This window comes from Cryptomeria japonica, chromosome 10, assembly GCF_030272615.1.
Source record: "Cryptomeria japonica chromosome 10, Sugi_1.0, whole genome shotgun sequence".
Taxonomy (NCBI): domain Eukaryota; kingdom Viridiplantae; phylum Streptophyta; class Pinopsida; order Cupressales; family Cupressaceae; genus Cryptomeria; species Cryptomeria japonica.
The window spans coordinates 150619738-151196453 of NC_081414.1; positions in this window are offsets into that span (position 1 = coordinate 150619738).

Sequence of the window (576716 nt, forward strand, 5' to 3'; positions counted from 1 at the left end):
CAGAATCATTCTATCAAATCAAGAAATATCTAATGAGCCCACCAGTTCTAGTACCACCAATAGTAGGGAAGCCACTCATTCTCTACATTTCAATAATAGATATATCACTGGGAGCATTATTAGCACAAGAAGATCAACAAGGCAAGGAATGAGCTATCTATTACATCAGTAGGACATTAAATGGATATGAACTCAACTATACATTCATTGAGAAGGCTTGTCTAATAGTGGTATTTGCCTCCTAAAAGTTCCAGCATTACATGCTAGCCCACATAATTAAGCTAGTCACAAAAATTGATCCTCTCAAATATTTGCTTAGCAAAGCAGCTCTTATAGGTAGATTGGCTAAATGGGTCATGATTCTCAGTGAATTTGATATCCACTACAAATAGCAACGAGCTATCAATGGACAAGCAATTGCAGATCAACTGGCTGAAGCACTGCTACCGAGAAAACAACCAATGGAGATTGAATTTCTGGATGAGGATGTTCTTGCTATTTCCACCAAACAATGGACCCTATACTTTGATGGATCCTATACTCAACATGGCTCAGGTGCTGGCATTTTGTTCATAACTCCTGATGGGCACACCATACCAAGATCTTATAGGCTCATGTTTCCATGTACAAATAAGATTACTGAATATGAGGCACTGGTTATAGGCATCAAAATGGTTGTAGAATGGAGAATCACATAATTAAAAGTCTACGAAGATTCACATCTAGTCATCAATCAAATCAACAATGACTATCAGATGAAGGACGACAAGCTACTACCATACAAATGAATGGTGGATGATTTCAAAAAATATTTTGTACACATCACCTTCGAGCAAATATGAAGGTTGGACAATAGAGTAGTCGATGCAATGGCTACTATCGATTTACTACTACAAATTCTAGAGCAACAGAGTCATTATGAGTTTTTGGTAGAGCAATTGTTCTCCCCAACCTATGACCATTCCGATTCCCATGTTATCTATGCCTTGACTGGTTTTGACTCTCTGTTATATGGACCGATATACGACCCGATATACGACTATCTTAAAATCAATATCCTGCCCATTGACCTATCCCGAAACAAAAAATGCAACTTTATTTGACAAGCTGCCTGTTACAATCTCACTGTTGATACTTTGTACTATCGAGGTTTAGATGGTACTCTTCTTCGTTGCCTTGATCATAATGAATCTAAATCTTCTTTACAAGAGCTTCACAAAGGTATCTGTGGCACACATTCAAGTGGTCCTACTCTTACTAAAAAACTTCTGATAATGGGATATTATTGGCCAATGATGGAAAAAGACTCTTATCATTTTGCAAAGAAGTGTCCTAAATGCCAAATCCATGGCAATCTTATACATGCACCAACACAGGAACTACAACCATTCACAACATCCTGGCCCTTTTGCCAGTGGGGACTGGACTTAGTCGGAAAAATACATCCTTCATCTTCAAATGGACACAAGTTCATTATCACTACAATAGAATATTTTACCAAATGGATTGAAGCAGTCCCCATGACCACAGTAACTAGGAAACAAATCGCCTCTTTTATCCTTAATTATCTAGTCTATAGATATGGCATCCCAAGTTCCATCATCACAGATAATGGATGACCTTTCAAAAACCAAGATGTGTGAGAAATATGTGATAGATTCAAGATCCAACATCATTTCTCTACGCCTTACTACCCACAGGGGAATGGTCAGGCAGAAGCATCCAACAAAACAATATTGAAAATCCTAAAGAAAATAGTAAATGATGCAAGCAAAGATTGGCATGTACAGCTCAATTCAGCACTTTGGGTATATAGAACTAGCATCTGCACACCTACATGAGCTACACCATATTCATTGGTATATGGATCAAAAGCAATTTTACCCCTGGAGGTAGAAATTCCATCTCTCAGAGTCTCTTTGAAAGGCCTAATTCCAGATGAAGAGTATCGGGTCAACCGACTACAAAAGATAGAACTTCTAGATGAAAGATGCCAACATGCCTACACTCACCTCAAAGCATATCAGCAATGCATGTGCAGAAGCTACAACCACAAGTTCATTCCCAGAATTTTAAAAATTGGTGATCTAGTACTCAAGAAAAATCCTAGAAATCAGCAAGATCGGGAAAAGAAAGGGAAATTTGAACTTGACTGGTTAGGTCCCTATTTCATCATATCAACCTATGGATCAGGAGCTTATTAGTTAACAACTCCAAAAGGAGATGTGCTCGACGAACCAACTAACAACATCCATCTAAAGAAATTATACACTTGAGCAGTCTAATGCACGGAAAAGTCAAAAATATCAAAATATCAAAAAATTAAAAAATATCAAAAATCAAGAAAAAGCAAATAAAAGGTACAATAAAAGAAACTGGTGAAAACCTGGAAATAGGCGCTACTGTGAAGGGATAGCTCCCCTATCTATCTTTACTAACAAGCTGATATATCCATAGTCTAGCACTATCAGTCATTGCCTGACATTTTATCACATTATCCAGGACATACTTAGCGTAGTCACTATCCTGGTTTATCCACATATCCTTTCATCGTATCCTACCATGGCTTGGTAATCACTATACATATCCACATTAAGAGGAAAACTCAGCTAGGGGAGCCTTGATCAAAACTTGAAGCAAACTCAGAACATCATATCCAACAAACAAATCAACAAATCATAAAAATAAACATTAATCACTTAAAAAGATTCACAATGCATGATGGATGATTTTCTGAAGTATCAAATGTTTGCATCCTACATGAAATTTTGCCTATTTTTGTACTTGAACTTTTTGAACTATTGGATCCTCTAAATTTTCTCAATGATGCATCAAGCTAGAGAAAGTCATGGGGACTTCAGTATTTTTTTAGTTTTCTATCTATGAGATGATCACTTGTACTATGCAAATGCTTGTCTTGAGATGTGATTCAAAGCATATCACTAAAGACATGATTCCACTTTGCGCATACAAATGGTTTAATCTTGTCTATTTATACGCACCCTGCACTCAGGTCATCCTGGTTCTATTATACCTTGACGCTTGTGCTATCTTGCAAAATTAAAAATCATGTAAATTTTTCTCAGGTCATTATGGTTCAATTATACCATTATGCTTGTATAAATTTTCAACATATCCCAAAAAATCAATGCTCAATGATGATACCTAAAAAGAAAGCAAAAACATATGACTATACAGAGATGACAAAACAAAAGAATGAGGATGCTCAGATTAGTTGCATATCATTTTAAAACTAGTTGCATATCATTTACAATAAGTTACACCTCATTTTTAATCTTGTATTTAGTTGCACATCATATCATATCATACATCTCATTTTCAAAATATATCTCACAACATATCATATCATACATCTCATTTTCAAGATACATCTCATTTCCAAGATACGTCTCATAGCATATCATATCATACATCTCATTTTCAAGATACATCTCACAACATATCATATCATACATCTCATTTTCAAGATACATCTCACAACATATCATTATCATACATCTCATTTCCAAGATACATCTCATTTTCAAGATACATCTCATAACATCATGAATTACCACATCATATTCATCACATATCGAATTACATACATCTAAGCATTGCATCATCATCATAGAAACATCAAAATCATATAGAAAGCATCATCCATAACACATCACATGAGGATCAAGGAAAATGGTGTCATATATATATATATATATCAAAAGTGATCAATGTACAAAATATGTCATGTCTACACCAATACAACAAAATGATCAAAATACAATAGAGACAATGTCTCTTAGGTATGACTATCTCCTGAGGGTGATGGTCTTGCAGCACATGTCCCAGCACCTGGATCTCCAAGTGGATCTTGTCTAGTAGGCCCTATCACACCTCTACTCTCTGTCCTTGACCCAGTCTCTCTGGATTGACTGGATCTCGAAGCTATAAAACTCAGAACTTGGAGCTCCCTGGGCACCACATCCTCATAATCCTTTGGTAGTACTCTGCCTCCTTGGATCTCAAAGCCACCTCTCTCAGGGTATCTCTCATTGAGCCACCCACTGCTGCTCTCTCCAAAGCCTCTACTCGAGCCTCAGCTCAACCCAACCACTCCAAAACTATATCCCACTCAGTGGTTAGCTATGTAATCTGTTGCCGATGCGCTAGTAGCTGTGTATGCAGGTGTTGCACTAATAACTATAGCGACCTAATCTACATGTCCCCCTGGTGTGTTGGAATCTGCATCTAGATGGGTACCTGTGAAGTGGTACCCCCTATCCCTCCCCTTGTCCTTGGTACTAGTGGGGGTAACACATCAGACCTCCTCCTCTAAGCTGGTCATCTAAACTTGTAAGTCCCTCCCACCACTGCTATCACCTCTCCCACCCACTCCTCACCCCCGACTCCAAGAGCTAAACCTCCCCTCCCTCTATCCACCACAACTCACCGCACTGCTCTCTCCACCTGAATCCCTCTATCACCCCCACCATCACTACCCCTCTCTCCTCTCCTCCCCCGATCTCCACCCCTATCTCCTCTCCTCCCCCAATCTCCTCTCCCTCTATCCCCTCACCGACCTCGGCCACCTCCTCTACCATCTCCACCATCATCACCTCCACCATCCCCTCCTCCCTCATCTAGCTCGTCTCCATCCTCTCCCTGTCTCCTTAGCCTCTTGAGCTGCTCATCCTCATCATCATCAAAAGAGAGAATCATCTTCATTGGATCTGATATCCTAGCAACTACATGTGCTGCCAATAGTATGGTGAATTCCTCTATCATCCCTGCATCCACTACCCCATAGGTGTAGTCCTATATCTAGCCAGCTAAGTAAAGTAACTCCTCAACTGCCACCGCATTATCAATAGTGGGTCCCCACTTTGGTATATCCTGTCTCCATCAAGCATACAAGCATGCTCCCTATGGAACCCCTTGTTGTCATCCATACTACTGCAACACTCGGTTGTGCAGGAATCTCTCAATCACAAAGGGTATCCACCCTATCAAAAATTGGGACTTGTAGACATAGGGCATCTCCATCCCATCCTCTACCTATACCTCACACTCCATGTATGGTCTCCAAATGACCGTATCAATATCATCTAGCACTTGCCTCCAATGCTCTAGTTTACTCAGCTTACGTTGGACAAATATCCCTTGATATCCGTATGCATAAGCACACCCAGTAGTTCTATCTCCTATGCTCCACTTGAACTCTTTTCTATCCCCTCTCATTGTTTCAGTTAGAGGTGCACAGAAGATTCTAATGAACTTTCTATAAAATCTAGCCAAACCATGGAAAGACCTCAACTCAGTAGCAGCCCTTGGGGTAGGCCATTCCAAACTAGCCTTCACCTTCTCCGAGTCCATTTTAAGACCTTCTGTTGAGACAACAAACCATAAGTACAATAATTTCTTCTTTACAAAACTACACTTCTTCAAATTAATCAACAATTTCTCCTCTTAGCTTCTCAAAGACTCTAAGAATATGCATTAAATGTTCATCCATTGTCTTACTAAAAATTAAAATATCATCTAGATACATAATAACAAACTTGCCCAAAAATTATTTCACGAACCGCATGAATGTTCCCAGTTCATTAGTTAGCCCAAAAGGCATGACTAACCATTTGTATAAGCCTTCTTTGGTGTTGAATGTGGTCTTCCACTCATCTCCTTCCCTAATCTGGATTTGGTGATATCCACTCTTCATATTGATCTCAGTGAAGTACTAAGTTCCACTCAAATAGTCCATAAGGTCAACCATCCTTGGCAAGGGAAATTTGTACTTGATTGTTATCTTGTTTATGGCCCTAGATTCCATACACATCCTCCACTCCCCATCCTTGTTTAATTATAATACTGTAGGTACTGCACATGGACTTAGGCTCTCTTGGATCAATCCTTTCCTCAATAATTCTTGAACTTGTCTATTTAACTCTTCATTTTCTGTTGGAGTCATTCTATAAGATGCCTTATGTGGCAAACTAGCTCCAGGGATCAAGTCAATTTGATTACTAATCTTTCTAACTGGTGGTAAACCCTCAAGTACATTATTAGACACAATGTCCTGAAACTCATTCAACAAACCTGGAATATCTATATGCACTTGTTTACTATCTTCTCTATCTACTCTAGGAATTAAATCATAACACATAGGTTAGTGTTTCATGCCTTCCAAAAAATTTATTGCATCAACAAAACATATTCTATCACTACTACATACATTTTCTTCCACCTCCTTCGAGGGCTTCAGCTTATGGAAAACTCCATCCTTTGTTAGGGTATCTAGGTGTTAGCATGACCATCATGTACAACATGCCTATCAAACTATCATGGACTCCCTTATAGAATAAGACATGTATCCATGGGTATGATATCACATATTACCTCATCATGGTAGCTACCAATCTTGAATTTTATCAGACATTTCTTATTGACCAAAACTTTGTGGTCCTTCTGCAACTAGGCTATCTGATATGGATGTGGATGTCTTTCCCTCTTCAACTTAAAATTTGTGACCATCTCTTCAGATACCAGATTATCAGTGCTTCCACTATCAACAATCACATCACAACACTTATCCTCACATTTACATTTAGTGAGAAATAGACTCTTCCTCTATTCTAATTCTTTCTACTCATTTAATAAGGTTTTCCTAACAATTAGGACATCTCCCCTTTAAACATCATCAAAGTACTCAAATTGAGCTTCTTCATCTGCATGTGCAACTCATTCATTGTCTTCATTCCTTCTTTATATCCTCCCTTGGTGTTGTGGACATTCGTAGGCTCAATGTCCTTCTTCACCATATTGGAAGCAAGTTCCTCTTAAACCACCTCTCCCAGATCCTTTTCTAGGTCTTCATCTTCCTCTTCCTCTCTATTCACCATTTTTTTGATAACAGGGGTGATAGGAATTATCACTCTTCTGATTTTGACCAGTGCCCACATCTTCATTTTTCTTCAGATCCTCATTTTGATTCCCAAAGGATCTTCCACCACCCCTTCCACCTTGACCTTTCCCTCTTTTCTTTCCTTCAAATCTCTTATTCAACTTCTCTTCCACCTTCAAAGCAAATTGGTCTGCATCTTCAATATTGGTCATTATGATCAAGCTTGACTCCTCTTGAATACTTGGCCTTAACCCATTAAGGTAACATGCAACTTCCTCCTTGTTGGCCTCTACATGGCCTGTTCTGATTATTATTTTGTAAAATTACTCTATGTACTCCTTAACAGACTTTCTACCTTGTTTTAATGCTTGCAATTTCTTCAACAGATCCAACTCATAGTCCATTGGAATGAATTGTTCCTTCAACTTCTCAACTGGTCGATCCCATCTAGTGATCTTTCCCTTTCCTCTCTAATTTCTTTCTAGCTAGACCTCATTCCACCAAATATTGGCATGACACTTCAAATTTGTTTTTGTAAACTTGATTTGGTATGGCTCCTCTATGTCCTCATACTTAAAATATTCCTCCATTTCATTAATCCAATCAATCATCTCTTTCGAGTTCAAATTTTTGAAATAATTAGAAACTTCAATTTTGGGTCTATTCCTGATCTGGGAAATGGCCTTAATAGTCAAACTTAATTTTGATGTACTTCTTCTTATACTTCCTCCTTAGATGTATCTTTAATCTCTTATTCACCTTTACTTTCTCCTCTTCTCAAATTAAATCCTCTTCTCAGCTCCGCTTACAATGCATCGATTTGTCTCTAGAGGGCCCTAAAACCCTCATCTACTAAAGCATTTCCTCCACCAATATTTTTGCCATGAGCATTTATACCACCATGCATCACTCATTGGAGGCATCTTGAACTTGAGCCCACAACCACAAGTCCTAGTGTGAAGTGCCTCATGATCGATGACCTATCCACATACTCAAGAACAACCTACTATAATAACACTTGATGAGAGAAGAACCTAAGACTTAGAAAAACAAAACAAATGATTCCAAAAAAGGTCATTTATTATTTGTTGGTTTTTATCTTCAATACATGTAAATATAATGAAGAGGCATAAATCCTCACAGGTTGCAACACTTTACAACTTACACAATTTTTTTGGAAAATATCCTTTCCCACAATCCAACTTTTCAAACCCTAAAAACTATTACAAGTTTCTCCAAAATGGGTCCGAAGGAGCCTCCCCACAATTTGGAGCCAAAATTACAATTTGAAATTTGAAATTTGGCAGTTTGGTGCCAAAGCTTGAAATTGGAAATTTTGAATTTGAGCCAAATTCAAAGATTGGGAATTTTCTAAAAATTTGTCCAACTTTCGTCAACCATAACTTTTGAGTGGTCAAATTAACACGTTGTTTGAACCGTTGGAAAGCTCTCAGAGTAAAGAATATGCTAAGAATTGTTTTTATTGATTCTTGCCATTTTTGGGGGCCCTCAAATCTAACTCAAAAGAATTTTCAAGCAAATTTTTAGGAAATTGAAACTTGAATAACTTTCAAACTGTAAATGATTTTGACCTAATTCTTTTACCAAAGTGCTTATTTTTCTATCTTGAATTTTCCCACAAATTTGTAACTCCATCCACCTTCAAATTGAAACTTTCTAGAAATAGTAGGTTGGCTAGAAAAGGTAGCAAAACAATTCTAAAAGTTGGAATCTCTTATTCACTCAAGTGAGTATTGAAAAATGAAAAAAAATTAAAAGAAAACTAACAAAAAAAGGAATTTATTTTTTGTGTGATGTAGGATTGCCCTCACGCCATCGGATGCTCCTGCATTAGACACCCAAGGTATTTTCAGAAGTGACCCCATCACATCTCAACTGGTCGAGGAAAACCCAAATGGTCAACCTATGCCTTGAACAACCATGATGAATCTTAAATATTTATTCCCTTCCATTTCACCATATATTCCTTGTACTGCCTATTTCTAGTACTCCTTCCCACATAGCTATCTAGGATTTCTTTGATCTCCTCCTTCTCTGAAGTAGGTGCAAGGATTTTATACTATTCTATTTTTTTCCCCTCCTTTGTGTCACCTTCATGATATTCTATTAAATCTATAATGTTGAACACAAGGGAAATATTGATTCTATCTAGCAGCTCTACCTCATATGTGTTTCCTGAATCACACTTCTTCAAAATCTTATAGGGACTGTACTTCTTCATCTTCAACTTATTGTAGGTTCACACTAGAAACCTTTCTTTCCTCAAGTGGACCATCACCTCATCACCAATCTAGAACTTCTTATAGTTCCCATTAATTGTAACTCACAAGGCCTTTAATGGGAAAAGGAGACCAAAAGGTAGGATGAGATACATGAAAAATAACTTGAATAAAAAATGAAATCAACAATAATCTTGCATATTTTGAGGAATAAATATATTTATGATAAATAAGCATATGATAAGATTATAATGATCACTGGTGTTAGTATGAAGATGATTAACAATTGGATGAAACAACATAAGAAGTATCATAACAAGCTTGTTAGAGAGCTCAATGTGTTAGACAGTTCAAATAATCAGAAGACAATTGTGAGGGGCGGGGGGTGAATCAATTGTCATAGATTACTAGAACCATTAGAAATTTAAACTTTAATACCGGAACCCAAAACATTAATATTGGAATAGAAGTTAAACCAATTAAGCATAAACAATAATCACAAAATAAAATCCATACACATAACACCAAGATTTGTACGTGGAAAACCTGATAAAGGGAAAAAACATGGTGGGAAGCCTACCCATAGTCGGATAATACTTTTGCAGTAAGTATGTGAATTACAATTGAGGGGCCTACACTTGCAGGAAGTCCAACAACCTAGAGCACACTACTCATCACAAAAGGAGCCTCACTAACTACATATAAATCCAAACTATAATCTAGTGAAGTGTTTAATTGCAAAAGATAGTATCTCCTATGCTTGAGTATAGTTTCAGTTAAGCTCAATACTAGAGGACTAAATCCTCTTACATAAACCCAATTCGATCTCCAATGATTGACCAACTCCTCTTCCTGAATGATATTACATTATTTGCATGTTACATTCCTTTGTTGGCATTATGTGAACCAGTATGAGGATATGAAGAGAGAACCGACATATGTGAGAACTAGTATGTATGCCAAAGTAAAGTGGTATATTTGTTCAAGGTGAACCAGCATGTCAAGGTGAACCGACATGTAGTCATGGGAACTGACACATGGAAGTATTGTATGACTACCGATTGGTAGGTAGTTTCCACTTCAAGATTTTCGATTGGAGTATCTTAAGCCTATGTGACTCAATTGGTGATCTTTATGTGAGGAAGTTAGCATGATAACGAAGAACAGATAGTGTTGCCATGTAAGCCTTGTGTGCATGAAGGATCTTGCATAAAGAAGAGTGTTCCTATCTACCTCGGGAATGTGCGAAGTCTGTAAATAGTGATAACGTGTGATGGGTTATCAGCTGCCATGAAATCAGTGGAAAATGAATGATGGAGAATGTGTTCAGATTGGATCAAGACTATTGCATTCAATACAGTATGATCAACGGTTAGGATTGAACCATTTGAATTCCTTAACCTAATAGGTCTAGGGTTTAGGGTTTATGCTACCGACCTGTCTATTGTCCTATAAGGTCGATGTTGTGATTCTTTCAGAGTTTGTTGGCAAATGTTGTGTGTGTGTATCTAAGAGAAGAGATACATGATTCTTGCTAGACCAAAGGAGAGAAATCATATCTGTAGACTGTAAGTGCAAAAGGTGAAGAGGAGCTTAAGCAGTTCTGCATTGGCATTGAGTGCTATTATCAGGTCATTGATATACCTGTTGATCTTTAACTACTTCAACAATTGTGAAATCCCCTAACAGGGTAGCCTTAACCGGCTTGTTGAAAATCCTTGGGTAACTCGAAGCTATTGAGTCATTGATATCCTTTAGCTATTGAGTTCTTGAAATCCTCTAACAAGGTACCCTTAACAGGGTTTAACCCTTAACCGGGTATTATAGCCATCTCTTAACCGGGTGATCCCTAACAAGATCGGTTCCTAACAGAACCTATTGTATCTATCTTTAACCAGACAAGGCTCCTGACAGAGTAGACTTCCAAAGAGTTCAAAAACAAGCTTGTGGGTATTCATCCCGACTGTGGTTTTTCCCAATTAGGTTTCCATGTGAAAAATATGTGTGTCATGTGTGATGCTATGATTGTTTTCTGATTAAGTGGTGATGCATGTTGATTTTACTATAATATGTACATCTTTGATGGTAGATTTCTTGTTCATGCATTAGAGTGAAATGGGAATGAAGAGTTAGATTATATGAGAAGATAAGTGTCAACCGATCTTTGCTTGTCTTAGTTACACTAGGTTTTGTCGGTTGAACTCTGTTGAAGGACCGGTGCTACTGTTTGTCTGTCAGTGTATAAGTGTTAGTTGACAAACCGGTTTAAGGTTGAGTTTTTGCCTATACTGATTCACCCCCCATCTCAGTACCGGTTTGGTACTATTCATTCATCATTAAGTTATCATCCTTGACCATGACCTCTAACGATAACCATGATGATCTACAATGAGATCTTACATCTATATATACAAACCCTCGACCATAAACAATTATGTTGGCCACCAAATAATAAACTAATTACATAATTACAAACCATGTCAGCCTTAGACCAAACAAATAATATTCAACACATAAGATATCTAAGAAATACATCAATAGGTCCAATCCACATGTTATATTAAAGTCGGTCCATAACCTAGATCAACAGGGACCCAATATAGGTCCACAGGCTACAACAATTATCTCCAGTCACCAAGTCTCAAACATGATTACCAACAACATCCTAGAACTCCACCAACAACGACACCAACACCACTTATGTAATTCATCAAAGATCTTCATCAAAATCTCTACCGGTGAAACCCTCACTAAAACTAGAAACTAAGATTTTAAGAAAACATAATAGCATCCGATCACCAGACCAAAACCAACTAACTGTAATGCCTCGCCAGGAAACCCCTAAGGGTTTAAGTTAAAAACACTCAAATAGAGTGTAAATTTTTTTTTTTTATTAATAATTAAGAGCATTAATGAAAAGTTACAACATTAAGATAGTTTGAATTTAACTCAGTTCCAAAATTAGACACAACATTAAAATACATTGGAGTTATCTGACAACTTAGATATCACAGCGGAAGGCTAAATGATCCTAAGAGGTTTCCCAACGCGATTACATAACCTTACACCTAACTCAACTTGCATCATTAGATCCATTAAACTGAATATCTTAATTACGAGATAATGCATAGATCTTGATTGTATATGTGTTCAATGGTTTGACATCTTATAACTTTAGGAAGCATTCAATTACTTGGGTGGTTAGGAGGCCATCAAGAGGTTATTTATTCATTGCACTTTAATTCATAATTACATTAAGAGGCCTCCAAAAGGTTCATGCGTTTTAAATATAACAAAGTTCATTCATTAGGGTTTTAAGATAACCATCCACAATTGACATCATCCTTTAATGCTATAAATATGCTTAACGAGATTCATTCATTTAGGGTTAAACTACGATTAGTAAAACGAGGATTCCGTCATTTGATCTTTAAGGTATTCACCCACATTTGATATATATATATTTTTTAAATATTAAAAGGTATGGTTAATAGGAAGAATTCGTTCCTTAAGGATTAACTTCAATTAATAGAGTGAGGTCCCTTTATTTGATTTCATGCATAGCCAACTGATGAGTTGAAGTTCTTTTATGAAAGGTATAATGTGAGTAGCCATAGAATTCATTTGAAGTTTTAATAATACGAATAAATGGACTAACTTCATTAAGATGGATATGCATTAGGACAAACGAGAGCATCCTTTAAATTAAAGTATCGTTAACTAGATGACATTCATCATTTCAAGATTAGAGTGATAAGATCAAAATTACGTTCTTCTATTAGGATTAAAATACAATTATCTTATTGCATATTAACCTTTTTGGTTATATGAAGTTAATATGAGAGAGTTACCTTTACTAAGATTTAATGTATAATCAACGAATCAATTATTTTTCCATTTTAGTTCAATTTTAACAATCATAAGGGATTCTTTTTATAAGGATTAAAATATGGATATCTAATTGAGTCCACCCAATTATAAAACAAATCTGGTGAGGATCATCAATTATAATTACAACATAATTTACTAAGTATATTCATCCAATATACAACATGAATACCTAGTTGAGTCCACACGATTATCAAATTACTCTGGTGAGGATTATTGGTTATGATTTAAGCATGAATTAACTTAACAAATTCGTCCAATGTAATGAAACATAATTAACATGGCGTGATTCATTTGCTAAGGTAAAAAGTAGATATTTATATGATGTGCATCCTTTAGATTTCAATCTAGGAATTGTGACATAAATTTTAACTTTGTTTCCCTCTTACGTTCATTCCATTAACATGCTTATTAACAAATTAATTCATTGATGTAACCTAGCAAGATTCTTTCCACTATTACTACGTTTTAATTAACCTTATCAAAATACTTCTTTCCGCAACTTTAATTACATTATTTTAAATACTTTACCATAATCATAATTCACAATGGTTTATGAACTTAAATGACTACATTTGTCCAGATGAATAATGTTATGCACTCAAATTTGAATTCATTAAATTTCCACCATACGCTTATGCAAGAATACAACCATTCATGATAATTTAAAACATAAAACAAAGTATGCTATAAACATCGCATAACACAGATATGATCTCGGAGTTCACCCCTAATGGGCTACATCTCTGGGTCTGCTCAACTGCAAGACCCCTTTGGTATTATATCGTTAGGAATACATGATTTATAAGTCTTTTACATCTTGCCACTTAGGCGAATATAATCAATATACAAAAGACACTTCGATCGGGATATACATAATTGGTCCCTTCTAAAGCGGATCCAACTGACAATTCAAAGCAAGTACAGGTTCTAATGACTGACGATACTTGACTAGGGGCGAAATCGGTTATGACCAACACAATTAACCCAATGACCGGGTTCAAAACAAACCTAGCAAGACGTGCTACTATAACAGATGCATTGATTACTAAAATAATAATGGGTCGTCCTCTAGCGTTAACAGGTAATTACAACATCTTCCCAAGTTGTCTTAAGCATCTAGACAAACAATTTATACCTTAGATAAACGCTAATGACATGCTAGTTTTACAACAATAATCTAACCCGTGTTTAATGATACAAAAACAACCCCCTTCTACAAGAGCAAAATATATTAAGAGTGAATAGAGAAACATAAAAAAAATCCTTTTCCGAGCTAAATAAAGCCTCTATTGCATACATTTAAAAATTAAAGACCATTACCTCCAATCCATTTACTCATTATCATATAACCAAATATTTTTCGATTTAAAAATCACAGTGAAGGTCATTGCTATATTAATGCCCAAAATACATATATGTAATTAATGGTATTGGTTAAATAGATGCTATGTATTTTGGCGTGTACTATATTATGAGCATTCATTCCCTGTTTTTTTTGTTTTTTAAAAAAGAACATTATATTTCTAAACAAAATCTCAACTCCCCTTTTTTTTATAACACAAATATTACTAAGCATATTTCTTTGCATTTTATTATTTTTTTAAATACTAAAACAATTTTAAAAAACTAACATAAAATAATACATAAAAAAAAAACTTAAAATGTCAAATAAGAAAAAGGGGCGCTACCTACGGTAGGCGCAGGGTTTCCCTGCGAGCCACCGTGGATGCAGGGTATTCCCTGTGGACACCGTGGTCGCAGGTTTTACCCTGCGGCCCACGGTGGACGCAGGGAATTCCCTGCGGCCCACTGTGGTCATAGGGAACTCCTGCGAGGCCACGCGGCACGGGTTAAGAGAAGGTAATGGGGAAGGGGGCGGCGGCGGCGGCGGGAGCCGAGCTTCAGCTCCTCCGCCCGCCAAACCCTAGCCCGAAAATGAACAGCTCTCTCTCCTTTTTTTTTTTGTGTTCTCCTCTTTTTTAATATTCTTTTTTTTTTTTATTGTGTTTCCTTTTTAATAGATTTTTTGAAATCACAGTTGAAACTAAAACGTTTTTTTTTGAATGAATACTGAAGAAAATACACACACAGTCACAGCCATTTCTTGTTTTTCTATTTTTTTTTATATATTTCCAGAATGTATAAGCAAAGATTGGGGAAGATTTTCTCCCTTCTAAATGTCCAAGTAGCCATGTCAAAACTTGAATCCAAGAACAACAAGCTTCCAAAACTGAATCTGAAACTAAATGACATTCGTGGACATGACCATTTCTTTTGGTTTCAAATGAAATAATAGGTAACAAGAGTCCTACCTCCATTAGCATTCCTGGCATGAATTTGGAGGAGAGCTCCACCTGCAACTCCTAGCAAGAGATCTCCATTCTTTTTTTCCCAAAAACCATGTTTTTCCCAAAAACAAATGACCAAAAAGCCAAGAACCCCCAAAATGTTTTCAAAACTAGGTTAAAAAGTGAAACCCTAATTTTACCCTAATTTTAAATTTTGAAATTAGGCATTTATTTTTAAAATAAAATGGATGAAAAATGGAAACCTCTTATTCAATCCCTCTTATTCATTTTTCCTTTAAAATTAAAAAGCTTCCATTTCTTACTGCGGTTTTTTTTTTTTTTTAATTTTAATTTCTCACTACAAATTTTAGGCCTACTTCTTATTTCGAAACTATTGACCGGGTAAGGCATTTGATTAATTTAATCTTCTAAAAATCAAACTTTTATACTATATCGACTTTACAAGTAAAAAGGAAATAGTTTCGTTTAAAAATAATAATTTACCCCTTTTTCTTCCAAAATGCGGAAATGAGTAATTTATTTCTATCTCCCAAATGACTTTAAAATTTTTCCTTTCTAAAACGCATAACTCAATAAATTCGTTATTTTAAAATTAGCTATTAACTTAACTCGCTATAACATAATAAAGCGACATTTTTAAATAAATGACTAATCTAATGCAAGAGTCTTATTTATTCTAATTTCTCAACTACAAATGCGTAAATGTTGCAAATGTGTAAATGAGCACACTAACCCTAGTTAAATACCTTAAGCTTGCTACAATAATAATTTAAAGCAAATCTCTTAAATTAATGATTAATCATATAAAAGAAACTACCTATTTAAATTTCTATATCTCAAATGTGTACGTTTAATCATAATTTTGAATTTAATACTTAGAACAACAAACTCCACTTACCTCGTGCAAGGCATGCAAATCGAGGAAGTTCTCCAAATCTCTCGACATGCATCCCAATGAAAAGCAAGCCCCACGAATCCACACACGATGCTCACCTAACCATGGCTAAGGCAAGACGAGAGTTATATGACCACTAAATCCGAATTCTAAAGATGAAGGAGCATACTCAACCTTGCAAATCCAAAGGAGATGAACCTTGCCCTAAGCGGTGTTGTACCTGCAATCTCCTGCACTCATGAATTCATACAAGCATGCATATACAAATACATATTCAATGAAGGCGTTAGCTCAAGATTTATCACAAGGGTTAGGAACAATTACATTTACACGAGAATCGATGCAAAAGCACAATAATAAGTATGCACAGTTATTTATATTATCTAAACTACACATTTCACCATGGTTAACCTACCATTCAAGAATGCCACATAGGAAGTCAATCATGGTCAAACGGGTTTTACAAGTCTAACTAGGGTATGGGCATTACATTCTCCCCCCTAGGCTCCGACTTACTCCTGGAAGTCGCAAAGCTAAACGGAAGTCCTGCAACACTTATTAGTCCTTAAACTCAATTAACAATTATCAATTTGCACAAACAACTATTTTGTCAACAATTTAAAACATTATTCACCAATAAAAATGCATCTAACACCATTCACACCTTCAAACATTCTATAATTTACACTCAATCATAGCAAGGATACGAGACTTTTCCCTTTTTATTTCACCAAATTTAAAGCAATTAAAATATATAAGCACAGTTATCATACTCATTTATCAACATGACAAGAAAATATGCTCTCAAGGTCAATTTCTCTCACCAATTCATCTCTTTCACAAAACTTTATCGCATAGAACTAGCTTCACATATCAATTTTTTTACAACCAAGTTAACTTTCGTCAAATAAGAGCAATGTAAGAACTCAATTGTTTACACTTTTTAGACATATAAGAACCTTTCCAATGACTATGCCCCATAACATAGTGACAAGTTAATACCATTTAATCCATGATTACACATAATATCCATCCACAAGACTGGTTTGCACAACACAATAGGCCACATGTGAGCATGTCTAATGCTCGATCAAAGGTAACATATATGATCCACATCTCTATGCCTGCTCTCAGAATAAATACATGATCAACAATTATCCCACATCTCACTCAAGGGATTGATGGTGCTAGGGTACACCATAGCGGTGCTACCTTCCATACAAGTCCCTCGTGAATATCCCTTGTTGTGTAAGGTGTTTAGCCTCCAAGAGATAGTCACCACTCATAGGTAGGTAGTGGATCCTAGCTGTTTTCACAGCCTCACATACCTCCATCCTCAAGGTTCCCTGCGTCTAGTTCCTCGTATACACTCATCCAAGCCCATCTCCTACGTTCTTGGAGAGGAATTCACATTGTAACACAAGACCAGCATATGAAAACAACAAGGATAAACCGGTTTAGCCACCAAAGTACCAAAGATTAAGGATAATAATTGTCAATTTCAACAATAAAACAAGAAAATAATTTCCGGATTTGCAACATCAAATCAAGTAAGATCAAGATTGCAAGATCGTGGCTAAACTGTCAAGGTCAAAGTAAAATAAATTGCTGGCCCACAAAGAAATAAATAAATAATTAAAAGAAAATCATAATTGCACATTACATCACTACGTGACTAGTAGCTAGCCACCAACGAGGAAGGAAGGAACAATCGTCTAGCTATCCTAGTAGCTCATCATGTGGTGTGGCCAAGTCACACACCCGCATGGCATGGCAGTGTGCACCTCGACATCACCCCGCATCACGTCGTCACGTGGCATGGCTCTACCCTATACCTATTGGTAGGCTGCATGGGAATGTCTACTACATCCCGCATCGTGTCTTAGCACGGCATGGCAATACTCTAAGCGGACAAAGCACGCAATGGACGTATCCCGCATGGCAGTGTACCCCGCGGATAAGGCACGCGCCGGTCACACTCCGCATAGCGATGTTCCTCTCAGGATACTCGCCGTAAGCCAGAGGTATACATGGCTAAGGTCTACCCACAAGTCTACCAACACTAATCAGTTGGCAACTTATGCAAGAAAATAACACGCCTCTCATGAAGACAAGGCAACAGATGCTCCAATAGAATCCAACAATATGCTCAAAAACTATCATCTATATGCTCAAAATAAAGGATAGGAATAAGGCTGGCACACATGAACCTCATAAATCGGTTCATCACAAGGGGAAGTATTGAGTACACCTATGTTATAGCTTCATTACAAAACTATATTTTTCCTCAAAATAGGGAAGCTAAAGTCGCTTCGCGTCGACATTACTCTTACGCTATTCATACTATTCAAGGAATGGTGACTTCTACTACTACCCCTTCACATACTGACTTATCAACAACCCATGGGTTGGCACTCAGTAAGGAAACAAATAAGCAACATCACATAGATAGGTATGGTTTCCCATACTCATAAGCAAACATATTCCCCATGGTTGATTACTTCACCACCCCATGGGCACACAAAACAAGTACGGGTTTTCTCACAACACACACAAAATAGCACCATTACTAGTTTAGTCACATTTACGGGGAGTACTTTACATTATGCTAACATATACTTAAGGGAAGTTTTAATTATGCTTTACACATGAATCACCAAACAAAGTTTACTCTAGATCCACGTACTGAAATTTTCAACAATTCAAATTTACACAAAGAAATAACATCATTCTGATATCTTTCTCAATCTTCCCTAAGCATTTTCATTCACATTACTAACTATGCAATTTCCCTTTTCAAGATGAAAAAATTTCCTCTTTCAATTAGAAGCCAAGGCTAACATACAATTTCATATGCATTGTAACAAAATTTCCTTCAAATCACTGCATTCTAAATGGTTTTTCAAAAACAACAATTCCTATATTTTAAACAAGAGGAGGACGAGAGTTGGAAAATCAACTATTTCCTACGAATACACAAGAATTTTCAAGATCACACCATATGCTCGGACATAAGTTTATCATTTGAGTTGCACGGTTTTCATTTTGCTATCTTTTAGGAAGGTGCCAAAACATCCTAACATGACATTTCTAATCATTATTGTTGTACTATACTGTTCTAGTTTTCCGATCAAGAATTCAAAACAATCAAATTTTCTTTTGTAATACAAGCCTTCATGAGAACAATCACCATTCGTGATACGATACAATACAATAATACATCAAATCTAACATTGAAACTTCATAATATGATAAGGAGGTAAATGAAGAGCTATCTACTAGACATTACACATTTAATGCATACAAATTCAACAAGTCTTTCATTTACTCTTTCTTAAACACAATAAGGCAATTATCTAAATCCAAAGCAAGTTAAATGGCGTGTCACTTAATAGGTCCTAAATCACACTAGTTTAATTAAACACATAAAACCATCTTTCGAGGAGCACATTAATACGCCCTGAAGCTACTACAACATGTCCTCTTTAGGTATTCCTTTCACATTAAGTAATTTTCACAAAATCACTATGCGCATATTAATGCACCTTATTTAAAATGGAATTTAATTATACTACTCCTACCAAACACATGGAGAACCCTTTAATGCAAACATACCATTTTCTATCATTAACCAAAAATTTAACTCCCAAGTCATTCCCTTACACAATCTAAAGCGCAAAAATGTTATGAGGCTCACACAAGGGCTCAAGAAATATCATCCTTTTTCTTGCAATAAGAAAACTTAAATAAGAGATAATTACCCATATCAAATCCTTTTTATTTACTAGAGAGAGAAGAGGAAGAGTCATAATCTCTAAATTTCTACATAATAAGCATTAATATTTGCCATACTAGTTTTTAAAGTGGACAATCATTAAGATAGATCAAAACCATAAACAAGCACATTTCATACCTTTGGATCCCAGACATTAACAACCAACCCAGATGGATTAGTCAAAAGAGTAAAACAAAGCAAGAATGAAGGTACATACGAATCCTTTTCAAAGTAAGAGAAGTCATAGATCAAGACCTCAATAAGGAGACAAAACACCTATAATCATTCACAAAACACCCACATCAAGAAGGTGAAGCAAGGTGTGAACACACACACGTTACACACAAGTAGGGTTTGTTAAATCACACCCTCACATCAAGGTGGACAAGCATAAAACATAAAGTAGACCCAAACACACCAACTAAGAGCACAAGTGAAACCAGAGATCCCAGTGTTGCAACATGGGCTCTAATACCAAGTGCAATGCCCCGCCAGGAAACCCCTAAGGGTTTAAGTTAAAAACACTCAAATAGAGTGTAAAATTATTATTTTCATTAATAATTAAGAGCGTTAATGAAAAGTTACAACATTAAGATAGTTTGAAGTTAACTCAGTTCCAAAATTAGACACAACATTAAAATACATTGGATTTATCTGACAACTTAGATATCACAACGGAAGGCTAAATGATCCTAAGAGGTTTCCCAACGCGATTACATAACCTTACACCTAACTCAACTTGCGTCATTAGATCCATTAAACTGAATATCTTAATTACGAGATAATGCATAGATCTTGATTGTATATGTGTTCAATGGTTTGACATCTTATAACTTTAGGAAGCGTTCAATTACTTGGGTGGTTAGGAGGCCATCAAGAGGTTATTTATTCATTGCACTTTAATTCATAATTACATTAAGAGGCCTCCAAAAGGTTCATGCGTTTTAAATATAACAAAGTTCATTCATTAGGGTTTTAAGATAACCATCCACACTTGACATCATCCTTTAATGCTATAAATATGCTTAACGAGATTCATTCGTTTAGGGTTAAACTACGATTAGTAAAACGAGGATTCCGTCATTTGATCTTTAAGGTATTCACCCACATTTGATATATATATTTTTTTAAAATATTAAAAGGTATGGTTAATAGGAAGAATTCGTTCCTTAAGGATTAACTTCAATTAATAGAGTGAGGTCCCTTTATTTGATTTCATGCATAGCCAACTGATGAGTTGAAGTTCTTTTATGAAAGGTATAATGTGAGTAGCCATAGAATTCATTTGAAGTTTTAATAATACGAATAAATGGACTAACTTCATTAAGATGGATATGCATTAGGACAAACGAGAGCATCCTTTAAATTAAAGTATCGTTAACTAGATGACATTCATCATTTCAAGATTAGAGTGATAAGATCAAAATGACGTTCTTCTATTAGGATTAAAATACAATTATCTTATTGCATATTAACCTTTTTGGTTATATGAAGTTAATATGAGAGAGTTACCTTTACTAAGATTTAATGTATAATCAACGAATCAATTATTTTTCCATTTTAGTTCAATTTTAACAATCATAAGGGATTCTTTTTATAAGGATTAAAATATGGATATCTAATTGAGTCCACCCAATTATAAAAGAAATCTGGTGAGGATCATCGATTATAATTACAACATAATTTACTAAGTATATTCATCCAATATACAACATGAATACCTAGTTGAGTCCACACGATTATCAAATTACTCTGGTGAGGATTATTGGTTATGATTTAAGCATGAATTAACTTAACAAATTCATCCAATGTAATGAAACATAATTAACATGGCGTGATTCATTTGCTAAGGTAAAAAGTAGATATTTATATGATGTGCATCCTTTAGATTTCAATCTAGGAATTGTGACATAAATTTTAACTTTGTTTCCCTCTTACGTTCATTCCATTAACATGCTTATTAACAAATTAATTCATTGATGTAACCTAGCAAGATTCTTTCCACTATTACTACGTTTTAATTAACCTTATCAAAATACCTCTTTCCGCAACTTTAATTACATTATTTTAAATACTTTACCATAATCATAATTCACAATGGTTTATGAACTTAAATGACTACATTTGTCCAGATGAATAATGTTATGCACTCAAATTTGAATTCATTAAATTTCCACCATACGCTTATGCAAGAATACAACCATTCATGATAATTTAAAACATAAAACAAAGTATGCTATAAACATCGCATAACACAGATATGATCTCGGAGTTCACCCCTAATGGGCTACATCTCCGGGTCTGCTCAACTGCAAGACCCCTTTGGTATTATATCGTTAGGAATACATGATTTATAAGTCTTTTACATCTTGCCACTTAGGCGAATATAATCAATATACAACAGACACTTCGATCGGGATATACATAATTGGTCCCTTCTAAAGCGGATCCAACTGACAATTCAAAGCAAGTACAGGTTCTAATGACTGACGATACTTGACTAGGGGCGAAATCGGTTATGACCAACACAATTAACCCAATGACCGGGTTCAAAACAAACCTAGCAAGACGTGCTACTATAACAGATGCATTGATTACTAAAATAATAATGGGTCATCCTCTAGCGTTAACAGGTAATTACAACATCTTCCCAAGTTGTCTTAAGCATCTAGACAAACAATTTATACCTTAGATAAATGCTAATGACATGCTAGTTTTACAACAATAATCTAACCCGTGTTTAATGATATAAAAACAACCCCCTTCTACAAGAGCAAAATATATTAAGAGTGAATAGAGAAACATAAAAAAAATCCTTTTCCGAGCTAAATAAAGCCTCTATTGCATACATTTAAAAATTAAAGACCATTACCTCCAATCCATTTACTCATTATCATATAACCAAATATTTTTCGATTTAAAAATCACAGTGAAGGTCATTGCTATATTAATGCCCAAAATACATATATGTAATTAATGGTATTGGTTAAATAGATGCTATGTATTTTGGCGTGTACTATATTATGAGCATTCATTCCCTGTTTTTTTTGTTTTTTAAAAAAGAACATTATATTTCTAAACAAAATCTCAACTCCCCTTTTTTTTATAACACAAATATTACTAAGCATATTTCTTTGCATTTTATTATTTTTTTAAATACTAAAACAATTTTAAAAAACTAACATAAAATAATACATAAAAAAAAAACTTAAAATGTCAAATAAGAAAAAGGGGCGCTACCTACGGTAGGCGCAGGGTTTCCCTGCGAGCCACCATGGATGCAGGGTATTCCCTGTGGACACCGTGGTCGCAGGTTTTACCCTGCGGCCCACGGTGGACGCAGGGAATTCCCTGCGGCCCACTGTGGTCATAGGGAACTCCTGCGAGGCCACGCGGCATAGGTTAAGAGAAGGTAATGGGGAAGGGGGCGGCGGCGGCGGCGGGAGCCGAGCTTCAGCTCCTCCGCCTGCCAAACCCTAGCCCGAAAATGAACAGCTCTCTCTCCTTTTTTTTTTTGTGTTCTCCCCTTTTTTAATATTCTTTTTTTTTTTTATTGTGTTTCCTTTTTAATAGATTTTTTGAAATCACAGTTGAAACTAAAACGTTTTTTTTTGAATGAATACTGAAGAAAATACACACATAGTCACAGCCATTTCTTGTTTTTCTATTTTTTTTTATATATTTCCAGAATGTATAAGCAAAGATTGGGGAAGATTTTCTCCCTTCTAAATGTCCAAGTAGCCATGTCAAAACTTGAATCCAAGAACAACAAGCTTCCAAAACTGAATCTGAAACTAAATGACATTCGTGGACATGACCATTTCTTTTGGTTTCAAATGAAATAATAGGTAACAAGAGTCCTACCTCCATTAGCATTCCTAGCATGAATTTGGAGGAGAGCTCCACCTGCAACTCCCAGCAAGAGATCTCCATTCTTTTTTTCCCAAAAACCATGTTTTTCCCAAAAAAAAATGACCAAAAAGCCAAGAACCCCCAAAATGTTTTCAAAACTAGGTTAAAAAGTGAAACCCTAATTTTACCCTAATTTTAAATTTTGAAATTAGGCATTTATTTTTAAAATAAAATGGATGAAAAATGGAAACCTCTTATTCAATCCCTCTTATTCATTTTTCCTTTAAAATTAAAAAGCTTCCATTTCTTATTGCGGTTTTTTTTTTTTTTAATTTTAATTTCTCACTACAAATTTTAGGCCTACTTCTTATTTCGAAACTATTGACCGGGTAAGGCATTTGATTAATTTAATCTTCTAAAAATCAAACTTTTATACTATATCGACTTTACAAGTAAAAAGGAAATAGTTTCGTTTAAAAATAATAATTTACCCCTTTTTCTTCCAAAATGCGGAAATGAGTAATTTATTTCTATCTCCCAAATGACTTTAAAATTTTTCCTTTCTAAAACGCATTACTCAATAAATTCGTTATTTTAAAATTAGCTATTAACTCACTATAACATAATAAAGCGACATTTTTAAATAAATGACTAATCTAATGCAAGAGTCTTATTTATTCTAATTTCTCAACTACAAATGCGTAAATGTTGCAAATGTGTAAATGAGCACACTAACCCCAGTTAAATACCTTAAGCTTGCTACAATAATAATTTAAAGCAAATCTCTTAAATTAATGATTAATCATATAAAAGAAACTACCTATTTAAATTTATATATCTCAAATGTGTACGTTTAATCATAATTTTGAATTTAATACTTAGAACAACAAACTCCACTTACCTCGTGTAAGGCATGCAAATCGAGGAAGTCCTCCAAATCTCTCGACATGCATCCCAATGAAAAGCAAGCCCCACGAATCCACACATGATGCTCACCTAACCATGACTAAGGCAAGACGAGAGTTATATGACCACTAAATCCGAATTCTAAAGATGAAGGAGCATACTCAACCTTGCAAATCCAAAGGAGATGAACCTTGCCCTAAGTGGTGTTGTACTTGCAATCTCCTGCACTCATGAATTCATACAAGCATGCATATACAAATACATATTCAATGAAGGCGTTAGCTCAAGATTTATCACAAGGGTTAGGAACAATTACATTTACACGAGAATCGATGCAAAAGCACAATAATAAGTATGCACAGTTATTTATATTATCTAAACTACACATTTCACCATTGTTAACCTACCATTCAAGAATGCCACATAGGAAGTCAATCATGGTCAAACAGGTTTTACAAGTCTAACTAGGGTATGGGCATTACACTAACCAAATATGAGCATGAGTATCATGAACAAGACAATTCTATCACCAAACTATACCAGAGCCTACCAGATCATGTCGGATCCTGATCAACCAGAAACCACTTAGCCTATCAGGACCATAAGGGTGTTGGTAAAGCATCCAAACAACTAGTGTTGGCATCAATGACAAGACATCAATGCAGCACATAATCAATTCTAACAAATGGCGAACACAATGTTGGACATAATGGATCATTGAGAGGGGGGTGAATCAGTGATTTAAACAATTTTCACTTAATCAGAGCTATACCGATTCAATATGAAACATACAAGATGCAGACTGGTTACCAAAGAAATGCAAGCAATATGTGTAGGAGAAATAACTAAAGGACTAATACATCACACACGTGAAGATGCAACACATAAAACCATATATATGTGGAAAAACCAATGTGGGAAAAAGCTCAGTGAGGATAGCTGCTAGAGATCTTCTACTCCAATCCAGCTTCACAATGAAAAGATTTGATTACAAATTTTAAGGCACCAACCCCTACACAATTTATAGGCTACAACCTAAAGGAGCTACAACCCCTACACTAAGCACCTACTCAGTGAAAATAATATTAAAACTCAGATATACAAATGAGATCCTTGCTAGAAATGAAGTTCTGCACCCCTTCAAAGCTCTGCACTATCGGTTTCTATCTTACCCGTTTGTATTAGCTCATCACACACTACACCTTAGCCTTTCCACTGGTTCTAACTCTTCTTAATCTTCTCTCCTTCTGTTCTGCTAAATTCAAATCACACTTGGTCACTCTCTATTAGGTACTATTTCTTTTAGTTTGTCACCTCTGCATTTTGTGCTCACTCTTCCAATTTGTTCCTTACATCGGTTTACCCCACTTCTCCTTACTGGTACAATATTCACTCTCAAACACTTCAAGTGTTTTTCTCTTTGGCTCTCAAACAACAATTTCACACTCTCCTTCACCCTTCAGCAACACTTTCATCTCTCTTAGGTCGCCATATTTTAAACTGAAGCTTTCCTACCAAAAACCATTTCAAATAGAGGGTGAATAGGGTTTCCTTCTACCGACCAAATCTACATCCAATCTAATCCAATCCACCTTGGATCGCACACCTTCATTGGAGGAATAAGTCATCACGCATTTTCCATCTGACCAAAGTATGTTTGCAAAAAATAGAAAACCTGACCATGATTTTCGACCTTGAAATCTGTTGGCTCATTTATGACCTAGCTATTTCCTTCTCGAGGTCCTCTTGCAATCCAATTTCCTTGCTTCAATCTAGGTGCCAACAACTCCCCAATCTTTCTCTGCCGTTCATTTTTCCTTGAGCCACATCAATCTGTTATCGACCTGTGATTTGTGGCTATTTCATTTTGTTAGGATAATTGGTGAACAACTAAGAGGGGAGGGTGAATTAGTTAACAGATTACAACTTTAAATCCACAATACAACCTTAAAACAAATCAACTACAGGTAAAGCACATACAAATGCTGGTAGAAATAGATACCAATAAACAATGTAACTCAATAATTAGACAGATAATCAATGCAAAGAAACCATACCACATAACTATTGGCATATGTGCAAAGTATGATGACATGATGATATTGTATGTTGTCGTTGATGTCAATAAACTGGAGAGTGAACTGGTATATTGAAGTAAGAAACTTGCAAGAGAACCAATATGATGTTGTGAACTGGTATATGTGAAATAGTGAACCGGTATGTTGGAATGTGAACCGGTATATGGAATGTTTTGTATCAAGGTTTCATATGGTATGACTACTAGTTGGTAGTCTCAGCTTCAAGGTTTCCGGCTGAAGTATTCCAAGCTTGTGTGATTCAACCGATGACATCGTGTTATGAGTTAGCATTGTAATGAAGAACAAATTGTGTTGCCACGTCAGCCTTGTGCGCGTGAAGGATCTTGCATGAAGGAGATTGATCCTATCTAGTCTATAAATGGTGGAGAACGTGTGATGGGTTATCAGCCTCCAAGAAGTGGTGAAGAATGAACATTGGAGAATGTCTTGAGATCTGTTCAAGACTGTTGTAATCAATGCAATATATTCAATGGTTAAGATTGAACCGACTGAATTGCTTAACCTATATGTTTAGGTTTTAGGGTTTATGATATCAACCTATCTGTTTCCTAGAAGATCGATGATGTTCTTCATGTTGAGGTTGCTGGCAAATGTTGTGTGTGTATCTAAGTGTAGAGATACATAATTCTTGCCAAACCAGATAAGAGAATAGATACCTGTAGAGTGTGATTGTAGAAGGAAGGAACTAAAGAAGATCTACATTGGCATTGAAGTGTTGTTACTAGATCATTGTAAAACCTATTGACCTCTAACCACTTCAATAGGTGGAAAATCCCTTAACAGGGTAGCTTTAACCATCTTGCTATAAATCCTTTAACAGGGTGACTCAAAATCATTGAGTTCTTAAAATCCTCTAACAAGGTAACCTTTAACAAGGTTTAACCCTTAACGGGGTATTTTAGCCATCCCTTAACTGAGTGATCCCTAGAAGGATTGGTTCCTAACAAAACCTATTGTAACAGTCTTTAACCAAACTAGGCTCCTAACAGAGCGGACTTCAAAAGGGTTCAAAGAACAACTTGTGGGTATTCATCCCTACCGTGGTTTTTCCTAGTTGGGTTTCCACGTGAAAAATATGTGTGTTATGTGTGATGTTTTTCATGTGATGCTTTGTTATTTTCTATCAAGCGGTAAAGCATGTTGAGCCAGTAAGTCTTTACATTTCTATTGATGTATTACTAGTGTATGCATATGGGTGAAGTGGAAATAAGATGTTAGATTGTGTGGAAAGCTAAGAGTTACCAGTTTATGTCTTTCACATTCATACTATGTTTAACCGGTAGTAATCTGGTTTAAACTGATGTTATTGCTTGTCAGTCAAGTGCAATGCTTTGAATCAAACCGGTTCAAGGAAAAGTGTTTTTTCCTGTATTGATTCACCCCTCCTCTCGGTACCGGTTTGGTACTAAGTGTTCATCATTTATTCATCAATAACACCATAATTTGTATGTAGAAAATCTAGAAAGGGAAAAACCACGGTGGGAAGCCTACCCACAATCAGATGATACTTCTGCAGAAAGTATTTGTTATAATGAGGGGCCTACACTTGCAGAAAGGCACACTGCCTAGAGCGTACTACTCATTACAAGGGATTCTCGCTAACTACAAAGAGGCTACAACCATCTCAAGATAAATGGATAACAATCCAATAGAGTGAACTGCTAGAAATAGCATCTACCATGCCTAATTATAGTCCCGGTTAAGCTCAATACTGGAGGACTAAATCCTCTTTTGAATCCAATTCGATCACCAATGATTGACCAACTTGTCTTCTTGAATGATATTACAATATTCGCACATTACATTCCTTGACAATGACCTTTTCAATAACCATGATACACTACAAAGAGTCTCTACCTCTTATTTATACAAACCCTAAGGCCTAAACCAATTAGGTCGGCCACCTAAAATATATTACAATAAGATCATTACATAATTCCTTGATACAATGATATGCCATGTTGGCTTAAGACCAAAACAACAACAACAAAAAATCCATAAATCCTCCTAAAACATCTCAGTAATGTGTAGAGTACACGTTAGCATGATACCAATGCATAACCTAGATAGGCACCGGACCTATTCTAGGTTCACCATGCCAAAGCAATGTCTTCAAGTAGTTGAAGCGCAATCAAAGAACATCTTTAGCATCCTGAAATCCATGAAGAAGTTGCACCAACACCAATTGTGCATCCTATCACGATTCTTCAATGAAAGCTCTACTAGTAAAGCCTTGATAGCATCCGATTACTAAGCCAATACCAATTGACCATAACATTCTCATGAAGCATCTGATTCTCATGTTGGTAAGGGTTTACCAGAGTGTATGATAGCATCCAATTACTAAGCCAATACCAATTGACCATAACATTCTCATGAAGCATATAATACATCAAATAAAACATACTTCATTGATCCAAACATGTTGGAAGTGACCAACAAATAGTCTCTTATGTCGGTAACACTAGATCTTCTACCGGTAACCAAAACCTATTTGGTGCTAACCAATCATAACAGCTAGTGTTGACATCAATAAAAAAATATCAATGAAACACATAATCAATTCATCCATAATGCCAACACATTTAATATCGACTAACTGCTCCAACAACCATGTCAATGGAACTTCACCGACCTCTGCATGCTCACCACCTCAGCTCCATGTAGCATCACATCGATATACACTCATCTCACCAACACAAGGTCGGTTTAAATTTGAACATTCAACAAACTCATATCGGCACAAGCCCTTACTGATGAGAGCTTCTCCTACTAGTAACCGATAATATACACTACATCAGTAGCACAACTTCACCTCTGGTGGTTTGTGATCTCTTTGTCACTATGCCTCTTTGTCAGAAACATTATCACAAACAAACAACCAGACTTTATACCAGTTGCAGCTTGTTATGACAACACACAACTTCATATCACCTCTTACCAGTGATGTTACTAATAGTCTCAATTCCTTCTTGTCTTCCATGCCTTTATACCAGTTTTGTCTTCCACCATACCAGTTGACAAGCCTTCATGTTAATCTTCCTTATGTCGGTTCAATCTTCTTCAATATTGACACACCCTACTGATAGCCTGCAATATCAGTTGACATCAATGACAACTCAATGGCAACAATCTCCCCCTTTTGCATTGATATTAACATTATTTGTTCTAGTTTCTCTCCCCCTTTGACAACAATGGCAAAGGGAACCTTACTCTGACACCAATAATCTCTCCCTTGTCTACATCCAATTAGGACACATTCTCCCCCTATGTCTATGCTTCATGATTCAAGAGTCATAAGATAATAATAGTTGTTGACTCCCCCTGAACCATACATCCTTCTACACATTTAAGTGTTGTCGGGTGGTGGGACTGCACCCATCTTTTGACTTAGTTACTCAAATGGGCCCAAAGGAAGTGGCTTGGTAAATATGTCAACATTCTGCTCGCTAATGGGAACATATTCAACAATGACCTCCATGTCTGCTACTTTCTTCCTCAACAAGTGATACTTGATTGCAATGTGTTTTGTTCTTGAGTGCATTACTAGATTCTTAGAGACGTTGATTGCACTTGAGTTATCACACCAGATTGGAATAGGATCTGGTATCTCCACATGTATGTCTTGTAGTGGATAATGACACTAAGTCTTGTTTCTTGTTGTACCTTGATACTAATCAGTATCCTAAGTAGAAAGCACCTCCACTTGTTCTTTTCTGATCATCAATGCTTCCTGCCCAATCTACATCAATATAAACCTACAAAGAGAAGTCTCCTTTCTTTGGATACCACAAGCCATAACTAATAGTTCCTTGCAGATACTTGAAGATTTTCTTGATTGCATTTAAGTGAGACTACTTAGGAGCAACTTTAAATCTTGCTACCATGCAAACAACTTGTATAATATCTAGTCTAGATGTTGCTAGATATAACATACTACAAATCATAGACCTACACAATGTTTTCTCAACTTTTGCTGACTCGTCTAGTTTGCTCAACTTGCAATCGGTAATCATAGGAGTACTTACTGGTTTGTTGTCCTCCATTTGAAACTTCCTCAACATATATTTAGCATACTTGGTTTGAGAGATGAAAATTTCTTTCTCCTGCTGTGAGATTTGCAAACCAAGAAAATAGAACAACTCGCCTAGAATGGACATCTCAAATTCTGTCTTCATCTGATCTACAAATTATTTGCACATGATGTCCTTGTCTCCACCAAAGATAATATCATCAACATAAAACCACTATAATCATGTGATCTCTATTTACCTTGACATACAAGTTATTGTCTACATTCCCTTTGTGGAATCCTTCCTCCTTCAAGTATTTATCCAACTAAGAATACCATGTTCTGGGAGCCCACTTCAAGCCATACAAGGCTTTCTTCAACCGGCATACAAAACTCTCATCATCATATAAAAGATAACCCTCTGGTTGTTCCATATACACCTCTTCTTCAAGGTTACCATTCAAAAAAGAAGATTTGCCTTCCATTTGGTAGACCTTGTAACAACCTTTATAGGAAGAGAAAGCTAAAAGAATTCTTATTGCGTCTAACCTAGCAACCGGTGCAAAGGTTTCTTCAAAGTCAATACCTTCCACTTGAGCATAGCCTTTTCAAACTAACCTTGCTTTATGCCGGATTATCTTGCCTTCTTCATTCATCTTATTCTGGTAGACCCACTTGGTACCCATGACATTCTTGTCTATCGGTCTAGGAACATGTCATGCCCAAAATTTAGGGCAAGAACGGGAAATTTTTTTTTAAAAACATAACTGATAAGAGCATTGCATTGACAAATATAAAATGCTACAACATGTTTTGTCTTAACTATGTTTGGATTAGCTTTATTTAGTAGCTCAAATATAAGATTAAATGTGAAATTCCAATTGAATGGTTTTATTGTCTACTTGAATTTAGTAAGTCAATTAAATTAGATAATTAATTGGCACGGGCAAAATTAATCACAGATAGCTACTAATTGATTTTTTTTTGAAAGCTAATTAAAATTATTCTTCTAGCATCCATTTAGTCCATAATTAAAATATACTTCAATTAATCCAATTTAATCCATACTTAAGATGTGCTCAAATTAATTTAACTAAGATATAATTAAGCCCATGACGAAAAACATCCCATAGGTTTTAAATTTTCAAACCTATATCCACGTAAGACAATTAAATTACTATTTATTGAAATACCCTTAGGTTGATTAAATAAATAATGTTTGCCCACTTGATTTTATTTATTCTAAAAAAAACTACACTAAATAAATATTTAATCCTATAGACATGCTTTATTCTTTAGCTACAACTTTCTAATCTTATTTACATATATGTGTATATAAATAATTATAATTATATATAAAACCACATATATTGAAATATAAATATTTAATCAATATAATGTTTTCTTTCCAAATTTATTAAGACCAAACCATGCAAACCCTAGTTAGGGATTTTGCATTATAAAATCTTCCTAAAATTATAATTTTTTTATTAATTCTAATATCATTAGCCTAGCCCTACCCGGGCTAGGGTTTTACACTTATATATATTTTTTTGATTAACCATTTCTTTTTTAATAGGGCCGAATTGAAATCCCCCGGGCGATAGCCATGGTGAAGGAGGGACGCAGTTTGAAGGGGGGGGGGGGGGCGGCGTGGCCGACGCCTCCCACTGTGCAATACACAGTGGGCTCGGCCCCGCTGACCACTGTGCATTGCACAGTGGGAGGCGTCGTCGACCACTGTGCAATGCACAGTGGGGAGGCGCTACCATCCACTGTGTTTTGCACAGTGGGAGGCACCGCTTACCACTGTGCAATGCACAGTGGGGAGGCATTGCCGACCCCTGTGCAAAGCACAATGGGTTTGGCTGAGGCATAAACCCTGTTTGTTTTATTTTCCTTTTGTAGTTTTTTTTTTTTAAATTTATATATATATAATATATATATTATATATATATGTATATTTATATATATAAATATATGTATATATATTTTTATATATAAAATGCATAATGTTTAGGCCAAATCTACTTTGCGAATATATATTATAGTTATAAATATTTTTTTTTGAAAACCTTAGACAGATTAATTAAATATTCAGATTTTGATCAATGTTTATTATTTTGGGTTTGATTACGAGTTTGCTAAATTCTAAGATAAGATATATAGCCATGGGTTTATTCCTTGCAATAAATAATGGCAGATTTAAATAAATTTATACATCATACTATTTAAATATTGTTTTATTTAAAGTAGATAGCCTATTTAACTCTAGATCTACTTTCTGCAACAAAAGTAATTAACATCATTTATTAAACATAAAACAACAACTATAGCACTATGAATTAATTTAAATCGGATAACTATTTACTCTAGATTTCTATTGCTATAACTAAGTAAATTCCAGAAATCGATAAATTTAACAGCAACTTAATAAATCCAAAATTTATTAAATTAAAACCATAGAAATAATTATAACTATTTTAGGCTTTATTTCTGCAATTATATATGTGATTTTATTTTCTGCAACTATAATTATCTAGAATCCTTAAACTTAAATCATGAAATTAGGAAATTAAACTGCAATATTTTTATTCAAAACAACATGCATACAACCATTAATTCCTTTCTTTATTTCCTAGATTTATTTCACATGCATAAAAGGGGTAAAATAAATTTTGTTGCTTCCCACATTATTTACATACTCAACAATAATTAAATTTAGAAAACAAAACTTTAGAAAACTATTCCAGAATTATTCATTTCAGCTTTTGCAATATAACAAATAACTATTACATTTCTAGGAATTACTTTAAAAGACACTATAGTCATTTTATAAATAGGTCATTCAACTTTTAAAATGAGGACATTTTAAAATAGAATAGTAACATAATTGCCAAATGGATTCTGCAACAATTAACTCCATTGAATTTTTCCACCTGTCCTAATCCCTTTCTTTCAACAACCTGCAAATAAGATCAAGGATATGACCATGGAGTGCTCACCTCCCAGCCTAGGCTAACTGGTAGCCACCCCCGAGCTCGAAGAACCAAGCCCTAGACGGGTGACAAACATGCAAACACAAAAGACAGAATACACACAAAATCAAACACACTCCCAACCCGGCTACACTGCACCACACCTTGGTGATGACCTTTTTAAGGGTGGTAGTGGACCAAGTACCCTAAGGAGAACTGCAAATATGGAAAAAACATGTAGCCACCTCATGGCAAACCTAATACATCAAGTACAACAACCTCTTATTCCTTATGCCCCCCAAGGCATTCATGCCTTATTTCCCTCCTTATGACCCCCAATGCATAAACAAGCCATGCAGAAAGGGTCACACAAAATCCCTTGTGATCACTCTCATAATGAGAGTGAGAGTCTCTCACTCGAGGGCTATCAGTTCTACCACCCACAAGATCCTCCTCTCTCCCAAGAGTAGGAGTTCTTGATTACTCCCTAACACACATACAATGTATAAAAACAAAATACCAAATAAATTTCCAGGAGAACATGCAGGGAAACAATCTTTTACACCAACATTACTTTCAAACACATGCAATAAGAAAACCATTATAAGAAGAATACAACCAACCTTAATCTGCCCAAAAGTAGGTTAGTTTTGTTGAGGATGAGCAGCCCAATTCCACGGTTCTTCTCTTTCTACCCTTTGCAAAATTCTCTATTCAACAATCTAGCTTATTCTTTTCAAAATTCTTTTGTCTCAAAAAATGGAGAGTGGGTGATTACCCACAAATTTTCTAATTCTTTCTTAAGAAGCCCATTGTGAGAGTTCTCAGAAGTTTCTAAAAAACTAAAAAGGAAGGTTTACAACTAGGTTCAAGTCTTCTAATTTCAATTTTCGCACAACTTAGAAAAGTCAATTTTTAGGGTGTCTAAAAGGTCACATGGGAGTAGAAACTTGCCTTAAATTACCCCTAACCCTTAGGTATACCTTATGGGCTTTAGGAAACCCTATTAAACTACCTCTAGGTGTCCATTTAACCCCTTTTTAACCCCTCTGAAGTTTATTTTCGGGTCAAACCTATGTTGACCATCCCAAAGATTCTTTACCCAAGGCATTTATGACATCACGTTGCATTAATTGAAAAAATCTATAGTTACACCATTCCCACCAAGAGACAAATTTAAAAATTTAACATAAATCCACACATGTGTCAAGTGACACAAAGAAAATACTTTTACAAATTTATACATGAAATCGTGTCTCTTGTGGATTTTACATAAATCAGTTAAATAACACTTAACACACATGCATCATTTATTGTTACGAATAAAATACAACACAAATGGGGTGTTGTTTCTCCAAATAGACAAACCCTGGCTTTACGAACATACATAGGTCTAGGTTTGGTTCTCCATAATATTTCCATGGTCACATGGATAACTTCCTACGCATCTCAATTTACACATTAGTAACTTTCAAATAACCACATATAATATAAATCACAAGAATAATAATACACATCATCACTTGCATACAATTTACATCTGAACAATTTAATACATCTTATATCCAAGCAATTTCACATAAGCAATTCATCCTAATTCTCATAATTTTGATCCACACTTATAACATACATCATATTTCTTTTATCATAGTAAAGTCCTGCAAATTCAATAATGACATTTATCACTACAAATTCATCCTATTCAAAAATCATGTAGTGTTCTATATCATAAAGCATATAAAAAAAAACATCAACATATAGCAATGTTATCCAAATCATGAAATCATATAAGTTCTAAATCCATAATGCATAAAAATAAAGCATCCATAATAGTCTCATCATAAAAACCACTGAAATGTTAGACTGAGTCAAGATGGGACCTCACACCCTCCCCCTCTAGGCATGAACTTCCTCCTGGAGTTCATCAAAGAGGTGGGGGTACTCTGATCTCATACGTCCTGCATCCTCCCATGAAGTCGTAACCTCATCATAACAATTCCACTGGACCCTAACCTGGTCTAGCCCTCGACCTCAAAGGGCCAGCATCTGACATGCCAAAATGTGAATGGGCTCCAAAGCTAGCTTCCCATCCGACTCCACCTACAAGGCATCCCAATCTAAAATATGAGACTCATCATAGATATATTTTCTTAAAACTGATACATGAAACACATCATGGATGTGTGACAGGCTAGGTGGCAATGCTAAACGATAGGCAACTGGGCCTATCCTCTTAAGGATCTCAAAAGGTCCTACAAAGAGAGGTGTGAGCTTAGAACCCTTTCCATAATGGATTGGACTCTTATGCGGCCGCACTCTCAAGAAGACTCTATCTCCAACCAAGTAGCTACGATATATCCTCTTTGCATCAACATATTTCTTCTGTCTATCTTGAGCCTCTCTAAGATGCTGCCTAATCAAATCCACCTGCTATTCCATATCTTGAACTATCTCAGGACCAATAGCAACTCTATCCTCTATGCGATCCAAATTCAACGGTGTCCTGCAAGGTCTGTCGTATAATGCCTGATAGGGTGGCATCCCCAAAGAAGTGTGATGCCCATTGTTATAGGCAAACTCCACTAAGGGAAGGTACTCTTCCCACATGGTTTGATGATCCATGACATACATGTGAAGCATATCCTCTAACACCTGATTAACCCTCTCTGTCTAACCATCCATTTCCGAGTGATAGGCTGTACTGAAATTGAGCTTAGTGCCCATAGCTTCCTGTAATGCCTTCTAAAAGGAAGAAGTGAAAAGGGAGTCCCTGTCAGAAATAATCTTGCATGGGATGCCATGAAGTCTAACAATGTCTCACAAGAACACCTATGCTACCGCTGGTGCTATGAAGGTAGTCCTAACTGGTGAAAAGTGGGCCACTTTGGTCAACTTGTCAACTATCACCAAGATAGCATCATGGCGACAAGAAGACATAGGAAGACCAATGATGAAATCCATGGATATAGTATCCCACTTCCACTTTAGTATAGCATGAGACTGGAGAAACCCCCCTAGATGACAGTGCTCCGCCTTTACTCTCTGACATTGAGGCATCGAGCTACTATTTCAGCAATGAGCTGCCACATTCCTGGCCAATGATATAACTGCCTCAAGTCAGCATGCAACTTTTTAACTCTGTGATGTGTTGCATAAGGATCTCTATGAGCCTCTGTGACAATGAACTCTTGCAATCCCCCGGAGGAAGGTACATAAATGCACCCTCTATGGCATAATAGTCCATCAGACTCCAAAGAATAATCCACATATTTCCCCTCTAGAATAACCTAAGATCATATTACCTGACCAACCTCTGCATACCATCCATCCTCTGGCAAGTGCTGTACTATACGGTCTCTCAAATCCATGCCCATAGATATGGTGTATACCTCATGATGTCTCCTACTCAAAGCATCTGCAACTACATTCTCCTTTCCTTTGATGTAGTGAACGTCAAAATCATATTCGCACAAGAACTCCATCCATCTCCTCTGACGTGCATTAAGGTTCGGCTGAGTGAAAATGTACTGAAGACTCTGATGATCTGAATGCAGCTCGAAGTGATGACTTAAAAGGAAGTGTCTCCACCTCACAAGTGTGTGCACTACTACTGCGAGCTCAAGGTCATGAGTAGGATAATTAAGTTTATGAGTCTTATGTTTCCTAGACTCGAAAGCTATAGCGCTACCATCCTGCATAAGAACTGCTCCTAAACCCTCTAGTGAAGCATCTGTACAAACCATGAAGTCTACTGAGGGATCTAGTACAACAAGGATAGGAGTGCTAGTAAGTGCCTTCTTGAGTTCTTGAAAGGCCTTCTTGCACTTCTCTATCCTCTCAAATTTCTTCCCTTTACACTAAAGAGAAGTAATAGGATGTGTGACTCTGGAGAATCCCTCAACAAAACATCAGTAATAACCTACTAAGCCCATGAAGCTCCTGACCTCTGTCACATTGGTTGGCGTTGGCCAATCCATAATAGCCCTGATCTTCGATGGGTCAACTGAGATCCCATCACTGGAAATAACGTGCCCAAGGTACTTGACCTCTGATCGAAAGAAAGCACACTTTGACAAACTGCCAAACAACTGGTTATCCCGCAAACACTGCAATACCTGTTTCAGGTGCTCCTCATGCTCCTTCTCATTCTGACAATATATCAGTATATCATCGAGGAACACAATTACAAAATGGTCTAGAAATGTACGAAATACCCCATTCATGAGACTCATAAAAATAGCTGGGGCATTCGTAAGACCGAATGGAACCATGGTGAACTCATAGTGACCATATCTAGTGCGAAATGCGGTCTTGTGAATATCACTTTCCACTATTCTCAACTGATGGTATCTTGACTTCAGATCAATTTTGGAAAAGACTTTGGCACCCTAAAGTTGATCGAATAAATCATCAATTCTGGGCAAAGGATGTCGGTTCTTGATGGTTACTTTATTTAACTATCGATAATCCATACACAATCAGAGAGATCCGTCCTTCTTCTTAACGAAAATGACTGGTGCACCCAAAGGGGACATGCTAGGACAAATATGACCCTTCTCAAGGAGTTCCTCAAGCTATATTTTGAGCTCATTAATCTCATTTGTGGTCATCCTATAAGGTGCTCTGGAAACTGGCACGGCTCTTGGTACAAGGTCTATATGAAAGTCGATCTCTCTACGGGGTGGCATTCTAGGTAGCTCTGAAGGGAACACATCTGAATATCCTTTAAGGATAGGATGGTCATCAAGCGATGTTTCTTTTTCTTCCTCTTCTCCTCTGTCACTGATAGTGATAGCAAAAAGTTGACATCCCTTTCACATGCTCCTCTTAAGCTACATTGCGGAGATCATATGAAGAGACACCAGTCTCTGAATCCCTGTGATAACTATAAGCGAACCATGATCATCCTCACACTCGATCTTTTTCAGGCGGCAATTCATCTTGGCTCTGTGGGCATAAAGCCAATCCATTCCAAGTACGATACCATAAGATCCAAGTGGTGTCACTCTAAGGTCTACTAAAGTGGTGGTCTTGCCAATTTGCAGCTGACATGCCCTAACCTCTGATTCCACTGACACTCTAGCCCCTGAAGCTAATTCCACTTCCCAACTTACACCTTGTCTAGTTGCCACTAGCTCACAACGCTCCACAACCAATGGAGATATAAAGGAGTCAGTAGCTCCTGAATCAAACAAAATAGATACATTGTTACCTTTGATCATACCTACAGACTTGATGACCGTGGCCTGATGCTCAGCCTGGCAGTTGTCAACCGCTGTGAATACTCTATGTGACCTACCCATATCACCAACTGTCAGCTCTGAAGTGGCCATCCACTGATTCCCTACCATTTTACCCTGAGGGCAATCCCTTGCCATATGACCCATGGCTCCACATGTAAAGCAAGCACCCCATGCCTGAAACTAGGTTCCTTGAAAGTCTGTCCTCCTGCCCTACTCGATCCATTGTACCCACCCCTAGAGGACTGTTGAGTCCTCGCCGAAGGTGTGTAAGGTACCTGCGCTCTCTGATCTTGTCTCTATCCCTGAGACTGCCACTGCTTGGGCTTGGTGCCCTAATGATACTGTGGAGGCTTCTACCTCTAGTTTTGTGGTGTCTATTGTGGAGGAGGGGGTTTGGAGAACCCTTGTGAGTTTCGGTTATTTCCCTTCCAATGTGGTTTCTAGAATACATAGGTCTGGGGTGTGGGGTTTCGGTTCTAAAACTGATCCCTAGTGTCCTGTGGTCGGACCTGAATTTCCTCGACTATCAGTTCCTTCTCCACGGCAACCCAAAGGCTCTCTGGAGTAGACATCCACACTGGCCTAGCTATACCGGCATTTAACCCTCTGATGAAGCGGTTTACGAGAAGTTTCTCATCCTTTAGATAATCTACATAAGGCAAGAGCTCAAAGAATTTGCTCTCATATTGGGTTACTGATAAGCCCTTTTGTTGGAGGTCATGAAACTCATCTATCCGACACTGTCTAAAATGTTCTGATAGGTACCTCTCCTGGAACCTCTCTGTGAATATCTCCCAAGTGAGAGTATCAGGAACTAATCCGCATTTGTACTCCTCCTGTCTCCACCAAGTGGAGGTCGTTCCTCTTAGCAGATGGACTGTGACACGTGCTTTTAGGTTGCTCTTGTAAGAGTGTAATGCAAAGCACCTCTCAAGTCTCAAAAGCCACGCCTTAGCCTCTACCCCATTGGTAGAGTCCCCAAAAGACGGTGGCTGGAGACGCATGACCTCCCTAATAAGATCCCCTGGATCTTGATGAGCTCTCTCAAAATAAACTGGTTCCACCACTAGAGGTGGTCCTGGTATGTGCACAGACTCTGGCTCATTTCCACCTTGACTCTCTCCAGGAATAGGAGTTAGGCTCCTGCTTCATTCCCTCTCAGCTGATCTATGAATTCCAGAGTCCTGATTTCTAACCTAAGGGTTCTCTACTGGAATCCTTTCTTGAACTATGCCAATTAGGTTCTGGATTGCTTCTAAGAGGTTTCGGTTAGGATCATTTGGTTGTTTAGGAGGTGCTTTTGGGTTCTCTTCTGGAACCGATTCCTCCCTAGCTATCTCTTCGCGTGCTATGCGCACACGCCTAGGACCCCTTCAGTGCTTGTGAGATTGTCGCGTCGTCGGAGGCATCCTAAGAGGAAAATTAAAAAATAAATTAAATACTAATGCCTTTTAGAAAAATATTTAATTAATTAAATTTAAATATCCTATAAAGTCAATAAAATAAATTAAATTATCTAAAGCGAGACGTAAGTGGAGTAAGGTTCCTAGTGTTGACACCTTGCTCTGATACCAAAATGTCATGCCCAAAATTTAGGGCAAGAAGAGGAAATTTTATTTTTTTAAAACATAACTAATAAGAGCATTGCATTGACAAATATAAAATGCTACAACATGTTTTGTCTTTACTATGTTTGGATTAGCTTTATTTACTAGCTCAAATATAAGATTAAATGCAAAATTCCAATTGAATGGTTTTATTGTCTACTCGAATTTAGTAAGTCAATTAAATTAGATAATTAATTGGCGTGGGCAAAATTAATCACGGATAGCTATTAATTAATTTTTTTTTTAGAGCTAATTAAAATTATTCTTCTAGCATCCATTTAGTCCTGTAGACACCTAAAAATGGTCAACGCTTGCGGAATCATACTTTAATATTTGTGCATTGCCTCATTTTAGGTTTTTGCGTCGCATTAACATTTCTTCCATGTTACGCACTTGGTCTTTATCATTTGCGAACATCGAGTCATTCTTCTACATTCTTCATTTGTCTCGCTTTCGAATTTGGTCTTGTCGACAACAATCTTCAGTCATGATTTTGGTCGATCTTTGTCCTTGTCAATCTTGTCATATTGCGATCGATTCGTCATCAATCCTTGTCCTTTTCAAATATGTCAATTTGGATCAATTTGTCATTGTTCCTCGTCAATTGGCGCATTTTCTCAATCAAATCATTTATCACATTGGTCATTTATCAATCCAAAATCAAATCGAATCGAGTCAATTATCTTTCATCAAGACCTACTTCATCTTCTAGGGTTTCGTGATTTAATCATTTAACCTTGTGTGTGTCATTTCTTCCTTTAGGACTAATAAATTGTTTATTTATCCTAAGTCTTCTCATTGCAATTAAATGTTCATTTAATTGGCTAATTATTCCTCTTTGTGAATTAATTAATAAATGACAAATTATTAATTAATTTACCTAATTTCTAATTTCCATCAATTTCCTAATTTCTTAATTTTCTAATTCCTAATTTCAATTTCCTCCTATTTCTCTCCTAAATTCATGGAAATGACATAGAAATTTGTCATAAATTGTCATAAATCTTTGCATAGAAATTTGTCATAAACTGTCATAAATCCTTGCATAGCAATTTGTCATAGACATGTCATAATTTTGCTATTCTTGATTTGAATTTCCATTCGAATCACTATCATGCTAATCTTGTCATCTCTCCAATTCTTCTATAAATTGGTGAGAATAATCCTTAATCAGACTATCGAATTTACGCTTCTAGTACTCTTGATCAAAAATCCCGTCTACTTGCTTTCAATTGTGTGTGCACTTGTAGGTGAGATCCACAACAAAGCTATTTGGAGAGGAAAGAAGAACAATGGAGCCGCATGAAGGAGCATTCAAATCTGCTATTGGTTTGCATATGTCTTTGCTTTTGAATGTTTTTATTTCATGTCTCTATTGAATGTGTCTTAGGATAGATTCATTGCAATGAATGCATTTGTGATTGAGCTATTATGTTTATCTTGTTTTGTGATGATTTCCTATTTCCTATGCTACAAGTCCATAATTAAAATATACTTAAATTAATCCAATTTAATCCATACTTAAGAAGTGCTCAAATTAATTTAACTAAGATATAATTAATCCCATGACGAAAAATGTCCCATAGGTTTTAAATTTTCAAACCTCTATCCACGTAAGACAATTAAATTACTATTTATTGAAATACCCTTAGGTTGATTAAATAAATAATGTTTGCCCACTTGATTTTATTTATTCTAAAAAAAACTACACTAAATAAATATTTAATCCTATAGACATGCTTTATTCTTTAACTAAAACTTTCTAATCTTATTTACATATATGTGTATATAAATAATTATAATTATATATATAACCACATATATTGAAATAAAAATATTTAATCAATATAATGTTTTCTTTCCAAATTTATTAAGACCAAACCATGCAAACCCTAGTTAGGGATTTTGCATTATAAAATCTTCCTAAAATTATAAATTTTTTATTAATTCTAATATCATTACCCTAGCCCTACCCGGGCTAGGGTTTTACACTTATATTTTTTTTTGATTAACCATTTCTTTTTTAATAGGGCCGAATTGAAAACCCCCAGGCGGCGGCCATGGCGAAGGAGGGATGTAGTTTGAAGGGGGGGGGGGATGGCATGGCCGACGCCTCTCACTGTGCAATACATAGTGGGCTCGGCCCCGTCGACCACTGTGCATTGCATAGTGGGAGGTGTCGCCGTCCACTATGCAATGCACAGTGGGGAGGCGTTGCCATCCACTGTGTTTTGCACAGTGGGGAGGCACCGCCGACCCCTATGCAAAGAACAATGGGTTCGGCCGAGGCATAAACCCTCTTTGTTTTTTGTTTTTTTTGTAGTTTATTTTTTATTTTATTTATATATTTATAATATATTAATTATATATATAAATATATATTTATATATATATTTATATATATATATAAATATATTTATATCTATATATATATATATTTTTATGTATATTTATATATATAAATATATGTATATATATTTTTATATATAAAATGCATAATGTTTAGGCCAAATCTACTTTGCGAATATATATTATAGTTATAAATTTTTTTTTGAAAACCTTAGATAGATTAATTAAATATTCAGATTTTGATCAATGTTTATTATTTTGGGTTTGATTACGGGTTTGCTAAAATCTGAGATAAGATATCTAGCCATGGGTTTATTCCCTGCAATAAATAATGGCAGATTTAAATAAATTTATATAGCATACTATTTAAATATTGTTTTATTTAAAGTAGATAGCCTATTTAACTCTAGATCTACTTTCTGCAACAAAAGTAATTAACATCATTTATTAAACTAAAACAACAACTATAGCACTATGAATTAGTTTAAATTGGATAACTATTTACTCTAGATTTCTATTGCTGTAACTAAGTAAATTCCAGAAATCGATAAATTTAACAGCAACTTAATAAATCCAGAATTTATTAAATTAAAACCATAGAAATAATTATAACTACTTTAGGTTTTATTTCTGCAATTATATATGTGATTTTATTTTCTGCAACTATAATTATCTAGAATCCTTAAACTTAAATCATGAAATTAGGAAATTAAACTACAATATTTTTATTCAAAACATGTATACAACCATTAATTCCTTTCTTTATTTCCTGGATTTATTTCACATGCATAAAAGGGGTAAAATAAATTTTGTTGCTTCCCACATTATTTACATACTCAACAATAATTAAATTCAGAAAACAAAACTTTAGATAACTGTTCCAGAGTTATTCATTTCATCTTTTGCAATATAACAAATAACTATTACATTTCTAGGAATTACTTTAAAAGACACTATAGTCATTTTACAAATACGTCACTCAACTTTTAAAATGAGGACATTTTAAAATAGAATAGTAACATATTTTCCAAATGGATTCTGCAACAATTAACTCCATCGAATTTTTCCACCTGTCCTAATCCCTTTCTTTCAACAACCTGCATATAAGATCAAGGATATGACCATGGAGTGCTCACCTCCCAGCCTAGGCTAACTGGTAGCCACCCCCGAGCTCAGAGAACCAAGCCCTAGATGGGTAACAAACATGCAAACACAAAAGATAGAATACACACAAAATCAAACACACTCCCAACCCGGCTACACTGCACTACACCTTGGTGATGACCTTTTTAAGGGTGGTAGTGGACCAAGTACCCTGAAGAGAGCTGCAAATATGGAAAAAACATGTAGCCACCTCATGGCAAACCAAATACATCAAGTACAACAACCCCTTATTCCTTATGCCCCCCAAGGCATTCATGCCTTATTTCCAAGTCCCATGTTTGATTTTTCTCAATTTGTTTCAACTCTTCATCCATGGCATCTACCCATTTCTCACTTTTGCTAGCTTCATCAAAAGTTTTGGGTTCTAATTCTATCACGAGACAGAAATTTACCTGGTCATCATCTCGAGCTACTCTTCTTCTGGTCTGCACACCTTCATTTTTATCTCCTATGATCTATTCTTTCAGATGGTTCTTCTTCACATACCAGTTGGAGTTCTTGCTTGGTGCTTCCTCTACTGGTCCATTGTCAGATTGATCTTCATTCTCATCATCTGAAACATCAATATAGGGTGTCAGTACAGATTCTTTCTTATGTAGGTCTTCATCTATTCTCACATTTATACTATCAACCATTTTTCTCAAATTCTTGTTGTAGAATTTGTAGGCTTTGCTCTTGGTTGAGTAACCCAAGAAGATTCCTTCATCACTTCTCGAATCAAAACTTTCTAATCCATCAGCATCTCTCTTGATGAAGCACTTACTTCCAAACACTCTAAAATGCTTGAGTGATGGTTTCTGGTTGTACCATAACTCATAGGGAGTCATTCTACTATTCACCCTTAGCTGTACCCAGTTTAATGTTTAGACAACACTATGAGTTGCTTCCTTCCAGTATGTATCCTGTATGCTAGCCTCATTCAACATTGTTCTAGCCATTTCCTTTACCATCCTATTCTTCCTTTCTTCCACACCATTCTTCTCTGGTGTTATTTTTGTTGTATACTGTCTCTGGATTCTATGTTTCTCACAGTAGTCAATAAACTTAGTTGAAGAATATTATGCACTCTGGTTTGATCTTAAACACTTCAACTTGTGTCCATTGTCAATTTCAACCATCCTTCTAAAAATATTTAATCTTTCAAATGTCTATGATTTTTCATGCAAAAATGTCACCCAAGTCATTCTTGAGTAGTCATTAATGAACAACATGAAGTATCTCTCATCGGTCAGACCACTTGTCCTTGATGGCCCACACAAATCTATATGCACTAATTCTAGAGGTCTTGAGGTATTATACTCTTTTGTTTTGCAGCTTACTTTTATTTGCATGCCTCTGATACGTTCTGATGCACGCTAAAAAGGACACAAGAAACATAACACAAGTCATTAGTGTTGTTAGTGGCAATAAAAAATGAATGAAAAATGAAACTATAATCCTAAACATGCATACCAAGAGAGATATAAAACAGATAACAAAAAACATACAAAAACGAAGGAATGAGATAAAACCCTCCCAGATGCTCTCCAACATGCTCATAGTTGCTCCTCCCTTGTTCCTCTCCTCTCCAATTTCCACATGAGTGTAGCCCTCATGTTTTTGCACTACTATGGATGTCTTATGGAGATTCAAAATTATGAAAAAATGAAGATAACTAATTATGCAAATGTAAACAAGCTAATATGAGAAAGTATCTTAATTATTCTATGTTAATTTTAGCCAAAATAACAAAGAAAAATGCTTCTAAATTCTCTCTCAAAATTACTATAAGTTTGATGCATACAAGATTCCTAGATCCTTTTCAAGAAAGAATGAGATCTATTTATAGGAAAAATGGAGAAATGGATGGTTGAGATTGAGTAATCTCAACAACGATCAGGATTGATGGGTTTATGATCCATGTGAGGGCTTTCAACCCAATCTCACAATGAAAAATGTCAACATGAGATGGCTTGAGAGGAGAGGGAAGATGCATTAAATGCTTGAAATGACTTGAAGGTTACCTTAGGAGGTAAGGTTAGTGTTGAGTTAAATGAATAAAACTTTTATCTAATGAATAATGCCTTTATCCAATGGATAAACTCTTGTGCAAGAGTTAGTGGGGATAACCATGGTCAAAGCAATAAATGCTTGAAGTGATCCATGAGTTAAATGCAGGTTGAGTTAGAGAGAAAGTTTGTAACCATGTGGGTGAGTTGAGTTTAACATAAGGCCTTTAATGCTTTTCAAAGACTTTGAGGCTTTGAGAAGTGACTTCAAGTTGCTTAGGAATGTGACAATAATTAGGGAGGGTGATTAAGCTAATTTAGAATGGATTAGAAGAATCTAGAATGGGTTAGAAGAGTCTAGAATGGGTTAGAAGAGCAAGTGGGTTTGGTGGGTGAGAGAGAATATGATTTTAATTAAAATAAAATTCATTTATTTCAACTAAATAGGTGCAACTTGCATTTGTAGGAGAATGCAAGTGGGGGTAGTTTAGGGATTTAGATAAATGTTTATTTATTTATTTAAAGGAGGAAAAAGGTTAAATTAAATAAATATGTTTTATTCATTTAATTGATTTAGAGTGTGGCTTAATGAATTAATTTAAATAAATTGAATAATTTATTTAATTAAATAGGAGAAGAGGTTGAGGATGAAATTAATTAAATATTAATTTAATTAACTGATTATTGATGGTTAAATAATCAAATAAATAGTACATATTCATTTAATTAAGTGGACAGATTTATGTGACTACATTTGTCCCTATTTGAGATGGTGCGGTTTATCGCGTCTTTTCAAAGAAAGAAACATAGGTATGATAAATATGCCCCATAAATGTTAATTTAGTGGGTGGTATACCCCCTCAAAAGATGGGCCAAATTTTTTTATAAAAATTGAGCGATCTCTCAAAAAAGAGAAAGAAGTTGAGGAGAGCTAGAATAGAAGACTTTTAGAAATAATGGTGAAAGAATGGGAGAAAACGAGGTGAATACAGAGAAAGGGGAAGCTAGTGAGTACTCTTAGGTTATGCAAGAGATATAGTACAAGTGTAGTGTGTGCTTTTGATTGATGCGATACAATTGATCAAAATTGGTTGGACAATCTAGTGCAATTGGTTGAATTGCCCTGTTTGAGTCAAAGCATGACATTTGATGTCAGTTGTTGACTTGGACATGATAAAGTCTGAGTAAGTGAATCAAAGTGACCTATTGTGACTTGGACAATTGATGTAATTGTCTGTGTTGATTGTGTTTGATTGGTTGATCAATTGATAGTGTTTGCATTGTAGGTTGTTGGTGGTGAACCATAACAGACCTATTGAGACTAGGTCATTGTGATAAATGTCTGTTGGAGTCTAGGATTGCCATAATCGAATACCTATTGAGACCTGAAGATACTTGATCAAAAAGTATCTGTTGATAGTCTAGGTGTGTGTGAGTCGATGTACTTTTGTAGACAAAATAACTTGCTTTGCTTATAGGATGACTTTGGATAGGAAGTGCAACCCCTCCTGTTAGACATGGATGGTGATGAACATTTCTTGATTGGTTTGATAGGACATAATGTAGGGTATGTGATGTTGATGATCGAGATGGGGGAGGGTGACGGAGGGGATGCAATGTTAGATATAAGGTATGGAGGGCCTAGGACCCATTCCTGTGGAAGAGGATAAAAAAAAGAGTATCCTTGTCATGACTATATATGAATGATATGCAAATATATGGATTTATAGATGGATGGAATAAAACAAAATGCAATATATATAGATGATATGAGATGGTGATCCACAGGTTGTTTACAGTGCTTAATTTTCATCATCAAGCATGGTAGTATCATTCTTGGACGAGGTAGCAGGAACCAAGTTTGAGTACTTCACCTATAAGCAAGCATCGCAAACAAGGAAAAAGTTACCCTCCATTCTGGTTCATGTGCAAATGGTCAAGGTATATGCTATAGTCAGTAAGCCACAGTGATCTATGATTATATTTTGCATAGGATCATGAAGCTTAGTGAGCTTCCCACGTAGACACCATTAGTACATTCCCCAGAACTTCATTGGAACTATCCATAGATAGCAAACAAAGAAAAAGATATCAGGAGCCATCCCAACTACTCTAATCACTTGTGGATATCCTGGAGTAGCATAGGAACCTAATATGAATAAATAAATAACAAACCAACCAATTGCTTATCAGCTTAAACAAAATTTTCTTGTCAAAGAAAATGTTACCATGTCTTGCCTATGAGGAAGGATGCATCCTTGTGAAGACAATTATGTGTAGATGTTTTGATGGGTTGATTGATTTGATAAGTGATCATTATTTGACTAGCTCAAAAATGGTTGTTTGGTGTCATTTTTGTGATGGGTATGTACAAGGCATAATATGCTTCGCAATGTTTTTGATTGATTGTAATGTTTTTGACATGTTTTTGAATGTTTTAGGTATTTTCAGAGTTTTATGAATGTTTTTGGTATATTTCCAGCCAATTTTGAATAAGCAGCTCAATGAATCACAAGTAATGTAGAATCCACTTCCATTAGTAGGTTAAGAGCATTGCCCCTAGTTTAGATGTCGCTATGAAAGAGGGATGCAGGACACATGAAGTACTAACCCTGATTGCAGATCAACAACAAGCCATGGTTTGAATGATAGATGAATGGATGCAATGGATGTGATCATAATGAGTCTGAAAGATATTGGAGCCATAGCCTTTATGAATGGCACCTGTTTACCAGGTTTTCACCATCGTACTTACCCAAGGTGCTAATGAAGTGGTTTTCACCATTTGGATGCATGATTTTTCTTTACTATTTTCTTGATTTTTTTGTACTTTTTGGTTTTTGTTCAAGACTATTTTCTGAATGTTTTTGGTATTTTCTGATATATTGAAGGAGCCTGATGCTCTGCATAGCTTATTTATGAAACCATTTGAGGTGCATGTTTTTGATTGGATCTGATAGTTGTTCTCCTTCTGAAGTTGCCAACTGATATGCCCCAGACCTGAATACAGTAGTGATAACATATGGACCCAGCCAATTGGATTCAAACTTTCCCTCGTGTTGTCTGTTTGGTTGGTTACGAGGATTCTCCCTGAGAACAAGATTTCGTACCTCAAATGTGCAAGGTTTTACCCAATGATTGTAGCTTCTGCTCATGCGTTGTTGATAGGCTTTTAGGTGGTTGCATACAGCTTGTCTCTTTTCATCAAGCAATTCCAAGTCCTAAACATGGGAGACTTGGTATGCTTCATCATCTATCAGATTGTGCAAAGAGACCCGTTCTCCTAAAAAATGAGCAAACCAAATTCACCTACAATCTATCTATGAAATAGATAACTTCATACAGTGAAGAAATTCAGGACTTGGACAACATAACAAGGATTTGAATCCTTCTACTCTTCAGGCTTTGCAAAACCTAGGTGGGTGTACCTTTGATGTATTGACTTAGACCCATTACACACATATGATAGCATCAATAAAAGAAGACAAATCTCATAAGGCTTAAGCAACTAGGAGGTTGCTGCAGATGGGCTAGATCTACATTGACATCTCAACTAAGTTGAAGCATGAGATAGGTGGAACAAACTAAAACTACAAACATAAAAGTAAATGGATATTTGATTTTAAAAATCTCTGAGAATCCCCAGAATCTGCAAGACCAGTGCCTTATCCAAGGGCATAGAGTCATAGATCCAACAAAAAACAAAAAACCTCTACTACAAATCCATCTTCATCATTAAATATTCCTGCATGAATGCATTACTAAGCTCATTCACGAAATCATCAGATCTTGAAAATATATTCCATTATTTATGATTGATTACATAATTTAAATTCTTCCTTGAAGAATACCCACACATAATCACAACAATCTCCTTGAGATGACAAATTCCAGCCTCCTTGAGGATTTAATTTGTAACAAAGAAATATATATCTGGAGACAATTTTGTGTGAATTTATGCATGCCTTACATACATAAGAACCTGCAACAAAAAAACCTATAGCAAGAAGATATACTCCATTACTTGAAAAAAGACATTATATTACAAACTTGGAAAAACTCAGAATTGGAAACCAAGATTAAGGATCCTTGCTCACAAAAATATGGAACCCCTACAAAATGAGAAGACCTCTGAATAAGAAGGAAGAGACCGAGAGTAGGTTTCATCAAACAAGGACAAATGTCCTAAATTTTTGCATTAATGGCCCACACACTTGGCCTGCTCAAAATATTCTCTTTCTGATTGAAAAATATATTCTGAGATCCCAAGGTAACTTCCCCAAAAATATTTGTCGTGGGTTACACTTGATTGCAGAAATGTATTCCTCATTTTTAGAGCTTTCCAATGATATATAATACTTACATATTCGAGCAAAAAATAATCGCTCGACCATCAATCTCTTGGATGAGCTCAGTCATTTAAATTTTTGCCTTTTCACTATAGTCTGAAACTATATTTTAAACTTTGAATTGCCCGTGCAGATCTCTACCACATGTCACCTTTGGATTGGCTCGTGAGTCCCTATTGACTCCACCTGTCCTACCACCTGAGTACTGCTAGACCCACCACTTGGTCGCCAAGTCACGATGGATATTCATCAAGCCATTTCCCATCGCAGTCTAGCAATAGTCGTTGATCTTCCTCGGATCATCACCTGATCACCTCCAACCTGCTTGTCCTCTACCTCTTCATCCATCCGTGCCACTTGCCAGCTTACGGCCCACTCACGGATCCACCTGTCTTGCCACTGGACCTGTCACCTTGTCATTCACTATGTCACGGGGGATAACTAGTGAGCATCTTCATCTTGTGGTATAGCGATGACCATTGATCTTCATCAAACTTGCTCACTCGTTATCTCACTTGGGCCGCTCACCCCTTTTCTTCATGGGCCCACCACATGTCAACCTTTGGTTCGCCTTTCGATCCATTTGGGTGCCACCCTCTAACCGCCACGTGTTTTTGGTTCTATTGGTTTGTTCGATATTATTCTTTTGGCCAAACTTCCTCCCTCAGTGAGTTGTTCACATGTCTCATTGAAACTGTAGTTTCATTGATACTTTTATTTTATCGGTGGGACCAAAACTGATTTCTTCGATGTACTTTATGTTGATGGAACTGATGCTTTTAGTGAATCCTTTTAAACATCCATTGAGGCCAAAGTCTATTCGATAAGTCACTCTTTGGTTTGTCTGTGCATCTAGCTGGCCACCATCTGTGCACCACTTGTCTGCCACCTTGCTAGTTGCTATGTCGTGAGTGTATTCATTCTGGGAACTTCACAACCGTGCTACAACAATAGTCATGGATAGCCCTAGAATTTTACTCCAGCTTTGATCTTCCTCGGATCTGTCGTTGGATCCACCTACTTGCCACTTGGACCTACCACTAGACTTGGGCCCGCCTTGGTTCTTCTTCTACACTCTACCATGTGGAACATCCTGATTCATTCTGAGCCTACTTGGACAAGCACCTCAACTTCCACCTCGCTAGTAGCTATGTCATGGGGGATAACTGGTGAGTTTCTTTCTATCGTGGTATAGTGACCACCGTTGGATCATCTGGGACCTGCATGCCCTTTAACCACCCCTTTTCAACAAGTGCTTTGTTGCAAAGTCAGGGTGAGTATTCAAGGGGCATCTTTCTATCATGGTATAGTGACCAATGTTAGATCATCTGTGATCATCGAAGATCTACCTAACTTGCTCACTGGTTAATTTGTCCTTCTATAAAATTTGGGCACTTTGAGATGTGCGCACACGCGGGGGCCGACCAATGCTGAGCTAGCCTTGTCAAAAGCCTTTAAGCTTTGACACTTAATATGTGTGGGGCTTTGTATTTAAATATTAAAACTCTCCTCCCCACCACCAATGTGGGATAAATGGTTCTTCATGCCTGGCGACTAAAACTGCTTAGAAGTTTCAAAACCCTTACTCTGTCTGCAACCACATGACCCCATCTAACTCACGATAGTGAATATTTTTGGTGATACACTTGCCAAATTAATTTGCCTAAAGGTTTTAATAGCCACACCTTACCACGGGCAAGGAGAATGTAGATGTCTTGTTTGAAATGGGCCTCTCAAATCGTCAAAATTTTACAGGTCCCAATAGTGGCTCTCACTGGAGATGGTTGATTGCAAGATCAACACAAGAATTCAAAATCTTTGGTAGAGCAGACCACCCAAAAATAGATCACTTCTCTTCTCAAAAAATAGGGGTTCCTTATTGAAAACCACACAACTGTACAATAGAAATTATTTACAAAATGGCCCCAGGCCATCAAAGCTGAAATCAATGCTTGCCTCTATCAAACACATGATTTTCATTTCCATGAATCAAGGGTAAACTGGACTTTTCACTATCATCTGCCTGATCACAAAAGCTGCAACTTCTCATCAGCTTATCACATAACAAATAATCAGCATGTTCATGATCATTCAATCTTTGAACAAAAACCACCTCTGAATGTGTTGGCGGTACATATAAATTTTCATTTTTATATCGCCTTATTGAGTCATGTCCCTAATTGGTCCTTTGGTCAGGTTGTGTTTCTTGAATTTTCTATGCAATTCAGTCTTCGCAGTCTTCTTTATTTAAGTTTCATTGTGCTGAACTTGAACCTTGAATTTGAACCTTTTTGGGTTCAAGGTTCAAAGTTCAAAGGGCATTGTGTAAAAGTTTATTTCCCTGTACGACTTTATAAGTCTTTTTGAGTGTTCGTCAATGTTTAGCATTGGTTGAACCGTGAACTTGAACCTTTTGGGTTCAAGGTTCAAAATTCAATAGTTGTCATGTATATGTTTTTGCGTTGTTGTTGTTTTTCAAGGTTCAAAGTTTAATGTTTGATTTCTTGGAAACCATGACTTTTCATAAGATGACAGCATGGATTTTTAGGAATGGCTTATGGTGGTAGGAAAAGGGAATATTCTTTCTTAATGATTTAAAAGTTGTCATTTATAGCAAGTATGGCATGGGAATCCATGTTTTTAGATATGAAGTGACTTGTTATTAAATGCATGATCATTTGCGATCATTTCAGAGTAATGTCTCATGAGTGAAGAGTAATGATGATAACTTATGGAAATCATGAGTAAGATTTTCTTGGTTGTTTTAAATTGAGCAGTTGTCTTGTCAAGATTGTCATTTGTGAAACATATGTTTTAAGGATTTTTTTTGGAGCAAAAGAAAAATAGACTACGACGGGGGTTTTGTAGATGACAGAGGAAGGAAAGAAGCAAGCTAAGATTAGAGAGGAAAAACTTGACTTTGAAGCTGCACATTCCATTGGTGGCCAAGTTACTAGATCAAGACACACGAACAATTTTCAGCCACATATCGCTCATCTCATTCTTGATTTGGATGTTGAGGAAGTACAAGGAAATATGAGAACCCCTGTTTTTGATGCTAATGTCCAGGATTCATAGGTGCTTGATGTTCTATTTAATATAGATAATGATATATTGCTGACTTTAGGAGGGCCTCCACCCATGCAAACTAAAGATCTAACTGTGGCTCCTAAATGGTTGAGTGATTCAATTACCAAGAAGAGGAATGTTGTGCCTATTTTTGTGTCAATGGAAGATGTCGTGAGTAAATGTCTAGGAAGAGCCATGAAGCCTAAGCAGCTAAAAGTGGAAACCATGATTGGTTTTGATGAGGGCACAAAACATTGGACTGTAGATATTGCTAGGCCTACATCTGATAAGGATGCTACTACTACCTCAGAGGACAATTATGCTGTTGAGCGAGTTGATCTAGGGGTAAGAACTAGAGTGGTTGATGTGAAACATTTAGAAACTTCAACCAAAAGGATTATCTCCCGCAGTTGGAAAGATGAAAAGGATAAAGAAGAGTTGAAACAGAGTTTAAAATGTCTCAATACATCCATGCTTTGCATAATAGTCCACTGCCATTGTCCCAAATCTTTGTTCCCTTTAATCTAAAATCCCCTAATAATCAAAAGTTCTTGGATGAAGTTCAAAGGAACAAGATGATCGCCAAGATTTTCTCTGAGTGGCTTACATTGATTGTGCATCAAGGAACTAATTATATATCAGATTTAGTTCAAATTTTCAAAGATGCCAATGATGTTACCAAGGAAATGGACGCTAACTTAATTGCATGGTAGAATGAAAAGACTAAATGAGTGGTGATTTCAAGGCAAATGCGCAATATTCATTGCTATGGCTTGATGAATTTTCTTGTTGAAAGACAAGTGCCAGGATTAGATGAAGATATAATGTTCATATGCAAAGAAAGTATAGAGTGGCATAACCAAATCATTGAGAAAGGTCATAGTGAGTCTATCAGTCTATGAGGTGAACTAACAACCCTGAGAACAACCATGCAAAAGGATCTGTGTTGTGTAGATGTTCAGTTGCTTAAAGAGGATGGCTAGACTCTAGAAGATACAACATAAATGGTCAATCTATTCAGTAGTCGCATTAAATAGATTAAGGTGGAAAATTCCTTAGCTATGGAAGATTTTACGAAGATTGCTAAAGTGGAGTCGATGCTTATAGTATGTCTAGATCACTTGGACTCTGATAGAGATAAAGTGCAGCTGGTGAAAAGAAAGAAGGAACTCTAGAAACAAAGAGTAATTCATATTAGCCTGCCACATGTAGTGGTAATCCAGGAATTCTTGAGGGATCATCAAGAGTGGAGTGCAGCGAAAGTGGTTATGGTGTCCACCCAGAATAGCAACCCAGGCAATCCAACTGAAACAGAATCGACCACATGACTAGCACTGCTAGCAGTTGTATGCCAGCGTGTCTAGCTTTCTTTTTATTTTCAATTATGCAGTTAGGACAGTTTCTCATTAACTCATTTCGAGTTAATTTTACCTTTTGTTGAACTATTGGTCTGAGGGCCTATTTATAAGCTTTGTAATGACTTTATGTGGGTCCGCTAAGTTTTTGAAAAACTATCTCTTTAATTTTGGTTGAACTCTTTATGTATGTGTTGGAAGTTGATGATCATTTATGAATGAAAATCAAATGACAGTTTATCTTTGGCTTCAAATCTATGTGTTTGGTGTTTGAAATTTGATTTTTGTGAGAATCTATTTCAAGAAAAGAATTTGTCACAGCTCTCTATATGTGCAGAAAATATCAATGAGATTCATCTCTTAAGGTTTTCATTTTGTTTAGTGTACATGTGAAGTCTGTCGGCTTTACACAAAGAATTATATATGAATCAATGCTTGTGTTCATTTGGTATTGACTGGTGAATACAATTACCTTTTTTGTACTTTCTGGTGAAAAGTATAATATTGGTTGTATGTAATTTGGAGCTGATTGAATATCTATTAAAGGGAGCTGTACCCTAATCTAGAGGTTAATCAACACGATGATTTTCCAACTATATGGTGAAATTTGTCTTTCATTTCTTGGGCTAAAGAGTATAAAAGTTACATAAATTGTGAGAGATAAATCTGTTTACCAACAGAATGTTGATCATCAAATGACACATAATTGTCATATTGCTTACAATTATTTCCCAATTGAAAAGAAAATTAATCCAACTTACTCTAAAAGCTGGGAACATCAGGCACATGCTGACCACTAGTTTGCACCAAAGGAAAAAACTCATCCTTAATATTATCTTGCAAACTAGAGAGGAATATTTCCTCATAAAATGACTACATTTGATCTTGCTGATCATAAATTCTATCAACACTTTGCACACATGGAAATACATAATCAAGTAATGGTTCATTAACCACTTGCAAATCTGGGAAAACAACTTCAGATTTGTCTTTCTCTTTAACACCAAGATCAACATAAGATTTAAATTCTGAATTCATATCAGCATATGAATCCACATCATTACATCTATCAATCTTATATGCATTTTCACCTTGTCTACTATTCAAATCAACTATAGGGAAAGAATCAATATCATATGTATCATACCTCACACACTCAAAATATCATCAGTATGAAAACATATACTTGTTGGGTATGAGAGATTGGGGACACTTCTGGATGCATACCTCTTAAGATCAGCAGCTGAGAGTTCTGAGATTATTTCAATACTTAGTGAACCTTCTCCTTCATTTTCATTTTCCTTGGCTTTACCTTTTATGCTATAAACATTGTCCCAATCTGATGCAGGCATTAAATCTTTTATGCTCATGTCTTTGTGCACATTTATTTTGTCATTACAACAACTTACATCTGCATCATTACCTTTATCATGTTGATCATAAAGTGCTGGTATATGTTGGAACATGGTTTCATAACCCTTGTTGCAAACACTTTGTGGATTGAACTTAGCAACAAGATGATCTACAAAATTCAAATCTGAAACCTCAGCAGGCTCACGATTATTTGAACAATAACTTATGTTCTCACAATTTTCTTCTTACTGTGAATACACATCTGCACTATCATGCTGAGAACAAGAGTCATCTTCAACATCATATGGGACATCTCCAATCATGGATTCATCTCCATCACTGTATCAAATATTATGTGCATTTTCAGATTTATTCATTTCAATCTCATCTATCCACTCTTTAATGTGTGCAACACTTTCTTCCCTCAAGGTTGAAGACCAATTGACTGAGTCAGGCTCATCAAGCTCTAAGAATAATTGAATCCAAACAAACTCATGGGGTCTAACATCAACTGGGAGCTTATTTAATGCAACAATAAATCTTTCATAAAAAACATATGATGATTCTTCCATTCTCTTCCCTACTTTCCTTCTTAAAAACAAGATGAACTTATCTTGGATTTTTTGTAGATATATTTCAATCTCCCTATCAATTTCTTTTAGATTTGACAAAGGGTTTTCAGATATAGGAACCACATCTAGATCAATCAAATTTGAGAAATCTACTGAGCCATTACTTGAAAAATGCATCTTACTGTTTTATAAACACTTTGCAAAACACATGCAGTCATCAACTTCAAAACCTGACATACTTCTCACAATATTTCTGAGTGAAACTTTTCAAAACATGAAGTATGTGAAGTGCATATTTATTTTCCTTTCTATGGTGACTATTTCACCTTATAAGGAGCAAATAATTATTTTATGAATACTTTGAGGAATACCTGGAGTAAAATTGTTGTTGGTGTTCACTTCACTTCTGACTAAAAATTTGAGGAACTCCTCCAAATCTCAGGTTCGTTCTTACAGAGTCACCACCTCCTTGAAGAGGAATAAAATTTAACCACTGATCTTCACTCTAAAACACTTTTTGATTTCTGGGTCTCACACAACAGAGTCACATAATATTTTTTTTTTTATTTCTCAGCAACAAAACCTTCCAGGGTATACACTTTCAAATCTGAAAATAACTTTCAGATTTGTAAATTTCTAAGACTCTTCCCCAAATGAATTTTGGCTAGACTCATGGGTTCCCCAACAGAGTTGCCATTTTTGTTGTTCTCAAAACTGAGCAAACCAAGTTCACCTACAATCTATTTATGAAATAGCCAACTTCATACAATGAAGAACTTCAGGACTTCAGAAACATAACAAGGATTTGAATCCTTCTACTCTTCAGGCTTTGCAGAACCTAGGTGGGTGTACATTTGATTCATTGACTCAAACCCATTACACACACATGATAGCATCAATAAAAGCAGATAGATATCATAAGGCTTAAACAACTAGGATGTTAATGCAAATGGGCTAGATCTACATTGACATCTCAACTAAATTGAAGAATGAGATAGGTGGAACAAACTAAAACTACAAACATAAAAGTAAATGGATATTTGATTTTTAAAATCTCTGAGAATCCCCAAAATCTGCAAGACCAGTGCCTTATCCAAGGGCATAGAGTCATACATCAAACTACAAACAAAAAACCTCTACTGCAAATCCATCTTCATCATTAAATATTCCTGCATTAATGCCTTGCATAAATGCATTACTCAACTCATTCACAAAATCATCAGATCTTGAAAATATATTCCATTATTTATGATTGATTACAAAATTTGTATTCTTCCTTGAAGAATACCCACAAACAATCACAACAATCTCCTTGAGATGACAAAATTCCAACCTCCTTGAGGATTTAATTTGTAACAAAGAAATATATATCTAGACACAATTATGTGTGAATTTATGCATGTCTTACATAAATAAGAACCTACAATAAAAACACCTACATCAAGAAGATATACTCCTTTACTTGAAAAAAGACATTATATTACAAACTTGGAAAAAATCAGAATTGGAAACCAAGATTAAGGAGCTTTGCTCACAAAAATATGGAACTCCTACAAAATGAGAAGACCTCAGAATAAGAAGGAAGAGACTGAGATTAGGTTTCATCAGACAAGGACAAATGTCCTAAATTTTTGCATTAATAGCCCACACACATTGCCTGCTCAAAATCTTCACTTTCTGACTGAAAAATATAGTATGAGATCCTGAGGTAACTTCCCCAAAAATATTTTTCATGGGTTACACTTGATTGCAGAAATGAATTCCTCATTTTTAGAGCTTTCCAACGATATATAATACTTATATATTCAGGCAAAAAATAATCCCTCAGTCGTCAATCTCTCAGATGAGCTTAGTCATTTAAATTTCTGCCTTTTCACTATAGTCTAAAACTATATTTTAAACTTTGAATTTCCTGCGCAGATCTCTACCACATATCACCTCTGGATTGTCTCATGAGTCCCTCTAGACTCCACCTGTCCTACCACCTGAGTATTTCCAAACCCACCACTTGGTCATCAAGTCGCGATGGATATTCATCGAGCCATTTCCCATCACGGTCTAGCGACAACCATTGATCTTCCTTGGATCACCGCTCAATCACCTCCAACCTACTCGGCCTTTACCTCTTCATCCATCCATGCCACATGCCAGCTTACGGTCCACTCACAGATCCACCTATCTTGCCACTGAACCTGCCACCTCGCCAGTTGCTATGTCGCGGGGGGATAACTAGCGAGTGTCTTCATCTTGCAGTATATTGATGACCATTGATGTTCATCAAACTTGCTCGCCCATTATCTCACTTAGGCCACTCACCCCTTTTCTGCATGGGACCACCATGTGTCAGCCTCTAGTTCTCCTTTGGATCCATCTAGGTGCCACCCTCTAACCACCATGTGTCTTTGGTTCTATTGGTTTGTTCGATATTATTCTTTTGGCCAAACTTCCTCCCTCAACGAATTGTTCACATGTCTCATCAAAACTATAGTCTCATCGATACTTTTTATTTTATCGGCAAGACCAGTTTTGATTTCTTCGATGTAGTTTATGTCAATGGAACTGATGCTTTCAGTAAATCCTCTTAGAGATCCATCGCAGCCAAGGTCTATTCGATAAGTCACTCTTTGGTTTGTTTGTGCATCCATCTGGCCACCATCTAGGCACCACCTATCTGCCACCTATCTGGCATCTTGTGAGTTGCTATGTCATGAGGGTATTCATTCCGGGCACTTTACAACCACGGTATAGTGACAGTCATGGATAGCCCCAAAATTTCACTCTATCATTGATCTTCCTCGGATCTGCCATTGGATCCACCTACTCACCACCTGGACCTGCCACTGGACTTGGGCTCGCCTTGGTTCTTCTTCTATGCTCTGCCATGTGGCACATCCTGATTCATTCTGAGCCCACCTAGATGACCACCTCAACTACCACCTTACCAGTCACTATGTCACGGGGGATAACTAGCGAGCTTCTTTCTATCATGGTATAGCAACCACCGTTGGATCATCTAGGACTTGCATGCCCTTTAACCACCCATTTTTGGCACGTTCTTTATCGCCAAGTCACGGTGAGTATTTGATAGGCATCTTTTTATGTGGTATAGAAACTAGCGTCGGATCATTTGGGATCACCATTGATCTGCCCGACTTGCTCCCTAGTTAATTTGTCCTTCTGCTGCAAACTTTGGGTGCTTTGAGATGCGCACACATGCGGGGGCCCACTAATGCTAAGATAGCCAAGTCAAAAGCCTTTAAGATTTGACACTTAATTTGTGTGGGGCTTTGTATTTAAATATTAAAACTCTCCTCCCCACCACCAATGTGGGATAAATGGTTCTTCATGCCTGGCGACTGAATCTGATTGGAAGTTTCAAAACCCTTACTCTGTCTGCAACCACGCGACCCCTTCTAGCTCATGATAGGGAAGATTTTGGTGATACACTTGCCAAATGAATTTGTCTAAAGGTTTTAATAGCCATGCCATACCACGGGCAAGGAGAATGTAGATGTTTTGTTTGAAATGGGCCTCTTAAATCATCAAAATTTTATAGGTCCCAACAAGACCCATAGATATGGTATTTCAACCTCAATAGGAAAGATGGCTTCTGCTCCATAAAACAGTGAGTAGGGAGTTGTGCCTATAGGGGTTTGAATTCTAGTTCAATATGCCCATAGTGCTGAATTTAAGCAAATGTGCCAATCATGACCAACATCATTGACTATCTTTTTAAGGATCCTCAATATGTTCTTGTTTGATGCTTCGGCTTGACCATTGCCTTGTGGCTAATATGGATTGGAAAAACAGTGTTGGATGTGAAGCTTCTCACAAAGTTCATGGACATCCTAATTTTAAAAGGAAGGTCATTATCTGTGATGATGGACATGGGTACACCATACCAGCAGATGATGTAATTAAGGATGAATGAGGCGATTTGCTTATCAGTGACTTGGGTAAGTGGAACGACTTTGATCCACTTTGTGAATTATTTGGTGGCGGTAATGATAAACTTATGGTTATTGGATGAAGATGGATGGATTTTGCCCACAAGGTCAAATCCCCATTGACAAAAGGGCCATGGTGTTGTGATTGGTTGTAATTCCTGTGCTGGTGCATGTATCAGATCTCCATGAACTTGGCACTTCTTGCACTTTCTGACAAAATAGTACGAGTCTTTTTCCATGGAGGGCCAATAGTATCCAACGTGCATGATTTTATTTGCTAGCGAAGGACCACTTGAGTGAGCCCCACAAATTCCTTCATGTACCTCTTTGATGGCTTTTGTTATTTTATCTTGTTCCAAACATTGAAGGAGAGTACCATTAAGAATTCGTCTGTATAGGGTATCAGAAATGATGGTATATCGAGTAGTTTAGCAGATGAAGGTTTTTTGTTGGTTGTTTGATTGGTTAGGGGAAAGTGTGTGGTCACGTAGGTAAGTGAATAACTCACTGTACCATGGGGATTCAGAACCGACAAGGCAACATATCATTTCAGTTTCAAGGATATCATATGCAGGGATCCAAAGCTATTCTACCAAAAACTCATAGCGTGTCGAATTTTTTGGAAGATCCAGGAGAGAGGCAATTGTAGCCATTGCATTGGCAGCTCAATTATGATCTCTGGTTACTTTCTCAAATGTGATAGTTGTAAATGATTCTTTGTAACTATCTACCATCCTTTTATATGGCATGAGCTTATCATCCTTAGTGTGGTATTCATCGGTGACTTGTCAGATGACTAGCTAGGAATCTCCATATACCTGTAGCTCTTTTAGATGCCATTCTATAGCCAATATGAGTCCTATGATCAAGCCCTCATATTCTGCTATATTATTGGTGCATGGGAAAGTGAGCCTGTATGACTTTGGGATGTTGTCACCTTGAGGTGTGATAAAAAGAACACCTTCCCATGAGCCATGTCTAGTGTATGAGACATCAAAATATAGCTTCCAAGGTTGTGTAGTTGTGATCGTGAAGATCTCTTCATCTGGAAAATTGGAAACAAGAGGATGGTCACCTGTGAGGGGTGCATTAGCCAGCTAATCTACAATAACCTACCCCTTGATAAACTTGTGTTCCACATACTCTATATCAAATTCACTCAAGATCATAACCCATTTGGCCAAGTAGCCTATCAATGCTACCTTGCTGAGTAGGTACTTGAGTGGATCTATTTTTGCAATGAGCTGTACGTTGTGCGTTAACATGTAGTACCTCAATTTGGTGGTTGCTAAGATAATTGTTAGGCAAGCTCGCTCAATAGGTGTGTAATTGAGTTCATACCCTACCAATGTGCGAGAGATATAGTAAGCATTACATTCTTTTCCTTCTACATTGTGTTGTGCTAACAGTATTCCTAATGTTGTATTTGTAGCTTAAATATATAGCAATAGAGGTCTACTTGGATCTGGTGGGATCAACAATGGTGTATGCATTAGGTAGTCTTTAAGCATTTGGAATTCTTGTTGGTACTTTGTATCCCATTGAAAGCAGATATTCTTATGTAACGGATGCGTGAAGGGATGACACTTATCAGCCAATTGTGCAATGAATCTCTTAATTGATTGTAATCGCCCTTGTAGTGTCCTTAACTAATTGATGTTCTTTGGAGGTGGCATGTCCATGATTTCTTTGACTTTCACCAGATCTAATTCAATGCCTTTTCTTGAGACAATGTATCCTAAGAGCTTCCCAGAGGTTACTCCAAAGACACATTTCTTTGGATTGAGACAGACATGATATTTCTCTAATCTATCGAAGAATTTACTTAGTATTGCCAGATGACCCTCTCTTGTTAATGATTTAGCTAGTAAATCATCGATATAATCTTCTATTATGATGTGCATCATATTGTGGAAGATGGTAGTCATGGCTCATTGATAGGTTGCCCCTACATTCTTCAAACCAAATGGCATCACATTCCAAGAGTAATTTCCCCATGGACATGTGAAAACATTTTTGTTTTGATCCTCTGGCAATATTAATCTAGTTGTACCCTAAAAATCCATCCATAAGAGAAAGAATTGCATGACCTGTTGTTAAATCAATAATCATGTCGATGTTTGGTAAGGGGAAATCCTCTTTAGGGAATGCCTTCTTTAAATCTCTGAAGTCTGTATAGATACAAATACCCCCATTAGGTTTGCCAACATATATAATATTGGAGATCCACTTTGCATAATCAATTGGTTTGATGAAACCAACATCCAAGAGCTTTTTGAGTTCAGCTTTGACAAGAACGACAATCTGTGGGTGCATCTTTCTGAGCTTTTGTTTGATAGGTTTAGCTCCTTCTGCTACAGTTAGGTGATGCATGACCAAATCTAGATCTAATCCAAGCATGTTTGCATAAGACCATGCGAAGTTGATTTGACACTTCTAGAAGAATTCCACAAATTCTGGTTCTTCCTTTGGAGTTAATAGAGATGCCAAATGTATTTGGTGAGGAGTCTCATGGGTCCCCACATTGAATTATTTTGTTTCCTCTATTAGGATGGTCGTTCTCTCCAGATTCATACTAGAGGGGAGGATGTCAAACCTTTCATCCTCAGGTGCCTCAGAGAGGTTTTCACCTTTGGATATGCTCTTTGTTTTTACATTTTTTGGGATCAAACATTGCCACAGTGTGGTTTTCACTAGAAGATCCATGTTTTATTGTAATATTTTTGCGGCTGAAAGGTTTGGCATCTGCCCTAAAGTATGTTGCATTTTTAAGTTCAATGGAAACCTTGACTTTATGATCCCTGCTTGGTATGTTATCCCATAATTCTAAAAAGTCTATGAGTGCCTCATCATTTTGGAAATGGTCAAGGCATGGGGGATTTGGATGGTTCCATTCAATGAGTTCAGGATGAATGATTGGCATGACTTCATCGATTAGGTTGAGTTTGTGGAAGGAGTCAATGAGGGTTAATATAGAGGAGTGAAATTCATCGATGGTACTCTCCTTGTCAGATTCTGGTGTAGGATTTGACATAGGGCCTATAGAAGTTGCTTCTTTCTTAGGAACCCAAAAAGTTTTAATCCATGCCTCTCCATAAACTAAGATATCTTTATGAGGTGGTGGAGGTGATGTGTCTTCCTTGTCTGAAGTATTTAGATTTACTGAATTCCATTCCCACTCATGCAATTTTGTCTCTGAATCACTGTCTAACATCTGATTACTGTACCAGGTTGGGATAACTTTTTAATTGAATAACACGTTAGTTATTGGCTTATGCACTTTTGGAGGTGGGATTGTTGGTTCTACTGATGGGGTTATTGGTCTCATTGATGTTGCTGGTGGAGTTATTGGTGTTGTTGATGTTGTTGGTGCTACTGATGCTACTGATGGGATTATCGGTGTTGTTGGTGTAGTTGGTGCTACTGATGCTACTAATGGGATTATAAGTTTCATTGGTGCAGTTGGTGTTTTTGGTGCCATAGATATAATCAAGGATGGTCTCCTTAGAGTAATTGGTTGATATAGAGTTTTTTTGGGCTTCCCTTTGAATCGAAGCTTAGGAAGAGATTTTCTTTTGAAAACCTACTCCAGTTTTATCTTTGGGTTTCAACTCAACTTGTAAGGGCTCGTGTCGTCTTTGTTTGCAATGTCCCAAAGCACTACGGCCATCATAGCCCATTTTTTTCATGATGGTGAGTCCTTTGCCATATTTGTCAGTGGGGAGCTTATACTTTGGGCCTTCTATGTTGATAGGGTCCGTGTAGATCCATTATGCCAAGTCCTCATCCATGGTTTCCTCTTCTTGGCTTCTACCAAGGGTGAATTGTGCAAAGTGCATGTTTTCTTGGCCAATAGTGTTTGAAGTAAACCTTGGGGTTTTCCATAAGTTATAGGGGATGTGAGTAATTTCCCAACACAAAAGAGTTGGCTAAGATTATATTCCCTAGGACCTTCCTTAGCCATTTTCATTTTCAAATTCTCCTACTTTGGTATAGGAGTTGTTGAGCTAGAAAGAGAGGCTGGATTAACATATGATCTGGAAGGGATAGCTTCTCCATTGTTAGGTATGGTGATCTCTGGCTGATGGTTAATATTATTACAATAGGAAAATGGATTTGCATCACCAGGGATTGTAATTTCTACACTGTTATGTGGAAACTTGATACATTGGTGATAGGTAGATGGGACTGCTTGCATGGCATGTATCCAAGGCCTTCCTAACAAGAGATTGTATGAAAAAGAAAGGTCTAAAACTTGACAAACTATATGTTTCACCATTGGCCCCACTCTGATAGGTAATACAATAGCTCCTTTGGATGAATGCTCTGCATCATCATAGGCTTTAATGGTTATCTTTTTGTTGGCATCCACTGATTCTATAACATAGCCTAGTGTTGTGACCAACTGCAAGGTGCATATGTTCAAGCCAGCTCCATTGTCAATCAAGACTTGCTTGATTCTATGTTGGTTTACAAATCCTTAAATATGGAGGGAGGCATTATGTGGTTGTTGGAAGGAAGCGTTGTCACTTTTAGAAAAAGTGAGACATGGTGATGACTTTAGATTACCAGCCATGGCTTGAAGTTGATTTATTTTGAGGTTGGCGGGGACTGATGCTTCTTAAAGAGCTTGATCCAAGATTGTTTTATGTGAGGGGGATAAGCACAAATTCTCTAATATGGATATGAGGGCAGGTGTTTTATACAATTGCTCCACAATATTATATTGCTTGGTGAGGGGTGTCGTTCCTTGTGGTGTTGCTCGAATGGTAATCTTGCTACAATGTGCAACAATGTTGCAAGAAGGATTTGGATCTTTAATGATAAGAATTGTAACTTGTTCATCAGCGTCATAAAGGTTATTCACAGTATAACTATATGCGGCTTGTGTATAATTAGTTCTAGTATCTTTGTTTTGCCGTGAGGTGGAAGGACCCCTTTGATCATTTGATGGAAGTGGATTCTTGAACATTAAATGATCATTATTGGATGTTTTAGGGTCATTTCCTTCTATTTCAATTTCTCCTCTATCAATAAGATCTTGAACAAGATCTTTCAGCCGATGGCAATTGCTTATTTTATGCCCTCTTCCTTGGGGAAATTCACAATGTTCATGATCTCTCCACCATGGAGGTTTGATCTGAGGCTCATAATTAGATGTTTTTGGTAAGGTCACAAGATTGGAGGATACTAATTGACAAAAAATTGTCTCGATAGGTTACCCTAAGGGTGTGTATGTGTGTTTTGGCTTGTATTTTTGTTTCTTTTTTTCGTTCCTCTTGTTGTGCATTGCGACCTTGATTTTGTGAATTAGTGATGGTGTTGTTTTTAGGAGGGGAATTTTGTCCTGCAAACCTGACCATAGGTTGTGCAATTTTTACTGTTCGTGCATTCACTATCCTATCATTGACAATGTTCTTGTTCTAATTCCAAAAATTTGGTTTATCACTATTATAACATGGACGAGGACCATCTTTGGGTTCATTGTAGATTTTGATAAGTCCCTTTTTTATGAGGGCTCTTTCACATTTTAGTCCTTGAGTCATCATCTCTTCAAAGGATTTTGTACCCTTCATGTCTAAATGGAATTCCATCTCATCACTCAAGTTGGAAATGAATATTTCCACTAGTTCTTACTCAAGTAAATGAAGAGAACATCTGCTAGAGAGTTGCCTCCATCATTGCAGGAAAGTTGAGAATAAATCCCCTGGCTTTTGTTTGGTGTTGTACAAATCTGCCATGGTGACATCTTGTTCTATGTTGTGTGCATAATGAGCGATGAATTTTTGGACTAGATCCTCAAATGTTCTAATGCCACCTAGTAATTGTGAAAACAATTGTGTGGTTGTGCCTCCCAAACTTTGAGGAAAGAGGCACATTAGATATGTGTCCTCATAGGCCACATCTAAACAAGCTGAGTGAAATTCTCATACATGATCCCTAGGATCTCCTTTGCCCCTATACTTTTCAAATTTGGTTGTTTCAAACCATCATGAAAAAGGTGGCATAAGCATGTTCCTATCAAAAGGATAGGGATAAATAACATGAAGTTAAAACCGAGTAGTCTTCACACCACTCTTCAGTTATTGAGCGAGATTTTCTACTTGTTGCCTTAACATGTCTATTTCTAAAGGAGGGGGAGGTGGAGGATTCCCTTGATGATTAAGGTCATAGAGAAAGTAATCTCAACCTCTTCCACCATTGTGATGGCTATGTTGCTTAGAAGTTTTCCATATCTGTGTGGTATCAAAGTTGGAGGGTAGTTTGGCACCCTCTTGAGCAAGTCTTAAGAAATGAGCATCTGCATTGTTTCTAAGGATTTCATCAAAGAGTCGGTTGAATTTGGGATTATGTTGAGCTCTTTCTATATCTTTTGGAGTTGGAGTTTTGGGTTCTTCATCATTTGTGCCTCCTCCTATGGCCTCATGAAAATCATTGAGGTTTTCTTCCTCTTCTTCAATCTCTGGTTGTTGGTTTCTCATTGATCTTGTGTGAGCCATATTTTTGAAAGTTCGATGTTTTGTGAAAGTGATTATGCGGTGCTGATGAAATTTTTGATGGAAGATAAGTTTTTGTGAAATGTTTGTTGGAAAATGGATCTCTAACACTGAAGGTTGGATGTCAACAGAGTTCTTTGCGAATTGCTCTTTGTGTTTTTCAACAATTTTGATGTGATAAGGTATAGCAAGGTTTAAGGTATGTTACAAACCAAGATACCTAGTAATGAGAGGATGCACTCATAAACTAGCTTTAACCTGTATAGAAATGCCTCTTAGGATGATTGATCCTAGATGTAGAGACACTCTAAAAGTGATTTGTTGGTTTGATTTAAGCAATATCTAAAAGTACTAAGGACAATACCTCTTTGTGTTTTGAGATTTGAATGGATTTATGATGTATGAAGATGAAAGTGGATAGAATATGTACCTCAATAAGAACTTTCTATTACAAAGGGGCTTTCTACTTCTTCCTCTCTCTCAGGGGTCGGTGATTCCCCTCAAGTTTTGTTGTATGTGATATATATTTTAGGAAAGAAAGTAGGATTGATCTTGCCTCCTTTGTTTTTGTGATAATCAAAATCTCTATACTGAGTAAAATCTCTATTTCTCAAAGGTTCTTTGTCAAATTCATTGGATTTGCCTTGTAGGTACAAGTGCATATGACGTAAGAATACCCTATGTGAGAGAAATAGTTTTCTATTGATATGGAAAAACTTCCTTCTTTTGATAAGAGCTTTTGAACCAAGTTGTCTCTTTTGTAATTTGATCTTTTGATGAAGACTCCTTTTTCTCAAGATACATGAGTCATGGTCATACAAACTGATACTTTTTTCACTTGTTGATGTTGTTTTGTTTGTCGATATTTGAGGTGGATTTGTTGGATGAATACTTGGTTTAAAATTGTTTTGAATTTGTTTGACAAGAAAACACAGCAAGAACACAAGCACAATAACCTTGCCCCTTTTCAACAAAAGGCAAAAATAGGTATGGGTCTAAATCAACCCAATCATGAACTTTTTGACCCTTTCTACAAAATGTATTTTATGTTCCCAAAGCCTAAAGTTGGCCCAAACTATTACTAGTCTGAAACAAGACAAAGACAACTCAAACACTTTTTATCCCTAAGGTCATGGCCAGTTGCAATATTTTCAGCCCACATCTTGATATTTCTTTGACTTTGGTATGACATACCTTATGAATCCTGTCATGGCAGGTAAGGATGTGATATACTAAATCTTGTGCGAGCATAACAAATAGATGATCCCTATAATGAGGGAGTCACCACTTTCATCAAACTATAAGTAGCCTTTCAAAAAGCCCTATTTCTACTCAAGGAAATATGTATGGTGAGTATCTTCGGAGCAAAACCATCTATGCTCTTGCACTGAACTTTTCACAAATATACTCAATCAATAGAACATGTGGTTTTCTAGAATAAAAGGTGTCTAGTAATGTTTGATGTTTTTGGATGTAAGTTCATTGTGCAGTGACTCACTTAAGAGCCTTGTAACTTGTGGTAGGGCCCATATGTCCTTTCAAAAAGTTACACTGTAGGAGCAACTACACGCAAGGCTACAACATTCGCTCTCACTTGATTTCTATAGCAGCTCGAAGGATTTACCGTGCAAGGTCGTTCCCAAGAGTGATGTGTCTCTTGGCAAACGTCTCTTAAAATAGAAAATTTCGAGCGTTACTAGGACCATGAGAGCCAAGGGAGAGGATAGTGTGTGTTAGAAATGGGACCACTCTACAAATTTTGCACAAGTGTGTCAAACATGGAAAACACTTGTTCTTTTCAACTGTTTTATCGCAATGTGATCTATTTGCTATTTGGAGATGTTTCTCCAACAACAATGGTGTTCTTTTTAATCCTACAAAGAAATTTGTTTTCTAACTAGGAAAGTAAAAAATCATGGTCAACCAAATTGAAAGCACGTTTGCTCAAAGTAAAATCGCTTTGTAAACACAAATGGACAAGTTGTTTGTTCTTTTTAACTTGCAAATAAAAGGTTGATTGTCAATTTTATCCTTGCAAGAAATGAAAGTTGTCTGGTTTGTTTTAAGCCCAAAATGAAAAGTTTGTCCCTAACTTGCAAGAAAGCAAAGTTTGTTTGTTAGAGTTTGTGGTTCTTTTTAGCTTGCAAATGGAATTTTTTTTAAGCCCAAATTGAAAATTTTGTTGATTTTTAACAAAAAATGAAAGATGAGATTATTTTTAAAACAAAGGAAAGTGAATTCTTTTTAGCCTAACTTTAAACAAAGCTAGAAAGAAAAGAAATAAATTCCTAATTCTAACTCCTCAAATCCTGCAAACAAAATGTTAGTAACCTGCACAAAAAAGAGAAAAAATAGTGAAAGGAAGATTTTTGGTGGGCTTCTACAAGCCTAAATTTTTAATTTTTCGGTTACACAAATTTTTTTTTTGAACTCTCTGTTACAAAAGTGCTACTCTATGTAAACACAAAAGCACTACTTTGAACAAAAGCGCCAAAGTATTAGCAAAAACGCTAAATGAATATCAACAACTCTAAAAGATGGACATACACGCTAATTTAAATTGTTTGACATAATGAAAATACTAATAGACAGAGAGTGCAAAGGTGCTAAAATATTACAATAACACTATTTAACAAACAATAGTGTTGTAACTACAACAAAAGCGCTAAATATTTGCTGGCATTATGTGAACCAGCATGAGCCTTATGTGAATTGGCATGAAGACATAATGATATTGTATGTTGTCATTGATGTCAATATGGGACATAGTGTGAACCGGCACATGTGATAAGTGAAGAGAGAGGAACCGGCATATGTGAACCGGCATGAGCCTTATGTGAATTGACATGAAGACATAATGATATTGTATGTTGTCATTGATGTCAATATGGGACATAGTGTGAACCAGCACATGTGATAAGTGAAGAGAGAGGAACTGGCATATGTGTGAACCAGTTTATATGCCAAAGTGAAGCAGCAAATTTGTTCAAGGTGAACCAGCATGTAGTTATGGGAACCGGCATGAAATTATGGGAACCGGCACATGGAAGCACTGTATGACTACCGGTTGGTAGGTAGCTTCCACTTCGGGGTTTCTGGTTGGAGTACCTCAAGTCTGTGTGACTCAATCGGTGATCTTTGTGTGATGAGTTAGCAGTCTAATGAAGGACAGATCGTGTTGCCATGTAAGCTCTGTGTGCATGAAGGATCTTGCATGAAGATGACTATTCCTATCTACCTGGAGAATGTGTGAAGTCTGTCAAATGGTGATAACACATGACGGGTTATCGACCGCCATGAAAATGGTGGATAATGGATGATGGAGAATATCTTGAAATCGATTCAAGATTGTTGCATTTAATGCAGCATGATTCAATGGTCAGGATCGAACCGTTTGAATTGCTTAACCTAACATGTTTAGGGTTTAGGGTTTTTGCTACCAACCTATATGTCTCCTATAAGGTCGATGTTGGGTTTCTTTTTGAGGTTGTTGGAAAAAGTTGTGAGTGTGTATCCAAGGAAAGTGATATGCGATTCTTGCTAGACCAAATGAGAGAAGAGATACCTACAAAGTGAATGTGCAGAAGGAAAAGAGGAGCCTAAATGGATCTGCATTAGCATTAAGTGTTGTTAACAGATCATTGTAATACCTGTTGATCTCTAACCACTTCAACAGTTGTAAAATCCCCTAATAGGGTAGCCTTAACTGGCTTGATTCAAAATCCCTTAAATCGGGTGGTCTTAACTGGCTTGTTTCAAATCCCTTAACCGGGTAACTCAAGGCTAATGAGTTCTGAGAAGCTAGAGAAGCTTAGGAGATCCTTTCAGCTATTGAGTTCTTGAAATCCTCTAACAAGGTGACCCTACCGGGTTTAACCCTTAATCCGGTATCCCTTAACAGGGTGATCCTTAACAGGATTGGTTCTTACCAGAACCTATTGTAATGTCCTTAACCAGACAAGGCTCCTAACATAGCAGACTTCTAAAGAGTTCAAAAAGTAGCTTGTGGGTATTCATCCCCACCGTGGTTTTTCCCAATTGGGTTTCCACATGAAAATTATGTGTGTCATGTGAAATGCTTCTGTCTTGTGATGCTTTGTTTTATCTGTTCAGCACATGAAGGTTCTATGTTTTATGCCTATTTATAAAACATAGTGAACTCATTGTTGTGAAGATCTGATGGTAAAGTTTACTGGTTTATGCATGAGAATATAATGATACTATAGTATTGAGTTAAGAGGAAAACTTATTGAGTGACCGATTCATGACTAATTGAGCCATATTGGATGTTATCGGTTGCACTTTGTTTTATCGATATTCCTGTTTATCAGTCATTTGGGGTATTTGCTGTCAAACTGGTTTTTGACTGTATTTGTGTTTGTACTGATTCACCCCTCCTCTCAATACCGGTTTGGTACTAGTGGTTCATCATTGAGTTATCAATATTGTGTCAAAAGCACCAGAACTCAAACAAAGGCACTAAACCTTCTGCTGTCAATGGTGCTAAAATGCGTGTCAATAGCACTAAAGCACAACCTGTGTGGAAATTTATGAAAAATACCAAAAAAGAAGAAGTTAGTTTTGGATCAGAAGGTTGCGTGTTTGATTCTCGTCAGGCTCACTAAATGATGCATGCTAAAAAGGAAACAAGAAACATGAGACAAGTCATTAGTGTTGTTAGTAGAAATAAAAAATGAATGACAAATGAAACTATAATCCTAAACATGCATACCAAGAGAGGTATAAAACAAATAATGAAAAGCATACAAAAATGAAGGAATGAGATAAAACCCTCCCAGATGCTCTCTAACATGCTCATAGTTGCTCCTCCCTTGTTCCTCTCCTCTCCAAATTCCACATGAGTGTAGTCCTCATCTTTTTGCACTACTCTGGATGTCTTATGGAGATTAAAGATTATGAAAAATGAAGTGTAGTCCTCATCTATGTTAATTTTAGCCAAAATAACAAATAAAAATGCTTCTAAATCCTCTCTCAAAATTACTATAAGTTAGATGCATACAAGATTTCTAGATCCTTTTGAAGAAGGGATGAGATCTATTTATAGGAAAAAAGGAGAAATGGATGGTTGAGATTGAGTAATCTCAACAAGGTTCAACATTGATGGATTTATGATCCATGTGAGGGCTTTCAACCCAATCCCAGGATGACAAATGTCAACATGAGATGGCTTGAGAGGAGAGGGAAGAAGTATTAAATGCTTGAAATGACTTGAAGGTTACCTTAGGAAGTAAGGTTAGTGTTGAGTTAAATGAATAAAGCTTTTGTCCAATGAATAATGCCTTTATCCAATGGATAAACTCTTGTGCAAGAGTTAGTGAGGATAAACATGGTCAAAGCAATAAATGCTTGAAGAGACCCATGAACTAAATGAGGGTTGAGTTAGAGAGAGAGTCTATAACCATGTGGGCGAGTTGAGTTTAACCATTAATGGTTATGTAATAGCCATTAATGGTTTGGAAGACTTTAGGGGTTAACTTGTTGAATACATAAAACCTAATGCTTTTCAAAGACTTTGAGGCTTTCAGAAGTGACTTCAAGTTGCTTAGGAATGTGACAATAATTAGGGAGGGTGATTAGGCTAATTAAGAATGGATTAGAAGAATCTAGAATGGGTTAGAAGAGTCTAGAATGGGTTATAAGAGCAAGTGGGTTTGGTGGGTGAGAGAGAATAGGATTTTAATTAAAATAAATTTCATTTATTTCAACTAAATAGGTGCAACTTGCATTTGTAGGAGAATGCAAGTGGGGGTAGTTTAGGGATTTAAATAAATTTTTATTTATTTATTTAAAGGAGGAAAAGGGTTAAATTAAATAAATATGTTTTATTCATTTAATTGATTTAGAGTGTGGCTTAATGAATTAATTTAAATAAATTGAATAATTTATTTAATTAAATAGGAGAAGAGGTTGAGGATGAAATTAATTAAATAGTACATATTCATTTAATTATTGAATGGTTAAATAATTAAATAAATAGTACATATTCATTTAATTAAGTGGACATATTTATGTGACTACACATTCATCACAAAAAGTACTTGTTGGTTTTGTTATTTGTGGAATGTTTCTTACGTACCAGTTCTTGCTTATCTTCACCATATTGTCAAACATTACATGGCCTAATCTCTTGTGCCACAACCAAATTTCATCAACATGTCCCATAATGCATTGGAACTCATAGCATTCCTTCAGATTATAGATATTACCATCTGTTCTCTTTCCTTCTGCCATAACCTAACTGGTACTTTGCTTTTTTATTTGAGAATTGGTAGAGTCAAATGTGAACTTGTACCCTTTTTCACACATCTGACTTACACTCAGTAGATTATTCTTTAGTCCTTCCAGATAGTACACATCATGAGCCTTAAGCTTGCCATCAAAATTCAATGTACCACGACCTTTAATCTTGATGGAGGAGTTGTCACCAAAATGGACAAAACCACCATTCCAATCATCAAGCTTGATAAACTTTTTCTTGTCTCCGGTCATGTGATTTGAGTAGCCACTATCAACTACCCATAAATTCTTCCTTTCAACATCCAGATTATTTTGCACAATCAATCTTGACTTTGTCTTGTTCTTCTTCTTCTCTATCCAAACCTGTTTCTCTTCTTTCTTCTGCTCTTTTGTCATCTTGTGTTCTAATTTAGTCTCTATCTTCTGATCTGGCACTATTCTCTTTTTCTTGCCAGTTCTCAGCTTACAATTCCTTGCTATGTGGCCAAAATTTTGATGTAACATTTTACATTAGCATTGAAAGATGTGTCAAAAGCATTCTTGTAGGACATCTTCACATTTCTCCTACACTCATAACTCTTATAACCAAACTCATTTCAATTATAACAAGTGAAATTTGTACCTTCTAATGCAGCAAATGAGTTTCTACTCTCAAAACTAGGGTTTACATTCATTTTCCTATAGTTTGCCATTCTATGACCGAACTTATTACACCGGTGACAATAACCATGAAAGTTTGGAACATATCGATTAGATTGTCTTGGTCCTACAAATGATTGCCCCACCGGGGGTCTTCCTTTCATGCTGCTAACTCTGGCGAATCCTTCATGATCAACTCTTGCAATTGTCCTTGGATATGCATGTCAGTGCATTGGGTATGGTCTCTGGTTCATTGATTGTGTATACCGATTCCTGCGATGATTCTTAATAGTATCTGCATATGTCATCATACCAGTATCTTTTCTTACTATGAATGTCTTATTCTCTTCACTTTCATTTGAAGAAGTAAATAGTATCTCCTTACTAGATGTGTCTTTACTATTTGAACTTTGTCCCTCTTCAAATCTTAAGCCACCAGTATCCTTAGATTGCTTATGTTTTCTCAACATCTTGTCTAAAGCTTTGGTATTGCCTTCATATTTGCTTCTCACTTTAATTTCTTCCTTTCTTTTCTCTAATTCCTTCTGGAGCCTAACAATTTCTTCTTCTAGGTTCTGATGCTTCTTGTCCTTTTTACTCAAACCAGTGCTGGTAACTTCACAAATCCTCTTGGCTTCTTCCAATTGAAGTTTTAGATCTATATTTGTTTTCTTAGACTCTTCAAGAGATTTCTCCAACATCTCTTGTTCTTCAGCTGCAACCTTTTTCACCTTCTTTAGATCTCTTCTTGTTTTCTTTAGCTCTTCCAAGGCATTGATGAGCTCTGCTTCAAGATCTACTTCTCCTTCTTTCTCTTCCTCTTCTCCTTCTTCAGGTATCAAAACCTCTTGGGCCATGAAAAGGGTTGCACTGATATCATCTTCACTACAACAATCATCTGAGACACTCTCCTCATCTGTGGTATCATTTTCATGTGTGTAAAGATTGTTCTACTTCCAGTTTCCTCTTCTACCATAATAGTAGACATTCTTCTTCCTGTCCTTACCATATGATCTGCTATCGCTTGATTGATCATCTTCATTCTTACCAACATAGGGACATTTGACAACAAAATGTCCAATCTTTCCACAATTGAAATATTTCAGGGCCAGTTTGCCTTTGTATTTGCCTGAACCCGTCTTGAGTCTTTTGACAAAGTTTTTCATGATATCATCAAAGTCTTCACCAGTTCCATCATAAGAAGACTCTTTTACTTTTCTTGATGTTTTGAAAGCAACTTCTTTCTTCACAGGCTTAGTACGAGTAGTCCTCATTTCATAAGCAGTTAGGGAACCATACAACTCATCCATTGTAAAGACTTTGTGATCTTTTTCTTCTTCTTTTGCTGAAACCTTTGTATCATACTTAGGTGTGAGGGATCTGAGTGCTTTCTTTACTACCACATTTAGCATCACCTTCAAATATTTTTTGCAACTTATCCCAAGTTGCTTTGGCAGATGAGTAGTGCATGACCTTAACAAACTCATTATCAGATAACCCACTAAGAATAGCATTTTTTGCTTTAGCATTATTCTCATATTCCTTCTTAGCATCTGGATCAGTAGGAGGACTATTAGGGACTATATACCCATTCACAACTGACATCCATACATCACAACCTAGAGAGGACAAATAGGTTTCCATTCTTCTACTCCATAAGGCATAGTTGACATCATCAAACATAGCAGATTTTGAGGAGACTGATTCATTTCTTGCCATTGTGAACACTTAAGAGGATCTACGCAAGCTAAAGATCACTTTGACAAAATAGGGTACCTAGGCTCTGATACCAATTGTTGGAAATAATGGATCACTGATAGGGGGTGAATCAATGATTTAAATAATTTTTACTTAATCAGAGCTATACGGGTTGAATGTGAAACACACAAGATGTAGACTGGTTACCAAAGAAATGCAAACAATATGTGTAGGATAAATAACTAAAGGATTAATACATCACACACATGAATATGAAACACATAACACCAAATGTACGAGGAAAACCCAATGTGGGAGAAACCCTGGTGAGAATAGCTGTTGGAGATCTTCTGGTCCAATCTAGCCACACAATGATAAGATCTGATTACAAATTTTAGGGCACCAACCCAAGGAGCACCAACTCAAAGGAACACCAACCCCTACATAATTTATAGGCTACAACCTAAAGGAGGTACAACCCCTATACTAAGGACCTTCTTAGTGAAAATAGTAATAAAACTTAGATATACAAATGAAATCCTTGCTACAAATGAAGTTTTGCAACCCTTCAAAGCTCTGCACTATCGATTTCTATCTTACCAATTTGTATTAGCTCAACACACACTGCAACTTATCCTTTCAGCTAGTTCTAACTCTTCTTAATCTTCTCTCCTTCTATTCTACTAAATTCAAATCACATTTGGTCACTCTCTATCAGCTACTGCTTCTTTCAGTTTGTCACCTCCGCATTTTGTGCTCACTCTTCCAGTTTGTTCCTTACACCAATTTACCCTACTTCTCCTTACTAGTACAATCTTCACTCTCAAACACTTCAAGTGTTTTTCTCTTCGGCTCTCAGACAAAACTTTCATGCTCTCCTTCACCCTTCAGTGATACTTTCATCTGTCTTAGGTCACCATATTTTAAACTAAAGCTTTCCCGCCAAAAACCAATTCAAACAGAGGGTGCCTAGGGTTTCCTTCTACCGACCAAATCTACATCCAATCTGATCCGATCTATCTTGGATCACACAACTACATTGGAGGTATAAATCATCACGCATTTTCTATCTAACCAAAGTATGTTTGCCAAAAATACCAAACCCGACCATGATTTTCGGCCTTGAAATCTGTCAACTCATTTATGACCCAGCTGTTTCTTTCTTGACATCCCCTTGCAATCCAATTTCCTTGCTTTGATCCAGGTGCCAACATCTCCCTGATCTTTCTTTGTCGTTCATTCTTCCTCAAGCCACAACAATTTTTTATTGACCTGTGATTTGTGGTTGTTTCATTTAATGTCGACTAACTATTCCAGCAACAATGTCGATGGAAACTTTATCGACCCCTGCATGCTTGCCACCTCAGCTCCATGTGGCATCACATTGGCATACAATCAACTCAGTGATAGAGGGTCGGTTTAAACTTGAACATTCAATAAACTCATATCGACACAAACCCTTACTAGTGAGACCTTCTCCTACTGCTAACTGATAGCATACACTACACCGGTAGCACAACTTCACCTCTGGTGGTTTGTGATCTCTTTTTCACTCTACCTCTTTATCACAAACATTATCACAAACAAACAACGAGATGTCATAATGGTTACAACTTTTTATGCCAACACACAACTTCATATCACCTCTTACCGGTGATGTCACTGATGGTCTCAATACCTGCTTGTCTTCCACCATACCAGTTGACAAGCCTTCATGTTAATCTTCCTTATGTCGGTTCAATCTTCTTCAATTTTGGCATACCCTACCGGTAGCCTGCAATACCAATTGACATCAATGACAACTCAATGCCAACACTCAAAAGGTATGACCAAATGAGAGATACTCCTCTTTCTTCATTCCTTAGAGATGATGATGGAAAATTAAGGGATCAAGAGGAATAGAAAAGAGAAATCATATAGATGCTACCATGAGCTAAAATTATTGTTAACAGTGATGAATAAAAGGTTTTAGATAACATGAGTTCTTAGATGGATAGAATATTTTCACTAGAATATGAAATGAAACACATTAATACTGAATATTACCCATGCTAGCGAGGAGTACATTGAATATTTGTCTTAGCTAAATTTGTTTACCATTTGTTACATGTGATGAGAAGGAAGGAAGAATGACATTTGATTTATACTCAACAAAATATAAAACCTTGACAAACCCAGAGGTCGTGGGTGTCTATGGAGCTTCAAAGAAACAAGACTATTTTCAATTGGGAATTCTTCTTAATTTTCCCAATTCTCATTCTTAATCTCTTTATTCTCTTTTCATGTTATTGATTATTGTCAAAAGTCACTTTATATTCAATTGAGGAAAGATTAAAAATAGATGCAAAATTATGTTACATCTCAACCAATCAAGGATGAGACCTTACCAGATCAGTCAAATCATGTGTTCTCAATATTTATTAAAATCAATTAAGTGTGTAAAACTTTCACATTGATGAGTTATCATCAGATTTTAGTGCCTTGATCTCCAATTCTGAATTGCCACCTATCAAATTTCCACTTTGTTTCTTCTCCTATCAAATTCTGTTTGAATATTTTCTATGTCAACTATACAGTTAGAAAGAGTTGAATCGACATCAATAATTTAAACATATTTTCAATATTTCTCTCTTACAACATGTAAATGGTTTTCTTGTATGCAATGTAAATATCCTAGGGTATATTACACAATTTTTAAAATTAACAAATAAAAATATGACAACTACACATAGTATGAAGCTTGTTTCTTTCCTTCTTTTTTAAAATGGAAACCAAGACCATTAAGAAGGATCCTAAAAAATTGATTTAGTTAGGTAGAATAGACAATAGTGTCTATCTTAGAATGTTGAAGTCATTTTGTTGATGATGTAATGTTCTAATAATAGTTTCAACCATATATGAACAAGTAATGAAAACATTTGCAGAGTTCTTTCATATTGTACTTCAAATTTCATATGAGTTAATAATATCAATGATATTATAATTTTTCATAGCCATTTACTTGTGGTTATGTGATTTGTGTGCACATGTCTTTCAAGTAAATAATTAAATTCTTCATAAATTGTTGTGAATTTGAAGGAAAGTGTAGATCTATGAGGAATATTTTGTAATTACATAAGAGGATTCAATTATTTAATGCATAATTGCAAGTTATTCGCTGATTAGAATTAACTTTGCTAGTTGATGGGGTTTACCTAGCCTACTCAACACTCCACCTAGCTAGTGTTGCTCAACTCCACCAACTCACCAAGCCTAGTTGCAGTCTAGAACTCCAAGTCCTTATCAATCTCTTCTAGTGCTTGATACTTGATCTTACTAAGGTGTTTTCTTTAGGTGTTTTGGTTAGGAACCCTATCAATTCACCATGCTTCTCAGGTGCTCAATTCTGGCCTCTTGGCTTCAACTTGTCAAAATGACCTCCAAATGTTGTGAGATGATGTAGAGGTGTAGAGAGGTCTTCTCACATGTTCTTAGTGCATTTGGGGTCCATTAGTGGTTTTCAACCTTGGGGTTTCTTACCAATTTCAAAATCTTGCCTATAAAAGGGCTACAAGGAATTAGGCCTAATTAGGCCTCCAAAACCGGTTTTCTAGGGCTTGAGGGAAAATGATTCAAAGGAGCCCCCAAAAAGTTTGGTTTTTATTCAATAATTAACCCATCCCTAAATGATTTTTGTGTTTTTAGGCTCTGGTCTAACCGTACGATGTGTGAACCCCAAAATGAGGGTTTTGAGGGTTTATAAGGCCTTTAACCGACAATGAATGGGCAAATTGGGGATTTGGTATTAAATGGATTTTTCAAAGCTTCTCCCTACATAGAAAATTCTGACCCAACCCCATGAACCCCTCCAAGCTCTGAAATAGTCATCTTGCACTCACCCCTGCACTTTACACCACCTTTTCACCTTATTTTCTCTAGCCAGGTTCCTCCTGGACTCGCCTAGAATAAGGGGGCAGTCATGTTTAACCACTTATACAGCACTTGAACCTGAATATGTATACTATATAGAGGTTTTACCATCATGTTCCAACAAGCCATGATGGCAGCAAATGTGGAACTCATGGGGCAACCATATTTACAAGAAAATTGCTATTTACAAGCCAAAACTGTCTGTTTACAAACTTGAACAAGAAAACACCTATATATAGTAATTAAAAAGCTCTACAATGGGCCAATAGTACAAAAACACACAAGATCAACTCAATCCATTTCTGTATTAATTGATTCAATCCATATTCTATTGCAAAATTGAGTAAAACAAGCCAAAATGTTGTCAACAAAACTAAAAATGAGTAGTTTCAGTTGTCAGACTTACAAAACACACTTCACCAACCTTGCTAAACATGAAAGAGAGGGTATATATAGTTTTACCATGTTTGGAGTCCTCCTAGGTTGTTAAACAATACCTAACTCCAATGCTAACCAATTCAGGACAAAAGTTGTCATGACAACTTTTTACAACTTTGCAACTTTTGCACTTTTGGTCTCTCCAACTTATAAGACCTATTCCAAATAATCATAAATGAATTTTCAAAAATTTCTAAGACCTATTTAACCCTCTCTAATTCTTTTACCAACTTTTGACACTTTTGACCAACAAAAAGGCCAAATACCTACTCAAACTCACTATTTACATAAAAATGCAAACCTAAGCAAAATGAACTCAACCTAGGCCTACATTGAAACAAAACAATCACTCTTGGACCCTCCTAGAGTCCTTAATCACCACTGACTTGGCTAGGGTTAGTACAAGCCAAAATTGTGAAATTTAAATTTCCTAAGTCTTAGGTGCTCCTACACCATTCTCCCAAACAAAAGAAGATTATGTCACCTCTTTGGGAATCAGATTCTGATCAATTCCAAACTTTTGAAACTCTTTCTCCATCACCCATGTAGCTTCAGCATCATCTATACCCTTCCATTTGATTAGGTGCTCCCAATAGATTTGATGCCTTGTCTTCTTGGCAATCCTTGAACTCAACACCTTCTCGGCCTTTGGATTTGGTTTGGCTGGTAACTAAAGGTTGTTTACATCAACTAAAACCTTTGATTGACTATAATGTAAACCTTGAAGTGGTCCCTTGTATTCAACTAAGTCTTCTATATTGAAAACTGGTGACAAGCCTATGTCACTAGGTAGATCTACCTTGTAGGCATTTTCTCCATACTTGGCTAGAATAGCACATGGACCTATCCTCCTCATTTGTAACTTGTTTGGAACTCCTTGTTGTAGTCTTGATTTGTTCAAGTGTACCATGACAAGATCTCCTACTTGAAATTGGAGGTTCTTCCTCTTTTCATCAACTTTTTGCTTGAGCTTACTTGTGTTCTCCATCAATGCTTGTCTAACTGAATCATGGACTTCCTTCATTGATTGAGAAAAGTCCTCTGCATATCCACTTTTTTCTGCTGTACTTCCTAAGTCCCTCAGCCCCAAAATGCCTCTTGGGTGCACACCATAGACTAGTTCAAAAGAGCTCTTCCTGGTAGTCCTATTTATGGTGTCAGTGTATGCATATTCACCTTATGAGAGTACTCTATCCCATGTTTGACCATATTCCTTAGTAAGGCACCTTAACAAGTTTCCCAAGCTCCTATTCACCACTTTGGTCTACCCATCTATTTGAGGATGGTTGTCTGATCCAAAAGAGAGGTTGGTGCCAAGATTTTGCCATAATGTCCTCCAAAAATGACTCATAAACTTTGAGTCCCTGTCTGAAACAATGCTCATGGGTAAACCATGTATCCTCACTACCTCTTTGAAGAAAAATTGAGCAATTTGGCATGCATCATGAGTAGTCTTGCAAGGGACAAAGTGAGCCATTTTGCTAAACCTGTCCACAATGATATCAATGTTGTCATATCCCTGGTTTTTCCTTGATAAACCTACTACAAAGTCAATGCTAATGCATTCCCAAGGCCTATTTGGTATGGAAGGAGGTTGGTATAAACTGACATTTATTGAAGTACCCTTGGCCTTTTGGCAAACTATGCAAGTCTCCACATATTTATTCACATCTTGATTCATCCTTGGCTAATAGTAGTACCTCTGAACCAACTCTTGAGTCTTATTGACTCCAAAATGTCCACTAAGGCTTCCATTATGCTTCTCTTGAATAAGGTTTTCTCTCATTGACCCTCTAGGCACACAAAGCTGCCCACCCTTGAACAATAGTTCATTTTGCAAGGTAAAATCAGAATACTCACTATGGAAGTGATTTTAGTACTCCTTATACACCTTGTAAGCACTCAAGAAGTCTTCATCCTCTGGGTACAAGTCTCTAAAAAAGTCCACACCTATGCATCTCAATTGGATTTCTTGGACTATCAAAAGTCTTCCACTTAATGCATCAGCTACCTGGTTTAACTGCCCTTTCTTGTGCTTAGTGGTGAATGTAAAGGCCTGCATATACTCCACCCATTTCATGTGTTTATGATAGATTTTATCTTGTGAGTTTAGGAAACTCAAGGCTTGGTTGTCTATGTAGACCACAAATTCTTTAGGGAGGAGATAGTGTCTCCATTTCCTCGATGCCTACACTAAAGCATACAAGTCAAGATCATATGAAGAGTATTTCTTCTTAGCATCACTTAGCTTCTCACTATGGAAAGCTACTGGTCTTTCTTCTTGGCTTAGGACAACACCTACTACAACATTGCTTGCATCACATTCTACAATGAAAAGTTTCTCAAAACTAGGCAACACTAGTACCAGTTGGGTAGATATCTTCTCCTTCAAGGTTTCAAAACCTTTGTTTGCTGCTTCACCCCACTAAAACTTTTCCTTTACTCCACCTCTAATGGTGTCTAACATGGGTGTACATATAGCACTGAACTGGCTAATGAACTTCCTGTAGTACTGAGCTAGTCCATGGAAGCTTCTCACCTTTGTTGATGTCTTAGGAGTAGGCCAATTCACAATGGCTTCAACCCTGCTTGGATCCATCTTGAGGTTTCCTTGAGACAACACAAACCCAAGGTAAACCAACTCCTACTTGACAAATGCACACTTATCCAAATTCATGGTTATCTTTTAATCACACAATCTTTGTAATACATCTTGCAAATGATTAATGTGTTCTACCCTATCTTTACTAAAAATAAGAATATCATCATGATATACTACCACAAATTTACCTATGAAGTCCTTCATCACCTCATTCATGAGTCTCATGAAGGTGCTTGGAGCATTGGATAAGCCAAATGGCATTACAAGCCACTCATAAAGACCCTTAGTAGTCTTGAATGCAGTTTTCTATTCATCACCCTCCTTAATCCTAATTTGATGATAGCCACTCTTAAGGTCAATCTTGGTAAAGTAATTGGATTCCCCTAAACAATCCATTAGGTCTTCTATTCTAAGAATAGGGAACCTATATCTAATTGTGATCCTATTTATGGCTCTAGAATCAGTACACAATCTCCAAGTACCATCTTTTTTTGGTGCCAACATGGTAGGGATAGCACAAGGGCTAATACTCTTCCTAATTAGGCCTTGGTCTAAGAGCTCTTGGATTTGCTTGGCAATTTCAACATTTTTTTGAGGAGTCATTTTGTAGGCTGCCTTATTAGGAAAGGATGTTCCAGTAATGAAGTCTATTTGATGGCTTATAGTTATTTTAGGAGGTAAGGTGGCTGGTTGTCCTTCACTTACTATGCCTTTGAATTTCTTCAACAAATCTTGCACCTCTAATGGCAAATCTTGCTGTTATTTCTTGTCTTCTTCTTTGGGCTTCATCACAAGTGCAAACCCTATACCTTCACCTTCCTCAAGTGTCTTTAAGAACTATTTTTCACTCATCAAAAGAACATTAGGACCTGCTAGCCTTTTCTCACCTTCTTCAAGGATGGACTGAATCTTGAATGTGACTCCATCTTTCTTGAATGAGTATGCATTCTTGGCTCCAGCATGGATAGCTTGTCTATTAAATTTCCATGGTCTTCCTAAAAGAAGATGGCATGCATCCATGGGTAAGACATCACATAACACCTTGTCCTTATACCTTCCAATGGTAAAATCCACCCATGCTTGCTCATTAACAAGAACATGTTGACCTTTGTTCAACCAAGTGACTCTATAAGGATTGTTGTGGGGTATCCTTTGCAATTTGAGTTTGCTCACTACCTCTTCTAACACAATGTTGTCTATAGACCTTTAATCAATGATTACTTTGCACACTTTGGCCATAATCTTGCATTTGATCCTAAATAAGGACCTTCTTTGGCTTGGCTCTTCTCTGACCAGTTCTTTGATCAAAGTTCTCTTTATCATCAAGTTCTCACCTACTTCTAACTCTAAGGAAACCTCTGAAGTCTTTCTTCTTGAAGACTCTTCTTGAAGATAACTCACTCTTCTCTCACCACCATGTGATGATGATCCCTTCTCTAGACACCTATATGCTGGATGACCAAGTTGGTCACAATGGTAACACTGCATTGTTGCAAAGTATGAGGAACCTCTTCCTTGTCCACTAGATCTTCCTTTGCAACCACTATTTGATCCCCTTCCTCTATTGAATCCTCCTCTACTATTGCCACTCTCTTGCTACTCAGTGAGTTTAGACTCTCCTTGTGTTCTTTGTTCATAACTTCTTCCACCAAAGCCTCCTCTATGGTCTCTATTGTTTTTTCCTCTACCTCTTCCCCTATTGTTGTTTGAGTCATGTCTTATTTTCAATTTTTCCTCCACCTTAAGGGCAAGTTGAAAGGTTTGATGGACTATTTTTTGGCTCATTAGACTAATTTCTTCTTGGATGTTCCACCGTAGACCATTTAGGTATCTAGCTACCTTGAGACTCTCTTCTTCCATCACATGAGATCTAAGGATAATTTTTTGAAACTCCTCCGTATAGATACTGACATCAAGGTCTTTTTGTCTTAGGTTTTGTCTCTTCCTATGAATTTGCACTTGATAGTCATCAAGGAGATAGACTTCTTTGATTTTAACTAAGATCCCTTTCCAAGAAGAGATGGGTGCTTTTCGCATTTTCTTCCTCTCATCTTGTACAAATTGCCACCATGTGATGGAAGCTCCTCTCACTCTGGACTTGGTTACCTTGACTCTCTAGGCTTTAGTTATGCCTTCACATTCAAAGTGGTTCTCCATACCTTCTATCCATTCTAGGACCACTTTTGCCTCCATTTTGCTAGTGAACAATGGCAACCCTTCTAGTGATTTGCCACTCAAGGTCTTCAATGCCTTCAAGAAAGGTTCTTGCTCTAGGATGGGATCAAGTTCAGGTATCTTGTCTATCTCTAACACTTCTTTACCCTTCCCTTCTTCTCCTTCCACCTTTACCAACACTTCATTAGCCTTGCTTTCAATTGCACCAAGCTTACTCTCCAACTCAATCAATTTCTCTTTCAGGAGTCTATTCTCCTCCTCCTGATCATCCACTTTCCTGGCCAACTCTGCATTGGTCACCATGTTGTTGTCTCCTATAGATTCCATTGAGGACATCAAATATTCTATCCCAAATCTTAGAGGCTCTGATACCAATTTGATGGGGTTTACCTAGGCTGCTCAACACTCCACCCAGCTGGTGTCACTCAACTCCACCAACTCACTAGGCCTAGTTGCACTCTATACCTCCAAGTCCTTCTCAATCTCTTATAGGGATTGATACTTCACCTTACTAGGGTGTTTGCTTCAAGTGTTTTGGTTAGGAACCCTATCAATTCATTGTGCTTCTCTGGTGCTCAATTTTGGCCTCTTGGCTTCAACTTGTCAAAATGACCTCTAACTATTATGAGATGATGCAGAGGTGTAGAGAGGTCTTCTAACATGTTCTTAGTGCATTTGGGGTCCATTAGTGGTTTTCAACCTTGGGTTTTCTTAACGATTTAAAAAACTTGCCTAGAAAAGGGCTACAAGGAATTAGGCCTAATTAGGCCTCCAAAACTAGTTTTCTAGGGCTTGAGGGAAAATGATCAAAGGACTCCCCAACAAGTTTAGTTTTTCTTCAATAATTCACCCATCCCTAAAGTATTTTTGTGGTTTAGGCTCTGGTGTGACCATACAATGTGTGAACCCAAAAATGAGGGTTTATAAGGCCTTTAACTGACAGTGAATGGACAAATTGGGGTTTTGGTATTAAATGGCTTTGTCAAAGCTTCTCCCTACATATACAAGTTTTCCCCAACCCCATGAACCCCTCCAAACTCTGAAATAGTGATCTTGCACTCACCCCTACAATTTACACTACCTTTTCACCTTATTTTCTCTAGCTGGGTTGCTCCTGGACTCGCCTAGAATAAGGGGGCAGTCATGTTTAAACACTTCTCTAGAACTTGAACCTGCATATGTACACTATAGAGAGGGTTTCCCATCATGTTCCAATAATTCATGATGGCAACATGTGTGGAACTCATGGGGCAACCATATTTACAAGAAAATTGCTATTTACAAGCCAAAACTGGATGTTTACAAACTTGAACAAGAAAAAACTATATACAGTAATTACAAATCTCTAAAATGAGCCAACAATACAAAACACACAAGAGTAACTCAATCCATATTCTATTGCAAAATTGAGTAAAACAAGCCAAAATATTGTCAACAAGACTAAAAATGAGTAGTTTCAGTTGTCAGACTTACAAAAAACATTTCACCAACCTTGGTAAATGTGAAAGAGAGGGTATATATATGTTTCCCATGTGTGGAGTCCTCCTAGGGCATTAAACAATCCATAACTCCAATGCTAACCAATTCAGGACAAAAGTTGTCATGACAACTTTTTACAACTTTGCAACTTTTGCACCTTTGGTCTCTCCAACTTATAAGACCTATTCCAATTCATCATAAATGACTTTTCAAACATTTCTAAGACCTATTTAACCCTCTCTAATTCTTTTACCAGCTTTTGACACTTTTGACCAACAAAAAGGCCAAATACCTACTCAAACTCACTATTTACATAAAAATGCAAACCTAAGTAAAATGAACTCAACCTAGGCCTACATTGACACAAAATACTCACTCTTGGACCCTCCTAGAGTCCTTATTCACCACTAACTTGGATAGGGTTAGTACAAGCCAAAATTATGAAAGTTAAATTGCCTATGTCCTAGGTGCTCCTACACCACTAGCCGAACATGTTTGTAGTTTGCATTTTGACTCCATCTCCCTAATATTTAGGCACCGGTCTGTTTGAGAAGTCCATGTTATTTTTAGTATTAAATTCAAATGGATAAATCATTTTTATATTTATTTTATAGGAGTAGGATAGATTTATAATTATGTTCTAAATTGTGCAAATTAGATAGATAACCATGAATAGAGCTACTTCAGGGTTAAATATTTCTACTATGGTTAAATTTCATTGAACACTATCTGCTAAATGTGCAATATTTGCAATAACTTGTACCATAACTTTCAATATTGAAAGGTACACCTACCTAGGTCTAGAAAATCCTTGTATTTGATTTAATCATATTCATTGACCACTAACCCAAGAATCTATTGATATAAATTGGATAATTCTTGGGCAATCAACTAGAGTAACCAACTGTATGAATGGTGTTGGCATTACAATAGAAAGGAGATGGTTGGCATTTCAATAAGGATATTGAGAAGGTTGTTAGAGATTATTGATATAATTGAAGAAGGATGATAACTATCTTAATAATATTATTTTGTCATTGATGTCAAGAAATTGACTCTCTGATTCAGTATGAAGTTGCCATATCTTGAGAAGTATGTTTTGATGAGTATTAAGAGGTCGGTAAGTGACATAGAAAGAATGTGATAATGAAGGGGAATAATAAGTTATTCAATGGGCAACTATTACTGAGTTAGACAATGATGAGATCATGTTGTTTTGATTGTTTTGATATCCTACATATGTTGTTGATTATAAGTTTAATATTGTACTATGTCACTGAGCAAAGAACCTAGTCGATAAACCCTAAGGTACCTTGTCGGTAAACCCTAAGGTACCTAGTCAGTAAACCCTACGGTTATCGATATTGGTTAAAGAAGGCAGAATGTCCACTGAGTGAATTTTAGTATTTACCAAGTAACAACCGAGTTATAATAGATCACATTTAATGAGTAAAAGAATTATTTAATGAAGGATGCTGATGAGCTGGAGATGAATATATGATTGGTATGTTGCGCAAGAAGTTTGTTGAGGAATGATGACATGGAAAATCAAGAGGAAGATCTATAGCACAAATTGAACTGCAATAACCTAGCACAAGTTCCATTGCGAGGTAAAACACTTTTCAGATCAAATGATACATTGAACCTAGTCAAATTTGAAGATCTGATGGCTAAGGTTGATCATGGGAAATGTGATCAAGGAGATTAAGCAGTTAGAAATTGTTTATAAATAAGGAATTGTTGATGAACAATGTATGCAGGCAAATGTATGCACAATGATGCTACAATAATGTTTACTGAGCACAGAAGCTTGAAGATCTAATTGAAGACCAAATTGAGAAGCCCAGCAAGCCCAACAAGGGACAAGATAAGTCTTATGACAAGATTATTCTGAGCAAATAGAATTTGCTTTAGCATTTCAGATGTGAAGTTGCAGATATATTTTGTTACTGTTATTTATTTTGTAAGTGACAAGAAATTTTTTAACCGAGTGGACTTAACAGTCTTATTTGTAAACCCTCTAGCAAGGTAACATTCTAAATGAGGATTTGAAATCCTTTGACAAGGTCACTTCTAACAAAGTGCAAGACTAACAAGTCTAAGGGAAATCCCTTAACCGAGTCACATCTAGCAATGTGTTTGTAATCTTTAACAGGATTAGCTTTTAACCGAGCATACTCTAGAAGGGTATATTTCTTAATGGGTCCAAAATCCCACAATGGTTTTTCCCTATTTGGGTTCCCACGTTAAATCTGGTGTTAAATGTGTTATGATGTTTTAAGTGTATCTGTTTATGAGTATTGAATGATTTACAGTCATAGTTGCATATCAGTAAAGGCTACCGAGGTTGAATATATTGAAGATTAAGTTTTTATGATTCCCCCCCACCCTCTCATCTTAACTAACAATTGGTAACAAAGCTTTGGACTCCGGAAGAAAAGTTTAAAGGTACTTGAGGCAAGATCCGAAGATGTATAAAAGGGATGCACCAAAGCTGAACAAGTCAAGTTTCTCCACATGGTAGAAAAGGATGAAGCTGCATTTATCAGGAACTGGAGAATATGCAACATATTATCTAGAGAATGATTACATAGCACCCAACACCAACCCGATGACAATGGAAGAGATAAAGGAAAAACAAGAACATATTCAAGCTATGATTGAAATAACATCTGCATTAACCAACTTAGAGTTTAATGACCTAGAAGGCTACAATGATGCCAAAGCGATGTGGACCAAGCTTATATCTGTGTATGGTGGTGATGGACATGTTCAAAGAGAAAACATAGATAGTCTAAGAGGTCAAACTGAATCCATGAGAATGAATGAAGGTGAGAACATAACCCAATACAGTACAAGGTTAAAGGAAACTGTCAATAAAATCAAAGGAGCAGGAGGAAGTATTGAAGAAAAGGATGTAACAAGTAAGTTGCTTAGAACACTTCTACCTGCTTATGCCATTTGAGTATCTGCAATCAATGAATTAAGGTCTGTGCCAAACATGCCAGTCACTTTGGATGCTACTATTGGTAAGCTACATGCATTTGAGTTAAGTAATTTTGATAATAGTGGGTCCTCGGTAAATAAAGTTGAATCTGCATTCAGTTCTTTTCATATTGGTGTATCTAATGATTACAATGATAGAATGTATAAGTATACTAAAGGAAATCACAGTGGAGCAAGTGAAAGATTTCACAAAAACATGGAAGAGGTACATAAACTATATGAAGAAATCAAAAAGCAAGAAGAGTTTGAAGCATTATTAGCCAGAAGGTTACCAAGAGGCAAAGGTAAGTATAAAGGAAAGTTACCTTTAAAATGTTTTAACTGTGATAGAATAGGACATATGGCTTCTAACTATCTTGACAAAGAATCTAGTGAAAATAAAGAATATTGAGATGACAGACAGAAAGACAACCAATACAGAGGACACCGAGACTTCAGAAGGAAAGATAGAAAGACATGCCTAGCAGCTGATGAGGAATACAATGATGATAAATCTGATGGGACTGATATAGAGGATGTTGTTTATGTGGCTATCAAAGATGGATCAGATGAAGAAAGGTATGAAGAAAAAGCCCTAATATCTCACATAAATAAAAATGATTCTTGGATCATAGATAGTGGATGCTCACATCACATGACAGGTGATAAACACAAGTTTGTTAAATTAGAAGACTATGATGGAGGATATTTAAGATTTGGTAATGATGCACCATGTCCGCTAAAAGGTAAAGGATCTATAACACTTCTTGACAATGCTAAATGTGATGATGTATAATGGGTTGAAGGTTTGAAATACAATTTGTTGAGTGTAGCACAGCTAAACAATACAGGATACCGAATAGAATTTCAGAAGGGATGTGTCAAAGTTCATGACAAACATAGAAAACTAGCTGCTACCGGGACACAAACAAAAGGTAATACATTTCATCTTGACTCAACTTGGAACAATTGTCTATATGCTAAAATAGAAGATACCTGGTTATGGCATAAAAGGTTTTGTCATGTAAATTTTGATAACTTGATCAAAATAAGTAAGAAGCACCGAGTAAGAGGTCTACCGAGCCTAGAAAAACTAGAGAATGCAATATGTCGAGGATGCCAGATGGGTAAAATGACAAGGTCAAGCTTTACAAGTAAGTCCTACGCTTCTAAAGGAATTTTAGATCTTGTACACACTGATCTTTGTGGTCCTATGAGAGTTCAAAGTTATTATGGAGATAGATGCTTCATATTATTTGTGGATGATTACTCAAGAATGATGTCAGATATGTTTTTAAAAGAAAAATTAGAAGCCTTTCAAATGTTCAAATGGTATAAGGCTAGAGTTGAAAAAGAAACAGGAAGACAGTTGAAATGTCTAAGATCTGATAGAGGAGGAGAATTCATTTCTGATGAATTTAACCTATTTTGCAATGATCATGGTATAAAGAGACAAGTGTCTGCATCAAGAACACCTCAACAAAATGTGATAGCTGAAAGAAGAAACAGATCAATTGTAGATTGTGTCAGAACCCTGATGATAGAAAAGAGGGTACCTCAAACATTTTGGAGAGAAGCAATCAGCATTGCAGTTTACACCCTGAACCAAGTACAACTGAAGAAAGGAACTTTGAAGACACCATATGAAATATGGTATGATAAGAAACCCAATGTAAGTTATTTTAAAATATTTGGAAGTAGATGTTATGTTCACAAAGATGACAGAAATGGAAAGTTTGATCAAAAAAGAAAGGAAGGAACATTTCTTGGCTATTCTTCTAGAATTAAAGCATTTAAATGTCTGATCAAATGATCTAACAAAATAGTAGAAAGTGCAAATGTGAAAATTGATGAATTTGTAGAAAGAAATGATGAAGGAAATTCCAAAGAACCAGAAAATTATGAAGAATTTGTTTATGTTCAACTAAGAAATCCTACTGAGAAAGTTGATGAAGAAAATACTCAGTTACCGAGTGATGAATAATATCAAATAGAGCATACTGAGCCCATATTAGCCAAGTATGTCAAAAGAAATCATGCCCAAGTCAGATTATAGGAGATAAGGATGATCCAGTGATGACAAGGAACAAATTGAGACAAAACACATTTCTGATATCTGAATTTGAACTAAGGATAGTAAAAGAGACATTTAGTAATGAAGATTGGATAAATGCTATGACAGAAGAGATTGATCAAATCAAGAAGAATGAAACATGGACACTGGTCCCAAGACCGAAAGAGAAAAATGTAATCGGTACAAAGTGGATTTTCAGAAACAAGCTAAATGAAAAAGGAGAGGTCATTTGGAATAAAGCAAGACTAGTTTGTAAAAGTTATGCTCAAGAAGAAGGAATTGATTATGTTGAGAATTTTGCACCTGTGGCAAGACTTGACGGAGTGAGAATATTGTTGGCATATGCTACTTACAAAAATTTCAAGGTATATCAAATGGATGTTAAATCTGCATTTTTGAATGGTATACTAGAAGAAGAAGTTTACATTGAACAACCTAAAGGATTTATTGAAGACAAGAATAAAGATCAGGTATGTAAGCTGAACAAAGCATTATATGGTTTAAAGCAAACACCTAGAGCATGGTATGAAGGACTATACTCTTATTTGATCAAGATTAGATTTATAAGGACAAGTGAAAACAACATGTATATGAAATGATGAAAACAATGGTATACTACTTTCAGCCATATTTGTTGATGATATTATTTTTTGTGGAAATGACTCCCTATGCAAGAACTTTGGAAATGAAATGTGTAAAGAATTTGAGATGTCATTAATCAGTGAAATAAATTATTTTATAGGTTTACATATACTACAAATGAAAAATGAGATTTTCATTACTCAATCCAAGTATATAAAGGAAATCTTGAAGAAATTTGGAATGGAGGATTCTAAACCTGTAAGTACTCCTATGACTACCAATTGTAAACTATCAAAGAGTGATGAATCTGCATCTGTTGATGAGACACTTTACCAATCTATGATTGGAAAGCTGCAATATGTGGTTCATAGCAGGCCGGATATAGCACATGCAGTAGGTATAGTTGCAAGATTTTCTACAGATCCCAAAGAAACTCATTTGACAACAATCAAGAGAATTTTTTAGATATTTGAGAGGCACTAAAGATTATGGCTTAGTGTATCAAAAGAGAAATGTTTTTGACTTAAAAGTCTATACTGATGCTGATTGGGTAGGAAACATTGATGATAGGAAAAGCACAAGCAATGGAGCTTTATTTTTGGGAGATAGACTAGTAAGTTGGCTTAGCAAGAAACAAGGATGCATTTCACAGTCAACAGCTGAAGTTGAATATGTTGTTGTAGCATTGAATTGTACCAATATAGCATGGATCAAACAACTATTGGAAGGTATGAATGAGAAAGTTACCGAGCCAGTAACTATATTTTGTGATAATACTATTGCCATTAACATTTCAAAGAATCCAGTAATGCACTCTAAGACAAAGCATATCTTTATAAAGTATCATTATCTCAGAGAGAAGTTCAAGAGAATAAAGTTGTGCTGGAATATATCAGTTCAAATGAACAAATAGCAGATATTTTCACAAAGCCATTGCCAAGGGACACTTTTGAGTATCTCAGAAGTCAGTTAGGGGTCCTACCCCTATCTAGTACTCACTGATAGAGTTCGGTGAGAGCATCAATTCTATGAATCTAAAGGATAACTATTTATGAGTTGATGCTACTTTACACTTTAGGAGGTCGCCTAAAGTTGTACAAGACAAAGTGATTGAAGACAAATATGCTCTAGCCATGAATGAGACTGCACGGAAATTACTTCACAAAGGAAGAAATCATGAATTAGATTTTTTTCTTTTTGGCATTGTTGTCATAGGGGGAGAAGACTAAATGGAGAAGACTAATGACAGGGGGAGAAGACTTCAGTAGAAGGTTTAAATAGCTCAAGGATAATAGAAGAAGTCTACACAACAATCTTAATCCGAATCAGTTAGTATTGCCATTTAAAGTTGGTATTGCCATCAATGCAAAAGGGGGAGATTGTTGGCATTTCAATAAGGATATTGAGAAGGTTGTTGGAGATTATTGATATAACTGAAGAAGGATGATTACTGTCTTAATAATATTATTTTGTCATTGATGTCAAGAAATTGATTCTCTGATTTAGTATGATGTTGCCATATCTTGAGAAGTATGTTTTGATGAGTATTAAGAGGTCGGCAAGTGACATAGAAAGAATGTGATAATGAAGGGGAATAATAAGTTATTCAATGGGAAACTATTACTGAGTTAGACAATGATGAGATCATGTTGTTTTGATTGTTTTGATATCCTGCATATGTGGTTGATTATAAGTTTAATACTATACTATGTCATCGAGCAAAGAACCTAGTCAGTAAACCCTAAGGTACCTAGTCGGTAAACCCTAAGGTTATCGATATCAGTTAAAGAAGGCAGAATGTCCACGAAGTGAAGTTTAGTATTTATCGAGTAACAACCGAGTTATAATAGATCACATTGGATGAATAAAAGCATTATTTAATGAAGGATGTTGATGAGCTGGAGATGAATATATGATTGGTATGTTGTGCAAGAAGTTTGTTGAGGATTGACAACATGGAAAATCAAGAGGAAGATCTACAACATAGATTGAACCACAATAACCTAGCACAAGTTCCAAGGAAGGAATGCAAGTTCCAAGGCAAGGTAAAACATTATTTAGATCAAAGGATACATTGAACCTAGTCACGTTTGAAGATCTGATGGCTAAGATTGATCATGGGTAATGTGATCAAGGAGATTAAGCGGTTAGAAATTGTTTATAAATAAGGGATTGTTGATGAATAATGTATGCAAGAAAATGTATGTACAATGATGCTATAGTAATGTTTACCGAGCATAGAATCTTGAGGATCTAATTGAAGAACAGATTGAGAGGCCCAACAAGCCCAACAAGGGACAAGATAAGTCTTATGACAAGATTGTTTTGCAAATAGAATCTGCTTTAGCATTTCAGATGTGAAGTTGCATATATATTTTATTACTATTATTTATTTTGTAAGTGATAGGAAATCTCTTAACCGAGTGGACTTAACAGTCTTATTTGTAAACCCTCTAGCAAAGTAACATTCTAAATGAGTGTTTGAAATCCTTTAAAAAGGTCACTTCTAACAAAGTGCAAGACTCTAACAAGTCTGAGGGAAATCCCTTAACCGGGTCACATCTAGCAATGTGTTTGTAATCTTTAACAGGATTAGCTTTTAACCAAGCATACTCTAGAAGGGTATATTTCTTAGTGGGTCTGAAATCCCACAGTGGTTTTTCCCCATTTGGGTTTCCACGTTAAATCTGGTGTTAAATGTGTTATGATGTTTTAAGTGTATCTGTTTATGAGTATTGAATAATTATAGTCATAGTTGCATATCAATAAAGGCTACCAAGGTTGAATATATTGAAGATTAAGTTTTCATGATTCCCCCCCCTCTCATCTTATGGAAGGTAATTTCCAATAGCTCAAAATGTCAAAAAAGTCAACACTTACAAAAATATGATCTTTCAAATTTGTGGATCAAGGATGATTAAAAGAGGTATGAACTATTGGCCATTTGGTGGCATTGATTATGTGTTACATTGATGTTTTGTCATTGATGCCAACACTAGTTGTTTGGATTCTTTATGGCACCCTTTTGGTCTCGATAGGTTGAGTGGTTTCTAGTTGGTTTAGATCCGACATGATCCAATAGGCTCTGATATGATTTGGTTATGGAATTGGCTTATTCACAATACTCATGTTCATATTCAATCAATTGGTTTTGGTCTAGTGATCGAATACTATCTTGTTTGCTTAGAATCTTTGCTTCTAGTTCTGGTGAGGGTTTCACCAGCAAAGCTTTTTATGAAGATCTTTGATGATATGCATAAGTGGTGCTGGTGCATCTTCTAGTAGAGTTCGAGGATATTATTGGTGATCATGTTCAAGACTTGGCAGAAGGAGATCATTGATGCAATGTATGGACCTATATTGGGTCCTAGATGGTGTAGGTTATGGACCAGTTTAATGAAGCGTGTGGATTGGACCTCTCGATGTGTTTCCAAGATGCCTTATGTGTTGGATATTATTTGTTTGGTCTAAGGCCGACATGTTTTTTAATTATGTATTTGGTTTATTATCTGGTGGTTGGCTTGATTGTTTATGGTCGAGGGTTTGTATATGTAATGTAAGATCTCATTATAGATCATATGGTAGAAATCAATGGTATGGGAAATGGATATGTAATGTGTGAGTAATGTAATATCATTCAGGTAGAGGATTTGGTCAATCATTGGAGATTGAATTGGGTTTATCTAAGAGAATTTAGTCATCTGATATTGAGATTAACTGGAACTATACTCAGGCATAGGAGATTCTATCATTATAGTTCAAACACTTCTCTAGATTGTAGTCTAGATTTGTATGTAGTTAGTTAGACTCCTTTTGTGATGAGAAGTGTGCTCTAGGCTGTTAGCCTTCCTGCAAGTGTAAGCCCCTCAATTGTAATTCACATACTTATTGTAGAAGTAGTATTATCTGACTGTGGGTAGGCTTCCCACTGTGGTTTTTCCCTTTACCGGGTTTTCCACGTATAAATATTTGTGTCATGTGGATGGTATTTATTCTCTGATTATTGTTTATGCTTAATTGGTTTAACAGCTATTCTGGTATTTGGTTTATGCATTCTGGTATTAATGTTTTGGGTTCTGGTATTAAAGTTTTAATTGCTAATGGTTCCGGTAATCTGTGAAAATTGATTCATCCCCCCTCCCCCCTTTCAGTTGTCTTTTGGTTATTTGAACTGTCTAACATGAATGCCCCTTAAATTTAAAAAGATAATAAGTTGGACACTTAAGAAAAATTACAAGGCACCTAGGTGAGGTTTTAGGCATGATAAGAAAGGCATGCAAGGATGGATACCTCAAAAATTTGACACTATAAAAAACACAATACTTAGCCAAATTAAAAATGAAAAGTATGCTAGTATCAACAACATCTAAAGTGAAATGAAATCCTTGCTTAATCTGGACCAGAGCTAGACTAGGCAATGTGGTACTTTTAATCATTATTTCTAATGCCTCTTCCGCTTTTTTTGATGTAGGGTTATTTTGAAGATAATGAGCATTTATATAGGTGTCTTATCATAATTATCTGGCATAGATTCTGGGTGTTCTTATAGGGCATCCACAAAAACCAGAGGAGAGATTATCAAGATGAGAGAAAGAGTTTCAAGGAAAGTGCTGAAAAAATGAGAGGTAATAAGAAAAGACTCAAACCCACCTCTTGCTCTGACTAGAGAAAGAAAAATGAAGTCTGGGATATCCTTCAGTAGGGGGATTCAAATGTTTTCATGGAGCACCTAAATGGGAAAGATCCCACTATTACCAGCTATTTCATCAAGAACTAGAAAAATGACAAAATCTTGGTTGGGTCCCAGATGATGAATGTTGATGAGGAGGTCATTGCTAAGGCCACGGGGATGATTATTGAGGGAATGAAATTTTATAGGGATCGCAACATATCAGTGAAAGTAGTGGATAAGTTTCTAGTCACAAACGAAGAGAGGAGAAAGATGATTAAAATCGACAACTCCTACCATGCTCCAAAGAGGATTTGCAGGCCATGGAGGTTTGTTTTATTTTCTTCTATAACCTACATTACTTTGGATGGTAGGTTTACAAGAGCCTACAATCATCACTTTGTTTTGCTCAACCATTTCCGCCATGGGGAAAAGGTGAGATTGCCTTATTACCTTGCATGCTCTATGGACCACACTATCAAGGAGGTTTAGAAGGATCCTAAAGGCGACCATGCCCTCCACCAAGGGCTTATGGTCCTGGTTTATAAAATGCTTAAGGGGAAGTGCATTGAAAAGCCTATTAAGGGAAAAAATGCAAGAGATGAGACTACGAAGAGTGAATCTAGTGGATTCAACTTTGAATCAGAGACTAAGGGAGAATCGAAAGAGACTAGCAACAAAGGGAGGAATAAGGCTAAGAGGAAAAGGATTGTAGTGGATTCAGACATGTCGAAGTCTAAAATTGAATCCTTTGAGAAAACAATTGTTAAAAAAAAGAAAGGGAAAGCAACTAGAAAGCAAACTCAGAAGAAGAACACTAAAAAGGGTAACAACAAAGACATCAGCCATATTTTGGTTGATTCTAAGGAGGATGCTGAAGAGAACAAGAAGGATGAAAGTCAAGATAAAGAAGGGGAGGTTAACCTAATGATGGACAACATTAAGGCTTTGAATACCACAAGTCTATAGAAGGAGGATAAAGGGGATAAAAGTGGTAATGGTAATAATAATACTATAAAAGCTTTATGTGAGACCATCACTACCATGGTGAAGGATATCAATAGTTTGAAGATAGATACAAAGGTTATCACAAGAGTTATAGTTGGTGATAAGCCCCTGGTGGAACATGTTAAAGAACTGGTTGTTGTTCTGCATAATGCAGAAGCTATTGAATGTATGGTGGGTAAAATCATAGCAACAAAAAAAAAGGTCAATGAGATGGAAGATAGAAAGGAAATGGAAAATAAAATGAACAACTTGGGCAGCAGAATCAACAAGCTGGAACTCAATGTTAAGAAGATTGCAAACCAAAATTTTCAGATCCGCAAAGCTTTAGTGGATAACATGAACATCCTAATCAATAGGTTTGAGAACAATGCTGAGAAGGATGGTGATAAAGAGCAGCCGAACAAGAAGGGTCATGAAAAGAGGACCATAGCTAACACAAAGATCAAGGGCGACATTAAAAATCGTGAGCGGGAGGAATTAAAGACCTTGATGAACAACATGAAACAACTAGTTGTTCATGCTGAGGAAATCATGAAAAGTATTGAGGTCTTTGTCTCTACTTCTGCAAGGGTCCTTGGTTTTGTCTTTTTGTTGTTGCTGTGCTTTCCTTTCGCTATCTATTTCTATTTTTTTATGATATGTTATGTAATTTGATCCCTTTTAGTGGGATCTTTTTATCTTTTTGAAGTGATTAGGTTCTTTTCTCTCTCGTAGTTCTGTTCTCCTAGCTTGTACAAGGTTCGAGTACCTTTCAAATACCTACTTTTACTTAATCAAAACAACATCTAAACTTTAACACTTTCACAACTTTCAAACATAGCCAATTTTAGGTTTTACAACTTGGGCACCTAATTCAAAAATGAAAGTGAGAAATTTATGCAATGACTACAAACACATATTCATGCAAAAAGTAACATTGAATATATCTCATATTAGTTATCATCAATGGGCAATGAAGAGGGGTATGAAATGACAATGATAAATTTGGTTCATTTAATGGGAAGATGGACAATTTTGTTAACAACATATTATGTGGTTCTCTAAAATTAAAGAAAAGCATTTATATTGATCTAATAAAATATATTCGAGTTATAATTCCTAATTTAAATTTTCCAAACATCAAGTAGAGTTTTATCATTCATCAAAATGAATGTACCAATTATTCATATAAGTGTAGGTGTAAGATTCACCCCTCTAGATAATTTGGGATGAACCTAAAACATGAATTATTATCAATTTAGGCACATTAGAAAATAGGGTGAGTAATAAAATTGGTAGACTAGAGTGCATACTTTATATCCTTAGTTTGAAATGAATCTACATATAAAATTAATAGTTATTTAAGCTAGTTTAAGTAATGGGGTGAATTAGAGATGAATCTTCCTTTCACATGTTCATATTATAACGAATCATATTAATAAATGTGTGCAACATTTAATTAGTACATATTAGATGTAAAAATGATGATCACAGAGTATGGAGAAAATAATGAAATATTGTTTCTTGAAACAGATCTAGGGTCCTATACACCTAGGCTAAACAAAGTTTTGACACTACAAGCCTCCTCTATAGGAGAAGCAATTGAAAATGGATCCGACCTCACATTTCTTGATGATCCAGAGAAAGAAAATAAATTATTCAAATTTTTTCAAGGAATTCATCTGGACAAATGTATGCCAAAGGACAAAAATGAGGAACAAGATTCATGAGCTACTACTGACCAATTGGTGTCAAGTTCATGACACATCTCATTTAGAATTCACTTGTAAAGAATGCCACAAAGAAATCATGGAGGTTCGTTAGATACTCCATTAGTTTGTAGACCCTGGAAGCGATACCGAGAGTAGACAAGTCCATCAAAGGCATGAACCTCAACAAAATATAGAGGTAAATATGAAAGAGGATCAACTGATAGACCACTGTAGGTGAGCCATTGAAATAAAAGATTCATCATCCTACCGTACAATCAAGCAAGAGGTTGAAGGTGAGAATAGCCAAATATTAGAAGAGTTTAACAAAAATATTATGGAAATTCAAACTCTACCATCTCCACAGGAGGAGAGGGAAGAACAGGTTTTGGTATGGTCTCAACACAAGGAACAGACATGGATTCTAAGATTTGACAGATCTTATTCCAAGAAAGGGGAAAGAACTGGGTTCAAGTTAACTAGTCCCGATGGGAGGTGTTTCTCATAGCTCGTCAACTCTAGTTTCTATGTACAATGTAGCTGAGTACGAGTCGCTAGTTCAAGGATTATTGTTCGTCATAAGTAAGGGGGCTAAAATTGTACAAGCCTTCGGTGATTCAAAGATAGTAGTCAAGCAAGTGAGAAAGCAATACGTTTTCCATGATAAGAGACTATCCCATTACCGTAACAGGGTCTAGGATCTCCTTGAGAGCTTTGATGCCTTCAACATCCAGTCAATAGGGCGAGCAGATAACTAGATTGCGAACACGTTAGCTCAAGCAGCCAGTTCACTAGAGCCCCTTTCTATAGAAAACATGAATCATCTGTCCATAGAGTTGTCGCTAAATCCCTCAATCTTGGACAACATCACAAATTTTCAGGTGTATGAAGACGATGGTCAAATCCAAGAATTTCTAACAAAATCAGACATATTTACAGCTCAGATGATTGATGATGAGGAAACAAAAGGAGAAGTAGAAATAGATGATGATGAGATCTTAACCTTGAAAACAAATTTCATCCCTAAAGAGATGATACAACTACAAAGAATGTATGATCAAGACCAAATCAATAAAATGAAAGGTCAAAAGGCTGATGGTGGCCAATTCGAGAAAGTGAATATGGGGACTAAAGATAATGTCAAAAGTGTGTACATAGGTAGAACTTGTACACCAGAAGAAAGGGTTGGGATAATTCAATATTTAGAAGAATATTCTGATGTCATAGCCTAGAGCTACGAAGACCTGAGAACCTATGACACTTATATCATTACCCACACAATCACTCTCAAAGAGAACAGTCGACCTTTCCAGCAATGCCAGAGGCCAGTTAACCCATTACTGGAACCCCTCATACACCAAGAAGTTAAAAAATTGTTAACATCTAGAATCATATTCCCAATACGCCATTCAACGTGGGTCGACAACTTGGTCCCAGTCGGGAAGAAGAGCAGGGAAATTAGATAGTGTGTTGATTTCTGGAATTTGAACAAAGCCTTTGAAAAGGACAATTACCCCCTGCCATCCCTTGATGAAGTTTTATAAATTGTGAATAGTTCACATATGATGTCCTTTTTCGATGGGTACTCAGGTTACAATCAAGTACTTGTGGAGTATGAAGACAGATTGAAAACTGCATTCACCACAAAATGGGAAACATTTTCCTACAAAAGGATGCCTTTTGGGTTGATCAACACTGGAGCCACATTCCAGAGAGCCATGGATATCGCCTTCAGAGAACTGATTGGGAGGAGTATAATCATCTACATGGATGATCTTATGATATTCTCAAAAGAAAGAGGGAGCCACGTTAAAGACCTAAGGAAGATATTTCAGATATGCCGAAGGTATGGGATTTCCTTAAATCCTAAGAAGTGCATATTTGGGGTCACTGAAGGCAAGTTGTTGGGACACCTGATTATAGAAAAGGTTATATTAATTGATCCTGAATGTGTTGATGCTATTTCAAGGATCAATATGCCATCTAGTCAAAAGGAGCTAAAGTCTTTCTTTGGAAAGATTAATTTTGTTAGAAAATTTATCACCAGTTTTGCCGAGATAGTAAAGCCTTTAAATGAGATGTTGAAAAAGGGTGCAAAGGTGGAATGGACACCATCATCAAAGAGAGAATTTAAACAAATCAAACTGGCTATAGCTGATGCTCCGGTTTTGGTCAGTCTAGACTACACTAAGCCATTCTACCTGTATTCCTTTCTATCTGAACATTTGTGTGCCACAATACTCACGCAGCAGGCAGAAGAAAAGGAAGAACATCCTATAGCTTTTATGAGCTCACCCCTCAAAGATGTAGAGTGGAGATATCTAAGTGTTGAAAAGAAGGCTTATGCCTTGGTGAAAGCTATTAAGAAGTTTAGGCACTATATTTTAAAAAGTAAGATTTTTGCCATTATTCCTGATGTTGCGGTTAAGACACTCTTGATGCAGAATGAGCTAGGGGAAAGGTGAGAAAAGTGGGTTGCCACCACCCAAGAGTATGATGTGGAATTACAACCAATGAAATTAGTCTGAGGGCGAGCCCTAACACAAAATATGGTAGTTGAAGGACCTAGGCTAATACAAAAAACATATGTCTTGACGGATGTTTCTCAGAAGGAATGGTACTATGATATCATGTTGTATCTAACAGATCACAGATACCCCACTTCCATGAATTCAGTATAGAAACATGCCTTTAGACTCAAGTGCCAGCACTATATGCTCCAAGGATGAGTACACTACCAAAAGAATCATGAAGGTATATACCTTCGATGTGTTGGATATGATGAAGCCAAGAGAATAATAGAAAATTTCCACTCTAAGTTTGGAATAGGCCATGGAGGGAGTCAAGCAACTGCTTTCTAGATCCTTAGAGTAGGATATTATTGGCCTACTATTTTTAAGGATGCCTATGAACATGTAAAGTCATGCCACATTTGTCAGGTTGCCGCCATTAGAGAGAAGAACCATGCAATGCCATTGCAACCAATCACAGAAGTAAAACCATTTTCCATATGGGGACTAGATTTTATTGGAGCAATAAACCCACTATCATTAGCACAACACAAATACATTCTGACAGCAACCAATTATTGCACCCGATAGTCTAAAGCCCACCCACTATCATTAAAGAACTGTACAATAGATACGGTAATCAAGTTCCTTGAAGAGAACATTATCACCAGATTTGGATGCCCCCACACTCTAGTGTGCGACAATGGCTCCGCCTTAACTTCTCTAAAGTTTTCTAACTGGTCATTTGATTATGGCATCACTTTTAAATTCTCTTCAAACTATTACCCCAAGGGAAATGGACTAGCATAATCAATCAATAAAAATTTGCTTAATGTGATCAAGAAGCTGCTTGATAAGAACCCGAAAGATTGGCATACACAATTGAGGTTTTCTCTGTGGGCAGATAGAACAAGAGCTAAGAAGTATTTGGGCACTTCCCCATACCATCTGGTCTACGGACAAGACCTAGTTTTCCCTATCCAACTGAGAATCCCAACTCTGAAATTCATGCAAGAATTTATGGATCCAAAAGAGAGAGTCCAAATCTGCCTCTCCCAACTACTTTTTCTAGAAGAACAAAGAGATCAAGCCCTAGAAAAGTTTGCCAAATACCAAGGGACAATCAAGAGATGGTTTGATAGATGAGCCATCACAAAAACCTTCAGAATCTCAGATTTGGTCCTGTATTGGGATAAACCCCATGAACAAAAAGGAGATCATGACAAGTTTGATTGCTTATGGAAAGGACCATACCAAATTTCCAAGATACTAGGAGAAAACACTTTCAAGTTGAAGACCTTGACAGGTGACGACATTCCTTTGCCAATTAACGGGCAATTTCTAAAACATTACTTCATGTCTGAGTTCCATGGTGGAACTCATTTGTATATAGTTGGGGTAGTTTTTCTTTGGTTGTGTGTTTAGTTTAGTTGTCCTTGTTTCCTTGGTTTAGTTTTCTTTTGTTAGCTTAGTTGTTTTTCTTTCGCTTGCTTTCGTGTGTTTTACTTTAGTAATAAAATAGGATTCCCATTGACAAGAAGGTGATGTTGCTTAACACACACACACTGGTTTGATCCCACTAAGCTATGTTTGGGATATTCCTTTGATGAATATTTGTGAAGAGATTTTGAATTTTAGATTAATTGTTTCTAAAGTATCTCAAAGTTAGGATGAACATTTGACTAGAGAGGGAATCATCAATTGTATCTCAACACTGAGTCTTTTAGTCATTATATCTTATACACTTAAAGAATCCTCTGAGTCATTTTTGGTCTCCCGTAATGAAGTCATGGCAAGAAAACATAAGGAAATTTGTCAAAAGTCTTACTTCAGTGCCACTATAATGCTCAAGCCCATGGTAAGCTTCATTACTTGCAAGCCAAAGTGTGGAAATATGTGAAAAGAAAAAGAATATCAAGAAAGAATAAAAGAAAGAAAAGAAAGAAAATCAAAATACTTGGCTTTTGGGTGTGCGGAAATCTCTATAGGTGTATCCCTCAAATCAAAGTGTAAATCACCAGAAGTGGAGCAATATCCATGAGATTATAGAGATAACATTGTCGGGCTATGGACGCTCACTGACAGCGAGGCTCTATCAAAGAATGCTTTTGGAGTTAAGACAAAGCACTTAAAATTATTCAACTTGCCATGATGGAACCAAAGAGTCATAGTGATCTTAAGAGATGGGAACGAATGAATTTTTGCACACACTTATAATTGAAGGATGAAAGATCTTGATACAATTTAGGATTCCTCTTTCCTTTTGAATGCCCTTCTAAGCTGGTGGGTAAGTTAGTTGTGATTAATTTTTTGATTCTAAGTTCAGAATGGGTTTTATCCTAGGAATATTCACAAACATTCCTCCCGTGGAGTCGCCAGATGTTGTGACCTTTTTCACACATCGTCCCATTGCAAATGGGGACCCTCTCTTTTCTTGCTTTCTAGGGTTTTGTTAGTGTCTTATGGCCTTCTGCATCAGTTTTACCAAGCCTTGCCCAGTTTTGAGCAGTTCAAGTCCTGTTGATTGAAAGTTAGTTTTTGCAAATCATGTGATTCCAGAGTACAAATGCCACTAGGGTGCTTAGAAAGGGCGGAGGATGAAGATTGCAATTGATTTGGATGAATTTGGACAACTTTCTATTTTAAGAAAGTTTGCTTTTTTGCCTTTTCCTATTTTTTAGGAAGTTTCATTTTTGGCATTTTTAGCCCGATCCCCAGTATGGCTATTTTTAGAAAGTTTTCCCTATTTTTTAGGGATGTCTTCCTTTTGCTTTTTCAAGATGGGAATCTAGGGTTTGCACTAGCACCACTGACCATCTTCGACCGAGACCCAAAATCTCCAAGTTTTGACCTAAAAAGCTAATTCCCTACATTTTAGGGGCTGTATCGCTTCAAATGGTTTGCCTGAGTATGGATTTCAAATTTCAAGTCAATCTGGTTAAATTTGGTTAAATTATGAAATTTTGAAATCTTCTAAATTTTTTCTAAGTCTAGCTAATGGAAGGTGTTGAGTGTTATGGCAGGTGTTCATCAAAGTACGCCATGTTGGGGAAGAGGATCAAGGACCGCCATGAAGCTATGCCTAAAAGTCTGCCATGCCATGAAGAAGGAGCATCAAAAGTATGCCATGTCTTGGAGAAGCCATGAAGAGGGGTTCTCAAACTCTGCCATACCTTGGAGAAGCCTTGGGAGTGGTCTTAAAACTCCACCCCATGTTGATGGCCCACACTCAAAAGTCCGCCCTATCCTAGCAAGGTGATGGCGAACTCCAGGAAGTTCACCCATGAAATTGGAGACTCAAAAGTCTACCATGTGGGAGTGCTTCAAAACTCTGCCCTATATAGGAGCCTCCATAGAACTCCGCCCTATGACTTGGGGTCATATCAATAAACTCCTCCCAAGGCCTTCAAATGTTGAAGAGGTGTCAAAAGTCCTCCATATGCCTTAGTTGAAACTTTGCCTTGGTTGAGTCATCACCAAAGTTCGCCCAAAGGAGAGTCTTCTAGAAAGTCTTCCATGAAGAGTTAGAGCCTAAAGTACCGCCATGTAGAGGTTGACCAAAAGTCCACCATAGGTTAAGAAGAATAAGAAGAGGGAGCCCAAAACTCTGCCCTCCTTAGTGCCACCTCCAATGTCCGCCCTAGAAAAGATCTTCAAAACTCCGCTCTAGGCCATGTGAAGGCCTTCTCAAACTCTGCCATGCCTTGGAGAGGTAAGGAAAGTCCACCCAAGTTTGACGAATATGAAGGTGAGTCTTCAAAAGTCCACCTAAACATGAAAGTCAAACAAAATCAATGAAAATGCAAGTGATGTCATGAAAATCCTTCAAGATTTCGAACTTAAATCCAAAATAGAAAGTTTTCAAAATGAGAATATTGGAAGATTGATAAGGATTTCGAACTTAAAACCAAAATGGAATGTTTTTTTAAAGGGAATATTGAGGATTACTAAAGATTTCAAACTAAGTTCTAAATTAGAATCTTTTGAAGACATCCTTTTTACAATCCTAGTTCGAGTTAACCAACTAAAAACAAAATAGAAACTTGCATTATTGAAAGATTTTTGAATTTGGAAACATGACAACACTTTCCTAAAGAATGAAGTTAAAATTGGAAACATGAGTTGGAAGATTTTAAGGGTTTCTAATTGAGGATTTAATTTTATTTACAAATACTTCATTGTAAACTTCATTTCTACACCAAGAAGTTTGAAAATATTAAGGAGAACATAGTAAAATACTTTCAGTTTGGAGTTCATCTGGAGAAAGTTTTGGATATTGCTAGAAGTTGGATAAACTTTTTGACAAAAGTTTGACAGATTTGTGAGTGAAGCCAACAAGTATAAGGGAGAGTTATCTAATCTCTCCTGAATTTTTGAGTATTTTTGACAAATTGCCAGCCTTACTTCCATTTATTCAAAGGTGAAATTAAATTCATGATGCAGATTTATGTATTTTCTGAGTTTTTTCTAGAGTTTGAGAAATGATTTTTAGTGAATTTGTTCGAACTTCTAAGGAAGGAATATCATTTTTTTGGCTAAGTATAAGAAATTTTTGGAGTTATAACACTTGGTGTTGATTTAAGATCACAACCATATTTGAAGATTGAAGGGTTTTAAGATGAAATTTGAGTTTTAATGGCTAAGTATGAGAATAAAGTGAAATTTTCTGAAACTTAGCCATTTCGCAGCCCCATTATTTTCTTCAAGTTGCAAATTAATTTATAACTTAAAGTTTCATTGTTTGCTTGCAGATCCTAGGTAGGATGAAATTTCAAGTGGATAAAGATGCTCCTCTAGAGTCAAGGATGACTTCAAAATGGAAAAATGTTAGTGACACCAACCTTGGACACATCAATCTGAGGGAATTTAAGAAGTGAATGTTTGGTTTGGACAACCTTGTGCCTACCACCATTGTGTGAAAGATGATGAAGAGTGGCATAGTACACATTGTTGGTTTTCTTCCCACCATGCAATGCATCGAGTTAGTGGTTGAATGTGATAAACATTACAACCCCACCAGTAAGGACATTGTGGCACCTGATGGAAGAGTGCTAGTGAACATCAGTGATGAGGCTATCAAAGAGGCCTTTAGGATCCCAGAGTATCACAACATGGTGTATATGATGAAAGATGAAGCTGATGACATGTATCAGGACCACTTGGAGGAGTATGATGCCATAGTCAACCATTCCTGACTGGACAAGCCAGGAAGGGTGCTTGCAAACTTCAAAGGAAGAGCCTGGTGAGGGCGTACTTCAAGGAGGACATTGGGGACATGATCGTTCTACTTAACAAAATAATGGGAAATCCTTAGGGTGCCCCATTTGAACCCTGGATGTATTATTTCATTAATGAAATAATGAATGGAGTAAAAATGATAGACTGGGCCAGGATGATTAGCGACAACCTAGACAACCAGTTGAGGAACCTAGAGGCGAATAGAAATTTCTTCCTGAGTTCTTACCTATTTTATTCCTTGGCCAGGACCTACAGATACAGAGGTCTCACTTGCAGAGGAGAAATAGGGAACAAGGAGAACCAATTTCTAGTGTATGATTGATATCCCCAACTCCACATGGAAGAGAAATTCCATTTCAAAAGAGTGAATGATACCTTCCTCATGCACACCACTCAAACATTGCAAGGTGGACTGCACCAGAGGCTCTCTCAGGAGTCTATGGACTTCATCACTCAATTCAGGTATTGGTATATCCAATATCCAAAGTTTACTTACCTTAGAATTCAAGGATTCTTAGGGCCTCCCTACAAGCTTCCAGCTTACCCTACCAACCAAGTTGTGTTGCTCAAAGTTGTAAGGCAATTTGAAGAGTATATGGTAATTTAGAGGGAAAAACAAAAGAAGGCAGGGACTTCATCTCTTACAATTGGTAATAGTCTAAAAACATGTCCATTGGCACAAGCTATTGTGACAGCTGAGAAGGAGCTAGCCTGGTATCCCTTTTATCAGTACAAGGAAAGAAATAATTTTGATCCGTTAGGATAAAGAAGGTCAAAGGGACAACATATGAACACAGGGCCGATCTAGAAGGTTATTGGGCTAATGCAACCGATAGCTTCAAGATCAAGAAGAGATTCTGGTCGAGAATTCCTTTGAACAAGGTGAGGGCAATAGAGGTATTCAGAGTTACCGATCAAGTAGAGGATAGCCCAGAGCTTCAGCAGCCAGGTTTTGAAAAGATGAAAAATGAACCACTAGTTTTAATAGATTGGACAGAGGGAGAGAAATCAGATTTAGCAGACCTCATGAGGATGGTGGTTGAGTATTCGAGGTGGTGGACATCTAAAAGGAAAAGGCAATTAAAAGCCAAAGGTGTTGCCTTGACCTATGAATTGATGGGAGTAGATGATTCTTCATCCGCCAATCCTTGTATCTCTGTAGGAAATGCCCAGAATCCAAAAAGTGTTGGGTCTCAAAAGAGGAAGGAGTTGGCTGGAAGCTCCGTAAAGCTCACAGGGAAAAGGATTGGAGGTGAAAGAAGGGAGTCTAGAAAAGGCCAGTCCATCTTAAGTGCTACTTCTATTGTGCCCGCTCAGAATGCAGCTAGGGCTGAAGAGATGATTATGTGCATGGTTAATAATGAAGCGATAGTGCCTTCTCCTTCGGTTGAGGAAGTAATGAAGGAAGTTGTCCAAAGTCTAGACAGAGAGAAAATGGAAGTGCTTACAGTCTTCTTGGATGGCATACCTACAAACCTTAGAGGGATAGATGATGGATTTGACCAGAACACCATGGAGCAGTCAACTATCGCAGAATGGCTAAGGGAAAGAATAAAGGCCAAGGTTCCCAAGGAGGCCTGTTCTGAAGGAATTACAATAGAATTTCTAGAGAAGGTAAATGATCTAGTTATAGTTAAACCACCTAAGCCCACCAAAAAGTTTTTGTTAATCCAGAGAGACAATGTAGGATACAGGACAGTCCAGATAGCGGTGCCTAAGGAAGGAAAAACTAGGGACAATGTCATTGCAGATGATTACAAGATCACTGCCATAGAGCTGGGTAAGTCCACCCAAGACCAAGAGGTCTAGTATTTTGATGAATTTTGTAATGCTTTGGATGCAAGTTTAGCTCAAGAGAAAGAGAACACAAAGAAGGTTGAAGAAGAAAACTAGTAATGGAGAAAGTATGTTCTCCATCTCACCAAGCCACTTAACCATTAGATCTCGGTTACCCATCCATAGCCTCTTCAGCAGGAATCAATGAAGGATTATGAGGATATGAAGGGTACTTTCACATAAGCCAAGGAGTGGATTTCAGATGCCTTAGCATGTCTAGATATACTGGTAGAGAATTTAGTGTAAGCACATGAGTTGGCCTCTTCACTTCTCAGTCGTATCCAGGATCTAGCCACCAATTCATGGAGGAAATTCAAGATGAAATACTTCCTCATCTGAAGGTCATCAGAGGCTTGTCAAGAAGAAGCCTAGTGGATGCAGGTATCATACAGGCTGGAGATAGGTACAACTTCAGCAGATGGTATTACACCTTGGTTACCCAGATTGAAGTTTTGAAGAAATCTGAGACCAAGTGCTTTAAGACAGAAGAGAGTGTCAGGGAGATTTTGAGAAAAGTATTTCATGTAGCATTCAAGATTTGGAAGAAAGAGAGTATAAGGGAGAATCATTTGCAGCCAGAGAACCTGAGAGCCAGGATTCAGTCAAGTTTCATCAAGGATTGAGGGATGATTGACAAGGGTGATCTTTCAAAGATTGCAAACTTTCTCTTCGTCAATGAAAACTTTCTTGCCCAGGAAGTTGAATGGGAAGACACCCTCACCACATGTACCGATGATGTGAACATCATCGACTTCTAGATTGGTAGTTTGTTAAGTGTCACCATGGAGGAGGTCAAGCTTATTGTGTCCAGGTACATCAAATCTATGAAGGAGGAAAGTAGGCACTCACCGTAGTGAGATTAGAAGCTTTGCCATGTGTCACTTTCTTATTCACTCAAATTGATGGTGTTTTGGGAAACCCTAATTAGGGTTTGTTGCTTTCACTCTTGGCCCTTGATCACTATTCTATCTCGGCCGTTTGTTTATTTTGAAAAACTATATAAGGCTACCTCCTCTCATTTGGAGAGTGTGATTTTTTTATGTATTGTTCCTTAAGGTCATTTCCAGATAATATATTGCATGTGCACTTACTTTGTAATCTCTATTGTTTGAATGATTTGCATGGTTTCAATTACCTCAACACTTAGTTGAAATTAATCTAGATTTGCTTTCATTGTTGTTAATTTGAATGAAGGATTTGATAAGTGTCAACCAATAGTGTATCTCCACTCATACTTTTGGTGAATGGATGATTTCCATTTCACCATGCAAAGTTAGCCTAAGCTCATCCTCTGTGCACCCCAACATCTTAATCATAAGCACAATCCATTGAAGATTGCACTGACTTTATGTAGTTGTCCCTAGTTTGGCAAAGCAAGGTTTGGTTTCTTGAGAGCACCCAATTGACACCATCTCTAGAGTTCATAGGATTAGATTAGCCTTCTTGAACCCTACCTCTTTTCTCCTTTTTGAAAGTCTAAATTCCTAGAAAATCCAAAAAAAAAGAGCCTAAAATTTCTAAATCCATCTAAGTCCAGCAGTTCAAGATAGTTGTTAAATGTAAGTCCCCCTTGAGATTTTCAGCATACACTACCCAAGAAGCTATTCCACTAAAGTCACTTGTTCACACATATAGACCTTGGAATTAGTAGTGATTTTTCTGGAGAGGATAGAATACCTTTGGGTATCCTATTCTAATGTTTGGTAGATGATAAAACAAACACCAACATAAAATGGTGCTAGAAGGAGGGCTGATGGTGATGAACGCTTGAACAATTGATATCCAAATTCTATCAATTCATGTTTGGGGGAGCAATTTTAAGGGATTTTTAACCCTCCTCCAAAGTGCAATAAAATGGCACTAGAAGGAGGGCTTTTCCAAGATAACAACTTTTAAATAGTCAGACTTGAGATCACACAAGTTCATAGTTCTTCAACCCTCCTCCCACACGCAACATACAAGAGCATTCAGAGGGCTTTATCGCTATCTAGTCTCAAAGTTACCTATTTTGGATAATAGATATGAGGCAGCATGGTATTTCCACATGAATTCCCATTCAACCTGTCCCTTGAATAGTCTAAAAAAGGACTAAATCAATCACATATTGTAGATCAATTACGAGCACTTGCTTGGAAATCAAAGGTAAATTACTCTCAATTCAGACAAGTGAGTCACATTATTACCGAGGAAGAAGAAAAGGGTCAACAAATAGAGACCGTGATCAAGGAAAATCTAGAGAGACAAAGGATTTCTACCCTTCACAAGCAAGTTCTTAAAGAAATTAGACAATTTTCCTTTTGGTCCACTAACATGGTAGGGGATGGGTTTGTCCATCACTCCTCCTGAACCAAGAAGAGACCCCAAACTAGTGATACAACCAGATTTGAGATTCAACGACAAACAAGAGAATATCATCATTGAGTTATATAGCTTGGCCTGGTTTGTGAAAAGAAATTATCCCAATTGGTGTCGAATGTGCTTTATCCTTGAAGAAGAAGAAGAAATTGCTAACTGCATCAACGCACAAAATCGGAGAGAATAGGAGGAAGTTAATCCAGCTCTTGAACCTGCTCCTGCACTACCTCAACAAGAATAGACGCTATGCTAGATCGCATAAGTTCTTTCTCCCTAGATAAATTTCAGAGAATCCTCAAATCAGCACAAAATTCATCAAAGGAATTCATGGAGTTAGAATGACCCACAAGATCTAGACAAAAGAGAGAAATTTCACCAAAGAAAGGAAAAACTCTAGAATTGCAGGAAAAACTCTGAATTTTATTAGTTTGCAGTCACCAAAAACTTTTGTCCTTACACTCTCACCTTGGGAATTGGATCCACAAGGTGTATAAACCACTCCACAACTGCTCTCAATTGAAAAAAAGAGGTTAGAGCCATTGGAGGATTTCAAACAAACAAAAATGCAAAATGTGCATAAAAGTTGCTCATGACAACTTTTGACAGCTTTTGCAAAAGTTGTCAAAATGTCATCTTTTGCCTCCTAGTGCCTTGGGTCAAGTCTAACCCCTCCTAAAACATCCTAGAAGCACTAAAACCACTAGGATAACTATGCCCTACACACATTTGAACCCCTATTGTCCAAAAGTCCTAATTGGCTTATAGAAATGCCAAAATAGGAGTTTGGCTCACAAGATGGGGTTCTTTATTACAAACACACAATGCATGATTGAAACACATACAAAACATCCTAAAGACATGTTTGATGGATTATCCTTCCTCCTCTAAGTCTGACTTATCACCTTGAAGGGGTGGTCCTGCACCAATTCATTTGCATCTTCCTTAGATCAGTTTTGGCGATTTTTTAATGCCCCATGGAAATCAAGAGTTAGAAACTTTTCTAAAATTCTTATATATTTGTCACCACGCAAAACTTTTCATGAAACTAAGAGCTCATGATGGTATGGTGAGGGAGAAAGAAATCCATTTCTTTCTCTTCCCTATAGGATGTCCAAATAGGGGTAGAAGAATTCACAGGGTAGTATGGATGGAGAAAATTTGGTTTCCTCGCCAACCCGTGAGGTGAAGATAGCTAGAGGAAAGGCAACAGAAGATGAGATAAAGATGCAAGAATTAATCTCCTGCCACCTTGCAATGTTGGAAGGGGCTTCCAAAAGGCATTTCCAAGAAACATAAAATGATTACTAGAAGTTACGAAGTTAGGGTTTGAAGTGAGAAGATGTGGGGCCATGATCGTGAGGTGTACTCTAAAGGAAGTCACTGTAATATTGATTTACAACTCTGGAACAAGATTTTGCCAAGATTTCATCAAAAATGAACTATTTGTGCCATGCCTATGAAGTGAAGACCTACAGCTACAACACAAAACACTCAATAGATCATTACAAGCATGGTTAATGAATTTAAAGCAAAGAGAGATAAAACCATACCTAAGCGATCTATCGCCTCCTAGTAAATGCAAGTATGAATTTCGCTCTCAGATTTGGTTAGGTAAATTCTAGTGACTTGACTACACCTAGATGGAGGATTTAAATGATAAATGATGCATTCAAGCTAGAAATGATAATGATTAAGCTACATGATTCCATGATTATGATAGAAAATATACTAAAATGATGTAATTAAGCTATGATAACAATTCTCAAATGATAAACTAAACTTGCATATGCCTATAGTAACAATGCTTGAAATGCAAATGTGATAGGATGATTATTGCTCCAAAATGAGGTCTATTTATAGGATTTCCAAGGCCAGGGGTGAGGTGGCAGGAATCAATGGTCAAGATTAAGTCTGAAGATATCAAGGGTGAGATTGGAGGAGGTTGAAGAAGAGGTTGGATAAAAGGGAACATTTGTCATCTCTATGGTGACAAGTGTCAAGAAGCTTCTAGAAGAGGTTGGATGAAAGGGAACATTTGTCATCTCTAATGTGACAAGTGTCAAGAAGCTTTGTTCATGAGAGAGCAAGGTGTCCAAGGAAAGGGGACATGTTGGTTAGGATGTGCAAGCTAAGATGGGGTTAATTAAACCCAAGGTTAGATGAAATGGGTTAGGTTAGAGGGATGGTTAGGAGAATTTGAATAAAAATTCAAATAATTGGAAAAGGCTAATTAATCTCAACAACTCATTATTGATTTGTTTTAATTAATTAGGAGATTTAGAAGAAATGAATTTGATGGGGGGAATTAATTAATTTGAATTAATTAATCAAAGGTAATTATGAAAATGAACCTATTAAATAAATCCTTAGATTTATTAATATGTAGATGAAAGGGGGAATTTAATCAAATTACTTAGTGAATTCAATTAAATTAGGAAGGGGGATTAATTAAATAATTGCTTATTTAATTAATTATCTTCAGACCATATTTAGGTGTATACATTTTGCCCCTCTTTGAAGCAAGTTGTGATGATGCATTCATTCAAAGAATAATCTCATTTTGATGATGATATTGGTTTGATAGGATGCCCTAGCTCTTGATTGATAGATTGCGATATGATGATGCCCCCTCGAGAGATCAATTGAGATAATTGATCTTTGGAGTTTTTATATTTTTTGTGAAATTGATATCCCGATTAGAAATGATTTGATGTCTTCAACTGTGGTTGATGAAAATGCAAGTTCTACAATCACGGTGATGTGGTTTTTGATGATTGATAAAGCTTGATTGATTAGATTGATAAGATCGAGATTTAGTCTAGTTTTAGGAATGATACCTCTTGTATAAGACAATGATGATCAAGGTGTCTAGTTTCAGGAATGATATATCCTATATAAGACATGAGAGAATCAATTTAGATGTGATTGATTGATAGAATTGATAAGATTGATTGGATAAAGAACTGACAGTTTGTTGATATCATAAGATTTTCGCTGGGTCGACAATACCTGGAGAGATATGAGTCATCAGTCTAGTTGCGTATACACTTGTGATGATACCTTGATGATTCCTACAATAGATTGAACCTTGGATAAAAGGAGCATACGGGATCCCATGCAAGAATGAAATGCATGCTAAATGCAAATGAAATGCAAAGCTACGAGTAGAGCAGTCACTGGATTATTGCATTTTTTCATCATTGAGATTTTTAAAATGTCAGAAGTGAGTGCAAACATTGATGGTATAATTAGCCATGATGAACTGAGCACTGCTTTCCTGGATTTTGATATGGAAAGTTAGCACAAGCATCGAGGTATAATTGAACCAAGATGACCTGAGTGTTGCTTGTGTAAAATAGGTAGTATTAACCATTTTAATATGCAAATCAAAAATGTCTTCGATGATACTCTGATGATCATGCCCTAAGACAAATTTGCACATATTAATGATTAATTTTCAGACAACAGGCAAGAAAAATATCATTTTTCTTCCTTGTTCCTCTAGTCAAAGACATCCTGGAGTCACTCAGAAATCATGATAGCGAAAATCAATTATAGAAAAGTTGAAAAACTATGTTAAAATCATTATTCAAAAGATATCATCCATGCATTTAGACTGACTTTGTGATAGTTTGATGGTTGATAATTTGATCTCGTGTTCGATGTTGGATATGTCACAGTTTTTTCTTGATAAGAGTTGTCTAACCATTTATTCTACCTGTTTGATTAAGCTCAAAATTGATCAAAAGTTTTGCCCCAAGCTAAGTGTAGGATTTTTCCCCAAGCCTAGAAACAAATTATTTATGATATACCCAATGATCCAAACCATGGCGAGAAGCCACCTGGGATGCCTGCATATGTACAAAGCTTTATGATGCATATGAATAGCGTTGATGGAAAATGAATGCAAGCAGAAAGATGCATGAACTAATAGATGGAAGAGCTAGCTGACAAATAACGCCTTTTTGCTAGGTTTTCACCATTTGTTTTTATTGCACTTTTTCTCATATTTGATTTTTTGCTTTTTCACTGTTTTTGATTTTTTGCTTTTTCAGACATAAAACTTCTTCAAATGTATGCTATTGATGGGTTCTTCAAGCTTATCTTTGTCTTGTCTTAATAGCTGATATGCTCCTGATCCAAATACTATTGTGATTACAAATGGACCTAACCATTTTGGTTCAAACTTTCCTTTCTTTTCTTAATCTGCCTGGTTGCATGGATTTTCTTTTAGTACTAGTTCCCTACTTGAAAAATTTGTGGTTTGACCCTGTGATTATAACTCCGACACATTCTGTGTTGATATACCTTTAAATGATCAAAGGAATTTTGTCTTCATTTATGTATTAGTTCTAACTCTTGTAATCTAGATACTTGATGTTCTTCATCTGGGATGAGACCTTTTAATGATACTCATAGAGAAGGTATCTCTACTTCTATTGGAAGTATTGCTTCTGATCCATAAACAAGAGAGAAAGGTGTGGCATCTGTTGGTGTGTGGATACTAGTACAGTAGGCCCATAGAGCAGGGTTCAATTGAATATGCCAATCTCTTCCAGCATCCTTCACTATCTTTTTGAGGATTTTCAAAATAGTTTTATTTGATGCTTCTACTTACCCATTCCCTTGCAGATGTTACGATTAATGATAGTCCCAAGGATACTGAGAGGGGGAGGGGTGAATCAGTATCTAACCAGTGAAGAGAATTTTTAACCTTATTAAGTATTTTGCATTCCAAAACAGTGTACCGGTAAACAAGAATTAATGCAGTAAATAGGAACAGTAAAGATAGCATAGAAAACACACCATAACACAAGATTTTTAATGAGGAAACTCGGTGTGGGAAAAACCTTGTTGGGATTTGTGACCCACAATATTCGTTCACTGGCCAATGAATGGATATTACTTACAAGAGGGGCCTACACATGCCGGAAGGCCAACTGCCTAGAGCTCACTGCTCAATTACCAATGGAAGTCTCACTAACTTACAAAATGGATTATGAGAATCCAATTCAATGTACTGCTACAATTCAGCATCTTCTATGCTAGGTTTAGTACCAGTTTAAGCTCATACTATAACCATAAACCTTATACAAAATATGCCTTAATATTCGCTTATGACTTCTACATTATCCATGTGTCCATCCTATGTCAAAATGATTTACAAGATCTCATACATATATGAGTCTTATTACAATATACCATGTTGGATTTACAAAAGATATTTACAATTAAATACAATAAACAAAAGCATGTCAGCTGGGGTGCCGATATACATTGTTGTCGTTGCCGGTGAAGTGCCTATCGGTGCCGGTGCCTGTTGGTGATCTACCAGATGAATGTCAGGTGGCTTCCTATAGGTTTCTGATAGGTTGCCATCAATGAAAACACTATCATTTCTCACTAGAGTGTAGAATGCCAACAATCTCCCCCTTTGGCATTGATGGCAACACTGATGAGAAAAATCCAAAAATCTGTTTCCAAAAATGAAGTCCAAAAAGTTACCAAAAATGTGTGCTCCCCCTAAGTAGATGATCTCCTCTGAATAGCCATTTTTCTCTGTCCACTACTCCCCCTTTGACATCAATGACAAAGGTTGTCAAAAATTGTCAAATGAGTGCAAATTTCAGCTTGAACTTTGTAACCGGTTGGTTACAATCTGGAATATGTCTACTAAAACCAAGTTTAAGCCTTGAATAAACCTATTACTGTCCTTCATAGCTACCTCAGTTCTCTGAATTGTACCGATGAGATGATGCATATGTTCCTCTAGTGTCTTTTGTTCTTGAATTAATGCCTCAGAGATTTCTTTCCTTAGAGAGATAAGGTTATCTAACTTAGGACTGAGTTTGCACTTAATCTCTCTAGCTTTTCCCTTTTCCCTTTATCCTTTCCTTCTCTTTTACCAACTTCTCCAATTTTTCTTCAAATCCAGCAATTTCTTGCTCAATAACTAATATAGGTTCAGATGAACCAATGATATTATTAGCTATATCATTTATCTCCTTTTGAACTTTGCTAATTTCCTTATCAATGTCTACTGTCAATAGATTTGCCTTGAAAGTATCTCTATGGAGTTCCTTATACTCCAAAATTGTTGCATTTAGTGCTGGTAAAAGTGTATTGATGTGTTCCATGCACTTGTTTATTGTTTCCTCAAAGAATTTTTCTTTTTCCTTTTCCATTTTCTCCTTGAATGTTTCCTCATTAATTTGGTCAATTGTCAGTATATTGCCAATAATATATTTAGAAAATGTGTCTAACTGACTTAAAGAATCCTTTACATTATCTACATTGCATTTGGGTGCAATCAACTTAAGAATAGGAATTGTGTCATCAATTACCTTATAGGCCAATGCATTACAATCAGTTATTCTCTTTATTGAATCCAGAAGTACTTCAGTCACATTAGTAGGTCTAAATTTTGTTAGTGAAGTACTAGATGTCTGGCCAACTACCTCTACAAATTATGTGCTTTCGGTGGGAGTAACCAATTTGCTTGAATCGACCTCTAGTGGGTCAGTCTGTGTTTGCATTTCCACTATCAATGGTTTTGGTCTCTCTATGATTGTCAGTTTCACTACCTCAATGTGTACTCGTGACTCTACCGGTTTCTCATTATGTTTTTCTATGTTACCCACTGTCGGTGTCTCAGTTACTGTCTCTACAGGTTTCTTAGTGCTTGAATCAATATTATCAGTAACCATTCCACTGTCCAATGTTTCCACTGAATGCTCAGCTTGCTCTTCTTGTGTCTCAACCCCAATATTATCTGCCTGTGTTCCAACCTCAATATTATCTATCGGTTGCTTAGTAGAAATATCATTTTTCATTTCCTCTGTGTTCTCCTTATCAACTACAATGTTTACTTCCTGAGTGTCAATATTCATAGTGTACAAAATTTCTGACTCAGGGTTGGTATCCTCATGTGGTATATCCACATTCTCAATAGCCGGTATGCTATCAGTCAGTACCGGTGGAGTAACTAAAGGTGGTGGTAGGTTTTCAGTTACCTTAATGTTGGGTAATCCACCTACTTTACCTTCCCCCTTGTTTTTGTCCTTTTGATAAACTTTGAAAGTTTTCTTTGGTTTGTTTAGCTCTTCCTATTTTTCCTTCTCTACAAAGAAGATATCCCACTTGTCTGTTGTTTCTTTTGCAATTTCATTTACCCTTCCAGCCATTAGGCTCACATGTCAGTTTCCACTTGCAAAAAATGATCTATTAGCTTCACTAATTAATTCATCAATTTCTTCTACAGAGTTGACCAGATGCATAGCTAGTAGTTTTTCAATCTTTAGTTTCTTGTCAAGCTCCATGACTGCAGTTCTCTTTGCATCTAACCTCCTGTACAATTCACTTGGCAAATCATCTACAACTTCTATTAATACTTTCTTGTATATATCGAGATGTAGTATTATGCTATTCTCAATACTTTCCTTTTCTTCATTAGTGAATGTATTGTATAGTTTTCTAACATTAGCTAAGTTACCGTCATCAGTTATCTCACTCAATAAGTTGTCCAATGGTGGTATAACCTATTTTTTCTTTTTCTTCTTTGGTGTCAACTTCTTTGTTGGTGGTCTCACTGCCTGTTGCTTCTGCCTTGGTGTGCTTGTTTTCTTGAGAGGAGGAGAGAGTACCGGTGAAGGTTTTCTCTTCCTATCAGCTCTTTTAAACTCAGCAGGTATCTCACTGTCAGATGGTGTACCGACCGGTGAGATGTGAGCCTCTGGTTGTAATCCTTCTAAGTCACTTTCCTTTATTCCAATTATGTTCATGACATTTTCTTTTATTTCCTTAACTTATTTAGATGCACTCCTTATGTACTTTTCTCTTCTCTTTCTCTGTTTCAATGTTTGTACATCACTTTCTATTGTTTGTGCATTTCCAAAAACTTTTTCTTCTGGTTCTCTAGGGGCTTCTAATAGGGCTTTGGCATAAGTTTCAATGATGTTTACATCTGCCTCATGCCCTATTTATGTTACCCATATAGTTTTAGGAAGAATGGCCTCCATCCAAATTTCATCATTTTTTTATTAAAAAGCATATTTCTTTTTCATATTTGTCTACAACACTTTGTGGCAGTCTCTCTCTTTTTTTCATTTTTGCTTTGAAGGTTTTGAAGTACTCTGTTATATTGTTTTCTTTGTTTGTGCCCATACCAGTGAAGATTTCTAGTAGTTGTTTGCCTACCGGTATATCATAACCAAAGTATTTCTTACCAATATTGGGAACCTCTTTTTTGAAGTACAACATGAGACATACAAGAATATTGCCAAAATGAAAAGTACCTTTCTTATCACCTTTGATCTTTTTTTGGTTGTCTATCAACTCATCCTTTAACCACTCACATACATCTATTTTTTCATCATTATTGACCATATCATAAGCACTTTTAATTCAAAGACTGGATACTGAGTTAATTTAGTTTGCATGTGTGGTCTTATAACCTAGGATCATGCTTATAAATCTGACATTCTCATCTTTAACATCATTTGCTCTTAGGGATCTACTATCATAGGTTGCTCTTGTTAATGTCATCACTGTGTTATTGGATACCCTTTTAGTTTTATCTGGCCTACTACCGGTGGAGGATAAACCAGTCACTGCCCTAACTACTTCCTTGGTGATTTTACAAACATAATCTAGCCAAAAGAATTCTCCATGAACTCTACTAAGGACAATCCTTACTACCTCTTTAGGAAAATCAAGGATGTCCAAGATTTCCACAAAACCTAAAGTTTCAATTACCTTGTGTTTAGGTTTTACATTTCTACTTTCATCACAGATAATAGTTGTAAACATTTTCAATATTTCCTCGGAACCTAATTCCTCAATATGGCAATGAATATAGATTCTAGGGTCTTCAGCATAAGCAACACCTTTTGGAATTTTTGAAAAAGCACCTATGGAATCATCTTGTTTCGCTATCTCGGGAATGATTTTTAAAATGGGTCTAGGGTGTTTCACAACTTCTACAACAGTAGGGTTTGCAATAAATTTAGGAGCAGAGGAGGAAGCCACTGATAAATACCTTAAGCTACCTGATAATGGTTTGAGTGCTTGAAAGAGATTTCTTCACTTCTCATCTTGGATGCCTTCACTCGGATTTTTGCACTCTCTGAAAGTTTGTATGCTTGGTGAATTGAAAAAGAGGGAAAATCAAAGATTTATAATGTCTTTTTCTCCAACAATTGTAATAAATGTTTTCCGGTTAAGTGAAACTTAACACATATGCTGGTAGAGAAGAAGTTCATCTTGTCGCCATCAACCGAGGGTAAACTTGCATGATTTTCAACTTGTTGCAATACCCCCAAGGGTTACTTTTTTAGTTGGATGAAGAGTCTCCTGCTGATGGAGTAATACTTTGTTCTACCGATGAAGAAATAGTCTCATCAACATTTTGATTTGTCTTTCTAATCCATTGTCTTGAAAATTCTTTCTTTACCTCATCAACATTCTCTTTGCCTTTCAAACTGGGTTCTTTATTGTTTGTCGGTGAAGTCTTGCTTCTACAAAATTTTGCAATATGTCCAATCTTGTTACAAGCATAACAAGTCACATTATTCTTCTGAATAGCCTTTCCATATCCTATGTTGATTTGTGTTCTGCATTAGCTAGATAAGTGCCCAAATCTTCCATAAACATAAAATCTTACATTCATTCTGCAATTTTCTGAATTGTGACCAATTTTGTTGCATTTGGAACATTGACCGATGGGTGCATTAATGTTCAGATTGTTTCTAGATCTACACTGATTTTCTCTATGACCATACTTGTTACAGTTAAAGCATTTCCCATTAAATTTGTAAGCATTAGGTTGTCTTACCGGTTTACTATGATCATGATTGTTTGCAGTACTGAAACTTTCACCAACTTCAAATCCAAGTCCATTAGGGTCTTCATTAGGTTTCTAACTTTTCAACATACCATCAAGTTCTTCTAAACTTTTCTTGAATTTATCTTTATGTTGATTTGTAGTAGCCAACTCATTTTCTAGAATTCCCTTTTGTCTCATTAGTTCAATTTTATCATGTTCCATGTGAATCAAATTTGTCTTCAACATATCATTTTCATGGATGAGTCTTAGATTTTCATTTCCAACATCATTGAGTCTTCTAGTCAAGTCATCTTCATTCTTCTTTCTATCTTCAATGTCTTTACAAAATCTCATAGTCATATCTTGCATTTCACTCCTCAAAGTCATTTTTTCTTGCCTCATCTTGTTTACAAGCTCATTAACAGTTTCCTTTTCATCATCATCACTCTGCATATTCTCATGAAGTTCTTTTCTCTTATTTCTAATAATAGTGAGATTCTCCTATAGTCCTTGAATAAATTCTTGTGCAGTCCTTAGATCATCTTCAAGTTTGATATTCTTCAACTTCTCTGCATCATAGTCCATAAGAGCTTCTTCTAATTGCTTTCTTAAGTTCTCCATCTGTACCGGTGTCAGAATCTTTCTCAAGTTGTTAGACTTTGGAAAATAGAGGATCAAGCTCTGATACCAATTGTTAGGATTAATGATAGTCCCAAAGATACTGAGAGGGGGAGTGAATCAATATCTAGCTGGTGAAGAGAATCTTTAACCTTATTAAGTATTTTGCATAACAAAATAGTGTACTGGTAAACAAGAATTAATGATGTCATGCTCTATGAAGTGTACCTATACCTGCAAACACAATGCAATCAATAAATAATTACAAGCAATGGTTAGTTAATTGAAACAATGAAATGTAAAACCATAGCTAATTGACTTATTGCCTCCTAGTAAATGTGAGTATGAAAATGCTCTCAGATCTAATTATGCAAATTCCAGTGACTTGACTACACTTAGATGGAGGATTTCAATAATTAAAATGCATGATCTAGTAAGAATAGCATGATTAAGCTATATGAGTTCATGATTGATCTAGAAAATAAACTAAGATTAAGATGCAATTAAGCTAAAATTGAGCATGATAACATTGCTAAAGAATGATAAGCCACAAACTAGATACCTATAGTAACAATGCATAAGATGAAAATGAGATGGGATAGATATTGCTCAAAATGAGGTCTATTTATAGGATTTCCAAGGCTAGGGGTGAGGTGGCAAGAATCAACGATCACAATTGATTTGAAGATATCAATGGTTAAATTGGAGGAGGTTGGTAAAGGGGTTGGTTTAAAGGGAACATCTATCATCTCTATGGTGACAAGTGTCAAGAGGCTTCTAGAAGAGATTAGATGAAAGGGAACACTTAGTGACAAGTGTCACAATGTTCTAGAAGATGTTGGATGAAAGGGGACATGTGGGTAGGTAGAATGGGTTAGGTTTAGGAATGGTTAGGTTTAGGAGTGGTAGAAGTCAGGAGAATTTGAATTTAGAAATTCAAATAATATGAAAAGGCTAATTAATCTCAACAACTCATGAATTTGATTAGTTTTAATTAATTAAAGGATTAGAAGAAATGAATTTGGTGGGGGGAATTAATTAATTTGAATTAATTAATTAAAGGGGATGAAATGAACCTATTAAATAAATCCTTAGATTTATTAATAAGTAGATGAAATGGGAAATTTAGTCAAATTGCTTAGTGAATTTAATTAAATTGGGGAGGGAGATTAATTAAATAATTTCTTATTCAATTAATTATCTTTAGACCATTTTTAGGTGTATACATTTTGCCCCTCTTTGAAGTGAGGTGTGATGATGCATTGATTCAAAGAATAATCTCATTTGGATGCTGATATTGATTTGATAGGATGCCCCAGCTCTTGATTGCTAAATTCTGGTATGATGATGCCCCCTCGGGAGATCAATTGAGATAATTGATCTATGGAGTTTTGCGAGATTGATATCCCGATAGATTTGATTTGATTTCTGCAACTATGTTTGATGAAAATGCGAGTTCTTCGATTAGCTTGATTGCTTAGATTGGTAAGATTAAAAAATATTGATTGATTAGATTCAGTCTAGTTTCAGGAAGGATCCATCCTGTATAAGACAAAAATGATCAAAGTGTTTGGTTTCAGAAAGGATTCATCCTGTATAAGACATGAATCAAAATTAGAATGTCTAGTTTTAGGAAGGATACATCTTGTATAAGACATGAATCAGAACCAGATCATCAGGTTTCAGGAAGGATACATCCTATATAAGACATGATAGAATCGATTAGGTTTGATTGATTGATTTGATTTGATAAGGTTGATTAGATAAAGAACTGACAGTTTGTTGATATTAAGTTGCATAAATATTTGGATATGCCAATTGTTGATTCTGTTGAGAGAGATAGCATAAGATTTTCGTTGGGTTGATAATATCATGAGAGAGATGAGTCATTAGTTTGATTGTGTATACACTTGTGATGATACTTTGATGATTTCTGTGATAGATTTAACCTTGGAAAAAAGGAGCGTGCAAGATCCTATGCAAGAATGAAATGCAAGCTATAATGCAAATGAAAATGCAATGGAATGCAAACTACGACTGGACTAGTCACTGGATTATTTTGCATTTTTGTCATCATTGAGCTTTTGAAATGTGGGAAGTGAGTGCAAACATCGGTGGTATAATTAAACCATGATGACCTGAGCACTTCTTTCTTGGATTTTTATATAGCAAGTTAACACAAGCATCGAGGTATAATTGAACCGAGATGACCTGAGTGTTGCTTGCGTAAAACAGGCAGTATTAATCATTTCAATATGCAAATTGGAAATGTCTTCAATGATATTCTGATAATCATGTCCCGAGACAAATTTGCACATATTAACGATTAATTTTCAGACAACAGACTAGAAAAATATCATGTTTCTTCCTTCTTCCTCTAGTCAATGACATCCTGGAGTCACTCAGAAATCATGATAGAGAAAAGAAATTATAGAAAAGTTGAACAATCACATTAAAATCATTATCCAAAAATATATTATCCACTGAAAAGTGTGTGATGTGTTTAGATTGATTTTGTGATAGCTTGATAGTTGATAGTTTGATCTTGTGTTCAATGTTGGATGTGTCTTAGTTTTTTCTTGATAAGAGTTGTCTAACTATTTATTCTACCTGTTTGGTTAAGCTCAAAATGATGCAAAGTTTTGCCCCCAGCTAAGTGTAGGATTTTGCCCCAAGCCTAGAAATAAAGTTGTTATGATATATCCAATGATCCAAACCATGGCAAGAAGCCACCTAAGATGTTTGCATATATAGAAAGACTTAGCATTGATGGAAAAATGAATGCAAGCAAAAAAATACATGAACTAATAGATGGAAGAGCTAGTTGACAGATAGCGCCTGTTTTTTATTTTTTTTATTTTTCAAACATAGAATTTCTTTAGGTGAATGCTATTGATAGGTTCCTCAAGCTAATATTCATCTTGTGTTGATAGATGATATGCTCCTAACCCAAATACTATTGTGACCACAAATGGACCTAACTAGTTTGTTTCAAATTTTCCTTTCTTTTCTCGATCTGCCTGGTTACATGGATTTTCTTTTAGCACTAGTTCTCCCACTTAAAAGATTCATGGTTTAACCTTGTGATTATAGCTCCAACACATTCTTTGCTGATATACCTTTAGATGATCAAAGGTATTTTGTCTTCATTCATGAATTAGTTCTAACTCTTGTAGTCTAGATACTCGTTGTTCTTCATCTGGGATAAAACCTTTCAATGATACACGTAGAGAGGGTATCTCTACTTTGATTGGCAATATAGCTTTTCATCCATATACAAGAGAAAAAGGTGTGGCACCTATCGGTGTGCGGATACTGGTGCGATAGGCATAGAGAGAAGGGTTTAGTTGAATATGGCAATCTTTTCTAGCATCATTCACTATCTTTTTAAGGATTTTCAGAATAGTTTTGTTAGATGCTTCTACCTGCCCATTTCCCTGTGGATAATATGGTGTGGAGAATCTGTGCTGAATTTTGAACTTCTCACATAGCTCTTGTACATCTTGATTCTTGAATGGTCACCCATTATCAGTGATAATTGTCATTGGTATTCCATAGCGACAGATGATATAGTTCCAGATAAATGCAGCAATTTGTTTTCCTATGATGTTGATGAGCGGTACCACCTCAATCCATTTTGTAAAATATTCAGTAGCTACCAGGATGAATTTGTGTCCATTAGATGAAGAAGGATTTATATTTCCTACCAGATCAAGTCCCCATTGACAAAAAGGCCAAGATGTTGCTAAAGCATGAAGTTCTTGTGCTGATGCATGAATCAAATTCCCATGGATCTGACATTATTTGCATGTTCTAGCTATTTTAAAAGAATCTCGTTCCATAGTAGGCCAATAATAGCCCAAGCATATGAGTTTTTTTGAATGGGTAAGACCACTTGAATGAGTGCCACAAATGCCATTATGGACTTCATGTAAGGCCTTCTCAGATTCTTCTTGTTTGAGACATCTTAAGAGAGTACCATCTAGACCTTGTTTAAACAGGGTATCTGTGATGAGAGTAAAATGGGAGGATTGGCGAATAAGGTTTCTCTTTTGGTTCTTTGATAAATCTAGAGGAAGGATATTGTCTTTCAGGTATGTGTAAGTTTGGCCATAGCGGGAGGAATCATGTCCAATAAGTTGACAGATGGTTCGGGAATCAGGACAATTATAAGCAGGATGAAAGAACTCTTCAACCAGGAATTCATAATGTTGTTGATTTTCCCATGTCTGCAATAGAGAAGCAAGTGTAGCCATTGTGTCTGCTACTTTGTTGTCATTTCTTGGAATCTGTTCAAATGTTATTTCTACAAAGTATTTCTTAAAATCATCAACCATCTTTTTGTAAGGCATGAGTTTGTCATCTTTCATTTGATAGTCATCAATGATTTGATTAATGACAATCTGAGAGTCTCCAAAGACTTGAAGTTGTTTTATATTCCATTATATAGCCATTTTGATACCTATTACCAATGCTTCATACTCTACTATATTGTTTGTGCACGAAAAGTTTAATTTGTATGCTTTCGGGATTGTATGCCCTTGTGGTGTGATGAATAGAATTCCTGCTCCTGAACCATGTTGTGTATATGAACCATCAAAGTATAGTTGCCTTGCTTTTGTTGTAACTATTAAGATATCAGCATCAGGAAACTCAATCTGTAGAGCATGGTCATCTTGAAGTGGTGTTTTCGCTAGTTGATCTGCGATGACTTGTCCCTTGATAGCTTTTCTGTCAACATATTTGATATCAAACTCGCTTAGAATCATGATCCATTTTGCTAATCGTCTTGTCAATGTGGCTTTCCTAAGTAAATACTTTAGAGGATTGATTTTAGCTATCAATTTGATGGAGTAAGATAGTAGATAGTGTTAGGTCTCAGAGATAACTGAGAAAGGGGGTGAATCAGTTGTCTAATAAATTGAAACCAAAAATAACTTAACCAACCTTAATGTTTAATATCGATAAACCATACTTTATGCCGGTATATAGTTTTATTAGTTAATTTTAGTACCGGTAAATATGAATGCATGAAATAGAAAGACAATAACATCCACAACACATAACACCAATATTTGTATGTGGAAACCCTGTAAGGGGAAAACCACGGTGGGAAACATTACCCACAATCAGATGATACTACTGCAGATAGTATGTGTATACAAATGGGGTCTGCACTTGTAGAAAGGCCAAGTGCCTAGAGCTCACTACTCAAACACAAATAGGAGTCACACTGACTACAATTGGATGGTTAAATCCAATAAGGATGTACTGCTCAAAATAGCATCTTTCTCTGCTGCATTCAGTACCGGTGTAGTTCTGATTGTCTTCACAAAAACCTTGCTTCACCTTCAAATGATGTTTGCGTGTATAGATCTGCTTATTCTCACATATACCTTCTTACAATTCCTTATCCCTATCGCATATTGATCTTACAAATAAGGTCTTACATATATACCATAACCTAAGACCAATTTTAGTAGGTCGGCTCTAAAAGATATTACAATAAAATTATTTTACAAATAAAAGAATAACCGATGCAATTCATCATGTCGACTTAATGCATTTACAATAATAATAAATCATTCCCAAGTCGTGTCATGCTGATCTAGAATAGATAAGCCTACCAGTGCTTATCTTGGACCTATTTGTCGCTAACAGCAAATATGCAATCACGAATGTAACAATGAACAAATCTCCAAGATAAAGTGTCCAATTGATGTCTTTGACATAACCAGGTGTTTTCCATATCATTCCAAGTGTCGGTGATCATTATATCCTACCAATGTACCAGATATCGGTGACTGTGCATAAGTCACTTGCTTGCCGGTGAACATTGCCGATTCTTCAAAGTGCAAGAGTCGATTCTTCAAAGTACAAGAGTTGATAAGTGATAGTAGGTGTTGACATCAATGACAAAACCATACCAAAATACCAACAATCTCCCCCTTTGGCATTGATGGCAACACAAGATGGAAAAACTATCAATGTGCCAAAACAGAAATGCCAAATACCAAAAACCAATAATCTCTTAGAATCAAAATTTAGATACAGAGAGTAGTCAATCATCTCAAAGTATCAATCTCTCCCTTAATGAATAATCTCTCCCCAAAAGATAATGTGTTTTTCCATAGATATCTCTCCCCCTTTGACATCAAATGCCAAACCTAATACAAAATCCAGGTTCAAATACAAAATACCAACCAATTTAGTATGCCAACTACTCCCCCTAAGAAGTAGCTCTCCTCATCAAAGTCGGAGTAAAAGATTTCTCTATTAATTCTATCGGTTGATTATAAACATCAACTGTCTAAGTCTCTACCAGTGGGGGTATGACCCCAAGCTGATCTCTAAGATATTGAAAGGTCTCCTTAGGTAGAGGTTTAGTGAAAATATCTACAATCTATTCTTTAGTATTCACATAAACTAGTTTTACTTCTTTTGCTTCAACATTCTCTTTCAAAAAATTCAGTTTGATAGAAACATGTTTGGTTTTAGAATGTAATACCAGATTCTTAGATATATCAATTGATGTAGTGTTATCACAATAGATAGTTATAGGTTCCTTTTATTTTACCTTTATGTCCTTCAACATATTCTTAAGCCATAATACCTATGTATAGTTAGTTGTTGCTACAACATATTCTGATTCTGTTGTTGATAAAGATGTACAACTGTGTTTCTTACTCAACCAAGAAATTAATCTGCTTCTAAGCAAAAATGCTCCATCGGTGGTGCTTTTTCTGTCATCCACATCTCTGCCCAATTTGCATCTATGTATGCACATAATTCAAAGTTTTCATCTCTAGGATACCATAAACCAAGATTTGTAGTGCCTTGTAAGTATCGAAAAATCCTTTTTACTGCTGATTCATGATTTTCTCTAGGATTACTCTGAAATCTTGAAACAATACATACTGCATTCATAATATCAGGTCTTGTTTATGTCAAATATAGTAGGCCTCCTATCATAGACTTGTACCTAGTCAGATTAACAGGTGTAGATTCATCCCTTAGTGGTAATTTGTCATTTGTAGTCATAGGTGTGCTTACTGGTTTAGAGTTTTCCATCCCAAATTTCCTTAGTAACTCCTTCAAGTACTTGGATTGACTCAAGAATATACCTTTATTAGTCTGTGAAATCTGCAATCCTAAAAAGAATTGTATTTCTCCAATTATAGACATTTCAAATTCTTGTTGCATTTCAATAGAAAAGTCTTTACATAATCCATCTTCTCCTCCAAAGATTATATCATCAACAAAAACTTCTATAACCAAAATGTCATCATTAGTCACTTTGTAGTATAAGTTGCTATCAGCATTACCTTTAGAAAATCCAGTCTTCAAAAGATACTTATCCAATCTTGCATACCAAGCTCTTGGAGCTTGCTTCAACCCATACAAAGCTTTTCTTAACTTGCAAACCATATCTTTGTTATCTGTCAAAGAAAATCCATTAGGTTCCTCAATGTAAACTTCTTCTTCAAGATCTCCATTTAGAAATGCACATTTAATATCCATTTGATATACTTTGTAGTTCTTGTGTGCTGCAAAAGCCAAGAATAATCTAACTGCCTCAATTCTAGCTATCAGTGCAAAGGTTTCATTATAATCAATTCCTTCTTTTTGAGAATATCCCTTACACACTAGTCTTGCTTTATTTCTGATTACCTTACCATCTTCATTAATTTTTTTTCTGAATACCCATTTTGTTCCAATCACATTTTTGTCTTTAGGCCGGGGAACTAATGTCCATGTTTTATTTTTCTCAATTTGTTCTAGTTCCTCTTCCATAGCTTTAATCCAGTGTTTATCTTCACATGCCTCATTAATTTATGATGGTTTAATTTGAGAAATAAGACATACCTCTTCATTTGCCAGTCTTCCTCTTGTCATGACTCCTTGATACTTGTTCCCAATTATCTGATTTTCAGAGTGATTCAGTCTTACATACCGGGTTGTCTTTGTTTGCTGTTGTTCCTCAGTTACAGTGGAGTTTTCAGATGATACCATTGTAACTAGATATTCATTCTGTACCAGTGGATTCAACGTAGGTTTAGAGTCTATATACCTTGAAGTTCCTCTAAACTGTTCATCAATCTTCACATTTGTACTCTCAACAATTTTGTGCAATCTCTTGTTAAAACATCTATATGCCTTTCTCTTAGATGAATAACCAAGAAATATTCCTTCATCACTTCTAGGATCAAATTTGCCAATATACTCATCTCTTCTAATATAGCATTTACTTCCAAATATTCTGAAATATTTAAGAGTAGGAGTACAGATAACATACTTTTGGCTGCATCCAAGATAGTTTTGTTTTTCCTTTCTACAACTCCATTCTATTGTGGTGTTTGGGGTGTTGATAATTGTCTTCTGATTCCATTCACTTCACAGAATGTATTAAATTTCTTAGATGTGAATTCTCCTCCTTGATATGATCTCAGATATTTTATTTTCTTACCGGTTTCATTCTCTACCATTGCTTTGAATAGGTTGAACTTTCCAAGTGCTTCTGATTTTTCTCTAAGAAAAGTAACCCAACACATTCTAGAATAGTCATTAATAATTAGCATGAAATATCTATCACCTTGTAAACTTTTAGTTCTAGCTGGACCACATAAATTAGTATGAATTAAGTCAAGAGCATTATTTGATTTTTCTGGAATACTTTTAAAAGATGCTCTAACTTGTTTTCCAAATTGACATTCCTTACATACCGGATTGTGAGGCTTGACAATCTTAGGTAAATCTCTAGCTTCCTTAGTAGTACTGATTTTTACCATGCAATCAAAATTTACTTGATAGAGTCTCTTATGCCATAGCCAAATTTCATCAATATGTGTAATCAAGCATGTCTTTTCACTATTATTCAAATGAAAGATATTACCTCTAGTTTGATTACTAGTTGCAATTTCCAAACTAGTTATGTTCATAATTTTGCATTTACCATTCTTGAATTGTAACTAAAATCCTTTTTCAACTAATTGACCAACACTCAAATTATTATGCTTTAAACCTTATACATAGTAAACATTGTTAGTATTATGCTTGCCATCAAGAGATATAGTACCTTTTCCTTTGATCAGACAAGCTTTATCATCTCCAAACCTTACCAGACCTCCATTATATTCTTGAAAGTTCAAGAATTTACCTTTATCACCAGTCATGTGATGTGAACATCCTGAATCAATGATCCATTCATCTTTAACTTCAACTTTAGCTGCCCGGGCCAGGGCCTGGTCTATCGGTTGAACAATAGGTGTCGATTGATCTTTTGTTATAGCAACAAAAAACCATCCATTGTCTGCCAGATCCTCATCAGAATCATCAGTGACTCCTTCATCAGCAAGATAACAAGATTTATCTTTATTCTTCTTAAATCTGTATCTCTCATATTCAGGGTTCTTCTAGCTTCTTCTCTTAGTCTAGCATGTCTATCAGGGCATCTAGAAGCCATATGATCAATCTTATTATAGTTAAAACATTTAAAGGGTGCTTTACCTTCATACTTACTTCCAACTGGACCTTTAGGCATTTTCCTTGCAAATAGTGCTTCAAGTTCTTCATTTTCTCTCCTACTTTCCTCAAGTTCTCTTGCATAAAAGGCTTTCCAATCAGACTTGTCAAATGATGGTGCAGATGATGTTGATTCTTTAAAAGCTAAATCTATCTTTATAGTAGCAACAAGACCAAATTCCTCAATTTCAAAAGCTAAAAGTTTTCCAATCAATGTATCCCTAGTTACTGATGTATTAGGCTTTGTTCTCAACTCATTTATAAAAGTAACTTTCATTTTATATGTCAGTGGCCATCCTCTTTAAACTTTTGAAAAAAAATCATCTTCACTTAAGGTTCCTCCACAACATTTAACACCCAAGACAATTTCATTTACTCTTTCCATAAAAGCAGAAATCCTTTCATCTTCTTCCATTTTCAGATTTTCATGCCTGACCCAGAAGCTTTCAAGTTTTGCAATTTTAACTGTGGATTCTCCTTCATTCAATGTTTCTAAATGATCCCAAATAACTTTAGTAGTAGACTTATTTGATAATCTCATGATTTGTTGATCTGTTAATATGCTCAAAAGTACTTCTCTTGCTTTGCAATCATTTTCCTCATCTTTTCCCAAGGTAGGTTGATTAGGCTGACTTTGAGTAGGTGCAATATAGCCATTCTTTGTAATATCCCATATGTCCTTTCCAATGCAATTTAGATGTGTCTCCATTCTGATCTTTCATATGCCATAGTTGGTTCCATCAAGTTTAGGGTTGTCTTTCTTGAAATAGTTAGTAGACATTAGATCTCCTCAAGTTATTAAACTTCTGCAAAAAGAGGACTAAGCTCTGATACCAATTTTTAGGTCCCAGAGACAACTGAGAGGGGGGGGTGAATCAGTTGTCTAATAAATTAAAAACAAAAATAACTTAACCAACCTTAATGCTTAATACCAGTAAACCAGACTTTATATCAGTAGACAATTTTATCAGTTAATTGCAATATCAATAAAGATTAATGCATGAAATAGAAAGACAATAACATGCACAACACATAACACCAATATTTGTACGTGGAAACCCTATAAGGGGAAAAACCACGGTGGGAAACCTTACCCACAATTAGATGATACTACTGAAGATAGTATGTGTACACAAATGGGTTCTACACATACAGAAAGGCCAAGCACCCAGAGCTCACTTCTCAAACACAAATAGGAGTCACATCGACTACAATTGGATGGCTAAATCCAATAAGGATGTACTGCTCAAAATAGCATCTTTCTATGTTGGATTCAGTACCGGTGTAGTTCTGATTGTCTTCACAAAAACCTTGCTTCACCTTCAAATGATGTATGTGTGTATAGCTCTTCTTATTCTCGCATATACCTTCTTACAATTCCTTACCCATATCGCATATTGATCTTACAAATAAGATCTTACATATATACCATAACCTACGACCAATTTTAGTAAGTTGGGTCTAAAAGATATTACATTAAAATCATTTTACAAATAAAACAAAACCGATGCAATAATTGATTTATCATATCAACCTAATGCATTTACAACAATAATAAATCATTTCCAAGTCATGTCGTGCTGATCTAGAATATATAAGCCCGTCGGTGCTTATCCTAGACCTATTTGCTGATAATAGCAAATATGCAATCATGAATATACCAATGAACAAATCTCCAAGACAAAGTGTCCAAATGATGTCTTTGACATAACCAGGTGTTTTCCATATCATTCCAAGTGTTGGTGATCATTATACCTGCTGGTTTACCAGATATCGATGACTATGCATAAGTCACTTTCTCGCCGGTGAACATTGCTGATTCTTCAAAGTGCTAGAGTTGATAAGTGATAGTAGGTGTTGACATCAATGACAAAACCATACCAAAATACCAACAGATAGTGTCATAGTTTTTGAGAGGCAAAAACTACTACCAAGCTCATGCTTTTTCTATTGATGAGTAGTTGACCTCATATCCCACGAGTGTTCTATTGATGTAGTAGATGGCTCGTTCTTTTCCTTCCTTATCCTATTATGTGAGAAAAACTCCCAATGATGCTTTGGTAGTTGATACATAGAGTAATAATGGCTTTCCTATAATTGGTGACATTAGAACAGGTGGTTACATGAGATATGCCTTGATCCTGTTGAATGCTTCTTCACATTGATGGTCCCATTTGAATTAACATGTTTGTGCAATAGGTGAGTAAATGGTTGACATTTATCTGCTAATTGAGCCACAAATCTCCTGATGGACTAGAATCTTCCTTGTAGTGATCTTAGTTGACTAATATTCTTGGGAGATGCCATTTCCATGATTGCTTTAACCTTAGCTAGATCTACTTCGATTCCTCTTGCTGAAACAATGTATCCCAGTAGCTTTCTTGAAGTAACACCAAAGGCACATTTCTTAGGGTTTAGCCTTAGCTTGTATTATTCTAACCTGTCAAAGATCTTTTCCAGTGTCTCTATATGTTCTTCTTTGTTGTATGATTTAGCTAATATGTCATCCACATAGTCTTCCATGAATGTATGCATCATGTCATGAAATATAGTTTCCATAGCTCTTTGATATGTAGCACCTGCGTTATTTAATCCAAAAGGCATAACGTTCCAACAGAAACTACCCCATGAGCATGTGAAAGCTGTCTTTTCTTGATCTTTGAGTGCTATTTTGATCTGATTGTATCTAGAGAAACCATCCATTAGAGAAAACATGGAGTCTCCAACAGTTAAATCTAGAATGATGTCGATGTTAGGCAACGGATAGTCATCATTTGGACATGTGTTATTAAGATCTCCAAAGTCTGTGCATATTCTGATGCTTTTATCTGGTTTTGAAATAGGAACAATGTTGGATACCCATTGAGGATATGCTATAGGTTTGATGAATCTGACATCTAGTAATTTCTTTAATTCTGCCTTGACTAAAAGAACAATATGAGGATGCATTTTCCTTAACTTTTGTTTGACTGGTTTGGCTCCTAGGCTAACATTCAAGTGATGCATAATAAGTTCTAGATCTAACCTTGCCATGTCTGCATAGGACCAGGCAAAATTGATTTGTCATCGTTTGAAGAATTCCACATATTGTTGCATTTATACCTCTAATAAAGATGTTGCTGGATGAAGAATCTTTGGTTTCTCTGTAGTGCCAATGTTAACTGCCTTTGTTGGTTCAATCAAAATGGATGACCTTTCTTGATAGTGTTCAAGTAAAGTGTAAAATCTCCCATCTTCCAGTGCCTCAAGGAGGTTTTCACCATTAGATGTGTCCTTTCTTTTTACTTTTTCCTGGTCTAATGTTGCCAACAAATGGTTTTCAACATTAGACCTGATATTGTTTTCTTTATTTTCACTTTTGCGACTAGGAGATTTGGCACCCACTTGACTAGAAGATGCATTGCTGAAATTTCTTGTGAGAGTTGTTATGGGTTCAATTGTGTTAAGATATATAGATATGGCATGGTCATTTGGAAAGGTATCAATAGCAGTATGTCCTTCATATTCCCAATCAATAAGCTCGGGGTGGATTAGAGGTAAGAGATCTTCAGGTTGGGATGTTTCAAGGGTTTCAAGGGTCATGATGGATGTATCAAAGTTTTCAATATGTGTGTTGATGTCTAGAATGGTACTCTCATTAGAATGATCTCGTGTAAGAAGTTCTTGATCATCCTCGATTAAGTCCAAGTTAGTCGAATGTGATTCTAATTCAAGTGAACTAGTTCCTGATGTTTGCCTGCATACATGTGAACTATATTGACTTCTACATCTCCTTCAAATCATTTTTCTTCAGCTGATTCTTTAGAGTGATAGGAATCCCATTCCCATTCATTAGAATCTATATCACTTGCATCTTTTAGTCTATAGATTTGGTCATATAACATTTCTTCTTCTTTTCTTGCTATACGTTTTCTTCTTTCATATTCAACCTCTTTAGGACTGAGATTGATTTTTGTCAGCTTTTCTATGATTTCTCTTGAACTTATATTAGATTCTTTCTTGTTTTGATTGAGATTTAATGTTGTTGGAGAGATTTTTTTAGTTTGTTTCTCTTGTTGATTTGAAGCTTGCTTCTTTTGCCATTTTGTGTTTGTTTGTGCTTGTTGCTTAGCTAATTTTTCTTCCTTTTCAATTGCCAGTTGTTCATGTCTATTTTCATATTCCTCTTATTGTTGACTAAAATATGTGTCTTCCGGGAGAGTGACTTTTCCATAGCCCAAACCTATTTTGTATGTAGTCTATTGAGTATGAGGCTGAATAGGTTCTGAGATACCTTCTTTTCTTTTTCCTATAGGTCCTGTTCCAGTGTATCCAATCCTTCGAAGAATGTTGAATCCTTTTCCATATTTTTCTATAGGTATTCTGACATTGTTGACCTTTTGTTAAACTTCTTCATCTTTGTATAGCCATTGTAATACATCTTTGTCTTTTGTTTCATCTTATAAGGTTCCAACACTAATAAATGCTCCATCAAATATAAGAAGATGTTTCACAGTTGGTTGTTGTTTAGAGCTTGATGGTTTTCCCAAAGATTTAGGAGAAAGTGGTAATTGTGATATTGAATATTCTTTGTTCCCTAGATCTCTTAGCTGCATTTTTTTTTCCATACTTGATGGAATAGAGACGAATGTTTTTTCCTTGGATTGTGTGTTCAAAGATGTTGCTTCCCTGTTATGAGGAACAATTACTTCCTGAGCCATTTTTAGATTGCTACAATATTGGAACAGATTTGCATCTGTAGATATTGTGATTTCTTGTCCTTCATAGGGAAATTTGACACATTGATGATAGGTTGATGGGACAGCTTGCAAGTCATGTATCCATGGTCTCCCTAGGAGTACATTATATGATAAGTCCAACTCTGTAACTTGGCATGCTATGTCTTTTTGTAGAGGTCCCACTCTGATTGGTAGTATCACAATTCCCTTGGAGGAACATTCTTCTTCATCATAGGCTTTTATAGTGATCCTTTTCTGGACATCAGCTGCATCTTCTGAATACCCTAAGGTATGAACAAGACTCAATGAACAAATATTTAGGCCAGCTCCATCGTCTATTAGAACATTTTTTACTCGAGTTTTATGGATAAGGACTTCAATATGCAAAGGAGCATTATGAGGATGTTGCAAGGACATGTCATCTTCGTCAGTGAATAATAAGCAATGAGGGGTTGTGAGGTGTCCCACCATGGTTTGGAATTGATCAATATCAAGATCTTTGGATATTGTGGTATCTACTAATGCTCGTTCAAGAATTTCCTTGTGTGCAGGTGAAAGTTATAAAAGCTCCAAGATGGATATTTGTGCAGTCTGCAATTGCTCCACTAGATTGTATTGTTTTGTTGTAGTGGATGATGTGTTTGTTATAGGACCCGGTAAAACAACTTTAGATTTGCTTCTTGTGATAGCCTAAGCATGTTCTTGATTTTGTTTTTCTTTAACTACAATCACATTCACCACATTGTCATATGTATGAGCATAGTTTACCTTTGCTTTACCCTTACCATTATTTGTTGTTGATGATTCACCTTTCTCATAGTTTGGAAGTGGAGTTTTAAAGGCGGTATGAGATTCACTTGTTGTATGTCCATCCATAGTTATTATGCCATTATCAATTAAGTCTTGTATGACATGTTTCAACTTTTGACAATTATCTGTGAGATGTTCCTTTATTCGATGGAAATCGCAATACTGATTATCGTTCCATCAATGAGGTTTGATTTGAGGTTCATAGTTCCTTTCTTCTCTCAAAGTGATCAATTTGTTTGCAAGATGTCTTTAGTGCTAATCCAAGGGGTTCACCAATGTTTGTGAATTGTCTTCGAAAGAAAGTTTTTATAGTTGCTCTTTGGTGATTGTTGTTTTGGTGTGCTGTTGTTGAGTGAGTATATAAATTGAAAACTGGTTGTTTTGGTTTCACATTGTTTTTATCTACTATTCCATCGTTGACGACATTTCGATTTCTATTCCAGAACTTTGGCTTATCATTGTGATTGTTGTTGTTAGGAGGATGGACTCCTTCTTTGTATATTTTCAACTCACCTTTCTTTATCATGGCTTCTTCCATTCTGATTCCATTATCAACCATTTTTCCAAAGTTTTGATTTCCTTGCATTTTTAAGTAATAACTCATTTGATCATTTAAGTTGTCAATGAATATGTCCATTTTTTCATACTCTGACACTGTACAAGGATACCGTGATGCTAGGCATCTCCATCGTTGTAAGCATGTCATGAAGGGTTCTCCACTTTTTTGTTTAGTGTTACATATATCTAGCATTGTTACTTCATGTTGTATGTTATAGGAGTTGTGAAACACTCTTATCCACCAACTCTGAAAATGATTTGATTCCCGGTGTAAGCTTGGAGAACCATTCCATAGCTAGTCCAGTTAAGCTTTTCGGAAATAGTCTCATTAAGTAGGTATCTTCGTGTACAAAATCCATACTCATTGTGCAAAATTCTTGTATATAATCTTGAGGGTCAGTGCTTCCATCATATTTTTCATATCTTAGAGTTTCAAAACCTATATTAAATGGTATCATGTTTTGATTTCTGTAAAAAAGATAATGACAAATTTCTTGAAGTGAGTATCTTCTAACATTTCCTCTTTGCATCTCTTGGATTTGTGTTTGCATTGCTTGTAGTTGTTATGTGAGAGTCATGATAGGATTATCAACATGATTTGTTCTTGCATGACCATGATTTTGCATTCTAGGAGGATTGGGATCTCTTCTTGTATCCTCATTGAATTGAATATTATTCAAGATTTCTACTTCATCTCTTCTAGGTAAGTTGGTTTCTTCATTGGTCCTGGTGGTATTGGGAATTGATTTGTCATTCATGCAGAGACCAAAGATGTCCTCATATTGTTTGTTATTAGGGGGAGGGTCACTTTTCTTTTGTGTCAATTTATTCACATTAAAATCTTGGGGAAGTGTAGCACTAGATTTGGCTAGCATTAGAAAGTATTTTTCTTTTTCTTCCTCCAACAATCTCTGCATAAATTTGCTGAATTGGGGATCTTTCTTAATGTCTCTAATGTTTTGTTCTGTTATTTCTCCTTCAGCTTGTATTTCATCTTCATGTTCCATGGTTATATGTTCTTTGATTGTTTCCAATGTTTCAATTTCAGTCTCTATGATCCTTCATTTCTGAGCTCTAGTTAGAACGGGCATACACATGTGTTATTTTACTTAGGATTCGATTGTCCAAAAGGTTGTTTTGGGTAAGTGATCAATAGTAAATTTCAAGGCAATAGAGTGATATGACACTAAAAGAGAATTCAAGTTTTTTGATCTTTGATTTAGGAGTGCAATGGTGATGATTTGATAAGAACCAAGTCTAGTAGGAACGATATATCCTACGATGTGGGACAAGGTTATCCTTACCAAACATTTCAGTTTTGTGATAAAGGATGATTGATCTTGATGAAAAACTATGTTTGAATGATCAATTTACCAAAGAGGGTGATAATGCACTTTGATCTATTTAGATTTTGAACTTGTTGGGGGTGAGCACTTGAAAATATTGAGGTGTATATTTTCTAAAGTTTGATTTTGATGTATGATACTTGACCAAGTGAACCAAGAAAAAAATCTAAGCATGGATTGATAGATAATAGGTGTTTATGCTTACGGAAAATTGATCAGGCAAAAATGATGAATCTAAAACAGGCATGTAGGACATAGCTCTAGATTGACAGATGCAGAGTTTCGTAGGACAAGATATGCAGCTTAGAACAACACAAGATATGAGTCTATACGACAAAAAAGAAGTTTTCATATAAAAGAAGAGGCTCATACGACACACTTTTATGAACCATATGACAAAAAAACTGACTTATACGACATAGGATAGCAGATAGTGCGACACAAGATTTTATGCAAACAGGTTCATATGACAGAGATCCTAACTCGTACGACAGATAACCAGACAGGGATAAAAAAAATATTTGTTTGGTGGAATTTTTTTTTTATAATTGAAGTTTAATGTTTTGCTTATGTCTTCTAGTTTTCAATGTCTGATTTGTCGATTTAGGGATGAATACATAGCAAACACATGATGTGATAAATGACTCCAATCAAGCTAAACCCTAAGGAAGTTGGTTGAGAATGAAAACCTTTGCTTGCTGACTTAGGTACACACCCAATAGGTAATCAGAATATGGTTGTTGAGTTTCATGCAAAGGATTCTCAATGTTGTATTATCCAACTCCAAACACTAATGGGGGCATGATATGGCAAGTGTCTTGGGAGAGTTACTATCTCTCTTGCACAAAGATTATCACCCTTTTGGAGGTGAATCAGGTAGCTTCTATTTTAACTGGCACTAGTAAGGGATCCGTTGGGTGCATCGGGGTATAAACTCAATTAAGAGGTCTCTCAGCCTTGAAAACCAAGGTTTGTTATACCCAAAGGTACGGAGGAGAGCTATTCCTGAGCACTACTATTGCTTTGATTTTCATCAAAAACACATTTATTTTATAGTGGGTTGGATTACTTGGCATTAGTCATTCCCACTTAGGTCGTTCCCCTCTCACCGGCCTTAAGGGCTTAGAGTTAATAACTCCTTGGGAGGGCAGGCCTACTAAAGAGATGCACTAATGAAAGCAAAAGATGAGTCTAGCTTTCTGATCACCTAAGAAAGGTGAGAGCATACTCGCCTATCATCAAAGATACATAAGACATGATAGTTCATTTCTTTCAGCCCAAATTGAAGTGTGCCTAAAAATCTTTAAAAATACACAAAGTTTTTGTTGAATCCTAAGGCAATCTGCAAAATAGATCCATTAGTAGTCATGATTGTGTTTTGAATTTGTCTTTGACAAGCGTATCTTTGATACGCATCCTACAGAAAAGAGTTAGGTTGCAAAAATCTCATAAATAGAATAGGGTTAACATTAGTAAATCTCAGATTTAAAATCAAAAAAACCCTAAAATACAGTCTGTTAAAAATCACATAGCCAAAGACTTGTATGACACACATTTCCAGTTAGTATGACATAACTTTAGATTTTGTACAGTACAACATAGGATCACCCTAGTACGAATAAAGAATTTGCAAGAAATAGACTCGTACGCCACAACTTTAGACCAAGTACGAATTAAGAATTTGCAACATAAAAGCTCGTATGACACATAATTATACCTAATACAAGTTAGGATGAGGTGTCATCCTAGACTGAAAGGAAGTTCATACGATCTGAAAAGGCAACTCGTACTAATATCTAAACCAGAGGCGGACAAAGATGAAGTTTGCTGAAGATTAAGAGGCCAAAAGTGATGATTTTGGCCCCACGATGGGTGCCAAAATCTCGTGCTCTGTGAAGTCTACCTGTACCTACAAACACAATGCACTCAATAAATCATTACAAGCAATGGTTAGTAAATTGAAACAATGAAATGTAAAACCATAGCTAATCGACTTATTGCCTCCTAGTAAATGCGAGTATGAAAATGCTCTCAGATCTGATTATGCAAATTCTAGTGACTTGACTACACTTATATGGGGGATTTCAATGATGAAAATACATGATCTAGCAAGAATAGCATGATTAAGCTATATGAGCTCATGATTGCTCTAGAAAATAAACTAAGATTAAGATGCAATTAAGCTAAAATTGAGCATGATAACATTGCTAAAGAATGATAAGCTACAAACTAGATGCCTATAGTAACAATGCATAAGATGAAAATGAGATGGGATCCATATTGCTCAAAATAAGGTCTATTTATAGGATTTCCAAGGCTAGGGGTGAGGTGGCAAGAATCAACAGTCAAGATTGATTTGAAGATATCAATGGTTAAATTGGAGGAGGTTGGCAAAAGGGTTGGTTTAAAGGGAACATTTGTCATCTCTATGGTGACAAGTGTCAAGAGGCTTCTAGATGAGATTAGATGAAAGGGAACACTTAGTGACAAGTGTCACAATATTCTAGAAGATGTTGGATGAAAGGGGACATGTGGGTAGATAGAATGGGTTAGGTTTAGGAATGGTTAGGTTTAGGAGTGGTAGAAGTTAGGAGAATTTGAATTTAGAAATTTAAATAATATTAAAAGGCTAATTAATCTCAACAACTCATGAATTTGATTTGTTTTAATTAATTAAAGGATTAGAAGAAATGAATTTGGTGGGGGGAATTAATTAATTAAAGGGGATGAAATGAACATATTAAATAAATCCTTAGATTTATTAATAAGTAGATGAAATGGGAAATTTAATCAAATTGCTTAGTGAATTTAATTAAATTGGGGAGGGAGATTAATTAAATAATTGCTTATTCAATTAATTATCTTGAGACCATTTTTAGGTGTATACAAATGCAGTAAATAGGAACAGTAAAGATAGCATAGAAAACACACCATAACACAAGATGTTTAACGAGGAAACCCGGTGTGGGAAAAACCTCAGTGGGATTTGTGATCCAAAATATTCACTCACTGGCCAATGAATGGATATTACTTACAAGAGGGGCCTGCACATGTAGGAAGGCAAACTACCTAGAGCTCATTGCTCAATTATAAATGGAAGTCTCACTGACTTACAAAATGGATTATGAGAATCTAATTCAATATACTGCTACAATTTAGCATCTGCTATGCCAGGTTCAGTACTGGTTTAAGCTCATACTATAACCATAAACCTTATACAAAATATGCCTTAATATTCGCTCATTACTTCTACATTATCCATGTGTCCATCCTATGTCAAAATGATTTACAAGATCTCATACATATATGAGTCTTATTACAATATGCCATGTCGGCTTTACAAAAGATATTTACAATTAAATACAATAAACAAAATCAAGTCAGTTGGGGTGCCGGTATACATTGTTCTTGTTGCCAGTGAAGTGTCTATCAGTGGTGGTGCCTGCCAGTGATTTACCAGATGAATGTCGGGTGGCTGCCTATAGGTTGCCGAAAGGTTGCCATCAATGACAACACCATCATTTCTCACTAGAGTGTAGAATGCCAATAGCGGATAATAGGGTGTGGAGAATCTGTGTTGGATCTTGAATTTCTCACATAGCTCTTGTACATCTTGATTCTTGAATGGTCGCCCATTATCAGTGATAATGGTCATTGGTATTCCATAGCGACAGATGATATAATTCAAGATAAATGCAGCAATTTGTTTTCTTGTGATATTTGTGAGAGGTACTGCCTCAATCCATTTTGTGAAATATTCTGTATCTACAAGGATGAATTTGTGATGATTAGATGAAGAAGGATTTATCTTTACTACGAGATCAAGACTGTTGGTATTTTGGTATGGTTTTGTCATTGATGTCAACACCTACTGAAAACAAGCACTTTAGAGATCTAGCAACATTCACCGGCAAGCAATTAACTATTGCACAATTACTGGTATATGGTTCACCGATAGGATATAATGTTCACCGGTATTTGGAATAATATGGAAGACACTTGGTAATGTCGAAAACATCATGTGGACACTTTGTTTTGAAGAATTAATCATTGGTATATTCATATTTGCATATTTGCTTTTACCAACAAATAGGTCCAGGTTATCTAGGGTTACACCAGCAGGTTTATCTTTTCCAGATCAGCATGACACACTATGGAGATGATTTATTATTGATGTAAATGCATTAAGCTGACATGTTTAATCGGTTATTGGATCGGATATTATATTGTTTGAAAAATGATTTTATTGTAATATCTTGTAGAGCCGACCTACTAAAATTGGTCTTAGGGTATGGTATAAATGTAACATCTTATTTGTAAGATCAAGTGTGGAATGCAAAAAAGAATTGAGTGAAGGAATATGCGAGATTAAGCAAAGGTATACACGAAGACATCATTTGAAGGTGAAGCTAGGTTTTTGTATAGGCATATCAGCATTACACCAGTACTGAATCCAGCATATGAAGATGCTATTTTGTGCAGTACATTCTTATTGGATTTAACCATCCAACTGTAGTCAGTGTGACTCCCATTTTGTGTTTGCGCAGTGAGCTCTAGGCTGTTGGCCTTTTTGCATATGCAGACCCCATTTATGTACACTTACTATCTGTAGTAGTATCATCTGATTATGGGTAAGGTTTCCCACCATGTTTTTTCCCCTTATAGGGTTTCCACGTATAAATATTGGTGTTATGTGTTGTGGATGACTTTATGTTTGTGTTTCATGCATTAATCTTTACTGGTATAGCAATTTACTATTAACACTGTCTACCGAGATACTTAACTGGTTTATCGGTATTAAGCATTAAGTTGGTTAATTGGCTTTTGGTTTGAATTTATTAGACAACTGATTCATCCCCCCCCCTCTCAGTTATCTCCAGGACCTAACAATTGGTATCAGAGCCTAGTCCTCTTTTGCAGAAGTTTAACAACTTGAGGAGATCCAATGTCTACAAATTACTTCATGAAGGACAGTCCTAAACTTGATGGAAATAACTATGGGATATGGAAGATCAGAATGGAGACACATCTGAATTGCATTGGTAAAGACATCTAGGAAGTTACAAAGAATGGTTATACTACTGCTATAGCTGGTCAGACTGCTCCAACTACCTTAGCTAAAGATGAAGAAAATGATTGCAAAGCAAGAGAAGCACTTTTGAGTGCATTATCAGATCAACAAATCATGGGATTATCAAATAGGTCTACTGCTAAAGCTATTTGGGATCATTTGGAAACATTGAATGAAGGAGATTCCATAGTCAAGATTGCAAAACTTGAAATCTTTCGAGTCAAGTATGAACATCTGAAAATGGAAGAAGATGAAAGGATTTCTGCTTTTATCGAAAGAGTAAATGAAATTGTTTTGGGTATTAAATGTTGTGGAGGAACTCTGAGTGAGGATGAAATTGTTTCAAAAATCTTAAGAGGTTTTCCACTGGCATATAAAATGAAGGTTACTGCTATAAATGAGTTGAGAACAAAGCCTAATACATCAATAACTAGGGATACATTGATTGGAAAACTTTCAGCCTTTGAAATTGAGGAATTTGGTCTTGTTGCTACTATAAAAACTGATTTAGCCTTTAAAGCATCAACATCATCTACTCCATAATTTGACAAATTAGACTAGAGAGCCTTTTATGCAAGAGAACTTGAAGAATCCAGAAAGGAGAATGAAGAGCTTGAAGAACTTGAAGCACTATTTGCAAGGAAAATGCCAAAAGGTCCAATTAGAAGTAAGTATGAAGGTAAAGCACCCTTTAAATGTTTTAACTGCAATAAGATTGGTCATATGGCTTCAAGATGCCCTGATAGGCATGCTAGACTAAGAGAAGAAGCTAGAAGAATATACAAGCCTTATCCTGAATATCAGAGATATAGATTTAAGAAGAACAAAGACAAATCTTGTTACATTGTTGATGAAGGTGTGACTGATGATTCTGATGAGGATCCAACAGATAATGGATGGGTTTTTGTTGCTATAACAGAAGATCAACCGACACCTATTGCTCAACTGATAGAACAAGCCCTAGCAGCTAAAGTTGAAGCAAAGGATGAATGGATCATTGATTTAGGATGCTCACATCATATGACTAGAGACAAAGGTAAATTCTTAAACTTTCAAGAATACAATGGACGTTTAGTAAGATTTGGAGATGACAAATCCTATTCAATCAAAGGTAAGGGTTCAATATCTCTTGATGGTAAGCATAACACTAACAATGTCTACTATGTTGAAGGATTAAAGCATAATCTTTTAAGTGTTGGTCAATTAGTTGAGAAGGGATTTCAGTTACAATTTAAAAATGGAAAATGCAAAATCATGAATAGAACTGGTTTGGAAATTGCAGCTGGTAATCAGACTAGAGGCAATAACTTTGATTTGAATAACAGTGAAAAGGCATGCTTGATTGCACATATAGATGAAAGTTGGTTATGGAATAAGAGACTATGTCATGTAAACTTTGATTGCATGGTAAAAATCAGTACTTCTAAGGAAGTTAGAGATCTACCTTAAATTGTGAAACCTCAGAATACAATTTGTAAAGAATGTCAATTTGGAAAACAAGTTAGAGCTAGTTTCAAAAGTATTCCAGAAAAATCCAATAATGCTCTTGATTTAATTCACACTGATTTATGTGGTCCAGCTAGAACTAGAAGCCTACAAGGTGATAGATATTTCATGCTAATTATTGATGATTATTCTAGAATGTGTTGGGTTACTTTTCTCAGAGAAAAATCAGAAGAACTTGGAAAGTTCAAACTATTCAAAGAAATGGTTGATAATGAAACCAATAAGAAAATCAAATTTTTAAGATCAGATCAAGGAGGAGAATTGTGAAGTGAAAGGAATCAGAAGACAGTTATCAGCACCGTGAACACCATAGCAGAATGGAGTTGTTGAAAGGAAAAATAGAACTATACTGGATGCAGCAAGAAGTATGTTATCAGAAGAAAATCTAACCACATGTGTATTGGAGAGAGGTAGTTAGCACTATTGTCTATACATTCAACAAAGTTCACATCAAAGGTGAAACTGGTAAGACCCCTCATGAACTATGGTTTGGTAATACTCCTACTCTTAAGTATTTTAGAATTTTTGGAAGTAAATGTTATATTAGAAGAGATGATTATATTGGCAAATTTGATCCTAGAAGTGATGAAGGAATATTTCTTGGTTATTCATCTAAGAGCAAGGCATATAGATGTTTTAATAAGAGATTGCAGAAAATTGTTGAGAGTACAAATGTAAAGATTGATGAACAATTTAGAGGAACTTCAAGGTATATAGACTCTGAACCAGCAATAGAAATTGTGGCAAATGAACCTAACTGAATCCACCGGTATAGAATGAAGATCCAGTTACTCCGGTATCATCAGAGGATTCCACAGTAATTGAAGAACAACAACAAACTAAGACACCCCAGTACGTAAGATTGAATCATTCTGAAGATCAGATAATTGGAAACAAATTTAAAGGAGTTATGACAAGAGGAAGATTGGCAAATGAAGAGGTATGTCTTATTTCTCAAATTGAACCATCATCTATCAATGAGGCATGTGAAGATAAATTTTGGATTAAAGCTATGGAAGATGAATTAGGACAAATTGAGAAAAATAATACTTGGACATTAGTTCCCCGGCCTAAAGATAAAAATGTAATTGGAACCAAATGGGTATTTAGAAACAAACTTAATAGAGATGGTAAGGTTGTCAGAAATAAAACAAGATTAGTGTGTAAGGGATATTCTCAGAAAGGAGGAGTTGATTACAATGAAACCTTTGCACCAGTAGCCAGAATTGAGGTAGTCAGATTATTCTTGGCTTTTACAGCTCAAAAGGACTACAAAGTTTATCAAATGGATATTAAATCTGCATTTTTGAATGGAGATCTTGAAGAAGAAGTATATATTGAACAACTTGATGGATTTTCTTTAATAGATGACAATGATATGGTTTGCAGGTTAAGAAAAGCTCTGTATGGATTGAAACAAGCCCCAAGAGCTTGGTATGCAAGGTTGGATAAGTATCTTTTAAAGATTGGTTTTACTAAAGGAAATACAGATAGCAATTTATATTACAAAATAAGTAATGATGACATCTTGATTATTGAAGTATTTGTTGATGATATAATCTTTGGAGGAGAAGATGGATTATGTAAGGAATTTTCTATTAAAATACAGCAAGAATTTGAAATGTCTATGATTGGAGAAATAAAATGCTTTTTAGGATTGCAGATTTCACAGACTGATAAAGGTATATTTTTGAGTCAATCCAAGTACTTGAGAGAATTGCTAAAGAAATTTGGGATGGAGAACTCTAAACCGCTAAGCACACCTATGACTACAAATGACAAATTATCTCAAAGGGATGAATCTACACCTGTTAATCCAACTAAATACAAATCTATGATAGGAGGTTTACTGTATTTGACACAAACCAGGCCTAATATTATGAATGCAGTATGTATTGTTTCTAGATTTCCGAGTAATCCTAGGGAAAATCATGAATTAGTAGTGAAAAGGATTTTCCAATACTTACAAGGCACAACAAATCTTGGATTATGGTATCCTAGAGATGAAAATTTTGACCTATGTGCATACACATATGCAAATTGGGCAGGAGATGAGGATGATAGAAAGAGCACCACTAGAGGAGCATTATTTCTTGGAAAGAGATTAGTTTCTTGGTTGAGTAAGAAATAGAGTTGTACATCTTTATCAATAGTAGAGTCAGAATATGTTGCTACAGCAACTCATTGTACACAGGTATTATGGCTTAAGCAAATGTTGAAAAACATAAAGGTAAAATGCAAGGAACCCATTACTATATATTGTGATAACACTGCAGTAATTGATATATCTAAGAATCCGGTATTACATTCTAAAACTAAACATGTTTCTATCAAATTGAATTTTCTAAGGGAAAAAGTTGAAGAAAAGGAGATAAAACTGGTTTATGTGAATACTAAAGAACAACTTGCAGATATTTTCACAAAACCTTTGCCTAAGGAAAGTTTTGAATATCTCAGAGATCAGCTTGGAGTCATACCACCACTGGTAGAGACTTAGATAGTTGATGATTGTCATCAACTTACAGAATTAGAAAAGACAAATCTTTATTCTAGTATTTGATGAGGAAGCTACTTCTCAGGGGGAGTAGTTGGTATTTTGTATGGACTTGAATTTTGTAGCTTTGGCATTTGATGTCAAAGGGTGAGAGATATCTATGGAAAAACACATTATCTTTTAAGGATATCTGGTATTGAAAATAAATCTTTGGATAAACACATGTTTCTCCCAGGAGGAGAAATGGAGATTGTTGGTTTTTGGTATTTGGCATTTCTATTTTGGCACTTTGATGGTTTTTCCATCTTGTGTTGCCATCAATGCCAAAGGGGGAGATTGTTGGTATTTTGGTATGGTTTTGTCATTGATGTCAACACCTACTAAAAACAAGCACTTTGGAGATCCAACAACTTTCACCGGCAAGCAAGTAACTATTGCACAGTTATTGGTATATGGTTCACCGACAGGATATAATGTTCACCGGTATTTGGAATAATATGGAAGACACTTGGTTTGAAGAATTAATCATTGGTATATTCATATTTGCATATTTACTTTTACCGGGAAATAGGTTCAGGTTATCTTGGGTTACACCGACAGGTTTATCTTTTCCAGATCAGCATGGCATGCTATGGAGATGATTTATTATTGATGTAAATGCATTAAGCTAACATGTTTAATTGGTTATTGCATCGGATATTATATTGTTTGAAAAATGATTTTATTGTAATATCTTGTAGAGCCAACCTACTAAAATTAGTCTTAGGGTATGGTATAAATGTAAGATCTTATTTGTAAGATCAAGTGTGGAATGCGAAAAATAATTGAGTGAAGGAATATGTGAGATTAAGCAGAGGTATACACAAAGACATCATTTGAAGGTGAAGCTAGGATTTTTTATAAGCATATCAGCATTACACCAGTACTGAATCCAGCATATGAAGATGTTATTTTGTGCAGTACATTCTTATTGGATTTAACCATCCAACTATAGTCAGTGTGACTCCCATTTTGTGTTTGAGAAGTGAGCTCTAGGCTATTGGCCTTTCTACATGTGCAGACCCCATTTATGTACACTTACTATCTGCAGTAGTATCATCTGATTGTGGGTGAGGTTTCTCAATGTGGTTTTTCCCCTTACAGGGTTTCCACGTACAAATATTGGTGTTATGTGTTCTGGATGACTTTATGTTTGTGTTTCATGCATTAATCTTTACCGGTATAACAATTTACTATTAACACTATCTACCAGCATACCTAATTGGTTTACCAATATTAAGCATTAAGTTGATTAATTGGTTTTTGGTTTGAATTTATTAGACAACTGATTCACCCCCCCCTCTCAGTTGTCTCCAGGACCTAACAAAGACCCCATTGATAAAAAGGCTAAGATGTTGCCAAAGCATGAAGTTCTTGTGCCAGTGCATGAATCAAATTCCCATGGATCTGACATTGTTTGCATGTTCTAGCTATCTGAAAAGAATCGCGTTCCATGGTCGGCCAATAATAGCCCAAGCGTATGAGTATTTTTGAAAGGGTAAGACCACTTGAATGAGTGCCACAAATTTCATTATGGACTTCATGTAAGGCCTTCTTAGATTCTTCTTGTTCGAGACATCTTAATAGAGTATCGTCTAGACCTCATTTAAACAAGGTATCTGCGACAAGAGTAAAATGTGAGGATTGGCGAATAAAGTTTCTCTTTTGGTTCTTTGATAAATTGGGAGGTAAGGTGTTATCTTTTAGGTATGTGTAAGTTTGGCCATAGTGTGAGGAATCATGCCCCACAAGGTGATAGATAGTTTGGGAATTAGGACAATTATGAGCGGGGTAAAACAGCTCTTCCACCAGGAATTCATAATGTTGTTGATTTTCCTGTGTTTGAAGTAGAGAAGAAAGTGTAGCCATGGCATTTTCTTCTTTGTTGTCATTCCTTGGAATCTGCTGAAAGGTTATTTCCATAAAGTATTTCTTGATATCATCAACCATCTTTTTATAGGGCATTAACTTTTTGTCCTTTTTCTGATAGTCATCATTAATTTGATTGATGATGATTTGAGAGTCTCCAAAGACTTGAAGTTGTGTAATATTTCATTCTATAGTCATTTTGATACCTGAAACCAAAGATTCATACTCTGTTGTGTTGTTGGTGCATGGAAAACTAAATTTGTATGCTTTTGGGATTGTATGACCTTTTGGTGTGATAAATAGAATACCTGCTCTTGATCCATGTTGTGTATATGAACCATCAAAGTATAGTTGCCATGTTTTTGTTTCGACTGTTAGGATATCAGCATCGGGAAACTCAATTTGTAAAGGATGATCATCTTGAAGTGGTGCCTCAGCTAGTTGATCTTCAATGACTTGTCCTTTAATATCTTTTCTGTCAGCATACTCAATATCAAAATCACTCAGGATCATGATCCATTTTGCTAGTCGTCCAGTTAATGTTACTTTGCTAAGTAAATATTTTAGAGGATCAATTTTAGCTATTTACTTGATGGAGTGAGATAGTAAATAGTGTCATAATTTTTGAGAAGCAAAAATAACTGCCAAGCATGCTTTTTCTATTGGTGAATAGTTGATCTTGTATCCTACTAGTTTTCTGTTGATGTAGTATATGGATCATTCTTTTCCTTCATTATCTTGTTGTGCAAGAAAAACTCCTAATGATGTTTCGATGGTTGATACATAAAGTAACAACGATTTTCCTAGAATTGGTGACATTAGTATAGGTGGTTGTGCAATAGATGAGTAAATGGTTGACATTTATCTATTAGTTGAGCAACAAATCTTTTGATTGACTGGCGTCTTCCTTGGAGTGATCTGAGTTGACTTATATTCTTGGGAGATGCCATTTCCATGATTGCTTTAACCTTAGCTGGATCCACTTTGATACCTTTAGTTGAAACAATGTATCCCAATAGCTTGTCTGAAGTAACACCAAAGGCACATTTCTTAGGGTTTAGCCTTAGCTTGTATTGTTCTAACATGTCAAATATCTTTTCCAGTATCTCTATATGTTCTTCTCTATTGTATTTTTTAGCCAAGATGTCATCCATGTAGTCTTCCATGAATGTATGAATCATATCATGAAATATAGTTGTCATAGCTCTTTGATATGTAGCACCTATGTTCTTTAATCCAAAAGGCATGACGTTCCAGCAGAAATTACCCCGTGGACATGTGAAAGCTATCTTTTCTTGATCTTTGGGTGCTATTTTGATCTAATTGTATTCAGAGAAACCATCCATTAAAGAAAACATGGAGTGTCCAACAGTTAAATCTATAATGATGTCGATGTTAGGAAAAGGAAAATCATCCCTTAGACATGCGTTATTAAGATCTCTGAAGTTTGTGCATATTCTGATACTTTTATCTAGTTTTGAAACAGGAACGATGTTGGATACCCATTGAGGATATGCTATAGGTCTAATGAATCCTACATCCAGTAATTTCTTTAGTTCTTCTTTGACCAGAAGAGAAATATGAGGATGCATCTTTCTTAATATTTCTTTACTGTTCCTATTTACATGTATGCATATGACCAGGCACAATTGATTTGTCATCATTTGAAGAAATCTATATATTGTTGCATTTCTTCTTCTGATAGAGAATTCGCTGGATGAAGAATCTTTGGTTGCTCTGTTGTGCCAATGTTAACTGCCTCTATTGGTTCGATCATAATGGATGACCTTTCTTGATAGTTCTTAGGTAAAGTGCCAAATCTCCCATCTCTCGGTGCCTCAAGGAGGTTTTCATCGTTAGATGCATCCTTTCTTTTTACTTTTTCCTGATCTAATGTTGCCAATAAATAGTTTTTAGCATTAGACTTGATATTCTTTTCATTATTTCACTTTTGTGACTAGGAGATTTCACACCCACTTGACTGGAGGATGCATTGCTGAAATTCCTGGTGAGAGTTATTACGGGTTCAATTGCATTAAGATATAAAGATATGGCATGGTCATTTGGAAAGGTATCAATGGCAATATGTCCTTCATTTTCCCAATTAATAAGCTCGGGCTGGATTAGAGGTAGGGATTCTTCAGGTTGGGATGTTTCAAGGGTTTCAAGGGTCATGATGGATTTATCAAAGTTTTTAATATGTATGTCAATGTCTAGAATGGTACTCTCATCAGAATGACCTCATATAAGTAGTTCCTAATCATCCTTGCATAAGTCCAAGTCAGCCGAATGTGATTCTAATTCAAGTGAACTATTTTCTGATGTTTTTCTTGCATACGTGTGAACTACATCAACTCCTACATCTCCTTCAAAGCAATTTTCTTTAGCTGATTCTTCAGAGTGATAAGAATCCCATTCCCATTCATTAGAATCTGTATCACTTGTAGCTTACAATCTACAGATTTGATCATTTAGCATTTCTTCTTCTTTTCTTGTTATATCTTTTCTTCTTTCATATTCAACTTCTTCAATACTGAGATTGAGTTCTTTCAACTTTGCTATGAGTTGTCCTTGACTTATATTAGCTTCTTTCTTGTTTTGATTGAGATTTAATGCTACTTGAGAGTTGCTTTTAGTTTATTTCTCTTGTTGATTTAAATCTTGCTTCTTTTCCCATTTCATGTTTGCTTGTGTTTGTTGCTTAGCTGATGTTTCTTCTCTTTCAATTGCCAATTGTTCTTGTCTATTTTCATATTCCTCTTGTTGTTGACTAAAAGATGTGTCTTCTGGTAGATTGACTTGTCCATACCCTAAACATATTTTGTCTATAGTCTTTTGAGTGTAAGATTGGATAGGTTCTGAGATACCTTCTTTTCTTTTTCCTATAGGACCCATTCCAATGTATCCCATTCTTCTAAGAATGTTAAATCCTTTTCCATACTTTTCTGTATAGGTATTCTAACATTATTAATATTTTGTTGAAATTCTCTATCCTTTTATAGCCACTATAGCACATCTTTGTCTTCTATTTCCTCTTATAAGGTTCTAGCATTAACAAATTCTCCATCAAATATCTGAAGATGTTTCACAATTGGTTGTTGTTTAGAGTTTGATGGTTTTCCAAAGGATTTAGGAGAAAGTGGTAATTGTGATATTGAATATTCTCTGTTCCCTTGATCTCTTAGCTGCATTTGTTTTTCCATACTTGATAGAATTGAAGCAAATGATTTTTCTTTGGATTGTGTGTTCAAAGATGATGCCTCCCTGTTATGAGGAACAATGACTTCTTGGGCCATTTTTAGATTGTTGTAGTATTGAAATGGATTTGAATCTACAAAGATTGTGATATCCTACCCATTGTAGGAAAATTTTACATAGTGAAGGTATGTTGATGGGATAGCTTGCAAGTCATGTATCTAGGGTCTTCCCAAGGGTATGTTGTATGATAAATCTAAGTCTAGAACTTGGCATGCTATGTCTTTTTGCAAAGATCTCACTCTGATAGGTAACATCACAATTCCCTCAGAGGAACATTCTTCTTCATCAAAGGTTTTAATGGTGATCTTTTTCCGGGGATCAATTCAATCTTCTAAATAACCTAGAGCAAGGACAAGACTCAAAGAGCAGATGTTTAAGTGAGCTCCTCCATCTATTGGGACACGTTTAACTCACATCTTATGAATGATGACTTCAATATGCAAGGGAGCGTTATGGTGATGTTGTAGGGACATGTCGTCTTCTTCAGTGAATGATAAGCAGTGAGGGGTTGTGAGGTGTCCCACCATGGTTTGGAATTAATCAATATCAAGATCTTTGGATACTATTGTATCTACTAATGCTCATTCAAGAATTTCTTTGTGTGTGGGTGAAAGCTTTAACAATTCTAAGATGGATATTTGTGCGGGTGTTTTCTACAATTAATCCACTAGGTTGTATTGTTTTGTAGTGGATGATGTGTTTGTTGTGGGACCCGGCAAAACAACTTTGGTTTTGCTTCTTGTGATAGCATGAGCTTGTTCTTGATTTTGTTTTTCTTTAACTACAATCACATTTACCACATTATCATATGTATGAGAATAGTTTACCTTCGCTTTACCCTTGCCGTTATTTGTTGTTGATGATTCACCTTTCTCATAGTTTGGAAGTGGAGTTTTAAAAATTGTATGGGATTCATTTGTTGTATGTCCACCCACAGTTATTACTCCATTATCAATCAAATCTTGGATGACATGCCTCAACTTCTGACAATTAACTGTGTGATGTCCCTTGTTTCGATGGAAATCACAATAATGGTTATCATTCCACCAAGGTGGTTTTATTTGAGGTTCGTAGTTCCTTTCTTCTGGCAAAGTGATCAATTTTTTCGGGAGAAGTGTCTTTAGTGTTGACCCAAGCGGTTCACCAATGTCTGTAAATTGTCTTTGAAAGAAAGTTTTGATAGTTGCTTTTTGGTGATGGTTGTTTTGTTGAGCCGCTACTGAGTGAGTGGATAGATTAAAAACTGGTTGCTTTGGTTGCACATTGTTGTTATCCACTATTCCATCATTGACAACATTTCAATTTCTATTCCAAAACTTTGGTTTATCATTGTGATTATTGTTATTGGTGTTGTTAGGAGGATGGACTCCGTCTTTGTATATTTTCAACTCACCTTTCTTTATCATAGCTTCCTCCATTCTGATTCTATTATCAATCATTTTTGTGAAACTTTGATTTCCTTGCATTTTTAAGTATTAACTCATTTGATCATTTAAGTTGTCAATGAATATATCCATTTTTTTGTACTCTAGCATTGTACGAGGATACTGTGAAGCTAATTGTCTCCATCATTGTAAAAATGTCATGAAAGGTTCTCCAGCCTTTTGTTTGGCATTACATAGGTCTAGCATTGTTACTTCATGTTGTATGTTGTAAGAGTATTGTCAAACAAAGTTATCCACCAATTCTGAGAATGATATGATTCCAGGTGGAAGTTTGGAGAACCATTCCATAGATAGTCCAGTTAAGCTTTTCAGAAATAATTTCATTAAGTAGGTATCCTCATGTGCAAACTCCATACTCATTGTGCAAAATTATCGTATATGATCTTGAGGGTTAGTGTTTCCATCATATTTTTCGTATCTAGGAGTTTCAAAACCTATAGGAAATGGTATCATGTTTAGGTTTCTATCGAATGGATAAGGACAAATTTCTTGAAGTGAGTATCTTCTAACATTTCCTCTCTGCATATCTTGAATTTGTGTTTGCATTGTTTTTAGTTGTTTTGTGAGAGTTATGATAGGATTATCAACATGATTTGTTCTTGCATGACCATGATTTTGTATTCTAGGAGGATCTGGATCTCTTCTTGTTTCATCTCTAGTCCTTCTTGTATCTTCATTGGATTGAACGTTATTCAGAATTTCCACTTCATCTCTTTTGGGTATGTACGTTTCTTCATTGGTTCTGGTATTATTGGGGATTGATGTGCCATTCATTTTGATACCAAAAATATTCTCATATTGTTTATTATTAGGGGAGGCTCACTTTTATTTTGTGTCAATTTGTTCACATCAAAATCTTGGGGGAGTGTAGCCCTGGATTTTTCTAACATTAGGAAATACTTTTCTTTTTCTCCCTCTAATAATTTTTGCATAAATTTATTGAATTGAGGATCTTTTTTGATGTCTTTGATATTTTGTTCTGTTATTTCTCCTTCAACTTGTATTTCATCTTCATTTTCCATGGTTATATGCTCTTTAGTTGTTTCCAATGTTTCAATTTCTATCTTTGCGATTCTTCATCTCTGAGCTCTAGTTAGAACGGGCATACACGTGTGTTAGATATTGTGCTAAAATTTGATTGTCCAAAAGGTTATTTTGATAAGTGATCAATTGTCAATGTAAATGTGATAGTGCGATATGACACGAAAAGATGATTCAACTGTTTAAAAGTTTGCAAGTTTTTCGATCTTTGGTTTAGGAGTGCAATGATGATGATTTGATAAAAACCAAGTTCAGTAGGAATGATATATCCTATGATGTGGGACAAGATTATCCTAACCAAACATTTTAGTTTCATGATAAAGGATGATAGATCCTAATGAGAAACTATATTTGAGTGATTAGTTTACCAAAGAAGGTGATAATGCACTTTGAGATGTTTAGATCTTGAACTTGTTGAGGGTGAGCACTTGAAAATCTTGAGGTGTTTATGTTCTAAAGTCTGATTTCAATGGATGATGACTTGACCAAGCGAACCAAGAAGACAATCCAAGCACAAAATGACAGAGAATAGATACTTATGACTATCACAAATTGATAAAACAAGAATGACAGATCCAAAAAAGGCATACAAGAAGAGCTCTAGACTGACAAATACAGAGACTTGTATGATAGAATACCCAACCCCAAACGACAAGAGATACTAGAATATACGACAAATCAGAAATTTCATGTAAAAATCTCAGTTTCATATGATATTTCTTTCTAAACAATACAACAAAAGATTACCCTCATACAAAAAATCACCAGACAGTATGACAAAGAACCTAACTCGTACGACAGAGAATAGATCAGAGATAAAAAATGTGTTTGTTTGGTCAAATTTTGATCAATGAAGTCTGATGTTTGCTTATGTTTTCTAGTTTTAGATGTCTGATATTTTAATTTAGGGATGAATACACAACAAACACGTGATATGATAAGTGACCACAATCATGCTAACCCTAAGGAAGTTGGCTAAGGAGAGAAAACCTTTGCTTGCAATCTTAGGTACACACCCAATAGCTAATCAGAATACAGTCACTGAGTCTCACGCAATGGATTCTCAACACTATATTATCCGACTCCAAATGCTAATGGGGGCATGATATGGCAAGTATCTTGGGAGAGTTACTATCTCTCTTGCACAAAGATTATCACCCCTTCAGAGGTGAATCGGGTAGCTTCTAATTTAAATGGCACTAGTAAGGGATCCGTTCGGTGTGTCAGGGTATAATACTCAATTAAGAGGTCTCCCAGCCTTGAAAACCAAGGTTTGCTATACCCGAAGGTATGAAGGAGATCTATTCCCAAACACTACCGTTGACTTGATTTTCATCAAATCACATTTATTTTATAGTGGGTTGGATTACTTGGCATTAGCCATTCCCACTTAGGATGTTCCCCTCTCATGAGCCTTAATGGATAAGAGTTATTAGCTCCTCAGGAGGGTAGGCTTGCTAAAGAAATGCACTAATGAAAGGAAAAGATGAGTTTATCTTTCTAATCACCTAAGAAAGGTGAGAGCATACTTGCCTATCATCAAAGACACAAAATACATGATTTTTCATTCCTTTAGCAAAATACAAGTGTGCCTAGAAAGATTTAAGAAATACACAAAGTTTTGTTGAATTCTTCTTAGGCAACCTACAAAATAGATCCATTAGTAATCATGATGTGTTTGGAATTAAGTCTTTGACAAGCATATATTCGACAATCGTTCTGCAGAAAAGAGTTAGGTTGCCAAAATTCTCACAAACAAATCAGGATTAGCATTAGTAAAGCTCAAATTAAAACTTGAAAACCCTAAAATGCAATCTATTTAAAAAAATCCAAAGGCAGAAACTTGTACGAAATGATTTACCAGCTCATACGACAAAACTTTAGATCTCATGCGAATGAAGAAACAGGCTCATATGACAATTCAGAAGCTCATACAAATCAGGATGGATTGTCATCTTGGATCATAAAGGAGTTCATACGAGGCTAAAAAGGAGCTCGTACGAGCTTCTGATTCTATCCCAAGCAAAGATGAGTGTTGATGAAGCTTGAGAGGCCAAAAATGATGATTCTGGCTCCCATTGTGGTCGCCAAAATATCGTGCTTGTGAAGTGTAGACCTGCAGCTACAACATAAAACACTTAATAGATCATTACAAGCATGGTTAATGAATTTAAAGCAAAGAGAGATAAAACCATAGCTAAGCGATCTATCACCTCCTAGTAAATGCGAGTATGAATTTTGCTCTCAGATCTGGTTAGGCAAATTCTAGTGACTTGACTACACCTAGATGGAGGATTTAAATGATAAATGATGCATTCAAGATAGCAATGATAATGATTAAGCTACATGATTCCATGATTATGCTAGAAAATATACTAAAATGATGTAATTAAGCTATGATAACAATGCTTAAATGATAAACTAAACTTGCATATGCCTATAGTAACAATGTCTGAAATGCAAATGTGATGGGATGATTATTGCTCCAAAATGGGGTCTATTTATAGGATTTCCAAGGCCAGGGGTGAGGTGGCAGGAATCAATGGTCAAGATTAAGTCTAAAGATATCAAGGGTGAGATTGGAGGAGGTTGAAGAAGAGGCTGGATAAAAGAGAACATTAGTCATCTCTATGGTGACAAGTGTCAAGAAGCTTCTAGAAGAGGTTGGATGAAAGGGAACATTTGTCATCTCTATTGTGACAAGTGTCAAGAAGCTTTGCTCATGAGAGAGCAAGGTGTTCAAGGAAAGGGGACATGGTGGTTAGGATATGCAAGCTAAGATGGGGTTAATTAAACCCAAGGTTAGATGGAATGGGTTAGGTTAGAGGGATGGTTAGGAGAATTTGAATAAAAATTCAAATAATAGGAAAATGCTAATTGTAGACATCTAAAAATGGTCAACGCTTGTGGAGTCATACTTTAACATTTGCGCATTGCCTTATTTTAGGGTTCTTGCATCGCATTAACATTTCTTCTATGTTGCACATTTAGTCTTTATCATTTGTGAGCATCGAGTCCTTCTTTTGCATTCCTCATTTTTATCTCTTTCAAATTAGGTCTTGTCGATAGCAATCTTCAGTCATGATTTTGGTTGATCTTATCCTATCGCATCAATGTGCATGCTCATTTATCATCATTTTGGACATCATCAATTCTAATCGATGATAGAATTAGGGTTTTGTCCTCTTGTCAATCTTTCAATAATCTTTAGCTTGTTAGTAATCATTTGCGATTATCAACTTGTCAGTCTCGTCATTTTATGATCGATTCATCATCAATCCTTGTCCTTGTCAATCTCGTCATTTTGCGATCGATCCATCATTGATCCTTATCCTTGTCAATCTTGTCATTTTATGACTGATTCATCATCGATCCTTGTCCTTTTCAATCATGTCAATTTGGATTGATTAGTCATTGTTCCTCGTCAATTGGCGCCTATCAATTTGATCTCCTTGTCAATCATGGTCAATTTGTCATTGATTTTTGTCAACCAATCTCAATCATTTATCAACATTGGTCCTTTGCCAATCAGAATCATGATCGAACCTACATTAATTTCTTGTTGTCTTGACCTAATTCCTTGTCCTCTTATTTCTAGTGTTTTATGATTTGTTCATTTAATCCTTTTCTTCTTCTTTGTGGGTTAAATAAATCTATTTATTTAGTCCTAGGTCTCTTTCATGAATTAATTAATGGATGAAAACCTATTAATTAATTCACCTAATTTCTATTTCATCTTTTTCCTCAATTTTCTAATTTGCTAATTTCTCCTAATTCCTAATTTCTATTTCTCCTATTTTCTTTAATTTTTCTAATATTTCCCCTAATTTCATTCCTTCATTTTCTCCTATGTTTATGCTTCCACTTGCCATAATTTGTCATGCATTTTGCATAGCAACTTGTCATAATTTGTCATACTCCTTGCATAGCAAATTGTCATTTGTCATAATTTTGCCCTTCTTGATTTGAATTTCCTTTCAAATCTCTTCATGCTAATCTTGTCCTCTCTCCAATTTGTCTATAAATTGGATGATTTTCTTCAATAAAAGAAGGAATCAATCACATTTTCAGAATCAATCACATTTTCAATCAATCAACCACACTTCTAGTATCCTTATGCTACAATTTTCATCTTGTCATCTTGCTTGCTTTCATACTTTGCTCTTGCACATCAAATTTGAAGGAGAAAGAAGGACAATGGAGGTCAATTGAAAGAGACATTGGTGATGATTTTTCATTTATTTTGAATGTCTTATTTTCAATTCTTCTATTGATTGTAATAGGATTTTATTTCATTGCAATTTAGCTTTGTGGTTAGCTAATATTTATTGCTTTGATGTTTTTCCATTTTCCTAGTTACACTAATTAATCTCAACAACCCATTATTGATTTGTTTTAATTAATTAGGAGATTTAGAAGAAATGAATTTGATGGGGGGAATTAATTAATTTGAATTAATTAATCAAAGAGAATTATGAAAGTGAACCTATTAAATAAATCCTTGGATTTATTAATAAGTAGATGAAAGGGAGAATTTAATCAAATTATTTAGTGAATTCAATTAAATTAGGAAGGGGGATTAATTAAATAATTTCTTATTTAATTAATTATCTTCAGACCATTTTTAGGTGTATACAGTTTGTATATAGGAAAATCATATCAGCATAGCAATAAAGGACAAGAGGATGGAAATCACGACCTTGTCGAATGCCAAGGTCATGCTAAAAAGGGAGTTATCGAAGTGACACCTCTCATATCTAATTGAAATACAAATATTGATGAGAGACTAAAATTCTACCTTGGCCACATGGAGTCTTGCCAAAGAATGATGCCACACAAAAAGTTTTGAATACTAAACAAAAAAAGAGGGGCCCCACTTGAACAAGTCACCTCCCGGGTGGACCAATGAACAATCACCTAATGGATACCTACAAGAACATGGATGAGGTGGGTCAGGTGCACTTGTCTCATGTATGCAGTATCGTGTGATCACTTAGCATGGGATCAATGGCTTTGATCTTCATGCCACTACTCAATCAAATGAAGGTGCATGACCATGCTAATTATACATTGTCATAGAGTTGATGAGAAACTTCTGAATCTTTCAAATGAGATATTTTCAATATAGCTTCTGGTGGTATTGGTGACAAGCAAGGGAGTTTGATGTAACATCAAAGTTTGACAAGATTATTCTAAGAGAGTGTAGAAGTTCTAGCTCTTGCTAACAAGTCAAGACATGAAGTAGGAACCATGGCTAACCAATGCTGACATGCTAAGTTGAAAGCTAGTGGTTGGTCTCTATTGGAGCTTCCATGGCACATGGGCCCCAGTGTTCAAATGTGAAATACAATGGCTATCTCCCACTACCCTACATGCTCTTTGATGCACACAAGAAATAGTCATGGGGTAAGATAAAACAAAGGGATGTTGGTATTACAAACCACCTCATAGGCCATAAAGAAGCACAAGGAAGACCCACAGGGTAGTAAGAAAAGAGAAGGAACAGGGACCAACCAATTGTAGTGATAGGGTTTTAAAATGTGTAGGGAAATGAAATTCAAAGCATGAAGAAAAGACAAAGTGAATTGTTGCAAACATAAACAGTATGTCAGGATAGAGAAAAATCATATTCTATACACCTAAAAATGGTCTAAAGATAATTAATTAAATAAGCAATTATTTAATTAATCCCCCTCCCTAATTTAATTGAATTCATTATAAATTTGATTAAATTCTCCCTTTCATCTACTTATTAATAAATCTAAGGATTTATTCATTAAGTTCATTCAATGGTCTCCTTTGATTAATTAATTCAAATTAATTAATCCTCCCCCCATTTCAATCAATTCTTCTAATCCTCTAATTAATTAAAATAAATCAATTTATGAGTTGTTGAAAATTAATTAGTCTTTTCCTATCATTTGAATTTTTAAATTCAAATTACCCACATGCCTCCTAACTTCTAACCACCTAACCTAACGATCCCTCTAACCTAACCCATTCCACCTAACCGTGGGTTTGCCTAATCCTATCCTATCTTGCACATTCTAACCTCCTTATCCTAACCTCTTATGGTGTGGATATTCTTCCCTTGAGACACATAACACTTTGGTCACATGTCTCCTCCCTTGGACACTTGCCCTCTCATGAGAAAGGCTTCTTGACACTTGTCACCATAGAGATGATAAGTGTCCCTTCCTCCAACCTCTTCTCCAACCTCCTCCAATTTCACCCTTGATATCTTTAGACTCAATCTTGATCATTGATTCCTACCACCTCATCCTTGGCCTTGGAAGTCCTATAAATATCCACCATTTTGGAGCACAAAGGATCCCATATCATTATCAATTTAGGCATTGTTATTATAGGCATATCATTTGATCATTGTTGTTATGGCCAATTGCATCTTAGATTTAGCTTAATTTGATCATTTTCTAGCATAATTGTTGAATCATGTAGCTTAATCAATCTCTTTTCTAGCTTAATTGCATCATCATCGTAGCTTAATCATGCATATATTTAACTTAATTAGTCTCTTGGATCAATCTATCATAATCAATCTCATATAGTTTGTATATCATTATCATTTCAAATCCTCCATCTAGGTGTAGTCAATTCACTAGGATTGCTTATCTAGATCTGAGAGAAAATCCATACTCACATCTCTTAGGAGGCGATAGGTCACTTTGTTATGGTTCATCTTTCATTTGATTCTTATTTGATAACCATGCTTGTAATGATCTAGTGAGTGTTTGTGTTGCAGCAGCAGGCATCACACTTCATAGGCATGACATTTTGGCGCCCACTATGGGGCCAAAAATGAGATTTTTGGCCTCTTAAAAGATATCAAAATTTCAATCTAGCAGGTTTCTAGCGGGATCTAATTCAAAATTTTGTATGAGTTCCATTTTTATCTCATATGAGCTCCTTTGTGTACTCGTACGAGCAGGTGAGAATTGTCATATGATTAGGTGAGAATTGTCATACAAAATTCTGCTTTTGTTTTTTCAAAATAGATTGCATTTTAGGGTTTTTATGCTTCAATTTGATTATTACTAATGATAACCCTAGTCTGTTTGTGAGTTTTTCAATAGCCTAACTGGTTTTTGCAAGATGATTGTCAAAGATTACGCTTGTCAAAGCTTCGTTTCATCAAAACACATCATGACTACTAACATATCTATTTTGCAGATTGTCTAGGAGGACTCAACCAAACTCTATGTCTTCTTTAAATTTTCTAGGCAAACTTATTTTGGCTAATGGAAATAAACAAACATGTGTTATGTGTTTTGATTATAGGAAAGTATGCTCTCACCTTTCTTAGGTGATAATAAAGCCAGACTCATCTTTTGCTTTCAATAGTGCATATCTTTAGCGGACCTACCCTCTTGAGGAGCCTATAAGGCCAAAGCCATTAAGGTCGGTGAGAGGGGAATGACCCAACTGGGAATGGCTAATGCCAAGTACTCCAACCCACTATAAAATAAATGTGATTTGATGAAAATCAAGTCAACGACAGTGCTCAGGAATATCTCTCCTCCGTACCTTTGGGTATATCAAACCTTGGTTTTCAAGGTTGGGAGACCCCTTAATTGAGTTTATAGCCTAACGCATCAAATGGATCCCTTACTAGTTTTGATTAAAATTAGAAGCTACCTGATTCACCTCCAAAATGGGGATAATCTTTGTGCGAGAGATAGTAACTCTCCCAAGACACTTGCCATATCGTGCCCCAATTAGCGTTTGGAGTCGGATAATACGACGTTGAGAATCCATTGCGTGAGACTTAGCGGTCATATTCTGATTAGCTATTGGGTGTGTACCTAAGTTTGCAAGAAAATGTTTTCTCTCTCAGCCAACTTCCTTAGGGTTTAGCATGTTGTTCTTAAGGTCACTTATCATATGACATTTTTGTTGTGTCTTTGTCCCTAAAATGGAAAATCAGACATCTAAAAAACTGGAAAACAAAAGCAAAACATAAAACTTCATTAATCAAAAATCTATCCAAACAAAGTTTTTGTCTCTGTTCTATCCTTTGTCGTGTGATTTTGTTAGTTTGTCATACGAGGCATCTATTTTATCTTCCAGTCTAGTGAGAATTGTCATGTGAGTCATCTTAGCAGAATTCTTTTTTGTTATCTTTTATTGTTTGGCCTGGTGGGAATTGTCGTACGAGTCATTTTAGTAGAGAATTTTGTGTCATCTTTTGTCATTTGGTTCTATGAGAAAGCTCATATGATTTATGTCTTTTATCGTGCAAAATTTTAGGTTTTTTGTATGAGCCTATCTAAAATATCATTCGGGGTTGTATAAGGTGTCGAACGAATTTATGTCTATGTCTATCCAGAACTGTCTTCTTGCATGTCTTTTTCATATTTGTCATATTTGCTTGGTCAGTTTACATTGAGAATAAACACTTGATATCTATCATTCTGTGCTTAGATTGTCTTCTTGGTTCGCTTGGTCAAGTTATCATCTATCAAATTGGATTCTAGAAATAGATACCTCAATATTTTCAAGTATTCGCCTTCAACAAGTTCTAGATCTAACATCTCAAAGTGCATTATCACCCTCTTTGATAAACTAATAACTCAAAACATAGTTTCTCATCAGGATCTATCATCCTCTATCATGACACTACAACGTTTGGTCAGGATAACCTTGTCCCACATCATAGGATATATCATTCCTATTGGACTTGGTTTTTATCAAAATCATCATCATTGCATTCCAAAATCGAAGATCGAAAAACTTGCAAAATTTTAAACCACTTGAATCATCTTTTTATGTCATATCATTTTATCACATTTACATTGATAGCTAATCACTTACCGAAACAACTTGTGGATAATCAAATCCTAGCACAATATCTAACACACGTGTATGCTCGTTTTAACCAGGGCTCAGAGACAAAAGATTGCAGAAATAGAAATAGAAACATGGAACACAAAGATGAAATACAAGTTGAAGAGGAAATAATAGAACAACATGTCAGAGACATAAAAAAGGATCCCCAATTAGATAAATTTATGGAGAGAATATTGGAGGGAGATAAAGAAATATATTTCCTAATGTTAGCAAAATTTGGTGCTGCACTCCCCCAAGATTTTGATGTAAACAAATTGACACAAAAGAGAAGTGACCCCCCCTTAATAATGAAAAATATGAGGATATTTTGGGTCTAAAAAATAATGACAAGTCAATTCCTAGTAACATCAGAAACAATGAGGAAACTTACATTCCCAAAAGAGATGACGTAGAAATTCTAAATAATGTTCAATCCGATGAGGATACAAGAAGGGGTAGAGATGATACAAGAAGAGATCAAGATCCCCCTAGAATGTAAAATCATGGTTATATAAGAACAAATCACGTTGATAATCCTATCACAACTCTCACACAACAAATACAAACACTGCAAACACAAATTCAAGATATGCAGAGAGGAGATGTTAGAATATACTCACTTCAAGAAATTTGTCCTTATCCATTCAAAAAAAATTTAAGCATGATACCATTTCCTATAGGTTGTGAAACTCCTAGATACAAAAAATATGATGGAAGCACTGACCCCCAAGATCATATACCAGAGTTTTGCACAATGACTATGGAGTTTGCACATGAGGATACCTAATTGATGAGATTATTTCCAAAAAGCTTAACTGGACTAGCAATGGAATGGTTCTCCAAACTGCCACCTGGAATCAAATCATTCTCAAAATTGGTGGATAAGTTTTTTTCACAATACTCTTACAACATACAATAGGAAGTAACAATTCTAGACCTATGTAATGCCAAACAAAAGAGTGGAGAACCTTTCATGACATTTTTACAGATATGGAGATGATTAGCTTCACGACATCCTCATACAGTGCCAGAGTATGAAAATGGACGTATTCATCGACAACCTAAATTATCAAATGAGTTATCATCTAAAAATGCAAGGACATCAAAGTTTTTGAAAGATGATTGATAATGGAATCAGAATGGAGGAAGCCATGATAAAGAAAGGTAAGTCGAAAATATACAAAGAAGGAGTTCACCCTCATAACAACACTATCAACAACAACAATGATAAGCCAAAGTTTTGGAATAGAAATTGTAATATCGTCAATGATGGGATAGTGGATAACAACAATATGAAACCAAAACAACCAGTTTTTAATTTATCCAATCACTCAGCAGTAGCTCAACAAAACAACAATCACCAAAAAGCAACTATCAAAAATTTCTTTCAAAGGGAATTTACAAACATTGGTGAACCTCTTGGGTCAGCACTAAAGACACTTCTCGCAAACAAATGGATTACTTTGATAGAAGGAAGGAACTACAAACCTCAATTAAAACCCCCTTGGTGGAATGATAACTATTAATATGATTTCCATCGAAACAAGGGACATCACATAGATAATTGTCAGCAGTTGAAACATGTCATCCAAGATTTGATTGATAATGGACTAATAACTATGGATGGACATACAACAAACAAATATGATACAACTTTTAAAACTCCACTTCCAAACTATGAGAAGGGTGAATCATCAGCAACAAATAATGGTAAGGGTAAAGAAAAGGTAAACTACGCTCATACATATGATAATGTGGTAAATGTGATTGTAGTTAAAGAAAATAAAACTCAAGAACCTGCTCATGCTATCACAAGAAGCAAATCTAAAGTTGTTGTTAGTAGCCTAAGTGGTAGCATAGGGAACATCAATATACAATGTACAACACCAGAGCATAGTAATTCATTAGCATGGAACCAATAACACACAACATAGTGTACCAAGATAGATTCATGTAACACAGATGTATATCATATTTCTCTCCAATCCCATGTCCAAAATGTGCTACAAGCTTACAATATAAAGAGTTCGCGGTTAGTTAGGCCACCAATCGTCAGGCAACTAACTACCCACGGATATAACTTAATACTATTGTTTTCTCTTAAAGCATTAAAAAGCCTTATTTACTAATTAACTGGCTTACATCATCCCCCCGCAAAACTTGTTCATCTTCCAGACGAACACCATAGCAAAATAACAAGAAATATCTACTTAGAGGGACAAGAGGATGTCCCTGTTCCCATAGTGGTCCATTCTTGGATTATCTTCAAGTCCCTCTCAGTAAGAAGTTGCTTCTCTCGAGTGGCTTTCAGAAGCCTGAGTGCATCCATTCGGTCCTTCTCAGAGGTAGCCAACTTCCATTCTATTTCACGTCGCGTGGTTCTCTCTTGAACCATTTCTTGCTCCATAGCCTGGATCATTTCTTTCAGCTCACTCTCTCACTGTAGGGCTAAGGTATGGACTCCTTCCATTCTGTTCGCTTTCCAGGTCATCGTTTGGAGCTGTAAGAATGTAGTGTGGAAAGTCTGATCTATGGAAGTGAGAGCTCTCATTACTTCCTGATTACCTCCTATATGCCCACTAAGGATCTGTCGTACTCCCCATTCTGCTACTATCTCTGGAGTTTCCATGTCGGGCCAACCTTGGTTCCTAATTTTTTCTGAGAACTCCCTCTCGTAGCCTTCTGTCATAAACGCCAATAGTCCTTTCGTTACTCTTACTATAGCAGGCATATCAGATCCTTGAGAATGGTCTATCATCCTCTCCATGGCTGCCTTCATTACTTCCAACTTAGAAAGAAAATGCTACGCAACCGGTTCCCACTCTTGGATCCCCTATATTGGTGAGGACGTATTGTGCCCTTTCTTGATTTCTTCAATCCTCAGGCTCTCCTCCTTTTGATCAATCCCCAGTGATGGTGAAGGAGGTGGAACCTCTATGTCCATCTGGAATCTCGCTAGCAGGCTGTCTGCTTTTGTCTCCATGTTTGTTTCCTTGGTCCCCTTTTGTTTGTCTCCCTCTGGCTCTTCACAATGTATTCCCCCTTCGGTATTTCCTACCTCCATGGTTGCAAGTGGATCAGTTATTGGTGCTCCTACTAATGCAAAAGCTCTAGCCGCTTCTATGCCCCTGGTTGTGCTTATATGGAGGGTGTGGGCCCCAGTGTGTCCCCTCAAGTCTACTAACTGAGATGGGATCCCTGTGACCCCAGTTACCAATTGTGTCGTGATGGGCATCTGGGCTGGTTCGAAAAGTACCTTTTTCCTTACTCCTCATCCTGGTATGGCTCGTATGCCCCCCATATGGCTTTCTGTCCCTACTTGCCGCAACCCTCCTACGTGTCCTCCTTCCTGTTCCATGCTCATCGGCTCCATCCTGAATTCTCCTTCATATTCTTCTGAAGATGATATGTATGTTTCTTCTTCCCCTGTCCCTACCTCTTCCTTAGTTCTTGCCTTGCTTTTTTCCCTGGTGTTGTCTCTATGGTTACTGTAAAAGTATCCAGGTGTAGCCAATAATGCATGGTTGGCTTGTAGGGCTCCACCTGACTTGAGGCCACAAAACCTCCTCTATTTTCCAATGCCACTTGAGTTCTCAATGCTTCCAAGAAGAGGGCAATGAGGTGATGGGGCATGTATAGGGTCTTGTGTTTGAGGAGCATGGCTTCCTTCACCTGGCTGGAAAGGATGCGGCCCCAGTTATAAATTTTGCCATTACTCAATCTGTGCATGAGGCGTAGCATCCATATTGCAACATCAAATGCTCGGCTTGCTACTGTTAGCTTACTCTTTATGATATCCAAGACACATCTCCATTCTGGTGAGGTGAGATAAGATTTCTTCAGGCCCCTTCTATTGCTATTCTGCCATAAACTGTTCCATTGCTCTTCTATGAGTGCGTCATTGCAGATGTGTTCCAGGAGCCACTTCTTTTCTTCTACAGGCATTCTTGCTGACGGTTTCATAGCTGAATCACCGCTACTAGGAATGCTGAAGACCTTGCTGAATTCTTTGGATGCATAAGAAATGACCACTATTTGTCCCAAATAGTCAATTACTGATCTATGCCTGTCCTGCTCATACCCATGGACCATGGCATGCAATATAGGCTCAAATTATTTTAGGTTGAAGATGGGCATGAAAATGATTTTATCAACTTCTGCTTTCTTCAATGAACTCTTTAGGGGGTGGTCCTCCTCATTGTTTTCCCACCACTTCCTGCACTCGCTTCCAAGCACTCCTTCAATAATGACATTCTCTACATTCACCTGTTTCGATGCCCTCTCTTGGCTTTTCTTGCTAGTTCCTGGCATGGCCATTGCTTGCTTGTTAGAAGTACTAGCTTTGTAATTTATATCATAACTTCCCCTTCTAGGGTTTTCGTGACTCCCTTTCACCATCTTGTGCATGTATGGTGCTGTACTTGAGGGCTGTGGGCCTATACTCTGTGGCAGAGGTTGAGGTTTTGTGTATTTTAGGTGTCGCCTGATCGGTAGCCTATTTCTTGGGGGCTGCATACGTCATAGCCGAATTCTACTACCCCTCCGTCTACTGATTGTGTACGCTGGTGGTTGCGTGCTTTTCTCCCTACATGCCGCCCCCTTTGCGTTGCTGCTCTATGTTGTGTCGTTGGTACTGTGTCCCCATCCCATGCCACAGCTCCCTTCCGCGCTATGTATGCCTTCACACTGCATACACCCTCTTCTAGACTACGTACGCTTGCCTCCCCTCTATGTACGCCCTCCTCCTTGCTGCGTACACTGGCCTCCACTCCGCGTATGCCCACCTCCCCGCTACGTATGCTCTTCCTCCTACTGCGTACGCTCCCCTTCACTCCACTACATTCTCTCTCCTCCCTGTTGCGTACTCTCTCTTCCACCCTGCGTATGCCCACCCCACATACACCCACTGTGCATGCAATGTGTCTCTCGTGTGTGGTCTTTGTTGCTCTACTTCCTGCCCACATCCTTTTCCCCTTCCTTCCCTTGGTTGTGCGTACGGTGGTATGAGTGATGTGCCTTTTCTCCTTGCTTTACTTCTTATGTTTTTCTCTTGCTATCATTTTTAATGTTTTGGTTTTATTTTTTGATATTTTGCCTTGGTCTTTTATTTTTAAATATTTTTGCCTTGCATTTTTTCTTATTCTTTTTCTCTCTCCGTCCTCTTCTCTCTTTATTTTTTCTTTGTTACACTTTATTTCTGTTTGGAAATTAACTATTTTATTTTTTTCAATCACCATCACTTTGTCCTTGTGGCCCCCTATGGGTTCCACCATTTTAATGGCCACCATATTAATGGCTATGGACTCCCTTTCTTTGTAGATTTTTAGTTTTGATCCATTTACTAGATCTTTGATGGGGCTATCATCCAGGTTGGACAATTTAATAGCTCCATTTTTTCCCACCTCCCTTACTTTGTATGGCCCTAGCCATCGAAGTTGAAATTTACCTGGTCGGAGTTCATTCCAGCCATTGTACTTGAGTACCAGCTATTCTGGTGAGAACTTCATCCACCTTAGATGTTTATCATGCCAAGATTTTCTTCTGTTCTGAGCCACTTCTATGGCCCATTGTGCCATTAGGTGGCACTCATCTAATTTTTGCAAGGTCCTTTAGGCTTTCCTCATCCCCCCATCTATTTTGTACTGCTATCCACAAGGTTGGCATAGTGTATTCTACTGGCATCACTACCTCTTGTCCATACATAAGCTGAAAGGGAGTGTGTGTGGTTGTTGCTTTGTACGTTGTCCGGTAGGCCCACAATACTGCTGATAATCACTCTTCCCAATCTCCTTGCTCTACTCCACACGTCTTGTAGAGGATAGATACCAGTACTTTGTTGGTGGACTCCGCTTGGCCATTCGCCCTGGGATAGTATGGACTAGATAATGTGTGGAAAATCTTGAATTTTGTTGTCATATTGCATATCACTTGATTGACAAAGTGTACCCCCTATCACTCATGAGTTGCAAGGGTATCCCGAATCGGGTCACAATGTGTTCATAGAGAAACTTGGCAGTGCTCAAGGCTGTGTTGTTGGGTAAAGCTCTGGCTTCAGCCCACTTAGTGAGGTATTCTGTAGCCACCACAATGTAGTGGCATCTATGCACCTTTCTCATCCTCAGAGGTCCTACAAAATCCAATCCCCATCTTTCGAACAATTCCTGTTGTTGGGATGGGAATAGGGGCATGAAGTCTTGTTTGAGTGGCTTACCTACCCTTTGGCATGTGTCGCAACTGGTCACCCATTCCCTTGCATCTGCATAAAGTGTAGGCCACTAGAGCCCTGCTAGCAAAATTTTTCGTGCCATGGTATCCAGCCCCATATGTCCTCCCGCTAATCCTTTGTGAGATTCTCTTAGGACTCCAGGAATTTCTTCCTCTAGGACACATCTTTGCAGGATACCGTCCGACCCTAGTTTATATAGGAGCCCTTGGATCAATTGAAACGTGGTACTTTTTAGTGTGAGCTTCCTTCTCTCGCTTGGGCTCATGTCGCCTGGAAATGTTGCTGTAGAAAGATACTGCCCGAGTTTCTTGTACTAGGAAGGTAACATGGCTATCTTGAATAAATGGCCATCGGGGAAATCTTCGCTCACTCCTCCTTCCCCTAGCTCCCCGGATTTTACTCTAGACAGGTGATCAGCCATTATGTGACTTTTCCTTGGTCACACCACAACATTGAAAGTGAATTCCTAAAGCAAGATCAACCATCGGCTTACCCATCCTTGAATAACCAGTTTGTTCACCAGGTACATGAGTGCTTGGTGATCCACAAAAAATGTGAATGGTGTGGCTAAAAGATAATGGCAGAACTTTTGTACTACATATACCATTCCCAAGGCTTCCCTTTCCGTGGTGCTATAATTTCTTTCTACCTTTGACAGTAACCTACTAGCAAAATATATTGGGTGGTCTAAGCCTAAGGATCCAAGTTGCGTTAAGATGGCTCCAATTGCAAAGTTAGAAGCGTCCACATGTACATGAAATTTATTCTCCCAATTTGGGTATGCCAAAATAGGTGCACTTACCAATCTGGTTTTGAGTTCTTGGAAGGCTTCGTTCTGCTCCTTGTCCCATACAAATGGTTCCCCTTTCCTTGTTAGGCATTCAAGTGGAAGGGACACTTCTACAAATCCTTTAATGAACTATCAGTAGTACCCAACATGGCCAAGGAAGGATTTTATCCCTGTAACATCTGTTGGGCTATCCATGTCGAGAATAACTCTGATCTTATTTGGGTCTATTTTTAACCCTACCTTACAGACTATGTGGCCGAGTAATCTCCCCTATGGCACTAGGAACCTACATTTCTTGGGATTGAGTGCAAGTCCTTCTCATCGACACCAATCCATGCATTCCCCTAGTATCCTCAAATGGTTTTCCTTATCACTATATACTGACCAATCGTCTAGAAAAACCTTGAAGTTCCTAGTGGCCATTTTGTCAAAGATGTGGAGTATGATCCTCTGGAAAGTGGCTAGGGCGTTGCATAGTCCAAATGGCATATGGTTGTACGCAAAAACTCCATCTTCCACAATAAATGTGGTTTTGAGTTTGTCCTCCTCTGTGGTGCTGATCTGGTTATAGCCGGAAAAGCCATCCATGAAGGAGTAAATCTCATGCCCTGCTACCTCTTCGAGGATACTATGAGTAAACGGTATCGGAAATGGGTCCTTAATGGTTACAACATTTAAGCTTCTGAAGTCCATGCAAATGCGGATCTGGTTTCCTTCCTTTTTAGGGAAATAACAATGGGGCAAACCCATTCACTAGTTTGCACTCGGAAAATGATCCCAGCATCTAGCATTTTTTCTATTTCTTCTTGTACCTTGGCCGCATAGTTCTTATTCATGCGATAGGGGTGTTTCTGCATAGGCCTTGCCCCCTCCATCAAAGGTATTCGATGTATGCATAGTTCAAGGGGTACGCCCTTTAGATGTTTATAAGTCTAGGCGAACACATCTTTATACTCCAAGAATATCTTAAATGCCACTGCCTTTAGTATAGGGTCCCAATCATCTCCAGCCATTATTACTCTTGGGTCCTTTTCATCTCCCAGGTTGGTGCTTTGAACTTTTGGTTCCTCATATTGTACCACTTCTTTCTCAAATTTGTGTGCTGGTGTGCTATCTACTTCTGCCCCTCCTTCCTCATATTCCCCAAATTGTGGTGGGTAGGTGTCATCATTTCCTAACTCGAGGATTTCCAATACATTGCACTCTGGCTAGAAGATCTCATAGTCTTCCATCTGCTAGTGGAATAGTCCACTGAGATAACTCATTTCATCTTCTAAGGAATTACTGAGGTGAAGCACCCCTTCTCCATTTGGCTCTATCTCGCCTTTTTCCCTCACGGTACCCTCCTTTGAATCAGAATTTGAGGCCATTTCTTGACTCACCTGTTGGTTCCACAGGTCAATGACATATTTGTTTCCCTCACTTTCAATGGAAAGGGTATTTTTCTTCCAGTTGTGGTCTGCTTTGGCCAGGACAAGCCATCCTCTTCCGAAAAGTGCATCATATCCCTTCCACTCCAACAATATGACCATGAAATCTAGAAAGAAGTGTTGTGTCCCAATAGTTACCTTTTGGCCTATAAGCGTGCCCAATGGTTTGATGCCATGCTAATTAGCTCCTATGAGGTGGAAGGTAGGCGGCTAGAGTGTCGGCTTCCCCAAGGTTTTCCATGTCTCCTTAGGTAGCACGTTTATAGCAGACCCCCCGTCTACAATGGTGTTAGTAAGCCTGAACCCGAGAATCTCCATTTCTACTATGGCTGGTGTCCTGCCTACCCCTACTATCATCAACATAGGGTCATTAGTCTCCTTTGAGTGGTTCCTTTCTTCCATTTCCTCCTTGTGGTTTGGCATCTTCCCCTCCTTCCTGGTCTCCTCCACTTGGTTTATAGCTATTCGTAGTTGCGGTAGTGTCTACAACAGATCCACTACATGGACTGGCATGGTGGTTTGCAGTAGTTGTTTCATTATTGTTGTTTCAGAGTCAGTTCGTAGGGTGTTGGTGGTTTTGTGGGATGCTGGCTTTCTCCATTCCTCACTCATTTCCCTTTCTACTTTCCTTTGTGCCTCCTTTAGTCTTTCCTTCTCTGTGCCTGGGTCAGGGTATATTAGTTTCCTTGTATGAGATTGGGTAATGGCTAGTACTTCTAGGCACAGTACGTCTGGTTCTAGCCATACTACTTCCAACATGTTCACGCCTTTTTGCCTTGGACATTCCGTATCTTCGTGATTGCCTGACCCACACCATTTGTAGAGTAGCCCTCCTTGCCCAACACCACTCTGGTAGTCATGTGCAAAATGGCCCCATTCATTACATTATCAACATTGTATCATTGGTCTTCCTTTTGATTCATATTGGATGCGACCCTGTGGTGTATTATTATTACTGTTGTTGTTACTCCCCCTCCAGCTGTTCCTATAGCCACCTGGTGACGCATCTAAATTTGTGTTCTTGGTGATTGTAGTGGGTAGTGTTGCCTGTTCTTGAGTATATAGTACCTGGGCACTCCTTGCCTTCAAGTTGTAGGGACATTCCTTAATAGCATGCCCCAACACTTGGCAGATGTCACAAAAAGCTTTCTTTGGACAATTGGTTTTTGTGTGTCCCTCTAGTTTGCACTTTGTGCACCAAAGGTCTCTACCCTCCCTACTTTCTTCCTTTTGCATCCGCATTTCCCGCATCATCCATCTCATATCCTTCTGGAGTGCTTGTATCGTATGTGACTCCTCCTTGCTTTCCTAATCACTACTATCTTCATCGCTTGTGCGCTTCTTACCCTTTGATGTCTTGTTCTCACTTTCAATATCCATGGCTCTATTGTATGCCTCCATGAAAGTAGATGGGGGTACTACCTTCATCTTTTTCCATAGTGATGGTTGTAGACCCTCAATAAACCATCGCTTCTTTAACCCGTTGGCCAGGGTATTATCCATTTTGCCAATTAATTCTTTTAGTTTGCGGTAGTAGGACCGTACCATCTCACTCTTGCCCTGTTTGGTGTTGTATATTTCTGCGACGATCTCATCATCATCCCACAGTAGCCAAAACTCCTCCTCAAATTCCTTAGCAAGTCTTTTCTAGGTATCCTTCGAAGTGGTGGGTAGGTCCATGTACCAGTTAATGGAAATACCACGGAGGGTGGTTGGAAATGCTTTCAGCTAGTTATCCTCACCATCCTCGCCATTGTCCTGCCATATGGTGACACAAGTTTTACAGTGGCAAGCGGGATCCTCTGATCCTAGTCCATTGAATCTGGGGAGTTTCTATTTTTTGAAGTTATGTGCCATCTTCCTCGTACTCCCCGAGTTATCTTCGGAATTGTTGAATTACTCGGTTGGCGCGGTTGTTTGTTCCCAATTCTTACTACTGCCTAGTGCCTCTGGGCTGTTGTGACTCCTATCCCATGCTTGTGTATGTTGTTGAGAACCTTCTGCCAGGCTCCCTCTTTCTTCCACTATCTTGTAGAGTTTTAGGCACCTCTCAAGTTGCTCTTGGATACGCAAGGATCTTCTTACTATGTCTTCTTGGTTCCCTTCTTGTTCCTCCGAGGCTTCTTGGCTTTGATCTTTGTTAAGTGTATTTGGCATTAATTATTGGAATTGCGGCAGTTTCATCATTGTGTGTAGTTCCTCTTCTCTTCTTCCCTTTGATTCCATTCTTGATACTATTGGAGCACTTGCTGCCTACGTTGCTCCCTTCGTGTGTTCTCTCGTTCCTCTTCACGTTCCATGAGTACACGTGCCAACAACCTTGGAAGGCTACCCAGGAGATCATGTATAGCTTGGTTCACATTGAGTTCTACCCATATCGTATCAGTCAAGACAACGTTCAGTTCCGCTTCTTGCTATAGATACTGGTCCACGGAAATGTCCCATGCGTGAATCAGGTCCTGTGTCAACTGATCCTCCCTGGTTACTTCTGTGTTATCTTCTATGTCACTATCTTTCACCAAGATATTTTGGTCGAATGGATGACCCATTATACTTCCATCCCACCAGCTTTCCCTCCTCAGACCTTCAGATTCGATTTAGGCAATGGCACCAAAATGTTAGTAGCCTAAGTGGTTCAGGTGGTAGCATAGGGAACATCAATATACAATGTACAACACCAGAGCATAGTAATTCATTAGCATGGAACCAATAACACACAACACAGTATACCAAGATAGATTCATGTAACACAGATGTATATCATATTTCTCTCCAATCCCATGTCCAAAATATGCTACAAGTTTACAATATAAAGAGTTCACAGTTGGTTAGGCCACCAACCGTCAGGCAACTAACTACCTGCGGATATAACTTAATACTATTGTTTTCTCTTAAAGCATTAAAAAGCCTTATTTACTAATTAACTGGCTTATAGTTGCTTTGCCGGGTCCTACCATGAATATGTCATCCACTACAAAACAATATAATCTAGTGGAGCAATTGCAGAAAATGCCTGTGCAAATATCCATCTTTGAAATTTTAAAGCTTTCACCTGCACACAAAGAAATTCTTGAAAGAGCATTAGTAGATACAATAGTGTCCAAAGATCTTGATATAGATCAATTCCAAACCATGGTGGGACACCTGATAACCTCTCACTACTTATCATTCACCAAAGAAGATGACATGTCCTTGCAACATCCCCATAATGCTCCCTTTCATATCGAAGTCATCATTCCTAAGACACGAGAACGTGTCCTAATAGATGGAGGAACTAGCTTAAACATTTTCTCTTTGAGTCTAGTCCATGCTCTAGGTTATTCAGAAGATACAGTTGATCCCTAGAAAAATATCACCATCAAATCCTATGATGAAGAAGAGTGTTCCTCTAAAGGAATTATGATGTTACCCATTAGAGTGGGACCTTTATAGAAAGATACAACATGCCAAGTTCTAGACTTGGACTTATCATACAACATAATCTTGGGAAGACCCTGAATACATGACATACAAGCTTTTCCATCAACATATCATCAGTGCCTAAAGTTTCCCTACAATGGGCAAGAAATCACGATCTCAGTAGATTCAAATCCATTTCAGTACTATAGTGATCACAAACTAGTTCAAGAGGTCATTGTTCCTCATAATAGGGAGGCATCATCTTCAAACACAAAATCTAAGGAACAATCATTTGCATCAATTTTGTCAAGTATGGAAAAACAAATGTAGCTAAAAGATCAAGGGAATGGAGAATATTCAATATCATAATTACCACTTTCTCCTAAATCCTCTGGAAAACCATCAAACTCTAAACAACAACCAATTGTGAAACATCTTCCGATATTTGATGAAGCATTTGTTAGTGTTGCGACCTTATCATAGGAAATAAAAGATAAAGATGTACTATAGTGGTTATACAAGGATGAAGAATTCCAAAAAAAGATAAAAAATGTTCGCATACCTACTGTAGACACTTAAAAATAATTATTTTTAATTATTTTTAATTCCTCACATAATTAATTAATTAATTATGTTAATTCAAATTCTCCTCAATATTAATTAAATATAATTGATATTGTCACTATAGTATGTGATTGATTTATTTAATAAATCAATCCTTTTCTTTATTCTTCTAAAAGATTGAATCCTCACAAATCTTCCTCTTGGCTAATTAATTTCAATTAATTAGTTAACCCACATGATTTCTACAAACCATCTTCTTAATTCATCATTAACCTAATAAAGTCTTCTAGAAACTTCCTAAACTCACTTAACCTTAATCTTATAATTTTTAATTCCCTTCACTCATTCTCTCTCCTAGTTAAATCCTCCTACCAATCCTAATCCCACCTAACATTTCCTCTAATCCCCCTCCTAATGAGTTGCTAATGGCTAATCATCATGATTAGCCACGAAGTCAACTCCTTGTCCCTTCCATCCAACCACTAGCTTTTAATTCTCTTTTCCTAGGTGAATGTGAGATCTTCAAAATCTCACAATCCTCTAGGCATCTCCTCTCCCAAGGAATTTTTAATTTCTTCTTATTCCTCCAATCCCCATGATTATCCCTTTTTGGAGAATTTTAAATTCCTCCTCCCCATTCTTCAAGGAATGTCACATCCCTTGCTCCTCTCAAGGCAAATTGGAAAGTCTTCCCAATGCACTTTGCTCTTCTCAAGGTACCTTGGGAAGTCTCCCCAATGTACCTTGAGGAGTGTGGAGACAAGAAATGCCTCTAAGGCATATCTCTTGGTCTCCACACCCTCTCTTGGGCCTTGTGTGAGCTCACAAGAAATCCTAGCCCTTCATCTTGAATCCATCCTAGCCATCCCTTCTTCCTCTCCTCTTCCTATAAATTGACGACTCCATCCCTCCATTCTTCATCTCCAAGTTCAGTAATCTTATGCTGCCCTTTTGAGCCTAGGAAAATCATTTTAGCATCCTTATCATGTCAAAATCTACCTACATCCACACTTAATCATCTCATTTCCATCATCCTCCAAGATCCATCTCATTTGTGCACAACATTGGAGAGCCATCCACATCAAGCAAGCAAGAGGAGCACATCAAGTGGAGCATCATCCAACGGCACCTTCACTTCATCAAGTTCCATCAGAAGGAGAAGGTATAAGGTTTGTGAGGTATATGCATTCGAATTCTTGTTTTAAGCATTTCAAATTATGTCTGTCAATTTCGTATGATTATATGTTTGATTTGCATGCTTATTAACTAATCCACCTCATAGGTCTTTTTCCCCTCTTCATTTTGGCATGCCTGGTGGGACCCACATCCCTAAGAACTAATGTTTTTTTAATGAGTTTTTGTGAGTTGTGAGACATGTTCTGGAATAGCACGACTGCAAGAAATAAAAAAATCTTTAGCGACTCTGTATTTCAGGGCGAGCGCTCTGCACATTCTCCCATCTCCTCCTCATTCTTCTTCTTCTATCTTCTATTTCTGTTTAATTTTAATAATTTGTCTGACCGCCGGAATTAATTAAAAATTTTGTTTCTACATGATCCTCATTTCTGTTTCTTTTTTGTTCCTGCGCAATCCTCAATTTTTTTGTAAAAATTCAAATTTGATATCTGCTCTGTTTAATTATAATCTGTTTGACCATAGGAAAGTGTGAAAGTAGGAGAGTATGCTCGTCTATCTAGACAATCAGAAATCTAGACCTAGCACTTTTCTATTATTTTTAGCATGACTTTCTGCTTTATCTTCACTCCATTTCCCTCCAAACTTCACTAGATCCCTTGCATTGCCATTTTGCACATTTCTTTCCTTCGGGGCCTTATCCCAAAATCCACTTTTTGAAGCCCACAATCCCACATTCCTCTATTTTTAGGGTTTTCCATAACTCCTTCCCCTTTTATCCAATCACCTCCAAATTTTCCCATATTGTCCATCTCCAACTTTTGCTTCTTTGTCCCTATTGGACAAATTTTTCCATTCCTTCATTTCTCCTCCAAAATCCCCATTTTTTGCTTGCTTATCCCTTGGAAAGTAGCAAAAACCTAGTCAAACACTATTTACCCATCAAATTTTCCTCCAAATCCACATTTGTCATTAGTAAAAAAGTTTTTATTCATGTTTTTCTACTTATTCCCAAAAAATCAAAAAAATTAATATTTTTGTCATTTTGTTGTCTTTTGCAGGATGCTTGTTGAAGACTCCATTTTTCAAACTACTAATCAAGTTATTTTGCAGGTTGCCTAAGAAATCCGACCAAACATTGTGCATTTATTTAAATTAGGCACCTAGATATTAATTAAAATGGAATGAACCATTGTCTTATGTGTCTTTAAGAGAAGCATAAAGGTAGGAGAGTATGCTCTCGTCTAGCTAGACGATCAAAATTCCAGACCCTCCAACCTTTTCTTGTTTGATTGAATATTTATCTCTAGCGGGCCTACCCTCCCAACTTTCTCTTTGAGAAGGTAAGAGGGGAATGACCCAAGTTAGTACACCCAGACCTAGGGTTCCCAACTCACTATAATAAATAGGCCATTGACTACGAAAGGGTCAATGGTTGGGGCTATATGAGAGTTCACTCTCACATTGAGTGCTTAGTAGGATCCTAGAGATCTCAATCACACTTGTGTGACTACTAAGTTCTTGGTGCTTTGTTGGGCTATAGGCCTCAATTGCACTTGCGCAACTTCAAAGGGTAGCTCTTAACAGGAAGACTTACTAAACACCTTGTTCATAGTGGCCAAAAACCTTCTAGTCATTGGTGCAGGAGGTTGGACCTCCAAAACTACCCATATTTTTACAGCCCTTAGTAGAGACACAAAGTTCTCAATGAGGATTTTTCATGGGAATTGATGCTTGGCTACGCTGAGAAGTGAGTGTCGTGGAGGGGAGCCAATGGGGTCAAGCATCTAAGTGTCTGCTCTGGGTAAGTGTAGTTGGGAAACCGATTGGGATCCAACGACTATTGTCCTTCCCAGCCTTAAGAATGTTGTATATGAGCATGAGTGTCTTTGAGATAATATGCATTTGATCATTGTGTTTTCCTTGTTTGATACATACTTACCAAGAGAAGACTAAAAACATATCACTATCCCCAAACACTTTGCAAAAACACTTGTCAAGACACAAACAATTGTCCAAGTCATTACCAACATAAAGTCCAAAATTGCATCAAAACTCCATCCGTCACATGTTTCATAAGCCCAAGAGAGAAGCTAATAGTCCATCCTCTCCATCAACATTCAAGTTTGTCCTTTGAAACACCTACTATAATCCAAATCAGGGTGGTCGTATCCCTTAATACAACTTGGCATTCAAATCAATCCTCCATTAAGTCATGTACATGCCAAAGACAACCTAGTCATCAAGTTTCTTCTAAACCATCACTACCATACCTCCTCCATCAATCACCCTCAAATTTCCCAAGGACTTAGCACGTCAAATCAATCTCCCTCCACTATCAAATCAATTATCAAAATTTAAATTCAATCATCCTCTAATCCAATTTAACCTTGCGTTAAGGTTACATGCCTTGTGAAATTCCATTTAGACATCATCATTAATCAATTGGCTCTCATGCTTGAAGGGGAATCCTCTCCAAGCACCTTTTGCCTAATCCTTTTGAGTCGATCAAGACTCTTAAATCACGTCTTTACCTTGCTTAGGGTCATTAGCCAACCCTTGGTGTAAGAGAGGTTTTTTAATCATCAATCCAAGGTCTAAATTCTACACAACTTGGCCATCACCTTACTTGTGGTTGCATCGACCACCTAAAATCCCCATCCAAGGAATAAAGTGTCGAATCCTAATCAATTCCAGGCTCTAATCCAAAATCCCTTGTCATAAAAGACAAAATCCAAAATTCCACAAATATCTTGCTAAGTCCTTTCATAAAAAATTTCCCCCTCCAAACTTTTCCAAGGTTATTCGTGTATGGTTACAAATCGATCCCAAAAGAGAAAGATGGCTGAACAACAATATGGCATGCCGGACATTAGTGCCCTATATGAAGATCCCACGCAAGATCCTACACAAAGTGGGCAACCTAGCAATCAAGATCAAAGCCAAAATCCTAGCATGGTTAGCCAAGATGAACTCTCTCCGAAACTGCAAACTTTCCTAGCGGATTCTCATAACCAAGAGATGATGGAAAAGTTTATTCAACACAATCCCACTGCACTTCTAAAAACTCTCCTTGAAAGTGGAGCTCAACTTCCGCCTGAATTTAATAGATCCGCTCTTGCCCAACAACCACAAAGAGACCTCACTCCCACATAAAGTGCTGCACCTATTATTCAAACTCAATCAATCGTAGCCCCATAAATCATCCAAGATCAATCAATGCCACTCGTGACACCTCCCACCATGGTCTCCATCCCATCTTCTTCCTCCTTACCATCTATACCACTATCAAATCCGATCTCATCTATTCTCCAACACACTTCTATACCACCTCCTTCCATTCAACCACTTATTTCTATTCCACAAACTTCCCTTCCTACCAACAATGTCGCAAATTTCATCTGGACTGTACTCAATCCTATCACAACAGTTTCCAGACCGCAACCAACTATCACACAAATCCCTGTGACATCAGTCCTCACATCCCACGTTCCTACCCCCTCATCATATCAATACATTGGTGGTGGTGCACCTTCTTTGGCTCACCCAATTCTTGGGGCAAATACAATTCATCATTATCAAAGTCCACAACAAGACCTCATCAAGGACATGAAACAAAGGACTAATAAAAGGAAAACTTACTAATTCGAAGAGTTTTTCCCTTGTCCTTATGACCCATCTATATCAGTTGCACCCTATCCCTTAGGATTTGAGATCCCCAAATTCACCAAGTATGAAGGCAAAGGAGGCCCCCGCGACCATGTTTGAGAATTCCACATCTTATGCCAAGAAGTCTCCTATAGTGACCTTTATCTTCACAGACTCTTTCCCAAGATTCTCATGGGAGACACCCTGGCATGGTTCTCATCTCTACCACGAGGTTCCATTGTCTCCTTTCCAGACTTGGCAGAACAATTTGTGGCCCACTATGCTTACAACATGGTTAATGATGTTTCTATGATGGACCTATGCAATACAAAACAAAGGCTCAGAGAAACCTTTGCAAATTTCCTACAAAGATGGCAAAATCTTATCAAAAAATTCCAGTGGGACATGCCAGGATAACATCAAATTGAACTATTTCAAAAGAACTTGGTACCTAAACTTTCGAGACCCTTAATATCCCAATGTATAAAATACTTCCAAAAATTGACCGATAAGGGCCTCACCCTCGAACGTGTCTTGATGGAGGAAGGAACCTTGAAACATTACCAGAAGTCGACACAAAGTTCCCCCTCTTATCATAACGACAAGCCAAAATTCTAGTCTAGAAACAAAAACATGGTCAATGATGGTGTAACTGATGCAAAGCAGGTCCAAACTGTGGCCGCTCCCCTAAAATCCACCACCAATAATCATCAATTCAATAATCAAAACAATCAAAATCAATCCCAAAAACCTCACAACAATGTCTCAATCCAGGGACGACCACCCCGATCAAATAACCGAACTCCAAGAGACTTCACTCTTCTGGTTGAGCCTATTGAAATGGTGTTTCAAAAAGTTGTCCAAGCAGGTGTAGTGGTTTTTCCAATCACTCGCCTATTTGACCCCAATCAACCTAAACTAAGATGGTATAATGAAAATGAGTATTGTGAATACCATCATATCAAGGGACATGATACACGAAAGTGTATGAAACTAAAGATCTACATACAAGATCTCATTGATAGAGGTGAGATTGAAGTAGCAAATGCAAAACCTAGTAAAAACAATGACAAACTCAAAATGTACCAGGAACCCTTCCCGAAGCATGATAAAGGAAAAGGCTCATCATCTAACGTAGTGGGTTATGACTATGCTAATCACATAACCGACTTTGATTTTTTAGTAGGTCGCATTGAACCTGCAGACAATCATATCAATGTCATAACCATCCAAGGAGTTAATCCTCCTTCCCAAAGAATACCAAATCCTACTAGGATAGTCATTCAAGGCGCCACGCCTTCCACCTCCCATTTCTAGAATGACTACAATGTAACTACACGTCGAGGTAAAGTCACCATCCAAGGAGTCCCTCCCCCACCAAATCCATCGCCCATGTCTTCCACCCACCGATATGACCTCCTAGACCAACTTGGGAAGACCCTCGCTCAGATCTCCATTTTGGAACTTCTTAAAACTTCCCCGGTCCATAAAGAAATTTTGGAACAAGCCTTTCTCAAATCATGTGTTCCTGATAACATCAATGCCACCCAATTCCAAGCCCTCATTGGAAACCTTGCTGCCCAGCAGCACCTTGTATTTACCTCCAAAGATGCACCCATAGATGAAGACCATAACAAACCTTTGCACATTGAAGCTCTTACCCACAAGCATAAGGTCAAATGTATCCTGATAGATGGTGGATCCAGGCTTAATCTGTGTACATACAAATTAATAAAACAATTGGGACTTTTTGAGGATCTTATAGACACATCAAGAAGGATCACAATAAAGGCATATGATGATGCAGAAAGAGTTTCAAAGGGCATGATCACCTTACCTCTTCAAGTGGGCCCCATTACAATTGAAACCCCTTGCCAAGTACTAGATCTTGATCTCCCCTACAACATTCTCCTCGGGCAGTCATGGATTCATTCCTTGTAGGTCGTACCCTCCACCTATCACCAATGCATCAAATTCCCCTTCAATGGAAGAGAGATAATTATCAAAAGTGATCCACAACCCTTCCAGTATTGCAAACTCCTAGAGGAAAACCATCCATATCATTGCCCATTAAATAGACCCTCACCAACGCCTCCATCTGACACATCAAATGTTGCCTCCACATCATCCCAACTAGATAATTAAATCAAGATCTTGGACAATGGCTGTAAGGAATACAAATTGGAGGACGTCTTATTAATAGGCAACCTCCCTCTCTCTCCTAAGTCATTTGGCAAACCAGAGGAGCTCAAAAAGGACCCAAAACTAGTCATACAATGCCAAAATACCACCTTCCAGCAATGGGGCCCACTTAATGAGGAGAGTTGTGAAGAAGCAGATGTCTCTTCCTGGTTGTATTGGAAAGAGGATGATGAGCCAGCAAAAGCACCCAATAAAATGTACCCAAAAGCATCTGCCATAGTTGTAAAAAGGGATACAAAGGATACGGCCTAGGACCAAAGGAAAAAGGAAGAAAATAACCCATAAATCCTATCTCCTATAGATACAACAGAGGCTTGGGGTACACCCCAGTGCCTAAGATTACTATTGTTGGTGCCCCTTCTAGTCCTTCTTTAGATACCGAAAGCATTGACAAAGAGGAATTCCATGAAATGCCTTTTGAATACGAGAAAGATATCTTCTTTGACACTTACATCAATACTATCACCCCTGTAACCTCTCCTGCTTCACACAAGCTACATCTTGTCCATCCTAAACTCATTGACTGGGGCCAACAAGACAAACCCACTTTAGATATCTGCACCGACGATAATGCTCTCATTGCTCTCCTAACGGTGTGAAACTTGGAAGATTGCAATAGAATTGAGGGTATTCAACTACATGAAAAGGGATACTTTGGTAGTTAGGTCAATGTCCTTAGCCACAAAAAAGATAATAAAAGGAAAAGACATGATTCCCTAGGTGAAAACCTCCCTGAGGCACCTTTGGATGAACAAAAAATAAAAACAAAGGGCATATCTGAAAGTGAAAACTTGGAAAAGGCACTTGACGATGAGGGACTTGACCCCCCTACTATTGGTTACCTTCCATAAGACAAATCAAATTTGCTGATAGGAGAAACAGACAACATCAACATGGGCACTAAAGTCATTCCAAAAAATGTGCTCATTGCCAAATCCCTCACAGAAATAGAGAAACAAGACTTCATCAACTTCCTTACAGAGGTAAAAATCAATTTTGCATGGTCCTATGCCGATATGCCAAGGTTGGATCCTACCTTGGTGGTTCACAATCTTGCTGTCCGCCCAGATGCAAAACCTATAAAACAAAAACTATGCAAAATGCACCTGTATATTTCTCTCTTGGTCTAGGTGGAACTCCAAAAGATGTTAGATGCAGAATTCATCAAACCCATAGACTACGTTGAATGGGTCTCTAACATTGTACCTGTCAGGGGCATCCGCATCTACATAGATTTATGAGATCTAAATAGAGCTTGTCCTAAAGATGATTTCTTGCTCCCCAATATAGACATGATTGTGGACCTTACAATAGGACATGAAATGCTATCACTAATGGATGGGTTTTCCGATACAACCGAATCAGGATAGCAGATGAGGATTAGCATAAAACCACATTCACAACACCATGGGGTACTTTCTATTACCGGGTCATGCCTTTTGGCCTTAAAAATGCTGGAGCTACATATCAACATGCAATGACAACAATTTTTCATGAACTCTTGCACAAAATTATGGAGGACTATGTGGATGATTTGCTAGGAAAATCCAAGACAAGACAAGACAAGAGCACATCCCTATTCTAAAATAGATCTTCGAAATATTGGAAAAATACAAGTTGCACCTAAATCTTAAAAAGCGTGTGTTTGGCGTCACATTGGGAAAACTACTAGGATTCATTGTTTCCTGCAGAAGCATCGAGGTTGATCCCACAAAGGTAAAAGCTATTATGGAAATGCCTCCACCAAGAACTCTCAGACAACTACGCAGTCTGTAGGGAAAACTCCAGTCTGTCAGGCATTTCATTTCATAGCTAGCAGACAAGTGCCATCCATTTGCACACGTGTTGCGTAAAGACACAAAATTCAATGGGATTGCTTATGTCAAAAGGCCTTTGAGAAATTAAAAGAATATCTAGCATCAACTCCAAATTTGATGCCACCTACCCCTGGAAAACCCCTCATTTTGTACATACGTGCTACTACAGTGGCATTGGGGGCATTACTGGCACAAAAAGATGATCAAGGGAAGGAACATGCCATTTACTACATCAGTCAGACATTGGTAGGATATGAACTCAATTATACCCCCATTGAAAGAGCATGTTTGGCATTAGTGTTTAGCACACAAAAACTTCGACACTATATGCTGAACAACAAAACAAAGCTGATTGCTAAAATTGATCCACTTAAATATCTCCTGTCAAAAGCTGCTCTCACTAGTAGAACTGCCAAATGGGTCATGCTCCTAAGTGAGTTTGACATCAAATATGTGGATAGAAAGGCAATCAAGGGACAAGTCATTGTAGATTAGTTGGCTGAAGCTCCACTTCTAGGTGACCATCCTATTCTCATAGAATTACCTAATGAGTTCATTACGACTGTTTCCACATCCTCCACATGGCAACTATACTTTGATGGCTCTTGCACCCAAAATGGATCAGGGACATGAATATTATTTGTCACACCTCAAGGAGATGGCATCCCCAAATCATACAAACTAGCCTTTGCATGTACCAATAACATAGCAGAATACAAGGCACTCATCACGAGTTTGTGTCTGGCTATCCATTGGAAATTAAAGGAGTTACAAGTTTATGGTGATTCTCAGCTTGTTATAAAACAAGTCAATGATGAGTACCAAACAAAAGATGATAAACTCCTTCCTTACCATACCATGGTTGAAGATCTTAAGAAACATTTCACAACAATCACATTTAATCAAATCCCATGAACAAACAACAGGGCTGTAGATGTAATGGCCACCATTGGCTCCCTCCTTCAAATGTCAGCACATGGTCAGAAGTGCGAGTTCTTGGTTGAGCAATTATTTATACCATCATATGACCTACTAGAGTCTGAAATGGTGTGTGTTCTCATTGGTCTCGAGTCCCCTTGGTACCAAGAAACCTTCGCTTTCCTCAAAGACAACACCATTCCCCCACATCTCACAAAAACCCAACAACAAACCTTCATCCATCGATGTGCTCATTACACCATCCTCAGAGACATCCTATTCAAAAGGCATTTCGATGGTTCCCTCCTAAGGTGTTTAGATAAACAAGAAGCAGAATGTACATTACGCAAAGTACACGAGGGCATCTGTGGGGAACACTCAAGTGGGTTCGCATTGGCTAAAAAACTTTTGAGAACAGGATACTATTGGCCTAAAATGGACGAAGATGCATACAACTATGTGAAGAAATGCATGCCTTGCCAGAAACATGGCGACAAGATTCATGCACCATCACAAGAATTGCAGCCATTTATTACAACCTAGCCCTTCTCATAGTGGGGGCTTGATCTCATTGGGAAAATCCACCCTTCATCCTCCAATGGACATAAGTTCATTATAACCGCCACCGAGTATTTCACCAGGTGGGTAGAGGCTATCCCTCTTACTTTTACCATTGGTAAGTAGATATCCAAATTCATCCTGAATTACCTGATATGTCGATATGGCATTCCAAAAGTTATTATCACAGATAATGGCAAACAATTTAAAAACTAGCATGTCAAAGAACTTTGCCAAAAAATAAACATCCAACATAGCTTCTCCACCCCATATTATCCCCAAGGCAATGGCCAAGCTAAGGCTTCTAATAAAACCTTAATCAAAATCCTCAAAAAGACAGTAAATGAAGCTGGCTGCGATTGGCACCTCCAACTCCATCCTTCTTTGTGGGCCTACCGCACCTCCATCTGCACCCCCACAGGCACCACCCCTTATTCCATGGTCTTTGGCTCCGAAGCCATCCTTCCCCTTGAGATCGAGATCCTCTCTCTAAGGGTATCACTGTAAGACATCCTACCAGAGGAAGAATATAGAATTGCCACTTACAAGAGCTAGAATTGTTAGATGAAAGGCACCTCAAGGCCTTGAACCATCTCCAGGTATATCAGAACCGCTTGTGTATGAGTTATCACAAAAAAGTTAGAACCTGGGAATTCCAAGTTGGTGATCTTGTCCTCATAGAGAATCAAAAAAATCTACAAGAAAGAGAAAAGAAAGGCAAGTTCGAGCCTAATTGGCTTGGACCATATGTAATCATAGCAAAATATGGATCAGGAGCTTATCAGTTGGCTACTCCTAAAGGCAATCCTTTGGATGATCCAATGAATATCATGCACCTCAAAAGATTTTATACTTAGTCCTCAAAAAGTCTTAAATTGTCAAAAGAATAAAGAAAAAATAAAAAATAAAAAATCGTCACTTTGGTGAAAATCTGGCAAACAAGCGCCTTATGACACAAAAAAATTTAAAAAATCAAAAAAAGAAAGAAAAACAATTTTTCCACCAGTGAAAACCAATTTGTGGCACTATGGACAAGTACCTTGGTGAAAACCTCCATGCAGGTGCCAAGGTAAATAACCAGATCCACTGTCTATCTGATCGACACCACAAATCATCTACCATCTAGCCCACCCATGTGCAACATTCCTTCTTTTCTGCCTCCCAATAAAACATGCGTATGATGATGAGTCTTCGCCTGAGTCATGAACAAGGAATGTCCCATTAAAATTGATCTTTTATGCCTCTGTGTAAGCTTCAAGAAGTCTTGAAAAACAATCCCAAGTCCATAGGTCACTCTCCAAAACTGTTAAATCGCTTGCCTAATCCAAAAGCCCACTTTGCCCTAGGGATGACTCCTTCCCTCACCTGGCAACCTAATCCTTCACCCTAGTTCTACTCTTGGCAAGAGGTATCATTTGGTCACAAGGAAGTGACTTGTTAGATTTTGTTAGATCTTTTCATATAGACTTGCATCTTTTGCCCTATGGCTGCCACTATTTGCAACTGCCTGGGTTGTTCCATATCTAGGTACGTTATGATAGGTGCATACTGGGGCATATTTCATAGTATGGCATGTTTTGGATCCCTCTTGTATAAACCGATGACCTGGTACTAGTGTTTATCAACACTTACCTTCTCATGTACAAGAGGTATCGGTGTGTTTGAGGGTTTCCTTGCACGAACCCACAACTTTGTATTAGTGTTTCTTAACACTTGCATTGTTGTGTGCAAGAAATTCTCGTTTGTCTATAGAGTCAGTCCACGCCTTGGGTTTCTCATGGCATCTTGATTTCTATAATCAGTGGTGCAAGCCACTCAGGGCAACATCAAACTAGGTTGGCTCTCCACATTTGTTGTGCAAAAAATCCTACCATCATTCCATCAAATCCTAAAAATAATCCCATGGAGTTCTCAATTTCCCCCACTTCCCATCTATTCCATATTCTTCTATCTAAGATCATTATGTTATTATTGGCATATTCCCTCCTTTTATTAATTCATTCAATACATTTACCATATAAGATTGCATCACATAAATAAAAGATACACTCATCCATATAGCATTACATTTAGACTGCATCATAAATCATTCACACATGTGTATTTATACATAAAACATAAAAATCACTCATCTTGCATCCAAAAACTATGTCAGCAACACATCATAAACATACATACATAAGCATTCACTCTACATCACAAAATAGATCAGCATAGCACATCCATGATTGCATCCATATACGACATCATAAGAAAAACAAAAATAATCCATCACAATAAATGCTACACATCATCTGTCACCAATTGAATCATGTATACATATATATAAAGAGGAAAATATGTCCGTCATGATACAATGACCCCTTATTGGGTCCGTTGTGGCGTATGTGGGCACCTGCAGTCTTGCCTCTCCTATTCTTCCTTCCAAATTCTTCGCGACTGCTTCATATTTCTTCCTCATTTATCCCTTCCACCCTGATTCTTCTTCCTCTCTTTTTTTTTCTTTCGAGAATTTTTTGTCCTTTTTTTTTGAAAAAATTCTCAAGGGGGCATACACCTCCCATGCTTTACACTGGGGCATCCTTTTCTTCTTCTATCTTCTACACATCACCAAAATGTAGACACTTAAAAATAATTATCTTAGTTATTTTTAATTCCTCACATAATTAATTCTAATTCTGATCATGTCTTATACAGGATGTATCCTTCCTGAAACTAGACATTGTGATTTGATCATGTCTTATACAGGATGAATCCTTCCTGAAACCAAATGTTGTGATCTGATCATGTCTTATACAGGATGAATCTTTCCTAAAACTAGACGTTGTGATCTGATCATGTCTTATACAGGATGAATCCTTCCTGAAACCAGACATTGTGATCTGATCATGTCTTATACAAGATGAATCCTTCCTGAAACCAGACGTTGTGATCTGATCATGTCTTATAAAGGATGTATCCTTCCTGAAACTAGACATTGTGATCTAATCATGCCTTATATAGGATGAATCCTTCCTGAAACCAGACATTGTGATTTGATCATGTCTTATACAAGATGTATCCTTCCTGAAACCAGACGCTCTAATCATGTCTTATACAGGATGACTCCTTCCTAAAATCAGACTGAATCTAGACCTTATCAATTGAATCAAACAAGATTATTCTTTGAATCAATGCGTCATCACACCTCGCTTCAAAGAGGGGAAAAATGTAGACACTTAAAAATAATATTTTTTAATAATTTTTAATTCCTCACATAATTAATTAATTAATTATGTTTATTCAAATTCTCCTCAATATTAATTAAATATAATTGATATTGTCACTATAGTATGTGAGTGATTTATTTAATAAATCAATCCCTTTCTTTATTCTTCTAAAAGATTAAATCCTCACAAATCTTCCTCTTGGCTAATTAGTTTCAATTAATTAGTTAACCCACATGATTCATATAAACCATCTTCTTAATTCATAATTAACCTAATAAAGTCTTCTATAAACTCCCTAAATTCACTTAACCTTATTCTTCTAATTTTTAATTCCCTCCACTCATTCTCTCTCCTAGTCAAATCCTCCTACCAATCCTAATCCCACCTAACATTTCCTCTAATCCCCCTCCTAATGAGTTGCTAATGGCTAATCATCACTAATACATTTGGACTAGAGTTTCGACTGAGGTTTCTGACGGAGAAGGTATATTATGGCCAAATTTGATTTTTTTGAAAAAATGCTCGCATTCTTCATAATTCCGATGAAAATTTCCCATTTGGTTTCGATGAAGAAGGCATTAGCAATGAGAATTTTCTTTTTTTCAAAAAAGTGCTTGAGTTCATCGTAATTCTGACGACAGTGGCCATTACAAAATAAAAAAAGAAGCGGGGAATTCATTTGTGAATTGTAATCCCGCATAGGCATCCATGGCGAATTCAACCCCCAAGAACATCAAACCCGTGTCGAAGGCAATCCCGCGTAGGAGGTAGATTCAAATTTCCCTAGTTTTTAGTTTCATGTTGCAAAAAATATACATGTGGTGGTTAATTGTCCTAGTTTAATCTTGTAAAACCATAGAACTGTGATTGAGTAGTGAGCGTTCAATTTTGTAGTGGCAATCCCTTCCTCCCATATACGTGCGTGTTGATTGTTCACATGAGATCACATCTCTTTGCAGCATCATATCAAACAATTCACGAGCCTTGTCCATGTTTCCACATTTTGCATTCAGGTCAAGCAAGGCATTTGCAAGTACAACACCTAACAAAATTCCTCTATTCATTATGCTTTGATGGATGTCCATACCCTATTCCAAAGCTCCCATTTTCGCATAGGCAGGGAGGATGCTGGCAAAGGTTGTGGAATTTGGCTTTATGCCTTCCAATTTCATTTGCTTGAAAGTGTCTAAAGCCTTTTCCACAAATCCATTTTGTGCATATCCAGCAATCATTGTAGTCCACAAGACAACATTTCTTTCAGGCATTCTATCAAGCAGTTCACGTGCCTTGTCTATGCTTCCACATTTTGCATACATGTCTACCAAGGCAGTTACAACTACAACATTTGACAAAATTTCTCTATCCTTTATGCTTCGATGAATGTCCATACCCTATTCCAAATCTCCCATTTTGTCACAGGCAGGGAGGATAGTAGCAATGGTCGTGGAATTTGGCTTTACACCTGCCGATTGCATTTGCTTGAAAGTTTCTAAAGCCTTCTCAACAAATCCATTTTGTGTAGTTGCAACTACATCTGACAAAATTCCTCTATCTTTTATGCTTTGATGGATGTCCATACCTTGTTCCAAAGCTCCCATTTTGGCATAGGCTGGGAGTACGCTGGCAAACATAACTAAAGAAATGCAATGATCAGCTCCAAAGACATCAAACCACTACTAACAAAACTGAGAGTCTAAAATATGATAGGGAATAGTGTGAGCTGTCCTAAAATAAAATATTTTATTTTCAATTTCAACTAAAACATAATTACTCAGCCATTTAATGTTATTAATAAGTGTTTAATTTATGAAAGAGATAAATGGTTGGCCACAAGTACATGAGTTAGTAAATGCACACAAATAAGTGAATTTGATATTCAAAACTATCTACAATGAATTCAATTCTTGTCCATTAGTCATTTATGTTTGCAATAAGTATCTTTCTTTGTTTTTCTTAATCTTTATTCATAGTTATGTGCTTATTTCACATTCTATAATTAAGATATCAATTGCTATGGTTGAACACTAGCATGATGTTTGTGTTGTGGTATATATGTGTGGAAACATAATTATTTGTTATATTATAGAGATCATAAATCTAGATATCGCATATTAGTTCTAGCTCTTCTTGGATTGAGTCTAAAGTTGACATACAATCATAAAGCCATTATTAGCAGATCTATCCATTTCTAGTAAAGACAATTGAGAAAGTCATTTATTGAGAGTTTCTTATCTGTTTACCTATTGATCATTATTAAGCCATTATATTTAGGTCTATTTATCTCTCTTGCAAAACCTCTGTAAGTGTCCTAGATTGTCCCTACTACTCACTCTTCAATGAAATAGTGGAGTTCTAAATAATTGTTGCACAAGATGGTGTTGAACGTATCAACAAGGCTAGCATGGAAGGCATGTTCAATCTTCCACTTGTACAACTTACAACAAATGATTTGTTGATAGAAGAAATTCTTGAAATAGGGATACAATCGAAAGACAAGTAAGTACATACAAACCTCCTCAGTTGAAAGTAAAATTTGTGTATAAAAAGAGTACATTGAATACCAATCCATAAACACAATAGAGATACTGATGGAGACTTAATTGGATGTATCATGTCGTACCAAAGTTGTTAGAGTATGCTAAGCTAGTTCATAATGTTTCCTAAAGCCACATTAGTATTTTACCTAGATCATTATCTACCAAAACTAACTATAGTAATCCTTTTGAGGATTCATTTCATGGTGCTAGATCTTCATTTAGTTCCACTTCTTGTTGGAGAAAAGAATAGTTATTTCTTGAAGTAGATGAATATCAAATCAACAAAGGACAAGACCCTTTCTAGAATATAACAAATTCTACTCCAACAAAAGATCATGGGATTTCACTAGAGATATTGAAGAAGAGATAGACTTCTACTGCTGCATTAAAAGCATTGGCATGTTCTTCATTTATTAATGTAAACTCTCTGTGACGCCACCACAACCAACAAAGGTGTAAAAAGTTGTTTGTAATGCATAGATTTTTAGGATTGTCCTTTGAGAAAACAGAATTAAAGTATGGAAGCACGATCTGCCAGCTCTTGAGTGAATCTTGATGAAAAATAACTGTAAAATATTTGGGTGAGCTTATATGCAAAATAAGCAAACTAGAAATCTAAATTCAATAAGAAGCTCTGTTCAATGATGATAATTTCTATTTTCTTGCCAGTGAAGAAAGACCATGTCAGACAATATCAACAAACAACAAAATAAGGAGACAATTTCTAGATTGTGTTCTAACTTGAAAAGAAAAGGTGATGGAAAATGTTATTGTCCATGCAAAATTTGTAAGGGGTTAAAGACTAGAAGACTTCTAATCAAATCATGGCGACAGTTTATATACATAATAAATCACGTGATGATGAGATCATGATCATGGTTTATTTGTTCCTATCAATTTTATATAGGTCGAGCACCCCGGAGCACATGGTATGGATCAACACAACCCTGAGAATATGGTTTTCGAAGTGGATGAACATGGAGGTGTGAATATCGAAGCTGAAGATAATGATCCCATGGAAGATGACGATCATGAGCCAGAAAACACAATTGAAGATGATGGTACAAATACATTGATCCATGACTCATTTAGTACTCACGTAGCTTATCATGATGATGAAGATGACCTTGATGTTGTTCATGATGTCCCTCTACTTGAGAAGGCATCTGAGGCCCTTTACAAAGGCTTGCAGGAAACTCTTCTCTCTGCTATATTGTTGTTGGTGAACTTCAAGGTTATGAATGGTTTATCCAACATAACAATGTCACGTATGTTAAGGTATGTCATATATGTCATAATAAATTGTGAAACATGTTGTACCATTAATATTATTTATTATAAAAAATCATATTTTTTCACTGTAGATTGATAGGTGAGTTTTTGTTACCACCATCAAATATTCTACCTCGCTCATACCGAGAATTATCTGCCGTTATAAAAGATATTGGAATGGAGTATCAAGAAATAGATGCTTGTCCCAATGATCATATTATATATCACAAACAACATGAATTTTGAACTGAATGCCCTGAATGTCATATCAGTAGATATCGAACATATCAAATAACAAAAAGGGTTCCTCGCAAGGTTCTTTGCTATATTCCCATTATTCCATGTATGCAACGATTATTCAAGTGCACTAGCTTGGCACAATTTATGGATTACCATGCACACAATAGAAGTTGAGATGATATTATTCGAATGCCTGTGGATGGTTCAACATTTATGGACATAGAGGAAAAGTGGCCACACTTTAAAGAAGAACCTCGTAATCACAGGATTTCATTGGCAGCAGACGGTGTCAATCGATTTGGAGAGATGAGATCTGTTTACTCAGTGTGGCCTATTTTTGTTATCAACAATAAAATTCGTCCATGGATGTCAATAAAGAGGGAGCACATAATGTTGGCAATGATTGTTCCAGTTATTTTATCATTTAAATATAGTCGTCTAAATTTAATTATAAATATTGCAGTAAAATGGTCATAATAATTATGTAATGTTTTTGTTCATTCGATTAGGTAAGTACCAAGTTAAAGATATGAATGTATATATTGAGCCTCTTATCAATGAGTTACTGGAGTTATGGAATGGTGTCACTATGTATGACATCTCTAGACCAATAGGACAAAGACAATTTCAATTCCATGCGATGCTTCTATGGACAATACACGATACCCCGGGGCTAACACATTTTTGTGGTATGTTATAGTGTTTAACTTGTGCATGAACATTATAATCAAAAAATTATGATATTTAATCCAATTATACATTATCTTGTAGGTCTTCAAACAAATGGAAAATTTGCATGTCCTGTTTGTGGTCCAAAGATGAAATCTCGTCATTCAAAAAGTTTAGGAAAGCAGGTGTTTGATGAGTATAGGCACTTTCTCCACAAAAATCATAAGTATTGAAATACTGAAAAACATCTTTTCAATGGGAAGAAGAGAATACATCAAAGCCATGAAGAATGAAACCTCACCTGTGGAAGTTGGAATATAATATAATTAATCGTCAAGGTAATGCCATTCCATCTATTGGTTTGTCATAAAACATCTTTTCTATTTTGTTTTGTTTATCGATGATGTGATTGATGATCATGAAGGTCATGAAGGCATAAATGACCACCTTCCTAAGGGAATAAAAAGTTATCCCAGATAATTTAGTAGGTTGCCCTACTACTAGCAGTTACAAATTGTTCATTTGTTTGATAGTATGCATATTGGAAAGAATATAACAGAGACAATATGGAAAATATTGGATGGAAGGCGTGACAAAGAAAAAATTGTCAAAATATGTAGTGACATTCAGGATTCCAATCATGCAATGATAAATGTCATTCAATCAAATAGCCATGGAGACCAGATTAACATAAGTGAGCTTCCTTGGTTATTAACGAACCAGAAAAGCAATGCTATAAAAGAAGTCATATGAAAAATTTGATCTCCCACAGGATTTGCTGCGAACATAAACAATCTCATATCAAAGAAAAATGAATTTGGGCCAGGGATAAAAACACATGATTGGCATACATTCATTAAGGTAATTCATGTTCTTGTGTTTTTAGTGTTTATTTAAGTACTACGCGTACGTGTACTTTTCATTATGTTACAAAAATATGAAAAGATAATTTTATAATTATTGCAGTACGTTCTACCTCTATCTCTCCCAGATGACTTCGACAATAATGTCAAGCAAGTCATATATGATCTTGGAAAGTACATGAGGTAAGTAGTGATATTTGTTTAGTTTGTTGTATAGATATTATATTTGTGATTTGTTTTACTTGTTATGTAATATATTTTTTTGCATCTTGAATACCTTGTAGGTGGTTTTCATGTAAAGAAATACATAAAGACGATATAAAATATTGGAAGAGAAAAATTCCTAATTTAATGTGTGAAATGCAAAAGTGTCTACCTCCAGCTTTTTTCAATGCACAAGAACACTACCTCATACACCAAGTTGAGGAGATTGAATTGTGTCGACCTATACACACTAGGTCAATGTGGATGGTTGAGAGGCACTTGAAATTTTTGAAGGCTTTGGTTCAACAAAGAGAACATCCTGAGGGTTCTATGGTGGAGGGATATATGGTATACCAGACTATGGTGTACATTTCTGAATATCTTCCTAAGTTTGCAGCAAAGATCCACGTGGATCACATTTGGGATCCCAACACCATTAACAAATTCAAAGCGGAGTACTTGACGGGGAAAGGTAGATTGAGGAAAGTGAGAGGTAATTATATGATGTTATTGTATTTAATTATTTCTTAATCTTCAAAATAAATCAATTGCAAGACGTCTATTTATTTTTTGTACAGTTGGTCGAGAGTGGGATGCACTACATTTGTATATTGCAAACAATCTTGATTGGATGACAGTATGGATTGAATGTTGTCAGCATTCGGGACACACGTTAGCATGGGAAGGTGTGGCTTCATTGGTTAAAGAAGCACATCGTAATAGAGATTCCAATGTTACGCAAAGGGAAATTGATTTAGCATATGGTTTAAGAGATAAACAGGTACGTATAAATTTATTAATCACCCATATGTTTATCAACTCACAATGCAATAAATCTTACATGTTTGACATATCGCAGGTCAAACACCACAACGCTATGTGCTGCAATGGTCATAAATTTTGCATAAAAAAGTTGGATGACATGAAGAAAACTTGTAATTCTGGCATCACTGCAGTCTTTGAGGTGACAAATATTTCATCGAGAAATGACATTCATCCTCAACATTCTCAAAATCAATACTATGGCATTTTGGATGATATACTTGAGTGTGACTTTAATTCCTTCAAATTAGTTTTGTTCATCGTCAAATGGTACAGGCTATGATTGAATAAAAATGACCCTGATAGAAGTATTATTGAACATGATAATGGTTTTATAATGCTAAATACAAGGTCATTTGAACTAGTTGGGGATGAGCCCTATGTTCTTCCAAGCCAATGTGAGCAAGTATTTTACTCAGAGGTTCCACATAAACTGGGTTGGTCATTTGTTATTAGACATGATCCAAGAGGAAGGTTGATAAAGTATAATGTGATGGAAGAAGAAGATACTAAAGAAGTAGAAGATGAAGTGGATGATGATCACGATCGACAGTTTCTCAATGATGATGAAGAAGAACAAGAAGAAGAAGAAGAAGATGATGATGATGATGATGATGATGATGATGGTGATGGTGATGGTGATGGTGATGGTGATGGTGATGGTGATGGTGATGGTGATGGTGATGGTGATGGTGATGGTGATGGTGATGGTGATGGTGATGGCAAAGACGTTGATGATGATGACGATGACAATGATGATGATGATGATGATGATGATGATGATGATGATGATGATGATGATGATGATGGCGATTGTTTATTACCTATGTGATGGATGGTGATTTATGATACATATGTGATGGATTACACATTTATGATGACACATGATATGTGATGCTAATTGTGATGCTCAATTACATATATGATGACACATCATGTGATGCTTCTGATGCTTATGATACATATGTATTTATTGTTTATCAACTTACAAATGTAGTAATTCTTATGATGCTCAATTGATGGTGTTGATTTCAGGTATAGTCCCTGTGTGATGTTGTCACCCTTAGTGGGAACAGGTCATTGACTACAGACATCGTCAACCATTTAGTTCAGGATCCTGCATAGTCTACATAAAGTAAAGGTAAGGAATTAAAAAATTTACAATGATTTTGATGACAACATATTTTTATTATTTAATACTCTTTTTGTCTACAAAGTTCATGTTGTTCATGTTGTGTACGATGTAATTTTGCTAACGTTTTTTATACTTTTTCTTTGTCACAGGCTAACATGGATCCATCAGATATCATAGACAGAGATGTAGCTTGCGACACTTCTACCAAGCAGGTAAACCTCATTATAACTATACAAATTAGATAGAAGCAAACTGTTACATTATTATGTTCTTTTTTAAAGTGATTTATAGTAATTTTGTAATTGTTAATGATATTCTTGACACAGATGGATGTTTGGGGAAAGGGAAAGGGAGTTGCAGTACCTGAGCACCTTTCTATGGATGTGGAATCATTAGGGTTAAGCAATGATGACCCTGAAGATCCCACAGACCTTGTGAAATTCTTTAAAATGCCTCTTATAAAAAATAGAAAAGAGATTGTTGCTTTGGCAGCCGTCCATCCTACCACTGATGAGATACGACAGAGGGTGGAATTATTGTTTAAGACAATAGAAAACTTGCAAGTAAGACGTAATGAAATCTTTAATTATAACAAAAGTTCAATAATGGTTTATATTTTATTCTCTCTTATGTCATTAACTAAAATATGTACGTATTGTTTTTACAAAAATTTATCCACCCTCATGAAAGTCATTCCCATGATCAGGGTGTTGCAGGATCTTCAGGTGATGGCGATTTTCTTGTATTATCACTTGCTTGGCTTATCACTCTGAGTACCCAAAACACATCATACTTGATACTGTCAATTTTCAAAATAAAGGTTCATCCTTGTTTACAATTCTTGCACTTTTTATATATTTAATTTTTGATATATTTACTGTATTATTCTTTAGGTGTTGTCAATGTTACTATGCAAATGCCACCACCGCCTCATCAGAGGTCACCCTCACCTGTATTGCCGACTGTAATGTCGGCAACACATAGCATGCAAACATCCTCTAGTGCATGTCATATTGGCCCACCCACTGTTGGTAGATCCCTCTTTTGCTCTATCTTCTGTCATGTGTTTATTTTCCTTCAAGCGTTCTTTCTTAAATTCTAATGCTATTTCATAGTGGATTCATTTTTTGCAGGAGGAGATGCACATGAGGATGTGCCAGAGGCAACTACTGTTGATAATATACCATCATTTCCTGGATCTTCTTGTATTGCTAGTATGGGAATGTTGCAGGCCACATTGGTGGTGAGCGATGAAGAAATGATTCCCTTAAAGATATAAAAGGTTCCAGGTACTTTAAAATTATTATTATATATACTCTAACTGTAATTTACTTTATGATCACTCGTTGTGGACTAATGATCCCATGAATTTTTGCAGGCAATGATATTTTCTATAAACATCTTAGTGACATTGCATTGCAGATATTTGGGCCCACCATACGTAAAAGGTGGTACATCATATGTGAACTAACCCTAATCCATTTTTGATTTCATATCATTGCTAGAATAGTTTTCCTTTGATCCATTTCTTGAAGTGTAGTAAATGTAGCTTCAGTTCATTTCTGAATCTAACAGGTTTGTTTTTGCTTTAAAAGGTGGAATGACCAAGAAAAAAGGTTAAAAGATGAATTGACAAACCAAATCGTTGAGTGGTTTGGAAATGACACCTTTGACAAAACCAAGCTCCTTGAAAAAGCTAGCACATATCTAAAGTATGTGAGGCACCAATATAGGACCCATTTGGAGAGGAACCTAAAGTACGAGTGTCCCCCCATGATTCCAGAGAGGGAGTGGAACGACCTGATTTTGGATGCCAAGGAGAAAATTGAAAGGAAAAAAGGAAATATACCACTAGATGCCAGAAGAAGGTATGGGATACTATTAAGAATGTAATTATGTACTAATTAATTACTCTTTATATTTATATAATCTAACATATTTAAAACTTTTTATAGACTGAGTGACACATCAAAACCAAGGCAAGGCAAGAAAAGCACGGGCAACACAAACTCGGCTCTAGTGGTTACATGAAACTTGTTGCATGAATTGTAAGTATCTCATGTAAACGAAATATTGCATCAAAATATTAATAAACTGCAAACATTTTTTTTTATCAAACAATGCAAGCAAAATTCATGGTACCAAGCAAAAATGTAGGAATCTGAATTAAATAGAGTGCCCATAGAAGATGACAAGAGAATTGCCTACCACCAAGGCTATTCAGTTGTGGTTGATCAGCTACAAGAATTGAGTGGGCATACACAACATTCGAGTGCATCCGTCACACAAGTAAATATGGTAAATGGAAGTTGTTTCAAATTGAATACTTTTCCAATAATCTAATTGATATTGAATTCCAACATAAAGTGACTATATTTGTTTTAAATAAGCAAGCAATGATAACAATGTGCATGTCATTGGAATGCAGCCTACTAATTGTGAAACACCACCTACACATGAAGATCCAGATGTGCATTCTAGTAGTGGAGGTATTCATTTTCTATTCAAATTTATTTATTTAGCTATTAATACAAGTATATATATCTTAATTTGTAATTAGAGTAGTAATTAATGTAACCTTTTTTATTAATATTTTAGAGCATGTAGTCAGTGGTGAGCAAGTGGAGCATGATCTAGGTACACAACCTCAAGAACGTGATGTTACCCACTCAGATAAAGAGGACCATTGTTATTGCTTTAAACAAATATAATTGCAATTGGTGTTCAGCATTAATGTAACCTTTAGTATTTCAACTCCAGATGATCTAGAGTGTGTTCAACATGTTGAGGTTGAGGCTACACAAAATGATGTGGCCCCATCAGGTAAAGAGCACAACAATTATGTTCTCTAAATTAATGAAATACTTGTAACAATAATATTTTTTTTTTTGAATTTAACCCATTTCTTTGTTATTGCAGAGGACCCCCCCTCGCTTCAGTGTCCTTGTCCTCAGTATAGGACTAGGCATACATTGAGATCATGAGCAGTTGGTGGAACATCTGCAAAGGGGGTAAATGATGAAGAAACAGATGTTCCACTTAGTCTTTTCATAGCTTCAAAGAAAAAACAAAGAAAGAAATGATTGCAATCTAACTAATTTGATAATGACTGATATTTATGTGTTAGTGAATGTAATTATGTGCTAATTAATGGTTATGGATGATATGTGTTAATTAATATTGATGAATGTTGCGTGTTAATTAATGTTAATCAATGTTATATGTTAATGAAAGTTATGTGATATTAATTAATGAATGCTATATTTTATTAATGGTAGAAAGAATTAATGAATGAATGTTATAAGATGTTAACGGGGAATTTAGAGTGATGTTAAGGGGGGGGGGGGGCGGAGGGGCAAAATGAGCTTCCACCTTCATGTGGTTGGCCTTGTTAAGTAGAGAATATTAAACTATTCTCAAAACCAAGCGAAGCTCAACAAGGTAACACACTTTTCAATATTTCATAATGTTGCACAGTTAATTATTATTGAATAATGTATATTGAATCTTAATTGTAGAGTGCAAGTGGAGCCAACATGAACAACAACACCACAAGCTGCTAGGTATAATGAACTCCCATATTGTCTTATCTGTACACGAACAATATGAGTTGCTTCTAGTATTGATATCCAAGGTAGCACTGCAAAAGTTATGCCTCATCCTTGTAAGTTTTTTTATTACTTGTAAGTCATGAATATTGCTCTTTAGTTGATTAAAATTAAATGAAAATCTTTAATGAATACACACAACTATATACATATGCAGGCGCACCATGGTTGAGATGGTCCAACTCCCTAGTCTCACTCTACGACTAAGCTCATGCCATATCTAAATCAAAGACATCTCAAATACATGGTTGGTGGAAAGCTGCAAAATGCCATTTTCATACATAAGCAAGACATACACAATTGGGAATAATCACCAAGAGAATGGTAAAAAGTGTGTTTGAGATTGTATCATGGATGCAAAAAATATCTTCATTAATCCTTGACTCATGATTGCTATAATACTTCTTTAGACTTCTCATGTCATTTGTTGCACTTCTTCACTATTTTGGATTGAGTTTCAACTATGAATTTGCCTTGACTTATGATTGTACCTAGCTTTGTCCTATCTTTGTAAGCTTCCTCTTTGAATTGTGGTTGTAGCTTTGATAATACCTTTTTAATGTTGCACTATTTGTAAGGAGGACAACTCCTAATACATGTTGCAAATTGTGTTCTAGTGACTGAGACTAACCTAATGCATCTCAGAATGGCATGAATTGCCAAGATGGAGATATAGCAGATGAGTTCAAGATTGTTGTTGTAGAAATTATTCGATTTTTGTGCCTGAAATTTATGTATATACACTATTTATAGTCTACTCTATATTTCCTACTCAGCTACTCCTATTGCTTTAAAATGAAATGTGAACTAATGAATTGTATTCTATAGATGACCAGTGCCTTTCTTCATTGTTCAATTGAAATAACCGTAAATTACCCAAATGAAACCAGTAAAATATTTGAAAGCATACTAGAAGACAACAAAAATTTTAAGGTCAAAGTTAATGGTCTGTATATTTATATTCAATTTGGAAAATCTTACAAAACTTAGATAGTTTTCTATGAAACACTAGAAAAAACGCAGATAAATTTCTGCAGAGTTTCTTTACAAATTCTTGTGATCATTTTTCCTCCATCTTGGTATCCATTTATAACATTATGGATGCATACAAGCTTCGGACATCCCTAAGGAAAATTAGTTACAACCATAGCTTCTTTCAAGAAGCGGTTACAAGTCTTTTTCTGTCTCAACGGCCTTTTCGGTTGGTAACTCTTCTGCAATATCTTCTAACTATCCCGGAGCATCTTCCAACTGTTCTGGAGCATCTTCCTCTTGCACCACATACCTTTTGGTCCACTCTTGGAACATATCATCAGTAGGCCATGAGTAGCCAACAATCTTTTTCTCTAACTTAAGTAACCTTTTCCAATAGTTTCTTATTTTCCTCACCTTTGATTCCAAAAAACCGTAATGTGATTTTATCTTTTCTATCTCCTCAATTGTTTTAACAAACAGAGAGGTGTCATCTTTGTTAACAATTTCATTTACCCTCAAAGAAAAATTAGCTCCCAGCTCATCAAGCCATACCTGTTTGTCTTTCAACTGATTTTGGTTGACGAAACCCCCAGGAAATAATTCAAATTTATGCTCAGTATATTCTTTCCTGTACAAGTTAGCTTTCCTCTCTACTTTGGCTCCTCTTTTTGCTAACTTGGTCAAACCTTTTGTCAACTTACACATGGACTTGATAGTAACATCAAATCTTGCTTCATCATAGGACGCACACATAAGTTCTAAATCCACTTCTCTTGGCATCCACTTATTCAAAATAGGCTCTAAAATAGCCTTGTCCTCATTTAACTCACACGGAGTGTCTAAAATTCTTTTTAGATTAGTGTGCATAGTGGGAGCTTCTATTGTATCAGCAAAACTCAAAATGGTGGCCTTTACCTTCTCTTGATACTTACTTGCAAACAAGGCTTGAGCTTGTTTCATTTCTTCCAACTTATGTTGAAAAGTCTCAATTGGTTGAAAACCAGAAGGCATAGGAGAAGGGGGGAATTATAGAATAGGATTGGTAGGTGGAGGTCTTGTTGGAGAAGAAGAGATTGCTAGGGTAGAGGACTCACCTCCTTGGTGTTGTCCTACCAACTAAATCTAAAGTCTATCAATAATAGTATCCCTATTGGCTACCTCCTTTTTGGCTTCATTATAAGCCTTTAAAATTGTCTCCAACTTGACTTGGAGATCAGCTTTTTCCTTTGCTTCTTTCTCTTCTACTACCACATTAAACTTTGCAATTTCTAAGATTGTACTGGCAGCTTCTACCACCCCTTTATCCTAGACTCTTTGTACTATCATACCTCCTAGCAGATTAGATCCTGAGGTATCTTTCCTTCTTCTACTTTCATCCCTCTTGAGGGACCACATGACCAGAGAAGCATTATCTTTGCTAAATGTCACTCCCTTCATTAGCTTAGTTTCTTTTCTAACTGCTTCAAGAACCAATGCATCTGCTATATCCCATTCAGGGAGGATTAGAACACCAGCCTTTGACACCATCTCTCTTCCAACTTCAGAAGTGATAGCTTTGAATTCAACCATCATTTCTTGTTTAACCTCTTCTTCCACTAAATTTGTATCTTTGTGAGGTTGCTCACTCATTCTCTTTTCACATCTAGCCTTGAATTGTTCAATATTTTGTTTCCATACAAATTGCATGAAAGCCCCTTTTGTGACAAAATTGTTGTCAGTTAGAAACTCTTCACTAGCTTGTTTGACAGTGAGGTCTAATTCCTTTCCCATTAGCTCACCATCAATTATATTCATTTCAGCACTAGGTGGCTCTTCCGGGATTCCCTCTTGGGTCACATCATAGGTGTATGCAATTTCACCGAGACTCCCTAACTGTAGCAATTGTTCGGCCACTACTTGCTCATCTCCTATGTGAATAGGGGATTGAGATGGAGAGTATTGAGGCTCATCAGTTTCAACTTCCTTACCTACTCTTTGCCTTTTAGGGGAATCTTGAATATCAATGACATCTTCAATGGCCCTTTTTCCTCTTGAAGTGGAAGGATCACTTGTCACTAGCATCATCATAGTATATTTAGATTTTTTATGCATCATATAATTACTGGGTGGGATAGCCTTAGCAAAGGCAAGCTTAGCTAAGACCAATTTAGACCTATCAGGATCATTTTGCATTATAGCCTCCCTTTTTTCTTTCAAGGTTTGCATTAGGTCTTCAAAATAAAGAATTAAGAATTTAACCTTCTCTTCAAAAGGGGTAAAACTAGAAAGAGGGTCATAGCTAGAATCAAACTAATGAATAAAATCAAGTCCTCTTTTGTATGCAACCCACTTCTTATTTCTTAATTCCTGCTCATCTAAGCTGAATTCATTTCTAATTAAATCTTCAAGAAATTGAAATTGGTGAGGCCTACTTTTACATACTGCCCTCTTTCTGAACATGCCATTGAAGAAATCCTCAGGTCTACACACCTTGAAACTGTAGTTGACAAAATATATGGCTTAAAGAATTCTTCAAATTATTTCCATCCACCTTTGGTAATTATAAAATGATGGGCCATGGTAATAGTTGGGAAAATGGTCCCTTTACCCCTATTGATCAGCTCGGCCTCTTGTACTCCTCCAATCTGTCTCAACACTTCTGCAATCCCTATCTTTAATGGGACCTGATAGGGAAGTAGATAGGGGGTTCCTCTGTAGCCATATACTCTGAAAATAGTAGAAATAGGGTACAAATACATGTCTCCCCAGTTGTGAACAATCTTGATATCTTCTGCAAACTCTTTAGGCCTAAGGAATTCCAAAAGAGCCTTAGGAATCCTAGGGTTTTTTGCACATAAAAGAACTCTAATCTTAGATGCAAAGCATCTATCAAACTTCATAAAACTAGCATCCTCTCTATCCCAAGATAGAATAGTGCTCCAAAGTTGCACAGGCATCTCCTCTTTATCTTTAACCTTGACCAAATCCATATCTTTTGCAATAATCAATACCTTTGAACAAAAACATGTGCATTAACAGGGAGTACCATCCAAATGGCCTATCAACCTTACCATTTTTAATCCCTACAAGCCCTGAATGAATAGCATCAGTGAGGTATGGGGAAAAATCAAATGTTATTTCCAAGGAAGGGTTTAGAATTTGGGCAATCATTAGCATATAATGTGTTGGCATATGTTTCTCAGCATCTTCTCCAAAGATCTGACACAGTGTCCAATACATACCCTTATGTCTTAAAGTAAACAAATTCAGGGAAAATGGTTCCATTGTACTAGGGCCTACAATGGTTAACCCTCCTATTTTAACAAAGAATTCTCTCAATGGGCCAATCCTAAGATGATCTCTTTGTGCATTGTAGACTTGAGCTAATGCTTCAAAATCAATAGGCTCAAGATAATTTGAAGCTTCACTAAGCTTGAAAACATTTCTAAACTCATCATCTTTGATTTCAACTAGGGCTGATCCCTTTATATTTCTGATACATCTGGTAGTAGGGTCATAATTCTGTGCGATCACGGTCAACAAATCTGCATCCATGAGCACACCAGGGACCACAAGCTTCCCCACATCTAGTTCCCAGATGCTATTCAAAGGGGCGGGGGCATGTCTTTGACCAAAACCAACTTTAAAAAGACTTAGACCTGATATCCTTATTTCGGGGTCCATTAACCAATTTCCTTTGTCATACAGGCCATCCCCAAATTTCAAATGAGGGTTTTTTGGTACTAACTCTTTGGCCCTAGCCCTAACATTAGTTGACATGGTTTACTGCTCTAGAAAGTCATCACAGTTGTTTCTGTCCTGATAGTTCACCTTTCTTGTCAATTCCCGTCTGGGTGCCATTTTGAAAGTATGCAACTATGCCAATTATCAATCAAAGTAATTCTTTAACAGAACAAAACCACAATTCAACAATTTTCAAGCAATGGGTAAGAAAAGAACAAGAACACCTAATTTTGGTTTGAAGAATTCTGCTCTGCACCAACTTTCTCTGCAACAACTTCTTTGAAATGATACCTTCATTCAATTGATGCAAGAGTATATATGTAAATTGGGCTTATTAACTGCGACATTAACACCGCATGCTTCGGCCATCCCTTTAGAATTGAATTCATGAAATAATTCAAAAATTTGGCTCCAATGGGTCAAAACTATCTTGAGTATTTTTTCTTTTCGCTCTTTTGCTATTTTGCAGAGCATAAAACCCTTGTATGTTCATCTAGCGAAGTCACGCCAACCGTCCAATGAGATAGAACTTGCACTGCTTTTACCTTTTGACTTTTCCTCATCTGACAATGGGCTAAAATTCCTTTCGCTATTTTGTGAATGGTAACCATCATGCACTTTAACCCAGTGAAACCACGCTAGCCATCTGATCAGATAGAACTTGATCAGTCTTTATCATGTCCTGACCTGATAGTTGACCTCACTAACCGCGCACAAAGAGGTTAAGGCTAACAGTCTTCGCTATTTTGTGAACAATAACTGTCCTACACCTTCGAGCTATGAAATAGTGTTCACCGTTGAATCCTCCTCGAGATATCCACTCTTTAACAACTTTAATCTGGTAGATGTGGGCCCTCTAATTCAGTGCTATCCACCCTGGCATTCGATCTCCTAAGAAACTGATGTGGCAACTTCTTACTTGCCAAAAAAATTCCATGGGATCCACTTCTAAACTACCACCTATGCCTGATAGGTCACCTCTTCATTGGTGGTATGATTCAATCTGTCTGTTGGGCCCACCACCTGGTCGCCAAGTTTATTCTTTGATTTACCTAACCTCAAGGCCACGTGTGACTTTTTGATTTGCCACCTAAACCACCTGGACCGCTAACTGGACTACCATGTCATTTCGCTACTTCGCGAAGGCTAAATCTCGAGCACCTTTTGGCCAAGAATCAACGCGGGCCGTTGATCATTCTCTGAACCAACCACTCTTTACTCTTTGGAAAACCTACCTACTTTTGGGACCTGCCACTTTTTGTTATTTTGTAGAGGGTAAAACTCGATCATCTTCATCCCACGAAACCATGTGATCCATCCGATCAAAAGAGAAATGATTGGTATTTAACTTTAGCTTTACTACTACGTGGACCCACTTTCCTTTTTGCCATTTCGCGATAGGTAACTCATGATCATCTACATCCCATGAAATAACGTGGGCCATTAGATCTCAGGGACTTGCACTACTTTTATTCCTTCTATTGACCACCTCGCCCGGGCCTACCATCTTTTCACTGCTTCGCAATAGGTAAACCATGAGCATCTCCCAACTATGAATCAACACAGGCCATTGGATCAACAAAGTGTTGCATGACACTTACAGGGCCCGATAAACATTAGAAAAAAGGCAAAGTAATAGGTGTATAAAATTTAAAATATTTAAGGGACCATCTAGGTAAATAACAATGGGGGGACACTTCTCATGACAAACAGACCCATCACTTAAGTGGTAAAAAGTAACGCAGAATTAGAACCAGGCTTTTACTCAGACAGCTTGAAGGTTAAAAACTAAAACCCTTAAACCTTCCCATTGTCTTACAACAAAATAGAGGTAACAAGGCCAATACCAAACTCAAAATTTCAACAAAATTAGCCAATTATGGACCGAGAACATCCATTTTTTAAAATAGTGATAATAGGACCATCTCTTTCAGTGAGTCTTTTTGCACCAATAGTGTTATATCCTCGAAGACCTTTTCTTGTCGATGAGAACCATCTCCACTTTCCTCGAAATCTTTGATCGATGGAATTATTGTCTTCGATGAGTCCTTTCTGAAGTTGATTGGCATTTTCTTTCTTCGATGCCCCTTTTATATCGATGAGACGTCGTTGGGTCTCATCAATACTATTTGAATCTTAGATACTTTGATAGAATGCTTTTACTTGTTTGATAACTTATGGGTTATTACGGTATCAATGAAAATGATGATTTCTTCCAAAGAGATATGGCTTCTATGATTTAATTTCTCAAACAAGATATTTTACTTAATTCAGATTTGATGCTCAACAGAATGACTGCACTATCACCAATCTATCTTGAAGATTTGACTACTCTTTAGATTATGATTATGACTATCATGATATTTCATGAGATTGATGTATCCCCATATGAAACCCTTTGTTCCCACAGATCAATACTTTGAACTTGACTGCAACTTTATAGTGATCACTGTCTTTGTACAATAAGCTTGCTACTTTCTCAACTTTTGATATATTGGAGGCTCCTAGGATGGTTTCTATCTTATAGTCACAATACCTTGCTATAATTTGTAGCTATTGTATGTTTATTTATTTTCTATGTTTATTTGTTTTCCACTCTTAACTCATAGTTAAACTGAATATGGTTCATCTTGGAATCAATGCACATCAGTTATAATCAGATTATAACCAGTATCCATGGTTGCAAGACCTGAAGAAGGATTCTTATCATCAATTAGATGGATACTTTTGGGAATATAGAAAGACAAAAAAATATATTAGAACCGTATTTTTTGTTGAGTCATAATATGATGTGTTAATTTAGCTAAATAAGGGAACCAATGTTGTATTAGGTTTAATTCCATGATGATAGTTGAAGCTTGTTAGAGATAAGGGATTTGTAGTAGTTGGCTTGTTAGGTTATGTCACAATCCTATGATGGTCCTTGTAAACCGTTAATGTCAATAGACATGAGACTGTTATGTAACGAAATGGATCAGATAAACCTAGAAGTTCTATAACCAATGAATCAACTGACTCAAGTGTATGTTAATTATCTTATGATGGTCATTTATGACCATTATTCTTAGTAGACGTTAAGCAGTTTGCTAGATAGTTGGTTATTAAACCAGTGAGTTAGTTGGCTCAAGTGTATGCCAGATGTGGACTATTACATGTGGTAGCAGAGCAACCAAGTTCGACATTGAACCTTAGGCTTTCCACCTATAAACAAAACTATATACATATGCAGGCGCAATATATACAAAACTATATTCGCAAGTAAATCTTTTATTCAAATCCACAATATGAAACACAGAGTTTTACTGGAAGAACACAAGTAACCTTATCTCCTTTAGATAATATCACAAGCAACTGCCTACAAAAAGATGCAGTAATCCACATCATATACACAAAGGAAAGATGACTGATTATATTATGTATGTTCACAAAATGGTACAATAGTAATCCTAAGGCTATATTCTACTTCTTCTCTAATGATCATTATTGTTACAAAAGTTCCCTCATTTATATGAGGGTATACATTGTCACCAAGCATCATGGCTTTTCAGCACATAACTATTAATTAGCACTTTTGTTAACAAACTGGAAGATAAACAAGTTCAACATTCATATGTGTTCAATGTACTTATCATCTTTATATATTAGAACGTCATTGTTTAGTGTCTTCATGTCACTTTCTATCTAGAAATGATTGGATAGAATATGGTTAACATAAACTGACAATTATTTGTCCTGATCCAACTCTACTACTACTCGATTATTCTCATCAATGAACTCTTGTTTCCACTGTTTGAACAATACTAACTCACCATTACTATAAAAAGAGGGCACCCTAGGGGTATTCCCATCGTCCAACCTCTAAAGCTCTTTCCTTAATTGATTTTCCAATTCATCATGGGACTTCAAGTAAGCCTCGGCTTCAATTTTCTCACTTGGATTAATCAGACTATTGTCATTCATCATATCTTCCAATCGAGACTTGAGCCTTTCATTCTCTTTCAAAGCTCTAACTGTTCCAGTATATGTTTTCCAATAGATTTCTGCAACTTGCATCATACTTCTGAACCTATGTTTAATGATCTCCAGAATCAACTTATCCATCTTTTGTTGTACCTTTTCTACTTGTCGAGATGTCTTTTCGGCCATGTTCCTCCAATACATAGCATCTGTCAAGGCATCCATGGCATCTCTATCAACATCGTATGTCATCCCTGTTTGACTAGTACCTATATCAATCCGAAGCAATCTTGCTTGCAGCCTCTATTTTTCTTCATCAGTTTTCTCATATAGGCTTTTGTATGTAGAATTTTCTTGAACCAGAAACTCTATCTGATCTTGGTTCAATTTAGTGACATCCAAATTTAGTTTGGTAGTTGTTCTAGGGTCAGTCTTTCCAACTTGCTACACCATCAAATGTCCAAAAGCTTCTTCTGTATCAACCAATATAGGTCTTTTATCTTTGGGATAGATAGCGCACTATAGAAGAGCCTTTTGATCTGGATCATATCCTGATCCTCTAAAGAGTTTATCAATCTCTTTTGGCATCATTTGCCTACTTGGGTCCTATTTCTTTAGGAATCCATAAAACAACAAGGAAGAGTTCATGTCCCATCTAGAGTATAATAGCACACCAACTTCCTTAAGAAACTATCTTCCCTTCTCAGGTGTCATTTCTCTCATCACAAGATCCATCTCCTCTTGTAACTTTTGAAGCTACTGCTCTTCTTCACTATTTCTCATGTTATTCCTAATTTGAGATCCTTTATGTTGATAGAGGAATGCGGTGAACTCCTTGGAAGCAATCGAGTCACTATCAGCAATGAAATCCTCATGCTCTAGGAATCTGATGTCAGCCACTTCTCGGACATTTAGTTGTCCTATTGCCAAGTCTATTAGTGTATCCTCTTCATAACTAGGGGAGTAATCCTCTTGAGGAGTGAATGGAATGATGCCAGATGTGGAAGTAGGAGACATATGAGCCAAAGGCTCTGTATTCCTAATAGTATCAATGTAATCCCTAAAAACATGAGGCAGGATTCCCACAAGTATTTCCAATTCATGCTCCACAAGTTTATTGGCCAACTCCAAGGGGTCTTCAATCTTTTGTAGCACGTTCTCATCCATTTTCTTTCTAAAAAGCTTCCATTTATAATCCTACATTTCTTTCTCAAACTTTATTCGCTTCACTCTGGCCTCTTCGCTGCCAATGTTCTTAATAAGGTCATCTGGTAGGTAAGATTTATGCTCTCCAGCCTTTAGCTTTTGTGATGACCAGGCTATCCTTATGTATCCTTCAGGATCAAAATTGGGCCTTGGATCCCCCATAGCCATGCCATAATAATCCAATTTTGTCTGTAGCAGGCCATAACTCTTTGAACTTTTCACAATAAAATCTAAAAATACTAACAACCCAGGTATAATTGATTGTTTCCCATGGCTTGTCAGATGTTCTGTACTCACTATTGACAATTGCCTCACAATTTCTAGACAAGCCACTCTGTTAGGGACTATAAGTGGTAGTAAGTATGGTCTCCCTCCAAACCCGTATACCCTGACTTGTGTGCAGTCTAAAAAACAATACCAATCTCCCCAATTGTGTTCAATTGAGGGATCTTCAGTGAAATATTTGGTCTTAGGAATCTTTGAACCTCTGGTGCAAGGGAATGATCGCATGGGAATCCCAATAGTTTATATAATGGCTTGACAAATAACTCCTCAAAATTCCAATATTGATTATTCGCATACCTCTGGTCCCATGAAGAAACCCATAATTGCACTGGTTTTCTCATCCCAGCATTGTCATATATCCTGACACATAACTCTTCTGGCCATAACCCTTCATCTTGGCCCACATACAATAGAATATGCATAAGTAATGAATAATGCTTGAAATGAACATTGATGACATCCCCCTTTAACTTTTCTAACCCATGATTCAAAACCTCAACCAAATAAGCAGAAAAATCAAAGAAGCGGGGGTCCTTAGACTACAAATCAGCACAAATGACCATGGCTGCAACATCCATCAAAGGATGGGCTTTTATCCCTAGAACTTGGGCAACACAATAATAGGTATACTTGAAATATGGATGGAAAGAGTTGACATCATAGGGAGCTTTGTCATCCTAACCTAGTGGCACTAAGGACCCTGCATTCCTAGTTCTATGTATAGGGAGTCTCCACATTTTATAAATGTGCTCTAGGTTAAAATATTCACTTGTTAACTTCTTGAGGTCAATCAATTCTTCAAATCCCCAATCCAACTCGAACACGGTGTCAATAACCTCCTTTCTAAATGCAAGAATTGGCTCACCCATGTAGTTATATATGGTCCTAGTTTTAGGGTCATAATTGTTTGTCAATGCCTTCATGAACTCCACATTCACAAATACATTAGCCATAGCTAACCTTCCTAAGTTAAATCACCATAAATTATTGATAGGTTGAGGGGAAACTCTTTTTTTGTACCCATATATTAATAATTCATACCCTCTCAATTATGTCCATATGTCTCCAAGATCCTCAAACCGGTCCTCCAGGCCTTCCTCATCAGCTCTAATCTTCTTGGACCTCAAACTGGATGATGGCCACTGGTCAATCAGGTCTTGGGCCAAAGAATGCCCTTCCCTTTTCTATGTTTTAGGTTTTTCTTCTACAACGATAGGTTCTTTTCCCTTTCTGGTCTTATTAGTTTTAGATGATGATTCCATTTGAATTTTAAAAAAGAGGTCTGTGTGCAAACAACTTACTTTGAATTACTGAGCTTTAACTATGAATTCACCCAATTCCTGCTTTCAGTTCGTCACCTGTGAATTCCTTAATGTTGTGTCCTTTGATGTTGATCCACTACTTATGGCTTATTTAATCAGTTAGTAATGGTGGTTTGGACAATGGTCACTCAGGCACATGTTTGAATTTAATGGTGATGTGACCTTCTGTGGGATTTGTTTCTCATTTTCATGGCAATCAATAATCATTTCGATGAGGATATGTCTTTCGATTATTTGTTTCTTTAGTCCATCAATCTCTTTGTTTCTATCGATAATACTTTTGTTTCGAATATTACTTCGATCAAGTATTTTTTCCCTTCATCGAAATACTATATTCAGTCGGTATGGCTATCTCCTCATCGAAACATATTTGATATCCATCGGGTCTTATGTCAAAGAAACCTTGGGCTTCAGTGTGCTCCTTTATTTTTCCATTGAAATACTTCTTTCATCGATATCACTATGCCCCATCGATGAATAAGTCTATTATCTCATCGATAAAGTTACATCAGCAAAACCACGCATATCGATAACATGCCTTTTAACCTCCTCGAAACCTATATCCTCATCAATATCTTTTATCGATATAGCTTCCTTTTGTCAGATCGATATTATTCTTTTGATGAAAATGATCCTTTTGGTGGGTCCTTTTTATGTTGTACCGATAGTATTATTTCCTTGAGAACTTTTCCTGTCGATGGAGACCCTCTCTACTTTCTTTGATATCTTTTGTCAATGAAGTTATTATCTTCGGTGAGTCCTTTCTGGAATTCATCGGTGTTTCCTTCCTTCGATGGCTCTTTTATATCGATGAGACATCATTGGGTCTCATCAATCTGAATTCAAAAGGTATCGATGAGACCCAACAATGTCTCATCGATATAAAAGAGCTACCGAAGGAAGGAAACACCGACATCGATAATAAGCATTTTTTTTTGATAAAAATTATCATCGTCGGAATTACGACGACTACCAAGCTTTCGACTGACGATGTAATCGGCAGACATACAATGTCGGTAGAGTCCATTGGATTGTCATATTTCCAATGGGTATGACATTGTCGACCAATCCGACAACGAGTTTTCGACGGTTGATTTTGTCAGCACTTCGATGAAAATTTATCGCAAATCCGATAAACAGCCATCGGAAATCAGCTCTGAATGTACTAGTGCATCATGATTAGCCATGAAGTCATCTCCTTGTCCCTTCCATCCAACCACTAGCTTTTAATTCTCTTTTCCTAAGTGAATGTGAGATCTTCAAAATCTCACAATCCTCTAGGCATCTCCTCTCCCAAGGAATTTTTAATTCCTTCTTATTCCTCCAATCCCCATGATTATCCCTTTTTGGAGAATTTTAAATTCCTCCTCCCCATTCTTCAAGGAATGTCACATCCCTTGCTCTTCTCAAGGCACATTGGGAAGTCTTCCCAATGCACTTTTCTCTTCTCAAGGTACCTTGGGAAGTCTCCCTAATGTACCTTGAGGAGTGTGGAGACAAGAAATGCCTTTAAGGCACATCTCTTGGTCTCCACACCCTCTCTTGGGCCTTGTGTGAGCTCACAAGCAATCCTAGCCCTTCATCTTGAATCCATCCTAGCCATCTATTCTTCCTCTCCTCTTCCTATAAATAGAGGACTCCATCCCTCCATTCTTCATCTCCAAGTTTAGTAATCTTATGCTACCCTTTTGAGCCTAGGAAATTCATTTTAGCATCCTTATCATGTCAAAATCATCCTACATCCACACTTAATCACCTCATTTCCATCATCCTCCAAGATCCATCTCATTTGTGCACAACATTGGAGAGCCATCCACACTAAGCAAGCAAGAGGAGCACATCAAGTGGAGCATCATCCAAGGGTGCCTTCACTTCATCAAGCTCCATCTGAAGGAGAAGGTATAAGGTTTGTAAGGTATATGCATTCTTATTCTTGTTTTAAGCATTTCAAATTATGTCTTTCAATTTTGTATGATTATATGTTTGATTTGCATGCTTATTAGCTAATCCACTCACAGGTCTTTTTCCCCTCTTCACCTACAAAAAAGTATGGAAAAGGATTTAACATTCTTAAAAAAATGAAATACACTAGAGCAGGTCCTATAGGAAAAATAAAAGAAGGTATATCAAAACCTATCCAACCTTACACTCAGCAAGCTACAGACAAAGCAAGCTTAGAGTATGGACAAGTTACTCTACCAGAAGACACATCTTTTAGCCAACAACAAGAGGAATATGAAAATAGACAAGAACAACTAGAAATTGAAAGAGAATAAACATCAACTAAGCATCAAGCACAAGAAAACATGAAATGGTAAAAGAAGCAATCTTCAAATCAACAGGAAAAACAAACTGAAAACACCTCCCAAGTAGCATTAAATCTCAATCAAAACAACCATGAAACTAGTATTACTCATGGAGAACTCATAGCAAGGTTGACAAAACTCAATCTTATTCCAGAAGAAGTTCAATATGAAAGAAGAAAAGATATAGCAAGAAAAGCAGAAGAAACAAATCAAAAGCTATATGAACAAATTTGTAGATTGCAAGCTACAAGTGAGATAGATTCTGATGAATGGGAATGGGATTCCTATCACTCTAAAGAATCAGTTGAAGAAAATTGCTTTGAAGAAGATGTAGGAGTCGATGTAGTTCACATGTATGCAGGGAAAACGTTAGGAACTAGCTCAGTTGAATTAGAATCACATTTGGCTGACTTGGACTTAATTTAGGATGATCAAGAACTCCTTGTGCAAGGTCATTCTGATGAGTTCTAGACATTGACATACATATTGAAAACTTTGACATATCTATCATGACCCTTGATACCCTCGAAGCATCTCAACCTGATGACCCCTTACCTCTAATCCACCCAAAACTTATTGATTGGGAAAATGAAGGAAATACTACCATTGATACCTTTTTGAATGACCATGCCATATCTGTATATCTTAATATAATTGAACCTGCAACAACTTTCACTATGAATTTCAGCAATGCATCTTCCAGTCAAGTGGGTGCCAAATCTCCTAGTTGCAAAAAGAAAAATAAAGAAAACAATATCAGGTCTAATGCTGAAAACCATTTCTTGGCAACATTAGATCAAGAAAAAGTAAAAATAAAGGACACATCTAATGGTGAAAACCTCCTCGAGGCACTAGAAGATGGGAGATTTGACACTTTACCTGAGTACTATCAAGAAAGGTCATCACTTTTGATTGAACCAACAAAGGCAGTTAACATTGGGACAATAGAGAAACCAAAGATCCTACATCCTGCAACTTCTCTGTCAGAAGAAGAAATGCAACAATATATGGAATTCTTCAAATGATGACAAATCAATTTCGTCTGGTCATATGCAAACATGCCAAGATTGGATCTAGAGCTTATTATGCGCCACTTAAATGTCAGTCTAAGAGCCAAACCAATTAACAAAAAATAGGGAAGATGCATCCACATATCGCTCTCCTAGTCAAAGCAGAACTAAAGAAATTAATGGATGTAGGATTCATCAAACCTGTAGAATATCCTCAATGGGTATCAAACATCGTTCCTTTTTCAAAACCAGAAAAAAGTATCAGGTTATGCATAGACTTCAAAGGTCTTAACAATGCATGTCCAAAAGATAACTTTCCTTTGCCTAACATTGACATCATTGTAGATTTAACTATTGGACACTCCATGTTTTCTCTAATGGATGGTTTCTCTGGATAAAATCAGATTAAAATAGCACCTAAAGATCAACAAAAGATAGCTTTCACATGTCCACGGGGTACTTTTTGATGGAACATCATGCCTTTTGGAGTAAAGAACGTAGGTGCTACATATCAGAGAGCTATGACAGTGATATTCCATGACATGATGCATACATTCATGGAAGATTATGTAGATGACATCTTGGCCAAATCATACAACAGAGAAGACCATATAGGAATACTAGAAAAGATCTTTGACAGGTTAGAACAATATAAGCTATGAATAAATCCTAAGAAATGTGCCTTTGGTGTCACTTCAGGCAAGCTATTGGGATACACTGTTTCAACTAGAGGTATCAAAGTAGATCCAGCTAAGGTCAAAGCAATCATGGAAATGGCATCTCCCAAGAATATTAGTCAACTCAGATCACTCCAAGGAAGAATCTAGTCAATCAGAAGATTTGTTGCTCAACTTGCAGATAAATGTCAACCACTTTCTCATCTATTGCACAAAAATGTTCATTTCAAGTGGGACCATCAATGTGAGGACATGTTCAACAATATCAAGGCCTATCTCATGCAACCACCCATCCTAATGTCACCAATTCTAGGAAAGCCATTATTACTCTATGTATCAACCACCAAAGTATCATTAGGAGTTATGCTTGCACAACATGATAATGAAGAAAAATAATGAGCCATCTACTAAATCAGCAAAACATTAGTGGGATATGATATCAACTATTCACCAACAGAAAAAGAATGCTTGGCGGTATTTTTTGCTTCTCAAAAATTAAGACACTATCTACTATCTCACTCCATCAAGTTGATAGCTAAAATCGATCCATTGAAGTATTTGCTCAGCAAGGCAATATTAATAGGAATATTATCAAAATGGATCATGATTCTAAGCAAGTTTGATATTGATTATATAGACAGAAAAGTTATCAAGGGGCAAGTCATTGAAGACCAGCTAGCAAAGGAACCAGTTCAAGATGATCATCCTTTACAGATTGATTTTCTCAATGCTAATATCCTAATAGTCACCACAAAAACATGGCGGTTATACTTTGATGGTTCATATACAAAACATGGATCAGGAGCAGGTATTCTATTCATCACACCACAAGGTCATGCAATTCAAAAAGTATACAAATTAAGCTTTCCATGCACCAACAATACAACAGAATATAAATCTTTGGTTACAGGTATCAAAATGGCTATAGAATGGATCATTACACAACTTCAAGTCTTTGGAGACTCTCAGCTTGTCATCAATAAAATCAATGATGATTATCAAACAAAGGATGAAAAGTTAATTCCTTATAAAAATATGGTTGATGATATCAAGAAATACTTTGTAGAAATAACTTTTCAGGAGATTCCAAGGAATGACAACAATGCAACAGATGTCATGGCAACACCTACTTCTCTCTTTCAAACACAGGAAAATCAACAACGTTATGAATTCTTGGTGGAAGAGTTGTTTTACCCTACTCATAATTGTCCTGATTCTCAAACTATTTGTCACCTTGTTGGGCATGATTCCTCCTGCTATGTCCAAACTTACACATACCTTAAAGATAACACCCTACCTCCCGATTTGTCAAAAAAGAAAAAGAGAAACTTTATTCGCCAATCCTCCCATTATACTCTTGTCGTGGATACCCTATTTAAATTAGGTTTGAACAATACTCTTTTAAGATGTCTTGAACAAGAAGAATTTGAGAAGGCCTTAAGTGAATTCCATAATGACACTTGTGGCACTCATTCAAGTGGTCTTACCCTTTTGAAAAAACTCATATGCTTGGGCTATTATTGGCCAATGATGGAATGTGATTCTTTTCAAATAGCTAAAACATGCAAACAATGTCAGATCCATGGGAATTTGATTCATGCACCAACATAAGAACTTCATGCTTTGGCAACATCTTGGCCTTTCTGCCAATGGGGTCTTGAGCTAGTAGGAAAGATAAATCCTTCTTCATCTAATGCTCACAAATTCATCCTTGTAGCTACAAAATATTTCACAAAATGGATTGAGGCAATACCTCTCATCAATATCATAGGAGAACAAATTATTGCATTTATCTTGAGCTACATCATCTATTGCTATGGAATACCCATGACCATTATCACTGATAATGGGTGACCATTCAAGAATCAGGATGTCCAAGAATTATGTGAGAAATTCAAGATCCAACACAGATTTTCCACACCCTACTATCCACAAGGGAATGGGCAAGCAGAAGCATCAAATAAAACTATTTTAAAAATCCTTAAAGAGATAGTGAATGATGCTGGCAGAGATTGACATATTCAATTGAACCCTTCTCTATGGGCCTACTATACTAGTATCCACACACCAACAAGTGCCACACCTTTCTCTCTTGTCTATGGATCAGAATAAATACTTCCAATAGAAGTAGAGATACCTTCTCTACGAGTATCATTAAAAGGTCTTATCCTAGATGAAGAACAATGAGTATCTAGATTACAAGAGTTAGAATTGATCCATGAAGGAAGAGAAAATGCCTTTGATCATTTAAAGATATATCAACAAAGAATGTGTCATAGTTATAATCTTAAGGTCAAATAGAGAACATTTCAAGTTGGGGAACTAGTACTCAAAGAAAATCCATGAAACCAGTCAGATCGAGAAAAGAAAGGGAAGTTTGAACCAAACTGGTTAGGTCTGTTTGTGGTCACAATAGTATTTGGGTCAGGAGCATATCATCTATCAACACAGGATAGGGATCAGCTTTAGGAACCTATAAATAACATGCATCTGAAGAATTTTTATGTCTAAGAAAGCAGAAAAATTCAAAAACAATGAAAAAGCATAAAAATTCAAAAATAGTGAAAAATAAAAAAAATTCAAAAACGGTGAAAAATAAAAAAAATTCAAAAACAGTGAAAAAGTAGAAAATCCAAAAAAAAAGAATCAAATATGAGAAAAAGTGCAATAAAAACAGATGGTGAAAACCTAGCAAATAGGTGCTATCTATATGCTATCTCTTTCATCTATTGGTTCATGCATCCTTCTGCTTGCATTATTTTCCGTCAGCGTTGTTCATATCCATAATAAAGCCTTAGTACCTACACAGGCATCCTGGGTGGCTTCTTGCCATGGTTTGGATCATTGGGTATATCATAATGATTTGTTTCTAGGCTTGGGGCAAAATCCTACACCTAGCTAGGGGCAAAATTATTGATCATTTTTTAGCTCAATCAAACAGTAAGAACAATAGTCAGGAAACTCTTATCAAGCAAAAACCGAGACACATCCAATGCTGAACATAAGATCAAATTGTCAACCATCAAACTAACATATATTAGTCTAAGCACATTCACACACCTTTCAATAGATGATATCTTTTGGATAATGATTTTAACATGATTGTTCAACTTTTCTATCTTGATTATTGCTATCATGATTTCTGAGTGACTCCAGGATGTCTCTGACTAGAGGAACAAGGAAGGAACATGATATTTTTCTCATCTGTTGTCTATAAATTAATCATTAATATGTGCAAATTTATCTGAGGACATGATCATCAGAATATCATCGAAGACATTTCTAATTTGTGTATAGAAATGGTTAATATTGCCCGTTTTACACAAGAAACACTCGAGTCATCTTGGTTCAATTATACCTCAATGATTGTGCTAACTTGCAATATCGAAATCTAGGAAAGCAGTACTCAGGTCATCAAGGTTTAATTATGTCAGGACCCGGAGGCAACTGAGAGGGGGGGTGAATCAATTATCTATTAATTTCAACCCAAATATAACTTAACCAAAATTAGTGCATGATACCGGTAAACCAAACTTAATGTCGGTAGACAGTTTAATAGTTAATAACAGTACCGGTAAATTTTAATGCATGAAACAAAAGACAAATAACATCCACAACACATAACACATATATTTGTACGTGGAAACCTAGTAAGGGGAAAAACCACAGTGGGAAGCCTTACCCACAATGAGATGATACTACTACAGATAGTACGTGTGTACAAATGGGGTCTGCACATGCAAATAGGCCAACCACCTAGAGCTCACTGCTCAATCACAAAATGGGAGTCACACTGACTACAATTGGATGGTTAAATTCAATGATAATGTACTGTTCAAAATAGCATCTTCATATGCTGGATTTAGTACCAGTTAAGCTCCAATTGTCTTCTTCATACCTTCCTTGAATCTTCAAATGATATCTACGTGTATAGCTTTGCTTATATTCGCATATACCTATTAGAATCCTCTACCACTTTCATAATCTCACAAATGAGATCTTACATATATACCAAAACCTAAGACCAAATGTGTAGGTCGGCTCACTAAGAATATTACAATTAAATCAATTACAAATGAATCAATATGTGATGCACCATGTCGGCTCAATGCATTTACAACAATAACCAATCAATAAAATTTCTCCATAACGTGTTGTGTTGATCTGGAATAGATAACGCCTGCTGGTCCATAACCTAGACCTATTTGTCGATAACATCAAATATGCAAACTCGATTAGACCAATAACCAAATTGCCAAAACCAAGTGTCCAAACAATGTCTTCAACATAACCAAGTAATCTCCAGATGATAACAGATCATCCTCAGTGCCGGTGAACAATATAACCTACCAGTGAATCAGATACCGGTGACTGTGCATAAGTCACTGAACATGCCAGTGAACATAACCAAAGATCTTCAATGCTGATAAGTGTTCACAAGTGTTGACATCAATGACAAAACCAATGCAACACATCCATAATACAAACAAATTATACCATCAATATTTGCTCTCACTTCCCACATTTTAAAAAGTTCAATGATGACAAAATGCAATAACCCAATGACTGGTTTGGTCGTAGCTTTGCATTTAGCTTGCATCTCATTTTTGCATGGAATCCCTGATGCTCATTTTATCCAAGGTTAAATATATCACAGGAATCATCAAGGTATCATCATAAGTGTGTACACAATCAGACTGATGACTCATCTCTATCTCTAGATATTGTCGACCGAGCACAAATTTAATGTTACTCCCTCAACAAAACCAACATCAGCATATCTAAATCTTCCTACAACTTGATATCAATAAATCTGTCAGTTCTTTACTCAATCAACCTTATCAATTCTATCAATCGATCGCATCTAAATCAATTCTATCATGTCTTATACAAGATGTATCTTTCCTAGAACCAAACACTTTGGTCATCTTTGTCTTATAAAGGAGGTGTCATTACTGAAACCATACCGAATCTCGATCTTATCAATCTAATCAATCAATCTTTATCAATAATCAAGAACCACATCACTGTGATCATAGAACTCATATTTTCAGCAACCACCAGTGCAGAAATCAAATCATTTCTAATCGCGATATCACTTTCGCAAAAATTCACACACTCTAAAAATCAATATCTCAATTGATCTCCCGAGGGGCATCATCATACCACAATTTATCAATCAATGTCTGGGGCATCCTATTGAACCAATATCATCATCAAAATGATATTATTCTTTGAATCAATGCATCATCACACCTCACTTCAAAGAGGGGCAAAATGTATACACCTTAAAATTGTTTGAAGATAACTAATTAAATAAGCAATTATTTAATTAATCCCCCTCCCTAATTTAATTGAATTCATTAGCAATTTGATTAAATTCTCCCTTTCATCTACTTATTAATAAATCTAAGGATTTATTCATTAAGTTCATTCCATGGACTCCTTTGATTAATTAATTCAAATTAATTAATCTTCCCCCCATTTCAATCAATTCTTTTAATCGTCTAATTAAATAAAACAAATCAATTTATGAGTTGTTGAAAATTAATGTATTTTCCTATTATTTGAATTTTTAAATTCAAATTACCCAGATGCTTCCTAACGTCTAACCACCTAACCTAACCATCCCTCTAACCTAACCCATTCCACCCAACCTTGGGTTTGCCTTACCCTATCCTATCTTGCACATTCTAACCTCCTTATCCTAACCTCTTATGGTGTGGATATTCTTCACTTGAGACACATGGTACTTTGGCCACATGTCTCCTCTCTTGGACACTTTCCCTCTCATGAGCAAGGCTTCTTGACACTTGTCACCACAGAGATGAGAAGTGTCCCTTCCTCCAACCTCTTCTCCAACCTCCTCCAATTTTACCCTTGATATCTGCAGACTCAATCTTGACTGTTGATTCCTCCCACCTCAACCTTGGCCTTGGAAATCCTATATATATCCCCCATTTTGGAGCACAAAGGATCCCATCTCATTATCAATTTAGGAATTGTTATTATATGCATATCATTTGAGTATTGTTGTTATAGGCAATTGCGTCTTAGATTTAGCTTAATTTGATCATTTTCTAGAATAGTTATTGAATCATGTAGCTTAATCAATCTCTTTTCTAGCTTAATTGCATCATCATCATAGCTTAATCATGCATATCTTTATCTTAATTAGTCTCTTGGATCAATCTAGCATAATCAATCTCATCTTGTTTGCATATCATTGTCATTTCAAATCTTCCATCTAGGTGTAGTCAAGTCACTGAGATTGCTTATCTAGATCTGAGAGAAAATCCATACTCGCATCTCTTAGGAGGTGATAGGTCATTTTTGATGAATACTCAGAGGGGGGGGGTGAATTAGTATGCCAAAAATCTCTACGTTTAAACACTTTGCAAGACTAATAGTAAACCGGTAAAACAGTTTAGCAAACAAATTGGTTAACACACAAGCAAACCAAATAGCTTATAATGCATTCACCCATAGAAGCAAAAACACCATAACACAAGAGATTTTGACGTGGAAACCCAAATGGAACCAGACCGATTAAGGTCAAACCGGTTAAGGTCAGATCGGTTAAGGTCTTACAATATTCTTTACCAGAATAGATCCTGTTAGGGATCTCAATCTCTGTTAGGAGATAAGTCTGACTAAAGACTACCTTGCTAGAGGATTTTAGATCCACATATGTGAACCACCTTGTTAGAGGATTTACAGAAGGCTTTTGGGCCTACTCGGTTAAGGGCTATAGACTTGTCAAAGATGTGAGTGATCAACAAGTGTTTGATCTAGCTAATAGCACAGACTACTCGGTTAGATCCTTGATAGCTCATTCCTAATGCACTCCAGCATTACTTCAATCTTCTACACATTCATATTCTCTCCAACTCCTCAACCACCTTAAACCCTAGCAACAACATAAACTTTTGCTACAACCACATCAACAACCTAAAACCCTAGACATGATGTCCTTATAAAGGAATCTGATTTCATGTCGGTCCAATAGGATTACATAACAATTTCCTAGGTTCAATGAACCTGGACATACTTGGTATCATGACACAAAAAGCACCGTTTAGGTCTTGGCACCGTCAAACAATTGGTGGATGGTAACTCATCATAGAGTATTACCCGTTCATATAAATGCCAGTTGCCAGTTTGACAAAAATGAAGACTGGTAAAAATGTGTTATGTCACTTTAATCCCTCATACCGCTTGGGATCCACAGACCACTTGGGGTCAACATGTCGCTTCAAACTAGGAAACACTTTCTGCAAAACACCAATAGTGTAAAGACTATAATACAACATACTAGTTGGAATAAATATTGGTTGTGCTCTAACTCATACATATAAAGGAGATCTCAATGCAAGTGTGTGTCCATCAATGACAATCACAACATAAACATAAAAAATGCCAACAATCTCCCCCTTTGGAATTGATGGCAACACTTAGGAAAATAAAATTTGGACATCTAAGTGTTTTACAACAAAATCATGCCATTAGCAAAATTGCTCCCCCTAAGCATATACACTATCCCTTTAACAACACAATGTATAAAACTTTTGCATATAGAGCATAAACATTGAGATATTTAGAGCATATATCAAAATTTTGATTACCAGATACTTCTCCCAAATAGAATTCTTCTCCCCCTTTGCCAACAATGACAAAGTACAGCTGGACAACCCTATTTTCATTTGATATTAAAATAATAAAAGTTTATTACAATAAGGAATAATACTTGTCAAAAATAGATTTATAGTCCTGCAAGAATTGTTTCATCGACAAAGACCAGGACTCAAGTAGGGAGGTGGCTACTTCTTTCTCTATCTGCATCTGGGAGACCTATTCTTCCATGGCATCAATTGTGCTCATCTCCTGTGTAACTATTAAGGCATCCTGGTTTAGATAGCACTTCTGAGGAATTTCCAGTCGTGGGAGTAGAACCAGTTGTAGCTTCTACAAATCTCTAGACCAGGTGTTGATCTCTTGCTCCATTTTTGCTAACTGGATGTGAAACTAGTGAACAGTTTGCCCATAAGTTGTAAAGGAATCATAAGGTGGCTTGAATGTGCTCATGTAGGACTACAAGTTTGTTTGAAGCTTTTGCTTCTAAGCTAGCGCATCATCATAGAATAGATTGGGTTAACAGATCTTGCTAAGTAGCAGATTCCCCTCATCCAGAGTGTCCCTTATATCCTTTTGTTCTTTCTTCAATTCAGACTGGAGCTCATTCAACTTCTTCACCAGAGCTATATTAAGAGCTTTTTGATGCTCCTTCTTGACATTTGCATCTGCTGCCTCTTCTAGGCTCTACACCTGATCATCCACTACTGTGCATAGGAGCTTAAGTTTAGCTAGTGATGAATCGGTGTTGGGAAGATTTGTACCAGGTATCAAACCAGTAAGAGTGTCCACAGCCACTTGAATTACATCCTGCTCCTTCTTCCTTCGAATAATTTCAAGGCGCTCTTGAGTAACCTTGATGCTCTACATTAGCTCCATTTCACTTGCAGACTGGAGATTGATAGATCTTGTGAGATTAGCTGGTTTTTCTCAACTCCCGGTTGCCTTCAGACTCTCCATCTGGGTGCTCTTCTCCGCTTCTCCTGCCTTTTCCTCTTCTTCTTTCTTCTTCTCCACTTCTCTCCTCTTCTCTACTTCCTTATCCTCCTCTGCTTTTTTCTTCTCTACTTCTTTCCTTTTGTCCTCTTCTTTGTCCTCCTCTTCCTTCTTCCTTTTCCCTACTTCTCTCCTCTTCTCTTCTTTTTCTTCCTCTTCCTTCTTCTTCCTCTCTGCTTCCTTCCTCTTCTCCTCTTCCTTGTCTTCCTCTTCTTTCTTTTTCTTTTCATCTTCTTGCTTCTTTTTCTCTTCTTCATCCTTCTTCTTCTTCTCCTCTTCATCTTTCTTCTTCTTCTCTTCTTCATCCTTTTTCTTCTTCTCTTCTTCATCATTTTTCCTTTTCTCTTCTTCATCCTTTTTCTTCTTCTCTTCTTCATCATTTTTCCTTTTCTCTTCTTCATCCTTTTTCTTCTTCTCTTCTTCATCCTTTTTCTTCTTCTCCTCTTCATCTTGCTTCTTCTTCTCTTCCTCTTCCTTTTTCTTCTTCTCTTCTTCACCCTTTTTCCTCTACTCGACTTGTTCCTTTGTTGCTTCCTGTCTATCCTTGGCTTGCTTATCAACCTGTTCAGCCTGTTGCTCCTATCCTGTTACCTCAAATTGTGTTTCCTAAGTAACATCTTCTACGTCTAGGGCATCAACATCGATAGTGTCGATCGGTTCATCAACAGGATTTCCTTCATCATCAAGTACTTCATCCAGTTTGGATATAACTAGTTCTTTCTCAGCTTGTCAGTTGGCTTCAGCCACTTGATGCATCTTTAGAGCTTCTAGAGCACGAGTGTGTGTATCCTTGAGCACTTCCTTACCCTTCCCTTCTAGTAACAAGAGTTTTCTTCTTCTCATGAAGAAAAGACCTTTTTATTTGTTCATTACATCAAACAGTTTTGAATTTGATACATCAGGAAAATGTTCAGCAAAAACTTTTTCTCTCATTTCCTGTTCCTACTCTATGGCAATGCGCCATTTATTGTCTAAGGACTTATACAAAGAATCTGGTGTTTCAGATCTAATTTTTGAAGGTGACCGATCATTAACACATAAATACTGAATTATTTCCTTTTCGACCGCTTCCTTTTCATCATTATTAAAGTCATCAAAATACTCAATTAAATCATGTAGAAATTTTCTCCTAATATTATTTGTTGTTCTTTGACAATGCGTCAAAGGATTATAGGAGGAGATATCAATATTTACTGGTGCAAATGATGTCGGTTCATTCTTTGTCTTCTTTCTTGTCTGTCTCACCTTCTTGGGCTGCTCCTTAGACATAGTTTCCTCTGAGTCTGGTGTATTTCTTTTTGTCTTCCTTTTCCTCTCGAAGACTTTAGCTGGTGTTGCTTCCAGTTTCTTCTTGGCTGGTGATCATTTGGTCACTTTTGGACTTGCTGTTGTAACTAGTGTTGATGCTACATGCACTGCCTTTGCCTTCTTCACTGTAGGTTCTTTTCCTTTCTTTGCAGAGGGTTCCTCGACCGGTGTAACCCTTTCCAGATAGGTTCCGGTCCTCTTTGCCTTAGGGTCAAGAGGTGAGGCTATAAGGGTAGAGGCATACCCTTCCAGCATATTGTACATCACCTCATAGCCTATTGGCTCCACTTCTTCCTGTTTGGGCTCAACAACCTCCATTATGCATTTATCCACTTGGATGGTGAAATAGATATCATCTTCATATTTCTTGATGATGTCACCTAATATCCTTATTCTTTGGCTCATTTTCTGTCTGAACTCATCAAAATACTTGTTCAGAACATCAGGGTAACCGGTTCCAATTGCTTGAATGCTTTCCTTGATTTTCTTGGTCACCGATTGGTCAGTAGACCACTGGACATCTCCTACTCCTAGAAAGTAGCCTTGGAAATAGAAGAACAACCCAACTAGTAGTTGTCCAAACTTGAACTTTAGTGCATTATCCTGTTTGATCGACTTCAGATTCAACAGGAGTTGTCTCTGCATACCGGTGCACAGGTCAAATGATGCATCCTCCTTTATCATCCGGTAAGCGGCATTTACCACTACAATAGATACAGAGTTAATTCTACTGGCAAAGAATGTCTGGTAGCCTATCACCATGCAGGCATACTTAAGTAGATCATCCTTGATATAATTGACTGTCATGCCTTGTGAGTCGCTCACCGAACTGGTGAGCTTGGACATTTTAGTTTTTCTTACAATCCTTAGGGCTAGCAATTCCCCTGTGCTGTAGAAACTGGTGACTGCATGAATTTCCTATGGCGTGATATCATGTGTTCTCTCTAGGTACATCTTGTCACCATGGACTCTGCTTAGAATGATCCTTATATGATCCTCTGTGAAATCCTCTAGGAAGTAAATAGCATTGTGGAGCTTCTTCTTCTCCAAAATATTATACTCCGGTTTGATCTTCTTATCCTTTCCACAAAATAAACCTAACTGGGAGTGGATAGCTAGAGACCCTAGGTCTTCAATCTTGCAATCTATGTAGTCAGAAATTCCCTCTTCTACTATCACACCAGCCAGAACTTGTGATAGGGCATTATACTTAGACTTTCATTGAATAAAACTTGTAGACTCGATAGATGCACTATAACTGGTATGAGATGCGGAAGCCATGATAGAAATTTTAAGAACTCGAGAAATACCTTTTGAAACACGTGAATATAGGGCTTGCAGATTCTCCTTCACTTCACACTCCGTCGATTCTTGAATCACCGCTTTGTGTTCTCCACTTGAGTGTTTGCAGTTTGAATTTGAATCTCCTTCGTAGTTTCTCAATTTCTCAAAATCTCAACTCAATTTGCCTTTTCATCGCTTTTCTCTTTGAAAAACTTTTCTTCGCTCAAAAACTAATAGTGAGAAATGATTTGAAAAATGCTTTTAAGCATATTCCTCAACTACTATCATTAATGCTCCCCCATTAGGGCATAAACCCTAATTTGCCTTCTTACCATTTCTGGTCTTCTGCCAAATGATAGGTATCACATACCGGTTAAGGTCTTTTATCGGTGTAAACCGGGGGTTCAAAACATTTCTCCATTTTCTCCCCCTAAGCTTTTCTGAAGCTTAGTTTGTCAGTTCTGTGATTTCCACACTAGGTGCAGAAACTGGTTCCTCTTGTAACACCGCTAGTTTCTTATTCCAGGTTTTGTTCATGTCCACTTGAATAGTGTCAACATCAATGTTTCCTTCTAGAGTGACTGGTATATCATCAGATATGTTCTTTCTTGATCTACAGAATCTGGCAATGTGACCCAATTTATTGTAGTGGTAGCAGACCAATCCAGGTGCTCTCTAAGGTCCACTGTTCATGTTTCCATTCTTCCTTCTGCATGTTGCAACAGTATGACCATGACCATGACAGACCATACAGTTTTCTCTCCATCTAGTTGTCGCTTGATAGCCACCACTTCTTTGCTGATGATTGAAGGCATTAAACCGGTTGTGATTCCAGTTCACAAAAGGTTCAAGACCAGCTCCTTGGGTCCTCTGAGGATATCTATCAATGTTGTTCATAACTGACCTGCATTCAGATTCTCTATGCCCATACTTTTTGCATGCATAATAGTTACCATTGAATCTATAGGATCTAGGCTTATCATTTAGGAAATAAAGAAAATTGTTGTAAGTCTTACTCCTACACACATTTGCAGTATGTCCTTCTTTAAGATAGTTGAAGCAAATAGGTTTGAACTTTTGCTTACCTTTATCCTTCGATGTCGGTTGTTTCTTTGAGGTTCTAGCATTTGTACTAGAGGTCTCACCTTCCTCATGACCAGAATAACCAAGTCCATTGGTATTCTTGACCGATTTAGTAGATTTAAGGTTTTGCTCTAGCTTGACAGTACTCTTGTTGAACTTAGCAAGTATTTCCTTTGACTCGGAGAGTTCTTTGGAAATGGCAGCATTTGTTTCCAACAGGTTTTCATTCTTAGAGATGGCAGTGTTCAGTTCTCCTTGCATGTCTTCCTTTTCCACTTTGCTTGCATGGAGTTGAGTAGTTAGGGCACTAATCTCTTGTTTCAGCTCGGAGATCTCATGATCTCTTTCTTTCACCAGATCTTCAACTTTCCTCCGGTTCTCAAGCTCTTGACACATCCAAATAGCCAGTCCTTCCAACTCCTTTCTCAGGTTGGAGTTTGATTCATTCAACTTATTTACTTCTGTAATTAGGGCTTCCATGTGTACTTCATCTAAAAAACTATTTTTAGATAGCTCCATCAGCATTTCAACATGTTCTCTCCTTTTTGTTTAAGATGCCTTGTATTTGACCATAAGATCATCATAGGCTTGCTCAGACTAAGTGAGCTAATGTGCAAGTTCCCTTATAGAGTATTCCCCCATATCTCTTTCCAAGTGGTTAAACTTATAGAAAGGTAGGCTCTGATACCAATTGATGAATACTAAGAGGGGGGGTGAATTAGTATGCCAAAAATCTCTGCACTTAAACACTTTGCAAGACTAATAGTAAACTAGTAAAATAGTTTAGTAGACAAACCGATTAACACACATGCAAACCAAATAGCTTATAATGCATTCACCCATAGAAGCAAAAATACCATAACACAAGAGATTTTGATGTGGAAACCCAAATCAAAAAAACCACGGTGAGATGGAACTCACAAGTAACTATCTGCAGAATAGGAACCAGACCGGTTAAGGTCAGACCGATTAAGGTCTTACAATGTTCTTTACCAGAACAGATCCTATTAGGGATCTCAATCTCTATTAGGAGATAAGTCTGATTAAAGACTACCTTGCTAGAGGATTTTAGATCCACAGATGTGAACCACCTTGTTAGAGGATTTACAAAAGGCTTTTGGCCCTACCCAGTTAAGGGCTACATACTTGTCAAAGATGTGAGTAATCAACAAGCGTTTGATCTAGCTAATAGCACAAACTGCTCGGTTAGATCCTTGATAGCTCGTTCCTAATGCACTCCAACATTACTTCAGTCTTCTACACATTCATATTCTCTCCAACTCCTCAACCACCTTAAATCCTAGCAACAACATAAACTTTTTCTACAACCACATCAACAACCTAAAACCCTAGACATGATGTCCTTATAAAGGAATCTGATTTCATGTTAGTCCAATAAGATTACATAACAATTTCCTAGGTTCAATGAACCTAGACATACTTGGTATGATGACACAAAAAGAACCGTTTAGGTGTCAGCACCGTCAAACAATCAGTGGATGGTAATTCATCACAAAATGTCGGTTGGTAACTCATCACAGAGTATTACCGGTTCATATAAAATGTCAATTGCTGGTTTGACAAAAATGAAGACTGGTAAAAATGTGTTATGCCGCTTTAATCCCTCATACCACTTGGGATCCATGAACCGCTTGGGGTCAACATGCCACTTCAGATCAGGAAACACATTCTACAAAACACCAATAGTCTAAAGACTATAATACAACATACCAGTTGTGCTCTAACTCATACATATAAAGGAGATCTCAATGCAAGTGTGTGTCCATCAATGACAATCACAACATAAACATAAAAAATGCCAACAGTTTTGTCATGGTTCATCTTTCATTTGCTTCTTATTTGTTAACCATGCTTGTAATGATCTATTGAGTGTTTGTGTTGCAGCTGCAGGTATCACACTTCACAAGAACGACACATATATTCCTCTGTCATAGTCAACAGGGTAATAAAATGTTAAAATCAAATATTTTATAGATAAAATTTTGAGAGGAGACACTTGTCATCTATAGAAGAGATATATTTTGTGTAATGTTTGGAAAATGGTGAATGATAAATCAAGAAGAAAAACTACCCTTTCGGTCAAAGAGAGATGAGAGTTTCGCTATCAATTACCATTCAATCACTTTTCACCATTACATTAGGAAGGGGAAGAATAGAAATCACTAGAGTCAATCTCTCCATGCAAATATAGTAGATTGAATTCTGAATGAATTGGGAATGCTAAGTTGATCCCTCTTCCTTGTTAGATTTAGAAAGGAATTTGATTGAATTATATATTGCAAAAGTGACAAAGAATTGATTAAAACTTGAGATTGGAATATGGGATTAAGCTGTGCACCTGGATCTGGCAATAAAATATCGAGACATAGTCGACCTGCGAATTTGAGGAAAAGTTTCCTGGACCATGGTAGGAATGTACACGGTCCTCCAAAAAATCCACGAAATGCAAAGGGTTTTTTCGTCTCTACAAATGAAGCCCGAATCTAAAAGTATAGTTGTGCACCTACAACCTACACTCATAAAAGAGAAGAAAATGGGTTGGGATTGGGGATTTTCCTTTAGGTCAAACCTGAGTTTTGGAATTAACCAAGTAATGAAAGAAAGTATTTTAAAGTATATGTAAATGAAAGACTGAATTGTAAATCACCTCAAGGGAGGTTGCAGTAACAATGTTGATAGAAGTGTGTTGGTTAATAGATTTGTCCTTCTTAAATACCTTAGAAAAAGGACTCCCAAGTGCCCAAATTGAAAGACAAAAAAGAACCAACAATTGAGTCACTTGCAATGGTGAATGCAAGTGCTCTCTAAATTTTTATATGAAGGTACAACTCCCTTCATTGGATAAAAATGTATATTTTTTGAATATGCTTTTAACCAGAAAGCAATAAAGGCAACTAACATCTACTCATAGCCATGACATAGATGCGAATAGCAGATTTATAATGAAGTGAATGAAGATAAGTAAAACACATTTTAATTAACCACACGCAAGAAAATACCCTTTCCAATAGAATCAAAATGACTTGGACTTTTATCAAATCTCTCTGATGCCTCAAAGGACAAAGGGGATCAGAAAACCCAAGCAAAAAGATAACAACATATTTGTTTCCAACATACAAATTATTTCTGAAATCAAAGTTTCAAAACCAAATGCATATACATAGTTTGATGTATTAGAAAAGGCAACGAAAGGTAATTACAAGAGAAACAAAGCTCATTGTAATCAAAAGAAAATATTGACAAATGATTAGATCAAAAAAATCTTCTTCATTCCATCAATGCCAAAATGTGAGCTCACAGACTCAACACTTTTGAAAAATAAAACTATGCAGTCCAGAAAACAATGTTGCCCCCTCTTTTTTTATAGCAGAAAGATAAAAAAAAAAAAAAGAACTTAGCTCTTTTCTTTCATTACATATATATACCCTCTTATTTTTTTTAAAGAGACTTTCAATTATCAATAATTGATTCTTGAAAAGATTATTAATTAATCTTTTCTTTTATCTTTTATCTTTTATCTTTTATCTTTTATCTTTCTCATGAATACAATTCTCACCTTTAGGGAAATAAAACTCAAATATTTTAATAAATATTTGCCATTTCTAGCCTTGGTGAATAATTTTTCACTTATAGGTGAAAATATTTGCCCACTTTCCTTAGTGTTTGTGTTTATATGAGTAAAAACCCAAATATCTCACAATTAATGTGACTGCCATTGATAGTTTGACAGTGTTGTGCTCTGTTATCCATATCTTATGAACCAGACTTAATTTTGGAAATCTCTCCAAATAGGATTTATAAAACTAGGTTCTCTAAAACATATCCAAAATTCAGTGCAATCCAACAGTTCAATTGATAGTTATTCCTCCCACATAGAGACTAATTTTTCTGTCTCAGAATAAAGACTCAGAAAATTTTTGGTTACGAATTGCATTGAAAAACTATAAACAATATACATGCCAATGTTATTGGATTATTAAACTTGTTGAATTTTGAACCCACACACTCTGAACCTTTATCTATTTAATCTGATGAATCTCTGAACTCTAAATTTGAACCTCTGAAATTGAACCTATGAACCTAAACTGTGAACTTTGAAACTTGAACCTTGAACCTGTGAGGTTCAGTCAGAAGGTTCAAACACACAAATTGTGCCCACAAATTGCATGTTGAACCTATGAACCCTGAACCTTGAACCTATGGGGTTCAATCAAAAGGTTCAAAATTACAGACTTGGTCCACAATATGCTTCATTTATCACTTTTTTCTTCATATTTAGTTGCACATTGAACCTTGAACCAAAGAAGGTTCAAAGTTCAAGTTCAATGACCAAAATAAATACAAAGACCTTACACTCATAAAACTAAAGTTGTTATACAACTCGCTCCAATTGAACTCAAACTTTGAACTTGAACCCGAACTTTAAACTTTTTGAAAAGGTTCAATAGTTCAAGTTCAATGACAATTGTTCCTTTGGGCTGCCATAGAAAAAATTGTATAACTTTTTAGTGAGGGCTTTGTTCCTCATGACATTTTAATTGTAGAATAAATAAGCCAAGTAGAGAACAACCCATAAATCATTTTTTGCATAGGACACATAAGACTTGGGATTTAATTATTTGGGCATATGGGTAACCCAAAAATAAAAGCATTAAAATCTCTCAGCCGACATGGAGCTTGGCCATAAAAACTGGTCATTTTGGAGAAAGGGAGGTTAAAATTATCTCTACAAAATGACTTTTTGTCATCATTCACATAATTTGAAAAATAATGATTTTTTTGTGACTGACAAGTAGGGGATGTCCATGAGGGTCCTTGAAAGTTTGAACAAAGGTGACCTACATTTTCAACATTAGAACATTAGCAATAGCTAGTTTTTAGCTAATTATGAGGCTTTAGGAACAAGCAAAAATATAGGGGTAACAAAGTGCTTGTGTGGAATTGAATGTTGGAATCAATCTCCTCTTCAATGGTTGAATCCTTGACTTGAATGCAACACCTAGACTTGAATGGAGACTTTAGAATGCTCAATGCTGGAAAAGAATGCTTCAATCCCTGAATGCTCTTGAATGCTTGATCACTTTTACACCCTCCAATCTTATCCAACTTCAACTTATTTTCAAATGAGAGGATGATTGCCCCCTTAAATACATGTTTGGTGGATTTGAATTTCATCATGGGGACATCAGGGGAGTTTCCTATTTGAGACACAACCCACAATGCATTCTCTAGGAAGGGTCCTACCCAAAAATAGGGTAGGGATTAGGTGTCATGCCCCTAACCTGGGAGGAAAAGGGTGCCACGCCCCTATCCTACCCCTTTCTCCAGGGAAAAATGCAGTCAGGATGATGCAGAGGCCAAGGAAGAAGATGTTTTTGCAAGCCAAGCACTCTCCAATCTTTGATTAGGCTAGAGGATTCAAGTTTGCATGTGTGAGGACCCTAATGTAGTCAAAAATTTCTAGGGTCTCAATTTTATGACACTCCATTTAGCCCCCACTTTAGTGGGAGTGTAAGCATACGCTAATACTATCAGTAAAGTACAAGAAAACAAGATTGAAACACTTTTACCACATCAAGGAGGCAAGATGCACCAAGCCCCCAGTGGACTTAGGATCTTACGACTTCGATTGACAAAGTAAAAGGGAAGATCGAGAAGGGGAGAACCATGACTGCAAGTAGAAAAGTTCCCTTCACTATGAGTCATGAAAGCAAGGATAAAAAAAAATTACAAAGCAAAATAAAGTTCACTAAGCAATTCTAAGTATCACAAGAAGGAAAGTATGAGTGGAGTGTATGCCCCCATGGTAAAGCGATTGCACGTGCCTTATCGGGGGTGATGGTTTCCAGGTAGGATACACCCAAGTGAGAGAGAAGAGAGGGAGCACATTATCGCATGGATTTAGCCCCCAATCAAGGTAGAAACCCAAGGATAATGAACACAAAACATGAGGTAGTGTCGCTTTCCTCAGGGTCAGTATGTTGTATGATAACTCATGTATATCATGTATGTATATGCATATAATAATATTCATTCCCCAAAGAAGGACACTACATTAGAAGAAAAGGTAAGAGAGGATGTCTTTTGAGTCAACATGAAAGAGACCAAGAAAAGATCTCAATTCTTTGTATCATCCCCAAGTAGACATTAAGGGAACAATAGAAGAACAAAGATACACATAGAAGAATGGTCACAAAAGAGAAAAGAGAGAGAGAGAGAGAGAGAGAGAGAGAGAGAGAGATCTATAATGCTAGTATCACTAATCTAGCATGACATATGCCTCTTGATCTTGCTGATCACTATTTTGGGAAGGCAAGAAACATGCTAGAGGAGCAATATCGAGCACAACAGATGGATCTATCACAAGATCCAAACAAGGACTATGCACATGTTGTAAGTCACTTTGTTCTATTCTAGGAGCTAGGATTAGGGTCTATGAAAACTCATCCGATAAATGTTTTTCCATGTCAACATACTCATACTCACTATCAGAAGCATTAGCAGTCGTATTACCATTATGAATAAAATTTTCACCCAATTCTTCATCAAAGTTTAAAGCAAGAGGAGCAAGAACACAAATAGAAGTAAAACCATCACATGTTTTATGCAACTTATGATTTGGAGATGTTAGTTGAACATCTTTCTTAGGATAAAAGGGAATCATGTCAATTGTCAGAGTCTGAGGAGATTGAGTATTTTGAGGGATAGCTTCATGAGCTCAAACACGATGTCTTCGTCAGTGTTCTCTCGCACAACAATTTCATCGAGTCTTAGTGGAAGGCTGAGAAGAAGGAGGAACATATGAAAAAGTAGGAACATTTCTCTCCTTGACAGTGGAATGTTTAGGTTGAGGTATTTTTGGTTGAACAAGAGGAGAAGTAGGCCTCTTCTCTTGATAAGAGGAAGGAGGTGGAATTTCGCCATAGAAAGGAGAAATATTAGGTGTAGAAAGGAGACCAAGTCCATCATGAGGAGGAGGTATAGGTCTAACCTTAGGATGAATAATGCTATTCTCCTTAAGAGAAGGTAAAGTCACATACATAGGAATAGGTGGACAATATTCCTTAGGAGGGAGATTAGTTCTATCTGAGAGAGGAAGAAGCTCATTTTGAAGAATAATAGGAATGTTTGATAACTCAATGATGAATGAATAGTACCAAACCGGTACTGAGAGGGGGGGGGGGATGAATCAGTATAGACAAAATACAGACCTAAACCGGTTCAGCAACAATCACTCCAAATGACTAGCAAACAGTGACACCAGTTTGAAACAGAGTGCAACCGGTAAAACTCAGAACAACTAAAACAATCATAAACCAGTTACTCACTAAGCTTTCCACTCAACTCAGAACTACACTACCATTTCACCCTTATGTATGAACAGGTAATCTATCATCATATATTCACAATAGCTAGTTCAACATATTTTATTGACAGGCATAAAACACAAAACCGTCATATGATTAATAGGTAATAACAAAGCATCACAAGATAAAAGCATCACACATGACACACATATTTTTCACATGGAAACCCAACTAGGAAAAACCATGGTGGGGATGAATACCCACAAGCTTGTTGTTGAACTCTTTGGAAGTCCACTCTGTTAGAAGCCTTGTCCGGTTAAAGACATTACAAAAGGTTCTGCTAAGAACCGATCCTGTTAGAGATCACTCGGTTAAGGGATGGGTACAATACCCGGTTAAGTGTTAAACCCTATTAAGGGTACCTTGTTAGAGGATTTAAGGAACTCAATAGCTAAAGGATTTCTAGAGCTCTCTAGCTTTCTAGATCTCAATAACTTTGAGTTACCCTATTAAGGGATTTATAGCAAGCCGGTTAAGGCTACACTGTTAGGGGATTTTCCAACTGTTGAGGTGGTTAGAGATCAACAGGTATTACAATGATCTGGTAATAGCACTCAATGCCAATGTAGATCTACTTAAGCTCCTCTTCACCTTCTGCACTTACACTCTATAGGTATCACTTCTCTCCTCTGGTCTAGCAAGGATCTCATATCCCTTCTCTTGGATACTCACACACAGCTTTTGCCAACAACCTCTAAAAGAATCACAACATCGACCTTATAGGACAACAGATAGGTTGGTAGCATAAACCCTAAACCCTAGACCTGTTAGGTTAAGGAATTCAAATAGTTCAATCTTGATCATTGATCATAATATATTAAATGCAACAGATCTTGAATAAATCTCAAGACATTCTCCATCATTCATTATCCACTGATTTCATGGTGCCTGATAATCCATCACGCGTTTTCACCATTTACAAACTTTGCACATTCCCAAGGTAGATAGGGATAGTCTTCTTCATGCAAGATCCTTCACGCGTATAAGGCTAACATGGCAACACGATTTGTTCTTTGATATGCTACTTACTCATCACACAAAGATCATCGATTGAGCCATACAGGCTTGAAGCACTTCAACCAGAAACCTTGAAGTTGAGACTACCAACCGGTAGTCATACAACACTTCCATGTGCCAGTTCCCATAACCATATGCCAGTTCATCTTGAACAAGCACACCACTTCACTTTGGCACAAATGCCAATTCACAATGTTATACCGGTTCTCACATATGCTAGTTCATACCTCTTCAACATATTGACATCGATGATGACATACAATGTCATTATGTCCACATACTGGTTCACATAATGCCAACAATGTCAAGTGTTGGGGATCTATGTTGACTTAAGGATACAATCATCTCGTTCTTCCATTTTTAATAAGATTGAAAAAGAGCATCACTCCTTGATGGAAGAGATAGAAATTGCTTAGGCCAAAAGAGATCAATAGGAACACCGGGGCTTCTTTCAGATGGATGAAATAAGCTATGGTTCACGGTTATGATTTATCCATTGTGAGGAAATTTAAGACACTTGTGGATTGGAGAAGCAATAGCCTTCATGGAAGATAGCCAAGGATAGCCTAACTTCACACGGAATTGCTTAAAAGAAGGTGTGATAACAAAGTCAACATCCATGGATTTAGCATGAACTTCAATAGGAAGGGTGATAGAACCAATGGTAGGAGAAGAGAAGCCATCAAATAACTTCACAACCACATTAGAAGCATCATATATTGGCTTATGTAATCGTAAAGTGAAAAGATACTCTTTGGTTATGATATTAACCATGCAAGAGGGATCAATTAGGGCACCACGGCAAGGGATATCCTTAACCTTCACAACTATGTATAAAGGGCCATCAGGCTCTCTAATGGTCTTGCTAGGGTCAAATGTAATACAAGGATTCTAAAATGCATCTTGTGTTTCTATCATATTAACCTAGTTTGGAGCCATAGATGTGAATTCTTCAGAAGTGAGAGAATTAGGCACAATCTCAATAATGTTAGAGGTATGATATGGCAAGGGATAAGTGAAAATCTTAAGATTTTGATTAGGAGGAGCTACTAATTTATTCCATTTATCATTCACACCTTCCACAGATGTAGTATTATTATTAATCAAGTCTTGAACCTTATTTTTCAATGCAAAACATTTCTCAGTATCATGACTAGGTTGATGATGAAATTGGTAAAAGGAATTGCCATCAAAATAAGGAGATGCAAGTTTGGAAGGATCGATTTATTTTATAGGAGGAAGTTTAATAACATTTATGTGCAACAACTAAGACATAATACTATGTAAAGATTCATTCAAAGGAGTAAATTGTCTTTGTCTTTGGAAAAAAATAGAAATAGAAGGCACACCTCTTGTAGAATTCACATGGTTGTTGTTGATTGTAAGGCCTTATCTCTTAGTTTTCTTGTAAATAATTTTGCAAGCAGTCGTTGATCATAAGAAAAATCAGTATACAAGGTTTGGAAAGTTTTGACATGCGTAAGAGGATCACCTTTTCCATTATAGAGTTCCAATTAAGGGATCTCAACATGTTTAGGTGACATGACTTTAACAATATCAAGAGAAAGTGGGCTCAAAACATCAAAGGTGGGCACACTAAACTTGGATTGACTCATAGAAGCAATTTGTTGTTGTAAGGAAGACACAGTTTGAGCAAGATTATTAATTGTCATTTTGGTAGAAGAATTGATGTTAGACATAGGTGATTGAGAAGGTGGTGTGATGTTGTTGAAAGAAGGCATGGACTGAGAATAATATGGTGGGACATTATGATAAGTAAGCATAGGTGATGATTGGGTAGAAAAAGGGACACTTAAAGGAGAAATAAAGTTGTTGAAGGAATTGTCCCCTTATGCCACACTAATTGGTTGAGGAATAATAGGAACATGCATGGAATTCATAGGTAACGATGGAGGATCAAATGAAGAAGAGGGATTTCTCCCATGACTTATGGTTCTAGGAATGACATTTTGAGTTGAAGTAGCCATGATGTTAGATGTGAAAGTAGGAATACTAGTCATTGGATTAGTCAAAGGAATATAGGAATTGACTTTTGTTGAACGTTGTGAGTAACCTAGGGTTTTGGTACAACCCTTGATAGGAATGACATTAGAATCAACAATATATGCAATGCCACACAATATATCAATTCCATTCTTATCACTTTGAAGCAAGCACTTAAGACCTTCAATTAATGGATGGGAAGAATTAACATGGTCCTATTTAAAGAATTCACCCACATTAGGCTCCATCTCCTTGGTAATTAAACCTTGGGAAGCTTTAATTCTAATTCTTCATCTAACGGTGATAGGATAGGTAGGACTTGTTAGCATTATGGATGAATTGATTATGTATTACATTGATGTTTTGTCATTTATGTCAACACTAGCTATTATGGATGGTTATCGACAGATAGGTTTTGGTTACCGGTAGAAGATCTAGTGTTACCAGCAGAAGAGATTATATGTTGGACATGTTTGGATCTATGGAATGTGATTGATTACATGTGATACGTTCTTCTGGAGCATGTTTTGACCAGTTGGTATTGGCTTGGTATTGGATACTATCATACACTCTTGTAAACCCTTACTGACATTGGTTTAAGGCTTTATCGGTAGAGCTTTCACTGAGGAATCATGATAGGATGCATAAGTGGTGTTGGTGCAGCTTCTAAATGGATTTTAGGATGCTGAAGATGTTCTTTGATCATGCTTCAACTACTTGAAGACATTACTTTGGCATGGTGGACCCAGAATAGGTCTGGTACCTATCTAGGTTATGGACCGGTATCATGCTAATGTGTACTCTACATGTTATTGGGATGTTTCAGGAGGATTTATAGATTTGTTATTGTTGTTTTGGTCTTAAGCCGACATGGCATATCATTGTAATATGAAATTATGTAATGATCTTATTGTAAAATCTTTTAGGTGGCCGACCTAATTGGTTTAGGTCTTAGGGTTGGTATAAATTAATGTAAGGTCTCATTGTAGATCGTGGTGAGGAAATAGAAGGTGTATCATGGTCATGAATTTTAATATCATATGTGAAGGATTAGGTTGATCATAGGTGATCAAATTGGGATTAAGGAAGAGGTCAAAGGTCTCCTACATTGAGCTTAACCAAGACTATAATTAGCCATGGTAGATGCTATCTCTAGAAGTTCACTTTATTGGATTGTTGTCCATTTATCTTGAGGTGGTTTTGACCTCTATAATTAGTGAGACTCTTTTGTAATGAGTAGTACACTCCAGGAAATGTGCCTTCCTGCATGTGTAGGCCCCTCATTCTATCACATACTTTCTACAAAAGTATCATATGACTGTGGGTAGGCTTCCCACCATGGTTTTTCCCATTCCAAGTTTTCCACATACAAAGCATGGTTTTATGTGGTATGGTTACTTTGCATTGATTATTTGTTTAATTGTTGAGTTACATTGTTTACCGGTATCTATGTCTACCGGCATTTGTTTCTTCTTTACCGGCATTTGAATGTTTATGTGCTCTAATTTAAGGTTGTATTATGGATTAAATGTTATAATTGTTAACAACTGATTCACCCCACCCCCCCCTCTTAGTTGTTCACCGGTTATCCTAACAAGACTAATAGTGGTAAAACTCATGCACTAGAGGGAAAATTTGGATTTTGAATTTTGGAACAAAGCTTACAAAATTGAGTAATACAAAATATAATAAAGTAATGATTACACAATTTGAACTTTGTTGGGGGAAGAGGATGACACAATTTCCAAAAAAGAATTGAAATTTCAAAATTAGGGCCAAGGGAATACCACTTAATTTTAAAATCAGGGCAGACTATAATTAACCTCTTAATTTTAAAAAAATTCTTGAAATTTGAAATGTTGAATTTGGGAGGTATTTTCGATTCTAGAGGGATCAAAAATTAATAAAATCAGCCAATCTTCTGGATTTAAGCTAGTAAATAGAGTCATAACAATCTCCTGAAATTTCAGGAAAAAAGTCGAGGACCATGGCGGGAACGTACATAGTCTGATCAACTTTTGTCAAAAATTTTAGGGATGGATATTACGATGATTTTAAAGCTAACCCCAAAAAAAATTGGCAAATTTTACAATCTCTAGATGGGCGAAATGAAGGGGCAAATGTGAAAATAGGACCCTATTAGGGTTTGAAGAAAAAGAGGAATTGAATTGGAATTTTGAAAAGGGTCAAACCTAATGGATAGGGACACCTTGGAAAATGTTTATAAATCTGAATGTAAATGAAATTGATTTGAAATTCACACAAAATCCAATTAATTTTAAAAATTAGGGTTTGATGACCTAACCACTTAATTTTGAATTTTGAATTATGGGAAAAAAGGGGGAAATTGAAAATTTGAATAGTAGTAACGAAGACAAATCTGAGAACAAGCAAAAATATCAAAATTAGATTGAAATCCAAATTTTGCACAAGTTCAAGATGATATTTGAAAATTGGGGTTTTGACAAGTAGCCTCCTAATTTTGTGAATTTTAATTTCGAATTGAACAAGACAATGAGGAAATTGAATTTGACAATCAAAACAATTTTCAGATCTAAGATAACCACAAGCAATTTTTACAAATCACAAGTTCAATTTTAGATTTAAAACCAAGGTTTTGAATAAATTAACCACAAAGTTTGCAAAAATTTGAAACTTGTAAATGAAAAATATGCAATGGTGTTCAAAGGAGAGCATGCTTCATGTCGGGTTTACCAAAATGTAATGCTGGGAAAATGGTGAATGATAAATCAAGAAGGAAAACTACCCTTTCCCTCAAAGAGAGATGAGAGTTTCGCTATCAATTACCATTCAAGCACTTTTCACCATTACATTAGGAAGGGGGAGAGGATAATTCACTAGATTCAATCGCTCCACACAAAGATATTAGATTGAATTCTGAATGAATTGGGAATGCTAAGTTGATCCCCTCTTCCTTGTTTGATTTAGAAAGGAATTTGATTGAATTATATACTACAAAAGTGACAAAGAATTGATAAAAACTTGAGATCGGAATATGGGATGAAGCTGTGCACCTAGATCTGGTAGTAAAATGTTGAGACGCAGTTGCCCTACGAATTTGAGAAAAAGTTGCCCAGATCATGGTGGGAACGTACACGGTCCTCCAAAAGATCTGCAAAACAAAAAAGGTTTTTCCGTCTCTGCAAATGAAGCCTGACCCCGGAAGTACAATTGTGCACCTACAACCTACGCACAGAAAATAGAGGAAAATGGGTTGGGATTGGGGGTTTGCCTTTAGGTCAAACCCCAGTTTTTGAATTAACCAAGTAATGAAAGAAAGTACTTGCAAGTATATGTAAATGAAAGACTGAATTGTAAATCACCTCAAGGGAGGTTGTAGTAGTAATGTTGATAGAAGTGCTTGTGTGGAATCAAATGTTGGAATCAATCTCCTCTTCAATGGTTGAATCCTTGACTTGAATGCAACACCTAGCATTGAATGGATACTTGAGAATGCTTGAAGCCTTGAATGCTCTTGAATGCTTGATTGCTTGTACACCCTCCAATCTTATCCAGCTTCAACTTAGTTGAAAATGAGAGGATGAATGCCCCCTTAAATACATGTATGGTGGATTTGAATTTCGTCACAGGCTGACATCAGGGGAGTTTCTTGCCTAAGGCACAACCCACAATGCATGCTCTAGGAAGGTTCCTTCAACAAATTAGGGTAGGGACAGGGGCACCACACCCCTATCCTAGGAGGACAAGGGTGCCATGCCCCTGTCCAAGGGGGGACAATGGCACCACACCCATGTCCAACCCCTTTCTCTAGGGAAGAATGTAGCCAGGATGATGCATCGGCCAACAAAGAAGTTGTTTTCACAAGCCAAGCACTCTCCAGTCTCCGATCAGGCTAGACTATTTGAGTTTGCATGTGTGAGGACCCTAATGGAGTCAAAAATTGCTAGGTTTGTAATTTTATGACACTACATTTTGTAAATCAGATCTTCAGTAGGCTAAAATATCCAAGTGTCAATAGAGAACCAAATTTAGGGCTTCCTTGTTCTTCTTTCTATTTAAGAGGTCTGCAATATTGTCACACTTCAATCTGAAAAGGGAGGTCAAGCAAACAAAAGGAGGATTCCAAATCATTTCCAATATCTTCTACCTACAAAGAAACAAAGAGGAATGTCTATCTGTGTCAGGAAGCACAAAAAGTTGTTTATCTTTTCCTATCAATTGACTACCTAAATTTCAATGTTGTAAAAGGCATGAAGCTTATTGCATCCTCATTTTGTATAAGAGGTTAATCAAGGCCTTTTTCTAGAGCTTCTTCCTCATCGAGACAAAATTGATAATATATCTAGTTCTCAGAGAATCCTATATGTTTATCTTTCACCAAGGGTGAATAGAATGCAACAATGTTCATAAGTTTTGCCATGCAGTGTTGTGATTCAATTATGTGTCCAACCTGTACTAATTTTTGCAAAGGATAAAGTGCACATATTCTGCAGATATAAAACATCTTGAAATCCAATCCAATGATTTCTAAGTTACTTTTATTTACTTATTTTCCAAAATCTTATATGAATCACTAAAATCAAGGGTTTTTTGGTTCATATGTCTTCACTGTGTTGTTGATTTTTGAATAAATTTCAGCTTCTTATAAATTAGAAGATTAAATCTACTAATCTTTATTCAAAGGGGTTCTGTGTAGAGAGAAAGTACTAAGTGGATCCTGTAGCCACACCTCAAATGAAATTTGTTAGATAACAGGCTTTGCACTTGTACTAACTACATTAACGACAAGGATCTGGAAGCTAAATTTGATACACCTTGATTGGTAGGAAGTGGTTGGGCATTTATATCAGTTCGCCAAAAATACCAACCTGCAAGGGAAAAATAAAAAGGAGGATACCAAAAAGATATAGAATCCTACCTACTCCTCTTCCTCAGGCAAGTCTTCCTATAGGGAGCAATATTTTTTATGTCAGATGTCAACATCTATTGTTGGCCAAGCAAAATATTTTAGGCCATATGGTTTATTCATTACTTCTCTCACCCTCGAAGAGGGCATTGTTGCAGTCTCCAATGAAAATTTATGGTAAAGAGAATCTGCATCAAATTTTTTTGCAATAATCATGTGGTAGACACTCTCTTGGTTTGGCTTGTTGGCTAATGAATCTAGGACCTTATTAACTACAAATGTAAAATCCTCTCTCCATCAGGTGAGATCTTTCATCTGTCCTTCATCTATCAAAATTAGGGGAATGTCGCACTTTTGTAAGCCTCTGAATGATCTGATCTTCTCTTTTAGAGCCTTCTTCTCTTCCTACATAGGAAATAATTCTTTAATCAATAAATTGAAATTCTTCCACATGGTTTCCACAATTTGGGGTTCCTTGGGGTCATTTTTTATTGCTAAAATAATTTATTTTAATTATTGACCCTTAGGAAACCAAACATTTTTGATTGGGTAAAAAAATGAAATAAAATCATCAATCTAGTCACATAATTGTGACACCAAAGAATAAGAGGCATAGACCTCATCCAAATAGCTTAAGACCCTATCTAAAATCTACAATATTATAGATTTCCTTATGTCCAAATATTTTATTTCAACCTCTTCTTTTGTCTTTTGCAATTCTCATTTCATCTTCTCAAGCTCTTCGGGCTTGGGACCCATTGCAATTTTTGAGTCACGTATTGCCAAGTCATTCTTTAATTTTAAATTTTCAATGAAGAGCCTCCCATGATCATCATTTAAAACCACATATAAGGATTTGATCTTTTCATGTTATTTATCCTACTCTTCTACAACCAGTTTGGCAAAATGTGTAACATGTATTGACACAATGGCTGCCTCAGATGTAGTTATATCAGCATGGGTTCTCACCACTACATCACCTATCTTATGATCCATCCCCTAAACTATAGGCTTGTCTATACTAGGAGCCTTAGACCACAGAGAAAAGGTTGTTATACTTGGGTTGACTTCAGACCCATTCTCTCCAAATTCTTCTACATATATGGGGTCCTCCTGCCTTATTACTTGATCAAGAACAAAAATCTTCTCAAGGTTTTATCCTAGTACCAAGAGAATTCCACTCTTCTTAATTAACTCCCTTCCTTCCTCAGGAGTTCACTTGATGCTATTCATGTAAAAAAAAATTAATTTCTTCTTCAGGTAAATCCTTAAGCTTTCCTCTTAACCAAAAAGATTTAAATTCATCAGAATTAACAAAATTGTCACTGGACAGGAAAATTTTAGAGGCAATTACCCTCTCATCAGTGACTTCATCCTCAGGGATAACACTTGGGATGATTTCCCTATCCAAATCAGCTAATACCTCTACAACTTCATCCTCTCTAAAGGCATCATGGGGAGGGGAAAGTGGTGGCACACTAGTACCAATTTATTCTATTGTAATGTCAAAAAAGTCAGAGATCTTTGCTTTCCCCTTTTCCACCTTCCTTATTTCTTTGGGGGCTAGTTACCCTGCTCCTTGAGGTCCTTGTTGTGGTTTACCTTGAGAGGATTCACCTGTGAGAACTGCCTTCCTCTTATAACTTACTAAGGGGTCAAGTGGAAGCCTTTCTTCTTCCACCCTACCAAGTTGTCTGGCCTACCTCCAGGCCAACTCATCTTCAATCAATTTATCAAAACTTCTAACTTTGCAAGACATCCTAGCAAGGTCATTGAGGATGTTAGCACAAAATCCTTAGAATTCAGGGTCTTCTCCTTTCCTCCCCCTTTCTAACTTACTCAAGTAATTCCATTTTCTTCTCCTTTGCAGGGCCTCAGAGGGGTATGAATTCCTAATGAAGTCTTCTCTTTCATCAAAATGATAGGTGAAATGCCTCACCCTCCATTTATTTGTTCTAGCATCATTTATATAACCCTCTGGGTCATAATGCCTAGCTTGGATCACTTTGAGCCTATAGTTATTTACAAGGAAATCTTGTACTTTATCAAGGGTGTCACACCCTATATTGAATTCATTACATTTTATCATCTGGGGAAGATGTTGCCCCTTCTTCTCTATTCTTATTTTTTCCTTCTCTAACTATAGCATCTGCCAAATGAATTCAATGAACTCCAGCCTAGGTGTGACTATAATGGTAAATCTTTGAGGAGTCTGGTTGTATCCATAGACCCTCATTAGTATACAGTTAGAGTAAAAGAAGAAATCCCCAAAATTACAGGTGAAGGCACCCTCAAGATATTCTACATTTTCATCTTTGGCACTTCTCATCTTGAAAAATATGTACTATGTCTTTTGGGAGCTTCATTAATTTAATTCCCATCATCATCAAGATTCTCATGACAAAGAAATCAAATAATGCACAATAATCTAAATATTTTGGTCCCTTGTCCCATGTTTGGGTCCATCTTTGCACTAGCCATCTCTTATGTGTGTTTGTGTCGAAAAGGTTTACTTTCAAGGACTCCTCCCACCCAATCTTATTCTGATAAAGAATTAGGTGGCACAACAATGAATATTGCTTTAATTACAAACCTTCCTTAAGGTTCCTTACATTGATCAAGCCCTCATGTAATTTCTCTTGAATAATATCAGCAAAACCATATAATTCATTTGTGTTTGCATGTTGTATTTTTATTGCCATCATCATAAAACCAACTGGCATCACTGTCAATCGACAATCTTCTCTGAAAATTTGGCAGAGAGCATAGTAATTCTTTGTGAAATAATCTTCAAAAAGAGTTAAATTAAGAGGTTCCATCTCTAAATCCATAAGGTAATATTGGAAGTATTTAAAAATTGGCTTTTTATTGTGCCTTGCATGTTCTCTCTATCCCTAGGGTTTAGGTTTTAAAAGGGTTTTTTCCTTGCTACATTTTTTCTTTGTTCTCCTAGGCTGTGTTATGTTTCGCAACAAAACCTGTGTTTGTCGATGTCCATGTTTTAAGTTGTGATAAAAAAAGGTTCTTTATCATTGGATTTCCGACCCCACATGTTAGAAGGTTATCACTTGCAGAGGTCCTTTTAATTTTTTCATTATGCTCCTAAGTGCTGCAAAATCCCCAAGACAAAAGGTCTTAGAATCCCCTTGAGGAGGCCCCTTCACGTGATCACTTAACCCATGGCTAATTTCCACATGCTCGAAAGATCCACTTAAGTGTCATTGTTGTTTGGGATAAGTACGCCAAAGGAAATATGAGGAAAGATACCCCGTGAGCATTTTAGAAAAGGGTCTTAGCCCCATAGGATGAAGAGTTTAATACAGTCACAAAGGAAGCCTTATACTACAGTCATTTCACAATAGCAAAGGGATCACATGGGGTAAAGAGCATTCACAAAGGTGACAACAGTTTTTAGTATGTGTTTTGACCACATGATATAAGGGAAGACAAGGAGCACAAAAGAAACCTTATCACACGATGTTTTTGAGACACCGAGATGGGCCTGCAAGATAAGAAATCACTCAGAGTTACAAAGTAAATGTTATCCCGCAAGGTCTCCAAGTTGTCAAAGTAGCAGCATGGGACAAGAGATAGTGGAAAAGGTAACAAGGATAAAGGCTTGTCCTATTGTATCCTTCATCTACAAATATTGGCTCCACTGAATAAGGATTATGAAATTATTCTCAAGAATGCTTTGATGAATACTAAGAAGGGGGGCTGAATTAGTATACCAAAAAATACTGTAATCAATCTTTTAAATAATTTAGCAGATAACCAGTGCAACAAATTCACTAATAAACTGATTAAGATAAGTGCAAACCAAATATCAAACAACGCATTCACCCACAAGAGCACAATCACCATAACACAAGATATTTGACGTGGAAACCCAAATGGGAAAAACCAAGGTGAACAGAAACTCACAAGTAACTATCTATAGAATAGCAACCAGACTGGTTAAGGTCAGACCAGTTAAGGTCATACAATGTTCTTCACCAAAACAAATCTTGTTAGGAATCTAGATCTTTGTTAGGAGATAAGTCCTATTAAATACTACCTTGTTAAAGGATTTCAGATCCACAGTTGTGAACCACCTTGTTAGAGGATTTACAAAGGCTTTGTTGGGCCTACCCGGTTAAGGGTTTCAAACTTGTTGAAGATATTAGTAATCAACAAGTAAATGATCTAGATGCTAGCACACTATGGTTAATTAGATCCTTGATAGCTCCTTGTTAATGCATTTTAGCATTACTTTAGTCTTCAATATCTCCACACTCTATCTCTTCACATAGACCTAATCTTCTTTTCAATGATCGCACATAACCTTTTCTATTCTATGTCTCACACATGCAAACCCTAGCCATGATGTCCTTATAAAGGAATCTGATTTCATATCGGTCCAATAGAATTAGACTACAAGTTCCTAGGTATAGTGCATCTAGACACATTTGGTAACACGATACAAACACATAGCCAAAGTGTCAATGGATGCTAACTCATCACACATTATAGTAATATTGGTTGGTAACTCATCACAAATATATGTCGGTTAATACAATATACCGATTACCGGTTGTCAAAAATGAAGACTGGAAGATCGTAGTGTTCTGATCAAAAGTTAACTACCACTTGGGTCCTTCATATCACTTGAGATCCTTGAACTGCTTGGGGTCTTCATACTGCTTGGGATCTTCAGTCAATCTGTGATTGGTAAACCATCTTCTGCAAAATACAGATAGTCTAAAGACTATACATTCAATAATACACAATACTGGCTAGAAAAATTACTGATTGAGCATAACTCATACATCAAGAAAGTGTGTGTCCATCAATGACAATCAAAACATCATCAAAATGCCAACAATCTCCCCCTTTGGCATTGATGGCAACACTTAGGAAAATTTTGACATCTAAGTGTTTTTACAACAATAACACAAAAGATGCTGTAATCAAACTTATTCCCCCTAAGCATACACACTACCCCCTTTGCAAAAATTACAAGTGCATAAACATTCACTAGAATTTTAATGTATGTACACTACTCCCCCTTTTCCAACAATGACAAAGTAATGCAAAATATCCTTTTTATAAAATAACATAAAGTAGATGTTCATGACAATAAGGAATGAAATTTCTCAAAAATAGATGTATAGTTCTGCACAATTCTTCATGTCCAATGTCCATGACTCAAGTAATGAGGTAGCAACCTCACTTTCATTCTTCATCTGGAATGCCATTTCTTCCATTGCATCAATGGTACTCATCTCTTGAGTTACCATGATAGCTTCCAAGTTGAGAAAACATCTTTGAAGAACCTGTAGTTTAGGTAATAGGAGCAGTTGAAGCTCCCACAAATCTTGAGTTTGGTTGCTGATCTCTTAGTCCATCTTGGCAATCTGATGCTAAAAATGATGAATAGTTTGTCCATAGGCAGTGAATAAATCATAGGGCATCTTCAAGTTGTTGATATATTCATGTAACTCCAATTGGAGTTTAGCTTTCAGTTTGAGCACATCTTCACAAAACAGATGGGGCTGGCAGATTTTACTCAAAAGTAATTTACCCTCACCCATAGCAACACTGATATCATTCTACTACTTTAGTAGTTGTGTCCTAAGTTCATTCATTTGCTTGACTAGGGCAATATTGAGTGACTAGGGCAATATTGGGTGCCTTTTCGTGGTTCTTTCTTGCAGTTTCTTAGGCAACATCTTCCAAGCATTATACCTGGTCCTCTACTACGGTACAAAGAAGTTTGATCTTGGATAGAGAGGAGTCGATATTGGGGAGGTTAGTATCGAGAATTAGACTGGTAAGGGTGTCAACTGCAATTTGTATGACATCATGTTCTTTCTTCTTCATCAATTCTTCCAGTCTCTCCTGTGCAAGTTTGATGCCTCAAAGTAGCTTAGACTCATCTATTGATTGAGTCTTTCATGCAAGAGTTAGATCAATAGGACTGGTGGAATCAACCTACTTTGTTTGATCACCGATTTCCTTAGGAGTCTTCCCTCCTTCTTTGGTCTTGATCTCTGCTTGTTTTCTCTTTTCAGCTTCCTTCTCCTCTTCCACTCTTTTCTTTTCTTCTTCTTTCTTCTTCTCTTCTTCTTTTCTCTTATCTTCTTCTCTCTTCTTCTCTTCTTCTTTTCTCTTATCTTCTTCTCTCTTCTTCTCTTCTTCTTCCCTCTTATCTTCTTCTCTCTTCTTCTCTTCTTCTTCTCTCTTAACTTCTTCTTGCTTTTTCTTTTCCTCTTTTCTCTTGTTTTCTTTTTGCCTTGCTTTTTCCTCTTGTTCTTTCTTTTCTTTCTCTTTGTCTTGTTTCTCTTTCTCATCCTTTTCTTTGTCAAGAGTGACATTGTCATTATCTAATGCATCAACATCAATAGGGTCAATTTGTTCTATCACTCTTTCACCTTGATTGTCAAATACCTCATCCGGTTTTCCTGAGGATAGGTTAGGTTCTTGATCAACCTTCCTAGTGGCTTTAGATACTTGGTGTATTTTTATAGCAGCTTTAACATGTATGTGTGTATCCTTTTCTACTTCAGAAGTTTTACCTTCTAGTAACCTGAGTCACCTCCGTCTCATAAAGAAGATGCATTTGTTCTTATCCCTAATTTCAAATAACTCAAAATTTGAAGCATCAGGAAAGTATTGTGCAAAACGTTTCTCCCTGATCTCTTGTTCTCTCTCAATGGCAATGCACCATTTGTTATCCAAAGAGTTATACATAGAATTTGGAGTAATAGATTTAATCTCAAAGGGCAAGCGATCATTAACACATAAATATTTAATGACCTCCTATTCTACCTCCTCTTTCTCACTATCATTAAAGTCATCAAAATGTTCTTTTAAGTCATCAATCAATTTCCTCCTAATATTCTTTATTGTCCTCTAACAATGTGTCATTGGTTTATAAGAATAAATATCTATATTTATCGGTAGACTTTGGATTTTTTCTTGATTGCCTTTACTTGTTTATTTCAACCTTTGATTCAGTGTCCTCTGGCTCTGGCGAGTGATTCCTGGTTTTCTGCTTCCTCTTGAATACTTTTGCCAGAATAATCTCAGGTTTCTTTTTGGCTGGTGACCACTTGGTCACTTTCAAACTGGAAGATGTAACCCATGCAGATACTAATGGCATTGCTTTTCCCTTTTTCTGCTTCGGTTCCTCAATCGGTGTGACCCTCTCCAAGTAGGTACCGGTTCTTTTCCTCTTTACATCTAGTGGTGAGGCAAGTAGGGTAGAGGCATACCCAATAAATAAATCATTCACCACTTCATACCCCATAGGGCCAACTACTTCCTTTCTAGGTTCCATAGCTTCCATTATGCAGTCATCTGTCCTTATTGTGAAGCAGATGTCATCTTCATAGTTCTTCACAATATCACCCAGTATCCTTATTCTCTTGTTGAACTTTTGTTTGAATTCATCAAAATACTTATTTAGAACATCACGATATAAAGTTCCCACTACTTGTAGACTCTCCCTAATCTGTCTGGAAACCAGTAGGTGAGTAAACCATTGAACATCACCTACTCCAGGAAAATAACCTTGAAAATAGAAGAATAGGCTGACTAGAAGTTGGCCAAACTTGAACCTCAGTGATTTATCCTATTTGATGGATTTCTGATTCACCAACAATTGCTTCTGTAAACAGGTACATAGGTCAAATTTAGTATCTTCCTTGATCATCCTGTAAGCAGAATTCACCATAGCAGCAGGGACAAAATTCATTCTGTTGGCATAAAATATCCTGTAACCAGTCACCATGGAAGCATATTTTACTAGATCATGTTTAATGGTGTTGATGGTCATTTCCCGTTGGTCACACATAGAACCAGTGAGCTCTGTCATTTTTGTTTTGGTGACCTTCCATAGAGCTGGTACTTCTCCAACATTGCAAAATCCGATGATAGAATGAACCACTTCCAGTGTGATTTCATGGGTCCGCTCAAGATACATTTTGTCACCATGCACTCTACTGAGTATAATGTGAATATGTTCTTCTATAAATTCTTTCAAAAAGTATACTGCATTGTGTAGATTCATCTTCTTGAGGATGCTATACTCTAGTTTGATCTTCGTGTCATCTCCACAAAACAGACTTAGCTGGGAGTGAATTAATAGGGATCCTAGGTCTTCCAATTTACAGTCTATATACCCTAAAATATTTTCCTTGATAATAACTCTGACAGGAATTTGAGATAGGGCATTGTATCTCATTTTCTTTTGAAGAAACTCAGGTGTATCTTCAGGTGCATTAGAACTGGAATGCGATGTAGAAGCCATAACCAAATAATAAGAAAGAATTTTTGGAAAATACCTTCACAATCTAAAATTTAGGTTTCCAATATCGCACATAGTTGACCACTTCGGTTGCTAGTTCACCGCTTAGTTTTCTTCACTGATTGCTTGAAGATGATTGCAAGATTTCACACACAATTTCTCTAAATGCTAAACAAATTGCTCTGCTTTTTTACTCTTGAAGATTGTTCTTTCATAAACAGATAAGTGAAAATGACAACGAAAACCCTTTTAAAACAAACTCTCACCGACCATAATAAATGCATCACCACTAGGGCACAAACCCTAATTTTGCCTTTTACCACTTCAGACCTTTTGTCGACTAACAAGTAACATATATCGGTAAAGGTCTTTACCAATATAAATCAGGGGTTTGAAATATTTCACCGATATGTTCCCCCTAATCTTTTTTGAAGCTCAGTTTGTTGGTTCAGAGACATCCACACTAGGTGCAGAAGTAGGTTCATCCTGTGACTCTTCTTCTGATTTCTTTTTCCAAGTTTTATTCATTTCCACCTGAATGGTTTCAACATCAATCTTCCCTTTTGGAGTGATCGGTATGTCATCGAATAGGTTCTTTCTCAGTCTGCAAGATCTGGTAGTGTGTCTGAGTTTGTTGCAATGATAGAATACCATTCTAGGTGTTCTCCATGGTCCGTTATTCATTCTTCCTTCTGCATGTTGCAGCAATGTAACCGCTACCATGACTGATCAAACAAGTTTCTCTCCAACTAGTTTCCACTTGATAACCAACTGATCGATGGTCATAGGTATTGTACTGGTTGGGATTCTGGTTCACAGGAAGTTCTGGAATAACTCCTTGAGTCCTTGGAGGACATCTCCTAGTGTTGTGCAAAACTGACCTGCACTCAAATGCTTTATTTCCAAACTTGTTGCATGCATAACAGTTTCCATTGAATCTATTGGATCAAGGCATATTGTTTTGAAAATAAGGAAAATTGTTGTAGGCCTTGCTTCTACACACATTGGTAGTATGTCCTTCTTTGAGACAATTAAAGCAAACAGGTTTAAATTTTGGCTTACCTTTATCCTTGGATGTCGGTTGCTTCTTTGATGCACTAGATTTTGTTCCAAAGGTCTCACCTTCCTCATACCTAGAGAAACCAATTCTAGTGATATTCTTTGCTAGCTTTGTCGATTCCAACTTTTGCTCTAGCTTAGCAGTACTCTGATTGAATTTGGCAAGTATTTCCTTTGACTCAATAAGTTCCTTGGAAATAGTAGCATTGGATTCCATCAAGGTTGCATTCTTAGAAATAGTCATCTTTAGTTCACCTTCCATTTCTTCTTTTTCCACTTTACTCTCCTGGAGATGAGTGGTAAGGGTACTGATTTCTTGCTTCAACTTGGAGATCTCATGATCTTTGTCTTTTACCAGATTTTCAGCTTTCCTTCTATTCTCAAGCTCTTGACACATACTGATAGTCAGTCCTTCCAACTCTCTTCTCAGGTTGGCTTTAGATTCATCCAATTTTTCAACTTCTTCAACTAGGGCATCCATGTCTGCTTCATCAGAAGAGCTATTTTCAGTGAGTTCCATCATTTTCTCAGCATGCTCTCTTCTCTTGGCCAAAGAGGCTTTATACTTGACTTTGAGTTCATCATAGGCTTTCTCAGTCTGAGTGAGATGATGAGTAAGTTCCCTCACACTGTATTCCCCCATATCTCCTTCCAAGTGGTTAGAATTAAAGAAAGGTTGGCTCTGATACCAATTGATTATTACTAAGAGGGGGGTGAAGTAGTATACCAAAAAATACTGTAATCAATCTTTTAAATAGTTTAGTAGATAACCGGTGTAACAAATTCACTAATAAACCGGTTAAGATAAGTGTAAACCAAATAGAAAACAAAGCATTCACCCACAAGAGTGCAATCACCATAACACAAGATATTTGATGTGAAAACCCAAATGGTAAAAACCATGGTGAATAGAATCTCACAAGTAACTATCTACAGAATAGTAACCAGACCGGTTAAGGTCATACAATGTTCTTCACCAGAACAGATCCTATTAGGAATCTAGATCTCTATTAGGAGATACATTGCGTTAAAGACTACCTTGTTAAAGGATTTCAGATCCACAGTTGTGAACCACCTTGTTAGAGGATTTACAAAGGCTTTGTTGGGCCTACCTAGTTAAGGGTTTCAGACTTGTTGAAGATATTAGTAATCAACAAGTGAATGATCTAGATGTTAGCACAGTATACTTAATTAGATCCTTGACAGCTCCTTGTTAATGCATATCAGCATTACTTCAGTCTTCAATATCTCTACACTCTATCTCTTCACACATACCTAATCTTCTCTTTAATGATCACACATAACCTTTTCTATTCTATGTCTCACACATGCAAACCCTATACATGATGTCTTTATAAAGGAATCTGATTTCATGTCGGTCCAATAGAATTAGACTACAAGTTCCTAGGTACAATGCATCTAGAAAAATTTGGTAACATGGCATAAACACTTCACCAAAGTGTCGGTGGATGATAACTCATCACACATTATAGTAATACTAGTTAATACAATATACTGATTACTGGTTGTTAAAATGAAGACTAGAAGATCGAAGTGTTATGATCAAAAGTTAACTACCACTTGGGTCCTCCGTACGACTTGAGATCCTCGAACTGCTTGGGGTCTTCATACCGCTTGGGATCTTCAGTCAATCTGTGACCGATAAACCATCTTCTACAAAATACGTATAGTCTAAAGACTATACATTCAATAATACACAATATCAGTTGGAACAATTACTGGTTGAGCATAACTCATACATCAAGAAAGTGTGTGTCCATCAATGACAATCCAAATATCATCAAAATGCCAACATCCTTATCTCACAAGGACTTTTGCCTATTCAAATGTGGTCACAGGATAAGAATTGCAAGCCAAAGACAAGAGGATCTCTTATCCTATGCATTCCCACAAGGATAAGAGATGGATCATGAGATAAGAGAAAATCCTGCATGAAACAAACACACAAGGAAATGCGCTTTCAAGTAATAGGAAAAATGGGAGCTACGAGCAATGTGGGATAAGGATATTCTTAGAAGACATGCTCATAACCTTATCTCATGAGAAGATACAATGATGAAAAATGTGCTACGAGATAAAAAGGGACAAGTGTTGACAAAGAAAGATAGCAAAGCCTTATCCTACGAGAGTGAAAGAAATGCTCCTAGATGTCACAGGATAAAAAGGGCAAGGTAAATACGTAGAAACCTTATCCCATGGGGATAGTCTGTTGGCATTTTTGATGTTTATGTTGTGATTGTCATTGATGGACACACACTTGTATTGAGATCCCCTTTATATGTATGAGCTCATGCTCAACCGGTATTTGTTCCAACCAGTATGTTGTACTTTGGTCTTTAGACTAGTAATGATTTTGCAGAATGTGTTTTCCCGATCTGAAGCGGCATGTTGACCCCAAGAGGTTCGCAGATCACAAGCGGTACAAGGAAGCAAAGTGGCACAACACATTCTTACCAATCTTCATTTTTGTCAAACCGGCAACCATCATTTTGTGTGAACTAGTAACATTTTGTGATGAGTTACCAATCCACCGATTGTTTGACGATGCCGACACATTGACGGTGATTCTTGTGTCATGTTACTAAGTATGTCTAGATTCACTAAACCTAGGAAATTTTAATGTAATCCTATTAGACCGACATGAAATCAAATTCCTTAAAAAGGACATCATGTCTAGGGTTTTAAAAGTTGTTGAAAGAGCTACGAATAGGGTTTATGTTGAGCTAGGGTTTAAGGTAGAGCGATCTTATGAGAGGAGATTGAGTTGTAACTTAGAGTGAGATAGAGAAGACTGAAGTAATGCTGGAATGCATTAGCTATGAGCATACTGGATCTAACCAAGCAGTTTGTGCTAGTAGATAGATCAAACACTTGTTGATTACTCACATCTTTGACAAGTTTGTAGCCCTTAACCGGGTAGGCCTCAAAGCCTTTGTAAAATCCTCTAACAAGGTGGTTCACACATGTGAATCTAAAATCCTTTAACAAGGTAGTCTTTAATCGGACTTATCTCCTAACAGAGATTGAGATTCTTAACAGGATTTGTTCTGGTGAAGAACATTGTAAGACCTTAACTAGTCTGACCTTAACCGGTTTGGTTTCTATTCTACAGATCATGACTTGTGAGTTCCATCTCACCGTGGTTTTTCCCAGTTGAGTTTCACGTCAAATATCTTGTGTTATGGTTGTATTTATTTATTGGGTGAATGGTTTATTCAAATTTTGGTTTGTATGTGTGATAACCGATTTGATTGTCAGACTACTTTACCGGTTTATCTCTAGACTGTGTAAGTGTTTTAGTGCAAATATTTTTGGCATACTAATTCACCCTCCCCTCTTAGTATTCATCAATTGGTATCAGAGCCAACCTTTCTATAAGTTTAACCACTTGGAAAGAGATATGGGAGAATACACATTGAGGGAACTTACTCAACAGCTTACTAAGTTTGAGCAAGCCTATGATGATCTTATGGTCAAATACAAGGCATCTCAAGCAAAAAGAAAAGAACATGCAAAGAGGCTAATGGAACTATCTGAAAGTAGTTCTGAAGATGAAGCTAACATGGAAGCTATGATTGCTGAAGTAAATAAGCTAAATGATTCAAACTCTAATCTGAGAAAGGAGTTGGAAGGGCTGACTATTCAGTTTCATCAAGAACTTGAGAACCGGAGAAAGGCTAAAGATCTGGTAAAAGACAGAGATCATGAGATCTCCAAGTTGAAACAAGAGATTAGTGCACTAACTGCTCGCTTTCATGAGAGCGGAATGGAGAAAGAAGACATGCAAGGAGAACTGAACATTGCCATCTTAGAAAATGCAGGTCTTATGGAGACAAACACTACTATTTCCAAAGAACTCTTTGAATCAAAGGAAATACTAGCTAAGTTTGGCAAAAGTACAGTCAGGCTAGAGAAAAAGCTTGAACCATCTAGACCGGCAAAGAATACCAATGGTCTTGGTTTCTCTAAACATGAGGAAGGAGAATCCTCAAGGACAAATGTTGAAGCATCAAAGAAGCAACCGACACTCAAAGGAAAAGGTAAGCAAAAATTCAAACCTATTTACTTTAACTGTCTTAAAGAAGGACACACTGCCAATGTGTGTAAGAGCAAAGCCTACAATAATTTTCCTTATTTTATCAACAATATACCTAGATCCAATAAGTTCAATGGTCATTGTTATGCCTGCAACAAGTTTGGGCATAGAGCATTTGAATGCAGGTCTGTAATGGATAACACTGGAAGATATCCTCAGAGGACCAAAGGAACTAGTCCAGAATCTTATATGAACTGGAACCACAACCAGTTTAATGTCCTCAACCATCAGTCAAGAAGCGGTGGTCATCAAGTGGCAACTAGATGGAGAGAAAGTTGTATGATCTGTCATGGTCATGGTCACACTACTACAACATGAAGAAGGAAGAATGGAAACATGTACAATGGACCTTGGAGAACACCTAGACTTGTTTGCTATCACTGCAACAAACTGGGTCACATTGCAAGATTCTGCAAAATCAAAAAAAGTATATCTGATGATATACCAGTCACTTTGGAAGGAGAAATAGATGTTGAAATAGTTCAAGAAGACATGAAGAAAGTATGGAAGAAGAAACTAGTATTATTGGAGGAGGAACCAGTTTCTGCACCCAGTGTGGAAATATCTGAACCAGCAAACTAAGCCTCAAAGGCTTAGGGAGAGAAAACGACAAAATGCTTTTGAACCCCTAGTTAACACCGGTAAAAGACCTTAACCGGTATGTTACACCTGTCGCCTGGCAGAAGACAGGAAACGATGAAAAGGCAAATTAAGGTTTATGCCCTAATATAGGAGCATTAATGATGGTAGGTGAGAGACATGTATAAATGCAATTTTCAAATCATTTCTCACTATCTATTTTTCAAGTGAAGAAAAGTTTTCAAGTGCAGAGCAAAAAGAAGGCGATTTGAGCTTAGATCTCGAGGAATTGGAGAGATTTGAAGGAGATTCAAGTATAGTTTGCAATCGGCAGTGGAGAACTCAAAGCGGTGACTTGGCATCCGATGGAGAGCGAAGCAAAGTAGAATCAGGAAGCCCTAAATTTGCGTTTGAAAGGTATTTTTCGTATTCTTGAAATACTCTTCAATGGCTTCCGCATCTCATACCAATTCAAGCACATCCATTGAGTCAAAAAATTTCATTAAGAGGAAGTCCAAGTATAATGCTTTGTCACAAGTCCCAGCTGGAGTCATAGTCAAAGAAGGAATTTCTGACTATATTGATTGCAAGATAGAAGACATAGGGTCCTTGGCCATTCACACTCAATTAGGTCTATTTTGCGGAAAGGATAAAAGGATCAAACTGGAGTTTAGTATCTTAGAGAAGAAGAAACTCCATAATGTGGTTTATTTTCTGGAAGACTTCACAGAGGATCACATCAAAATCATCCTGAGCAAAGTCCATGGTGACAAGATGTACCTGGAGAGAACACATGATATCACACCTGAGGAAATTCATGCAGTCACTAGTTTCTGCAACACAGGGGAAGTACCAGCCCTAAGAACGGTAAGCAAAATAGAAATGACCAAGCTCACCAGTTTGACAAGTGATTCACAAGGTATGACAGTTAATTCTATCAAGGATGAACTGGTAAAATACGCCTGCATGGTGGTAGGCTACAGGACATTCTCAGCTAGTAGGATTAATTATGTATCTACTGCAGTGGTAAATGCCGCTTTTTGGATGATTATAGAGGATAAATCATTTGACTTATGCACCGGTATGCAAAGGCAACTCCTGTCAAATTTCAAGGCAATCAAAAAGGACAATTCACTGAGATTTAAATTTGGACAACTACTGGTAGGATTGTTTTTCTATTTCCAAGGCTACTTTCCGGGTGTAGGAGATGTCCAGTGGTCCCTTGGCCAACCGGTAACCAAGCAGATAAAGGAAATTGTGCAAGCTATTGGAACCGGCTACCCTGAGATCCTGAACAAATACTATGATGAATTTAGAAGAAAAATGAGTTAGAGGATGCGAATCTCAGGTGACATAGTGAAGAAGTATGAAGACGACATCTATTTCACTATTCAGGTGGACAAATGTCTAATGGAGGCTGTTGAGCCTAGAATGGAGGAAGTGGAGCCTATGGGCTATGAAGTCATGTATGACATGCTAGAAGGGTATGCTTCAACCCTTATTGCCTCACCTCTTGATCCAAAGGCGAAGAAAACCGGAACCTACTTGGAGAGGATCACACTGGTTGAAGAACCATCGGTGAAGAAGGGAAAAGAACCGGTAGCCAAGAAAGCTAAGGCAGTGCCTACGGCATCAGCACCAACTACCACTAAGACTCCAAAAGTGACCAAGTGATCATCAGCAAAGAAGAAATCAAAGGCAACACCGGCAAAAGTCTTCGAAAGAAAGAGGAAGACTAAGGCAAATAAATCAGACTTCGAAGAAACTGAGTCTGATGAACATCCAAAGAAGGCTAGACAGACCAAGAAGGTGAAGAAGAATGAACTGACAACATCTGCACTGGTAAATATAGATATCTTCTCTTACAAACCTTTGAAACATTGTCAAAGAATAGTAAAGAATATTAGGACAAAGTTACTTCATGATTTAATTGATTATTATGATGATTTCAATAGTGAGGAAAAAGATGAAGTACTGCAGGAGATTATTCTTTATTTATGTAGAAATGACCAGTCGCCATCAGAGATTAAGTCTCAGACACCGGATTCATTGTATAAAGCATTGGATAATAGATGGCGCATTGCCATTGAAAAGGAACAAGAGATTAGCGAGAAAGTTTTTGCACATTACTTCCCCGAACTCTCAAACTCAGAATTATTTGATGTATTAGATCAAAATAAAGGTCTCTTCTTCACAAGGAGAAGAAGACTCTAGTTGTTGGAAGGGAGAGTTGATGATGTAGAAAAGGATACACATCAACACATGGCCCATGCTATCAGTTCACACAAAGCTCGAATGGCCAACCTCCAAGCGGAAAAGGAACCGGTTATTTCCAAACTGGATGAAGTTTTTGATGAGGAAGGAAACCTAGTGGAGGAACTAATCAACACCATAGATGTCGATGCCCTGGATACAGAAGATGTCACTTAGGGAACTAAACAAGGGAAGCAGGCCGATTAGGGTGGTGAACAAGCTGTGGACACATAGCAAGCAACAAAAGACAAAGAAGAAGAGAAAAAGAAGAAGGATGAAGATGAGAAATAGAGAAAGGAGGAAGAGAAACAGAAAGAGGAAGAGGAGTAAAGAAAAGATGAAGAGAAAAAGAAGCAAGAAGAAGAAAGGAAAAAGAAAGAAGAAGAGGACAAGGAAGAAAAGAGGAAGAAGGAAGAAGAAGAAAAGAAGAAAGAAGAGGAGAAGAGGAAGAAGGAAGAGGAAGAAAAGAAGAAGGAAGAGGAAGAAAAGAAGAAAAAGGAAGAGGAAGAGAAGAAGAAAAGGGAAGAAGAAGAAAAGGAAGAGTAGAAGAGGAGAGCAGAGGAGAAGAAAAAGGTAGAAGAAGACAAGGAAGAAGAGAAGAGAAGAGAAGCGAAAAAGAAGAAAGTTGAAGAAGCCAAGGAATGTGAAGCGGCAAAAAGCTCTCAGGTGGAGACTCCAAAGGCAACCGGAAGTCAACCCTCACCAGTTGATCTCTCTAGTCCTATCGATCTCCAATCTGCAAGCGAGTCGAAACTTATGCAGAGCATCAAGGTTGCTTAAGAGCACCTCGAGATAATCTGCAAGAAAAAGGAACAAGACATCATTCAGGTAGCTGTAGACACGCTCACCAGTTTAATCCCCGGTACTAATCTCCCTGACACTGATTCATCACTAGCACAACTCAAACTTCTATGTACTGTAGTGGATGATCAAGTGCAGAGCCTAGAAGAAGCAGCCAAGGCCAATGTAAAGAAAGAGCACCAAAAGGCTCTTAATGTTGCTCTGGTGAAGAAATTGAATGAGCTTAGGACTAAACTGTCAAAGTATCAAAAGGACATAAGGAGTGCTTTGGATGAGGGAAACTTGCTACTCAGCAAAATCTATCAACCTCATCTATTTTGTGATGATGTGCTAGCTAAGAAGCAACAACTTCAAATGGACTTACAGTCCTACTTAAGCACATTCAAGACTCCTTACGACTCCTTTGCGGCATATGGGCAAACCATTCACCGGTTCTAGATCCAATCAGCCAAGATAGAGTAAGAGATCAACACAAGATCTAGGAATTTGCAGGAACTTCAACTAGTATTACTTCCACGACTGCAAATTCTTCAGAAATGCTATCTGAACCTGGAAGCACTGACAGTCACCCAAGAACTGAGCACAATAGAGGCCATGGAGGAACAAGTATCACAAATGCAGACAGAGAAGGAAGTGGCGACCTCCCTACTTGAGTCCAAGTCTCTCTCCATGAAACAATTTTTGTAGGACTACAAAGTGGTTTTTGACAAGTATTATTCATTATTGTCATAAACTCTTTTATATATATGGAAATAGGTTTTTGCAATGGTACTTTGTCATTATTGGCAAAGGGGGAGAAGTACATGGTTTTAATTAAAATTTTGATGGTCTTAAATTTTGAAATTTTGGTATATCAGAGGGAGAAGTTTTTTTTGAAATTTTGATATATGCTATGATATATGCTATATGCTCTAATGATTATGCTCTGAATGCAAAATTGCTATACACTCTATTGATTAAGGGATAGTGTATATGCTTTGGGGTGACCAATTTTGTTAGTGGCAAGCTTTTGTTGTAAAACACTTAGATGTCAAAATTTTATTTTCCTAAGTGTTGCCATCAATGCCAAAGGGGGAGATTGTTGGCATTTTTGATGTTTATGTTGTGATTGTCATTGATGGACACACACTTGTATTGAGATCCCCTTTATATGTATGAGCTCATGCTCAACCGGTATTTGTTCTAGCTAGTATGTTGTACTCTAGTCTTTAGACTAGTAGTGATTTTGCAGAATGTGTTTTCCCAGTCTGAAGCGGCATGTTGACCCCAAGCGGTTCACAGATCACAAGCAGTACAAGGAAGCAAAGCGGCACAACACATTCTTACTAATCTTCATTTTTGTCAATTGGCAACCGACATTTTGTATGAACTGGTAACATTTTGTGATGAGTTACCAACTGGCATTTTGTGATGAGTTACCAATCCACCGATTGTTTGATGGTGCCGACACATTGACGGTGATTCTTGTGTTGTGTTACTGAGTATGTCTAGATTCAATGAACCTAGGAAATTGTAATGTAATCCTATTGGACCGACATGAAATCAGATTCCTTTAAAAGGACATCATGTCTAGGGTTTTAAAAGTTGTTGAAAGAGCTACGAATAGGGTTTATGTTGAGCTAGGGTTTAAGGTGAAAGAGTAGAGTGATCTTATGAGAGGACATCGAGTTGTAACTTAGAGTGAGATAGAGAAGACTGAAGTAATGCTGGAATGCATTAGCTGTGAGCATACTGGATCTAACCAAGTAGTTTGTGCTAGTAGATAGATCAAACACTTGTTGATTACTCACATCTTTGACAAGTTTGTAGCCCTTAACTGGGTAGGCCTCAAAGCCTTTGAAAAATCCTCTAACAAGGTGGTTCACACATGTGAATCTAAAATCCTCTAACAAGGTAGTCTTTAATTGAACTTATCTCCTAATAGAGATTGAGATTCTTAATAGGATCTGTTCTAGTGAAGAACATTGTAAGACCTTAACCGGTCTGGTTTCTATTCTACAGATAGTGACTTGTGAGTTCCATCTCACCGTGGTTTTTCCCAGTTGGGTTTCCACATCAAATATCTTGTGTTATGGTTGTATTTCTTTTGTGGGTGAATGGTTTATTCACATTTTGGTTTGTATGTGTGATAACTGGTTTGATTGTCAGACTGCTTTACTGGTTTATCTCTAGACTGTGTAAGTGTTTTAGTGCAAAGATTTTTGGCATACTAATTCACCCCCCCCCTCTTAGTATTCATCATAGTCAAGGTAACCAAATATGGTGTGAGATAAGAAAGCAAGTGGCATCTAAGAAACTCTTATCCTACAGAGATGGTAAAAATCACAAAATGGTAGAAGTAGTTCAAGTGATATAATTTTTGAAAAGTCTATGGTGGCTGAGAAAATCTTATGAATGCCATGTCATCATTCGAGAGTTACCAAAATAGAAATCCTGACCATTTGTCTCCTGATCAATAGATGAAATTTAAATTTGGTACCAATGACTAACTATGTCCAGCACAGATGAATTAATGGTGACACCATAAAAGAGAAATTTATCGGTTTTCTCCCATACCTTGCATTCGAAAGAGAATTCAGAGTGTTTCTAAGTGAGAAGTAGAGCGAGTTTCAACTATTAGGTCCCAAAGACAACTGAGAGGGGGGGGTGAATCAGTTGTCTAATAAATTCAAACCAAAAACTTATTAACCAACTTAATGCTTAATACCAGTAAACTAGTTAAGTATGCCGGTAGATAGTGTTAATAGTAAATTGCCATACCGGTAAGAATTAATGCATGAAACATAAACACAAAGTCATCCACAACACATGACACCAATATTTGTATGTGGAAACCCTGTAAGGGGAAAAACCACGGTGGGAATCCTTACCCACAATCAGATGATACTATTGCAGATAGTAAGTGTACAAAGAGGGGTCTGCACATGCAGAAAGGCCAACAACCTAGAGCTCACTGCTCAATCACAAATGGAAGTCACACTGACTATAGTTGGATGGTTAAATCCAATAAGAATGTATTGTACAAAATCGTATCTTCATATGCTGAATTCAGTACTGGTGTAATGCTGATATGTTTCTACAAAAACCTAACTTCACCTTCAGATCATGTCTTCGTGTATGCCTATGCTTGATCTCGCATATACCTTCACTCAAATCTTTTTCGCATTCCACACTTGATCTTACAAATAAGATCTTACATTTATACCATACCCTAAGACCAATTTTAGTAGGTCGGCTCTACAAGATATTACAATAAAACATTTTACAAATAATATCTGATGCAATAACTGATTAAACATGTCGGCTTAATGCATTTACATCAATAACAAATCATCTTCATAACATGCCATGCTGATCTGGAAAAGATAAACCTGTCGGTGCAACCCTAGATAACCTGGACCTATTTGTCGGTAAAAGCAAATATGCAAATAAGAATATATCAATGATTAGTACTTCAAAATAAAGTGTCCACATGATGGCTTCAACATTACCAAGTGCCTTTCATGTCATTCCAGGTCCTGGTGAACATTATATCCTACCGGTTGATCATATACTAGTAACTGTTGCACAGATTACTACTTGTTGGTGAATGTTGTTGGCTCTCCAAAGTAGGTGTATTTAGTAGGTGTTGACATCAATGACAAAACCATACCAAAATACCAACAATCTCCCCCTTTGGCATTGATGGCAACACAAGATGGAAAAACCATCAAAGTGCCAAAACAGAAATGCCAAATACAAAAACCAACAATCTTCATTTCTCCCCCTGGGAGTAACAATACCAATCTTTCAAAAAAAACTTTCCCTTAAAATCTCTTTTTCTTTCCAAAAGGATAATGTATTTTTCCATAGATATCTCTCCCCCTCTGACATCAAATGCCAAAGTCACAAAAGGTCAAGTTCATACAAAATACCAACCAATTCAATATACCAACAACTCCCCCTGAGAAGTAGCTTCCTCATCAAATACTAGAATAAAAGATTTGTCCATTTAATTTTGTCGATTGATGACAATCATCAACTATCTAAGTCACTACCGGTGGTGGTATGACTCCAAGCTGATCTCTGAGATACTCAAAAGTTTCCTTAGGAAAAGGTTTTGTGAAAATATCTACAAGCTGTTCCTTAGTATTCACATAAACCAATTTTATCTCTTTTTCTTTGACTTTTTCCCTTAGAAAATTCAGTTTGATAGAAACATGTTTTGTTTTAGAATGTAATACCGTATTTTTAGATATATCAATTGCTGCAGTGTTATCACAGTATATAGTAATAGGTTCCTTACATTTTACCTTTATGTCTTTCAACATTTGCTTAAACCAAAGTACCTGTGTATAGTTTGTTGCTGCTACAACATATTCTAATTCTGCTATTGATAAAGATGTACAACTCTGTTTCTTACTCAACCAAGAAACTAATCTTTTTCCAAGAAAGAATGCTCCTCCAGTGGTGCTTTTTCTATCATCCACATCTCCTGCCCAATTTGCATCTGTATATGCACATAGATCAAAATTTTCATCTTTAGGATACCATAATCCAAGATTTGTTGTGCCTTGTAAGTACCAGAAAATCCTTTTCACTATTGATTCATGATTTTCCTTATGATTACTCTGGAATCTAGAAACTATACATACTGCATTCATAATATCAGGTCTAGTTTGTGTCAAATACAGTAAACCTCCTATCATAGATTTGTATCTAGTTGGATTAACAGGTGTAGATTCATCCCTTTGAGAAAATTTGTCATTTGTAGTCATAGGTGTGCTTACCAGTTTAGAGTTCTCCATCCTAAATTTCTTAAGTAGTTCTTTCAAGTACTTAGATTGACTCAAAAATATACCTTTATCAGTCTATAAAATCTGCAATCCTAAAAAGAATTTTATTTCTCCAATCATAGACATTTCAAATTCTTGCTGCATTTCAAGAGAAAATTCTTTGCATAATTCATCTCCTCCTCCAAAGATTATATCATCAACAAATACTTCAATAATCAAGATGTCATCATTAGTTACTTTGTAATATAAATTGCTATCTGCATTTCCTTTAGTAAAACCAATCTTTACAAGATACTTATCCAATCTTGCATACCAAGCTCTTGGGGCTTGTTTTAATCCATACAGAGCTTTTCTTAATCTGCAAACCATATCATTGTCATCTATCAAAGAAAATCCATCAATTTGTTCAATATAGACTTCCTCTTCAAGATCTCCATTCAAAAATGCACATTTAATATCCATTTGATAAACTTTGTAATCCTTGTGAGCTGCAAAGGCCAAGAATAATCTAACTGCCTCAATTCTGACTACCGGTGCAAAGGTTTTATTGTAATCAACTCCTTCTTTTTGAGAATATCCCTTACACACTAGTCTTGCTTTATTTTTGACAACCTTACCATCTTCATTAAGTTTGTTTCTAAATACCCATTTGGTTCCAATTACATTTTTATTTTTAGGCCAAGGAACTAATGTCCAAGTATTATTTTTCTCAATTTGTCCTAATTCTTCTTCCATAGCTTTAATCCAAAATTTATCTTCACATGCCTCATTGATAGTTAATGGTTCAATTTGAGAAATAAGACATACTTTTGCATTTGCCAATCTTCCTCTTCTCATAACTCCTTTAAATTTGCTTCCAATTATCTGATCTTCAGAATGATTCAGTCTTACATACTGGGGTGTCTTAGTCTGTTGTAGTTCTTCAATTACTGTGGAATCCTCTGATGATACTGGAGTAATTGGATCATCATTATGTACCGGTGGATTTATTGTAGGTTCATTTGTCATAATTTTGGTTTCCAGTTCAGAGTCTATATATCTTGAAGTTCCTCTGAATTGTTCATCAATCTTTACATTTGTACTCTCAACAATTTTTTGTAGTCTTTTATTAAAACATCTATATGCCTTGCTCTTAGATGAATAACCAAGAAATATTCCTTCATCACTTCTAGGATAAAGCTTGCTAATATACTCATCTATTCTAATATAACATTTACTTCCAAAAATTCTAAAGTACTTAAGAGTAGGAATATTACCAAACCATAGTTCATGAGGGGTCTTACCGGTTTCACCTTTGATGTGAACTTTGTTGAATGTATAGACAGCAGTGCTGACTGCCTCTATCCAGTACACATGTGTTATATTTTCTTCTGATAACATACTTCTTGCTGCATCCCAGATAGTTTTGTTTTTCCTTTCAACAACTCCATTCTGTTGTGGTGTCCGAGGTGCTGATAACTGTCTTTTGATTCCATTCACTTCACATAATGTATTAAAATATTTAGATGTGAATTCTCCTCCTTGATCTGATCTTAAACATTTGATTTTCTTACCGGTTTCATTTTCAACCATTTCTTTGAATAGTTTGAACTTCCCAAGTTCTTCTAATTTTTCTTTGATAAAAATAACCCAACACATTCTAGAATAATCATGAAATATTAGATTGAAATATCTATCACCTTGTAAACTCTTAGTTCTAGTTGAATCACATAAATTAGTGTGAATTAAATCAAGAGCATTATTGGATTTTTCTGGAATACTTTTGAAACTAGCTCTAACTTGTTTTCCAAATTGACATTCCTTGCAAACTATATTCTGAGGTTTCACAATTTTAGGTAGATCTCTAACTGCTTTAGAAGTATTGATTTTTACCATGCAGTCAAAATTTACATGACATAGTCTTTTATGCCATAACCAACTTTCATCTATATTTGCAATTAAGCATGTCTTTTCACTATTATTCAAATGAAAGATATTACCTCTAGTTTGATTACCGGTTGCAATTTCCAAACTAGTTCTATTCATGACTTTGCATTTTCCATTTTTAAATTGTAATTGAAAACCTTTCTCAACTAACTGACCAGCACTTAAAAGATTATGTTTTAATCCTTCAACATAGTAGACATTGTCGGTGTTATGTGTATCATCAAGAGATATTGAACCCTTACCTTTGATTGAACATGCTTTGTCATCTCCAAATCTTACTAAACCTCCATTGTATTCTTGAAAGTTCAAGAATTTACCTTTGTCTCCAGTCATGTGATGTGAGCATCCTGAGTCAATAATCCATTCATCCTTTGATTCAACTTTAGCTGCTAGGGCTTGTTCTACCAGTTGAGCAATAGGTGTCGGTTGATCTTCTATTATAGCAACAAAGACCCATCCATTGTCTATTGGATCCTCATCAGGATCACTAGTCACACCTTCATCAGCAATGTAATAAGATTTATCTTTGTTTTTCTTAAATTTGTATCTCTGATATTCAGGATTAGGTTTATATGTTCTTCTAGCTTCTTCTCTTAGTCTAGCATGTCTATCAGGGCATCTTGAAGCCATATGACCAATCTTATTGTAGTTAAAACATTTAAAGGGTGCTTTACCTTCATACTTACTTCCAATTGGGCCTTTTGGCATTTTTCTTGCAAATAGTGCTTCAAGTTCTTCAAGCTCTTCATTCTCCTTCCTGGTTTCTTCAAGTTCTCTTGTATAAAAGGCTCTCTAGTCTGATTTGTCAGAAGATGGAGTAGATGATGTTGATGCTTTGAAGGCCAAATCAGTTTTTATAGTAGCAATAGGACCAAATTCCTCAATTTCAAAAGTTGAAAGTTTTCCAATCAATGTATCCCTAGTTACTGATGTATTAGGCATTGTTCTCAACTCATTTATAGCAGTAACCTTCATTTTATATGCTAGTGGCAAACCTCTTAAGATTTTTGAAACAATCTCATCCTCACTCAAGGTTCCTCCACAACATTTGATACCCAAAACAATTTCATTTACTCTTTCCATAAAAGCAAAAATCCTTTCATCTTCTTCCATTTTTAGATGTTCATACGTGACTCAGAAGCTTTCAAGTTTTGCAATTTTGACTGTGGAATCTCCTTCATTCAGTGTTTCCAAATGATCCCAAATAGCTTTAGTAGTAGATCTATCTGATAATCCCATGATTTGTTGATCTGATAATGCGCTTAAGAGTGCTTCTCTTGCTTTGCAATCATTTTCTTCATCTTTAGCTAAAGTAGTTGGAGCAGTCTGACCAGCTACAACAATAGTATAACCATTCTTGGTAACTTCCCAGATGTCTTTACCAATGGAACTCAGATGTGTCTCCATTCTGATCTTCCATATCCCATAGTTGGTTCCATCAAGTTTAGGACTATCATTTCTGAAATAATTAGTAGACTTTGGATCTCCTCAAGTTGTTAAACTTCTGCAAAAAGAGGACTAGGCTCTGATACCAATTGTTAGGTCCCGGAGACAATTGAGAGTGGGGGGTGAATCAGTTGTCTAATAAATTCAAACCAAAAACTTATTAACCAACTTAAAGCTTAATACAGGTAAACTAGTTAAGTATGCTGGTAGACAATGTTAATAGTAAATTGCCATATCAGTAAGAATTAATGAAGGAAACATAAACACAAAGTCATCCACAACACATGACACCAATATTTGTACGTGGAAACCCTGTAAGGGAAAAAACCACGGTGGGAATCCTTACCCACAATCAAATGATACTACTGCAGATAGTAAGTGTACAAAGAGGGGTCTGCACATGCAGAAAGGCCAACAACCTAGAGCTCACTGCTCAATCACAAATGGGAGTCACACTGACTACAGTTGGATGGTTAAGTCCAATAAGAATATACTGTACAAAATTGCATCTTCATATGGTGAATTCAGTACCGGTGTAATGCTGATATGCTTCTACAAAAGTCTAACTTCACCTTCAGATGATGTCTTCGTGTATGTCTTTTCTTGATCTCACATATACCTTCACTCAAATCTTTTTCACATTTCACACTTGATCTTACAAATAAGATCTTACATTTATACCATACCCTAAGACCAATTTTAGTAGGTCGGCTCTACAAGATATTACAATAAAACATTATACAAATAATATTTGATGCAATAACTGATTAAACATGTCAGCTTAATTAATTTACATCAATAACAAATCATCTTCATAGTGTGTCATGCTGATCTAGAAAAGATAAACCTGTTGGTGTAACCCTAGATAACCTGGACCTATTTGCCGGTAAAAGAAAATATGCAAATAAGAATATATCAATGATTAGTACTTCAAAATAAAGTGTCCACATGATGTCTTAGACATTACCAAGTGTCTTTCATTTCATTCCAAGTACCGGTGAACATTATATCCTACCGGTTGATCATATACCAGTAACTATTGCACAAATTACTGCTTGCCGGTGAATGTTGTTGGATCTCCAAAGTAGGTGTATTTAGTAGGTGTTGACATCAATGACAAAACCATACCAAAATACCAACATCAACAAATCAGTGTGCCCTTCAACAAATTCAGCCAAGCAAAAGGGAAACTAATAAGTTGATTATTTCACCATCCTTGTGCTTTTGTCAGGCTGTTATAGTTGTGAATACGCAAAGCTCTGTATGTGATCTAGAAGTTTGTAGGGTTTGTGTCTGCATCTAAATTTACAACCTCTTCTATGCTTTAAGTATTAAAATGGCTTCCCCTGCTAATAATTTTTCTACTCCTACTATTGAGAGTGTCCCTAAAACTGGTGGTAGTTTTGTGATGCCATAAATCACTCATGCTATCCCCCTTGATTTAATTTTGCCCATGCAAATGATTGAAAGTGCTCCTGTCGCTGAACCAAATCCTCAATCTACCCTACAAATGTCTTAGGAAGCCGAAGCAAGCTCCTCTCCGAAGGAAAAGGCCACAAAGCATAAAAGAAAGACAATTTGAAATATTATCACTACTGTCTCTGATAGTGAGTCTTCAGATGAACTTGTCCCCCCTACTAAAGCTAGGAAACCAATGCAGAAGAGGAGAAGATTTGCACAAAGGGCCTCTATTGAGAAACCCACCATTGAAACCCCTCCACTTGTAGAAAATGCCCCTTCTACAGTTAACCCTCCCACTGAGGAAGCCTTAGTTCCTCAAGAGAAAACACCACAGGAAGAAAACCCTCAAGAGAAGACTATTTTGGCATTTGCATGAAGATTGCATTAATGATACGTTATGTTGTCATTGATGTCAATTAAATTGGTATGGTATTTATGATATTGTTGATATTGTTGTTGTTATTGATATTGGCTTATAATCAACAGGAAGAGCTTTGTGGAAGATGTTGTAAATCAGTATGTTAAGTTTGTAAGTGGAACTGGTAAACTGGTGTATAAGGTTAAATTCCTTTTCTATGCAATGTAACTGGTAAACCCTACCAGTTGTTTTTTATTGAACCCTAAGCAATCAAGTTTGTTGGTTTAAGATCTAATGATGAGCAATAACGATGGAGACACATGTGATCATTGAATGAGGATAAGTCCAGATTGTTTTGGCATGTTTGTTGATTGTCTAGGGAATGAGCAAAGTGGATTGCATCTAATACATAGTGTGTGATGAGTTACAAAGTTCGATGAAGCGGTGATCATGGAGTGGTTGGAATTTTCTTGAAGAATGTGAAGAGATTGTTATGATTTCTAATAGTCAAGATTCAACCGACTTGTTTTTAATCTCTATGAGAGAATTAGGTTTTTTGTTGTGTTACCAACCTAATTGATTTGTATTTAAGGTCGATGCAATTGTTTGTAAGAGACTTGGCAAAGTGTTGGTTGAAAACCAGTTGAGTGTGTGGTTTCCTAACTAGAGAATGGATCTGCAGTTTGAGTGAAAGCAGATTGAAGTTTAAAAGGATTTGATCAAGCAAATGTAGTGCTATTCAGATAGATCAATAAAACCTATGATTTTCTAACAATTACAATAGAATTGAAATTCCCTAACCGAGTAAGCTCTAACAAGCTTGGTTACTTATCAAATCCTCTAACAAGGTGGTCCATTAGCTTGGATTCTCAAACCCTCTACCGAGGTTACTCCTAATAGGGTATTTGCTTTTTCATCAAGGTATTTTGTAAATCCCTTAACTGGGTGATTCCTAACAGATTCAGTTCTTAACATGACTTATTGTAAAAGCTTTAATAGGCCTAGCTCCTAATAGGGCAAACTTCAAAAGAGTTTAGATAGCTATCTTTGTGAGTATCATCTCACCATTGTTTTTACCTATTTGGGTTTTCCATGTATAAAAATTTGTGTCAAGTGGGGAATGTTTTTGTGGTTATGATCTTATTTGTTGATTTGATTGACTACTTAACTATTATGATAAGGCATGATAATTGGAAGCATTGAGAGATTGAATATGCTGAGATACAATTAAGCATTTTGATGTTTACAAGATTGAAGTTGTTTACTATTAAGTTTTTATAACAGTTAAGCGGTTGATGTTGAGTATTGATCTTGATAAGTGAAAATTTACTTTGTGAGTTTGATTTTGAGATTGGGAAGTTTGTATAAGTTTTTCAGTGTACTAATTCACCCCACCTCTCAGTATTCTACTGGATACTTATTCTTTCATCATATCATCAATTGGTATCAGAGCGTCTCAGGTCCTCTTTAACCTAAAAGCCTAACAGCTTGAGGAAAAGATCCTATAAATCATGATGAAGAAAGAAGATCTGAAGCTCAACAAAGATAACTATATTATATGGAGTGATAGAATAAATATTTACATTAAGAGTCTTGGTAGTGAGTATTGGGATCATGTAGAAACTAAGTATACTATACCTACTGGAACTCTGACTGATGATTAGAAGAAAGAACAACAAGAAAATCATCAAGCATTGGAGGCTATTATCAGTTCCCTCTCTGATGCTGAATATGTAGATGTTCATGGTCTTGAAACTGCATATAAAGTATGGAAAAAAATTGAAGATATTTATAGCAGTGATGAACATGTTAAGATTTCTGAAGAGGAGAGCCTAAGAGGAAAGTTTGATGACATGAGAATGTTTGAAGGTGAGAACATCCAGCAGTATGGTCAAAGGATAAAAGAGATAGTCGATGAAATAAAGAGTGCAGGAGGGAAAGTAGAAGATGCCACAGTGATTAGTAAGGTACTAAGAACCTTGCTACCGGTCTATGCTATTTGAGTTGCAGCTATTCAAGAGCTGAAATCCATTGACAAAACAAAGGTAACTCTTGACTATATCATTAGCAAACTTCCTGCTTTTGAATTAAATGGCTATGATGGTAGTGTATAGAAATTAGAATGTGCATTCAAAGCTTCCATCTCCAACCCATCTGTGACAAGAAGTAGAGATACTGGCCATAGCTATGAATCCAGATCCAGCAGAGATGTTGATGATGAATATAACTTAGGGAAACTTGAAGCATTATTGGCAAAATGACTGCCTAGAGGCACTCAGAAATGTAGAGGTAAACTACCTTTAAAATGTTTTTGCATGCAACAAGATTGGTCATATAGAAGGTAATTGTCCTAATGGAAAAAATGAATACAAGAGAGACAAATTCAAGAATTATAAGGGCAAATGAAAGAGAGATTGTCTTATAGCTTTTGATAGTGGTATTACTGATGAAGAATCTGATGATGATGCTAGTGAAGATATTGTGTTTGTAGCTATTAAGGAAGAGATATCATATCAGAGGCACTAGTGTCCAGGATCGATAACTCTGATGATTAGATCATTTATAGTGGTTGTTCACATCACATGATCAGTGATCGAAGCAAATTTATTACCTTGAAGGAATTTGATGGTGGTGTTGTCAGATTTGGCAATGAATCACCCTATATGGTTAAAGGTAAGGGAGTTATTTCTCTTAATGGGAAGAGAAGTGTTGATGATGTCTATTAGGTTGAAGGCCTAAAGCACAATCTTGTGAGTGTGGCACAACTTAATGACAAAGGATACCCACTAGAGTTTAGAAATGGTGTGTGCAAAATTTTTGACAACAAAAGTGAATTGATTGCAACCAGGAAACAAACCAGAGGTAATCTATTTCATCTTAATCCTAAAGTTAGCAACTATTTGATTGCAAAGATAGATAATAGTTGGCTTTAGCATAGGATATTTTGTCATATAAAATTTGATAACATTGTTAAAGTGAGAAAGTCTAAGATAGTAAGAGGTCTACCTCAGCTAGACAAACCAGTTAATGCTCTTTGTAAAGAATCTCAGTTAGGAAAGATGACTTCTTCAACTTTCAAGAGCAAGTCCTTCTCAACAGAGTACTTGTTAGATTTGGTTCATACAAATCTATGTGGACCAATAAGAACAAGAAGAATCCAAGGTGATAGATATTTCATGATCTTCATTGATGATTGTTCAAGGATGATGTGGGTCACATTCTTGAAGGATAAGAATGAAGCTTTTGGTAAATTCAAGGCATTCAGGGCCTTAGCTGAGAAAGAGAGTGGCAAAAAGATAAAATTGTTTGAGAACAGATCAAGATGGTGAATTTACTTCTGAGGAATTCACTAAGTACTGTGATGAGAATGGTATCAAGCGGCAACTTTCTACACTAAGGACACCATAGGAGAATGGTATAGCAGAGAGGAATAATCAGTCAGTGGTTGAAGCTGCTAGGGCAATGTTGATACAAGGAAATGTAGCGAAAACATTTTGGAAAGAAGCTTTAAGTACAATTGTCTACACAATGAACCAAGTTCTGATGAAAAGAGGTAAGGACAAGACCCCTTATGAATATTGGTATGGGAGATCACCTGATGTTATTTATTTCAAGATATTTGGTAGCAAATGTTTTATTAAAAGAGGTGATTACATAAGCAAGTTTGAAGCTAAGAGTGATGAAGGCATAGTTCTTGGCTATTCCACCAAGAGTAAGGCCTATAAATGATTCAACAACCGGACATACAGAATCATTGAGAGTGTTGATGTTCGTGTAGATGAACATCATGAAGTCTTAGATGGAGTGAGTTCAGAGAAAAAGGATGAAGATCCTTGCATTTTGCTTTTGGAACCTGAACCTGTTAAATCAGAAACCGATAAAGAAAATCTTGATGTACTTTTTCGACAGGAACAATTAAATTTAGAAGAAGATGATAATGAAGAAGCTGAACCTGATGAGTATGATCATGTTATTCCTAGGTATGTAAGACTAAACCATAATCCTAAGCAGATTATTGGGGATAATGATCCTGGAGTACTAACTAGAAGGAAAATAAGAGATAACTCTTGCATGATCTCCACCATTGAACCTAGAAGTGCTAAGGAGGCATTTGGTGATGATCATTGGGTTAAAGCTATGAAGGAGGAATTGGATCAAATTGAGAAGAACAACACTTGGACCTTGGTACCCCGACCGATAAACAAGAATGTTATAAGTAATAAATGGGTATTTAGAAATAAATTAAATGAAGATGGTATTGTAGTTTGTAACAAGGAAAGGTTAGTTTGCAAGGGTTATGCTCAAGAAGAAGGAGAATATTATGGAAAAAATTTTGCACTAGTAGCAAGACTGGAAGGTGTCAAAACTTTACTTGCATTTGCAGCCCATAAGAAGTTCAAGGTATACCAGATGGATGTTAAGTCTACATTTTTGAATGGGATATTGGAAGAAGAGGTATATATAGAGCAACTCGATGGTTATGCATTGACATATGAGAAAGACATGGTATGCAGATTGCATAAAGCTTTGTATGGATTGAAGCAGGCACCTAGAGCATGGTATGAATGGCTTCATACACATATGATGAAGATAGGCTTTGCAAGAACTAGTGATGATAGTAATATTTATCTCAAGTCAGAAGGAGATGAAATACTGGTCAGTGAAGTATTTGTTGATGATATTATTTTTTGAGGTAATGATGTCATGAGTAACGGTTTTGCAGATGAAATAAAAAATGAATTTGAAATGTCTTTAGTAGGGGAAATAAAAAATTTCATAGGCTTGCAAATAAAACAAATGAAGAATGGTATTTTCATTACTCAATCTATGTGAAAGAGGTTTTGAAGACTTTTGGCATGAGTGACTGTAAACCACTTGGAACACCAACGGTTACATGTTGTAAATTGTCCAAGGAGGATGCATCTAAGTCTATTGATGAAAATGAATACAAGTCAATGATTGGAAAATTACACTATGTTGTTCACAATAGACCGAATATTGCCCATGTGGTTGGTATAGTTGCAAAATTTCAAAAGAATCCAAAGGAAGAACACCTGATAGCAACAAAGAGAATTTTTAGATATCTAAGAGGTACAATTGACTATGGATTATGGTATCCATATAGAGGAAACTTTGATTTGAAGGAATACACTGATGCTGATTGGGCAGGAAATATTGATGACCAGAAAAGTACTACTAGTGGAGAATTCTTTCTAGGAGGAAGGCTAGTTTCATGGAGTAGTAAAAAGCAGAGTTGTACTTCAAAATCTATTGCTAAATCTAAGTATGTTGTAGCTTATATGAATTGCACAAAAGCTATTTGGATGAGGCACATTTTGGAAGGTTTTAAGATGAAGATCACAGAACCTATCAAGATTTTATGTGATAATACAAGCGCCATTAATATTTTTAAGAATCCTATTTTGCATGCTCACACCAAGCACATTGAATTAAAGTATCACTTTTTGAGGGAAAAAGTTCAAAGTAAAGATGTTAGCTTAGAGCATGTTTCTACCTAGGAGAATCTTGCAGATATCTTTACCAAACCTTTGTATAAGACCACTTTTGAGTATCTTAGAAGTCAGTTGGGAGTTGTCCCTCTTCATAAAGTTAGTTGAGCATGATGTTGATTGCATCAGTCCTTGAATTACTTGTAGAATTTACATGGATTGATGAAGAAGTGGATGCATTCCACAGGGGGAGCATCAAGTTGCAATATGTTGTTGCTGCACAGTGAAAATTTGTCATTACATGTTTTACTTTCAATTTAGCATTGATGTCAAAGGGGGAGTAGAATTATGTGATTGAGGTTAAGAATTATGTGACTGGTAAAGGGAAACCAGTGACAGGATATTTTCTTTTTCATCAAGGCATTTTGTAAATCCCTTAACTGGGTGATTCCTAATAGAATAAGTTCTTAACATGACTTATTATAAAAGCTTTAATAGGCTTGGCTCCTAACATGGAAAACTTCAGAAGAATTCAGATAGCTATCCTTGTGAGTCTCATCTTACCATGGATTTTACCTATTTGGGTTTTCCACATATAAACATTTGTGTCAAGTGGTGAAAGTTTTTGTGGTTATGAACTTATTTGTTGATTTGATTGACTACTTAACTATTATGATAAGGCATGATAACTGGAAGCATTGAGAGATTGAATATGTTGAGATATGATTAAGCATTTTGATGATTACAAGATTGAAGTAGTTTAATCTTAAGTTGTTATAACAGTTAACCAGTTGATGTTGAGTATTGATCTTGATAAGTGAAAATTTACTTTGTGAGCTTGATTTTGGGATTGGGAAGTTTGTATCAGTTATTCAGTATATGAATTCACCCCCCCCCCTCTCAGTATTCTACCAAATACTTATTCTTTCATCATACCATCAGACTAAAGAAACTATTCCTACAAAAAAGATAGTTCCCAAAGAAACAAGGTGGCCTAGGAAGACATCTAAAGGAGAATCACCAGCCCAGTGAAAGCAACCAACAATAGTGCCAACCACCCCTCTTGCTCCTACAATTATTGTAGAATAATTGTAGCATGAGATTGAACAAAAAATAGAAGAGGTTGCTCAAAGGCCAACCAGGCAAACAAGAAGCCTTCATCGGGACCTGCTAGAAGTGTTTTAGGGATCCTCCATGTAGGATACTTTCAAAATTGCCTTCACAGACAAAGAGGCAGGGTGCAAAGATGCATTCACAAAAGAAAGGGGTTGGGATATATTTTACTCCTTTCATGGAAACAGAGACGAGCATGTCCCAGTGAAATCCTTGGACACTAAATTTGGGAAAGTTAGTAGTACCAAACATTTTTTGTGGAGACGATGTTTATAAGAGAGCTAGTTAATGCCTATGATTCCCTGAGCTAAACAGTAAGAACTATTAAATTCTATGTCCTATTGGACATCTCACATATGGCCATTATTGAATGTTTTGGCTTGGATGGGTCTACCCTCAAGGAAATCAACAGAAAAAATCTGCAAAGGGATTACCAATATAAGAGGGAGAGGTATAGAAAGGACTTTGTTCTTTATTTCATGAAAAAACTTAATAGAAATTCAGAATTATGTCCTACCATCTAAAAAGGATCCTTTCATATTGGAGTGCTTTCAACCCTATTTTGTTAAGACCTACTATGCATTAGGATAGGTTCTTGGGGTGGATTGCAGGCTTACTCAAATGCCCATAGATTTTATGATGATTTCCATCAATATCCAACACCCCTAAATAAATGAGCTATATGATTTTGCAGCTATTATTCATGATAAGATTCATGATGGGTTAATGGGAGTAAAGAATAAAAAAGGGAAGCTAGAATTCATACATTATTCTTTGTTGTGCCATCTGATTGTGTATCAAAACAAGGCTTACCGGGGTCCATAACTATTGATAATAGCAAATGATCCACACATAGGTCTTCCATGGATAGTACATAGATAGACTCAGGTGTGGGATAAAGGATCTGGGTTTGGCAATTATTATGTTTTCTTTGATCATTTTGTCATGTAGTTTTTGTTAAGGCTCGAAGTTAGGCTACCAAGAATGCCCAAGATAGTCATTAAAATTATGAGGATAAGAAATTGTAGAGATGATGGGATGATATATCTAGAGGAGGCATTGATCCACAATTTTGGGGATTTCTCTTTGTATGGCAACTGCACTATCATCATGGTATATGGGTGTGAGCAAGCACCCCATGTTTTGCCACTTTTTGTCTCTCCTAGGTTAGCATTCCTTGAGTTAATTTGGAAATTGATGTGGATGGAGAGGGAACAAATTAAAATAGATAAGAAAGGGAAGCTCCTCCCTACAATGATCAATTTTGAAGAATTCATTGTAGGATGTGATACCTTGGAGAAAGTGTAGGACTTCTTGGTAAAGAACTATAGATTGAAAGTTGCCCAAGCTAGGCATTTTTACCCTAAGGGATGTATAAATGACCTTACGATACATAAGCTAAAGAAAAGGGTTATTTTCATTCTTTTGATGAAAGAGAGGATCTGATTAGAAATTCTTACCCTACTGAGGTAGATCAAAACAAGAAAAAATGGGATCTCATGAAGAAGCTTGAGAGGGAAAGGAAGTAGGAGGATCCCAATTTTGAAGGTTTCAACAGAGAATTTCAGAATGATTTTGCTAGGATGTCTTTCATGATGAGAAAGGCAAATGATATAATAAAGATAGAAATGGAGAGTAGGGATGCCAAGGATAAAGGAGTTAAATTTGAAGGAAGGCCTATTGACCTTGCCCCTATAGTGTACAAGGTGAAGGGGCATACAGTAATAGTTGAAGAAATGTCTCCTAGCACCTCAAGGCAAGTTGTTGAACAAGTCAAAAAGATTGAAAAGAGAAAGGAAAATATGTATGACTTTGTAGATATCCAAGATGATTTTGATACAAATGTACCACCACCTTCTCCCCCTCAAAAAACATTCCATGAAGATGAGGCTGCTGAAGTCCTAAATGACTTAGACAGAGCCATCATCCCGAGTATAATTCCTATAGAGGAAGTGGATGATGAAAGAATCATTGCTTCAAAGAACTTCATATTAGATGACAATTATATGAACTCTCTCGAGTTCAAATCCTTTTGGTTTAGAGAAAAGTAAAAGGATTTATCTAATGAAGATATTCAAAGGTTTGATGGGAATAGTTTCAAATGCACCCCTGAAGAAGGCAGGGAGATCATTTGAAATAGTGGCATGCTTCTTGTTCTCATCTGGGATTTTGAGAAAATATTTTTGTTAGATCAAACTATGTGGCAAAAGGACCCCAATTCTACAAAAGAGTTCATAGAACATGGGTCATGGGTAAGATTAGGCCTAAAGGATTTTTCTCTATGGTCAAAATCCCCAAGTGTTTATGGTGGACAACAAAAAATAGGGGATGTAGTAGTAAGGACACTTGAAGACACTACTACATCTAAGGCTATAGTAATCATATCTCATGTTGTCTAATTTTATCAACTAGTAATGGAGGACCTTGAGAAAAAGCATGTAGTGATAAAGGACATGCATGTGGCTCTTAATGCAAATTATAACAAGTTATTCATTGAGAATTGTGCATTAAAGGAGAAAATAAAGAAAATGACAACAGACTCTTCAAGAGGAAATAGACATGAAGAGTTAGAAAATATGAATAAAGAATTACAAATACAAGGCCAAAAATAATTATTTTGAAATCAGGAAGGCTTCAATTTTCCAGGTGTCAGGCAAAATTATTGAAAAATTGAGCGAGGTGCACACCTCATATTATCTGACTTCACAACTCCTAAATCAGCTAGATGAAATTATTTCATTTTTTAGCCTATTAGGACCTCTTGGATGCTAAAGGGGCAGGATTTAAAAGAGGTTATGCTGGCAGTAAAAAATGTAGCCTCTCCACCCCAAGTTATAGGGGTGACTTGGAAGAATTACAATTTATTGATTAAATAATTGCCTAACATTAAGGATGAAAAGAAGGTATTGGTTAAAATGATTGATTCTTTTCAAGGATTGAAAATGTGAGATATCCCCATAATTTTGACAGGTGAAGGACAAATCAAAGGCCTAAAGGAGTGGAAGCAGGGCTTCCAAGATGCCATAAATGTAGTTTTGACTTCCTTGGCTACTGATCTAGCCCAAAGTGATTCATATTATAATATCATTGATAAGATCATGGAGGTAGATTTCATATACCATATATTTTCTTTGGAGGCTACAACTTTGCCATCTCGCAAAACAAGGGAAGCAATAAATAAATTGGAGAGTTTGAGGGGTTTCTCTTAGCCATTGGACAAGATAAAAGCTCTGCATATAAAGTACTACTCCTTGGAAGAACAGTAGCTTAAGGGAGAAGACTAGTCTTATTCCTTCCATTTTGTTACTTTTAATCTTGTGTAGGTTGTACTCAATTGCCAAAGACCATTCTCTAGGTTACCTGCTACTAGATGCCAAGGTGTATTTTAGATCCTGACAAGAGCATGTGTTAAAGTACCAGTGAAGGGGTGGTTTTGTAGACCTATGGTATAAAGTTTATAGGATGACACCCTCTTAAATCCTCTACATTTAATGCATCAAAGAAGTGTGCATGCATGATGACAAGGACAAAAGGCCTTAGAGAGAGTTATAGTGCATTGTAATTATGACATGTGTCCTCTTAATTCAAGGCCAAGAAGAAGGATTCAAAATTTTTGAATAGTATGTACTAGGATAGCTTTGGAGCAATATAATGACAGTTAGTCTTTTGCAGTTTTATTGAGCATAGCAATCTATCATGAATGTATCAATTTTATTTTGAAAAATCAATAAAGAAAACATTCATTTTTCTTGTTCATATCTCTTGTATTGTGTTGTATGAGTTGTTATGTTAATGACATGTTCAACTTGTCTTCTCTAATGGAGAATGTGTATGTCTTGATAGGTTTCATTTCCAGTTAAATGAATTAAATTTGTCTTGAATACTACAACATTTATGTGAGAAGTATTGTGAGGAAGTTGTGGATGCATTTCTCAATTTGAGCATTTTAAGCAATTCTTGAATGTTTAGTTTTGGATCTTAATGTTGATACTATGATATTGTTAGACTTTAGGCCTGTTGTTTGACTCTGTATGTCCCTTGGACAGGCACTGGTCATACTTTTCTAAGTTTTAGGATCACTTTCACATTCTTATTTCACCTTTTACATTTCATTTTTCAGTTTTTCTACATCAAGGAAGAATATATTAGAGCCAAATTTCAATTCAAGCAAAGTGATATAAAATAAGGTTCAAGCCAAAATTGTTAGTAAATAATACTTTCCTTGGTATATTTTCATTGAAAGCATCTACTATACAAGGTTTGTTTATATACAATCAAAATGTTGTATAACATTGCTATAGGGATACCCACCTAGGTCTTGCAAAAGCCCGAAGAGAAGAAGATCATAGCCTTAGTGTTGAATCTTGTTTGTTGGCCAAACCCAATCCTAGACCTATTTATTAGTTAGTGGCTATTTTTCTAGGATTTAGGATCTATTTATTTTGGAACCAATAAGTAGCTCTCTCCACCTTTGTACAATCTTTTCAAAAAATGAGGTAGGACCTTATGCCTATAGAAATCCCTCTTGGCATAACATTCCTTCTTTAGCCTTTCCTTGTTTATTCTTTTAAGAGCACTTTTATCTAAATTGAAACACTCCACTATAACATCTTTAGATATGTCAACTAATACATGGTTGTCTTCCCTTTAATTGTCATGCTCTAATGATGATCATTTTTAAGCAATACTTTGATCTGCATTTGCTCCACAAATACATTGGGGACCACCAATTTCCCCAAATTGAGCTTTCATGGTTTGGAAACTAGGATAGGCTTATCATTGTTTCCATAAAAATGATAAAATATATCCCATACCTTGTCATTGGTGTGGGCATATCTACATCTAGATGCATGATCATTAAATGTAGCCTTCTTTCCCTCCTGCATAGTTGAGCCATGAAATAATTCAAGGAGGTATTGGTGGAGACTCCTTCCTTCCCTCTTCTTTCTCTGCTCCATTTCTTCAATTTTCTTCTCCACCTCTTTTGAAATTTCCTTAGAAGTTTAAGATGGAGCCAATGGGACTGAAGCTACTACAGATTGCTTAGATTGAGCTGGAGCTTGCTCCCCATCTATAGGAGTCTACTTTTCTTTCTTAGGAGCCTCGGGTGTGGCTTTCTTTGCAGGGGCTTTCCTCTTTTTAGGCTCTGAGGCCTCTCCATGTGGATTTTGTTCTTTAGTGGGTGGGTCTTTTGTAGATGAAACTTCCATGGATTCCTTTTGGGTAGAGGGATTTGTAACTACTTTCCTCCTCTTCTAAGTAGGCTTCCTGGCTTTTGGAGGAGGGTTAGGGTCATCTGAAAACTCTTCCTTAGTAGAAACCATAATTTTCTTGGTCACCCTCTTTCTTTTGGGTTTGGGAGGGTTCTCCTTGGGCAAAGCACTAGGTTCATCTTTAGAGACTACACTAGCAGTAGCAGGAGGGGTAGGGTTGGTTGCAGGTGCATTTGCAATCTTTAGTAAGGGGTGAACTATGGTGAGTGGGACAACAAGGCTGATTTCAAGGATGGAAGATCTTTTCCCTACAATTTGTTCCTTTGTAGTAGATGAGGTGGGAGTGCTTTCAAAGGAGGATTCCATTTTACTCTTTGAAACAAAGGAAAAAATACACAATTCAAACAGATAGGACCTTCCCACAACTAGGACAATTAACACATTTTTTCTCCAAAAAACCATCCAAATAACAAAACACAACTTAAAAAATGAAAATGTATGGTTTTGTAAGTAAATTACTAGTTTTAGGATGCAATTGGGTCATTCTAGATGCACTAGTTTTCTCTTTGAATCACCTTGGAATCACTATGGTTTCTCTTTTAATATTGTGTTCTTGCAAATGTCTTTAAATTTATCTTTTATGGCGCATACATTTATCACCATTAATTCATACACGCATGGAATTTTGGGTTGGTGGCTCCAAAGTTTAAATTCGATTGTGGATTGCACGGCTAAATAGTTGAGATCACCCCTTAATTGTTCTTTCATTTCTGACATGGTGCATAGTAAATTATCTTTAGCCCCCTTTGAAAATTATTAAATGTCAAAGCTTCAATGTTTCTCAATTTCTTTCATGGGGTAGTAGGGAGAACCACATTTCTTCTTCTTCATTACCCCGCATCACCTTTCTAAATTGGATTGCTCTCCCATGGGGAAAATCCTTCTCATCATCCCCATACATCTTATTGTCTCACACATATCATCTTCTTCCTTAATATAATCCATTTCACTTTTTTCTTCATATCATTCCCTATCACTACAACATAGTGGGGACAACTATCCCCTCTATCCCCCTTGCCCTAGGTCATACTTCTCGGGATTCATTTACCTTTGCGGGGTAGCATTTTTTTACCTTTCTTATGTTCCCAGTAACCCATGAGTTGCCTTGTTCAACTTGATTTACTTCATCTTTCATCTCCTTATTTTCATCATTGTGGGATGGTAGGGAGTACTTAATTCTTTAGTTATACTTCCCCCACATCGTATCCCTTATCCATATTTGGACCCTACGGGATATGGACCTTCTTTGGTTGCCTTTGCTCCTATTGTCCTGTATGGGTATTATTATTTTACTCTCACCTGTGAAGGGACCCCTACTATCAATCTTCCTATCACTAAGGGATAGCAGGGAGAACAAATTAAAACAACACCCTTTTCCCCATGTCACCTCTTTTCCTCATCCTCGATTCTCACGGGGTATGAACTTTCATTGATCACCATTGTTCCCACTAGCTCACATGGGCATCGCACCCCATTGAATATCCTATTGGTATTGGCCCCTACTACTTCCACGAGATAGCAGGGAGAACATACTTAGTTAACATTTCTCCCCCAACATCAGCTTTTGCTAACCCTTTTCAATCGTGCGGGGTAAAAATATCACTATCACCTCACTCTTCCCACTACCACGCATGGGGCTCCTATGTTTTTGATGGTATGATGAAAGAATAAGTATCTGATATATTACTAAGAGGGGGGGGTGAATCAGTAACTAGAAAAAATGATACAAATTCTCTAAACTCAAACTCAAACATGCAAAGTAATCTTATCAATCAAATACCACTGTCAATATCAATACTCACAAGAATACCGATTGACTGTTACAACAACTTAATAATAAACAACATTTAACTTGTTAACATCAAAATGGTTTATCATATGTCAATAATTCACTTCTCAATGCATCTGGTTATCATGCCTTATCATAAATAGTTCATCAAGTCAATCATAAGATCATAACCACAAACAAATTCACCACATGACACAAGTATTTATATGTGGAAATCCCAAATAGGTAAAAACCATGGTGAGATGAGACTCACAAGATAATATCTGAACTCTTCTGAAGTTCGCCCTGTTAGGAGCCAAGCCTATTAAAGCATTTACAAAATTCCTGTTAGGAATCACCTGGTTAAGGGATTGACTACAAATGCCTTGTTAGAAGCAAATACCCTATAAGGAGTAACCTCAGTAGAGCATTTGAAAATCCAATCTAATGGATCACCTTGTTAGAGGATTTAATAAGTAACCAAGCTTGCTAGAGCTTACCCGATTAGGGGATTTCAATTATGCTGTAATTGTTAGAAAACAACAGGAGTTTCTTGATATGTCTGAACAGAATGACATTTTCTTGATCAGATCTAATTAAGCTTCTATCTGCCTTTACTCAAACTGCAGACACATTGTCTGGCTTGGCAATCACACACTCAACTGATATTTGCCAACTCTTTCCAACACTAAATAAAACAACTTCATCAACCTTAAATACAAATCAATTTGGTTGGTAACACAACAAAAATCTAATCCTCTCATCGAGATTACAAACAAGTCGCTACAAGAATGACCATTAGGTTTTAAAGCAATCTCTACACATCAATCAAGAAAACCTCAACCGCTCCTTGATTACCGCTTCATTGAGCTTAGTAACTCATCACACATTTTGAATTAGATGCAATACATTTTGTTTATTCTCTAGACAAACAAACATGCCAAAAAATTTTGAACTTGTCTTCATATAATGACCTTACGTGTCACCATCATTACCACTCAACATCAGATCATAAATCAACATGACTAGTTCAACAACCTTAATCGGTTAAGGTTTAATAAAAACAACTGGTAGGTTTTACTAGTTACATAACATAGAAAGGGTTTAACCTTTTACTCTGATTACCGGTTCAACTCATAAACTTATATACCGATTTACAATAACTTTCACAAAGCTCTTTCTACTGGTTACAAGACAATATCAACAATAACAACCATATCAACAACATCATTAATATCATTACCGGTTCATTTGACGTCAATGACAACATAACATATCATTAATGCAATCTTCATGCAAATGCCAATAGTTTTCTCTCCTCACTCCCAATAGAAATAGTTGATAGTCTCGTGGGATGGTGGGGACCACCCAATCTACTTCAATACTTAGCCCACAACACTTACCCTTTTCTTCTTGAACCCGCGCAGGGTAAGGATGACTTCACATTTTCTTGGAGCCATGCGAGGTAGCAAGGACACTTGTTCCTTGCTTATATTCCTATCTCTCAATGTCAAAAAACACAATCCATGAAATCAATGGGGCAAGGAATTCAACATAAATCCTCAATTCTTGTTGTCCCGTAGGTTGACCTAGTCATCTTTTCAACTGCATTTAAATGACACCATGCACAGTAAGTGTTACCAGTTATGCCAACTAATCTCTTAGCCTGCATGGGTAACTTTTTAAGTATAAAGGTCACGTGGGGGTAGGATATCCATTATTAATAACACTTCCCTCTATCTCATGCGACATGAAATTGTGGCAAGTGTCCAGTGTAGGGTAAGGTTCCTCAACATCCGAACATTGATCCCACTATCCCGCGTGGCCAGAAATATTTGAGCTGACACTTAAGTGAACTTTTTGTGCACATGAAGACTTAAAGAAAGGGTAGAAGGGGTCGTGGCCTAGGGATATACTAGGACATTTTGAACTTTGAGACCTAGGGATCAGGGGAAGAATATGAATCTTAAAGACAGATTTATTGAGATGACTGGCCCAATAAAGAAGCCTAATATGTGGGGCCGGTTATCTTACGATCAAGAACCCTTCAGGTGACAACTTAAAATTTTTGACACCGGCTACTATGAGTCAACTGCAAAATATAACAAAGCCTGAGGAATGCGGAGGTAACATTAGCAAAAAAATTAATACCCTTCAAAATCCCAAAACCCTAGTCATTAGAGCACACACATAGTCTCCCTAAGAGTGAATTTTTTACACCCCTAACACTAACTATGGCAAGGAGAAAATTTTATCAAACATTGGAATAACCATTTTATTTGTTCATTTTCTACTTTCAAGTACATGGGATAGTTAGTTATCATTGTGATCAGAACTGCATAAGGATGAAGGCTACATCCTAGGAGGTTTAAAGTTCATTGAATCACATAATGGTCTGAGAATACATCTATTGTAGCATCACAAAATCCTTTAGGTATCATTAAGACTACTATAACGGATACCCAACTTCATTTAACATAGCCTAAAGTGAAGAGAGTGTGACTAGTTTCTTATCCCTAATCATTACTCTATCATTTGGTCCACTGGTCCAAGGCCTTGAAGATTGAGATTGGCCTCTCATAGAGGGATTTTAGGGTAATTAATTGGAAGCACCCATACTTTCCACAATTTTGCATAACCTCATATTATAGCATTTATAATTCTTACTTCTTAAGCAATATCCAACAAAGTATCCTTCATTGGATCTAGCATCAAATTTTCTAAGATTATCATAATCGTGCTTTATGTAACACTTAATTCCAAACACCCTAAAATGATTAACTAAATTTTTCCTTCCTATTCATAACCCATAAGGAGTTTTGGAGTTATTTGGTCTCAGCTGCACTCTGTCAAGAATGTAAATTGTTGTATGAACAACATCCTTTGAAAATCTATCAGTTAATTTTGACTCATTCAACAGGGTTCTTGCCATTTTTTGCACTATCCTATTTTTCCTTTGAACAACACAAATATTTTGTGGTGTTCTAGCTATAGAAAATTGTCTTTTTATACTATTTTTTCATAGTAATCTTCAAATTCATCTGATGTGAATTCTCCTCCTCTATTAGACCTTAAAACATTTCAATTGTAGGTTCATCTTATTTTCAATCATTGGCCTAAAGGTTCTGAATTTCTCAAATTACTTTGATTTTTCTTTCAAGAAGCACACCCAAGTCATTCTAGTGAAGTTATCTATGAACAACATTAAATATCTTTCACCATTATAGCCTTTTGATCTCATGGGTCCATATAAATCAATATATATCAGCTCAATTGTTCTTGTAGTTGAATGCTCCTTATTCTTGAAGCTCACTTTTGTTTGTTTACCAATTTGACAGTGTTTTCATATTGTGTTTGATGGCTTTGTGATAGTAGGTATACCTCTTATAGCCTTATTTCAACTTATTTTGATAAGACTGTCAAAATTCATATGTCTCAACCTTTTATGCCATAGATAGCTTTCATCCTTTTGACTCATGAGACATTTGGATCCATTCCTTTCCTTGAGCTTTTTAAGTATGTACAAATTTCCATCTATTCTATATGCATCAACAATTACTCTTCCATGTTTCTTTATATCGCATCCTTTCTTGTGGAATACCATATTGTATCCATTATCACACATTTGATTAGCACTTATCAAATTGTGTCTTATCCCTTCAACATAGAAGACATTTTGTGTTGTTGTCCTTCCATTATCAAAATTGATTGAACCTTTTCCAAATATGGTAGCAATGTCATTTGATCCAAATCTTACTTTTCCTTTGAAAGTCTCTTTTAATGAGAGAAATTTACTCTTGTCACCAGTCATATGATTAGAACATCCATTGTCAGGATACCAAGTACCATTCTCATCTTGTGCATGAAACGCTGCCTAGAGAAGAAGAGACTTCTCTACATTTTGCTCTTCCTTCTTCACCTTCCATTCTCTTTTATTTTATTTCTTCTGATCTATTTCAGATTTAGTCTTATTTTCTTCTTGAGTATTCATTTTCTTATCTTGTTTGGAAGGCCTAATACCACTTCTACAAAAAAAAATTATATGACCAACATTGTTACATTTATAACACATTGTACTAAAATCAACAAGAGGTGCAAATGGATTTTGTCTACAATCTACTGCCTTATGACCAAACTTTTATTACAAGAGAAACAATAGCCAGGAAAAGAGTGTTTGAACTTGAATGCTTGTTGTTGCCTAGCAGGAGGTGATCTTGGGGATCTTCTCTTCTTACTAATAATGTTAATGAATCCCTCTATTTCTTTGTTTTCAAATTTCTTATCAGCTATCACATTCTCCTTTTCTACAATTGATTGGGTCTTCTCTTCATCTTTCCTTTTCTCTCTAGACTTTATGAAGACATCACAAATTTTGTCTTTGCATTTCTTCTTATCTATCATAGTGTTGTTAGAACATCATCCCTTCTCATAGCCTTGTCCAGACAAGATATTAGATTTTTTTTGTTTACTCAACACGTTATCAAAGGCTTTAGTGCTTTTATCATACTTCCTTAGACAAACCATCCTAGCCTCAAGAAGCTCACATTCCTTTTCTTTGGCATGCAATTTTTCTGTCAAAGAATCCTCTATCTTCTTCAATCCTTCAATTTTAGTTTTGAGGTTGATGATTAGTGCTTCAAATTCCTTAATCTTCTTTTTGTACTTTTGATCCTTCACTCTTACTTGGTCTAGTCCATTCAAGGCAGAAATTAGCTCTCCTTCCAAGTCGACCTCAACTTCTTCTTCTTCATCAGATCTATTTGATACATTATCATTCTTCTCAACCTCAGTAATTGCCATGAATAAATGTTCCTCATTTATAGGTTAAGTGACAACTTCAACATCACTTTCACCGTATGAGGCACCACTATCATATTTGCGATATAGACTCTTCTAGTTGTTTCCTCTCTTGTTCTTAGGAAATTTTAATTGATTTTCATTTTCTTTTTTTTTCTACATTCAGATGTATAATGTCCTAATTTACCACATTCAAAACATTTGAATGGTAGTTTTCCTTTGTACTTACCTAATCATCTTCTTAATCTCCTTAAAAAGTTGTCCTCTTCATGATCAATTTCAGACTCTTCCACCTCAACAACCTTGAATGAAGACTCTCTCTTTGACGTATCACCTTTTCCTATTCTCATTTTATATGCATAAAGAGATCCAAATAGTTCATCCATAGAAATTTTATATATGCCCTTAGTTTCTTCAATAGCAAATACGATTGATACTTGGAGGGTAGAGATTTTAAGACCCTCTTCATGATCACAACATCCTTAACCTCTTCATCGAGTCCTGTAATAGCATTGACAACTTCATCAACTCTAAGAAAATATTCCAATTTGTTCTTCTTCCTTCATCTTCAATCCCTTAGACTGAGCTCTATAAGTCTGCAACTTTGGTTGCTTAACTGTATCATCACCTTCATAAATACTGTGAAGTTTATCCCAAATCTCCTTTAAAATTTTACAGTGCATTGCCTTGACAAATTCTAAGTTCTATATTCCACACAATATGACATTCATTGCTTTTTAAATTATTTGCATCTTCCTTCCTCTCTTTTGGATTAGATGGAGAATTGGTAGGAGGTGTATACCCAATCACAACTAACTACCAAATATCAAATACAAGAGAAGAAATGTAGGATTTCATTCTGAACTTCTAGAAACCATAGTCTATGATGAATAATGATGAACAATAGATACCCTAACTAGTACTGAGGGGGAGGGGGGGTGAATTAGTACAAACAAAAACTTTCTCGACAATTTATCAAGTTAAAGCAATACCAACCGGTTGTCTTCATTACTGAACTTAACCATAGCAATAACGGTTAAACACAGTAAGACTTCAGACAACATAAACTGATAAGGCTAAACACTTCAAATACATTCAATACTTGATAACAACTTCACCAATAAACATATGCATGTGGTGTAACAATAATACCATAACCTAATAACTTTGCATGCATAATCACTCAAACAAAGAACCCTTAATCATCACATGAAAAATTCACAACACATGACACACATATTTTTCACATGGAAACCCAAATGGGAAAAACCATGGTGGGGATGAATACACACAAGATTTTTTTTGAACTCTTTTGAAGCTCACTCTGTTAGGAGCCTAGTCCAGTTAAAGACTTTACAATAAGGTTCTGCTAGGAACCGATCTTGTTAAAGATCACCTGGTTAAGGGATGGCTATATACCCTATTAAAGGTTGAAACCCTGTTAAAGGTTACCTTGCTAGAAGATTTAAAGAACTCAATAAACTTGAGTCACCTAGTTACAGGATTTACAGTAAGCCTATTAAAGCTACCCGGTAAAGGGATTTTCCAATTGTTGAAATGGTTAGAAGACAATAGGTAAAAACTCTGTTCTAATAACAACACTACATGCCAAGGCAGATCCTTTTTAGTTCCTCTACTTTTGCAATCACACTCTGTAGTTTTCTCTTACTGGTTTGGCAAGTATCTCATCACTCGGATACACACACAACATTTTCCAACAACTTACATAACAAACATCATCGACCTTATAGACAACAATTAGGTCATTTGCATAAACCCTAAACCCTAAGCATCTTAGGTTTGCAATACAGGCGGTCCAATCCTGACCATCGAAACACTTTGCATAGAGCAATACAATCTAAAATAGATCAAAAGACAATTTGCATCATTCATTCTTCACCGCACATGGGAATCAGTAACTCATCACACTTTCTTCTCATACTGCCAAGAATGTTCATTCCTGTGGTACACTTTTAATGCAGTCGATCTTCTCATGCAAGATCCTCAAGGAAATCCTTCACGTGCACAAGGCTGACATGGCACCTCAATCTCATCATAATCTCTTAGGTAACTCATCATAGAATGTCATTAGTTGCATCACACAAGCTGGATTTCCAAACTGGAAACCCTAGAGCTGAGACTACCAACCGGTGGTCACACATAGTGAAACCCCGACATCGGTTCACTACATTTCTTCATACCGGTTCACCAACTTCTTTCAATCTACATATCGGTTTACTTACACTTATTGACATCAATGACAACATACATTATCATTATATCAACATGTCGGTTCATCATATGCCAACAATATTCCCCTTTGGCATTGATGGCAATACTCAGTGTAGCATTGCAACTGTAGACATCATAGACCAATGTATCTGCACTAACAAATATCTTCTCCCCCTTTGATAACAATGCCAAAGTGGAGGCACAAGCTTCCATTCTCTACTATGCTGCTCCCCCTATGGAGTAGCATCCTTCAACACATCAATCCAGAAAGATTTGACACTGTAGTACTTGACTGATGTGGAACACACAACTTTAGTTCACTTCATGAAGGGGCAGAACCCCTAATTCACCTCTCAAATAGGTAATTGTAGTCTTCGATAAGGGCTTAGTGAATATATCTGCTAGTTGCTCCTTACTGAAAACATGTTGTAGTACAACCTCCTTATTCTAAACTTTCTCTCTCAAGAAGTGATACTTAAGCGCAATGTGCTTAGTTCTAGCATGCAATACTAGATTCTTGAAAATATTTATTGCACTTGTGTTGTCACAAAATATATTCACCGGTTCAGATATAGGTACTTTGAAACCTTCCAATACATGTTTCATCCAGATTGCTTGAGTGCAGTTCATAAATGCTGCCACATATTTTGCTTCAGCTATAAACTAAGTACAACTCTGCTTCTTACTTGTCCATGAGACTAGTCTTCCACCAAGAAAGAATGCTCCATCGGTTGTGCTCTTCCAGTCATCCATATTACCTACCCAATTGACATCAATATATACTTTGAGGTTATAGTCACCATTATATGGATACCACAATCCATAGTCAATTGTTCCTTTTAGATATCTAAAAATCCTCTTGATAGCTACCAAGTGGGATTCTCTTGGACTTTTCTAAAAATGAGCTACTATGCCCACTGCATGAGCAATATCCTATCTGTTGTGCACCACATAGTGCAACTTACTAATCATTGACTGGTACTCCTTCTCATTGACCAATGCTGAATCATCTTCCTTAGTCAGTTTACAACCGGTCACCATCGGTGCACCAACCAGTTTGCTCTCCTCCATGCCAAAGATCTTCAATACCTCTTTGACATACTTGGACTTGGTAATAAAGATACCCTCTTTCATTTGTTGAATCTATAAACCAACGAAGAATTTTATCTCTCCAATCAAAGACATCTCAAACTCTTTCTTTATTTCATCTGCAAAAGAATGACTCATTTTATCATCTCACTAGATATTATGTCATCTACAAATACTTCATAGATCAGAATCTGATACCTTCAGATTTTAAGTAGATGTTGCTATCCTCACTTGTTCTCTAAAATCCAATCTTCACAAGATGAGAGTGTAATCTTTCATACCATGCCCTAGGTGCTTGTTTCAATCCATATAGGGCTTTGTGTAATCTACACACTATGCTACTATCTTCTGATAAGGCAAACCCTTCCGGTTGCTCAATATACATTTCCTCTTCTATGATTCCATTCAAAAACGTAGACTTCACATCCATCTAATAAACCTTAAATCCCTTAAATGTTGCAAATGCAAGTAGCATTTATACACCTTCTAGTCTAGCCATAGGAGAAAAGGATTCTCCATAGTCTTCTCCCTCCTCCTGAGCATATCATTTGCATACAAGTCTTGCCTTGTTCCTTACAACTGTGCCTTCTTCATTTAGCTCATTCCTGAAAACCCATTTGGTACCTATGACATTTTTGTGTTCTAGTCTGGATACCAGAGACCATGTTACATTCTTTTCTATCTGGTCTAGCTCCTCTTTCATTGTTTTAATCTAGTCTTCATCTATAAGTTCTTCTCTGGAAGTCTTCGACTCTAATTCAGAAATCATGCAAGAGTTTTCCATCACTTTTCTTCTTGTGAGTATCCCTTCATCTTTATCTCCTATGATTTTCTTCAGGTCATGATATAGTTTCACATACCTAGGAATGACTCTAGCTTGATCTGTTGGCTTTTCTTCTTCTTCTTCACTTACCTCTTCTTCTTCTCTTGCTCCAGCTTCTACCAGTACAGGAACACTGAGATCATTAATTATTTCTTTCTTAATCAGTTCCTAGAAGGCTATTACCAGTTCATCTTCCACTTCTTCTCTATAGGTTTCCTTAGGTTCCTCAGGGGATTCATTAACCCTGACATTGATACTCTCAACAATTTTTTGTGTTTTATTGTTGTAGCACTTGAGAGCTTTTCTCTTAGTGGAATATCCTAGAAATATTCCTTCGTCACTTTTAGCATCAAATTTTCTCAAATGCTCACCTCTCTTGATATAACACTTACTACCAAACACTTTAAAGTAACTCATAGTGGGATTTTTCCTAGTCCAATACTCATAAGGAATTTTAACTCTACCTTTCTTGATGAGTACCCAATTCATAGTACAAACTGCAATGCTCACCTCTTCTCTCAAAAAAGTGTGAGCAACCTTTCCTTGGATCAACATTGTTTTAGCTGCTTCAACTACAGTCCTATTATTCCTTTCTGCTATGCCATTTTGTTGTGGTATCCTTGGGGAAGACAACTACCTCTTGATACCGCTATCTTCACAGTACTTGTTGAATTCATCAGAAGTGAATTCACCTCCTTGATTAGTTCTTAAGCATTTTATCTTTTGACCACTTTCGTTCTCTACTAATTCTCTAAAGGCTTTGAACTTTCCAAATGCCTCATACTTGTCTTTCAAGAATGTGACCCACATCATTCTTGAGTAGTCATCTATAATAATCATGAAATACCTATCTCCCTGAATACTTCTAGTTTTCATAGGACCACACAAATCAGTATGCACAAGGTCAAGTAAGTTTTCTGACCTTTGAAAGTTGAGGAAGACATCTTCCCAAGTTGACATTCTCTACACAAGGAATTCACCGGTTTGTTTAGCAAAGGCAATCCTCTTATTGCCTTGATCTTACTAGCCTTTACAATATTATCAAAGTTCATATGACAAAGTCTCATATGCCATATCCAACTATCATCAAACTTAGCCATTAGACATCGACTTATCTTGGCATTCAACTGAAATAAGTTACCTCTGGTTTTCTTACTGGTGGCAATAAGTTTAGCGCACTTTCCAATTATACTGCAGACTCCACCTTTAAACTCTAGAATGAGTCCTTTATCATTTAGCTGAGCAACACTCAATAGGTTATGTTTAAGACCTTCTACCCAATAGACATCATCTACAGTGCTCTTTCCATTCAGTGAGATGGATCCTTTACCTTTCACCAAACATGGTGCATTGTTGCCAAATATGACAACACCTCCATCATATTCTTCTAGAGACAAAAAATTTATCCTATCACCAGTCATGTGGTGAGAACAACCACTATTAATTATCCACTCATTAGAGTTGTCAATGCGAGAGACAAGTGCTTTCTTGTCAAACACTTCTTCCTTCATAGCTACAAATACTATGTCTTCATTTTCTTCATCTTTAGATTCTTCATCAGTAACACCTTCATCCACTGCAACAAGACACTTTCTTCTATTTCCTCCTTTATACTTTCTAAACCTCTCTGATTTATCCTTATTGTCATTATTAGGATAGTTGACAGCTATATGTCCTATCTTATTGCAGAAAAAATATTTCAAAGGAAGCTTACCTCTGTATTTTCCAGTACCTTTTGGAAGTCTCTTGGCAAGAAGAGCTTCAAACTCCATCAAAATTTCTTCATCATCCATACCTCTACTTTGCATGGATTCATAATTGGTACTTGCTTCTTTTCCTTTTTTGGTTGGTGCTGCAGATGCTCTAAAAGATGACTCAGTCTTCTGAACACTGCCATCATAGCTATTCAACTCATATGCAGTTAACTTCACAATGATAGTGTCTAGGGATACCTTGGTTTTATCAATAGACCTTAGTTCTTGGATAGCAGCAACTCTAATTGCATAGACTAGTAACAATGATCTCAAGAATTTACTAACAACGATGGCATCATCAATCATTCCACCAGTGCTCTTGATATCTCCAACAACAGTCTTGTTTCTTATGTCATATTGTTGAATGGTCTCACCTTCAACCATCCTCATGTCTTCAAATTTTCCTCTAAGTCTCTCTTCCTTAGTTTTCTTTACATGTTCATCACTTCCATAAATAGTTTCTAATGTGTCCCATACATCTTTAGGAGTGTCCTTATCTTGTACATCAATGAAATTGATATCAAACAAATTGCTAATAAGAGCTTCCAAGCTTCCATGACTTGCCCATTTTCTTGAATCTCTCTCTTCTGATCATCGGTCAGAGTGCTAGTGGGAATCACATAAGCATTCTCAACATAGCTCCAATGTTGAGCACCCAAACTCTTGATATAGATCTTCATTCCATCCTTCCATATTTTGAAGTTATCTTTATTGAACTTAGGACCTTCCCTCTTCATCATTAAGGCAGGATCTTTTACCTCAAGCGGTTAAGCTTATATCACCAAGGACCTGGAGGTGCTCTGATACCAATTGATGAATAATGATGAAAAACATATACCCTAACTGATACTAAGAGGGGGGGGTGAATCATTATAGACAAAAACTTTCTCAACATTTTATCAAGTTAAAGCAATACCAACCAGTTGTCTTCATTACTGAACTTAACCATAGCAATACCGGTTAAACACAGTAAGACTTCAGACAACATAAACTAATAAGTCTGAACACTTCAAATACATTCAATACATGATAACAACTTCACCAATAAACATATGCATGTGTTGTAATAGTAATACCATAACTTAATAACTCTACATGCATAATCACTCAAACAAAGAACCCTTAATCATCACATGAAAAATGCACAACACATGACACATAATTTTTTCACATGGAAATTCAAATGGGAAAAACCATGGTGGGTATGAATACCCACAAGCTTGTTTTTGAACTCTTTTGAAGCTCGCTCTATTAGGATCCTAGTTCGATTAAAGACTTTACAATAAGGTTCTGCTAGGAACCGATCCTATTAAAGAACACCCAGTTAAGGGATGGCTATATACCCTGTTGAAGGTTGAAACCCTGTTAAAGGTTACCTTGCTAGAGGATTTAAATAACTCAATAAACTTGAGTCACTTGGTTAAAGCATTTACAGTAATCATTTTAAAGCTACCCAGTAAAGGGATTTTCCAATTGTTGAAATGGTTAGAAGACAACAAGTAAAAACTCTGATATGATAACATCACTACATGCCAAGGCAGATCCTTTTCAGTTCCTCTAATTCTGTAATCACACTCTGTAGTTTTCTCTTACTGGTCTGGCAAGTATCTCATCACTAGGATACACACACAACATTTTCCAACAACTTACAGTAACAAACATCATTTACCTTATAGACAACAATTAGGTCGGTAGCATAAACCCTAAACCTTAAGCATCTTAGGTTTGCAATACAGGCGGTCCAATCCTGACTGTCCAAACACTTTGCATAGAGAAATACAATCTCAAACAGATCACAAGACAATTTGCATCATTCATTTTTCACCACACATGGGAATCAGTAACTCATCACACTTTCTTCTCATATTGCCAAGAACAATGCACATTCCTGAGGTAGACTTTTAATTCAATCGATCTTCTCATGCAAGATCCTCAAGGAAATCCTTCACTTCCACAAGGCTGATGTGGCACCTGTTAGGTGACAACTAAGAGGGCGGGGGGGGTGAATCAGTTGTCTAATACATTCAAATCAAAAACCATTAAACCAATTTAATGCTTAATACCGGTAAACTAGTTAAGTATGCTGGTAGATAGTGTTAATAGTAAATTTTTATATCGGTAAAGATTAATGCATGAAACACAAACATAAAGTCATCCACAACACATAACACCAATATTTGTACATGCAAACCCTGTAAGGGGAAAAACCATGGTGGGAAACCTTACCCATAATTAGATGATACTACTGCAGATAGTAAGTGTACATAAATGGGGTCTGCACATGCAGAAAGGCCAACAGCCTAGAGCTCACTGCTCAATCACACAATGGGAGTCACACTAACTACAGTTGGATGGTTAAATCCAATAAGAATGTACTGCACAAAATAGCATCTTCATATGCTGGATTCAGTACCGATGTAATGCTAATATGCTTCTACAAAAACCTAGCTTCACCTTCAAATGATGTCTTTGTGCATACCTCTGCTTAATCTTGCATATACCTTCTCACAATCCTTTTTCCACATTCGACATTCGATCAGATCTTACATTTATACCATAACCTAAGACCAATTTTAGTAGGTCAACTCTACAAGATATTACAATAAAATAATTTATAAACAATATAATATTTGATGCAATAACCGATTAAACATGTCAGATTAATGCATTTACAACAACAATAAATAATCTCTATAGCATGCCATGCTGATCTGGAAAAGATAAACTGCTGGTGTAACCCTAGGTAACCCTGGACCTATTTGCCGGTAACAACAAATATGTAAATATGGATATACCAATGATTAATTCTTCAAAACAAAGTGTCCACACAATGTCTTCAACATTACCAAGTGTCTTCCATATCATACCAAGTGCCGGTGATCATTATATCCTGCCAGTGAACATTATACCAGTAACTGTGCAATAGTTACTTGCTTGCCTGTGAATGTTGCTGGATCTCCAAAGTGCTAGTGATTTAGTAGGTGTTGACATCAATGGCAAAACCATACCAAAATACCAACAATCTCCCCCTTTGGCATTGATGGCAACACAAGATGGAAAAACCATCAAAGTGCCAAAACAGAAATGCCAAATACCAAAAATCAACAATCCTCCTAAACAACAATTTCTCCCTCTGGGAGCAACATGTGTTTATCCAAGGATAAAAGATAATGTGTTTTTCCATAGATATCTCTCCCCCTTTGACATCAAATGCCAAAGTTACAAAAATCATTACAAAAATCAAGTTCATATACAAAATACCAATCAATTCAATATACCAACTACTCCCCCTGAGAAGTAGCTTCCTCATCAAAGACCAGAGTAGAAGATTTGTCTTTTAATTCTGCTAGTTGATGACAATCATCAACAGTCTAAGTCTCTACCAATGGTGGTATGACTCCAAGATGATCTCTGAGATATTCAAAAGTCTCCTTAAGCAAAGGTTTTGTGAAAATATCTGCAAGTTGTTCTTTAGTATTCACATAAACCAGTTTTATCTCTTTTTCTTCAACTTTTTCCCTTAGAAAATTCAGTTTGATAGAAACATGTTTTGTTTTAGAGTGTAATACCAGATTCTTAGATATATCGATTGCTGCACAATGTTATCACAATATATAGTAATAGGTTCCTTGCATTTTACCTTTGTCTTTCAACATTTTCTTAAGCCATAGTACCTGTGTATAGTTAGTTGCTGCAGCAACATATTCTGATTCTGTTGTTGATACAAATGTACAACTCTGTTTCTTACTCAACCAAGAAACTAATCTCTTTCCAAGAAAGAATGCTCTGTCGGTGGTGCTTTTCCTATCATCCACATCTCCTGCCCAATTTGCATCTGTGTATGCACATAGATCAAAATTTTCATCTCTAGGATACCATAATCCAAGATTTGTAGTGCCTTGTAAGTACCGAAAAATCCTTTTTACTGTTGATTCATGATTTTCATTAGGATTACTTTGAAATATTGAAACAATACATACTACATTCATAATATCAGGCTTGGTTTGTGTCAAATAGAGTAAACCTCCTATCATAGATTTGTATCTAGTTGGATTAACATGTGTAGATTCATCGCTTTGAGATAATTTGTCATTTGTAGTCATAGGTGTGCTTACCGGTTTAGAGTTCTCCATCCCAAATTTATTTAGTAACTCTTTCAGGTACTTGGATTGACTCAAAAATATACCTTTGCCAGTTTGTGAAATCTGCAATCCTAAAAAGAATTTTATTTCTCCAATCATAGACATTTGAAATTCTTGTTGCATTTTAATAGAAAATTCCTTACATAATCAATCTTCTCCTCCAAAGATTATATCATCAATGAATACTTCTATAATCAAGATGTCATCATTAGTTATTTTTTAATATAAATTGTTGTCTACATTTCCTTTAGTAAAACCAATCTTTAAAAGATACTTATCCAACCTTGCATACCAAGCTCTTGGGGCTTGTTTTAATCCATACAGAGCTTTTCTTAATCTGCAAACCATATCATTGTCATCTGTTAAAGAAAATCCATCAGGTTGTTCAATATAGACTTCCTCTTCAATATCTCCATTCAAGAATGCACATTTGATATCCATTTGATAAACTTTGTAGTTCTTGTGAGCTGCAAAGGCCAAGAATAATCTCACTGCCTCAATTCTAGCTACTGGTGCAAAGGTTTCATTGTAATCAACTCCTTCTTTCTGAGAATATCCCTTACACACTAATCTTGCTTATTTCTGACAACCTTACCATCTTCATTAAGTTTGTTTCTAAATACCCATTTGGTTCCAATTACATTTTTATCTTTTGGTCGGGGAACTAATGTCCAACTATTATTTTACTCAATTTGTCCTAATTCTTCTTCCATAGCTTTAATCCAAAATATATCTTCACATGCCTCATTAAAAGATGATGGTTCAATTTGAGAAATAAGACATACCTCTTCATTTGCCAATCTTCGTCTTGTCATAACTCCTTTAAATTTGTTTCCAATTATCTAATCTTTAGAATGATTCAATCTTACATATCGGGGTGTCTTAGTTTGTTGTTGTTCTTCAATTACTATGGAATCCTCTGATGGTACCGAGGTAACTGGATCTTCATTCTGTACTGGTGGATTTAGTGTAGGTTTATTTGTCACAACTTCTGTTGCCGGTTCAAAGTCTATATACCTTGAAGTTCCTCTGAATTGTTCATCAATCTTTACATTTGTACTCTCAACAATTTTCTGCAATCTCTTATTAAAACATCTATATGCCTTGCTGTTAGATGAATAACCAAGAAATATCCCTTCATCACTTCTAGGATCAAATTTGCCAATATACTCATCTCTTCTAATATAACATTTACATCCAAAAATTCTGAAATACTTAAGAGTAGGAGTATTACCAAACCAAAGTTCATGAGGGGTCTTACCGGTTTCACCTTTGATGTGAAATTTGTTGAATGTATAGATGGTTGTGCTGACTACTTCTCTCCAATACACGTGGTAAATTTGCTTCAGATAACATAATTCTTGCTACATCTAAGATATTTATGTTTTTCCTTCCAACAACTTCATTTTGTTGTGGTGTCTGAGGTGCTGATAGCTGTCTTCTGATTCCATTCACTTCATAGGATGTATTAAAGTCCTGAGATGTGAATTCTCCTCCTTGATCTAATCTTAAACATTTGATTTTCTTACTGGTTTCATTTTCAACCATTGCTTTGAACAGTTTGAACTTTCCAAGTGCTTCTGATTTTTCTTTGAGAAAAGTAACCCAACACATTCTAGAATAATCATCAATAATTAGCATGAAATATCTATCACCTTGTAAGCTTTTAGTTCTAGCTGGACCACATAAATTAGTGTGAATCAAATCAAGAGCATTATTGGATTTTTCTGGAATACTTTTGAAACTATCTCTAACTTATTTTCCAAATTGACATTCCTTACATATTGTATTCTGAGGTTTCACAAATTTGGGTAGATCTCTAACTGCCTTAGAAGTACTGATCTTTACCATACAATCAAAGTTTACATGACATAGTCTCTTATATCATAACCAACTTTCATCTATATGTGCAATCAAGCATGCCTTTTCACTGTTATTCAAATGAAAGATATTACCTCTAGTCTAACTACAGGTTGCAATCTCTAAACCAGCTCTATTCATGATTTTGCATTTTCCATTCTTAAATTGTAACAGAAATCCCTTCTCAACCAATTGACCAACACTTAAAAGATTATGCTTTAATCCTTCAACATAGTAGATATTGTTAGTGTTATGCTTACCATCAAGAGATATTATACCCTTACCTTTGATTGAACGGGCTTTGTCATCTCCAAATCTTACTAAACCTCCATTGTATTCTTGAAAGTCCAACAATTTACCTTTGTCTCCTGTCATATGATGTGAGCTTCCTAAGTCAATGATCCATTCATCCTTTACTTCAACTTTAGCTGCTAGGGCTTGTTCTACCGGTTGAGTAGTAGGTACCAGCTGATCTTCTATTATAGAAACAAAAACCCATCCATTGTCTATTGGATCCTCATCAAAATCACCAGTCACACCTTCATCAGCAATGTAACAAGATTTGTCTTTGTTCTTCTTAAATCTGCATCTCTGATATTCAGGATTAGGCTTGTATGTTCTTCTAGCTTCTTCTCTTAGTCTAGCATGTCTATTAGGGTATCTAGAAGCCATATGACCAATCTTATTGCAGTTAAAACATTTAAAGGGTGCTTTACCTTCATACTTGCTTCCAACTGGACCTTTTGGCATTTTCCTTGTAAATAGTGCTTAAAGTTCTTCAAGCTCTTCATTCTCCTTCCTAGTTTCTTCAAGTTCTCTTGCATAAAAGGATTTCTAATCTAATTTGTCAAATGATGGAGTAGATGATGTTGATTCTTTAAAGGCCAAATCTGTCTTTATAGTAGCGATAGGACCAAATTCCTCAATTTCAAAAGTTGAAAGTTTTCCAATCAATGTATCCCTAGTTACTGATGCATTAGGCATTGTTCTCAACTCATTTATAGAAGTAACCTTCATTTTATATGCCGGTGGCAATCCTCTTAAGATTTTTGAAACAATTTCATCCTCACTCAAGGTTCCTCCACAACATTTAATACCCAAAACAATTTCATTTACTCTTTCCATAAAAGTAGAAATCCTTTCATCTTCTTCCATTTTCAGATGTTCATACCTGACTCGGAAGCTTTCAAGTTTTGCAATCTTGACTGTGGAATCTCCTTCATTCAGTGTTTCCAAATGATCCCAAATAGCTTTAGTAGTAGACCTATCTGATAGTCCCATGATTTTTTGATCTGATAAAGTGCTTAAAAGTGCTTCTCTTGCTTTGCAATCATTCTCCTCATCTTTAGCTAAGGTAGTTGGAGCAGTCTGACCAGCTATAGCAGTAGTATAACCATTCTTTGTAACTTCCCAGATGTCCTTAACAATGCAATTCAGATGTGTCTGGTTCCATCAAGTTTAGGACTGTCCTTCCTGAAATAATTAGTAGTCATTGGATCTCCTCAAGTTGTTAAACTTCTGCAAAAAGAGGACTAGGCTCTGATACCAATTGTTAGGTCCCAGAGACAACTGCGAGGGGGGGGATGAATCAGTTGTCTAATAAATTCAAATCAAAATCCATTAAACCAATTTAATGCTTAATATCGATAAAGTAGTTAAGTATGGTGGTAGACAGTGTTAACAGTAAATTGTTATACCGGTAAAGATTAATACATGAAACACAAACATAAAGTCATCCACAACACATAACACCAATATTTGTACGTGGAAACCCTGTAAGGGGAAAAACCATGGTGGGAAACCTTACCCACAATCAGATGATACTACTGCAGATAATAAGTGTACATAAATGGGGTCTGCACATGCAGAAAGGCCAACAACCTAAAGCTCACTGCTCAATCATACAATGGGAGTCACAGTGACTATCGTTGGATGGTTAAATCCAATAAGAATGTACAACATAAAATAACATCTTCATATGCTGGATTCAGTACCAGTATAATGCTGATGTGCTTCTACAAAAACCTAGCTTCACCTTCAAATGATGTCTTCGTGTATACCTCTTCTTAATCTCGCATATACCTTCTCACAATCCTTTTTCTGCATTCCACATTTGATCTTACAAATAAGATCTTACATTTATACCATAACCTAAGACCAATTTTAGTAGGTCGGCTCTACAAGATATTACAATAAAATCATTTGTAAACAATATAATATCTGATGCAATAACCAATTAAACATGACGGCTTAATGCGTTTACAACAATAATAAATCATCTCTATAGCGTGCCATGCTGATCTGGAAAAGATAAACCTACCAGTGTAACCCTAGGTAACCCTGGACCTATTTGTCGGTAACAAAAAATATGTAAATATGAATATACCAATGACTAATTATTCAAAACAAAGTGTCCACACAATGTCTTCGACATTACCAAGTGTCTTCCATATCATTCCAAGTGCCGATGATCATTATATCCTACCGCTGAACATTATACCAGTAACTGTGCAATAGTTACTTGCTTGCCAGTGAATGTTGTTGGATCTCCAAAGTGCTAGTGTTTTAGTAGGTGTTGACATCAATGAAAAAACCATACCAAAATACCAACAACACCTTGATCTCATCCTAATCTCTTAGCTAACTCATCAAAAAATGTCATTGGTTGCATCGCACAAGATGGATTGCCAAACTGGAAACCCTAGAGCTAAGACTACCAACCATTAGTCACACTAGTGAAACCCCAACACCAGTTCACTGCGTTTCTTCATACCGGTTCACCAACTTCTTTCAATCTGCATACTGGTTTAGTTACACTTATTGACATTAATGACAACATACATTATCATCATATCAACATGTCGGTTCACCATATGCCAACATTTTATTCCATTGAATAGTGGTTACTTGTTAGATGAAGTTCCTTCATTACCAATCATGTGGTCAATACCAAGATATACCCTAGGTGGATAAGCCTATACCAAGGAACCTAGCTCTAATACTAATTGTTGAACATACAAATACACTAAGAAGGGGGGGTTAGATTAATGTATACTTTAACACTTTTCAGCACTCACAAGTAGTTAACCATAAAATGTAGAATAATGTGAAGATCAATAATACAACACACAACACCAGGATATATGTGGAAAACCTAAGATGGGAAAAACCATGGTGAGAAAAATACACCTTTGAGCTACTATCCAAATTTGGCCTCACATTTGTATCAAGTGATTATAATTGATTTGAAGGAACTAACCTTTAGGAGACACCAATACCCCATGCTTTATGGACACCAATCTAAAGGAGCACCAACCCCTTACAATAACATACAAGAAAAATAAATCGTACCCTTTCATCTCTACAACTCTCTCTTCTCAATCCAGTATCACCAATCAACTATGTCAATTTACATCCTATTTGTATGCCTAGTATTGACCTCCATCTAGTTGGCACAAGACATAATATCACATATCATGCCAACAACACTCTTCAACATAATCATACAACATGATCTTGTACAATTCTTTATGTTTTATTAGGATTGTTCATTTAGTTGGTTTGAACTCCATTCTTATCATCACAGCATATAGAATCCATCTCGTAATGTAATTGTCCAATTGCATTCTAATTGTGCAAGTTCCCAGAATGCCCAGTTAACGTGCCAAAACAAGTTCCTTTAAATCTGGATCATTGATCATCTTAGTTTGAATAAAAAGGTTGGTTGTTCATACCATAATGGGATTCACACATGACATAACACTTATCTGCTTGTTCAAACTCTTTAGGTCTTCTTTTGTATGTCACATCAGAGTGACTTGAAATTTTCTTGTTGATATGTATTCAACCTTAGTCAATGCTTCAACCTTTGCAGCTAATCAAAGAGACATCGCATTCTCTTTAATGTCTACCTCACGGGTTCCACATAGTTTGTCACATACCATATCAGTGTGGAAACATCATATTGAACAGATGGGTTTACATCTCTCTTCTATCACACATCTCTTGTCAATGATCCTTATTGAAACCATGTGGGGTCCACATATCTCCTGCATGTTCCACTTCTTGAAAGCTCAATGATATTTGGAAGACATCTTACTGATCACTGATGAACCACTTCATCTGCCACATCATCTACCATTTCACCACTTGGAGTCTTGTTGAGATTTGGAAGATGTCTTGTTGATCATCGATGAACCACTTCATCTACCATTTCACTACTCGGAGACTCAAAGATATTTGGAATACATCTCATCGAGTTGATGAGTTCACACTTCCTCAAGGGATTAGTGAGACACAAGATATGTCTTACCATTGACCTTTCCTTTCGTCCAATCAGTGAAACACAGAAGATATCTCACCAACATACCAATGACCTCCTTCCCTTTTTTCTTGATCGATGAGACTTGATCTTTTCGATGGGACTAAGACCAACTCTCTCTGATTTGAGATTGTCTCATCAACAAACTTCATAGAACCTTTCAATCCTTCATTTCAGTTTGACATATTCATGTCAATGAGACAGATATTGTCTCTCAGCAAAATCATTGTGTCTCATCAATACGACTTGCACCTACCATCATCCATGTTGAGTGGTAAAAATATTGTGAGCTAATGCTCACTTACCAACTGAGTGTCAAGCTATATAAATAGTTGATATCCTTACAACACTAGCAATGTGCAATAAATGGTCAAGACCATTACCTCCATAGTATGTTTCCCTTTGCACACAAACTATTTTTTCTACCCAAAGGTGCACATCAACTCTACATCTCAAACATGTATCCTTTTGAAATTAGTGACAAGATTAATAACACCAAGACTATGTAGCTAAATTAAATGAGTTAAGATAAAAACTCAAGAATTGTGGCATTAATAAGGACACACAATATATCTACAATTTATTGGACAAGTTTCCATCAGAGTATGTGACCTTTTTTTTTTGTTTCCAAGCCCATTGATTGATAATTGTTAGTTGATTCACTACACCATCATTTGATACATTCATAGAAACATTGATGCTTGAGCAATCAAAGTTGATAAACATGAGGATTCTCAAGACTTCCAAGACAAAAGCTTTCGTGGAAAATCAAGGAAATCAAAGGAATCAACAAAAAGGAAAGGGCCAAAAGAAATATAAGCCAAAACCACAAAAAGATAGAGTTCAATCATCCTCTCCACAACAATGCAATACTTCATCTTCTTTCAAGAATGGAAATTCAAACAATAAGGAGAATCCAACTTGTTCATATTGCGAGTAACTTGGTCATAATGAACATTGTTGCCACACTAATAAAATTGATGAGTTGACAAACATCATCAATAAGAAAAACATAAATTTTCCATCCACTTACAAGAAGAAGGATTCATCTCCTTCAACTTCCTCATAATTAAAAGGGAAAGGACAAAATCTTTGTGCTACTACAAGTCATGATTCAGGGAAATGGCTTCTAGATTCAGGGAAATGGCTTCTAGATTCAGGAGCTTCTCATCATATGGCATCTTCATAGTCTATGTTCTCTTCATTTGAGCTTTTCAATATGCCACTAATTTCGATGGGTAATCATACATATATGAACATAATTGGAAAGGGATATTGATATTAGGGATGGCACCTTCAATGATGTGTTGTGTTCCCCTCACTTGAAAAACAATCTCCATTCCATCTATCAAATAGCTCATGGTATAGCAAGGAAAACTATGGAGTTCATTCTGTCATGCCCAAACTTTTGGGCACGAATGGGATAATTTTATTTTTTAAATCACAACTTAGTAACATTAAATTTACTAATATGAAATGTACTAGAAAATTTGTCTTAACTATGTGAGAGTTAACTCTATCCACTAACTCGAGTAAGGAAAATAATATTTAAATTAAGTGCGGAATACTAGAATAATTATTTATTACCTCATCAATTTAAATCAATAGATTAAATTAAATCCAAAAATCCCTAATTTTAATTGACAAGGATATTATTAATCTCTAATAACTTTTAATTCCTTAGGAACTACATTAATTAGTCCTAGCACTTAGATTTTTAAAATCCATTAAATATTTAAATGATAATAATAATAAGTCTAAGTTTTGTCTAAAGGGCCGAATAATTCCATAATGAGATTTTCCCTATAAAGTTAAACCTCAATAACCTATTTCTAGGTGGACTAAAATATTCCCCCATAGCCAAAATTAACTTACCAAATTTGTTATAAAATTTTCTAAAGGATTAAACTTCATAAGTATTTTAAATTTAAACATCTTTTTTTTTTGTTTTAAATATACCCATATGTTTATTAATAAACCTATATAAATTATAAACACCTGATAAATATTTAATCTACAATTTTCCCTACTCATACATATTTTTAAACTCTCTATATATATTTATATATATATATATAAATAAATATGTTTTTCACTTTTTATAAATTATCCATGCAAAAACCCTAACTAAATATATATATATATATTATAAAATGCCCTACATTTTATAATCTCTTCTTTCTTTTATACTACCCTAACCTTACTCGAGCTAGGGTTTTATTCCTCTATTTTTGTGCAGGGCGATGGTTCACGCAGGAGGAGCGGTGGCTATGGAGGAGGCGGCGGGTTCTCCCCAACCACCACTGTGTGTACACATAGTGACGGTGGTGCCCACTGTGTGTCCACAGAGTGGCGGGCCACGGGCGCCGCCCACTGTGTGCCCACACAGTGGCAGGCCGCGGGCGGGCCACCCACACAGTGGGTTCGGTCCCCCAGAAACCCAAGGTTTTTTTTTTTTTTTTTTAAATTTAATTTCCCTTTTTTTTTTTAGAGAAAAAAAGATAATCTAATATATATATATGTATGTATTTTAAATATAAATATAAGTCTATATATATATATATATTTATATATTTTTGATGTATAAGAAACTAAAGCTAACTTTACTATGCAGTATATAATATTCCTTTTTTTTTTAACCTTTTGACAGATTAATTAATCTATTTAGATTTAGATCAATGTATATATATTTTTTTTAATAACCTCCCTGCTTAAAACATAGATAGACTAAATAATTTAGATTTATTTTTCTGCTATAAATGATTGACAGAAATCCAATAAAATTAAACAGCAACTATAGAATATGATATTATGATATTATTCAAATTAACTAGACTATTTAACTCTAGATTTTATTTTCTGAATAGCAACTTTATTTATCTTGAATCATTTAAATTTATCCTTAGAGATATGCAAATACGAAATAAACTAACATTTATTTTCAAAGTGACATGCATACAATCATTAAAATTTTAAGAACAATACAAGTGAAAACCCAATAGGATCATTTCATTTATGCAATAATAAAATTAACAGAAATAATGCATTTATTTAAGACATTTTTAGAATACAATATAGACATTATTACAAGAGGGTGAAATACCCAAACTAGTCCCTCATTTCTATTAAATGAGGACTTCAATTAAAATAGATACATTTTCTTTTCAAAGTAATTACAACATATAGTTTCCCTTTCACATTGCTGCACTTTAAAATATAAAATATTCCATTCCCAGATTGTTTCTCTGCAAACAAATAATTTCAGCAACTTCTACTTGTCCTTTACTTTTCTTCCAACAACCTGCAAATAAATCAAAAGGCTATGACCATGGAGTGCTCACCTCCCAGCCTAGGCCTACTAGAAACCACCCCCGAGCTTGGAGAACCAAGCCCTAGATAGGTTACACACATGCAAACACAACACCAAGGGATAACAAACACAACATATTCCCAACCAAGGCTACACTGCACCACAAAATATGATGTCTTTTCAAGGATGGTAGTGGACCAAGTACCCTGAGGAGACTGCAAGACTATAGAAACACAAGCCACCTCATGGCAACCAAAAATATATTATAAGTATAATAACCCCACATCCTTATGCCTCTCCAAGGCATTCCTACCATATTTCCCTCCTTATGACCCCCAAATGCATAAACAGGCCATGCAGCAAGGGTCACATATATATCCCTTGAGATCACTCTCATAACGAGATCCTCTCACTTGAGGGTTGTCAAACTTCTACCACCCACAAGACCATCCTCTCTCCCAAGAGTAGGAGGCCTTGGTTACTCCCAAAGCACAGAAAAAAATGCATACAAGAAGTAAAATATAGACCACAGAATAATTTTCACAAGGGAAAAATACAAGAAACTAGCCTTTTCATACAAGCAAATCTTTTCAACATAACATGCAACATGAAAACAATACAAAAAGAAGTTAATCTAACCTTCAAACTACCCAAAGGTATGCTAAATCTAGTTAAGGATGAGCAGCCCAATTCCACAATCCTTGTTTCTCTACACTTAGCCAAATTCCTATACCAAATTTTTTCCTTTCAAAATTGCATTATCTCCAAAAATGGAGAGTGGGTGATTAACCGCAAAATCTCTCATCCTTGCCTAAGAAGACCTCAGTGAGAGTTCTCATAGGTTTCTAAAATTGAAAAAGGAAAAAGTCCGAAAAAAATCAAAACGGATCTCTCATCAAAAAGGAAAGTTAACTAACCTAGATGATGCCTTCTAAATTCAATTTTCGCTCACCTTAGGAAACCCACTTCTTAGGGTGACTAAACATCCACATGGGAGTTGTCACATGCCTAAAATTGCTCCTAACCCTTAGGTACACCTTATGGGCTTTAGGAAACACCTTTAAACTACCCCTAGGAGTCCATTTGACCCCTTTTAAACCCATCTGAAGTTAACTTTCGGGTCAAACCTAAGTTGACCACCCCAAAGATTCTATACCCAAGGAAAATATAGAACCACATTAAATTATTGGAAAAAGCTATGGTTAAAACAACTCCCTCCAAGAGACAATTCAAAAATCAAGACATAAATCAACACGTGTCAAGTGACACATAAAATACTTTACAACATTACACATGAAATTTTGTCTCTTGTTGGATTTAAACAAATTAATAAATTCAATTTAACACACATGCAAAATTTACTTTCACAAATAAAATACAATACATACAGGGTGTTGTCTCTCCAAATAGACAACCCCTAGCTTTACAAACGTACATAGGTCTAGGTTTGGTTCTCCATAATGTTTCCATGGTCACATGGATAATTTTCCTGTGCATCTCAATTACACATTAGTACTTCCAAATAACCTCATATAACATTTAAACACATGAATAAGAATACACATCAAACACTCTGCATACAATTGATATTAAACAAAAATCAATATGTCTTGTATCAAAATAAATCCACATAAGCAATTATCATTTTCATTATTTTGATCCATACATAAACATGCATCCTATTTATGTCAGCATATCAAAGTCTTGTAATTCCAATAATGACATACATCATCACAAGGTAATCCTCTTCTAGAATCATATAGAGTTGTATGTCTATAATGCATAGAAATGAAGCATCAATATATATCAATGTTATCCAAATCATGAAATCATATAAGTTCCAAATCCATAATGTATAAAAATAAAGCAACCATAATAGTCTCAGCATGAAAAATATTGAAATGCTAGGATGAGTTGGGATAGGGCCTCACACCCTCCCCCTCTAGGCATGAACTTCCTCCTGGAGTTCATCAAAAAGATGAGGGTACTGTGATCTCATACGTGCTGCGTCCTCCCCTAAAGCCGTAACCTCATCATAGCAATCCCACTGGACCCTAACCTGGTCCAGCTCTTGATCTCGAAGGGCTAGTGTCTGACGTGCCAAAATGTGAATGGGCTCCAAAGCTAGTTGTCCATCTGACACCACCTACAAGGCATCCCAATCTAAAATATGAGACTCATCATAGATATACTTCCTCAAAAATGATACATGAAACACATCGTGGATGCGTGATAGGCTAAGTGGCAGTGCTAAATAGTAGGAAACTGGTCCTATCCTCTCAAGGTTCTCAAATGGTCCTACAAAGAGAGGTGCGAGCTTAGAACCCTTTCTGTAATGGATTGGACTCTTATGCGATCGCACTCTCAAGAAGACTCTGTCTCCAACCAAGTAGCTACAATCTATCCTCTTCGCATCTGCATATTTCTTCTGTCTATCCTATGCCTCTCTAAGACGCTTCCTAATCAAATCCACCTACTGTTCCATATCCCAAACTATCTCAGGACCAATAGCAACTCCGTCCACTATGCTGTCCCAACTCAATGGTGTCCTACAAGGCCTGCCGTATAATGCCTGATAGGGTGGCATCCCCAAAGAAGTGTGATGCCCATTGTTATAGGAAAAATCCATAAGGGAAGGTACTCTTCCCATCTGGTTTGATGATCCATGACGTACATGCGAAGCATATCCTCTAACACCTAGTTAACCCTCTCTGACTGACCATCCATTTTTGGATGATAGGCTCTACTGAAGTTGAGCTTAGTGCCCATAGCTTCCTGTAATGCCTTCCAAAAGGAAGAAGTGAAGAGGGAATCCCTGTCAGAGATAATCTTTGTGGAATGCCATGAAGTCTGACAATGTCTCACAAGAAAACTTGTGCTACTACTGGTGTTGTGAAGGTAGTTCGAACTGGTGAAAAGTGGGCCACTTTGGTCAACTTTTCAACTGTCACCAATATGGAATCATGGCGATGAGATGACATAGGAAGACCAATGATGAAATCCATCGATATAGTATCCCACTTCTACTCTATTATAGCATGAGACTGGAGCAACCCACTTGGATGGTGGTGCTCCGCCTTGACTCTCTGACACTCAAGGCACCGAGCTACTAACTCAACAATGAGCTACCACATTCCTAGCCAATGATATAACTGCTCAAGTCAGCATGCATCTTCTTAACTCTGGGATGTGCTGCATAAGGAGCTCTATGAGCCTCCATGACAATGAACTCTTGCAAACCCCTGGAAGAAGGTACATAGATGTTCCCTCTATGGTGTAATAGTCCATCGGACTCCAAGGAATAATCCACATATTTCCCTTCTAGAGTCTCCTGAGATCATATTACCTGACAAACCTCTAAATACCATCCATTCTTTGGCAACTACTGCAATATCCAATCTCTCAAATCCCTGCCCATAGATATGGTGTATATCTCATGACATCTCCTACTCAAGGCATCTGCAACTATGTTTTCTTTCCTTTTGATGTAGTGAACATCAAAATCATACTCGCACAAGAACTCCATCCATCTCCTCTGATGTGCATTAAGGTTCGGCTGAGTGAACATGTACTGAAGACTCTGATGGTCTGAATGAAACTCAAAATGATGACCCAAAAGGAAGTGTCTCCACCTCACAAGTGCATGCATTACTACTGCAAGCTCAAGGTCATGAGTAGGGTAGTTAAGCTCATGAGTCTTAAGTTTCATAGACTCAAAAGCTATAGCCCTACCATCCTGCATAAGGACCACTCCTAAACCTTCTAGGGAAGCATCTGTGCAAACCATGAAGTCAGCTGAGGGATCTGGCACTACAAGGATAGGTGTGCTAGTAAGTGTCTTTTTGAGTTTCTGGAAGGCCCTCTTGCACTTCTCTGTCCACTCAAATTTATTCCCTTTATGTTGAAGAGAAGTAATAGGATGTACGACTCTAGAGAATCCCTCAACAAAGTGTTGGTAATAACCTGCTAAGCCCATGAAGCTCCTGACCTCTGTCACACTGGTTGGTGCTGGCCAATCCATAATAGCTCTGATCTTTGATGGGTCTACTAAGATCCCATCATCAGAAATAACATGCCCAAGGTACTTGACCTCTAAATGAAAGAAATCACACTTTGACAAACTGCCAAACCTGTCTCAAGTGCTCCTCATGCTCCTTCTCATTCTGAGAATATATCAATATATCATCGAGGAACACAATCACAAAATGGTCCAGAAATGTGCGGAATACCCCATTCATGAGGCTCATGAAAACAACTGGAGCATTTGTAAGACTGAATGGAACCACAGTGAACTCATAGTGGCCATACCTAGTGCGAAATGTTGTCTTGTGGATATCACTTTCCACTATTCTCAACTGATGGTAACCTGACTTCAGATCAATTTTGGAAAATACTTTGGCACCCTGGAGTTGGTCGAATAAATCAACGATCCTAGGCAAGGGATATCAACTGTCGATAATCCATGCATAACCGAAGAGATCTGTCCTTCTTCTTTATGAAGATGAATAGTGCACCCCAAGGGGATACGCTAGGATGAATGTGACCCTTCTCTAGGAGTTCCTCAAGCTGCATCTTGAGCTCATTAAGCTCATTCATGGTCATCCTATAAGGTGCTCTTGAAACTAGCTCAACTCCTGGTACAAGGTCTATATGAAAGTCAATCTCTCTACGAGGCGGCATTCCAGGTAGCTCTGAAGGAAACACATCTGAATATCCCTTAAGGATAGGATGGTCATCAATTGATGTTTCCTTTTCATCCTCTTCCCCTTTATCACTAATGGTGATGGCAAATAGCTGACATCCCTTTCGCATGCTCCACTTAAGCTACATTGCAGAAATCATACAAAGAGACACAGGTCTCTGAATCCCAGTGATTACTATGGGTGAACCATTATCATCTTCACACTTGATTTCTTTCAGGTGACAATCCATCTTGGCTCTGTGGGCATAAAGCCAATCCATGCCAAGTATGATACCATATGATCTAAGTGGTGTAACTCTAAGGTCTACTAAGGTGGTGGTATTACCAATCTGAAGCTGACATGCCCTAACCTCTGATTCCACTGACACTCTAGCCCCTGAAGCTAACTCCACTTCCCAACTAACACCTTGTCTAGTTGCCATTAGCCCACAACACTCCACAACCAATGGAGATATAAAGGAGTCAGTATCTCCTGAATCAAATAATATAGATACATTGTTACCTCTAATCGTACCTACAGCCTCAATGACTGTGGCCTGGTGCTCTACCTGGCGGTTGTCAACTGTTGCAAAGACTCTATGGGACCTGCCCATATCTCCAACTGTAGGCTCTAATGCTACCATCCTCTGATTCCTTTCCATCTAACCCTGAGGACACTCTCTCGCCATGTGCCCCATGGCTCCACATGTGAAACAAGCACCATGTGCCTAGAACTGGATGCCCTAAGGCCTAGAGAAAGACTGTCCCCTTGTCCTGCTAGAACCATTGTACCCACCCCTGGAGGACTGTTGAGTCCTCGCCGGAGGTGTGTAAGGAACTTGAGATCATTGATCTCGCCTCTAACCCTAAGACTGCCACTGCCTAGGCTTTGTGCCCTACTAATTCTACAGAGGCCTCTGCCTCTAGTTCTATTGTGTCTATTGCAGAGGAGGGGGTTTGGAGAACCCTTGTGTGTTTCTATTATTTCCCTTCCAATGGGGTTTCTAAAATCTGTATGTCTAGGGTGTAGGGTTTCGGTTCTGGAACCGATCCCTTGTATCTTGTGGCCTGACCTGAATCTTCTCTACTATCAAAGCCTTCTCCATGGCAACCTGAAGGCTCTCTGGAGTGGACATCCTCACTGGTCCTTCTATGTCGGCATTCATCCCTCTGATAAAATGATTGACGAGAAGCTTCTCGTCTTTCAGGTAGTCCACGTATGGCAAGAGCTCAGAGAACTTGCTCTTGTATTGGGTCACTGAGAGACCCTTCTATTGGAGGTCATGGAACTCGTCTATCCTACGTTGTCTGTAATACTCTAACAAGTACCTCTCCCTGAACCTCTCTGTAAAAATCTCCCATGTGAGAGTATTAGCAACTAAACCACACTTGTACTCCTCCTATCTCCACCATGTGGAGGTTGTTTCTCTTAATAGGTGGACTGCTATACATGCCTTTAGATTGCTCTCGTAAGAGCGCAATGAAAAGCACCTATCTAGGCTCAAAAGCCAAGCCTCAGCTTCTACCCTGTCGGTAGATCCCCCAAAAGATGGTGGCTGGAGGCACATAACCTCTTTGATCAGATCCCCTGGATCCCGACGTGATCTCTCATAATACACTGGCTCTACCACTGGAGGTGGTCTTGGTAGATGCATAGACTCAGGCTCATGCCCTGCCTAACTCTCTATGGGATTAGGAGGTGGATTCCTACTTTGTTCCCTATCTGCTGATCTATGGCTCCCTGAGTTCTGGTTTTCAACGTGATGATCCTCTGCTAGAAACCTATCCTAGACTATTCCTATCAGGTTTTGGAGTGCCTCTAAGATACCTCGGTTTGGTTCAACCGGCTATTCGAGAGGAGACTCTAGGTTCACTTCTGGAACCGATTCCTCCCTATCAACCTCTTCGCGTGCTATGCGTACACACCTAGGTCCCCTTCCGCACTTGCGAGCTTGTCACGTAGTCGGAGTCATCCTAATGAGAAAGAATAAAATAAAATGAATTAAATAAATAAATTTTTGGGAGATTATTTAATTAATTAAATTTAAATATCATAGAAAATTAATATAATATAATTAATTAAATAATTAAAGTGAAACGTAATGGAGAAAGACTCCTAGTGTTGGAAACCTTGCTCTGATACCAAAATGTCATGCCCAAACTTTTGGGCACGAACGGGATAATTTTTTTTTTTAAATCACAACTTAGTTACATTAAATCTACTAATATGAAATGTACTAGCAAATTTGTCTTAACTATGTGAGAGTTAACTCTATCCACTAACTTGAGTAAGCAAAATAATATTTAAATTAAGTGTGGAATACTAGAATATTTATTTATTACCTCATCAATTTAAATCAATAGATTAAATTAAATCCAAAAATAACTAATTTTAATTGACAAGGATATTATTAATCTCTAATAACTTTTAATTGCTTAGGAACTACATTAATTAGTCCTAGCACTTAGATTTTTAAAACTGATTAAATATTTAAATGATAATAATAATAAGTCTAAGTTTTGTCTAAAGGGTCGAATAATTCCATAATGAGATTTGCCCTATAAAGTTAAACCTCAATAACCTATTTCTAGGTGGACTAAAATATTTCCCCATAGCCAAAATTAACTTACCAAATTTGTTATAAAATTTTCTAAAGGATTAAACTTCATAAGTATTTTAAATTTAAACATCTTTTTTTTTTGTTTTAAATATACTCATATGTTTATTAATAAACCTATATAAATTATAAACACCTAATAAATATTTAATCTACAATTTTCCCTATTCATACATATTTAAACTCTCTCTATATAATTATATATATATATATATAAATAAATATGTTTTTCGCATTTTATAAATTATCCATGCAAAAACCCTAATTAAATATATATATATATATATATATATATATATATATATATATTATAAAATGCCCTACATTTTACAATCTCTTCTTTCTTTTATAATACCCTAACCCTACCCGGGCTAGGGTTTTATTTCTCTCTTTTTGTGCAGGGTGGTGGTTCATGTAGGAGGAGCAGCGGCTATGCAGGAGGCGGTAGGTTCTCCCCGGCCGCCACTGTGTGTACACACAGTGGCGGCAGTGCCCACAGTGGTGGCGCGGGCACTGCCCACTATGTGTCCACATAGTGGTGGGCCATGGGCTCCGCCCACTGTGTGCCCACACAGTGGCGAGGCACGGGAAGCCCACTGTGTGTCCACACAATGGCAGGCCTTGGCGCCACCCACTGTGTGTCCACATAGTGGGTTCGGCCCCCCCGAAACCCAAGGTTCTTTTTTTTTTAAAATTCAATCTCCTTTTTTTTCTATAGAAAAAAATGTAGGTCCCGAAGACAACTAAGAGGGGGGGGGGTGAATCAGTTGTCTAATAAATTCAAACCAAAAACTTATTAACCAACTTAATGCTTAATACTGGTAAATCAGTTAAGTCTGTCAGTAGACAGTGTTAACAGTAAATTGCTATACCGGTAAGAATTAATGCATGAAACATAAGCACAAAGTCATCCACAACACATGACACCAATATTTGTACGTGGAAACCCTATAAGGGGAAACACCACGGTGGGAAACCTTACCCACAATCAGATGATACTACTGTAGATAGTAAGTGTACAAAAGGGGTCTGCACATGCAGAAAGGCCAACAACCTAGAGCTCACTGCTCAATCACAAATGGGAGTCACACTGACAACAGTTGGATGGCTAAATCCAATAAGAATGTACTACACAAAATAGCATCTTCATATGTTGGATTCAGTATCGGTGTAATGCTGATATGCTTCTACAAAAACCTAACTTCACCTTAAAATGATGTCTTCGTGTATTCCTCTCCTTAATCTTGCATATACCTTCACACAATTCTTTTTCGCATTCCACACTTGTTCTTACAAATAAGATCTTACATTTATACCATACCCTAAGACTAATTTTAGTAGGTTAGCTCTACAAGATATTACAATAATTTTTTTTTTACAAATAATACAGTATTGATGCAATAACCAATTGAACATGTCGGCTTAATGAATTTACAACAATAATAAATCATCTCCATAGCGTGCCATGCTGATCTAGAAAAGATAAACCTACCGGTGTAACCCTAGATAACCTGGACCTATTTGCTGGTAAAAGCAAATATGCAAATAAGAATATACCAATGATTATTACTTCAAAATAAAGTGTCCACATGATGTCTTCGACATTACCAAGTGTCTTCCATGTCATTGCAGGTACCGATGAACATTATATCCTACCGGTTAACCATATACTGATAATTGTTGCACAGTTTACTATTTGCTGGTGAATGTTGCTAGATCTCCAAAGTAGGTGTATTTAGTAGGTGTTGACATCAATGACAAAACTATACCAAAATATGAACAATCTCCCCCTTTGGCATTGATGGCAACACAAGATGGAAAAACCATCAAAGTGCCAAAATAGAAATGCCAAGTGTAAAACCAACAATCTCCATTTCTCCCCCTGGGAGTAACATGTGTTTTTCAATACCAATCTCTCCTTAAATGTGTTTTTCAAAATCTCTCCCCAAAAAGATAATGTGTTTTTCCATAGATTTCTCTCCCCCTTTGACATCAAATGCCAAAGTCACAAAAAGTTCATATAAAATACCAACTACTCCCCCTGAGAAGTAGCTTCCTCATCAAATACTGGAATAAAAGATTTGTCGATTTAATTATGCCGGTTGATAACAATCATCAATTGTCTAAGTCTCTATCGGTGGAGGTATGACTCTGAGCTGATCTCTGAGATACTGAAAAGTTTCCTTAGGCAAAGGTTTTGTGAAAATATCTGCAAGCTATTCTTTAGTATTCACATAAACTAGTTTTATCTCCTTTTCTTCAACTTTTTCCCTTAGAAAATTCAGTTTGATAGAAACATGTTTTGTTTTAGAGTGTAATACTGGATTCTTAGATATATCAATTGCTGCAGTGTTATCACAATATATAGTAATAGGTTCCTCGCATTTTACCTTTATGTCTTTCAACATTTGCTTAAGCCAAAGTACCTGTGTACAGTTTGTTGCTGCTGCAACATATTCTGATTCTGCTATTGATAAAGATGTACAACTCTATTTCTTACTTAACCAAGAAACTAATCTCTTTCCAAGAAAGAATGCTCCTCCAGTGGTGCTTTTTCTATCATCCACATCTCCTGCCCAATTTGCATCTATGTATGCATATAGATCAAAATTTTCATCTTTAGGATACCATAATCCAAGATTTGTTGTACCTTGTAAGTAGCGAAAAATCCTTTTTACTGCTGATTCATGATTTTCCCTAGGATTACTCTGAAATATAGAAACTATACACACTACATTCATAATATCAAGTCTGGTTTGAGTCAAATATAGTAAACCTCCTATCATAGATTTGTATCTAGTTGGATTAACAGGTGTAGATTCATCCCTTTGAGATAATTTGTCATTTGTAGTCATAGGTGTGCTTACCGGTTTAGAGTTCTCCATCCCAAATTTCTTAAGTAGTTCTTTCAAGTACTTAGATTGACTCAAAAATATGCCTTTATCAGTCTGTAAAATCTGCAATCCTAAAAAGAATTTTATTTCTCTGATCATAGACATTTCAAATTCATGTTGCACTTCAAGAGAAAATTCTTTTTATAATTCATCTTCTCCTCCAAAGATTATATCATCAACGAATACTTCAATAATCCTGATGTCATCATTAGTTACTTTGTAATATAAATTGCTATCTGCATTTCCTTTAGTAAAACCAATCTTTAAAAGATACTTATCCAATCTTGCATACCAAGCTCTTGGAGCTTGTTTTAATCCATACAGAGCTTTTCTTAATTTGCAGACCATATCATTGTCATCTGTCAAGGAAAATCCATCAGGTTGTTCAATATAGACTTCCTCTTCAAGATCTCCTTTCAAAAATGCATATTTAATATCCATTTGATAGACTTTGTAATCCTTGTGAGCTGCAAAGGCCAAGAATAATCTAACTGCCTCAATTCTGGCTACCGGTGCAAAGGTTTCATTGTAATCAACTCCTTCTTTCTAAGAATATCCCTTACACACTAGTCTTGCTTTATTTCTGACAACCTTACCATCTTCATTGAGTTTGTTTCTAAATACCCATTTGGTTCCAATTACATTTTTATTTTTAGGCCGGGGAACTAATGACCAAGTATTATTTTTCTCAATTTATCCTAATTCTTCTTCCATAGCTTTAATCCAAAATTTATCTTCACATGCCTCATGTTGTTCTCAAAATCTGATTTCCCTTCAATGCCCTTAAAATAATACAATCTAAAATGAGTGCCGAGGAGACATTAAGGATAAAGGGATTCTAGAGACAACATATGACAAGGTTTGGTTAGACCTTCTACACTTCGGACCTTTCTTTGAGCCCAGGTGGGTATACCTTTTGTGAATTAACTCCACACTCTTAAGCAACAAATCCACAGCAAACTAGTCCAGAAACCAGTGGATTCATTCACCTTGAAAAACAATTGAAAAACAAAGGATGAAACAATACTCAACTTCAACATATTTGATCAACAAAGTATGCAATAAACAGCCTTCGATTAATACCAATGCTTTATCCAAGGCTACAGAGTCACTCAAATTCAAATAAAACTCCTGAAACAAAATATCTCTACACTTCCCGTCAACTTGGTTTCCATTTATCCTTGCAGATGCCTAACATCAACGAGAATTTAATCACTTCAAAATAAACTATGGCCTTCAAAATTCAAAGCTTCTCCTAAAGTATTTACTGGTAGAGTGGTCATGCATGTTTAATTTCCCTCCTAAAGAGAAAAGCTAGAAACACCCATACTGAGATTGCCTTACAATTTCATTCAAACAGAAAAATCCTAGACTATTCTGAATGAAAAAGAGTAAATAAACTCAAGGACAAGATTGAAGACGACACAAAGCTTTCATTCCAAACTGACAGCCTGTATATTGATATTCATTTCAAAAGATCTTACAAAAGTCTGATTCTCCATTAATCTTTGGAAAAGCTCAGATAATATTTCTGCAGCGTTTTCTTACAAAATTTTTGTGATCCCTTTCTCTCTAGTCCTGGTATCCATTTATAACAATATGGATGCACAAAGATTCGGACTTCTCGAGGAAAGTTTGTTACAATTACTTCAAAAATTGAAGAAGTTACAATTTCAGTTATGCGCTCTTTTCAGCTTCTTCAGCAGTCTGTTGCACGGGTTGTTCAGTTGCAACCTCTTCTGGCTCTTCAGGGGCGCTCTCTAACTGCTTCGGATCTCGAGTGGAATATTTAACTCCCCACTCACTATACGTCTCCTCGGTCGGCCATACAAAATTAATCACATCACTTTTAACTTTAGTCAACCCTTTCCAAGAATTCCTCAGTTTGTTGACTTCTGAGTTAAGAAAACTGTAGTGTGATTTAATTCTTTCTATTTCCTGTATGGTTAGAACAAAAAATGAGGTGTCATCGAGATCAATGATTCCTTTGACCCTTGCTGACAACTTGGCATCCATCTCTCTAAGCCATACCTGCTTGTCTTTCAGCTGGTCTGGATTGGCAAAAATTCCTGGAAGCAACTCAAAAACCTGATCAGTGTATTCCTTGTTGCACAAATTGACCTTCCTGTCCATATTGTCTACATCTGTAGCTAACTGCATTAAAACTTTAGCAACATCAGAAGTAGCCTTTATAATAGGATTAGCCCTTGCTTCATCACAGGAAACACACATGAACTCCAAATCCTGCTCCCTAGGCCTCCATCTGTCAAAAATGGGTGTCAAGATGGCCTTATCTCTTCTCAACTCAGTCCATATCTCCATGACTTTTCCTACACTATTGTGAAGGAGTGAAGCATTTATAGTGTCTGCAAAACTGGAGACTGTGGCCTTGATCTTTTCTTCATACTTCCCTGCATAATAGGCCTGAGTTTGCTTAAGACTCTCCAATTCTTGGGGAGTTATCTCTATCATCTGAGAGCTGGAAGGTGCAGGAGATGGTGGGAGCTCAATAATGGGGCTAGTAGGTGGAGGTCTTGCAGGAGAAGAGGTGATCATTAATGTTGAAGACTCACCCTGTTGACGTTGTCCTGCTAATTGGCTCTGCAATTGGCAATAATACTCTCCTTGCCTCTTATTTCCTCCTTGGCACTGTCATAAGCCTTCAAGACTGTTTCCAATTTGAGCTGGAGGGCCTCCTTTTCTTTAGCATCCTTCTCAGCTACTGCAACACTAAATTTGGCAGTCTCCAACACTGTGCTAGCAGCCTCTACTACCCCTATACTCTCTACTCTCTTGACCATTAATCCACCAATGTGACTTGTCCCTGTGGTGTCTTTACCCTTCTTATCCTCATTTCTCTTAAGGGACCACATGACTAGAGCAGCATTGTCTTTACTGAATGTAACCCCTTCCATGGGTTTGGTTGCTTTTCTCACTGCATCCAGCACCAGAGCATCAGCAATATTCCATTCTGGTAGAATGAGCACTCCAGCTTGTGCTACTAAATCTCTTCCCTGTTCAGGAGTGATGGTTTTGAATTCTTCCATCATCTCCTATTTTATTTCTTCCTCCACTGAGGCTGGATCTTTATCAGGTTGTTCTGCCTTTCTTGTTTCACATCTAGCATTATACTTATCTATATGTTGTTTCCAGATAAATTGCACGAATGCTTCAGATGTGACAAAACTATCATCCGCTAGAAAGGCACTAGTGGCCTTCTTTATCTCAGGATCCCACTCCTGGCCTTTGAGTTCAGTTGAAGTGATGTCCATTTGTGCTTCAATGGGCTCTTCTGGCATCCCTTCTTCCACTTCATCATATGTATACGCAATCTCCCCCAAGCTGCCCAACTGAGAGAGGTATTCAGTTGCTGCTTGTTCATCTCCAATGTGGAGAGGGGATTGGGATGGGGAATATAAGGGTGTATCTGATTGCACCTCCTTCCCCACCCTCTGCTTCTTTGGGCTGTCTTGTATGTCAATGACTTCATGTGCTTTCCTCTTCCCTTTGGATGAAGAGGGTTCCCCTCTTGCAGACACCAACACACTGTAACCTGCTTTCTTATGCAGGGTGTAATCACCAAGAGGGATGGCTTTAGTAGGAGCTGATTTCCCCAAAATCATTCTTGCTTTCTCAGGGTTGTTTTTAAGTACAACTTCCTTTTTCTCTTTTATTGTCTGCATCACATCCTCAAAACAAATAATCAAAAATTTTATCTTTTCTTCCAATGGGAAGAAGCTAGACAATGGGTCATAGCTAGCATCAAATTGATGCACAAAATCCAGGGCCTTCCTGTAAGCCACCCATTTTTCCTTCCTCAACTCCTGCTCATCCAAATCAAATTCATTCCTGATGAGGTCTTTAGGAAAGTGGAATTGATGAGGCCTACCTCTGCATGCTACTTTCTTCCGGAATACACCATTGTAGAAGTCTTCCGGATCAGCACATCTAGACACTGCAATGGACAAATGGTAGGGTTTGAGGAAATCCTCAAAACATTTCCAGCCTCCCTTGGTGATTATAAATTGGTGGGTTACTGTAGCTGTAGGGAAAATAGTCCCTTTACCTCTGCCTATTAACTCTGCCTCTTGCAAGTCACCAATTTGTCTGAGAATCTCAGCTATTCCCACTTTGAGGGGGACCTGGTATGGTAACAAAAATGGGGTGCCTCTGAAACCAAAGACTCTAAAAACTGTGGAAACTGGATACAAGTACATATCACCCCAGTTATGAACTATCTTGATATTCTCTGCGAATTCTTTTGGTCTTAAGAATTCCAGAAGAACCTTGGGGACTCTTGGATTGTCAGAGCAAAGGAGAGTCCTTATCTTGGATGCAAAATATTTATCAAACTTTAGAAAACTTGCATCCTCTCTATCCCATGACAATACAGTACTCCATAATTGTACCGGCATCTATTCTCCCTCCTTTTCTTTTACCAGGTCCATTCCACTGGCGAAATAATCTCCACCTTTGAAGAGGAAGAGGTGCATCAATAGTGAATACCACCCAAATGGCCTATCCACCTTTCCATTCTTTATCCCTATCAATCCTCCATGGATAGCATCAGCAATATAGGAAGCATAATCAAATGTAATAGCAAGAGAAGGATTCAGAATTTGAACAATCATTAACAAATAATGATTTGGCATATTAGATTCGGCATCCTCTCCCAGAACTTGGCAAAGTGCCCAATACATCCCTTTTGCCCTCAAGGTAAACATACTTAGTGAAAAAGGCTCTTGTGTATTGGGCCCTACAACTGCTAACCCTCCCACTTTCAGAAAAAGTTCTTTGAGAGGCCCATTCCTGAGATGAGTCCTCTGTGCCCTGTATACCTAAGCTAACTATGTGAAGTTTATAGGTTCCAAGAAATTGGTAAACTCACTAAGCCCAAACGCTTTTCTCAACTCTTCTGCATTAATCTCCACGAGGGTTTTTCCATTTACATCCCGGATACACCTTGTAACTGAATCATAATTCAATGCCATTTGGGTTAACAAATCTGTATCCATGAACACCCCTGGCACCACCAACTTCCCAACATCTAATTCCCAAATACTATTTTGAGGAGCAGGAGAATTCCTCATTCCAAATCCGATTCTAAATAACCCCAACCCAGATAATCCAACCTGTGGGTCTCTTAGCCAATTACCCTTGTCATACAATCCTTCTCCAATCTTCAGACGGGGAGCCTTGGGTACTAACTCCTTGGCCTTAGATGCCTGATTGGTTGATAGCGTTAACTGTTCTAAAAAGTCATCACACACACTTCTTTCTAAATAATCAACTTTACCAGAAAATTCCCTTTTAGGAGCCATTTGAAATACAACCAGAGGAATATCACTTCTTAAAACACTTCTGTTATATGAGAACAATTTCACTTATTACAACACAATAATGGCTGCAAAATAAGAAAGAACCTGATGCTTGCTTGAAGAAATTCACTCTGCAACTGATTCACCTTCTCTGTATTTGCAAAAGATAACTCTGCGTTACTCTTCTGCAAAATCCTTTTAAAAGATCTCTATACTTGGTTGTTAGGAAATCAAATGCTTGTACTTCTGGGCCTTAACTGTAACATTGATTCTGCATGCTTCGGTCATCCCTTCAAAATCGAATTCATACGAGAATTCATATCTTAACTCCAACGGGTCACAGCCTTCCTGCAAGTGTCTCACTGTGAATTGCATTTTGACGGCTTTGTCTTTAGTCTGGGTCCCATCCTTCTATTGGCTACATAATACCACGCGGCATCTGATCATTGGTTTAGAAAATCCCTTTACATTCTGTTTTGATACTGGCCGAATGTATCCCTTTATACTGTGGCGGGCCCATATTTTTCCTTTTTGCCATGTCATCATCGTGACACGTGGACGGCCGATATTCATTCTCGCTATTTTGCATCCTTAAAGGGTGAGCACTTAACCCTCACGAAATAGCGCGGGCCGTTGGATTATCTTTCAAGTTAATCACCTTTTAATCCTTCGAACAGGTCCTCAGGAATGGTGGGCCCGCTGAGTCATCAGTGACATCTGGCATCTAGTCATCCACTGTGCTGATTTGTTGCTCTGCCACTGGCCGGAAGAAGAACCATGGGGGCCCCACTTCAGTCTCGACAGGTCTATCTCAGAAATGGTGGGCCCACGGACACGCCATGGACACCTGGCTCCTCGTTATCTTCGGAGCCGACCTGTCACATTTTCATTTGTCAAGCATACACTATAGGGACCCACAACTTCCTTTTAGACCGCATGTCATCAAGACACGTGGACGGTCCAGGTTAACTTTCGCTATTTCGCAGCCTTAAAAGGTGAGCATCTTACCCTTGCGAAATAGTGCGAGCCGTTAGATCTTATCTCGACTTGCTCGGCATTTAAACCCTGTTAGGAGCTTTCAGAAGAGGTGGGCCCACGGACACGCCATGGACACCTGGTGCCCTGTCATCTTCGAAGCTGACCTGTCAACTTTTCATTCGCTGGAAGGAGCCACGGGGTCTCAACGAATTGTAAGAGCTGTCCCTGCCGGGTCACCTCCACCTGTGAGCTGACTCATCTTTGGGGCCCACTTTTGATCCTTAATCTTAACATGCTGACTGTGGCGACCTGTGCCACGTGCTGCCCTCTAATACGCTAGAGAAGACCACGTAGGGGGGCCCTACCTTCTTTGACGGCCGCAACCTTTACTTTCTCCGCATGACACATGGACGGCTGATATTCGTCCTCGCTATTTCGCGGCCTTAAAAGGCGAGCACCTCACCCTTGCGAGATAGCGCCGACCGTCGGATCTTTCCCCAAGTCGATCGGTGTTTACTGGGCCCGGCACTTTAGAAGGAAATAATAAAAGGCGAAATTTTTTTCAAATAATCATCATGACCGCCTAGGTAAATAGCAAGGGGGGACACTTCTTACGACCCCGCGACCCATGGCTTAAGTGAAATAAAGTAACGACGGAATAGAAACCAGGGGACCTAATACAAAAGATAAAGCCCAAAACTTAGAACAACCTTAAACCCTCTAGGTTTAGAATAAAGCTGAAGCATTTGGGGCCACACCCTACGAATATTTTCAAAGAACCATAGCCAATTATGGGAAAAGAACCCAATTTTAAAAACAGTGATAACACCTCATTGACAGATAATGGTTCAATTTGAGAAATAAGACATACCTCTTCATTTTCCAATCTTCCTCTTGTCATGACTCCTTTAAATTTGCTTCCAATTATCTAATCTTTAGAATGATTCAATCTTACATACCGGGATGTCTTAGTCTGTTGTTGTTCTTCATTTATTGTGGAATCTTTTGATGATACCGGAGTAACTAGATCATCATTTTGTACCGGTGGATTTATTGTAGGTTCATTTGTCATAATTTTTATTCCCGATTCAGAGTCTATATACCTTGAAGTTCCTTTGAATTGTTCATCAATCTTTACATTTGTACTCTCAACAATTTTTTGTAATCTTTTATTAAAACATCTATATGCTTTACTCTTAGATGAATAACCAAGAAATATTCCTTCATCACTTCTAGGATCAAACTTGCCAATATACTCATCTCTTCTAATATAACATTTACTTCCAAAAATTCTAAAATACTTAAGAGTAGGAGTATTACCAAACCATAGTTTATGAGGGGTCTTACTGGTTTCACCTTTGATGTGAACTTTGTTGAATGTGTAGACAGCAGTGCTTACTGCCTCTCTCTAGTACACAAGTGGTAGATTTACTTCTGATAACATACTTCTTGCTGCATCCAAAATAGTTCTATTTTTCCTTTCAACAACTCCATTCTATTGTGGTGTCCAAGGTGCTGATAACCGTCTTTTGATTCCATTTACTTCACATAATGTATTAAAATATTTAGATGTGAATTCTCCTACTTGATCTGATCTTAAACATTTAATTTTCTTTTCGGTTTCATTTTCAACCATTGCTTTGAATAGCTTGAACTTCCCAAGTGCTTCTGATTTTTCTCTGAGAAAAGTAACCCAACACATTCTAAAATAATCATCAATAATTAGCATGAAATATCTATCACCTTGTAAGCTTTTAGTTCTAGCTGGACCACATAAATCAGTGTGAATTAAATCAAGGGCATTATTGGATTTTTCTGGAATACTTTTGAAACTAGCTCTAACTTGTTTTCCAAATTGACATTCCTTGCAAATTGTATTATGAGGTTTCACAATTTTAGGTAGATCTCTAACTGCCTTAGAAGTACTGATTTTTACAATGCAATCAAAATTTACATGACATAGTCTTTTATGCCATAGCCAACTTTCATCTACATGTGCAATTAAGCATGCCTTTTCATTGTTATTCAAATGAAAGATATTACCTCTAGTCTGATTACCGGTTGCAGTTTCCAAACTAGTTCTATTCATGATTTTGCATTTTCCATTTTTAAATTGTAACTGAAAACCTTTCTCAACTAATTGACCAACACTAAAAAGATTATGTTTTAATCCTTCAACATAGTAGAGATTTTCAGTGTTATGTTTACCATCAAGACATATTGAACCTTTACCTTTGATTGAAAAGGCTTTGTCATCTCCGAATCTTACTAAACCTCCATTGTATTCTTGAAAGTTCAAGAAATTACCTTTGTCTCCAGTCATGTGATGTGAGCATCCTGAGTCAATAATCCATTCATCCTTTGATTCAACTTTAGCTGCTAGGGCTTGTTCTACCAATTGAGCAATAGGTACCGGTTGATCTTATATTATAGCAACAAAGACCCATCCATTGTCTACTAGATCCTCATCAGAATCATCAGTCACACCTTCATCAGCAATGTAACAAGATTTATCTTTGTTTTTCTTAAATTTGTATCTCTGATATTCAGGATTAGGTTTATATGTTCTTCCAGCTTCTTCTCTTAGTCTAGCATGTCTATCAGGGCATCTTGAAGCCATATGACCAATCTTATTGTAGTTAAAATATTTAAAGGGTGCTTTACCTTCATACTTACCTCCAATTGGGCCTTTTGGCATTTTTCTTTCAAATAGTGCTTCAAGTTCTTCAAGCTCTTCATTCTCCTTCCTGGTTTCTTCAAGTTCTCTTGCATAAAAGGCTCTCCAATCTGATTTGTCAAAGGATGGAGCAAATGATGTTGATGCTTTGAAAGCCAAATCAGTTTTTATAGTAGTAACAGGACCAAATTCCTCAATTTCAAAAGCTGAAATTTTTCCAATCAATGTATCCCTAGTTACTGATATATTAGGCATTGTTCTCAACTCATTTATAGCCAGTAACCTTCATTTTATATGTCGGTGGCAAACCTCTTAAGATTTTTGAAACAATCTCATCTTCACTCAAGGTTCCTCCACAACATTTGATACCTAAAACAATTTCATTTACTCTTTCCATAAAAGTAGAAATCCTTTCATCTTCTTCCATTTTTAGATGTTCATACCTGACTTGGAAGCTTTCAAGTTTTGCAATTTTGACTATGGAATCCCCTTCATTCAGTGTTTCCAAATGATCCCAAATAGCTTTTGCAGTGGACCTATCTGATAATCCCATGATTTGTTGATCTAATAATGCGCTCAAGAGTGCTTCTCTAGCTTTGCAATCATTTTCTTCATCTTTGGCTAAAGTAGTGGGAGCAGTCTGACTAGCTACAACAGCAGTATAACCATTCTTAGTAACTTCCCAGATGTCTTTACCAATGCAATTCAGATGTGTCTCGATTCTGATTTTCCTTATCCCATAGTTGGTTCCATCAAGTTTAAGACTGTCTTTTCTAAAATAATTACTAGACATTGGATCTCTTCAAGTTTTTAAACTTCTGCAAAAAAAAGAGAACCTGGCTCTGATACCAATTTTAGGTCCCGGAGACAACTGAGAGGGGAGCGGGGGGTGAATCAGTTGTCTAATAAATTCAAACCAAAAACTTATTAACCAACTTAATGCTTAGTACCGGTAAATCAGTTAAGTCTGCCAGTAGACAGTGTTAAAAGTACATTGCTATACCGGTAAGAATTAATGCATGAAACATAAGCACAAAGTCATCCACAACACATGACACCAATATTTGTACATGGAAACCTTGTAAGGGGAAAAACCATGGTGGGAAACCTTACCCACAATCAGATGATACTATTGCAGATAGTAAGTATACAGAAGGGGTCTGCACATGCAAAAAGGCCAACAGCCTAGAGCTCATTGCTCAATCACAAATGGGAGTCACACTGACTACAGTTGGATGGTTAAATCCAATAAGAATGTACTGCACAAAATAGCATCTTCATATGCTGGATTCAGTATCGGTGTAATGTTGATATGCTTCTACAAAAACCTAACTTCACCCTCAAATGATGTCTTTGTGTATTCCTCTACTTAATCTCGCATATACCTTCACACAATTCTTTTTCGCATTCCACACTTGATCTTACAAATAAGATCTTACATTTATACCATACCCTAAGACCAATTTTAGTAGGTTGGCTCTAAAAGATATTACAATAAAAACATTTTACAAATAATACAATATCGATGCAATAACTGATTGAACATGTCGGCTTAATGCATTTACAACAATAATAAATCATCTCCATAGCATGCCATGCTGATCAAGAAAAGATAAACCTGTCGGTGTAACCCTAGATAACCTGGACCTATTTGCCGGTAAAAGCAAATATGCAAATAAGAATATACCAATGATTATTACTTCAAAATAAAGTGTCCACATGATGTCTTCGACATTACCAAGTGTCTTCCATGTCATTGCAGGTACTGGTGAACATTATATCCTATCGGTTAACCATATACCGGTAACTGTTGCACAGTTTACTGTTTGCCGGTGAATGTTGCTGGATCTCCAAAGTAGGTGTATTTAGTAGGTGTTGACATCAATGACAAAACCATACCAAAATACCAACAAAAAAACATAATCTAATATATATATATATATATATAATTTAAATATAAATATAAGTCTATATATATATATATTTATATATTTTTGATGCATAAGAAACTAAAGCTAACTTTACTATGTAGTATATAATATTCTTTTTTTTTTTAACCTTTTGACAGATTAATTAATCTATTCAGATTTAGATCAATGTATATATATATATATTTTTAATAACCTTGTTGCTTAAAACAGAGATAGACTAAATAATTTAGATTTATTTTCTGCTATAAATGATTGACAGAAATCCAATAAAATTAAACAGCAACTATAGAATATGATATTATGATATTATTCAAATTAACTAGACTATTTAACTCTAGATTTTATTTTCTGCAAATAAGTAAATGACAAAATTAAATAAATCTTAATAGCAACTTTATTTATCTTGAATCATTTAAATTTATCCTTAGAGATATGCAAATAGGAAATAAACTGACATTTATTTTCAAAGTGAAATTCATGCAATCATTAAACTTTTAAGAACAATACAAGCTAAAACCCAACAGGATCCTTTCATTTATGCAATAATAAAATTAACAGAAATAATACATTTATTTAAGGCATTTTAATACAATATAGACATTATTACAAGAGGGTGAAATACCCAAACTAGTCCCTCATTTCTATTAAATGAGGACTTCAATTAAAATAGATACATTTTCTTTTCAAAGTAATTACAACATATAGTTTCCCTTTCACATTGCTGCACTTTAAAATATAAAATATTCCATTCCCAAATTGTTTCTCTGCAAACAAATAATTTCAGCAACTTCTACTTGTCCTTTACTTTTCTTCCAACAACCTGCAAATAAATCAAAAGGCTATGACCATGGAGTGCTCACCTCCCAGCCTAGGCTTACTGGAAGCCACCCCCGAGCTTGGAGAACCAAGCCCTAGACAGGTTACACACATGCAAACACAACACCAAGGGATAACAAACACAACAACATATTCCCAACCAAGGCTACACTGCACCACAAAAAATGATGTTTTTTCAAGGGTGGTAGTGGACCAAGTACCCTGAGGAGACTCGAAGACTGTAGAAACACAAGCAACCTCATGGTAACCAAAAATATATCATAAGTATAATAACCCCACATCCTTATGCCTCCCCAAGGCATTCCTGCCATATTTCCCTCCTTATGACCCCCAAATGCATAAACAGGCCATGCAGCAAGGGTCACATATATATCCCTTGTGATCACTCTCATAACAAGAGCCTCTCACTCGAGGGCTATCAAACTTCTACCACCCACAAGACCATCCTCTCTCCCAAGAGTAGGAGGCCTTGGTTACTCCCAAAGCACAGAAAAAAATGCATACAAGAAGTAAAATATAGAACACAAAATAATTTTCACAAGGGGAAAATACAAGAAACTAGCCTTTTCATACAAGCAAATATTTTCAACATAACATGCAACATGAAAATAATACAAAGAGAAGTTAAACCAACCTTCAAACTACCCAAAGGTATGCTAATTCTAGTTGAGGATGAGCAACCCAATTGCACAATCCTTGTTTCTCTACACTTAGCCAAATTCCTATACCAATTCTTTTCCTTTCAAAATTCCATTGTCTCCAAAAATGGAGAGTGGGTGATTACCTGCAAAATCTCTCATTCTTGCCTAAGAAGACCTCAGTGAGAGTTCTCATAGGTTTCTAAAATTGAAAAAGGAAAAAGTCCGAAAAAAATCAAAAGGGATCTCTCATCAAAAAGGAAAGTTAACTAACCTAGATGATGCCTTCTAAATTCAATTTTCGCTCACCTTAGGAAATGCACTTTTTAGGGTGACTAAACAGCCACATGGGAGTTGTCACATGCCTAAAATTACTCCTAACCCTTAGGTACACCTTATGGGCTTTAGGAAACACCTTGAAAGTACCTCTAAGAGTCCATTTGACCCCTTTTAAACCCATCTGAAGTTAACTTTCGGGTCAAACCTAAGTTGACCACCCCAAAGATTCTCTACCCAAGGAAAATATAGAACCACATTAAATTATTTGAAAAAGATATGGTTAAAACAACTCCCTCCAAGAGACAATTCAAAAATCAAGACATAAATCAACACGTGTCAAGTGACACAATAAAATACTTTACAACATTACACATGAAATTTTGTCTCTTGTTGGATTTACACAAATTAATAAATGCAATTTAGCACACATGCAACATTTACTTTCACAAATAAAATACGATACATACGTATTGTTGTCTCTCCAAATAGACAACCCCTGGCTTTACGAACTTACATAGGTCTAGGTTTGGTTCTCCATAATGTTTCAATGGTCACATAGATAATTTTCCTATGCATCTCAATTACACATTAGTTCTTCCAAATAACCTTATATAACATTTAAACACAAGAATAAGAATACACGTCAAACACTCTGCATACAATTGATATTAAACAAAAATCAATATGTCTTGTATCAAAATAAATCCACATAAGCAATTATCATAATCCTCATAATTTTGATCCATACATAAACATGCATCCTATTTCTATCATCATAGTAAATTCTTGCAATTCCAATAATGATATACATCATCACAAGGTAATCCTATTCTAGAATCATATAGAGTTGTATGTCTATAATGCATAGAAATGAAGCATCAATATATATCAATGTTATCCAAATCATGAAATCATATAAGTTCCAAATCCATAATGTATAAAAATAAAGCAACCATAATAGTCTCAACATGAAAAATACTGAAATGCTAGGATGAGTCGGGGTAGGGCCTGACACATTCCTAATTCAGTTATCATTAGAGACTTGGATACTAGAGCTATAATTTCTATTGGGGTGGTGTATCATGCATATCAATTGTAATCCTTTTCAAACTTTGTTCCTATTGATGGCTTTGATTCTTCCGATGACGATCACACTTCTAGTGTGGATTTTGATATTGAGGAGAACTTTGATTACTTGAAAATAGGTGTTATCACATATGACCCAATTCTTGAGCCTTTTATTTCAGCTCCTCCTATTGATATCACATCTACTATTTCTTGTGATGATGCTTGTGTTGCTACAATTTTTTCTTTTTATGATTCAGAAGCAGTAGGATATACATTATCTTCTAGATATAATTCCTTGGAATGATTACTTGATAGATGATGCAAGTTTGTTTGTGGAGTCCTAAATTGCATATTTTGGAGACATAATTTATGACATACATCTTCTCTTTGATGGAGATTATCTTTCTTCAATTGTTGTGATGGAGCACTTTGACCCTTTTGTCCATTCTCTGCATAATTATTCTTACGATTTTGACATAATTGTGGATAGTTATGTACAATATTTGGAGGATGTCTATTTTTCTTTAGAGGAAACACTTGAGTCTTTGGATCATATTCTACATTCATCATCATGAGATCTTGGATTGTATTTTTCAGTTGTATTGCCTAGTATACCTAATTTTGAAGGGGAAAATTTCAACATCGACATGGCAACACTTGAGCAGCTTTCAGAGACTCCTTACATCTTGATTTTTCTTCTTGCATCTTCCTTTTAGGATTGGGGAGACTTCATACATACACCTTTGGTATTTTTTTATTCCTAAGGGGAGGAATATTGTTTGATACTCATTGAGCATATTCTCCAATCAGTTTAGAGAATCTACCATTAATGCACATTCTACATTGAGGTTGGGATACTTGGTCTCTTTTCTTCACTCTTATGGGGGGACTTTTTCCTCACATGGATTTTTGTCCTTCTCATTTTTCTTTTAGTTCTTTTTTATTTTTCTCTCTCCATTGTTTGATACTCATGGATCATATTCTCCAATCAGTTTAGAGAATCTACCATTAATGCACATTCTACATTGAGGTTGGGATACTTGGTCTCTCTTCTTCACTCTTATGGGGGGACTTTTTCCTCACATGGATTTTTGTCCTTCTCATTTTTCTTTGAGTTCTTTTTTATTTTTCTCTCTCCATTGTTTGATACTCATGGATCATATTCTCCAATCAGTTTAGAGAATCTACCATTAATGCACAATCTACATTGAGGTTGGGATACTTGGTTTCTCTTCTTCACTCTTATGGGGGGACTTTTTCCTCACATGGATTTTTGTCCTTCTCATTTTTCTTTGAGTTCTTTTTTATTTTTCTCTCTTTTGGAGAGAAGTTTTTTCCTGCTAATTTTTCCCCCTTCCTCCATTTGTGAGATATTGAATTTCATTTTTACATGGGTACCTAATATGGCCTAATATTTTGGACCCATCTTGCATTGTTCTCTTTTGTGCACATCTCCATAAGTTGAACTTAAGGCAGGGTTGTTGGAATCCAAGAACACTGAGAGGGGGGCTGAATCAGTGTTCTACTGGTAAAGTTAGTTTTGAACTTATTCCTTATTAACCAGTTAATAGTAAATAAAATTAGAATGCATACACAAAATAACACAATGAAAAGCAACAACATAACACCAAGATTTATACATGGAAAACCCTACAAAGAGAAAAACCATGATGGGGATGATACCCACAATATCTATATACTTCATTAAGGTATACAAATATTACATAAGAGGGTCTGCAAATGTAGAAAGGCCAACCACCTAGAGCTCACCTCGCAAAGACAAAATATAGGAAGTCTCACTGACTTATAGAATATTACAAAGTGTTTATAACTGAAAATGAACTTATAAATTACATCTGACCATGTTGGATAAGTTCCAGTGAATGCTCTAATATCCTCCTCTATATATAGGTTCTCTAATACTCTATTCTGCTACTGGTTAAACTATGCACGTGAAACTGCACATAGTCGCTTCCAATCGTATACCAAAATGTATACCAAAACTCACTGAAATATTCGCAACCAAAAGTTCGTATCACATCACACATATTTGATCTATCACTAAAGTGATCTTCTTAAATATCCTTCTAACTTAACCATGTCAGCTTCAACAAGTAATATAAACAAGTCGACTATCAAAAAATAATGATAATCAAACATAAATCCAATGACCATGTCGGCCATCACACGTTACCGCCAAAATCTATGAAGACATAATCGAGACCAAAATATTTCCTTAGTCAGGTCCTAACCATTACCGGGTTCCATATACACGGTACTGGGATCTGTACAAGTTATTGAGATTAGGACTTGTGAGTGTCAGTGCCGGTGTTGGTGCAGGTGTCGGTGCCGGTGTAAAGCAATATGAATACCAATACTGGTTAGGTGCAATGAATGTTAGTTAACCAAACAATGAAACCATTTACCCTGAGATGATGAGTTGCCATCAATGAAAACCCATAATGCCATTAACCTTACTGGATGAGTGTCAATTGCTAACAGAGGTGTCACTATAATTAAGGTATTTTACCTTGGTTGTTTCTCACCTAGGTCCTAATTACATGTCACTTAAGCTTACTTAGGGAACCATATAGGAGTTATTTGAGCATCTCCACTTTATATAAACTTATCATGTTATTATTTTCACCTTATGTGGTGTCTCCACCTTTAGTACCTTTTGTAGCGTCCTAAAATTGTGACACTTGCAATTTCGACTGCATTTGGGTCTTCACGATGGCGATGCAACATGGAACCTGAATGGAGACCCCAAAACTTGTTCATGACATCAAAAACTGCATTTTTCTGCACCCTGGCCTGATCCTCCTTGCACCCTGCTGTCCCGGGAGGTGGGACCATGGCGCCCAGCGCCTTGGTCCTTGGCCCTATTTTGGGCCCGGTCTCTTTTGGGGCTTCGGGTCTTTAAGTTTGCAAATTGGAAAATATTATTTCCTGGTCAGCCTAAGGTCGGGAAAATCAATCTATCAACCCTAATTGACAAGTATATAAACCACATTTCCTCTCCCATTTGAGGAGGTCGGAAAAAGAAAAACATATACAAGCAAAAAGGCGAAAGCGACATTCAAGCATTCAAGCATTCAATCATTCCTTCAAGAAATTGAGCATTCTAAGTCTCCATTCAAGGCTAAGTGTTGCATTCAAGACAAGGATTCAACCATTGAAGAGGAGATCACATACAACATACAACATACTACATACATTACACCTTCGAATGTAAGAATACAAACATTCTTACAACAAGGTATCAGTACTTGTTTACATTACAAACATTTACATTTACAACATTCTCATTTCTTGGTTAATTCCAAAATCGGGGTTTGACCTAAAGGCAAACCCCTCATCCCTAACCCCCCAATCATCCTCTCTTTTCTATGTGTAGGTTGCAAGTATGCGGTTGTAATTGAAGATCTGGAATCCTTGTGCAGAGACAAACAGATCCCCCTTCGTTTCGCAAATTTTTCGGAGGACCGTGTGCATGCCGGGCGCCATCGTCCCGTCAACTTTCACTCAAATTTGTAGAACAGCACTGTCTCGACATTTTACTGCTAATTCCAGGTCCGCAGCTTCATCCCATATCCCTATCTCTGTTTATAAGCGAATCATTCCTACTTTACATGCATTCCTAGTTCAATCTTTCTATCTACATTCTTTACAAAAGAGGGTATCCTTGATGTCTTAACCCTTGAAACTCATTTAGAATCCAATCTTGCATTGCGTGGGATTGGATCTTGTGGGTTTCAACCCCTCCTTTGAATGTAAAGTTTCCCCTAAGTGAAAACCATCAACCCTAGTGACTCTCCCTTCTCTCTCCTTGGAGTTGGGGAGGGGAGAACAACTAGGGTTCAATTTTTCCGCTTTACATTTTGGTGAACCCGACGTGAACATCCTCATTCTGATTATTCATGGTTAGATCTGAAAATTTTGTTTCCTTAATTATATTTCCATGTTTGATCTTTTGCAAATTTTAGAGGTTGATTGCATAAAAACCCTAAAATTTTCTTTTTAAGTAATTAAACTTGTGAAATGTTTAATTGTTAATGCTTGTTTCAGATCTACCCTTCTATTGCAAATTGTCAATTCATATTTGTGCTTTAATTCTGAAAATTAAGTGGTTAAATGTCAGAACCTAATTTTTAAGACCTTCTTGATTCAACCTTTGACTGATAATTTCACTAATCAAAACACTTCCAAATCAGCTGTAACTTTGGATTCCGCAATAAAATCACAATATCTTTCATCCCTGAAAAATTGGAAAAAAGTTGCGAGGACCGTGTGCACCCCGAGCGCCCTCGTCCCCGACATTTTTTCCGAAATTTCGGGAGCTAGATCTTACTGTATTTTTCTGCTAAAATCCAGAATTTTGGTTGATTTTATCAATTTTAACACTTTCAAAATTAAAGTCAAAGTTGGTCTAGCGATTGCTTGGATTGAGGCTTCTAATCATTCAAAAATTGTTGAAATTAAAATTCATATCAAAATTGTGTTTCTTACAGTCCTAAATCTAAAAAGTGTGTTTGCATTCATTCGAAATTTCAGTGTTTTATTCAAATTTTTAAAATTTGTGACTTTTGAAATTAAGTGTTTAATTGCAACAACCTTGATTTCCACTTTCAAAATCGAATTTTGCATGAAATCGAGTCAACTTTTAAATTTCAAAGCCTGCATTGCTTTTAGTATTCCCTCTAAAATCATAAAATTCAAAATTTCAGTCTCCCCCTCTTTTTCAAAATTCAAATTTTACATTTTTCAACAATCTTGGTAGGGTTCAATTTTGAGATTGCAACTTTAATTTGGCCTATCTACAAATCGTAAAATCACTCAATTTTTTCAGATTAGCTTTAAAATCATCATAACTTTCATTCCTGAAAATTTCGAAAAAAGTTGCGAGGACCGTGTGCACTCCGTTTGCCACGGTCCTGGACATTTTTTTCGAAATTTCGGGAGATTGTCCTGATTGCATTTAACAGCTTAAATCTAGGAGATTGGCTGATTTTATTGAAATTTGCTACCTCTAAAATTCAAAATCTTCTCTCTCTCTCTAGTGCATGAGTTTTACAACAATAAGCCCTACTTACACTATTCTCGTTAGACGAAGCCTTAGAATTAAGTCCTTCCAAGGTTTAATTACTGAGGAGATGGAACCTAATTTGAATGGCCTTTTTAACGAGGACATGGGTAATTCCTCTAATCCTCTTAATGATGAAGAAGCTCTCCATGAGGTTTCTGTAGAACAACTTTCAAAATTGGATAACCAATTTGATGATTTTTGACAATGGATGTCTCAAGAGTACCCCGATAGTGAAGCTCTTTCATTAATTGAGGGTCTAAAACATATGGTTCAAAGTGATAAGAATGGAATTGATATTTTGCATGGTATTGCACACATTGTGGATTTGAATGTGATGCCTATGAAGAGTTGTACCAAAACTTTAGGTTATACACAACCTCCTACTCATGTTAATCATTTTATTCCTTTGACAACTCCTATTGCTAGTATACCTACTTTTACATCAAACATAATGACTACTTCAATACAAGACATTCCTCCTATGATCACTAATCATGGGGGCAATCCTTCTTCTTCAATCAACCCTCTTCCTTCATTCAATCCAACTTCTTCATTCATTCCTTCAATGAGTGTTCCTCTTATATCTCCACAAATAAACATGACACAAGGGGGCAATTCATTTAACCCTTCCATTCCTCCTTGTAGTGTTCCTCCTTTCCAATCATCTCCTATGACTAACTATCATAGTGTCCCACCACCTTACTCTCTACCTTCTTTCAATAACATAACACCTCCATCACAATCTAACACGTCTAATATGAACTCTTCAACTGAAGCAACCATTAACAATCTTGCACAAACTGTCTCATCCTTACAGCAACAAATTGCCTCTATGAATCAATCTAAGTTTAGTGTGCCCACATTTGATGTCGCGAGCCCACTTTCTCTTGACATTGTTCGAGCTATCCCCCCTAAACATGTTGAAATTCCGCATTTGGAGCTTTATAATGGTAAGGGTGATCCTCTAACACATGTTAAGACCTTTCAAACAATATGTACTGATTTTGCTTATGACCAAAGGTTGCTTGCAAAATTGTTTACTAGAACATTAAGAGATAAAGCCCTACAATGGTATTGCTCGTTGCCTTCTTATTCTATTACTTCTTTCGAGCAACTTGCAAATGCTTTCATTCAACAATTTCAAAACAATATAAGTCCTAAAGTTACTTTGATTGATTTAATGCATTGTAAACAAGGTGTTAAAGAAAAAGTGACTGATTTCATTGGTAGATATAAGCATTTGTATGCTCAAATTTCTTTTCCAGTGCCTGACAATGATATCCAAAGAATCTTTATTTCTAATTTACAAAAAGATATTAGAGAAAAACTTCTATTTTCTGAGTTTACTTCTTTCCAACAGTTGTGCGCAACTCTTCACAATTATCAACTGACTGTGAGTCAAATGGAACAAGCAAATCCTATGGCTCCGAGTGATAAGGGTGATAGTAGTCAACAACCATTTGGAAAGTTTAAACCGAATAGAGAGTCCATTAAATTCAATGAAAACATCATCAACAACAATGTGAACGCGGCATCAGGTGTGCCTCCTATTTCTAAGTTTTTCAAGAAAGAAAGAAAGTTTACTCCTTTGAATGAATCATTGCATAGTATTATGTGTAGACACCTAAAAATGGTCAACGCTTGCGGGATCATACTTTAACATTGGCGCATTGCCTCATCTTAGGTTTTTGCATCGCATTAACATTTCTCCTATGTTACGCACTTGGATTTTATCATTTGCGAGCATCGAGTCATTCTTCTACACTCTTCATTTGTCTCGCTTTCGAATTTGGTCTTGTCGACAACAATCTTCAGTCATGATTTTGGTCGATCTTTGTCCTTGTCAATCTTGTCATATTGTGATTGATTCATCATCGATCCTTGTCCTTTTCAATCATGTCAATTTGGTCAATTTGTCATTGATTTTTGTCAACCAATCTCAATCAAATCATTTATCAATCCAAAATCATGATCGAATCGATATCAATTATCCTTTGTCAAGACCTAATTGTCGTCTTTGCATTTCTAATTCATCTTCCAAGGTTTTATGATTTATTCATTTAATCTTGTTTGGCATTTTCCCTCTAGGTTAAATAATTTATTTATTTATCCTAAGTCTTCTTGTCACAATTAAATTATTATTTAATTGGCTAATTAATTCCTCCTATTTTTGTAAATTAATTAATGAATGAGAAATTATTAATTAATTTACCTAATTTGCATCAATTCCTAATTTCCAAGTCATCATTTCTAACCTAATTTTCTAATTTCTCCTAAATTCCTAAATGTCTATTTCTATTTCAAATTCATGTCATAAATCCTTACATAGCAATTTGTCATAGAATTTGTCATAAATTGTCATAAATCTTTGCATAGCAATTTGTCATAGACATGTCATAATTTTTCTATTCTTGATTTGAATTTCCATTCGAATCATTATCATGCTAATCTTGTCATCTCTCCAATTCTTCTATAAATTGGATGATTTTCTTCAATCTTGGCTAATAATGAGAATAATCCTTAATCAGGCTATCGAATTTATGCTTCTAGTACTCTTGATCAATAATCAATGTCAATCTTGCTTTCAATCATGTGTGTGCACTTGTAGGTGAGATCCACAACCATTTGGAGAGGAAAGAAGAACAATGGAGCAGCATGAAGGAACACTCAAATCTTGTCTATGGTTCACATAATTTCTTTAGTTTTGTATGCTTTGTTTTCATGTCTCTATTGAATGTGTCTTAGGATAGATTCATTGCAATGGATGCATTTGTATTTGAGCTATTATGTTTATATTGCTTGTGATGATTTCCTATTTCCTATGCAACATTAATTGGTGAACCCGACGTGAAAAACTAACCTTCTAACCTCATTATGGTGTTTTGAGTGCTCTCAAGTTGATTTGCAGGCCAAAAAACCAAAAAACAGGGTCGTGCAGGGTATTCTGGAGACTCCTGCGCCTGTGTGAAGCAACCTGTGCCTGTGTTGAGCATTCTGCGCTTGTGTAGGTGACATTCTGCACTTGTGTCCTGCATTCTGCACCTGTGTCATGGGTTCTGCGCCTGTGTAAAGTCTAGAACAAAGGTAAAAAAATGCAGTGTTTACTTGAAATTTGTTGTGTTTTTGCATTCTGTTTTCTGTGCTTTAGATTTTGGTACTAATTATCTGTGCAGAATCTTGGCATACGCATGGAAAAGACAATAAATCAAACTACTAACACGCTTTGTGCAGATTCGAAAGTCAAAGAATAAGCGTATCAAACTCCTAACTTGGGTTTTGCAGGTTGCCTTGGAGAAACAATCAAACTTTGTGTTTTCATTTAATTTTTAGGCACTTAGTAATTTCTAAATAGGATGGAATAAATGTATGTTTGCTTTGATTGTTGAGCTTGACATTGGAGTAGGAGAGTATGCTCTCATCCTTCTTAGGGTGATCAGAAATCCAGATCTTCAATACCATGCTCATGTCTTTGATTGTGTGTCTCCTTTAGAGGGCCTGCCTTCCCGACCACTTTGCTTTTGCAAGCAAGTGATAATCATGAGAAGGGGACGACCCAAAGTGAGTATGACTAGAATTCCTTGGCATTCTAACTCACTATAAAAAATACCCGATGAGCGAAAGCTTTGAAGGAAGTGTTATGTGGGAATTGTAGTTACTTGGGAAGTGATGACCCTTGGACTCTTTCTCATATCAACATCTAAGTAGGGCCTCTTGGTCTAAATCGTGCTTGCGCGACTACATTTGTTTGGTATCTTGATGGGCTTAATGTCTCAATCACGCTTGCGTGACATCAAGGAGTAATGCTTAATAGAAATCCTTACTAAACACCTTGTTTTTAGAGACCAAAAACCCTTCTAGTTGCTTGAGAAGGACAAGTTCGGATACTTGGAAGAGATACTAAGTTCGCCATGGGGAGATTTCCATGGGGACTGATGCTTGGCTACCCTGAGAAGTGAGTGCTGTGGAGGGGAGCCCATGGGGTCAAGCATCTATGTATTCTCCTTGAATCTTATAACAAGTCTACCTCTCAAGTACCTAATGTCTTTGCCTACCATAAGAAATGTGGAAATGAGCATGATTGTCTTGAGTCTAAGTTGCAATATCTTGTATTCTTTGCTTGTCAAAAGTTGAATTGCATCCCATTTTAAAGGCAAAACAAATTGATTCAAAACATAAGATTAAACACAAGAGACATTCATCCAACAAAGGTCCAGCAAATCTTCAAAACTCATCTTCAAACATGGTTGTCAAATATTGTTCAAAATCTTGTCTCAACATTCATGTCACTTACATTTAAGTCCATCATAGGTTGCATTTTGCAAAGGTCATTGTCAAGTACCAAGGTTAGGTTTCACCTAAGTCATATTCCTTTGCATATCAATAAGAGTCATCCATTTGCATATGTCCTCTTGCATTAAAGTTATATCATTGTCATACATTGCTTACCCTAGGTCTCTTCATTAAGCTTAGGTCATTATCATATCATATTAAGGTCATTTGCATAGTAATTGTCCCTTAGCATATAGTGTCAAAACTAAGTTTTTTCATACTTGAGTAATCCAAATCTTTGATAAACCCTAAGTCATTGTTAAGAAGTCTAGACCTTATCAAACCTTTTCTTTTTATGTCATTATTGTCATTTGGTCAAACCTAGCTTAGTATCCAAGCATATAGGGGAGACATTGTCATTTTGTCCTATTGTCACTTGGTCCTTTTGTCCTTTTAGGTCTAGACATCATTTCAATTTCCTAAGGGTCTCTTTCTTAGATTTGCATTTCAAAATGTTTGTCAAAATCTTAAAAAACAACCAAAAAACATAGGTTGCATTTTTGCCATAGATTGCATTCTCATTCATTTAGTTCGCATTTAGTTGCATATCATACATTATCCTTGAAAAATTCCAAAAATATTGCATTTGCATAGTGACATGTCTATTGAAACAAGGTTCCAAGCACCAATGATGCAACAAAGTTTGACATATCAACCGACAATGCAATCACAATTCTATCCAACCCAACAACAAAGCAATATTGGTCAAACTTTTCATGATGATGTAAATGTCCAAATACAAAAACTAGAGGAGAAACTAGCTCAAGAAGAAGAGATATTGGAACAAAGAGTGAAAAACATTGAGAAGAATAGATCACAAATGTCCAAAGTGTTTCAAAAAATTCCAGGTCTAAATCCAAAGATTGAGCCAATTGATGTAAGATCTCTTCTTGAACGATCAGACATACCAGCTCTCCTCTCCCAAATAGAGATGATGAAACAATTTCAAGAAAGGAGACAACATCAATTTCAACATTATGTGCCTCCACAACAAGAACAAGAAGGTGTTTACTATCAATCAGATTTTCAACCATCACAACAAATTGTTCAACATATACAACCAATACAACCTATGGTCCAATTTCAACAATATGTCCAACCAACTATACAATGTCAACAAATGGTTCAACCAATGGTGGAATATCAACAAGTTCAATCAACATATCAATGTCAACAATTAGAACCAAACATTCAAAAATAAAGGTTGCAGCACACACCAACCCAAGTTTCAAACATGTCAGAACAATTGAACCAAGTCCAATATCAAAACACGACATCAGACCAGAACCAACTCCTTTCCAAACGAGTTCAAATTCCAGATTCAACTATATCAAAACCTCGAAAGAAAGGTGGCTTTATTGCAATTCTCTTAAGGAAACTACCAAGTGAGTTCTTTGAGGAAGATAAAGATGATACACTTATGTCTAGCAATGTCTCATCCCCTCGCAAACAAATTGACTCTCCAGTGGCATCTATCCCTACACCTCTAGAAGTTTCACAAGAACCTTCCATATTGTCCTCATCAAACAATACACCCAAGGATGAAATTATTCAAGGGCTATCCATAATTGAATGCCAAGATAATCCAATTCATGATGCACATCCTTGTCATGTTTCAGAAATACAAGACCCAATGCCACCATGCACTTTATTGCCATTACCTATTTTAGAGGACCCCATTCGAAGTCCCTCTTCCTCATGTTCAAGCATTGATTCCTTGCTAGAATCCATCACAAATGTTCAAAGTGCATTTCCTTCATGCCAAACCATTGATCCCTTGTCAGAATCCTCCATGCATATCAAAAGTCCAACCTCATGTCAAGAGGATAATTTAGAGCATGAAGAAACGTGTCCTAAAGAAAATCAAGATCAAGATCCCGAAACTTTATCATCCCATCCAATTGTTGACCAAGACCCCATGTTCCCAGACACTCATGATGGTTCCCCTATTCTTATCCATCCTATCAAAAGTCCTATTGACACTCCATTCCCTGAGCAAGATCAAGATATCCTAGTCCATCCAATCCCAAACGATCCCCTTCCATTTCATGAAAAAAATGTCCTTTCAAATCCCATTGACATTCCACTTCCTGAGAAAGATCAAGATATCCTTTCCATCCTTTCCGATGATCCCATTGAAAGTCAAGAGCAAAGCACCTTTAAAGAGGATTCCAATGATCTTCCTCCTTGTCAAGATCAAATTATTCCTTCAGATCCTCCACAAGATTGTCTTGTTCCTTCATCTCCTTGTCCTAATGCTCCATATACACCCCAAGATCGCATTTCTTTTGATGATCCCATTATTCCTCCCATTCCATCTCTTGAAGAGCCTGTCATTGAACCATGTCCACAACACAATCCTAGTCCCCCTCACAATCCTAATCCCACTCATGATCCTAACGTGTTAGTGTGAGATGTTCATGAACCCCTGACATTAACAATGGGTTCTTCCTCTTTGGTCCAATCTGATCCACTTCAAGATCTCATTATTTCTCTCATATCATATCCACCTCATAATGGACTCGTGTCTTCTTCCCAAAGAAAAGAGTATCCTACAAGTCAAGATATTCATAAAGGAAAAGGAGTAGATCTCCATAAGCAAGAATCCCTTCATGTGGAAGAAAATCTTCAAGGTCATGTCTATAGAGCTCACACTCAAGGCACTGGTATCCCTTCAAATTCAAAATCCAAATGTCCACCTTCCCCATCATCGCTTCCATCCATTCTAGGTCCCTATATCCCTCCATCTCCTATGCAACATCAGCAAAGGAACACATCTTGGAGAACCTTCTATCCATCCCACATGCCTCCATATCATTCCCATCCACAGCAACATTCATTCCCTCCTCCAAGCAATTTGGATGCCAAGTATAAAAGTCATAAGTCTAGCAATCCACATGTATTCAAGGATCAACATGTCCAATATAATTGACATGTCAAAACAAAGAATAATATGATCTATAAAGAAAAAGAAATATCCAAAAGGCCACAAAGGCCCACTGAGCAAAATAAAGCAAAGTCAAAATCTATATGGGTTCCTAAATCCCTTATGTAGGCAATGCACTCCAAGGAACCACAAAAGCATGAAAAGTCAAAAACCATGTGGATCCCTAAGCGGCTCCTTGAAGCATAAAAGCCTAAAGAAACAATCAACTTGGCATCTACAATTGCTATTCTTCCATCCAACCCTCTCAAATCTATTCCTCCACCACCTTCTTTATCCATTTTGGGCCCTTATGTCCCAAAAACCCAAGCTATTCCTCCATCCAAATCTCACAATCTGAGATCCATTTTCCCTCCATCAATCCATCACCTCTCAAGGTGTGTGCCAATGTCGATCTTGCCTTCATTTCCATCCATTGAAGCCCAATTCTTCCAATACCCTACCTATTATCCAATTCATATTTTCCATCCTTCGATCCCTTCGGTCCAATCCTTTGCATAAATCCTTGCCTTAGTTTCATCTTATTTTCCATGTCCTTATCCTACCAACATCTTTGAGCATACTTTTAAAGGTCATGGTCCATTTTTTTTCAAGGCTACTATCCAAAAAAAAAAGATGCTTGAGTCCTTCTTCCATCCCCTATCATGTGTCCATCTTCTATTGAAAAAGTCAAAATACAAAAGAAAAAAAAAAAGACAAGAAAAAAAGTAAAGCAAAAAATAATTCATCCACTGGTGAAAACCTGGCAAACAGGCGCCTTGGGCAAGTACCGTGATGAAAACCTAGCAAACAGGCGTCATGCGTAATCCATGAACTTCTTGCATACCACACTTGGGGGCAGGTTTCCTCCTTCATATCCTATTGCCCTTCATTATCCTATCGAACCCCTATTATTACCCTTCATATCCTATTGTCCCTCATGTCCATTTCCCCTTTCCACATTTGATCTTGACAAGGCTGACGATCTTCATGAGCATCACATATATTGTTTGCAGATTTTAGTCTATCATAGATTTTGGTTATTTATCCATTTGCTTATTACAACCTTTCATCCATATTCCCTAGCTTATTGCAACTTTCTACCACTATCCCGTATCCTATCTCGACCTTCAGTCCATGTCCCTTATCCATTCTTGGTCTTGCTTATCCTATCCATATCTTATCACTATCCATACACTCTTTTTCATTCCTTGATCTTGATCTGACATAAGGACGCAAAATTTAAACATGGTTTCAAAAACCTCTTGACATGTCCCTCATGTCACTGCTCTACATTGTCATATCCAGTCTCTTGTCCCATCATGCAATAGCCCTTGGAAATTGCATCTATATTGTCTCCATGATAAAAGGCCTTTGTCTTCCCTCTATCCACCATCATTTCAGCAAGCCTATTTATTCACCTGTCATATTCCTTGCCTTGCTAGACACTGGGGGCAAAATCATAAAAAATTCAAAACGTCCTGAAAAAGATCATACAAGTTGAAAAATGTCCTAAAAAAATCTCTTAAAAATTGAAAAATGTCTTGAAAAAATCAAAAAAATTGAAAAATGTCCTGAAAAAAATCTTCAAAAAAATCGAATAATGTCCTGAAAAAATATCTAAAAACTGAAAAAAAATGAAAATCCCTAAAAAGTCAAATAAAGTCCTGAAAAAATGACCAAAAAATTTTAAAATCCAAAAACAAGCATTTTGCAATAAATCATCCCTTTGTGAATAAGACAAATCCCTGATCATCCATCCAATAACTTGCAATCAACGCTGTGCTTTAACGAAATCATGCTTAAACAGATGAACTTTTCAATCAAACCAGACATTCAAACTGATCACAATTGTCATATCAATGAACCTCAAAATCATTTGTCCTTGTCTCTACTATCATGGGTCTTATACAGGGTGTGGTATACTCGAAACCAAACTGTGTCCTGTCTTAGAAGGGGTACCGCATGTCCTAAAACCAGACAGCATGATCGTCCTATCAGCACTTTCAACTTTTGACAATGAAGATCAAGATGTTTGTTTGATTTGTTGGAATTTGTGCATCTTATCTTTTTATTGATTTATATTTGGCTTCGATCATGTTCCTATGTTGCTTGATGATGTCACTGAGTGATTTAGAGTGACCGGGATGGATCATGGTCCTTTTCTTGATTGTGATTGTTGTTTGTCTATGATGTGTCTGTCTTTTGCAAAAAGGGTTGCATTTCAGCTCTGGCCTTCAATGCCATGATGCTACGCATCCATTTTGCTACATAAAAATAAAGGTTCTCACCTACAAAGTGCATTACTGAAAGCAAGTTTTTTTCATCTTTAACTATCTTCTGTCTCATTTTCTTCTTACTAACATTTCTTCCGTCAGTTCAGATAGTCAGTTCGGTCTAGTGCTCTGATTTCCCCGCACACATATACTACATCCTGCATCCATTTGGTTAGTACATTTGCATTATATCAAGCATCATATCAAGCATTTTATCCATTTCATATTATAAATGCATCAAAAATACATAAATATACATCCATACATGTTCATAAACAAGTACATAAGTCATCCATACATTGCAAAATAACATATGTCATAACATATTGCATCCCATCATATCGATGCATATCATATATCATCATAATATCGGAGTACAAAATTGGACTGTCTGTCCTAAGTATGGCCCGCAGGCCGACTACAAAATGTCAAACTACATAATGTCCACTGTCTGTCATAAGGAGCATGTGCCTCTGTCACTGGGTGCTCCCTCTATCCTCCTCATCCCTGCCATGTCTCAAGGATGATGTCCCTCCTATCCCAAGTCCTGCTATTGTATCTCTGTCCGTGCTTTTGAGTCTATGTCGTAACATGAAGTAGTCAGGTCGGTTCTCCCGTTTGATCAATGGACATTGTCGACTCTGCATCACAATTGGGGCACATTTTGTCAGTTTTAGGGTTTGCTCCTACGGGTTGCATTTCCTCATTTTCATGTCCACCTCAGGGTGTTTTTCATCTATTCTAACCTATCCTACCCTTATCCCCCCTTTTCAGATCATTTGCGTGTTGTTTTGGACCAAAATTGAGTTCCCAATGCACAACTGCGCTTGTGTCAAGGAACTTGTGCTTGTGTCATGTAACCTATGCTTGTGTCATGTAACCTACGCTTATGTACCCTTACACAAGCGCAGAAGACCCTACACAAGCGCAGAAGTCAGTTTCTGTATCCCCTGTGGGCTACGCAATGTCCCGCAAGCAAGTCAAATTCATGAAATTGAAAACATGGGTTTTTGAGATACATATCACTGCTCCCACATCGTCCGGTCGTTTGTACGTGTGTACATGTTCTCCGAGGTGATCTACCATTTGAATGTTCGCCATCTCTCTGCAAGTGTCCTTTTCCAGAGCAACAAATCCTCTTCTTGGGCTAGTGCAAATGAACAATTTTCACTCTCTTGGTCCCATTTATAGATCTATGTCAGTGCATAGATGGATGTGTGTCCTCTCCATCTTATGTTGATCACAGTCTTGTGCACCTTAAATTGCTTGTCCTTCATGTATCCGATCTCCGATTGTCAGTCCGTTCGATCCTATCATTTTTATCGATCAATTGGCCTCTTTTTTGCATGTTTCCGGCCAATTCCTCGAGGAAGCATGCATATGTCATTGTCATTGTCTGGGGCATTTTCATTATTGTTCTTTGAAACAACGCTTAAAATTGCATTGTCTCAAAGAGGGGCAAAATGTAGACACCTAAAAATGGTCAATGCTTGCGGGATCATACTTTAACATTGGCGCATTGCCTCATCTTAGGTTTTTGCGTCGCATTAACATTTCTCCTATGTTACACACTTGGATTTTATCATTTTCGAGTATCGAGTCATTCTTCTACACTCTTCATTTCTCTCACTTTCAAATTTGGTCTTGTCGACAACAATCTTCAGTCATGATTTTGGTCGATCTTTGTCCTTGTCAATCTTGTCATATTGCGATCGATTCGTCATCGATCCTTGTCCTTTTCAATCATGTCAATTTGGTCAATTTGTCATTGATTTTTGTCAACCAATCTCAATCAAATCATTTATCAATCCAAAATCATGATCGAATCGATATCAATTATCCTTTGTCAAGACCTAATTGTCGTCTTTGCATTTCTAATTCATCTTCCAAGGTTTTATGATTTATTCATTTAATCTTGTTTGGCATTTTCCCTCTAGGTTAAATAATTTATTTATTTATCCTAAGTCTTCTTGTCACAATTAAATTATTACTTAATTGGCTAATTAATTCCTCCTATTTTTGTAAATTAATTAATGAATGAGAAATTATTAATTAATTTACCTAATTTGCATCAATTCCTAATTTCCAAGTCATCATTTCTAACCTAATTTTCTAATTTCTCCTAAATTCCTAAATGTCTATTTCTATTTCAAATTCATGTCATAAATCCTTACATAGCAATTTGTCATAGAATTTGTCATAAATTGTCATAAATCTTTGCATAGCAATTTGTCATAGACATGTCATAATTTTGCTATTCTTGATTTGAATTTCCATTCGAATCACTATCATGCTAATCTTGTCATCTCTCCAATTCTTCTATAAATTAGATGATTTTCTTCAATCTTGGCTAATAATGAGAATAATCCTTAATCAGGCTATCAAATTTATGCTTCTAGTACTCTTGATCAATAATCAATGTCAATCTTGCTTTCAATCATGTGTGTGCACTTGTAGGTGAGATCCACAACCATTTGGAGAGGAAAGAAGAACAATGGAGCCGCATGAAGGAGCATTCAAATCGTGTCTATGGTTTGCATAATTTCTTTAGTTTTGTATGCTTTGTTTTCATGTCTCTATTGAATGTGTCTTAGGATAGATTCATTGCAATGGATGCATTTGTATTTGAGCTATTATGTTTATATTGCTTGTGATGATTTCCTATTTCCTATGCTACATTATGAATAAGTTATTGGAACAAAATGTGCTTACTCTTCCTCCTATAAGGCAAATAGATCCTACAAAGATTAATTCACCCTATTTTGATAACAAATCTTTTTGTCAATTTCATCGTCATCCTGGACATGATACTGAAAAATGTTTTGCTTTAAAGGGTAAAATTCAAGATTTGATTGATAATAATACTATTTCTATTTCTGGAGTGAATGATAAAGGCAACACATCTATAGCTCCTCCTAACCAAAATCTTCAGATTTTTACTGATCCATTGCCTTCTCATACCTCTAATGCGATTGATACTACTGATTCCTCTGTCTCACCTGATGATCTTGTGTCCATGACTCCGAATGTGATTAACTTTGTAGAGCAGCAAAAAATCCCTAAAGAACCTTCCATCACATTTGATTCCAGTGAAACTATCAGGGCACCTGATGGTCCTTTATATATAGTTGCAAAAGTCAAGAATACACCTTGTCGTGGAGTGCTTATTGATCCTTCTTGCATGGTTAATGTCATTACTGAAGAATTTCTTTTTACTTTGCAATTGAATCAAGTGATCTATGATGAAACAAATGTGATTGTGAAACTATTTGATGCATTTTCTTCTCCTACAATTGGTTCTATTACATTACCTATTGAGGTCCATAACAAATCCCTTGATGTGGGCTTTGCTATTATTCCGTCATCCGAACAATTTCGTGTGAAGCTAGGCTATCCTTGGCTATCTTCCATGAAAGCTATTGCTTCTCCTATTCACAAGTGTTTGAAATTTCCCCATAATGGTGAAGTTGTTACTATCAATCATAGTCTCTTTAAACTAGCTGAAAGAACTTGTAGTGTTCCTATTGATTATTTTTGGCCTAAACAATTCCAATCTCTTCCTCTGTGGAGTGATCATCTTTTCAAATCTTATCAAAAGTGGAAGAAAGATATGATCCTATCTCTAAGTGAACCTAGAACACCCAAAATTGACATTCCTATCGTTCTTGAGAAGGAAGTTCTTCCCTTGAAAGATAAAACTAATGTCTTTCCTCAAGAAGATTCCCAACCCATCCCTATGAATGTGACTATGCCTATATCTAATAAACTTCCTAAAAGTAGACCTATACCTCCTCGTCATGATGGGCTTGGTCTCCTTCCTAAACTGAATATTCCTCCCTTATATGGAGCAGTTCCTCCTCCTTCCTCTTATGGAGAGAAGAGACCTTCCTCTTCTCCTATTGTTCAACCTAAGAGACCACAACCTAAACACCCAAGTGATAAGGATGAGAACATTCCTCCTTCTCAATCTTCTCAACTTCCTACTAAGACTAGATGAAATCGTTCTGCACGTGAACGCCGACGAAAGCGTCATCTTAGAGCTCAGGTAGCTACTTCTCAAACTTGGCAATCCCCAAAAACACCTTCAACCAATATTATTCCATTTTCTCCTCAGCCGACGATTGAGCCGAAATCTCCTAAACATAAGATGCATGATGGTCTTGATCCTGTGCGAGTTAAAGATCCTATTTTTATAAATCTTGATGATGATATAGATGAAAATATTATTCATGATGAAAATGTTACTCCTGTTCATTCTGATAGTGAATATGAATATGTTGATGTTGATAACCATCTATCTAACGAATTTTCTAAAGCACTTATCCTAGCTCCTAGACAAGAACACCGTGGCTTGGGATATGAACATAGCCCTTGTTTGGATCTTGTGATAGCTCCATCTGCTGTGTTGGATGTTCCTCCTCTAGCGTGTTTCCTACCTTCTCAAAATATTGATCAGCAAGATCGGGGGGTAGACGACGTGCTAGACTAGTTCATTAGCATAGCAGATTCTCTCCTCCTCTCTTTTGTTACTTCTTCTATGTGTTATTCTCATTCTTCTATTTGTTGTCCTTAGTGTTGTCTACTTGAGGATGATGCAAAGCATTGAGATCTCTTTTGGTCTCTCTCATGTTGACTCAAAAGACACATGTGTTCCCTTCTTCTAGGTGACCTTCCTTGATTGGGGAATGAAGAACAATTATGCATACATACATATGATATACATGAATTATCATACAGCATACTGATCCCGAGGAAAGCGAAGTCACCTTGTGCTTTGTGTTTTGTGTCTATTATCCTTGGGCTTATCTCACACTTGGGGGCTAAATCCTTGTGATAACGTGCTCCTTTCTCATTTCTTATATGTATCACTACCTTAAAGCAATCACCCCTGGTGAGGTGTGTGTGATCACTTTAACGTAGGGGGGCATACATCCCGTTCATATATTTTCAAGATACTTGAAAATTTCTTGACAAATTTAGCTTTGCCTTGAAAATTTTTGATATCTTTCTTGCATGACTCATAGTGAGGGAACCTTACTACTGACAGTCATGGTTCTCCCTCGTGATCTTCCCTTTTACTTTGTCAATCGAAGTCGTAGGATCCTTAGTCCACTGGGGGCTTGGTGTATCTTGCCTCCTTGACGTGGTGAAAGTCTTTCAATGTTGTTTCCTTGTACTTTACCGGAAGTATGAGCATACGCTTATACTCCCGCTAAAGTGGCGGCTAAATGTAGTGTCCTAAAATTGTGACACTTGCAATTTTGACTGCATTTGGGTCTTCACGATGGCGATGCAACATGGAACCTGAATGGAGACCCCGAAACTTGTTCATGACATCAAAAACTGCATTTTTCTGCACCCTGGCCTGATCCTCCTTGCACCCTGCTGTCCCGGGAGGTGGGACCATGGCGCCCAGTGCCCTAGTCCTTCAAGACTAGGGCACCCAGTGCCCTAGTCCCCCAGGACCATGGCGCCTAGCGCCCTGGTCCCTAGCCCTATTTTGGGCCCGGTCTCTTTTGGGGCTTCGGGTCTTTAAGTTTGCAAATTGGAAAATATTGTTTCCTAGTCGGCCTAAGGTCGGGAAAATCAGTCTATTAGCCCTAATTGACAAGTATATAAACCACATTTCCTCTCCCATTTGAGGAGGTCAGAAAAAGAAAAACATATACAAGCAAAAAGGCAAAAGCGACATTCAAGCATTCAAGCATTCAAGCATTCCTTCAAGCAATTGAGCATTCTAAGTCTCCATTCAAGGCTAAGTGTTGCATTCAAGACAAGGATTCAACCATTGAAGAGGAGATCACATACAACATACAACATACTACATACATTACACCTTCGCATGTAAGAATACAAACATTCTTACAACAAGGTATCAGTACTTGTTTACATTACAAACATTTACATTTACAGCATTCTCATTTCTTGGTTAATTCCAAAACCGGGGTTTGAACTAAAGGCAAACCCCTCATCCCTAACCCCCCAATCATCCTCTCTTTTCTGTGTGTAGCTTGTAGGTACGCGGCTGTAATTGAAGATCTGGAATCCTTGTGCAGAGACGAACAGATCCCCCTTCGTTTCGCGGATTTTTCGGAGGACCATGTGCACGCCGGGCGCCATCGTCCTGTCAACTTTCACCCAAATTTGCAGAATAGCACCGTCTCGACATTTTACTACTAATTCCAGGTCCGTAGCTTCATTCCATATCCATATCTCTATTTATAAGTGAATCTTTCCAACTTTACATGCATTCCTAGTTCAATCTTTCTATCTACATTCTTTACAAAAGAGGGTATCCTTGATGTCTTAACCCTTGAAACTCATTTAGAATCCAATCTTGCATTGCGTGGGATTGGATCTTGTGGGTTTCAACCCCTCTTTTGAATGTAAAGATTCCCCTAAGTGAAAACCATCAACCCTAGTGACTCTCCCTTCTCTCTCCTTGGAGTTGGGGAGGGGAGAACAACTAGGGTTCAATTTTTCCGCTTTACACCTTTATCACCCTATCATACCCACCTTTCATGGTTACACTTTTCCACTATAGGTGGGATGATAGATTTTCACTTTTTGTCTCATGTCATAAGATTATGACAATTATCATAATGTTATGCACTCCTATGTTCTAACATTGGCTATATAGCCAAGAGATCTCTTATGTAATAGTCAATCCAGATAATCCATTTTATTATTGCACCATTGCTGATAATATAATTTATTCTTGTCATGCTATTCCTCTCTTATTATTGTGATTTCCATTTGGCCTCTAGATCTTGGATGGCAACCTTTATAGCCAATTCTTACAGAAGAAAAGCATTGCATGCAAGAAAATATGCAACTTGAATTTGAAAAGGATAACAAAGAAAATAATCGTATGCAAGGAAATCCACAAGTTGAATTTTTAAAGGATAACCAAGCAAAGAATTGTATGCAAGGAAATTTTCAACTTGAATTAAAAAAGGATAACCAAGAAAAGCAGTGTATGCAAGGAAATATGCAACTTGAATTGAACATAAGCTACAAGGAGGCCATGATATATGCCCCCATTAAGATGTCAACATAGCCCTATGTTGATGTCTTAAGGTAGAAAGAGAGACAAGGATAAACACATTCATAATCAAGGATGTATCATTTAAGAAACAATGTACATGTTTCCAAGTGAAAGAGGCATGACTCTTATGAGCAGGGAGAATATGTTTGTAAAATAAATCTCTTATATCAAATGTAAAGGGATCCTTTTGAGAGATGCACATAGGAATGAATCTTTACCCAAAGATATCTACCTCCAAAATTAGATGATGTCTTTAATAAGGATGACCTCTTTGAAAGGATAAGGAGACCAAGAATGCACACCTTCCCAACAACTAAGAAAAAATTTATTCTTAGTGAAGGATTGCACATGTTCACTAAGAAGATATTATTCATAAAAGGATGTACCACTACCAATAAAGAATAAGTCTGTACCACTCTATGTAAGAAAGGACCTTAAGTTATGAAAGATGCAACTCAACCAAAAAAAAGGAAATATTTAAAAGAGAGAGAGGGAGAGAGAGAGAGAGAGAGAGAGAGAGAGAGAGAGAGAATTAAAATATTATTATTGCCACCCAAGCAAGTATACAAGGTAAGAAATACTATTATACTGCTATCCAAGTATGATTGCACATGAGGTTGTACCATCATGAATGAAAAATATCACCTACTAAGGTAAAATACTAATGTCACATAGTTAGGAGCAACACAATAGAGTGAAGGGAGTGCTAGTGCACTACCTTAAACTTTGGATCAATAAAAAGAATGAGATTTAGTGTGATATGGATATGATCTCTATTTCATAACTCATGTGTGAATTCCTTAAAATATATACAATAACTAAGAGAATGGGAATGAGTGTGATGATAACGACAATATATGTTACTATTGAACCAAGGGAAAAATATTGATGCAAGGTTAGATTGTCAATTCAAATCAAAGCACAAAACATACAAATAAAAGATATAATCAACAATCTATTATACCTTGACAAGAGAGTTCTCTTGTTCCTCCGATTTAGACTCTTGATGAAGCCAAGAATGCGCCACTCCTTAGATTGATTTGATTGGTCCAATGTACACATGTGGTTGGCTCTCTAAAGTGTGAACAAATGAGGATGGAGATGGATAGATGGATGAAAGAGTAGAGTTGTGGATGATGATCAAAATGGCTAAGTATGCAAATGAGGATGATTTGGCTATAAATTGGGTACCTAGATGGATTTCACTTAAGAAAATTAGCAACATGAACATACAAGATTTAGAGATGAGATATAAAGGGATGGAGTCCTCAATTTATAGGAGGGTAGGAGAAGAAATGGAGGGCTAGGATTGACCCAAGATGAAGGGTCAGGATTTCTTGTGAGCCCACACATAGCCCAAGAGGAGGTGACAAGACAAGTGTGGAGACCAAGAGATATGCCTTAAAGGAATTTCTTCTCTCCACAGTCCTCAAGGCTTATTGGGAAGACTTACCAATATGCTTAGGAAAGAGAAAGGAATAAAATGTTCCTTGAGGGATCCAGATGAGGAATTAAAAATTCTTAAAAAAGGATGTGTTGGCAAATGCACCCTCCAATGAGAAATTGTAGGTGGTTGAAGGTTTTGTCATTGATGGAAAACTTTCAATCATATAATATCGGCAAGACAAAGATACCAGCACCAACACTGACAGACTCTACACTGGCATACAGAACACCAACAGTGAAAGGAAGGATACCAGCACCTTGGCCGACTTCAATTTTGGTTATAGTATTTTGTAATAAATTGTAAAATCATTGTACGCCAACATGGCGAGTTGTAATATGACTCATATATGTATGAGATTGTTTTGTAATAGGAAATGTGTGAAATAGGATGTGAAATAAGCAAACCTAATATGTGAAATATTGGTTAAGGGTTTATGTTGTAGTAGATCTTAAACCGGTATTGAATCTAGCATAGCAGATGCTAATCTGAAGTAGTACAAGACATTGGATTAGTATAATCCATTTTTGTAAGTCAGTGTGACTTCTTTTGTAATTGAGTAGTGAGCTCTAGGCACTTGGCCTTCCTGCATGTGCAGGCCCCTATTGTAAAAGTAATATTCCCTTATTGACCAATAAGTGAATATTGTGGGTCACAAATCCCACCAAGGTTTTTCCCACACCGAGTTTCCTCATTAAAATATTGTATTATGGTGTGCTTCTTATGTGGTTGTTATTACTCTTGTTTACTACATTATTTATGGTTTACCAGTACACAATTTTAATATGCTTTTCATTTTTTAAGTCAAGTAAATTTATATACCGGTTAGATACTGATTCACCCCCCCCCCCCTTAGTATCTTTGGGAATCCTAACAATTGGTATCAGAGCTTGGTCCTCTATTTTCAGAAGCCTAACAGCTTGAGGAAGATCTTGTCATCGGTAGAGATGGAAAACTTGAGAAAGCAATTGGAAACAACTCTTATAGACTATGATGTAGAAAAGGTGAAGAATATCAAACTTGAAGATGATCTGAAAGATGCTCAGGATATTATTCAAGCACTTCAAGAAAATTTTACTATTGCAAGAAACAAGAGTAGAGAAATTTGTGAAAAGATGCAAAATGAGGAAAATGAAAAGGAAACTCTTAATGATCTGGTAAGCAAGCTAAGACAAGAAATCACTAACAAAAAATGAGATGCATGACATGACTATGAGATTTTGTAAAGAATTGAAGACAGAAAGAAAATTGAAGAAGACTTGGCTAGAAGACTAAATGATCCTGGAAATGAAAACACAAGACTCAGCCATGAATATGATATGTTGAAGATAGATCTAATGCACACACAAAATGACAAAACTGAACTCATAAGACATAAAGGAATCTTGGAGAATGAACTAACTGCTGCAAATCAACACAAGGAGAAATTCAAGAAAAGTTCAGAAGAACTTGGTGACATGCTAAAGAATCAGAAACCTAATGATGATACAAATGGCCTTGGCTTTGAAACTGGTGAAGGCTCTGGTACTACAAACATACATGATCATAGCAAACCGGTAAGACAACCTACTGCTTACAAATTTAATGGCAAATGCATTAACTGTAACAAGTATGGTCATAGAGAAAATTAGTGTAGATCTATAAATTATTAGAACACTAATACAGCCACCGGTCAATGTTCCAAATGCAACAAAGTTGGTCATAATTCAGAAAACTATAGAATGAATGTAAGATGTTATATTTGTGGAAGATTTGGACACTTATTTAATCAATGTAGAATACATACCGGCATAGGATATGGGAAAGCTACTCAGAAGAACAATGTGACTTGTTATGCCTGTAACAAAATTGGACATATTGCAAAATTTTGTAGAAGGTATCACCGACAAATAACAAAGGTCCTAGTTTGAAAGGTAAAGAAAAGGTTGAAGAGGTAAAGAAAGAATTATCAAAACAATGGATCAGAAAGTCAAATCAGAATATTAATGGGAATACTCCTCCACTGGCAAAACAAAGTAACACTCCACCGGCAGGAGAATCTTCATCTAACTGAAAGCAAATCTTTTGGGGGTTTAGCAACAAAATGAAAAACATGCTATTATTCCCTCGGTTGATGGTAAGAAGTTGAAATTACTTCTATACCGGTAGATGAGTTAAGTTGTGACTTAATTGACGAGCATTAAATGTGGTAGTTGGAGAAAATAACATTATAAAGCAAGTGTTTTGGCTTTCTTTTTCATTCACCAAGCATTCAAATCTTGAAGAGCGCGAAAATTCCCAAGTGAAGGCATTCTAAGTGAAGAAGTGAAGCAATCCATAAAATCATTCATCCTTAAGGAAAATTGAGGTATTTATAGCTATGGCATCTTCACCCACTCCTAAATTTATTGCAAATCCTACTGTTGTTGAGGTTATTAAGTGCCCTAGACCCATATTCCAACTAGTTCTTGAAATTGCAAAGAAAGATGATAGCATAGGTGCATTTTCTCAAATCCCTAAAGGAGTAGTATATGTTGAAGACCCTAGGATGTATATACATTGTCATATTGAGGAATTAAGTGATGATGAGTTTAAGAACATGTTTAAAACCAAGATTTATGATGAATCTAGAAATGTCAAACCTAAACATAAGGTAGTAGAAACCCTAGGTTTCACTGAAATTCTTAGTATCCCAAATTTTCCCAAGGATATCATAAGGATTGTGTTAAGTAGAGTACATGGTGAATTTTTGTGGTTGGACTCAATTCATAAAATCACAAAAGAAGTAGTAAAAGTTGTAACAGGGTTACCCTCCACCAGTAACAGACCGGACAAAACAAAGAAGGTCTCAAATGACACAGTGATAAACCTATATGGTGCAACATTTGATAAGAGATCTTTAAGGGTAAATGATGTGAAGGATATAAATGTCAAATTTATCAGTATGATCTTAGGTTATAAGGCTACATATGCAAATAGGTTAAACTTAGTTTCTAGCCTATGTATCAAAAGTGCCTATGATATGGTCAATGATAATGTAAGGATAGATATATGTGAATGGCTTAAAGATGAGTTGATAGACAATTTGGGTAAGATCAAAAGAGATAAGAAAGGAACATTCAGATTTGGAAATTTACTTGTTTGTTTGATGCTGTACATAACCAAACAAGTACCCGGTATTGGTTGTAGAGATTTTGGTTTTGACATATCGATAGGAAAACAACTATCAGATCTATTGAACAATATGGGAGAGAACCGAGAGAAAAACATAAATGAGTATTTCAAGCATTGAAGGCTCAAATGAATACTAGAGTAAGACTATCACAAGCTATTGTGGATAAGTATCAAAAGGAAATCTATTTTGTGATCAAGAAAGATGAAATTTGGATGGAAGTAGTTGTCCTTAGAATCATTTGGGTAATTGAAATGGGCTATGAAATAGATGACAACATCAAAGAAACATATGCAAAAGTCCTCTTTGAAGCTCCAAAGGAACCAGAAGAGGAAGATTTTGGAAATGCTGAAACAATAGAAAGTACTATTCAATCTAGAAAAAGGGTTAAGAAGGTTGAAGCAACCATAAGGAAAGGAACCCGGTAGGCAAAGGAAATCAAGGAAGATGTTCGGAGAAAAACTGGTATAAGTGAAAGTGAGTTGGAAGCACCTCAACAGGAAACTCATCTTTCACCGGTTGGAACTTCTTCTGAGAGTGATATATCAGCAATATTTTAAAGGGTTGAAATGAAAAGAAAACCCTCACCAGTACCTTCTCCTACACCTAAAAGGACAAGACAAAAATAATAGGCAGTAAGGCCTCCAGTGAAGAAAATGACTCCTAAGAAGAAGAAGGTGAAACAAGATATTGCTCCAATAGACAAACTTCTTAGCGAAATTACAGAGGATGGTAAGCTAAAGAACATAAACAAAGTATACAACACACTATCAGCTGATGACAAGGAAAGCATAGAGAACAATGTAATTCTACACTTAGATATATACAAGAAATTTTTGATACAAATTGTTGATGATGTTAGCTCTGATGCCAATTGTTAATAAGATGAGAGGGGGGGGGTGAATCATACAAACTTAATCTTCAATATATTCAATAGATTCAACCTCGGTAGCTTTAACAGATATATGTAACCAAAACTATAAAACATGCAAACTTAAGAACACATAATCATAGCAACACTCATAACACCAGATTTAACGTGGAAACCCAAATAGGGAAAAACCACTGTGGGATTTTGGACCCACTAAGAAATATACTCTTCTAGAGTATGCTCGGTTAAAAGAAAATCCTGTTAAAGATTACAAACACATTGCTAGATGTGACCCGGTTAAGGGATTTCCCTCAGATTTGTTAGGATCTTCACCTTGTTAGAGGTGACCTTGTTAAAGGGTTTCAAACACTCAATCAAAATGTCACCTTGCTAGAGGATTTACAAATAAGACTGTTAAGTCCACTCGGTTAAGAGATTTTTTGTCACTTACAAATAAATAACAGTAATGAGTATGTCTGCAACTTTGCATCTAAAATGCTAAAGCAGATTCTTATTTGCTTAATACAATCTAGTCATAGGACATATCTTGTCCCTCTGCTGGGCTCCTTACTCTGTTATTCAAATAGGTCTTCAAGCTTTTGTTCTCGGTAATCACTATGTAGCATCCCTGTGCTTACACTTGCCCACATACATTGTTTATCAACAATTCCTTATTTATAAACAATTTGCTAACCACTTAATCTCTTTGATCACATTTCCCATGATCAATAATAGCCATTAGATCTTCAATCTTGACCAGGGTCAATGTATCCTTCGAGCTGAAAATGTTTTACCTCGCCTTGGAACTTGCATACATTTCTTGGAATTTGTGCTAGGGTATTGTGGTTCAATCTAAGCTGTAGATCATCCTGCCGATCTTCCATTGCCATAGATCCTTAACAAACTTCATACACGTTGTATCAATCATTTAATCATAACCATCTCATCAGCTTCCATCATTTAATAACACATGTATTCATCCAATGCATTTTGTTATTAATTGGTTGCAACTCGATAAATACTAAACTTCACTTGGTAGACATTCTGCCTTCATTAACTGATAGCGATAACCTTAGGGTTTACCGACTAGGTTCCTTGCTCGGTAACATAGTATAGTATTAACCTTACAAACAATAGCATATGTAGGATATCAAAACAATCTAAACAACATGATCTCATCATTATCTAACTCAGTAATAGTTTCTCATTGAATAACTTATTCCTCCCCTTATTCATCACATTCTTTTTGTGTCTTTTACAGACATCTTAATTCTCTTCAAAACATACTTCTTAAGATATGGTAACATCATACTAAATTAGAAAATCAATTTCTTGACATTAATGACAAAATAATATTGTGAAGATAGTAAACATCCTTAATCAGTTATATCCATAATTATCAACAACCTTCTCAATATCCTAATTGAAATGCCAACAATCTCTTATTATCTGTTATAATGCCAACAATATCCCCCTTTGGCATTGATGGCAAAACCAATTGATTTGACCTAAAAGATTCAAATTCAGATTGTTGTGATTGTGATTGCTCAGATTGCTGAAATGCTCTCCCCTTGTCATTAGTCTTCTCCCCCATACATTAGTCTTCTCCCCCTTTGACAACAATGCCAAAAGAAAACTAATACATAATTTCTTCCTGTGTGAAGTAATTCCTTTTTTGTTCGGTATCAATTCAGTCTCGGTTAGAGCATTTTGTCTTCAATTCCTATTCCCTATTTTTTTTGTTTCCTACACACCTTTAGATAACATCCTAAAGTGTGTAAATCAGCATCAACTCCTAAAAGGTATTCTTTAGAGTCATCAAATTGATTTTTTCACCGAACTTGATCAGTGAGTAGAAGATAGGGGTAGGACCCCTAACTTACTTCTGAGATACTCAAAAGTGTCCCTTGGCGGTGGCTTGGTGAAAATATCTGCTATTTGTTCCTTTGAGCTAACATACTCCAACAACACTTTCTTCTCTTGAGCTTCTTCTCTAAGATAATGATATTTGATAGAGATGTGCTTTGTCTTAGAGTGCATAACAGGATTCTTTGAAATGTTAATGGCACTAGTATTGTCACAGAATATAGTTACTGGCTTGGTTACTTTCCCATTTATTCCTTCCAATAGTTGTTTGATCCATGCTATATTGGTACAATTCAATGCTGCAGCAACATATTCAGCTTCTATTGTTGACTATGAAATACATCCTTGTTTCTTGCTAAGCCAACTCACTAGTCTTTCTCCTAAAAAGAAAGCTCCACCACTTGTGCTTTTCCTATCATCTATGTTGCCTACCCAATCAGCACCAGTATAAACTTTTAAATCAAACTCATTTCCTTTCTGATATACTAAGCCATATTCCTCAGTGCCTTTCAAGTATCTAAAAATTCTCTTGATTGCTGTCATATGTGTTTCCTTGGGATCTGCAGAAAATCTTGCAACTATACCTACTACATGTGCTATATCTGGCCTGCTGTGAACAACATATTGCAACTTTCCAATCATAGATTGGCAAATTTTCTCATCAATAGATGCATATTCATTATTCTTTGATAGTTTACAGTTGGTAGTCATAGGAGTACTTACTGGTTTTGAATCCTCCATTCCAAATTTCTTCAAGATTTCCTTTATGTACTTGGATTGAGTAATGAAAATCTCATCTTTTATTTGCAATATCTGTAGACCTATAAAATACTTTATCTCACCAATTAATGACATCTCAAATTATTTCCTCATTTCATTTCCAAAGTTCTTGCATAAAGAGTCATTTCCACAAAAGATAATATCATCAACAAATATGGCTGAGATTAGTATTCTATTGTCTTCATCATTCTTCATGTACATATTGTTGTTTTCACTTGTCCTTATAAAACCAATCTTGATTAAATAAGAGTTCAATCTTTCATACCATGCTCTAGGTGCTTGTTTCAGACCATATAAAGCTTTGTTCAGTTTACATACCTGATCTTTATTCTCTCCTTCAACAAATTCTTCAGGTTGTTCAATAAAAACTTCTTCTTCTAATATACCATTCAGAAATGCAGATTTGACATCCATTTGATATACTTTGAAATTCTTGTAAGCAACGTATGCCAACAATGTTCTTACTCCTTCAAGTCTTTCCATAGGTGCAAAAGTCTCACCATAATCAATTCCTTCTTCTTGAACATAACCTTTGCAAACTAGTCTTGCTTTATTTTGAATGACCTCACCTTTTTCATTCAACTTGTTTGTGAAAATCCACTTTGTACTGATTACATTTTTGTCCTTCGGTCTTGGGAGTAGTGTCCATGTGTCATTCTTCTTGATTTGATCAATCTCTTCTGTCATAGCATTTATCCAATCTTCACTATTAAATGCCTCTTTCACTATCCTTGGTTCAAATTCAGATATCAGACATGTTTCTTGTCTTAGTTTATTCCTTGTCATCACTGGATCATTCTTATCTCCTATAATCTGACTTGATGCATGATTCCTTCTAACATACTTGGCTAATATAGGCTCGGTAGATTTTGTATGATCTTCTTCATCACTCAGTAACTGGATATTCTCTTCATTTCCTTCAGTAGTTTTCTCAGTAGGACTTCTCGGTTGAACATATACAAATCCTTTATAATCTTCTGGTTCTTTGGAGTTTCCTTCATCATTTATTTCTACAAATTCATCAATTTTCACATTTTCACTTTGTACTATTTTATTAGATGACTTGATCAGACATTTAAATGCTTTGCTTCTAGAAGAATAACCAAGAAATGTCCCTTCTTCACTTTTCTGATCAAACTTACCATTTCTGTCATCTTTGTGAACATAGCATCTACTTCCAAAGATTTTAAAATAACTTACATTAGGTTTCTTGTCATACTAGATTTCATATGGTGTCTTCAAAGTTCCTTTCTTCAGTTGTACTCGGTTCAGGGTGTAAACTATAGTGCTGATTTCTTCTCTCCAAAATGTTTAAGGTACCTTCTTTTCTATCATCAAGGTTCTTGCACAATCCACAATTGATTTGTTTCTTCTCTCAGCTATCCCATTTTGCTGGGGTGTTCTCGGTGCAGATACTTGCCTCTTTATACCATGATCATTGCAGTATAAGTTAAATTCATCAGAAGTGAACTCTCCTCCTCTATTAGATCTAAGACATTTCATTTGTATTCCTGTTTCATTTTCAACTCTTGCCTTGTACCATTTAAACATTTGAAAATCTTCTGATTTTTCTTTTAAAAACATTATTGACATCATCCTTGAGTAATCATCCACAAATAATATGAAATACTTATCACCATAATAACTCTGAACTTTCATAGGACCACAAAGATTAGTATGCACAAGATCTAAAATTCCCTTAGAAGTGTAGGACTTACTTGTAAAGCTTGATCTTGTCATCTTACCCATCTAGCATCCTTGGCACATAGCATTCTCAGGTTTCTTAAGACTTGGTAGACCTCTTACTCGGTGCTTCTTGCTTATTTTGATCAGATTATCAAAATTTACATGACAAAACCTTTTATGCCATAACCAGGTATCATCTATCTTTGCATATAGACACTTATTCTGAGTTGAGTCAAGGTGAAATGTGTTACCTTTTTTTTGTGTCCCGGTAGCTGCTAACTTTCCATGCTTGTCATGAACTTTGACAATTCCTTTCTGAAACTCTATTCGGTATCCTGTATTGTTTAGCTGTGCTACACTCAACAAATTGTATTTCAAACCTTCAACCCAATAAACATCATTACATTTAGCATTGTCAAGAAGTGTTATAGATCCTTTACCTCTCACTAGACATGGTGCATCATTACCAAATCTTACATAACCTCCATCATAATCTTCTAATATAACAAACTTGTGTTTATCACCTATCATGTGATGTGAGCATCCACTATCTATGATCCAAGAATCATTAGTATTTATGTGAGATATTAAAGCTTTTTCTTCGTACCTTTCTTCATCTGATCCATCTTTGATAGCCACATAAACAACTTCCTCTATATCAGTTTCATATGATTTATCATCATTTGATTCCTCATCGGCTATTAGACATGTCTTTTTATCTCTTCTTCTGAAGTCTCGGTGTCGTCTGTAATGATTATCTTTCTGTCTGTCATCTCGGTAATCTCTCTTTTCACTGGACTCTTTGTCAAGATAATTAGAAGCCATATGTCTTATTCTATCACAGTTAAAACATTTCAAAGGCAACTTTCCTTTGTACTTGCCTTTTCCTCTCGGTAGCCTTCTGGCTTTCTAATTTCTTCATAAAGTTTGTGTACCTCCTCCATGTTTTTGCAAAATCTTTCACTTGCTCCACTGTGATTCCCTTTAGATTACTTATACTTTCTATCATTGTAATCATCAGATTCATCAAGATGAAAAGAACTAAATGCAGAATCAACTTTATTTACCGAAGACCCACTATTATCAAAGTTACTTAGCTCAAATGCATGTAGCTTACCAACAGTAGCATCCAAAGATTCAAGTTACTTAACTCAAATGCATGTACTGGGTTATGTTCTCACCTTCATTCATTCTCATAGATTCAAGTTGTCCTCTTAGACTTTCCACTTTTTCTCTTTGAACATGTTCATCACCACCATACACATATATGAGCTTGTCCCACATTGCGTTGGCATCATTGCAGCCTTCTAGATCATTAAACTCTGAGTCAGTCAATGCAGATTTTATTTCAATCATTGCTTGAATATGTTCTTTCTTTGCCTTTATCTCTTCCATTGTCAATGGATAGGTGCTAGGTGTAATGAAATCATTTCCCAGATAATATACAACATATTCTCCAATTCCTGATAGGTGCAGCTTCATCCTTTTCTGCCATGTAGAGAAACTTGACTTGTTCAACTACGATGCATCCTTCTTATACATCTTTGGATCTTTTCCTCAAGTACCTTTAAACTTTTCTTCCAGAGTCCAAAGCTCTGATACCAATTGTTAGCACTGATGCCAATTGTTCATAAGATTAGAGGGGGGGGGTGAATCATACAAACTTAATCATCAATATATTTAACAGATTCAACCTCGACAGCTTTAACAGATATATGTAACCAAAACTATAAAACATGCAAACTTAAGAACATATAATCATAAAAACACTCATAACACCAGATTTAATGTGGAAACCCAAATAGGGAAAAACCACTGTGAGATTTCGGACCCACTAAGAAATATACTCTTCTAGAGTATGCTCGATTAAAAGAAAATCATGTTAAAGATTACAAACACATTGCTAGATGTGACCCGGTTAAGGGATTTCCCTCAGATCTGTTAGGATCTTCACCTTGTTAGAGATGACCTTGTTAAAGGGTTTCAAACACTCAATCAGAATGTCACCTTGCTAAAGGATTTACAAATAAGCCTATTAAGTCCACTCGGTTAAGAGATTTTCTATCACTTATAAATAAATAACAGTAATGAGTATGTCTACAACTTTTCATCTAAAATGCTAAAGCAGATTCTTATTTGCTCAATACAATCTAGTCATAGGACTTATCTTGTCCCTCTACTAGGCTCCTTACTCTATTATTCAAATAGGTCTTCAAGCTTCTGTGCTCGGTAATCACTATGTAGCATCCCTATGCTTACACTTGCCTGCATACATTGTTTATCAACAGTTCCTTATTTATAAACAATTTGCTAACCGCTTAATCTCTTTGATCACATTTCCCATGATCAATCATAGCCATCAGATCTTCAATCTTGACCAAGTTCAATGTATCCTTCAATCTAAAAATGTCTTGGAACTTGCATACATTTCTTGGAACTTGTGCTTGGGTATTGCGGTTCAATCTGATCTATAGATCATCCTGCCAATCTTCCATTGCCATAGATCCTTAACAAACTTCATACACGTTGTATCAATCATTTAATCATAACCAGCTCATCAGCTTCCATCATTTAATAATGCATGTATTCATCCAATGCATTCTATTATTACTCGGTTGCAACTCGGTAAATACTAAACTTCACTCGGTAGACATTTCACCTTCATTAACCGATAGCGATAACCTTAGGGTTTACCGACTAGGTTCCTTGCTCAGTAACATAGTATAGTATTAAGCTTACAAACAATAGCATATGTAGGATATCAAAACAATCTAAACAACATGATCTCATCATTGTCTAACTTGGTAATAGTTGCCTATTGAATAAATTATTTCATCACATTCTTTCTATGTCTTTTACCAACATCTTAATTCTCTTCAAAACATACTTCTTAAGATATGGCAACATCATACTAAATCAGAAAATCAATTTCTTGACACCAATGACAAAATAAAATTGTGAAGACAGTAAACATCTTTAATTAGTTATATCCATAATTATCAACAACCTTCTCAATATCCTAATTGAAATGCCAGCAATCTCTTATTGTCTATTATAATGCCAACAAATGAAATTCCAAATTACTTGTATAGGAGATTAGAAGCCAGAAGATTAGCTATTGTTGAACTGGACAAAAAGATTAAGATTGAAAAATTACTGGTAGTGCATCCTGGTAACTCACCTGATGAAATAGACAAATTAATCAGTGAGGGTAACCAAAAATTGTTTTCTACTGCTCATCGACATGTAGCATTAATGGCAGGAAGAGTAAATGAAGCATCTGAGGAAACAACAGATGGATGGGATATATTCTTTATGGAAAAAGAAAAAGAGGAAGAATTACTTAGGCCTAAAACTGTCAAAGTATATCAAAAGGACAAAGATAAGGGGAAAGGTAAGGTAGGTGGACCAGCAAGCCTAAAAATAACTGACAATGTGCCTCCACCTCTTTTAGATACTCCACCGGTAGACACTACTGATAGACAACCAGCCACAGAAAGTATGAAGACCCCGGTAGAAGATACAAATCTTGAATCAAAATTTTTGTATATAGTAAATGTAGACACTCAGGAAGTTAATATTTTGGTTGACAGAGAAACCACTGAGGATAAAGTGAAAAATGTGACTACTAAGTCACCAGCTGTAGAGGTTGAGATAAATATAGAAAAACCTTCACAAGCAGAGCAACCGACAAAGGATACCACTAAGGAACCAGTAGATACAATAGATAAACCATCTGAAGAACGGGCAAAATAGAGTTATGAGGTACAAACAGAAATTACATTTGAGAAACTGGCTATTAGAAGCTCAGAGAAACCCTCTGAGACACATATAGAGAAACTAAAACTGGTATAGGTTGAAGCACAGGTTCAGATAGAGACAGTACGACTGGCCCAGACTGAAAAGCATAAACCTTTGTTTGTAGAAATGAAAACGTAGATAGACCTACCAGAGTTTGAATCAAGCAAGGTGATTACCACAACCGGTACCATGGCTATTGTAAAGATTGTTGGACAAACATATGGTATAGCTATGGCAGAATTCAGACCTACAAGTGTAACAGAGGTCCCGTTAGATTCAATAAAGAAGATCACATAATGCAATGCACAAGCCTTTAAGGCTATTGATGAGACAATACCAATTCTTAAATTGATTGCACCAAAGTGCACAATTGATAATAAAGATTCTTTAGGTCAACTAGACACATAGTCTAAGTTCATCACCGATAACCTATTGACTATTGATCAAATAAATAAGGATACATTTAAGGAAAGAATGATAAAAGAGAAACATAAATTCTTTGAGGATATTGTGAAGAAGAACAAGGAAGAAATGGATACCCTTTTACCGAAACTTGGAGAAATAATTTATGACTTCAAGAAACTATATAGGGACACTTGCAAAATGAATGTATTAATAGAGGATCTTGACAAGGAGATCAACAAAGCACAAGAGAAGATAAACAATATTGCTGACAATCTGATAGGAGCATCAGATTCATTTTTGGAGTTAGAGAAGAAAATTACAAATCAAGAAACTAGAGAATGACAAACAGGGAATAAAGGTTAAAGCAAAGGACTTGAAATGCAAACTTAGTCCAAGACTAGAATACCTTACTTCCTTGAGAAAAGAAATATCTAAGGCTCTGGTTCCTGGACTGAAGACACCGGAAGAGAAACTGCACATACTCATTGGTATAGTACACAGAACACAAGAGGCAATAAAAGATAGCAAATTATTCATTAATGGTATAAATTTGATCTTAATAGATATATTTGAGATTGTAATCCACTAGTTACAAGAATCTAGGTAGGACTCCACTAACACTGAATGACAACCTTTGTCATTGATGTCAAAGGGGGAGTAGTGGGATGAGAAATATGGTTAGAAGAAAGGACATCATCTGCTCAGGGGGAGCATACATTTTTTTTGGCACATAGTTTTGGTAAGACAATTTTGGCAGACAATTTTTGGATACTATTTTTTGGACACTTTTGATTTTTCTCATGAGTGTTGCCATCAATGCCAAAGGGGGAGATTGTTGGCAAATGCACACTCCAATGAGAAATTGTAGGTGGTTGAAGGTTTTGTCATTGATGGCAACCTTGCAATCATATGATACCAACAAAGACAATGATACCGACACCGACACCGATTGACTCTACAACAACACACAGAACACTGGCAGTGAAAGGAAGGAAACCAACACCTTGGCCGACTTCAATTTTCTTTATAATGTATTTTGTAATAAATTGTAAAATCATTGTAAGCCAACATGGTGAGTTGTAATATGACTCATATATGTATGAGATCATTTTGTAATAGGAAATGTGTGAAATAGGATGTGAAATAAGAAGAACTAATATGCAAAATATTGGTTAAAGGTTTATGTTGTAGCAGAGCTTAAACCGGTATTGAATCTGGTATAGCAGATGCTGATTTGAAGCAGTACAAGACATTGGATTAGTATAATCCATTTTTGTAAGTCAGTGTGACTTCTTTTGTAATTGAGCAGTGAGCTCTAGGCACTTGGCCTTCTTGCATGTGCAGGCCCCTATTGTAAAAGTAATAATCCCTTATTGGCCAGTAGGCAAATATTATGGGTCACAAATCCCACTGAGGTTTTTCCCACACCGGGTTTCCTTGTTAAAATACTATGTTATGGTGTGCTTCTTATGTGGTTGTTATTACTCTTGTTTACTGCATTATTTATGGTTTACCGGTACACAATTTTAATATGCTTTTCATGTTTTAAGTCAAGTAAATTTATATATTGGTTAGATACTGATTCACCCCCACCCCCTCTCAGTATCTTTGGGAATCCTAACAGGATGATTATAGGGATTGGAGGAATAAGGGGAAATTAAAAATTCCTTGGAGGATGGGATGTCTTGAGGAATGTGAGATTTTGAAAATCTCACATTCACCTAGGAAGAGGGAATTTGAGGAAGGTGGTTGGATGGAAGGGACAAGGAGTTGACTTTGTGGTTAATCATGAAGCTTAGCCACTAGAAACTCATTAGGAGATGGATAAGAAGAATGATTAGGTGGGATTAGGGTAGATGGGATTTGTAGGAGGATTTGAATAGGAGAGAGAATGAGTGGAGGGAATTAAAAATAAGAAGAATAATGATAAGTGAGATTAGGGGGCTTCTAGAAGAATTCATTAGGTTAATGATGGATTAGGAAAAAGGTGATTTGTATGAATCACCTAGATTAATTAATTAAAATGAGAAATTTGGAGAGAATTAATATTAGGGATTTTAGAAGAATAAAGGTAGATTTATTTATTAAATAAATCAATCAACAAACTATAGTGACAACATTAATTATATTTAATTAATATTGAGAAGGAATAGGAATTGGCACAATTAATAAATTGATTGTGCGAGGAACTTAAATAAATTAAAATAATTAATTTAAGTGTCTACAACTATTACCTTGTTTAAAACTATGTTTAAAGTTTATGTAAGGAAATTTAATGTTTTTATCACACTTAAGTCTCTAAAAGATTGTTGTGGCTATTTTTTCTTGATTGTCAACAAGGATAGGTCTTGTCCTTTGAGGTATAGGGAAAGTTAAATAAAGGAAATTATTTTCTTCTTGTGGTACAAGGATTGATAAGGAAAAAGGAGGAAATCCTACACCTTCTTTAGCACATTATGATGGAGGATCTATACGAACCTTAATTCCTCATTCTATTTTTCCAACTCCTTGTCCACTATAGCCTTATTTTGGAATAATATCATAGAAAACCTCATAAGATATTTTCAATTATGAAGGAGAAGGACTTTCATTTTAGACATATCAATTTTTTCATATAAGGACATGATGAAGGTCCAAATAGATGAATAGATGAGGAAGGAATATCCTTTAGATCACCACTATTCATGTCCAGTTTGTTAGAAATAGAATCCTTATCATCTAAGACTTCATCTTTTCTCAATGTTATATTACGAGAAAGTTCATAATTAAAATTCATAACATCGTCTTTCCTAAAAATGTGTTGATGATTAAGATAAGGTCTAGGAGAATGAGGAGCTAGAGTGATTAATGCACCAACATGTTTAACTTCCCCCTTGCTCTAAAGTATCTTTATGAGAAGAGGATGGTTGAATGTTACTCTTCAATGTTGTCTCCCCTTTGGAGAGATCATTGATAGGAGTATTGATTCTTTCCTTATTATTAGAAGATACCCTAGGAGAGGTACAAGTGATATTCATTTCAATATCATCTCTAGGACTATCAATTATATTATCCACCAAGGCTTTTATGAGATCTACATATTCCATTAATTTTCTTTAAAATGTCATCATATAACAACATGAAATTGTTGGCATTTTGGCACTAAGTTGTCATTGATGTCAACTGGTGGAGATTGAACATGGAGGATGGTTTCTTGGTTAATGATAAAGAGGTAGAATGTTAAGATGTGCAACCGGTACAAGATGCTACACTGTTCAACGGGAGAAGAACACTCTACTGGCAAAGGGTTTTACTAGTATGTGTTTGCCAGACCGACTGCGTATTGGGAGGTTGTGTCTTGATTGGTGTGATGTTGTGTGAGGCTAAGGTGGAAAGTAGGGTGTGGTTGGTACAGATTCATCCATAGAGTTGATAAAACAAATATTCACCATTAATGAAGGAACCACAAATCAAGGTATTGCATCAGACTGAATGTGGCTCAAGGAAGAAGGAGTGACAGAGGAAGATTAGGGGAGTATTTGGCACCTGGATCGAAACAAGAAGATCAGATTGAAAGAATACCTCAAGAAGGAAACATCAGAGGCATTAATATCAGTTTGATAGATGTAGATCTATATAATGGATCATGTTTCCCTTGTTTTAAAAATGTGTATTAAAAGGTGCGGAAATGACGAAGATGAACAGATGGACATCAAGGTGATCAGATCTTGCAGGATCTGATTGGATTTGGTTTGCCTCGTAGATGGTGAGGAAACCCTAACCATCAAAACTTTGAATTAATTCTTGGTGGGAAATCATCTGAGAAGAGTGGGGAACTATGGATAGAAGAAGATGATGCTATTGTGAAGAATGTGCAGAGGAAAGAAGTTAGTGTAAGAAAGGAGAAAACTTGAGAAGGAGTTCTGATCAAGTTACAGTGTGTGTAAGAAGGCAAACTGATGAGAGGATTCTACTGGTAGTTTCATAGTCAGGCAATTGAGCCTAACTGGTAAGGTGTGGTAGAGAAGGAAGCATCCTAGTGTGACACGGTGCATTGAGAGACTGTGTGTAAAAGGGAGAGAAAGATAACAAGAGTAAATTGATTCAAGAGTTGTAGAATTCATTTGCAACAAGAAGCCTTAATTGCATTCAAATAGTATTTCAATATACATTTCCAAGTTGAAGCTTGGTATAGGGGTTGGTGCTCCTTGGGTTGGTACCCTAAAAGTGCAGGGGTTAGTGCTCCTTGGGCTAGTGCCCAAAATATTTGTAATTCAGTGTTTTACCTGTGAGGCCGGGTTGAAGCAGTAGCCTTCAGCAACTTTTCTCACTGAGGTTTTTCCCATATTGGGTTTTCCTCATAAATCTAGTGTTGTGAATTATTTGTGTGTGTATGGTCACTTTGGCTTTCTTTCTTGTATTACTGGTTTGACTGTTTAAGTGATTAAGCGCATAATTGATATTCTCAAGCTAGATCAGAAAAGGAAAAACTTAGGGACCAATGATTCACCCTCCTCTTAGTGGTACTCTGTGTTCAATAGAAACATGGATAAAAGACTTGAAAAATGATTTATAAGTATGAAGTATTTTTGAAACCCTTATTATACAATATGTGAAAGTAATATATGCAAGCAATATGAAGTAAAAGAGTCTTTTATCCAACACATGATTTTGGTAAATATAACTAATAAGTATTGTCATCACATGTGAAATAGAAAACCAATCAGATTTTGTAAATTCTATTATGAAAAATTAGATCTAAAAATTAAAAGGATAATACATGCCAGGTTAAACAAAATGTTTACTGGTGAAATAGAGATCCACAATATTAGATATAAATGCACCTATTTTCAAAAGAGGCGCCAAACATGAAAGATGGATTAATATCAATAAATTCAACCCAAATGGAATGGAATGCTAATTAGACTTAACTCTCTCTTTTTTTGAGTTGGAGGTTCTTAAGGGAATTGAAATGAATGATAAATATAGGATAAATGATGCAAAATAGATGTAAAAAAACATAGACAATGAACTACAAATGTAATGTGAAAACATGGAGCTAAATTTGAGATAAGGGCATAGAGAGGAAATTGTGTTTTAAAATATAGCCCAAAAGTATAGGACAAGGGGACTCTAGGTGACCTTATCCTCCAGTTGTCAAGTGTTGAAAAATAGGAAACTTTCAAAATTAGAATGTCACTCAAAACCTTCTCTTGAAAGTACATCAGACAAGGTGGTTTTGGGTGACCCTATCCTTCGCTTTTCAGTCCTGCAAAAGTCAAATTTGATTGTTGTTGTCTCCTCTATTGAAATTTTCATTTGTAGCTTCTACATTTGTCGCTTGCACATAGAAAGAGGAGAAATAGTCTTGTTGATAAGGTTTGCCTAAGTCAAACCCAGGGTTTGGAATTAAACCTTGAATTGAATTGAAATTGTAAATGGAAATATAAAAGTAAATGTTGACTGATAAACTGTGAGGCCCTACCCCGATCCATCCTATCTCTTCAGCTATTTTTATTTTGGAACTATTTTAGATGCTAGTTTTGACACACTATGGATAGGGAACTTTACATGGTCCCATGATTTTGGTAACATTGATATATATGGATGCTTCATTTCTATGCCTTGTGGATTATAGAATATTATATGATTCTAGATTAGGGTAATATTGTGATGATGCAGGTTATTATCTGAATTTCAGAATTTGTTATAATGTTAGAAAAATGTTTGCATATCTTGTAGATGGATCAAATTTTGAGGATTATAATAAATTGCTTTGATTTGTGATAAATCGTATTTTATAATGACGAGCCTTTGCAGAATGAATGTATTGTATTCTGATTATGTGTTATATATTATATGAGGTTATTTGGGAAGTACTAATGCTTTAATTGAGATGTGCAGGAAATTATCCATGTGACCATGGAAATATTATGGAGAATCAAGCCTAGGCCAATGTGCGTTAGTAAAACCAGGGGTTGTCTATTTGGAGAGACAACACCCCGTATGTACTGTATTTTATTCGTAAATGTAAAATGTTGCATGAGTGTAAATTGTATTTATTGGATTGTTTAATTGTTTAAGGGACAATTGCCATGTGTGTATTGTGATGTGGAATTATTTTGTAGTGTCACTTGACACCTATGTAGTATGTTGTGTTGGCAATTTGTCATGTCACCTTTTTGAGAGTTTTATTTTTTGTTAATTGTTATATCTCCTAATTATCCTTGAAGGAACCAAGAAATCTAGGTTAGAGAGCCACAAGGAAGGTCAACTCAGAGTTGACCCGTAGGTTAACTTCAGGTGGACTTTCTGAAGGTCAAATCAACTCCTAGAGTCAATTTTAGATCTTTTCTATTAGGCCTCATGGGGTACCTATGGGTGAAGGCCAAAATTGGCCATGTGTCTTTCCCTTAGGACTTGTTTAACCACCCAAAAAAGTGGTTTTCCCAAGATGGACGAATTCCATCTATAGGAGTGCCATCCTTGGTAGGATAACCTTCTTGGAGATAGTAATCCCTCTTCCCCATTTCCATTTCCCTTCTCTAGGTACCTAGGTTAGGGAGGATGTAAGACCTAGGGAAGACCAATCCAATGGGGGATCCCTCACTCTATCCAAGAGGTTGGAAGGAGTGAGAGAGGCCTTCTTAGGCTAAGAATGGAAGCTTAGTGAGCTAATCACCCACTCTCCATCCTTGGAGATTTTTGGAAAAACTTTGGAGGAAAAAAAACCAGTTTTAGGAATAGAGGAATCTGGGGGCCAAGGAATTGCAGAAAGTTGTGTGGATTGCGCAGCTCATCTCCAACTAAGTCTAACATACCTATTGGCAGATTAAGGTTGGTTGTATTCTCCTTGTTTATGTTGTTTAAGTTGTTCCTTCTTTTGAAAGAAATGCATGTGAAAAGAGTTGTGTATATGTAGATTGTTGTAGAAAAAAAAAGAGAAATGTAAGTTTCATTTTTATGTTTTCTTTTTTTTGTTTGTTTATGTGTTCTCGCTTTGGGAGTGTCCAAGATCTCCTACTCTTGGGGGAGTAAGATGATCTTGGGGTGGAAGAAGCATGACAGCCTTGGGTGAGAGGCTCTCCTTAAGGAGAGTGACCTCAAGGGTGTCCTTTGTGACCCTTGCTGCATAGCCTTGTGTATGCATTTGGGGGTCATAAGGGGAGAGAATATGGCTTTGAGCCTTTGGGGGGCATAAGGTGTGTGGGATGAATCTGTTGTGTATTTTGTGTTGCCATGAGGTGGCTCGAGTTGTATTTTGGTTGCAGTCTCCCCAATGGTACTTGGTCCACTTCAAACCGTAGATTGATCATCACAAAATGTGGTGAAAGTGTAGCTTGGGATGGGAAGGTGTATGTTTGAGTATTTGCCCTATTGTTGTGTTGTAACCCCGTCTAGGTCTTGATTCTCCTAGCTCGGGGGTGGCTTCTGGTAAGCCTAGGCTGGGAGGTGAGCATCCCATGGTCACAGTCCTAAATCTTACATGCAGGTGGCTTGGGAAAAAGATTAAGAGTTGCAGTTTGTTTGGTTGCAGATGTTTCAGACTCAGATTTTTATTTAAATGCAGAAAAGCAAAGAAAGGAAATGTAACCTTATGATTTGTAGCAAAAAAAAAAAAGAAAATGTATATGTAAATATAGGGCTTAAATTGATTCTTTTTCTATTTAAATAAATGTATTCTTTTATTCACTGTGTAAAGATTAAGAAAGAGAAGACTGTTTAGATTATTCACCCATTTTTATATATGGGCTATTGTAACTTATCATTCTGAAAAACAATATAATTTTTATTTATATTTTGATGTCTATTGTGTTGCTATAGACTACATCTAAATCTGGTCTGTTCACTTGTTTATTTACTGCAATATTAAAGAAAAGAAAAAAAAATGCATTAGGTTTCATTATTTACTTGCATAGTTTAGATTACTGTTATTTTATGACTGTTAAAAAAAAAAAGAGAACCAACATTTTTACATTGCTGTAGAAAGTAGGATGTATGACTGCTAAATAAGAAGATAAATAAGACCTATTCTTAAAGCTGTTAGAAGACTAGAACAAAATTTAAGGGTTAAAATCTCAAACCAATATAAGGGTTTTCAGCCCTATTATTTTAACATTTAAATTATATATATCTATAGGTATATAAGTATATATATTGAAAAATATATACCTATATACTTATAAATATATATATAAATTCCTGGATGTGCATACCCCTGCAACAACAAGAGAAGAGATATATTCTGAACTTGTGTATCCATGTTACAAAATATATAGACGTATTGCATGCTGCTATGTTAAAAAGAATATATTGCAGAATAAACTTCTTAATCCTATATATATATATATATATATATATATATATATTTCTGCATCCGAAAACATACTCTATGGATGCCTGTAGAAAAAAAAACATATAGACATATATGTTATACCTGATCTTAGCAATGTTATATGCATATTTAAATATATATATTCAAATAAATATATATATTACATATTCATATAAGATATTGTGCACCATATATATATATATATATAAATTTATAATTGATATTCAAAAAAAAACATCATATAATATTTTACAACCACGAAATATATTAAAATGTTTTTTTTTTTAAAAAAGAAATGTTGAAAACGCGGGCCACTGTGTGTAACACAGTGGACAGCCACGGCTGAGCCACTGTGCTACACACAGTGGGCGGCGTCGAAGGGCACCGCACTGTGTGTAACATAGTGGAGCGGTCGCGGCGCCTGCCACTTTGCTACGCATAGTGAGCGGCGCCCGCCACTGTGTGTATACACAGTGGGCGGCGGCTATGTCGTCTGCCACTGTGTGTACACACAGTGGGCGGCACTGCCGCCATTGTGCATATGCACAGCGGCACCCGGAAACCCTCCCCACTTCCTCTGCCTCTTCCCACTTTGAAACCCTCTTCGCCGTCCCGCCTCCGTACCTGCAATCACACCACTAAAACAAATAAAAAAAAGGGTATTATAAACCCTAACCCATTTCGGGTTAGGGTATAAAATGATAAAAAAATAAAACAAAGTGTAATATAAAGAAATGCAACCCTAACCCAATTTCGGGTTAGGGTTAGCATTTTAAGAATTTTATATATATATATATATATGGGAGATTTAAATTGGAATTTTAAACTTTGATTTTAAGATATATATATTTGGGGTTATTTTAATAATGGAATTATTATATGTCCATTTATTCTTTAGGGGATTAAAATTTTAATAAAGTAAAATTAAAGGGATTTAAAAATGAAGGGGTTATTATAGTTGGATAAACCATACATTAAATCGATTAATTTATTTAATTAATCAATAGATTTTCCGCAATATATTTGGACGTTAGGAAAATTCTAAAGGAGGAAATTATAAATTTATGAACCTTAAGCCCTTGAGACCGATTTTTTTGGTCGGATCGAAATTAAATTGTCAAATTAAGGGGTTTAGGGAAAATTAGAATTGGCCTTAGCTTATCGTCGGTTTTAGTGGGCAAATGTCATTATAGAAATTCGAACCCTCATCAGTTGGATTTAAATAATAAATTTTGCATATGCATCAATTAATTATTAGCATTATCCTTATATGGATTGGGAATGATTTAATACATTAAGATAACCAATTATCCCTTGATTTAATTAGCGACAACTTGTCTTAGGTAATTGAGCTAGCTAACTAATCCGCGATGCTAATTAATCTCCACCAAGCAAGTCGCTCGCTCGAGTTGGTTAATTTACCCAACCTTAGAAGTAAGTTTATTTACATCCTAGATAAGGCAAAACTTTAATAAAGTTATTATATTATAGAATATGTTGCGAGTTCATGACGTCAAAAAAAAAATTTTGTTGTTCCGTTTTTGTGCCCTAAAGTTTGGGCACGACATTTTGGTATCAGAGCAAGGTTTCTGACACTAGGAACCTTTCTCCATTACATTTTGCTCTAATTATCTAAATTAATCAAATATTTTCTTAAAAAGAAAATAAAAATAAAAATATATGAAAATTAAATTATTTAATTAATTGTTTATTTATTTTATCTTTGTTTCTCATTAGGATGCCTCCGACTATGCGACAAGCTCGCAAGCACGGAAGGGGTCCTAGGCGTACACATATGGCACGTGAGGATGTTGCTAGGGAGGAATCGGTTCCAGAAGGGAACCCGGAAGCACCTCCTGAACCACCGGTTGACCCTAACCAAGACATCTTGCTAGCTCTTCAGAACTTGATTGGGATAGTGCAGGACAGGCTTCCAGCAGTGGACCGTCATGCAGACAATCAAAACTCAGGGAGTCATAGGTCAGTAGAGAGGGAACGGAGTAGGAGTCCACCTCCTAATTCCATAGAGGGCAAGACAGAGCATGAGCCAGAGTCCGTTCACCTGCCCGAACCCCCTCCAGTAGCAGCACCTGTGTACTTTGAGAGAGCACGTCAGGAACCAGGAGACCTGATTAGAGAGGTTTTACGCCTCTAGCCACCATCTTTTGGAGGAACTACTGATGAAGTAGAGGCTGAGGCATGGCTTTTGAGCCTAGATCAGTGCTTTGCATTGTGATCTTATGAAAGCAATCTAAAGGCACGAGTTGCAGTCCACCTTCTGAGATCGACAGCCTCCACATGGTGGAAGCAAGAGGAATTCAAGTTCGGACTCACTGCAGATACCATCACATGGGAAATCTTCACAGAGAGGTTTAGAGAGAGGTACTTGTCAGAGCACTTCAGGCAGCGTAGGATCGATGAGTTCCACGACCTCCAGCAGAAGGGTCTCTCAGTGACCCAGTATGAGAGTAAGTTTATTGAGCTCCTACCTTATGTAGATTACCTGAAGGACGAGAAGCTGCTCGTCAACCAATTTGTTAGGGGACTTAATGCTGGGATAGCAGGACCAGTGAGGATGGCCACTCCAGGGAGCCTTCAAGTTGCCATAGAGAAGGCCCTTATAGCCAAGGAGATTCAGATCAGGCCACAGGACACGAGGGATCGGTTCCAGAACCGAAACCCAGCTCCCCAGCCTTTCGGGTTTCAGAAACCCCATTGGAAGGGCAACCACAGAAATGTTTCGGGGTCCTATAAACCCCCTCCTCCACAGCAGTCATAGCAGAGTAAGAGACAGAGGCCACCTCAGGGACAGCAGGGCTCCAGGCCCAAGTAGTGGCAGTCATAGGGTCCCAGGCGTGACTAGAGAGCACAGGGTACATACACACCCCCGACACGAGCTCAGTAGTCCTCCAGGGGTGGGTACAGTGGTTCTAGCCGGATAGGTGGGCATCCTTTTTATAGGCCTCAGGGCACACAGTTTCAGGCACGCAGAGCTTGCTTCACATGTGGAGCCATGGGGCACATGGCGAGAGAGTGTCCATAGGGACAGATGGCATGGAATTAGAGGATGGCAACATCAGAGCCTACAGTTGGGGACATGGGCAAGTCCCATAGAGTCTTCGCAGCGGTTGACAACTGCCAGGAAGAGCACCAGGCCACAGTCATCGAGGCTATAGGTAAGGTCAGAGGTAGTAGTATTTCCATATTATTTGACTCAGGAGCGATTGACTCCTTTATATCTCCATTGGTTGTGGAGCGTTGCGGGCTAGTGGCAGTAAGGCAAAGTGTTAGCTGGGAAGTGGAGTTAGCTTCAGGGGCTAGAGTGTCAGTGGATTCAGAGGTTAGGGGATGTCCGCTCCAGATTGGTAATACAACCACCTTAGTAGACCTTAGAGTTACGCCACTTGGATCTTATGGCGTCGTACTTGGCATGGATTGGCTTTATGCCCACAGAGCCAAGATGGATTGTCGCTTGAAAAAGGTCGAGTGTGAGGATGATCATGGTGCTCCCATAGTAATCACTGGGATTCAGAGACCCATGTCTCTTCGTATGATATCCGCTATGCAGCTTAAGCAGAGCATGCAGAAGGGATGCCAATTGTTTGTTATCACAATCAGTGACCGAGAGGAAGAAAATGAGAAGGAACCTTCTATAGATGACCATCCCATCCTTGAAGCATTTGCAGATGTGTTTCCTGATGAGCTACCTAGTATGCCGCCCAGCAGGGAGATTGACTTCCATATAGATTTGGTACCAGGAGTCGAGCCGGTTTCAAGAGCACCTTACAGGATGACCACTCATGAGCTTAATGAGCTCAAGATGTAGCTAGAGGAACTCTTAGAGAAGGGTCACATCCGTCCTAGTGTCTCCCCTTGGGGCGCACCAGTCATCTTCGTGAAGAAGAAAGACGGATCCCTTTGGTTGTGCATGGATTACAGGCAACTGAATAAAGTAACCATCAAGAACCGCTATCCCTTGTCGAGGATCGATGACTTGTTTGATTAGCTTCAAGGTGCTAAAGTATTTTCCAAAATAGACCTGAAGTCAGGATATCATCAGTTGAGGATTGTGGAAAGTGATATCCACAAGACGGCGTTTCGCACCAGATATGGCCACTATGAGTTCACTGTGGTCCCATTCGGTCTTACGAATGCTCTAGCTGTATTCATGAGTCTCATGAATGGGGTATTCCGCACCTTCCTTGACCGATTTGTGATAGTGTTCCTCAATGACATATTGATCTATTCCCGAAATGAGCAGGAGCATGAGGAGCATTTGAGACAGGTTTTGCAGTGTTTGAGGGACAACCAGTTGTTCGGCAGTTTGTCGAAGTGTGCTTTCTTTAGATCAGAGGTCAAGTACCTAGGGCATGTTATATCCGGTGATGGGATCTCAGTTGACCCATCAAAGATTAGAGCCATCATGGATTGGCCGGTGCCTACCAATGTGACAGAGGTCAGGAGCTTCATGGGTTTGGCAGGGTACTACAGACGCTTTGTTGAGGGATTTTCCAGAGTTGCACACCCCATCACATCCCTCCAGCGAAAAGGGAAGAAATTCAAGTGGACAGAGAAGTGTGAGAGGGATTTTTAGGATCTAAACAGGGCACTTACTAATGCACCTATTCTTATTGTGCCAAACCCCACGGCCGACTTCATGGTATGCACAGATGCTTCCTTAGATGGATTGGGAGCAGTTCTTATGCAGGAGGGTAGGGTTATAGCATACAAGTCTAGGAAGCTTAAGACTCACGAGCTTAACTACCCTACGCACGACCTAGAGCTTGTAGTAGTTGTACATGCACTTGAGAGGTGGAGACACTTCCTTTTAGGTCATCACTTCGAGCTTCATTCGGACCATCAGAGTTTGCAGTACATCTTCACCCAGCCTAACCTTAATGCACGTCAGAGAAGATGGATGGAGTTCCTTTGTGAGTATGATTTTGATGTTCATTGCATCAAAGGAAAGGAGAATGTGGTCGCAGATGCCCTAAGTAGGAGATGACATGAGGTTTACACCATATCCATGAGCACAGATTTGAGAGACCGTATTTTGCAGCGATTGCCAGAGGATGATTGGTATCTAGAGGTTTGTCAGAGGATCCGAACTTAGGAGGCCCTGGAAGGGAAGTTTGTGGACTACTCTTTGGAGTCCGATGGTTTATTACGCCATAGAGGGCGCATCTATGTACCCTCTCCTGGGGGTTTGCGAGATTTCATTATCATGGAGGCTCATAGAGCTCCTTATGCAGCGCATCCCGGGGTTAAGAAGATGCATGCTGAATTGAGGCAATTATATCATTGGCCAGGAATGCGGCAGCTTATCGCTAAGTTAGTAGCCTGATGCCTTGAGTGTCAGAGAGTCAAGGCAGAGCACCGCCATCCAAGTGGGTTACTCCAGTCCCATGCTATACCAAAGTGGAAGTGGGATACTATATCCATGGACTTCATCATTGGTCTTCCTATGTCATCTCGTCGCCATGATGCTATCTTGGTGACAGTTGACAAATTGACCAAAGTAGCCCACTTCTCACCAGTCCAGACTACCTTCATGGCTCCAGCGGTGGCACAGGTGTTCTTGCGAGACATTGTTAGGCTTCATGGTGTCCCACACAAGATTATTTCTGATAGAGATTCTCTCTTTACTTCTTCCTTTTGGAAGGCATTATAGGCAGCATTGGGCACCAAGCTCAACTTCAACACAACCTATCATCCAGAGATAGATGGACAGACAGAGCGGGTTAACCAGGTGTTAGAGGATATGCTCCGCATGTACGTCATGGATCATAAGACCCGATGGGAGGAGTACCTGCATTTAGTAGAATTTGCCTATAATAATGGGCATCACACTTCTTTGGGGATGCCACCTTTTCAGGCTTTGTATGGTAGACCATGCAGGACACCTTTGAGTTGGGACCGTATTGAGGATAGAGTGGCCATAGGCCCTGAGATGGTCCGTGATATGGAGTAGTAGGTAATCCTGATTAGACAGTGCCTTAGAGAGGCACAAGATAGGCAGAAGAAATATGCAGATGCAAAGAGGATAGATCGGAGTTACATGGTTGGGGACAGAGTTTTCCTGAGAGTGCGACCGCATAAGAGTCCGATCCGCTATGGAAAGGGTTCTAAGATCGCACCTCGCTTTGTTGAACCTTTCGAGATCCTTGAGAGGATAGGACCAGTTGCTTATCGCCTAGCTCTGCCACCTAGCCTGTCATGCATCCACGATGTATTTCATGTGTCAGTTTTGAGAAAATATATCTATGATGAGTCTCATATTTTAGATTGGGATGCCTTGCAGGTGGAGTCGGATGGGCAGCTAGCATTGGAGCCCATTCGCATTTTGGCTCACTGGACGTTGGCCCTTCGAGGTTGAGAGTTGGACCAGGTTAGGGTCCAGTGGGATTGCTATGATGAGGTCACAACTTCATGGGAGGATGTAGCATGTATGAGATCACAGTACCCTCATCTTTTTGATGAACTCCAGGAGGACGTTCATGCCTAGAGGGGGAGGGTGTGAGGCCCTACCCTGATCCATCCTATCTCTTCAGCTATTTTTATTTTGGAACTATTTTAGATGCTAGTTTTGACACACTATGGATAGGGAACTTTACATGGTCCCATGATTTTGGTAACATTGATATATATGGATGCTTCATTTCTATGCCTTGTGGATTATAGAATATTATATGATTCTAGATTAGGGTAATATTGTGATGATGCAGGTTATTATCTGAATTTCAGAATTTGTTATAATGTTAGAAAAATGTTTGCATATCTTGTAGATGGATCAAATTTTGAGGATTATAATAAATTGCTTTGATTTGTGATAAATCGTATTTTATAATGACGAGCCTTTGCAGAATGAATGTATTGTATTCTGATTATGTGTTATATATTATATGAGGTTATTTGGGAAGTACTAATGCTTTAATTGAGATGTGCAGGAAATTATCCATGTGACCATGGAAATATTATGGAGAATCAAGCCTAGGCCAATGTGCGTTAGTAAAACCAGGGGTTGTCTATTTGGAGAGACAACACCCCGTATGTACTGTATTTTATTCGTAAATGTAAAATGTTGCATGAGTGTAAATTGTATTTATTGGATTGTTTAATTGTTTAAGGGACAATTGCCATGTGTGTATTGTGATGTGGAATTATTTTGTAGTGTCACTTGACACCTATGTAGTATGTTGTGTTGGCAATTTGTCATGTCACCTTTTTGAGAGTTTTATTTTTTGTTAATTGTTATATCTCCTAATTATCCTTGAAGGAACCAAGAAATCTAGGTTAGAGAGCCACAAGGAAGGTCAACTCAGAGTTGACCCGTAGGTTAACTTCAGGTGGACTTTCTGAAGGTCAAATCAACTCCTAGAGTCAATTTTAGATCTTTTCTATTAGGCCTCATGGGGTACCTATGGGTGAAGGCCAAAATTGGCCATGTGTCTTTCCCTTAGGACTTGTTTAACCACCCAAAAAAGTGGTTTTCCCAAGATGGACGAATTCCATCTATAGGAGTGCCATCCTTGGTAGGATAACCTTCTTGGAGATAGTAATCCCTCTTCCCCATTTCCATTTCCCTTCTCTAGGTACCTAGGTTAGGGAGGATGTAAGACCTAGGGAAGACCAATCCAATGGGGGATCCCTCACTCTATCCAAGAGGTTGGAAGGAGTGAGAGAGGCCTTCTTAGGCTAAGAATGGAAGCTTAGTGAGCTAATCACCCACTCTCCATCCTTGGAGATTTTTGGAAAAACTTTGGAGGAAAAAAAACCAGTTTTAGGAATAGAGGAATCTGGGGGCCAAGGAATTGCAGAAAGTTGTGTGGATTGCGCAGCTCATCTCCAACTAAGTCTAACATACCTATTGGCAGATTAAGGTTGGTTGTATTCTCCTTGTTTATGTTGTTTAAGTTGTTCCTTCTTTTGAAAGAAATGCATGTGAAAAGAGTTGTGTATATGTAGATTGTTGTAGAAAAAAAAAGAGAAATGTAAGTTTCATTTTTATGTTTTCTTTTTTTTGTTTGTTTATGTGTTCTCGCTTTGGGAGTGTCCAAGATCTCCTACTCTTGGGGGAGTAAGATGATCTTGGGGTGGAAGAAGCATGACAGCCTTGGGTGAGAGGCTCTCCTTAAGGAGAGTGACCTCAAGGGTGTCCTTTGTGACCCTTGCTGCATAGCCTTGTGTATGCATTTGGGGGTCATAAGGGGAGAGAATATGGCTTTGAGCCTTTGGGGGGCATAAGGTGTGTGGGATGAATCTGTTGTGTATTTTGTGTTGCCATGAGGTGGCTTGAGTTGTATTTTGGCTGTAGTCTGCCCAATGGTACTTAGTCCACTTCCACCCGTAGATTGATCATCACAAAATGGGGTGAAAGTGTAGCTTGGGATGGGAAGGTGTATGTTTGAGTATTTGCCCTATTGTTGTGTTGTATTGCTTGGTTGTAACCCCGTCTAGGTCTTGATTCTCCTAGCTCGGGGGTGGCTTCTGGTAAGCCTAGGCTGGGAGGTGAGCATCCCATGGTCACAGTCCTAAATCTTACATGCAGGTGGCTTGGGAAAAAGATTAAGAGTTGCAGTTTGTTTGGTTGCAGATGTTTCAGACTCAGATTTTTATTTAAATGCAGAAAAGCAAAGAAAGGAAATGTAACCTTATGATTTGTAGCAAAAAAAAAAAAAAAAAATGTATATGTAAATATAGGGCTTAAATTGATTCTTTTTCTGTTTAAATAAATGTATTCTTTTATTCACTGTGTAAAGATTAAGAAAGAGAAGACTGTTTAGATTATTCACCCATTTTTATATATGGGCTATTGTAACTTATCATTCTGGAAAACAATGTAATTTTTATTTATATTTTGATGTCTATTGTGTTGCTGTAGACTACATCTAAATCTGGTCTGTTCACTTGTTTATTTACACCAATATTAAAGAAAAGAAAAAAAAATGCATTAGGTTTCATTATTTACTTGCATAGTTTAGATTACTGTTATTTTATGACTGTTAAAAAAAAAAAGAGAACCAGTATTTTTACATTGCTGTAGAAAGTAGGATGTATGACTGCTAAATAAGAAGATTAGTAAGACCTATTCTTAAAGTTGTTAGAAGACTAGAACAAAATGTTTAAGGGTTAAAATCTCAAACCAATATAAGGGTTTTCAGCCCTATTATTTTAAAATTTAAATTATATATATCTATAGGTATATAAGTATATATATTGAAAAATATATACCTATATACTTATAAATATATATATAAATTCCTGGATGTGCATACCCCTGCAACAACAAGAGAAGAGATATATTCTGAACTTGTGTATCCATGTTACAAAATATATAGACGTATTGCATGCTGCTGTGTTAAAAAGAATATATTGCAGAATAAACTTCTTAATCCTATATATATATATATATATATATATATATATATATATATATATATATATATATATATATATATATATATATATATATATATATATATATATATATATATATATTTCTGCAGCCGAAAACATACTCTATGGATGCCTGTAGAAAAAAAAAATATAGACATATATGTTATGCCTGATCTTAGCAATGTTATATGTATATATAAATATATATATTACATATTCATATAAGATATTGTGCACCGTATATATATATATATATATATATATATATATATATAAATTTATAATTGATATTCAAAAAAAAACATCATATAATATTTTACAACCACGAAATATATTAAAATGTTTTTAAAAAAAAAAAAAGAAATGGGGAAAACGCGGGCCACTGCATGTAACACAGTGGACGGCCATGGCCGAGCCACTGTGCTACACACAGTGGGTGGCGCCGAAGGGCACCGCACTGTGTGTAACACAGTGGAACGGTCGCGGCCGCCACTGTGCTATGCACAGTGAGCGGCACCCGCCACTGTGCTACGCATAGTGAGTGGCGCCCGCCACTGTGTGTATACACAGTGGGCGGCGGCTATGTCGTCCGCCACTGTGCATACACACAGTGGGCGGCGCTGCCGCCACTGTGCGTATGCACAGCGGCGCCCGGAAACCCTCCCCACTTCCTCCGCCTCTTCCCACTTTGAAACCCTCTTCGCCGTCCCGCCTCCGTACCTGCAATCACACCACTAAAACAAATAAAAAAAAGGGTATTATAAACCCTAACCCATTTCGGGTTAGGGTATAAAATGATAAAAAAAATAAAACAAAGTGTAATATAAAGAAATGCAACCCTAACCCAATTTCGGGTTAGGGTTAGCATTTTAAGAATTATATATATATATATATATATATGGGAGATTTAAATTGGAATTTTAAACTTTGATTTTAATATATATATTTGGGGTTATTTTAATAATGGAATTATTATATGTCCATTTATTCTTTAGGGGATTAAAATTTTAATAAAGTAAAATTAAAGGGATTTAAAAATGAAGGGGTTATTATAGTTGGATAAACCATACATTAAATCGATTAATTTATTTAATTAATCAATAGATTTTCCCCAATATATTTGGACGTTAGGAAAATTCTAAAGGAGGAAATTGTAAATTTATGAACCTTAAGCCCTTGAGACCGATTTTTTTGGTCGGATCGAAATTAAATTGTCAAATTAAGGGGTTTAGGGAAAATTAGAATTGGCCTTAGCTTATCGTCGGTTTTAGTGGGCAAATGTCATTATAGAAATTCGAACCCTCATCGGTTGGATTTAAATAATAAATTTTGCATATGCATCAATTAATTATTAGCATTATCCTTAGATGGATTGGGAATGATTTAATACATTAAGATAACCAATTATCCCTTGATTTAATTAGTGACAACTTGTCTTAGGTAATTGAGCTAGCTAACTAATCCGCGATGTTAATTAATCTCCACCAAGCAAGTCGCTCGCTCGAGTTGGTTAATTTACCCAACCTTAGAAGTAAGTTTATTTACATCCTAGATAAGGCAAAACTTTAATAAAGTTATTATATTATAGAATATGTTGCGAGTTCATGACGTCAAAAAAAAAATTTTGTTGTTCCGTTTTTGTGCCCTAAAGTTTGGGCATGACATAAACCTCAAATCTACTGCAATTGATAATGGTTGATTATGCAATGCTATTTTAATGTAATCACAAGTGTTGATGCAATAAAATGAAAAAACATAAGAGACTTAATCATAAACACATGCTTGCATAAAGATTGATGTAGTTTTTTAGTTCATGATACTTGAAAATGTTGGAAGGATATGGTGGGATGAAATGCTACCTTGAATTCTTGAAGATGCTTGATTTTTATTATGTATGTATGCTTGTGATGTGGATGGAAAAATGAATTATAAGAATGCTCTTATATAGGGTTCCCGAGGTAATTTACCAATTATGTTGACCTCCAATGGTTAAATTAAGATATCAAGATCTAAAATCACTGGAAAGGGGAAGTGCATCAACACATTTAAAATAGATCATATTTAAGAAGGAAAACGATGTCCTAGGTGCCCCTATCTAGATAAGGGTGTCCCAAGTTAACTTTTCCACCAAAAATAGGGAAAACAAGTGGTAAATGGAGAGAACATAGCCCAATGCTAGGGTTTAGACGATCACGCAGAAAGATGACATCAATTTTGAGGTAAAAAGCCCAAAAATAGACTCGAGTGAGAGCTAAGATGGGACACACTAAATTAAGGGAACAAAAGGTGTTGTAAATTATGTAGAGTTACAAATTATGATGTGACACAAGATATTTCAAGAGAATTAATTTTGCCAAAATTGTGTTAGTATAAATAATTTTTCCTTTGAAATTTCCTTTTTGGTATCAAAATGGCATTTTTACCACTTTGTTTCTTTAATTTGAGGATCCCTAACTTTGGAGAAAAATTTATAAATTATATATTTGGTTAAAGTTGCTTGAGTTAAACCAACTTGAGGGCATATTCTTCAGAAAAAAAAATAGATTGAATCGGGTAGCCCCCTATAAATTAGAATGCACTAGGTAAACTTTTTAGTGTGACCAATGATGTTGTCATGACACATCCTCTAGTACCACGTGGGTTGGAGGGAGATTGGACCTTGTGAGCTCATGTCTACCACAAGAATTTCTTGCTACTCAAGTCAGGCTCCCAACCCACATATTCTCAAAAAAACTACCACAACCTAATCACTTCAATAGTTCACTTGAATCATTAATGTTATGAAGCTGTGATAAGATCAAAATTTTAAAATTATTTATACTCAAACAGAATATCAAATTATGATAAGATTCTAAGTATAATAATATTTATACCCAAACTAGTTCAATCAAACAAGCTTAAGTAGATTATCAAATTGTTAACAATACCAGTGAGTTATAAGAACATAAATTGAGTATCTAAAAGTGTCAAAATATTTTTCCAAGGCCATCTTTTCTAGAAATAGTGTGGGGCATTGATCAAATTATTTTGAATCAAACATGCTTTCATCAAACCACTTAGATTTGTCTTTCTTATTTGGCACCCTTAAGGTGTTATTTACTTATGAGTCTAGTATGTTAGAATATGATTCCAAATTTTTTTGTCACTTTTGGATGACCTTATGGCAAATTATGACAACTCAATTAAATTAAACAAATGAAGTGGTAAATGTTGCACATATGTCTTTTTTGTCATTGATATCAAACTTGTTGGTGGTCCAAATGTTGGTCCGAAAATAATATTATGGATAGTTTGTTGGCTTGATGATGATCTTTGTAATGGATGACTTCATGTGTTGTCATTGATGGCACATGTATACACACATATGATCACATTGTCATAGTCATCTTAGTTAAGACAAAATGGTACTACTCCTAAGCCTTTGTATATTGAAAAACTGGTATTATTTGCATAGAGAAGTCCAATCGGTTTTGAAGGTGTCTAACCAGTATATGAAGGAATGGCATGACACTAGTTTAGAGATACTATGGAGATCAACAAGGAAGCAAATGGAGGACAATCGGTCTATGAGTTGGAAGAGGTTAACTCTTAACCAGTATCGATGTTCCAACCGGTTTCACTGATTGTGTGATGAGTTATCACCAATCATGATTAGTTATCCCTAACCGATAGATTTGGCAGCAATCTATGATGTGTTATGCAATATCATCCATATACATTGCACCTAGGAAATTGTGATGAGGTTCCTAAGCCGACATGAAATCTAATGTCGATATAATGACATTGTGATGAACTATTTTTATGATGTGGGATAGAAGTGTTAAGTTGTTGTGATTTATTGAAGGCGTTGCAGACTATGTCAATGATGTAGTTTTGAGTGAGAAGAAGAGGACATATTCAAGCAAGATGTGCTACTTCTAGATCACACCACCTGTTAGTTTCAAATTTTGATTCCACTTCTATCCTTCCTATAAGGAATAAAATAACTCTGTCTGCATATGAAAATATCAAGGAAATAGAACTCAAGAGTAACATATAACAAGGTCTTGAGACCTTGTACACTTTGAACTTATCCAAAGTTTAGGTGGGTATACCTTCTGTGAATACTTTCACACTTTAAATTTGAGATCCACAATAAATCAGTGCTAAAAACCTGTGGAATTCATCACCTCAATGAAACTGAAACACTAAAAGAAAAACTTGTATTCATTTTTAGTATTGATCTTCAAGAAAAGATAGAAAGAAATCCTACAATTGGATACCAGTGCCTTATCCGGGCCACAGAGTCACCTAAATCAAGCAAGAGTTTTCAAAGCTGAACATTGTTATACATTTCATCACTTCGGCTTTCATGAACCCCATACATGTGTAACATATACATAGGTCCTTTCCCACTTAACTAAAATAGTTCATTAGATTCAAAGAAGCAAATAGTTGATCTAATAATAGAAATATTTCATGCACATTTAAGCCCTCTCCTAAAGAAAAAAAGTCAGAAATATGTCTATAAGATTGCCTTACAATCCATGCTCATTTGAATAACCCTAGATTACTCAAATGAAACCAGCAAATTAACGAATGCACACCAGAAGACAACACAACTTTAGGCCTAATTGATCTATATTTTCATATTCATTTTGAAAATGTTACATAATTCAAAGTAATCTCTGAGAGAACCCAAAAACCTAGATATATTTTGCCAGAGCTTCTTTACAAAATTCTTGTGATCCCATTTTTTTATTAGTCCTGGTATCCATTTATAACATTATGGATGCATACAAGCTTTAGACAAACCTAAGAAAAGTTTTTTACAAATCGCAATGTTCTCCAAGAAATAGTTACAAGTCCTTTTTGGTATCAACGACCTCTTCAACTTGTTGTCCCGCTGCAACATCTTCTAACTATTTGGGAACTTCTTCTTTTTGTCTGGCATATTTATCCTTCCATTCTTGGAACATGTCATCATTCAGCCAAGAAAAGCTAACAATCTTCTTCTTCATTCCTTCCAGCCTTTTCCAAGTGACCCTTAATTGACCAATTTCTGTTTCCATGAAACTATAATGTGATTTCACCTTTTCAATCTCTTCAATTGTCTTGACAAATAAGGATGTGTCATTAGTGTTACTGTTTTCATTAACCCTTTGGGACAATTTGTGATCTAGCTCTTCTAGCCATGCCTTCTCCTCTTTTAACTGAGTAGGACTAGCAAAACCCCCTAGAAACAATTCATACTTTTGATCAGAATATTCTTTTCTATATAGTTGGGCTTTTGTTTCTACACTTTCCCTTTCTTCTGAGAGTATATTCATTTCTTTTATGAATTCACTAGTGGACCAAAGATTGTCATTTGCCTCTGCATCTGCATGGGATGAACACATGAGCTCTAACTCCTTACCTCTAGGCATCCACTTATTAAGAATTGGTTCCAAGGTGGTTTCATCCTCTCTTAATTTGGTCAAAATATTCAGAATCCTTTTCATATAAATGTGAATGACAAAGGGCCTAACTGAATCAACAAACTTCAAAATTGTGGCTTTTAACTTTTCCTCATATTTGCTTGCAAACAGGGCTTGAGCCTGTTTCAACTTTTCCAACTCATGTTGAATAGTTTTAGCTAACTAGAAACCAGAAGGCATAGGAGAAGGGGGATATTCTATGATAGGGCTCATAGGTGGAGGTCTTGCTGGAGAAGAGGCTATCATAAGAGTAGAGGATTCACCTAGATGGTGTTGACCTACCAACTTACCCTGAAGTCTAGAAATAATATTGTCTATGTTGGCTATTCCTTCTTTGGCCTCATTGTAAGCCTTTAAGATTGTTTCCAATTCTAATTGGAGATTAGCCTTTTCTTTTGCCTCTTTTTCTGCCACTGCTACACTGAACTTTGCAGTTTCCAAGACTATTCTTGCCGCTTCCACCACTCCTGTATCTTGGACTCTTTTTACAATCATGCCTCCTAGGAGACTAGAATCTAATACATCTTTCCTTCTTTTATTTCCATCCTTCTTTAGTGACCACATGACTAAAGCAACATTAACTCTTCTGAAGGTCACTCCTTTGATGGGTTTAATTTCCTTCCTGACTGCTTCAAGTACGAGAGCATAAACTATATCCCACTTAGGGAGGATTAAAACACCAATTTTTGATACCATCTCTCTTCCCTTTTCAGGAGTAATGGTCTTAAATTCTTCAATCATCTCTTGTTTCACCTCTTCCTTCACTTGAGTTACATCTTTATGAGGCTGCTCACTCTTCCTTTGCTTACATTTGGCTTTAAATTGTTCCATGTTTTGCTTCCATACAAATTGCATGAAGGCCCATGTTGTAACAAAGTTACTATTGGCCAAGAACTCCTCACTAGCTTGCTTAACAGGAGGGTCTAACTCTTTACCTTTGAGCTCACCATCAGTCAAGTTCATTTTAGAACTAGGTGGTTCTTCTGGCATCCCATCTTGTGTCTCCTCATATGTGAAAGCAATCTCATAGAGAATCCCTAACTATAATAGCTATTCGGCCACCACCTACTCATCTCCTATGTGGATAGGGGACTGAGATGGAGAATACAAAGGCTCATTTGCCTACACTTCCTTCCCCACTCTTTGCCTTTTAGGGGAGTCTTGGATGTCAATCACATCTTCAATTGCTCTTTTCCCTCTTGAAGTGGAAGGCTCGCCTATCATTGGCATCATCACACTGTATTTTTATTTCTTGTGCATTACATAATCACTAGGTGGGATAGCCTTAGGAAAGGCAGGATTAGCTAGAACCAATTTAACCTTGTCAGGATCATTTCTCATTATAGCCTCCCTTTTTTCTTTCAAATTTTGCATGAGGTCTTCAAAATAAAGAATTAAGAATTTTATTTTTTCCTCAAAGGGATTGAAACTAGAGAGAGGGTCATAACTGCTATCAAACTGATGAATGAAGTCAAGAGTCCTTTTATATGCAACCCACTTCTCTTTCCTCAGTTCTTGCTCATCTAAATTGAATTCAATCCTAATTAGATCTTCAAGGAAATGAAATTGGTGAGGCCTACCTTTACAAACTGCTCTCTTCCTAAACATGTCATTGAAAAAGTCTTCAGGGTCTGCAAATCTTGAAACTATAGTTGACAACCTATATGGTTTAAAGAATTCTTCAAAATACTTCCAGCCACCTTTAGTGATCACAAAATGATGTGCCATGGTAATAGTTGGGAAAATGGTCCCTTTACCCCTATTTGTAATCTCTGCCTCTTGTACACCTCCAATTTGCCTTAAGATCTTCAGTGGGACTTGATAAGGCAATAAATATGGAGTGACTTTGAAACCATATACTCTAAAAACTATAGAAATAGGGTACAAATACATATCTCCCTAATTATGAACAATCTTAATACCTTCTACAAACTCCTTGGGCCTAAGGAATTCCAAGAGAGCCTTAGGAATCCTAGGGTTTTCTATGCACAAAAGAATCCTAATCTTAGATGCAAAGCATCTGTCAAACTTTAGATAGCTAGCATCCTCTCTGTCCTAGGATAAAATAGTACTCCAAAGTTGAACATGCATCTCTTCCTTATCTTTCACCTTGACCAAATCTATTTCTTTTGCAAAATAATCAGCACCCTTGAACAAAAACATGTGCATTAGAAGAGAATACCATCCAAACGGTCTATCCACCTTACCATTTTTTATCCCTACCAGCCCCACATGAATTGAATCAGTGAGGTATGGTGCATAATCAAATGTTATTTCCAAAGAGGGGTTTAGAATCTGTGCAATCATCAACATGTAATGGGTTGGCATGTTTTTCTCAGCATCTTCTCCCAAAATCTAACAAAGTGCCCAATACATACCCTTAGCTCTTAGAGTAAACAAATTCAAGGAGAAGGGTTCCATTGTACTGTGGCCTACAACTGTTAACCCTCCTCTTTTAACAAAGAGCTCTTTCAATGGGCCACCCCTAAGGTGATCCCTTTGTCCATTGTAAACCTGGGCCAGTGATTCAAAATCAATAGGTTCTAACAAATTTGAAGCTTCACTAAGCTTAAACACACTTCTAAATTCATCATAATTAATTTCAATAAGGGTTGATCCCTTCACATTTCTAATACATCTAGCCACAGGGTCATAATTTTGTGCAATCAGAGTCAACAAATCTACATCCATCAATACACTAGGGACTATAAGCTTCCCCACATCCAATTCCCATATGGTATTTAAAGGGGCAAGGGAATGTCTCTAACCAAAACCTACTTTGAACAATCCTAAACCTGGCATCCCTATTTGTTGATACCCTAACCAATCAACTTTGTTATATAGGCCATCCTTGATTCTCAAACGAGGGTTCTTTGGTACCAATTCTTTAGCCTTGGCCTCGACATTGGAAGACATAGTTAGCTGTTCCACAAAATCATCACAAATATTCCTATCCTAGTAATTTACTTTTCCTGTTAACTCCCTTCTTGGTGCCATCCCGTTAAATGTAACTATATCAATTGAGATTTTCACAAAACTCTAACGAAACAAATCACACAGCAACACTGATTCTCAGACTTCAACTAGCAAGGAAAACACAGAAAAAACCTGGTTATTCACCTGAAGAAACTCGCTCTGCACAAGCTCCTCTACAAAAAACTTGTCGAAATGGTACCAATATTCAATTGATGCGGACCTTAATACGGCAAGTTGGCATTTAATTGAGAAATTAATCCCGCATTCTTCGACCATCACCTTAGAATTAAATTCGTAAAAATTGAATTCAAAAATAGGCTCCAACGGACCCACAAGTTCTCTGAGTCTTTCTCTATTTTAGTCATTTCACCATTTTGCAGAGTTTAAAACCGTAGCACTTTTCTTTTGCGAAGCAATGACAATCATTGGATCTCGGGAACTTGCACTACTTTTACTCCTTCTGGTCTTTCTATGTTAGTGACGGGTCCTACCTTCTTTTCACCATTTCGCGAACACTAAACCATGTGCACTTTTACCTCATGTAACAACGTCGGCCATAGATCATCATTTAATTGCTCAGTCTTTACTTCCTACAGTGACCGCCAGTCTTCTTAACTAACTACGCTCAACCATGATGACTAATCATTTTCACCATCTTGCAAAGGCTAAGCTACAAGCATCTTCAGGCTGCGAAACAATGACAACCATTAGATCAATCTTGAGATGTACACTATTTAGCATGCTTAGACCTTTGAAAGTGGGCCCTTTAACTCAGAGACCACTTGCTTTATTGCATCACCAGTTAACAAACGCCATGTGGTAGTCGGCTACTTGCTCAGGAAGTTCCATCGAGTTCCATTCTGAAGCTGCCACATGTTTTACTTCACCATTCTCAACATAATTGTTGGTTGAACCAAGGTGGGCCCTCAACTACCCTTCAGAGCCATGTGTATCTGACAAGTCACTAATTCATTCCATGAAACAACCCATCTGTCCTGACACATCAGTCATCATGTGACTGCCACATCATTTCTCTATTTCATGAACATTAATCTCCGCTTGACTTGAGGTTGCGAATCCATGACAACCGTCTGATTAAATTCCACTTAATCGGCCTTTAAAACTTATGACCTGCCTATCCTTTTGGCCCACCGACCCTTTCGCTATTTCACAGAGCTTAAACCTCAAGCCACTTATCTTCACAAAGCAGCGACAACCATAGGATCTCGACAACTTGCTTGTCTGTTACCTTTGCTATGACCACCTCACCTGTGCCCTCCACATTTCGCAACTTACCGAAAGGTAAACAATGGGTATCTTTAGGCCGCAAATCAATGCGAGCCATTGATCTTTTTTGAGTTGATCATCCTTTAACCAAAGGAGCCACTTGCCTCTGGGACCTGCCTAGTCTTTTGCTATTTTGCAGAGGGTAGATCATGTGCATCTTGGGCTAGCGAATCAACGTGAGCCATTAGATTCAATACAAGATGAGGTCCTTTAATTTGATGGTCAATCCTCTGGTTAGGCCCACCTATCCTTTTCACCATTTCATGAGCCTTAAACCTGCTAGCATCTTTGCCTAGCAAAACAATGACAACTGTAGGATTAACAATGACTTGCACAATTATTAAGGAGCCCGACAAAAATTAGAACAAGACATAGGCAAAGGTGTAAATTTTGAAAATATTTGAAAGACCACCTAGGGAAAACCTATGGGGGAATATTTTGAATGATAAACCGACCCTTCTTTAAGTGGCAAAAGTAATGCAAAAATAGAACACAAGGGTTTTTCAAACATAGGAAGGGTTAGAACTCCAAAAAACCTTAAACCCTCATTTGACCCAGGAAACTCAGAGGTAACAAGGCCATGCTAAACACATTTTTGCAGACTTCTAGCCAAATATGGGACAAGAATACCCAATTTTTTAAACAGTGATAACAACGGCTCTGACTTGGGATGGTTGATTGCAAGATCAACACAAGAATTCAAAAACTCCCTGGAGAACAGACCAAACACAAGCCTAAAAAACAACAACAAAAGTAAACCTAAATATGTATAGACTAAGACCTACTGTACATGGACATTAAGAGAAGTAATGTTTCAAGGAATTGTCCATGCACTGAAAATTCTTGTACCTCACCATTCATATTCTGCAAAAAATATGAATCCTTTCCATTAAGATCATAAACCACAGAGGGGCCTATCCATAGTGACTCAAATTTTTTGTGTTTTCCCTTATCTTGTCCTTTTGCATTCCATTGAAGAACCACATCACCAATTTGAAACTTTCTCATCAAGGTTCTTTTGTCAAATAGATATTTGGACTACAATTGGATCTTCAAATTCCTCTTGTGAGCCAAAGTTCTAATTTCTTCTACCTCCACCATCTGAATCATCCAGTCTTCCATAGGTTTAGATAACTCCATGTCTTCAACTTGCAGGAACTTATACAGTGGAAGAAGATTATTGACTGGCACCCTAGATTGTGTGCCATAAACCAATTCAAAAGGTGAAACCCCAATTGCTTTCTTGACAGTAACCCTGTCAGCCCATAGATCTAATTTTGACTTTTGGTCCCAAGACCTTTTATTTTCCTCCTGGATTTTCTTAATAATGTTCAAGAGGCTCTTATTACTTGATTTAGCTTACCCATTACCCTAAGGATGATAGGGCGAAGAGTAGGACATAACTATTCCATGGTTGGTGCAAAATTCAATGAACTCTTCTGACTTGAAACTCATGGCATTATCCATTACTAGTTTTACAGGGACTTTGAATCTGGTTATGACACTATCCATCAGGAAGTCAATAACAACCTTACTTGTAGCTCTCCTAGTGGGTATAGCTTCAATCCACTTGGTAAAATAATCAGTAGCTACTATAATCCACCTATGACTTCTTCCTGATTTCTCAACGATTTCCCCAATAAAATCAATGCCCCATTGGACAAAAGGGGCTTCCACTGTGACTGGGTTGAGGGGTAAAGCTCCCTCATACTTCAATTTTGATGAAAATTTTTGGCATGGGTCACATCTCCAGACATGTTCATGGGCATCTTTAAACAAAGTAGGCCAATAATATCCAACCTGAACTATCTTACCAACAGTTGTCTTGGCAGAGTAGTGACCTCCACACACTCCATCATGCATTTCAGTTTGTTGTCTTCAAAATCTGATTCCCTTTAACATCCTTAAAATAATATGATTAAACTCAGTGCAGAAGAGACATCAAAGATAAGGAAATTCTCAAGACAACATGTGACAAGGTTTGATTGAACCTTCTACACTTCAGACTTACTCAGAGCCCAGGTGGGTATACCTTTGTGAATTGAATTCACACTTTCAAACATAAACCCACAACAAACCAGTCCACAAAACCAGTGGATCTATTCACCTTGAAATCAACTAAAAACAAAGAATGGAAATTATACTTAAATTCAGCATTTCGATCAACAAAACATGCAATAAACAACTTCAATCAATACCAGTGCCTTATCCAAGGTCACAGAGTCATCTAAACTCAGATAATACTCCTCAAACAAAACATCTTTATGTGTCCCATTGGCTTGGTTTCTATTAATCCTTGTACATGCCTAACACCTACAAGAATTTATGCATTCCAAATTAAGCTATGATCATCAAAATTCAAAGTCTCTTCCAAAGAGTTTACTGGTATGAGTGATCCCCGCATCTTTAATTTCCCTCCTAAAGAGAAAAGCTAACGAACACTTCTACTAAAATTGCTTTGCAATTCCATTTAAACAGAACAACCCTGGATTATTCAGAATGAAAACAGTAAACAAATTGTAAACACACTTGAAGACAACACAAAGCTTCACTCAAAACCGATGGTTTGTATATTGATATTAATTTTCAAAAAATATTACAAGAAGTTTTTTGAATATTCTCCATTAGACTTAGAAAAGCTCAGATAAATTTCTGTAGCGTTTTCTTACAATTCTTTTGCAATCCCTTTTCCTCTAGTCCTAGTATCCATTTATAATAACATGGATGCACAAAGCTTCAGACTTTTTGAGGAGAGTTTGTTACAATCATTTCTTTCAAAATAAAGAGGTTACAAGATTTTTGCAAAAATAGTTACAAGCTCTTTTCGGCCTCTGCAGTTTCTTCAACAAGCTGTTCGGTTGCAACCTCTTCTACCTTTTCAGGGGTTCTCTCCAACTATTCCAGATCATGGGTGGCATATTTAGTTGTCCACTCACCGTACACCTCTTCTGTCGGCCATGAGAAGTTAATCACTTTATCCTTGGTCTTAGTCAACCTTTTCCAAGAATTCCTCATTTTATTGACTTCTGAATTGAGAAAGCCATAATGTGACTTAATTTTCTCTATCTCTTGTATTGTCAAAACAAAGAAAGAAGCATCATCTAGATCAATAACTCCTTTAACTCTTGCTGACAATTTAGCTTCTATCTCCTTAAGCCACATTTGTTTTTCCTTTAATTGATCTGGGCTAGCAAAAACTCCTAGGAGCAACTCAAAAACTTGATCAATGTACTCCTTTTTGCACAAATTAACCTTCCTATCAACATTATCCACCTCTGCTGCTAATTGTACTAAGACTTTAGCAACATTAGAAGTGGATTTAATGATGGGATTGGCCCTTACTTCATCGCAGGATACACACATAAACTCTAAATCTTGCTCCCTAGGCCTCCATTTGTCAAAAATAGGTGTCAAAATGGCCTTGCCTCTCCTGAGCTCATTCCATATATCCATAATTTTACCTACATTGTTGTAGAACAATGAGGCATTTATTGTATCTACAAAAATGGAAATTGTAGCCCTTACTCTCTCCTCATACTTCTTTGCATATAAGGTCTGAGCCTGTTTCAAGTTTTCTAATTCTTGAGGAGTAATTTCAACCATTTGAGAGCTGGAGGGTGTTGGAGATGGTGGAAACTCAATGATAGGGCTAGTAGGCGGAGGTCTTGCAGGAGAAGAGGAGATCATCAGTGTTGAAGACTCACCTTGATGGTATTGTCCAGTCAACTGGCTCTACAGCTTGACAATGATGCTATCCTTACCTCTTACCTCCTCCTTGGCATTTTTATAGGCCTTCAAAACTATTTCCAACTTGACTTGGAGGGCCTCTTTCTCTTTGGCTTCCTTCTCTGCTACTGCAACACTAAATTTTGCAGTCTCTAACATAGTGCTAGCAGCTTCCACTACCCCTGTATTCTGCACTCTCTTCACCATCATCCCACCAAGGTAACTTGACCCTAGGGTGTCTTTGCTTTTCTTACTCTCATTTCTCTTGAGAGACCACATGATGAGTGTAGCATTATCCTTATTGAAAGTAATCCCCTCCATGGGTTTAGTCTCTTTTCTCAGTGCATCTAGTACCAGGGCATCTGCTATATCCCATTTGGGTAAAATAAGCACTCCAGCTTGTGCTACCATATCTCTTCCCTACTCAGGGGTGATGATTTTTAATTCTTCCATCATCACTTGCTTTATTTCCTCTTCTAACAGGGCTAGATCTTTATTAGGCTGCTCAGCCTTTCTCTTTTCACATCTAGCATTATATTTATCTATGTTATGTTTCCATATAAACTGCATAAATGCTTCTAATGTGACAAAATTGTTATCAGCTAAGAAGGCATTACTTGCCTGCTTTATCTCAGGATCCCACTCCTGGCCTTTGAGTTCAGTGGTAGTGATATCCATTTTAGCAGCAATGGGTTCTTCTGGCATTCCTTCCTCCACTTCATCATAAGTGTAGGCAATTTCCCCTAAACTACCTAACTGTAGGAGTTGCTCAACTGCTGCTTGCTCATTTCCTATATGGATAGGGGATTGGGATGGGGAATACAAAGGTGTATCTGATTGTACTTCTTTCCCCACCCTTTACTTCTTTGGGCTTTCTTGGATGTCAATGACATCTTGTATCTTCGTCTTTCCTTTAGAGGTAGAGGGCTCCCTTGTCGTAAGCATCAGCACACTATAACTAGATTTCTTATGCAGTGTATAATCACCAGGAGGGATTGCTTTGCTGGAAGCTGACCTACTTAGGATCATTCTTTCCTTCTCAGGGTTGTTTTTTATTACAACTTCCCTCTTCTCCTTCAGGGTCTGCATCACATCTTCAAAGCAAACAATCAAAAACTTTATTTTCTCCTCTAGAGGGAAAAAGCTAGACAATGGATCATAGCTAGCATCAAACTGATGCACAAAATCCAAGGCTTTCTTATAAGCCACCCACTTCTCTTTCCTCAGCTCCTGCTCATCTAGATCAAACTCATTTCTGATGAGGTCTTAAGGAAATTGAAATTGATGAGGCCTACCTCTGCATGCTACCTTCTTTCTAAACATGTTGTTGAAAAAGTCTTCTGGATCAGCACACCTCGACACTACAGTGGACAAATGATAAGGCTTGAGGAAATCCTCAAAGCAATTCTAGCCTCCCTTTGTTATTACAAATTGGTGGGCTATGGTAGCTGTAGGGAAAATAGTCCCTTTACCCCTGCCTGTCAACTCTGCCTCTTGTAAACCACCAATTTGTCTAAGGATCTTTGCAATTCCCACTTTGAGAGGGACCTGGTAAGGTAGCAAAAATGGGGTGCCTCTGAAACCAAACACTCTGAAAACTGTGGAGACTGGATACAAGTAAATGTCACCCCAGTTATGAACAATTTTTATGTTCTCTGTGAATTCTTTTGGTCTTATGAATTCCAGAAGAACTTTGGGGATTCTTGGGTTCTCTGAGTAGAGGAGAGTCCTGATCTTGGATGCAAAGTATTTGTCAAACTTCAAGAAACTGGCATCCTCTCTATCCCATGATAACACAGTACTCAATAATTATACTAGCATTTTTTCTCCTTCTGTCTCCTTAACAAGGTCCAGTCCACTGGCAAAGTAATCACCACCTTTGAAGAGAAAAAGATGCATCAGGAGTGAGTACCATCTGAAAGGCCTATCCACCTTTCCATTCTTGATTCTTGTTAACCCTCCATGAATAGTATCAACAATGAAAGAGGCATAATCAAATGTAATTGCAAGAGAAGGATTCAAAATCTGAGCAATCAATAACAGGTAATGATTTGGCATATTTGCTTCAGCATCTTCTCCCAAAACTTAGCAAAGTGCCCAATGCATTCCTTTAGCTCTCAGGGTGAACATACTTAATGAAAAGGGCTCTTGTGTGTTGGGTCCTACAACTGTTAATCCACCTATCTTCACAAAAAACTCCTTGAGAGGCCCATTCTTGAGATGACTCCTCTGTGCACTGTAAATTTGAGCCAATGATGTGAAATTTATAGGTTCTAGAAAATTGGTAAACTCATTAAGCCCAAAAGCTTTCCTGAATTCTTTAGCATTAATCTCAACAAGGGTTTTCCCATTTATATCCCGAATGCTTCTTGTGACTGGATCATAGTTGAGCGCAATTTGGGTCAGCAAATCTATGTCCATAAATACCCCTGGGACTACCAATTTCCCAACATCTAATTCCCCAATACTGTTTTGCGGGGCCAGAGAATTTCTCATTCCAAATCCAATCTTAAATAACCCCAACCCAGACAATCCAACCTGTGGGTCTCTCAAACAGTTACCGTTGTCATACAGTCCTTCTCCTATCTTTAAACAGGGAGCTCTAGGCACTAATTCTTTTGCCTTTGATGCCTAATTAGTTAACAACATCAACTGTTCTAAAAAATCATCACAGACACTCCTTTCTGAATAATTAACTTTTCTAGAAAATTCTCTTTTAGGAGCCATTTAGAAAACGTAAGAAATGAATACCACTCCTAGACAATTCTGTGATGAATCAATTATCTTATCTAAAACACACCACACAGGAATTGCTACACAAGAATATGAGAAAACCTATTTTTGACTTGAAGGAATTTGCTCTGCAAATGAACTGACTTGCTTTGTACCTGAAGAAAAAAGCTCTACATCTGCTCCTCTACAAAATTCTTTAAAAGATATCTTCACCCAGTCGATAGGAAATCAAATATTGTACTCAGGGCCTTAACTACAACATTGATTCTGCATGCTTCAGTCGTCCCTTGAAAATTGAATTCATATGAGAATTCATATTTTTCGCTCCAATGGGTCACAATGTTCCTGCAAGTGTTTCATTTTACTCTTTTGCAACTTCACGAAGCATAACTATCGGGCAGCTTGGTCCTATGAAATAGCGCCGACCGTCCAATCAAAAGAAACTTGATCGAGCGTTAGATTAACTAACAAATTTGGCTCCACACTGGGTCCCGCTTCTCTACTGGCTACATGATACCACGTGGTACCCAACCATTGGCCTTGAAATTTCCTTCGCATTCAACTTAATACTGGTCGTGTGTCTTTCTTTTGTACTGCCGGTTCCACCTTGGCAGGCCCACAACTTTCTTCTAAGACCATGTGTCGCCAGACACATTGATGGCTCTCATTCACTCTTGCTATTTCGTGGGGTATAAAGAACCAGCATCTTACCCTTGCAAAATAGTGAGGGCCATCAGATCATCTTGTAAGTGATCGACATTTAACCATCTGAAAAGGCTTTCGGGAGGGGTGGGCCCGCTGACTCACTGTGAACACCTGGCGCCCAGTCACCTTCGGAGCTGACTTGTCACTTTTTCATACACCAAGAGAAAGCCACAAGGCCTCAATTTATTCTTGACATCTGTATCTGCCAGTTATCTGTTACGACACATGGATAGCTCTCGTTCACTCTCACTATTTTATGGGGTATAAAGAACGAGCATCTTACCCTTGCGAAATAGCGCGGGCCGTCAGATCATCTTTTAAGTGATCGGCATTTAACCATCTGAAAAGGCTTTCAGGAGGGGTGGGCCCACTAACTCACTATGAACACCTGACGCCCAGTCACCTTCGGAGCTGACTTGTCACTTTTTCATACGCTGAGAGAAAGCCATAGGGCCTCAATTTATTCTTGACATCTATATCTGCTAGGTTATCTGTTACGACACGTGGACGGCTCTTGTTCACTCTCGCTATTTCACGGGGTATAAAGAACGACCATCTTAACCTTGCAAAATAGCATGGACTGTCAGATCATCTTTTGAGTGATCAGCATTTAACCATCTGAAAAGGCTTTTGGGAGGGGTGGGCCCGCTGACTCACTATGAACACCTGGCGCCCAGTCACCTTCGGAGCTGACTTGTCACTTTTTCATACGCCGAGAGAAAGCCACGGGGCCTCAATTTATTCTTGACATCTATATCTGCCAGGTTATCTGTTACAACACATGGACAACTCTCGATCACTCTCGCTATTTCGCGGGGTATAAAGAACGAGCATCTTACCCTTGCGAAATAGCGCAGGCCATCAGATCATCTTTTAAGTGATCGACATTTAACCATCTGAAAAGGCTTTCAGGAGGGGTGGGCCCGCTGACTCACTATGAACACCTAGCGCCCTGTCACCTTCAGAGCTGACTTGTCACTTTTTCATACGTCGAGAGAAAGCCACTGGGCCTCAATTTATTCGTGACAACTGTATCTGCTAGGTCATTTCCTAACTGCGACCTAACTCACCTCTGGGGCCTGCCTTTTAGCCTTTAATCCTGACCCGCTGACTGTTGTGACTTGTGTCGCGTGCTGCCATTTTACTTGCTCTCATCAACCAGCTGGACCGTCTATGTGGCATGCCATGTCATTTTTGCACCTTCGCTAGTTTTAAACTACGCACAACTTCGCCTAGTGAAATAGCGCGAGCCATGGATCCACCTACGAGATGCACACTAGTTACTGGGCCCAACAACTTTAAGAGAAAAACATATAAGGCATAAATTTTTTGATTAATTAACATAACCGCCTAGGCAAACAACAAGGGGGGACACTTCCTATGATCCCATGACCCATTACTTAAGTGAATAAAGTAACGAAAGAATATAAACCAGAGGGTTTTAAACAAACATAAAAGGATCTATAATCAAAAATCCTTAAACCCTTGAGGTCTAGAACAAAGCTGAAGCATTTGAAAATGCACCCTATTCAAAATTTCAACAAACCATAGCCAATCATGGGAAAAGAAAAGCCCATTTTTAATCAGTGATAACACAGTTAACACTCTTTTAGCCTGGGATTTATCCAAACACATCAGCAATGCCCCATCTCTATTTCACCAAAATAGATCACCCTGAATGAGGACATACTTTTGTGACTTCAACTTCAATGTTCTTCTCTGGTTATGGGTCATCCCTTCTGAAAATGTTGCATCCCTTAAAAAATGTACTATCTCTGAGTACCAGGGCTGTGTCTCAATACTAGTGACCAGGATGTTCTGAATTTAAACATTATTCACTTCAACATCAAGAAGGTTTGATTCAACCATCAGCTTAGCAAGGCCTAAACCTCTCACCAATTTAGTGATCTTAATCTCTAAATCAAACTCATGGATTCTGGTTATCCATCTATATCTTTTACCAGTGACCTCAGACTGGGATAGAATATCTTTGATAGCCGCATGTGGGATATAGGCAGTAACTTGTGCATTTACAAGATATAGCCTAAATGCTTTAACAGCCTTGACCAAAGCATATGCTTGCTTCTCCATGATTTCATATTTTAACTCTGCATCCTGTAAAGATTTTCTATAAAAGGCTATGGGATGTTCATATCCTTCATTATTGTTTTGTAAAAGAACTACAGCCATTGTGTGATATGAAGCAAAAGAAAACAGAGAGAAAGACTTACTGTATTCAGGGGACTTCAACACTGGTGCCTCCTGAATAGCCCTTTTGATTTCATCAAAAGCCTTTGAAGCTTCTTCATCCCAGCAGAACTCTATATCCTTCTTAAGCAGTTTAACAATGGGTTTGACTATCTCTGCAAAATTTGCAATAAATCTTCTAACAAAATTTACTTTGCCCAAGAAAGATTGGATACCTTTAACACTCTTTGGCTCAGGTACATTGTTTATAGCTTCAATTCTTTCAAGGTCTATTCTAACTCCTTCTTTGGAGACAATATGCCTGAGCAGCTTCCCTCTAGTGATAGCAAAATGACACTTTTTCAAATTTAAGGATACACCAAATTCCAGGGCTTTATTGAAAACCTGTTCTAAGTGCCCACAGTGGTCATCCGCCTTTTTAGAGAAACATGTCAAATCATCTTGATATACTACCATGATAATATTGATGAATTCCTTGAAAGTTACATCCATTGCCCTCTGAAAAGTAACTCCAACATTTTTCAAACCAAAAGGCATTCTAACATACACGTACATTCCTCAAGGGGTGGTAAAAGTAGTTTTGAATTATTTATATTCTTTTACTAACACCTGGTTATAGCTTGGGAGCCCATCCATCATAGATAATAGGTCACAACCAGTTACTCTCTGCAACATTGCTTCCATATTAGGAGAAGAGTAATTGTCTTTCAAGGAAGCAACATTTAGGTTCCTAAAATCAACACAGAGTCTTATGTCCCCATTCTTCTTTCTAACCGGGACCAAATTTGACACCCATGATGAATGCCTTATAGGCTTAATGATTCCCCCTTCCCTTAACTTGGTTAACTCTTGCTGCATTTTAGATTCCAACAAGGGGTTGATAGGTCTTTGTTTTTGTCTAAAAGGCCTAGCATCTGGAAGCAAAGGGACTTCATGCTGAAATAGATCTTATCTATACGCCTTCAGATCTTTGTAAGACCAAGCAAAAACATGCTTATATTTCTTTAATAAATTAATAAGGTTTACTCTGACATGAGGAGGCAATTTTTTTCCAATATATACCAACTTAGGGGATGATTATGTCCCCAAGTTTACTTCCTCTAGTTCATCTAACTTAGTGGTTGATTGCTGATGCAGATGACTGTCACTGTAACTGAACATACCTTCCAGTTCTACCAACCCTTTAGGTATTTCATTAGTTTCTAACTGAACTAGGTCATTCCCAAACATAGTTTCTCTATTTTCAACCACTTCTACCAAGGCATTGCAATCAATTTTCTATCCATCATAGTCATCAATTCAAGTCATCAATGCATTGTATAAATCTGAGAATATCTTCATCATCAGCAAACACTTGCCAATTATATACATTGTCAGGAATGGCAGGCCTAGCTTTTACCTCAACTGTGGATACACCGGTTAGTGTTACATCATCATTCTTTAATGCAACATTTGCTGAGAAATAAGCCATGATATTCTTTGACCTCTCTATCCAATTTATAGAGAATGCACTAAAATATTAAATCACATCCCATACTGCATGCTTATATCTTTTCAGTCTATCATTCTTAGATGCATACTTAGCTCTAACCTAAGAAACAACCAATTCTGAGTCTCCTAACACTTTTAACAACTGAATCCCATGCCCTTTTGCAACTTCAAGCCCCAATAACAAGGCTTCATATTCATTAGTGTTGTTTGTACACTGAAAGGATAGAAAAAAGGAATATTTGAAGGTTATACCTGATGGGGACACAAAAAGAACTCCTGCTCCAGATCCTTCTTTAGAGAAATCTCCATCAAAATACATGCACCACAAATCACGCTATTGAGATTCCAATTCAATCAAAATAGAGTTAGTATTCTTCAATTGAGGTAAAATTGGATGTATTCTAAAATTGTCAAGATCCACATCAATCATATAGTTGAGCATACTAGGTGTAGACACCCAAAAATGGTCAAAGCTTGCGAGGTCATACTTTAACATTTGCGCATTGCCTCATTTTAGGTTTTTGCATCGCATTAACATTTCTCCTATGTCACGCACTTGGTCTTTATCATTTGCGAACATCGAGTCATTCTTCTACATTATTCAATCATCTCGTCCTCAAATTTGGTCTTCTCGACAACATTATCCAGTCATGATTTTGATCAATTTTATCCTGTCGCATCAATGTGCGTATTCATTTGTCATCATTTTGGACATCGTCAATCCTAATTAGGGTTTTTTCCTCCTATCAATCTTATCAATCTTATCATCAATCTCATCATTTTGGACATCGTCAATCCTAATTAGGGTTTTGTCCTCTTATCGATCCTGTCAATCTTACGATCAATTTGTCATCGATCGTTGTCCTCTTATCAATCTTGTCGATTTATCATCAATCCTTCAATCTTGTCCTTTTACGATCAATTTGTCATTGATCGTGGTCATGTCTAATCTTGTCATCTTGCAATCTATTTTGTCAATTTTGACATTTTGCAATCAATTTTGCTATCGATCATTGTCTGTCTCAATTATGTCAAGTTGGATCAATTTGTCATTGTTCCTTGTCAATTGGCGCATCTATCAATCAAATCATTTTGTCGCATTGGTCCTTTATCAATTCAAAATCATGACATTAATTATCTTCAATCATTGTCATTTTCACATTTCTAATTCGTCTTCTAGGGTTTTATGATTTATTCATTTAACCTAATTTGCCATTTCTTCCTCTAGGATTAAATAATTTACTTATTTATCCTAAGTATTCTCATTACAATTAAATCTTTATTTAATTGGCTAATTATTCTTCTTTGTGAATTGATTAATAAATGAAAAATTATTAATTAATTCACTAATTCTTAAATCCTATTTTTCATCAATTTCTAATTCCAATTTCCTAATTTGTCATCAATTTCAATTTCCTATTTTTCAAATTTCTAATTCCTTTTCCCTCCTAATTCATCTCCTAATTCTATGGGAGTGGCATTTCAATTTGTCATGAAATTGTCATAATTGATTAATCAATCAATTTTGACATGAAATGTGTCATAATCAATCAATCAAATTGTGCATGGAAATGCATAATTTGTCATAATTTGTCATATTGATTTGCAATTTCCATTTGAATTGCATCATGCCAATTTTGTCACTTCTCCAATTTCTCTATAAATTTGATAATTTTTCTTCATAATCTTGACCCCTTCAATTACTTCTTGAAATCCGAATTGCTGTCAAACTATCAAATTTTAGTTCTAGTACTCTTGAGCTTTTTGCTTTCAATTGTGAGAGCACTTGTAGGTGAGATCCACAAAACTATTGAAGAGGAAAGAACAACAATGGAGCCGCATGGAAGGAGTATTCAATCTTGGATCTGGTTTGCTTAATGTTTTCTTTTGAATGCTTCATTTTCATACCTCCATTGAATGTGCTTTGGAATTAGGTTCATTTCATGAGTATTCCTTTGATTATGTTATCATGTTTTGTATTTTGATTGATCTACTTGTTTTGATGAATCCTAATTTCTACGCTACACTAGGATCTACTTTCTCAATTATCCTAGGGGCATGTGGTTCTCTATACATTTTGACTTGGTTTCCATTAATTGGGATAGTGGCATATGATAGATCCAATTGAACATTTCCACCTACTGCTGCAGCCCACTATCTAGATAACAACATGACATAGTGAGGTTTAGTGTCATTTACAATGATATCCATCTTGTATGTTGCTTTAGGGAATGCTACTATTTTTACTTCAACATCTTTCATTGTACCTATCACTAGTACTTCTTTTGTATCCATAGCATAACACTTCCCATACACTGTACTTACTGGCAATCCTAATTCTTTCATGACACCATTAGGCATTACATTTGCAGCTGCACCAGAATCTATCATACAGTTTTTAATTAACTAGTTATTCACTAACAAAGTAACATAAAAAGGATCAACCTGTGAAGGCTCTTGTGTAATAGTTGTTCCAACATATACCTCTGGGGTTTGCATCTCATGATCCTTTTCACCTTCCATTGAACCTGAAGGCAAAGTTGTGCTACTGTCAGATATCTTAGAAAATAAAGATAAAGAAGCTTCTCTATGTTCCTTTATTTTCAATATTTCTATCAATGGGACAATGACCTTCATCTGGCAAGAGCCTGAGTCATATCAAATGTGGAATTATTAATCAACTCAGTATTAGCCTTAACTTTCTCTATCTTAGGCTGACTTGCTTTCTTTATTGCAGCAATTCCTTGTATATCACCAGTAGCATTATTATCCATACCTTTGGCCATATCTTTCAATTGGTCATTCTTTTTTTGACTATCTTGGGGCAAGGTGGCATTACTTGCTGCTTTCTTCTAGGACACTTCTTTTATAAACATTGAACCAAGTTCACCTTGATCCCCATCCTTCTTAGTACTTCTCAAATTATAATTGTGCTTGGCTTTGGCTATGGTAGCCTTAGTGAGATTTCTTACTTCTTCATCACTGGGTCTTCTGAGATGAATTTCTTCATCTTCAATTGTTACTACATTCAAAGTGGGATGCCAATCAAGTGTCAAATGTCCTTGGTAAGACCTTTTACTATTCATCACATCACATTCACTAAGTTCACTTTGTATTGACTCATCATCACTTTCAATAATAGTTTCAAACATATTAATATCAGGCGCAGCCTCTTGTCTCATGGATTCCTCAAGGGCTTGAGCTACAACACATTGATGAGGAGAATGTGGTCCATCACAAGCCATGCACCAAGGAGTATTCTCCATATTATGAACATTTCCTCCTTTTAAGGGATCTGGGGTATCTTGGTTCTGAGTATATTTTGGCTTCTCATTTTGAGGTTTGCCATCCTTCCAAGTAGTGTTGTAAGGCATATCGTGCAACCTAGGAGGCCTACCTTCCCAATTGTAATGAGGCTTATCATTTTTACTCACCTTGGGAGTAAGATCCTTCATGACAGTCACTAATTTCTCTATTTTGTCTTCTTAATTAGCAACTTTATTGGTTTGTTGTTTTGATTCTTGCCACAACCTACCATCAGTTCTCCTCCCTACTTTCCCAGATGTTTTCCTATTACTCTCCACATTGATGGCAATTCTAAATGCATCCCTCAGACTATGTGGATTTTTATCCCTCAGAATATAGGCCATTTTAGAATCAAAGGCATTGTAATAAGTATTCAAACACATATTATCATCCAACCTCATCACTTGATATAGCCTATGCATAGCTTTCTAAAATCTAGCATTGAAGTTTGTGACAAATTCATTATCAAACTTTCTAATATTAATGAACTCATTGACAATAAAGCTCACATTTGTCTTGTCACCATACTATTCTTGAAAGCAGTTTTTAAAGTCTTCCCAAGACCCAATGCTATTCACAGGGAGACCTCTGTACTAGTCCCTTGCATCATCTACTAAGGACTGTACAAACAATTTCATGATGATGTCTTCATCTATTATTTCATAATCATTAATTAAGTCACCAAAATATTTTAAGTTCTCTTCTGCATTGATTGCATTGTTGCCAGCAAATTTGTGGAGTCTATCCCTTAATTTTGTAGGAACATGGTTGGGGTATCTAGGGATTCCATAAAAAAAGAGTTGTCTATATAACTCCAAGTTAATAGGTCTTCTCTGGAATTGATTAGCAGCAAGATTATTTCCCATGTTCATTCTTACATTAGGGCTATGAGTTAGAGGGATCTAGTTACCTTGGTTATTAACAGGGGCTATATTAACTGGGATAGTACTCATAGGCAAGGCTATCTGAATTTTGACTGGAGGGAGTGAAGCTTGCTAAGGAACAGGTTTATTTAGGTCTACTGAGAGAAAACTTATAAGAGGAGCTTTTAGATAATTAATATTTATTTTAACTTCTTGATTGGCTGCTTCTAATTAAGCCTTTTCCAACTCCATTTGCAAATCTTCTTTCTCTTTCCTTATCCTCTCCATCTCTCTTTCATGTGCAGATAGCATGTGAGAGATCTCCGTTGTAGTCTTAGATCCAAACCCATCTTCCATGCACTTCTTCTTCCCCTTATCTACATTATTTTTAATAGGTTGTGGGTCACTAAGGACTTCCCTATTCGATTGCACAACAAATTTGTATGGAGTGTTGGTCTTGGGGACTAGAATTTCTTTGATGACTGGACCTTCATCCTCACTCTTGGTTTTTTCTTGGGTAAATAACTCAAGACCAACAATCTGTCTTAAAAGCCTGTCTCTCTCCATCAATTTTGCTTTTACCTCTCTTTCTTTATCTGCTTCCTTTTGTGTTCTTAAGGAAATTAAATGATGGACTCTTCTATTCAGGACTTCATTTTCTTGGGATACCTTATCTTCATCAGGGAAGATTTCTTCCGAGCCTGGCACATTGACTTGGTCAATATCAATTAAACTGATGTTTCCATCAATTATCCTAGGTACAAAATCTCTCTTAATATTTGAACTATTTCTGTCCTTCCCAAAGAAACTAGAATGGGATATTGCCTGATTTAAAACTTGGACATCTTCAATATTCCCAAACAAACCAGAATGGAAGCCTAAAAGATCATGCTCAGATTTGTGGGAAGAAGAATTTGAATTTGCATAGACGGGTCTCTCAGATGACTTACTCGTATTGATGCTCTTCTGTACCCAAGCCGCATTAGATGGCTCATGTACAACTGATCTTTTCTGGCCTCTTCATTCTTGTTTAGGTAATCCCTCTTGCAACATCTCATGAGGATGATTCCTCATGAAAGACCTGGTGTTACTTCCTCTCTGCATTATTCTTGTTTTCTTAAAAGAGTTACACTTATTTAAAAGGACTGGTTATACTTGTCAGAGTTGCCACCCACAAAGACTGTGGGAAATAAGAAAACAAGCTTAAACAAATTACTTGCCAATATTTAATAAAATCATGAATATTTTCAAAGAGAAAGATAACACAAATGAGAGATCAAGAAATCTTCCACAATACAGATATCTAAACAAACTTCTAAACTAATTCAAGAACCAATCTGTAACATAGATATGCACTATGACTCTCCCCAATAGAGTCGCCACTTTTGTTAGTCTCAAATTTTGATTTCCCTTCTATCCTTCCTGTAAGGAATAAAATAAATTTGTCTGCATATCAAAAGATCAAGGAAATAGAACTCAATAGTAACATATAACAAGGTTTTGAGACCTTCTACACTTTGAACTTATCCAAAGTTCAGGTGGGTATACCTTTTGTGAATACTTTCACACTTTAAAATTGAGATCCATAGTAAACTAGTGCTAAAAACCTATCAACTTCATCACCTCAATGGAATTGAAACACTAAAAGAAAAACTTATATTCATTTTCAGTATTGATCTTCAAGAAAAGATAGAAAGAAATCTTACAATCGGATACCAGTGCCTTATTCGAGCCACGGAGTCACCTAAATCAAGCAAGAGTTTTCAAAATTGAACATTCTTATACATTTCATCACTTCGGCTTTCATGAACCCCATACATGCCTAACATATACATAGGTCCTTTCCCACTTAACTAAAATAGTTCATCAGATTCAAAGCAGCAATCAGTTGATCTACTGATAGAAATATTTCATGCACATTTAATCCCTCTCCTAAAGAGAAAAGCCAGAAATATGTCTATAAGATTGCCTTACAATCCATGCTCATTTGAATAACCCTAGACTACTCAAATGAAACCAGCAAATTAATGAATGCACACCAAAAGACAACAGAAATTTAGGCCTGAAAAGTATTGATCTGTATTTTCATATTCATTTAGAAAATGTTACATAATTCAAAGTAATCTCTGAGAGAACCCAAAAACCTAGATATATTTTGCCAGAGATTCTTTACAAAATTATTGTGATCCCCTTTTTTTATTAGTCCTGGTATCCATTTATAACATTATGGATGCATACAAGATTCGGACAAACCTAAGAAAAGTTTGTTACAAATCGCAATGTTATCCAAGAAAAAGTTACAAGTCCTTTTCGGTATCAACAACCTCTTCAACTTGTTGTCCTACTGCAACATCTTCTAACTATTTGGGAACTTCTTCTTTTTGTCTAGCATATTTATCCTTCCATTCCCAAAACATGTCATCATTCAGCCAAGAAAAGCTAACAATCTTCTTCTTCATTCCTTCCAGCCTTTTCCAAGTGACCCTTAATTACCCAATTTCTATTTCCATGAAACTATAATGTGATTTCACCTTTTCAATCTCTTCAATTGTCTTGACAAATAAGGATGTGTCATGAGTGTTAATGATTTCATTAACTCTTTGGGACAATTTGTGATTGAGCTCTTCTAGTCATGCCTTCTCCTCTTTTAACTGAGTAGGACTAGCAAAACCCCCTGGAAACAATTCATAATTGTGCTCAGAATATTCTTTTCTATATAGTTGGGCTTTTGTTTTTACACCTACCCTTTCTTCTAAGAGTATATTCATTTCTTTTATGAATTCACTAATGGACTTGAGATTGTCATTTGCCTCTACATCTGCATGGGATGAACACATGAGCTCTAACTCCTTACCTCTAGGCATCCACTTATTAAGAATTGGTTCCAAGGTGGTTTCATCCTCTCTTAATTCAGTCAAAATATTCAAAATCCTTTTCATAGAAATGTGAACGACAAAGGGCCTAACTGAATCAGCAAACTTCATAATTGTGGCTTTTACCTTTTCCTCATATTTGCTTGCAAACAAGGCTTGAGCCTGTTTCAACTTTTCCAAATCATGTTGAATAGTTTCAACTGACTAGAAACTAGAAGGCATAGGAGAAGGGGGATATTATATGATAAGGCTCGTAGGTGGAGGTCTTTTTGGAGAAGAGGCTATCATAAGAGTAGAGGATTCACCTGGATGGTGCGGACTTGCCAACTGACCCTGAAGTCTAGCAATAATATTGTCTCTGTTGGCTATTCCTTCTTTGGCCTCATTGTAAGCCTTTAAGATTGTTTCCATTTTTAATTGGAGATTAGCTTTTTCTTTTGCCTCTTTTTTTTCCACTGCTACACTAAACTTTGCAGTTTTCAAGATTGTAATTGCAGCTTCCACCACTCCTATATCTCGAACTCTTTTTAAAATCATGCCTCCTAGGAGACTAGAATCTGCTACATCTTTCCTTCTTTTATTTCCATCCTTCTTTAGTGACCACATGACTAAAGCATCATTATCTCTACTGAAGGTCACTCCTTACATGGGTTTAGTTTCCTTCCTAACTACTTCAAGTACCAGAGCATCAGCTATATCCCACTCAGGGAGGATTAAAACACTAGCTTTTGATACCATCTCTCTTCCCTTTTTAGGAGTAATGGTCTTAAATTCTTCAATCATCTATTGTTTCACCTCTTCCTCCACTTGTGTTACATCACTATGAGGCTACTTACTCTTACTTTGTTTGCATCTGGCTTTAAACTGTTCCATGTTTTTCTTCCATTCAAATTGCATGAAGGCCCCTATTGTAACAAAGTTACTATTAGCCAGGAACTCCTCACTAACTTGCTTGACAGTAGGGTCTAACTCTTTACCTTTGAGCTCACCATTAGTCAAGTTCATTTTAGAACTAGGTGGTTCTTTTGGAATCCCCTCTTGTGTTTCCACATATGTGTAAGCAATCTCCCTGAGACACCCTAACTATAATAGCTGTTCAGCCACCGCCTACTCCTCTCCTCTGTGGATAGGGGAATGAGATGGAGAATGCAGAGGCTCATTTATCTGCACTTCCTTCCCCACTCTTTGCCTTTTAGGGGAGTCTTGGATGTCAATGACATCTTCAATTTCTCTTTTCCCTCTTGAAGTGGAAGGCTCGCCTGTCACTAGCATCATCACACATTATTTTGATTTCTTGTGCATTACATAATCACCGGGTGGGATAGCCTTAGCAAAGGAAGGATTAGCTAGAACCAATTTAACCTTGTCAGGATCATTTCTCATTATAGCCTCCCTTTTTTCTTTCAAAGTTTGCATGAGGTCTTCAAAATAAAGAATTAAGATTTTTTTTTTTTCCTCAAAGGGATTGAAACTAGAGAGAAGGTCATAACTGCTATCAAACCGATGAATGAAGTCAAGAGCCCTTTTATATGCAACCGACTTCTCTTTCCTCAGTTCTTGCTCATCCAAATTGAATTCATTCCTAATTAGATCTTCAGGGAACTGAAATTAGTGAGCCGTACCTTTACAATCTGCTCTCTTCCTAAACATGTCGTTGAAAAGGTCTTCAAGGTCTGCAAATCTTGAAACTGCAGTTCACAACCTATATGGTTTAAAGAATTCTTTAAAATACTTCCAGCAACCTTTAGTGATCACAAAATGATGTTCCATGGTAATAGTTGGGAAAATTGTCCCTTTACCCCTATTTGTAAGCTCTCCCTCTTGTACACCTCCAATTTGCCTTAAGACTTCAACAATTCCTATCTTTAGTGGGACTTGATAAGGCAAAAAATATGGAGTGCCTCTGAAACCATATACTTTGAAAAATGTAGAAACAAGGTACAAATACATATCTCCCCAATTATTAACAATCTTAATACCTTCTACGAACTCCTTGGGCCTGAGGAATTCCAAGAGAGCCTTAGGAATCCTAGGGTTTTCTGTGCACCAAAGAATCCTAATCTTAGATGCAAAGCATCTGTCAAACTTTAAATAGCTAGCATCCTCTCTGTCCTAGGATAAAATAGTACTCCAAAGTTGAATAGGCATCTCTTCCTTATCTTTCACCTTGACCAAATCCATTTCTTTTGCAAAATAATCAGCACCCTTGAACAAAAACATGTGCACTAGAAGAGAATACCATCCAAATGGCCTATCCACCTTGCCATTTTTAATCCCTACCAGCCTCGCATGAATTGCATCAGTGAGGTATGACACATAATCAAATGTTATTTCCAAAGAGGGGTTTAGAATCTTTGCAATCATCAGCATGTAATGGGTTGGCATGTTTTCTCAGCATCTTCTTCAAATATATGACAAAGTTCCCAATACATGCCCTTACCTCTTAGAGTAAACAAATTCAAGGAGAAGGGTTCCATTGTAGTGGGGCCTACGACTGTTAAACCTCTTATTTTAACAAAGAACTCTTTCAATGGGCCACTCCTAAGGTGATCCCTTTGTGCATTGTAAACCTAGGCCAGTGATTCAAAATCAATAGGTTCTAAAAAATTCAAAGCTTCACTGAGCTTAAACACACTTTTGAATTCATCATCATTAATTTCAATAAGGGTTGATCCCTTCACATTTCTAATACATCTAGTCACAGGGTCATAATTTTGTGCAATCAGAGTCAACAAATCTACATCCATGAATACACTAGGGACTATAAGCTTCCCCACATCCAATTCCCATATGCTATTTAAAGTGCCAAGGGAATGTCTCTGACCAAAACCTAGTTTGAATAATCCTAAACCTGACATCCCTATTTGTGGATCCCTTAACCAATTACCTTTGTCATATAGGTCATCCCCGATTCTTAAATGAGGGTTCTTTGGTACCAATTCTTTAGCCTTGGCCCTGACATTGGTAGACATAGTTAGTTGTTCTAGAAAATAATCACAAATATTCCTATCCTGGTAATTTACTTTTCCTGTTAACTCCCTTCTTGGTGCCATCCCATTAAATGCAACTATACCAATTGAGATTTGCACAAAACTCTAATGAAACAAATCACACAACAACACCGATTCTCAGACTACAACTAGCAAGGAAAACATAGAAAAAACCTGGTTATTCGCCTAAAGAAACTCGCTCTGCACAAGCTCCTCTACAACAAACTTGTCGAAATGGTACCAATGTTCAGTTGATGTGGACCTTAATATGGCAAGTTGGCATTGAACTAAGAAATTAATCCCGCATGCTTTGGCCATTACCTCAGAATTCAATTCATAAAAATCGAATTCCAAAATAGGCTCCAACGGACCACAAGTTCTCTGAGTCTTTCTCTGTTTTAGTCATTTTTCCATTTCGCAGAGTTTAAAATCCCCACACTTTTCTTTTGCGAAGCAACGAGGATCATTGGATCTTGGGAACTTGCACTACTTTTACTCCGTCTGGTCTTTCTGTGTTAGTGACGGACCGTACCTTCTTTTCGCCATTTCGTGAACCCTAAACCATGCGCACTTTTACCTCACAAAACAACACCGGCAATTAGATCATCATTTACATACTTGGTCTGTACTTCCTACAGTGACCGCCGGTCCTGTTAACTAACCACGCTCAACCATGAAGGCTAAAGGTTTTCCCCATTTCACAAAGGCTAAGCTGCAAGCATCTTCGGGCCGCAAAACAATGACAACCGTTAGATCAATCTCGAGATGTACACTATTTTAGCATGCTTAGACCTTTTAAAGTGGGCCCTTTAACTCAGGACCACTTGCTTTATTGCATCACCGATTAACAAATGCCATGTGGCAGTCGGCTATTTGCTCAGGAAGTTCCATTGGGTTCCATTCTGAAGCCAGTATGTGTTTTACTTCACCATTCTCAACATAACTACCTGTTGAACCAAGGTGGGCCCTCAACTACCCTTCAGAGCCATGTGTATCTGACAAGTCACTAATTCTTTCCACAAAACAACCCATCTGTCCTGCCACATCAGCCATCGTGTGATTTCCACATCATTTCACTATCTCACGAACATTAATCTCCACTTGACTTGAGGCTGCGAATCCACGATAACTGTCTATTTAAATCCTACTTAATCGGCCTTTAAAACTTACAACCTGCCTGTCCTTTGGGCCTACCAACCCTTTCATTATTTTGTAGAGCTTAAACCTCAGGCCACTTATCTTTGCGAGGGAGTGACAACCATAGGATCTTGACAACTTGCTCATTTGTTAACTTTGCCATGACCACCTCGCCTAGGCCCTCCACCTTTTCGCAACTTCGCGAAAGGTAAACAATGGGTATCTTTAGGCCATGAATCAACATGAGCCGTTGATCTTTTATGAGCTAATCATCCTTTAACCAAAGGAGCCGCTAGCCTCTGGGACCCACCTAGTCTTTCACTATTTCACATAGGGTAGATCACTTTCATCTTGGGCTAGCAAATCAATGCGAGCCGTTAGATTCAATACAAGATGCAGTCCTTTTATCTAACGGTCAATCCTCTGGTTAGGCCCGCCTATCCTTTTCGTCATTTCGTGAGCCTTAAACCTACTAGCATCTTTGCCTAGCAAAACAATGATAACCATAGGATTAACAATGACTTGCACAATTATTAAGGAGTCCAATAAATATTAGAACAAGACATAGGCAAAGGCGTAAATTTTGAATATATTTGAAAGATCACCTAGGGAAAACCTATGGGGGAACACTTTTAACGATAAACTGACCCTTCTTTAAGTGGCAAAAGTAACGTAGAAATAGAACACAAGGGTTTTTCAAACATAGGAAGGGTTAGAACTTCAAAAATCCTTAAACCCTCATTTGACCTAAGAAACTCAGAGGTAACAAGGCCATGCTAAACACATTTTTGCAGACTTCTAGCCAAATATGGGACAAGAATACCCAATTTTTTAAATAGTGATAACACAACCTATTGTTTTCTAATCACTGCAACAGTCAAATCCCCTAACTCGGTAAGCTCTAACAAGATTCATTGTACAAATCCTCTAACCAAGTGATCCATTAGTTTGGGTTTGAAATCCTTTATCGAGGTTACTCCTAATAGGGTAGTACCTTTAACAGGGTATAGCTCCTAACAGAGCTTTGGGATCTTTAACAGGATTCACTCCTAGCAGAACTCTCATGCCCAAACTTTTGGGCACGAACGGAATAATTTTTTTTTTTAAATACGTAACTTAGTACGACTACCTTAATTAAATTAATGCAAACTAGTCTGGTCTTAACTATGTTCCAATTAAATCAAGCAACTAAATTAATGAGGCAATAAATAATCTATGTCATAAGCAAGCTAATATTTCTCCAAATTAGTGATCATTAATCTTCTATTTAAATAATTAAACTCTCTAGCAATTTATCTCAAACTAAATATACAATTTCTAAAATTAATTGATAGAGGAAAATAATGATTCCCTATAGTTCCTTAACTACTTAGGGTCTAAAATTAACTCACCCCAACTCTTGATTAAATAAATCTATTAAATCAATTATTCATTAATTTAAGAAGGGTCCAATAATTTTCAGAATAGAGGGGGGCCAACATGGTCAATTTAATCCCCTAAAGTTTACCCTCCCAAGAATATAAAATCTTTTTTTTTATACTTTATTAAAATGCTTCTACATTTATTAATAATTAAAAAAAAACATTACTTAGTTTTACAAATAACTATTTGATTCCAAATAATTAAAGAAATTAAACCACTTATATATATATATAAAATTACCTATATGCTTATGAATATATTCAAAAGGAAGATGGGGTTTTTTTTTTTTATTATATTTATTTACCCCTTTTTAACCTTCCCTCACACATACCCATTCTAAAACCTAAATGTGTTTGCCCTAACCCGAAAATAGGGTTAGGGCATGTGTGTAAAACAACAACTTTCACACTTTCTTTTATTTTTGTGTGTGTGTGCTGTATGTGTATGCTCCATTTTTTTTTTATGTGTGCAGGGCGGACATGGCGGCGGCCATGGGAGGCGGCGCGCAGGGCCGAACCGGAGGCGGGTTTCATGGCGAAGGGAGGAAGGAAGGCAGAGGAAGGGAGAGAGATGAGCGGCATTTTCCGTAACACGCAGGAGTGGTGGCGGCAGTGGGCGGGGGGTTTTCCCTGGGCGCCACTGTGCTTGCCCACAGTGCGGCCGAGCGCCGTCCACTATGGGTAAACACAGTGGCGGTCGGGCGCCTCCCACGCCACCACTGTGGTTGCTCACAGTGGCGGTTCTCGTGCCGTCCACTGTGGGAAACCACAGTGGCGGCCCGAGCCGCGCCGGCCACTGTGTTTTCACAGTGGCTCGGTTTTTTTTTTTTTCCTTTTTCTTGCGAAGTTTAATATTTTTTTTTTTAAAAAAAGACATACAATCATAAATATATATATATATATATATATATATATATATATATATATATATATATATATATATATATATATATATATATATATATATATATATATATATATATATATATATATATATGTTGTTTAAAGGAGTAGCATGCAATGATTTCTTATAAGGCATGAACAGAATTATATATATATATATATAAATGTAGGTGCAATCAGATTTAGTAAAAATACATAACTGTTTTCCCCTTTTTTTTCAAAATGAACAGATTTTCAAAATAACACTTAAATGCATAAAATGTATATATATATATATATATATATATATATATATATATATATATATATATATATATATATATATATATATATATATATATATATATATATATATTGTTATTTATCGCTCATCTAGGCAGGTGTATGAGGCCTTTACTTTTGTATTTCTTTGGAATGCATATAAAGGATTTCCTAGTATATATCTATTTTTTTTATAACAAAAATACTAAAACTAAATGCTAAATGTTATTTTTTTGAAAAGAAATAGACTACTATAATAGGATTTATTTTTTGCACTAAATGGGTAAAGTAAATGACTGATTTATTTATTTGCAACAACATTAATATAACTAAATGAACATGTAGAAACAGAAATAAATTTTCATTTGCCAAATAAACATAGATGCACAACATCATTTTTTTTGAAGATTTAAATACAAACTAATTCATTTCCTCTTCCTTTTTGCAAAACTAACCAAGTAGGAGATATATTTATTTTTCTTTAGCAAATTTAAATACAAAGTATATGTGAATACAAATGGGTTTGAAAATAAAACAACAATATTTTCCTTTCCATGGTAATAGGAATACATTCCTTTTCTTTTGGAAAATAAATACAACAAACACCCCTTTCTTTTTTTTACAAGCAAATATTGAATACATATTCTTCTTTTCTTGTAAATAAACACAACATAGCTCGCATTTTTCTTTACAAACTTCAATAGTAAATACAATTGTCTTTTAAACTTTTCTGCAACATAAAACAGCAACTAGGCTCTTTATTCTTTCTTTTCCCATCCAAAGCAACCTGCAATAAAAACACAACTTGACCATGGAGAGCTCACCTCCCAGCCTAGGCTTACTAGAAGCCACCCCCGAGCTTGGAGAACAAGCACTAGACGGGTTACAAACAAGAAATCAACCAACAAATAGGGCATACACTTAACATACATCTTCCCATCCCAAGCTACACTTTCACCACACTTTGTGATGTTCGTTCCACGGGTGGAAGTGGACCAAGTACCATTGGGGAGATTGCAAGAAGGGTCACAAAGGACACCCTTGAGATCACTCTCCATAAGGAGAGCCTCTCACCCAAGGTTGTCATACTCCTTCCACCCCAAGACCATCCTACTCCCCCAAGAGTAGGAGGTCTTGGACACTCCCAAAACAAGAAACACATAAACAAAGACATGGAAATGAAAACTTACACTTTTTTTTTCAACAACAATTTACATAAACACAACTCTTTCAACAAGCTTTTCTTTCCTTCAACAAAACAACATAAACAACATAAACAACATAAATAAGAGGAAAATAAAACCAACCTTATTCTGCCAATAGGTATGTTAAATTTAGTTGGGGATGAGCTGCCCAATCCACACAAACTTTTCTCCAATCTTGCCCCAAAAATTCTATCCTACATCTAATTTTCAAAGCAAAAGCATAATCTCCAAAATTGGAGAGTGGGTGATTACTCACTAAGTCTCCAATTCTTGCCTAAGAAGGCCTCTCACACACTCCCCAACCCCTTGGGTGAGGTGAGAGTACCCATTGGTTGCTCTTCCCAAACTCTTACACATTACTAAAACTGGAAAGGGAAAAGGTGAGAGAAGATGGGGAAGAGAGTTTGACATCAAAAGGGAAGGTTGTCTATCCTAGGAGGAACTTTCTAAGTTGAATTTTCGTTCACCTTGGAAACACCACTTTTTGAGGTGACTAAACAGTCACATGGGAGTAGTCACATGTTTCAAAATACCCCTAACCCATAGGTATACCCTTTGGACCTTTGGAAAAGCCCTAAAACTGACCCTAGGAGTCCATTTAACCCCTTAGAAACCCAACTGAAGTTTACCTACGGGTCAAACTTGAGTTGACCACTCCCAAGACTCCCTACCCAAGGCAAATTTGGGACCACACTCATGTTTTTTGAATGGCTTTGGTAGAAACAAAACTCCCTCCAAGAGACAAGTCAAAATCAATGACACTAATCAGCACATGTGTCAAGTGACACAATAAAAATACAATATAAAAATCACACATGGAATTTGTCTCTTGTAGGATTACACATTTACATAAAAATTAATTTTAACACTCAAGCATCATACACTTCACAAATAAAATACATTACAAAGGGGGTGTTGTCTCTCCAAATAGACAACCCCTGGCTTAACAAACGTACATTGGTCTAGGTTTGGTTCTCCATATAAATTCCATGGTCACATGGATAATTTTCCTGTGCATCTCAATTAACACATCAGTAATTCCAAATAATCACAATTTATACATAATTAAATTCATGGATTTCATTGCACATCAAATACGCATACATTTGGCAACAATAATTCAATATCGTATTCATTCAAATTTGATTCCACATAAGCAATTAACATAATTCTCAAAATTGAACCATTCCTAAAATAAGCATCATTTTTCTATCATCAAAATGAAGTCCTGCAATTCCAATAAAGACATTCACCATTTCACTGTAATTCTAATCTAGCAACATATAAAGTTTCATAATCATCATGCATAAAATAAAGCATCAATATATGTCAATGTGATCCAAATCATGAAGTCATATAGGTTCTAAATCCATAAAGCATAAAATAAAGCATCCATAATAGTCTCAATATGCAAATAACTGAAAATGTCAAACTGAGTCGGGGTAGGGCCTCACAAGAGCACTTTGTAGACCTTAACCAGTCAGTTACCTATTACTGCAGATAGTTAACTTGTGATTCCCATCTCACCATGGTTTTTCCTAGTTGGGTTTTCCACATATAAACACTTGTATTATGGTGGATGTTCTACTTGTTGTGGATGCTTTAATATCACTTTGGATTGCATGCATAGTATGAAGTAAACTAGTTAACTATCTTTACCGGTCTATGTTTGAAGTGGTATTGTTTTTATTGTCACCGATTCACCTCCCCCTCTCAATTCTTTATAAGTATATCAATTGGTATTAGAGCCTAACTTCCTTAAGGCTTAATTGCTTGGAAGGAAACCCTAAAGCCACCATGGGGGATATGAGTTATTTAGAGATGGATAGAGTGCTTTATGCTATCAAGGAAGAGCTTGAAACTCTGAGGGTTAGATTTAAAGCTTCACAAGTTAAAAGGAGAGAGCTGACTGAGTAACTATTGGAGATATCTAACAATAGTTCTTCAGATGAGGCCGACATTGATGCATTGGCTAAATAAGTTGAAAAACTAAATGGTGAAAAGCTTAATCTGAGGAGAGAACTTGAAGCCCTAACAATCTGCATGAGCCATAAGCTTGTAGCAAGAAGGGTAGTTGAAGACCTAATCAAAGAGAGAGATCATGAGATTGCCAAGATCAAGCAGGAGAATGCAACTTTGCATGAACATTGGCATGAGGAGAAGGAAGAGAAAGAAGCTTTGCACCTAGATCTTGAAATGGCAATATCTCTAAGAGAGACTCTGACAAAGCACAATGAATATCTTACCAGAGAGCTTACTGAGGCTAATGGAAAGATTGAAAAGTTCAATAAGAGTTCTTCTATGCTGGATGAGCAAATCCAATTTCAGAGGATGAAAGGTGACACATCTGGACTAGGTTTCAATACATCTGAGAAAGGAGAATCTTCTGATACCAAGAGAAACATGCACAAAGGTAAAATTTCTCCTAAGGCTAACAAACCTACTGGTAAGAAAGCTTTCAAACCTATTTTCTTTATTTGTCACAAACTCGGACATTTTGCTAATGTGTGTAGAAGAAGACCTAATGTGAACAAGGGCTATAATGTAAATTCTAGGTATGTGTCTAGAAGATTTAAAGGTCATTGTTTCACATGCAACATTTATGGACATAGATCAATTGAATGTAGATATGGAGGAAACAATCTGGTACCTCACATGAATCTAAGACCTAATGGTGATTGAAGAAGAACCTATGACAACCAAGGAAACATGAACTGGTAGAAACCTTATGTCAATTGGTTTAGTCCACATGAAATAGAAAAGGTAACAAATGTGGTTTGTACCATTTGAAATAATTATGGTCATGTGGTAATGAACTATAGAAGGAGAACTGGAAGAGGTAATGCAGGACCTTGGAGATAATCTGGGATGGCCTGCTATCATTGTCACAAACTGGGACACATGCCAAAGATCTATAGAACTAGGAAGAACAAACTGGTTAACCAATCTAAAGATCAGAAAGGTAAGAAGAAGGTCCATGTTGAGGAAACCAAAGTGGAGATGAACAAAATCTAGAAGAAGCAGAGTGAGGACAAGCTTGTAGAAGAATCTAACCCTTCACCTAGTGTGGAGAATCCTGCACCGAAGAACTAATATTTTCAATAGGCCTAAGGGTAGCATAACAGTAAATCTACTTTCAAACCCCTTGAAGAATGTATGGTACGAGAGTTTTGCATTTTGAGTTGTTTTATGAGAATTCTTGATATCATTGTCTATTGGTTTTTAGAGGATTATCAACTGGTTATATACCTATCGATATAAGTGAGTTTTGTGAAGCAGTATATTAGGGTTTTTTACCCTATTAGTTGATCAATTAATGAAGTGGGTAAGTTTATAAAAGTGAGTTTTACTATGTTATTTTTACTCTAATTACATTCAAAGGAGAGTTTTTGAGCACCTGCAGAGTGAAAAAAGAGAATTGCTAGCTGATTGTGAACGGATTTGTGTTGCGGATCAAAAAATTGAATCAGATTCAAAGATTAGTAAAGGTGAAATGGGTGTACAGTCGTGAGATCAATCAGAAACCTTTCTAGCATGAAGGGAATCATGTATTCTTTTGTTAATCTCTCTCAAATCAAGTTTATCTAGAATGGCATCATCATCTAAGCAAAAAGAGAGACTTATGATTATTGCTGAACCTATGGAGTCTATGGAATCAGATAAAATAGTATCATATAATGCATTGTCTCAAGTTCTTGATGGTGTTATGATCAAATGTGATTTATCTAGTTATATAGACTGTAAAATTAAGGATTTAGGATCACTATCAATCTATTCACAACTCAAAGCTTTGTGTGATAAAAGTGGAAAAATAAAACTAGAGTACATTAGAGTTTATGAAAAAGGTTTTCATAATGCAACATATTTTCTTGAAGATTTTGAAGAAGAGAATGTGAGGATAATTCTTAGTCATGTGAGGAGAGAATATGTATCTTGACAGGTCGCACACAATCACGAAGGAAGCAATTCATGTAGTGACTAGGTTTTGGCAAACCGGTGAAGTTCCAAAGCTGAGGAAAACTTAAAAAGAGACTATGATTACACTAACTCACACCACCTTTGATGGTCATGCATTTTTGGTCAACAACATTAAAGATCGATTGGTCAGATTTGCAACTATCATCATTGGTTATAGGATATTTTATTCCAGTAGGATGAACAATGTGCCATCTGCTAATGTGCATGTAGCTTACAGGATGACTGCAAAGAATGTAGATTATGACTTGTGCAAGGCAATAAGGAGACAATTGATGTTGAACCTACAATCAATTAAGAAAGACAATAGTCAAAAGTTCAAATATGGTCAACTATTGATTGGTCTATTCTTCTATTTTGAGAATTTCCTACCAGGAATTGGTGACATTCAATGGTCAAAAGACATACCGGTAACAACTCAAATCAAGAACAACATGAAGGTTGTAAAGAACACATTTCTTGTTGCTATGAATAGATATTTTAATGAATTACAAAAGAAGATGAGCATGAGGTTAAGCCTACCTGAAGATGTGGTGAAACACTTTGCAAAAGACATGTTTCATAGTTACCACATATTTTTGTCTTATGGAGGCCGTTTAACCCAGGGAAGATGAGATGGAAGAAATGAGTTATGAAGTCAGCTATGACTTATTAATTAGTTATGCCAACAACCTTTTGGCATCTCCCAAGGATAAGAAGAAGAAAAGACTAGGAACTAACCAAGAAAGGAGTGTACCTACTTAACCTAGTAGTGCCAAAGAGAAGAAGAAGAAAGTTGAGAAAGCACCTTCAATGACCATCGGTACAAGGGTGACAAGAAGTGTTCAAGTCAAAATGAACTCAGAACCCAAAGTATATGCTAAGAAGAAGACTACAACAAAGAAGAGAGGTAAGAAATTCATTCTTCAAGTAGAATCTAAGGATACCAACACTAAAGAGGAACAAAAGAAAATGAAAGTGACTGGTAAGAAAGCTAAACCAATAGGAGACATTTCAAAGCAAAGTATCCCTATTAATGTTTTATCTGACAAGCCTATGACTGATTTTGAGAGGACATCAAAAACATTAGGGAGGAATAGGTTTGATAATGTAAAGGAATGTTTTGATTCATTTGATGATGGACAAAAGCAACAAATTGTTCAAGAGATAATCAACCACTTGTGTCAATACAATCAGTTGCCTCAGGATATTGAAAAGGATATTTCTGATTCTTTGTATTCTATTCTTGTAAATAAGTGGAAAATGGTTGTAGAACAAGATCAAGAAATTATTGATAGAGTTTTCATTCAATATTTTCCTGAGTTACCTAGAGATGAATTATTAGAATTGCTTGATAATTTCAAATGACAGTTTCATTCCAAATCAAGAAGATTGAAGTTATTGGTTGGAAAGGTTCAATCTATTGAAGTTAATACTCACCATATAGACAAAAATATTCAAAGGATGCATGAGAAAATGAAGTCTCATAAAAATGATCAAATAGAGACTTGAGCTCAACCAGAGCTAGATGAAGAAGAGATTATTACACCGGATGTTGTCTATCTTATTAAGCACAAGGATGGCAGTACTTCTCCATCGGTTATTTTTTTCATAGATGATAATGAAGAAATCCAGGACACTATTGATACAACTAGTAATATAATTGAACTAGTTAAGGAACCTGTATAGCAACCAGACATTACTATTACACAGGAAGCAGCTGAAGCACTGATCATTGAACCTAATCTGGATATTCAACTGCTTCCAGAAAAAGAACACCAAGTGGAAAATAAATTGTCATCAATTACTATAGATACATAGGAGAAACAAATAGAGGCAGAAATAGACAAAGAGAAATTGGAGAAAGAGGTTGAAGTGAAGGAAACTGAATAGAAAAAGGAGGAAGTGAAAGAGAAAATAGATGAAAAGGAAAAAGCAAAGGTAAAGCAGCAAACTAATGATGAGGATGACTTAATAGGCATCAAAGGACCTATAGATGTAGACAATATGAGTGCATGTTGTTGGAATTATGGATGAATGGATTATGTGCTGCATTGATGTTTTGTCATAGATGTCAACACTAGCTGATATGGATGGTTACTGACAAACAAGTTTTGGTTACCGGTATAAGATCTAGTGTTACTGATAGAAGAGATTATCTGTTGACACTTCCTACATGTTTTGATTAGTGAATTATATTGGATTTCATGAGTTATATGCTCCATGAGCATGTTTTGGTCAGTTGTTATTGGCTTGGTAATTGGATATTATCACAAACTCTTGAAAACCCTTACCAACACTGGTTTAAGGCTTTACCGATAGAGCTTTCATTGAGGAATCATTACAGGATGCACAATTGGTGTTGGTGTAGCTTCTTCGAGGATTTTAGGATGTTGATGATGTTCTTTGATCATGCTTCAAATGTTTGAAGATATTGCTTTTGTGTGGTGGACCCAGAATAGGTCTGGTACCTATCTAGGTTATGGACCGGTATCATGCTAGCGTGTACTCTACACATTACCTGGATGATTCGAGATGATTTATGGGTTTGTTATTATTGTTTTGTTCTTAAGATGACATGGCATATCATTATAAATGGAATTATGTAATGATATTATTGCAATATCTTTAGGTGGATAACCTAATTGGTTTAGGCCTTAGGGTTTGTATAAATAAGAGATAGTAACTCTTTGTAAAGTATCATGGTTATTGGAAAGGTCATGATCAAGGAATGTAATGTGCGAATATTCTAATATCATTCAGGAAGAGGAGTTGATCGATCATTGCTTATCAAATTGGATTCAAAAGAGGATTTAGTCCTCCGGCATTAAGCTTAACTGGGATTGTAATCAGGCATGGTAGATACTATTTCCAGTAGTTCACTCTATTGGGTTGTTGTCCATTTATCCTGAGAAGGTTGTAGCCTCTCTGTAGCCACTGAGACTCTTTTGTAATGAGCAGTACACTCTTGGAAGTGTGCCTTCCTACAAGTGCAAACCCCTCATTGTAACACATACTTTCTGCAGAAGTATCATCTGACTGTGGTAGCCTTCCCACCATGGTTTTTCCCTTTCCAGGTTTTCCACGTACAAATCATGGTGCTATATGGTATTGTTTCTTTGCATTGATTATCTGGTTAATTTTTAAGTTGTATTGTTTACCGGTAAGAGTTCCTACTGACATCTGTCTATGCTTCACCAGTACTTGACTTATTTAAGGTTGTATTATGGATAAAAAGTTACAATCTATTAACAAATGATTCATCCCCCCCCCACCCCTGTCTCAGTTTTTCACTAGGTATCCTAAAAATTGGTATCAGAGCTTTGGTCCTCTTTTGCAGAAACTTAACCGCTTGAGGTAGATCCTATGGAAACTAACACTTCTAATCCACCGGCAGCTATTTTCAGAAGAGAAATCCCTAAGCTTGATGGAACAAATTATGGGATATGGAAAATTCAAATGGAGACTCATCCTAGATGTCTTGGAAAGGATATTTCAGAGATCACTAAGAAAGGATACATACCTTATGATCTAACATCTGGCAATCCTACTCCTGCAGACCTGGATAAGAATATTAAAAATGATTGCAGAGCTAGAGAATCCCTCTTGTGTGCACTTATTGATCAGTAGATTATAAGATTGACTGACAAATCATTGACTAAGGTTATATGGGAAAAATTCCAAACTCTAAATGAAGGTGACTCTACTGTCAAAATTGCTAAACTTGATAGTTACTGGGTAAGGTATGAAAATTTCAAAATGGAAGAAAATGAAAGAATTCCTCTATTTATGGAAAGAGTAAAGGAGATTGTTATGGGAATTCAATGTTGTGGAGGATTTCTAAGTGAAGATGAAATAGTTTCCAAAGTCTTGAGAGCCCTTCCACTGGCTTACAAGATGAAGGCAATGACAATGAATGAGTTAAGATCAATGGAAAACACTTCAGTCAACAAAGACATTCTGAATGGGAAATTATCAGCTTTTGAGCTTGAAGAATTTGGATCTTGTGAAGTTGTAAAGTCTAAACCTGCTTTTCATGCATCATCATCAACATCTACCAGCAAAAGTGATTGGAGAGCCCTATATGAAAAAGAATTGGAAGACATGAGGAAAGAAGATGAAGAGCTTGAGAAACTTAAAGCCTTGTTTGCTAAAAGAATACCTAAAGGTCCAATTGGAAGTAAGTATGAAGTAAAAGCACCTTTTAAATGTTTTGCATGTAATAAGATTGGTCATTTTAAATGTTTGAAGAAAGAGTTAAGAAAATTTTTAAGCCTGAGTCGAATAGATATAGATTTAAGAAAAGTAAACAATGCTACATAGAAGATGAGTAAGGAGAAACTGATGACACTAGAGATGAACTGATAAAAGACACTGCTAGTTGATCTGGAAATGGAAAAGAATGGAAGATGAACCAAAACCGGCTATCAAAAATGAAGAGAAGGCCTTGGCAGAAAAAGTTGAAGATAAGGATGAATGGGTAATTGATAGTGGATGCTCACATCATATGACTAGAGATAAATGTAAATTTTTATCCCCGCAAGAATACAATGGTGGTCAAGTCAGATTTGGAGATGACAAGGCATGTATGATCAAAGGTAGAGGTATTATTTATTTGTGTAGATAGGAATTTGGAATTCATCAAAGCAAGTAGCAAATTAGACTATTTCAACCACGAAAACTAAATTGAAATGATAAGAAATCCTAAAAACATTCAATAGAGATATGAAAACAAGACATTCAAATCAAATGCAAACTATTACAAACGCGAATGTCTCCTCCATAATTCTCCATTGTCCTTCTTTCTCCTTCAAATTGCTTTGTTTGTGGATCTCACCTACAAATGCAAAGGCATAGCATGAAAGCAAGATGAAATGGCAGTGTAAGGATACTAGAAGCGTGATTGATTCTCTGAAAATGTGATTAGCTCGATAATGTGATTAATTGATCAACTCCTTTGATTGAAGAAACTCATCCGATTTATAGACAAATTGGAGAGATGACAAGATTAGCATGAAGAGATTTGAAAGGAAATTTCAAATCAAGAATGACAAATATGACAAATTATGACAAAATTGACACTTTCTATGCAAAATTGATTGATTGACAAATTATGACAAAATTGACAAGATTGCTATGTAAAATTGATTGATTGACAAATTATGACAAATTATGAAAAGATTGCTATGTCATTCCCATGAAATTAGGAGAAATATTAGGAAAATAGGAGAAAATAGAAAATTAGGTTAGAAGTGATGAATTGGAAATTAGGAAATTAGAAATTGATGAAAATTAGGTAAATTAATTAATAATTTTTCATTCATTAATTAATTCACAAAAAGAGGGGGAATTAACTAGCCAATTAAATAAATATTTAATTGTGACAAGAAGACTTAGGATAAATAAATAAATTATTTAACCTAGAGGGAAAATGACAAACAAGATTAAATGAACAAATCATAAAACCCTAGAAGATGAATTAGAAATGCAAGGATGACAATTAGGTCTTGACAAAAGATAATTGATGTAGGGTCGATTTTGATCATGATTTTGATTGATAAAGGACCAATGCTGATAAATGATTTGATTGATAAATTGACCAAACTAGATTGATAAAGAGATCAAATTGATAGGCGCCAATTGATGAGGAACAGTGACTAATTGATCCAAACTGACATGATTGAAAAGGACAACGATTGATGATGAATCGATCGCAAAATGACAAGATTGACTAGGACAAGGATTGATGACAAATCGATCACAAAATGAGAAGATTGACAAGAGGACAAGGATCGATGACGAATCGATCGCAAGATGACAAGATTGACAAGAGGACAAAACCCTAATTCTATCATCAATTAGGATTGACAATGTCCAAAATGAGATCAAATTGACGATGTCAAAATATGCCAAATGAGCACACACATTGATGTGATAGGATAAGATCGACCAAAATCATGACTGAAGATTATTATTGACAAGAACAAATTCGAAAGCGAGACAAATGAAGAATGCAGAAGTAGGACTCGATGCTCGCAAATGATAAAGACCAAGTGCACAACATAGAAGAAATGTTAATGCGATGCAAAAACCCTAAAATAAGGCAATGCGCCAATGTTAAAGTATGACTCCGCAAGCATTGACCATTTTTAGACGTCTACAATTTGGATGGCAAGCATAACATTGATAATGTCTATTATGTAGAAGGTTTGAAGCATAATCTTTTGAGTTTTGGTCAATTAGTTGATAAGGGTTTTCAACTTCAGTTTAAAGATAGAAAATGCAAAATCATTAATAAGACTAGTTTGGAAATTGCAACCGGTATTTAGATAGGAAGTAATATCTTTCACTTGAACACTGGTAATAAGACATGTTTGATTGCTCATATTGATGAGAGTTGGCTATGTCATAAGAGGTTGTGTCATGTTAATTTTGATTGCATTATTAAGATCAGTTCAACTAAGGTAGTTAGAGAAATACCTAAGATTATGAAGCCTCATAATCCGATATGTAAGGAATGTCAATTGGGTAAGCAAGTAATAAGTTATTTTAAGAGAATACATGATAAATATAATGATGTACTTGATTTTATTCACACTAACTTATGTAGTCTAGCAAGGACTAGAAGCTTTCAAGGTGATAGGTATTTCATGCTGATTATTGATGACTACTCTAGAATGATGTGGGTGACTTTTCTGAGGGAGAAGTCTAAAGCCTTTGATAAATTCGAGATCTTTAAAGCGAAGGTTGAAACCAAAACTAGATTGAAAATCAAATGTCTAAGATCATGTCATGGTGATGAATTCACTTCTCATGAATTTAACAGTTATTGTGGGACAAATGGAATCAGGAGATAACTATCTGCACCTAGGACTCCTTAGCAAAATGGAGTAGTTGAAAGAAAGAAAAAAACCATTTTGGATGTAGCTAGATCTATGATGATGGAAGCCAAAATTGCCTCATATCTACTAGAGAGAAATAGTGAGTACAACAATCTACATATTCAACAGAGTTCACATCAAAGGTGAAATTGGTAAGACACCTTATGAACTATGGTTTGGACATACACCTACTATTAAGTATTTCATAATTTTTGGAAGTAAATGTTATATCAAAAGATATGATTCAATTGGAAAGTTTGATCCTAGATGTGATGAAGGGATATTTCTTGGTTATTCAATTAAGAGCAAAGCATACAATGTTATAACAAAAGATTGCAGAAAATTCTTGAGAGTGCTAATGTGAAAGTGGATGAACAATACAAAAATCATTCTATATCATATGATAGTGAATTAGCAGTGGAAATGATCATAACTGAACTGGCAATGCCTCAACCGATATAGGAAGCTGAGACACTTTCACCGGCACAATCAAAATATTCAATTGTGACTGATGATCATAGTGGTGAACTTGAAGTTCAAAAGACACCAAGGTATGTAAGATTAAATCATTCTGAAGATCAAATTATTGGAGATAGAAACAAGGGAGTTATGACAAGAAGAAAACGGGCAAATGAAGAGGTGTGTCTTATTTCTCAAGTTGAACCGGCAACTGTTATTGAAGCTTGTAAGGATAAACATTGGTTAAAGGCTATGGAAGATGAATTAGATCAAATAGAGAAGAATGAAACTTGGTCTTTAGTTTCTCGGCCTAAAAATAAGAGTGTTATTGGAACTAAATGGGTTTTTATAAATAAACTGAATGAGGATGGTCAAGCTATAAGAAACAAGGCTCGATTGGTTTGTAAAGGATATTATCAAATGGAAGGAATTGATTATGGTGAGTGAATTTGCACATGTAGCTATAATTCAAGCTGTTAGACTATTTCTTGCCTATGCAGCATATAAGAACTATAAGGTTTATCAAATGGATGTCAAATGCGCATTTCTAAATGGTGAGCTTGAGGAAGAAGTTTACATTGAGCAACTTGATGGATTTTCACTGATAGGATCCTAGAGCTTGGTATGCAAGGTTGGATAAATATCTTTTGAAGCTTGGTTTTACTAAAGGCAGTGTTGATAGTAATCTATATTATAAGATCATTGATAATGATATTTTGATTATTGAAGTTTTTGTTGATGATCTCATTTTTGGAGGAGAAGATAAATTGTGCATGGAATTTTCTAATAACATGAAGAATGAATTTGAAATGTCCATGATTGGTGAGGTGAAATTTTTCTTAGGTTTGCAGATTACTCAAACTAACAAAGGCATTTTTATCTGTCATACTAAGTATCTGAGGGAATTGTTGAAAATTTTTGGTATGGAGAATTCCAAACCGGTAAGTTCTCCTATGGCTATAAGTGAGAAATTATCTATCAAGGATACTTCTACATCGGTAAATCTTACAAGGTATAAATCTATGATTGGTGGTATGTTATATCTAACTCAGACTAGACCTTATATTCTGAATGCAATAAGTATTGTTTCAAGATATCAAAGTAACCCTAAAGAAAATCGTGAATGTCTAGTAAAGAGAATATTTCGATATTTGCAAGGAACAATAGAATATGGTTTATGGTATTCTAGAAATGATGATTTCACTTTATGTGCATATACTAACTCTGATTGGGTAGGTGATACTCATGAAAGGAAGTGCACTTTTGGTGGAGCTTTCTTTCTTGGAAAGAAATTGGTTTCATGTATAAGCAAAAAACCATCATGCATTTCTTTATATACTACATAAGATGAGTATGTTACAACAACAACTAATTGCACTCAAGTGTTGTGAATGAAGTAAATGTTGAAGGATATCAGAGTAAATTGTAGTGAATCAGTAGTTATCTACTGTGATAACTCGACAGCTATTGACATGTCTAAGAATATGGTATTTCACTCTAAGACTAAGCATATTTCAATAAATTTTAACTTTATGAAGGACAAGGTAGAAGCAAAGGAAGTCAAATTGGTTTGTGTGAACACTAAAGAACAAATTGCAGACATATTCACTAAACCGATGTCTAAGGAATCATTTGAATATTTAAGAGATAGGTTAGGGGTTTTTGCCCCTCTGGTAGAGACTTGATTGATGAAGTTTGTCATCAGTCTGGCATGTATTATCAGAAACATTATTCATTCCAGCACTGATGAGTGGTGCTACTACTTAGTGGGAGTAGTCATCTTTGAGATTCAGAGGTTTATATCATTGCTTTGATATTTTTGTCAGGTTTCTAGCATTGATGTCAAAGGGGGAGTGATAGTAATGTGAAAAATCATTCTGAACTTTATAGAGATATCATTCAAAGGGAGAGAGTTATTGATTGCTGGTTATCTTCCACAGGGGGTGACTTGTTTGGTATCTCTTGGTACTTAGATGTTTTTCACATCTAGTGTTGCCATCAATGCCAAAGGGGGAGATTGTTGGAATTATGAATGAATTGATTATGTGTTGCATTGATGTTTTGTCATTGATGTCAACACTAGCTGCTATGGATGGTTACCAACAGACACTAGTTTAAGGCTATATCGGTAGAGCTTTCATTGAGGAATCATGACAGGATGCACAATTGGTGTTGGTACAGCTTCTTTGAGGATTTTAGGATGCCGAAGATGTTCTTTGATCATGCTTCAAATGCTTGAAAACATTTCTTTGGCGTGGTGGACCCAGAATAGGTCCGGTACCTATCTAGGTTATGGACCGGTATCATGCTAGCGTGTACTCTACACATTACCTGGATGATTCAAGATGATTTACGGATTTTTTATTATTGTTTTAGTCTTAAGCTGACATGGCATATCATTGTAAATGGAATTATGTAATGATATTATTGTAATATCTTTAGGTGGTCGATCTAATTGGTTTAGGCCTTAGGGTTTGTATAAATAACAGATAGAAACTCTTTGTAAAGTATCATGGTTATTGGAAAGGTCATGATCAAGGAATGTAATGTACAAATATTGTAATATCATTCAGACATAGGAGTTGATCGATCATTGGTGATCAAATTAGATTCAGAAGAGGATTTAGTCCTCTGACATTGAGCTTAACTAGGACTGTAATCAGGCATGGTAGATGATATTTCTAGTAGTTCACTCTATTGGATTGTTGTCTATTTATCTTGAGAAGGTTGTAGCCTCTTTGTAGTTACTGAGACTCTTTTGTAATGAGCAGTATGCTCTAAGCAGTGTGCCTTCCTGCAAGTGCAGGCCCCTCATTGTAACACATACTTTCTGCAGAAGTATCATCTGACTATGGGTAGGCTTCCCACCGTGGTTTTTCCCTTTCTAGTTTTTCCATGTACAAATCATGGTGTTATGTGGTATGGTTTCTTCACATTGATTATTTGATTAATAGTTAAGTTGTATTGTTTACCAGTATCTATTCCTACCAACATCTATCTACGCTTTACCGGTACTCGATTTGTTTAAGGTTGTACTATGGATTAAAAATTATAATATGTTAACAACTGATTCATACCCCACCCTCCCTCTCAGTTGTTCACCCATTATCCTAACACATATGAACTCATGGAGATTTCTATAGTGATACAATATAGAGATCAAAAGAAAAGATTGAAAGAGCAGAGAAAATAAGCAAAAATAATTCAAACTGTTGTTGAGATTCTGTCAAGTCTCCTACCAGAGATTGACATTGGGAATTTGTCAACCCCTATCAGCAAGCTTGGCCAGTTGGTTGTTGATGCTTTTGACCAACTGAAGTCCCTTGAAGAAGCTTCCCAGACCTTAGCTGAGAAGAACTATAGAAAGAAGAGGGGAGAGAAATTTATGATAGATATTTATACAAGGAAGATTTATTTATCTCTAAATAAAGATATTTTGAAGACTGCTATTGAAAATGGAAGAAGGATACTAGCCTATACATCTAACGTTTCATTTTTCTATTATGGTCTGAAGAAGAGGGGACGAGAGACAGAACAAGAACTGGAGAGGATATGTACTACTTACATACCTTTATAGGATTTAGCCTTAGCATTTGGCAAATTAGTTGATGATTTGCAACATCAGTTAGATATTTATGATTGTGAATAGGCTAAGAGACTTGGATCCTTGAAATAAATCAAGAACCAGTTGAGACCTAAAGTGGACATCTTACAATGGGCATACAAGGACGAATAAGTGGTTTTGGCGGCTCCAAAGATGAGCACAGTGGATGCAATGGATGAATTCACTACACAAGTTATGACAACCATTGAGATCACTGAAACATTATTAGAAACATGCGATAATGATTTTACTCAAATGAAGATTATTTTTAGTGGCATTTTCTTCAAAATTGTAGTGAACACTCCTTGAAAAAACTCTTATATTTTTGTATATGAAGTTTTTGATGCAAATTTTGATATAATATATATGTATTTTACTTTTCAATTTGGCATTGGTTTCAAAGGGGGGGTAAATATATGTGTGTGTTGTGAAAATTTTGTATGTATTGTTAAGGGGGAGTAGAAATATGTTTGTACATTTTTTGTAAGAACACTTAGTTGTAAAGTTGTAAAAAAATTCTAAGTGTTGTCATCAATGCCAAAGGGGGAGATTGTTGGCTTGATGATGATATTTGTAATGGATGACTTCATGTGTTATCATTGATGGCACACGTATACACACACATATGTTCACATTGTCATAATCATCTTAGTTAAGACAAATCGCTACTACTCCTAAGTCTTTGTATTGCAAAACTGGTATTATTTGCATAGAAAAAACCAATTGGTTTTGAAGGTGTCTAACTGGTATATGCAGCAATGGCATGACACCAGTTTGTAGATATTGTAGAGATCAACAAAGAAGCAAATGGAGGATAATCAGTCTATGATTTGGAAGAGGTTAACTCTTAATCAGTATCAGTGTTCCAACTGGTTTTACTGATTGTGTGATGAGTTATCATTGGTCATGATGAGTTATCCCTAATCGACAGATTTGGCAACAATCTGTGATGTGTTATGCAAGATTGTTCAAATACACTGCACCTAGGAAATTGTGATGAGGTTCCTGAGCCAACAAGAAATCTAATGTCTATATAATGATATTATGATGCGAGATAGAAGTGTTAAGTTGTTGCAATTTACTAAAGGCATTGCAGAGTATGTCAGTGATGCATTTTTTATTGAGCAGAAGAGGACCTATTAAAGCAAGATGTGCTACTTATAGATCACACCACCTGATAGAAGTGTTAAGTTGTTGTGATTTACTCAAGGCATCATAGAGTATGTCGATGATGCAGTTTTGAGTGAGGAGAAGAAGATATATTCAAGCAAGATGTGCTACTTCTAGATCACACCACCTATTGTTTTCTAATCACTACAATAGACAAATCCCCTAATTGGGTAAGCTCTAACAAGCTTCATTGTACAAATCCTCTAACCAGGTGATCCATTAGTTTGGGTTGTAAATCCTCTACCGAGGTTACTCCTAATAGGGTACTACCTTGAACAGGGTATATCTCCTAACAAAGCTTTGGGATCTTTAACAAGATTCACTCCTAGTAGAGCACTTTGTACACCGTAACCAGTCAGTTACCTATTACTGCAGATAGTTAACTTGTGAGTTCCATCTCACCGTGGTTTTTACTAGTTGTGTTTTCCACATATAAACACTTGTGTTATGGTGGATGTTTTACTTGTTGTGGATGCTTTAATATCACTTTGGATTGCATGCATAGTATTAAGTAAACTGGTTAACTATCTTTACCAGTCTGTGTTTGAAGTGGTATTATTTTTTCTATCACTGAGTCACCTCCCCCCCCCCTCTCAATGTTTTTTAAGTCTATCAGAGCTGTACGAGATGTTGGTCTTAAAGTGGTTTGTTAAAGTCTTAATACTAGTGACAACCTGTTGGTGGTCCGATTGTTGGTTTGGAAATGATATGATGTAGTGATATATGAATGTCTTGCAAATTATATGCAATATGATAAGATGCTTTTAGGACTATGTGGATATGTTATTTTTGTCTAAAATAAGAAAGGTATACATATTTGATTGTGGAGCAAAAGTGAGATAACACTATAGTGTGAGTATGTATGGATATTTTGTGGATGTGTGAAAACTACTAAAGATGTCCTAGATGGCCCATATATTGATGATACGTTGTGTTTCTAGTGGATTGATATCTTTTTGTTAGGTCTAAAAATTGTATAACTATTTTAGGTGACTTCTCTAGTGAATTTTATCTATGTTTGGTGGCTCGTGGTTGCATTAGATATGCATCAATTGGAGTGTGGATTGGATTGGAATTGTTACGAAAGACCAATCTCCTTATATTTCAATTCTCAGATGGATAGATGTCTTACTACGATGTTGTGGAGGAATGTGTTGCAGTCATCAAATTGATAGTACTTTAAGGGTGTTATGGATCGCTAGATTATGCCCTCTAGATCATTATGTTTCTTCTGTGGTTGTTCACATATCTTATTTTTTGGTCTAGATTAAAACTTTGGGCAAAACAGATTGGTATGAACTGACTTATGTATTATGTTATGAGTGGTTGCATGTAGAACTTTTTAGGAGATAATTGGAAGGTGTGTTGAGATGGTGTGAACCCTCACACATCTCTTTTCCCTTCTACACATGTTTTATAAGAGTGTTTTTGGGTTGATGATGCATATACATGCTACATTTCTATAGGACAACCTAATAGAGGATATTAAAGATCTAAATAATATATAAAGGACAAATTAATTAAGTAATGGTAATGTACACTAGTACAAAAAAAATAATATATGACTAAAAAACCCACTAAAAATCGCATATAAATGACTAATCTTGGTCACGTGACCATTAGTAGTTTATTGCCAGTCATTTATAATGCAACCAAATTTATGACTAAACTATTTTAGTCATTTATTGGTTGTTTTGATTTATCAATTTGGTCATTGATTTAGTCATTGATTTGGTCATTGATTTAATCATTAATTTAGTCATTGATTTAGTCATTAATTTAGTCATTTATTTAGTCATGGTAGTGATTTATTTAGTCATATCTTTAATCCTTAATTTAGTCATATATTTAATCATTAATGTTGTCATTGATTATTTTTAATTGGTCATTTATTTAGTCATGGTAGTGATTTATTTAGTCATTGCTTTAGTCATATATTTAGTCATTCATTTAGTCATTAATTGTTGTTAAGTGGTCATTTATTTACTCATTGTAATCATTAATTTCTATTAATTGGTAGTATATTTAGTCATTTTTATTTACTGTTTTCCATTAATTAGTAGTAAATATAGTCATGATATGAATAATTTATTAAATATCATAAATTTTACATAATATTAAACTTGAACTAAAACATAAAAGAAAATTAAAATATTACATATATGAACAAGCTACAACATCCTTGAATTAAAAGATTGATTCAACATCATGATAAATAAAAGGTCATCTGCAATAAAAAATATAATGCTAAAATTGAAAGAGTATATATGTAAATATAATCAAAAAAGTCAAAGTTGTCTAAGAGTTTCCAACTCTTTCAAATACACCATGATAATTAAGACCCCTGAATAACACATTCAAAATACAACATAAAGTAGTGAGCTAAGATGTATAACAGCTAGTACATGATAAACATGATCAACTATGTCATTTTTTGCAAATATTTTAGTGTCCACCGTGTGAAGGTTCCCTTTTTCTCTTTCAGATGGACAACACCATCTATTTTGTCTTCATAAGTAGTTTGACCATATAAACTACCAGTGATAGACTGATACACATTGTCCTACAAGAATAACAAAGTATAAGAATCATGTATATATCAATTTTATCTTCAACATATGAATGATATCCAAGAGTAGGCAATGAATTTACTATGCTTCTCCATACTACCAAAAAAATATTACTCTAAGCCTATTTGTGATCAACTTATCCTAGAACTTTACGGAATTATTTTCTGCATTGAACTTTAATTTGTTATCACACATACAATTATTTAAATCTCAATCTCAAAAACAATATCTTTTGTCCCCTTGTAATTTCTAAAAGGAAATGCCACTTGAAGTTTATATTTAGAAGATAAATGCAATCACCACAAACTTACTAATTATCCGATTATCATACATAGGTTCTGCCAGAGATTCTCTAGTTCCACTAGGAAAAATTGAAGGCTCCTCCTTAGTTACTGAAATAAAAGAATCACAATAACATTACAAAAATTTAATCTGTAATTGCCTCCAAATATGTGACTATAATTTTACATAAAAAAAATTAGATAAAAACATTTTTAACATATAAGACCATTTCAATGTATTAGACCATCCAAAACAACCACAAAAACAACATAAAAAGAAAAAAAATATGGTAATTAAACATCGGATATAGTTGATTGACATTATTGAAACTTAACCTAGACACAAACATCATCCAAGGCATGCCCCACAATCACATGCCTTCAATGCCGGAATAATAATTCACATGTTGTGGAGATGGAGATTCTATCTCATAATATAGCCATCTCATAAGAAGATTCTTCAATTCCTAGAAGATTTAGATACTACAAAGCTATAGATAAAAACCCTTGCCTAGAAAGTAACTCAACATTATTCTCAACCAAATTTGACAAAGAGGGACTGACCCACTTCTGTCTAATTACTAGAGCAAGAATAACAATCTTTACCATCAAGTCCTACAAATTGCAACATCATTCATTATTATAAGATTATAACATTAAACAACACTTTCACATAGCTGGACTTGAAAAAACTAAGCATTATCAGTATACATGCAAATGATCAACAAAGCTCCTCCCATCTGTTAGGATAACCAATGGACAACTGAGAGGGGGGGTGAATCAATTGGCAACAGATTATATTAATCAAACTACTTTATAACCTTTAACCAGAGCACATAAACATTGAATACCGGAATAGCAGAAATAGATACCGGTAAGCAATAAAACTTAAGAATGAAACAGAGAAATAACATAATGCAACCATACCACATAACACCATAATTTGTACGTGGAAAACCCGATAAAGGGAAAAACCATGGTGGGAAGCCTACCCACAGTCAGATGATACTTCTGCAAAAAGTATGTGATACAATAAGGGGCCTCCACATGTAGGAAGGTGCACTGCATAGAGCTTACTGCTCATTACAAAGGAGTCTCACTAACTACAGAGGTTATAACCACCTCAAGATAAATGGACAAAAATCCAAAATAATGAACTACCAGATATAGCATCTACCATGCCTGATTATAGTCCTGGTTAAGATCAATACTAGAGGCCTTTGACCTCTTACTTAAACCCAATTCGATCACCTCACTAGTACATTCGGGTCAAAATTTCAACGGCAAATCGTCGGGATTCTGACACAATTTTGTCGCACTACCGACAAAAAAAGCTATCAAAAACTTTGTGTCAGAAGTTTCAACTATCCTTGTGGTCGTCGCAATTCTGACATCACCTCTAACCTTTCCGACAGCCACCATGGATGCTCATACCCCGAAAGAATACCATCGCAATCTCGGCCTATCATCAGAATTCTGACTCCAAAGGGTAAAATTCTGATAGAGGAGTGTCATCGGATGCTATGCATCTGACGACAGCATCCGACGACACTCCTCTGTTGGAATTTTACCCTTTGGAGTTGGAATTTTGATGATAGGCCGATTTTTCAGAAAAAAAAAAAAAATTTAGAAAAAGATTAACATTGGTATCTCTCTTCTATCTCTCTTCTCTATCCCTCTCTGCTATCTCTCTTCTCTATCCCCTCTCTAGGTCTCTTTCTCCATCCCTCTCTTCTTCTCTCCCTCTCTACTTCTCTTTCTCTACCCTCTCCAGGTCATTATCTCTTCCTCTCACCCTCTCTCTCTCTCTCACCTCTATAGGTCTCACCTTCCATTCCTCCATCATTACCCATGTTGTCAAGTTGCAAGATATTTCCCAAAGTACTTGGTTGCTAGGGTTGATTTGCTTAAGTGTTGGAGTCAGAGTTAGATGAGACGTGCATGATTAAGCTGTATTAAGTGATCAAGTCACCAAGATCTCAATTGTAAACATGACTAGGTTCTAGGGTTTTAGGGTAGCATAGGTCAAGATTGAGGTATGGTGGTCAAGAATTACCTTCCAATGATAAAAGACATCCAAATGATGAAGAATGAAGGCGATGAACTCATAGAAGTTTGGAGGAGATAATTTGACTAAGTTAAAATTTTGTTTAAGTCATGGTCATGATACTAGATTGCTCATCAAGAGCAATTTGTGCGAATGAACCCTAGAAATGTGCCCATGCTAGAGAAGCAAGAATTCCAATAAAACCTAAGGCAATGCTAGTAAGGGGTCAAAATTAAAGAATTAGGGTACAAAAAACAAAATTTGGCTAAGTCAAGATGTTGCTCAAGCATGACCTAAATCATGGAGTGTAAATTGATTAGCAACTCTTCCCCTGCACTTATTGATTTTATCACACATACAAACACACAATTTCCCTCATGTGCCTCAAATATGCAATTGGGTTGCTTATTAGTTGACCCAGGCCGTGTACTATTTATAAAACCTGCAATATTCTTTGTTGCTTTTGGCCTTCCATCAATGTATACAGCCACTCGTTTACTTTGATCATTATCTTTTTGTTGTATATAATTGGCTGATAGTGCATACCTACACATACTTTTTTTATATCGAACAATCTACATCCAATCATTATAATTGTAACAAGGTCCAACAAACTCCATCAATTCAGCAACTTTGTTGTAACAGACCTTTATGCTGTCCATGGAAAATAGGCCCAAACCATGTAACAACAAAGGTGCTATGTGATATATCCTCTCATTAACACAAAAATCAGTGTTTATTGGAGGAAGTTCCTTGGGTACACATTATTTCAGTAGATGTTTGTACCTCAAGGGCACCTCAATGTCACCTTTGGTCTCATCATCATAAGAACATGACCCCCCTTGAGCAAGAAAAAATTCCATGCGTTTATTCAATTGTCTTCTAATCTTTTGACCTCTAGTTGATCTCCCTATTTGAGATCTACTACATGTCTCACTTTCCTCTTCTATTCCTGCATTTCCCTCACTCGAGGAAGACACATCTGACAAATACCTATTTGGTGATACCTATGCACCATCAAATGAGAGAGTTAGTTGGTAATGAGAGAGATATTTTGCAAATGAGGGTAATATTGATGAAGAAGTCAGCCATAAAGTTGATGTTGAGATTAAAATTTGAGTAAGTCCAACTGGGGCCTCAAGTGTTGATAACTGTATTAGATTTGCTGCTAATGTTGAGGTTTGAAAAACTGAGGAAGTTTGTTTTTCTTGTAATTTTTTTTAAAATATATTATTTCTATAAGGTGTATTGACTTATACCTGTCGATCCATGAGATTGTGTAGGATCCTCGTCAAAGGGGTTGAGGTTCCTGCACCAACAATTGAGCATCATAAGCATTACATTTGTAATTTGATAAATAATAAATACTGCAGTATCATAAGCATCATAAGCATCACATATGTATCATCATATATGTAATTGAGCATCATAAGAATCACATATGTATCAACATAAACATGTAATCCATCACATACGTATCATAAATCACCATCCATCACATAGCTAATAAGTAGTCCACATTCCATAAATAAACACAAAGTTCAAAAAATGTCACATGTATCATCATAAGCATGTAATCCATCACATATGTATTTTAAATCACCATCTATCACATAGCTAGAGGTGCATCATGAATTAATTAAGTAATGGCATTAGAATTCAAAACATATGAATTATTTATGTAACCATATAAGTCAAATCAATTTCTATCAAGATATCAATATTAAATAGATAATATAATAATCGCATCTCATACATTTCATTCATGTCATTGATCTTCTTCTTCATCCAACTCATCATCATGACCATCATCATCATCATCATCATCATCATCATCATCATCATCATCATCATCATCATCATCATCATCATCATCATAATCATCATCATCATCGTCCTCATCCTCCTCCTCCTCCTCGTCGTCTTTGTGTTTGTCATTGTCATCGTCATCACCATCACCATCACCATCACCATCACCATCACCATCACCATCACCATCATCATCAGCAACAGCATCATCATCATCATCAGCTTCTTCTTCGTGTACATTTCCATCAGGAACATCATCAACTAACTATCGATCATGATCATCATCTATATCATCTTCTACTTCTTCGGTATCTTCTTCTTCCATCACATTATACATTATCGGCCTTCCTCTTGGATCATGTCTAACAACAAATGACCAACTCAGTTTATGTGGAACCTCCGATTAAAATACCTGCTCACATTGACTTGGAAGAACATAGGGCTCATCCCCAACTCATTCAAATGACCTTGTATTAACCATTGTAAATCCATTATCATGTTCGATAACAGTTCTATCAGGATCATTTTTATTCAGTCGTAGCCTATACCATTTGACGATGAACAGAACTAATTTGAAGGAATTAAAGTCACACTCAAGTATATCATCCAAAATGCCATAGTATCAATTTTGAGACTCTTGAGGATGTATGTCATTTCTAGATGAAATATTGGTCACCTCAAAGACTGCAGTTATCCTAGAATCACAAGTTTTCTTCATGTCATCCAACTATTTGATGAGAAATTTATGACCATTGCAGCACATAGCCTTGTGGTGTTTGACCTACAATATGTCTAACATATTAAAATTATTGCATCATGAGTTGATAAACATACGGGTGATTAATAATATTATATGTACCTGTTGATCTCTTAAACCATATACTAAATCAATTTCCCTTTGTGTAACATTGGAATCTCCATTATGATGAGCTTCTTTAACCAATGAAGTGACACCATCCCATGTTAATGTGCGACCAAAATGTTGACATCGTTCAATCCACACCATCATCCAATCAAGATTGTTTGCAATATACAAATGTAGTGCATCCCACTCTCGACCAACTGTACAAATAATTAATAGACCACTTACAACTGATTTATTTAGAAGATGAAGAATTAATTTACTACAATAACATCTTATAATTACCTCTCACTTTCTTCAATCTACCTCTCCCCATCAAGTGCTCCCCTTCAAATTTATTAATGAGGTTGGGATCCCAAATGCGATCTACGTGGATTTTTGCTACAAACTTAGGAAGATATTTAGTAATGTACACCATAGTTTGGTATACCATATATCCCTCCACCATAGAACCCTCAGGATGTTCTCTTTGTCGAACCAAAGCCTTCAAAAATTTCAAGTGCCTCTCAACCATCCACATTGACCTAGTGTGTACAGGTCTACACAATTCGATCTCCTCATCTTGGTGTATGAGGTAGTGGTCTTGTGCATTGAAAAAAGTTGAAGGTAGACACTTTTGCATTTCACACATTAGATGAGGGATTTTTCTCTTCCAATATTTCATATCTTCCTTGTGGATTTCTTTAGATGACAACCACCTAAAAGAGATTGAAGACACAAAAATATATAAATGAGACTTTACAAAATAATATACAATATATTGCGTAACAAGTAAAATAAATGGCAAATATAATATCTATACAACAAATTGAACAAACATCACTACTTACCTCATGTATTTTCCATGATCATATATGACTTTCTTGATATTATTGTCGAAGTGGTCTAGGCGAGATAGAGGTAGAACGTACTGCAACAATTATAAAATGATCTTTTCGTTGTTTTCTAACATAATACAATGAAAAGTACATGCACAGTATACAAACATATAGTAAATACACAAGAACACGAATTACCTTAATGAAGGTATGTCAATCATGCATTTTCATCCCTGGCCCAAATTCACTCTTCTTTGATATGAGATTGTTTATGTTCACAGCAAATCTTGTGGGAAATCAAATTTTTTGTATGACTTCTTTTATAGAATTGCTTTGCTGCTCCGTTAATAACCAATGAAGGGCACTTATATTAATTTGATCTCCATTGCTATTTGATTGAATGACATTTTTCATTGCATGATTGGATTCCACAATGTCACTACAAATTTTGACAATTTTTTCTTTGTCACGCCTTCCATCCAATATTTTACATAATGTTTCTATTATATTCTTTCCAATATGCATTGTATCAAACAAATGTAGAATTTGTAGCTGCTCGTAGTAAGGCAACCTACTGAATTGTCTGGGATAACTTTTTAGTCCCTTTCGAAGGTGGTCATCCATGCCTTGATGACCTTCAGTATCATCAATTACATCATCAATTAAAAAAAAATGATAGAAAAATTCAAATTCCAAACATAAACCATTAGATGGAATGACATTACCTTGACGATTAATTCTATTATATTCCAACTTCCATAAGTGAGGAGTCATTCTTTGTGGCTTTGATGTAGTCTCTTCTTTCCCATTGAAAAGATGTTTTTCAGTATTCTAGTACTTATGATTTTTGTGAAGGAAGTGCCTATACTCATCAAACACCTTCTTTCCTAAACTTTTTGAATGACGGGATTTCATCTTTGGACCACAAACTGGACATGCAAATTTTACCTTTGTTTGAAGACCTACAAGATAATGTATAATTCTATTAAATCTGTTAATTTTTATAATTATAATTATCATGCACAACTTGAACCCTATAACGTACCACAAAAATGTGTTAGCCCTGGGGCATCATGTATTGTCCATACAAGCATTGCATGGAATTGAAATTATCTTTGTCCTATTGGTCTAGAGATGTCATACATGGTCACACCATTCCATAACTCTAGCAACTTGCCGATAAGAGGCTCAATATATACATTCATATCTTTAACTTGGTACTTGCCTAGTGGAATGAACAAAAACATTACATAATTATTATGACCATTTTACTGCAATATTTATAATTAAATGTAGATGACTATTAAATGATAAAATACCTGGAACAATCATTGCCAACATTATGTGCTCCCTCTTTATTGACATCCATGGAGGAATATTATTGTTGATAACAAAAATAGGCCACACCAAGTAAACAGATCTCAATTCTCCAAATGGATTGACACCATCTGCTGCCAATGAAAGCCTGAGATTACGAGGTTCTTCTTTAAAGTGTGGCCACTTTTCTTCTATGTCCATAAATGTTGAACCATCTGTAGGCATTCTAATAATGGCATCTCAACTTCTAGTGTGTGCATGGTAATCCATAAATTGTGCCAAGCTCGTGCACCTGAATAATTGTCGCATACGTGGAATAATGGGAATATAACGAAGAACCTTGTGAGGCACCTTTTTTGTTATTTGATCTATTTGATATCTACTGATATGACATTCAGGGCATTCTGTTCCAAATTCATGTTGTTTATGATATATAATATGATCATTGGGACAAGCATCTATTGTTTGATACTCCATTCCAATATCTTTCATAATGGCAGATAATTCTCGGTATGAGCGAGGTAGAATATTTGATGGTGGTAAGAAAAACTCACCTATCAATCTATAGCAAAAAAAAAAGTTTGAGGTGTTAATATAAAGAATATTAATGGTACATGATTCACCATTTATTAACTATAATGACATGTATGACACACCTTAACATACGTGAGATTGTTATGTTGGATAAACCACTCATAACCTTCAAGTTCACCAACAACAATATAGCAGAGAGAAGAGTTGTTTGGGAGCCTTTGTAAAGGGGCTCATATGCCTTCTAAAGAAGAGGTAAATCATGAACATCAAGGTCATCCTGATCATCATGATTAGTTGTGCCAGTACTAAATGTGTCATGGATCAATGTATTTGTACCATCATCTTCAATTGTGTTTTCTGGTGCATGATCGTCATCTTCCATGGGATCATTATCTTCAGCTTCGATATTCACACCTCCATGTTCCTTCACTTCAAACACCATATTCTTCGGGTTGTGTTGGTCCATATCATGTGCCTTGGGGTGCTCGACCTATATAAAAATGATCAACATAAATAAACTATGATCATGATCTCATTATCAAGTGATTTCTTATGTATATAAATTGTTAAAATGATATAATGAACAACTTACTAGTGGATGATAATCATGTCCCCCTTCAATGTGACCATGCTGCCTACAATGTTTCTTAGCTATTTTGATTAGAAGTCTTCTAGTCTTTAAGCCCTTACAAATTTTGCAGGGACATTAACATTTCTCATCACCTTTTCTTTTCAAGTTAGAACATAATCTAGCAATCATCTCCTTATTTTATTCTTCGTTGATATTATCTGACATGGTCTTTCTTCACAAGAAAAAAAATCAGGCTATTGGAACTTCAGTGCAAAAGCTTCACAAAAATTGCAAATCAAACCAAAACCATTTAACTCTTCTTTTTCATCTTAAAACATTGAACTTAATAGAGAATGTATTTAATGTAGCTGATTATGTGAATTTCTGAGCATTGTGTCTGCAAATTCTTACTAAAAGTTTGCCTGTTGCAGACTTTCTGAGAGACATTTTTTAGTATTCTAAGCCTTGGTTCTTGTATTTTTAGTGGTAATAAGTTGGAAACTTTATGGCAGACCTGTAGCCAATCAATCTAATTTTGACAAGTTATACACCAAGAAAACATGCATGTAGAACTAGCATTGTTTGCAGGTCACCCCTACACTATGCCATGGGTATATGACTACCCAGAACTCCAGTTTAAGCATTAAGTTACATCATTATTGACCTTACTTTGGGATGCTATGTATGAGATTGGAACCTTTTGTAAGGTGTGATCAATGTGCTATCGTAAATGCAAAGCCAAAACCATTTTGATGAGATCATGATCCCACTAATACTATTTTGCCTTGTTAATTTTGCACCCACAAAAATGATAGAACCAGATATAATATGCCATCAATGCCCATATACCGACAATGCTCAAGATGAGCCACTTAGAGGTAGAGTTTAACCACTTTCCATATAAGTAGATTATCTCTAACCTCATTTTCCCTATAGGTAACTGATTAGGTTCATTTTAGAGTCTTATTTCCAAATATGTACCTCTATGTTAGCTTTTTGCTTTATTATTTGCCTATTTATGCTTAATCTTGTCAATTTTGCATAATTTTACTTAGTTCTTGCATCTTCAATGAAATTATATCTAATCATATCCAATCACATCAAAATGGAACAATTAATCATATTGTTTGTCTCTCCTAGAGGAATTAAATTGAACCAAATTGACTATTCCCCAATAAAATGTTTTGAAATGGTGAATGTATAAGTTTGTAGTTTACTTTCCTAGACTAGGACCCCATTTCGTCAACATTTCACTATGAAAGCATAAATATTTTTTCTTGAAGAGAACATCTTACAGATTATGCTTCAATGTATAACACATTTTCCTAATCAATCACTTGACTTCACATGGATAAAATAATTCACATATTCTAAATCATGATCTGATGATGTGAACAACTCACATGCAACTATATGGCATGCAAAGCATTTATTTTAACATACACTTATTCATCCACATTGCAGGGATAACAATACAAGGCTCACATATTGGTCTAAGAGGATGCCATGGTCTCACAAAGTAACCAAGAACCATATGAAACGATGGTCTTGAATCCACACACAACTAGGGAGGATCCATACGATTATGTATGACTTCCCCCTTGTTTTTTTAATGGGATTCGCCTCCAAGACATAGCCGTCAATAATCACTAAGAATGTACAAGTGGATCGTAGCTACCCATACAACAAACACTTACCCCTATCCTCAAATTTTCCCAATGTTTGATTCCTTATATACACTCATCCAAGGTTATCTACGTCAATCTTGGTGAGGAATCACATCACAACAAAGAAGGCAACATTTAAAAATAGCAAGAGTTTCACTAAACTACCAAAGATCATAAATATTGAAAGAAAGAAAAAATAGTACCAATAATAAGTCAAATAAATGTGTTCAATTCCAATAGCAAATCAAACATAGCCACAATAACTACACAATAGAGAAAACTCACAATAGTGATTAAACTAATTCAAACAAGATAAAATAAAATTGTTGGTTCATGCAACAAAGATGAGAGACCATCAATAATTGAAGGAAACTTCACAATCCTTAAAAGTGCACATTACATAACTATACAACTAGAAATTGTGGCTAAATAGAATGAAGATTCATCATGACTCCAATAATAGTCCCTCATGTGTGCATTTGTAGCATGAACACAAAAACTCCCACATGGCATGGCCATTTACCTAATGGAGAAGACATGCCTAGGCTACATGCCCAAAAAACATGACTATAATAATAGTCCCTCATGCATGCATTTGTGGCCTGCATACTACAAATCCTAAAATATCATGGCAATACATCTCATAGAGAAGACACACCTAGGGCCACATTGCACATAGCAATGTGCCTCACAAAGAAGACATGCATAGGGCACATGCCACATAGAAATGTGTCTTATGGAAAAATGTGCATGTATGTCACACACCAAAGCTATATGTATACATCATGAGGCACATTCATATGTTATCAAACACAACCTATTGTATCTAACATGAGTTCCTCTCTACATGTGTGCAAATCTTCCAACACTAATTGCCACTAAGAAGGAATAATATAAAATGCATCTTCAAATATTTGTGTGTGTGTGGAATTGTGTCTTTGAACCCAAATCACTACCATCAACAACATGTAACTATCACCTACACTATATCAAAACATAAGTATGGTGTGACATCATATCTATTTGCATAATGTCAAAACACATGCAAACATGAAAATCATCATAGCATGACAAAAATCAATCTCCACATGTTGGAACAAAGATATAAATAAGATAATAGGGTAAGAGGAAACCCGTACCAAGAACCACATACCAACTATCGGCAATGCCATCAAGATAAATGTAGGATAGGATACCACTATGAGCCATCCAATGGTCCATTCTATGAGGAGAACTAGGGGATACTATCTTTGAAAGGTGTGGTCAATAGAGATAATCCCTACTAATGCCACAATATGTCACCATAGCTTCTTGAGTTTTCCATTCTTCTACTTAACACCACATTTATTGAGTTCCTCAACAATGAGGTTGGATCTCAATAGGATGCACAAACATTTAAACACACAAGCATGGTTTCATCATACTTGTACAACAATACAAATTCATTTTTCTAGTTAATTACTTAGTGTAAAAATAACTCCATTACATAACATAGGGCAATAATTGATAGTTCGGATACTTAATATAAGTACAAATCTGATAGCCAACAAGATGAGAGGGGGGGGTGAATCATACAAACTTAATCATTAATGAAAACATTAGATTCAACCTCGGTAACATATATTAGTCATAGAATAAAAATTGTCAAACATGCAAACTCAAAAGCATATGAACAATATAAACCTCATAACACCAGATTCAACGTGGAAACCCAAATAGGGAAAAACCACTGTGGGATTTCGGACCCACTAAGAAATATACTCTTCTAGAGTATGCTCAGTTAAAAGCCAATACTGTTAAAGATTACAAAACACATTGCTAGATGTGACCCGGTTAAGGGATTTCCCTCAGATCTGTTAGGATCTTCAATTTGTTAGAAGTGACCTTGTCAAAGGATTTCAAACACTCATTTAGAATGTCACCTTGTTAGAGGATTTACTTATAAGACTGTTAAGTCCACTCGATTAAGAGATTTCCTGTTACTTTCACAAGCTAACAATAATACAATCTATCTGCAACTTTACATCTAAAATGCTAAAGCAGATTCTTATTTGTTCAACACAATCTAGACATAGAACTATTCTGGTCTATCTGTTGGGCATCAATACCCTATTATTCCAACAGGTTTTCAAGCTTCTGTGCTCGGTGATCACTATGTAGCATCCCTGTGCATACACTTTCCTGCATACATTGTTTATCAACAGTTTCCTATTTATAAACAATCATCTAACCATGTAATCTCCTTGATCACATTTCCCATGATCAATCATAGCCATTAGATCTTCAATCTTGTCCAGGTTTATTGTATCTTACGATCTGAAAAATGTTTTACCCTGCCTTAGAACTTGCACAATCATCTTGGAACTTGTGTTAGGGTAATGTGGTTCAATCTGAGCTATAGATCTTCTTGTCGACTTTCCATTGCCTTAGATTTGTTAACAAACTTCTTCCACGGCTTGCCAATCATTGATCCATTCCAGCTCATCAGCTTCTTTCATTAAATATCACATGTAACCATTTAATGCATTCTGTTATAGCTTGGTTACAACTCGGTGAATACTAAACTTTACTCGGTAGACATTTTTTCTTCATTAACTGATTGCGATAACCTTAGGGTTTACCGATTTGTTCTTTGCCTGATAACATAGTGTAGTATTAACCTTTACATTTTACAACATATGTATGATGTTATAACAATCTAAAACATCAAGATCTCATCATTGTCTGACTTGGTAGAGTTGCCCATTGAATAACTTATCCCTTTATTCATCATATTCTTTCCTGTGTCTTTATGGACTTCTTTATAATCTTCATATCATATTTCTTGAGATATGGTAACATCATACTGAATTAGAAAATCAATTTCTTGACATCAATGACAAAATAATAACATCAAGACAGTAAAACATCTTTAATCAGTTATGTCCATAATCATCAACAACCTTCTCAATATCCTTGTTATATTGCCAACAATCTCCCCCTTTAGCATTGATGGCAAAACAAATTGATTTGACCATTAAGAATTCGGATTGCTATGATTCTAAAATGCTGAAATGCTCTCCCCCATACATCAGACTTCTCTTCTAGTTTTCTCTCAATCTTCTCAGGTCTTCTCCTCCTGGTAGTCTTCTGCTCCTTGGGTAGGTCTTCTCCCCCTTGTAGTCTTCTCCTCCTTGGGTAGGTCTTCTCCCCCTGGTAGTCTTCTCCCCCTTTTTCAACAATGCCAAAAAGAAAAGAACTAAAACGTAAGTTGTTTCTATAAGAAGTTATTTCCTGCTGATGTGTATCAACTAAGTCTCGGTCAGAGAATTTGTTTACAATTATTGTTCCCTGTATCATTTTCTGTATTATCCCAATATTGTTCTAGTACACTTTTAGAAAAGCATTCTTAAAGTGTATCACTCTAGCATCAGCTCCCTAAAAGATATTCAATAGATTCATCCAAGTGATGCTTTCACCAAACTCGGTCAGTGAGTAAGAGATAGGGGTAGGACCCCTAACTTACTTCTGAGATATTCAAAAGTGTCCTTTGGTAGTGGCTTGGTGAAGATATCAGCTATTTGTTCCTTTGTGTTAACATATTCCAACACCACTTTCTTTTCATGAGCTTCTTCTCTAAGATAATGATATTTGATAGATATGTGCTTTGTCTTAGAGTGCATAATAGGGTTCTTTGAAATATTAATGGCACTAGTATTGTCACAGAATATAGTTACTGGCTCGGTAACTTTCTCATTTATACCTTCCAACAATTGTTTGATCCATACAATGTTGGTACAATTCAGTGCTGTAGCAATATATTCAGCTTTGGCTGTTGACTGAGAAACACATCCTTGTTTCTTGCTAAGCCAACTCACTAGTCTTTCTCCTAAGAAGAAAGCTCCTCCACTTGTGTTTTTTCTGTCATCAATGTTGCCTGCCCAATCAGCATTAGTATAGACTTTCAAATCAAAATCATTTCCTTTCTGATATGCTAAGCCATAATCTTCAATGCCTTTCAAGTATCTAAAAATTCTTTTGATTGTTGTCATGTGTATTTCCTTAGGATCTGAAGAGAATCTTGCAACAATACCTACTGCATGTGCTATATCAGGCCTAGTGTGAACAACATATTGTAGTTTTCCAATCATGGATTGGTAGAGTGTCTCATAAATAGATGCAGATTCATCATTCTTTGATAGTTTGTAGTTTGTAGTCATAGGAGTACTTACTGGCTTTGAATCCTCCATTCCAAATTTCTTCAAGATTTCCTTTATGTATTTGGATTGAGTAATGAAAATTTCATTTTTCATTTGCGGTATCTGTAAGCCTATAAAATACTTTATCTCATCGATTAATGACATCTCAAATTCTTTGTTCATTTCATTACCAAAGTTCTTACATAAAGAGTCATTTCCACAAAATATAATATCATCAACAAATATGGCTGAGATTAGTATTCCATTTTCATCATTCTTCATGTACATGTTGTTGTTCTCACTTGTCCTTATAAAACCAATCTTAATCAAATAAGAGTGTTGTCTTTCATACCATGCTCTAGGTACTTGTTTCAGACCATATAAAGCTTTGTTCAATTTACATACCTGATCTTTATTATTGTCTTCAACAAATCCTTCAGGTTGTTCAATGAAAACTTCTTCTTCTAATATTCCATTCAAAAATGCAGATTTGACATCCATTTGATATACCTTGAAGTTTTTGTAAGCAGCATATGCCAACAATGTTCTAACTCCTTCAAGTCTAGCAATAGGTGCAAAAGTCTCACCATAATCAATTCCTTCTTCTTGGGCATAACCTTTGCAAACCAATCTTGCTTTGTTCTAAATGACCTTTCCTTTCTCATTTAGCTTGTTTCTAAAGATCCACTTTGTACCGATTACATTTTTGTCCTTAGGTCTTGGGACTAGTGTCCATGTGTCATTCTTCTTGATTTGATCAATCTCTTCAGTCATATCATTTATCCAATCTTCACTATTGAATGCCTCTTTTACTATTCTTGGTTCAAATTCAAATATCAAACATGTGTTCTGTCTCAGTTTGTTCCTTGTCATCACTAGATCATCCTTATCTCCTATAATCTGACTTGGTGCATGATGTCTTCTAACAAATTTGGCTAATACAAGCTCGGTAGGCTCTGTATGATCCTCTTCATCACTCGGTAACTGGATATCTTCCTCATTTCCTTCAACAGTTATCTTGGTAGGACTTTTCGGTTGCACATAGACAAATTCATCATAGCCTTCTGGTTCTTTGGAATTCCTATCATCAGTTCTTTCTGCAAATTCATCAATTTTTACATTTGCACTTTCTACTATTTTGTTAGATGATTTGATCAGACATTTAAATGCTTTGCTTCTAGAAGAATATCCTAGAAATGTTCCTTCTTCACTTTTCTGATCAAACTTGCCATTTCTATCATCTTTATGAACATAGCATTTGCTTCCAAAGATCTTAAAATAACTTACGTTAGGTTTCTTGCCATACCAAATTTCATAAGGTGTCTTCAAAGTACCTTTCTTCAATTGAACTCGGTTCAAGGTGTAAACAGTTGTGCTTATTGCTTCTCTCCAAAATGTTTGTGGAGCCTTCTTCTCAATCATCAGTGCTCTAGCACAATCCACAATAGATCTATTTCTTCTTTCAGCTATTCCATTCTGCTGTGGAGTCCTCGGTGCAGAGACTTGTCTTTTAATACCATGATCATTGCAAAATAGGTTGAACTCATCAAATGTGAACTCTCCTCCTTTATCTGATCTAAGACATTTCAGTTGTCTTCCTGTTTCATTTTCAACTCTAGCCTTGTACCACTTAAACATTTGAAAAGCTTCTGATTTTTCTTTTAAATACATTACTGACATCATCCTTGAATAATCATCCATAAATAATATGAAATACTTATCACCATAATAACTTTGAACTTTCATAGGACCACAAAGTTCAGTGTGTACAAGATCTAAAATTCCCTTAGAAGTGTAGGACTTACTTGTAAAGCTGGATCTTGTCATCTTGCCCATTTGGCATCCTCAGGACATAGCATTCTCAGGTTTTTCAAGACTCGGTAGACCTCTTACTCTGTGCTTCTTACTTATCTTGATCAGATTATCAAAATTAACATGACAAAACCTTTTATGCCATAACCAAGTGTTATCAATCTTTGCATGCAAACACTTGTTGTGAGTTGAGTCAAGGTGAAATGTATTACCTTTTGTTTGTGTCCCGGTAGCAGCTAACTTTCCATTCTTGTCATGAACTTTGACAATTCCTTTCTGAAATTCTATTCGGTAACCTGTGTTGTTTAGCTGTGCTACACTCAACAAATTATATTTCAAACCTTCAACCCAATAAACATCATTGCATCTTTCTTTATCAAGAAGTGTTATGGATCCTTTACCTCTTATCGGACATGGTGCATCATTACCAAATCTAACATAGCCTCCATCATAATCTTATAACATAACAAACTTGTGTTTATCTCCTGTCATATTATGTGAGCATCCACTATCTATAATCCAAGAATCATTAGTGTTTATGTGAGATATTAGGGCTTTTTATTCATACCTTTCTTCATTTGATCCATCCTTGATAGCCACATAAACAACTTCCTCTGTATCAGTCTCATCTGATTTATCATCTTCAGATTCCTCATCAGCAATTAAGCAGGTCTTTCTATTTCTTCCTCTGAAGTCTTGGTGACCTCTGTAATGATTATCTTTCTGTCTGTCATCTTGGTAATCTCTCTTTTCAGTGAAATATTTGTCAAGACAGTTAGAAGCCATATGTCCAATCTTATCACAATTGAAACATTTCAAGGGTAGTTTTCCCTTATACTTACCTTTGCCTCTTGGTAAACTTTTAGCCAATAGTGCTTCAAACTCTTCTTGCTTTCTGATTTCTTCATACAGTTTATGTACCTCCCCCATGTTCTTCCGAAATCTTTCACTTGCTCCACTATGGTCTCCTCCAGAGTACTTATACTTTCTTTCATTGTAATCATTAGATTCATTCAGATGAAAAGAACTAAATGCAGATTCAACTTTATTTACTGATGACCCACTGTTATCAAAATTACTTAACTCAAATGCATGTAGCTTACCAATAGTAGCATCCAAGGAAACTGGCATATTAGGTAGAGACCTCAATTCATTGATCGCAAAGACTCGGATTGCATAGGCAAGTAGAAGGTTTCTTAACAACTTACTCGTCACATCCTTTTCTTCAATAGTTCCTCCTACTCCTTTGATTTGATTTACAATCTCCTTTAGTCTTGTACTGTATTGGGTTATGTTCTCACCTTCATTCATCCTCATAGATTCAATTTGTCCTCTTAGACTATCAACTTTTTCTCTTTGAACATGTTCATCTCCTCCATATACAGAGATGAGCTTAGTTCAAATAGCCTTCGCATCATTGCAGCCTTCTAGATCATTAAACTCAGAATCGGTCAATGCAGATGTTATTTCAATCATTGCTTGAATGTGTTCTTGCTTTTCCTTTTTCTCTTCCATAGTCAATGGATAGGTGCTCGGTGCAACAAAATCATTCTCCAGATAGTATATAGCATATTCTCCAACTCCCGATAGATGTAGCTTCATCCTTTTCTACCATGTAGAGAAACTTGACTTATTCATCTTAGGTGCATCCCTCTTATACATCTTTGGATCTTTAACTCAAGTGCCTTTAAACTTTCCTTTCGGAGTCCAAAGCTCTGATACCAATTCATAGTTCTGATACTTAATATAAGTACAGATCTAATAGCCAACAAGATGAGAGGGGGGGGTGAATCATACAAACTTAATCATTAATGAAAACATCAGATTCAACCTCGGTAACATATATCAATCATAGAATAAAAAAAGTCAAACATGCAAACTCAAAAGCATATGAACAATATAAACCTCATAACTCCAGATTTAACGTGGAAACCCAAATAGGGAAAAACCACTATGGGATTTTGGACCCACTAAGAAATATACTCTTCTAGAGTATGCTCAGTTAAAAGCCAATACTGTTAAAGATTACAAAACACATTGCTAGATGTGACCCGGTTAAGGGATTTCCCTCAGATCTGTTAGGATCTTCACTTTGTTAGAAGTGACCTTGTCAAAGGTTTTCAAATACTCATTTAGAATGTCACCTTGTTAGAGGATTTACTTATAAGACTGTTAAGTCCACTCGGTTAAGAGATTTCCTGTTACTTTCACAAGCTAACAGTAATACAATCTATCTGCAACTTTACATCTAAAATGCTAAAGCAGATTCTTATTTGTTCAACACAATATAGACATAGAACTATTCTGGCCTATCTGCTGGGCATCAATACTCTATTATTCCAACAGGTTTTCAAGCTTCTGTGCTCGGTGATCACTATGTAGCATCCTTGTGCATGCACTTGCCCGCATACATTGTTTATCAACAGTTTCCTATTTATAAACTATCATCTAACCGCTTAATCTCCTTGATCACATTTCCCATGATCAATCATAGCCATCAAATCTTCAATCTTGTCCAGGTTCATTGTATCTTATGATCTGAAAAACATTTTACCCTGCCTTGGAACTTGCACAATCATCTTGGAACTTGTGTTAGGGGAATGCGGTTCAATCTAAGCTGTAGATCTTCTTGCCGACTTTCCATTGCCTTAGATTTGTTAACAAACTTCTTCCATGGCTTGCCAATCATTGATCCGCTCTAGCTCATTAGCTTCTTTCATTAAATATCACATGTAACCATTTAATGCATTCTGTTATAGCTCGGTTACAACTCGGTGAATACTAAACTTTACTCGGTAGACATTATGTCTTCATTAACCGACTGCGATAACCTTAGGGTTTACCGACTAGGTTCTTTGCCTAATAACATAGTGTAGTATTAACCTTTACATTTTACAACATATGTATGATGTTAAAACAATCTAAAACATCAAGATCTCATCATTGTCTGACTTGGTAGAGTTGCCCATTGAATAACTTATCCCTTTATTCATCATATTCTTTCCTATGTCTTTACCGACTTCTTTATAATCTTCATATCATATTTCTTAAGATATGGCAACATCATACTGAATTAGAAAATCAATTTCTTGACATCAATGACAAAATAATAATATCAAGAGAGTAAAACATCTTTAATCAGTTATGTCCATAATCATCAACAACCTTCTCAATATCCTTGTTATATTGCCAACAATAATCACCATAAGTTTTCAAATAAATTGCCCAAACATCAATTGGAGTTACCCTTTCTAAGGTACAAACATAATTTATTTATAACTTCAAAATTAAAATAATCACAATACATCCAAATAAGTTCAATAGTGCATGGAAATAGACAACATGATCCATAATTAAACCCATAAATTACCCTAATTGGATATGCTAATAAAATGGTGTCTCAAATAATAGAGATTATGTTGGACCTACAATAGAGATCTGGACTTTGTTTCATCATACACAAGCATGGTTTCATCATACTTGTATCCAAATACACCATCCATAGATAGGTACTCAGTACCACAATCTCATGGGTACCCTTTTAGCTGAATCTACCCTTGTATCATTCCTTGATCTAGTATGTCATTCCACAAATCAATAATTTTTCCATATTCTTGGGAGAATACACTATCCCTTAGGTGAATATGCCATATCCTTAAATGAATCCTCCTTGTCATCATCCTATGTCCTCTTTTTGTTAAGTCTTATCCCTTCATCTTTAGGAAAATCCACCTATCCTTATGTGAATCTACTTTCTCCTAGGTGAATCTATTTCACATAAATCATTTATCTTATCCATCTTTCTTACGCAAATGGTGAATTTTTCCAATCCTTAGATGACTACACTCCCATTTAGGTGAATCTATCTAGTTTTAGTCTCCTTCCATTATTTTGTCCAAATTTGTATCCTCTAGTTTACATGACTCTTCTTGTTCTTAGGAAAATCAACCCTATCATTCTAAGGAAAATTCACCTTGTCATCATCCTTAATCATCTACCTTTCAAGTGTATAGTCCATCCATCCTTGCGAGAATCTAACATATTATTGGGAAAATCCACTCCCTCTTAGGTGAATCCACCTTTTCCACCTTATCATTAATCTATTATTTGTTCTAAGAAGGACACAAAAGTTGATAGAAAACAATAGAGGAGATAGTACTCAAACAAGTACTAAGGAATCGCATTAGTGACATGTCACAAATGTGAGTTATACATGTTCCAAATTGATTGATTCTCATGAAGGAACTAAGTTATCTACAATAAATAGCCACCCAAGAAACCCATTTGCTTTAGGCAAACTATCTTCTTAGTAGTAGCTTAATTCTTGAGACACTTGATTTAGATATGATCTTGTAAATGTTGTTAAAAAGAGTAATTAGTCACCAACCAACCACATTCTTCATTTGTATATTTAAGAATTAGTTTGGTCAAACCTTGATTGTAACAAGCATAACCAAATCCTCCATGATAAAGTTAACAACAAATATATTATTGCATAACCAAATCTTTGTGGTGGGTGTGTTCAATAAATATATTATTGTGTGAATTGCTTTTGTCCAAAATGTAGGAACTTGATCTACATATCCATGAAGGCATGATTAGGTCTCTATACAACACTATTTTGTTGATTCATATATGTAGTGGTTAGTTGTTTTCTTTTAGTTGTGGATAAACCATTTTGAGTGAATTTCTCATTTACTTGAGCATTTGCATTTAGAGAACAACTGGATGACCATTCAACAAGGGGTTTAAACTCTTTGAACTTCACAAATGCTTGAGCTTTTCTTGTCAAGCAATGTACCCACATCTTAAAGACATCAAATTATGAAAGATGATAGTCCCAAATCTGCAAATTACTGTCACAACATAGTGAATAAGGGAAATCCATAGATACATTAATGAGTAGCCCTATATTAATACAAAGAGAGCACATGCATGCTAAGGGAGCATTGAACGAGCCTTTTTCAGGATAATATAATGGTAGTAAAAGAAATCAATAAAGAGCATAAGTTCATCAAGAACAATTCTTAGCAACAAAGATCTAAGGTAATCATAGAGGAGCTGATAATAAGTGAGTTCAAGAAGACACACTCAAGCCTTCATCACATTCCATAAAAAGAAAATCATTATTCCATATAATTGGAAGGAAATGATATATTGCAAAGATTACTATGAAGGTCTAAAATAGTAAAAGAGATGAGACTAATCTTTTATTTCTACTTACAACAGTGAATCGGTTAAGATATACTCATAGACAAAGTGAATGACATGTATGAGAACAACCTCAATAAAGGTAAAAAGGACAATAAATAGTAGTGATAGATGACAATGCATTGAATGTGCCAAGAAAAAGATAGTGGAAGCCATGGAGAAATCACTATCAAAACAAAGCCATTAAATAAAACTATGTTGGTGTAGCTTGATAAGCACAGTAGAACAATGAAAAAAGAACACTACTTGGTCCTTGAAAAGCATGTAGTCGCAATGATTGAAAACCACAATGACAACATAGAGGGCATGAATGTTTGGAGTATTTCCATTCTTAAGAATCTCATGATAGTCCATTATTAGGATAGGTGAAGTGCACTATGAAAGTGTCTTAAAAAGATAATATAGCCATAAGTGATAGTGCCAATGCTTTGAGTTCAAATCCTCATGAAATACAGTCATGTTTATCTCAATGCAATGTTTGCCAGCATCCTCCCTGCATGTGCCAAAATAGGAGCTTTGGAACAAGGTATGGACATCCATCAAAGCATAATCGAAGGGGGTTTTTTGTTAGAAATTAGTTGCAAATGCTCCAATAACAAAAATCACAAAATGGGGTAGCATACACACGGCATGTGAACTGTATGACGAAATACCTCAAAGAGATGTCATCTCATGGAATTTTAAGATCACGGGATATGCACAAAATGGATTAATTCGCAAAAAAAAACTAGTTGCTCTTGATTGCAAAAAAAAATTAGTTGCCCTTCATTGAAAAACAAAGAGTTCCTTTTATTGCAAAAAAAACCTTACCTTGCTTGTGCAGAGATCACTCCGGCGGGGGGGGCAAGGAGGCAAGATGGTCGCCGCTTGCTTCGGTTTACTTTAAAAATGAAAATGCATTGTGTTTTTTTTTTTAATAAAATGTCCGAGGTCATTGGAATTCTGATGAACATGGGCATTTTTAAAAAAAAAATCAAATTTTCACACAATGCTCCTTGTCCATCGGAAACCTCCATCGGAATTTGACCCCAAATGTATTAGTGCCTATGATCGACCAAATCTCCTTTGCATGTAATATTTCATTCCACGACCATGATACACAATCTACAATGAGATCTTACATCAATTTATACAAACCCTAAGGCCTAAACCAATTAGGTCAGCCACCTAAAAGATATTACAATAAGATCATTACATATATCCATATTACAATGATATGCCATGTCATCTTAAGACCAAACTAATGATAACCAATCCATAAAACATCCTGGTAATATGTAGAGAACACATTAACATGATACTGGTCCATAACCTAGATAGGTACCAGACCTAATTTGGGTCCACCATGCCAAAGTGATGTCTTCAATCAGTCGAGGCACAATCAAGGATCACCTTCTACATCCTGAATTCCATCTACAAGCTACACCAACACCACTTGCATTCTATCAAAGATTCTTAGTAAAAATCTCTACTGGTAAAACCTTAAACCCTTACTGGTAACACAAAATCTTCTATCGGTAACCAAAACCTTTCTGTCGGTAACCAACCATAATAGCTAGTGTTGACATCAATGACAAAACATCAATGCAACACATAATCAATTCCTCCATATTGCTAACAATCTCCCCATTTGGCATTGATGGCAACACTAGATGTGGAAAAGAAAACATCTAAGTGCCAAACATTTCTCATAGAAGATATAACAATGAAAAATTGAAAAATGTTGCTGGTCTTTTTCACATATAACTCTCCCCCTTTGACATCAATTCCAAAGATATGACATAGATATCAAAATTATATGAATCTCAAAGTTGACTACTCCCCCTAAGTAGTAGCACCACTACATCAACATGGAGCAAGGGATAAAGTTGATGATGCATATCGGACTAATGGTCTGCTCCATCAATTAAGTTTCTATCAGATGGGTAGATACCCCTAACTTGTCTCTCAAATACTCAAATGATTCCTTAAACAACGGTTTAATGAATAAATTTGCAATCTTCTCTTTAGTGTTCACATAAACCAATTTGACTTCCTTTTCTTCCACCTTGTCCTTCAGAAAGTTATATTTTATTGATATATACTTAGTCTTAGAGTGAAATACTACATTCTTAGACATGCCAATAGTTGCAGAGTTATCACAATAGATAACTACCAATTCACTATAATTTACCTTTATATCCTTAAACATTTGCTTCATCCATAAGACTTGAGTGCAATTACTTGCTGCTGCAACATATTCAACTTCAGCAGTACATAAAGAAATGCATGACTATTTTTTCCTGATCCATGAAACCAATTTCTTTCCAACAAAGAAAACTCAACCTAAAGTGCTCTTCCTGTCATCAGTATCTCCTACCCAATCTGAATCTGTATATGTACATAAAGTGAATTTATCATCTCTAGTATATCCTCTTTATTGCACATGCATGACTTTGATATCTTGAAAAAATACTTACTACATTCATTATATCTAGTCTAGTGTGAGTTAGATATAGCAAGCCACCAATAATAAACTTATACCTTGTTGAATTTATCGGTGTAGATGTATCTTTAATAGATAATTTATCACTTGTCACCATAGGAGTACTTAATGGTTTGGAATTATCCATACCAAACTTCTTCAACAATTCCCTTAGATACTTAGTTTGACAGATAAAGATGCCTTTGTCAGTTTGAGTAATCTACAAACCTAAGAAAAATATCATCTCACCAATCATGAACATTTCAAACTCATTCTTCATATTATTAGAGAATTCCATGCACAATTTATCTTCACCTCCAAAAATAATATCATCAACAAATACTTCAATAATCAGAATATCATCATCAGTGATTTTATAATATAAATTACTGTCAACACTGCCTTTATTAAAACCAAGCTTCAAAAGATATTTATCAAACCTTGCATACCAAGCTCTAGGAGCTTGTTTCAATCCATATAATGCTTTACTTAACCTGCAAACCATATCTTTATAATTTGTTAGTGAAAAACCATCAGGTTGCTCAATGTATACCTCTTCCTCAGGTTCAGCATTCAAAAATGCACATTTAACATCCATTTGATAGACCTTATAGTTCTTATAAGTTGCATAGGCAAGAAATAGTCTAACAACTTCAATTCTAGCTACAAGTGCAAATGTCTCACCATAATCAATTCCTTCCATTTGAGAATATCCTTTACAAACTAGTCTAGCCTTGTTTCTTACAATTTGACCATCCTCATTTAGTTCCAATAGCATTCTTATTTTTAAGTTGGGGAACTAAAGTCCAAGTCTCATTCTTCTCTATCTGATCTAATTCATCTTCCATAGCCTTTAACCAGTTTTTATCTTTACAAGCTTCAATAACAGATGCTAGTTCAATTTGAGAAATAAGACATACCTTTTTATTTGCCAATCTTCTTCTTTTCATAACTCCTTTGTTCCTATCTCTAATGATTTGATCTTCAGAATGATTTAACCTTACATACCTTGGTGTCTTCTGAAGTTCAGGTTCACTATTCTAATCATCAGTCACAGTTGAATTTTTTTATTATACTGGTGTAACTATCTCAGTGTCTTGTGCCAATTGAGGCATTGTCAGTTTAGTTATGATCATTTCTGCTACCGGTTCCCTATCATATGATATAGATTGATTTCTATATTTCTCATCCACTTTCACATTAGCGCTCTCCATAATTTTCTACAATGTTTTGTTATAACATCTATATGCTTTTCTTGAATTGAATATCCAAGAAATATCCCTTCATCATATCTAGGATCAAACTTCCCAATTGAATCATCCCTTTTGATATAACATTTACTTCCAAAAATTCTAAAATATTTAACAGTAGGTGTATGTCCGAACCATAATTCATAAGGGGTCTTACCGGTTTCACCTTTGATGTGAACTTTGTTGAATGTGTAGACTGTTGTACTCACTGTTTCTCTCTAGTAGATGTGAGGCAATTTGGCTTCCATTATCATGGTTCTTGTTGCATCCAAAATGGTTCTATTCGACCTTTCCACTACTCCATTTTGCTAAGGAGTCTGAGGTGCAGATAGTTGTCTCCTAATTCCATTTATCTCACAATAACTGTTAAATTCATGAGAAGTGAATTCACTGCCTTGATCTGATCTCAGACATTTGATTTTCAATCTAGTTTCTATTTTCGCCTTTGCTTTAAAGATCTTGAATTTCTCAAAATCTTCAGACTTCTCCCTTAGAAAAGTCACCCACATCATTCTAGGATAATCATAAATTATCAGCATGAAGTATCTATCACCTTGAAATCTTCTAGTCCTTATTGGACCACAAAAGTCAGTTTTGAATCAAATCAACCATGTCATTAGATTTATAATGTATGCTCTTAAAAGAAGTTCTAACTTGCTTTACCAATTGACATTCCTTACATATCGGATTATGAGGCTTTATAATCTTAGGTATATCTCTAACTGGTTTTGTTGAACTGATCTTAACAATACAATCCAAATTAACATGACACAACTTCTTATGCCCTAACCTAATGAATACTAAGAGGGGGGGTGAATTAGTATACCAAAAATTATAGAACTCAAACACTTTGTCAGTTTAGCAGTAAACCGGTATAATAGTTTAACTAACAAACCGGTTAACACAAATGCAAACCAAACAGCAAGTAAGGAATTCACCCATAGAAGCACAATCATCATAACACAATAGATTTTGATGTGGAAACCCAAATGGGAAAAACCACAGTGAGATGAAACTCACAAGTAACTTTTTGCAGAATAGTAACCAGACCGGTTAAGGTCATACGATATTCTTTACCAGAACAGATCCTATTAGGAATCTCAATCTCTGTTAGGAGATAAGTCCAATTAAAGAATACCTTGTGAGAGGATTTTAGATCCACAAATGTGAATCACCTTGTTAGAGGATTTACAAAGGCTTTTCTGGGCCTACTCGGTTAAGGGTTTCTAACTTGTCAAAGATGTGAGTAATCAACAAGTGAATGATCTAGCAAATAGCACAGTCTGCTTGGTTAAATCCATGATAGCTCATTGCTAATGCCTTTTAGCATTACTTCAGTCTTCAATAAATCCACACTCTGTTACAGTATACAAACTTTATCTTTTCTATTAAGATCGTACGTACAAGAACTCATCAACCACCACAAACCCTAATAGCTACACACATACTAAAACCCTAGACATGATGTCCTTAAAAGTAATCTGATTTCATGTCAGTCCAATAGGATTACATTGCAAGTTCCTAGGTTCATTGTATCTAGACACATTTGGTAACACGACACAAAATCACCGTCAAAGTGTCGGTGGATGGTAACTCATCACAGAGTATTACCAGTTTATACAACTTTACCAATTACCGGTTGGTAACTCAGAGTAATACCAGTTGACAGAAATGAAGACTAGGAAAATGATAACTGCCGCTTCTAGTTCCTTTGCTCTATTTTGCTTGAGATCCTTGAACCGCTTGAGGTCCTCATGTTGCTTGAGATTGGTAAACACTGATAGTCTAAAGAATATAACATAATACCAGTTTGAAACAAATACCGGTTGAGCATAACTCATACATACAAAAAGTGATCTCATAGAAAGTGTGTGTCCATCAATGACAATCACAACATAATCATCAGAAATGCAAACAATCTCCCCCTTTGGCATTGATGGCAACACTTAGGAAAAATTTTGATGTCTAAGTGTTTTTAAAAAAAAAATATGCCATAATAAAAAATACTCCCCCTAAGCATATACACTATCCCTTTGCAGAAAAAAAAATGTATACTACTTCCTTACAGAGATAAACATGAGTATACATAGCATGCATCAAATTTTTAAATAGCAAAATACTTCTCCCCCTTTCCCAACAATGACAAAATATAGCTGAATAGCCCCTATTTCTATTAGCTGAATAAATGTTTATGACAATAAAGAGTGAAACTTATCAAAAACTAATTTAAAGTCCTGCATAAATTGCTTCATGGATAAGGACCATGACTCAAGTAATGAGGTAGAACCTCATTCTCCGTTTGCATCTAGGATACATGTTCCTCCATGGCGTCCAAAAGTACTCATCTCTTGAGTAACCATCAAGGAATCCAGATTGAGATAGCACTTCTGAAGTATTTGCAGTCTTGGTAGTAGAACCAGTTGTAGTTCCTGCAAATCCTTGGTCCGGTTGCTGATCTCCAAATCAATTCTTGCAACCTAAAGTTGAAATCGGGGAACGGTTTTCCCATAAGCGGTAAAGGAATCATATGGGGTCTTGAAGGTGCTTATGAATGTCTACAAATCAGTTTGCAGTTTGTCTTTCTAGGAAAGAACATCATCACATAATAGATGGGGTAGACATATCTTACTGAGCATCAATTTCCCCTCATCCATTGCATCTCTGATGTCCTTCTGTGCCTTCTGCAGATCAGACTAGAGCTCATGTAACTTTTTCACCAAGGTAGTGTTCAAAGCCTTTTGATGCTCCTTCTTGGAATGCACTTTAGCAACCTCCTCCAAGCTTTGTACTTGGTCCTCCACAACTATGCATAAGAGTTTCAGTTGGGCCAGAGAGGAATCGGTACTGGGTATCAAACTGGTAAGAGTGTCCACTATAGCTTGGATCACGTCTTGCTCCTTCTTCCAACTTATCACCTCTAGGCGTTCTTGAGAAAGCTTAATGCTTTGTATAAGCTCTGATTTGTTAGCAGATTGGGGGTTAATGGGACTGGTAATGTCAGCCGATTTGGCTTGACTACCGGTTTCCTTTGGGGTCTCCACCTGTGTGCTCTATGTCGCTTCCTCCTTCTCTTTGGCTCTTAACTTATCTTCTTTTGCCTTCTTTTGATCCTCTACTTCTTGCTTTCTTTTCTCTTCTTCCTTCTTCTTCTCTTCTTTCTGCTCCTTTTCTTCTTCATCCTTCTTCTTCTTCTCCTCTTCCTTTCTCTTTTCTTCTTCCTGTCGTTTCTCTTCTTCTTTCTTTTCTTCTTCCTTTTTCTTCTTCTCTTCCTTTTGTTTCTTCTTCTCCTCTTATTTTCTTTTCTTTTCCTCTTCTCATTTCCTCTTCTCCTCCTCTTTTTTCTTTTCTTCCTCTTTTCTCTTTTTCTCTTATTCTTCTTGTTTCTTCTTTTCTCCTTCATGTTGCTTCTTCTCTTTCTTTGCTTGCTCCTTGGTAGCCTTTTCTTTGTCCTATTTTTCCTGTCCTGTCGCTTCTGATGGTGTACCCCGAGTGACATTTTCACTATTCAAGGCATCAAAATCAATAGGGTCCATTTGATGAGTGACCTATTCTCCTTCACTATCATATACCTCATCTAGTTTATTGGTTGCCGGTTCTTGCTCAACTTTCCTGTTGGCTTCAGCCACTTGATGCAATCTTGAAGCGGCTTGGGCATGAGAGTGGGTATCTTTTACCACTTCAGGAACTTTTCCTTCTAGCAACAAGAGTCTCCTTCTTTTCATAAAGAAGAGGCCTCTGTATTTTTCCATAGTTTCATAAAGTTCTGAATTTGACACATTAAGAAAATATTGTGCAAATATTTCCTCTCTTATTTCTTGTTCCTTCTCTATGGCAATGTGTCATTTGTTATCTAAAGAATTATATAAAGAATTTGGTGTCACAGATCTAATTTCTGATGGCGACCGGTCATTAACACATAAATATTAAATGACTTCTTGTTCAACTTCCTCTTTCTCATTGTCATTGAAATCATCAAAATATTATTGGAAATCACTAAGCAATTTTCTTCTAATATTCTTAATAGTTCTTTGACAATAAGCCAAAGGTTTGTAGGAGGAAATATCAATATTTACTGGTGCAGATGTTGCTAGTTCACTCTTTGTCTTTTTCCTCATTTCCCTAGTCTTCTTAGGTTGTTCTTCAGACACAATATCCTCTGAGTCTAGTGTGGTGTCTTTTGTCTTCTGCTTTCTCTCAAAGACTTTGGTAGGTGCAGCTTCTGGTTTCTTCTTTGTTGGTGACCGCTTGGTCACTTTGGGACTTGCTATGGTAACTAGTGTCGATACTGAAGGCATTTCCTTTCCCTTCTTTACTGATGATTCTTCAACCGGTGTAAATCTTTCCAAATAGGTGTCGATTCTCTTTGCCTTTGGATCAAGGGGCAAGGCGAGTAGGGTAGAGGCATACCCATCTAGCATGTCATACATTACCTCATATCCCATCGGTTCCACTTCTTCCTATCTAGGCTCAACCGCCTCCATTATGCACTCATCAACTCTTATGGTGAAGCAGATGTCATCTTCATATTTCTTGACAATATTACCTGATATTCTCACTCTTTGGCTCATTTTGCATCTAAACTCATCAAAGTATTTATTCAGAACTTTTGGATAACCCATTACAACCGCTTGAAGGCTTTCCTTGATTTGCTTTGTAACTGGTTGGTTGGCAAACCACTAAATATCTCCAACTCCTGGGAAGTAACCTTGGAAGTAGAAGAACAACGCAACTAATAGTTATCCAAACTTAAATCTCAAGGCATTGTCCTGTTTAATCAACTTTAGGTTCACCAGAAGTTGCCTTTGCATACAGGTGCATAAGTCAAATGATGCATCTTCCATGATCATTCGGTAGGTAACATTTACTGTTGCAGAAGAGACATAGTTGATCCTGCTAGCATAAAATGTCCGGTAACCTATTACCATGCAGGCATATTTGACTAGATTGTCCTTCATGAGATTGATGGTCATTCCCCATTGGTCGCTCACAGAATTGGTGAGCTTGGTCATTTCCATCTTGCTAATCTTCCTTAGGGCTGGCACTTCACTGACATTACAGAAACTGGTGATGGCATGAATCGCTTCTGGTGTGATGTCATGCATCCGCTCTAAGTACATTTTATCACTGTGCACTCTGCTCAGAATGATGCGGATGTGATCATCTAAAAACTCTTCAAGGAAATAGACTGCATTGTGAAACTTCTTCTTTTCCAGGATGCTAAATTCTAGTTTAATCTTCTTGTCCTTCCCACAGAACAAACTCAATTGGGAATGGATTAAAAGAGATCCTAAGTCTTCAATTTTACAGTCAATGTAATCAGAAATGGCTTCCTCCACTATAACATCAACAGGTATTTGAGATAGGGCATTGTATTTTGCCTTCCATTGAATGAAGTCTACTGCATCAATGGGTGCACTAGGGCTAGAGTGTGATGCGAAAGCCATGATAAACAAAAAAATTTGAAAAATACCTTCATAATTCAAAATTTAGGGCTTGCAAATTACACTTCGCCACACACTCCTTCGATTGCTGAAATACCGCTTTGTGCTCTACACTTGACCGATTGATATCCGCTTCTGATTCTTCTTCAAGATTTTGATAATTCTTCGAATAGCAATCCAAATCACTTTTCATCACTCAGTTCTTAAAAAACTTCTTCGCTTGAGAACTGATAAGTGAAAAATGACTTGAAAAATCCTTTTAAATAAGTTCTCCACCTACCATAATAAATGCTCCACTATTAGGGCATAAACCCTAATTTGCCTTTTACCATTTCTGATCTTCTGCCAATTGATAGGTATCACTTACCAGTTAAGGTCTTTTAACGGTGTAAACTGGGGGTTTGAGATATTTCACCGTTTGCTCCCCATAAGCTTTTCTGATGCTTAGTTTGTCAGTTCGGTGACTGTCACACTAGGTGCAGAAACCGGTTCTTCTTGAATCACTTCTTCTAGCTTCTTCTTCCAGATTTTCTTCATATCTGCTTGAATGGTTTCAACATCTATCTTTCCTTCTGGATTTACCGATATATCATCCATATATTCTTTCTCATTCTGCAGAATCTTGTTGTATGACCTGATTTGTTGCAATGATAGAAAATCATTCCAAGTGCTCTCCAAGGTCCATTGTTCATGTTTCCATTCTTCCTTCTACATGTTGCAGTAGTGTGACCATTACCATGATAGATCAAATAGGTTTCTCTCCATCTAGTTGCCGCTTGATAGCCATTGCTTCCTGACTGATAATTATAGGTATTAAACCGGTTTGGGTTCTGGTTCCCAGAGGGTTCAGAAAAATCTCCTTTACTCCTTTAAGGATACCTTTTGGTGTTGTCCATGACAGACTTGCATTCAAATGCTCTATGCCCAAACTTGTTGCATGCATAATAATTACCATTGAATCTATTGGGTCTAGGCTTATCATTTAGAAAATAAGGAAAGTTATTGTAAGCCTTACTTCTAGATACATTAGCAGTGTGTCCTTCCTTGAGACAATTAAAGCAAATAGGTTTGAACTTTTGCTTACCTTAATTCTTTGGTGTCAGTTGTTTCTTTGATTCTCCAACTTTTGTTCTAGAGGTCTCACCTTCCTCATATTTAGAGAAACCAAGTCCATTGGTATTCTTTACCAGTTTAGCTGATTCAAGCTTCTACTCTAGCTTGACAATTCTCTTATTGAATTTAGCAGGTATTTCCTTTGACTCAGTAAGTTCTTTGGTAATAGTAGCATTGGATACCTTCAAGGTTGCATTCTCAGAAAAATCCATGTGTAGTTCATCTTGCATTTCTTCCTTTTCCATTTTATTTTCATGAAGATGAGCGGTAAATGCACTGATCTCTTGCTTCAGCTTGGAGATCTCATGATCTTTGTCTTTTACCAAATCTTCAGCTTTCCTCTGGTTCTCAAGCTCTTGACACATTCTGATAGTTAGTCCTTCAAGTTCCCTTCTTAGGTTGGCATTTGAATCATTCAGTTTTTCAACTTCTTGAACTAGGGCTTCCATGTCTGCTTCATCAGAAGAACTGTTTTCAGTTAGCTCCATCAGTTTTCCAGCATGCTCTCTTCTTTTTGCCTAAGAGGCCTAATATTTGACTTTAAGTTCATCATAGGCTTGCTCAGTCTGAGTGAGCCGATGAGTAAGTTCCCTCATAGTGTATTCCCCCATATCTCTTTCCAAGAGGTTAGACTTATAGAAAGGTTGGCTCTGATACCAATTGATGAATACTAAGAGGGGGATGAATTAGGATACCAAATATTATTGAACTCAAACACTTTATCAGTCTAGCAGTAAACTGGTATAACAACTTAACTAACAAACTGATTAACACAAATGCAAACCAAACAACAAGTAAGGCATTCACCCACAGAAGCACAATCACCATAACACAAGAGACTTTGACATGGAAACCCAAATGGGAAAAACAACGGTGAGATGAAACTCACAAGTAACTATCTGCAGAATAGTAACTAGACCAGTTAAGGTCAGACTGGTTAAGGTCATACAATGATCTTTACCAAAACAGATCCTATTAGGAATCTCAATCTTTGTTAGGAGATAAGTTTGATTAAAGACTACCTTGTGAGAGGATTTTAGATCCACAGATGTGAATCACCTTGTTAGAGGATTTACAAAGGCTTTTCGAGGCCTACCCGGTTAAGGGTTTCTAACTTGTCAAAGATGTGAGTAATCAACAAGTGAATGATCTAGCAAATAGCACAGTCTGCTTGGTTAGATCCATGATGCTCATTGCTAATGCATTTTAGCATTACTTCAGTCTTCAGTAAATCCACAATCTATTATAGCATACAGACTTGATCTTTTATGTTAAGATCATACATACAAGAACTCATCAACCACCACAAACCATAACAACTACACACATACTAAAACCCTAGACATGATGTCCTTAAAAGGAATCCGATTTCATGTCAGTCCAAAAGGATTACATTGCAAGTTCCTAGGTTCATTGTATCTAGACACATTTGGTAACATGGCACAAAATCACTGTCAAAGTGTCGGTGGATGGTAACTCATCACAAAGATATACCAGTAGGTAACTCATCACAGAGTATTACCAGTTTATACAACTTTACCAATTACTGGTTGGTAACTTAGAGTAATACCGATTTAACTATTAGATAGATTACCAGTTGACAGAAATGAAGACTGGGAAAATGATAACTGCCACTTCTAGTTCCTTTGCTCTGTTCTGCTTGAGATCCTTGAACCACTTGAGGTCCTCATGCTTCTTGAGATTGGTAAACACTTTCTGCAAGACACCGATAGTCTAAAGACTATAACATAATACTGGTTTCAAACAAATACCAGTTGAGCATAACTCATACATACAAAAAGTGATCTCATAGTAAGTGTGTGTCCATCAGTGACAATCACAACATAATCATAAAAAATGCCAACATAACCAACTCTCATCAATATGAGCAATCAAACATGTCTTATTACTAATGTTCAAGTGAAAGATATTACCTCTAGTCTGATTACTGGTTGTAATCTCCAAACCAGTTTTGTTAATGATTTTGCATTTTCTATATTTAAACTGAAGTTGGAATCCCTTATCCACCAATTGACCAACACTTAAAATATTATGCTTTAAACCTTCTACAAAATAGACATTATTAGTATTATGTTTGCCATCTAGAGAAATAATAGCTCTACCTTTGATCATACATGCTTTGTCATCCCCAAATTTGACTTGACCGCTATTGTATTCTTGTAGGGACATAAATTTTCTTTTATCTCTAGTCATATGATGTGAGCATCCACTATCAATTACCCATTCATCCTTGTCTTCAAGTTTTGCTGCCAGGGCCTTTTCTTCATTCTTGATAGCCGATTCCGGTTCATCTTCTTTTAAAGCATAGAACACCCATTCCTCTCCATTGTCAAATCTACTAGAAACATTTGTTGTCGGTTCATCCTCAGAGTCATCACTTACTCTTTCCTCATCCACTATGTAGCATTGTTTTTTTTTCTTGAATCTATATATGTTCTGATTAGGCTTAAATGATTTCTTAACTCTTTCTTCAAATCTTCCATTCCTTTCAAGACATCTAGATGCAAAATGACCAATCTTATTACATGCAAAACATTTAAAAGGTGCTTTTCCTTCATACTTACTTCCTTCCGATCCTTTAGGTACTCTTCTAGCAAATAAGGCTTCAAGTTGCTCAAATTCTTCATCCTCTTTCCTCATATCTTCCAATTATTTTGCATATAAGGCTTTCCTGTCACTTTTGTCAGTAGATGATGATGCATGAAAAGTAGGTTCATACTTTGCAGCTCTAGAAGGTCCAAATTCTTCAAGCTCAAAAGTAGATAATTTCCCAATCAGAATGTCTCTGTTAACTGAAGTGTTTGCCATTGTTCTGAATTAATTAATTGCAGTCACCTTCATCTTGTAAGTTGGTGTAAGGGCTCTCAAGACTTTGGAAACTATTTCATCTTCACTTAGAGATACTCCACAACATTGAATTCCCATAACAATCTCATTTACTCTTTCCATAAATGTAGCAATTTTTCCATTATCTTCCATCTTGAAGTTCTCATACCTTACCCGATAACCATCAAGTTTAGAAATTTTGACTGTAGGATCACCTTTATTCAGAGTTTACAATTTATCCCACATAACCTTTGCCGGTGATTTATCATTCAATCCCATGATTTGTTGATCAATAAGTGCACACAAAAAGGCTTCTCTAGCTTTGCAATTATTTTTAATATTCTTGTCCAGGTCTGCAAAAGCAGGATTTCCATATGCTAGATCATAAGGTGTATATCCTTTCTTAGTGATCTCCTAGATATCCTTGCCAAGACATCTAAGATGAGTCTCCATTCATATTTTCCATATCCCATAATTTGTTCCTGATGAATAATGATGAACAACAAATACCATAATCGGTACTAAGAGGCGGGGGGGTGAATCAATACATACAAAAACTTCCCAACAAATTATCAAGTTAAAAGAATGATAACTGGTTGTCTTCATCACTGAACTTAACCAAGGCAATACCGGTTAAACATAGTAAGACTTTAGATAGAAAAACCAATAAAATTGAATACTTCAAATAACAGTAAACACTTGATAACTACTTCACCAATATACTCATGCATGTGTTGTATCAGTAATACCATAACCATTAGCTTTGCATGCATATTCACCTAAACAAAAACTACTTAATCATCACATGAAAAATGCACAACTCATGACACACAGATTTTTCACGTGGAAACCCAAATGGGAAAAACCACGGTGGGGATGAATACCCACAAGCTTGTTTTTGAACTTTTTGAAGCTCGCTCTATTAGGAGCCTAGTCCGGTTAAAAACTTTACAATAAGGTTTTGTTAGGAACCGATCCTGTTAAAGATCGCCCGGTTAAGGGATGGCTATATACCTTGTTAAAGGTTACCTCGCTAGAGTATTTGAAGAACTCAATGATCTTGAGTCACCTGGTTAGAGGATTTACAATAAGCCTGTTAAATCTACCTGGCAAAGGGATTTTCCTACTATTGAAATGGTTAGAAGACAACAGCTAAAGATCTGATCTGATAACAACACTACATGCTAAGGCATATCCTTTTCAGCTCCTCTACTTTGCAATCACACTCTGCAGTTTTCCACTCATTGGTCTAACAAGTATCTCATCACTTGAATACAAACACAACATTTTCCAATATAAACAATAACAAACATCATCGACCTTATAGACAACAATTAGGTCGGTAGCATAAACCCTAAACCCTAAACATTTTAGGTTTACAATTACAAGGGGTCCAATCTTGACTATTCAAACACTTTGCATATAATAAAACAATCTTAAATAGATCACAAGTCATTCTGCATCATCCATTCTTCACCACATATGGAAATCAGTAACCCATCACGCTCTCTTCACATACTGCTAAGAAGAATGTACATTCAAAAGGTAGACATTTAATGCAATCAATCTTCACATGCAAGATCCTCAAGTAAAACCTTCACGTGCACAAAACTAACATGGTATCTCGATCTCATCCTTATCAAACCCTAGAGCTGAGACTACCAACCGGTAGTCACACTTAGTGAAACCCTGACACCGGTCCACTTCATCCCTTCATACCGGTTCTCCTACTTGAACATCAATAACAACTTCTTCCAATCTTCATATCGGTTCACCTACACTTATTGACATCAATGACAACATACATTATCATCATATTGGTTCATCATATGCCAATAGTTCCATCAAGCTTAGGGATTTCTCTTCTGAAAATAGTTGTTGATGGATTTGAAGTATTAGTTGCCATAGGATCTACCTCAAGCAGTTAAGATTTTGCAAAAGAGGACCAAATATATGATACCAATTGTTAGGATAACCAGTGGACAACTGAGAGGGGGGGAGGTGAATCAGTTGTCAACAAATTATATTAATCAAATCACTTTATAACCTTTAACCGAAGCACATAAACATTGAATACTAGAATAATATAAATAGATACCTGTAAGCAATAAAATTTGAGAATTAAATAGAGAATTAACACAATACAACCATACCACATAACACCATGATTTTTACGTGGAAAACTTGGTAAAGGGACAAAACCACGATGGGAAGCCTACCCATAGTCAGATGATACTTCTACAGAAAGTATGCGATACAATAAGGGGCATGCACATGCAGGAAGGCGCACTGCCTAGAGCGTACTACTCATTACAAAGGAGTCTCATAGACTATAGAGAGGTTATAACCACCTAAAGATAAATGGACAACAATCTAGAAGAATGAACTGCCAGAGATAGCATCTACCATGCCTGATTATAGTCTCAGTTAAGCTCAATACCGGAGGCCTTTGACCTCTTACTTAAACCCAATTCGATCACCTATGATCTACCAAATCTCCTTTTCATATGATATTTCATTCTACGACCATGATACACGATCTATAATGAGATCTTACATCAATTTATACAAACCCTAAGGCCTAAACCAATTAGGTCGGTGACCTAAAATATATTACAATAAGATCATTACATACATCCATATTACAGTGATATTCCATGTTGGATTAACACCAAAACAACAATAACAAATCCATAAAATATTCGAGTAACGTATAGAGAACATGTTAACATGATACCGATCCATAACCTAGATAGGTACTAGACCTAATCTGGGTCCACCACACCAAAGTGATGTCTCCAATCAGTCAAGGCATGATCAAGGATCACCTTCTACATCTTGAATTCCATCTAGAAGCCACACCAACACCACTTTCATTCTATCAAAGATTCTCAGTAAAAAGCTCTGTCGGTAAAACCTTAAACCCTTACCTGTAACACAAGATCTTCTACTAGTAACCAATACCTGTTTGTCGGTAACCAACCATAATAGCTAGTGTTGATATCAATGATCAAACATCAATGCAACACATAATCAATTCCTCTATATTGCTAACACCATCATGTTCACTCGTATGACTTTTAGGCCATATCTCTATTGTATTGTCTATATTTCCTGCACATATGTAGCAAAGAGTTGTTGCTAGTGTATTTCCAGTTGTGGTTAATCTTAAAGTGAGTGTATCATATAAAACATGCCATTGCTCTCTATGTTAATATTGCATAACACTTACACTATTCGAATTAGCATAAACAAAGAATAGATGGTAAAACAATCCTTTCTAGATAACCATACATCGAGTGAGACGGATAAGAAAACATTGATCACATTATCTTGGAATCAAAACAATCTGAGGGAATAAATGTCATCATAGACTTGGAAGCTAACATTACAAAAAAATCATAACTGGACAATCATTCTCATTTTTGCAATTGCAACAAAACTCCAACCAACACAAAATGCTTTCTAGAAATTCATACATCAAGTGTGACTGATAATAAAACACTAATCACATTATCTCATAATCAAAACAATCTCCGATGGAATAAATGTCAACAAAGGCTCAAAATATTAAAAAAAAAAAAGAAAAATCACATTCCCATTTTTCCAATCACAACAAAACTCCAACCAACGCAAATAAAAGGCACCTCAAAACATATGTAATATCAAAAGACAACCCCAACAAACATGCAATTCTAAATAACTCATCTATATTCTTAATGTCATTGAAAACTAGCTTAGGCAATAAATCCAATTCTAACACATTATAATTAAGATTGTCATTAGTATACTCATTGAGAAAGTAGGCATGCAACAAAATGCTCAGATGATCACATTGACCAAATAATAACCAATTACACTCATCTTTCACTCGTATTCACACAAGGAAAACTCAGTGAGTGAAATGATAAATTTTACCAATTCCAAACCTCTCATCTATATTTGTGGTGTAAATAAAAAATAGCAGCATTATCAAATTCTAACTCATCACACTTGCGAATATCATAAGCATGCATGCTCCTCAAGATAGTACTTGTGTCAATATGTCAAATGCTCATCATCCATTTTCCATGTGTCAATATACTAAATTTTCACTGATTATACTCATCATCCATTTGCCAATATTCATGCACATATCAAGTATGTTTAATGCAATGCAAAAACCCTATTATAAGTGTCTTAAGAGGCACCCATACAACAATCTCTTAAGACTTTAAAAACTTAAAACCAACAAAATTTGAAAGACTAGTGTGAAATTTTTATTGTATACAGATAACTTTGGTAAGTGAGAAACTTTTCCAAGATAATTACAAATTTTATAAAGCATTTTGATAGAATTTATAAGGTACACTAAAAGTTTCTTAATAACTAGTTACAAATGCTAGAAATATGACACCAAAAAAACACTAATCTGATTCGACAACAAAAGAGCACTAATCCAATTTGACATCCATGACAATAAAAAAATTCTTAGTATTTGATCAGCTTAAAAACATCAAAACATTTTTCTTTAGATGTTGTTTTCCATGTCTTTTATCCCAGAGTTTTTCAATCCCCAAAATCAACATTCTCTTAAAAGCAAAAAAAAAAGTTCATACCTTTATTATATCATCAATAACTATGAGAAATAATGATGCATATAATCTCTTGCATTTCTTTCCAACCCATAAGACAACTAGATCACAAAACAAATAAAAGGAATTGTTGCCAAATTTACCTTCCGGTTAAATTTAATGTATGATGTCTTTTACCTATGTATCTAAGGATGTTGAGAAGTTCTTTCAATGTTTAAAAAAGGAGGATCATTTCAAAATTTGCATTTATAGTCTATAGCTTAATTGAATAAAAGGCAAAGATGCCCTTTACTTATCTTGAGAACCTTACCAAAGGAGTTAAATTTTCAATAATTCTAATACCTCACACATAATGCATGTATAGGAGGGAAATAAAGGAATTGCTTAAAGTTGTCAAAATGACCAAGTTCTACTCTAACCCGTGATCAAATAAATGAGAACTCGTGTTGAATAAAGAAGTAGCTACACTTTAAAAGGTTAAAATCCCTAGTCCAAAGTTCAAAGCTTGTGCATAGTCAAGTTATTTTTTATACCTTTAGAAGGAATTCAAGTAGTAGATTAATTCTTAGATTACAAAGAGTTTCTAGTCATGCCAGAAAGAAAAGAAGTTTTGAAGGTGTTTTCAGTAGTCCAATGCATTTGACATGGTGTTCTCACATTTTTGGATATCAAGAATGTTGCATAACAACAAGGTGCATGTGGGATAAGGCTTCAAACTCATATCAAACCTCATGCAAGGTCCATGCACAAGAGCATCTCCAAAAATGGTTAGCCTTTATCTCTCTAAAAGCTCTCGTTATTACAAGGAGTTATTAATAATCATTTAATGAGAAATGTCAAGATGGAGTTGAATAGAGAGTATTCAATATGAGTATGGCATGTTAAGGTCTAAATGCTGAAGTAAAACTTAAGTATATAAGCTGCTAGGGTTTGTATTAATCAAGGTATTTCTATTTTAAAAATATAGCCTTAGAGCACATACCAAAGATAAATCCTCTTATATGGTATCCTGAGTGCTTCAAACATACAAAATATTAAATGAGAAAAGAAATGATATATACAAAATTGTGAGCAAGAGATCAACAATAATAGGTTATAGGCTTGTGGACAAAAATATTATAGTTTGTTTTCAACTTCATACCCTGTAATATGAGTATTATGTAAGCTTCCCATACAAAAGTAAGAGTCCAAAAGGCTAAGGAACAATCCATTATTCACATCAAGGCTTCCATACACAATAATCATTGAACCCAAAGATTGTGCGTAGACCTTAAAAGAGCAGTCATGTCAGACTAAAGGACAAAGTAGTAAATGATAGATGCAGTCCTAGTTTTATATCTCTACGGTTATGAACAAATACATGAAAGCATCTATTTATCATCTTATAAGAAGATTCTTTAGGTTCTTTTTTTTTGTGAAGAGGTTATAGTAAAGCATAAATGGTTAGCTTCCTCTTTCCATGTGTTTCAAAATAGAGAGGTCATAGGTTTGCAATAAAGGAAATCATTAGAGCAACCTCAAATCAGAGTTCCATGTGTTGGCAATTTGACACTCTATTGGTTGGTTTCACTATGTTTTCATTGATGGAAACATGATTTTATGTTTCGGCTTCATGTTTTGATTCTATGGTGTACCGACAGACACTTCATGGATTCTACATCAGCACCGACACCGGAAGGACATAAGGATTTCTTTGGTCACCGACAATGTAGGCCGACATGGTTTAGTAAAGGTTATCAGTATTGAAGGCTGACATATCTTGGATCTGGTATTGGTAAATTGATTAATAAGATGCAAAATATATCAAAGAGATCATGTATGTGAGGAAATTATTGTAAGGGTTATTCCGATAAAGGGTTTAGGGATTAAAACCAAAATAGACACAACTTAAATCAGAACTGTATTCTGGCATAGAAGATGATATCTTAACAATTCACACTTCTCCAGATTGTAGTCTAGAATTTTATGTAGTCAGCGAGGCTCCTATTGTGATTGAGCAGTGTTCTCTAGGCTATAAGCCTTCCTACAAGTGCAGGCCCCTCATACTGTGTAATATCTCTTCATATGGCCAGTGGATTGATATTGTGGGTCACAAATCCCACTATGGTTTTTCCTCTTTGATTTTTTCCACATATAAATCTGTGTGTTATGATTCTCATTTATGTGATTGGCTTATTAGTTGCTTTATTTCTTTCAATTATGTTCATAATGGTATACTGGTTGGTATATGCATGTTTTAATAAGGCTAAAATTTACTATTTTGGTATAACACTGATTCACCCCCCCTCTCAGTCTTATTGGTTTCCAACAATTGGTATTAGAGCCTTGTGCCTTGGAGGAAGTTTAACAACTTGAGGAAGACCCTGAAACTAGAATCAATGAATATGGATTTGGAGAAGCAACTTGAGATGGCACTTGAAGATTATGATGTTGAAAGGTTGAAGAACTTAAAGCTACAAGATGAATTGAATTCTGCTAAGGAATTCATTCTTGTCCTACAAGAGACTCTATCATCTATTCAAGCCAGGAGGAAGGAACTTTTGCAAAATTAGGACGATGAAGAGAAAAATGCACTTAAGGAACAATGTCAGAAACTGAGTGAGGAGAACATGGTTATGAAAAATGAAATGCATTATAACTATGAGGATGTCTAAGGACATTGAGGATAGAAAGAAAATCTTGTTGTATCCTTGAAGAACAAATTTGAAGAATGTGGTAGGTTGGTTCATGAAAATGGTATGTTGAGAACTGATTTGGTACAATCCCAGAGTAATGAGCAAGATCTTGAGAGACAAAGGATAATACTAAGAGAATATTTAACTACTACAAGTGAGTACAAAGAAAAATTCAAGATCATCTCGGCACAACTTGATAAGTTATTGAAGAGACAGAGGTAGATTGGAGATTCCAGTGGACTTGGATTTGAGTAAGGATAGAATTCCGGTATTGCTAATGAAGATCAAAACCATAAAGCACTAGTAAGACAATTTAATGCTTATAAATTCAATGGTAGATATTTTGTTTGCAATAGATTTGGTCACATGGCTAGGCAATGTAGAAACTGAGCAAATCAGAACCCTGATTCATCTCCCGATAAATGTTTTAAATGCAATATGTTTGGTCATAAGACAAAAGATTTTAGAATGAATGTTAAATGCTATGCATGTGGAAAATTTGGTCATATGGTTAATCAGTGTAGGTCAAGCAATTTCATCAGTTTTAAAAAAGCAATTCAAAAGAACAATGTTACATGTTATGCATGTAATGAGGTTGGACATATTGCTAAGTTTTGTAGAAGCAGAAATCCACCGATTAGTAATGGAGGATCAAATGAGAAAGGAAAAGAGAAGGTTAGTTAAATCTGACAAGATCATACTTAGAGATGGGTTAGGAAGATTGAAGAGCAAACATCAAATGGGAATGTCCCAGTTACTTATCTGGCAGAAGAGGCTGCTCCTGCACCAGCAGGGAGCTCATCCGGTATCTGAGGCAGATGCCTTAGGGGTAGGTAAAATTCATGAAGATGTTGCATATGCCTCGAAAAGAGGTTCTAGAAGATGTTCCAGATATTGGAGAGGATTATTCCCAATGGATATGTTCTGAGTGAGATCTGGTATCTTTCATTGGTAGTCATTTATGTTAATGGAATATTAAGGTTTTTTCTCGAAGGTTAAAAGGTTGAATACACTTCATTGTTAATCATCCTACATTCAAAGCAATTTCAGAGTGATTCAAAGTGACTAAGTGTGATCAAAGGCTATTCAGAGCAATTAGATTTCTTCTTGAGCGATCACATTGGCGTCTAGAAGAATTTGTTGGAGGTTTTCACTGAGATCGATCAAAAGGTATTTATCATTAAAACATGGAAGTAGGATCATCTTCTATTCCTATTTTTGTTGCAAGCTCAACTATCGTAAGGGTCAAGGACCGCCCCAGGCCAATTTTCAAGCGATATCCACATGTGGATACCCTGGAAGATTCGGTTGGAGCGTTTTCTCACATTCTCGAGGGAGTTGTGTATATAGAGGATGTTAGGACATATATTCACTATCATATTGAGGACTTAGGAACTTCAAAGATTAAGGGAATGTATATGAGTGAGCTAATGGGAGAATCTAGAAAGATCAAACTAGAATACAAACATATTGAAGAACTAGGGTTTACAGACATTCTCTATATTCTAGAGTTTGAGGATGAGATAATCAGATATGTACTGAACAGAGTACATGGGGAATTTATATGGCTAAACAAACCTTAAAAAATCACCAAGGAAGCCATCCAGATAATCACTGGTTTGCCATTGGTAGGGCAACATCCTGACAAGAAAGTTTCAAATAATTTCATAGGAAGATCACTAACGCGACATCTGACAAAAGATCCATGAAAGTGAGAACTATATCTGACACGGACATCAAATTTGGTATCATGATCATCGAGTATAAGGTAACTTAGTTAAACTGACTGAATTCTGTTTCCAGTTCATGCATTTTGGCAGCATACAAAATGATGAGAGATAATTTAAAATTAGATCTATGTGGTTGGATGCTTGATGAGTTATTGATAAATCTAGGAAAGATAAAGGGTTAGAAGAAGGCTACTTTCCAATATGGGAACTTGTTAGTTTGCCTAATGTTATATTTTCTGAATGATACACCTGGTTCTAGTAAGAGGCAATGGGCTTTTGACATCCCAGTAGGAAGACAATTGAAATGGTCAATTGTTGCATTAGGAATCCAGAGAGATGATAAGGTATGGGGGTACTTATCAAAGCCCAAGTTTCAACATTGGGTACTCTGGGTTTGTAGTGTGCCTTTCATTGACCATCTTTCTTAGGTCATAATATTTGTACCTCTCTTGTCTTATCCTTGCTATAGATCTGAACTATTTTCTTTTTTATGGTACCAGGACATGGCTAGGAAAGCTAGAGGAGGTGGCCGTATGGGTGGTCGCAAAGGAGGCAGAAGTGGAGGACGGGGCCATGGTTCTAACCATCACAGTCCTTCACCACCACCCACTCATGTGAGTGTTGAGTTGGAATAGTCAGTTCATCAGGAGTAGGAACAATCTATTCATCAGAACTCTTAGCATGTAGGAGAACATGTTCCTGAAAGGGAAGAGCTGAGACAGATGTTTCAAGAGGTTCTGGCTAGGTTAGGCCAAAGGCCTAAGTTTTAGCAGCCTATTCATGCTCAGGTTGAGGAGTAGCTTCAATAGGTTCCAGAGGAGAGAGAGAGAGAGAGAGAGAGAGAGAGAGAGAGAGAGAGAGATCACCAAGGAGAGGGGAGATTCTAGCTATCCGAGATCCACCTTCCTTGGGTCACATAAAGGACTTGATGAGATCCAATCCTCCTTACTTTGATGGTATGGGTACTGGTCTTGAGGCAGAGACCTGACTCATCGGTTTGGACCAGTGTTTTTCTATGTTTCCATATAGTAGCAACACCAAGGTGAGATGTGCTATTATGCATCTCAATAAATTTGCTTCAATCCGGTGGAGATTAGAGGAGGGGAAGATCGGTGTATGCATTAACACCATTACATGGGAACTATTTTTGGAGAGATTCAAGGCACGATTTCTCTCACCCCAGTGGAGGTAAACTCAAGCAGATGAATATCACACCTTGCATCAGTATGGGATGATAGTAGATCAGTATGAGCCCAGGTTCTATGAGAGCAAACAATATACTAGAATTGGTAATGATGAGGCTATGCTTGTCCAACATTTCTTGAGAGGTTTGAATGACTGTATCAATTGAGCAGTGAGGGTGTTTGAGCTACCTTCAATAGAGATAGTAGTGGTGAAAGCTAGATTGGTTGAGCTAAACCTTAGCCATGCACTTGGTGGTCAGACAGGTGTGTAGATAGGGAGTGCACCTACCAGTGGAAATAAAGCTTGGGGAAATCAGTCCCAGTCAGCTGCACCATTTAGGACTCCTCAAGCATCCACTACGGGTGGGCAATAGCAGCAGCAACAATCAAAACCAAAATAGTTCTAGGGCTAACAAGATGGTAATTCTTAGACTAAGAAGAGCAGGAACTGGCAGAGGGGCAAACAAGGCCCTATAGGGCAGACCTCGTAGAGTGCATCTCACGCCCCTAGCCAGGGAAGTTTCTAGCAATCTAGTGGACCGATAGGTAATAGAGGATCTTGCTTCTCATGTGAGAAATTTGGTCATAGAGATGTGCAGTGCCCTCAAAATTTCCACAACATAGGTAGTCAGAGGCTAGCAGCATCTGAACCTAAAGTGGGAGATGCAGGGAGATCCCATAGAGTATTTGCAATGGTAGATGACCGCCAAGCTGATCATCAGGGTACAGTCATTGAGGCAACAAGTATGTTGCATGGAACCCCTATCTCTATTAATTTTGATTATGGTGCTTTAGATTCTTTTATTTCTTCATCCATTATGGAGAGGTGTGTGGACTTACGTCTGCTAAGCAGGCGGTAGGTGGCAAGTAGAGTTGGCTACAGGTGTCTATGTTTCTGTAGATGCCTTTGTTCCCAGTTGTGAGTTGAGACTAGGAACCATAGTTACTTCAATTGACCTTTGGGTTATTCCTTTGGGTTCTTATGGAGTTGTATTGGGGATGGATTGGCTATCATCTCATAGTGCTCGTGTAGATTGTCGCAAGAAGACAATAGAGTGTCTAGATGACCTTGGAAGAGAAGTGGAGATTGTTGGAGTACAGAGGCCGATATCCCTGCGTATGATTTCCACTATGCAACTTAAGCGGCGCATGCATAGAGGATGTCAGCTTTTTATAGTTACTCTTGAGGAATTGGATGAGTTAAAGATGTGAGAAATCACTCTTGATAGTCACCCTTGTAGATAGGAACATGGAAATCATCAAACCAATGTAAACACTAAACTAGCTCAATCACAAAACCAGATTGCAATGATAACAAAACCTACAAACATTCAATAGAGATATGAAATGAAACATTCAATTCAAATGCAAACCATCACAAATGAAGATGTCTCCTCCATGATTCTCCATTGTCCTTCTTTCTCCTTCAAATTGCTTTGTTTTGTGGATCTCACCTTCAAGTGCATAAGCATAATGTGAAAGCAAGATTGTCAAGACGATAGCGCAAGAATACTAGAAGTGTGATTGATTAGGGGATTGATTCGAAAAAGTGATTAATTGGGATTGAAGAAATTCATCCAATTTATAGATAAATTGGATAAAAGACAAGATTAGCATGAAATTGATTCGAATGGAAATTCAAATCAAGAATAGCAAAATTATGACAAGTGTATGACAAATTGCTATGCAAGGATTTATGACAATTTATGACAAATTGCTATGCAAGAATTTATGACAAGATTTTGAAATAGAAATAGACATTAGAAGAAATTAGAAAATTAGGTTAGAAATGATGACTTGGAAATTAGGAAATTGATGAAAATTAGGTAAATTAATTAATAATTTTTCATTCATTAATTAATTTACAAAAAGAGGAGGAATTAAATAGCCAATTAAATAAACATTTAATTGTGACAAGAAGACTTAGGATAAATAAATAAATCATTTAACCTATAGAGAAAATGGAGAGAAAATGACATTCAAGATTAAATGAATAAATCATAAAATCCTCGAAGATGAATTAGAAATGCAAGAACGACAATTAGGTCTTGATGTAGGATCGACTTGATCATGATTCTGACTTGATAAAAGACCAACGCTGATAAGTGCCAATTGACGAGGAACAATGACAAATTGATCCAAATTGACATGAATGAGAAAGACGACGATCAATGACAAATCAATTGCCAAAATGACAAGATTGAAAAGAGAACAACGATCGATGACAAATCGATCACAAAATGACAAGATTGAAAATGACAACAATCGATGACAAATCTATCGCAAGATTGAAAATGACAACAATTGATGAGATTAACAAGGATCGATGGCGAATCGATCACAAAATGACAAGATTGAAAAGAGGACAAAACCCTAATTCTATCATCAATTAGGATTGATGATGTCCAGAATGATGACAAATAAACATGCACATTGATACGATAGGATAAGATCGATCAAAATCATGACTGAAGATTGTTATCGACAAGACCAAATTTGAAAGCGAGACAGATGAAGAATGTAGAAGGACTTGATGCTCGCAAATGATAAAGACCAAGTGCTCAACATAGAAGAAATGCTAATGCGATGCAAAAAACCTAAAATAAGGCAATGTGCAAATGTTAAAGTATGACTCTGCAAGCGTTGACCATTTTTAGACGTCTACATTTTGCCCCTCTTTGAGACAATGCGATTTTAAGCATTGTTTGAAAGAATGATAATGAAAATGCCCTTGTTTCAAAGAACAATAATGAAAATTCCCCAAACACTGACAATGACATATGCATGCCCCCTCGAGGAATTGGCCAGAAACATCCAAAAAAGAGGCCAATTGATCGATAAGAATGATAGAAAATGATAGGAGCAAACAAAATGAAAATCGGGGATCGGATACACAAATGACAAGCAAGTGAAGGTTCAAAAGACCACGTCTAGCATAAGATGGAGAGAGTGCACATCCATCTATGCACTGACAAAGATCTATAAATGAGACAAAGAGAGTGAAAAGAGCTCATTTGCACTAGCCAAAGTGGAGGATTTGTTGCTCTGGAAAAGGAAGCTTGTAGAGAGATGGTGAACATTCCAATGGCAGATCACCTAGGGGAATGTGTATGCACCTACAAACAATTAGACGACATGGGAGCAATGGTATGTATCTCAAAAACCCATATTGTCAATTTCATGAATTTGACTTGCTTGCGGGACATTGTGGGGCCCATAGGGAATGAAGAAAGTGACTTCTGCACCTGTGTGAGTGCATCCTGCACTTGTGTAGGGTATCCTGCACTTGTGTAGGGTACACAGGTGCAAGTTGTTGCTACACAGGCGTAGGACCTAGCACACAGGTGCAGTTGTGCATTGGGAACCCTAATTTGATCCAAAATAGCATGCAAATGATCCTGAAAAGGGGGATAAGGATAGAATAGGTCAGAATAGAATAGAAACACCCTGATTTGTGGATGAAACAAGGAAATGCAGCCCGTAAGAGGAAACCCTAAAATAGACAAAATGTGCCCCAATTGTGATGCAGAGTCGACAGTATCCACTGATTACGCGGGAGAACCGACCGGACTGCTTCATGTTATGACATAGACTCAGAAGCACGGACATAGATACATTAGCAGGACTTGGAATATACTATATCACATTCAAGCCTGAGATTAGGGCAAACATAGGACTACTCACTGCATTGGTAGAGCGATGGCATTCAGAGACCTCCTCATTCCATCTAGCGACTGGAGAGGTGACTATGACACTAGAGGATGTATGGCATATCCTCCGCATTCTGATTCATGGAGAGATGATAGAGTATGACCCAGTGATAGGGAGAGATGCTTTATGTAGATTATTTGAGTGTGATGCAGATGATTTGGATATCGTAGAGAGGGAGATTGGCTGGGAGACCATGGCATCAGAGTATGATCGACGATATGTGGTGATAGCAGTGGTTATAGCATGCCTATTAGCAGGGGACAGATGAGGACATGGATTCCCTATTGGATGGGGAAGAGTACTAGAGCGGATGGTGATGGAGGGGACTGTATACACATGCGGACCATGCGTGCTTGCTATGCTATATTTTCAGCTACATCAGATAGCATATCAGGGGGTTCAGACTTTGAGCTGTGGGGTCACACTGTTATAGGTATGGGCATTTGAGCACATAGCCATATGTCAATGGATTGTAGAGAGACAGGTAGTACCACATCGACCATATGTGTACAGTTATGGAAGTACATTAAGACAGGGTCCTTTCGGATACATATTGTATTGGCGACATGAGCTAGACAGATTGAGAGAGTTTACATGGAGGCGATATCTTGATTGCCCTGGATGGTCAGATGATAGTGATGAGCTACCATATTGCAGAGAGGAGAGATACCTGATTGGGTGACCAGTGGATTGCCAAAGAGTGATTGAGATGTACCTGCCAGAGAGAGTGAGACAAAAGTTTGGAGAGAGGCAGGACATACCCAGAGGGACTGCACACTTTGCCCGATCTCACAGAGAGACGAGTCAGTGGGGGAGGATGATTCAACCACACATAGAATATGTTGACTTCTCACAGCTACAACAGAGACAGTGGGAATGGAGATCAGATGTGGTGGATTCAGGGATGACAGAGGAGTATGAGCGATGGTTTGCATGACGATGGCCAGTGCCATTGGTAGATCCTAACATTCCGGTATCGAGGAGATAGGAGGACTTCCCGCTCGTAGGAGAGGAGGAGGGAGATGATGAGGATAGGGATGAGGACAAGGATGGAGAAGATGAGGGGGATGACGAGGATAGAAATGATGAGGATGAAGATTATGAGCCAAATTCAAGCGATCAGGAGTCATTGCAAGATATACCCATAGAGTCAGAGACAGCTAGGATAGAGGAGATGGAGATGTGCAGGGCTACCATAGCGAGTCAGAATGACCACATTGCGACATTAGAGAGATAGAATTCTATCTTGAGGATAGAGTAGGATCAGTTTAGAGTGGAGATAGCCAAACTTGCAGCGGCTCGAGATACAGCAATAGCCCAGGCACAGCAAGCAGAGCAAAGAGTGACTGAGTTTATTGGGTCGACTAGGGATGCCAGTGCATGGGAGATGGCACAGATTTTGGTAGAGACTAGAGAGGAGATACACCATTGGAGGACACTATATGAGAGTGCAGTTCCACCAGAGCAGAGAGAAACATCATATCGGACACGATCAAGGACAGAGAGCAGGCCATGCTCTCGGAGGTCAGTGAGCAGCATGGGGGTGAGTGGACCTATGAGACCACCACAACTAGGACTAGGGGCAGGAGGGACATCATCCTTGAGACATGGCAGGGATGAGGACGATAAAGGGAGCACCCAGTGATAGAGGCACATACTCCTTACGATAGAGACAGATGTAGTTTGACATTATGTAGGTAGCCTGCGGGGCATACTTAGGACAGACAGTCCAATTTTGTACTCCAATATTATTTTGATAGATAATATGATATGCATCGATATGATGGGATGCAATGGGTTATGGTTTATGTTGACTTTCCTAGCATGGATGTCTTTTGCATTGCTTATGTACCATTGTGGAACATGTATGAATATATTTTGATGTGTTTTTTTTATGCATTTATAATATGAAATGGATAAAATGCTTGATGTAATGCAAATGTAATAATCAATGAATGCAGGATGCAGCATATGTGTTTGGGGAAATCTGAGCACTAGACCGAACTGACTACCCAAACTAATGGAAGAAATGTTAGTAAGAAGAAATTAGACAGAGGATAGTTAGAGACGAAGAAAAACTTGCTTTCACCAATGCACTTTGTAGGTGAGAACCTTTATTTTAATGTAGCAAAACGGATGCAGAGCATCATGGCATTGAAGGCCAGAGTTGAAATGCAACCCTTTTTGCAAAAGATAGACACATCACACACAAGGAATGAGTGAAGCATCCTAGGGTGCATACATCGAGGGTCAAGGTATGTGCAATGTTCACAAAGCGAACGTACTTATCACAGACACCCAAAGATATAGTTGCCCCAGTTTGTAACAAACATTCCACAAACAACAAACACCACAAAAAAAGGACCACGAACCATCCCGGTCACTCTAAATCACTCAGTGACATCATCGAGCAACATAGGAACATGATCGAAGATAAATCAATAAATGATAAGACTCACTAATGCCAACAAGTCAAACAAACATCTTGATCTTCATTGTCAAAAGCTATAAGTGTTGATAGGATGATCATGTTGTCTAATTTCAGGACATGCGGTACCTCATCTAAGACAGGATGTAGTCTGGTTTCGAGCATACCACACCCTATATAAGACTCATGATAATGTGCCAAGGATGAATGATATTGATGTTGATTGATTGATATGACAATTTTAATCAGTTTGAATGTCTAGTTTGATTGAAAAGTTCATCTGTGAATGCGTGATTTCAGTAAAGCGCAGTGTGTGATTGCGTGTCATTGGAGGTTATGCTCAACAATCTGTCTATGCACAAAGGGATCATTTATTGACAAAATGCAAAATTCTTGTTTTTGGATTTGGAGTTTTTTCAGAACATTATTTGATTTTTATGATTTTTTTTAGGACATTTTTCAATTTTTTATGATTTTTTTCAGGACATTATTTGATTTTTAGGGATTATTTCAGGAGATTTTTCAGTTTTTTTGGATTTTTTTTATGACATTTTTTATTTTTTATGATTTTTTCAAGACATTTTTTAATTTTTATGATTTTGCCCCCAGTGTCTAGCAAGGCAAGGAATATGACAGGTGAATAAATAGGCTTGCTGAAATGATGGTGGATAGAGGGAAGACAAAGGCCTTTTATCATGGAGACAATACAGATGCAATTTTCAAGGGCTATTGCGTGATGGGACAAGAGACTGGATATGACAATGTAAAGCAGTGACATGGCATGAGGGACTTGTCAAGAGGTTTTTAAAACCATGTTTAAATTTTGCGTCCTTATGTCAGATCAAGATCAAGGAACAAAAAAAAAGTGTATGGATAGTGATAGGATATGGATAGGATAAGCAAGACCAAGAATGGATAAGGGACATGGACTAAAGTTCGGGATTGGCTTAGGGATAGTGGCAGAAAGTTACAATAAGCTAGGGAATATGGATGAAAAGTTGTAATAAGCAAATGGATAAAGACCAAAAGCTATGATGGACTAAAAGATGCAAACAAGATGCATGATGCTCATGAAGATCCTCAACCTTGTCAAGATCAAAGGTGGAAAGGGAAAATGGACATTAGGGACAATAGGATATGAAGGGTAACGACATGGTATGATAGGATAATGAACGGAAATAGGATATGAAGGAGGAAACCTGCCCCCAAGTGTGGTGTGCAAGAAGCTCATAGATTACACATGATGCCTATTTGCCAGGTTTTCATCACAGTACTTGCCCAAGGCACCTGTTTGCTAGGTTTTCACCAGTGGACGAATTATTTTTTTCTTTACTTTTTTTTTCTTTTGTCTTTTTTTTTTCACTTTTTTTTTGTATTTTGACTTTTCAATAGAAGATGGACACATGATAAGGGATGGAAGAAGGACTCAAGTGTCTTTTTGTTTGGATATTAGCCTTGAAAAAAATGGGCCATGACCTTTAAAAGTATGCTCAAAGACGTTGGTAGGATAAGGACATGGATAAAAGAGATGAAATTAAGGCAAGGATTTATGCAAAGGATGGGATCAAAGGGATCGAAGGATGGAAAGTATGCATTGGATAATAGATAGGGTATTGGAAGAACTGGACTTTAATGGATAGAAATGTTGGCAAGATTGACATTGGCACACACCTTGAGGGGTTATGGACTGATGGAGGAAAGATGTATCTTGGATATTGAGATTTTGACGAAGCAAAGGCTATGGATTTTGGGACATAAGGGCCCAAAATGGATGAAGAAGGTGGTGGAGAAATAGACTTGGAAGGTTTGGATGGAGGAATAGCAATTTTAGATGCCAATTTTGATGTTTCTTTAGGCTTTTGTGCTTCAAGGAGCTTCTTGGGAATCCACATGGTCTTTGATTTTTCATGCTTTTGTGGTTCCTTGGAGTGCATTGCTTGCACAAGGGATTTAGGAACCCATATAGATTTTGACTTTGCTTTATTTTGCTCAGTGGGCCTTTGTGGCCTTTTGGATATTTCTTTTTCTTTATAGATCATATTGTTCTTTGTTTTGACATGTCAATTATATTGGACATGTTGATCCTTGAATACATGTGGATTGCTAGACTTATGACTTTTATTCTTGGCATCCAAATTGCTTGGAGGGGGAAAGGAATGCATGGATGCATATGAATGAAATGGAGTTCTTTTGGATTGATGAAATTTACTCAAGGATGTGTGCCTTTGCTGACCTTGCATAGAGGACAAAGGTATATAATGACCTAAGATGGATGGAAGGGATGATGGGGAAGGGATATGTTTGGATTGTGACGGAGGGATACCAACGTCTTGAGAGTGAGTTGTGTAGACATGACCTTTAAGATCTTCTTTCACATGAAGGGATTCTTGCTTATGGAGATCTACCCCTTTGCCTTTATGAATATCTTGACTTGTAGGATACTCTTTTCTTTGGGAAGAAGATGTGAGTCCATTATGAGGTGGATATGATATGAGAGAAATAATGAGATCTTGAAGTGGATTAGATTGCACCAAAGTGGAAGAACCCATTGTGCATGTCGAGGATTCATGAACATCTTGCACTGACACGTTAGAATCATGAAGGGGATTAGGATCATGAGGGGGATTAGGATTGTGTAGTGGACATGGTTCAATGATAGGCTCTTCAAGAGATGGAATGGGAGAATTAATGGGATCATCAAAAGAAATGCAATCTTGGAGTGTATATGGAGCATTAAGACAAGGAGATGGAGGAACAAAAGGATCTTGTGGAGGATTTAAAGGAATAATTTGATCTTGACAAGGATGAAGATCATTGGAATCCTCTTTAAAGGTGCTTTGCTCTTGACTTTTAATGGGATCATCAGAAAGAATGGAAGGGATATCTTGATCCTTCTTAGGAAGTGGAATGTCAATGGGATTTGAAAGGACATTTTTTTCATGAAATGGAAGGGGATCGTTTGGGATTGGATGAACTGGGACATCTTGATCTTTCTCAGGGAATGGAGTGTCAATAGGAATTTAAATAGGATGGACAAGAATAGGGGAATCATCGTGAGTGTCTGGGAACATGGGGTCCTGGTCAACAATTGTATGGGATGATACGATTTTGGGATCTTGAACTTGATCTGTTTTAAGACATGTTTCTTCATGCTCTAAATTATCCTCTTGACATGAGGTTGGACTTTGGATATGCATGGAGGATTCTGACAAGGAATCAATGTTTTGGCATGAAGGAAATGCACTTTGAACATTTGTGATGGATTTTGGCAAGGAATCAATGCTTGAACATGAGGAAGAAGGACTTCGAATGGGGTCCTCTAAAATAGATAATGGCAATAAAGTGCATGGTTGCATTGGGTCTTGTATTTCTAAAACATGACAAGGATGTACATCATGAATTGGATTATCTTGGCAATCAATTATGGATATCCCTTGGGTAATTTCATCCTTGGGCATATTGTTTGATGAGGACAATATGGAAGATTCTTGTGAAACTTCTAAAGGTGTAGGGATAGATGCCACTGGAGAGTCCATTTGTTTGTGGGGGGATGAGGCATTACTAGACATAATTGTATTATCTTGATCTTCCTCAAAGAACTCACTTGGTAGGTTCCTTAAGAGCCTTGCAATAAAGCCACCTTTCTTTCGAGGTTTTGACATGGTTGTATTTGGAATTTGAACTTGTTTGGCAAGAATTTGGTCTTGGTTTGATGTCATGTTTTGATTTCGAAGTAGATGTTGATCAAATTGGTTTGACATGTTCAAAATTTGGCTTGGTGTGTGCTGTAACCTTTGTGTAGTCACATAAATCTGTCCACTTAATTAAATGAATACTTAGTATTTATTTGATTATTTAACCATCAATTAATAATTAATTAAATTAATATTTAATTAATTCATCTTAACCCTCTTCTTCTATTAATTAAATAAATTATTCAATTTATTTGATTTAATTCACTTAACCAAATTCAGACCATTAATTAAATAAATAAATCATATTTATTTAATTAAATATTCTCTCACATTTAAATAAATTAATATTTATTTAAATCCCCCAAAATCCCACCTCTCACATTTAAATAAATTAACATTTATTTAAATCACCTTTATCCTCTACCCACTTGCATTTTCGTACAAATGCAAGTTGCACAATTATTTTAAATAAATAATTTATTTAAATCACCTTTATCCTCCACCCACTTGTATTTTCCTACAAAAGCAAGTTGCACAACTATTTTAAATAAATTATTTATTTAAAATCCTATTTATCCTCACCCACTTGAAACCTTTAATGGTTTCCCTTAAAGTCTTCAAACTTGATGGCTTTAAAGTCTTCAAACTTGATGGCTTCCTTCTATAGTCTTCTTAAGCCTTTAATGGTTTCCCTTAAAGTCTTCAAACTTGATGGCTTTAAAGTCTTCAAACTTAATGGCTTCCCTTAAAGTCTTCTTAAGACTTTAATGGTTTTCCTCAAAGTCTTCAAGCATTTTAATGCTTTATCTTCCTTTTTCTCATTTAAATAAATTAATATTTATTTGAATATTTATCCAAATGCAAATTACACCATTTAATTGAAATAAATGATTTAATTTTAATTGAAAATACCAAAATTTCTCCCACTTGCATTTTCCTACAAAATCCACTTGCATGCCTAAACCCCTTCTAGATTCTTCTAAACCCTTCCTAATTAACCTAATCCATCCCCTAAATATTGTCACATTCCTAAGCAAATTGGAGTCGCTTCTCAAAGACTCCAAAGTCTTTGAAAAGCAATTAATGCTTTGTGTGTTCAACAAATTAACCTCTAAAGTCTTCCAAACCACTTATGGCTCTTACATGACCATTAATGGTTAATTCCACTTGCACCCATGGTTAAGGACTTTGACCCCTAACTTAACCCTCATGTAACCCATGTGTCTCTTCAAAGCATTTATTTCTTTGATTAGGGTAGCCATCATGTCCCCTCAAGCATTTAATGCTCCTTATCTCTCCTCTCAAGCCTCCTCATGGTGACACTTGTCAAACTGGGATTGGGTTGAAAGTCTCACATGGATTGAATATCTTTCAATCCTAACCCTTGTTAAGATTACTCAATCTTAACCCTTCATTTCCCCATTTCTTCTATAAATAGAACCCTTCTCCTCAAGCAAAAAAAGGAAGCATTAGAGTATTGTTGTTATACTGGCATTAGCATAGAGCTTTCTCATAGCATCACTATCTACACTTGCATAGCATTTGCTTATCATATTCAACTATCTTGAATCTCCATATGGCATCCATGGCTAGTGCTAAAAGCTGAGAGCTACACTCATTTGGGACTTGGAGAGGAGAGGAACAAGGTAGGAGCAACTATGAGCATCTTGATTAGCTATTTTATTCTATGTTTATATGCTTTCTATTTCATGCTTAATATCTCTCTTGATATGCCTGTTTAGGATAATCTTTTGTTGCTAACACTAACATTTGCTTCTTATGCTCTTGTGTGTGTTGCCATCAAACAGATTTTCTAATCCTTTTTGCAGAGCATCACTTTGTATTTGAATGTTTGGTTGTGGTTGTTGACATTGATATGTTAATTGAACTTGTTGATATTCCACAATTGGTTGAACTTTTTGTGGACATTGTATAGTTGGTTGGACATATTGTTGAAATTGGACCATTGGTTGTGTTGGTTGTATTTGTTGGACCATTGGTTGTGTCTATTGGAAATGTTCAAACTGTTGAACAATTAGTTGTGATGGTTGAAAATCTAATTGATAGTAAACACCTTCTTGTTCTTGTTGTGGAGGCACATAATGTTGTTGTCTCTTTTCTTGAAATTGTTTCATCATCTCTATTTGTGAGAGGAGAGCTAGTATGTCTGATCGTTCAAGAAGAGATCTTACATCAATTGGCTCAATTTTTGGATTTCGACTTGGAAATTTTTGAAACATTTTGGACATTTGTGATCTATTCTTCTCAATGTTTTTCACTCTTTGTTCCAAAATCTCATTTTCTTGAGCTAGTTTCTCCTCTAGTTTTTGTATTTGGACATTTACATCATCATGATAAGTTTGATCCAAGTTCTAAGACATGTAGAGATTGGACTGACATGATTGATTTCTCAATTGTGATGACATGGCTTCGTAAGAAGGTTGAGACCTCATTTCAACAAACATGTCACTATGCAATGCAACTAATGGGATTGACAAATGCAACCTAAAAGGATGACAATGCAACTTAATGTTTTTGTTATTTTTCAAGATTTGGACAAACTTTTTGAATGCAATTCTAAAAATGAAACCCTTAGGAAATTGAAATGATGTCTAGACCTCAAAGGACAAAAGGACCAAGTGACAATAGGACAAATTGACAATGTCTCACCTATATGCTTGGATACTAAGCTAGGTTTGACCAAATGAAATTGATGACAAAAAAGACAAAAGTTTGACAAGGTCTAGACTTCCTAACAATAACTTAGGGTTTATCAAAGATTTGCATTGCTCAAGTATGACAAAACCTAGTTTTGACACTATATGCAAAGGGACAATTACTATGCAAATGACCCTAATATGATATGATAATGACCTAAGCTTGATGAAGAGACCTAGGGTATGCAAATGTGACCTAATATTATGAAGACAAGGATGCAAATGCAAATGTATGACAATGTCAACCTAAGACAAAACCTAAGGTTGAATTATGAAATGGTATTACTCTAATGCAAGAAGACACATCCAAATGGATGACCCTTATTGATATGCAAAGGAGTATGACCTAGGTGAAACCTAACCTTGGTAGTTGACAATGAATTTGCAAAATGCAAACCTATGATGAACCTAAATCTAAGTGACATGAATGTTGAGACAAGATTTTGAAAAATGTTTGACAACCATGTTTGAAGGTGTTTTGAACTTTGTTGAATGAAATACTCGTGTTTAACCTTGTTTTGAACCAATTTGTCTTGTTTTTTGAAATGAGACACAACTCAACTTTTGACAAGCAAAGAAGACAAGATATTTTAACTTAGACTCAAGACAATCATGCTCATTCACACATTTCTTATGGTAGGCAAGGACAATAGGTACTTGAGAGGTAGACTCGTTATGAGATTCAAGGAGAATACATAGATGCTTGACCCCATGGGCTCCCCTCCATGACACTCACTTCTCAGGGAAGCCAAGCATCAGTGCCCATGGAAATCTCCCCATGGCGAACTTAGTATCTCTTCCAAGTATCCGAACTCATCCTTCTCAATCAACTAGAAGGATTTTTGGCCTCTAAATACAAGGTGTTTAGTAAGGATTTATGTTAAGCGTTACTCCTTGGTGTCACACAAGCGTGACTGAGACATAATCCCACTAAGATACCAAACAAATGTAGTTGTGCAAGCATGATTTAGACCATGAGGCCCTACTTAGATGCTGATATGAGAAAGAGTCCAAGGGTCATCACTTCCCAAGTAACTAAAATTCCCACGTAACCCTTCCTTCAAAGCTTTCGCCCATCAGGTATTTATTTATAGTGAGTTAGAATGCCAAGGTACTTTGGCTGTGCTCACTTTGGGTCATTCCCTTCTCACGATTGTCACTTGCTTGCAAAAGAAAGCAAATGGTCAAGAAGGCAGGCCCTCTAAAGGTAACAAACAATCCAAGACATGAGAATGGTATCGAAGATCTGGATTTCTGATCACCCTAAGAAGGATGAGAGCATACTCTCCTACTCCAATGTCAAACTCAACAAACAAAGTAAACACATGTTCATTCCATCCTACTTAGCAAACATACTAGGTGCCTAATTATGAATCACAAACACAAAGTTCGGTTGGAATACAAGGCAACCTACAAAATCACTAAGTTAGGAGTTTGATTTGCTTGGTCTTTGACTAGCGAACCTGCATAAGATTTGTTAGTAGTTTCATTCTTAGTCTTGTCTTTGTCACATGTAACACCAAGGTGCTGCACAGAGAATCAGTACCAAAGAAAACTAGAATACCAGAACAAAATGCAAAACAAAGTAATTTCCAAGTGAAAACACTGATTTTTACCTCTGTTTCTAGCCTTACACAGGCGCAGAATGTCTTGACATAGGTGCAGAATGCATTGACACAGGCACAGAATGCATTGACATAGGTGCAAATCACTTTGACACAGGCACAAAAGTCCTTGACATAGGCGCAGATCCCTTTGACACAGGCGCAGAAGTGCCCAGAAAGCCCTGAGTTGCCCTGTTTCTTGGGTTTTTCACCTGCAAATCAGCTCAAAGGAACTCAAAACATAGTTAAGGGGTTAAGTTTCACGTCGGGTTCACCAATTAATGTAGATAGGAATCTGGAAATCATCAAAGCAATGTAAACACTAAACTAGCTCAATCACAAAACCAGATTGCAATGATAACAAAACCTACAAACATTCAATAGAGATATGAAATGAAACATTCAATTCAAATGCAAACCATCACAACTGCAGATGTCTCCTCCATGATTCTCCATTGTCCTTCTTTCTCCTTCAAATTTCTTTGTTTTGTGGATCTCACCTTCAAGTGCATAAGCATAATGTGAAAGCAAGATTGTCAAGACGATAGCACAAGAATACTAGAAGCGTGATTGATTCGGAGATCGATTCGAAAAAGTGATTAATTGGGATTGAAGAAATTCATCCAATTTATAGATAAATTGGATAAAAGACAAGATTAGCATGAAATTGATTCGAATGGAAATTCAAATCAAGAATAGCAAAATTATGACAAGTGTATGAAAAATTTGCTATGCAAGGATTTATGACAATTTATGACAAATTTCTATGCAAGAATTTATGACAAGATTTTGAAATAGAAATAGACATTAGAAGAAATTAGAAAATTAGGTTAGAAATGATGACTTGGAAATTAGGAAATTGATGAAAATTAGGTAAATTAATTAATAATTTTTCATTCATTAATTAATTTACAAAAAGAGGAGGAATTAAATAGCCAATTAAATAAACATTTAATTGTGACAAGAAGACTTAGGATAAATAAATAAATCATTTAACCTATAGAGAAAATGGAGAGAAAATGACATTCAAGATTAAATGAATAAATCATAAAATCCTTGAAGATGAATTAGAAATGCAAGGATGACAATTAGGTCTTGATGTAGGATCAACTTGATCATGATTCTGACTTGATAAAAGACCAATGCTGATAAGTGATTTGATTGATAAATGCGCCAATTGACGAGGAACAATGACAAATTGATCCAAATTGACATGATTGAGAAAGACAACGATCGATGACAAATCGATCACCAAAATGACAAGATTGAAAAGAGAACAACGATCGATGACAAATCGATCGCAAAATGACAAGATTGAAAATGACAACAATCGATGACAAATCTATCGCAAGATTGAAAATGACAACAATTGACAAGATTGACAAGGATCGATGGCGAATTGATCGCAAAATGACAAGATTGACAAGAGGACAAAACCCTAATTCTATCATCGATTAGGATTGACGACGTCTAGAATGATGACAAATAAACACGCACATTGATACGATAGGATAAGATCAATCAAAATCATGACTGAAGATTGTTATCGACAAGACCAAATTTGAAAGTGAGATAGATGAAGAATATAGAAGAAGGACTCGATGCTCGCAAATGATAAAGACCGAGTGTGCAACATAGGAGAAATGTTAATGCAACGCAAAAACCCTAAAATAAGGCAATGCGCAAATGTTAAAGTATGACTTTGCAAGCGTTGACCATTTTTAGACGTCTACAACCCTATCCTTAGAGAGTATGCTAACATGTTTCCATTGGATATTCCTGGTATGCCTCCAAAGCGAGACATAGACTTTCGTGTTGATTTGGTTCCTCGTGCAGAACCTATTTTGAGAGCTCTATATCGGATGACTACTTAGGAGTTGAGTGAATTGAAGTTGAAAATAGAATAATTATTGGCCAAGGGATTCATTCGTCCTAGTGTTTCCCCTTGAGGTGCACCTGTTATCTTCATTAAGAATAAAGATGGCTCTCTTCGGTTATGTATTGATTATTGACAGCTGAATAAGGTAACCATCCAGAATAGATATCTATTGCCTCGTATAGATGACCTTTTTTATCAGGTTAAGGGAGCCAAGGTGTTCTCTAAGATTGACTTGAAGTCTAGATACCATTAGTTGCGCATTCAGGATGCAGACATTCATAAGATAGCATTTCGTACTCGTTATGGTCACTATGAGTTCACAGTGGTGCCATTCGGGTTGTTGAATGCACCTTCATTTTTCATGATCTTAATGAATGGGGTTTTTTGCACCTACCTTGATCATTTCATCATTGTATTCTTGGATGACATTCTGATTTATTCTAGATCTCTGGAGGAGCATGAGGGTCACTTGCGTCACGTTTTGCAGTGCTTGAAGGAGAATCAACTTTATGCCAATTTGGCAAAGTGTGACTTCTTCTAGACTAAGGTGAACTATCTTGGTCATATGGTTTCAGGAGAAGGTATTTCCATGGATCCTACAAAGATCCAAGCCATCGTTTGTTGGCCAGCATCGACCAATGTTTTAGAAGTTAGGAGTTTTATGGGTTTGGCCAGATATTACCGTCATTTTGTTGAAAGCTTTTCCTAGATAGGACACCCGATTACTTCTCTTTAGAGAAAAGGGAAGAAGTTTGTTTGGTTAGAACAATGTGAAGCAAATTTTAGAACCTTGAAGGAACTCCTTGTCAGTGCTCTGATTTTGGCAGTTCCTGATCCATTTAGAGATTTTATGGTATGCACAGATGCCTCTTTGGAAGGTATCGGTGCAATACTTATGTAGGATGGATGGGTGGTTGCTTATGAGTCTTGCAAACTCAAGAACCATGAGTTGAACTATCCAGTTCATGTTTTAGAGTTGGCAACTGTAGTTCATGCTTTGGTTAGATGGCGGCATTTCCTGTTAGGGTATCGGTTTGAGCTACATAGTGATCACCGCAGTTTGCAATATATATTCACATAGCCAAATTTGAATGCTCGACAGCGGAGATGGATGGAATTATTTTGCGAATATGATTTTGAGGTTCATTATATTTAGGGGAAAGAGAACATAGTGGCAGATGCTTTGAGTCATAGGTGGCTGAAGTTTCAGCAATGTCCCTTGGAGTATACTTGAGAGAGAGGATTCTTGGAGTTCTTCCTCAGGATACTTGGTATCAAGATGTTAGAGCAATGATAGATTCTAGAAGACCTTTAGAGGGTAGATTCTCTGGATATAACCTTGAGGCAGATGGACTTCTTTGTTGCCATGGACAGATCTATGTACCTCATTTGGAAGGTCTTCATGTTTTGATCATGACTGAGGCCCATCGTGCACCTTATTCAGCACATCCAGGTGTCAAAAAGATGCACGCAGATCTTAGACAGATTTATCATTGGGCAGGTATGAAACAAGATATTTTTAATTTTGTGTCGAAGTGTTTAGAGTGTCAGCGAGTGAAGGTAGAGCATCAGCACCTAGCAGGGCTTTTACAGCCTAATCTAGTATCGGATTGGAAATGGGATATCATTTCCATGGATTTCATTGTTGGTTTGCCTGTCTCTTCACGTCGTCATGATGCCATCATGGTCATAGTTGACAGATTGACTAAGGTTGCTCATTTTGTTCCCATTTGAGCTTCCTACATAGCAGCAGTGGTGGCACGAGTCTTCTTGGAAGATGTAGTGCGATTACATGGGATTCCAAGGTGGATCATATCTGATAGAGATCATGTCTTTACCTCAATATTGTGGACCTCACTTCAGCATGCTTTGGGGACTTAGTTGAATTCTAGTTCAACCTATCATCTAGAGACAAATGGTTAGACAGAGAGAGTGAATCAGGTATTAGAGGACATGCTCCGCATGTATGTGATGGACCAACAGTCATGCTGGGAGGACTATATCTATCTAGTGGAGTTTTCTTATAACAATGGATATCATAGCTCCATAGGTATGTCCCTCTTTCAGGCATTATATGGTCATCCTTGCTGCACTCCTTTGAGTTGGGGTCGGTTAGAGGACAGGGTGCTTATAGGACCGGATATTCTTTGGGAGATGGAGCAGCAGGTAGATAGGATTCATGAGCATTTAGTAGCGACACAAGATAGATAGAAAAAGTATGCAGATGCTCATAGGATAGATCGTCAGTTTTCTGTTGGTGACTATGTGTTCTTGAGAGTGCGTCTATGAAAGAGTCTGATCTATTATGGAAAAGGTTCTAAGTTGGCGCCTCAGTTTGTTGGACCTTTTGAGATCCTTGAGAGGATAGGACCTATTGCTTACCATCTAGCCTTGCCACCGAGTCTATCCCACATCCATGATGTCTTTCATGTTTTAGTTCTTCGACCTTATCATCTAGATGTGACACATGTTCTTGATTGGAACTCTTTGTAGGTCAAGGGTGGGCAACTTTCCTTGGAGCCCGTGCGCATTCTTCAGAGTTGGGATTTGATCCTCAGGGGTCGTACAATTGACCAAGTAAGGGTCCTACGGGACCCAAATGATGAGACTTCAGCGACTTGGGAGGATGCAATGAAGATGAGAGAGTTGTATTCTTATTTATTTTAGGCTTCCAGGAGTAAGCCTATTTTTGGGGGGAGAATGTAGTACCCCTACTTGTTTGAACTCATTAGACTCATATTTTATTATTGTTTGTTTTCAGTGGATACATTACCATGAAATGTTATTCAAATTTTTATGACATTATTCTTTATTTGGAGATAAGATGTATAATTTATTTGCAGTATTTCAGTACTTGTGATTTATGGCATTTGATGGATTGTTGCTATGTACTGACATTTTACTTTATCTATGCAATGTGTAATTTATGTTGTGTGTTTGCGAGTGTATTGGATGCAAGGGGACGATTTTCCTTCACTCATTTCGGAGAGACAGGGAACGTCGTGATTCTCTTTCATCGGTGTGTATGTCATGTTTTTTATAATGTATATATATGCATGTGTGGTTGGTGATGCAGGATATTGCAGGTACAAGTACCGGGCAGGTACGAGGTATTGTCTCCACCTGGCTTCACAGGTCTAAGCGTGCCTTATATTTTTCGATGGAAGTGTAGGAGATAGTAGTTGACCCTATTTTACTTAGTTACACTCATATGAGTGTCGTCAGTTGGTCGTCTTGTTAGTTTGTTCGGCCTTCGTATTTTGTCATTTGATCTTGCATGGGTAATTGCTTGAGTTTTGTTTAATTTGAGTATTTTAGTGGATTTCATTAATTGATTAATTATATGGAATTATCTCATAGTTGTATTGTTTATGCATTGAGATTATAAATTTAGTTAATTAAAAGAAATTATTAAATTAAGTTGCAAGCTGCATGATATTAGAAATATATTTTTATTTAAATGGAAAAATAAATTAGATTAATTGTTTTTATTATTTCCTAAAATTTTAATTAAATAAATGAATAAAAGGATTAATTAGAATTAAAATATTGTTTTAATTCTTTATTTAGAAAATTAATTAATTTGCATGAGAAAAGAAAAGAAAGAATAATGATTTTTAATTATTGCATGTTAGCTTATCTTTTGTGATTAATTTAGAAAAGAAAAGAAAATTACTATTATTCTAAATTTAGGTTTTTTGAGAAAAAGCTATTGAACCTAGAATTTTAGTTTAAATAGGGGAATAGGTCTTTATTTTAGTTACACAGGAAACAGGTCAAGAATTTTAGGTGAAGAAATTTATTGGAAGTTTAGTGAAAGGATTAGGGCTCTTCTACATATTTCTTCCAGGAAAGCTATGCCAGGTTGGATGATTTCTTAGTTGTGGGTTTTTAGTAAATATTTATATTTTTCTCTACTTGATGTGTGTGTAAAATTATTGTCAAATTCAAAACCCTCTTTTGGTTAATTCAGGTTTTGATTTAAAATTCATGCCGGATGATTATTTCTAGTTTATGGGAAAAATATAATTTTGGGAAGATTAGGAAAAATTATTATAGAAAATTTAGCAAGGTTTCATGATGCATGGAGAATTGCAAGATTTGTAAGAAAGGGTATTTACCTTGGAAATTATCTTCTCTCATTTGATTTTGTTTTAAGTTTTGGCTATGGCAGTTTTGTTTATTAGTGAAATCTCTGTGAAATGGTTTATTTCCTTAAGAAAATTTAATTATACCTTATATTTATTTGGGTTAATTAAATCTTGGAAAAATAATTTAAGAAATATATATAAATTGTGAAGGATTAAAATGAAATTATTGGAAAAGAATTGTTTTTATTGAAATTACTGTAAAAAGGTTTTATTTTAAAAATAAAATATAATTAAAATATATATATAAAAAAAATATAAATAAAATTAAATTTAAATTAAAAAAAAAATTATTACATCTTAAAAGGTGGTTAGGTAGGGACCTACAGTAGCATCTGCTACTGGCAGTAGTATGCAGTACTACCGACGGTAATAGTGCTACCGAACGGTAGTGCCTGCTACCTACGGTAACAGTGCTACCAGACGGTAGTACTTGTTACTGTGTGGTGTCATGGGCTACCATGCACGGTGGCAAGGGGTTTAATGCACCTTTCTAAAATCGTGCGGTACAATCCGAAAATAGTGTTTTCGATATCTGTGCAGGGTTTGTTTTTACAAATATTAAATTGACTTTTTAAATATATATATATATATATATATATACAATTATATAAGTTAATTTTATGAAGCTTGGTATTATTTTTATAATACTGTGGAAATTAAATTTTGAAGTGATAAACATATATTTTGTAATATAATTAAAAGTAAATTATATATAGGCAAACATTTAAATATATTATATGAATATAATTTAATCTATAGTTACAATTATATTTTATGAATATAATTAAATTATAGTTTGGGTGTTTTTAGATAAGCTTGTAAAGTCTAGATTTAGATTTATGATTGACAACATTAGGAGATTAATTCATATGTGAATTTATTTAACTTTATTGGACAAATGACAAGATGGATTTATTTGTATTAAATAGTTGTATTTTCTTATTATCTGGAAAATCTTTATTTGCAAATAAATTATGCTTTGGTTGTTTTAAAAGATTGCCTATGTTAGGATCTTGTGTAAATGGTGTTTTCAATCAAGCTTAATTTCATTGGAGTTCTGGCTGAATTGTCATTGTGTCCTATGTTATTATTTCTCCTTGGTTAGGTGTTGTTGTATAACCTTATTGATGTGAGCCATTGTGTGTGTTTGTCCAAATGGTCAATCTTGGGTTAGTGATTATGTATCCTTCACCTGTGCTTTGTCAGGATTGTTTATGGTTGTCTATTTCACCATAGAGTTCTCGTAGAGAGAGACATTTCCTATTAGTGTCGTATGAGAGAGAGTGGCTTTCGAGCGGGCACCGTGCCTGAAGTGGATGATAGGATAACCTGTTGAAAGCAATTAAAAAGTGATAACCTAATAATATATTAGGGGGGAAGTGAGATAAATATTTATTAAGATAATGTACCTCGTGCATAGGTGTAGTGCTAGTACAGGGCTCATAATGCTATGAGAAGGCCTAAAATGGCAAACTTACCACCTTGTCTTCACGAAAGGATTGGTAGGGTCCACATGAGACTTAGTTGGAACCGGAGGCTCGAGAGAGGTTACCAGGAGAAACCCAGGATGGGGGTCGGGACCTATGGAGGCTATACCATGGTATCCACCATAAGACATGCAATGACACTCTCTCCTTAGAGTCACTAGTGTTTTGTGAGTTGAGTCACATGGATGTTTGCGGAGTCTTGTAGTCCTTTCGGACTTGTCTTACTTTGCTTGCTTGAGGGTTTTCTACTATCTCGTAGCATGGTGGGGTGGTTCCATTTCAGGATCACATGGTTGGGTGGTAGTGCCACTTCCCATTGGATGTTCTAGATTGTATCTTCAGGTGAGGAAAGGCTTCACTGGTGTTTCTTGGTTCATGGTTCATGTACCAACTCTTGTTCGAGATTATTGTTCAGTTGAGACCTTGTGGTCATTGTATCAGATTTTTATGTAACCTTAATATTGTAACTTTGTAAATCTGTGGCATTATTGGAAGCCATGTATTTGGGGATATTGTAAATAGTATCTCATTGGAATGTATGTTATTTCTTTGATCTTATGTTTAAATGTTTTATGGAAATTGGATATATTGGAATACTTTTATTTCTTCATTATGGAATTTGGATGTACGTGTAGTTTTAAACTTAAGCATTTAATTTATCTAATTAAATGGACAATTGGATTAACTATGGTGTTAATATAATCTACAAATTAATCTTCATTGGTAAGCCTTAGGAAATCATATGTTAGACTTCTGCTATGTTATTAAACGTGCAATGGTTTTAGTTAGTGCACTTAGTCTTTAAAAAAAATTATTTCACCCTTTAGTTGCCTAGTTGTGTTGTTTTCCTCTAGGGTTCCTGGCAGGGCATTACAATACTTTAAGGTGTTTCAAAAATATATGAGGTCTAGGGTAAGGGTACCTGAGCATATTATAGAAAAAATTTCTATGGACATATGCTTCATGGTAAAGAAGGATGAGACACTCATGGAAGTAGTTAAGCCCCGAAAGATTTGGATTGAAGAAATGGGCTATGAGGTGGATGCACAGATTCTTGATGCCTATGAAAAAATGTTGATTAATACACCAATTGATGAGGCAAAGAAGCCTTGTGGTACTGCACAACAAAAAACCCAAGAGGTTGAAACAGAGTTCAACTGGAAGAAAAGAGAGAAACAAGAAGGAAAAGAAAGCAAATTTGTGCAGAAGGTCTCAAAGGACATCAAAGCACTAATTGGTGTTGTCCCGGAGAAAGGCAAGAAGAGGAAGGATCTGGAAGTTCATATTGAGCCTATTACTGCAGAATCAGAATCAGAGGATGAGACACCATTAGCATTTAAGAGGGTTGTTAGGAATAAACCGGAGGAAACAAAGGCATAAGCAAAGAAGCAACGGGATAGGAAGGTCACAATCAAGCTACCGACACAAAAGAAAGCACCTAAAGCTACACCTGTAGCTGCATCTGGTACTGGCAAGAGGAAGAAGAAGAAGAATGACATTGATTCTGGTAAGGTTTCACCTAGAACTTGTGCAGAAATAGTAGATGAGATCACTAAAGATGGCATGTTGAAGAATGTTCAATTTTATTATGAAAACTTAGAGGATGATGAACAAAGAGAGGTAGAGGAAGCAGTCCTATTATACTTGGACATTTATAAGAAAGCCTTAATAGAAATAGAAAATCAAATATGGACTGAGTTATATAACATGTTAGATGCTAGAAGGTTATCAACTATGCAAGAGGACAAACACATTAAAATTCAAGAACTATTATCTATCTGTGTTACTATAGCTCTTGACGAAATAGAAAAGACACTTGAGGTGGAAGACAAACAAAATTTCAATAGCAAACATAGGATAACTAGTCTGATTCTAGGGAAAGTAAATGAAATAATAAAGGAGACTCAAATAGCATGGGTTAAATTTTTGGGAGAAAACAAAGTATTATTTACTTCACCAAAAACCAAGACAGACACTGTAGATACCCCAGTTGATGAAAAATGAAAGGGGATTATGGGTACTTCACCCTTAGTTTTGAAAAATATTAAGATAGTGGAAATTGAGCCCCCGATAAATATAGATGTACAGACAAATACTAAGATAGCGGTTAATACATAGAGTGAACAAGCTAATGTTGTACATAATAATAACATTAAGGACAATTTTTCTCCAGATACAAATGTATAGGTTGAGGTTATTGTTCCTATAGAGGAACCGACAGTTACATAGACTACACCAAGTGGCGAAGCCACTGGTGCAAGTGAGGAGGTTATAAAGGATAAAACTTCAGAGGAGAAAACAAGGGATTCTGGGAGGGTACTGGTTGTTGGCCCATCATTATTGTCAATTGAAACTTCTCAGGTAGAAAAGAAAAAACTCACAAAGATGAGTGCCACTGAAATGATGATGATGGCTGATCAAAAACTAATGAAGGAGGGATCCACAGATAAAGGGATTATAGATCAATCAATCATTATTTTACACAGACTGGTCCTGGGGTGTAAGATTGAAAATGAAGCGAGCCCATCCAGAAAACTTAAGGTAATCATTGAGCGTATATCAAAAGACTTTCAATCCTTACAACAAATATCAAACCGGAAAGTACTAGAAAGATTTACTCAGGATAAGAGATTTGCTTTTGAGCAAGCAATCGAAACAGAGAAGAAAAAGATTAAGGAGAAGCTAATCCTAATAGAAAATTCTTTGAAACAATGTACAAATATATATATGGTATGTTATAATACTGAAATATTTATAGCAAATGTAGATAAAAAGATAAAGGAGATCCAGGAGAAAATTGCAAGTATTGCTAACTCTTTTGATGGATTAATTTCATTGACTACATCACTTGATGGTCAAATTTTGATTTTGGAGAACCAAATTTCTATTCTTGAGAAGGAAAGAGCCAGAAGTTTGACAGGCTTGGTTAGTCCCCGGTTGGATTCACTCTATGTACACAAGAAATAATGCATGGATATGGTGGGAAAGCCCACATTGGAAGAGGTAAATGAGAAAGAATCTTTTGCACATTTATTGAGTGGACTTGTATCTATTTCTGGCACATTCAAAACCGGTTGGGATACTTATGTGGAGTTACTGGAGAAGGCTTATGCAGAAATTTTGAAGTTGGTCAAGCTCTGGTAAGATATTTTTGGGGATATTCATTATACAGTTCTTATTCTTTGACATTCTTTTTTGAATTTTAAATGGCATTGATGTCAAAGGGGGAGTAGTATAGATGTGAAAAAGAATAAAAATTTGCATACATTAGGAGGAGTTATGGAGTCATGGTGTTTTTGGAGTTATGGAGCATTTTGCACATTCAGCTCAGGGGGAGCAGGGCAGGATGAAACTGGCAGACGAACCCTTGACCATTTTTCACATGAGTGTTGCCATCAATGCCAAAGGGGGAGACTATTGGAAATTGACACTCTATTGGTTCTTTCACTATGTTGTCATTGATGGCAACATGATTTTGTGTTCCGGCTTAATGTTTTGATTCTATGGTGTACCGACAGACACTCCACAGATTCTACACTAGCATCGGCAGGAGAGAAGGATTTCTTTGATCACCGACAATGTAGGTTGACATGGTTTAGTAAAGGTTATCAGTATTAAAGGCCAACAAATCTTGGATCCATCATCGACAAATTGATTTTAATGTGTATGCATTTATGTTATCTAGTCGCCATTTAATTTGATATTGTATATATCTTTGTAAGCCGACATAAGGCATGAAAAATTTGTATAGGGTATATAGGACAATTTGATAGATCATTTTAAATATGGACATGGTGATGGATATGTGAATGTAATATAATGCAAAATATATGAGAGAGATCATGTATGTGATGAAATTATTGTAAGAGTTATTCTGATAAAGGGTTTAGGGATTCAGACCAGAACAGATAGCTTGAACCAGAACTGTATTCTGGCATAGAAGATGTTATCTTAGTAGTTCACACTTCTTTGGATTGTAGTCTGGAATTTTATGTATGTTGGCATATGCACACTCCAATTAGACATTGTAGGTGATTGAAAGTTTTGTCATTGATGGTAACCTTACAATCCTATGACACCGGAAAGGCATTCCACCAACACTCAGACCACCGATACCGGCAGTGAAAGGAAGCATACCAGCACAAAAGCTGACAAGAATTTTATTGTCAATATATTTTATTTATTATTGAAAAATCATTGTAAGCCGACTTGGAAATTTGTAAAATGACTCTTATATAAGAGAGATCATTGTAGAACAATTAAAAAAGGATAGAGGAATGTAATTAGGTGAAATAAGGTAGACATATTATGTGAAATATAGGTTAAGGGTTTATGTAAGAAGTAGAGAAGAAACCGGTACTGGATCTGGCATTATAGATGCTACTTTGAAGCAGTACAAGACACTGGATTTATATAATCCATTTTGTAAGTCAGTGAGACTTCCCATTTTGTAATTGAGCAGTCAGCTCTAGGCACTTGGCCTTCCTACATGTGTAGGCCCCTCTTGTAGGAGTAATATTCTCTTATTGGCCAGTAAGCGAATATTATGGGTCACAAATCCCACCGAGGTTTTTCCCACACTGGGTTTCCTCGTTAAAATATTGTGTTATGGCATGTTTTTCATGTGGTTGCTTTTGTCTCTATTTATTGCATTACTTTCTATTTACTGGTACACAGTATTAATATGCTCTACATGTTTTAATTTAAGAAAATCTTATAACCAGTTAGATACTGATTCACCCCCCCTCTCAGTATCTATGGGAATCCTAACAATTGGTATCAGAGCTTGGTCCTCTATTTTCAAAAGCCTAACAGCTTGAGGAAGATCTTGACACTGGTAGAGATGGAAAACTTGATGAAGCAACTTGAAGGAGCTCTCTCAGACTATGATGTAGAAAAATTGAAAAATATCAAACTTGAAGATGATCTAAAGGCTTCTCAGAATATTATTCAAGCACTTCAAGAAAATCTTACTATTTCAAGAAACAAGAGAAGAGAACTTTGTGAAAAGATGCAAAATGAGAATGATGAAAAAGAAACTCTTAATGATATGATAAACAAGTCGAAGCAAGAGAACATGACAACAAAGAATGAGATGTAGGATATGACTATGAGATTCTGTAAGGAAATTGAAGATAGAAAGTAGAATGAAGAAGATTTGAGTAGAAGACTAAGTGATGCTACAAATGAGAACACAATACTTAGCTATGAAAATGATTTGTTGAAGACAGATCTGATGCACACACAGAATGAATCAAATGAACTGATGAGGCAAAAAGAAGTCTTAGAAAGAGAACTAGATACTGCAAATCAACATAAAGAGAAATTCAAGAAAAGCTCAGAAGAACTTGGTAACTTGTTGAAGAATCAAAAACCTAAAGGTGACACTTGTGGAATTGGCTTTTAAGTTGGTGAAAGCTTTGGTACTGCAAACACACAGGATCATAGCAAATCGGTAAGACAACCTACTACTTATAAATTCAATGGCAAATGTTTTAACTATAACAAGTATGGTCATAGAGAAAATCAATGTAGATCTAGAAATTATCAGAATACCAATACACCCACCAGTCAATGTTCAAAATGCAACAAAGTTGGTCATAACTCTGAGAATTGTAGAATGAATGTGAGATGTTATGTTTGTGGAAGATTTGGACACTTATCTAATCAATGTAGAACACAAACCAGCATAGGTTATGGAAAGGCTATTCAGAAAAATAATGTGACTTGTTATGCTTTTAACAAGATTGGACATATTGCAAAATTCTGCAGAAGTAAGGCACCACCGGTAGACAACAAAGGTTCTAGTTTGAAAGGAAAAGAAAAGGTTGAAGAAGTTAAGCAAGAATTCTCAAAACAATGGATCAGGAAATCAAAACTAAATGGTGTTGGGAATACTCCTCCACCAGTACAACCAAGCAACACTCCACCGATAGAACAGAGTAGCACTCCACCAGCAAGAGTCTCTTCATCAAATTGAAGAAATTTCTTTGAGGGTTTGGCAATCAATAAGACATATGCTATTATTCCCTTGGTTAATGGTGAAAAGTTGAAAATACTTTTGTACTGGCAGATATGTTAAGTGATTACTTAACCGACAAGCATTATAAATTTGTGATTTTGGCTCCATTTCACTTCACTGAGCATTCAAACATTTGAAGAGTGCAAAATTTCTAGAGCTAAGGCATTTCGAGCAAAGAGGCAAGACATTTTAGCAATCAATCTTTCCAAAGGCAGAAAAAAAGGTATTTATAATCATGGCATCCTCCTCTGTACCTGAATTCATAGCAAACCCTACTGTAGTCGAGGTAATCAAATGCCCTAGGCCCGTATTTTAGCTAGTTCCCGAGATAGCTAAAAAGGATGATAATGTTGGTGCATTTTCCCAAATCCCAAAAGGAGTTGTTTTTGTAGAAGACCCTATAATTTATATCCATTGCCATATAGAAGAATTAGGAGATGAAGAAATCAAAAACATGTACAAGACTATCATATGTGATGACTCCAGAAATGTAAAACCTAAACACAAAATTGTTGAAACCGTAGGACTCACTGAGATCCTCTGCATTCCAAACATTCCTAAGGAAGTTATTAGGATAGTATTGAGCAGGGTACATGGTGCATTCTTTTGGCTAGATTTGGTTCATAAAATTACAAAGGAAGCTGTGAAAGTTGTAACAGGGTTACCTTCCATTGGTAATAGACCAGACAAGACAAAGAAGGTCTCAAATGACCTAGTAACAAATCTAATAGGTGCAATATCCAACAAAAGGTCCTTGAGGGTTAATGATGTAATCGACATAAATGTAAGATTCATAAGCATGATTCTAGGTTACAAAGTAACTCATACAAACAAACTTAACTCAGTCTCCAGTTTATGCATAAAAAGTGCACATGATATGGTAAATGAGAATGTGAAAATTGATGTATGTAAATGGTTAAAGGATTAATTGATCGATAATTTAGGGAAGATCAAGAAGGATAAGAAAGGAACATTTAGATTTGGCAACTTACTTGTATACTTAATGCTACACATAACCAAGTAGGTGCCCGGTATAGGTATCAAGAACCTTGGATTTGACATACCGGTAGGGAAACAGTTATTAGACTTGTTCAACAACATGGGTGAAAGCAAACAAAAGAATATTGATGAGCATTTTCAAGCACTAAACGCCGGAATGAACAAAAGAGTCAGACTGTCACAGGAAATTGTTAACAAATACAAAGATGATATATGTTTTGTGATTAAAAAGGATGAGATCTTGATGGAAGCAGTTATCCCAAGAACAATTTGGGTTACTGAGATGGGTTATGAGACTGATGATCACATCATTGAAACATATGCAAAAGCCTTTCTGGAAGCACCCAAGGAACCTAAGGAAGAGGTATTTGGTAGTGCTAAGACCATTGAAAGCCAAATTCAATCTAAGAAGAGAGTAAAGAAAGTTGAAGCAACTATGAGAAGAGGTTCAAGGCAAGCTAAGGCTATCAAAGAAGATATACTGAAACAAAATGGTATCACTAAAGATGAGTTACAGGTACAACAACTAGAAACTCACCTTTTACCGGTAGCAACTTCTTCAGAGAGTGACATGCCAACTGAATTTAAAAGAGTTGTAAGGAAAAGAAAACCTTCACCAGTATCCACACCTTCACCCAGAAGAACTAGGCAAAAACAATAGGTAGTGAGGCCCTCGATCATAAAATCTACTCCTAAGAAGAAAAAGTTGACACCAAAGAAAAGGACTCAACAAAATATTTCTCCAATTGACAAACTGTTGGATGAAATCACATAAGAAGGAAAACTTAAAGACATCAACAAACTATATGACTCACTATTAGTTGATGATAAAGAAAAGGTTGAAAATAGTGTTATTTTACACTTGGATATCTACAAAAAGTTCTTGATGCAAGTTGTAGATGAACTACCTGATGAACTATTCAAGAGACTAGAAGCAAGAAGACGAGCTATTGTAGAGCTTGACAAGAAAATTAAAGTTGAAAAATTACTTTTTATTTACCCAGTTAACTCACCGAAGGAGATAGATGATCTAATTGCAGAAGCCAACCAGTCAGTATTTTCTACTACACACCGGCATATTGCACTAATGGTTGGAAGAGTAAATGAGGTTGTAGAAGAAACTAAAAATGCAAGGGATATATTCCTTGTTAAGAAGGAAATATAGGAAGAATACAGAAACCCTAAACCAATAAAAGTATATCTAAAAGACAAGGACAAAGGTAAAGGAAAGGTTGGTGGACCTCCTAGTATCAAAATAAGAGATAACTTGTCCCCACCACCTTTGATTACTCCATCGATAACAACAATTGAAGATCAACCAAGAGATGAGAGTATGGATATAGAGGATACAAATCCTAATCCTGAGGTCTTATACATAGTTGATGTTGATACTCAAAAGGTCAACATTATGATAGACAAGGACACAACTGGTAACACAGATATGGCTAGTGAGCCACCGGTAGCTGACAACATTGATAACACTGAAGGTAAACCGACAGATGGGAAAATAGAGACTCCAATAGATCAACAAACAGAGAGACAAGCAAAGCAACAGGCTCTGGAACAACATAGGTTCATGTGGAAACAGTGCCACTGACAACAGGAGAACAACAAAAACCTTTGCTTAAGGAAATGGAAACACAGACTGACCTACTAGAGGTCACTGCAAGCAAGGATATTGCTCCCACCGATGGAATTCAGAATGTTAGCTCTTCAACTGAAGGATTTAAATCAAAAAATGTAACTTAAGTTCTTTTGGACTCCATTAAGAAATAACAGATTGCAGTTCATAAGCATATAAAGCTATAGATGACACAATTCCAGTTTTGAAGATGATAGCTCCAAAATGCAATGTAGATAATAAGTATTCATTGAGCCAACTTGACACTTTGTCTAAGTACATTATTGACAACACAGTGATAGTTGAACAAATAAAGGAGGAAGCATTCAAAGAGAGGTTCGAAAAGGAAAAACAAAAATTCTTTGAGGAACAAATAAAGAAGTGTACAAGGCAGTTTGACACACTTCTACTGAAACTGTGCAGCACACTCAAGGAGTTCAAAACTTTGTACAGAGACACTTGTAAGACAAACTTTTTAACAGTTGACATAGATAAGAAAATGAGCAAGGTAGAATAAGAAATAAATTAACTTGCTGACAATTTTATTAATTCATCTGATTCCTTATCAGTTTTTGAGCAAAAGATAACTAGTTTTGAGGAAGAATTACTGAAGCTAGAGAGAGAAAAGGAGAAAATAATAAACAAGGCTAAGAATCTAAGATTAAGACTAAGTCCAAGACTGGACTATCTAGCATCCCTGAGGAAGGAAATATCTGAGGCACTAGTACAAGGACAAAAAACATCGGTAGAGCATATGCAGCACCTCACCGGTACAGTTCAAAGAACAGAGGCAGCAATAAAAGATAGTAAGAAGTTTTTGGAAAGCATAAATTTGGTTTTGGCAGATCTTTTTCAAATTGTAACCACCCAGTTACAAGGTTGAGACAAAAAACTACAACTCTATTGACACTTTGATAACCTTTGTCATTGATGCCAAAGGGGGAGTAGTAGTATGAGAAAATAATCAGCAAAAGACTTATCTTCTCAAGGAGAGCTCACATATTTTTGGTACACAATTTTTGGATTACAAGTTTTGGATACACTTTTTGAATTTTCTCATAAGTGTTGCCATCAATGCCAAAGGGGGAGATTGTTGGCATATGCACACTCCAATGAGACATTGTAGGTGATTGAAGGTTTTGTCATTGATGGAAACCTTACAATCCTATGACACCGGCAAGGCATTCCATCGGCACTCAGACCACCGGCACCAGTAGTGAAAGGAAGCATACCAACACAAAAGCTGACAGGAATTTTATTGTCAATATATTTTATTTATTATTAAAAAATCATTGTAAGTTGACTTGGCAATTTGTAAAATGACTCTTATATAAGAGAGATCATTGTAGAACAATTAAAAAAGGATAGAGGAATGTAATTAGGCAAAATAAGGCAGGCCTATTATGTGAAATATAGGTTAAGGGTTTATGTAAGAAGCAAAGCAGAAACCGGTACTAGATTTGGCATTATAGATGCTATTTTGAAGTAGTACAAGACACTGGATTTATATAATCCATTTTGTAAGTTAGTGAGACTTCCCATTTTGTAATTGAGTAGTGAGCTCTAGGCACTTGGCCTTCCTGCATGTGCAGGCCCCTCTTGTAGCAGTAATATTCTCTTATTGGCCAATAAGCGAATATTGTGGGTGACAAATCCCACTGAGGTTTTTCCCACACCGGGTTTCCTTGTTAAAATATTGTTTTATGGTGTGTTTTTCATGTGGTTGCTTTTGTCTCTGTTTATTACATTACTTTATGTTTACTGGTACACAGTATTAATATGCTCTACATGTTTTAAGTTAAGAAAATCTTATAACCGGTTGATTCACCCCCCACCCGCCCCCCCCCTCTCAGTATTGTGGGAATCCTAACAATGTAGTCAGTGAGGCTCCTATTGTGATTGAGCAGTGTGCTCTAGGATGTAAGCCTTCCTGCAAGTGGAGGCCCCTCATACTTTGTAATATCTCTTCATATGGCTAGTGGATTGATATTGTGGGTCACAAATCCCACCGTGGTTTTTCCTCTTTGAGGTTTTCCACTTATAAATATCTTTGTTATGATTATCATGTATGTGATTGGCTTATTAGTTTCTTTACTTCTTTCAATTCTATTTATATCGGTAATACCGGTTGGTGTATGCATGTTTTAATAATGCTAAATTTTACTATTCTGGTATAACACTGATTCACCCCCCCCATCCTCCCCTGCCCTCTTAGTTTTATTGGTTTCCAACACCAAGAAGCTTCCAAAATTTATTTCAATGCAAAGGTTCATAAAATAGTGACCTTCAAGGTATCAAACTAATGAATTGCAACTGCAATCACAAAGAGTGATCAACAATCAACATCACAAAATAGAGTAGTTCAAGCTCAAAGGTCATCAAGAAGGATAATAGCAAGTCACAGTCATATTGTAGATTGATAGAGGAACATAGTAGCTCAAAGGGTGCAATGTATCCATAAAAATATCAAACAATGACATGATATTGCACAATCTCAAAAATCCATACAATCGAAAATAGCAGTCAAGGTGAAATTATTTTTGAGCAAGGCAAATCTACTAGAAGAGAACCTTAAAAGATGATCAAAGCACAATCATGCTACATGCAGCCACATTTCAAGTTATAGAGAATTATTTTTGAAGAGAAGTCTTCACAGTTGTAATGATTCTAGGAGCATAGTATTAAATCAAACATACACTAGGGTAGTCGATATATAGGAAAGATAGTGCCACCAATAGTGCAGCCTCAAAAAGTTCACCATGAAAAGATGAGTAATGAATTTTATAAAAAAACACAATAAAGAAAACTTCAAGCGTTGAAGACAATACTTGTAGCAGTATTTGACCAAAAGGGATAGCTACTTTAAGATTGCAGGCAAAAGCATACATATGACTAAAAAGAGCAAGCACAAGGAGTTTCATGACTATGGAAGGTGGAGTTCCCTGCGTAAATAGATACATGCAACCTTAAGATCATCACTATTTCACTATTGAATGCCCATCAAAGAGTTTGAATTAGATAAATCTAAAGATCCATGCATGAAAAGAGAAATCCAAAAGCTTCATATAGCAGTTAAGAGCAAACTCGAGGAGTTCCCATCAATTACTCAAGAAGAGGTAGGATTTTTCATCCAAATCAACACCCTACATTGTGAGAAACAAGTCCTTTGCATTTTAAATATTCTTGTTTGAATTTTTGGAGAATCATACAAGGATTCCATATAGCTATGTCAGTTTTTGAAATAGTTCTTATTAAGAGATTAATGCTAAAAAAATTCAATCACATAGTAGCAGGTTGAAAGAAAGCTTCATAGGGATCATGTATAGTCATACGAATATATAGTAGGTTGAAAGAGAAGCTTATAAGATAGTAAAAGAAGTCAATTCACAACACTTCTATTGAAAAGGACAATGAATATGATCCCCAAAACAGTCGATTAGAATACTCCAAAGGAAAAAATTAGAATGGTCCTTGATTTGATTGCTTCTCAAAAGGATATCATTATTAAAATGTGAAAAACATATTAGGATAGATTGTTAGTATCCATGAGATCAATCAAAGACAATGAAAGTCCTTCAATAGTGCTAAGTTTAAGGTAGTAGGCTTGTAACAAATCAGTGTCTTAGGTATTCTATCAAATGGCATGTTTTGGATTGATATTTTCTTATTTTATTTGAATCAGGTTCTATTCCTATATTCACCTATAACTATGACTACTATGACTATATGAGACAAAACAATCAATAGAACAAAAGGGGCAATGAAGCCAATGAGAAGACACAACCATTTTAAAGGGTTTGGAACAGTCTCAAAACCTTTAAAAAGTCTCAAAAATAAGATATTTTAGCCTCAAACTATTGTTTGATCTTGTAGCAACCCCTAGGTTACTCTTAACTTAGGCTAAAAGGTTATTGTAGGACCCTAAGACTTCCTCTTTGGCTGTTATTTTCATTGTACCCTAGGAGTGTCAAATTTTTATTACTTTCTATAAAAATTTGTGACTAAAACCTCTAATACTATTCTTTGACTTTGATAATATCATGAAATAATTATCCTTTGAAACCCTTGAAATGATGACAATATTATTTACATCTTCTAGACTGCTCTGTATCTATCTTTTTATTGTTGTGATATGGTTGAGGTTGATCTATGAGGTGTGTTAGGAGTGTCATAACTTCCTTGCATGCTCCTCTTTGTAGACTGAGATATCTCTATTTGTTTCTCTTTGTATTTATGATGCCCTTTTTCATGACTGATATTGTGGTTTAATGCCACTCTCACAAATTGTTATTATAAGCATAGTGTCTTGGCATTCATTTGTTTCATGGAGACCTTGACATGACCTTGGCATTCTTACTATTTTAGTCCCTTTTTCTCTATCTCAGACCAATGCATATGATTGAAAATCTACATTCTCTATGATAAACAAAATCTCTTCTCTAGGGTTGTTCATCATTCTTTTCTCTAGGTCTGAAACTGTGTGACCTTGTGCTTGTCATTTCATATGATTGTCTTTAATTATCTTTGTATCATTGACTACTATAACTTCATATGAAGATCTTCTTTGTCTTGAAGAGTCCATATATATTCTTTCCCATAGTCTTGTGATCCTCTTTAGGCACTACTCTTATACTCATGTTTGAGACTGCTCACATGCCTTCATGCTGCTATGATTGTGGCAACAAGTCCACTATCTTTATTGGATGCTATGTGGCTATTGATGTCTTTGAGGCATAAATATAATAGATTTAAATTATGTCTTTGCTTATTCTCATTTTTAATAATTGTTCCCTGAACTATTATCTGAGTTTTATCACTAGTTTTTACCTTCAACTTTTAATAAGAATGTGATCCTACAATGCCCCTGTTAGTTTGTGCAAGTACTGATTTTTCATGACTCCGATGGTGTATGTCATTTCCATGTATTCAATGTTTAGCACCATTCATACTTTATGTGGCACCCAATGATTTTTCTTATTGAGTCCTTCACATCTAATCATTATTAACACATCATTTTATCATAAGGGAGGTTTACAACCAATCTTTAGAAAGACCTAGTCTCATCATACTTGCCCATTGAACCTCATTCACTTGAAGAGTTACCAGTGCATCTTATTCTCAAACAAAATCTTATTCTTTGTCTAAGCATATTCAGTGTCTTTTGATGTTATAAGAACCATGCATTATCCTTTGGATTGATCTCAAATGTTCATTCATTGTTCCTTTAATAAATGGACTGCACTATCCTTTCTAAGACTCTATGAAGATTCCCTTTATATCTCAAGGTTGTCAAGTATCCCTATCAAACCTATGACAGTGAAACTAGCTGCTCTTTCCTGATATGAATACTCTATTTTTATTGATATTGACTGTCGTTTCTGATTTATTTAGAACAATCCCATATCTTTATTCTATATTTCCAAATACCTTTGTGAACTTCTTTTAGTGCTCTTGTTGCCTTTGATTTGATTTGACAAGACTTTTTATTTAAATTGTTGCTTTGCTCCTTGGACATGTGATTGCCCTTTTTACTCATTGTCTGAGCTAGGTCCCTTTCATCATTTTACTGGTGACTTTCTTAGAATATTGTAGTGATCTTTTCTTCATATTTGTTTTTAGGCCTTCTCTTCACTATATTTTATGGCCTTATTGTACCTTTTTCTTTGCCAATGATTGTGATATATATGACTGTAATCGTGTATGATATTAATAACTATGCATTCTATTAACAGGGTTGGCATTTACTATCTTTCACTTTGTCCTTTTTCAGATTAAGAAGTTGTTTCCCTATGACCATGTCTCTTTTCATTGGTGAAGACTTCTCACTTATATTTGATTAAAATACATTTCAATCCATATGCTTTCTTTGGCTTCATAAGACTTCTTAATCGTCATAAGACTTCTTAATGGTATTTTTGTTAGCAATGTTTTGCATACAACAAATGTGTTCTATATTGTTACTCCAAACCTTTGTCTTTGTCTCATTGCAATTGTTGTCCCTTTGCTCTGAATCTGACATCTTACCATTCACATGACTATGAAAAGACTGCTATAGCAATATTATTCATTTTGATTGTCATTGTTGCTCTGCTTTTTGAAGATAAAAAATGAAGGTGGGCTACAACAATGTCTTTGGAAGGCTACCTTGGACTAATATCTTTGAGGATTGGTTATCTTGAGAGTGCCCTTGATGCTTAGGTTGTGATCCTTTGTTGACTACTATAGATGTATAAAAATGACCACTTTCCTAAGTGAATATTTAATATTTATTTTAACCTCTTTCCTCTATTTAATTAAATTTTGTTTAATTAAATTATTCACATTCATATATTTGATTAAATAAGTTATTCAATTTATTTAATTAAATTCACCTAAGCCTTTCAGATCCTTTAATTAAATAAATCACTTTATTTAATTAATTTCCCTTTCTCCCCTTTTAATTAATTTTTTGTTTAATTAAATTGCTCATGGTACATAAATAAATCTAATTTATTTAAATCCCCCACTTGCATCTATTTAGTTGAAATAAAGTAATTTATTTTATTTAAAATTACCCTCCATCCACTTGCATTCTCCTACATCTCCCACTTGCCTCTCTAACCCCCCTTCTAGATTCTTCTAATCACTTCTAAATTAGCCTAACCCATCTACTAAATATTGTCACATCCCTAAGCAAAGAGAAGTCACTTCTCAAACCCTCAAAGTCTTTGGAAACAATTAAAGGATTTATGTCTTCAACAAGTTAACCTTGAAAGTCTTCCAAACCATTAATGGTTAACTCAACCCTCTTGCATGATTAGAGACTTTCTCTCTAACTCAACCCTCATCTAACCCAAGGGTCTCATCAAGCATTCATGGCTTTAACCTTGGTTATTCCTTTAACCCTTGCACAAGAGTTTATCCTTTGGGTAAAAGCTTTGTCCAATGGATAACCTTAACCTAACCTTAACCCTTACCTCCTAGGGTAAACATGAGGTCTTCTCAAGAATTTAATGCTTCTTACATCCCCTCTCAAGCAGTCTTATGTTGACAATTGTCACCATTTCATTGGTGAGAATTGTAAACATGTATTGATTACTTTCAATCCTAGCCCTTGATAAGATCATCCAATCCTGACCATCCATTGCCCTAATCTTCCTATAAATAGGGCTCTCATTCCTCCATTTTTAGAATCCAAGTTTCATGCATCTAATCTATACTCATTTTTATAAAGCATTTAGTCTCTCTTTGAATAGAAATAATCTAATAAACATTTTAGAAGTATTTCTATTATCATAATAATCATATTTAGCTAGTGTATCATGTTAGGATAATTCTTTTACTAATCCTTGCATCTTATCATCATATACATGCTAGTTTAATTCGTATTTGTTAATATCATGCAAATTTAGGATTGCATTCATGTTAGATTGATCAAGCATCCCTCATTCTTATGATTGTCATCCCTAAGTCACTTTACTCAGTGATCTGAGAGCAAAGTCATTGGCTTGAGGGGTCTTGTGAGATAGAGAACAATGGAATATCCCTTGGGAAGTTGAGTTATTCGATATAACTCCATAACTTGCACCAAGAGTCCCATTGGTGTGTGGACTAGTCCTGAATTCATATTTTCCATTTCATCACACCACTTTTCCCGCACACATTTTTGGCAACCACCGTGGGGATCGACCCCATTTATCAAATCATTTTTTTATGCAGGACTAACATTGTAAGTACGCGAAAAACATAAATTAGTGCGTTGGTACCATCCTTTAGTGCATCTGGTCTATCTTCTGACACATACCGCTCACTATTTAGCATGTTGGACCCAAAACATAGTGGATTCCACAACAAACTTAACGCATAACACTTCTGTGGATTCGCGATAAGCATCAACGCTTTGAAGCATCAGTCCAGCGCATCCATACAACAGTGTAGCGCATCTGGGTCTTTTGTTAGCGCATTGGTGGGATTTTGTAGCATGTAGGGTTTGTAGATTAGCGCATAACAGACACAGAGGGAAAAACATAGTTGTAACAGAGATAGAAAATTAGACTTGTAGAAGTCCACCTGTAGAATACTTTTTGCTAACTAGTGTTTTGATTGCAGGTCACCAACAGCTATTTTCTAGGATTTGAAAGATTTATCTTTTTACTATTTTAGGCATTTGATTAGTTTTCTTGTTTCTAACTTTGCTAAGTTAGTTGTTTGAAATTTTTCATTTTCCTTATTGGTAAAAATGAACTTATTTTTCTTTTGGGTTATTTAAAAAGAACAACAAAAAAACTCTTCAATCTTGCTTTCATAGGGAGAAAAACACTTCATTTTTGGGACTTTAAAAGAACAAGACAAGCTTTACTTTTGAAAAGTATAAAACGAACCTCACCATCATTTGGTGTTTAAAAGGATCTTCACTTTTTGCACAAGTTAAATAACCTCACTTCCAAATTCTAGATAAAGCAAAAGAGGGAAATCTTTCCCCTATCGAATTTATTTTCTGTTGACCATATCGAAGAATTTGCTTTGTTGACCAGGATTTCTTTACTTAGATAAAAAAAAATCACTAATTTGAGAGTTTAAAAGAACACCATGCCTTTTTTGGAGCAACATATCCCAATAGAAGTTAGCAAAGCACTGAATTGAAGGGTTAAAAAGAACAATTTTTTGCCTTGTCTCGAAAGTGGAAGGTATATGCTCTCCTCTTAACTAGGTGACCCAAAAACCAAACCACTCTTAAGCTTTTTGTAATTCAAGCATTTACATCCTTTAGAAAGCCTTCTCTCCCGTGTTTCTCTAAGAGTGCCATTTAAATGGTTAGTGAGAGGGGAATGACCTAAGTGGGAAACGACTTTATCACCAAGTGTTCCAATCCACTATAATCAAAAGTGGAGGATGACGAAAGTCCCTTCAATGGTTTTTCTCAGCGATTAGCCTTCCCCCAGTATCTTTAAGATATGTAAAACCTTTGTTTTAAAGGTTGGGAAGCCTCCCAAGGGAGTTTATCACTGAAGACCAAACGGAAGCCTGATTATGAATTTTAGCAATAGAAACCTTGAGCTGAGTCAGTATCCAAACATTGGCAATATCATAGTGCACAGGTGGGGAAGAATCCGCCCCCAAGATTACTCACCATATATCTCCCAAGATAACTACCCAATTGTGAAACAATTCACTTTGGGTTAATTTCTAGCAAAAGGCAAAAAAATGGGTGCCCCCTAGGGGGTGACATGGCTGTTTAAGCAGACGGAGTATCGAGACTAGTGGGCTATGGTATTGTTGATGACCTTTGAGTAAAGAGTGTCTAAATTGTCTTCTTTGTATCCAAACCTGTGAAAACATTGGGGATTTGAACACATACTCGCAGAACATACACTCTTTGTTTAGAATAGGCAAAAATGGTTGTCTCTTTCATGATGTGTCTTCAATTTATAATTCAGAAAATCATCCATCAAAATAAAAACAAGTGTTGAAAATTTCCAAAAAAACCAAAAACAAAACAAACAGAGCAGTTTAGCACGTAGGAGCAATCTCCTAGTACGTCTAGATTACACTTTAGCGCATACAAGCTAAACTTACCACACTCATTCTTAAAATTAGTGCATAAGTTTGAAAATTTGACAAACTTTTCACTAGCGCTCTGAGACACCATATTAGTGCTTTGAAGCATCAGCCTAGCATTGGGGGCAAACTGTAGCGCTTTGAAGCATTAGCCTAGCATTGGGGGAAAACTATAGCGCTTTGAGTCTAAACATTAGCCTGTATTAAGGACATAATAGTGCGTAACCATCTCGGTCAAAGAAAAATTCAAAACTCTGGTTTAGCGCTAGCATAGGGAGCTTAGCACATTGGTGGCTTTTGAAAGTGCATCTAGATCACACTTTACTGCATCCAGTCTCTATCTTATCGCTTAGGTAAAACTTAGAAAAGCAAAGAGCCAAACTGAGTATTTTTGAAAAAAATTATCATCAGTCTTAGATACCCTTTTGGATCCTCAGTTGACCTTGCCAAGCAAAACTTGAACCAAAACATTAGAGAAATATTCCAAACAATCAAGCGAGTCAATCTTAGAACAAAATTGTCAAAACTAAAACTAGCTAGAGATAAAACTTTATCCTATCAAAATCAGGTAGTATCATCACATTAATCAAAAGGTCTGCCATCTAAAGGATTTCATCAACCAAACATACCTAGTTTAAAGTTAAGTCATCAAATTGCATCTCCATATTGGGAAACTCTTTATTCCATATCATTTGACGCACTTTGTCGTGGAGGCGAATCTAAACCTCTACTTGATAAAAGTAGGCTTAAGTTTTCAAACAAAGTATCATAATCCAAACATCAAAGGAAACCATTTATCAATAGTGTATGACCACTCCTCATATTTTGAGAAGCAAAAGTCTTCATCACAAAACTAAGTTGAAGAAACTATAGACGTCTAAAACAAGTCAACGCTTGCAGAGTCATACTTTAACATTTGCACATTGCCTTATTTTAGGTTTTTGCGTTGCATTAACATTTCTCCTATGTCATGCACTTGGTGTTTATCATTTGCGAGCATCGAGTCCTTCTTCTGCATTCTTCATTCGTCTTTCTTTCGAATTTGGTCATGTCCATAACAATATTTGTCATGATTTTGGTCGATTTTATCCTGTCGCATCAATGTGCATGCTCATTTGTCATATTTTGACATCGTCAATTCGATTTCATTTTGGACATCGTCAATTCGATTTCATTTTTGGAATTAGGGTTTTATCTTGTCATCATGCGATTGATTTTGTCATCGATCGTTGTCATTTTCAATCTTATCATCATGCGATCGATTTGTCATCAATCATTGTCATTTTCAAATCTTGTCATCTTGTGATCGATTTGTCATCGATCATGGTCATTTCCAATCTTGTCGTTTTGCAATCTATTTTGTCATCAATCATTGTTGTTTTTGTCATTTTGCGATCGATTTGACATCGATCATTGTCCTTCTCAATCATGTCAATTTGGATCAATTAGTCATTTTTCCTCGTCAATTGGCGCATTTGTCAATCAAATCACTTATCAGCATTGGTCTTTTATCAAGTCAGAATCATGATCAAGTCGATCTTACATCAAGACCTAATTGTCATTCTTGCATTTCTAATTCATCTTCTAGGGTTTCATGATTTATTCATTTAACCTTGTTTGTCATTTTCCCTCTAGGTTAAATAATTTATTTATTTATCCTAAGTCTTCTTGTCACAATTAAATGTTTATTTAATTGGCTAATTAATTCCTCCTATTTTTGTAAATTAATTAATGAATGAAAAATTATTAATTAGTTTACCTAATTTTCATCAATTTCCTAATTTCCAAGTCATCATTTCTAACCTAATTTTCTAAATTCTCCTAAATTCCTAAATGTCTATTTCTATTTCAAATTCTTGTCATAATCCTTGCATAGCAATTTGTCATAAATTGTCATAAATTGTCATAAATCCTTGCATAGCAATTTGTCATAACTTGTCATAATTTTTCTATTCTTGATTTGAATTTCCATTTGAATCACTTTCATGCTAATCTGATCTTTTCTCCAATTTGTCTATAAATTGGGTGAATTTCTTTAATCAAAGAGGTCGAATCAATCATGCTTCTAGTACCCTTATGCTATCGTCTTGTCTTGTCAATTTTGCTTTCATATTATACTTATGCACTTGAAGGTGAGATCCACAAAACAAAGCAATTTGAAGGAGAAAGAAGGACAATGGAGCCACATGAAGGAGACATCTGCATTTGGTTTGCTTAGATTTCATTTTGAATGTCTTGTTTTCATGTTTTCATTGAATGTTCTTAGGATTGTTATCATTGCAATCTGGTTTTTGTGATTGAATTAGTCTAATGTTTACATTTCTTTGATGATTTCCACATTTCCTATCTACATTAATTGGTGAACCCGATGTGAACTAACCCCCTAACAATGCTTTTGAGTGCTTTTGACCTGATTTGCAAGTGAAAAACCCAAGAAACAGGGTAATTCAGGGCTTTCCGGGCACTTCTGCACCTGTGTAGGAGAGTTCTGCACCTGTGTTACTGCATTTTGTGCCTGTGTCAAAGGGATCTGTGCCTGTGCTACTTCATTCTGTGCCTATGTTACTGCATTTTGCGCCTGTGTAAGACATTCTGCGCCTATGTAAGGCCAGAAACAAAGGTAAAAAGCAGAGTTTTTACTTGCAAATTACTTTGTTTTGCATTCTGTTTCTGCATTTTGGTTTTTCTTTGGTACTGATTCTTTGTGCAACACCTTGGCATTACGCATGGCAAGGACAAAAATGAAACTACTAACAAATTTTATGCAGGTTCGCTAGTCAAAGACCAAACAAATCAAACTTCTAACTTGGTGATTTTGCAGGTTGCCTTGTATTTCAACCGAACTTTTGTGTTTGTGATTCATAATTAGGCACCTAGAATGATTGCTAAGTAGGATGGAATGAACCTGTGTTTTCTTTGATTATCGAGTTTGACATTGGAGTAGGAGAGTATGCTCTCATCCTTCTTAGGGTGATCAGAAATCCAGATCTTTGATACCATTCTCATGGTTCGGATTGTTTGTTACCTTTAAAGGGCCTGCCTTCCCGACCATTTGCTTTCTTTTGAAAGCAAGTTACAATCATGAGAAGGGAATGACCCAAAGCGAGTACAGCTAGAGTACCTTGGCATTCTAACTCACTATAAATAAATACTTTATGGGCGAAAGCTTTGAAGGAAGGGTTACGTGGGAATTGTAGTTACTTGGGAAGTGATGACCTTTGAACTCTTTCTCATATCAACATCTAAGTAGGGCCTCACAGTCTAAATCGTGCTTGCGCGACTATATTTGTTTGGTATCTTGGTGGGCTTAATGTCTCAATCATGCTTGCGTGACACCAAGGAGTAATGCTTAACAGAAATCCTTACTAAACACCTTGTATTTAGAGGCCAAAAATCCTTCTAGTTGCTTGAGAAGGACAAGTTTGGATACTTGGAAGAGATACTAAGTTTTCCATGGGGAGATTTCCATGGGGACTGATGCTTGGCTGCCCTGAGAAGTGAGTGTTGTGGAGGGGAGCCCATGGGGTCAAGCATCTATGTATTCTCCTTGAATCTCATAATGAGTCTACCTCTCAAGTACCTACTGTCCTTACCTACCATAAGAAATGTGTGAATGAGCATGATTGTTTTGAGTCTAAGTTGAAATATCTTGTCTTCTTTGCTTGTCAAAAGTTGAGTTGTGTCTCATTTCAAAAACCAAGACAAATTGATTCAAAACAAGGTTAAACACAAGAGTATTTCATCCAACAAAGTTCAAAACACCTTCAAACATGGTTGTCAAACATTTTTCAAAATCTTGTCTCAACATTCATGTCACTTAGATTTAGGTTCATCCTAGGTTTGCATTTTGCAAATTCATTGTCAATTACCAAGGTTAAGTTTCACCTAGGTCATACTACTTTGCATATCAATAAGGGTCATCCATTTTGCATGTGTCCTCTTGCATTAGAGTAATACCATTTCATAATTCAACCTTAGGTTTTGCCTTAGGTTGACATTGTCATACATTTGCATTTGCATCCTTGTCCTCATTACATTAGGTCACATTTGCATACCCTAGGTCTCTTCATTAAGCGTAGGTCATTATCATATCATATTAGGGTCATTTGCATAGTAATTGTCCCTTTGCATATAGTGTCAAAACTAGGTTTTGTCATACTTGAGTAATGCAAATCTTTGATAAACCCTAAGTTATTGTTAGGAAGTCTTGACCTTTTCAAACTTTTGTCTTTTTGTCATCAATGTCATTTGGTCAAACCTAGCTTAGTATCCAAGCATATAGGTGAGACATTGTCAATTTGTCCTATTGTCATTTGGTCCTTTGTCCTTTAAGGTCTTGCCTTCATTTCAATTTCCCAAGGTTGTGTCTTTAGCTTTGCATTTCAAAAGTTTGTCTCCAAAAATTCAAAAGGTACAAAAACATTAAGTTGCATTTTCATCCTTTTAGGTTGCATTTGTCAATCCCATTAGTTGCATTGCATAGTGACATGTTTGTTGAAATGAGGTCTCAACCTTCTTACGAAGCCATGTCATCACAATTGAGAAATCAATCATGTCAATCCAATCTCTACATGTCTCAGAGGAGAAAATGTCCAAATACAAAAACTAGAGGAGAAACTAGCTCAAGAAAATGAGATTTTGGAGCAAAGAGTGAAAAACATTGAGAAGAATAGATCACAAATGTCCAAAATGTTTCAAAAATTTCCAGGTCAAAATCCAAAGATTGAGCCAATTGATGTAAGATCTCTTCTTGAACGATCAGACATACCAGCTCTCCTCTCCCGAATAGAGATGATGAAACAATTTCAAGAAAAGAGACAACATCAATTTCAACATTATGTGCCTCCACAACAAGAACAAGAAGGTGTTTACTATCAATCAGATTTTCAACCAATACAACCAATGGTTCAACCAATTGTTCAACATATACAACCAATACAACCAATGGTCCAATTTCAACAATATGTCCAACCAACTATACAATGTCAACAAATAATTCAGCCAATGGTGGAATATCAACAAGTTCAACCAACATATCAATGTCAACAACCACAACCAAACATTCAAAAACAAAGGTTGCAGCACACACCAACCCAAGATTCAAACATGTCAAAACAATTGAACCAAGTCCAATATCAAAACATGACATCAGATCAGAACCAACTCCTTGCCAAACAAGTTCAAATTCCAGATACAACTATGTCAAAACCTCAAAAGAAAGGTGGCTTTATTGCAATGATCATAAGGAAATTACCAAGTGAGTTCTTTGAGGAAGATCAAGATAATACACTTATTTGTAGTAATGCCTCATCTCCCCACAAACAACTTGACTCTCCAGTGGCATCTATCCCTACACCTTTAGAAGTTTCACAAGAACCTTCTATATTGTCCTCATCAAACAATACACCCAAGGATGCAATTATCCAAGGGCTATCCATAATTGATTGCCAAGATAATCCAATTCATGATGCACATCCTTGTCATGTTTCAGAAATACAAGACCCAATGCAACCATGCACTTTATTGCCATTACCTATTTTAGAGGACCCCATTCGAAGTCCCTCTTCCTCATGTTCAAGCATTGATTCCTTGCTAGAATCCATCACAAATGTTCAAAATGCATTTCCTTCATGCCAAAACATTGATTCCTTGTCAGAATCCTCCATGCATATCCAAAGTCCAACCTCATGTCAAGAGGATAATTTAGAGCACAAAGAAACGTGTCTTAAAATAGATCAAGATCAAACCTTATCATCCCATCCAGTTGTTGACCAGGACCCCATGTTCCCAGACACTCACGATGATTCCCCTATTCTTGTCCATCCTATCCAAAGTCCTATTGACACTCCATTCCCTAAGCAAGATCAAGATATCCTAGTCCATCCAATCCCAAATGATCCCCTTCCATTTCATGAAAAAAATGTCCTTTCAAATCCCATTGGCATTCCACTTCCTAAGCAAGATCAAGATATCCCTTCCATCCTTTCCGATGATCCCATTAAAAGTCCAGAGCAAAGAAAATTTAAAGAGGATTCCAATGATCTTCCTCCTTGTCAAGATCAAATTATTCCTTTAAATCCTCCACAAGATCCTTTTGTTCCTCCATCTCCTTGTCTTAATGCTCCATATACACTCCAAGATCACATTTCTTTTGATGATCCCATTATTTCTCCCATTCCATCTCTTGAAGAGCCTGTCATTGAACCATGTCCACTACACAATCCTAGTCCCCCTCATGATCCTAATCCCCCTCATGATTCTAACGTGTCAGTGCAAAATGTTCATGAACCCTCAACATGCATAATGGGTTCTTCCACTTTGGTGCAATCTGATCCACTTCAAGATCTCATTATTTCTCTCATATCATATCCACCTCATAATGGAATCATGTCTTCTTCCCAAAGAAAAGAGTATCCTACAAGTCAAGATATTCATAAAGGCAAAGGGGTAGACCTTCATGAGAAAGAACCCCTCCATATCAAAGAAGATCTTAAGGGTCATGTCTACACAACTCACTCTCAAGACGTTGGTATCCCTCCATCAAAATCAGAACATATACCTTCCCCATCATACTTTCCATCCATCTTAGGTCCTTATATTCCTTCATCCTTTATGCAAGGTCAGCAAAGGCACACATCGTTGAGTAAATTTCATCAATCCAAAAGAAGTCCATTTCATTCATATCCATCCATGCATTCCTCTCCCCCTCCAAGTAATTTGGATGCCAAGTATAAACGTCATAAGTCTAGCAATCCACATGTCAAAACAAAGAACAATATGATCTATAAAGAAAAAGAAATATCCAAAAGGACACAAAGGCCCACTAAGAAAAATAAAGCAAAGTCAAAATATATATGGGTTCCTAAATCCCTTATGCAAGAAATGCACTCCAAGGAACCACAAAAGCATGAAAAATCAAAAACCATGTGGATCCCTAAGCGGCTCCTTGAGCACAAAAGCCTAAAGAAACATCCAACTTGGCATCTAAAATTGCTATTCCTCCACCACCTTCTTCATCCGTTTTGGGCCCTTATGTCCCAAAATCTATAGCTATTCCTCCATCAAAATCTCAATATCCAGAATACATTTTTCCTCCATCAGTTTGTCACCCCTCAAGGTGTGTGCCAATGTTGATCTTGCCTTCATTTCCATCCAGTGAGGCCCAATTCTTCCAATACCCTATCCATTATCCAATGCATTTCTTCCATCCTTCCATCCCTCTGGTCCAATCCTTTGCATAAATCCTTGCCTTAGTTTCATCTCATTTTCCATGTCCTTATCCTACCAATGTCTTTGAGCATACTTTTATAGGTCATGGTCCATTTTTTTTTCAAGGCTACTATCCAAACAAAAGGATGTTTGAGTCCTTCTTCCATCCCTTATCATGTGTTCATCTTCTTTTGAAAAAGTCAAAATACAAAAAAAAAAGTGAAAAAGAAAAAAGACAAAAGAAAAAAATAAAGAAAAATAATTCATCCACTAGTGAAAACCTAGCAAACAGGCGCCTTGGGCAAGTACCATGATGAAAACCTAGCAAACATGCATCATGTGTAATCTATGAACTTCTTGCACACCACACTTGGGGGTAGGTTTCATCCTTCATATCCTCTTGCCCTTCATTATCCTATCATACCATGTCATACCCCTTCATATCCTATTGTCCCTCATGTCCAGTTTCCCTTTCCACCTTTTATCTTGACAAGGCTGAGGATTGTCATGAGCATCATGCATCTTGTTTGCAGCTTTTAGTCCATCATAGCTTTTGGTTATTTATCCATTTTCTTATTACAACCTTTCAACCATATTCCCTAGCTTATTGCAACTTTCTGCCACTATCCCTTAGCCAATCCTGACCTTCAGTCCATGTCCCTTATCCATTCTTGGTCTTTCTTATCCTATCCATATCTTATCACTATCCATACACTCTTTCTGTCCCTTGATCTTGATCTGACATAAGGACGCAAAATTTAAACATGGTTTCAAAAACCTCTTGACATGTCCCTCATGCCATGTTCCTACTTTACATTGTCATATCCAGTCTCTTGTCCCATCACACAATAGCCCTTGAAAATTGCATCTGTATTGTCTCCATGATAAAAGGCCTTTGTCTTCCCTCTATCCACCAAAATTTCAAAAAACCTATTTATTCACCTGTCATATTCCTTGCCTTGCTAGACACTAGGGGCAAAATCATAAAAATTGAAAAATGTCTTGAAATAATCAAAAAAAAATTGAAAAATGTCCTGAAAAATCCAAAAAAAAAAAATCATAAAAATTGAAAAATGTCCTGAAAAAATCCAAAAAAATCAAATAATGTCCTAAAAAAATCCCAAAAAATCAAATAATGTCCTGAAAAAATCCAAAAAAATCAAATAATGTCCTAAAAAAATCCAAAAAATCAAATAAAGTCCTGAAAAAAATGAACACAAAAAAATTGTAAAAACTCGAAAAGCAAAACAAATATCCCCTTTGTGCATAAGACAGATCGCTGAGCATCCCTCTAATGACACACAATCCAATGCTGCGCTTTCATGAAATCACGCATTCACAGATGAACTTTTTCAATCAAACCAAACATTCAAGCTGATCACAATTGTCTTCTCAATCGAACATCAACATTAATATCATTCGTCTTGTCTTAGACGGGGTGCCGCATTCCCTGAAACCAGATAGCATGATCGTCCTATTAACACTTTTGACAATGAAGATCAAGATGTTTGTTTCACTTGTTTGAATTGGCGAGTCTTATCATTTATTGATTTATCTCCAATCATGTTCCTATGTTGCTCGATGATGTCACTGGCTGATTTAGAGTAATCGGGATGGTTCATGGTCCCTTTCTTTTTTGTTGTGATTGTTGTTTGTGGAATGTTTGTTACAAACTGGGGCAACTATATCATGGGGTGTCTGTGATAAGTACATTCGCTTTGTGAATGCCGCACATACCTCGACCCTTGATGTATGCACCCTAGGATGCTTCACTCATTCCTTGTGTGCAATGTGTCTGTCTTTTGCAAAAAGGGTTGCATATCAGCTCTGGCCTTCAATGCCATGATGCTCTGCATCTACTTTGCTACATTAAATAAAGGTTCTCACCTACAAAGTGCATTAGTGAAAGCAAGTTTTTCTTCATCTCTAACTGTCCTTTGTCTCATTTCTTCTTACTAACATTTCTTCCGTCAGTTTGGGCAGTCAGTTAATTCTAGTTCTCCGATCTACACAAACAAATGCACATATGCTGCATCCTGCATCCATTTGGTTAGTACATTTTCATTACATCAAGCATCACATCAATCATTTTATCCATTTCATATTATAAATGCATCAAAAACACATAAAAATGTATCCATACATGTTCCACAATAAACAGTGCATCAGCCATCCATACATGGAAAATAACTGTAAGTCATAACACATTGCATCCCATCATATCCATGCATATCATATCATATATCAAAATAATATCAAAGTACAAAATTGGACTGTCTGTCCTAAGTATGGCTCGCAAGCTACCTATATAATATCACACTACATAATTTCCACTGTCTATCGTATGGAGCACGTGCCTCTGTCACTGGGTGCTCCCTCTGTCCTCCTCATCCCTGCCATGTCTCAAGGATGATGTCCCTCCTATCCTAGGTCTTGGCTGTGGTGGTCTCATAGGTCCACTCACCCCCATGCTGCTCAATGACCTCCGAGAACGTGGCCTACTCTCTGTCCTTGATCATGCCCAATATGATGCTGCTCTCTGCTCTGGTGGAACTGTACTCTCATATAGTGTCCTCCAATGGCGTATCTCCTCTCTGGTCTCTCCCAACATCTGTGCCATCTCATGTGCACTGGCATCCCTAATCAACCCAATATACTCAGTGACTCTCTATTCTTCTTACTATGCCTAGGCTATTGCTATATCTCGAGCCACTATAAGTCTAGCTATCTCCGCTCTGAACTTATCTTTCTCTATCCTCAAGATAGCATTCTATCTCTCTAATGTCACAATGTGATCATGCTAACTCGCTATGGTAGCCCTGCACATCTCCATCTCCTCTATGCTAGTTGTCTCTAGCTCTATGGGTATATCCTGCAATGATTCCTGATCGGTTGAATCTGGCTCATAATCTTCATCCTCATCATCTCCATCCTTGTCATCCCTCTCATCCTCATCACCATCCTCATCTCTATCCTCATCATCTCCACCCTCTCCAACGAGTGGGAAGTCCTCCTGTCTCCTTGGTACCGGAATATCAGGATCTGTCAATGGCACTGGCCGTCGTCGTGCAAACCATCGCTCATACTCCTCTATCATCCCGACATCCACCACATCTAATCTCCAATCCCACTGTCTCTACTCTAGCTGTGTGAAGTCGACATATGCTATGTGTGGCTAAATCATCCTCCCCCACTGACTCGTCTCTTTGTGAGATTGGGCAAAGTGTGCAGTCCCTCTAGGTACATCCTGCCTCTCTCCAAACTGACGTCTGACTCTCTCTGGCAGGTACATCTCAATCACTCTTTGGCGATTCACTAGTTGCCCAATCAGGTACCTCTCCTATATGCAATACGATAGCTCATCACTATCATCTGACCATCCAGGGCAATCAAGATATGGCCTCCATGTGAACTCTCTCAATCTATCTAGCTCATGTTGCCAATACAATATGTATCTGAAAGGACCCTATCTCAGTGCTCCCCCATAGGAGTACACATATGGTCAATGTGGTAATACCTGTCTCTCTGCAATCGGGCGACATATGGCTATGTGCTCAAATGCCCATACCTGTAACAGTGTGACCCCATAGCTCAATGTCTGCACTCCCTGATATGCTATCTGATGCAACTGAAAATATAGCATAGCCAGTACACATGGACCCCATGCATACACCGTCCCCTCTATCGCCATCTTCTCTAGCACTATTCCCCATCCAATAGAGAATCTAGGTCCTTGTCTGTCTCCTGCTAGTAGGCATGCTATAACCACTGCTATCACCACATATCGCCGATCATACTCTGATGCCATGGTCTCCCAGCCAATCTCCCTCTCTACGATATCCAAATCATCTGCGTCACACTCAAATAATCTGCACAAAGCGTCTCTCCCTGTCACTAGGTCATACTCTATCATCTCTCCATGAATCAAAATGTGGAGGATACGCCATACATCCTCTAGTGTCACAGTCGCCTCTCTAGTCGCCAGATGGAATGAGGAGGTCTCTGAATGCCATCGCTCTACCAATGCGATGAGTAGTCCTGTGTTTGCCCTAATCTTGGGCATGAATGTGATATAGTATATTCCAAGTCTTGCTAATGTATCTCTATCCGTGCTTCTGAGTCTATGTCGTAACATGAAGCAGTCAGGTCGGTTCTCCCGCGTGATCAATGGATATTGTCGACTCTGCATCACAATCAGGGCACATTTTGTCAGTTTTAGGGTTTGCTCCTATGGGCTGCATTTCCTTGATTCATGTCCAAAACAGGGTGTTCTTTATCTATTTTGACCTATCCTACTCTTATCCCCCTTTTCGAGATCATTTGCATGCTATTTTTGACCAAATTTGAGTTCCCAGTGCACAACTGCCCCTGTGTTGCATCAACTTGCACCTGTGTACCCTACACAAGCGCAGGATACCGTACACAAGTGCAGGATGCGCTCACACAGGCACAAAAGTCACTTTTTGCATTCTTTGTGGGCCCCGAAATGTCCCGCAAGCAAGTCAAATTCATAAATTTGATAATATGGGTTTTTGAGATACATACAGCTGGTCTCACATCATCCGGTCATCTATAGGTGCGTACACATTCCCTAAGGTGATCTGCCATTGGAATGTTCACCATCTCTCTGCAAGTGTCCTTTTCCAGAGCAACAAATCCTCCTCTTTGGCTAGTGCAAATGAGCTCTTTTCACTCTCTTTGTCTCATTTATAGATCTTTGTCAGTGCATAGATGGACATGCGCTCTCTCCATCTTGTGCTGGTCGCGGTCTTTTGCACTTTCAATTGCTTGTCCTTCATGCATCCGATCTCCGATTGTCAGCCTATTTGATCCTATCATTTTCTATCATTCTTATCAATCAATTGGCCTCTTTGTCTGGATGTTTCTGGCCAATTCCTCAAGGGGGCATGCATATGTCATTGTTATTGTATGGGGCATTTTCATTATTGTTCTTTGAAACAACGCTTAAAATCGCATTGTCTCAAAGAGGGGCAAAATGTAGATGTCTAAAACTGGTCAACACTTGTGGAGTCATACTTTAACATTTGTGCATTGCCTTATTTTAGGTTTTTGCGTCGCATTAACATTTCTCCTATGTCGTGCACTTGGTGTTTATCATTTGTGAGCATCGAGTCCTTCTTCTACATTCTTCATTCGTCTCACTTTCGAATTTGGTCTTGTCCATAACAATATTTGTCATGATTTTGGTCAATTTTATCCTATCGCATCAATGTGCATGCTCATTTGTCATATTTTGACATCCTCAATTTGATTTCATTTTGGACATCATCAATCCTAATCGATGATGGAATTAGGGTTTTATCTTGTCATCATGCGATCGATTTTGTCATCGATCATTGTCGTTTTCAATCTTATCATCATGCGATCGATTTGTCATCGATCGTTGTCATTTTCAAATCTTGTCATCTTGCGATCAATTTGTCATCGATCGTGGTCATTTCCAATCTTGTCATTTTGCAATCTATTTTGTCATCGATCGTTGTCATTTTTGTCATTTTGCGATCAATTTGAAATCGATCATTGTCCTTCTCAATCATGTCAATTTGGATCAATTAGTCATTGTTCCTTGTCAATTGGTGCATTTGTCAATCAAATCACTTATCAACATTGGTCTTTTATCAAGTCAGAATCATGATCAAGTCGATCTTACATCAAGATCTAATTGTCATTCTTGCATTTCTAATTCATCTTCTAGGGTTTCATGATTTATTCATTTAACCTTGTTTGTCATTTTCCCTCTAGGTTAAATAATTTATTTATTTATCCTAAGTCTTCTTGTCACAATTAAATGTTTATTTAATTGGCTAATTAATTCCTCCTATTTTTGTAAATTAATTAATGAATGAAAAATTATTAATTAGTTTACCTAATTTTCATCAATTTCCTAATTTCCAAGTCATCATTTCTAACCTAATTTTCTAAATTCTCCTAAATTCCTAAATGTCTATTTCTATTTCAAATTCTTGTCACAAATTGTCATAAATCCTTGCATAGCAATTTGTCATAACTTGTCATAATTTTGCTATTCTTGATTTGAATTTCCATTCGAATCACTTTCATGCTAATCTGATCTTTTCTCCAATTTTGTCTATAAATTGGATGAATTTCTTCAATCAAAGAGGTCGAATCAATCATGCTTCTAGTACCCTTATGCTATCATCTTGTCTTGTCAATTTTGCTTTCATATTATACTTATGCACTTGAAGGTGAGATCCACAAAACAAAGCAATTTGAAGGAGAAAGAAGGACAATGGAGCCACATGAAGGAGACATCTGCATTTGGTTTGCTTAGATTTCATTTTGAATGTCTTCTTTTCATGTTTTCATTGAATGTTCTTAGGATTGTTATCATTGCAATCTAGTTTTTGTGATTGAACTAGTCTAATGTTTACATTGCTTTGATGATTTCCACATTTCCTATCTACAGAAATGACAACTTAGTTCACAGAAACTTGCCAAACAAAATAAATTTCTCTATATAAATCATCAACTTTTCAAATCACATCGCACCTTTCTCCATTATATGTGGTTATATCTTCAAGACAAGTCAAACGAATTTGATGAAGAAACATTAAGAAGCGGAGTCTTTTGCCAAAAATCAGCATTCAGTCAATGCTTGAATCATGGAGGAAAGATCACCTAGCTTTCTTCCCAGAAGTTTGCATCACTTATAACATAGCTCGATTTGAACCACCAACCCTCGAACAACACGAAGAAGAGGAGTTTGCCTGCTTTGTCATGGAAAGTTTCTACTAGATGCCCATTGTCACTTGCTCTCAACAAAACAAGCAAAGCGAACCATGACCAAAGTCCAGTATGGGTTGAAGATTACCAAATCCTTTCGAGTATCCAAATCTAGAGGAAACAGAGATTACTGAGGATCTTATTCAATAATATCAAGAAAACCCCTCATTCTAAAAACTTATGGAAAGAATCATAGAAGCTGACAAAGAAAAATACATGCTCATGCTAACAAGCAAAGGAGTTAGGATTCCTAAAGTCTTCAACACTGAAATCTTTAGGACAAGGTCTTGAAATTATGCTTATCAAGAACAAAAAAGAGAAGAGGAAACACGTGACCCTTGAACAAAACATACCTGAACAACATAACAGACCAGAACACACCCATACCTGAACTAGGGATAATGAAAGAGAAGAATCGTTTTCTCAACAAACAAATGCACCCATGGTTGCTCTTACATAACAAATGCAAAGGTTGCAAAGACAAATATAGGACATGCAACAGGAGATAACAGTACGATACTCCTTAAACGAAATTTGTCCTTACCCCTTTGACAGGAGATTGAACATGATACCTTTTCCCCCGAATTCAAACATACCCAAATATGACAAATATGAAGGTAAGAGTGATCCTTGCGATCATGTTCGGGAGTTTTGTACCATGAGCCTTGAATTTTCTCACGATGACACTTATTGAGGCTATTCCCAAGAAGTTTGGGAGGGAAAACAATGGAGTGGTTGTCTAAACTTACACCTCTCGTCAAATATTTTGATGAGTTCATCAATAAATTTATCATGCAATAATCCTACAATATTCAACATGCACTCACCATGCTGGATGTATGTAAAACCAAATAGAAAATTAATGAAACATTCATGGTGTTTCTTCAATGATGGAGACATATGGTTTCAATATATCCTTGAGATATGCCTGAGAAAGAAAATATGGAAACCTTTATCAACAATCTAAATAGTGATATGATTTATCTACTCAAGCTCCAGTGCATACCATCTTTTGCCAAATTAATCGAAAATGGAATCCAAGTAGAGGAGGCATGTATCAAGAAAGGAACATTCAAGTTCTTCAAAGAAGAAACTAATTCATCCAACTATCATTTTAACAACCATAACAACAACAACAACAACAACACCACCTTAGAAAAATCCAGATTCTAGACCAAAAACAAAAATATTATTAATGAGGGAGGAACTAATGCTAATGATATGAAGTCCAAACAACCAGTATTGGCTTTATCAGGTAATCCCCAAGCTACCAAGAATCAAAAGGGTGCTAAAAAAGGCACTAACACTTATCCGCCAAATACCAATCAAGGACCGTCAAATCTAAATACCAACAACAATGCCCAAGGCAACAACACATACTGAGGAACTAATCCAAATCAAAGGGGTAACACCAACAATTTCCAAAATAGACGCATCTACACACCATTGGGATAATCCTTAGAATTAGCATTCCACGAACTCCTAGCAAACAAGATTATCACATTACCATCCATAAAAATCTTTGAACCCCAAACCACCTTGGTGGAATGACTCACACTTCTTTGATTTTCATTGAAATAAAGGACATCAAACAAATGATTGCATGAGGCTTAAAAAATTGTTCAAGACATGATTGATAGAGGTGATTTAATGGTCAATGGTCTCAAAACAAATAGTGATCATGACGCGTTTAAAAATCCTCTTCCAAATTACAACAAGGAAGGAGCTTCATCATCAAATGATACCAAAGGCGCATGCATAAATTACATATACAATAACACCATCAATCATATATCGATAGATGACAATCAAGTAAATGTCATTAAAATCAAAGACAAACACAAACATGAGTCGATCAATGTAACCACCCGAGCTCAAAATATGTCTTGAAAGGACATACATCAACAACAACCATCCTCCCCAAGACTCAATATAGCTTATTTGATCAACTATGGAAAACTCCTACTCAGATATCCATACTTGAGTTACTAAAACTTTTCCCGAAACATAAGGACATCTTGGAACAAGCACTAGTTGAAACAAATGTGCCTTAAGATTTGGATATTGATAAATTTCAAGCCATGGTGGCTCACATGACAGGGCCTCATAATATTACATTTTTTGAACATGATAATATCTCCTTGAGCCATCCACATAATACCCCCCTTCATATTGAATTCTTAGTCTACAAACATCGAGTTAAAAGAGTATTAATAGATGGAGGAGCTGGTCTCAATATCTATACCTTAAAACTTATCCGTGCATTAGGCTTCTCTGAGCAGTCTATTGATCCACACAAAAAGATCACCATCAAGGCATATGATGATGAAGAGAGATCATCCAAGGGAACAGTAATATTACCTATTCAGGTAGGACTGATACAAAGAGACACTATGTGCCAAGTCTTAGATATAGACTTGACATACAATATTTTATTGGGACGTCCTTAGATACATGAAATACAATCAGTACTATGAACTTACCATCAGTGTGTCAAATTCCCATGTAATGGACAAGAGATTTCCATATCAGCTGACAATAACCCTTTTCAAAATTGCAATGCTATGGGGGCAGCCCAAGATAGCTTGGTTCCACATAACAGGAAGCTCAAACTTCCTTAGTGTTAGATCATCATCAAGAAAAGCTCAAATCTCTATCCGTGGATTTCAAACAAAAGATGAAAATTAAAGAGAAAGGCATGGGAGAATACTCTTTCAAACCCATGTGTCTAACCAAATTACCAACATCACCAAAAACTCACAGGAAGCCTTCTGCATCGACACATCAAGCAACATAGGCCATCACCAAGTTTGATGGAAAATTTATCCAATTGGGCACACTAGCACATGAATCAGAAGAGAAAGACATCCTTAGTTGGCTATACAATGATGAGGAAGAAGTCAAAGCTGCTACTATGGAGGTAGCCATAACAACACAATAGTATGCAAAAGGATTCCTAGTCATGCAACATATGGGATACAATGACATTATAGGAAAGCATCAATAAGGCATTATAGAACCATTGGACCCTCCTTCACAGTTTTCTAGAAACAAAACAAGACTGGGATATGGACACAATCTACCCCCGAGGCAAAAGAAGAATAAATATCAAAAAACTAAGTAGAAAGAAAAGAAGAGATACAATGAGGACTCATGGAAAGAGGTGATACACAAAGCAATAGAAATAATAAGGAAAGAGCAAGAACACCGGGAAAAAGAGAAACAACAAGAGGAGTTGGCAATTCAAAGAGAAGAAGCATCTTATGAGGAAGTACACCATCTTCAAGAACCCATTCAAAACAAGGTAGAATCTATGAGGCCCAATATGGAAAGCTAATGTACTGAGAGGGGAGGGGTGAATCAGTACTCCAAAACATTTCTTTTGTAATAACCTTACTGTTATACATAAACAGGATAGTGCAGTAACATATAACACAACTATAATCAATAGATAACATTCATACATGATTCACTCCATAACACATATATTTTGGTCACGCAGAAACTCTTGGTTAGAGAGAAAAACTGCAGTGGGGATGGCACCCACAACTTCACTATTGCAATAATAAAGAATGCTCGGTTAGAGCTACATTTAGCTACTTTTGATAGCTTACTCTGTTAGGAGTATTAAGATTAGTTAGATCTACCTTGCTAAAGGATTTTACAACACTATATAAGTGTAGCACCTGGTTAAAGGATTTACAATTTATAGACTTGGTTAGAGTCTTTTACCCTATTAAAGGTTTCTCTTACAACTTCAAAATATTACAATAGAATCATTACAAATATCTACAACTTTACATCTGAAATGCTATAGCAAATTCTATGTGCTTAAAATAAGATTACCTTGCCTATAGCATACCTCGGTAACTCATAAAGTAACTCAGTAAACCCTTCTATTTACTCTGTTCCTCGACTATTCTCTGATAACCTTCTCGGTGACCTCTATGTCTCTATAACAATCATAATACTCTGTGATTTCTCATGTATCACATAAGTCTTGCTTCATACACACATTTCTCACATTCACATCTCTTTTTTTAACCCTAAATTCATGTTGTATAAATAGACTTCTTATGTCGGTGATCCGATTCATTGCTTCGATCTTACAAACATGATTTCTTGAATAAATAACCATGCAAAATATTTCATTGGCTAGATGACCTCAAAATTATACAAAATTTTTATGTGCAATTTCCAATGTGATAACGGTTCTGTGTGACTCGATCTTGTAACACGTTTTCATATGTGTGTCCAGGTTCAATGAATCTGGTAACACGTTTCACTTGGTGTATATCAAATCGGTGTATTATCTTTACTGCTCGGTAGGCATGAAATAACACTTGGTAGACAGCTCGATGTATACTGGCCTTTGTGACTGTTTTCTTTCTCTAACCAACTAGACTATTCATACTGACTTCTCTGTGTGTACCGACTGCATGATTCGATAATACTAACTGACTAGAATATAGAATGACTTTGTATATAAAACTAATGGGAATTTGATAAGTAGTAACAATCTCCCCTTTTGACATTAGTTGAGATGTTTGACAAAACTACTTTCAAAGTCATTACTAAAAAATCTGTATACATTACAAAATTGACTAAACATGCAGTATATACATTAGTCATTGAAATAGTATAATCAAATATACTCCCCTTATCAATATGTTGTACAAAACTCTGTAATCACTATTCTTTCCTCTGTTCATGCTCGGTTCACTTCTCTTGGATACTCTGCATATTCTACTCATTCTCTACTCGGTATACTCCCCCTGTATACTACACTTCGGTTGTTTGATACTTTGAATACTATACACTCCTAGTGATATACTCTGATATAGTCCCCCTTTTTGACAAACATCAAAATTTAGTTACCATTGGGAGGTGGCAACTAATCAAAAATGGATTTGTACTTTGTCTGGGCATCGGTGAGGGTGACAGAAAGTGCATCCTTGACACTATCCATTAAAGAATTCTGAGCATTAATATCAGCCAATAATGAAATTAAGCCATCTAAAGTGCTTCCTTCTTTTGTAGTAGAGAGAGAAGTGGCTCGGTTTAGATGTTCTTGAACGGATGAAAGATGAGGAAGGAATAATGTTTGAAGTGTCATTATGTCCATCCTGATCTTGTGTTCTTCATTCCTTAGTTCCAATTGTTGAGCCATGAGCTATTGTAGCTTAGTATAAAAGTTCTGAACTGAATTTGACTCAGGGGTCAACTTATTTGAGAGATCGGTGATCTCATTCTCAATTGCTTCTATTTTATTCTTAATGTCCTTAAGAAATAAAGAAAATGTGCAGAGTTTCTGAAATAATGAAAGAATGTGCTTGAGTTGAGGGGACAACTCAGCAATAAATTTGACAAGTTTTACCTTGCCAACAACAATTGATTTTTGTACTTCCTCTATCATTTTAGCAGTTAGCTCCTTATCTTTTAGTTTGCTCAAGTATTCGGATGCATCTACTCCAGATGTCTCAATCTGATTGAGGAGTTCATCCAATTGAATATGGATGGCTACATCAGTTGATACTGTAGCTAAAGGTAGCATATCTGATAGTAAGGTCTTTACCTTCTGAAGTACGTTATTCTTCCTCTGAATGGCCAGTTGCTTCTCCTGTTCGGCCTTTGCTTTGCACTATTCACCGAATTCATTGAGTGCTTGCCCTTTCAGTTTGGAGATGTCTACATTGGGCAACACTATTGGTTTTGTTAAATCAATTTTGAAACTATGCTTTTTCAACTTCTTTTCTTTACCTTTCACTGGGTGAACCACTACTATAGCTTGAGAGGCTTGAGGACCCTCAATAGGTTGCTCGGTAGAGACAACACTTTTGTTGGTTTCTTTAGCCTCGGTAGTGTCCTTCGGTGTCTTGGTTGTTGGTGTCTCGGTTGTAACATTTTTCATGCTAGAAGGTGCTTGAGAGGTTGGTTCTTGTGAAGTACCTTCTGCTGTAGACTTTTGACCTTCGATGCCTTCACCTGTAGCCTGAGGAGCTTCGGTTGCAGCAGGTTGATTGATCGGTTGGTAAGGCTAAACTTGTTCCAAAATAGATTCACTGGAGACAAGTTTTGCATAAGCATTGCCTTCTATCATTTCTTGTTCAGGTGCCTCTGCATCCATGATATCTTCATCTATTTGAATGGTGTCTGCAGGGTCTTGCTCAGTGACATCAGGCTCTTGGTTGGTGACATTGACTATTTCCACTATAGATTGTTCACCAGCATTCTTTCTTTGAAAGATGGTCTTCCATTGCTCTTTTGTTTCCTTCTCTACCTCTATATATAGGCCATTCATCAATTTCAAGGCCTTTTGTTTTACTGTAAATTGAGTTTGGTTGTTTGTCAGTGTTCTTTTATTTCATCAACCAACATATCAGGAAAGAGATGCACCAAACTTCTTTCTCTGATTTGTTTCTCTGAGTCTAGGGCATATTGCCATCTGGTTTCAATATGTGCATATAATTCCTTAGGAATTGAATTACATACTTCTAATGGTACCACTCAGAATTTGAGAAGAGTGCCAATGACAGCTTCTTCAATTTGCCTCTTTTCATCAGCTGATCTGGATTCATATTTAACAAATTTGAATCCACCAAATCCACCATATTCCTTAAGATTATTACAAAAAATTTCTACACTATGTACATCTACCTTCTTGCTTTTCACAATCTAAAATTTATTTGCATCTTCAGATTTGGTATCACTCGACTCTTTTGGCAAAATGAGTCTCCGAGTAGATTTCTTGTAAGTTCTAGTTACCTTAGGAATGGCAACAGTCTTTTGTTTCTTACTTGGTGATGCAGTAGATGCCCTTGTGTTAGGTCTCTTTGTTGGAGGGGTTGGTAGGACCATTGAAGTGTCCTGTTTCTTTCTCTTCAACACTTTTCCCTTAGGCAATTCGGTGCCAAGTGTTATGGCTGCTTCTTGGGCTTTTATCTCCTCTTCGGTGATGGCTAGAACTCCTTTGATAGGTGTGGAGGAAGACTCTTCTCCAAATTTCTTAGTTGATGCCTTAATCATATTTGTAGCTTTTCTTGTAGCCATAGGTACTACAATGCTCATTTTTACTTTTTCTTTCCTTTCTTCATAGGTTCCATACCTTAGCTTGGTAGTATGCCTTGGCAATGATAGATAGGCATCAATTTGCTATTGTGTGATGTCAAAATCAATCTCATAACCCATAGGTGACAAAGATTGAGTCCTCAGTTCCACAGCATTCACATAACAGTAATCGGTGTCTACCTCAAAACATATTTCATCTTTGTATTTTTCTACCAGCTATGGTGGAATCCGGTACCTATTATGCATTTTTTCTTAGAACTTGCTGAAGTAATCATCCATTATATCATTAAAGTTATCACCTAACTTCTTGATGAAGTCATTGATCTGATGGGTGATTGGTCGGTGTAGTTCCCAAACAACTTTACCCACTTTTGGAAAAAACTTCTCAAAGTAGAAAAACATACACACAAGTAGTGATCCAAATTTTAGAGTGTTTGTCGAGTTGTTCTTCTTCGGCTTCCTAATTGTGTTCAGATTTTCAAACAAGTTCTTCAGCAATACTTCACACAAGTCAGCTTTCATGCCTTTCTTAACAATTTTGTATGCAAAGTCCACTGCTGCACAGGGTACATTGTTTTCCCTTGCCGATTGGAAGAAACAGTAACCAATTACTTTGATGGTGAATTTGAGTTCAGGATCAGTAACATTGTTCAACTTTAGACCTCTGTAATCCGATTCAACTCTAGTCAAAATGATCAATTCCTTTTGTGATATCATTTTTTGTGCTCGGGCATGATCTTAGATAGGGTAACTGGTGATCAGATGAATGATTTCTTTAGTGATCTTAAATGGTTGCTCTTGTAGCCACATGAAATCATCATGCACTCGGCTTAGTACAAACTTGACCCACTGGGGTATGAACACACGAGGATGGGTTAGGGCTTCAGTCAATCCCTTGATTTTGATATGCTCATACTTGTTATCCATTTTACCATCTATGCACAATTCATCATATGCATCCTTGATCTCAACATGACCGAGTTCTTCAACACAACATTTTGTGAAGAATCTCACATCCTCTACTAACAAGACTCAATCCGGGATGAGTGAAAAAGCAATCTTGTCATCCAGTTCAGATGCAATTTTGAGAGTCATAGAGTATTTTAGTGAGGGCTTTTCTACATTAGTGACAACAATGGGGTCTTGGATCTTAGATACCATTTTGATTTCAGATAAAAATTGACATAGGAACCTTAGGGTTTGAGAACTTAACAAATGGCAAATGCTTCACACTCAACAGATAACAACTTAATGAGTTCGGTAAACCAGCTTAGCAATGCGATGAGATTTGATGTAAATACCTTGGATTTTGCTTTGAAGATGGTTTGATCGCCTTGATTCGCTCTGCTCTGCTTCTCAAAAACATGGTGAATGAAAATGACCACGAAAAACCTTTTAAGTACTCAAAAATACCTTATCGGGCTCTGTGCAAGTTAGGTCAAAGACATTAAATGCACCCGGTTCACTTAACTTTCTTTCCCTTTTTTGTCCTTTAACCGAGTAACCAGATTTCCTTCATATACCGACTTGACAGGTTTCCTGAATTCACCGACTTAACAGTTTTCCTATAAAGTACTTCAAAAACTTTGATAGAATTTCATACTTACTCCTACATTTTACTATGCAGATTTTGAATTTAGTACATACTTAAATAGGAACTGTTTAAGATTTAACCTTATGAGAATGCATTCCCTTCATACCTTTACCGATTAATTTGGAGTGGGGGCACCTAACTCGGTAGGTAAGGTGCTTTCTTCATTTGACACAATTTCCTTCTTTCTCCAAATCATCTTTAATTTCTCTTTTATTTCCTCAGTGTCTTCTCTAGGTTGATCTCTGCAATCTCCAGCTAAATGTCCAGCTTTGTGACAATGAAAACATGCCATACCAGGATTTCTTCATGATCTTCGGTTATTCATTCCAAACCTTATAAAGCAGTTGGCACTTATATGTCCATATCTTCCACCACCTTCACACCATATCCTTGTATTGTAATCCCATGGTACTGCAGAATATTGTCGGTAAGGATCTGTGTGAGTTTGGTAACCTCTAGTATTTGCTCCATGTGCAGACCATATGTGGTTCTTTTGCTTAAACCAACACTTCTCGGTATCATGTCCATAACTATTGCAGTTTTTGCAAAACCCATTAAATTTTGCCTTTTCATAATTGTTAACAAACTTTGTCCTACATTGATTAGATGTGTGACCATATTTATTGCAATTGTAACAATAACCATTGGTCTTAGTGGTATTCAATTACTTACCTTTTCTGATTTGACACATATTGGCAGTATGACCTTGATTTCCACAGTAGTAGCAAGTAGGCTTCTTCCTTTTGATGTTATTCCTTTTTCCAGCTTGTTTTGATGATTCTCCTCTCTTGGTAGTGCAGATTCCCTTCTCAGTAGAGTCTTTTCCTTTTTAACTGAGGCCTCCTTCTTTGTAGGGTTGTCTTGTGTTCAGTTGCTCATCCAACATCTTTGATGCTTCATAACTCTTCTTCAGTGTTTCCTGGGATTTCTTTTTTGTTTCAAGTTCATTGCTTAACATTGATACTTCAAGTTTCAATGTTTGATTCTCATCATCTTTCAGATTTGCTTCATGATGTGTATAACCTAGTTGATCTATCAGATTTTGTTGAATACCAGTTAGCCTTATGATTTCATCATTCTTATCAGATACTAAGACTTCAAGTTGTCATTTCTCTCTTTGTAGATCTCTTGCTTTATCCTCGGCTATCCTTAATGCATCTAGATTTTCAGTCATCTGTATACTGAAATGTTCATGTTCTCTTTTCATTGCTTTTAGTTAATTAGCCAATGCTTTGTTCTTTTCTTTCAACATTCCAATCATTTCTTCAGTCTCTTCAGATATACTATTGTCAGATGATGTCTTGATTTGTTCCACTAACTCTTGAGAATCCTGCAACCCATCAGATAATCTTCTCCTTACTTTCAGAGATTTTTGCATTTGCCTTTGCATGTCTGCAATCACTTGATTTGCATGATCCATCTCTTCTTGTAGATACACAATCCTCCGAGATTGTTTATAGCCTTCCATTGATAAGATCTTTCTCTTTAGGTAGTTAAACCCTTTTCCAAGGTTCAAGCTCTGATACCAATTGTTAGGCCCAATATGGAAAGCTAATGTACTGAGAGGGGAGGGGTGAATCAGTACTCCAAAACATTTCTTTTGTAATAACCTTACTGTTATACATAAACAGGATAGCGCAGTAACATATAACAAAACTATAATCAATAGATAACATTCATACATGATTCACTCCATAACACATATATTTTGGTCACGCAGAAACTCTTGGTTAGAGAGAAAAACTGTGGTGGGGATGGCACCCACAACTTCACTACTACAATAATAAATAATTCTTGGTTAGAGCTACATTTAGCTACTTTTGATAGCTTACCCTGTAAGGAGTATTAAGATCAGTTAGATCTACCTTGCTAAAGGATTTTACAACACTATATAAGTGTAGCACCTGGTTAAAGGATTTACAATTTATAGACTTGGTTAGAGTCTTTTACCCTGTTAAAGGTTTCTCTTACAACTTCAAAATATTACAATAGAATCATTACAAATATCTGCAACTTTACATCTGAAATGTTGTAGTAGATTCTATGTGCTCAAAATAAGATTACCTTGCCTATAGCATACCTCGGTAACTCATAAAGTAACTCGATAAACCCTTCTATTTACTCTATTCCTCGACTGTTCTCTGATAACCTTCTCAATGACCTTTGTGTCTCTGTAATAGTCATAATACTTTGTGATTTCTCATGTATCACATAAGTCTTTCTTCATACACACATTTCTCACATTCACATCTCTTTTTTTAAACCCTAAATTCATGCTGTATAAATAGACTTCTTATGTCAGTGATCCGATTCATTGCTTCGATCTTACAAACATGATTTCTCGAATAAATAACCATGCAAAATATTTCATTGGTTAGATGACCTCAAAATTATACAAAATCTGTATGTGCAATTTCCAATGTGATAACGGTTCTGTGTGCCTCGATCTTGTAACATGTTTTCATATGTGTGTCCAGGTTCAATGAATCTGGTAACACATTTCACTCGGTGTATATCAACTCGATGTATTATCTTTACTGCTCGGTAGACGTCAAATAACATTTGGTAGACAGCTCGGTGTATACTAGGCTTTGTGACTGTTTTCTTTCTGTAACTGACTAGACTGTTCATACCAACTTCTCTGTGTGTACCGACTGCATGATTCGGTAATACTAACCTACTAGAATATAGAATGACTTTGTATATAAAACTAATGGAAATTTGATAAGTAGTAACAGAATCACCTCCTGAAGAAATTACTACTCCCCAAGGAGAAATAGTATATGAATAGATGCAAAGAGTACAAGCTAGTTCTGATACAGAATCAAAGAAAACTACAAGACTGGAATCAACTATCAGGGATCTCTTTTTACCTTACAACATACCTATCAGCAGCACTGAAAGACTCTGGGACAACACTTCTGAGACTGATTCTAATGAATATGAATGGGGCACTTGTTCAAATATTACTGAAGATATCTCTAAATGTTCTATTCATACACCCCTTTCTCAAGAAGGACACGAAACATAAACTAGATTACTTGAATTTGGTCCACAACATATCTATGAAGCTACGAAGAACGAGCAATGACACTACAAGCAAGTGTACACAGAAGATGATACCATCAAAGACCTTGACAGTAACATTACCTTAACCAATAACCTAGACAACCTTAATGATACCTCTATCATGACACTTACTGCAGCCGACCTCAACCCACCAAGTGACCCTTTACCACTCGTATTTCCTGATCTTATAGACTAGGATGAACCTGAACACCATGACTTACCCATATTTCTAGATGATGAATCCATTATCCATTACCTATGTACAGTCAATCCGGAAACAGACTCTACCAGCAAACAAAGTAATGATATCTGCAATCAGGAGGGTGCCACGTCTCTCAGTTGCAAAAATGAAAGAAATAAAGGATCTACTACTTAAAACCAGTCAATGGCAGCACTAGATCACAAAAAAGTCAAAATAAATGACGCATCTGAGGGTGAAAACCTTTTTAAGGCACCTAAGGATGGGAGACTTGACACTCTTCCTAAACACTATCAAGAGAAATCGCCCATATTGATTGAACCAACTCAATCAATCAACATTGGTACAGAAGAAGTAGCTAAAAACATACACCTAGATGAGTCTCTGATAGAAGAAGAAAAACCAAAATTTATCAGATTCTTCAAAGAAAAGCAAATCAATTTTGCTTGGTCCTATGCAGATATGCCCAAAATAGATCCACACTTAATCATGCATCATTTATCTATTGCTCCAGGAGCTAAGTCGATCAAACAAAAGTTAAGAAAGATGAATCTGCATGTAGCATTAATGGTCAAAGCTAAACTAAAGAAGTTATTAGATGTTGGATTCATTTGACCTATAGACTATGTTGAATGGATTTAAAACATTGTGCTAGTTTCAAAACTAGATGGAAGCATCAAAATATGCACAGATTTTAGGGATGTTAACAAAGCCTGTCCAAAGGATAACTTTCCTTTGCCCAACATCGACATAATTGTAGACCTCACAGCAAGCCATACAATGCTTTCATTAATGGATGGTTTCTTTGGATACAATCAAATCAAGATAGCTCCAGAGGATCAAGATAAAACAACATTCACCTATCCTTGGGGAATGTATTGTTGGAATGTCATGCCTTTTGGCTTGAAGAATGCAGGGACAACTTATCAAAGAGAAATGATAACAATTTTTCATGATATGATGCATACCTTCATGGAGGACTATGTGGATGATTTACTAGCTAAGTCATTTACCCGGGCAGAACATTTGGGTATATTAGATAAAATCTTTAAAAGATTGGAGAAATTCCAAGTCAGGCTAAACCCTAAGAAGTGTTTCTTTGGGGTGACATCAAGTAAATTATTAGGCTACATTGTGTCATCAAAAGGCATTGAAGTAGATCCAGTGAAGGTACAGGCCATCATGGAGATGCCACCTCCCAAGAACATTAGCCAACTTAGATCTCTACAATGATGACTCCAGTCAATCAGGTGATTCATAGCCCAACTAGTAGATAAAAGTCTACCATTCAATCATCTTCTACATAAGAACATACCATTCAGATGGGAGGCCAAGTGTGCAGAATCATTCTATCAAATCAAGCAATATCTAATGAATCCGCTAGATCTGGTACCACCAATATCAAGAAAGTCACTCATCCTCTACATATCAAAAACTAACATATCATTGGGGGCATTGTTAGTGCAAGAAGATCAAGAAGGCAAGGAACGAGCTATATATTACATTAGCAGGACATTAAATGGCTATGAGCTTAATTACACATTTATTGAGAAGGCCTGCTTAGCTATAGTCTTCGCCTCTCAAAAGTTCTGACATTACATGCTAGCTCACATAATCAAGCTAGTAGAAAAAATTGATCCTCTCAAGTATTTACTCAGCAAAGCAGCTCTTACAGGTAGATTAGCTAAATGGGTCATGATTCTCAATGAGTTTGATATCTACTACATAGAGCATCGGGCTACCAAGGGACAGGTAATTGTAGATCAATTAGCCGAAGTACCCCTACACAATAAGCAACCAATGAAAGTGGAATAGATAGGGATGTTCTTACTATTACACCCAAACAATGAACCTTGTATTTTGATGGTTCCTACACTCAACATGGCTCAGGTGCTGGCATCTTGTTCGTCACTCCTGAAGGGCACACTATACCAAGATCATATAGACTCATGTTTCCATGCACAAATAATATCATTGAGTATGAAACACTGGTCATAGGAATCAAAATGACCATGGAATGGAGAATCACAGAACTGAAAGTCTATGGAGATTTCCAACTGGTTATAAATTAGATTAACAATGAATATTAGACAAAAGATGACAAGTTGTTGCCATACAAAATAATGGTAGATGACTTCAAACAATATTTTGTACACATCACCTTCGAGAAAATACCAAGGTTGAAAAAAAGAGTAGCCGATGCAATGGCTACTATCACTTCACTACTACAAATTCTAGAGCAACAGAGTCATTATGAGTTTCTGGTAGAGCAACTATTTTCCCCATCCTATGACAATTCTGCATCCCATGTTATCTATGCCTTAACCAGTTCAGACTCTCCTTTATACGAGACAATATATGAATATCTTAAAACCAATACCTTGCCCATTGACCTATCTTGTAATAGAAAATGCAACTTTATCTGGCAAGACGCCTGTTATACCTTAACGGCTGATACCCTTTACTATCAAGGTCTAGATGGCACTCTTCTTTGTTGCCTTGATCGTAATGAATCTGACTCTACTTTACACGAGCTTCATGAGGGTATTTGTGGCACACATTCAAGTGGTCCTACTCTTGCTAAAAAAATTCTAAGAATGGGGTATTGCTAGCCAACAATGGAAAAAGACTCTTATCTCTGTGCAAAGAAATGTCCTAAGTACCAAATTCATGGCAATCTTGTCCATGCACCAGCACGGGAATTGTAGCCATTTACAACATCTTGGCCTTTCTATTAGTGGGGACTTGATTTAGTAGGAAAAATACATCCTTCCTCTTCAAATGGACACAAGTTCATAGTCACTGCGACAAAGTATTTCACAAAATGGATCGAAGCAGTCCCACTGACCATAGTAACTAGAAAATAGATTACCTCATTTACTCTCAATTACCTGATCTGCAGATACGACATTCCCAGTTCCATCATCACAGACAACGGACGTCCCTTCAAAAATCAAGATGTACAAGAACTCTATGAACAATTCAAAATCCAACATTGTTTCTCTACACCTTACTACCCATAGGGGAATGGTCAAGCAGAGGCATCAAATAAAACAACATTGATAATCCTAAAGAAGACAGTAAATGATGTAGGAAAGGATTGGCATGTACAACTCAATCCAGCACTTTGGGCATATAGGACTAGCATTCGGACACTTGTGGGAGCTATGCCATATTCATTGGTGTATGGATCAAAAGCAATTTTACCTCTTGAGGTAGAAATTCCATCACTCAAAGTATCTTTGAAAGGTCTCATTCCAGATGAGGAGTATTGGGTCAACAGATTGCAAGAACTAGAGCTTCTGGATGAAAAATGACAACATGCCTATGATCACCTCAAAGCATACCAATAATGCATGTGTAGAAGCTACAACCACAAAGTCATCCCTAGGATTTTTAAGATCAGTGATCATGTACTCAAAGAAAATCCCAGAAATCAACAGGATCAAGAAAAGAAGGGGAAGTTTGAACCTAACTGGTTGGGTCCCTATGTTATCATATCAGCCTATGGATCAAGTGCCTATCAACTTACCACTTTAGAGGGAGATGTGCTCGACAAACAGCCAACAACATCAATCTGAAGAAATTCTATACTTGAGTGGTCTAATGTACAGAAAAAGTGAAAACTACAAAAAAAAATTGAATTGAAAAATCAGAAAAATACAAAAAAAAAATCAGAAAAACAAAAATGTTCAATAAAAACAAGCGGTGAAAACCTGGCAATAGGTGCCACTTGTGAGGGAACAACTCCTATATCTATCATTAATCATATCTTTTGCATCCGAAGTAAAAGCTAATGGCCATCGCCTAACACTTTATACGCAACATTATCCCAGACATACTTAGCGTAGTCATTGTCCTTGCTTATCTAAAGATCAGTTCATCGTGTCCCACCATGGCTTGGTAATCACTATAAATATCCACATCGATCGGTATCTATAGCTAGGGGCAACATTCCTCTGACTTCAAGCATTCCAACAAAAAGAAAACAAGAATCACAGCACGCCAAGAAAATCCTGTCAACAGCAGCTCATCAGCCAAGAAAACAAAACACTAATCCTATTAACAATTTCAACACACACATGATGGATGATTTTCTGAATTATAATTTGTTTACATCTCACATGAAGTTTTGACTATTTTGCACTTAAACATTTTGAATTATTGGATCTTCTAAATTTTCTCAACGATGCATTGAGCTAGAGAAAGTGGTCGGAGGCTCTGATATTTTTTGGTTTTCTGTCTAAGAGGCGATCACTTGTACTGTGCAAATTTTGTCTTGAGACGTGCTTATGAACATATCAATGATGACATTGTTCCACTTTGTGCATACAAATGGTCCAATCTTTTCTATTTATACGCAAGCAACACTCAGGTCATCTTGGCTCAATTATACCTCGACGCTTGTGCCATCATGCAATATCAAAATCCATGTAAGTTTTTATCAGGTCATTATGGTTCAATTATACCATTATGCTTTTATAAACTTCCAACATATCAAATGCTCAATGATGATAAACAAAATTGGAGCAAAAACATATGACTACACAGGAATGACAAATGATAGAATGAGGATGATCAATTAGTTGCATATCATTTTACAAATAGTTGCATATCATGTAAATTTGCATTTAGTTAAATATCATTTTAACCTGGCATTTAGTTGCATATCATTATCATACATCTCATTTTTAAGATACATCTCACATAATATCATTATCATACATCTCATTTTCAAGATACATCTCACATCATATCATTATCATACATCTCATTTTCAAGATACATCTCACAAATCAGTCATCACATCAAACATATCATTGTATCATTGTATCTTCATCGTCAACCATCATCAATCAATATCAAATTAAAAGCATTTATCTAAGCATCACATCATTATCATAGAAACATCATATCAATGCATAAATCATCATCCATAAACGCATCACATGTAGATCAAAAAATTGGTGTCATATATATATATCTCAAAAATGGTCAAAATATACAAAGGATGTCATGTCTGTCAGAATACAACACAATGATCAAAATACAATAGAGACAAGTCTATCAGGTATGACTATCTCCTGAGGCAGATGGTCTCGCAATAGATATCCTAGCTCCTAGATCTCCAGGTGGATCATGTCGAGAAGGCCCTGTAACACCTCTGCTCTCTATCCCTGACTGACTTCGAGCTGATTGACTAGCAGTAAAACTAGGAGCCCTCTTCTCTCTAGGGACTAAATCCTCATACAACTGCCTATAGTACTCAACCACCATGGTAGTGTACCGTATCTCCCTCAAAGTGTCCCGCATCGGAGCACCAGTTGTCACTCTCTATAGTCTCTCTGCAAGCTCCTCTACTCGACCCCGACCCTCTCTCTTTGTATCCCGCTCTGCGGTAATCTGGGTAATCTGCTGAGCCAATACCTATGCCTGAAGTTGTTGCACTGTGATCTATAGGGACCTAATCTATGCATCCTATCTATGGGTGGGTATCCAGACCTGAATGGGTACCTGTGTCATTGTCGCACCCATCCTTGTTCCTATTCTAGGCCCCGATGGAGGTAATACATCTGATCTCCTCCTCTGGGTCAGCCGCTTGAACTCCTCTGTCCCACCCATAGCTGCTAGCACCTCACCTGCTCTACCAACCCCGCCAAATCCAAGAACCAAACCTCCCCTACCTCCATCACCACCTGGTTGTCTAGCTAATCCAATATCTCCTCTTCTCCCTCTATCTCCTCTCCTCCCTCCATCCCCTCCTCCAGTCCTCCCTCTATCTCCTCCATCACCTCCTCTATCTCCTCGTCTCCCTCTACCACCTCCCCTCCCATCTCTCTCGTCATCTCGTCCATCATCCCCATATCCCTCCTCCATCTCCTCTCCCTCATCTCTCTATCTCCCTAGCCTCTCTGACTGCTCATCCTCATCATCATCAAAAATGAGAATCATCTCTGCTAGATCTGATATATGTGGTATGGAATGGGCCACAAAGAGCACTCCAAACTCCTCCATCATCCCAGCATCTACCACTATGAACCTGTAATCCCATATCTATTCGGCTAAACTCATGTACTCCTCCACAACCGGTGCACTATCAATAGTTAGACCCCACTCTAGCACATCCTATCTCTGACAAGCATATAGGCATGCTCCCTATGGTATACCCTATTGCTGACCATATTGTCGCTGAACTTAGCTATGCAAGAACCTCTCAATGATAAAATGCATCCACCCTATCAAGTATCGTGACATATATACATAGGGCATCTCTAGCCCATCCTTCGCCCACACCTCACAATCCATATACGATCTCCAGATGACTGTATCAATGTCGTCCAGTACCCTCCTCCAATGCTCTAGTTTTCTGAGCTTATGTTGGACAACTATAATTTTGTACCCATATGCATAAGCCCGACCAACTGGCCTATCCCTGTCTGCAAGTGGCCTCACTATGGGAATGTGCTCCTAAGCCCACACCTGTAATAATGTGACCCTAGCTGCTAAACTCGAGTATCCCAAATACACCACCTGGTGCAACTCTGTATAAAGATGGGCCAACATACAGGACCCCCATGCAAACCTGTGACCCTGTGTCACCATATCCTCTAGCACCAATCCCCACCCCACTACCAGTCCCTTCGACCTACGATTGGGACACAAGAAGCCACCTACGAAGCCTACCAGTACAGACGGTAGTGGAGCATAATCAAAATCTATAAACTCCTACCAAGGGATCTCATATCCGCAAATCTGATCATTGTGGAATATTCGGCGAAGAGCCTCTATCCCATCCTCCTCTGTCTACTCATATGGCAATAGTACTCCAATCACTCGAATCCATAAAATTCGATAATAGTCCTCTAGAGTAACTGTCATCTCACCAATCGCCAAATGAAAGGTGTTCATGTCACCATGCAACCTCTCTACCAAAGTTGTCAATAAACCCAGGTTAATGATATACCAAGGCATGTCCAACAAAGAGGATAACCCACACCTCTCAATAATATCTCTATTTGCCTATGTCAACTAAGGAATCAGAGACCATGGTCTAGGAAATCGCTCTCGCGACTGAAGTACACCAAGTCATTCCTGTAACAGCAAAACATGTCCAAACATCAGTTCCCACATCTATCCGATATATCCAATCACAAAATCAACTTGAAACAACGCAAGTATCAAATCAAGTTACATATTAGAATTCCAAAATTCCATATCAACATCAAATCAACTTGAAACAACGTAAGTATCAAATCAAGTTCCATATCAAAAATAAAATCCCATATCAAAATTAGAACAAAATCAACTTGAAACAAAGCAAGTATCAAATCCCATACCGAAATCAATAACAAAATCAACTTGAAACAATGCAAGTATCAAATCAAATTACATATCAGAATTCCAAAATTTCATATCAACATCAAATCAACTTGAAACAACGAAGCATTAAATCAAGTTCCATATCGAACATCAAGACCCATAACGCAAGCACCATATCAAGAAATCATATCAAAAATCAAAAACCCATATCGAGAAATCACATCAAAGACCCATAATGCAAGCAACTCATAGATCCATATTGCAAAAATCATAACAGGAATGATATCAAAAATCATGAATCGAAACTCATATCAAACATCAAATTCAATCGCACAACAAAAATCAAAGATCCATATCAAATAACAAATCATGATCATCATTCAATCAATCAACTTGGTACTTCAACAACAAAAGCAATTTCACAATCTATCAAGACTCGGACATCATCACAAGTAGGCACAAAATTGGCTAAAAATCTACCCCAAAGCACTTGGTGGACACCTAATTACCCCTAAAATCATCTTCCTCATCTATTTTTCCCCCACAACGCCATCTTCCCACTCCTTTCTAGCTATTTTCCTACTCACACGCTAAGATAACCCTCCCATATGCTAGGCTGCCACCCATGCGCTAGCTAAACTCGTCTACGCAAAAAAAAATTTGCCCTATGCACTAGGTTAACCCTATGTGCTACCCAAATCCTCCATCACACTAAAAATTTTACCCTACGCACTAGGTCAACCCTATGTGCTACTAATGAGGAGGTAAGGTAGGACTTAGTCTTTTCAAGTTTTAGTGGGCTTTGTTTCAATTATCTTTCCATTCAATCTCTAGGAGCAAATGGCATTCTCCTAAACCTTTCTCCTGTCTCCTCCTCTTTGTTCAACACAGCTTGCACCCTATTATACTACACATCACTCCTCCTTACCTTCCAAGCTAGAGCATTCAAGTCTGAAATGAGGTCCTCTTGTGTGTCACTAAAAACAAACAAGTTTGGCTATCCAACTGGCTGGATCTCCTCTCTTCCAGGAATGGGCAACTGTTGAAGAACCATGATTTATGAATCTTTGCTTGCATCTATCAATGTTTCAGGCATGTTGATGTGTTTGATGGTCTACTAAACAGGTTGGCAAGTCTGATTGACTGTCCTTCACTTGCAAGAGTGAGACTACCCAATTTTGGATACAAGAGTGTTGAGTTACTCAAAGCATTACTAGGTTCTAAAAGTCAATTTTGATCAAATGTTGAAATGCATTGCTGATGAGCTCATAGAAGGTTGTCTCTGGTCATCACTTTTCAACTTTTATGGTTTGAAACAAACTACAACTCTTCCCTCCTTCCCGATTTCACCAATTTGCCAAATCAACCTTAAAAAGGCTACTAGAATTAGCCCTAGTTGCTAGTGAAATTTGCTCACCCTATTAAATTTGCTCAATTTCATGACAAACCCTTTTAGGAATGGTCTAATTATGATGCAACCTCAAAGATTTTTGCTAATCCAAGTGTTGTACGGCCTGTTTGAAGATTTTCCACCATTTAAGTCACTTTTCAAGGGTTTTGAATGGTTTTGGTGAGGGTTTACAATACAAAGGTCTTCTTCAGGTTACTAGTCCCAACCAAATGTTTCAAACTATGCTTTGACATACCACAAATGCTATCAAAGTTCCAAATTTGCCTTATTACAACTTTATTTTGGTCAAACACTTGTCATACTGCTGCCCTCACACTGAAATAACAGTCCAAATGACTGTAACAGCAGCATTTCCTAGTTTTGCATTTATTTTTTCAACAATATAAAGTCCAAATATGCATGGAGAACATCAAATGAAGAATCATTATGGATTATGCATGAGTTAGAACCATTTTCAAAGCAAATAAGAACACTGTTTCCTTTTATGACTGTCACTAATGAACTCGCCTTCACTGTTTTTGACAGTCTTTTGACTATTTGCATATATTTTGCCTTTAGACCTGCAATGAATATGTATTTGTCCTGCACATGGATGTCAATGACAAACTAATACAAAGTATTCAACCTTCTTGAAAGGTCTTACAAGCTTGATCATACAAGATCTTCATAAAATTATGACTGCATTACAAGTTGAAATATTGTGAGTTTCTCCTTGTGGATCCTTATTTAGGTCCATTACAACAATAACCATAGAACATTAGTTACTTGAGAATCAAATACTTTCAAAACACTTCTCCAGATTACAAAATAAATTTCCAATCATTCCATTTGTTCCAAATGAGTGTTGGCAATGGAATTTCTACAAACAGTTAGCAGGAAAACAGTGACTCACTGTTTTGAATCAGATTTTCATATAGAACTTCACATCCACCCAGGTCATGAAAGGACAAGAATGGTAAGCTCACTTTGTCATTTTCAACTTAAACACTTTTCAATATATCAATGTACAATGCTATGAGAGCAAGGTACAATACAAAACTTTTAAAGAGAACCCAAGCCAAGTTGTTGCCTTCACACACTTGCCATTGGCTTACCAACTCTTATGCATTTCTAGAAAAAGAGAATAGAAGTATGGTACAGTATGTATAGGTGATCCAACAAGTTCCCTCAAAGCCATGGATGAATAAACTTCAAGGAAACTGATTGGACCATAGAGAAACCTCCATTGAGAACTCAAACCAATGCCTTAACACAACCACTCCAAGCAAAAAGTATTCAAATACCAATAAAACTCAAATACAACTACTTAAGCATTAAATGATGTTCATACACAAAGAGAAATAGTATCAGTACAGCCTGTTTATGGCATGGTACGGACTGTGCTTCACAAAGTGCAGAAAACTAGTTGAAAACTCACAAAAACAAGAGCAAAAGAGTGTTTTTTTTTCACTTTTTCCAATAAGACCAACCCATAAAATGATGGGAACATGGTTTTTATACATGTGCCATCTCATTAAAGCCCTTGTATGGACAGGTACAGGCTGGAACTACCAAAACCACCAAAAACCCCTTTTTTGACAACTTTTGACAACTTTTTGACAACTTTTGTTGCTCAAAAATTGCATTTTGACTTCCGGTGACTTGACACTCAATCTAATGACTCAAAATCATTTGGAAACACTAAATAAACATGCTCCAATTCCTTTCAAGGCTTTAAAACAACAAAAATGCAAAAATGCTCATTTTGACCCAAATTTGACAATTTTTGGCCTAGTGAGCAAAAATCAAAAATCTTGGAAACTCTTCAAAAAAATGAGTTCCAAACCTTATTAAACCACTAGACAAACCTATTAAACCTACTAGAATCATAAAATAAACACACATGCTTAATATGCAACAAAATTTTATACTTGATGGGTTTTGAGCACTCAGGTGCTCAGGTGCTCCTGCACCAGCTACCCTTTTCCCCACATGCACTACCCTATTAGCCCTACACGCTACCCTAGTTGATGAACCCTACACGCTAACTGTTGTATCATATGCGCTAGATGACAGACCTGATGCGCTAAAACATGAAATTCACAAGCAAAAAATTAAAAACGTGACCAAAATTGACAAAACAAAAAGCAAATAGGACAAAATTTGGATGACTTACAGGTGGACCATACATGGTGGGCCTCTAGTATCAATGAACGTGCTCGAATCGGTGTGAAGCATAGGGAACCGACATATTGTCACTCTCCAAATGTCACTCTCACAAAAAGTCAAAAGGTGCAAATGATACAAATAAAATCACTTTTTAGCTTTTTATAGGGTAAAAGTAAATTAGGGTTAGTAGGCGGGGCATCTATGTTGCTCGTTGTCTCACTTTTAACCCTATCAAACATCATTTTTTGGGATATGAATCAATTAACACGCATTAAACGCAAACAAAATTTCAAAATGGGATCAAATAAAAAATGATTATCAACTAAACAAAATTTTCATTTTTTTTGATTCATCTCCCGAGGGGGCATCATCAATATCATTTATCAAATATGGGGCATGACATTGACATCTTGACATATGACATCACATCGATCAAATTTTGATGACACATCAAATTTATCTTTGAATTAACATGTGCACATACATCACTTCAAAGAGGGGCAACATGTAGACGTATAAAAATGACCACTTTCCTAAGTGAATATTTAATATTAATTTTGACCTCATTCTTCTATTTAATCAAATTTTTTTTAATTAAATTATTCACAATCATCTATTTGATTAAATAAGTTATACAATTTATTTAATTAAATTCACCTAAGCCTTTCATATCCTTTAATTAAATAAATCACTTTATTTAATTAATTTCCCTTTCTCCCCTTTTAATTAAATTAACATTTAATTAAATTTCTCATGGCACATAAATAAATCTAATTTATTTAAATCCCCCACTTGCATCTATTTAGTTGAAATAAAGTAATATATTTTAATTAAAATTACTCTCCATCCACTTGTATTCTCCTACATCTCCCACTTGCCTCTCTAACCCCCCTTCTAGATTCTTCTAATCACTTCTAAATTATCCTAACCCATCTACTAAATATTGTCACATCCCTAAGCAAAGGGAAGTCACTTCTCAAACCCTCAAAGTCTTTCAAAACCATTAAAGGATTTATGTCTTCAACAAGTTAACCTTGAAAGTATTCCAAGCCATTAATGCTTAACTCAACCCTCTTGCATGATTAGAGACTTTCTCTCTAACTCAACCCTAATCTAACCCAAGGGTCTCATCAAGCATTCATGGCTTTACCCTTGGTTATTACTTTAACCCTTGCACAAGAGTTTAGCCTTTGGGTAAAATCTGTGTCCAATGGATAAACTTAACCTAACCTTAACCCTTACCTCCTAGGGTAACCATGAGGTCTTCTCAAGAATTTAATGCTTCTTACATCCCCTCTCAAGAAGCCTTACGTTGATAATTGTCACCATTTCTTTGGTAAGAATTGTAAACATGGATTGATAACTTTCAATCCTAGCCCTTGATAAGATCATCCATTCCTAACCATCCATTGCCTTATTCTTCCTATAAATAGAGCTCTCATTCCTCCATTTTCAGAATCCAAGTTTCAAGCATCTAATCTATACTTATTTTTATAAAGCATTTAGTCTCTCTTTGAATAGAAATAATCTAATAAATATTTTAGAAGTATTTCTATTATCATAATAATCATATTTAGCTAGTGTATCATGTTAGGATAGTTCTTTTACTAATCCTTGCATCTTATCATCATATACAAGCTAGTTTAATTCATACTTGTTAATATCATGCACATTTAGTGTTGCATTCATGTATGATTGATCAAGTATCCCTCATTCTCTTGATTGTCATCCCTAAGTCACTTTTCTTAGTGATCTGAGAGCGTAAGCATTGGCTTGAGGGGTCTTGTGAGATAGAGAACAATGGAACATCCCTTGGGAAGTTGAGTTATTCGATATAACTCCATAACTTGCACCAAGAGTCCCATTGGTGTGTGGACTAGTCCTGAATTCATATTTTCCGTTTCATCACACCAGTTTTCCCGCACACAACTACTATTAAGTCTACCTTTAGTAATAAAAAAAACCTCCAAAATATGCTTTCATGACATTAAAATTATTGTCTTTTGACCTTTGCTCAATATAGAAGAACATGCAATGATGATATGCAAGAACAATAATCTTTTAAATACATGCATTAGGTCTACAAACATGGTCCCCTCCGTCAAAATAGTGACACACTAAAATATCTCCATTGTTCCTTTCTCTTGACTACTCTGCCCTATCATGAGATGACTGTGTTGCTTGTTTGTCATTATGCTTTAGGCCACTAGTATATAGGGCTAGAGTTGTATCTTTAGTTCCTTTTTCTATAAAATGTAGTCTTGATGGTTGCAACTTTGTGCTTCTGTAGGTGTTTTTGAAGGCTATATGCTTGGTTTCTTTTAGCATTTTAACATGAATATTTGAGGCTACCTTATCTATGCTTTCTTCTTCAAAGATCATGATCTCTATTCATGAATCTTTTTGTAGGTCTACTCTGTCCTTTTGATAATGCTGCAACAATATCCTCTACTTTAGACTTTTGTAGCTCCTTAGTGTGGATTTTGACCTTTTTTATTTTATGTAGCTATTCTCACATCCTAGAAGACTGTGAGTGATTGTTTCTATCCAAGGCTATCATTTGTGATACCTATTAAATAAAAATGGTAAAGACAATATTAGATAGATAAAATTAAACATTTAATAGTATGACTATTACAACTATGATATATTGTTAATTGATGTTTCACAACCATTTGAATAACAAATTTTTCTTTTAACTATTTCAAAATCATAAGTTGCATAAATTTTCTAGTTCAAGTATGTGTCAGATTGCTTGACAATTTCTGGGGCTCTAGGAGTCAGTCAGTTTGCCAAGAATCTTTTCTATTTTTGTGGACTTACTGGTGTCAAAAGGCTTGAAAAGATTGTATTCAATCACTATCTTTGACTTCTTTATCTATGTTTGTGACCTTGACAGTCTCATACCTACATGTGGTAGCATGAACTTTTCTTTAAGTTGATAATGAATGATGGCTCATTAATGATACCACTATCACAATCTTTAATATTGCTCTGACCTTAGTCACTGTAACGTCTTATAATGTCATGTCATGGTAGTGATAGCCTTCATGATGATTTAAATAGTTTTATTTCACTGTCACAATGAATGTACAACCGCTTTAACAGTCTTTTGATTGTTCTTTGATATTGTTCTCCAATGATCAGACTATAAAAGCCCTTCTCTTAGCTAGGCTGCAAACAATCTATTTTAGGATTCTAAAACCCTACTCTTATGTCATTATGATTTCTATATACTATGCTTAGATGATATATTTTACAGTAACATTTTTTGGTCTACTCTTTCTATGATAGTCTTTAGACCTTGTCTAGGTCTTTTCACTATGAAACCCTAGCCTATCTATTGGTATGAGACACAGTGAGACTACTATTTGTGTATGGTGAAAATGGAAACAACAATAATAATATTGAAAGACTAAAATAGATTCAACCACAAAACCCTAGCCTAACAACAACAAAGATCCACCATAACATATGAAGATTACCTAAGACAATGCAAATCAAATGAAATCACAAAGATATTGAAAGACTAAAATAGATTCAACCACAAAACCCTAGCCTAACAACAACAAAGATCCACCATAACATATGAAGATTACCTAAGACAATGCAAATCAAATGAAATCACAAAGAAATCACAAAGATTATACCATCACATGTCCAATAGGGTTTTGATCTCCATTCTTCCTATCTCCATTGATCTTGCTTGATATATTTGCTCTCAGATTTTGTGTGCACAAGAGCTCAACAAAGAATGGAAATGTGGTTGCAAGTAGGATCTCATATGCCAAGTAGTAGTTAGCTTGATTCATTAGCTAGGTAGTTAGGGTTTTAATAATGAAGGAAGCATCTCCTTATATAGAAGACACAATATGAAATGGAGGGATAAGATTGAGAGGTGTAAAAGGAGGTCGGCTATGATTCGAGGGTAGGTAAAGAAAATAATAAAATAATGAAAGGGTAGGTAGTGTATGAATGAAGAGATGAATGACATGTGTCATGGGTAGAAAAGGCTAATGAATTAATTAAATAAATAAAGATTCATTTAATTAATAGAAGAATAGGGATCAATTAAATAAATAAAATATTTATTTAATTTAGGAAAAAAGGATAAATTAAATAAATAAAAGTATTTATTTAAATGAGAAACAAGGCTAGCAGAGGATAAATGAATTAATTAAATAAATAAAGATTTATTTAATTAATAGAAGAATTAGGCTAAAGTAATTAAATAAATAAAAAATTTATTTAATTAGACTAGACAATTTTAGGTGTCTACATTTTGCCCCTCTTTGAGACAATGCAGCTTGTTGCGTTGTTTCAAAGAAGATAATATGAACTGATACAAAGTTTCCCCAAGATGGGAATGATATGCCCCCTCAAGATATTGGAGGAAAATGTCTCAAAAGATTGTAGACAATCTCTCGATAAGAAAGAAAGGCTAGAAAGGACTGACTGGATAAGATAGAGTGATAGAGTCATGGAATAAAGAAGACTGACTCGGGAGACAAGGGCTAGGGCTAGGGCTAGGACAGTCTATAAGATAGATCACGAGGGAAATACATCCTAATTGTCATCTACACCTCCAAGAGATTAGAGTGCAGAGAGAGAAAAGAGCAGCAGCAGTCAGCAGCGATGGCTTTGGTTCACAGATTCGACCGCGTTCGCCAATTCCAGAGGCCAGCAGAGGCAGGAGAGCTAGTAAGTACCACAAAACTTCCTTGTACTTTGTTGCATTTATTGTTGTCATTAATCCATGATAGATAGGGTAATAAATGTGCTCTATGATAGGGTCCACATCCAGGCACGTCTGCGTTGGTGCCAGGTGCGTCTATGCTCGCTAGGCATGTCTGCGTTGGTGCCAGGTGCGTTTATGTTAGGAAAAGTGTCTGTACAGAATGCGGTCACGTCTATGTCATGCAGGCACGTCTGTGAAATTCAAGCACATCTGTGGAAGGGAGGCACGTCTGTGCAGAGCATAGGCACATCTATGTTTTTCAAGCGCGTCTATGCAGAGCAGGCACGTCTATGCAGTCTATAAGCGCGTTTATGTCATGAAGGCACATTTATTTCTTCAAGGTCAAATCGGTAGGTCTGTGATGAACATATGTTGTCGATTGGATAAGCTCCTGAGAGGATACACTCAAGTAGGTCCTCTAGGGAATACTAGGATAGGTCGAGGCACTTTGTGATGAACAGTGAGTACCAAGACATAGAGAGTACTTTGTGATGAACAGGGAGTACAAATATGAGCAGCACTTTGTGATGAACAGGGAGTGCAAAAACACGTAGTACTTTGTGATGAACAGTGAGTACCACTAGGATAAAAAGCAACACTTTGTGATGAACAGTGAGTGTCACTAGGATAGAGTATCATATGTATGTAAATAAAAAGTAGCATTTTGTGATGAACAGTGATTGCCACTATGATTGACATGATTGATTTGTTTGACTGCAAGAGTACCTACCTATGCTGGAGTCACAAGAGAGATTCCCATCGACTCAGAGTTTGTGAGCAGATTGACAATTGAGGAGAGAGCCGCAATTGAGGCTATGGGTCTGCAATTTATTCTATATGTGCCTGAGTTTGAAGTGAACATGGGTTTGCTGACTGCACTTGCTGAGAGGTGGCACTCTGAGACATGCACATATCATTTTCTGATGGGTGAGATGACAGTCACCTTGGAGGATGTATATAGGATACTGAGGATACTGATCAATGGGAGTTAGTACCCTACAATCGAGACGAAGATAGGGATGCACTGAGATGAGTATTCCAGGATCCGGGATTGGAGATGAGGGCTAGACACGTGGCATGGGACACGATGATATGGACAGGATTGGCGCTACCAACGGCACTGGGAGGAGTGATCAATGGGTTCTTGTGTCTGAATAGAGCAACACGAGGGTTGGCTATGGGCTAGGGGAGCACATTGGAGACATTGGTCACACAGCACACCAAATATGCCTGGGGACCGTGTGTGCTAGCACACTTATACTATGAGCTTCATCAGTTTGTGTACCACGGATTAGTGGGATTAGGTTGCAGAGTCACATTACTGCAGGTGTGGGCATATGAGCATCTGCTGGTGACATGACCTATACACTTTAGAGGTAGAGGTCACGGACATAGTTTCATGCATTTGTACGATATGATCACCTCGCAGCCACGGATTGGCAGGTTGGAGTACTGGCGGCAGGCTATAGATGAGATTGATATGGTTATATGGAGGCCGTACTGGGGATGTCAGCAATGGGAGGATGATGTAGTAGAGATATCCTACACCTTCCAGAGTAGGTATCTAACTGGGTGGATGCCCTATGTACTGGAGAGGCAACTGGTTGACAGGGTGGGCAAGCAGTTTGGCAGGATCCAGTGGATGCCACGGGGTTCAGGCATGTACGAGCAGACAGTCAGGGATCAGGCGCATTTTGGGCCGTTGCTATCATATGATCAGGCTATTACATAGCTAGTGGAGATGATGCCCTTACCCTAGGATATGTGGCCAGAGATCGAGGATGCCAACATGGATGCAGAGTACACAACGTATTGGGCCGAGCATCCATTCCCATGCCTGATAGATCCAGGAGAGCTGCTAGATGGAGATGGTGGTGGGGATGGTGATGATGATGGAGATGATGGGGGTAGAAGCTGATAGAGGAGGCAAGGTGCGGTTGGAGAGAGGAGGGTGGCACCATGAAGGGAGGGTGGAGAGGACAGATAGGCTCAAATTGTGAGGGGTCGCGGTGGATTGTTGCTACAGGTGCTAGTAGCACAGGGTTCTAGATAGGTGCAGGGACAGGGACAAATGTAGGTACAAGCACAGGCATAGGGACAGGCACCCATACAAGGGGATCCATAGGCAGAGACACAGGGGGCCGAGGTGGAGGAGGATGAGTTGGCTGAGTTGAGGGAGATCTGCCAGGGACAGGCAGATGAGACTCAGGACTTGGAGAGGGAGAGGGATAGACTCAGGAGGCAGCTCAAAGATACTAAGCGGGAGTGAGACCAAGCTATACAGCGCTACACTGAGGCTGAGACAGCACTAAGGGTTGGGAGGCAGGCGACAGAGGACACAGGGGCTGGATATGCCTATATTCTGCGGGTAGGGAAGGAGATAGGCTACTGGCAGGATCTATATTATGATGCAGTGCCACCAAATCAGTGGGCAAGGAGCTTCCGTAGACCATCGTGGACAGCGACAGCTACAGGAGGGAGCCTGAGGAGATAAGCGTCTAGCGGTGGGGTTATGGGTCCTCCACCACCACTAGATAGAGGGGATAGGAGGGATGATCCTAGGGCAGGTCCTTCTAGGGCTTAGACTCCATTGAGGCTAGGCAGCTCTGAGGAAGGGAGTTCATCATAGCCGTAGAGGGCTCCCTATGTATCAGTATTGTACCATTTTGTATTATGATGTAGACACCTTCGGGTGATTTTGTAGCCATATGATTTTGACATCATTGTATCATGACACTTTTTATATATATATGAGATGATTCATCTTTGCGGCAGCTATATGCTTGTGTACCTATGTGATGAGATGTTTAATGATGTATGTTTTATGTGATGGTTATGATATGGATGCAAATATGTACATGAGGAGATGCAATATTTTTGTTCTTTTATGTTTTATATGTTTATGCATGCACTTGTGAATGTATGAAATGCAGATGAATATGATAATATAGATAACTGTGATGAAAATGTAAGATGTGCTAACATGTGTTGTGTGCAAGATGTGATGCAATTGTGATATCTATATGTATGTATGAAATTCTTATATGTGGTAATGCAGGTGCAACTACATGAAATGCAAATATTTTTGGTGTGTCATTATACTCAGTCATGTGATAGTAGGCTACTCCGACTTGAGAAGGATGATGGAGGTCAATCAAGAAATGGGGATGGAAGATAGAAGATATGAAAGTGAAGGAGCTTCTTGTGTGTTATCATCATTGAGCTTTATTATGGCAAAATAGGTTATGACAATCGAGGCATATGTTCGACCAAGAAAGTCATTGTACCCATTTGCATAGAGATAAGATAGTCACAAACAAGGAATGCCCCAGTTCATACTAGACTCACAGTGTCCTCATATCCTTGGACAAGTCATAGCATTACTAAGAGACAATCCACATACAGCAAAAGAAAAATAGGTGACGATACCCCATCCTCGCCTTTCTAGTCAAAGACACCCTGGAAATAGAATCTCTAGTCAAAGACATCCTGGAAAAGCTAAAAGGCATGTCACCAAAAGATAAAAATCAAAAGAAAACCAAGACTCGACACCAACATCCACTGTAGTCCTCAAGGTTAGTGTCTCTTGTCACTTGTATAAGTCTTATTTGATTGTGGTCACAATGTTTACTTTCACTAAAAGGATAGATCACACTGAACCATAATGTTGTCTGAGTCTGTTGAAAGATTTGATTTGTTGAAGTCCATTGTTGTTGTTGTGTCTCATCTGAAACTGACTGAATCCATGAAATGGATACTTTATTGCGGAGAAGATGGAACTTTATTATGGATTGGTGATGCAAGTGTTTCTTTATTGCGGATTGTGCGCAGATAGACTGAAGAAAACTAGAAGAAATTGTACCCCTCAGAACATGTGATGCTCTCAGTTCCACACCCATTACTAGACGTAGGATTTGCCTTAGCCACAGATAGGAGCTGATTTATTATGGAAGGAAAGGGATGAAAAAGGAATGTTTATTATGAATGGCTAACCAATCTTAGGTAGATCAACAACAAGCCATGATGGGAATGGGTAAGTTTATTATGGATGGATAGGTTGTGAGTGTGTGCAAAGTGAGAGGATGAAATTGAATCCTGAAGGAGGGAGGAGCAATGTCTCTACGCATGGCGTTGGTGACTCAATTTTCACCATGGTACTTACCCAGGGCACCACCGAAGTGGTTTTCACCATTGGACAAAAAATGTTTTTCTTTACTTTTTTTATTTTTCAATTTTTTTTGTGTCACAAGGTGCTTGTTTGCCAGTTTTCACCATGTAATGATTTTTTTGTATTTTTGAAATTTTTTTTTCTTTTGTATTTTTTATTTAGGATATTCCAAAGAGCTATGTGTAGAACCTGCGAAGGTGCATGCTATTGATAGGATCCTCCAAAGGTTCACCCTCTATGGTTGAGAGTTGATATGCCCCAGATCCATATGCTGCTGTAATGATGTAAGGACCAAGCCATTTTGGTTCAAATTTGCCCTTCTTCTCTTTGTCTTGCTAATTTTTAGGATTTTCTTTGAGAACCAAATCACCTAGCTCAAATGTGTGAGGCTTGACTTTGTGATTGTATCTGCGATTCATTCATTGTTGATAAGCCTTGAGATGATTAAAAGCAATTTGTCTTCGTTCATCCAATAGTTCAAGTTCTTGTAAGTGAGAGACCCTGTAGTCTTCATCACTGATAATGTTTCGTAAAGAGACTCGTAAAGAGGACAACTCGACCTCAATAGGCAAGATAGCTTTAGTTCTATAGACAAGTGAATAGGCTGTAGCTCTTGTAGGTGTGCGGACACTTGTGCAGTAGGCCCAAAGTGCGGGATTAAGTTGGATATGCCAATTACGGCCAGCATCGTCGACTGTCTTTTTTAAGATTTTAAGGATTGTTTTATTAGATGCCTCAGCTTGACCATTACCTTGAGGGTAATAAGGTCTGGAGAAATGATGGGAAATATGGAAGCGATCATAGAGTTCACGAACATCCTAATTTTTGAAGGGACGCCCATTATCGGTGATAATATAAACATGAATACCGTATCGACAAATGATATAATTGAGAATGAAGGTAGCAATTTGTTTTCTAGTGACTTGTGTGAGAGGCACAACTTTGATCCATTTTGTGAAATACTTTGTGGCAGTGATAATGAATTTATGACCATTGGAGGATGCAGGGTGAATCTTGCCTATGAGATTGAGTCCCCACTGATAAAAGGGCCAAGGAGTCGCAATTGGCCGAAGTTGTTGTGCGGGCACATGGATGAGATCTCCATGAAGTTGACACTACTTACATTTCTTGACAAACTAATATGAATCTTTTTCCATATTGGGCCAGTAATATCCAGTCCTGATAAGTTTCTTGGCCAAGGTAGGACCACTAGAATGTGGACCACATATCCCTTCATGTACTTCATGTAACGCAATCTAAGCTTCGTCACTTTCCAAACATCTAAGAAGAGTGCCATCTAGACCTCAATAGTATAGGACATCGGCTAAAATGATGTACCAAGAAGATTGATGAATGAAAGTGTGACGTTGGTTATTGGATAGATCAAGAGGTAGGGTATTGTCACAAAGGTATGTGAAAATGGAACCGTATAACTGGGACTCAGGACTGATGACACATATTATCTCAGTAGGAGTGATTTCATATGAAGGAGCCAAAATTTTATCCACCAGGAACTCATAGCGGGTCTCATTCAGAGGTAGATTGATTAGTGAAGCAATTGTAGCCATGGCATCTGTGGCTTGATTTTGCTCTCTTGGTATCTGCTCAAAGTCTATCTTTGTGAAATGTTGTCTCAAGTCATCCACCATTCTTTTGTAAGGCATTAATTTCTCATCCTTTGTTTGGTAATCATCAGTTGCTTGATGGATTACAAGTTGAGAGTCCCCAAAAACACAAAGTTCCTGGATCTTCCACTGAACAACAATCTGTAATCCTATTGTTAATGCCTCATATTCCACTATGTTATTAGTGAAAGGAAATGATAAGTGGTATGATTTTGGTATAGAATCCCCTTGAGGAGTTATAAAGAGGATGCCAGCTCCTGCCCCATGCTATGTGTATGAGCCATCAAAGTATAATTGCCATGGTTTTGCATGTGACACTGTTAAAATGGATTTATCTGGAAATTCTGAAATTAGAGGAACATCATCTATCATGGGAGCATCTACTAATTGATCTGTGATGGCTTGTCCTTTTATTGCTTTTCTGTCTACATACTCGATGTCGAATTCACTCAGGATCATTACCCATTTGGCTATTCACCCAGTAAGCGTTGGTTTATTGAGAAGGTATTTTAATGGATCTATCCTTGCAACCAACTTAGTCTTATGAGTTAGCATGTAATGTCATAATTTTTGTGAAGCAAAGACCACGGTGAGACATGCACACTCAATTGGTGTGTAGTTTAGCTCATATCCTACCAATGTGCGACTGATATAGTATATTGCCTTTTCTTTGCCTTCAGCATCTTGTTGTGCCAAGAGTGCCCCCAGTGTTGTTGAAGTAGCTGATATGTATAGTAATAAAGGTTGATCTGGAATTGGTGGCATCAAAACTGGTGGATTCAGAAGATAATATTTGAGTATCTGGAAAGCCTGTTGATAGTTATCATCCCATTTGAATTTGATGTTTTTATGTAGCAGGTGCTGAAAAGGATTACACTTATCTGCAAGTTGTGCTATGAATCTTCGTATGGACTAGAGTCTCCCTTGCAAAGATCGAAGTTGACTGATATTTCTTGGTGGCTGCATCTCTAGGATAGCCTTAACTTTTGCTGGATCAGCTTCAATTCCTCTTTTTGATACAATGAATCCCAAGAGCTTCCCGGAGGTTACTCCAAAGACACATTTCTTGGGGTTTAATCTTACTTTATATTTTTCCAACCAATCAAAGATGATTGAAAGTATGTCCAAATATGATTCTATGTCGAGTGATTTACCCAAGAGGTCGTCAACATAATCTTCCACAGTTATGTGCATGAGATCATGAAAGATAGTATTCATGGCTCTTTGATATGTAGCGCCTGCATTTTTTAGCCCAAAGGGCATGACATTCCAACAAAAAGTTCCCCAAGGACAAGTGAATGATGTTTTGTGCTGGTCTTTGGATGCAATTTTTATTTGATTGTAACCAGAGAATCCATCCATCAAGGATAACATCACATGATCTACTGTGAGATCGACAATCAAGTCAATATTTGGTAACGGGAAATCATCCTTAGGACAAGCTTTGTTGATGTCTCTAAAATCTATACATATTCTGATGCTATGATCTAGTTTACTGACAGGCACTAAGTTGGAGATCCATTCAGGATAATAAATCGGGCGTATGAATCCTACATCCAATAATTTCTCAAGTTTTGCTTTGACTAGTAATGCCACTTGTGAATGCATCTTTCTTAATTTTTGTTTCACAGGTTTTGTCCCCGGTGTAACTGTCAAATGATGCATTACCAATTCGGGATCCAATCCAGGCATATCAGAGTATGACCATGCAAAGTTGATTTGTCATTCCATGAAGAAACTTATGAATTTTGACCTTTCTAACTCTGTCAAAGATTGAGCTAGGAATATGTTGTGTGGAACTTCTTCTATACCAATGTTTGTTTTGATAGTCTCCCCTACCAACATGGATGACTTTTCCTCATATGATGTTGGGAGGATGTCGAGCCTTCCATCTTTGGGTGCCTCAAAGAGGTTTTCACCCTCAAATACGTCCTTTCTTTTTACTTTTTTGGGGTTAGACAGCGCCACAGTGTGGTTTTCACCATAAGACCCTTGATTTGTTTTTATTTTTATATTTTTGCGACTGGAAGGTCTAACACCCTCACCAAAATATGCCACGCTATTGAGTTCTATAGTGTATCCCACTTTATGGTCCCCAGGGGGAAGATCATCTTGTATGCCAAGATAGTCAATAAAAGATTCATCATTTTGGAATGTGTCAAATTGTGCAGGTCTTTCATGATCCCAGTCAATGAGTTGGTGGTGGACAAGGGGAAGGCCTTTGATGTCTTCAAAGTTAGCAGGGCTAAGAGTGAAGATGCAATTATATTCGGGTATGTTGAGGTAGTTATCGAGGTCATCATTGGCACTTTCCTCATCAGTCTCGATCGTGAATGAATCCAAATTATCATCACTAGTAGTGCATTCTAGGACAGGTGTTCTCATTCTATGTGATTTCGACCTAGAACCTAGAGACAAAGACTGTATGGGTTCCTCTGGAGTTGTTTCTTGACCAACTTTGAATTTCCTATTAAATTCCTCTTCTTCTGTTGGTTCACTTGGTTCTTTGAATATCTTGGTGAGCTCATAGTCACTAGAGGATTTGTCTGAACCCCATTCCCATTCATTAGAGTCTGTAGAATAGCGATTTTCTTGTTGAATTTTGGCATCTTTGATTTGTAATGCTTCTTCTATTTTTTGAGTCATGAAACCAAGTCCCTTCGAGCGTTCCTTTTTGAATGTCAATTCAGGTTGGAAAGGTTCAATGATGCCTTCCTTTCTTAACCCAAGAGGGCTTTTGCCATCATACCCAAATTTTTGTAGAATCTTGAACCCTTTGCCATACTTCTAACATGGTATACTGATGAGATCTTGTGTATCATCTTCAAGGTCTTTGTAAAGCATTTTGTATAAATCTTCCTCTTCCAGTTCACCCCATCTTTGAAAGATAGTAGGGTCCCATTTGAGTATAATGATAGATACCTGCTTATTAGGATGTGGTCTTCCATATTCTTTTGGTGAACTCATGACTTGTTGTAAGTACATGGTCTGATTCAAAGTGTATTCACCATGCCTTTGTCCTGGAATTTGCCCTTAAGTTCACCTTGTTTTGATGTTGAAGGTTTTAATGACTCAGGATCAATGTATGCAGAAGAAGGAACAGCTTCGCAATTACGGGAATGATGGTCTCAGTTTTTGGTCTCAAGTTATTGCAATATATTAATGGATTAGGATCTCCATTAACTGTTATCTCAACTCCATTGTGAGGAAACTTGATGCATTGGTGATATGTAGATGGGACCACCCTCATTTCATGAATCCAAGGACATCCTAGCAATATGTTGTATGTGAGATCAAGATCTAGGACTTGACAAACCACGTCCTTCGTAACCGGCCCAACTCTAAGAGGTAAGGTGACTGTGCCTTTGGATGAACGCTCTTCATCATCATATGCTTTTATAGTGATTTTGTTTTTAGAATTTATAGCCTTGTCAGAATATCCCAATTGTTTAATAGTGCTCAATGTACAAATGTTTAGACCTACTCCTCCATCTATCAGGACTCATTTGATTCGATGTTTGTGTATGAAGGCTTCAATGTGTAAGGGTGCATTATGTGGCTGACTTATAGAGGTGTCATCAGCTTCTATGAATGTAAGGGAGTGTGGAATAAAAAGGTATCCCACCATGGCTTGAAACTGGTCCATGTTCAGATCAGTAGGGATAGTAGTTTCTCTCAATATTTTGTCAAGAATGGATTTATGTGAAGGGGATATGCGTAGGAGCTCAAGAATGGAGATGAGCGTGAGTGTCTTCCCTAATTGTTCTACAAGGTCATACTCAAGTTTGGTGGATGAGGAAGTGGTGTTTTTGGCTGGAGCATCTTGCAAAGTGAATTTACCTTGATGGGTTGTAACATGACATTCAGAGGTAGGTTCGGAAGAAGATCCAATGCCTTTTAGGACAATCTTGGGTCTCTGGGTAGAATTCTCAG